The sequence below is a fragment of the Ornithorhynchus anatinus genome, chromosome 1, assembly GCF_004115215.2.
Source record: "Ornithorhynchus anatinus isolate Pmale09 chromosome 1, mOrnAna1.pri.v4, whole genome shotgun sequence".
Classification (NCBI taxonomy): domain Eukaryota; kingdom Metazoa; phylum Chordata; class Mammalia; order Monotremata; family Ornithorhynchidae; genus Ornithorhynchus; species Ornithorhynchus anatinus.
This window is the reverse complement of record NC_041728.1, coordinates 60253094-60796843: the sequence shown is the minus strand read 5'-3', so window position 1 is coordinate 60796843 and position 543750 is coordinate 60253094. Positions and strand designations below refer to the sequence as shown.

General features: G+C 46.8%; 5 protein-coding genes and 3 non-coding genes across 20 annotated transcripts; 6 read left to right on the top strand and 2 right to left on the bottom strand.

The window, feature by feature from the left end:
• The first annotated feature begins 130300 nt into the window (after positions 1–130300).
• On the top strand, positions 130301–285972 carry BEGAIN (brain enriched guanylate kinase associated). Of its 7 annotated transcripts, XM_029071802.1 has the most exons (8): positions 130301–130592; positions 132055–132083; positions 196916–197005; positions 224125–224286; positions 228497–228563; positions 274563–274670; positions 279608–279691; positions 283796–285972. In XM_029071802.1, the coding sequence occupies exons 2-8, from the start codon at positions 132070–132072 to the stop codon at positions 285209–285211; spliced, it is 1941 nt and encodes a 646-aa protein (XP_028927635.1). In that variant the 5' UTR covers positions 130301–130592; positions 132055–132069; the 3' UTR covers positions 285212–285972. The 7 variants fall into 7 exon arrangements, with proteins under 7 accessions (XP_028927635.1, XP_028927676.1, XP_028927668.1 ...); XM_029071843.1 differs by lacking the exon at positions 196916–197005 and having other exon boundaries at positions 224128–224286; XM_029071835.1 differs by lacking the exon at positions 196916–197005.
• Positions 285973–290980: 5008 nt separating this feature from the next.
• Positions 290981–291118, top strand: LOC114817360. Its single transcript, XR_003765215.1, has one exon. It is a non-coding gene; the product is annotated as a small nucleolar RNA SNORA7 (small nucleolar RNA).
• Positions 291119–293664: 2546 nt separating this feature from the next.
• WDR25 (WD repeat domain 25) lies at positions 293665–431457 on the bottom strand. Of its 2 annotated transcripts, none has more exons than XM_029064230.2 (7): positions 431370–431457; positions 419007–419842; positions 338855–339002; positions 322163–322293; positions 304369–304539; positions 299523–299663; positions 293665–294676 (listed from the first exon to the last, which is right to left on the bottom strand). In XM_029064230.2, exons 2-7 carry the CDS (start codon positions 419808–419810, stop codon positions 294455–294457), a joined length of 1617 nt encoding a protein of 538 aa, XP_028920063.1. In that variant the 5' UTR covers positions 419811–419842; positions 431370–431457; the 3' UTR covers positions 293665–294454. The 2 variants fall into 2 exon arrangements, with proteins under 2 accessions (XP_028920063.1, XP_028920062.1); XM_029064229.2 differs by lacking the exon at positions 431370–431457 and adding an exon at positions 422503–422607.
• Positions 365851–365988, top strand: LOC114816060. Its single transcript, XR_003763836.1, has one exon. It is a non-coding gene; the product is annotated as a small nucleolar RNA SNORA7 (small nucleolar RNA).
• Positions 373306–373412, top strand: LOC114817453. Its single transcript, XR_003765312.1, has one exon. It is a non-coding gene; the product is annotated as a U6 spliceosomal RNA (small nuclear RNA).
• A 23-nt stretch (positions 431458–431480) lies between the features above and the next one.
• WARS1 (tryptophanyl-tRNA synthetase 1) lies at positions 431481–463554 on the top strand. 3 transcript variants are annotated; one of them, XM_039911998.1, is made up of 11 exons: positions 431481–431568; positions 440132–440339; positions 444027–444240; positions 446736–446844; positions 448829–448948; positions 452654–452836; positions 456355–456455; positions 458866–458978; positions 459204–459377; positions 461776–461916; positions 463319–463554. In XM_039911998.1, the coding sequence occupies exons 2-11, from the start codon at positions 440232–440234 to the stop codon at positions 463478–463480; spliced, it is 1425 nt and encodes a 474-aa protein (XP_039767932.1). In that variant the 5' UTR covers positions 431481–431568; positions 440132–440231; the 3' UTR covers positions 463481–463554. The 3 variants fall into 3 exon arrangements, with proteins under 3 accessions (XP_039767932.1, XP_028920066.1, XP_039767933.1); XM_029064233.2 differs by having other exon boundaries at positions 431506–431568; positions 440135–440339; XM_039911999.1 differs by lacking the exon at positions 431481–431568 and adding an exon at positions 433071–433085.
• On the bottom strand, positions 463466–521313 carry SLC25A47 (solute carrier family 25 member 47). 4 transcript variants are annotated; one of them, XR_003759231.2, is made up of 8 exons: positions 521088–521313; positions 509251–509387; positions 482089–482132; positions 481740–481811; positions 480242–480424; positions 475204–475474; positions 468113–469178; positions 463466–464853 (listed from the first exon to the last, which is right to left on the bottom strand). XR_003759231.2 is itself a non-coding variant. In XM_029064234.2 (7 exons), exons 2-7 carry the CDS (start codon positions 509288–509290, stop codon positions 472122–472124), a joined length of 891 nt encoding a protein of 296 aa, XP_028920067.1. In that variant the 5' UTR covers positions 509291–509387; positions 521088–521305; the 3' UTR covers positions 471925–472121. The 4 variants fall into 4 exon arrangements, 3 of the variants coding, with proteins under 3 accessions (XP_028920067.1, XP_028920069.1, XP_028920068.1); XM_029064234.2 differs by lacking the exons at positions 463466–464853; positions 468113–469178 and adding an exon at positions 471925–472402 and having other exon boundaries at positions 521088–521305; XM_029064236.2 differs by lacking the exons at positions 463466–464853; positions 468113–469178 and adding an exon at positions 471925–472402 and having other exon boundaries at positions 509264–509387; positions 521088–521304.
• A 241-nt stretch (positions 521314–521554) lies between these two features.
• SLC25A29 (solute carrier family 25 member 29) lies at positions 521555–534014 on the top strand. Its single transcript, XM_029064246.2, has 4 exons — positions 521555–521923; positions 526052–526095; positions 530418–530501; positions 533162–534014. Exons 1-4 carry the CDS (start codon positions 521890–521892, stop codon positions 533906–533908), a joined length of 909 nt encoding a protein of 302 aa, XP_028920079.1. The 5' UTR covers positions 521555–521889; the 3' UTR covers positions 533909–534014.
• The last annotated feature ends 9736 nt before the right edge of the window (positions 534015–543750 follow it).

Genomic DNA, 543750 nt, shown 5'->3' with positions numbered 1-543750 from the left:
CAGGGTGAGGAGAATGAACAATAGAGTATAAGAAAACTGTGTGGCCTAGTGGAAAGAGTACGGGCCTGGGAGTCCAAGGACCTGGGTTTTAATCCCAGCTTTTCATTCAATCACGTTTACTGAGCACTTACTCTGTGCTGAGCACTTACTGTGTGCAGGGCACTGAACTAAGTGCTTGGGAGAGTTCAATGTAACAATAGGCAAACCCATTCCCTGCCCACAATGAGTTAACAGTCTTGCCCGCTCTGTGACCTTAGGCAATCAATCAACTGCATTTACTGAGTGCATACTCTGTGCAGAGCACTACTAAGCACTTGGGAAAGTACAGTATAATAGAGTGGGTAGACACCTTCTCTGCCCGCATTTGGCTTACTGTCTACAAGGGCAGGAAAGCATTAATATAAATAAATTATGGTATGTAAACAATTGCTGTGGGACAAACGAAGGGTGCAAATTCAAGTGCAAGAGTGACACAGAAGGGCATGGTGAAAGAGGAATTGGGGTCAGAGTCGGGGAAGGCCCCTTGGAGGAGATGTGCCTTCAATAGGGCTTTGAAGGTGGGGAGAGTGATCATCTGTCATATATGAAGAGGGAGGGCATTCCAGGTTAGAGGTATGATTTGGGTGAGGAGTCAGCAGCAAAATAGAAGTGACTGCAGTACAGTCAGTAAGTTGGCATTCGAGGAGTCAAGTGTGTGGCCTGGGTTGTAGTAGGAAATCAGAGAGGTAAGGTAGGAGGCGGGCAAGGTGATTGTGTGCTTTAAAGCCTACGATAAGGAGTTTCTGTTTTAGGCAGAGGTGGATGGGCAACCATTGGAAGTTCCTGAGGGAACTTGGCTGAATGAATTTGTAGAAAAATGATCTGGGTAGTAGAGTGAAGTATAGATTGAAGTGGGGACAGGAGGCACTCATGGAGGCACTCATTTAACTTCTCTGTGCCTCTGTTCACTCATCTGTAAAATGGGGATGAAGTATCTGTTCTTCCTACTGTGGGCTGCAAATGGGTCAGGGACTATTTCTGAACTAATTATCTTGTATCTACCCCAGCACTTAGTAAAGTGAGTGGCATGTAGTAAGCACTTTACAAATGCCAAAGGTATTATCATTATTATAATGCCAGGCAGCTGTTGTAGGGGCAATTGAATTAGGGCACCCACAAGCAGGAAAGCCAGAGGAGATGTTTTAAAAGATGTTGTGAAGTCCCATCTAGTATAACAATAGTGTTGGGAAGGAACAGCAGGAGACACACCAGCCTGGCCTACAGCATGTATCGTGGGGAACTGTTCTCCTTGAGGAGAGACTATGAGAAGGTCAGCATAAGAAGTAGGGGACCAGAATCAAGGGACAGACCCTCCTCTCTTATCCATGTCACTCCAATTTTCCAGCCGCAAATGGCCTCAGCACTGTAAGGGAACTGAGTGGAAACCCCCTCTAAAAATGGGAACCTACTTCTTGAGGATGTGATTTGGGTCAAGAGTTGGGCAAGGTATGCAGCTGAAAATGTGTTCACTTTCCCCAAAATGAGAATTCTCTTTGCTGCTCTACCTGCCTGTCCCTTGGCCCAAGAGCAAACAGGCTTAGAGGAAGTGAGTTTGGAGTAAGGTGTACTTTCTTCATTGGATTCAGAGTGAGAGGCATATGTTGGAGGTGATCCAGAGCTCTGGGCTGGTGAAATGACACTGGCAAAAAGATAGGGGAGAGCGTGAGATGTTTAGTAAAGAGGGTGGTGTTGAAGGTGTCAATTTACACGAGGGAAAGTAGTTTTGGTATGAAGCCCAAATGAGCCATGATCACTATGGGCAGGGACTGTGTCTCTTATATTGTTGTGTTGCATTCTCTCAAACATTTAGTATAGTGATCTGCACACAGTAAATGTGAAATAAATACAATTGATTGATTGATTGATTGATGACATGAGAAAATTGGTGCGAAAAAGAGCCAGAGTAGTGTGATGCTGCTTTGAATTGTATGATCACTTCTACTACAGTCCACATCCTAATGGAGCTGCTGACAGAAGATGTAGGTGTTGGATAAGGGTACTCTTTCATATATGTTCAGTTGCTGCTTATTTCTTCTTGTAATTTACCCCAGAAGATTATCTGACAGACAGTTACTAACTCCCTCTTCAAAGTCTTATTGAAAGCACATCTCTTCCAAGAGGTCTTGCATGACTAAGCCCCCCTCTTCTCTTCTCCCACTCTCTCCTGCATCACCCTATCTCCTTTTATTCATGTCCCTCTCAGCCCCACAACACATATATCTATCGGTAATTTTTTTTATATTAATGTTCCTCTCCCTCTCTGGACTATAAGCTTGTTATGTGCAGGGAACATGTCTGTTGTTATATTGTATTCTCCCAAGCACTTAGTACAGTGCTCTGCACACAGCTAGCACTGGATAAATATGATTAATTGAATGAATGAAGAATCTGACTGGGATAATTGTCGACTCTATGGTGTTTCCAGTTACAATGTATGGATCCGAAATCTGGACAGTGAAAAAACAGGATAGAAAGAACATCGATTCTTTTGAAATGTGATGTTGGAGAAGGATTTTGCGAATACCATGGACTGCCCCAAAAATAAATGGATTTTGGAGCAAATTAAACCAAAGCAGTCTTCGGAAGGCCAAATGACTTGACTTAGATTAGCATATTTTGGAGACATAATCAGGAGGACTAATTCTCTGGGGAAGGTCCGGGGAAAACATGGAAGATGTAGACCAGCAGCTAGATGGATAGAGACATAATAATGAGAGCAGAAGAACCATTAGGAAGATTGCGGATTATGGCAGAGGACAGGACATTCTGGAGAAAGTATATCCATGGAGTCGCTATGAATCAGAAACGACTCCATGGCACTTAATAATAATAATTGTGGTATCTGGGTATTCCTGAAAGCTACTTGAGGGCAGGGTCCATATATAATTATCGTTTTCTGACAAGCACTTAATATTGTCCTTTGCACACAAAAAGTGCTCAGTAAAAACTAATGGAGATAAAAGAAGCAGAGAAGAGATTGGGAATAAGCACAATGGGTTATTAAACTGCCGCTTTGCCTGGCGCTGTTCTGGGTGCTGAAACAGGATCTGTGGCACCATTATTTGTAAAGCTCCTACTTAATGTTGGTATTTGTTAAGCGCTTACTATGTGCCGAGCACTGTTCTAAGCGCTGGAGTAGATACAGGGCAATCGGGTTACCCCACGTGACGCTCACCGTCTTAATCCCCATTTTACAGATGAGGTAACTGAGGCCCAGAGAAGTGAAGTGACTTGCCCAAAGTCACACAGCTGACAAGTGGCAGAGCCGGGATTCGAACCCATGACCTCTGACTCCCAAGCCCGTGCTCTTTTCACTGAGCACCGCTGCTTCTCACACTTCACACTCTTAGGAATCAGTCATAACAACAAGAAGAATCTACATCATCAGTGGTATTTATTTTGGACTTACTATGCACAGAGCACTGTCCTAAGCATTTGGGAGAGTATGATACAGTGGAGTTGGCAGAGAACTTCCCTGCCCACTATGAGCTCACAATCAATCAATGGTATTTATTTAATGCTTATTGTGATTAAGCGCTTGGGAGAACATGAAACAACAGAGTTGGTAGACACAATCCCAAAAAGGAGCAAAAGACATGATCCCTGCCACTCGAGGAGCTTATAGTTTAATTGGCAAGTCGACATGAATTAGCATATATATAATGAGAGAGGAAGAGAATTTGACAAAGGCACTAAATTCAAATGGAAAAACATCTTTATTAAAACTGTAAGTAAACAGATAAGCACAGAGGAGTGCTGAGATGCCTGATAGACTGGCCTGACCAGAATGATGGAGCGGTATCCAGTCTAAGCAAATTCAGTTTCAGTTCCCAACAAGTTTATAATCTACATTAGGCAAGAACAGCAATATAGGATGCACATTTTTTAACCAATGGGCAAGTCTATAGCTTTGACACTGACTTAGTTTCTTTTCTATTCAGCAGGTCATACTCTCTCACCTACCATCTTCTCTTGATTATAAATTCCTGGAGGGCAGAGATCAAGTGTACTAACTCAATTCACTCTCTGAGGTATTTAGTGCAGTGTTCTGCCCAGAGCAGATGCTCAGTAATTGTTACTGATTGATTGATCTATTTTGTAGGGTCCTTGAAAGCAGGGACCATCTCTATAAACCCTACTGTAATTTCCCAAGTGCATGTTTGGTAGTCTTTTCACAACAAGCAATAATAATAATTGGGGTATTTAAGTGTTTACTATGTGAAGCACTGTAGTAAGTGCTGGGATGGATACAGGATAATCTGGTCCAACAGGATGCTCACAGTCTAAGTAGGAGGGAGAACAGGTATTATATTCCCATTTTGCAGATTAGGGAACTGAGTCACAGAAACGCTAAGTGACTTGCCCATGATCACACAGTAGTCACATGGCAGAGCTGGGATTAGAACCCAAGTCCTCTGACTCCTAGCACTGGTTTGATCTACATGCTTGAGTCCCTGACTCTGTCTCTTACTGATTCTCTTGGTATCTCAATTTCTTTTGGTTCTTGTGACAAAGACAGAAGGAAGAGAAGCAGCTTGGGAGTCAGAAGGACCTGGGTTCTAAACCAGGCTCCACCACCTGTATGATGTGTGACCTTGGACAAATCACTTAACTTCTCAGTTATCTCATATGTAAAATCAGGATTAAGACTGTGAGCCCCATGTGAGACCTGGACTCTGCCCAATCTGATTAGCTTGTATCTACCCCAGCATTTAGTACAGTGCCTGGCACATAGTAAGCACTTAAGTGCCTTAAGTAAAAATAATAACAAAAGAGTTCTTTTTAGGCTGAGTCCATGGATAATACCCAGGACTTTTGTGTGCACCTTATTTAGAGTAACAGAGAATTTACAACTTTATTAAGGAGGCAGAGAAGGCCCAGTCTTCAGTATCCATTCACAATACTTCTGCCAAAGAACATTGAGGAAACACACACAATCTGCCTTTTCACGCCCAAAAAGGAAAAAAAAATAAACTGAACTTCAGATTTTTTTGGCAGCAGTCATTCCTTCACCTGGGAAACAGAGCTCTCACCAACAAGAAAGAAAGGGGAAGAAATAAAGACTAAAACTGAAATAACCACCAGCTTTTGGCAAGAAGCACTCCAGTCCAGAAGTCATAGAACTGAGGGGAGGAGTATTGTAGGAGTCCAATTCACTCCACATTGAGGTGGCTAGAAGAGTTTGATGCCCAACTGCCTCAAAGTAGTAGGCTTGGCATCAAACTTTCACCTGGAAATGGTAGCAGGATATCTGGTCAACTTGTTTACTGGCTTCAGAATCCAAGCTTCTCCAGCAACAGGGTGCCATTTTGTTAGTCATGCTAGGCCAAAGCCTTCTGGAAATCTCAGAAACTCCACACTCAGAAACATTGGCAATACCCTAACCTTAGGTTTCCAAGCTCACTGACCTCTTTGGCAGGGAGAAAGGATGTCAACGTGGTCCAATCCTCCCTCTGTGGAACACCCCTGCAACGTCTGTCAAAGAAAATTGCTGAAGGAATGAAAGTGCAGAGTGTCTTAGAATTAATGGCTCTCCACCTTAATTCAGTCAATCAATCAATAGTATTTCTTGCAAGAGGTGGAAGAGCACTTTGCTAAACACTTGGGTGGAAGTAGTAAAAGATACAGCCTCTGCCCACAAGGAGCCTGTAGTCTACTGGGGGAGATGGGCACTCACAGATGATTTGGGAGTAAGGAAGAAGAACTAAGAACTTAGCAGGTGTATGGGCATATGGATAAATCAGCAAGTAAGTGAATTAATATCTCACCTAGGCAGATCTCTGCCCAGTATCCTCAAATGGTTCCCACCACCACTCCCACCCCCAGCCCTCGCGTCCTAATCAGCGTGCCACACAGAACCATGGGACCTACCTCCATTACCTCATCTCCCTCGTGAAAGCAACTCTTGACTAATAGACTGGAATCTATATGAATTTTCCAATGAAGATTCTAGTTATTAGGGTGGTCCTTTTGGTCCATGATGTGATTATGCCTCATAATTTTGTTTCATATTGAATTTACCCTGTTATTCTTTTCCTATGAGCTCTCTTCCCTCCCATTCATAGAGACTGTAATCACCCTGAGTTCTAGAGGACCATTTCTGGATGGTCACCCTTGTATCTCTCCTTGGCTCTGAGTTAAATACAGTGCCCAGCACACTAAAAGAACTTAATGTCAAAACAAGGCAGCAAGCAAGATTTAACAATGAGATTCTATGGGAGGATTTGGGATCAAGTTCTCAGGGGATCTTTAGAGCTAAACTAATAGGATCCTTATATCTCAGATGGTTTAAGTGTCATCCTGCTTTGAGGCTCAGGCCAATGGACTGATTGACCTCCAGCTGACAGTGACTCAGATCTCTACCTCTTAAGCACTTGATATTCACTGCCTTCCTAACCATCAGTCCAACCCCTCTCTGTCTTTTACTTCTAACCCAAGAGAAGTCAATGAGGATACATCTGTCCCTGGAAGAAGAGGAAAAGACAGCTGTGTGAGGTTTGGGACATTCGAGACAGCTCCCATCTGCTCTTAAAGTGGGACAATTCCCACTGAACATAAGTTTTGCCGTAGAGAATTGAAATTGTTCTTGATCGCTCCTACACAAGGGTGGCTGCCATGAGAGTTGGGTAATTTATGGTTCCTCTGACCGATAGCACTTTTAATGTGATTGAGCATGCACTTAGAGCCAGAATAAATCAGCCTGGAGCCAAGGGTTCCCTAATAGATCAAACTCCTCCTGAGAGATGACTTTTCCTGTGGACAGGCTGAACACTAAATCATTTCTTTTGAAGATGTGGCTTGGAGGAGAGGCCTAGCCAGGCTGTTTCTCCATACATCCCTTCTTCACACACCATCAGCCCTCCTGAGTGGGCTCCTTAACTGTACCAATGGATTGTGGATATTCTCTATCCCTAGCAGTTACTTCATGTTGGATGGTGGGAAAGGGAAATTTTACCCATTTTGCTCGGCCTTGTTAGCTTCTCACTATAGCAAAGTAGAAGATCAAATGTCCACATTCTTTGGGACCATTTTAGATAGTAGCAAATTTTTGATGTCCTGTTGTTACCCCTGAAAACAGATGCAACAATTTCAAGTGCTGCAAGCAACAAGCATTACTGTATAAAAATCGACAGCCTTTGTGTGCTCACAGTATGACCAGGACTATGGGTCACCGATTAGTTTTTTCAGTCACATGCACATGCATCCATAGGTGCCTATAGATAAGTTTCACCATGTGACATCTTTTTTCTTATGGTATTAGGCACTGGCTGTGCATTTATTTGTTAAGCACTTGGGGAAGTACAATACGGTAGATTTGGTAGACATAATTTCTGTTTAATAAGAGTTTACAGTCTAGAGGGGGAGGCAAACTTTGAAATCAATACAGATAAATGGGAGAATATAATAATATGTTCATAAGTGCTTGTGGGGCTGGGGTGCTTAAGTGGTACAGATCTGAGTGTATAGTTGGTGTAGAAAGAAAGGCAAATAGAACAAATGAGGACTTAATCAGAAAAGGCCCCTGTGTGGAGATATGATGTTTAGGAGGGTTTTTAAGGTGAGGAGAGTGGTGATCTGACAGATATGAAGGAGGAGGATTTCATCCCTGCTCCTCCTCCTACCTGCCATGTGACCTTGGGTGATTCATTTAACGTCTTTGTGCCTCAATTCCCTCATCTGTAAAGTGGGGATTCAAACCTGTTCTCCCTCCTACTTAGACTGTGACCCCCATGAAGAACTTTTATCTAACCCAGTGCTTGACACATAGTAAGAGCATACATATGATAGATGTTATTATTATTGCTTACTGTGCAAAGATAAAGGATAATCAAGTTGGACACAGTCCGTGTTCCATATGGGGTTCCCAGTCTAAGTAGGAAGGAGTAGGATATGTTCTCCATTTTAGGGATGCAGTAACTGAGGCATAGAAAAATGAAGCAAATTGCTCAAAATCACCCAGCAGACAAATGGCAGAGCCGGAAGTAGGACCCAGGTCCTCTGATTCCCAGGCCTCTGCTCTTTCTGCTAGGTCATGCTACTTCTAGGATGGAAGGAGACATGGTAACCAGAAACTCAAATGAATTGGCTTTGGAGTAAAATAGGGTTGGAAACCAGGCAGATGAATGATGACCTAACTGCAGCTAGCTTAATTTTCCCTTCCCTTGGGCTCTAACCATATATCACAATGGCTTAAATATTAAGCAAATTCTTAGTTTCAGGTATCTGAATTTAAAACACAGGCTGGTTAATCACAAGCATATAGATACTATAGTTCAGTGATAAAACGTAATTAAAGAAAATCTTTGCAATAAACCCAGACCGGAGGAAGAATAAAAAAAAAAAACTTTTCCATTCCACAAACATGCTTTGTCTCCGCTTCCATCATAAAAGTAAATTGCTTCTAGAATGGAAACGGCTGATGCATTAAATTGAATTGTGACTCCTGCTCTTTATTTTCCAGTCATCCTTATTCTAATTTGTTTCTCTAACCCCAGATGCCTTGTTCAGAATCACCTCTCCATTCATTAAATAGTATTGATTGGGTGCCTAGTGTGTGCAAAATACTATACTGAGCACTTGGGAGAGTACAGTAGAAATGAAAGGACTTAGTCTCTGTCCTCAAGGAGCTTGCAATCTAGTGAGAAATCCTTTGATGAGAGTATCTAGCTTACAGTGGGTTTGGATGAGATAATTTCAACCAATCAGCAGGTGCCACATCATCAGCAGCAGCAATGGTATTTATTGAACGCTTAGTACAGAGTTTTGCGCTTAATAAAATCTTGGGAGAGTAAAATGCAACAAGTTGATAGACACATTGCCTGCCCACAACAAGCCACATCTATCTAGGTCTGCCCCATTCCCCTGAAGCGAGCAGCATCATTGTCCGGGGTCTGTGGGATGGAATTCCCACCCTTCCGGTACACAGGAGCAGAGGGAGGATGAAGACAGATGATTGGTGAGACTGGAATCTGGTCACCAAGCTATGGAAACAAATCCTCATTCTCTAAATGCAAACTGATGTTTAGAGTTCAAAAGCATGGTAAGTTCAAGAAATGAGTTCTATTTATAGAGCTCAACATGAGCCATGTTCACAGTCAATCAAATGGCATTTATTGAGCTCTTACTATATGCAGAGCACTGTACCAAGGGCTTGGGAGAATATAGTACAACAGAGTTGATAAATATGATCCCTGCCCACAAGGAGCTTGAAATCTAGAAGAGGAGGCAGGCATTACCATAAATTACAGAAATGGGGAATAGAAGAATTTAACCATGTGTGTCAAAGTGCTATGGGGCTAAGGGTGAAGAGCAAGATGCATAGGTAATGTAAAAAGGAAGGTAAATATGGAGATAAAGGCTTAGGGAAGGCCTCTTGGAGACAGGAATTTTAGTAGGACATTGAAGGAAAGTGGTGGTCTGATGGATATGAAGGAGGAAAGCATTACAGACTAGAGGAAGGATATGGACAAGGGGTCAGCAGCAAGACCGAGGCACTCAAGGTACACTGCGGAGCTTCGTGCTGTGGCCTCCTTGCACCTACCTATGTGGAGCTTCTCATTGCTCACCTCCCCAACCCTCAAAATTGGCCCCTTCACCTTGAGCCCCCCTTGGCCCCATTAAGAGCCCAAGAACACTAGCTTCTTCTGGAAATCTGAAACCTTAGTTTGTGGGGTTCCTCCAAAGACCTCTCCAAGGCCAGAAACAAAGACCATGCTTCTTAAAGATGGTGAAGGAAGGATCCCATTCTGGTCAGAACTGAACCAGCTAGTTCCTCTTGGAGTGGAGCCGTGATGAGACCAAACTGGGATTGGAAGATTGGCAGAAGCCCATTATCTCATGCTTGACCCCGTCTGTAACCAAATTTCTAAGGCCATTCGCATGTTACCCCAAAATTTCCTTCTGATCATCCTTACTTTTATTCCCCTTGAGAGACCCAGAATTCTTGCCCTTCTAAATCTACCTCTATTTACTTCTTCTCTTGGATAATGCATCAGTCCTTTCCTATCCTATGCATCTTTCCTTCCTTCCACCTTGGCAAGCCTTGTCTCTAGCAAAATTTGGGTTTCTGAATAGTCAGTCCCTTCCTTATAATAATCACTGTAGAATTGGTCAAGTGCTAACTACCTGTCAAGCACTGTACTAAGGTCTGAAACAGAAGATTAGCATGTTGGACACAGTCCCTGTCCCACATGGGGCTCACAGGGAAAGGGGGAGGGATAACAAATACTGAATCCTCTATTTTCAAATGAAGAAACTGAGGCATATAAAAGTTGAATGACATCCAAATTCTTGCAGCAAAACAAGTGGCAGAGCCAGGATTAGAACCCAAGTCCTCTGACTTTTAGAAATAGGCATTCTCCACAAAGTTATGATGTGCTCATGTGTTCATTCTCTCTCTCCCCTTCTCCCTCTCCCAAACTTTCTTTTCTTTCTCTCCCTCTTCCACTCTCACTCTCTCTGTCTTTCTCTCCCTTCCTCTTCCATTCTCATGTTTTCTCTATCTCCCTCCCTCACAATCTCTGTCTCTCTCCCTCTTTCCTCCCTGATCTCTCTGTCAGCTCTCCCTCCCATTCTTTCATCCTCTCTCTCTTCCCCTCTCCTTCTCTTCCTCCCATTCTCTCCTTTTCTCTATCTCTACCTCCCTCTCTCCCCCCATCCCATTCTCTCTCTTTCTCTGTCTCTGCCTCCCTCTATTTCTCTCTCTCCTGCCAAAGTTTCCTGGATCATTCTTATCATTGTAGGCTAGGTTTGGGGCTAGTACTTTCTGTGTATCTCAGTGAGCTGCAACAAAGCTTAGTCTTCCACTGTCCATCCCTCAACAGATCACCATCATCAACAGTATAGATGGAACACCCACCACGAACAGGGTATTGAACTAGGCTCTAGTGGTGAGAGTGAAAGTATCATTTCTTTAGTCTAGTCTTTCCCAGTGCCTAGTTCAGCACACTGCACCAAGTGGGCACTCAATAAATGCTCTGCCATTTGTCAGCTGTGTGACCTTGGGCAAGTCATTTAACTTCTCTGTGCTTCAGTTACCTCATCTGTAAAATGAGGATTGAGTCTGTGAACTCCAGGTGAGACAGGGCCTATGTCCAACATGATTTGCTTGTATCCACCACAGTGCTTAGTACAATGCCTGGCACATAGTAAGTGCTTAACAAATATCATAAATATTATTAATATAATTTGTACTTCTGTGGAATTAAGGAGTCAAGGCCCTTGAAGAGGCTGTACAATAGATAGGCTGTACAATAGATTGTGGTCATTCACCCTAGATAGAGTCATTTCAGAAATTCCATCCATCCTGCTCTGCACTACCCAGACGAACTTTACAGACTGTAAAGATATAGAAAATGGTTGCCAAGAAACTGATTAGCAAGAAGAAACAGATGGAAACAGCATAGTTAGATGAGGTCAGAAGTGCTTAACAAATATCATAAATATTATTAATATAATTTATACTTCTATGGAATTAAGAAGTCAAGGCCCTTGAGGAGGCTGTACATAGTCTGAAACTCCACCACCCGTGTTTCACAAGCGGCTAGCTAACAACCCCCATATTTGCAAACAATCAGTAATTCAATCAGTGGTATTTATTGAGTGCTTACTGTGTGCAAAACACTGTACTGAGTGCTTGGGAGAGTATTTTTTATGGTATTTGTTAATAATAAGAATAATAATGTTGGTATTTGTTAAGCGCTTACTATGTGCCGAGCACTGTTCTAAGCGCTGGGGTAGACATAGGGGAATCAGGTTGTCCCACTTGGGGCTCACAGTCTTAATCCCCATTTTACAGATGAGGGAACTGAGGCACAGAGAAGTTAAGTGATTTGCCCACAGTCACACGCCGACAAGTGGCAGAGCTGGGATTCGAACTCATGAGCCCTGACTCCAAAGCCTGTACTCTTTCCACTGAGCCAAGCTGCTTACTATGTTCCAGGCACTGTACTAAACGCTTGGGTAGATACACACTAATCAGGTTGAAGATAGTCCCTGTCCCACATGGGGCTCACAGTCTCAATACCCATTTTACAGATGAGGTAACTGAGGCCCAGAGAAGTGAAATGACTCACCCAAGATCATGTAGCAGATGAGTTGTGGAGTCGGATTAAAACCCAGGTCCTTCTGACTCCCAGGTCCATCTTTAGACATTAGACATGCTGCTTCGTATACAATACAACAGACTTGATAGACATGCTCCCTGACCACTGGGAGCTTATTTGTCTTGCCTACAATTTAGTCTGCATTTTCAAATATACCCAGTCTTTGATGTGAACAATACTTCTAGGTCAGACTAGGTGCTTAGATACCCAGTTGATCCAGTGGGTCTAAATTACTACAGGTTGAAAAAAAATGCCACCCATCCTGGCTCCACAGTACAGTGAGAAGCAGCGTGGCATGGTGGACAGATCATGGGCCTGGGAGTCAGAACATAATAATAATGTTGGTATTTGTTAAGTGCTTACTATGTGCAGAGCACTGTTCTAACCGCTGGGGTAGATACAGGGTAATCAGGTTGTCCCACGTGAGGCTCACAGTTAATCCCCATTTTACAGATGAGGTAACTGAGGCACAGAGAAGTTAAGTGACTTGCCCACAGTCACACAGCTGACAAGTAGCAGAGCCGGGAGTCGAACCCATGACCTCTGACTCCGAAGCCCAGGCTCTTTCCACTGAGCCACGCTGTTTCTGAACATCATGGGTTCTAATCCCAGCTCCACCACTTGTCTGCTGTGTGACTTTGGGCAAATCACTTCACTTCTCTGTGTCTCAGTTCCCTCAATTGTAACATGAGGATTAAGATTGTGAGTTCCTCGTGGGACAGGGACTGTGTCCGACCCAATTTGCTTGTATCCGCTCCAGAGCTTAGAACAGTGCCTGGAGCGTAAGAAACACTTAACAGATTCCACAGTTATTATTACTATTATTATTATTGTGATTGTTAACACCAGGTACTGGTCCCAGCCATGGACTCCCTGCAGCTGGGTCTGGCCCCATCCCCAGGTCCGAAGGTTCCATACACTCTGATGGTGACTGAAAAATTCTGTCGTTGGATAAAACATGGGTGGACTCACCAGCATCCTCTCTCCTGCCCTTCTACCAGGTGATCCAGTGGTCAGAGCACCCTTTAGACCGTAGGCCCTTCCTCTGGTCTGTCAGCTTTTTGGGGACAGACACCGTATCCATTCATTTAGCTGTATTTATTGAGCTCTTAATGTGTGCAGAGCACTATACTAAGTGCTTAGTACTAAGTCTGCCAAATTTATGGTAATTTTATTTGCTGTGAGACATTGGGCAAGTCACTTCACTGTGCCTCAGTTACCTCATCTGTAAAGTAAGGATTGAGATTGTGAGCCCCACGTGGGCTAGGCACTGTGTCCAACCTGATTATCTATCCCAGTGCTTAGAACAGTGCTTGGCACATAGTAGGCACTTAAATACCAAGTGCTTAGGGTGGTGCTCTTCTCCCAGTGAGCGCTCAATAAATACCACTGATTGATTGATTGATTGAAAAAGCTTTACTGCAGCCTCATGTCCCCGGCCAGTGTACCCACTGAAAGGCTGAGTTCCTCCCGGGTTTCTGTTGGTCGGTCTTCCTTCCAGTATGGTCCAGTCACCCAGATGATTCTAGGGAATGTAGTTTCCAGAAAGGAAAGGATTACAGAGGTAGTTTCTTCCTTCGATCCCTCTGGGTCTCAGGTCCAGCCCAAATTAGGATCTGAATATCTACCTAACCAAGGCTCCACCAGCAGGAAACACTACCTTGCCTCCCATCTCCCTCTTCTGACCTCGTCTAACTATGCTGTTTCCATCTCTTTCTTGCTAATCAGCTTCTTGGCAGCCTTTATCTATACCTTTATTGTCTGTAAAGTTCATCTGGGTAGTGCTGAGCAAGATGGATGGAATTCCTGAAATGACTCTACCTAGGGTGAATGACCACAATCAGCATTGAGGAAGCCTAGAAGTAATTAGTTTTCACAATTCAAGATCCCCCCACCACCACCCAAGGCCTTAATCTGTTTAAAGTTGCAGGAACCCACTTCATCATGTGAGAGCCTGATACAATTCAATTCTTCTGTGACCCTCCTCAAAAATCCCATTAATGGGGATTTGGGGTTTTAGTAGCTGATAAAAGTCAAATGATTCCCCTGAGCCTGACCAATCCTTGGCTGTGCCCAAGAAGGAAACCCTCAATTGGCAACCAAGTGCAGCATGAATTAGTCAATCAGCCGATCAGTGGTATTTATTGAGCTCTTACTACTTGCAGAGCACTGTACTAAGGGTTTGGGAGAGTGCAGTGCAACAGAATTAGCAGATACGTTCCCTGCTCATAATAAGCTTACAGTCTAGAGGGGGAGACAACTTGGGAGGGATCACTTACATGATTACTCTCACGTGGTGAAGCACCTAGCTCCTGCCCTACAGACACTTCCCTCTTGAGAGGAATACACTTATGTGATTACAAGCACGCAATGAAGCACTTAGCCCCCAGTCCAAAAAGTGCATGGCAAGACACACACTGTCTCACGGTCCGTCTCAGGAGGAATACACTTAAGCTGGGTCTCGCAGGAGAGCCCCAAAATAATTGTAGCATTTCTTAAGCACTTACTATGTGCCAGTCACTATACTAAGCACTGGGGTGAATACAAGCAAAATAGGTTGGACACAATCCCTATCCCACATGGGGCTCACAGTCTCAATCCACATTCTCAATCCACATTTTACATATGAGGTACCTGAGGCCCAGAGAAATGAAATGACTTACGGTCTTATAGCAGACAAGTCATGGAGCTAGGATTAGAAACCAGGTCTTTCTGACTCTTAGTTCAGTGTTCTATCCACTAGGCCATACTGCTTATCCCCAAAAGCTTTGGGTGCTGGGCCCAGTTCATAGTGATCAGGAGAAGTAGCTCTCCTGAGCACACCTATACCCGTCTAGATTATAAACTCATTATGGGCAGGGAATGTGTCTACTTCTTGTATTGTACTCTCCCGAGCACTTAGTACAGTGCTCTGTACACAGTAAGTGCTCAATAAATACGATTGAATGAATGAACCATATTATGTGTTCCTGGCATGCTGCAGAGACTTGTGGTCCTCTTGGTGGCTGGATATAGAGTCCCATTTTAAGAGGGGTTTCCTGATCCACCTTCATCCTCATCCCCAAATCCTTTTGGAGCATATGAGAAATCTTGGAAAAAATCTTGACCTAGGATGGAAAGACTTGAAACAGGAAGCCTATCACAACCCAAGTCAGTCTCTTAGGCTTCACCACAAAGGAAAATGATACATCAGTCTATTTTGGACTAAACCACCCCCTCTAAGATCACTTGTTGGAAATATGAGTAGACCCTGATGTTTTTATAGAGTGCAGGATGACGGCTTCAGCCTTATTCATTGTCTAGAAATATTATGACACAAGAGTTCCCCATTCCCCAGAATGTATTTTGACTTGGTTTCCATTAATCAATGTTATCCAACCTTGGCTTCACTGACTCTGTCCTCTCAGGAATAAACATGGCTGAAGAAAACAGAATGAGAGGGTTTTCTTGGTGCTGTAGGATCACAGATTTAGAATAGATCTGCCAGGGACAGGACTATAGAACCTGTGAAACCCCATCTAATCATCAGGAGCATTGTTGGCCTTCTGGGTAGAAAAAAATTATTTCTAATGTTCAGTTGTTTCACACAATAGGAATCATTTGAGTGTTTTAAAATAGTTCAACTTTGACATCCTGCCAATCTCAGCTCTGAGGGAAGAACCCTCGCTGGTTTTGTGGGTGCGAAGTTCCTGACACGAAAAGACAAAAAAAGAATATAAAAATGGTGGAAATTGCCACAATACTTCAAAACCAGAATGCTTCACAGGGATAATTCAACAGTTCTAAAGCTCCTTATTACCCTGAGGAGTATCATTAGAGAATTTCCTCTGATTACCAACACTTTCCACATTGGGTAGATTCTGTTAGAATGAACCCCAGCCGCAGTTTATTTCCTTAGGAAGAAATGTTCCAAGTGGTGGTCAAAGTCCATTCACTAAGGCTGAAGGGTGTATTTAATTCCCAGTGAGGGAGAGTGTTTAGCCGAATGTTGACATGTGGATGGATTTTTGCAGTCGGTCAGAATGGGAGTGTGTTAGTGGGGCAGAGGCAGTGGAGCCATCTGAAGAGATGGGGGAGAGAGTATGAGGAAAGAAAGAGGATTTGGTTTAAGGGGTTTTAGCTAGATCAATCAATCAGTTGGAGGTACTTATTGAGTGCTAACTCTGTGCCGAGCATTATACTAAGCACTTGGTAAAGTACACTACAGTAGAGTTGGTAGGCACATGCCCACAAGGAGCTCACAGTCCAGAGGGAGATGCTGGATGTGGTATGTGACAGAGATGGACTGGAGAGGATGGGGAAGTACTTACAGTCTTTATTGATTCATTCATTCATTCAATCATATTTACTGAGCACTTACTGTGTGCAGAGCACTGTACTAAGCACTTGGAAAGTACAATTTGGCAACAAATAGAGACAATCCTTACCCAACAATGGGCTCACAGTCTAGAAGCGGGGAGACAGACAACAAAACAAAACAAGTATACAGGCATCAATAACATCAATATAAATAAATAGAATTATAGATAATATGCACATCATTAGTAAAAGAAATAGAAAAATAAATATGTACATATGTACACAAAAGTGCTGTTGGGAGGGAGGTAGAGCAGAGGGAGGGAATAGGGGTGATGGGGAGGGGAGGAGGAGCAGAGGAAAAGGGGGGTACAGTCTGGCAAGGCCTCCTGGAGGAGATGAGCTAGAATCAGCATGGAAAGAGGATGTGCCTGGGAGACAGAAGCCCTTCTCTGCCACATTTGTCTGCTGTGAGACAATGGGCAAGTAATTTAGCATGTCTAGGCTTTATTCCTATTTCTTTATTATTTATTTATTTATTGAGCACTTACTGTGTGCAGACCACTGAACTAAGCCCTTTGGAGAGTACAATACAACAGACATATTCCCTGCCCACAACAAGCTTACCATCTAGATCAGCTTCAGTCCCTTCATCTGTAAAATGGGGATTCAATACATGTTCCCTCTCCTACTTACAATGTGATTCTCATGTGGGATGTGACCTAAGGGTCTGTCTGTCCATAAGGAGTTTATTATAGTTCCAACTCTCCCTATTCCTGAGGAGAATAGTTTCAGGTCTAAATGTTTGAGACATTAAGATCTTCAAGGTGAGTGTTGTTAGCCCATGGCTCCCTCCAGTTTCACCCCATCTCCCTCCTACATTCCTCTCCAAACTCCTTGAGTAAATTATCTACACCCACTGTCTCAAGTTCCTCTCCAATTCTCTCCTTGATCCCCTCCAATCCAGCTTCCATCCTCTTCACTTCACAGAAACTGACCTCTCAAAGGTCAAAAAATGATCTTCATCTTGCTAAATCCCACAGACTCTACTCCATCCTAATCCTCCTTGACCCCTCAGCTTCCTACAATACTGTCGACCAGCCCCTTCTCCTGGAAACATTAATCTCGGCTTCACTGACACTGTCCTCTCCTGCTTTTCCTATCTCTCTGGCTGCTTATTCTCAGTCACTTTCACAGGCTTCTCCTCTGTCTTCCATCCCCTAACTGTGGGTATCCCTTAAGATTCAGTTCTGGGTCCCCTTCTATTCTCCATCTACACCCACTCCCTTGGAGAATTCTTCTGCTCCCATGGCTTCAACTACCACCTTTATAGGGGTGATTCCCAAATCTACATCTCCAGCCTCTCTCCGCAGTCTTGCATTTCCTCCTGCCTGCAAGACACCTCTACATGGATGTCCTGCGGTCACCTCAAACTTAACATGTCCAAAATATAATTCATTTCCCCACCCAAACCCTGTCCTCCCCCTAACTTTCCCATCACTGTAGACAGCACTACCATCATTCCTGTCTCACAGGACTGTAACCTTGGTGTTATCCTTGACTCCTCTCTCTCATTCAATGCACATATTCAATCTATCACTAAATCCTGTTGGTTCAGTCTCCACAACATTGATAAAATCTGTCATTTATTCTCCACTATATTAATCCAAGCACTAATCCTATCCCTTCCTTCAGTCTCTCCTCTTTCCAGTCCATACTTCACTCTGCTAATCCAGATCATTTTTCTACAGAAATGCTCAGTCCGTGTTTTCCCACTCCTCAAGAACCTCCAGTGGCTGCCTATCCACTTCCGCATCAAGCATTAACTCCTTACTATCAGCATTAAAAGCACTCAATCACTTTGTCCCCTCTACCTCACCTTGCTACTCTCCTACAGCAACCCAACCCACACACTTCACTCTTCTAATGCCAACCTACTCACTGTATCTCACTACCAGTTTCTTGCCCACATCCTGCCTCTGGCCTGGAATGCCCTCCATTTTCATAGCCATCAGACAATTACTCTACCCATCTTCAAAGCCTTATTGAAGGCACATCTCCTCCAAAAAGCCTTCCCTGACTAAGTCCTCATTTTGTCATTTCCCATTCCTTCTGCATCACCCTGACTTGCTCCCTTTATTCACCACCGTGCCCTCACTCCCCACTCCCACAATACTATGTACTATAATTTATATTAATATCAGTCTCCCCTTCAAGACTGAAAGCTCAGTGTGAACACGTAATGTGTCTGTTATATTGTTGTGGTGTACTCTCCCAAGTGCTTAGTACAGTGTCTGGCACACAGTAAGGGCTCAGTAAATACAGCTGATTGATTAGGAAAATGTTCCCTAGTTGAATGCTACTTCTCGATGTGCCCATTTTATCATTTTCCTCTGATTAGTGTCACAGAAACAAGCAAGTTTTCACCAAAATGCTAGTTTTGAAAGGGATTCCAAAGAGTAGTGCTGGGCTTCTGGAAACTTTTCTTGGTTATTGGAGTGGGAGTTGGAGTGTAGCTCTGATTCTCTCACTGTGGCCTATAGAAAAGATCCCAGACTTTGGAGTCAGAGAACCTGGGTTCTAATTCCGGCTCCACCACTTGTCTGCTGTGAAACCTTGGGCAGTCACTTCTCTATGGCTCAGTTATTTCATCTGTAAAATGGGGGTTAAGATTCTGAGTCCCATATGGGACATGAATTGTGTACAACCTGATTATCTTGTATCAACTCCAGGACTTAGTACCATGCCTGGCACATAGTAAGCTCTTAACAAATACCATTTAAAAAAATAGTATTAAGTGTTTACCTTGTGCAGTATACTGTACTAAGCAGTAGGAGAGAACACAGAGGTGGGAATTAGACATTGTCCCTATTCCCTGAGGGCTCACAATCTAAGAGTAAATTGGGGAGAAGGGACTGGAGAAAGACACATCAGAAATGATGAAACAGTAAAACACTCACTGACAAATACATAAAATGCTGGCACTGCACACAACACCTCCTCTTCTTCTCTTGATGGGTCTATCCAAGGAAAACCAGCAGCATTTCCTCATGCTCATATTCTCATTACACCCATCCTCAGCCCTTTAATATAAATGTTCATTCCATTATCAATCAATCAATATTGATCGCTACTCTCCTACACCCCAGCCCGCACGCGTTTCTCTTCTAATGCTAACCTTCTCACTGTACCTTGATCTCGTCCCTCTTGCCACTCACCCCTCATCCATATCCTGCTTCTGGCTTGGAATGCCTTCCCTCCTCATATCCAACAGACAGTTACTCTCCCTCAATTCAAAGCCTTATTGAGGGCACATCTTCTCCAAGTGGCCTTCCTTGACTAAGTCCTCTTTTCCTTTTCTTCAACTCCCTTCAGCATCTCCCTGACTTGATCCCTTTATGCATCGCTGCTCCCAGCCCCACAGCACTTATGTACATATCTGTAATCTATTCATTTATAGTAATATCTATCTCCCCCTCTAGACTGTAAGCTCACTGTGGGCAGGGAATGTGTCTTTTATATTGTTATACTGTACTCTCCCAAGCACTTAGTAGTACAGTGCTCTGCACACAGTAAGCATTCAATAAATATGATTGACTGAATCAACCAATTGTATTTATTGACATTACTGTGTGCAGAGTACTGTACTAAATGCTCGGGAGAGTACACTACAAGAGAGTTGGTAGAAATGTTCCCTGCTCAAAGAATTTACAGTCTAGATGGAGCTAATATTCAATGACTGATCTTGAGTATCAAGACCATCAAACCATCAAACCATCAAACCATCGCCCCTGCCCTCCTCCCTTCCTTAACTTCTATTTTTAACCACTCAATCTCCAAGGGCTCCTTCCCCTCTGCCTTCAAACATGCCCACGTCTCCCCCATCCTAAAAAAACCCACTCTTGACCCCACTTCCCCCTCCAGTTATCGTCCTATCTCCCTACTACCCTTCCTTTCCAAAATCCTAGAACGAGTCGTCTACAATCGATGCCTAGAATTCCTTAACTCCCATTCTCTCCTAGACCCCCTCCAATCTGGCTTCCGTCCCCTCCACTCTACCGAGACTGCTCTCTCTAAGGTCACCCATGACCTCCTTCTTGCCAAATCCAATGGCTCCTACTCCATTCTTATCCTCCTTGACCTCTCTGCTGCCCCCTCCTCCTACATACCTTATCTCACCTTGGCTTCACGGACTCTGTCCTCTCCTGGTTCTCCTCTTACCTCTCTGGCCGATCATTCTCGGTCTCCTACGCTGGAGCCTCCTCCCCCTCCCATCCTTTAACTGTTGGAGTTCCTCAAGGGTCAGTTCTTGGCCCTCTTCTGTTCTCCATTTACACTCACTCCCTCGGTGAACTCATCCGCTCTCACGGCTTTGACTACCATCTCTACGCAGATGACACGCAGATCTACATCTCCGCCCCTGTCCTCTCCCCCTCCCTTCAGGCTCGCATCTCCTCCTGCCTCCGGGACGTCTCCACCTGGATGTCGGCCCGCCACCTAAAACTCAACATGAGCAAGACTGAGCTCCTCATCTTCCCTCCCAAACCCGGTCCGCTCCCAGACTTCTCTATCACCGTGGATGGCACGACCATCCTTCCCGTCCCGCAGGCCCGCAATCTCGGTGTCATCCTTGACTCGTCCCTCTCGTTCACCCCACACATCCTATCCGTTACCGAGACCTGCCGGTTTCACCTCTACAATATCGCCAAGATCCGCCCTTTCCTCTCCACCCAAACGGCTACCTTACTATTACGGGCTCTCGTTATATCCCGGCTAGACTACTGTGTCAGCCTTCTCTCTGACCTCCCTTCCTCCTCTCTCGCCCCGCTCCGGTCTATTCTTCACTCCGCTGCCCGGCTCATCTTCCTGCAGAAACAATCTGGGCATGTCACTCCCCTTCTTAAACAACTCCAGTGGTTGCCTATCGACCTCCGCTCCAAACAAAAACTCCTCACTCTAGGCTTCAAGGCTCTCCATCACCTTGCCCCTTCCTACCTCTCCTCCCTTCTCTCTTTCTACCGCCCACCCCGCACGCTCCGCTCCTCTGCCGCCCACCTCCTCACCGTCCCTCGGTCTCGCCTATCCCGCCGTCGACCCCTGGGTCACGTCCTCCCACGGTCCTGGAACGCCCTCCCTCCTCACCTCTGCCAAACTGATTCTCTTTCCCTCTTCAAAACCTTACTTTAAAATCACCTCCTCCAAGAGGCGTTCCCAGACTGAGCTCCTCTTCCCCCTCTACTCCCTCTGCCATCCCTCCTTTACCCCTCCGCAGCTAAAGCCTCATTTTCCCCTTTTCCCTCTGCTCCTCCACCTCTCCCTTCCCATCCCCACAGCACTGTACTCGTCCGCTCAACTGTATATATTTTCGTTACCCTATTTATTTTGTTAATGAATTGTACATCGCCTTGATTCTATTTAGTTGCCATTGTTTTTACGAGATGTTCTTCCCCTTGACGCTGTTTAGTGCCATTGTTCTTGTCTGTCCGTCTCCCCCGATTAGACTGTAAGCCCGTCAAACGGCAGGGACTGTCTCTATCTGTTGCCGACTTGTTCATCCCAAGCGCTTAGTACAGTGCTCTGCACATAGTAAGCGCTCAATAAATACTATTGAATGAATGAATGAATGAGTACCCTAAATATTTCTATGCCCGCTCCCCCTATTAGTATGTGAGCTCCTTGTGGGCAGGGAATATGTCATGTTTGTGTTTTGTGTTTCCAAGTGCTGAGTTGAATGCATTACAGCAAGTGGGTATTCAGTAATTATTCAGATGGTATTCAGTAATTACTCAGATCCCTCTAACTTCCTGGAGAATCTAGAGTAGACTTTCATCAAATGAGATTTAGATGGGATTTTTTGCAGGTGTATTACTGCCAGGGCAAGAATCTCTCCTAATGACCCTGGAGCAGCAGCTCTCCCAGCAAGAACGATTTCCAAAGTGCAGCTTCTCCCTTTGATGTAAATTGTTGTATATCATACTTCCAGCAAGATATCCAAAGGTTCAGTTCTTTTGATTATCCTCTATGGAGAGGGGTGAGAACAGCTTATGGACTAACTATTCATGATGTCTACCCACTGAGGGAGGAGGTTTGGATTCTGCAAAAAGAACAGGGAAGGAAATGAGAGGCGAGCATGAGCTGGGGTTCTGGACAGGGAAATTCATTTTATTGGTTACTTATGTTTCATCCACTTATTTGGACTGGGATTATCTAGGGCTTGGAAACCTTTTGACCCTCATGCAGCCACCATACCTGGGGAAAAACAGAGCCTGCCCCCATTCTAATTGCTGGTCACCAGTGGGATGGGTCAGACTGCTTGAGCACTAGGGAATCTCAGATCCCCCACTGCAGAGGGATGCATGCTGTCCTGGCCTCTGAAAGTTGGACCGACTGCCATCCTAAGAAAAATGGCAAATCTGGGAATAGAAGGCCAAGTCTCTGGCTTTTGACAAAAGCAAAAAAATCCTGGTCATAGTGGGCCTACCTGTCAGGAGAGTTGATGATTTCAAGTTTCTACCTGTAGTCAAATCCCTCCTGATAAGTCATCTCCAGGAGACCTCTCCTGATTACACCTCCTGTTTTCCCATTCCTGCCACCTCATCTCATATGTATTTACCTGCATATTTATCTGCAAATAATTTATGTATTCATTAATTCAGTCATATTTATTGAGCACTTACTGTGTGCAGAAGACTTTATTAAGCCTTTGGGAAAGTAAATTGTAACAATAAACAATCACATTCCCTGCCCATAATGAGCTTACAGTTGAAGGGGGTGGGGGTGACAGACATCGATACAAATAAAATAAAATTGCAGATATGTATATAAGTGCTATGGGGCTGTGAGGGGGGGAAGAGTAAAGGGAACAAGTCAGGGTGACGTAGAAGGGAGTGGGAGATGAGGAAAAGTGGGCTTTAGTCTGGGAAGGCCTCTTGGAGGAGATGTGCCTTCTGTTAGGCTTTGAAGAATGGGAGAGTAATTGTCTGTCTGATTTGAGGAGGGAGGCATTCCAGACCAGTGGCAGAATGTGGGTCAGGGGTCGGCAGTGAGATACGCGAGATTGAGGCACAGTGAAAAGGTTAGCATTAGAGGAGCAAAATGTGTGGGCTGGGTTGTAGAAGGTGAGAAACCACTTTGGCCCAATATTTATATATTTCTTCTCACTTTTTATTGTGGTAGGTTTGTTGATTTTTATTTATCATCCTTGCCATTAGGCAGTAAGCTCCTTGAGGACAGGGACCATGTCTTTTTACTTCTTTTGATTGTTCCCCCAAGCACTTATTACAAGTGCTCTGCATGCAGAAGGGACTCAGTACAGTGGTCTGAACACAATAAGAGCTCAGTACAGTGCTCTGCACACAGTAAGTGTTCAGTCCAGTGCTCTGAATGCCATAGGCACTCAATATGGTGCTGTTCACACAGTACATGCCCAGCATATAGACGGTATCAAGAAAAATACCCTGCATGTAGTAGGTGCTTGGTACAATTTTCAGTGCACTGTAGTTGCTCGTTCAGTTCTGTTGATACAATGTCCTACCCCTTGCCATCTCACTGGGCAGCCTTACTCACTAATAGCTCTTGCAAAAGAAGAGATCAGAGCTGCACCCACCCAGCTGAGAGCAGAGAGACTCCCCTGAGTGTTATTCACATTAGTATGAGAGTCCAAAGTCAGGGGCAGTGTAAGCCCTCAAGACTATCAAACTCCAGCCTACCTCACCGCCATGTTTCAAATCAAGGTTACTTGGTTCCAAAATAAACCCAGGCACATTTGGACCATAAACACATCTCTACCTACTACCCACCCAGACACCATGCCTTTCTGAAAACATGGGGCAACCTCTGGACCCACAACCACAACGTAACTCATCTTCCCATCTTCATTACCCCTCCTGTTCCTTCCTGGCATTGATTCCAGGACCATCCATTCAAAGCTGAGTTGAAGGTACATCTCCTCCAAGAGGCTTTCCCTGACTAAGCCCTCATTTCCTCTTTTCCCACTCCCTTCTGTGTTACCCTGACTTGCTCTCTTTATTCACCATCCCCAGCCCCACAGCCCTTATGTACATATCAGTAATTTATCTATTTATATTAATGGCCCTCCAAATGGTAAGCTCATTGTGGGCAGGGAATATGCCTGTTATATTGTTATGTTGTACTCTCTCAAGTGCTTAGTACAGTGCCTTGCACACAGTAAGCATTCAATATATACAATTGATCGACTGATTGACTGAATCCCATTAAGGGATGGACACTACCTTCTGATTCAAACTCATTCTCTTTCCAGAGAAAGGTTCAGCCTCAGAATATTATCCGTCTGTTATGTGAATACATATTTTATGGGTCCATCTCCCAAGTGTCCAATAGAGGAGCTTCAGCTTCTCCAGTAAAACATAAGAAACCTCTCCGTTTCCTTTTTTCTTGGCTTTGTAGTTGTGGCAGGCTAAGATTGTGGGAAAATAATTTATCGGGCTTTAATCATTTTTCCTAGAGCTGCTATTTTATTCTCTTTCTTTCTGAGCTGTTGAACATCTGCTCCTCGGGGTCGACTTTCATGTCCCAAAACTCCATTAGGCTTTCTCCCTTGGGAACCAATGACCCTGGTCGAACCAGAGTGCCACTGTTCCCTAATGGCGGAGCAGGTAAGCACCAGGGGAGTTCTGGGGCTGGTTTAGGGGTGTGCCACTAAGGAGCAAGGGTATGGGGGGAGGGAGGGAGTACTGCATTGATTCAGTCCAGCTATCAACTCTGCACCACCCCTTCCTCCTCCCCACAAGCCCAAACCTCATCTGAACCCACCATGCCTTAGTGTGTGGGCTAAGGTGATGGCTTTGGGCTTCCTGGTATGGTGCCACAAAATCAGAAATATTCTGGGCTTCAGGAAAAGAGCATAAGGCCCCTCATCTGCCCCATCCCACCATGGCCCTGTTTCAGGGACTCTCCAGACTCTTGGAGAGGGCTGAGTCCCAGACACAGTGACCCCTTAATGATAATAAAAATAACAATAATAATGGTATTTATTAAGTACTTACTATGTATCAAGCACTGCTGTAAGCATTGGGGTAGATACAAGGTAATCAGGTTGGACACAGCACGTTGGGCTCCCAGTCTTAATCCCCATTTTCCAGATGAGGTAACTGAGGCACAGAGAAGTGAAGTGACTTGCCCAGGGTCACACAGCAGACCAGTGGCACAGCTGGGATTAGAGCCCACGTCCTTTGACTCCTAAACCCAAGCTCTTGGTGACCCCTTTCAGTGACCCTGAATGAGGCTGCCAGTTTGCAGCCTAATCCCAATGAAGAATCATCAATTGATGGTATTCATTGAGCACTGATTGAATGCAGAGTACTGTACTAAGCACTTGGGATAGTACATTATAATAGAGCCCTTCCCTAAAGGAGCTAACAATCTTGTGGGGAGTGTTTGGATATATGGACTGCCCTCTGTGTCTGAATACGGCACTGGTCATGGTGAAATATTCTGTGTGCATGGGGGGATGCCTGGAAAAGACCATGTGAGGCTGACATTCCATTCCAGTCTAAGTAGGAGGGAAAACAGTTCATTGTGGGAAGGAAACCTGTCTGCTAATTCTGTTGTACTCTCCCAAGTGATCAGTACAGTGCTCTGCAAGTAGTCAACAACTCACAAAAAATATGATTGATTTTCCAGTGGAGGAAATTGAGGCACAGAGAAGTCATGACTTGACCAAGGTCACACAGCAGACAAATGGCTGAGCCAGGATTAGAACACAGGTCTTCTGTAAAATGGGGAATAAGACTGTGAGCCCCATGTGAGACATGGACTGTGTCCAACCCGATTAGCTTGTATCTACCCCAGCTCCAGATCATGAAGCTTCTTTAGTGAAAAACAAAATTTTATCCTTTTAGAAAATTTCTGAATCTCTTCAATTTTGGCACCCCATCCTGTGTTTTTCTTAGCTTGATTTTTTTTTTAAAGCTAAGCGCTTACTATGCGTCAGGAACTGTGCTAAGCACGGGGGTAGATATAAATTAATCAGATTGGACATAATCCCTATCTCACATGAGTTATATTACTCCCCATTTTAGAAGTGAAGTGACATCCAAGGTCACACTACAGACAAGTGACAGAGTCAGGATCGGAACTCAAATCCTTCTGACTCCCAGGTCCTTGCTCCATCCACTAGGCCATGCTTGCTTCTCAGTTGCATGTCCCATTGCAGTTGTTTGTTGGTCTCTTTGTATTTTAACAAGGAGATGTTATTCATGTCTCTCCTATTTTTGACAAAGAGCAGTAGGAGTGAGAGCTGTAGTCAGAGCTGAAAGTAAAGAAAAATTCTACCCAGACCTCAATGGCCCCTGCTTATCACAGTGCTGAGCAGGTTTTCCTGGAGTTGAGTATGGGAAGGGGATCTTACAGCTAGGAAGAAGCAGCCAGGGCAGACAGGACCAGGGCTTCAGGGCATAGCTTTATGTGGAAGGCTGCTGACCCTGACCAAAGCAGGGTGTCCAACTGCCAGGCATGATTTTTACAGAAAGTACGAATGAAGATTACTGACTCTCAAAATTTTTGTTGGTCAAATCAAAATCAGCAGGACACCGGTAAATGCATTGTTTTTGCAGTAGAGGTGATGATTTGCCCTAAACCATCCACATTCTCTCCTTTGTTGTTCAACAGCACTCACACCAAAACAGCTGACAGGGATAGTGGAATTGGGAAAAAAAAGACATGTTCACTTGTGTAAAGGAGACAGTGTATCTTCTTGGAGAAAGCACTTTACAAAACCATAAAAAGCATCTGATTAAAAGTTATACTTGGAAAGTTGCTGTGGGTTTCTGATCAACATATATGGGGGTGAGTCACTGGTATATTGGATTTTTTAAATGAGCAACCAAAAAGCATACCAAGCGAGGTTCTCCTAGATGCAGCAATTCCAAAACTTCATTTGAGAAGTGTTGGATTTGACAACAGTTTTCTCTTTCCTCTATTATTACACCAGTGAGTACATTTATGTTGGGATTATTTCTCTTTGATTTTCTTCTCAGTTCTTCAAATCGCAATAACTTAAAGTGGGTAAAGACAAGTGTATCCAATAAATTGGGGAGAAAATAAATCTCATTTCTCACTGCATACATCCCCCTAAAAATGCAACTGTAATTTATCCTGTGGAGACGTGGTGTGATATTCTGATTTGCCATTTGAAGGGCTTATCAGGACTAAACCATAACTCTCAACTACATTTGAAAGGCAATATCATTTCAGCTGCCCTTAGCCATTGAGGGCAAATAAACAAGAAAGTCCTTTATTGGACAATTTATGAGATTCACGTTAGAGATACTGACTTGTTTTGACTCATATTAAAATGCCAATGAGAATAAAAGCTTTGTCATTAAATGGTAGATGTGAAGTAAATCAGGAAAATGCATTAGCTCAGTGAGAGGGCCAGTCTAGAAATTACACTATATGGCTTGCGGGCCAGCCACTGACTTGGAGGTCTTGAAAACCAGCCTCTTTCTGCCTACCATCCTATCCGATCTGCTTTCTGTCTGGAAGGAGGCTTGGAATTGTGCTTTTTTAAAAAAGTCGATGAGTCTGCCGGTCCTTACCTAGAGCCAGATTGTCTTAGAGGCTCAAGGGAGTGAAGCCCTGGGATTTGGGCTAAGATCCCCAAACACTCCAAAACACGGTCTCTGGCTGCACAAGCTGCCACCACCCTCAAACCACTCTCCCCACTGTTGCTCTTTTTTTAAAATTGATTTTTTAAGTGCTTACTGTGTGTCAAGCACTGTTCTAAGCCTTGGGGTAGATACAAGACAATTGGGTTGGACACAGTCCCTGTCCCATATGAGATTCACAGTTTAAGTTAGAGGGAGGAGGATTTAATCCCCATTTTACAGATGAGGAAATTGATGCACAGAGAAGTGAAGTGATTTGCCCAAGGTCACATAGCAGACCAGTGGCGGAGCCAGGATTAGAATACAGGTTCTCTGACTCCCAGGCTTATGTTCTATCCACTAGGCCATGCTGCTTCCCTCCCCCAGCATGACCCAACCTCCCCTCTCCCTGCTGTAGAGCCTGTTTCCAGACATTCCCGGTCTGAGGAGCAGACAGATGGTCCTCCTGGAGCAGCCTACCTGACTCACTGCATCCCGGAACTGTGGGGTTGGGGCCGCTGACCTTTGGGCAAAGTGGGACCAGGGGAGGCAGAGCGGCCAAGCCAAACAGTGAGGCCCAGTGAAAAGAACTCAGGCCTGGAGATTGAGGGCCTGGGTTTTAATCCTGGTTCTGCCACTTGCCTGCTGTGGGCCTTGGGTAAGTCACTTTACTTCTCCGTGCCTCAGTTTTCTCAGCTATAGAAAAGGGATTCACGGACTGTTCTTCCTCTCTCTCAGACTGTGAGCCCCATGTGGGACAGGGACTCTGATCTGACCGGCTTGTACCTCCCCAGTGTTTAGTGCAAAGCTTGGCACATAGTAAGCACATAACAAATGCCACATTTATTATTATTACTATTATCTGTTCTACCTGTTGCATTCCCTGCCTCTCCTCCCTGGGCCCTGGGGCGTGGCCTGCAATATCTATCAATGACATTTATTGCATGCATACCATGTGTAGAGCACTGTAATAAGCACTGGGGAGAGTACAATGCAAAAGAATTAGACACATTCCCTGCTCATATGACTCATTATCTTGCAGAGAAGGGGTAGGAGGAGAGCAGGTGGAAATGAAGACCAGTTCCAAAGCCCAGGCTGAAGCTGAAAGTTGATCCTCTGGTTGCAGGCAGATCACAGGGTGCAGGACACAAGGGAGAAAAGGGGAGAAAAGAGCCCAGCATAGAAGTCGGGAGAAGAAAGTCCAGCCCAATGCCATCTCTCCCTCAGCCCACAGCTTAGGCGGGGTGTCTGTCTCCCCCCATCCTCTCATATTCTCCAAGCCTCTTTCCTCAGGGAGCTGCCTGATCTCACTCCCATCTGGGTACCCTCATGCGGTATCTCTGGGGTGGCAGTGGCTTGTCTAGCCAGGGTGGTGGTGAATCAGTTAGCCAGGGGAGGTAGTGGCTCTGCTAGCCAGGACAGGGGTAGACAGCATGGCTTGGCTGGTAAAGGTGGCAGTGTCTTGGCTGGCCAGGTCAACAGTGGCTTGGCCAACAAGAGGTTGCAGTGGCTCAGCTAGCCAGGATAGTGGTGACTCAGTTGGCCAGGTTTCAGTGGCTTGGCTAGCCAGGGCTGCTAGTGGCTCAGCTGCCAAGGGCAGTGGTGGCTTTGATAGCAAGGGCTAGCAGTGGATTGGCTAGCAAGGGGTGGAAGTGGCTCAGCTAGCCAGGGCAGCGGAGGCTTGGCTAGCCAGGGCTGGCAGTGGCTCAGATAGCCAAGGTGACAGTGGCTCGGCTAGTGAGGGGCAGCAGTGGCTTGCTCCTCCTGGGCTGAGTCTAGGGCTGAGAATGTCAGGGGAGAATTTACTTGCTTGTTTGTGCCTTCTGGATCCAACATTAGCCCTATCTCACGTCTCTAATGTGGGGAGAATGAGAGAGATAAGCTAACTGGAGAAGTGACTCTCCTTCATTCTTCCTTTGCTGTGCTCTGGCATTTCCCCTCCAGAACTGTAGTCCATCTGTCACTTCCCTCACCCTCCCTGCTGTTTTCCCACTGGCACCTTGAGTCCCGAAACGGGAACCGTGCAAGCTGGGAGAGAGCGATAGAGTTTACTTACTTGGAATTCTCAGTTGACAGGTGACAGCAGGCTTTTGGGGGGCTCTGCACACAGTAAGTGCTGAATAAATATGACTGAATGAATGAATGGGTTCAGGCATCACACAGTCCAGGTTGGATTCCTGAAGTGGAGTTATCTTGGGGTACGGCATTGAGCAATACTGGATGTATTCCCAAGTTGCATGTATCATGGGGGTGACTGTACCTTGGTATGTGCCTTGATTTTGATTCTAATTTATATAAAAGCACTTGGAGAAGCAGCAAGGCCTAGTAGAGAGTACACGCCTGGGAGTCAGAGGACCTGGATTCTAATACTGGCTCTGCCAATTGTTTGCTGTGTGACTTTGGGCAAGCCCCTTAACTTCTCTTCACTCAGTTTCCTCAACTGTAAAATGGGGATTAAATATCTGTTCTCCCTCTTACTTAAGATTGTGTGCCCCATGTGGGACAGGGACTGTGTCTGATGTAATTGATTTGTACCTACCCCAGCGTTTAGAAAAGTTTTGATGCATAGTAAGTGCTTAACAAGTATCATAAAACAAACGAAAAAATATTTTTATGTCTGCCTCTCTCATTAATATGTAAAACTCCTTGTGGGCAAGAGTATGCCATTCACTTCTGTGGGTTGTCCTCCCAGGACTTCATACAGTGTTCTGCATACAGTAGGTGTCCAGTACAGTGATTTGCCTATAACAGGTAACCAGAACAGTGTTCTACACATAGTAGGTGCTTAATAAATTAATTCATTCAATTGTATTTATTGAGCACTTACTGTGTGCAGAGCACTGTACTAAGTGCTTGAATGCCACTGATAGATTGGGTTGGTTTTACAGAGAAAACCTCCATTACTAGAAATGTTTCTGGGACACAGAGAGTTATGATTTTCCCAGAAGGTAGGGTTAGGGTTAGAGGTAGGCTTTAGCAAGTGTAGAAACAGCCGCAGAGTGCTGAATCTTTGTCTGGCTTCTAGACCGAGGAAGGATGAGATCCAGTGCCTGATGTAGAGTTTCAAAGGTGCCAGTAACAATAATAATTGTAGTATTTGTTAAGCGCTTACTATGTGTCAAGCAATATACTAAGTACTGGGGGAAATGAAAGATAATGAAGTTGGCCCATCACTCATCAGATTCTGTTTATGTCCAGGTGTAGTCAATGTCTCAGATAACAGTTCTTCCATAGTATATTTTCTTTCGCTACATGTTTTGGATAAGTATTTGTGTTCTCACAGCCTCCTGTAGCACTTCGATACATATCCTACATTCCCTATTACTTAAGCACTAACTCGTGTTCAGATCCCTTTTTTCATCTATCTCCTCTTTATAAATTATGTTAGCATCCTTCTTCCCTGCTAGGTGATAAACTACTTGTGGTAAGGGTTCAAGTCTGCTTATCTTAAATGTACTCTCCCATGTGTTTAATAGAATGTTCTGCATACAGTAGGTGATCACTGAATAGCATTGTGGATTGATTGATTGATTGATAGCGCTTTGTTAGGGAATTAGGGAATGGTCTTCTGACGAGGGGCATTTATCTGGATAGAATGTGATGTCAAAATAAATAGTTGTATGGATACATGTGGTGCCAGTCAAGTTACACCTGCTATAATATGAGTTTCACATAATGCAAAATTCTTCAGGAACATCACCGTGCAATGTAGGAGAGCTGAGAGTGTCAAGATGGAAGAGCTCCTGTTGAAAGAGGGGATGATCATTACTAAATACAATTTATCCCCCCCATAGGTAGGCTGTTGTGCCCCAAAGGAGAGAGTGTTTGTAATCTCCTCTCATTCATTCATTCATTCATTCATTCAATAGTATTTATTGAGTGCTTACTATGTGCAGAGCACTGTACTAAGCGCTTGGAATGTACAAATCGGCAACAGATAGAGACAGTCCCTGCCCTTTGACAGGCTTACAGTCTAATTGGGGGAGACGGACAGACAAGAACGATGGCAATAGAGTCAAGGGGAAGAACATCTCATTAAAACAATGGCAAATAAATAGAATCAGGTGATATACATCTCATTAAACAAAATAAATAGGGTGATGAAGATATATACAGTTGAGCGGATGAGTACAGTGCTGAAGGGATGGGACAGGAGAGGGGGAGGAGCAGAGGGAAAGGGGGGAGAAGAGGGCTCAGCTACGGAGAGGTGAAGGGGGTGGGTAGAGGGAGCAGAGGGAAAAGGGGGGAGCTCAAGTATCTGCAGGCAGAACCAAACCACAAACTGCTATCCCAATACATATACTCTCCCCGGGGTTTCAGTAGAGTGCTCTGCACACAATAGGTGATCAAAAAATAGTATTGTGGATTGATTGATTGATAATAAATTGTTAGGGAATTAGGGAATTGTCTCCTGGTGATGTGCATCTATCTGGATAGAATGTGATGTCAAAATAAATGGATGAATGCATGTGTTGTCATGCAAGACATGATGATGACGTTATTTAAGTGCTTATTATGTATCAAGCACTGATCTAAGGTCTGGAGTAGATACTAAACTAAATAGGTTGGATACAGTCCCTGTCCCAAATAGGGCTCACAGTCTTAATCCCCATTTTACAGATGAGGTTACTGAGGCACAGAGAGGTGAGGTGAAATGCCCAGGGTCACACAGCAGACAAGTGGCAGAGCCTGAATTAGAACTCAGGTCCTTCTGATTTCCAGGTCTATGCTCTGATCACTAGGGAAAAGACGTGCCTGCTGTAGTATGAGTTCCACTTAATGAAAGATTGTTCAGGAACATAGAGCTGAGTATATCCAGTTGGAATAGCTCCTGTTATATTGTACACTCCTAAACTCTTAGTACAGTGATCTGCACCCAGTAAGTGCTCAATAAATATGAACGACTGACTTACTCCTGCTGAGAAAGGGGATGATCTGCCACGAACTGCCATTCCAACACCTGCACTACCCCAGGTGTTTAATAGGGTGTTCTGCATACAGTAAATAAATAATATTGAGGTTTGACTGATAACACATTATTAGGGAATTAGAGAATCCATCTTCTGAGAATGTGCATCTATCTGGATAGAATGTGATATCAAAATAAGTGGAACAGAGTGCATCTCAGCAGGAAATTCCCTGCAGTGGGATTCTACTCAACGTGCACCTACCACAGTGCTTAGTATAGTGCCGGACACTTAGAAAGTGCTTTAAAAATACCACAATTATTATTAGCAATGGAATCCAATGATCGAGGAGTAGGAGGTGAGAATTTGGGGAGCCAAACTTAAAATCAATCAGTCAATGGTATTTACTGAGTGCTTACTATGTGCAGAGCACTGTACTAAGTGCTTGAGAGAGTACAATACAATAGAATTAGAAGGAAGTGGTTCCCTTGAATGACAGGTAGAGCACTGGACTGAGAATCAGAAGCCCTGGGTTCAAATCCTGGTTCTGCCATTCAATCAACTCATTTTCCCAGTCAAGTCACTTCCCCTCTTTGTGCCTTGGATTCCCCATTGGTAAACGGAGAGGATGTCTCTGGTGCCTCCTGATCTCATGGATAGAGGATAGTGGCAGCCATTTTGCAAGTGCCAAGATTGCCCTTTGAGCTCTAATCTATCTCCATACAGTGGTCAGGACCCTGGATGAGCTGCAGGGCCATGACTCCTGTGGCTGATGCAGCAAGGGCATAACAATATAACAGTAGCTATGCCATCTGGATATCCTCAGCTCGCCTAAGTTCCTGAACAATCTTTCATTAAGTGGAACTCATACTACAGCAGGCACGTCTTTGGCTTAGTGAACAGAGCATGGGCCTGGAAGTCAGAAGGACCTGTGTTCTAATCCAGGCTCTGCCACCTGTCTGCTGTGTGACCCTGGGCATTTCACCTCACTTCTCTGTGCCTCAGTAACCTCATCTGTAAAACGGGGATTAAGACTGTGAGACCTTTGTGGGACAGGGACTGTGTCCAGAGAGAGACTCACCCAGAATGGCTCCATTTCAGTCTGCTCTGTTTGATGGAGCAGTGGCTCCTATGTGCAGAATACTGTACTAAGCACTTGGGAGAGTATAGTGTACTAAGCGCTTGTGAGAGAACAGTACTCCATAGCATCTGGACTGCTGGCCAGGGGTTGCAGTTGCAGGAGAGATGAGCATTAAACACTCCCCACGGTGACCGGTCTGACAACCCTGTGATTCAGCCAAGATTCCCCACTGAGGTTTTAAGCTCAAAAGGCTTGACTGATTTGGACGTCACACAAGCAAAGACACATTGAAAAAGCAAATAAGAGCAAGCAAACTGGAGAGGCAAAATATTTTTTTTAAAATCAATTACCCCTAAAGAGTTGTCTGCTGGGAAACTGTTGCTGCCAGAGATAATTTTTCACAGGTTCCATAACCTCTCATCAGTCTCTTGACACAGCTGAGTGATAAATCAACAAATAATTCAGAAGACCACACCAAGACCTCAGGAGCTTCTGCTCCCCACACATACAACAATAATAATAATAATAGCAATATTTGTTTAGCACTTTATACAAAGCAATGTACTAAGTGCTGGGGTAGATTAAGAAAATTCAAGTCCCACATGGGACTCCAGAGTAAAGAAGGCGGGAGAACAGGTATTGAATCCCCATTTTGCAGATGGGGAAACCAAGGCACAGAGAAGTTAAGTCCACATATCCACTTTGCATCTGCAGTTCCTCTCTCTCTTCTCTTGCACAACTACAAGGAGCAACAGGGTAATAGGCAGCAAGCTTTTCTCCAATTCAACACTTCATCTAGAGTAAAAGGCAACATGTTTTGGAAAATCTCTGTCACTGAATAATGATCCAAAAGGCAGAAAGACACTTTCCCTGAAAGTCTCTTTGGAGGATGGAAAAAGTCAGGAAATTGGAAGTCCTCTGACAGGACTTCTTTTAGCTTGTGTGTTTCTGGCAGCTCCTTGTAATTTTTTGTGGCAAGGAATGTGTCTCCCAATTCTGTTGTATTGTACTCTCTCGAACACACTTTATACAGAGCTCTGCAAACGATACGTTTTGGGGGTTTATGGTATTTAAGTGCTTACTATATGCCAGGCACTGTACAACTCTCTGGGGTAGATACAAGGTTGAACACAATCCATGTCCCACATGGGGCTCACAGTCTTAATCCCCACTTTACAGATGAGGTAACTGAGGCACATAGAAGTCAAGTGACTTGCCCAAGGTCTCACAGCAGACAAGTGTTCAACTGTAAGCTCATCTCTAGTCTGTAAACTCATCTAGAGACTGTAAATTTATTCTGGGCAGGGAATGTGTCTGTTTACTGTTGTACTGTAATTTCCCAAGTGCTTAGTTAAGTTAAGCATCAGAGCAAAAAGATGGATGTACAATTGAATGTCAAGAAAACAAAGATCATGACAACTGGAAGTTTTAACACATTTGTAGTTGATGGGGAGTTTTAACTTGTAGTCAAGAAATACTATGAAAATTAATGTTAGGAAGACTTGCTATAAAGAGCTTGGAAAAAGTCGTGAGATGTACTGATGTAACAATCGCCACAAAAATACAAATGGTCAATTATATGGGATTTCCAGTGACAATGTATGGATCTGTAAGCTGGACAGTGAAAAAACAGGATAGAAAGAGCATAGATTCTTTTGAAATGTGGTTTGGGAGAAGGCTTTTGTGAATACCATGGACTAGATGAAAAACTAATAAATGAATTTTGAAGCAAATTAAGCCAAAGTGGTCTTTGGAAGGCCAAATGACTCGACTTAGATTAGCATATTTTGGAGACATAAGCAGGAGGACTAATTCTCTGGAGAAGACACTAATGCTAGGAAAAGTCCAGGGAAAGCAGGGAAGAGGCAGACCGGCAGCTAGATGGGTAGAAACCAAAACAACAATAACTGAAGAACCATTAGCAAATTTACATATTATGGCAGAAGACAGGATATGCTGGAGAAAATGTATCTATAGAGTCGCTATGAATTGGAACTGACTCGACAGCACTTGATGATAATAATCAAAAGTGCTTAGTACAGTGTTTTGAACACAGTAAGCACTCAATAAATATAATTGAATGAATGAATTAATAAATACCACTGATTTATTGAAAATGTTGGCCTTTTCCCAAGCCTGGGTAGTTCCTGGAAATGAAACTTGAATCTGTGGCCACCCAGAAAGCCACTTGTTAGTGTCAATTTAATTCATTCATTCAATTATGGCATTTATTCAGGGCATGATATGTCTTAACACTGTACTACATGCTGGGGTAGTAATCAGAGCAGCCATAGCCACCTGCCCCGGCTGGGGCTCACAATCTAAGATGGGAGGGGAGTAGACCTCTTTTCCCCATTTAACAATAAGGAAAAAAGAAGAACAGAATGGTTAACAGGCAGAGAGAAATTTCCCCAAGGTTACACAGCAGACGGGTGACAGTGCTGGGATTAGAAGTCACCCAGGTTTCCTGATTCCTAAACCCATGCTCTGTTCTATGGGCCATGCTACCTTCTCTTCTCATGAAGTCTTTTTTGCAAGGTGGATTGGGAGGTGGGAGGAAGGAGGAAGCTGGGAAGGGACTGTATGATTCCATTTGACTGGCTCCCTTCACTCTGGATTCTGTAGGCAGCACTCAGTATTTTCCCACTCCTCATTTTCCCCCTTAACCTCCTTCTTTTGCTCTTCCTCTTCCTCCTTGTTCTTCTCTTCCCTTTCCCCCTTCTCTTCTTTTTCCCTTCCTCCCTCTCCTCCACCTCCTCTTCCCCACTACCCTTTTTTTCAGTTTTAATGGTAATTGTTAAGCACTACATGCTAGGCACTGTATGCAGCTCTGGAGTAGATACAGATGAAACACATTGGATATAATCCATGTCTCACTTGGGGCTCACAGTCTTTAGCCCCATTTTACAGATGAGGTTACTGAGGCAAATAGAAGTGAAGTGACATGCCACCTCCTCTGCCTCCTCTTCCTTCTAGCTCCCACTCTTCCTCGAGCAGGGCCTCATGTTGGGCATTTAGAGATTATTCTATGCTGCAGGGGCCCTGACAATATAAAAGATGGGGTGAACAGAGAGGGCAGCCTCAAAGATGCCACTTCTGCATATTCTAACCCAAATTCTCTAAACTGTAAGATCCTTATAGGCAGGGAACTTGTCTGCTAATTCTGTTGCATTGTATTCTCTCAAGTGCTTACTACAGTGCTCCACACAAAATATGTGCTCAATAAATGCCTTTGATTGATTGATTTCTGCCTCCCTTTAGCAAGTCAGTGCCTACCTCCCAGCTCCTGCCTGTGGGACAGGTAAAGCCAAAGGGCAGCATCAAGACTTCCCAGTTAGTGGCAGTGCCCAGGAGGAAATAGTAATAATAATAATAATAATAGTATTTGTTAAGCGCTTACTGTGTGCCAAGCACGGATCCAAGTGCTGGGGTAGATACAAGGTAATCAGGTTGTCCCACATAGGGCTCGCAGTCTTAATCCCCACTTTACAAATGAGGTAACTGAAGCACAGAGAAGTGAAGTGGCTTGCCCAAGGTCACATAGCAGATGAGTGGCAGAGTTGGGATTAAAATCCATGTTCTCTGACTCCCAAGCCCTTGCTCTTTCCATTAAGCCAAGCTGCTAGTGAGCGCTCTATAAATACCACTGATTGATTGAGGACAACTCTGTTGCAGTGTACTTTCCCAAGCACTTAGTACAGTGCTCTGCACACAGTAAGCACTCAATCATGGTTTAATGGAGCAGGGGATACCCCCCCTTCTCCATTTTAAAAAGACGGGTTGTGCTTTGTGGGGAGAGATCACCTTTTCAAATGACACATCCAGCTGTTCCTATGGAAACATTTTTTCACCTTATGCAAATGATGCAAGAACGAGGAAAATGAAGCTTCCCACTTATGAAAATGCAATCCTTTTGCATGCCTTGAAAGGTCCCAAGATTTTGACACTGCGTTTGTGTGGAGAGTTTGAATCCTGCCTGATGAAGTGTCACCAGCTTAGCGGCAAAGTTTTAGATGTTAATGAGCTTTGGCTAATTGGCATTCATTTTTCACTCTTCAGGGAGATTTATTGTTGACTCAGTGAAAAGCAGGAGCTCAAAGGCAAGAAGGTCACACCTGATAATCCACTCTGGGGCAACAGCATTTTCCCCAGCAAGAAGCTCAGGTTGAGTTCTTTCTCATCCATCTCCAATACCCTATTTCTGAACATCCAGCTATGTTCTCAATCAATCAATCAATGGGATTTATTTTATTTTTTTAAATGGTATTTGTTAAGCACTTATTATGTGCCAGGCACTGTAGTAAGGACTGTAGTAGTTACACGTTAATCAAGTTGGACACAGTCTCTGTCCCACCTGGGGCTCAAAATCTTAATCCACATTTTACACATGAGGTAACTGAGGCACAAGAGAGCTCAAGTGGGTTGTCCAAGGTCTCACAGCAGACAAGTGGCAGAGCAGGATTAGAACCCAGGTCCTTCTGATTCCCAGGACCATGCTCTGTCCACTCGGCCATGCTGCTTCTCTAGAAAGCCCTCTTTTCCCAGACTAAGCCCCCCTTTCCTCCTCTCCCCCTCCTCCCCATCGACCTGACTCGCTCCCTTTGCTCTACCTCCCTCCCTGCACCACAGCACTTGTATATATATATGTACATATCTATAATTCTATTTATTCAAATTAATGTCTGTTCATTTGTTTTGAATGTGTGCATATCTATAATTCTATTTATTTATATTGATGCCTGTTTACTTGTTTTGATGTCTGTCTCACCCCTTCTAGACCATAAACCCTGTGTGGGCAGGGATTGTCTCTATTGCTGAATTCTACTTTCCAAGCACTTAGTACAGTATTGTGCACACAGTAAGCACTCAATAAATACTACTGAATGAATGAATGAGTATCGATCAAACAATGACATTTATTGAGCATTTACTGGGCACAGAACAGTGGGAGAGGAGAGTCCAATAGAACTGTCCTCCTAGGAGTTGCCAACGTTACAAAGTCCTTGGTAGAGTCTGATAGAAATCATCCCAGCCTTCAAACCTGTTTGTTTCCACAGGTGAGCAGCCTCCACTTTATCTTCACAAATATCTTTACACATTGTGATGGCCATTTATGGCAACTGGCTGTCCTCTAGACTGTATGCCTCTTGTGGGCAACTATTGTGTTGAGCAACTCTATTTTAATGTACTCTTACAAGCATTTAGTACAGTGCTCTGCACACAGTAAGTGCTCAATAAATACCTTTGATTGATTGATGACTGAATAGCAACATGTGTTTGGTTGTTTGAAATCTGCTAGAACGCCAAGTGGTTTGCTAAAGAAGCAGCATGGCCTTGTGGGAAAAGCACAGGACTGGGAATCGGAAGGCCTGACTTCTAATCTCAGCCACCTGCCTACTGTAGGACCTTGGGCAAGCCACTTAATGTCACTGCCAATGTGGCATAGTGGTTACAGCATGGGCCTGAGAATCAGAAAGACATGGTTCTAATCCTGGATTCACCACTTTTCTGCTGTGACATCTTAGGCAAGTCACTTCACTTCTCTATGCCTCAGTTCCCTCATCTGTAAAATGGGAATTGAGACTGTGAACCCCACTTGGGGCAGAGATGATTTGCTTGTATCCCCCCAGTGCTTAGTACAGTGTCTGGCACATAGTGAGCGCTTAAATACCACATTAATTATTATCATTAAATACTTATTCTCCCTCCTGCTTAGACTCAGAGCCCCATATAGGACAGAAATTGTGTCTGATCTGACTATATTCTATCATGGCTCAGTGGAAAGAGCCCGGGCTTGGGAGTCAGAAGTCATGGGTTTGAATTCCGGCTCTGCCACTTGTCAGCTGTGTGACTGTGGGCAAATCACTTCGCTTCTCTGGGCCTCAGTGACCTCATTTGTAAAATGGGGATTAAGACTGTGAGCCTCACGTAGGACAACCTGATGACCCTGTATCTACTCCAGCGCTTAGAACAGTGCTCTGCACATAGTAAGCGCTTAACAAATACCAACATTATTACTGCAACATTTAGTACACAATAAGAGCTTGTCGTGGGCAAGGACTGTGTCTGTTGTTGTATTGTGCTCTCCCTAGTGCTTAGTATAGTGTTTTGCATGCAATAAGTGCTCAAATACGATTGAGTGAGTGAATGAATGAATGAATGAATGAATGAATGAATGAATAAGCACTTATTATCATTATTAAGTTAGGCAGGTTCAAGGGCACTTCCAAGGTGGGTTCAAGGGAGGACAGACAAGGAGCACAGCCTTGAGGGTCAAATGCCTAGGAGTACCCCAGCTGAAAGGGCACATTGCCAAGGGGACTGGATCCTCCTGTTCAGTCATCCTCACCTGCCCTGGGGTCTCAGCAAAATTGCCTCCTGAGACAGGGCTCCTCCTGCTGCCTGCTGGACCCCAGGAGTCAGATCCACCCTTTCTCCCCAGGTCCCTGAGCTGTTGTGGCCGGCCAGTGTCTACCTCCCAGCCAGGAACTTTCGACCTTCAACTCTTCTCTCTTGTCTGTATTCTGGACATCAAAGGGAGTTTTAAGAATTAAAAGGCTTCTGGAAATGCTCAATGTCAACTTTTCAAACTGAAGAGTCTCTAATGTTTCCAATTTTCTTCCCTGTCAAGTGAATACAATTAGCCTGCTTGAACATATGACTCCCTGAGTTATTTTCTTTAGGGTCATAACAACTTAAAGGAGTTTAATTATCTACTTTCCCAAAAATGGAGCTTGTATAAAACCTCTGACAGATCCTGAGCCTCAGCGGGATCCTTAAGAGAGGATGAATGGTGAAATAACGATTTCAAGTACATTCGCTGGCATGACTGAACTGAAGAGATTCTAGGCGAGTGAAAATTTGGTTTCCTTTGGTGTTGGAGAGCTGTTGATCTAGACTCTAATCTCGTTGTTGGCAGGGAATGTATCTGTTTATTGTTCTATTATACTCTCCCATGTACTTAGTAGAGTGCCTTGCACAGGTAAGTGCTCAATAAATACTATTGACTGACAGGAGTTCAGCTTGACCTCAGAGTCTAACCAGGGGACTGAACTATCCAGGAAATTTCCATTTCTGTGATTTACACTCATCTGAAAATGATCAATCTTATCCTGGTTTTGTGGCAAGTCAAGACATCCTTTTGGGAATGTTTTCTCTGGCTAGCAAAGCAGTGGTCTTTTGAGGAACATTGGCAAGACTGTAACCTCCTTATGGGCAGGTAACATATCTACCAAATCTGTAATATTCTAATCTCCCAAGTGCTTAATACAGTGTTCTGCATACAGTAAGCTCTCAATAAGCATGATTAAGTGATTGGGGGTAGGAGGTGCTTGGTCCTGGGGCTTGAATCTGAAGCTGACTATCCTTTGGCCCCTGGACCTGATGAAATTGCTGAAAGGGCCAGGGCTTGGAAGGACACAGGGGTGGCATATTAGGCAAGGAAGCTCTGCTGGCTGAGGGAGCCTGGGGGGCTAGAGAGAAGCAATAAGTGGGGATACCCAGGGACAGAGTGTTGAAGTCCTCTACAGTGTGACCTAGTGGAAGGTGCATGCATCTGGGAGTCTAATTCCAGCTCTGCCACTTGCCTCCAGTGTGACTTTAGTCAACTCACCTAACTTCTCTGTGCCTCCATTACCTCATCTGTCAAATGGAGATTAAATGTCCATTCTCTCTCTCTCTTCCTTAGACTATAAATCCCATCTGAAACTAGAATTCTATCCAATCTATCTTGTATCTACCCCAACATCTAGCACAGTGTTTGGCACACATAGTGTCCCTCCCCCTCTTCACATACCCCAGACCACCACTCTCCCCACCTTCAAAGCATTATTCTTATTAAATCTCCTCCAAGAGGACTTGCCTGATTAAGTAAAAACCCGGCTTGCTCTCCGTTCCGTGTCCTATGTGCACTTGGACCTGTGACCTTTGGGCATTTGATAATTTCCCAACCCCCACAGCGTTTATGTACCTACCTTTAAAGTATATATTGTAAATTATTTGCTTATATTAATGTCTGTTTCTCCCCATCCCCACTCCCCCAAAACTGTAAGCTCATTTTGGACAGGGAACATGTCTGCTTATTTGGTTATTTTGTACTTTCCCAAGCACTTAGAACACTACTTTGCACACAGTAAGTCATTTGGTCTTTCATGTTTACTGAGCACATATTGTGTACAGAGCACTGTACTAAGTCCTTGGGAGAGTACAATGCAAGAATAATATAACAATGTAATACAACACCTTAGGTGCTCAATAAATATCATAGTAACTGCTTGATATAGTAAGTGTTTAGCATTTACCACAATTATCAGGTGAATGCTTTGGGAAGCATTGGGAAGCAGTGTGGCTCAGTGGAAAAAAGCCTGGGCTTCGGAGTCAGAGGTCATGAGTTTGACTCCAGGCTCTGCCACTTGTCAGCTGTGTGACTGTGGGCAAGTCACTTCACTTCTCTGTGCCTCAGTTACCTCATCTGTAAAATGGGGATTAACTGTGAGCCCCACGTGGGACAACCTGATTCCCCTATGTCTACCCCAGCTCTTAGAACAGTGCTCTGCACATAGTAAGCGCTTAACAAATACCAACATTATTATTATTATTATGCTTCCCAACACAACATCATATCGTCACATGTGATTGGGGGAAGGGGGCAAATGGTCACCATGGCCCAAGAGTAGGGTGGCTGGACGATGGAGCAGCTCCCATGGAGAGGAACCGAAAGAGTGGGACTCATTCTGGCTGGCTGGTGGCAGCTGAGAGAGACAAGATTGGAATCTACAGAATCAGGAAGGGGATGGGCAAGGTGACCGTGGAATTGATGTTGACCGCATCTCACGGTAGCAGCACTAGGGAGCACCCTTTGGAGCATGGAGGTGTCAGGTTCAGAATCAGCCAGTCATTGGGACAGCCTCACCATGGGCTCTAACTCCATCCACCCTACAACCTTACAGCCCAGAGAGACATACGGCACTGTTGGCTGATAAACCCCAGCACCTAGGAATCCTACCCAAGTAAATTAATCTCATTTCCCCCCTTCTTCACCAGTGGGAAACTGTGTGGCCTAGTAGAAAGACCAGTGGGAGTCAGCGGACCTGGGTTCTAATCCCAGCTCCGTCACTTGCCTGTTGTGTGACCTTGGGCAAGACATTTCACTTCTCTGTGCCTCAGTTTCCTCAACTGCAAAATGGGGATTCAGTACTTGTTCTCCCACCTACTTAGACTGTGAGCCCCATGTGGGACAGGGACTGTGTCGGAACTGATTAATCTGTATCTATCCCAGCGCTATGAGCAGTGCTTGTCACCTAGTAAGTGCTTAACAACACAATTTAAAAAGTACAGTGCTCAACGCACAATAAGTACTTAAGAAATATATCACTGCTGCTATTACTATTGCTCCTACTCACTCCACTCTCTTCACTATTCCCTGTTTTGGGCAGTTTTCTTCTCCTCCTTCTACCCCTCACAGCCCAAGCTGCTCTTTTCCTGTCTCCCCACAACATTCCAGCCCGGTTTTGGCTTTGTTTAAGCAAAATGCTGCCACAAATGTACAGCGCCAACACAAGCTACAAGCACACCCACTGCTGCAGGCTGTCACAACCCTCAAGTGTCCAGTATCGCCAAGGTCTCCAGCTCCCGGCTCCCCTGCCACAGCCAACCTCTGCCCTCCGCTGCCCCTCCTCCCGCACATGGGCTTGGGGAAAGGGGATGGGGGCAGACTGGGGCAGGATGTAGGCAACAGCCAGGGATGCCAGCATTGTTGGCTTTCACTTCCCCTGCTCCCTCCATTCACAGCTGAGGGGAGTGTGGAAGTTGTGGGAGGGGTCCAAGCCAAGGACACTAAGAGAGAAGGTGGGGCTTGGGGGAGGGCATGGGACAGTGCTGGCCATGACAGCAATGACAGCTGTTGCTGCTCTAATCCAAGATCAAAACAATAAAGAAACGCTGGATCCCAGTGTGATGATGGGGAACCCCAGGTGGTCTGGGGAGACAGGAGAGGAGAGGGCCTTTGTATGAAACAAGGGAGGGAAGGGACAAGGGATTAGTGCCAGGAAAGAATGTACAGTGGTTTGGCCATCTTGTCGAGACTGTTTCTGGAGCAGAAGAAGAAGAATTATGGTATTTTTTTAAGCACTTACTATGTGCCAAATACTGTTCTAAGCGCTGGGGTAATCAGGTTGTCCCATGTGGGGCTCACACTTTTAATCCCCATTTTACAGATGAGGTAACTGAGGCACAGAGAAGTTAAGTGTTGCCCAAGGTCACACAGCAGACAAATGGCAGAGCTGGGATTAGAACCCATGTCCTCTTAGTCACAAGTCGGTGCTCTTTCCACTGAACCACACTGCTTCTCTAACCAATGACATGTAAGTCCATGGGAAAACAAACTCCAACAAACAACCATTCATAATACAGCCCCATTTTAGAGAAATGTGTAAGTGCTGAGGATAGAAATTGAGTACATAAATACTCACAATCGCATTGGGCTGAACAAAGGAAAGGAAACACTTCTTCCCCTAGCTGGGGTAAGCATATGGAATCCGTTCTCATGGGAAGTTGTGGAGGCGGCAGCTATCAGCTGATTCAGGAGCAGTTTCGATAGATTAATAGACCAGCAGTCTGTGAGAAGTTACCAGAGGGAATGTTAGGGATGGAGATGCAAGGGCCGGGTATGTTAGAAGGTCCTTCCCTAATTGTGAAGGTGGGTGTCTGGGGACTCACCAGCCCTTGGTTTCTCTGGATTTTATGGTGTCCCTGTGGGAGACAGAGCACTGGGCTGGATGGATTACAGGTCTGACCCAGAATGGCCTGGCTCATGATTGGTGTTTTATGTGTTTGTAGCTATAAACATTCCCAATCCTCATACTCCAAAGCCAGAATCTATGTCTATGGACCCTGAAGAGACTCTGGACATGTACTCGGTGGTAGTGAACCCTTCTGCAGTCCTTTCAGCAGGCTGAGAGGGCCCCTACCACACACAATGGAACCTTCTACTTCATGAAGTGTTTAATTTTCCTGGGAGAGATGCCAGGGCATGGAATCCCACTGCCAGTAATAATATCTGTGGTATTTATTAAGTGCTTACTGTGTGCCAAGCATTGAACTAAATGCTGGAATAGATAGAAGCAGCGTGGCTCAGTGGAAAGAGCCTGGGCTTCGGAGTCAGAGGTCATGGGTTCAACTCCTGGCTCTGCCACTTGTCAGCTGTGTGACTGTGGGCAAGTCACTTAACTTCTCTGTGCCTCAGTTACCTCATCTGTAAAATGGGGATTAACTGTGAGCCTCATGTGGGATGACCTGATTACCCTGTATCTACCACAGCGCTTAGAACAGTGCTCTGCACATAGTAAGTGCTTAACAAATACCAACATTATTATTATAGAAGAAAAAGAAGCCAAATACAGCCTCTGCCCCACATAGGGCTCACAATTTGTTAGAAGAGAGAAAAGGTAACAAAACCACAGCATGGCCCAGTGGAAAGAGCCCAGGCTTGGGAGTCAGAGAACCTGAGTTTTAATCCTAGGTCTAACATTTACCTGCTGTGGGACTTTGTTCAAATCACTTAACTTCTCTGCCCCTCAGTTCCCTCACTGGCAAAATGGGAATTTAAAACCTGTGCTTCCTTCTATTTAGGATTTGAGCCCCATGTGGAACCTGATTATTTTGTATGTACCCCAGCACTTAGTATAGTGCTTGGCCCTCAGTAATATTATTTATTATTACTATTTTATAGCTGAGGTAACTAAAGCCCAAAGAAGTGAAGTGACTTCTCCAAGGTCACACATGGTAGAGCTGGGATTAGAACCCAGATCTTCCGACTGCTGGGCCCATGCTCTTTCCTCTGGGCCGTGCTGCTTCTTCATGCTGCTTCACACTTTCCAAATCAACCTTCAACCAGCTGGAATGCTCAAGTGGGGCTGGGAAACGGGGAGGGTGGAGGAGCAGAAGCCCAGAGCTCCCTCTTTTTCCGGGCCTGAGCACAAACAGCACACAAGATGTCCACCTACCCACATCACAGGTGTCAGGGCTCCAGATCCCCGACTCTGGCTTGTCCCCAAAAATACTCCAGCCCAGAGGAAGCCTAGTTACCTACCTAAAAGGGGGACAGGATGAATCCCGGGCAGAAAAGCTTGGTCCTCAGGTTTGGACTTTCCAAATCCCCAGTTCCCTGTTTCCAGAGGGTAAAGTTCTGGCTCAGCAGCAGCCCTTTGCTCTGGAACTCTGTGAGGGAATGATCGGAACTAGTTCACCCGTGCAGTGCCATCTCATCAGACAACCAGCAGGGGATGCAGGATGCAATCCTGGAGATTTGGGAATCGTGAAATATTCCAAACACTAAAAGTGGGGAGCTTGGGATAGTGGAAAAGCAGGATGAGAGAGAGAGAAAAAAGGAAAGACAGAAAGACAGAAATAAAGAAAGAAAGGGAGGCTCAAATTATTTCCTACAAAATCATATCCAGGCAACAGTAGGTGAATTTCTTTTAAATTGGTATGATCCTAGTGAGGTTCCAACAGTCTTGTGAGACAAGGAGAACCAAGGATTATCCTCTGCATCTAACAGATGAGTGGGCTGAGTCCCTGAAAGATCTCACATAATAAGCAGAACTAGGACTAGAGCCTGGGTCCTCTGAATTCCACACCCATGTACCATGTACTTTTCTCTGGAATGCTGCCTGCCCAGAGGAATGGATTTCACCCCAAAAAACACCCGAGAAGTCCTGGGTTGAAAAGGGGAGGAAGGGATGAATGATGGCCGTGGGGGCCCATGGTAGGAATTCTGTCTGTGGCTCGTGAGCTACAGCCACCTCTGCGCAAGATGGTGCCGCGTGCTGGATAGTTTGTGGAAACCCTGGAAAGCATCAACATCAATCAATATTTTTTGTAGGGTATTTGTAAAGTGCTTACTTGTGTGCAGACCACTGTACTAAGTGCTTGTGAGAGTACAATATAGGAGTGTAAGACACATTACTTGCCCACAACAAGCTTATGATCTAGAACAAGGGCCTAGAGTTAGAGCACCTGAGTTCTAATTCTAACTCTGCCACTTGTCCGCTGGGTGAGCTTGGGCAAGTCACTTCACTTCTCTGTGCCTCAGTTTCCTCATCTGTAAGATAGGGATTAAAACTGAACCTCATGTGGGACATGGACTGTCTTCAACCGGATTTGCTTGTATCTATTCTAGCGCTTAGTACAGTCCCTGACACATAGTAAAGTGCTTAACAAATGCCATTAATTAAAAAATATTTTTAAAAAAACATGATCAAGACTAGTTTGACAGTGAATCTGAGATTAAACAACTGCTTGCCTCAAAACAGGTCATGATAAAACAGAGGCCTACTAAGCCTTCCAACAGGATTTAGTAGGAGTCACAACCTGACAGTAAGCGCTTAATAAATACAATTAAAGGAATTGAATGAATACTCTCCCAAATGTTCAGTACAGTACTCTGCATACAGTAAGTGTTCAATGAATGCCACTGATTGAGGAATTGACATCAAGCTTTTCCCTGGAATTCAATGTCTGGTGAAGAGTGTCAAATACAGCAGTACTGGCTCTCACTAGCACTTGGAGCATTTCTGTTTCTCATCTGGCTGGTGCATAGTTTTGGCGGGGACTGTGTTTGTCTACCCACAGAGCTTGTTTTGTTGACCCCAAGAAACATGTCAAATAAATCTAATTAGTCACTGAATTACTAAGCTTTGTTCTGCTGAAAACGTATGGGTAAAGATTGTGGACTGAAGGAATTTCAGAGCAGTCAAACACTGATAAGCCTATGTTGAGGATTTGGATTTCAGATGGGAAATAAGCTTGGAAATAAAAACTTAAAATTGAATGCTAACTAATTCAGTTGATCCTTGACTTCACATCTGATATGTATTTGCTTCAGTTGTTCACGGGTAGCACAGACAATGGATAGCTCATAAAGGCTTCATGAATAATACTTTCAGTCTAGTTCTGCAGGGCCATATAGTTCCTGATAGTGTCTGGCATTTTGGGAACACTCACTAGTCTTTCAGAGCACTTCGGGAGATGCAGCGACTCTTTCAGACTACCAGGAGATAGTAATAATAATAATAATAATGTTGGTATTTGTTAAGCGCTTACTATGTGCCGAGCACTGTTCTAAGCGCTGGGGTAGACATAGGGGAATCAGGTTGTCCCACGTGGGGCTCACAGTCTTCATCCCCATTTTACAGATGAGGGAACTGAGGCACGGAGAAGTTAAGTGACTTGCCCACAGTCACACAGCCGACAAGTGGCAGAGCTGGGATTCGAACTCATGAGCCCTGACTCCAAAGCCCGTGCTCTTTCCACTGAGCCAATGGCAATGATGCCTATGCTGTGCAAACCTTAATGATAATAATAATGATGATAATAATATTCATTCATTCATTCAGTAGTATTTATTGAGCATTTACTATGTGCAGAGCACTGTACTAAGCGCTTGGAATGTACAATTCGGCAACAGATAGAGACAATTCCTGCTCATTGATGGGCTTACAGTCTAATAATAATAATAATGTTGGTATTTGTTAAGCGCTTACTATGTGCCGAGCACTGTTCTAAGGCTGGGGTAGACATAGGGGAATCAGGTTGTCCCACGTGGGGCTCACAGTCTTAATCCCCACTTTACAGATGAGGGAACTGAGGCACAGAGAAGTTAATTGACTTGCCCACAGTCACACAGCCGACAAGTGGCAGAGCTGGGATTCGAACTCATTAGCCCTGACTCCAAAGCCTGTGCTCTTTCCACTGAGCCACGCTGCTTCTCAATCAGGGGAGACAGACAGACAAAAACAATAGCAATAAATATTTATTAAACACTCTGTGCCAAGCACTGTACTAGCAAATAAAGGATAATTAGCTCTTACCTGGGGCTCACAGTCTAAGTAGAAGGGAGAACAGGTATTGAATCCCCATTTTGCAGATGAGAAACTCCCATAGTAGTTACTGAGGAATAAATGTAGGTCCTGGAATTAATTCTACTTATTATTATTACAGTTGTTGTTGATAATTGTTGGGCACTTCCTTTATGCCCAATGCTGTACTAGTTCTCTGGGATTGAACAGGGGTCATTGCTGTCAGAATCTTCTCCGAGTGAACTTTAAAGCTGGGTGGTATTTATCCATTCATTCAATCATATTTATTGAGCACTAACTTTGTGCAGAGCACTGTATTAAGCACTTGGGAGAGTACAATAGACCAATAAACAGACACATTCCCTGTCCACGACGACGAGCTTACAGTCTAGAAGGGGAGACAGAGATTACTATAAATAAATGCATTACAGATATGTACATAAGGGCTACAGGGCTGGGAGTGGGGATGAATAAAAGGAGCAAGTCAGGGCAATGCAGAAGGAAGTGGGAGAAGAGGAAAGAAGACCTTAGCCAGGAAAGACCTGTTGGAGGAGATGTGCCTTCAATAAGGCTTTGAAGTGGGGAATGTAATTGTCGGATTTGAGGAAGAAGGGTGTTCCAGGCCAGAGGCAGGATTTGGATGAGGGGTCAGTGGCAAGACAGATGAGACTGAGGCACAGTGAGAAGACTGACATGAGAGGAGTGAGGTGTGAGAGCTGGGTTGGAGTAGGAGTAGTGAGGTGAGGTAGGAGGGTGCAAGGTGATTGACTGCTTTGAAGCCAATGGTGAGGAGTTTTGTTTTGATGCAGAGGTGGTAGATGCAGAGTTTCTGAAGGAGTGGGGATTTCTGACAGTATCAGTTGGGGTATAGACTTTGTCAGTCACCCACTACATTTTCTGAGACATATTGGACACAGACCACTAGGGTTGGTGGCATTCAATCCGTCCTATATATTGAGCATTTACTGGGTGCAGAGCACTGTACTAAGCCTTTGGGATAGTACAATATAGTAGAATTGTTAGACACTTTCACTACCCACAATGAGCTTACAGTCCAGAGAAAACACAGATCTTGTTCTCAGAGAACTTACAATTTAAAGTGCCCCATCCAGGTTGCTAGAGCAATGATGGGAGATGGGCTAGAGGAAAGGACCCAGGCTTGGGAGTCAGAAACCTTGCATTCCAGTCCTGGCTGTGTCACATGACTGCTGTGTGACCTTAGGCAAGTTACTTCACTTCTATGTCTTAGTTTCCTCATCTGTAAAAGTGGATTCAATATCTGCCCTGTCTCCCCTTTAGACTGAGAGCCCCAAGTGGGACAGGGATATGTCCAGCTTGATTATCTCATATCTACCCCAACGCTTAGTATAGTGCTTGGCATATAGTCAGCACCTAACAAATACCCCAATTATTATTATTGTTGGTATTCATAAATCCACAGATAATTGGATGTATTTTACAATTCCAACCTCCCTCCCCACTTTTTCCAAATGCTCCAAAAAAACTAGGGAAAAGGACAGAATTGAAGTTAGTCTTCCACAATATCCTTGGGTGTCTCCTCTGCTCTTACATGATGGGAGAAGCAGCGTGGCTCAGTGGAAAGAGCACGGGCTTTGGAGTCAGGGCTCATGAGTTCGAATCCCAGCTCTGCCACTTGTCGGCTGTGTGTCTATGGGCAAGTCACTTAACTTCTCTGTGCCTCAGTTCCCTCATCTGTAAAATGGGGATTAAGACTGTGAGCCCCACATGGGACAACCTGATTCCCCTGTGTTTACCCCAGCGCTTAGAACAGTGCTCGGCACATAGTAAGCGCTTAACAAATACCAACATGATCAAAGCAGTATGAGGCAGACAGGAAGAGGAAAGGAAGATCAGCAACCGGGAAAATTGTGAGTCACCTGGACTATAGATTCAGTCACCCTCCCCCATATTGGTTAGGGGCTGTCTTCCATCAGATTATCTTGTACCTACTCCAGCACTTAATTCAGTGCTTGGCAAATAATAAAAGCTTAATTATTATGATGATGATTAGTATTAGCTCCCCAATTTGGAATGAAAGCAGCAGCTGCGTACCCAAATCCCTGCTTGGGCTTTAATGTCTCTATCACATGATGGAGCTACCCCTCCCCCTCCCTCCCACCCCCCCACATACACACACTTGCGTGGGCGCATTCGCACATGTGCAATATTTCCATCTGCTCTCATTATGAAGCACATTTCTCATGCCCAGAACCATCTCGTTGGCATTTGTTCTTCATGAATCAGGGCCCGAGATTTCAGTGACAAATCTGACCTTCAATAACTCAAGGAGCAGGAGGCTGCATGTTGATTTATATGATCCCAAACAGCCTTGGGAATAGTGTTGGGAAATTGTCTCCAACTTAGAGAGAGTAGCATCTGTCCAATAATGAGTGGCAAAATGACTATTTTGGTTTAGAATCGACCAGTGCCACAGCAGAGAGAACACTAATCGGTGGTAGCTATGAAAAACATGAGACTGGGGAAAAAGGCAAAAATAGTGAAGAGTAAATTGAAAAATTCATTTCTTGAGTGTCTGCTTGTTCCCCCATAGAACACTGATAGAAATTCCAGGTGACTTTCCTTGTTGCCAGGTGAGCTGTTGACCTGCCCAGCAAATCAAGCTGGTTTCTTTCATTTCTGCTTAAATCAGTTTTGTGTTCTTTGTTTCCCTCAGGCTGGTCCAGGGACCCCACCATAGGGATGTTGAACCCCTCAGACTTTTTTTTTTTCAATAACACTGGAAGCTCTTGCCTTTTGTCATTGAAAGTGGCTTCAGCCAAATTCACAATGCTTCCGAAAAACTCTGCAGGGAGAACCATCCTGGTGCTTAGCCAGACTACTGGATAACCTCCTGGGGGGGCATATGCTCACAGGATCACACTATGCTCACAGGATCACACTCTGCTTCTCCTCCCTGCAATCCTCCAGACTGGGAGCCCAAGGGGGTTCAGGGAGAGATGTTGCTGGGAGTATCTCAATAGTCAATTATAGAAAAATGCAGCAGAATCTTAACTGACTCAACAGAGGCATTGGAAGCCAAAAGGGCAAATTCTGCCTTTCACCACGATGATCAGAAGAGTGCAGCCTCTGTCACTCACTGGGCTAGATGCTGAAATGAAGTAAATCATAAATTATGCTGTTCCTTCTCAACCCTCTCTCTCTCTCTCTCTATCCCTCTCCCCCCCACCCCCCAAATTAAAAAAAAACTTTCTAATTCTTCTTTAGTAGCACACCCCCCACCAGTCGACATCAAATAACAAAGCTTTTGTTCCCTGCTGAACATTCAGAAGCAGAAGATGACATGTGAGAATTAATCTTTATGTGGCTCAGACAATCTGCCTCAGCCTTCCAAGTCTTTGGGTTGTGAAGTGTCAGTGCATTGTAGGCGGTAGTGGGGCTGAGGCAGAGATACAAGCACTGTGGATCTTCTGCTGGGGTTGAATGAAAAATTAAAAAAAAACAGCCCTCCTCCACATTCGACAATGATCACACTGTCTCTGATGGTGAGATCCTATCCCTGGCCACAGTGACCTTTGTATAACCAACTTTTCATTCCACTCCAAGTGCAGGTAAAGATGGTTCTTAGCTGTATGGATGTGCTTGCCACTTGTCCTCTGCTATTAATATAATCATTTTTATTATTATTGTTATTGCTGTTGTGTTTTTTAAACTCACTATCTGTCAAGCACTATTCTAAGCACTGGGGGAGATTCAATTAAATCATGCTGGCGGGCACAGTCCCTGTCATTCATTCAACCATATTTATTGAGCACTTACTGTGAGAAGAGCACTGTACTAACCCTGTCACACACAGGGCTCATAGTCAAAGCGCCCCTGATCTCCCAGTCTTCTTGGAACCTCTGCTCAGAGAGAGCTACCTCTCCTTTATTATTATTGTTACTATTATTGTTATTATCATACTTTTTAATGGTATTTGTTAAACACTGACTATGGGCCAAGCACTATACGAAGCATTGGGGTAGATACAAGATAATTGGATTGGACACAGTCCTTGTCCCATGTATGGCTCACAGTCTTAATCCCCATTTTATAGATGAGGTAACTGAGGCAGAGAGGAGTTAAGTGACTTGCCCAAGATCCCATAGCAGACAAGTGGTGGAGCTGGGATTACAACCCAGGTCCTCTGATTCCCAGGTCCATGCTCTTTCCACTAGCCCACACTGCTTCTTGATGTAATAAATACCATCATTATTAATCCCTTTTGGCTTGTGTGCAGAGCACTATACTAAGCACTTGGAAGAGTATGAGATAACAGTTTTGGTAGATACATTTCCTGCCCTCACTGAGCTTAGACTCTAGAGGGAGATATATATTTATATTTATATATATGTATATATGCGCATATATATACATGTATATACATGGGTAGGATGGAGAGGGACTGGAAAGACAGAGGTGTGAAAGAGGCCATGTTTGGAGTGCACAGGGGTAAAGAAAGCCCCGAGCAATAATGGGGGGGGGGGAGCGGGGGAAGGGATTATCTAGACATGAACTACAGTGCCAACCTGTAGGGCCCAAAAGTCATGTTGGGAGTCGTCCTGCAACAGAACCTAAATAAATACCATCATTATTAAGTGCTGAGGTAGATTCAGGATAATCACATCGGATCTGCCCCATGTGGGGCTCACAGTCTAAGTAGGAGAGGGTAGAATTTAATTCCCACTTTACAGATGAAGAAACTGATGCACAGGAAGTGAAGCAACTTGCCCAAGGTCACACAGAAGGCAAGTGGCAGAGCTGGGATTAAGACCCAGGGTCTCTAAATCCCAGACCTGGACTCTTTCCACTAAATGCCCTCTCCCCAATGCCATGTGTCAGGCTGGGCTGCCTGCTTCTACCGGATATGTGTAAATTAGACTGTAAGCTCGTTGTGAGCAGGGAATGTGTCTGTTTACTGTTATATTGTACTCTCCCAAGAGCTTAGTATAGTGCTCTGCACACAATAAGAGCTCAATAAATACAACTTAATGCATGAATGAATGGTGAAGGCTGGGATTCTCCGGGTTTCGTCTTGCGCCCTCGACCTGACCAGTCAAGTTACACTGGAATGAGAGCTGCTTTGGTGCTTGGGAACTAACTGCCTCACAGGATCCCAGTGTTGGTGGTCCTGTCCTGCCTCTAGTTGTCAAGAGTTCCCCAAAGAGCCCACACAACTCTTTCCCCAGTTCTCTGTCTGAGCAGCTATCCGACAGCAAGCCATACTGGTTCTATGACTACAGCTGAGTTTATTGGGAAGCCACCTCTTCCAGTGTGAGAGACCTCCTCTGGGGAGAGTCTACAGAGGGTGCTGAGGATATCTGGAGCCCCTGGGTGTGGTCTTCAACTTTCACACATCCGCTTTCCCACCCGGGCAGCATGTATCCCTTGGACTTTGGCCAATTGTGTTGCATTTCCTCTGGACCCAGTGCCCCTCCAGAAGGAACCAGAAAGGCTGTGGTTTTGTAGCATAGCAAACCTAGACCCATTGGTTCTCCTCTATTTCCTCGGCCTTTTCCGATAAGACCTGGGTGTCAGTCTTCCCCTATAGACTGACTTCCCAAAAAGGAAGCAAGCTGGACTTTTTGATCTGAGGCTCAATGACACAACCAGATTTCTTCCCCAAGAAGTGGCTGAAAGCTTAGAGCCCTTCATCTTGAAGGTGCATCTGAATGATTTTCCTATATATGAGTTTCTTTTCCCTCATCACCTTGATGCTCATCCTCCATTTGAGGCAAGATTTAGAGTTAAGGCAAAAGTTAGAGTGAAGACAAGATTAAGGGTAAGAGAGGAATTTATGAATAAGTCTAGGGCTTATAATGGGTTTATGGATGCTGTGTTGTTGATTGAACACTGGCCCTTTGGATGTGAGAATGCCAAATCAATTGATGGTATTTATTTAGAGCTTATTATGTCTTGTCTTAGGCTGTCGAGTCATTTCCAACCCATACCGATTCCATGTACGCATTTCTCCCAGAACACCCCAGCTCCACCTGCAATCATTCTGGTAGTGATCCATAGAGTTTTATTGGTAAAAATTTGAAAGTGGCTTATCATTGCCTCCTTCCACGCAGTAAACTTGAGTTTCTGTCCTCGACTCTCTCCCATACCGCTGCTGCCCAGCACGGGTGAGTTTTGACTTGTAGCAGTTTGCCTTCCACTCGCTAGCCACTGCCCAAGCTAGGAATGGAGTGGGTATGCCTCTGTTTGACTCTTCCCCCCGACACCCCTATAGCCGAGACTGGGAGAGCACTGGAAACTCTTCAGGTGTGATCCTGAGAGGAGTAGCTTACTATTTACAGAGCACTATATTAAGTGTTTGGGAGAATGAAATGCAATGTAGTTGGTAGACACTTTTTATGGTTGGGTTTTTTATGGTATTTGTTAAGTGCTTACTATGTGCTAGGCACTGTGCTAAGTGCTGGGTTAGGTACAAATTAATCAGGTTGGACACAGCCCTTGTCCCACATAGGGCTACAATCTTAATCTTTATTTTACAGATATGGTAACTGAGGCCTAGGGAAGTGAAGTGACTTATCCAAGGTCACACAGCAGACATGTGGCAGATCCAGGATTAGAACCCAGGTCCTTCTGATTCCCAGACACATACTCTATCCACTAGGCCTTGCCGCTTTCACTGAAATATCATGTTCCCCACCCATAACGAGCTTACAGTCTAAAGGGATTTAAACTCAAAATTCAGCCTCCACTGGAGCTCAACTAATTTTTTCTGATGGTAATGATAATAATGATGTCATTTAAGTGCTTATTATGTGCCAAGCACTATACTAAGCACTAGGAATAGATACAACGTAATCAGTTTGGGCACAGTCCCTATACCACCTGGAGCTCACAGTCTGAGTAGGAGGGAATGATGATGGTAATGATGGTGAGTTATCCTACATTGGATTGCTCATCCTATTTCCTAACTTACCTCTCACCAGCGACAGATGGAACTAGTCTCCTTCTTTCCTCAGTTAATGAAAGCGAATGAGCTCTCTGAAATCGGCAGCGAGAGCTCGGAAATATCCTTTGTCCAGGTGATTTCCAAAGGGTGAGTTAAAATGGAAGGGGCAAGAGATCTTAGGCTGATTTGGGCTACCTTTTCTCTCCCACTCTGATTCTGTGTTGCCATCAAAGGCTTAGCAGGGGATGGAGGGTGGTATCTTGGGAGGGAACCATCTTCACTTCTCACAGATCCCTTTTGGCTTGTGTGCAGAGCACTATACTAAGCACTTGGAAGAGTATGAGATAACAGATTTGGTAGATACATTTCCTGCCCTCACTAAGCTTAGACTCTAGAGGGAGATATATATTTATATATATGTATATATGCGCATATATATACATGTATCTACATGGGTAGGATGGAGGGGGACTGGAAAGACAGAGGTGTGAAAGAGGCCATGTTTGGAGTGCACAGGGGTAAAGAAAGCCCCGAGCAATAATGGGGGGGTGGGGGGCGCACAGGGGAAGGGATTATCTAGACATGAACTGCAGTGCCAACCTGTAGGGCCCAAAAGTCATGTTGGGAGTCGTCCTGCAACAGAACCTAAATAATTGCTTTGAGGTCTGTGGGAAAATGTACTCCACAATACGTCCACATTTTCAAGGAACATATTACAGATATATTCTGGGGCTTGTCTTCATACAAATAAATGAACATATGGGTATAAGTGATAAGGGTGGCTGTTTGGTTAGCATGACTAGGTGCTGGAGATTGATCTTGGAAGATTTCCTGGAGGGAGAGGTTGAGGGCTGAGGAGAGCTGAGGTCTACTGGAGCTGAGGTCTACTGGATTTGTGACAGGGAGGCTGCGTTCCAAACTGGGGGAGCAGCAAGAATGAAAGGTCAGAGGCAAGAGAGTGAGGCAAGAGCAAAGTATTGTTAAGATGTGAGCTTAGGAGAAGCAAAGAGTGGGAACTGGGAAATAGCTGAGGAACTATTAGCAGATTAGATTTTACTAGCTAAAACTAGTAAAATCCATACCTAGATCAAATAATGTCACCGTTGATGAGCAGAGTGCCGCTCTCTGAAAGAGTTAGCATTTTTATTTGGTAACCTATCATAGTCCTTTGCAGTGCAGCCTAATGGAAAGAGCACTGGCCCGAGAGTTAGGGGACGTGAGTTCTAATTCGGATCCGCAAAGTGTTGACCCTGTGACCTTGGGCTGTAAGTAACAACTTTTCTGCGCCTCAGTTTCCTCAACTGGAAAATGGGGACTAAATACCTGTTCTCCCTCTTTCTTAGGCTGTGACTCCCGTATGAGATAGGGACTGTGTCAAAACTGATGAACTTGTATCTACCCCAGCACTTGGAACAATGCTTGACACATAGCAAGCACTTAATGTGTACTGTAATAATAATTATCAAAAAAATCATATTTATTGAGTGCTTACTGTGTGTACAGCGCTGTTCTAAGTTATTAAGAGAGTACAGCTTAACCAAGTTGGTAGATACATTACCTGCCCACAAAGAGCTTACAGTCTAGAGGGGGATATTAATAGAAATGAAATAAATAAATGAATAAATAAATAACAAATAGCTTCATAAGTGATGTGGGTCTGTAGAATAAATTTCTAAAGCCAAGTGCAAGGTTGACATAGAAAGGAGTGGGAGAAGAGGAAATGTGGGCGTGGTCGGGAAGGTCTGTTGGAGGAGATGTGCTTTTAATAAGACTTCGAAGGTGGAAGAGTGACCATCTGTCAGTATGAAAAAGGGAAGGCGTTCCAGGCCAGAGGCAGGATGTGGACAAGGGGTTGGAGGTGAGATAGACAAGACTGAGGTACAGAGAATGTATTGGCATTAGAGGAGCAAAGTGTCCAGGCTAGGTTGTTGTAGGAAATCAGAGCAGTAAAGTCAGAGGGGGCAAGGTAACTAAGTGTTTGAAAGCCTATGGTAAGGAGTTTCCATTTGATGCGGTGGTGGATGGGTAACCACTGGAGGTTGTTGAAGAGTTGGGAAACATAGACTAAATGGTTTTGTAGAAAAATGATCCAGGCAGCAGTGTGAAGTATAGACTGGCGTGGGGAGAAACAGGAGGCAGGGAGGACAGCAAGGAGGCTGATGCGGGAATCAAGGTGGAATTATCATCATTATCATCATCTATGGGATTTGTAGAGCTCTTCCTGTGTGCAGACCACTGTGTTAAGTGCAAGAGAGAGTGCAATAGAGTTGGCAGACAAAATAATAATGTTGGTATTTGTTAAGCACTTAGTATGTATTGAGCACTGTTCTAAGCGCTGGGGTAGATACAGGGTAATCTGGTTATCCCATGTGAGGCTCACACTCTTAATCCCCATTTTACAGATGAGGTAACTGAGGCACCGAGAAGTTAAGTGATTGCCCAAAGTCACACAGATGACAGGTGGCGGAGTTGGGATTAGACCCCTTAATCCCTGACTCCTAAGCCCGTACTCTTTCCACTGAGCTATACTGACCACCTACAGTCTATAGGGGAAGACAGACATGACTATTAAATGATAATAATAAGAAGAAGAATTTTAGTGTTAATATTATTTTCCAGGACTCTACATAGCACTGACTCTTGGTTCCTCTGTTAACCACAACACTCCCGTTGGAATGTGTCCACACTCGAGGGAGTGATCAAATTATTCACTAATCTAACTATTATTTATCTTGCATTATTTATTCATATCAGGAGCCTCAAGTTCTCAAAGATCATTACAGAGCCTTGGAATGAAGGTTTCCCAAGGGAATTTCCAGTACAATTTAAACCAACACTGGTTAATAGTGAACCATTTATTCCAACGGAAAAGCCTTCAGGAGGAAGGGCTAGGAGCAGTAAGGTGCAAACGAAAAGGTTGGGGCAGATTGGGAGATTGTCAGACCTTGAGCAGTTGGGGGAGTCTGGGCAGAAGAAGATTCTTGAGCAGACTGAGGTCAAGTGGAGAATCAGGCACTGATCAACCAAACAATGGTATTTATAGAATGCTCATGGTATGCAGAGCACTGTACTAAGCGCTGATGCCCTGGTGACCTTGAAGTGGGGTAAGTGGTCTACCCCCAGTAATTTTGGAGGAAGAACAGAACGGCCTCCCCAGCTGATTCTAATATCCCAAACTCCTTTCTATGGGCAAGGGATTAGGTGGCATAGATAAATGGAAACAGTGATGCCTAATGGGTAGAGCAAGGGGCCCAGAGTCAGTAGGGGCTGGGTTCTAATCCCAGCTCTGCCACCTTTCTGCTATGTGACTTTGGGTGAGTCACTTCACCTCTCTGTGCCTGTTACCTCATCTGTAAAATGGAGATTAAGACTGTAAGCCCCATGTGGGACAGGGACTGTGTCCAACCCAATTTGCTCATATCCACCCCAGTGCTTAACATAATACCTGGTACACAGTAAGCACTTACAAACAATTATTATCATTATTATTATTAATAATAAATAGGAACAAAGTCCAGTAATGTGAATTCAATGAGACACTTTTCTAAAACATTTTCCAAGTGATATAGAGAAACTCTGTGTGTAGATGTATAGATGAACCCAGTTCTTCTCTAACAGGGGCCTGGGTTCTTGCAACACCCTGAGTTAAGGAAAAATGTGCTATAGCACTCACTTGTTTCGATGTCACAGTCCTTCCCACAAACTACTTCTTCCAGACGTCATGGCTGCTCGTACGTTCCCTAAATCCCTAATATTGTTTGAGCCAAAACCTGGCGTGAAAACACACATTTAATAGTGCTTAAGGAAGCAGCGTGGCTTAGTGGATAGACCACAGGTCTGGGAGTCAGAAGGACCTAGGTTCTAATCCCGGCACCACCACAGGTCTGCTATGTGACCTTGGGCAAATCAGTTCAATTCTCTAGGCTTCAGTTACCTCATCTGAAAAAGTGGGGATTAAGAGTTGAGCCTGATATGGAACAGGGACAGTGTCCAACCTGATTAATTTGTGCCTACCCCAGCTCTTAAAACACTGCTTGGCATATAGTAAGTGAACAAGGACAGTAATTATTATTTTTAAGGCAAACTCACGCTGTAGCACCCACCTTGAATCCCATGCCACATTCTGTTGTAAAACCAGTATCTTCCCACATTTCATCACATTGTATCCAGACCGATAAGTTTTGCCAGAAAAGCAGTCAGCTTGTACCTCTACTCCAAAGCTTAATACACTGCCTGGCACGTAGTAAGCATGTAACAAATACCATCTCTAAAAACTATCCTGATTCAGCAGTAGCACAGTAGAAGTAGTAGTAATAGTAATGGTAGTCATATTTATTAAGTGCTTACTGTGTGCAAATCACTGTACAAAGTGCAGGGAGAGAGTACATAGGTGGGAATAAGACAGGGTTCCTCTTCACAATCAGAGGGAGAAGAGGGCTGGCGATGGACTCATAAGGAGAAAATAAAGCAAATAAAACAAAATCAACATAAAAGAGACAGGGATAAACACAAAATTAAATTTGTAGGAAACTGTGGATGGAAGAACAGAGAGTTAGGATTCTCACAGCTTAGAGTACAGCGAATGCCGCAAATTCTCTCCAAAATGTGAACTGAAAACAGCTGTCGTAGCTGCTAGTTGAATTTCTTTGAGGCTTTCATTTTTCCAAAGTGCTTTCATTTCATGCTGCTGTGAGGTGGGGAGAGACAACATGATCCCATTTTACAGATGAGGAGCCTGAGGTGCAGAGAGGTAAAGGGGTTTGCCAGAGGTCATAATTCAGGCCAGAGACAGAGCAGGGATTAGAACCTAGGTCTCCTGAGTTGAGACCTTGGAACTCTCCATCAGGCCACACTGCTGTTTCCATTTTTTACTCACCTGGCTGCCCCAGAGTGTACCGCAGTCCCTTGGTAATATCAATCAATCAATCCTATTTACTGAGCGCTTACTGTGTGCAGAGCACTATACTAAGTGGTTGGGAGAGTACAATACAACAAAGTTGGTAGACACATTCCCTGCCCACAATAAGATCACAGCCTAAAAATCTATCTTTTCTGCCTCAAATGATATTAAACATTTTTCTTTGAATAACCACACCTTCTTGAAATGACTTCTCTTGTTCTCTCTCCTTTTTCTCTCTGTAATGTGTGTGTAATTTGATAAAATTAAATTCATTAACAGTACATGAAAAGGTAGTGGCCATGGAAACCTCCCTTCCAACTGAGATACATTATTCCTGGATTAGAGCTGTTTTGGCAGTAATGCAGATGTCTCTGGGGGGAGTGACTCCTTAGAGAAGTCCTCTCTGTAATTATTAATATTACTGTTATTAATAGTAATAATTACAATAATTGTCATTTGTTAAGCACTTACTATGTGCCAAGCACTGTGCTAAGCATGGGGGTCAATACTAGAGGATAAGGTCCCACATGAGGATCAAATTCTAAGTAAGCAGGAGAACAGTTATTGAGCCCTCATTTCGTAGATGAGGGAGGAGAGGTACAAATAAGTTAAATGACTTTACTAAGTACTAACTGCTGCGGTAGATACAAATTCATCAGGTTGAATACAGTCCCACATTAATCCCCATTGTACAGATGAGGGAACTGAGGCCGAGAGAAGTGAAGTGACTTGCCCAACTTTACACAGCAGACAAGTGGCGGAGGCAGGATTAGAATTCAAGTCCTCTGACTTCCAGGCTCATGATCTTTCCACTAGGCCAGGCTGCTCTGTTCTGGGATTGTCAAAGTAACAGTGAAAATGTTAGTTTTGTTACTCTCCAATCAGTGGTATGTATTGAGGACTTACTATATGCAGAGCACTGTACTAAGCACTTGAGAGAGTAGAATTCAACAGAGTTGATAGACATGTTCCCTACCCACCAGAACCTTCCCCATCAAAGCTGGACAACACCTGGGCCAAAGGCTTGCACTGATATATAGTTCCAGAAAAACCCCAAAACCCTTATTTCCCAAGAGTTGAAGAAGCTACACCTACTGCTAATGAATGGGGAGCAGATGGTTTAGTGGAAAGAGCACTGATCTGGAAGCCAGGTCCTCTGGCTCCTAATTCTAGCTGCTCCACTTGCCTGCTGTGTGACCTTGGGCCAATCGTTTCTCTTTGCTGTGCTCAGTTTCCTCAACTGCAAAATGGGTATTCAATACCTTTATATTTCCGGCTTGACTGTGAACCCCATGTGGGACAGGGACTGTATCTGGCCTGATAAACTTGTATCTACCCCAGTACCTGGCACAGAGTAAGCACTTAGCAAGTATCATAAAAATAATTTTAAAACAGAATGACACAGTCAGGAATACAAAGGCTGACACAGTCTTTAACTCCCAAATAGGGATGAAATTGGATGAGTCATCATCAGTAGTTTTTATTGAGTGCTTACAATATACAAAGCACTGTACTAAGTGCTTAGGAGAATATATTGCAACAGAGTTGGCAGACACATTCCCTGCCCACAACAAGCTTACAGTCTAGTGGGGGAGACAGATATTACTATAAATGACTATTTTAGAGTATATAATTTACAGATGTGTACCTCAGAGCCGTGGAGTGTCCTTTTAGGGTCTCCTTCAAGGGGCTCGTAATGGGCCCCTACTACGCGCTTGGGAGAGTACAATATAACAATAAACAGATACATTCCTTGCTCACAATGAGGTTATGGTCTAGCAAGTTGATCAGTCATAACTCCCAGTTTGAGTCAGCATCAGACAAAAGCCCAGTGGAAATCAACCTATGGATATCAGACAGTAGATTTCAGAGAAATTCTGCTTCTCCCTTCTCTTCTCTTGGTTACGTTTTCCAAGGCACTCCACCTGGGGGACATTGGCCTGTGTTTGTTTTGGGTTGGAACTTGGATCTTCTCAGCATGGGGATCCTTGGAAGGATACTGGAGCTTGGCCCAGCAGTGGGTGGGGAAGGGGTCGGAGGGAGTCACAGAGGGTGGGTAAAATGGGATTTGGGCAGTTAATGACTTTTGCAAATGAATTTTTTTTCAATGGTGTTTGTCAAAATCTGTGAGTTCATTGTGGGCAGAGAATGAGTCTACCAAATCTGTTGTATTGTCCTCACCCAAGCACTAAGGATAGTGCTCTGCACACACTAAGCATTCCATAAATATGACTGATTGTCATACACCATTCTAAGCGCTGGGGTAGGTACAAATTAATTAGATTGGGCACAATCCCTATCCCACATGGGACTCACAGTCTAAGTAGAAATAATAATAATAATTGTGGTATTTGTTAAGCACTTACTGTGTGTCGGGAACTGTTCTAAGCACTGAGGTAGATACAAGATAATTGGATTGGACACAGTCCCTGACCCACACAGCACTGAGTCATAATCCTCATTTTAAAGATGAGGGAACTGAGGCACAGGTGAAATTAAGTGACTTGTCCAAGGTCACACAGCAGACAAGTGGCAGAGCCGCAGTTAGAACGCAGTTCTTTCTGACTCCCATCCCGTGCTCTTTTCACTAAGCCACACTGCTTCCCCTAGTGATTGAGCTGGCAGAGGGTGCTCGGTCACTTGTTCCTGATAAGCTCGGGCCTCCGTGGAGACTAGGATTCTGCCCCTCTGAGTCCTAGAAAGGATTGTAAGCTCCCTGAAGGCAGGATCAGGTTTACTTAATCTATTGTCCTATACCAGGCACTTAGTACGGTGACCGCTCTGCACATTATAAGTGCTCAGTAAATTATTATTATTATCAAATGCCATTAAGTCATTTCTGATTCATAGTGTATCTGTAAGGATATATTTTCTCCAGAACGTCCTGTCTTCCACCATAATCCATAACCGTCCTAAAGGTTCTTCCATTGTTATGGTCTCTACCCATCTAGCTGCTGGTCTGCCTCTTCCATGTTTTCCCTGGACTCTTCCTAGCATTAGTGTCTTCTCCAGAGAATTAGTCCTCCTAATTATGTCTCCAAAATATGTTGATCTAAGTGGAGTCATTTGGCCTTCCAACATCACTCTGGCTTAATTTGCTGCAAAATCCATTTGTTTATTTTTCGGGCAGTCCATGGTATTTGCAAAAGCCTCCCCCAACACCACATTTCAAAAGAATCGATGCTCTTTCTATCCTGTTTTTTCACTGTCCAGCTTTTGGATCCATACACTGTTACTGGAAACACCAAAGAATTGACTATTTATATTTTTGTGGCAATTGTTATATCAGCAGATTAATTGACAACACTGCACCTCTTGTGTCCTGCTGCCTCCTGTGGCACTGTCTCCCCCTCTATCCTGTAAACTCACTGTGGGCAGGGAATATACTTGTTATATTGTTATATTGCACTCTCCCAAGCACTTAGTGCTCTGCACACAGTAAGTGCTCAATAAATACGATTGACTCACTGACACCCAGGCACCAGGTGGAACCCTGCATGGGCGTCTTGTGTATTTCTTAAATAATCAGTAAGAAAATGGGTTGCCCTTGGGGAGCCACAATAGAACTTCCAAACCTAGCTCACTCCAGGGTGAAGTAGCACAAAGGCCTTTGTTCCTAAGGCTTTGTCGGCAGCTGGTGCTTTCTGACTTTAATTGCCTCCTTCACTTCCAAAGAACATTATGGCACCGCGTCACTACTCTTCATCGCTAACTGTTCCGGGACATTTTCACCACATCAGATGCATACAGGGGTGGACACTTGGAGGGGGAAATTGGCTGAACGCTGCCATTCTTCTGCTCTTAAAAATAATAATAAGCATTTATTTATATCAGTCCTAGGCAAAGACTGTAATTAAACCTAACAGAGCGAAGAGGTGTATTTTCCTGTGTAGCTTTGTTACCTTCTCCTTGTTCTACAGCACTGCTAGAAGAGGCAGGAAATGTCAAACACTTTTTTTTTCAGTCACATGTTCTACTGTAATTAAAGCCATGCATTATTTTACAGTCAGAATAACTGTGATTGTCTTTGGAGCCAAACTTGCTTTCAGTAGGGGAGATATAAGTCATATACAAGAGAAAGAAAGTTTCTAAGGGATGCTTGCAAAGTCTTATTGAAGGCTTCAAAGGCTTACTGAGGGCACATTTCTGCCAAGAGGCCTTCCCTGACTAAACCCTCTTCTTTTCTTCCAACCCCTTTTGCATTGCCCTGACCTGCTCCCTTTATTCATCCCCTCTCCCAGCTGCACAGCTCTTATGTACATATCTGTAACATTTATTATATTAATGTCTGTCTCCCTCTCTAGACTGTAATCCCATTGTGGTCTGGGAATGTTTTATATTGTACTCTCCCAAGCGCTTAATACAGTGCTCTGCACACAGTGCTCAATAAATATGATTGATTGGAAGCAGGAATAAAGTTTTTGGGAAGGGTCAAGAAGGTGTCATTGATAAGGCCAAAATGCTGACCTGGATGGACCAAGGATCTGACCCCAGGGTGGTCCTGGGCGTGGTCTTACTTCTGAGACACTTGGACTATCTCACTCCTTTCTCAGGACCCAGCCAAGGCAAGACAGGTAGTGATAATAATAATAATCATACTTAGGTGCTTTACTATGTGCCAAGCGCTGTCTTTAGGGTTTGGCTAGGCATTACACAGACATCAAAGAGAGGTATTTGTTAAGTGCTTATTATATGGAGAATTAGGAGTCTCTGTCCCACACTGGGCTCAATGTCTAAATAGGAGAGAGACACAGGTATTGAATCCCCATTTTACAGGTGAGAACTCTGAGGCACAGAGAAGTAAAGTTACTTGCCCAAGGTCACACAGCAGGCAAGTGGCAGAGCCAGGACTAGGACCCAGGTCCCCCTGACTCCTAGGCATGTGGTCTTTCCACTCGGGCCACACCACTGGGTGGGCAGGAGGGGTCCATGTGGGGTGGGGGTGGGAGTGGACCCACTCTGGTTAGGGCAGGGTAGGCACACTCCCATGGAGTGCAATACAGATTCATCAATCAATCAATTGCATTTATTGAACACTTATGATGTGCAGAGCACGGTACTAAGTGCTTAGGAGAATACAATATAACAGTATAGCAGAGTTGGTAGACATTCCCTGCCCACAATGAGCATATAATCTAGAGAGGATTGGGGCTCCCTATGTCCCAGATTAGCAGGAGTGCTCTTCCCCTTTCCCTTTACTCTCATCCCTACTCCCCCATCAAACCCAGTTTTCTATCGTACAGCGGATCACAGCCAGCCATGAGCCTGGCGATCATTCAGTCTTATTTATTGAACTTCTACTGGGGGGCAGAGCACTCCACAAAATGCTGGAGAATTAGGAGACATGATTCTTGCCCTCAAGGGGCTTACAATTAAGTGGGGGGGACTGACACTAAAATTAATTACATTAAAGAGGAAGAAATTGAGTATAAAGACATGTCCATTTGTGCTGTGTGTGTGTCTTCCCTACAATCTTGAACCACTTACCTCACCCCCAGAGAAATACTATCCACTAACCTTGCATTGATAATAAGAACTTATGAAAAGAACTAACTTTATTAACTGAATTGCCTTTTTGTTTACTTAATAATGATGGAATTTATTTTCCTTTTTTGTGGTATTTTAGTGCTTAATATGTGTCAGACACTGTTCTAAGTGCTGGTGCTTCTTGCTGGCTGGTCTGCAGTTATCTTCTCTTTTCATTATCTGAACAAACATCTTGGACCATAATAATAATAATAATGTTAGAGAGGTATTTGTTAAGTGCTTACTATGTGCCAAGCACTCTACAAAGTGCTGGAATAGGAGATCATCAGATCCCACATGGGGCTCAGCGTCTAAAGTAGGAGAGAGAACAGATAGTGAATCCTCATTTTGCAGATGAGGGAACCGAGGCCCAGAGAAATGAAGTGACTTGCCCAAGGTCACATAGCATTCCCATCTTTGGCCCTGAGCCCTCCGAAAGATGGTATTTATTGAGCACTTACTGTGTGCAGAGTGCTGATTGTAAGCCCCTCATGGAACAGGATGTTTTATTACTATTAAGCACTAGGGAGAGTGTAATAGAGCTGGTAGACATGATCCCTGCCTCAAGGAGCTGACAATCTGGTGGGGAAGATAGACAGGAACATAAATTGCATCTAGGGGAAACAGCAGATATGGATATAAGTGCTATGGGGCTGGGGGTGGGGTGAGCATCAAAGTGCTTAACAGGTGCAGACCCAAATGCATAGGTAATGCAGAAGGATGGGCAAATGGGGGGTAGGGGAGAAAATGAGAGGTTAGTCAGAGAAGGCTTCTTGGAGGAGATATGATTTTAGCCAGCTGCAGGCCCATCCTCTCTAGGCTAGCTCCCCTTAAGTCCTATACAACTTAAAAAGCCTCCATTAAGCTTCTCTGAAGTGTTTATCTCTCTATTGTTCTTGGTAATCCAGGACGCCTGTTTTCCTCCAGAACAATCAGAGCCCAGTAGGTCTTTAACTCCTTGAGTGTTGCAGGCTGACACTTACTGAGCCAGGAGCTTTATTCAAAGAAAATACAAACAAAGCACTCTCCCAAGACATCTGCTGTTTATTATGAAACTTGTCTTGTTGGGATGAACACCACATTATTCAGCTCCTTGCCGTTGAATACACTCCATCCAGGCTATAATCTTTCTGGCTGACTTAGATGCCCCACGTTCCCTGTAATTTGACTGGCTTCCATGAGGCTCCTGTCTTCCAGCCAGCAGCCCAGTTCTTTCTCAGAGCCCTGACCTGGTGGAAGTATCTGTCCTCCTTACTGGAGTGCTAACATCAGGACTCGCTTCTCTTTTTTCTGCCCCTACTTTTCCCAGATTTAAAACACCTTGAATTTGTAGAGCACTGTAATTTTTTTCCCAAATCAAGAGTATTTATTGGCCACTGTGTGCAGAGCATTATACTAAGGGCTTGGAAAAGTACAATACAGTTGGTAGGCATGATTCCTGCTCTAGGGGAGCTGACAGTCTAAAGTGCTTTCATAGACTGTGAGCCCATTGTTGGGTAGGGATCATCTCTGTTGCTGAATTGTACTTTCCAGGCGCTTAGTACAGTACTCTGCACACAGTAAGTGCTCAGTAAATACGATTGAATGAATGAATATTACAATTTTCTCCCTACAACACTGCTGGGAGGTGGAGAGACGTAGGTATTATTAAGCCCAATTCTCAGATGGGGAAACTGAGGCCCACAGAATTGTGGTGACTTGCTTAAGGCCACATAGGCCAGTGGCAAAGCTGAGGCTTGGAACCAAGTTCACTGACTTAAAGAACCATATTCTGTCCATTAGACCACACTACCTTCCAGTAGGAAACACAAGCTCGCTGATGGGAATGTGTCCGTTACATTGTACTCTCCCAAGTGCATAGTTCAGTGCTCTGTACACAGTAAGCACTTAATAAATACGATTAACTGGCTAAATGACTAATGACTTGGGCATGGTGCCTGAATTACATCTTGCACCCCTCTGTAGAGGGCATACCTGCTGCTCTAAAAGTGTAGCCCAAATTCCCTCAATACTATGTCCATTTGGGCTACGACAATGATGAGGGTGATAGTATATCCTGAGGAGAGGCCAAACTCCTCTAGTGAAGTGCTACTGAAACCCTTGGAGACTAGACCTGGTGAGAACACCTGGCAGCATGTGTGGGCAATTATCTGGACAGGGAAAATGCTGTTCAGTGGGGGTTGACTGGAAAAGATTAAATTGAGGTCAGTGAATAACTTTCCCAAGAATCCAAATGTAATAATAATAATGTTGGTATTTGTTAAGCGCTTACTATATGCAGAGCACTGTTCTAAGCACTGGGATAGATACAGGTTAATCAGGTTGTCCCACATGAGGCTCACAGTCTTCATGCCCATTTTACAGGTGAGGGAACTGAGGCACAGAGAAGTTAAGTGACTTAACCAGGACAGGACTGGCCCACCGGGATCCTGGGAAAAGCCCCACAAGCAGCCTGCCTAGTGGATAGAGCATGGGCCTGGGAGTCAGAAAGACCTGGGTTCTAATCCCGCTCTGCCACTTGTCTGCTGTGTGACTTTGAGCAAATCATTTCATTTCTCTGCACCTAAATTACCTCACCTGTTAAATGGGGATTAAGACTGTGAGCCCACTGTGGGACATGGACTAAGTACCGCCTAATTATCTTGTATCTACCCCAGCACTTAGAACAGTGTCTGACACATATTAAGCTCTAAAATACCACAAAAAAGTAAAATAAACTCCATCATTATTAAGTAAACAAAAAGGCAATTCAGTTAATAAAGTTAGTTCTATTCATCAGTTCTTATTACCGATGCAAGGTTAGTGGATAGTATTTCTATGGGGATGAGGTAAGTGGTTCAAAATTGTAGGGAAGACACACACACAGAGTGGAGGGGGCGGAAAGATCAGATGGCCTACGTAGTAAGTGCTTAACAAATGTCATTTAAAAAACACACCATGGGCTGGTGTCTGTGTGGGCCACAGTGAGTTACCAGCAGCTCAGGGAAGCTCCTGTACTTCCTCCCACCCCAACCATCTCCTGGCACTAGCTCTGAACAAGTCAGAAGCCCCTCAGGGCAGTTAAAACAGCCACCTTCTCCTCCTATCTTAGCCTCCCACAATTCTTATCTGGTTCCCAGCCAGGCCGGCCCTGAATATAAGCTGATGGGCTCAGTTCTCCTGTAACACAAGGACTACCTTCTTGACTGATCCTCTCATTGGGGAAGACTCACATCCTAGTCCCCATGCCTTGACCAGCGCCACACACATCATCATCATCATCATCAGTGGTATTTATTGAGTGTTTGATGTGTGCAGAGCACTGTACTAAATGCTTGGGAGAGGACAATGCAGCGGAGTTGGTAGACACGCCCACATGCAGTCCACCATTTGTACTGATGTGGCAACATACATCCAGATAAGATGGGCTCTGTCAGATGAGCATTTCCTGATTCCCCAGTGCTCCTCTAGCTGAAGCACTCACTAATAATTTCAACTGTGGTATTGATTGAGTGCTCACTGTGCCCAGTGCTGTGCTAAGCACTAGAAACAAGATCATTAGATCAGATAAGATAATCAGATCCTTTTCCCTGGCTTGCCTTCCCTTCTGCTTTATCTATGCACTTCAGTCTGTGACCTTTGGACACTTGATATTTGCCCCAACCCCAAAGCACTATGTACATATCTTTAAATTATATATTATGAATTACTTATTCATATTATTGTCTGTCCCCCCTCTAGACTGTAAGCTCGTTATGGGCAGGGAGGATGTTTGCTGATTCTGTTGCATTGTTCTCTCCCAAGAGTTTAGTACAGTGCTCTGTGCATATTAAGCACTCAATAAATACAATTGATTGATTGATTTTTTTCCTGTCCCACTTGGGGCTCACAAGTCTGGGGGAAAGAAGAACGGGTATTTAATCTTCATTTTACATATGAGGAAACTGAGGCCCAGAAAGGTTAAGGGACTAGTCCAAGGTCACAGAGGAGCAAGTGGCAGAATCAGGATTAGAACCCAGGTCCCCCCCCAAGGCCACTGGTCTGAGTCATCTTTCAGAAGGACAGCAAGGAGGCCCAGAGGAAAGAGAGACCTGAGTTACAAGTTACAAGGACGGGACCTCACCGGATAATGATAATAATAATAGTAATTGCAATATTTGTTAAGTGCTTACTATGTGCCAGGAACTGTACTAAGCATTGGGGTAGATAAAAGGTAACTGAGTTGTATACAGGCCCTGTCCCACATAGGGCTCACAGTCTCAATTCTCATTTTCCAAATGAGGGAACTGAGGCATAGATAAGTGAAGTGACTTGTCCAAGGTTACCCAGCCAACATATGGCAGAGCTGGGATTAGAACCCAGGTCCTTCTGACTCTCAGGTCCATGCTCTATCCATTAAGCCATGCTGCTTCTCAGAGCAGATCAGAGCCCCCAGGGTGGATGTTATATGGTGGGAAATTCTCATATTAATGATCAAATCACTTAGAGCACCATTGGCCTTGGTAGTGCCTATATAATTTGTAGATACAGACTTCCCCTATGACTATGACTAACCTTGTGTTTCCAGATTCTTGGTCCCAAAGGGACGGTGGGGAACTGGGGAGATTTGGGATGTTGACATGAAAGCCAGGAGATTCAGAGATGGTCACCCAAATGCAAATAGGATTTTATGGCCGACAACCTCAGTAATTCAGGCACGAAGAGAAAGAGCAAATCAGTGGCCCAAGTGGTGTGCTTTCCCTGGGATGATGTATTGAGGATGAGTAGAAATAGGGCTGGTCAGAGGTAAACAAGCTTAGAGAGTATTTAGCATTTGCCGGCAGCCGACCACTTTAGAGAAACACAGCTTGAGCAAAGACAGAGCAACTTCATCCTGAACTGCTTTAGTGCCTAAAGGATAAAGCCAATCCTCTGAACCAAACGTTGTCTCAGAAAAATAACCAAAAGGATATATTGTCTAATTTGGGGAAACGGTAGAGTGGATAAAGAACTGGCTACCTTTTCAGAAAGTGTTTTAAAGCTTTAATTCCCCATATATCTGACCGAGAAAGTCTGCTGCCACAGTCAAGATAAGAGAATGATGGACCCTGGGGAAAAAAAAAGCTGCAGGAAAAGAATTTCCATTTAAGATCTGTGGATCAAGCAACTTGTCATTTTAAAGGCCAAAAACCATGAGAGGCCTGACATGCTGAGCAAAAATCTGGACTAGGGACTTGATTTCTACCCCCCAAGGTTCTAGGTCAAAGAGGTGACCGGCTAAATGATGGAAACTCAAAAGAAATAGGAGCAGGCTCATAGGAGATCCATCAAGGAAATGTCCCCAAGCTCTTGAAGTTTCCTCTCACATGTCTTCAGGGATCTCCCCAAGATAGGGTGATTGTACTGAGGGAAGGATTTTATGCATCGAGAGAGGGAAAAGGCCATGAGGGAGACCAGAAAGGATATGTTGACTTGGGATAATGGAGGGGGTCTGCAGTTCAGCGGTATCTGTAGGGGGAGAACAAGTTTGTGGTGGGTGAGGTGGCAAGCTCGACTTCAGCAGGGGTTCAGAGTACCTCCCCTCTTGTGACTCATGACATTTCATGCCGTGATTTGCACAGGACGTATCTGATGATGTCACAAGGCACGGTATGTGTATCATCAAGCCGCACTGTTTTCTCATATGGTGAAACGGTGTCAATCAGTCGTGTGACTCTCCGTGCCTGCCACAACTCTAACACTACTCCCACCCTGGACTACAAAAATGTCACAGCCCTACCTCAGAGCAAGCAGCACTGATCAATGAGTGAATTAATAAAAAGTGTACAGAGATTAATATACTTAAGTGCTATAAGTGACTACGTACATAGTGCTGAGGGTGACTGCACACACATACAGGTATACAGACATACTTGCATGCACACAAAATGCCTCACTCACAGCTTGCCTACCCAGTACCTCCACAGAATGCAAAACTGCAGTGGGATCTCAGAACTGTTCAGTGAATCAGTCAAAAGATATTTTCCCCCTCAGATCCCAGCCCATCTGCTTCCTTGGCTGCCCGAGAGGGTTCGAGCTTGGTTTGTTGGGCTGCAACGGCATCAGGAAAGGAACCACTGGGTTAAGGGCTCAGCTAAGAATAAGGGAAAGGAAATGTGGACAAATCACTTGAATCTCTCCAGCTGGACTGGAAAGGGGATGGATCTAAGTGTCAGGAGACCATGGTTCCAGTTCTAGCTCTGACCTGCTGTGTGACCCTGGGGAAGTTGCTCACCCTCTCAAGGCTCTAGTCTCCTCATCTGTAAAATAGGGATAATAATACCCATCCTCTGCCCACCTTACAGAAATATGCTGAAGACAAAGTGAGATAAAGTATGTAAAAGCATTTGGGAAAAATAAGAGCACCATACAAATTTAAAGTAACATTCAATGGGACTCCAGAGACATATGGATCAGAAAGAAGCTTCCAAGACTCAGCAGGTCTCTAGACTGTAAGTTCATTGTGGGTAGGGAACACGTCTACCAACTCTGTCATATTGTGCTCTCCCAAGCACTTGGAACGAGAAGCAGCGTGGCTCAATGGAAAGAGCCCAGGCTTGGGAGTCAGGGGTCATGGGTTCGAATCCCGGCTCCGCCACTTGTCAGCTGTGTGACTGTGGGCAAGTCACTTCACTTCTCTGTGCCTCAGTTCCCTCATCTGTAAAATGGGGATTGACTGTGAGCCTCACGTGGGACAACCTGATTACCTTATATCTCCCTCGACGCTTAGAACAGTGCTCTGCACATAGTAAGTGCTTAACAAATACCAACATTATTATTATTAAGTGTTCTGCATATAGTAAGTGCTCAATAAATACCACTGATGACAACAATAATGATGATGCGGGGAGGTAGGGGAAGAGGCAGAGCAAGGAAACGTAAGCCCTAAGGTTCTTTAAGTGCTAGGGCCAGGCAGGGGAGTCAAGGAGGGGGGGACATGTTGGGTGAGCCTTGTGGGGACCATGGTACAGAGGAAGGGCAAGGAGAGGGATACCCAGGCAGCAGCCTGGACCACTAAACCACCTGACATGTTTGCACAGTATGACTCAGAATGCCAGGAACGACTGTTCTTCATGAAGGCCTCTGAGCCAGGCTGAGGAGCCCAGTTTTCCTCTCCAAAGAAAGTGGTACAGTGCCTTGCCTGCAGTAAGTGCCCAGTAAATACTATTGATTGATTCCAACTGAAAGCAGACAGAGCAGCACAGAGGGCAGCGATTAAGAGAGGGGATGCCTCTCCTCAAGCAAAGCCTTCATGAAGATCAGCATACCGAGACACAGGCTCAGAGACAGAAACAGGTTCTGTGCAGGAAAAACCCATCAGTGCAGCAAAATCTGCCCTTCTCGGCACACAGTGCAGCAGAGTTTTATGGGTCACAGTCTGTCTCATCCCCCTCACGTTTATGCAACATGGGATAATCATAATAATAATAAACTGTGGTATTTGTTAAGGGTTTACTGTGTACCAGGCTCTATACTAAGCACTGGAGGACATAAAAGAAAATCAGGTTGGTCACACTCCCTGTCCCATGTGAAGCTCACTGTCTCAATCCCCATTTTGCAGATGAGGTGACTGAGGTCCAGAGAAATGAAGTGACTTGTTCAGGGTCACACAGAAGACAAGTGGCAGATCCAGGATTAAAACCAGTGACCTTCTTACTCCCAGACCCATGCTCTATTCACTACGCCATACTGCTTCTCTGATTTTACAGCTAACAGTGAGTAACACCATCTTGGAAAACAAAGGACAGCCAGCTATGTACAAGATACCTTTTGCTTCTCTAAGAATGACACTTTCTCTATTTCATCCTGCTACAAACTAACGGACCTCAAAGATAGGGGGTGACATTGCAGGCCCGACTTCACTGGGAGAGTCAAATGAGATAGCTGACTGATCAGCAAGTAACCACTTCTACTGGGAGCGTTGGCCATGCAAGCAGGAGGTGGGTGCCATCTGAAAGGGACAAGGGTGGGAGCTCTAGTCCTGAGCCTGTTTATCTGGGCAAGCCTCAGAGGCAGCGGCTTAGAGGGTATGGGGGAAAGAGGATGGGGTGAGAGGACTGGTGAGGAAAATCGCAAAGAGAAGGGCCAAAGCTACAGAGAAGAGTCTGGTTGGATGGAGCTGGGGTGGGAGGTGAGGATGAGAGACAGCGTCAGGGGTAGCCTGAGGGGTGAAGTTACACCCAACATAGCATTTATGAATGAATTCTTCAACTCGGAACACCATGTGCATACTGACACTGAGCACTGTACTGGGCCTCTACTGTGCTTGACTCTATTCTGGTCTCTTACTATGCTCAGAGTCCTGCAATGATAATGATGATGATTATGATGATGGTATTTGTTCAGCAGTTACTATGTTCCAGGCACTGTACTAAGTGCTGGGGTGGATACAAGCAAGTCCCTGTCCCTCATGGGGCTCACAATGGGTGCCTACTGTGTGCAGAGCCCTTCTTGTCTTATGCTGTCGACTCCCTTCCGACCCATAGCAACTCCATGGACGCATCTCTCCCAGAACATCCCACCTCCAACTGTAATTGTTCTGGTAATATATCCATGGAGATTTCTTGGTAAAAATGTGAAAGTGGTTTACCATTACCTTCTTCCAAGCAGTAAACCTGAGTCTCCACCCTCGACTCTCTCATTCATTCATTCAGTCATATTTATTGAGTGCTTACTGATGATGATGATGATTATGGTATTTGTTAAGTGCTTACTATGTTCTAAGCACTGGGGTGGACACAGGGTGATCAGGTTGTCCCACATGAGGCTCACAGTCTTCATCCCCATTTTACAGATGAGGGAACTGAGGCACAGAGAAGTTAAGTGATTTGCCTAAGGTCACACAGCAGACAAGTGGTGGAGCCAGGATTAGAACCCTCATCCTCTCACTCCCAAGCCCAGGCTCTTTCCACTAAGCCATGCTGCTTCTCTGTGTGCACAGCACTGTACTAAGCACTTGGGAAAGTATAATACAGCAATAAAAAGAGAAAATCCCCACTCACAACGATCTCACAATCTAGAGGGGAGGAGACAGACATCAATACAAACAAATGGACATCAATATGAATTAAAAAATTGCAGATATATACATGTGTTGTAACTCAGAGGGGGGGGGAAGAGCAAAGAGAGCAAGTCAAAGAAATGCAGAAGGGAGTGGGAGATGAGGGAAAGTGGACATGTCCTGAACATTGCTGCTGCCCAGCACAGGTGACTTTTGACTTGTAGCAAATTGTTGGCACTCGCTAGCCACTGCCCAAGCTAGGAATGGAATGGGTAGGCCTCTGCTTGACTCTCCCTCCCATAGCCGAGACTGGTAGAGGGCTGGAAACTCTCCAGGTGCCATCCTTTGAGTGGTCAGAGTCCTGTACTGGGATCCTTCTGTGTGCAGAGCCCTGCACTGGCCCCAGGTGGTGTGCTAAGCACTGTACTGGGCACTTAATATGAACAAAGCTCTGAACTGGGAGCTTAGTATCTTCAGCGCCCTGCATCGGGTGCTAGCTCACTAGCCTGTAAGCTCCTCAAGGGCCAGGATTGTGTCTACTGACTCTTGTACTCTCCCGAGTGCCTAACACAGTGCTCCACACACAATAAGAGCACTGTACTAGGAGCCAGCAGAGGATAGAGATGAGTTTCTGTTTGAGGGCCATTGTGAAAAGCTCTCGGTGGTGTCCTTTCCTTTAGGTCAGAATGCTGTGGACAATGAGAGTCCAGAGGTCTGTGCTCAAACCCGTGGCTTAATTACATCAAACAAATGAGCACACCTGAGGCTTCTGGGAATTCCATAACCCACGCAATGCCCTTGAGCTTGTCGGGAATGTGGCCCACTGGGAATTCCTTCAGCTGGGCTTCACACTTTTGCCAAAATCACTGTTAAGTCCTACCTAGGTCTCTAGCCAGCAGAGAGAAAATGAGCATCTGCCCAAGGTGTTAGGTCCATGCTGGTGCCATTACTGCAAGAGGCCTTGGAGTACACTTTTCCACTGACCAATAGTAATAGTATTTATTAAGTGCTTACTGTGTGCATTGAACTGTGCTAAGTACTGGTGAGAACACACAGGTGGGAAATATGAGCTTTAGCCTCACTAGCCCTAATGCTAATAATAATAATAATGTTGGTATTTGTTAAATGCTTACTATGTGCAAAGCACTGTTCTAAGCGCTGGGGAGAATACAAGGTGATCAGGTAGTCCCACGTGGGGCTCACAGTCTTAATTCCCATTTTACAGTTGAGGGAACTGAGGCACAGAGAAGTTAAGTGACTTGCCCAAAGTCACACAGCTGACAAGCGGCGGAGCTGAGATTTGAACCCATGACCTCTGAGTCACCAGCCCGTGCTCTTTCCGCTGAGCCATGCTGCTGGATGGTGCTCAGCCTAACTAGTCTAGGGGACACTGTCAAGAGAACAGGGAGCATGGGAAATGAATTGCTATTATTACTGCTGTTGTTATTATTATATTTGTTAAATGCTTATTAGGTACAAGTTAATCCCTATCCCACATGAGGCTCACTGGCTAGCACAGACCTGGAAGTCAGAAGGACCTGAGTTCCAATCTCTTCTCTGCCCCTTGTCTGCTGTGTGACCTTGGGCAAGTCACTTCACTTTTCTGTGCCTTAGTTACCTCATCTGTAAAATTGGGATTAAGACAGTGAGCCCCATGTGGGACAGGGACTGTGTCAACCTGATTAGCTTGTATCTACTCCATCGCTTAGAACAGTAAGCACTTTAACTAATACCATCATTATTATCATTATTAGGAGGGAGTAGGATTTAATCCACATTTTACAACTGAGGAAATTGAGGTCTGAAGAAGTTAAGTGACTTGCCCAAGGTCACAAAAGAGGTAGGTGACGGAGCCAGAATTAGAACCCAGGTCCTCTGGCTACTGGGCCTGTGCTCTTTCCACTAGGCAACACCGCTTCTGTCTTTGTGGGTTCACGCCAGTAGGAAAGGCCTCTGAAGCTCCTACCATTGGACCTAACAACTGTAAGAGACAGGCCACATGAAACCAAGCAGACAAGAATTTTGCCTCAAGACATTCTCTGAAGTTTTCATTGTTCCTGTCCTTTGGGCTTCTAAAATGTGTGAAGAACTGGGAGGCACATTATGTACTCATTTTATTGGAATGTTCTGAATTGTAATGCAATGTAATGCTGTTTTTAAAGAGAAAGTATGTACATCTCCCTAGTTAAAATCCAAAATGATTATGACCTAATTTACCAGTTAGTTTTAATATACTGGTTTGGGGGACATGGTTCACACTGTGACTCTGAATTAATTTTGTTTGGACCATAAGGTCACCAGCAAGGTTATTACTGGGTCAGAACAATAGCCAACCAGCTCAAGCTTCCATCAACAACAGGGGCACCAGGATGCTTGAAGAAATTGTGTGTGAAATACCCTTCTTTACAGTCACCCTTAAGGTTAATGGTGGACCACCCAATACCCCTGACCTTCCCCTCTCCATCTTTAATTTTCCCCTCTAGTAACTCATTAAGGATGGCTTGTCTGGGAATTTAGCCAAATCCATCTTGACCTGGATGATATTTTTGGCGACATCTTCAAGTTGTAATGAATAATAATAATAGTATTTGCTAAACACTATGTGGCAGGCACTGTACTAAGCATTGGGATGGATATGAGCAAATAGGGTTGTACAAAGTCCCTGTCCCACTTTTAATTCCCACTTTACAGATGAGGTAACTGAGGCCCAAGGTCACACAGGAGAAAAGTGGCAGAGCTGGGATTAGGGCCCAGGTCCTTCTGACTCCCGGGCCTGCGCTCTATCCACTAAACAACGCTGCTTCTCTCAGCTCACCACCCAGTGGGTGAAGAAATGTTTTCTGCCCTGTTCAGAATTCCTGGAACACAAAAACTCAGGTTGCTTCCTGTGATCCTGAACTCTCTCTGGAAGGAAGATATTCCCCCTAACGGGCTTAGGGTTGGGAAACCAAAAGATGGAAACAGACTATTGCCCCATCTTTCTGATTTTTGAAACATTCTCACATTTTCCAGTGCAAACACATATTCTATGGGCTCTTGCCTCCTGATTCAGTGGATTAGTGATACAAGAAAAGTGGTACACGTAAGTGGTAGAGAAGGAGCATGCTGTAGTGGAAAGAACGTGGGTCTGGGAGTCAGAGGACCTGGGTTCTAATTCTGGCTCTGCCTACTGTTTGCTGTGTGACCTTGGGAAAATCACTTAACTTCTCTGTTCCCCAGTTCTCTCAACTGAAAAATGGAGATTCCATACCTGGTCTTTCTCCTACTTAGACCATGAGCCCTATGTGGGACCTGATTAACTTGTGTCTATCTTAGGATTTAGTACAGTGCTTGACACATAGTAAGTGCTAAATGAATACCACAGTTATTATTACTAAGAAACAAAATGGCCACAAGTTCCTCAGGAAGCCAAGTAGACAAGAATAAGGGTAATTTGTATCAGTCAGTAGTGTTTATGGAGTGTTTACTTGGTGCAGAGCACTGGTTGCAAAATAGGGTATTGGGTGCCTACTGTATGCAGAGCACTGTACTGAGCATCAACTGTGTCCAGAATACTGTTCTAAGAACTTAGGGAAAAAAAAATAGATGTAAAAGATCTAAAAGATCTAAAAAAAATAGATGTAAAAGAGGGTCTCCTCCCTGCTCCTGGGGACATGCCTTCTAGAAACCCATCTAGATTGCAACAGAGCAAGCTCTTCTGTTCGATTTGGGGCTTAATTTGACAAGTCTGCAGCTGCAGAATCTTAAGACATGTAATTTGATGTAGTTGGCAATACTTGTTGATTAAGGAAACTCATGCCAAAATTAAATTATAAAGAAACATTTATGATTTGAGGGGGAAAAAAGGATCTAATAGCTTATTAGGAATTTCAAAATATGTGTTCTGGATGAAGAACAGAGGAATTGATCCAAAGGCATTGGTTTTTCCAGCAAGGAAAAGGCTAGAATGGTAATCTCCCAGAGCCTTGTCCAGAGAAAACTTCCAGGCTTCATGCAACAATCAGCTGTCACCAGATCATAAGCTCTGCCAGTGCAGGGACCATATCCCTTACTTCTACTGAATACTCCCAGGGGCATACTGTAATGTTCTGCCCGGGTGCTCAGTACAGAGCTCTGTCCATAGTAGAATAAGTAATACCAGGGTAATGAGAGACAGGGTGAGGAGGAGATCTGAGGGAGAGGTATGGAGCAGGCAGAGTGGGGAGGAGAGAGGATAAAGAGAACACTCAGCCAATTGACAGTGTTCCACAATGGGAGAAAAGACAATGAAGGAAACTTAAGTCTTTCTGAGAGCTCCCTCATTGAATGCCCCTTAATAGACCATTTGTGTGTATTCCTTTTTACCTTCCCTGGCAAAGTTGTTCCCCCATAGCTGTGGGCTTTACTGGAGATGTATGATTGGTTTTCATTGAAGATTGACAAATGAGGATGGTGAATTGAATAGCCCAAGGAGCCCTGATCATTTAGATCTGGAAAGAAACAGTCAAGTAAGGCTTGCTCACCAAAGGTTCATGAAAGCAAACCAAATAAATGCTAATGCTCTGGTTGACTGGCATCTGCAGCCTGGCAATGCTACTGTGGCTGAAACCCTCCTTCACTTCTGCTTCTCTACCATCTCCCCATCATGCAGCCTGGCCCTTCCCCCACCCCTAATAATCTACCTTCCCCTCCCCACTCCTTTTGCCGTACATCATCTGAGTCTGTCTTCCTCTTCTCTTTTTTTTCTTTTTATATTTGTTATAAGCTTACTATGTGCCAGACACTGTACTAAGTGATGGGGTGGATACAAGCTAATCAGATTGGCCACAGTCCATGTCCCACATGGAGCCCATTTTACAAAAGAGAAAACTGAGGCATAGAGCAGTTAAGTGACTTGCCCAAGGTCACACAGCAGACAAGAGGTGGAGCAAGGATTAGAACCCAGGTCTTACTACATGCTGGGGTAGTTACAAAGTAATTCATTCATTGAATTGTATTTATTGAGCACTTACTGTGTGCAGAGCACTGTACTAAGGGCTAGGAAAGTACAATTTGGCAACAGATAGAGACAATCCCTACCCAACAACAGGCTCACAGTCTAGAAGGGGGAGACAGACAACAAAACAAAACAAGTAAACAGGCTAAATCAGACCGGGCTTGGTCCTTGACCCACTGGGACTCACAGTCTTAATCCCCATTTTACAGATGAGGTAACTGAGGCACAGTGAAGTGACTTGCCCAAGGTCATACAGCAGACAGTGACAGAGTTGAGAGTAGAACCCAGGTCCTTCTGACTCCCAGGCCCATGCCCTATCCACTCGGCCACTCTGCTTCTCTTCTCACATGGCTCTAGCTCCTCATCCTTCTTCTTTTCTTTCTCCTTGGCTTTCCTGCCTTGGCCACAGCTGCCACTGGCCAGTAAAGCACTAATAACTTTACAAAGTTCTGTGGGGGGGATTGAGGGAAGCTTTCCTATAGGAAGCCACGGGCCAAAGCCCCTGTTTTCTGGGCAGCTGAAGGAGTTAGCCACACCTTCCAGTCTTGGGAAGAGCTGGACAGCTCACTCTTTCCAGAGTGCTGACTCTCCCTTCAAACCGTTTGAGTTGGTTCTTGGAGTGGAAGGTGGAGTCTCAGCCAGAGAGTCCCTAGGAAGGGAGGGGTTTTTTTGGTGTGGGGAGGGGGGACGGGAGGGAAGGTGTTTTAATGGTATTTGTTAAATGCTTACTATGTGCCAGGCACTGTACTAAGCGCTGGGATAGAAACAGGTTTTTCTTTCATTCATTCAATCACATTTATTGAGTGCAAAGCACTGTACTAAGTACTTGGGAGAGTACAATATAATCAAGTTGGACTCAGTCCCTGTCCCACATAGGGCTCACAGTTTTAATCCCCATTTTACAGATGAGGTAACTCAGGCAAAGAGAAGTGAAGTACCTTGCCCAGGGTCACAGAGGAGACAAGTGGAGAAGCCAGGATTAGAACCCAGGTCCTTTTGACTCCCAGGCCCGTGCTCTATCCATTAGGCCATGCTATTTCTCTACTTCTCAGAATTTCTGGAATCATTGTTTATGTTCTAAACTCAGAGAAATTGGACGATCGAGAATTCTAATCTTTGACAGAGAAGGAAGGAGCAGTCGCTTTGGCTGTATGGGGAGAGTAGGGAGTCTTGGGATTCACTCAGTTTGCTCTTCCTGAATTGAGTGAGTACATGCAATATGCACCACCCAACAAACAATATCGAGGGATTTTGGAGGTCATGGGGCCAATTGGAAGCCGACTGAGTGGCCCGATGATCGGAACACGGTATTAAGTGCTCGGAAGAGGCTGATACAGCAGATTTGGGAGACATGATCTCTGTCCACAACAAGATGAAACAACTCTTCCCAGCTGAGTCTCAAGTCCTGGGGGTCAGGATCTATACTCCAAGTCCTCACTCAGGGCTCAACTTTATCTGGGCGAAAAGCTCAGAGCTGCTGCTTCTGACACATGCTTTATCTGGAAACATCCAGTTGTCATAACAACCTACTCCCACTGTCGGTAACGCCTGCCTGGATAGGCTTGAATTCTCTTTAGCTGCCATTCGCAGAAGAATCAACCTTCCTAGAAGTTAAAGCTCGGGTGCTTTTCAACAAATCCAGAGTGCTCAATTATATTTTGTTTCTCCTTAAAATAGAGATTTGCATTTCCGGTTCTTTGAACCGATATGCCCATTCAGCACTAAAATAAGGAAAATGTCTATGTTCTCTCCCTCAGCTTAATTCCAAAGAGGCACCCTTATTACCCTTTAAGCTCGATACTCTACTTCTGGTAAATGTTCAGTTCAGTGCTCTGCACACAATAGGTGCCCAGTTCAGTGCTCTTCCCCAAGAAGGTGCTCAGTTCAGTGCTCTGCACAAGGTATGAGCCCAGTTCAGTGTTCTGCCCCAAGTAGGTACCCAAATTAGTGCTCTTTCCCAAGTAGGCACGCAGTTTAGCTCTCTGCACACAGTAGGTACCTGGTACAGTGCTCTGCACAGAAAATAAGCCCAGTCAGATGCTGCACATGCAGAAGGCACCCAGCCAATCCTGGGTAAAGATGACGGTGACCCTCACCTTGGCCCTTTGTCAGCGTTGAGAGCTGCAGCATGGTTTTGGACCCTTTGAAAAGGCACTATGTTCAAGCAGATGGAATTATAATGAAAGCAAGCCTCTATGCCGGATCATTCTATTAATAGCTCAGCACTTATGGCATTGCTGAAGGATACATTGGCATGGGCTGACAAATGCTATCTTTAGAAACCCAGCTCTCTGCGGGGCTGCAGCTTCTCTGCCCTCCTGCGCCTTTATTTTCTCGACCCACCACGCTACTGTGTTTGTCTGCCAACTGTGTGCGTCAAGCACCCACCAGGGGTAGAATGTTACCCTAGAGCTGCGGGGAGCTCAGAGAAAGAGCAAGATGTGCTCATGCCTTTCCTTCATAGAAATGACTTACAGTCAGTCATTGCTGATCATTGAGCACTCAAGTGTGTGCAGAGCACTGGGCTAAGAGCTTGGAAGAGTAGAGTACAATAGGCCTAGTGGATACAGCACAGGCCTGGGAGTCAGAATGACTTGGGTTCTAATCCTGGCCCTGCAATGTGTCTGCTGTGTGGCCTTGGGCAAATCACTCTCTTAGACAGTAAGCTCGTTGTGGGTGGGGAATGTGTCTGTTTATTGCTGTAGTGTATACTCCCAAGCACTTAGAGTAGTGCTCTGCACATGGTAAGTGGTCAGTAAATAGGACATAATGAACTAAACTTCTCTGTGCCCTTATCTGGAAAATGAGGATTTAGAATGAGAGCCCCACGTGGGACAGGGGCTGGATTCAACCTGATTTGCTTGTATCCACCCCAGTGCTTAGTACAGTGCCTGGCACATAGTAAGCACTTAACAAATACCACAGTTGTTATTACTATTATAATTATTATTAGAGTCGGTAGACATTATCCCTGCCCTCACCATCTAATATCTTTTCCTTCTCCCTCTAGCTTCTTGTGGGCAGGTAACTTGTCTACCTATATTGTACTCACACAAGCACTTAGTACAGTGCCCTGCACACAGGTTGGTTGATTGATTCACCCATCACCTGCCATTGGTTGATTGATTCACCTATCATGCTCTGTGAGGCACAGATTCCCATCCTCTAGCCGTATTCCTGGCCACCACCCACAGAGTCACTTGCCCTTGTGGCCAAGTCAGTTTGGTTGTAATTGACTATGGGTATGTCAGTTGATCCACAATATTTATTGAGTGCTTACTCTGTGCAGAGCACTGGACTAAGCCACTGGAAGAGTGCTACTGAATCGGTAGACATGATCCCTGCTCTCCAGGATGGCATGGGAGATGGTCACTGATATAAGTTAAAGATAGGAAGAAGAGACTGAGTTTAAAGCTATAGATATTAGGGCAGGGGCTGTGGGGATAGGGGAGTGTCCAAGGAGTTAGGGGTTTCAGGATTCAAGTGTGGAGGTGATACAGTAGGAGGGGAAATAGGATGGGGAGAGATTGTGTCTGTTTACTGTTAAATTGTACTCTTCCAAGTGCTTAGTACAGTGCTTGCACACAGTAAGCACTCAATAAATATGATTGAATAAATGAATGGGGAGAAGCGAGATTCATCACCAGCACTTAGAACAGTGCTTGGCACATAGTAAGTGCTTAATAAATACCATTATTATTAGTATTATTAGTATTATTATTGTAAAGGAAGGTCCAGTTAAGTGCCTTCTCTTCTGGGTCATTGCATGTAACAGAGCAACTCAGAACTCCTTATCTTCCCAACCAAACCCTCTCTTCCCCCTGACTTTTCAATCACTGTAGATCATTCCACCAGCTTCCCTATAACCTTAACATTATCCTTGACTCAACTCTGTCATTCAACCGGATATTCAGCCTGTCACCAAATCCTATGAGTTATGCCTCCACACCATCTCCAGAATCTGACCCTTCCTCTCTATCCAAACGACCACCCTGCTGGTAAAGTACCTATCACATCCCATCTCTACTTCTGCATTAATTGCCTGGCTGACCTCCCTGCCTCCTGTCTCTCCCCACTCCAGTCCATATTTCACTCTGCTGCCCAGATAATTTTTCTGAAAAAACTGTTCAGTTCACGTCCCTGCACTCTTCAGAAACCTCCAATGGTTGCCCATCCAACTCCACATCAATCAGAAACTCTTTACTATTGTCTTCTAAGGCAATTTAGTTCTCTCCCTCCTCTCTAACCTCACTAATCTCCTTCTCTGACCAGCCTGCACTTGCTCTTTTAACACTAGTCAACTCATCATACCTTGATCTCATCTCTCTTGCTGCCTACCCTTCCCTAAGTCCTCCCTCTGGCCTGCAGCTCCCTCACCCTTCAAATCCAACAAACCACCACACTCTCTGTCTCTATAGCCCTATTAAAATTATATATCTCCTCCAAGAAGCCTTCCCTGACTAAACCTCTCTTTTCCTCACCCTCTTCATCTTCTCTTTTGCATTGCCTATGCATTGAGGTCTGTGCACATTATACATTTTGATACTCATCTCACCCCCTGCCTCACAGTACCTATGTACAAAGCTTTATTCTCTTCCCCTTCTCTTATAATAATAATAATAATAATGTTGGTATTTGTTAAGCGCTTACTAGGTGCCGAGCACTGTTCTAAGCGCTGGGGTAGACATAGGGGAATCAGGTTGTCCCACGTGGGGCTCACAGTCTTAATCCCCATTTTACAGATGAGGGAACTGAGGCCCAGAGAAGTTAAGTGACTTGCCCACAGTCACACAGCCGACAAGTGGCAGAGCTGGGATTCGAACTCATGAGCCCTGACTCCAAAGCCCGTGCTCTTTCCACTGAGCCACGCTGCTTCTCCATCTGTAATCTGTAATTTATTTTAATATAATTCTCCCACACAAACATTAGCTCCAAGTCTGCCTATTCTATTGCATTTTACTCTGTCAAAAGCTTAGAACAATGCTCTGTACACAGTGAGTGCTCAATAAATGCCATTGAGTGATTGTGTACCTTTTCCCATCCCGCCTGTCTCATCCATAGAGAGCTAGGGAACCCTTTTCTTTCCCCTGTTCTTGCCCCGAGACCCGTATCCATAATCCAGCCCCTTCCCCCATGACTGGGACACCTCATCCATTCTGGATGTTCCAGCTTCACCTCATTCAGGATGTTGTAACCACTCAGAGAAACAGCATGGCGTAGTGGAGAAAGCACAGACCTGGGAATCAGAGGACCTGGGTTCCAATCACAGATCTGCCAATTGCTGGCTTTGTATCCTTGGGAAAGTCACTTCATTTCTCTCTGCCTCATTTTCCTCAAGGGCAAAATGGGGATTCCTGTTCTCCCTCCTACTTAGACTGCGAGCCCCATGCTGGTCAGGGAGTGTCCAACCTAATTAACTTGTTCCTACCCCAGTGTTTAGAGCAGTCTTTGACGCATAGTAAACACTTAACAAATACCATAAAACAAACAAACAAACTTTTAGGGATCAGGGATTCTCTCTATGCCCCAGCAGTGTGGAGAGAGGGATGGAGCACTCTGACAGTGAGGATCACTTGGTGCACCAGAGAGAGGAAATTAGAATATGACCTTTTCCACTGATTTTCCGACTGCCTGGAAAATCAGGGAGAATGGATTGAAAGCCCTGCAGCCTGTCCTCCTGCCTAGCTGGGTACATCATGGGTCAATGCAGGCCCAGGCAGCTTGAGCCCAGCCTGGACTCCCAGGCAACATGTGAGCCCGGTGGGTGGTGCTGACAATTCATTAGGGCAATGCAGCTGCCTTATTGATCTGATTTATAAGTGGAAAGTGTGCTTCTGGCCTGCCTGTCAGTGAAGCAAGGACAAGATTCCGTTTCCACCGCAGCAACACCCAAGTGGCCATCACGACCAGTTTCACACTCCCATCAGGATTCGACAAAACCACAGGACAGCCGTCCGGGACTGCGTGGGTAACGGGCAGGGAACGGCTGCTCTCCTTAGCCTTTTGGGCCCCCTAAAGCCGGCAGGGACTGAAAGAATTTGGTCACCTTGAGCTGTCAGCCATGGAAGCTTACTCCAAGCCCAGGAGCACCAGGGAGGGAAGCTTGACATTTCCAGCCAGTCCAAAGACAGGTGCTAGAAACTCCTCCTGGAGCAGAGCTGGGGGAGAAGGTTCCCAGTCCCCTCGACCCAAACCCAACTCCAAAAAAGGTGAGAAGCTCCAGGCCCCGGGACAGCTGGCCAGGGCTGACTGGGCAGGCCAGAAGCTCCCACTCCAGGGCCCAAACCCAACCAGCTCATCCACCTCAGACCTGAGTATCATGAGCCAGAGTTCATCGCTGGTGGAAGAGAAGCTTGAGGCCAAACTCCAGTTCTCGCAGTTCCTGGATGAGGTGACGTGCCAGGTACTGGATCCCCGGAGCTTGAAAGCCTTCCGAAGGGCAGGGCTTAAGGAGGCAACCGTGCCCAGTGGCCAGAACCTGCAGGATCTGCTCTGCTGGAAGCCCGGTCCTCGGCGGAGAGATGCCAACCGGGTGCTGGAGGCTGATGGAGACAAAAGCAGGCTGGCCAGACCCAGACAACTCAGGCAGGAAGAATCCCTCTTCCCATCCACGGAGCCTCCAGGGTGCATGGATCCTGATCCCAGTGCATCGGGCAGAATGGAATCCATCCCAGTAGGTCCAGCTGACTCATTCCTGACCAGAGGGGTGTCCCCGGACACAGCAACACCCCTGTCCCAGACCCCACATGCGGTGAGTCTTTGTTCAAACTATTTCTGTCTGCCTCTCCACCCATCCCAGCCCCTGGATGGGGGTTTTCAGAACCCAGGCAGAAACGTCTGTTGGCTCACCCAGTGGGCTTTGTGAGAGGAGCACCAGTGGATATGCACTTTCCTTCGGGGTTCAAGGCTATGGGGACAGGAGAGAAGCTGTTCTACTTTGGATCTAGTGAGCACAGCCTGTCCAACAGACTTTTATGCTCTAGGAGGAAAAATGGTGATTTGCTAAAAACCCCCATCCCTCGTGCCCACCCCGCTGAGTTCATGGGGTTTCCAATTTTCCAAGCTGTCCCCAAACTGAGAAATCACATCCGGAGGCCTGGAGATAATGACCCCTTGTTATTTACTTTATTTCTCCAGATGCTTTCACATCAGGTTATCTCATTTTATCCTCACAATAATGCTGTGAGGTAGTTCTTATCTTGGTCATACAGATGAGGAAACAGAGGCATAGAGAGTTGAAATGACTTGCATAGGGTCACACAACAGGCCAGTGGCAGAACTGAGGCTAGAATCCAGATCTCCTGACTCCCAGCCCTCACCATGCTGACGCCTCAAACACTGGGGGAGGAAGGCAAAGTGAGACCCCCATGATCCTGTCTTTTTTTTATGGTATTTGTTAAGCTGTTACTATCTCCCAGTCACTGTTCTAAGTGTTGGGATGCAAGCTATTCAGGTTGGACCCAGTCCACGTCTCACAGGGGGCTCACAGTCTTAATCCCCATTCTATAAATGAGAGAACTGAGGCCCAGAGAAATTAAATGACCTGCCCAAAGTCACACAGCAGACAAGCGACAGAGCTGGGATTGGAACCCAGGCTCTTCTGACTCCCGAGCCTGTGGTCTATCCAGGAGACCACAGTGCTTCCCTTAGGCGGTGCTGAGAAAACATTCCAGAGTTAATTGCAAAACCAAATAGCAGCAATCTCTCCCTTCCTCAAATAGACTGCAACATAAGGAAGGGCTGTTATTTCTACTGTCCCCATTCTCTGACACCTCCCCAAGAAGGACAGCCCTCCTGACAGGAAGTTTAGAGGTATGGATTCCAGTAGTCCATGAAAGATGAGATGCTTAGTTCCCAAACCAAGAGTGCCCAGAAGAGTCTGTATTTTTTAATGGCATTTGGTAAGCATTTACTATGTGCCAGGCACTGTACTAAGCACTGGGCTAGATACAAACTAATCAGGTCAGACACAGTCCCTGTCCTATATGGGGCTCACAGTCTTAATCCCCATTTTATCAGATGAGGGAACTGTGGCATAGAGCAGTGAAGTGACCTGCCCAAGGTCACAGAAAAGACAAGTAGCGGAGCCGGGATTATTCCAGGACAACCAGAAGCCCCTAGCAAGGATCCCAATTCAAGCCCCACTCAATTCAGGGCCAACCCAGCCCAGTTTAGAAGCAAGACAAGCAGACAAGCACCAGAGAGAGCACCTCAACCAGAGCCATTGAATAAGAACTGCTTGCTTACAGTCTCCTCATCACAGTGTCCCCATGAGAACTCATTGAAAAGCAATACAGAACACTGGGATTTGCATCGAGCGGGTGGTGTGAAATAGAACGGAAACAGAAGCTGCCACCTCGGATTAATTAGATTTGTTTGCGTGACCGCTCTGATCACGGGGTCACAAAATGACCTCGAAATGACTTCACTGTGCTCCTAACACTGGCCTGGAAGCATTTTTCCAGCTAAAGAAGAGCTTTCTTCTAGTTAACCCTTCCTGCCACCAATCATAATTAATAATAATGATAATAATACTTATTACTATAGTAATAAGCACTTCTAGATCCCAAGCACTGTGCTAAGCTCTGGGGTAGGTACAAGAGAAGCAGAAAAGACCTAGTCCCTGACCTACACAGGGCTCACATTCTCAACAAGGATCTTATTCCCCTTTTACAGATGGAAAACCTGAGGCACAGAGAGGTTAAGTAACTTGTTCAAGATTCCACAGCAGGTCTTTGGCACAGTTGGCCTTAGAATCCAAGTCTCTAGACTACCAGTCTCAATGCCATTCATTAAACCTTTCTGCCTTTACAGCTTCATTTTAAAACTATTTGGATTGTCACTGTGCTGAGTGCAGAAATTATGTTCTTCTTGCAGATAGGCTTTTCAGCTTAATCATCCATTACCCACACATTTGGATTGTAAAAAGATCCACTTCAAGGAATGAATGGGCCTGGGGTGTCTCTTGGGCAGCAGCACGAGGAGGGCGAAACAGAAACCTCACTTTCAGATTTCATAAACAGTGGGCTGGGACCCCAGCCCTCCATCCCACTCACCCCTTCCTCCCTACCCCCTGCCTCGGTAGCTTCACCCCAAACCTTTGGAGCCAAAGGTTGTTTCTGGGGACACTTTGAGAATTTGGAATTGCTGTGGAGGAGAGAAAAAGACAGAGAGACAGAGATGGGGGAGAGAGCTATAGGGAAGGAGTGATAGAGAGACAGGGACAGAGAGACAGGGAAGAACAAAGATATGGGGGAGAGAGAGATAGAGAAGGAGAGAGAGGGAGCTGATCTGGTTACCAGGGGCATAAGGCAGGAGGAATGGCAAGCCTTTATGCAGAAGACTTGGTTGCCATGCCCATGTTGTTTAGCCCTCTAGCTAACTGGCTCCCAGGCCATACCACTCTGCCAGGGATCCCTCCACTGGCATCTTAACCCTTGTCCAGAGGCCCACATTTTGGAGTAAGCAGTTGTGAGTACTGTGTTACAAATTCTGGAGTTCCCAGGTGTAGCAGCGATGAGATCTTTCCAGCTTGGGGTCAGGTGGGTCCCCGGCTGAAGAGGACCACAGACTCCGATTCTGCCATGCTGAGCTTGGGGACAGATGGCAGATGCTACCATATGCTCCCCCTCAATTCTCTCTCCTGCCAGGTCAAGAGTGACACCCGGGGTAGAAATGGACTTGAGTTCACAGCGGAAGCTGTGGATGCTGTGTGCTTGCTTAGAACTCCACGTGACTGTCAAGCATTCAATCAATCACTGTTATGAGAAGCAGCATGACCTAGTGAATAGAGCATGGGCCTGGAAGTCAGAAGGACCTGGGTTTTAATCCCAGCTCCACCACTTGTCTGCTATGTGACCTTTGGCAAATCACTTTACTTCTCTGGGCCTCCGTTACCTCTTCTGTAAAATGGGGATTAACAGTGTGAGCCCCATGCAGGACAAGGATTATGTCCAATCTGATTAGCTTGTAGTAATAATAACTGTAGTATTTGTTAAGCATAAACTATGTGCCAAGTACTATACTAAGTGTTGGGCTGGATACAAGCAAATTGAGTTGGACACAGCCCCTGTCCTATGTGGGGCTCACAGTCTCAACTCCCATTTTGCAGATGGGGTAACTGAGGCATAGAGAAGTAAAGTGACTTGCCCAAGGTCACACAGCAGACAAGTGGCAGAGCTGGAATTAAAACCCATGACCTTCTGACTCCCAGGCCCATGTTCTATCCACTATGCCATGTATCTACCCCAGCTCTTAGAACAGTGCTTGACACATAGTAAGCACTTAAGTACCAGCATTATTATTTTTGAGCACTTATTGTGTGCACAGCACTGAACTAAGCACTTGGGGAAAGTACAATACAGTAAAGTTGGTAGACACTATCCCTACCACAAGGAGTTTACAGTCTATGGGGAAGACAGATATTTACTTTAGATAAGGGAAATAATAAAGTCTAAGAAATATGTTTAGTTTAGATAAGAGAAATAAAGAGTATAAGAACATTACATAATGCTGTAGGGCGGGGTGAGTATCAGAGTGCTTAAGGGGTACACAGCCAAGTGCATAAGTGATGCAAAGGGGAGGGTAGATAGTGGAAATGAGGGCTTATTCAGGGAAAGTCTCAGGTCTCTAGGCACAGATGTGATTTCAGAAGGGTTTTGAAAGTGGGGAGAGTGATGGTCTGTCAGATATGAAGGGAGAGGGAGATCCAACCCAGAGGAAGGATGTGGGCAAGGATTCAGCAGCAGGTTAGACCAGAGCGAGGTGTAGGGAGTAGGTTAGCATTAGAGTAAGGGGTGTGGATTAGGTTGTAGTAGGAAATCAGCAAGGTGTGGTAGGAGGGAGAGCCAATCAAGTGCCTTAAAGCCTACGGTAAGGGGTTTCTGTTTGATGTGGAGGTGGATGGACAAACTTTGAAGGTTTCTGAGAAGTGGAGAGATGATGAACTGAACTTTTTTTAGAAAATTAATCATGGCAGCATAGTAAAGTATGGACTAATAATAATACTAATAATGTTGGTATTTGTTAAGCGCTTACTATGTGCCGAGCACTGTTCTAAGCACTGGGGTAGACACGGGGGAATCAGGTTGTCCCACGTGGGGCTCACAGTCTTAATCCCCATTTTACAGATGTGGTAACTGAGGCACCGAAAAGTTAAGTGACTCGCCCAAAGTCACACAGCTGACAAGTGGCCAATCCGGGATTTGAACCCATGACCTCTGACTCCAAAGTCCGTGCTCTTTCCACTGAGCCACGCTGACTAGTGAGGGGAGAGACAGGAAGCAAAGAGGTCACCTAGGAAGTTGATGCAGTACTTGAGGCAGGATAGGATAAATTCTTAGGCCAGCCCAGTAGCAGGTTTTTGAAGGTTTTGTGGGTGGTTTTTTTGGTTTTTAATATGGTTTATGCTAAGTCTTACTATGTGCCAGGCACTCTTCTAAGCACTGGGGTAGATACAAGCTAATCAATTTAAACACAGTCCAAGTCCCATATGGGGCTCACAATCTTAATCCCCATTTTACAGCTGAGTTAGCTGAGGGACCAAGAGGTTAAGTGACTCGCCCAAAAGCAGACAAGTGGAGGAATGGGATTAGAGCCCAGGTCCTTCTCACTCCCAGTCCTGTGGTCCATCTACTAGGACATGTTGATTCCCTGTTTGGATCGAGAAGAAAGAGCAGATATTAGAGATGTTGTGAAGGTAGAACTGATAGGATTTCATGTCAGACTGAATATGCAGATTAATGAGAGAAATGAATCAAGAATAATGCCAAGATTACAAGTTTGTGAAACAGGGAGGAGGTAGTGCTGTCTACAGTGATAGAAAAGTCAGGGAGAGAACAGGGTTTGTGTGGGAAGATGAGGTGTTCTATTTTGGACATGTTAAGTATGAGGTGTTGGTGGGACACCCAAGTAGAGCTGTCACAAAAGCAAAAGGAAACGCCAAACTGCAGAGGAGAGAGGTCAGGGCTGGAGAGGTATGTTTGGAAATCATCCACATAATGAGGGTAGTTGAAGCTGTGGGAGCAAATGCTTTCTCTAAGGTGGTGGGGGTAGCTGGAGAATAGAAGGGGAACCGGAAATGAACCTTGAGGAACGCCCACAGTTAGACGGTGGGAGGCAGAGGAGTTAGTAAAAGAGACTGAGAATGTTCCAGGTTCTTAAATTTTGGATTAAGAAAAAAAGTTTATAATGAGTGAATTGGGGAATTGGGATTCTGAGAAAGACAGAAATCTATTCTGCTAGCTTCCCAGTTGCTTAATAGCCTACAAATGTCCCATCGGAAAAAGACCTGTTAGATTTTCTGAGAACAGCACTTAAAAATTTATTTAACCTCACTGTGTAATTCACAAGGGCTTTCTTCAAAGAGCCTGGGCAGGAAAGTTCCCTCTGGAGAATGATTAATGAGAGTATGAAAGGTACTTTAAAAAGTATTTTCCTCTGTGGGCCAAGAAACAATATGGCTTTATGCAGAAACTTTCCCAATACAGACGATTCTTACAAAAGAGGCTGTTCCCTGGGAATTAGGATTCAAAACTGATGGGTACTTCCTTCAGAAGAAAACTTGAGCTTCTGGCTGAGGGTCAAACAAGGAGACTCCCCTCTCTCTGTGTACCCCACACACATGCTCACCACAAGATTTCTGATTTTCTTCCAATAGAACATTTGCTTTGGCTGAGCTAATGTTGTGGTTGCAGTGCCTGTTTCTGCAATTCACTTTCGACTCTCAGTAGAAGTAGTTATAGTCTCAGTATTTATTTAATGTCAACTGAGTATGATATATGGCATTGAGCACCTGAGAAGTACAACAGAAATACAAGACAAATTTCCTGCCTGCTAGGAACTTACACTCTAGTGGGGGAGACAGGAATTGATATAGTCACAAGCAGTGGAATCAGAATAAATATCCAATGCCAGGGAACTCTCTGGGACTCTACCATTCCCCATATCTGTAATTTATTTTAATGTTGTCTCCCGCTGTAGACTGTAAGACCCTTGTGAGCAGGGAATGTTTCTATCACCTCTATGTTACTGTACTCTCCTAAGTGTTTAGTACAGTACTTTACTCATTGCAAGCATTCAAGAAATTCTGCTGGTTGACCGAATCTACTGCCTGCTCTTCCCTGAGTGCTGTGAACCTGCTCCGGTCTCAAGATCCCAGCACCAACCAAGCCTGGAAAGGGCCTGGGTCAAACTGAAAGTGGAGCAGGGACAAGTTCCAAGAAAGGTTCTGCCCCTCCTCTCCCCTTCCCATTCCCCCTACTCCCTCCCTCTGCTCTACCCCTTCCCCTCCCCACAGCACTTGTGTATCTTTGTATATATTATTTATTACTCTGTTTATTTTATTAATGATGTGTATATATTTATGATTCTATTTATCTATTTTGATGGTATTGCTGCCTGTCTACTTGTTTTGTTGTTTGTCTCCCCCATTTAGACTGTGAGCCCATTGTTGGGCAGGGATTGTCTCTATCTGTTGCCAAATTGTACATTGCAAGCACTTAGTACAGTGCTCTGCACACAGTAAGCACTCAATAAATACGAATGAATGAATGAATGAATGAATAAATGAACACCCCAGGAGCTGCTGGGAATCAAAGTCCCAGCTGCTCCCAGGGATTCTCCAGTGGACGGGGAATGTGTCTACCAACTCGATTACATTGTACTCTCCCAAGTGCTTAATGCAGTGCTCTGCACATAGTAAATGCTAAATAAATATAATTGACTGATTGATTGACTGCTGACCAGATAGAGTGCTTCCCAGCCTCTGCAGGCCTGCCAGACTCAAGCCACACAAACAGACTCAGCTCTGTTGTATCTTTAGGCCTGGTGCAGTGGGGCAGTCCCACCGGGGCAGAGCTTTCTTATCCAGGAAAAACATTTCCACATTCTGACTTTTCAACCACATTTTTAAATAGTTGTCCCCCATCATGGTCTTACTTGCTGCTACAGTCTTGCCGGACAGGAAAAGAATAATAATATCTGTTGCTGAATTGTACATTCCAAGTGCTTAGTACAGTGCTCTGCACATAGTAAGTGCTAAGTAAATACTATTGAATGAATAAGAAGAATACCTTGAATGTGCTTAGCCCTTCCATTTATATGAAGTACTTTCATATCAGCTATCTAATTTTGGCACAAAAACCACCCATGTGTGGTTCCTAGAGGTTAAGTGACTTGTTCAAGATCACACAGCAAATCAGTGGCCGAGCTGGGATTAGAACTCAGATTTCTTGATTCCAAATCCAAACAATTCCTATTAGACCTTACTTAAGAGGAAGAATGACTTATCTAGCATTTATTATTATTATTACTACTATCATCATCATTTTTACTATCATTATCATTTTTATTGTATTTATTGAACACTTATTATGTTCCAGGCACTGTATTAAGTTCTGGGGTAGATATAAGATAATCAGGTTGGACACATAGAGCTCAAAGGCTTAATCCCCATTAACTCAGGGACAGAGAAGTGAAGTGACTTGCCCAAGGTCACACAGCAGACAAGTGATGAAGCTGAAATTAGAACCCAGGTCCTTCTGACTCCCAGCCCCATGGTCTATCCACTAAGCCATGCTGCGTCTCCTTTAATTACCATACAGATGTTCGAAGCTCATTCTTTCATTCACTCACTCATTCATTCATTCATTCATTCATTCATATGTGCAGAGCACTGTACTAATTGCTTGGGAGAGTACAATATAATAATAACATTATTGATCAGAGAAAGGAGTACCATTATGTAAGTTACCTCCCTGTATAGTAGGCAAACTATGTAGGTCCAAGATTAACCCTATCCAGAATCCTCGGAGTGAATGGGTGCATTCCCATGGACCACAGAATCTGAAGAGTCTTGTTGGTTAACTGGCTTCTTTCTTTTATTCTCTGGCATGTTCAATTTTCTATTTTCAGCCTAATGAATTCATTTTCAAGGAATGTTTCTCTTCTTTGCTGTGACAGAAATTGCAGGGTCGATTTATTTTCTTAGGGTATTCAAGGGTGGAAACCAGAATTCATTTTTCTGCCTGGAACCAAGAATTCCACTTAGGGCTGGGCTTTCTGGGGTTCTAACGAACAACCACTCTTCTGCACTGGCATCCAGAAAATGTGTTCTACCCGTTCCTTCCCATCTTTTTCATTGGTCGAGCTCTGTTTGGCTGGCACTTGGTTTATGTTGTCTTTCTAAAAGTGGCCATTTCAGTGACTGCCAACGAGTAAGTGGCCACCCACATTGGGGAACTCCTCCATTCATTCATTCTTTCATTCATTCAATCAAATTATTGAGCACTTACTCTGTGCAGAACCCTGTACTAAGCGCTTGAGAAAATATAACAATAAACAGACACATTCCCTGCCCACAGTAATTTTACAATCTAGAGCAGGGGAGACAGACATCAATAAATTAAATAAATTACAGATATGTATATAAGTGCTATGAGACTGGGAGGGGAGAAGAACAAAGGGAGCAAGTCAGGGCAATGCAGAAGGGAGTGGGAGAAGAGGAAAGGAGGGGCTTAGTCTAGGAAAGCCTCTTGGAAGAGATGCACCCTCAATAAGGCTGAGTCATGAGTCATGCCTTCATTCACACTGCTTGGCACATAGAGAGTGTTTAAGAAATATGAGCCCCTCAAGGGATAAAAACTGTTTCTAACTTCCATCTGTATACTCTTTCCCAATGCTTACTACAGTGCTCTGCACACACTAAGAATTTATAAATATAATTATTACTACCATGATAATTATTCTTCCCCAAATCTGCATTGCCAGGTTGAGGTCTGCCAAACCACCGCCCCCCTCAGCCTGTTTCCATTCAATAAGCCTCGAGGATAGAGAGTCCTGCATAGAAGACAGTGGGGCTAACTGTTCTATATTCATTTTTTTTTATGGTATTTCTTAAGTGCTTACTATGTGCCAGTCACTGTACTAGGCTCTGGGGTAGGTACAAGGTTGTCTGGTTGGACACTATCTCTGTCCCACATGGGGCTCACAGTCTTAATCCTCATTTACAGATGAGGTAAGTGGGGCACAGAGAAGTGAAGTGACTTGTCCTAGGTCACACAGCAGACAAGTGGCAGAACACTCACCTTTTTCCGAGCAGACGAGGCTCCGGCAGACGAGGCTCCGTTTCCTGTGCGTTAAAAGTCAGCATCAGCAGGCATGGCGCCAATATATTTACCTCGAGCTGCATTTTCCTCTTGACCCTCGGCCTATGTCTTTACAAATGAATATCCAAACCCTGAGAAGACACAGTTCACTGGAAGATTCTAAGGCTATCAGGAGAGAAAGGAGGGTGACTACAAATGGGAAAGGACAGAGCATTCTCCAACAAGAGAGCTTAATTGCTGGGAGAAAACTGTTGAGAGCTGCCAGCTCCCAAGCTTTGGGAAGCCCCCAGATTGGCCTCATCCAAAATCCACAGCTCCTTTTCTGATTGGCTTAGAAGAGACTCAGCCCTTCAGACAGGAACTGAGCTTCTGTTTGTCCTTTATTTCAGTCATGTTTTCCTGCCTGGCTTCCTCTTCTCCTCATCAAACCCTGTCCAAATTCCATCATCTGGGCTTTTGTTTTAATGGTATTTGTTAGCACTTTCTATGTGCCATGCATTGTACTAAGTGCAGGGGTAGATACAAGTTAATCAGGTTGAACACAGTCCCTGTCCCACATTGGATTCACAGTCTTAATCCCCATTTTACAGATGAGGTAACTGAGGCACAGAGAAGTTAAGTGACTTGCCCAAGGTCACATAGCACACAAGTGGTGGGACTGGGATTAGAACCTAGGTCCTTCTGGCTTTGAGCAACCCTTCCATTTCACAACATTCCTTCAAGATGCTTGCTCCCACTGACCGGCTGACATTTTTGCTGTTAGAACTACCACCCTGAGCCAGGATCTTTATGGTTCAGCCTCAACTGTTCTCCCTCTCAAACTGTTAGAACAGGGGCTCTGTCTGCTCTTCTTGTATCCTATCAACCCCAGTGCTTGGCACATAGTCCGCTGCTTAACAAATACCACAGTTATTAGAACATGAGCCAGATTTAGCTCTGCAGTTTAAGGCCAGTTTGATCTAGTATATGAAAGAGCAATGTGACCTAGTGGAAAGAGCACAGAACTGGCATCTAGGAGACCTGGTTTCTTAACCCACCTTCACCACTTTCCTGCTGTATGACCTTGGGCAAGTCACTTAACTTCCCTGTGCCTCAGTATCCTCATCTGTAAAATGAGAATTCAATACCTGCTTTGTTATTTATGGTATTTGTTAGCACTTACTATGTGCCAGACCCTGTTCTAACAACTGGGGTAGATACAAGATAGGATGGACACAGTCCCCATCCCCATTTTACATATGAAGTAAATGAGGTACAGAGAAATTAGGTGACTTGCCCAAGATCACACAACAGACAAGTGGCAGTCAGTATTAGAACCCAAGTCTTCTGACTCCTAAGCTCATGCTTTTTCCACTGTTCTCCCAACCCCTTAGACTGTGAACTCTTTGTGGGTTAGAAATTATCCTGTATCTACTCCAGTGCTCAGTATCATTCTTGGCATCTCATAAGCACATAAGAAATAGCAAACAAAAAAACTGGGGTTCAGCTCAGAGGGCAGACAAAGCATTAGACCGAGGTCATGCCGTTAGGGAGTTTTTTCCATGAGATCAGAACCTGGCTGGGACTAACTGCCCTGGGAATATCCTCCCCACACCTCTTCCCCCTGCCCTTCCTCCCCCCCCCCCCCGCCCCGGCTCGCACCCACACGCTCTCTCTCTCTCTCTCTCTCTCTCTCACACACACACACACACACACACTAATAGTAGCTGCTTGGAAGCTTGGTGGGGGTGTGCTGACAGCTCCATTACTTCCCCTCCCTGGGGATGGATGGTTCAAACCTCTGGAAGACTTTAGAATAACAGTCACTGGAGCGGGCTTTGAAGCAGGGTGATTGGTAGTATCTCTTCTCTATGCAAACCAGTCTCTTCTCCCATTTCTCGGTGGTGCTGAGGTTTTCCCCATCAACATTTGGGTCCCGACTGAGATTTTCTACAGAAAAGATCATCTCAAAATCCGCTGGCCCCATTCAGACAAGTCAATGATAGGCAAGGCACTCTGAGGTCTTCTGAGGAAAGGAGGCCACAGAATTAATGATGGTGATCATAATTTCCATTTCCTTTTCCTGAAATCATTTTTTTCCCCCAAGCCCATTATTGTCTTCCAAAACACTTACCGGTGAAATCCATTTCTGGCCTGAATATAAATGCAACCCATTTTTAGACCCATACAAGAAACCTAGAATAATAACATTGAACGTCTAGGGGCCGCAATGACAGGTAATCTACAAATACCAAGTCAAGCAGAATAGAAAACCCATTTTGTACTGTGGATTGTCGAGTCTAATTTAGTTCCATCTGATGAAACATTGTATCATTCTATTACCTAATGTCACACACATGCCGTTAGTCTAATCCTGCTGTGCTATTACTGTACAATGCAGAAACCATTCTTTTCCTCTAATTCTCTCATCATGGGAAGTGAAAATTTCATTTGCCCACTGATTGACTGGAAGCATGTTGGAGGCTAATGATATTTCATTTATAGTGCATCTTTCACTAAATGGCATTATGTGGCAGACTTAATTGTCGGTTTAACACCAGACTCCTGAAATAAGATGATGTTACTCATTTCTACCATGTTTTTTTTACTTATCTTTTCTTCCTAATCTGAAAGGATGTGATGCTGTTTGAGAAAGAAATAGTCTGAAATTGCAGGTTAGCAATAATGAAGATTTTCATGGCTTTGAGGTTTGTTCAACAGTGGAAAGGCGACTGAGGGAAATATCTGTCCACAGTAGGTTAAAGGCCGTCCTGCCGAAGACCCGGGAGTGGACAGTGTGGTCAAGTGCCTGATCTTGGGAGCAAAGGGCTGGGTTTGTTCCAATGGGAATCAGTTCTTTTAAACTGTGTTTTCATGTCCATCTTGCCCCCCTGCTACTCCCTCCCCTCAGACTGTAAGCTCCTCAAGGGTGCCCAGTACAGTGTTGTGCATAGAGTAAGGTGCTCAGGAAATAATTTGGATCATAATGATGATGATATCTCAGTTTTACAAAAACGTGCAAGGTGTATTGAGCAAAATCCTGATCTGCATAGTTTCTCCCAATTGTCTCCCTCTGACTACTTCAGAAAATGCTATTTCAGCTTAAGCCTTCTATTCCAGATCTACATCACAGGCCAAAAGGCTAGAGGAATGGGAAAATGAACTTTCCTTGCTGGTGCACTACCCACATTCAGAATCAAGGGGCTGGATAGGATCACTGTGGGAGGACCACAATGGGTCAGTTGCCCGAATGAGTGGTTGCTGTTACGGTATTTGTTAAGCACTTACTATGTGCCAAGCACTGTACTAAGTGCTGGGGTTGATACGAGCTAAACAGGTTGGACAAGCTCTATATTCAGCACTTGATAGAGTACAGTGCAATAGAGTTGGTGGACCCAATCCCTGCGCACAAAGGAAGGATGACATCCAAGTGGAATAGCAGCCCCTAACCACTGCATAAGGTGAAAATGGGGGGTGGCGAGGTAGAGGAATCATTCTTAAAGACCCAGAAAAGCATAACCTCAGACTAATAACAATAATAATAATAATAAATTGTAGCATTTGTTAAGGGCTTCCTCTGTGCCAAGCACTGTACTAAGCACTAGGGTAGATAAAAGGTAATTGGGTCCCACATGGTGCTCACAGTCTACATAGGATGGAAAATAGATTTTGAATCCCCATTTTACAGATAAGGCAACCAAGGCCCAGAGAATTGAAGTGACTTGCCCAAGGCCACACAGCAGACAGGTGGCAGATCCGGGAATTTAATCCATGTCCTCTGACTCCCAGACCTGTGCTCTTTCCACTAGGTCATGCTGCTTCTCAGCAAAAACCCCCACAACAAAAGAATAAAAACAACATGACACAACAAAGCTTCTACGCAGCTGGATGCTGGAACTGACCTGCATCCAACCCCTTGTCCTGGCCTGCTGCTATCTAGAAAGAAGCAATGCTTTCTGAGCAGAACCTTGCAGGGGAGTGGGAGGCTAAGGGAAAAAAATGAAAACGGCACCAGCGCTGCCTAAGCATACCCGTCAGCCTGAACAGTGTGGGGGTGGCGAGGGGTGTATGTGTGTGTATGTGTGTGTATGTGTTGTTGTTGTCACTGGGGAGAAAGCAGCATCATCAGCAGCCTCATCCCTGAATATAAAGGCCACCAAAATTCTGGTCTCCTCCCCATGGCTTTGATTGCTTCCTAGTGTAGGTTTGAATCACAGGGATTTTTTTTTATCGTATTTGTTAAGCACTTACTATGGTCCAGGCACTGTAGTAAGTGCTGGGGTAGATACAAGGTTGGACACAGTCCATGTCCCACATGGGCTCACATTCTTAATCCCCATTTTACGGATGAGGTAACTGGAGCACAGAGAAGTGAAGTCACTCAGCTGACAAGTGGCAGAGCTGCGATTAAAACCCAGGACCTTCCGATTCCCAGGCCCATGCTCTATCCACTAGGCCACATTGCTTCAAAAGCAGAAAATCCCAGCATAATAATAATGGTATTTGTTAAGCACTTACTATGTGCCAAGCACTGTTCTAAGGGCTGGGGTAGATACAAGGTAATCAGGTTGTCCCAAGTAGGACTCACAGTCTTAATCCCCATTTTGCAGATGAGGTAACTGAGGCACAGAGAAGTTAAGTGACTTGCCCAAGCTCAAACAGCAGACAAGTGGCGGAGTCAGAATTAGAACCCACATCCTCTGACTCCCAAGCCCATGCTCTTTCCACTAAGCCACGCTGCTTCTCTATCCAGAGAAGAGAAATCCTTGCTTATTCACAAGATGTCCAGGGACAGAGGGAAATCCTCAGGTGTCTCTTAGAGCTTTGAAAACTTGATCCCCCTGCTCTTGCAGGCCTCTCCTCTGAGTTGGACTGCTGATTTGGGGGCTGCTCACTCCTGGAGATATCTGGGTAGAAGGCCATTTACTTTCCCTGACCTTTTCTTACATTTGGGAACATGGGAGGGGGCGATTGGAGGAAATGTGCTAACTAGCTAGCACTGTCAGGCCTGAAGAGACACTCTGTGGGGAGAGTTGTGGAGGGAGAACCGGCAGGATGTAGTGACAGGCTGAATGTGAGAGTCATAACAAGGTCGAAAGCTGTAGATTTCACATTCAGTCTTGGAAACTGTCCCAGGATTTCACAATGCTTTCTTCACCTCAGGAAGTTCTTCTTTGATCTAGCTTAGACACCCTCTCGCCACCCACACACATGCACACCTAGAGCAACAAAAAGCCCACAGCATCCTTGTCGAAGCCTCAGTCTTTCCAATTCCATAATGCCTTGAATTGATAAAGCACTTTTTACTATCTCTAAAACACAGACACATCAGTTTACAGATGAGGAAACTGAGGCACAGAGATGTTTAGTGATTTGCCCAAGCAAATCACGCACCACACTAGGGCAAAGCTGAGCCTAGAATCCAGGCCTCCTGACTGGGCTTTTTCCAGGAGACAGTACCACCTTCCATAATGATAATGCTCCATTTCTTCTTCCAGATCCCTTCCTCAATCATTTACTGATATTTATTGAGTGCTTACTTGGGAAAGTACCATATAGAAGAGATGGTGGTAGACACAGTCCCTGCACTTAAGAAGCCTCAAAGAGCTTTCTTTCCACCAAAAGCTATGTCCATGGCAAACAACTTCCCATTTCCCCACATGATGGAGGGCCATCTCCCTCAAAACAAAACAGCCCTCCCTCCTCCAGACATAATCTACATACTTACTTGCATTTCCTCATTGTTTCCTTTAGGTAAGACAAAGGACTGTATCATTCACCCATTTCAGACCCTGCTAGTGTGGAGAGGGATCTGACTCCACAGCTATAGGGTTTGTGGCTTTCTCTCCGGCTTCAAGAAATGTGGCATGGCCCAAAGGAGAGAAGCTGCCAGCCGGCTTATCAGCAAGGGCAAGCGTAAGCCACTTTTATGGTATTTGTTGAGCGCTTACTTTGTGCCAGGCACTACTACTAAGCACTTATTTACTAAGTGTGACAGGGACTGTGTCCAACCCGATTACTTTGTTCATTAATTCATATTTATTGAGTGCTCACTGTTTGCAGAGCACTGTACTAAGCACTTGTTTTCTACCCCAGCACTTAGAACAGTGCTTGACATATGGTAAGCGCTTAATAAATACTGTCATAATTATTAAAATCAGGTTGGACACATTCCCTGACCCACATGGGGCTCACAGTCGTAATCCCTATTTTACAGATGAAGTAACTGAGGCACAGAAAAGTAAAGTATCTTGCCCAAAGTCACCAAGCATACAAGAGGCAGAGCTGGGATTAGAACACTGGTCCTCTGACTCCCAGGCCTATGCTCTTTCCACTAGACCACACTGTTTTTCTTCACTTTCCCAGGAAACCTAACAGCTCCTATAGAAGGTCAGCCCAGTGTTCTGGGGAAAGCGGAAGCTAATCAGTACAGTGGTTGCACTCAAGAGGTGTCCAGGTAACCCTATTTTTACTACAACTACTCAGACCACTGACACGGAGGGGTGGGTGATTGAGCACAGTGTGTTTTGAAAAGACTTTCTGGAGTCAATTTACCAAATGAGACCCCTGAATTTCAGTCTTTCACTCCCTTGGCTCTCCCTCACCACTGACAATGCCCCCAGCTAATTACCCCCAGCAGCATTTTGTTGTAGGGTGATGGGTACAGTGTGAATCCTCCAATTCCTTCCTCTGGGATATATCTGCTGAAGCACCAGAGGGGTGCTAGAATGTCATTCTACCATCTTCTAACCTGCAAGCCCCTTAAGGGTAAGGATCGTATCTTCTCTCCCAAGTACTCAGCACAATGCTCAGCACACAGTAGACTGGAAGCTCCTAGAGGGCAGGGATCGTGTCTACTAACTCTGTTGAAGCTTAAAACTGTGCTTTACACACAGTAAGCACTTAACAAATATAATAATAACAATTATTATGTCAAAATGGTCGGAAACACCATGACACTCACCCCCTGGAGGTTTCTGGGAGTGAAGAGGAGAAAGCCTAAGAATGGAGGCAGCAGTAGATGCTAAGTCTTTCCCCAACCCAGATGGTTTACAGTACCAAAATGTAAATAATCAGTAGTATTTATTGAGTAGCTTTTGGATGCCAAGGTCTGTACTCAGCACTTGGGAAAGTGTGTTAGAGTCAGTAGACAAGTAGAGTCAGTTGAGTCAGTGGAAAAGTATTGTGGCCCTAATGGAAAGAGCATGGGCCTAGGAGTCAGAGGACCTGGGTTCTAATGATAATAATAATAATAATTATGATATTTATTAAGCGTTTAGTATGTGCCACCCACTGTTCTATGCGCTGGGGTAGAAACAAGGTAATCAGGTTGTTCCACGTGGGGCTCATAGTCTTAATCCCCATTTTGCAGATGAGGTAACTGAGGCACAGAGAAGTTAAGTGGGTTGTCCAAGGTCATGCAGCAGACAAGTGGAGGAGCCAGGATTAGAACCCACATCCTCTGACTCCTAAACCCATACTCTTTCCAGTAAGCCACGCTGCTTCTCCATCTCTAATCCCAGTTTGACCACTTGTCTGCTTGTTTGACTTCTGGCAAGTCACTTCCCTTCTCTATGCCTCAGTTCCCTCAGATACAAAATGGGGCTTCAATTCCCCCCGGGCCTCGGACCCCATTCCCTCTCACCTTCTTAAAACCATCGCCCCTGCCCTCCTCCCTTCCTTAACTTCTATTTTTAACCACTCAATCTCCAAGGGCTCCTTCCCCTCTGCCTTCAAACACGCCCACGTCTCCCCCATCCTAAAAAAACCCGCTCTTGACCCCACTTCCCCCTCCAGTTATCGTCCTATCTCCCTACTACCCTTCCTTTCCAAAATCTTAGAACGAGTCGTCTACAATCGATGCCTAGAATTCCTTAACTCCCATTCTCTCCTAGACCCCCTCCAATCTGGCTTCCGTCCCCTCCACTCTACTGAGACTGCTCTCTCTAAGGTCACCCATGACCTCCTTCTTGCCAAATCCAATGGCTCCTACTCCATTCTGATCCTCCTTGACCTCTCTGCTGCCTTTGACACTGTCGACCATCCCCTCCTCCTCCGTACCTTATCTCACCTTGGCTTCACGGACTCTGTCCTCTCCTGGTTCTCCTCTTACCTCTCTGGCCGATCATTCTCGGTCTCCTACGCTGGAGCCTCCTCCCCCTCCCATCCTTTAACTGTTGGAGTTCCTCAAGGGTCAGTTCTTGGCCCTCTTCTGTTCTCCATTTACACTCACTCCCTCGGTGAACTCATCCACTCTCACGGCTTTGACTACCATCTCTACGCAGATGACACGCAGATCTACATCTCCGCCCCTGTCCTCTCCCCCTCCCTTCAGGCTCGCATCTCCTCCTGCCTCCGGGACGTCTCCACCTGGATGTCTGCCCGCCACCTAAAACTCAACATGAGCAAGACTGAGCTCCTCATCTTCCCTCCCAAGCCCGGTCCGCTCCCAGACTTCTCCATCACCGTGGATGGCACGACCATCCTTCCCGTCCCGCAGGCCCGCAATCTCGGTGTCATCCTTGACTCGTCCCTCTCGTTCACCCCACACATCCTATCCGTTACCAAGACCTGCCGGTTTCACCTCTACAATATCGCCAAGATCCGCCCTTTCCTCTCCACCCAGACGGCTACCTTACTATTACGGGCTCTCGTTATATCCCGGCTAGACTACTGTGTCAGCCTTCTCTCTGACCTCCCTTCCTCCTCTCTCGCCCCGCTCCGGTCTATTCTTCACTCCGCTGCCCGGCTCATCTTCCTGCAGAAACGATCTGGGCATGTCACTCCCCTTCTTAAACAACTCCAGTGGTTGCCTATCGACCTCCGCTCCAAACAAAAACTCCTCACTCTAGGCTTCAAGGCTCTCCATCACCTTGCCCCTTCCTACCTCTCCTCCCTTCTCTCTTTCTACCGCCCACCCCGCACGCTCCGCTCCTCTGCCGCCCACCTCCTCGCCGTCCCTCGGTCTCGCCTATCCCGCCGTCGACCCCTGGGTCACGTCCTCCCGCGGTCCTGGAACGCCCTCCCTCCTCACCTCCGCCAAACTGATTCTCTTTCCCTCTTCAAAACCTTACTTAAAAATCACCTCCTCCAAGAGGCCTTCCCAGACTGAGCTCCTCTTCCCCCTCTACTCCCTCTGCCATCCCCCCTTTACCTCTCCGCAGCTAAAGCCTCATTTTCCCCTTTTCCCTCTGCTCCTCCACCTCTCCCTTCCCATCCCCACAGCACTGTACCCGTCCGCTCAACTGTATATATTTTCGTTACCCTATTTATTTTGTTAATGAATTGTACATCGCCTTGATTCTATTTAGTTGCCATTGTTTTTACGAGATGTTCTTCCCCTTGACGCTGTTTAGTGCCATTGTTCTTGTCTGTCCGTCTCCCCCGATTAGACTGTAAGCCCGTCAAACGGCAGGGACTGTCTCTATCTGTTGCCGACTTGTTCATCCCAAGCGCTTAGTACAGTGCTCTGCACATAGTAAGCGCTCAATAAATACTATTGAATGAATGAATGAATTCCTGTTCTCCCTCCTACTTAGACCGTGAGCCCCATGTGAGACCTGATATCTTGTCTCTGTCCTAGTGCTTACTATAGTTCTTGGCATATACAACAAATACTATTTCTATTTTTACAAGGTCCACTTAAGAGGAGGGCAGAGTCTTCATAAAGTGTGAAAGAGTAAGCACAATTCAGATAAACTAAGGTTCCCATTCACAGTCCAGTCTCCTTCTGTACCACCTCATCCCTCACCTCATTTGCTATAACCATCATCATCATCAACAACAACAATTTCAATTCCTACTGCATGCAGAGCATTGTACTTTGTGCTTATTGTGTGAAAAGCACTATGTTGAGCTCCGTGTTAGGACAAAAGAGTCAAATAATCAATCAATGGTATTTATTGAGCACTTATTGTGTGCAGAGAACTGTATTAAGCACTTGGGAGAGTACACTACAGTAGAATTGGTAGAAATGTTTCCCAAAAAAGTCCAGTCTCTGCCCTAATGGGGGAGGCACTAGGAATGAATTGACCAGAAGAGCTAAAAGTGAGAAAATACATTTATCAATCAACTGATCATGATAATAATTGTATTCACTGAGCACATACTATGTGCCAAGCACTACGGTACATAGATTACAGTCAGATCAGATACATGTCACTCACAGTCTATGGGGGAGGGAGTGCAGGTTTTTAATGCCCATTTTACAGAAGAGGAAACCGAGAACCAGTTAAGTGTTTTGCTCGAGGTCACACAGAGGTAAGTGGCGAAGTTGGATGAGAATCCAAGTGCCTAGTGGAAAGAGAAAGGGCCCGAGAGTTTGAAGGACATGAGTTCTAATTCTACCTCTACCACATGTAGAGTACTGGAAACTCTCCAGGTGTGATCCTGAGAGGGGATCTGGCACACAGGCAGTGTTTAACAAATACCATAAAAAAAACTGGGGAAGACAGCATGATCCACCCTAACTTCTCAGCTCTATCACCCTCCCCACCCCACTCAGGAGGGCCAGTCAATTACCTTCAATTTTCACCCTGGAGACGCTTGTTAAATCAGCCCAATTCTCTCTCATCCTTTTTTATGGTATCTGTTAAGCACTTGCTATGTGCCAGACATTGTACTAAGCACTGGGGTAGATACAAGCTAATCAGGTTGGACAGAGTCTACGTTGAAGGGAGGAGTATTGTGTCCCCATTTTACATGTGAGGTAACTGAGTCAAAGAGAAGTTAAGCAGCTTGTCCTAGGTCCAAGAGCAAGTAATCCAGCTGGGGTTAGAACCTGGGTTCTCTGACTCCCAGGCCCATGCTCTTTCTACTAGGCCACGCTGCTTCCAAGAAGTCCTCCGAGACCCCACCTAGGGACCACCATTCCAAGGAAGACTTCATCAACTCTCCAGCTATGGGCAGCTCAGCTTCCCAACAACTCCGACCTAGAGTTGCCACTGAGGCTGCCTCTGCAAAACTGCCACCAGAGCCCATTTCCTGGGTTTCTGCCTTGGTGCACAGTGCAGGCTCATAGCATGTTAATCTAGCTAATGCCTGAGTTTACAATCACATGGGGGACACAAGGAGGCACAAATTGTGAATAACCTAGGGAGAGATAAACAAGGAAACAAGATAAACCATATGGCCTAGTGGAAAAAGCATGGCCCTCGGTTCTAACCCTGGGTCTTTAGTCTTGCCTGCTGTGTGACCTTGGGTAAGTCCCTTAACTTCTCTTTGCCTCAATTGCCTCATCTGTAAAATTAGGGTCAAATATCTCCCTCCCTCAAAAAACATCACCAGAGTATTGTGTTTTAACCAGAATTGAGAATTGATGGGCAAATGATGCTTATGATAGATTGTTAGATTGAGCCAGGTCTTTCCCATTAGAGAAGATTGTATCCTGGATATCCACTGTCCGGTCATTATCTTGGCCCCAGTTGGACCAAGATTGGTACTTTATTCTAACTGTCAAGAGTCAACCAGATTCCTTCCTACCAATAGTATTTAGGGAGGCCTTATTGTGTGCAGAGCTAGGGACAGTACAATATAACGGAGTAGGTAGACATGCTCCCTGCCCAGAATGAGTTTACAGTCTAGAGGTGGAGACCAAAATGAACATAATTAAACTACAGCTAGGTATGTAAATCATACTATGTCCAATCTGATTAGCTGGTATCTTCCCCAGCACTTAGAACAGTGCTTGACACAATATAAGCGCCTAATAAATACCATCATCATCGTAAGTGCTGTGGGGCTGAGAGAGGGGCGAATAAAGGAAGCAAATCCAAGTGTAAGGGCGACATAGAAGGGAGTGGGAGAAGAAGAGCTCTGTGATGGTGCGGGGTGGGAAGATAGACGATATTATTAGCCTGAGGTCAGCTAAGCCTGTCAGCCAGGATGACTCGACATCCTCTTTCCCTCCTTCAGACCCACTCTCGTGAGTTAATCGTGAATTACCACATGACACCATGAAAGCTCAGCTAGAAGGCAGAATCGCCCAAGAGACTCCCCGGAACAGCTGGAGGCTTCTCTCTGTGTTTGAATTTCTGAGTATTCTAAGTCCCAAATTCCACTAGCTTTATTCATGTTCTGGTCCTCACTCCCCAATCCAGATACATGGCCCATCTATCTCTTCCATCACTGGGGAATGGCAGAAATATCTGTGGCAAAGGGAACCAGATAAATTCCAATGGACTCTCATCCGCCCGCCTGTTTCCACCATCACCACCCCACTCCATCCAGAAGAGGAATATCTGACCAGGAGCAGAGCCAGAACTGGATCATCCCCTCAGTACCCTCAGCCCAGGATTCTGTCTCCGACAGTGGCGCCTAACTGCTTAAAGGATACGATTGAATGAATGAATAATTGAACAGTGTGCTGCTTGCCCTCCTCATCACCCACTCTCATGGATATGGATGGACGAGCCAACATCCTTAACTCTCCATTATCTCTAATAACCTGTAATGGGTCACTGGTCCATGAATCTCTCCTATTCTGAACCTGTCACCTTCAAGCTACACTGGGTGTGCCCGCCTTCCTGATGCAGAGGGATTTGGCAAACAAAAAGCCCTTCACTGTTCCAGAAGGAAGACTCCAGGGTCTTTTCAGGCTCTGCTTGGATGGAAACCAATCCATCCCAAGATCATTCTGGCAACAGAAACATGAGAAGCATTCCCACCGCCGCTCCCCGCCCCCGCCACCTCTCCATACTACCATCCATCAGGCTGCAGCCATACACCCACCTGAATATGGGATGGTCCCAGGGGGAAGTTACATTGAGACACCGAAAGAGGAAGTTGAATGCCATCACTTAAAAGCTTTGTCCCTTCAGCTTGATTTTCTTTTTTATGGAATTTAAATGCTTATGATGTGTCTGGCACTGTTGTAATCACTGGGGTTGGTACAAGATAATCAGGCCGAATACAGTCCCTGTCTCATATGGGGCTTACAGGCAAGTAGGAAGGAGAACAGGCATTGAATCCTCATTTTACAGTTGAGGAAACTGAGGCACAGAGCAATTAAGTGACTTGCCTAATGTCATACAACAAACAAGTGGTGGACTGGGATTAGAGCCCAGGTCCTCTGGTCCCTAGCCCTGTGTTTTATCCACTAGGCCATGCTGTTTCCCAATCAGTGAATCATTCAATAAATCATATTTACTGAGTGAATATTCTGTGCCGAGCATTGTTCTAATGCTTGGAAGAGTACAATATAACAGGGTTAGTAGACATGCACCCTGCCCATAACAAGCTAGAGGGGGAGATAGACGTTAATGTAAATAAGTACATTGCAGTTATGTAAGTGCTGTGGGACTGAGGGTGGGGTGAATAAAGGGTGCAAATCCAAGTGTAAGGGCAAAACGAAAGGGAGTCGGAGAAGACCTGTTGGAGGAGATGTGCTTTTAATAAGGTTTTGAAGATCTGAAGATATGTAGGGGCAGGGAGTTCCAGATCAGAGGCAGGATGTGGACAAGGGGTCAGCTGTGGGATAGATGAAATCAAGTTACAGGGAATAGGTTGGCATTAAAGTAGTATAGTTTGCGGGCTGGGTTGTAGTAGGAAATCAGGGAGGTGAGATATGAGGGGGCAAGGTGATTAAGTGTTTTAAAGCTGATGGTAAGGAGTTTCTGTTTGGTGTGGAGGTGGGTGGGCAACCACTGGAGGTTCTTGAGGAGTGGGGAAATGTGAACTGAATGCTTTGGCAGCAGAGCGAAGTGTGGACTGTAGTGGGAAGAGAGAGGATACAAGGAACTCAGCAAGGAGGCTGATGTGTTAATCAAGGCAGGATAGAATGATTGCTTGAATCAACTTGGAAGCAATTTGGATGTACAGGAAATGGTGGATTTAAGCGATGTTGTGAAAGTTGAACTGGAGGGATTTGAATCCAGTGAGTCAATCATATTTATTGAGTGTTTACTGTGAGCAGAGAGAGTACAATATAAGAATACAACAGACACATTCCCTGCCTACAATGAGCTGACAGTCTAGAAGGGGAGACAGACATTAATATAAAGAAAATTACAGATATGTACATAAGTGCTGAGGGGCCGGGGGAGGGGATGAATAAAGGGAGTTGAAGAAATCCAGGTCTTGTGACTCCCAAGCTTCTGGTCTATTCACTAGGCAACGCTGTGTCTCTACTCCCCATTCCTGATTATATGTTCGTGTGGGGCATGGGGCCATTCTGTTCCACTCTGGTGCCTTGTGGGCATTCAGCACTCTACCTGGAGGTGACGATCTTAATGTCCATATGATTGGCAGCCATTGCCTCCAGTCACCAGTTGTCCTCAGCGCAGTTCTTCTCAGTGCAGTTCTACCTCACCTCGGCCCCCTAGATTCAGGGCAGCCATCCAGGACAGAGGGGCAGGGTGGGGAAAGATGAAACTTGGAAGGTAAACATCTCTGAACATGTCCAGTCCATCACATTAACAAGCTGGCATCAGAGCTCAGAGCCCCTGGGTCAGGCTCAGAGCCTGGCTGCCCCTGCATGGACTCCAGATTCATTCAGTCTTATTTATTAAGCTCTTACCGTGTGCAGAGCTTTGTACTAAACACTTGGGAAAGAACAATACAACAATAACCAGTGACAATCCCACAGTGGCAGTCTTGGTGGGGGGAGACAGACATCAGTGAAAATAAACAAAATTACAGATAAATGCATAAGTGCTGTGGGGCTGGAGGGAGGGGAGAGCAAAGGAAGCAAGTCAGGGTGATGCAGAAGGCCTTAGTCTGGGAAGGCCTCTTGGAGGAGATGTGCCTTCAGTAAGGCTTTGAAGGGGGAGAGAATAATTGTCTGTCAGATTTGAGAAGGAAGGGTCTTTTAGGCCAGAGGCAGGATGTGGGCCAGGGGTCGGCAGTGAGACAGGTGAGATGGAGGCACAGGAGAAGGTTAGCACCAGAGGAATGAAATATGCAGGCTAGGTTGTAGAAGGAATGGTGGCCCATTCCTCTGAGTATTAAACAGATATCCCTGATTATCAATTGATGTTAAGACCCTCAATCAGTTCTCTCCCTCTTACATAACCATTCTCTTCTCCCACTACACCCAGTTTGCATGCATTTAGTACAGTACTTAGCATACAGTAAGTGCTCAATAAAAATGACCGAATAAATGAATGCAAAGTTTTTTGCTCTTCAACTAATCTACTCCCTAGGCTGCCTTGCTCTCTTCTCGTCTGCCACTGACCTCTTGCTCACACCTTCACTTCTGCCTGGAGCTCTCTCTCCCTCCATATCCAACAGACCACTGCTCTCCCGATTTTCAAAGTCCTCCTGAAATCTCCTCCAGAAGGCCTTCCCAGATTAATTTTTAACATCCCTACGTTATAATCGTCCCAATTTCCATTTAAACAATTTCTCACCACTCTAGTACTCACACATTCCTGTAGCACTTATGTACATCTTTGTACTCTATAACTTCCTTCTAGCTGCATTTTTTATTTTAATGTCTAGGCCTTCTGCTAGATTATAGGGTCCTTGAGAGGAGGGGTCATGTCTGTTGAACTCCATTGTACTCGCGGAAGAGCTTACTATAGTACCTTTGGATACAGGTACTTTAGGAGATGTTCTTTCCAAGTGTTTAGTACAGTGCTCTGCACACAGTAAGTGCTCAATAAATATGGTTGAATGAATGAATGAATGAATACAGGCAATCAATCAATATGAATGATTGGTCGATTGAGTTGATCTGTCATAGAACTGTCTCCTTTTTTTATGGTATTTGTTAAGCACTTACTTTGTGCCAGGCACTGTACTAAGTGCTAGGGTAGGTACAAACTAATCAAGCTGGACACAGTCCATGTCCCACATGGGGCTCACACTCTTAATCCTCATTTTACAGGCAAGGTAACTGAGGTATAGAAGTTAAGTGACTTGTCTAAGGTCACTCAGCAGAAAATGGCAGAGTCAGGGTGAGAACTCAGTTCCTTCTGGCTGCCAAGCCTGTGCTTTGTCCACTAGGTTATGGTTTAACTCTCCATTGATGTTATGCCCTGTGCAGATTCAGGCACAGATGAATCTTTGAAATATGTCCCCAGCCCTGGAGAGATGAGGCCATTGGTTGCTGATGGACTGGAGCAGGGGAACAAAAAAGTGCTGCTGATGAGAGCTTAGTGGGTACATTCCTAGATGCTCCAGTCAGGAACCCTCAAGCTCCTCTGACCTAGATTTCTTTCCTTCGGCTCAGGGAACAGAACTCTGAAGGAGGAATTAGACATCTGTTAGGATTGCTACATTGGAGGGGGGAGGGGGAGTGAAGGACAGAAAATGGGATGCTACAGGATACATGGCTATTGCCCTACCATTGAGGTGAGGTGGTGGTCTGAAAGAAAAGCAGAAATTGGAGCTGCAAAATGTTACAGGGACCACCATGAAATACCCTTATTTCCTCCCAGAGATAGGGGCAAGCTTGGAGATCACCCTGAAAAGTGTTAATGGTGCCAGAAGGTAAAGACAAATCTGTGGAAGTCCAGCCCAGAGGGGGGAGAAGCAGAGTCCAGAAGGACCCCACTGAGAGCATCGCCCCTTTGTGGAGAAGCTCAGAGTTGGGCAGCCTTGGACAGGGCCCCAGAACGACAGGACTTCAGTTTTGATGTAGAAACAAGGGACCGATGTAGTGTTTCCGTTTCCCTAGGGGGAGGGGGTGGGTTGTCACCATGACAACCATAGGAATTAGCTCATTGCCCCCCTATAGCTTTTTAATTATTAAGTCTTAAATCTGTGGAAAGATGTACGCATTCCAAAGTAAACTTGCCCTGGAAGGTGGCCCACCATGTGCTTGTCATCTCTCTGTTCAACGATCGTTTTCTCCCCGGTAGAGTAAGTGGAAGAGGCACCAGGGGCTAAAGAGAAGTAGGGAAAAATCCTTTAAAAGCTTAAAAGGAGGGGTTGGTTCATGTGGAAGAAATTCCAACTTGAGCTCTTTAGCTCCAGGCCTTAGGCACCCACTCTGGGTGGCATTCAAAAGATGTCACTTAAAAACAGAGAAGAAAACCCACTTCTAGGTGGGCCCACCCCAGAAAGCAAATAAGCTGGAAAGCAGCATGGCCTAGTGGATAGAGCACAGGCCTGGGATTCAGAAGGACATGTGTTCTAATCCTGGCTCCACCACTTGTCTGCTGTGTGACCTTGGGCCAATCACTTCACTTCTCTGTGCCTCAGTGCCCTCATCTGTAAAATGGGGTTTAAGACTGTGAGCCCCATTTAGGAGAGGGACTGTGCCCAACCTGATATAGCCTGACTAACCTAGAACAATGCTTGACACATAGTAAGTGCTTAACAAATACCATTATTATCATGTTCTTTTGGTGGTGCTGCATGATCTGGGAAAGGTAAGGTCCCCCTCAACAGGGAAACATTTTCAAACCTCCTCCCACTGCCCTTGAGAGTAGAATACTCTCCTCAAACATCTAGTTCACCACACTTGACTTGCATATGCTGATTTTTTTTCTTTAATGGCATTTATTCATTCATTCAAACATTTATTGAGCACTTACTGTGTGCACAGCACTGTCCTAAGTGCTTGGAAAGTACAGTACAGCAATAAAGAGAGACAATCCCTGCCCACAGTGTTTGCTATGTGTCAAGCACTGGTCTAAGTGCTGGAGTAGATACAGTTAATCAGGGTGGATACAGTCCCTGTCCAACATGGGTCTTACAGTCTGAGTAAGAGGGAGAAAAGGTATTTCATACCCATTTTACAGATGAGGAAACTGATGTGAAGTTAAGTGACTTGCCTGAGGTCGCAAAGCAAGCAAATTTTAGATTAGATTAGAACCAGATTAGAATCAAATTAGAACCCAGGTCCTTTGACTCCTAGGCCCCTGCTCTTTCCACTAGGCATTCTGCTTTTAATTTCATGGTCATATTGCAGGATTTTCTAATCATATATACAAGCAGTAGATCATACACCAATGATCCAACCAGTCCACAACTCTGTCTCCAACAGGGGCAAAAGGATCAGGTGGTGTGGGCCCTGCTGGGTATCCGGCCTCAGACTTAGGGATGGATTATCTAATTGTTCTGGCTTTCCCTTGTCCTTCTCCCTTCAATCAGTCATAATGATTGGTTAATTGATTTATTTTATTTTACTGACTGATTTATCTCTAGACTATAAGATCATCTCTAGGCTGTAAGCTCTCCTCTAGACCCTAAACTTATTGTGAGCGAGGTATGTGACTATTATATTGTACTTTCCCAAGTGCTTAGTTCAGTGCTCTACACCCAGTAAGTGTTCAATAAATGATTGACTGATTTATTTAGTACTTATAATGTGCGGAGCACTGTACTAAGAACTTGGGAGAGTGCAATATAAGAGTTGATAGACATGTTCCCTAACCACGAAGAGCTTACAGTCTAGACAGGGAGACAGATGTTAATTCAAATTATGGATATGTACGTAAGTGATGTGGGGCTGTGGGTGGGGTGAATAAAGGGTGAAAATCCAAGTGCAAGGATGACACAGAAGGGAGAAGGAGTAGGGGAAATGAAGCCTTCCTCAGGGAAGGTCCCTTGGAGATGTACTTTTAATAAGGTTTTGCAGCCTTCAGTGACCTAATAGGGACGACTCACTCATGAACCATTAATCTACTTACCTATCAACCTCTCACCTATCTATTTCTCCATCAGTCAATAAGATCATGAGCCACAAAATCCTGGATCTATCCTGCGGTAGACCAGCCCAGAAGAATCTCTGAGAGGGACTCCAGGCTCTGGTGGCCCTCCTGAACACTCACATTCTCGGTTAAAATCAAGCCATCTTCAACCTCTACCTTCCCGCTCTAGTGACCCCATTAGTGAACCGCTTGTTCATAAATTTATCCAAAGGCCTCTTGAAGATGGAGTTTGATGCAGTGTGCCCACAGTCAAATATTGACCTTGATTTCTGAAGCCAGTCAGCCATGTCCAAATCCAGTTTGTCTATTTTGTCCCTCAGAATTGCAGAGGATAGAGGGGTTCCTAGCACCCCTAAACATTGCTGTGTGCTAGCCCGACCCTTTTAGAGCCCAAACCAACCACCTCTGTACTTGAATTTCACAATCCTGTAAAATGCAGATGTACCTAGCTTATCTCAGATCACTTGTACGTAGCTCATTGGAAATGGGGGTGTGGGGAAAGACTGTAACTCTCACAAGTTGATTAAGAATCTTTCCGAGGACTCTTCTAGAACTTCACTGCCAAATTCTAATGGGTCCATGGAGGACCAGTAATCTTTTCTTGGAGGTGAAGAAAGAGTTCATCAAATCATGTTCCTTCCCATAGTAGCAGCAATAGCAGGGGGAGGAGGAGCAGCATCATTTCTCATGTACCCAAGGGGAGAGTGGAACAAGATCTTGGCTGAGATGCCTGAACCTGTCAGTCAGTGGGAGGGGGTGGCCAAGGGAGGGAGAAGAAGATAAAGGTTGGGAGGATAAGGATGGAAAGAGAAAATAGAGTTAAGACTCATTCCCTGGCCCCACCTCCATTCCTGCTTCACCCTAAGCATCATCCAGGATGCATTCCCAGGGAAAACATGTCTTTGTTCTCACAGATACAGGTCATGGGGCCCATGAGTCTATCCCATCATGTTCTTTGCTCTCCTCACTCCTTTAGAGGCCAGCAGTGATCTAGTTGCCTTGCTCTCTCCATAGCACTAGGAATCCAAACTGTTCTTCCATCCCCGATCTATTGATGGGATTTTTCTTCTCCAACCAAGGACTCAGATGCCATATATAGTATATAGAGCATTTTTAATCCATATTTTAGGAAATTAGTGTGATTTATTAAGAAATGACATGAATGTGGCCACACCAGATGGTGTATTGAGATGATGCTATTATTATTCTTCTTTTCATTCACTGTGGCTCAAAAAAGACTGGGTACCCAATACTTGGCAAGTGATTTCTTTTCACTCAGCACCCAGATATGGCTGGGTGGACCCCTTGCCCTCTAAGGGTGTGCAGTCAGCCATGTTCTGCCCCACAAACGGACTGACTCCTGAGGAAGAGACATGAGGGAAAGACCTCTACTTGTGGACAAGAGAAACAGGCCAGCCCAACTGGCATCTGGAGAAAGGAGAACTAAGGAAAGGCCAAGAAAAAGCATCCACTGAAAGATGAGAAGCAACATGGCCTAGGGGATAGAGTACAGGCCTGGGAGTCAGAAGGACCTGGGTTCTACTCCCGGCTCCACCACATGTCGGCTGTGTGACCTTGAGTAAGTCACTTCACTTCTCTGGGCTTCAGTTACCTCATCTGTAAAATGGGGATTGAGGCTGGGGCCCCTACATGGGACAGGGACTGTGTCCAATCCAAACATCTTGTATCTACCTCAGAACTTAGCATAGTGCCTGACCCATAGTAAGTGCCTAAAAAATACCACAATTATTATTATCCTGACTTCTGAAGGACAGCCTCAAAACCTGAGGGATGGCCTGCTGCTGGATTTAGGCTCTGTGGGACACCCAATCAATCAATAGGTAATATTTATTGAGCACCTACTCTATGCAGAGCGCTGCATTAACCTTTTGGGTGAGAACAATGGAATTAGTACTCATGATCCCTGCCCTCAAGGAGCTTGCAATGAAAACGGGGAGACAGATACTAAAATAAATTATAGGTAAAGGGATACAACAATATTTAAAGATATGTATACAAGTGCTTTCCTGGGAACGGGGAGGTAGAGGGTTACCTAAGCACTTAGTGGTCACATTCTCTGCCTATTGAACTCAGTTCAAATTCCCCGTTCTACCAATAAGGAGCTCTACACTCTAATGGGTCTCCTAGGGAGTATCTGTTCATGGCTGCCCCCTCCCACCCCCGCTTTGCCATCCTGTCCAAGTGCCCTGTTTTTGTTTTTGTTTTTTAATCATCAGCATCAATGGTATTGATTGAGTGCTTACTGTGCCCAGATGATGCAGTCGAAGGAGAAAAAAACAGTGGGGAGATGAAATATTGATCAGGGAAGACCACATGGGGTCGATATGATTTTAGTAGGCTTTAAAGATGGGGAGAGTGGAACATCAGAGAGGAAGGGGAGTGAGTTCCAGGCACCCATCCTTTGAGAAAGATAAAATGGCAACAGGAGAGGCCCATGTGTTCCAGAGATTGAGAGGGGCAGGCATAAGCTAGGGTAGGCAGAAGCTGGGGCAGGTAGAAGGGTGGCTGCTGACAACACTCAAAAATACTGGCCAACCTTTTTCTAGAAAATAATGATTATTATTATTATTATTATGGTATTTGTTAAGCACTTACTATGTGCCAGTCACTGAAATAAGTGCTGGGGTAGATACAACCAAATCGGGTTGGACACAGTCCCTGTCCCCCGTGGGGCTCACAGTCTCAATCACCATTTTACAGATGAGGGAAATGAGGCACAGAGAATTAAAGTGATTTGTCCAAGGTCACACAGCAGACAAGTGACAGAAACAGGATTAGAACCTTCTGACTCCCAGGCCTGTACTCTCTCCACTACATCATGCTGCTTCTCTCTCTCCCCTCCCCCCTCCAGAGCAAACAGAGCACAGACTGTCTAGTGTAAAACCCCACTACACTGTTAGCTCCTTGAGAGCACCGGATTATATCTAGCAACTCTATTATATCGTATTCTCCCAGTCAATCAATCAATGGTATTTACTGAATGCTTACTGTATGCAAGCGCTTAATAATCAATCAATCATATTTATTGAACACTTACTGTATGTAGAGCACAGAACTTAGCACTTGGGGAAGTACAATATGACAATATAACAGATACATTCCCTGCCCACAATGAATTTACAGTCTAGAGGGGGAAACAGACATTAATATAGATAAATAAATTAGGTATACGTACATAAGTGCTGTGGGCTGGGGGTGGCGGGGGTGAATAAAGGGAGAAAATTAAGATGACGTGGAAGGGAGTGGGAAAAGAAGAAGAGTGGGCTTAGGGAAGCCCTCTTGGAGGAGTTGTGCCTTCAATAAGGCTTTGAAGAGGGGGAGAGTAATTGTCAGATATGAAGAGGGAGGGCATTCCAGGCCAGAAGCAGGATATGTGTAAGAGGTCGAGTTACAGTGAGTAGGCTGGCATTAGAGGAGAAAATTGTGTGGGCTGGATTGTAGTAGAAGAGTAACGAGGTGAGGTAGGAGGGCAGCAAGGTAATTGAGTGCTTTAAAGCCTGTGGTAAGGACCCTCTGTCTGATGCAGAGGTTCATATCCAAGAACCTCCAAGAAAAATTTTTCATTCTATAAAAAATGATCTGGGCAGCAGAGTGAAGTATGGACTGGAGTGGGAGAGACAGGTGGCAGAGAGGTCAGCAAGGAGGCTGATACAGTAATCAAGGCAAGATAGGATAAGTGCTTGGATTAACATGGTAGCAGTTTGAATGGAGAGGAAAGAAGAGATTTGAGTGATGGTTGTGAAGGATTAACCAAAATGAGAGAGAAGTTGAGAAAAATTTCACGGTTATGAGCTTGTGAGACAGGAAGGATGGTGGTGCTGTCTACAGTGATGGAAAAGTCAGGAGAAGGACAGGGATGGAAAGATAAGGAGTTCTGTTTGGGCATGTTATGTTTGAGGTGATGGCAAGACATCCAAGTAGAGATGTTTTGAAGGCAGGAGGAATTGCGAGACTACAGAGAGGGAGTGAGATCAAGGCTGTTGATGTAGATTTGGGAATTATCCACATAGAGGTTGTAGTTGAAGCCATGGGAATGAGTGAGTTCCCCAAGGGAACGGGTGTAGATGGAGAATAGAAAAGCACCCAGAACTGATCCTTGAGGGACTCCCACAGTTAGGAGGTGGGAGGCAGAGGAGGAGCCTGTGAAAGAGACTGAGAATGAGAGGCCAGAGAGACAGGACAACCAGTTTAGGATAGGGTCAGTGAAGAAAAGGTTAAATAATGTTTCCAGGAGAAGGGGGCAGTCCACAGTGTCAAAGGCAGCTGAGAGGTTGAAGAGGAATAAGATGGAGAAGTGCCAATTGGATTAGGTAAGAAGGGAATCATTTGTGACCTCAAGAGGTTGATTTCTATTTAGTGAAGGAGGCAGAAGACAGATTGGAGGGGGTCAAGGAGAGATTTGGAAGAGAGAAACTTCAGACAGTGGAGGTAGACAACTCGCTCAAGGAGTTTGGAGAGTAATGGAAGGAAAGAGGTGGGGTGATAGCTGGAGGGAGCCGTGGGGTGAAGCAAGGGGGTTTTTTTAGAATAGGGGAGATATGAGCATGTTTGAAAGCAGTGGAGAAGAAGCCGTTTTAGAGCAAACAGTTGAAGATGGCTGTCAGGGAGGGAAGAAGAGAGGAGCAAGTGTTTTGATAAGATGTGAAAGGATGGGGTCAGATGCGCAGATGCAAAGGGTGGATTTTGAGAGAAGGCAGGAGATCTCCTCTTGAGATACTGCTGGGAAGGATAGGAGAGTTGAAAAGGGGGCAGTAGGAGGGAGAGACTACAGAGAAGCAGAGGAGATTTTAGGGAGATCTTTCCTGATAGTTTCAATTTTCCCAGTAAAGTAGTTCAGTTCTCTGCACACAGTAAGTGCTCAATAAATGCCACTGATGGGAAACCAGATGAGTGGCTACCCTCAGTGTCTGAATAGGAGGGAGCCAGCTGGTGAGAGACTTTGACCTGACAGTCAAAAGCTGAAGTAAGGCATGAGAGGCAACTGAGCCCCCTTGGCCTCTGGGAGAGAGGAGGGGGCTCCATCAAAGAGGCTTCAGAGAGGTAATATGTGACCAGTGACCGGGAGTCAGGTTTACTAGGGCAAAACCCACCGAGCCTTTCCTAGTCCTTTGGCCCACTCAACTCAAATTCCCAAAAGTTGGATCAGAATGAGCCATGCCACACCCCCACTCCTTTCCTGTTTCACCCTGAGCTCCCTGAGATGAATTCCCAGAATTCGACATTTTTGTTTTCTCACAGACATGGGGCAGCAGCAGCCTGTGTGCAGGATCTCACACAACTTCACCCCCGGCTGTTCATATTAACGAGGAACAAGCCTGCGTCCAGGGGCTGAAGGGGCAGGGGAGGAGGTGGAGGGGACCCATTTTAGTCTAAGAACACTTCAATATTTGGCGGACACAGAACTGGGTTAGTCTGTGTACCTCTCTTCTCAAAATGACTTGAATCTGAGCCCAGGCCACAACCTTGCCGATCAGAATGGGCTGCTGAGTTTCCCCCCACCTAAGAAGCGCTGCCAAGACTTGAGGGTGAAAGGGGAGCTGCTACAGGCAGGGGCCCTGTGGGGACTCAGGGAGGAGACTCCAGTCTCCTGCCCAATCCAGAAACCTAATTTTTCTGATCTTCCATGTCCCTCCCCCAAAACTCATCCAAGGCCTCCTGGCCACTGGAACCTGAGGAATAGATCTCTCGCCTTTTTCACTTGCACAGACAGGACCATTGGAGACACCCACAACTGAGGCCTCTCTTGAATTCGATCAATTAATCAGTAGTGTTTATTGAGCACTTACTGTGTATGGAGAACCAAATTAGATGCTTGGGCAAGTACAGTAGGAGCCCAGCACCTGATGAGGTCTTTGAGAGAGCACCTCCCAGACTCTGAAGAAAGGGAGAGGGAGGGAGGGAAGGAAAGAAGAATAGAATGAAAGAGGGAGGGAAGAAGAAAGGTGGGGGAGGGGATGGACCCCTCATATGACAGGGCTGCAGGACAGAGAGACGGAGCATGATTTGCATCCCCATACTCCAGGTAAGGTCTACAGGCTGGCACACCAAGTCCTAGACTTATCCAGGGGAGGCAATTTCCACTCCAACTATTGGAGCTGCAGCAAGGAGCATTGTGAAGAGCAGCAGGTTAGCCACCAGATAATAAAAGGGAGGAAATTATGTCTGGAATTTCTTTCGCAATAACCACGGGCTCCTGTGGAACCCCAGTCTTTGTTCTGGCCCGCCCAAGTCTAATGAGACCCCCCCAACTCAAACCCTCCTGACCCCCACCCCTCTTCCCACACAGTTAGATCATGAGTCTGTTACTGTTTAACCACCTCTCTGGCTGCAGAGGAATTCTTTCAGGACCAGGGAGCAAAACAGAGACCTGTGGTTTATCACTGAGCTTCCCTTGCCCCAGTTACCCAGTGGCAGAGTGAAGTAGCTCCTTCCTCCAAAGCAGAGAGCATGAAGACAAGGGATCTGATTGTATTGTACCAATCAATCATTCATATTTATTAAGCACTTACTGTATGCAGAGCACTGTATTAAGTGCCCCACACATCCTATCTGTTACCAAGACCTGCCGGTTTCACCTCTACAATATCGCCAAGATCCGCCCTTTCCTCTCCACCCAAACGGCTACCTTACTATTACGGGCTCTCGTTATATCCCGGCTAGACTACTGTGTCAGCCTTCTCTCTGACCTCCCTTCCTCCTCTCTCGCCCCGCTCCGGTCTATTCTTCACTCCGCTGCCCGGCTCATCTTCCTGCAGAAACGATCTGGGCATGTCACTCCCCTTCTTAAACAACTCCAGTGGTTGCCTATCGACCTCCGCTCCAAACAAAAACTCCTCACTCTAGGCTTCAAGGCTCTCCATCACCTTGCCCCTTCCTACCTCTCCTCCCTTCTCTCTTTCTACCGCCCACCCCGCACGCTCCGCTCCTCTGCCGCCCACCTCCTCGCCGTCCCTCGGTCTCGCCTATCCCGCCGTCGACCCCTGGGTCACGTCCTCCCGCGGTCCTGGAACGCCCTCCCTCCTCACCTCCGCCAAACTGATTCTCTTTCCCTCTTCAAAACCTTACTTAAAAATCACCTCCTCCAAGAGGCGTTCCCAGACTGAGCTCCTCTTCCCCCTCTACTCCCTCTGCCATCCCCCCTTTACCTCTCCGCAGCTAAAGCCTCATTTTCCCCTTTTCCCTCTGCTCCTCCACCTCTCCCTTCCCATCCCCACAGCACTGTACTCGTCCGCTCAACTGTATATATTTTTGTTACCCTATTTATTTTGTTAATGAATTGTACATCGCCTTGATTCTATTTAGTTGCCATTGTTTTTACGAGATGTTCTTCCCCTTGACGCTGTTTAGTGCCATTGTTCTTGTCTGTCCGTCTCCCCCGATTAGACTGTAAGCCCGTCAAACGGCAGGGACTGTCTCTATCTGTTGCCGACTTGTTCATCCCAAGCGCTTAGTACAGTGCTCTGCACATAGTAAGCGCTCAATAAATACTATTGAATGAATGAATGAAGTGCCTGGGAGAGTCCCACAGAACAGAGTTGGTAGACATGTTCCCTGCCCACGATAAGCTTACAGCCTAGAAGGGGAGACAGATATTAATATAAATAAATAAGTTATGTATATGTGCATAAGTGCTGTGGGGCTGAGGGAGAGGTGAATAGAGTGCAAATCCAAGTGCAAGGATGATGCAAAAGGGCATGGGAGAGAGGAATTCAGTAAGGCTTTCAAGGTGAGGAGTGTGATCATCTCTTGGATATGAAGAGGGAGGGTGTTACGGTCCAGAGGCAGGGCATGGGCAAGAAGGTCGGTGGTGAGATAGACGAGATCGAGGCCAAGAAGGTAGATTGGCGTTAGAAGAGTAAAGCATGCGGGGTGGGTTATAGTAGGAAAGCAGCAAGTTAAGGTAAGAGGGGGAAGGTGAATGATTGTGCCTACCTCAATGCTTAGCACAGTGATTGCCACAAGGTAACAAATACCACAATCAATCAATCAGGAGACAGAGGGCCCCAGCTGTCTTTCTAACAATACCATGGCCAGATTCTTTCCCTTAGTCATTCCTTGGAAACTGGCTTTCCCCTGATCAGGGAGTGCTGTGGGCAGTCTGCCATTGGTGCATGGTTCTTTTACTCCTCCAAAGGTGCCACATGGGACAGGTGGAATTTACCCTCCCCAGCAGGGAATGAGGGTCTCTTTCGAAGGAGGGTGTCCTGGGGCTGATCAGGATAAGCACTCAGATCCTGAGGGTGCATCAATCAATTAATCAGTGGTATTTATTGAGTGCTTACTATGTGCAGAACACTGTATCAAGTGCTTGGAAGAGTTCAGTACAGAGTTGGTAGATATATTCCCCGCCCACAATGATCTTGCAGACTCAGAGGGAGAGACAAACATTAAAATAAATTATGGATCTGTATATAACTTCTGTGAGGCTGAGGGTGGGGTAAAATATCAAATGATTAAAGGAGTACAGATCCAAGTGTATAAATGACACAGAAGGGGAAAGGGAGTCATGGAAATGAGGGCTCAGTTGGTTAAGGCCTCTTGGAGGAGATATGATTTTAATAAAGTTTGGAAGGTGGAGAGAGTGGCCATCTGTTAAATATGAAAGGAGAGGGAGTCCAGGCCAGAGGGAAGACATGGGCAAGGTGTTGGCAGGGAGATAGATGAGATTGGAGTAGGCTGGCAAAGGAGCAGAGTGTGCAGGCTGGGTTGTAGTAAGTGATTAGTGAAGTGAGGGAGGAGACAGAGAGCTGACTGAGTATTTTAACGACAATGTTAAGGAGTTTCTGTTAGCTTTAGAGGCAGGTGGGCAACCCCTTGAGGTTCTTGAGAAGTGGGGAGAAGTGGACTGAACTTTTTTTAGAAAAATGATCTGAGCATCAGAGTGAAGTAAGGGCTGGGGTGGGATAAAGACAAGAGGAAGGGAGGTCACTGAGGAGGCTGATGCAGTTATCAAGGAAGGATAGGGTAAGTGCTTGAATCAGTTTGGATGGCGAGGGCATGGAGGATTTAATGATATTGAGAAGGTAAAATCATAAGGATTTGGTGACAGATTGAATATGTGGGTTGAATGAGAGAGATGAGTCGAGGATAATGTCAAAGTTACAGGCTTATTACAGGGAGGATAGTGGTGTTGTCTACAGTGATGGGAAAGACACGGTGGGATAGGGTTTGGGTCAGAAGATGAGGAGTTCTGTCTAGAGGGTGGAATTTCCCCTCACCCCCCACCAGCAGAAACCAACCTGAGCAGGTGGTCGGGAGACCAGCTTCACTGGATGGCCTGTAAAATGGACTCATGGACAGCCTGATTGTCCAGTCCTTAAAACGGACTTGTGGACAGCCTGACTGTCTAGTGTGTAAAAGGGAATCGTGGGCAGCCTGTCTGACCTGTAAAATGTGCTCCTGGGCAGCCCAACTGTCCGGCGAGTCCTGAGTGTCCTGTCCTCCAGCCAGTGAGGCCTCTGCCAAGTCAGCACAGTTGTTGGACGTGTTTGGAGGAAAACTCAGAATGGACCTTGCTTTAAAAAATCAACCGTTTAGAGTAAAATAGGATAATCAGAACTGCCCTTTGCCCCCTCCTAGTCTTCTGCTCCAGGGTTGGGCAGTGGGTATGGGGGAGTGTCTCCTGGGCACAGCCCAACCCAAATAGGCCCCCTTTCCCTGCTGGATGTTGTGCCCCCTCCAGGTTCTGCCATAATGAGGCTGATTATAATTGTGTTCCAGGTTGTTGGAGCAGAGGCCAGGGCCATAATTGAGTTTGCACACAATAAAGCTCTTTAAATCTACCTGCAGGAAGCCCCGCTGGGAAAAACCTTCCCTCCACCCCCCTAACCTCTACCAACCTGGCTTCCAGCCAACCAACCCTTAACAGGATCAGCCCTAACTACTGGGCTGGTTCTACTCCCCTCCTCTAGCTCAGCTCTTTTTTTGTTGCATTATGAAGGGATAAGGGTCCTTAACCTCTGATCTGAGTTCCATTTCCTTCAGAGTACAGATAATAACAACAATAATAGTTGCAGTATTTATTACGCACTTACTTGAGTGCCAGGCAGTTTACTAAGCACTGGGGTGGATATAAGCAAATTGGGATGGACACAGTCCCTGTCTCATGTGAGGCTCACAGCCTCAATCCCCATATTACAGATGAGGTAACTGAGGCCCAGGGAAGTGAAGTGACTAGCGCAAGGTCACTCAGCAGAAAAGTGGCAGAGACAGGATTAGAATCCATGACGTCTGACTCCCAGGCCTGTGTTCTATCCACTGTGCCACCCTGTTGGTAGAGGCAGAGGCAGGGCCTGCTCCTTCCCATATCCACTTCTAGTCTAGCTAGGGGTTACTCTTCTCTGTGATCTCTGATATTGACTGATTTGCTCCTAAACCATTTTTCATCTCTCCTATGAACAAAATGCTGTCACCTCAATGCATTATGGAAGGCATACGTAGCATTGGTTCCTCCAAAACTCTTACAGATAGGGCCAGGACATCTGTAGGCCTACAGTTACTTTTTGCATTCTCAGTCTGGTAGTCACACCCACACGCCCTCTTCCTAAGAGACCTAAAGCCAAAATAAATCCAGTCTTCATTCTTACCTCACCACCTGAAACCTGCCATCCCACACCCTGGGCCAGAATCATTTTTGGCAAGGTTGACTGACACCTTTTGGGGTTTTTTCCCCCACTTCTCATTTATATTAATATCTGTCTCCCTTCTAGACTGTAAGCTTGCTGTGGACAGTAAAATGTATTTACCAACTCTTATATTGTACTCTCCCAAGTGTTTAGTAAAGTACTCTGCACACAGTAAGTGCTCAATAAATACGATTTATTGATAGATTGATTCTTCCTCTTCCTCTCTCCCCATCTGTCTTCCTACACCTACCCAACCAAAGCCAGACCCTCCTGTGGAATCAGGGCGAGTCAGCCAGTAGGTTTTCCTATGCCCTTTACCAGACAAAAGCAAGTCTCAAGATCCTCAGTGGGACAAGGAGACTGTTGGCAGGATTCTTCATGGGAAATTCCAGAAGGAATGCTTGAGGGGGAAGGAGGCAGGGGCTGGAGGGGTGGTAGTCGCTCTACCTCCGCCACCAATCCATCCCACTCTCACGGGCTCTGAGCCCCAGTCCCTCTGGATTTTCCTGGAATCCCTATAGACCATTCCAGCTCTATCAGAGGGTATGCAATGGAGATGGATGATGGGAAGAATGGAAGTTAGGATCTGAGGCCTGATTTCTCCAATTTGGAGGCCCTTCCAACCATGAGTCTCTCTGTTTGAGTCCCCGCACCCACTGAGTGGAGTTGGGGAGGAGATCGCCCGTGAGGTAGGATTTAATAATCACCTATCTATCTAATCTAATCTATTTTGCCATCAACCCCTGCCCACTCCTGCTTCTTCCCTGGAACGCCCTCCCTCACATCCAACAGGCAATTACTCTCCCCACCTTCAAAGCCTTATTAAAGGCAGATCTCCTCCAAGAGGCTTTCCCTGACTAAGCCCACCTTTCCTCTTCTCCCTCTCCCTTCGGCATCACCCTGACTTGCTCCCTTTATTCATCCCCCCTTCCATTCCCACAGCACTTATGCACAGATTTGTAATTTATTCACTTAAATAATGTTTGTCTCTCCCTCTAGACTGTAAACTCGCTGCGGGCAGGGAATGTGTCTGTTGTTATATTGCACTCTCCCAAGTGTTTAGTGCATTGCTCTGCACTGAGTAAGCGTTCAGTAAATACAATTGACTGACTAGGACTTCTTTGATAGGGTCTAGCCCAAAGCATTTGCATCTGCAAATTGCAGATTAGTAATCTGTTCTAATCACCAGAGAACACAGGGGCTCAGAGGACTGGACAGTTGCCTAAAGGCTCCATCACTTGTCTGCTGTGTGACGTTGGGCAAGTCACTCAACTTTTCTGTGCCCCAGTTACCTCATCTATAAAATGGGTATTAAGACTGTGAGCCCTATATGGGACAGGGACTGTGTCCAATCTCATTAATTTGTATCTACCAGAGTTTAGTACAGTGCCTGGCACATTGTAAACACTTAACAAATACCACTTGGAAAAAAAAATGTTATGGCCAGTCCTAAAGTTTCTTTCAGCAGTAAACCCTGCATTTGACCAGGAAGAATTTTACCCAGTGTGTGGAACTCCCCCCCAAATAATTGTTTATTCTGCATTTCCATAGAAGGCATTCCTTAGGGACTTGTTTCTAAACCCAGTGGGCTGGGAGAGAGGGATGAGGGAGCAGTGACCAGGTGAAGGGTAAAGTGGTTCTAAATCTCAATTCAGTGGTTCCAAATCTCAATTTCCCCCTGCTCAGAAACCTGCTAAAATTCCTGGCAAAACCCCACTTTCTAAGCTATCTCCCTCTCCCACCATCTTTTACTTCCTCCAACCCAGCATGCTCACTTTGCTCCTCTAATGCCAATCCACTGTATCTCTATCTCATCTACCTCACCACTGACCCCTTACCCACATCCTGCCTCTGGTTTGGAACGCTCTGCCCCTTCATATCTGACCAATGATCATGCTCCCCACCTTCAAAATCTTATTGAAAGTACATCTCCTTTCAAGAGGCCTTCTCAGACGAAGCCCTCACTTCTCCTACTCCCTCTCCCTTCTGTGTCACCCTTGCACTTGGATTTGTTTCCTTTATTCATCCTACCCTCAGCCCCACAACACTTACACACATATGTAATTTATATTAACATCTATCTCCTCCTTTAGACTGTAAGCTCCTTGTGGGCAGGGAGCATGTCTACCAACTCTGTTATATTGGACACCGCAGGCACTTAGTAAAGTGCTCTGCACACAGTAAGCGCTCAATAAATATTATCGATTGATTAGTTCTCTCCCCTACACACCTGCTTATTCATTTTCTTCCTCCAGCAAGCCTGCTCACTGCCCCAAGCCGTCCCTCTCCTGCCACTGGGTCAATGCTCACATTCATTCTCCACCCTGGAGTGTCCTCACTTCATCCTTCTGACTCCCCACACTGCCCCTCTTTGTGAGTCTCAGTTGAACACCTACCTCCTCAATGAGTTCTTCCTGGATTAACCCCTCTAGACTCTGAGTATGCCAATCTAGTTGCTCCAATTCACACCTCCTCTCCCATTCCTAGCATGTGTTTAATTTCTGTAAATCAGACATAGAATTTTCTGGCCCTTCACAGTCATTGATTTATTCCTCTTCATCCTGCCATCTCTTCTATCAATGAGTTCTATTTATTGAGTGCTTACTGCGAGCAGAGCACTGAAGCAGCGTGGCTCAGTGGAAAGAGCACGGGCTTAGGAGTTAGAGGTCAGGGATTCTAACCCCGGTTCCACCATCTATCAGCTGTGTGACTTTGGGCAAGTCACCTCACTTCTCTGTGCCTCAGTTACCTCATCTGTAAAATGGGGATTAAGACTGTGTGCCTCACGTGGGACAACCTGATTACCCTGTTTCTACCCCAGTGCTTAGAACAGTGCTCAGCACATAGTAAGTGCTTAACAAAGACCAACATTATTATTATTATTAACTAAGCACCTGGGAGAGTACAGTGTAAAAGAGTTGATAGACATCTCCCCTGTCCATAATGAGATTACAGTCTAGAAGGGGAGGAAGACATTAATATAAATAAATGCATTACGGATTTGTACATAAATGGTGTGGGGCTGAGGGAGGGGTGAATAAAGGGTGCAAATCCAAGTTTGTGGGCAGCGATTATCTCTCTTGCGGTATTATACTTTCCCAAGTATAATTATCCCAAGTAAATTATCTCTATTGCTGCATTGTGCTTTCCAAGCACTTAGTACAGTGCTCTGCACACAGTAAGCACTCAATAAATATGATTGGATGAATGAATGAAGTGCAAGGGTGACACAAGGGAGTGAGAAAAAAGGAAATGAGTGCTCAGTCAGCAAAGGCCTCTTGTAGGAGATGTACTTTCAATAAGGTTTTGAAGGTGGAAAGAGTGATCATTTGTCAGATATGAAGAGGAAGGGTGAGGGGTCAGCAGCAAGATAGACAAGATTGAGGTATAGCGAGTAGGTTATCAATGGAGAAGTGAAGTGTGCAGGCTAGGTTATAGTAGGAAAACAGTAAGGCCAGGGATGAGGGAGCAAGGTGAATGAGTGCTTTAAAGCCAGTGGTGAGAAGTTTCTGTATGATGTGGCCGTGAATGGGCATTCGTTCATTCAGTCGCATTTATTGAGAGTATACTGTGAGCAGAGCACTGTACTAAGTGCTTGGAAAGCACAATGCAGCAATAGAGATAATCCCTGCCCACATCGGGCCTACAGTCTAAAGGGGGGCCGAGACAGTAAAACAAGTAAACAGGCATCAGTGTAAACAGAATTATAGATATATCCAGATATACATAAGTGCCATGGGGCAGGGAGAGGGCGGAAGAGCAAAGGGAGCAAGTGGAGGTGACGCGGAAAGGAGGGGGAGCTGAGGGAAAGGGGGCTTAGTCTATGAAGGCCTCTTGGAGGAGGTATGCCTTCAGTAGGGCTTTGAAGGGGAGAAAAGTGACTATTTGGCAGATTTGAGGAAGGAGTGAGTGTGTTCCAGGCCTAAGGTAGGACGTGAACCAAGGGCAGGTGGCAAGACTGGCGAGACTGTGAGTGAGAAGTCTGCACAGTGAGAAGGTTAGCACCAGAGGAACTGAGTGTGGGGGCCGAGATGTAGAAGTAGAGAAAGGAGGTGAGGTAAGAAGGGGCACCTGCTGAAGATTCTTGACGAGTGGGGTAACATGGACTGAATGGTCTAGACTGTAAAGTCTCCATCACGATCACCAGTGGTAATTATTGAGCCATTCTTTTGGCAGAATACTGTACTAAGTGCTTGGAAGATTGCAATATGACAGAGTTGATAGACACGTTCCCTGTTCTAGGGAGGAGTGATAACTCTTCTTGGCAATGGATCCGGAGTCTCACTTTGTACTGAGCAGGCACTAGAGGAGCAATAAATATGGCTGAACGGCCAAGCTTCAAAATCTTAGAAGAGGGCTAGGGAAAGAGGGGACTGATTGAGGTTTCTTGAAATACAAATTGGCTGAAATTAAGATCAGCTGACAGTTCAGCCAGGAGGCTCTCTCTCTCTTTCTCTCTCTCCCTCTCCCTACCACCGTCCCCGTGGCAGCTTTAGTCTAGCCCAGGTGGAGAGAGGTTGCTAATTCACTGGGTTTCGTGGCCTGGGGGCGGGTCCAAGTTGAAAGAGCTTTTGCTTGAGTTTTTGCTGGGCGCTGCTTCTCCCACAGGTGGGAATCGGATGTGTTGACTCTCTGCCCCTCCCTTCCTTTTCTCCAGGTGGCCTCGCCCTTTCTAGACTGTGAGGCCGTGGTTGGGTAGGGATCGTCTCTGTTGCCGAATTGTACTTTCTAAGCGCTTAGTACAGTGCTTTGCACACAGTAAGCGCTCAGTAAATACGATTGAATTGAATTCGCTGCCAGGTGCTGGAGAGGATGGCTTCATTTGACTGTCGAGGGTGGTAGAGATCCCGGCTTCCCTGCCTCGCTCTTGCGTTAAAAGAATCCCTCCCCCAAAATACCTTCTTTCCACAAGGAGAAAAAGTCCTCCGTTCCCTTGGACCCTGCCTAATTCACATGGAGAGAGTTGGGGGTGGTAAAATCCCAGTCTGCTAGGCTGGTTTCTCACGAATTCCCCAGCTGCTTCCCTAGGGTGAGTAGCCAAAAAAATTTGCTATTCTTGTGTCTTGTGTTTACCGATCCTCTGCTTGGGTAGAGGAGAGAGCCAGAGTTCTTATGAGCCAGTTGCAAAGGTTTGAGTAGAGAGCAGTGTGTCCAGGAGGGGAAGGGAATAGGGGGGAGAGGAGGAGCAAGGTAGAATTGGGGAAGGGTGGGGGAAAGGAAGGAAGGGAGTCCAGACACAGAAAGGGTTTTCTCCACCTCCGGGGCTCGAGGGGAACCGGGGGGTGCTGACGTCTAGACGGTGAATCACTACCACCGGCGGAGTTGCTCGGCCTCCAGGGCCGGGACTCCGGGGTTCCTCGGAGAGGGGAAAACCGAGTCCGGAGGAAGGAGTGGGGCTCCAGCCATCCCCATTCTCAGGTGGGCTGTTTCTGTCGGCCCTTGGCCAAATCATCCCCATCCGTCGATTTTTAAAATTTCCCCTCCAACGAGAGGAGGGAGGCCGGGGGTGGGGGAGAAGGTGAGGAAGCCCCGTCTCTGTCTGCGAAAGCTTAATAAATGGAAACCCTCAGCGGGAACAAGGGGAGAACCCAGAGAGGTAACTCGGGCGGGAGGGGGATCTAGCATCTCAGAGTCAAGCGAGAGGCATCATAAGGGCTGCTGAAAGCCGTTCAAAGCAGGGGAAGGCTCTCAAGGGTTAACAGATTCCTTGTTCTTTGCGGGGAGGGGTGTGTGTAAGGGGTGGAAGAGAACCGAGATCCACTTAAGATACTTCCCCGGCAAATCCCGGGGGCGGATTCGGCTACCCTGGCGTCGCCATGGCAACCCCGAACGTAAGGGTTAAAAAGGATTCTGCGTTCGGGGATGCGGTAAATCGGCGAGCCGGGGCACAGGGTGGGAGATACAGGGGGGCGGGGGGCAAGTGATGTCCAGGCGGCTTTCCGCCTGCGGCCTGGCAAGGGTTAACTGCGGAGGGGCTGCAGGCTCCGGGACCCCCTCCACCCCCGCCCTTAGGGCGGCTCCCTCCCCCCTCCCCTCTCCCCCCTCCCCCGGCCAGGGAGAGGAAGGGTTAAGGGGAGGATGGGCGACAAGGGCCGGGGAAGTGTGAATGATGCCAAGCCTCCCTTCCCCACTGCGCGCCCTGGGGGCCGGCGCCCCACGCTCAGAACAGCCCCGCGCTGCAACTTTTTGTACAGAAGCCAGCAGGCACAAGGACCTGTTACTTGCTTTTTCGTGGCCCGCCTCGGCGCTTCAACTGAGTCATCCCGTTGCCCGTGGCTTCTGGGTACCCGGGGGTTTTCTGCAGCGTGCTGCATTCTTCTCGACTTAATTTGTCAATGGCCTCTTTCCTGCTAATGCAGACGGCGGAGTCCGACCGCCCACCCCCACCCCCAAGACACTTGTCGAGAGCCGTTCGCGAAGGCTTAACTATGCATACGTCTTCCGACTGATTGTTTTCCTTCGTTGAATCTGATTTTTTTTTTTCCTTGTAGGCCTCTGCTGCAGACATGGAGAAAATAAGGTACGTCCCACCGTTTCTTCTCGGTGAAGTGGAAGGGAAGATCTGTTTAGTGCCCTGAAAGGTAGCGCGAGCTTGGGCGGAGGGCGATATTTTCCTTCAGGTGAAAAGGGCAGATCGCTACCGGGCATTCTGTGCCTGACACAGGAGGGGGTTTAAAGAACAGAGCAGATGAAATGTGATTATGCCGGCAGATGTGTTTTGCAGGCGTGCGAATTCAACAGGGCTATTTGACACATGTTTTTATTAGGTGCTGGGTGGTCCCTTAGAGACCCTGACCACTCTCCCAGGCCGATGGGACCAAGTGTCATGCTTCTAATACCAACAGTGGATCGATAAATCCCGACACGGTTCCGAAATATGGGATTGATGGTCCAGGCATCTAATTCCCAGAGGTGGAGGGGGGGTTGTTTCTGTGAAACGCTGTGCTGTCAGCGAATGCTGTCTGACTGCTTGACTACCAGGATACAGCTTGCCTCGGTGGCAAAAAAACCCAAAAACAAATGTTGTCATAATTCATAATGTACCAGTTTTCAGAAACGCAGCTTTGTGTTTTCAGCAAAGCAGTTGCCTCTTCTACACATCAAAGTTGGCCCATCTCCTGTCCAAATTTGTGTCTGCTTTGGGGGAGCTTGCTTTTGTGTGTCTTGCAAACAAATTAAGTATTGTAGCCATTTTTTGATGAAATACTCTAATAGCTTTGATTATAGCCTCTACATGTCAAGCGGGGCCATTGAACGCTAAAGTTTTAACTGCCATTTTTTTTCCTTGCTCATTCGCAGAACTAAATGATCAAGCTGACTTGAATATTCATGACTTTCTCATTCTCCATTTGTTTTGACTTTGAAAATCCCAATTTTCTTTTGCTTCTGAATTTAATGAGGTATTCTGCACAGCACACAGCAGAGCTTACCTTTTAACCATCTGATGAAAGCACAACTTTTCCCATCCACTTCCCAAAATGATTGCTGAGGTTAACCCGGTGCTATAGAAGTTGGAAAACTCGGGTCGAGAGTGGAAGAGGCAGCCAGGAGCCAATGACGTAAGCGGGAAGGGTAGGGCACAGAGAAACAGCTCAGAAAGGTTCAACACCCAACTCTTAACAGATTTTAGCGAAACCATCAATTTACTGACAAGTTACTTTTTTTTTCCAACTCCACCATGGAAGAAAAGGAATTTAAAGTTCTTTAAACTCCCAGGTGTAACTTCCAAGCCCCTTAGAAGCTCTTGAGACTGAAAAGTCATTATGCTTTTTCAAACTTCTAGGGCATCCAAAAGCATGACAGTAAAGATTCCCGGTTCCCCAGCTTCGAGCCATCTAGACATGCTAAGCATAGCCTTCTCTGGGGGGCTGCATGATAGGGCCGGGATGAAACTTCACTAATATTTATTGAAGTGGTTGCCTATCGACCTCCGCTCCAAACAAAAACTCCTCACTCTAGGCTTCAAGGCTCTCCATCACCTTGCCCCTTCCTACCTCTCCTCCCTTCTCTCTTTCTACCGCCCACCCCGCACGCTCCGCTCCTCCGCCGCCCACCTCCTCACCGTCCCTTGGTCTCGCCTATCCCGCCGTCGACCCCTGGGTCACATCCTCCCGCGGTCCTGGAACGCCCTCCCTCCTCACCTCCGCCAAACTGATTCTCTTTCCCTCTTCAAAACCCTACTTAAAAATCACCTCCTCCAAGAGGCGTTCCCAGACTGAGCTCCTCTTCCCCCCCTACTCCCTCTGCCATCCCCCCTTTACCTCTCCGCAGCTAAAGCCTCATTTTCCCCTTTTCCCTCTGCTCCTCCACCTCTCCCTTCCCATCCCCACAGCACTGTACTCGTCTGCTCAACTGTATATATTTTCGTTACCCTATTTATTTTGTTAATGAATTGTACATCGCCTTGATTCTATTTAGTTGCCATTGTTTTTACGAGATGTTCTTCCCCTCGACGCTGTTTATTGCCATTGTTCTTGTCTGTCCGTCTCCCCCGATTAGACTGTAAGCCCGTCAAACGGCAGGGACTGTCTCTATCTGTTGCCGACTTGTTCATCCCAAGCGCTTAGTACAGTGCTCTGCACATAGTAAGCGCTCAATAAATACTATTGAATGAAGACTTACTCCATGCATGACTCTGTACTTAGAGCTTGGGGGAGTACAGAAAAGTTAGTAACCCCAATCCCTGCCTTCCAAGAGCTTACAATCAAGGATGGGGAAGGGGACCCTAAATTTCTGGGCAGCATGAGGAGTGATGCACAAACCCAGGGCACCTAATGGAGCCCCCATTTGGAGTGCTTACTACAGTGCTCTGCACAGAATAAGTGCCCAATAAATATCATCAATTTATTGACTAGCATATGGTCCCGAGCAGATATCTTGCTCCAGGAAAATGTGATTCTTGTGTGTCCTCCTGGCCCTCGCTGAGGCTTGAAATCAGTCAGTAGTATTTATTGAACTCTTACTGTGTGCAGAGCACTGTACTAAGCACTTGGGAGACAATATAATATAGCAGACACAATCCCTGCCCATAGTGAGCTTACAACCTAGAAGGGGAGACAAACATTGTTTGTTGTAAATAAATTACAGATATGTACATAAGTGCTGTGGGGCTGGGAGGGGGAATGAATTAAGGGAGCAAGTCAGGGTGACGCAGAATAGAGTTGAAGAAAAGGAAAAGAGGGCAAGGAAGGCCACCTGGAGAAAATATGCCTTTAATAAGGCTTTGAAGGAGGGGATGGTGCGGGGGGGAGAGTGATTATCTGTTGGTTATGAGGAGGGAGGATGTCCCAGGCCAGAGGCAGGATGTAGGTGAGAGACTGGTAGCAGAGTAGACCAGATCGAGCTACAGTGAGAAGGTTAGCATTAGAGGAGAGAAATGTGCAGGCTGGAATGTAATAGGAGAGTAGCGAGGTGAAGTAGGAGGGGGCAAAATGATTGAGTGCTTTGAAGTCAAGAGTAAGGAGGTTTTTTTGATGAGGTGAATGGGCAACCACTGGAGTTTCTTGAGGAGTGAAGAAACATGGCCTGAACGTTTATGTAGAAAGATGATCTGGGCAGCAGAATGAAGTATGGACTGGAATGGGGGAGAGACAGGTGTCTGGGAGGTCAACAAGGAGGCTGATACAGTAATTAAGGTGAGAGAGTATAGGTGATTGTATTAACGTAGTAGCAGTTTGAATGGAGAGGAAAAGGTGGATTTTAGCAATGTTGTGAATATTGAACTGACAGGATGCAGTGATGGATTGAATATGTGGGGTTGAATGAAAGAGAGGAGTTAAGGATAATGCCAACATTACGGGCTTGTGAGACAGGAAGGATGGTGGTGCCATCCATAGTGATGGCAAAGTCAGGCGTGGACAGGATTTGGTTGGGAAGATAAGTTCTCTTTTAGACATGTTAAGTATGCGGTGACAGGAGGACAACCAAGTGGAGCTCTCTTGAAGGCAGGAGGAAATGTGAGACTGCAAAAGAGGAGAGAGATCAGGACTGGAGATGTGGATAGAGGTGGTAGTTAAAGCCCCCTCTAAAGGGAACATTTGAGTGGGAGTAGATGTAGATGGAGAATAGAAGGGGACCCAAAACTGAACCTTTAGGGACACCTACAGTTCTGAGCAAGGGACTGGGGAGGGAGTGGGGGCAGAGGAGGAGCCTGTGAAAGAGACTGAGAATGAGCAGCCAGAGAGATTGGAAGAAAGCCAGAAGAGAACAGTGTCAGTGAAGCCATGGTGGGACGATGTTTCCAGGAGAAGGGGGTAGCTGGTAGTGTCAAAGGCAGCTGAAAGGTTGAGAAGGATTAGGATGGAGTAGAGGCCATTGGATTTCTTAAAAAGGAGATCATTGATCACCTTTTGAGAGGGCAGTTTCTGTGGAGTGAAGGGGATAGAAGCCAGATTGGAGGGGGTCGTGAGAACTGTAGGAGAGGAACTTGAGACAGTAGGTGTAGACAACTCACTCAAGGAGTTTGGAGAGGAAAGGTAGGAGGGAGATGGGGCGATAACTGGAGGGAGCCCTAGGGTTAAGGGAGGGTTTTTAGGGTAGGAAAGACTTGGGTGTGTTTAAAAGTGGTGGGGAAGAAGCCATTGGAGAGCAAACAATTGAAGATGCCAGTTAGAGAAGAAGAGACGGGGCAAGAGTTTTGATAAGGTGTGAAGGAATGGGATCAGATGTGCAGGTGGAGAAGGAGAAATTTGAAAGAAGGCAGGAGATCTCCTCTAGAGATACTTCTGGGAAAAATGGGAGCGTTGAGGGGGGAGGGGCAGGAGAGATTTTAGGGAGATCACACCTAATAGTGTCAGTGGTATTTATTGAGCGCTTATTGTGTGCAGAGCACTGCATTAAGTTCTTGGGAAAGTACACTACAATAGAGTTGGTATGTACATATCGATAAATCATATCTTATAAGTTATTTATATAAATGTCTTTCTCCCCCTCTAGTCTCTTAGCTTGTTCTGAGCAGAGAACTACTAACTCTGTTGTATTGTACTCTCCCAAGCCCCTAGCACAGTGCTCTACATACAGTAAGGCCTCAGTAAATACCAATGATGATAATGTTGGTATTTGTTAAGTGCTTACTATGTGCAGAGCACTGTTCTAAGTGCTGGGGTAAATACAGAGTAATTAGGTTGTCCCACTTGGGGCTCACAGTCTTAATCCCCATTTTACAGATGAGGTAACTGAGGCAAGGAGAAGTTAAGTGACTTGCCCACAGTCACCCAGCTGACAAGTGGCAGAGCTGGGATTTGAACCCATGACTTCTGACTCCCAAGCTCTTTCCACTGAGCCGACCTGCTCACACATGAAGGTGGTGGATGCCATCCTTGCCCAAAAGGAGCTTACAGCCTATAGAGCCTTGGTGGTTGAAACCAGACAGTAGATATACTCTTGTCTGAGTGGGCAAAGAGGCCAGGGACAATCCTGGAGTCAGATGGCCCAGAAGCAGAGCAGTGGTGTGCTCGGGGGCCATCTTTCGGATGATACATTGCACAGTCATTTGCCGCCTCTGTGGCCATTGAAGATCCCACAGCAGCTGATGTCTAAGAACAGAGATTTGCCTCCCTCATTCATGTAGTCAAAGTCTTTTCCCTTCCCCCATGTGCTCCTAAAAAGTTCTCATTTCCCCCACTCCTTCTCTTTAGAGAAGCCAGCACCTCTTGTAAAAGCAGTCATTCCACTGTATTTACTGAGCACTTAATGTGGACAGAGCACCGTATTAAGCGCTTGGAAGAGTACAATATAATAGACTTGTAGACACGTTCCCTTCCCACAATGAGCTTAAAGTCTACAGTTATAGCATTAAGTACTTATCATGCACAGAGCACTGTACTAAGCACTGGAGAAAATGCACAGGTGGGAATTAAATATGGTTCCTCTTCCTTGAGGGGCTCACAATCCAAAGTGTCTGGTTGAAATAATAGTGATATTTAAGTGCTTACTATGTGCCAAGCACTGAACTAGATACAAGATAATCTGTACCACATGGGGATCACATTTGAGGAAGAACAGGTGTTCAATCCCCATTTTACAGCTAAGAAAACTGAGGTTCAGAGAGCTAAATGGCTCTCCCAACATCACGTGGCAGGCAAGTGGTGGAACTGAAATTATTCATTCATTCCATTGTATTTGTTGAGGGCTTGCTGTGTGCAAAGCACTGTGCTAAGTGCTTCCGAGAGTACAGTATAACAGTAAACATTCCTATTCCCTGTCCACAATGAGTTCACAGTCTAGAGATTGTAACCCAAGTCCTCTGACCTGGGCCTGGACTCTTTCCACTAGGCCATGCCACCTCTCCAGCATAATATAATGGTGTCTGGAGTCTCTCCGGATTGAAAAGTACCATCTGAATGGTGATGTTTCGGTAAAGGGGAAGCAGAGGGAGGACCAGAGGTCCAGAGCATGGAGCAGTAATTGTATACTGCCCCCAAAACTTTGAGGATCTTTACCCTCCCCTCTCGAGAGACTTAGGGTGGGTTGTCGAACCCTGCAGTGAATTGGCAGAAGAGAGCCAGTCCCAGGACAAGTTCCTGGTTTCTCTGCCTGGTTAGGGAAACATATCTCCAGTGCCACTCTCCCGGGCCATTCTATGCCACTGAGAGTAGCAATTATGGATCCAAGGAGTCCAGAAAATCGCATCAAATCAAGGGCTGGTCCACTCTTGTAGGTTCAGTAGCAGCATCAGCCTAGCCTAACTTTTGTTTTTGGGTGAGAATGGTAACTGTGGCATTTAAGTGCTTTCATTGTGCCAAGCTCTGGGTTAGATGTATTATAATCAGATCATACCCAATCCCTGTGCACATGGGACTCGGTCTAAGAGTGGGATGGAGAGCAGCTATTTAATCCCCATTTTACAGATGAGAAGATTGAGAAGCTAAATGACATGCCCAAGGTCACACTCCTGGCAAGTAGCAGAGTCGAGATTAAAACTCCCAATCCTGTGCTCTTTCCACTAGGTCATGCTACTTCTCAATATCTTCCAAAGTCCTGAGTCCAGGGGTTGCCACCATTTATCACCCAAGGGAAAATATTTGCTGTTTCATCATGAGTCCCAACTATGCTGTCTCTGAATGCCACGCTTAATCATCCTCATCAAATATTTGCGGGAATTCCTGTGTCACTATCTCCTCCTGCTCCCGCCCCCCCCCCCCCCCCCCCCGGCCAAGCCTTCACCTCCATTAATCCTTCACGAGCCAGTTTCTTCATTTCCTTAATATCTCTGTGGCAGAGTGCTCTCTCCTGACCTCCTGGCAGGTCACCCCCATCATTTTTTGGTTGAGACAACTGAGAACATTTTCCTCAAATGTATGGTTCAGTGAGCAGTGGCAGTCAGGCTGACAGAAAGCTGGGTGTCATCAGGAAGGGCTCAGAAAGCAAGCAGAGCATGCTTGGCTGTTCTCTAAACCACGGTGTCTCTGAGTCTAGGATCTGGCCTGCTATCTGGTCACTGCTCCTTAGGAAAAACATTGTAGAGCTTGAGAAGAGCCATAGGAAGGAAACGGAGATGATGGAAGGGATGAAGCGGCTTTGACAGACTGAAGAGACTCTCTAGTCTGGAAAGACTAGTGCTGAGCAAGGGATAGGATTGACATTTACGATTGCTGGCTGGTTCAAAACAAGCCCAAAGAAATACTTTTTCACCCATCAGAGGACAAATTTATGGTGGCTTCTTCCCTTCTTCTTCAGATCTGGTTGGATCTGTGACCTTTGGGCATTTGGTATTCACCCCACCCTCAGCCCCACAGCACTTATGAATATATCTTTAAACTATGTATTAAATTTAATATTAATGTCCGTTTTCTCCTCTAGACTTTAAGCTCATTGTGGGCAGGGAAAGAGTCTGCCAACTCCATTATACTCTCTCAAGTGCTTACTGCAATGCTCTGCATACAGTAAGCACTCAAATACTATTGATTGATAGCCTGACAGTATCAGTATCAAGGAGGAGTTGGACAAATTCATGGATAAGAGGTCAGTAGTGATAATAATAATAATTGGGGTATTAAAGTGCTTACTATGTGCCAGGAACTGTACTAAACCATGGGGTGGACACGAGCAAATCAGGTTGGACACAGTCCCTGTCCCACATGGGCTCACAGTCTTAATCCCCATTTTATAGATGAAGTAACTGAAGCCCAGAGAAGTTAAGTGACTTGCCCAAGGTCACACAGCAGACAAGTGGCAGAACTGGGATTAGTGGACTGCTAGAATGAAATGTGGGGTGGTTCAGAGGTCAGAGATAGGGTTTGATGGACCCTAGATACAGGGATGGGCCATCCCTAACTTTGAGGATGGCTGCCAGGGGGGGCAGCCAGCCCGTAGTTCCTCCAAGCCTCCTGGCCACCCCCATCAGAGACACACCTGGGCTGGAGGATTGTTTCTGATCTAGGTTTGCCAGCATTGAATATAAAGAAACTTTTTCTCTGACAAGTTAGGATGCATGTCCCTGCCATGTTCAGCAGGGGAGAACTGATTCTCTTTCAAGAAAAGCAAGCCCTCTGCCATCTCCCCTCTAAACCTCATTTTTATAATCTTCCTCCTCACAACATTTTAGATACTTTAAAAATCCCCATTCCTTTCATTCCTTTTTTCAGCATTAGCATCTAGCTTTCTGCTGCCCTCAAACTTTCATCCCAGACCTTAATTAAACTCATAGAATCAGGCTTAATCCGATGCTGCTTACATCATGCTTACCCTCTTGTAAGTGCCTAAGATGCACAGACATCTCCCCCGAAGCCCCTTCCCCCACCACCACTCCACCCCACCGCAACACTCCTGTCCTGTCTGAGGGATGCGGTAAGAGCTGGAAACAGAGATGAGATATGGGCTCTCTTGGGGAGAGATGTCACAGAGTGATGAGACCTTAAGATGTTGAAAGAAATCTGATGTCTCCCACCCTGGAAAGGCTAGTCATAGGAAACCAATGGCTCTCCTTCCTCAGAGACACCATCTCACCTAAAGGCAGGGACATAGATGAGATGACCTTGTCAAACCTGCCCCTCCCTCTTTCAAAATGATTAAAACCTGTGTCCTCCATAAAGCCATCCCAAATTAACTCTAACTGGATCTATATAACAATTGTTTATTGTTATATTGTACTTTTCACAACCTTAGTACAGTGCTCTGCACATAGTAAGTGCTCAATAAATAATGATTGAATGAATCTATATACTATTAAATACTTACAAACTATTCATATTAATGTCTGTCCTCTAGATTGTAAGCTTATTATGGGCAGGGAATGTGTCTGCTAATTCTGTTGTATTGCACTCTTCCAAGCGCTTAATACAATGCTCTGCACATAGTAAGAGCTCAATAAATACCATTGATCACTTCAGCTGTCCTTAACCTTGTGTGTGCAGCTCCAGTGATGTGATTTTGTGGCTGGTGTGCTAATAGATCTTCTATGTTCTAGGCTGAGACAACTCAGGGCTCTAATCAAGTCCAAGGAAAGAGGAATGGGCACCTTCTTTCCCTCCCTCCCCCTCTTTCCCCTCCCCTTGCCTGTTCTTTGGCTCTGTTTTTGCCCTCCCTTTGTTAGTGTCCCACTTCCCCCCAAACACCTAAGCCCCTTGAGGGGTTTGGGCATCTAGGAGTTTGTGTTTTCTTCCTTGGCTTCCCATGGCTGCATAGTGCTGGGACAGGGTCTGTGGAGGGGAGGCTGGGAGAGCTGGGCCTGCCAGAGACTTACTGTAGCAGCTTTTTCTCCAACATGAGGTTTGTCTGCCTAGGAAATGGTCCTCCTGTCACTTTGTCCTCTTCCCAGCCTGCTCAGGATGAACCCACCACCACCCCTGCTGGGTTCCTGCCCCAAAATCATTACTTTTCAGGGGTTAACTAGAGTGTTCCTCATCCCCTGCCCAGACTGGGCCATTGCTCCAGCTACTGAGGGTAGTGTGGATGTGGTCAGGGGAGAGGGCCAGGCCTGGAGGCTGGAGAAAGATTGACCAAATAGTAGCCCTTGGGTGGCTGTGAATAGCCCTGTCTGAGTGGGAAGGAGCATGAAGCTTCAGTGCCGATGGGATTTATTTTGGTCTTTATAGTGTTTTTTTTTCCACTTTTCCTTGTGGGCTGTCACTGACTACCTCCTTTTATCCCTGCCCCGTATCCTTAGATTTGAGCCCTTTGAGAGTCTGGGACCTGATCTACTTTTGATCTGTGTATTTGTTCCCCAGGGCTGAATGCAGTGCTTTGCACATAGTAGGAACTTAATAAATAGAACTATTGTGCCTGGTAGTCATTTTACATGAAATATGAGTTCCATGCCCAGTCAGATTCAAGGCTTAGATCATCTCTCTCTCATGTTGTCCCACTGTCAATAATCCTAAGGATGAAGGGAGATGAATGCTGAGAGGTCACTTGGTCCGGCCCCCTGCCTCCAGACAGGTGAAACTCTAAGCCAACCACATGGTCTGGTCATTTGTTTGACCTCCTTCAAGGGTGCAGCTTAGACTGCTGAGGTTCCTTATCATTCTGACCCTCAGAAAGTCCTTCTTCGTGTCCCACCAGACTTCTTCCTGTTACATTTGAATTTTCGTTTCTCCTCATCCACGTCCTCTAAAATCCATTTCCTTTCTCCCTCCTAGAAGAGTTTAGGGGAAAAGAATACTCTCTATTCCCTTTGCTCCTTTTGCCAGCATTACCGCAGAACAATTTTTCTGCTGCCCTTACCCCGGCATCCCAAACTTTAATTAAACTTGCAGTCTCCAGCTCAGCCCGATGCTGCTTGTTCTGTGCATATTCTCTCTCTGGGGGTCTCTATATACTGTTATCTTCTGTGAGGTCTCACGATCCCTCCAAACTAGTAGATTTCCTTGGGTTCATTCTTCCAGGAGGTTGTATGAACTGTATTTCTCTTCCCGGAAAGCTGTCCTTGAATGCAATAGAGCTAGGAGGGTGAGGGAAAGGATGGCGGTTGTTCCCACAAAATCCATCTGGTTGCGGACCCCTAATAATGATGGGGCTTAAGTGCTTACTATGTGCCAGTCACTGTACTAAGCACTGGTGTTGGTACAAGCAAATCAAGTTGGACATAGTCCGTGTCGATGTGGGGCTCACAGTCTCGATCCCTATTTTACAGATGAGGTAACTGAAGCACAGAGGAGTGAAGTGACTTCCCCAAGGTCACACAGCAGATGAGTGGCGGAGTCATGATGAGAACCCATGACCTTCTGACTCTCAAGCCCATGCTCAATCCACTATGCCATGGTGCTTCTCTGACCCAAATTCTTGCTCAGTACCTCTACAGCCCTCTTACTTCTGCCCCCAGGAAATGACTCTCTCACCCCAGTTGTTCCCCAGTCTGTCTGGTAATTCTTTAGTTGGTCGGGGATCAGGACTTTCATCCTGGGGACTTACCCTACCCCCAGGAGTTAGTCAGTGCTTTGGAAGTGTGTTGCTCATGGCTCAGCTGGAGTGGCAAGCTCTGTAGAACCTAGTGCACATTTCTCTTCTCTCTCTGGAATGCTTTGGGTTTTTTTAGTGGGTTGGTTTGGACCCACTGCCTAGCAACTGCCTAAATCCTGGAGGATGCTTCTGAGAATTCTGCTCCAGGGTCTGGGAAGCAAGATGTTGTCCACAGAGGCTCTGGATCCCACAGTTCCCTGTCCCCATGGACTCTGTGCAGTCTATTGATATTATCATATTTGGTTAGTGTTTACTTTGAACACTGTTCTAACCACTGGGATAGATACAAGTTAATCAGTCCCGGCCCCATAAGGGGCTCACAGTCTAAGTGGGAGGGAGGACAAATATTAAATCCCTGTTTTTACAGTTGAGGAAACTGAGGCCCAGAGGAGTTAAATGACTTTCCTAGAGTCACACAGCAATCAATTGGCAGTTAGATCAGAGCCCAGGTCTTTTAACTCCCAAGCCCATGCCCTTTCTTTCTAGGTTGTGCTGCAGTGCAGTCTAACTATTGATATTATTGTGATATTTGATAAACATTTACTCTGTGTCAAGCACTGTTTTAAGTGCTGGGGTAGATTCAAGTCAATCTGGTTGGACAGAGTCTCTGTCTCACCTGGGATTCACGGTCCAAGTACGAAGGAGAACAGGAATTTAATCCTCATTTTACAGATGAAGAAATTGAGGCCTATAGAAGTGACTTGCCCAGAGTCACACAACAGATAAATGACAGATCTGGGATTGTAAACCAGGTCCTGTGACTCCTGATCCTATGCTTTTTCCACTAGGCTATGCTGTTCCTCCAAGATAAGATAATTACTCTCTCTCTACCTCTTAGATTTTGAATCCCATGTGGGTCGAGGACTGTGTCTGATCTGATTATCTTCTATCTACCCCAGCTTTGAGCACAGTGTATGAAACATACTATGCCCTTAATATATGTTCTAATTAAAAACTGAATTTAAAGTGTGACCTTCCCCTAGAGCTGTATCAGCCATCATCCATAGGCAATTTGGGGAAGCTCTTCTGTGCTGATGAGGCTCCTTTTGAGTTGTTGGCCCTAGTTTGGGAGAATCAAAAGGGGCCGCCAGGGTTTGAGCTGGAGAAATGGGGATGGTGAGAGAAATAGAATTCAATCTTAGGAGCCAGTCAGTAACTCTTCTTTCTGCAAGGGCCTTGGGATAAAAAGAGATGGTGGATTAGGGGTGATGGGAGAGGATTATTGAGGAAAGAAGAAGCACTATCTTTGGGGATCCAGCAGATGCTGGATCCATTGACTGACAGAGGTTCTGGATTCTTCTCTGGGGACAAGCAAAGCTAGTACTGGGCAAGCTGGGTCAGGGCAGGAGGGGGGACCTGCCCCAGTACCCCAGCCACTTAGGGGTCCTATTGGGAGAAAAGGTACCTGTACAGTCCTCCCCTCCACCACTGGCCCACATGTTCCTTCAGGCCTGTTTGGCCCTCACTGTTCCCTCAGGGGGAGACTCACTCATTCCTTTCTCCTCCCCACATCTTGTAAGAGCAATGAGCAAGAACTATAGTCAAATATAGATCTGGACACCACCACGTTTACAGCACTTAGGTACATATCTTTCTACTCTCTGCTTCCCCTACCAGCAACTGATTTTTCACATCTGCCTCCCCTACTAGAATATAAGCTCCTTGGGAGCAGGTAGACTATTTGGTTTATTGTGCTCTCTCAAGCACTTAATCCAATGCTCTGCACACAGTAAGTGCTCCGTAAGTGCCATCAATTGACAGATGTTGAGTGGAAGAGAATGGGCCCCAGGATTGGATGAGAAGCAAGCACGGGCTTGGGAGTTAGAGGTCATGGGTTCGAATTCTGACTCTGCCACTTGTCAGCTGTGTGACTTGGGCCTAGTCACTTAACTTCCCTGTGCCTCCATTACCTTATCTGTAAAATGGGGATTAAGACTGAGCCCCACATGGGACAACCTGATAACCCTGTATCTACCCCAGCGCTTAGAGCAGTGCTTGGCACATAGTAAGTGCTTAACAAATACCATCATCATCACCGTACACCTGATCCTGTGGCTTGGTGGTGCCTTACGGTGTTCAGATTGGAGGGGTGGGGGCAAGTGTCTTGACTGAGCAGGAGCCATCTTGACGTCCCCTCCCTCCCCCCTTGATACAAATGGGGTTCAGGCCTGCTACCTCCCTGTGGAGGTCTTCTTCCCCCCTTGGCGGATTTCAAGGGGGAAGAAGTAGTTTTTCTGGAAACTGTTGTGTCCCGGCCATTGTAGATTGTGTTGCCATGCGCGGCGGAAGCGAGCGGCGCAGCTGTGCCCGGCAGTAAAGAAGCCCACCTCTGGGAGGGCTGCTTTAGTGCAGGGAGGCTGTATGGATTTATTCCGACAGTTAAAACACTAATTACCGATTTCAGCCTCTGAAGCAGGGGGCTGGGGATCCCGTTCCCATGCCGGGATTGCAGCAATTAAGTGTGGAAATTGCTGATGCTGGCTTTACCATAAGGGAAGCGGCGAGGCCTAGTGAAGAGAGCTCAGGCCTGGGAATCAGAGGACCTGAAGTCTAATTCTGGGTCTGCCACTTGATCGGGGGCAAGTCCCAGATGTTGGGCCTTAATTTCCTCATATGTAAAATGAGGATTCAATATCTGTTTTCCCCGTGAGCCCTGTGTGAAAGGGACGGTATCTTGTATCTACCCCAGCTCTGAATCAGTCGTATTTATTGAATGCTTATTGTATATATCTCTGATTCTATTTATCTTGGGGGTATTGATGCCAGACTAGTTTAGTTGTTTTGTTGTCTGTCTCCCCCATTTAGACTTGGAACCCGTTGTTGGGCAGGGATTAGAGCCCGGGCTTGGGAGCCAGAGGTCATGGGTTTGAATCCCGGCTCTGCACTTGTCAGCTGTGTGACTGTGGGCAAGTCACTTAACTTATCTGTGCCTCAGTTACCTCACCTCATCTGTAAAATGGGGATTAACTGTGAGCGTCAAGTGGGACAACCTGATTACCCTGTATCTACCCCAGCGCTTAGAACAGTGCTCTGCACATAGTAAGCGCTTAACAAATACCAACATTATTATCTGTTGCTGAATTGTACATTCCAAGCACTTAGTACAGTGTTCTGCACACAGTAAGTGCTCAATAAATATGATTGAATGAATGAATTATTGTGTGCATAACACTGTACTAAGAGATTGGGAGAATACAATACAATGATAGACAAATTTCTTGCTCTCAAGAGGGAGACAGACATTAATATAAATAAATTACAGATATGTACATAAGTGCTGTGGGGTTGGGAAGGGGGAGCAAGCCAGGGAGACACAGAAGGGAGAGGGAGAAGAGGAAAGGAAGGCTTTATCAGGAAAGGACATAGCACAGAGTGAGTGCTTAACATCAACCACTGGTATTCTTAAATCCCACTGACTGTTGATGGTAGTTCCCACTCCAACCTCTCCTTCCTTGGAGTGAGTCTGTGACTGTAAGACGGGTCAGATGCTGAGGTTGAGGGCTGAGAAGCACCCCATCTGTATGCTGGGGACCACAGACTTCCCGTCAGGCATTATCGAACACTCAGTGGAGAGAGCCCAGTCCTAGAGGACAGTTGTTACAGCAGAGAAGTAGAGCTGCCCCCTTCCTTACAGGAATTTAATCAATCAATCAATGGTATTTATTGAGTACTTACTCCATCCAGAACACTGTGCTAAGTATTTGGGAAAATACAGAACATTAGAGTTGGTAGACGTGATCCCTGCCCCAAGTTTACGTCTACAGTAGTAGTCAGATATTAAATAGTTAATATAAAGCCTAAACCTGTCCCTGGTTTCTGATTTTTCCTGCTCTCCCCTTCTTTCCTTTCCCAACCATATCCAAGATGTACATTTCCATGGGAACTAGAGGAAACAGGACTACAGGGGAGAGGCAAAGTCCTTTTAATTCATTCCCACCCACTTGTAGGCTCTGGGATGGAGAGCTAGTCCTTAATTTTCATAGTTGTTGTATTCTGTTCTAAGATCACTGGGTGAGAAGATTTCTCAATCACTCTCAGGAACTTAGCCTACTTTCTCTCAGCCTCCATTTTCTACCCTCTGCTCTTCATTTTTCCACTCTTTGGCCTCTGTCCCCCTACCCCCCAAAACAGCTGCAGACTAAACCATCAGCCATCACCATCTACACATGACTGTTTCAAAGTCATTCTCCAGGCAAAACTATTTTTTTTACCCATTGTCCCTCACTGGTGAATTCAAGCATCCTTTGGTATCTCTGTCCAAGGCAGAATCCTGGACTGGATGGTCGATGGATCTGATCCGATAATATCATTTCTCAGGGTGTGGTGTTCTTATTTCCCATTCCCTTTATCATTTTCATTCCTTTCTCCTCGTGCTAATTGTGAAGCCCCAAACTGAACATAGGACTCCAATAATAATCTTCTCAGAGGAGCCTGTGGTGGTTAAGAAATGGCACTGAGTTCACAGATTATATTTAAGATAATGGTTTGGGAATCTTGAGTCTAAATATGTCCAAGCCTCCTGAAGAGGGTGGGAGACTGGCTTCACCTTCTGCTTAAAGATGAATGTGGGTTTTTTGTTTGTTTTTTGTTTCTTTTTTCTTTCAGTTTTGGGGGAAGTTGAAATACGGATTGGAAAAATTTTAATATGCTTATAAGATGAAGCTTCTGCTGCATCTGTACTCTTCATGGGGAAACAGTCTTATTCTGAGCTGCTTTTCCTCTAGGCTGGAACAGTTCTACTTTTGTCAAGTGTAAAGATAAGCTTCAAAGTGAATGTGTCCCAGTGAATCGAGGCAGGAAATCAGAGCTGATTGGCCTTACACTGGCCCAGGGAAAAGCCCACAGAGCCCCATGTGCTGTTAGATTTTCATATTGGTCTTGAGCTGTTTCTTCACTAGCAGAGAGAAGCCTGTGCTGGGCAAAAATACCATTACGTTCAGCCACTGCCTTGACCCTGTATCCTTCCACCAGTGTGAAAACCACTCTATTTACTGGGGGAAATAAGCTCCCCTTTTTCTGGTCTAGCAACACTGTGGTTGGGCCCATGGGACTGGTACTGGCCTGTTAACCCACAAATGTGTACACACATCCATGTTTAGGTAAATTTCATGAAGGCAAAGTGTGTGTATTTATACATGTCTATAGTCAGTTGTTATCTCGGTGACTCCAATCAGTGGTTAGTCTCCGGAGACTTCCAGGGAGTTTGAACTTCTGGCTCGTCACCTTAACTTTCTCACGGAAGGAAATATGAATCTTGTTAGAAAGTGAAACCATAATGTAAATCCAGCTGAGAAGCCAATTAATCAATGGTATTTATTGAGCTCTGTGCTAAGCACCTGGAAAAGTACAGTGCAACAGAGTGGGTAGATGCAATTTCTGCCCACTAGAAGCTTAACACAAATTGATGACTACACTTGATAAACAGATCTCTCCTCTCCAAAGTGATCTGTGATTTAGATTGTAGTGCTCGTCCTCTAGACTGTAAACTTGTTGAGGGCAGGGAATGTGTCTGCTGTATTGTTGTATTGCACTCTCTCAAGCCCTTAATTCAGTGCTCTGCACAAAGTAAGCACTCAATAAATATGATTAAGGGTCGTGTCTACATAGCTGAATGTGATCAATCTATCAGTAGTATTTATTGAGCACTTTCTGTGAGCAGAGTACCATACTAAGCACTTGGAAGAGGACAATATAATGTGATGTATTTAGAATTTGTTCCTGCTCGTTCTTGAGTGAATCATCCACACTGGGTGGTGGGGGGGAGTTCTGCAGTAGATTTCTAAACTTTCCAATCAGGGGCTTGGCTTCCTTTTCTCTCCCTACTACATTACACAATCTGAGGCGAGAACCCAGCACTGCTGCCTCCATATTAATAATGTTGGTATTTGTTAAGCGCTTACTATGTGCATAGCACTGTTCTAAGCACTGGGGTATACAGGGTAATCAGGTTGTCCCACGTGAGGCTCACAGTCTTCATCCCCATTTTACAGATGAGGTAACTGAGGCACAGAGAAGTTAAGTGACTTGCCCACAGCCACACAGCTGACAAGTGGCAGAGCTGGGATTCGAACCCATGACCTCTGGCTCCCAAGCCCATGCTCTTTCCACTGAGCCACGCTGCTTCTCTATTGCCTAGGTGGGCTGAGGAAATGTCCCTCCCCTACCTCCTCCACATCCCCCATTCCCTCCTTCTCCTTCACTCACCAGCCCAGACCTATGCTGCTTCCCCATTTTGCATCCTCTGTTTCACACTACAAAAGCAGTGTGGTCTAGTGGAAAGAGTGGACCCAGACTCTAATCTCAGCTCCACTACCTGCTGTATGGCCTTAGGCAAGTCACTTACTTTCTTGGTGCCTCAGTTTCCTCATCTATAAAATGATGAGGAAACCTGTTCTCCCTTGCCTGTGCTCCCTCGTGCTTAGACTGAGAGTCCCATGTGGGGCAGGAACTGTCAAGATTATCTTATATCTACCCCAGCACTTAGTATCATGCTTAGGACATATTGAATGCCTACCAAATATTATTATATTATTATTTATCATCCATGAGAAGCAGCATGGCCTAGTGGATAGAGCACAGAGCTGGAAGTCAGAAGGAACTGGGTTCTAATCCCGACTCCTCCACTTATCTGCTGTGTGACCTTGGGCAAATCATTTCACTTTTCTGGGTCTGTGATCTCATCTGTAAAATGGGGGTTGAGACTGAGCCCCAAGTGGAACATGGACTGTGTCCAACCTGAGTCCAACTGTAATAATAATAATGTTGGTATTTGTTAAGCACTTTCTATGTGCAGAGCACTGTTCTAAGCGCTGGGGTAGATACAGGGTAATCAGGTTATCCCATGTGAGACTCACAGTTAATCCCCATTTTACAGATGAGGTAACTGAGGCAGAGAATTTAAGTGACTTGCCCACAGTCACACAGCTGACAAGTGGTGGATCCGGAATTCGAACCCATGACCTCTGACTCCCAAGCCTGGGCTCTTTCCACTGAGCCACGCTGCTTCTCTTACCCAGTGCTTAATACAGTACCTGGCAATAATAAGTGCTTAACAAATACCATTTAAAAAAATGTACCCATGCCATTGAGCATGGACTGTATATCTACCATAATCTCTGTCTTTGGTGTTGCCTCTTAAGTGTACCTTAAGTATACCTTAAGTGTATCCCCCCTCAGACTGTAACCTCGTTGTGACCACAGAATGTGTCTGTTATATTGTACTCTTCAAAGTGCTTAGTACAGTGCTGTGTGCACAGTCAGCACTCAAATACTTTGGTCTATTTAGGTGTGCTGGCAGGATTAGTCATGTACCTACTAGGGTTCTGTTGTCGAACAGCAGTGGAGTCCTGTAAGCCCCTCCAGGCCTAAGAATCTAAGATCTTTACTTCTTTCTCCTGAGACTCTGAGCACTGATTATTGCTCACACCCATGGTCTCTCCAACTAAGGATTCTGCCTCCAACTGGAGCACCCCGTTATTTAGAGGAAGCCTGAGAGAGTCACAGACAACCGTGGGGCAAGCCCTCTGTCTTCAATAATGAGTGTATGATAACCAGTTGGTTTTCTTCATCAGTCACATATGCCATAACTCTGACTAATAAATCTGGTTCCGTGATGAAATTGCTTAGATTCCTGAATGCTGCATCCAGCCTGAATGCTAAACTGAATGTTCGAGCTAATTCTAGACCCTCTGAGTTTGTCAGGGGCTAATAGTCTGTGTTTTACCTTCTTTCATTAAGAGCGAATTGATCTCCCATAGCAGCTACACGTTCAAACTTCCTTTCTCTCTGTGAAGGACTTCACTGGCTTTGGTTAGGCAGGATAAACACCCAGGAAACTGGCTATGGAGTCTTTGGATCACTTGTCCACAAAACAGAAGACCGGGACCCTTTTCTTCCCTGTGTCCTCCCTGTGGGGCATCAAAGGGGCTGACAGAATCCAGGGAGGGTCTCCAGTTATGGAAGCAGAAGGTAAAGGGAACGTGTGGGCCAGGTTTCTGATCATCAGTAATAGAGATATTATTATTTAGAATCTTCTATCTGCCTAGTGCTGTGGATAATAACACACAGGTTCTAAGGGTGGGGTAGATACAAGGTAATCAATTTTGGGACAGTCCTCTAAGTATTTAGCATGGTGCCGAATACTCAGTATTGACAGCAAAATCCTGACTTCCCCGCTTGCCTGCTGTGTGACCTTGGACAAAGTCACTTAACTTCTCGGTGCGTCAGTTACCTCTTCTGTAAAATAGGGATGAACAAAACTGTGAGCCCCATTTGGGATGGGGACTGTGTCTGACCTGATTAGCCCATATCTACCCCAGCACTTAATACAGTGACTGCCATATAGTAAACCCTTAACAAATACTACAAAAAAAGTGGCAGTAGGAGGCTTCTGAGGAAGGCCAAATTAGGTTCTCAGTGGTATCCTTGTTGGACTCTCCTCTGGCTGTGTACCCTTTAAGCACTTGGATACTCACCCCAGCTCCACAGCACTATGTACATATCCTTGCCTATCTCCCCACATAGAGTGCAAGCTCCTTGTGGCCAGAGTTGCTTTTACCAACTCTGTTGTATAGTACTTTCCCGAGCACTTAATAAAGTGATCTGCACATAATAAGCCTTCAATAAATACCATTGACTGGTGGTCATTAATAATAATGTTGGTATTTGTTAAGCGCTTACTATGTGCAGAGCACTGTTCTAAGCGCTGGGGTAGATACAGGGTAATCAGATTGTCCCACGTGAGGCTCACAGTTAATCCCCATTTTACAGATGAGGTAACTGAGGCACAGAAAAGTGAAGTGACTTGCCCACAGTCACACAGCTGGCAAGTGGCAGAGCCAGGACTCGAACCCATGACCTCCAACTCCCAAGCCCGGGCTCTTGGCACTGAGCTACGCTGCTTCTCATATAAGAAGGCCTTTGAGCAGCTATATGTAGGATAAACTGTATTCATTCACTTGCATCTGTCGAGCATTTAGAGTGTCCAGAGCACTGTATTAAGCACTTGGAAAAGTACAGTCCAAAAATAAACAGTGACATACCCTGCCCACAACAAGCTTTCAGTCTAGAGGTGGGAAGACAGACATCAATATAAATAAATAAAATTACAGATATGTACATAAGTGCTGTGGGGCTGGGAGTGGGGAAGAGCAAAGGGAGCAAGTCAGGGTGATGCAGAAAGGAGTGAGAGATGAGGAAAAGGGGGGACTTGTGGGCAGAGAATGTGTCCACCAAGTGCTTAGTTCAGTGACTCTCCCAAGCACTTAGTTCAGTGCTTGGCAGACAATGAACATTAAGTAAACACCACTGATTGATTGATAGACTGAAGAAGGGAGAAGCTGAAACCAGGAAACTGATAAAGAGGCCATTGCTGTCTTCCAGTCCAAGGCTGACAAGGCCTCATTCCAACTCAGGAATTGCTCCAGGTGGATGTGGAAGAAGTCTCTTCAGCTACAAACCAATAGTGTGGCTTCAGGAGTCCTTGGGACCATCTCTTGGGCAGGCTGCATTTCCATCCTCAGGCATGTCCTCTGAACCCATTTTTGCCTGGAAATGTTTAGATTCAGTGGGGTGGGAGGCTAATGCAGAGTTCTGCTGTTGCAACACAGGGGCAGAACTGCAGGATAACTGTGCAGGTTTCTCCTGTTCCCATGTGAGGGCTATGGAGACTAAAAATCTAAATAAATCTTCAAGCAGGGTGCACCAAGAGAGTCAGTGTCCACAGCCATGATCAATCAGACAGACTTCATCAAGGCTCCCAAGATAATCAAGAGGAAAATCTGATTAGAGGAAAGGGAAAAAACAATAAAAATATCCCACGGTAGGTCCTCAACCAAATTAATTTCCTACAGCTCCTTAGGGCCAAAAGTACTCATTGCAAGGCCTCCTGTGGTTGGGTTGAAATTGAGTTCTGGATGCTTCTGCCTGTAGGAAACAGGTGGATTTTCCTTTGCTGAGAGAACTTGGCATAGGGGAAAGAACAGGGGTCTGGTAGAGGAGAACTGGGTTCTACTTTCAGCACTGTCTCTGTTCCTCAGTGTGATATTCAGTCAGTCGTTTAACTGTGTCCCCGCTTCCCAATGTGTAAAATATACACAATGGCCTAGTGGAAAGAGTATGAGACTAGGAGTCAGGAGCCGATCACTTAACTTCTACCTGGCTCTGTTTTCTCATCTTTAAAATGAGAATAAAATACCTGATCTACCTTCCACTTAATGTGTGAGTCCCGTGTGGGACACGTATGCTTTCATCTGATAGTGCTATGTCTACCCCAGCACTTGGTGCATAATATCCATCAACCAATGGCAATTACTGAGCACTTAACCTACCCTGGGCAGAGCACTGTACTGAGTACTTAAGGTAAAGTACAAAAGAGTAAGTAAAAACAATGTTGAAAATATACATACTAAGCAGTGAATAATCAAAAACAACTTAACAGGCCTTTTTCTTGCCATTGGAAGTTTGGCCACTGTTAGCAGTTTCTACCTTTGTCCTTGAGAGAACTGATTGTCAGTAGAATTTATGGAGCACTTTTACTGGGAGAAGAGAATGTGTTAAGTAAGCACTGGAGGAAGTGCTTGTTATTTGTTACGTGCTAACTATATAGACTAAGCCCTGTGCTGAGCTCTTGGGTAGTTACAGTATAATCAGATCAAACATATTCTCTAGCCCAAACACGGCTCCCTGGAGCAGGAGAACAGGTATTGAATCCTCATTTTATACATGAGGAAACTGGGGCCCAGAGAGCTTAAGTGGCTTTCCCAAGGTCAAACTGTAAGCAAGTGGAAAAAACAGGATTAGAACCCAGGTCTTCTGGACTCTTTCCATTAGGCCCCATTATGTCATTAATGGTGAACACTCCTGATCAAAGAACCTCTTAGGACATTCCACAAGGTGGAAAGGGTGGATTATGGAGATATGAAGGTGGAACCAAAAGGATTTTGTGACCAACTGAATAATAATAATCATGGTATTGGTTAAGCGCTTACTGTGTGCCATGTACTATACTAAGCGCTGGGGTGGATATAGGCAAATCTGCTTGGACACAACAATCCCTTTCATACATGGGGCTCACAGTCTCAATACCCATTTTACAGATAAGGTAACTGAGGCCTAGAGAAGTGAAGTGACTAGTCCAAGGTCACACAGCAGACAAGTGGAGGAGCTGGGATTAGAAACCACAACCTTGTGACTCCCAGGCCCATGCTCTGTCCACTACACCGTGCTGCTTCTCTACTGTGCCTTGCTGAATATGTGTGTTGAATGAAAGAGATGAGTAAAAGTGAGTGGCAAGGTTGTGGGCAGGTAAGACTAAGAGGGTGGTAGTGATGTCTACAGTGGTGGGAAAGTTAAAAATGAATCCTCTTTTTTGTTCCCCCCCACAAATTCACTAGTCCTGCCAGGTTGGACTACATTGACAAATTCTGAGTTTTACACTGTCCACTGAATACTTGTCCAGAAGTGAACTAAATATGCCTGGCAATCTCACTGCCAATTAGTGCCCCTCTAGTCTGCCTCTTGAGGCAGCCTTCCTATATAAGAATCCTGTATCAGGTATATTTAAATGTAGAAGAGTGCTGATAACAGTAAGTGGAAAAAAAAAACTAAGAGGTTCTCACCCTTTAGGTACCCAAGAGATAAGGACAATTAGAGTGGTCATTAAAAGATGTATAATTGCATTTTGCTACCATTATTTCTTCCTAGGAATCCGATTCCAGAAGGGGTGTTCAGTGGTGATGATGGGTTAATGGTATTGGTGGGAATTACTACTTCAATAACCTTAGATTTCCCAAATGAAAACTGCCAATTGGAATCTGAGCAGGACCGTTTAATCAATCAATGGTTCATCACCATTGTTTATTGAGCATTTATACTGCATTCAGAGCACTGTGCTAAGGAGACTACAACAAAGAAGGTAGACATGGTGCCTGTACCCACAAGGTGTTTATAATCTAGTGGGGGAGACCTGGATTAAAATAAATTATAGCTAATAGAAGCAACAGAATATAAATATATGTACAAAGGTTCCAGGGGTGGTGGGGCAGAGAGTGACTATCAAAGTGTTCAGTGTTTACAGACCCAAGTGCCTAGGTGAAGCAGAAGGAAGGAGGACTAGGGTGGAGCAGTGAGAGATTAGCCAGGAAAGGCTTCCTAGAAAAGATATGATTTTAGTGGGACATTAATTGTGGTATTTTTTAAGTACTTACTATATGCCAGGCATTGTACTAAACCCTGGGGTGGTTACAAGCAAAACAGATTCATTCAGTCGTACTTATTGAGTGCTTACTGTGTGCAGAGCAGGTTGGCATTAGAGGAGCAAAGTGTGTGGGCTGGGTTGTAGTAGGAGAGTAGCAGGTGAGGTAGGGGGCAAGGTGATTGAGTGATTTAAAACCAACAGTAAGGAGTTTCTTTTTGATGTGGAGGTGGATGAGCAACCACTGGAGGTTCTTGAGGAGTGGAAAAACATGGATTGAACATTTTTGTGGAAAAATGATCTGGGGAGCAGTGTGAAGTAGAGACTGGAGTAGGGAGAGACAGGAGGCAGGAAGGTCAGCAAGGATAAATGCGTGGATTAATGTGGTAGATTGGATGGGGAGGAAAGGGTGGGTTTTAGTGATGTTGTGAAGGTTGAACCAAAAGGATTTAGAACAGACAGGTTTGAAAGTGTGGGTTGGATGAGAGAGATGGGTCAAGGAGAATGTTGAGATGAGAGCGAATGTCAAGGAGGTTATGGGCTTGTTAGGAAGGATGATGGTATTGTCTACAGTGATGGATTAATTTTGGGGGAGGGCAGAGTTTGGGTGGGAAGATAAGGAGCTCTGTTTTGGACATGCTGAGTTTGAGGTGTTAGTAGGTCATCCAAGTAGAGATGCCTTAAAGGCAGGAGGAAATGTGAGACTGCAGAGAAGGAGAGAGAAAGAGAGAAGGGCTGGAGATGTGGATTTGGAAATCATTTTCAAATCTACTGATTAGGGGAGAAAAAAGATATCGAACCTTATTTTAGATTTATCCCATTGTGAGGAAACAGTGAGGCCTAGTGGAAAGTTCACAGGTCTGGGAGTCAGAGGACCTGGGCTCTAATCCCAGTTCTGCCACTTGTCCGTTGCGGAACCCTGTGCATATCATATAACTTTTCTGTACCTCAATTACCTCATCTGCAAATGGAGATTAAATCTTACTCTCTTCTACTTAGACTGTGAGCTCCATGTGAGACAGGGACTGTGCCCAACCTGTTCAGGTTCTATTTACTCTTTGGCACATAGTGAACATTTAACAAGTACCATTTTAAAAAACAGGCCCTGTTCTTCATGAGGTTTATAGTCTTAGGTGGAGCAAGAACAGGTATTGAACAGGTACAGATGAGAGAACTGAGTCACAAAGAAGTGAAATCACTTGCCCAAGGTCACACAGCAGGTAAATGGCAGAGCAGGAATTAGAACCCAGGTCCTCTGACTCCCAGGCCTGTACTCTTTCTACTAGACCATTCTCCTTTGTTATATTATAAGCTCAGGACTCTGCCACTTTCCTGCTCTCTCACTTTCCCTCTTCCTCAGATACCTCATCTGTAAAATGGGGATTCAGTACCTCTTCTCCATCCCCCATCTCAGGCAGAGCCTTTTCAATCAATCAATCAATGGTACTCGAGTGCTTATTATGTACTGAGCACTTTACTAAGTGCTTGGGGAAGTATAATACAACAGAATTAGTAGATGTGTTATCTGCCCGCAGTGAATGTATAGTCTAGAGGGCAATCTAATCCAATCTAATCACCTGGTTTCTAGCGTAGTGCTTAGTTCATTGCTTGGCACATAGTAAGCATGTAACAAATATTACAATCATTATTCTTATTATTTGCAACTCTACACTCCCCCAGTTAATCATTTATTAACCACTTATTGTGTGTAAAGCACTGTACTTGGGCGGGTGTAATATAACAGAGTTGGTAGATTCATTCCCTCTCTACAGTGAGCTTAGTCTAAAAGGGGAGACAAACATTAATATAAATAAATTATGAACTCATACATAAATGCTGTGGTGTTGAGTGGGGGGTGAATAAAGGGAGCAAGCACTAAGTACAGTATTCTGCCCACAGTGGGTGCTCAGTAAATATCATTGATCCACACACACCCATCACCACTCACAATACAACACCCTGGACATCATAACAATTGTGGTATTTAAGTGCTTACTATGTGCCAAGCACTGTACTAAGCAGTAGGGTAGATGCAAGATTAGGTCCCAAATGGGTCTCATGGTCTAAGAGGGAGAACAGGCACTGAATCCCAATATAGTAGATGAGGGAACTGAAAGGCCCAGAGAAGTTAAGTGACTTGCTTAAGGTCACTCAGACAACCCTCTGAGAGAAAACAGGGTGACTAGGGAGATTTTTTTTGGGGGGGGGGCCCATATCTACCAGATTAATACTGATGTCCAGCATTGCTGCTTATTTTTTTCCAGAAGTCTTATTGCTCTGGAGACATTTTGCAAATTTGGAAGGAATCTGAAAAGATTTGGTTTGCTATAGAAAGGCATACTTGCTGTAGTTTCCTATCAAAGAAAAAAAAAGAAGGCTCTTGTCTTTGACTTCTGCCCTCGAGACATTTTGTAGAATTCTAACTTGAAAGTCTGTTTAAAAAAAAACACTCTATTCTGCTGAACATCTGAACTCCTTTCATATAGACTAGATACATTCATTCATTTGAAACTTAGTACAGGGAGTGACCTTGTTTTCACTGTTGTTATCCCAGGTTTGTCTGGGGACCAGTGATATTCTCATACTTTTTTGTATTAAAACCAGAGGAGATGGGGGGAAGTTTCACTAGATACTGCCTCTTGCCCCATGATAAAGTTATTTTTGAAAAGGATGAGCTTAATTTGTTCGCTTACCTATCCCATAGTATCCTAAGGCTGCCAGGGCCCCCTCAAGTGGTTGTAAGGTCTAATCCTACCCAAACCCTGTCCCCCTCTCTTTCCCATCACTGTAGCCAACACCACTATCTTCCCAGTCTCACAAGCCTGAAACCTTGGCATTATCCTTGACTCATCTCTCTCATTCATCTCACATATTAATTCTGTCTCCAATCCTATGTGCTCGAGCTTTGCCATATCGCTAAAATCCACCTTTTCCTCTCCATCCAAACTGCTGCTACGCTGATCCAATCATTTATGTATCCTGTTTTGACTACTGCATTACAATCCTCGCTGACCTCCCTGCTTCCTATCTCTCCTCACTCCAGTCCTTACTTCACTCTGCTGCCTAAATCAATTTTCTAAAAATGTTCAGTCCACATCTCCCAACTCAGTAACCTCCAGTGATTTCCCATCTCCCTTCACATGAGAAAGAAACTTCCTACCTGGCTTTAAAGCACTCAATTAGCTTTCCCCTTCCTACCTTACCTCAGTGATTTTCTACTAAAACCCAGACCACACATTTCACTCCTCTGATGCCTATCTGCTCACTGTACCTTCATCTCATCGATCTCACCTCTGACCTCTTCCTTGCCCATGTCCTCCCTCTGAGCTGGAACTCCCTCCCATTCATTCAATTTATTTATTGAGCGCTTACTGTACACAGGGCACTATATTAAATGCTTGGGAAAGTACAATGCAATAGTAAACGGACACATTCCCTGCCCATGTTGAGCTTACAGTCCAGAGGACTCCCGCTTCATATATGACTAACCATCACTAGCCTCACTTTCAGAATTTTATTAGACTCACATGTCCTTCTAGAGGCCTTTTCCCATCCCCGCCCTCATCTCCGTTACTCCCCTTTCCCTTCTGCATTGCCCTTGCTCTTGGATCTCTGCTGTTTAAGCACTTTATATTTACCCCACCTTCCTCTCCATAGTGCTTAGGTATGTGTCTGTAATTTATTTTAATGTCTATTTCCCCTACTAGACTGTAAGCTCTTTGTGGGCAGGGACTTTGTCTACCAACTTTGTATTTTCATACTCTCCAAGGGCTTAGTACAGAGCTCTCTATGCAGTAAACTCTCAATAAATTCCACTGATTGATTGAATGATTGAACCAACCTGGACAGATGGTTATCTGTGTGATGGGCCTCCATAATCCTCTCCCTGCCTCTGGAACTCATTCCTCTATATTTTTACCTGCCTTTAATCTCTTTCTACTGTTACAGCACAGTGTTCCTCCTTCAAAGGCAAAGGGGAACTGAGTACAGTTTTCATTCTTTGGGTGAATCAAAGAGGGTTCTATACCTTATTAGCAAAATCAACAAAGTAATGATTTCCTGAGGGAAAACTTGGGAGAGAGAGAGGAGACTAGAAAACAGACGAAGCACAAGTAGACTAATGAAGCAAGGAATAACTGGCCCAGCATTCTCATTTCATCTGCAAGAATGCTCTCTCCATTTGGAACAGTAGCAAAAAAAAAGTGTGTTTGTGTTTTATGCTACTGACCACAAACAACTTCATATGTAAATTTCTAGGGGGTTAGGGAAAAGTATAGTTCTTTACTCAGGCTTTTGATTGTAATTTGACCTAGTTTTAAGGTATATTCTCTTTATTTACGTGCATAAAGGCAGACACTTAGACCAGTCCATTTGAAATATCAAAATGTAGTTAACGTATTTTGCAATTTGAGGCAAACTTGCCCATCAGGGTTCAGCCACTGCTGGCTTTTTGGTAGTCACAGCCTCCCCATGTGATCAGAGACTTGGTGTAAGGACTACTGGTCTAGGTTGTTAACTTCCCTAAGACTTCCTTTCCTCTTCTCCCACTACCTTCTGTATTACCCTGACTTTCTCCCTTTATTCATCCCACCTCCCGGCCCCACAGCACTTACGTTCAGATCTGTAATTTATATTAATGTCTGTCTCCCCCTCTAGACTGTAAGGTTTTTGTGGGAAGGGAATGTGTCAGTTCATTGTTATTATTGAACTGTCTGAAGCACTTAGTAAGTGTTCTGCACACAATAACCACTCAAATATGATTGAATGAATGAACTTTAGCCAAAATGCAGTGGCACCTAGTGTTTGCCTTCTCTGAGCCTATTTCAGGCTTGGGCTGCTGAGCTTGGTGACTTCCTTGTGGGTCTCTGAAATGGGCTCAGTGAGAGTTAGTGTATCATAATCATCAGTGGTACTTTTTGAGTGCTGCTTATGTGCACAGCACGGTACTGAGCTCTTGAGAGAGTACAATACAACAGAATTGTATCCGGGTCTAGTGCTAATGACTCTGTGTCTGGTGCTAACCACCGCCAAACTGGGCATGTGGACAGTTCACAGCTATGGGGTGGAGTGAAGGAAGGAACATTGAAAGGAGGAATTACATATAGAGTTGTCCTTTAGACTCCCCTTACCTCCCACTCTGGGAGCGGTTTGCCCAAGGCTCTCAAAGGGTCAGTGCTGGCCCTGTTGGCATTCTTATCTCTGTACTAACCCCACTCCACACTCTCATCTCCAGCGATGTCTTCTTTGAATACAAATGACAACTCCATATGTTTGTGATAACCAATGCCAAGAATTCATTTCCAATGGAAAAGTACAGAGTCTAGAATAAGGCAGTAGGCGATCAATCAATCAAGGAATTTATTAAGCACGAACTGTGTTCAGGGCAGTGTTCTAAGGCAAATGATTCCTTCCTGAGTAAGGAGGCTATTCTGCTTCGTGACTTTGGGCCCATTTTGCTAGCATCTCCTACTGGTGGACAGAACAGGAGAAATCATTTTGCAAATGGGTGGGACTACCCAGTGAGCCTGAAGAATCAAAGGGGGCATCATTATGCAATTGGTTGGCAGCAACAAAGAGTGGGAGAGCAAAAGAGGGAGGAAATTATGCTAATATTCTCTCCAGTGAGGATGGGTCAGGGAGAAAACTTAAATTCATTCAGGCAATCACATCTATTGAGTGCTTATTGTGTGCACAGCACCATACTAAGCACTTGAAAAATACAATTCAGCAATAAAGAGGGACAATCCCTGCCCACACCTGGCTTAAAGGGTAGAGGCAGGGAAACAGACATCAAAACAAGTAAACGGGCATCAATATAAATAGAATTATAGATATATACATAAGTGCGGGGGGGTGGGAAGTCGGTGGAAGAGGAAAGGGAGCGAGTTGAGGTGACACAGAAGGGAGGGGGAGCTGAGGAAAGGGGGGCTTAGTCTGGGAAGGCCTCTTGGAGGAGGTGTTCCTTCAGTAGGGCTTTGAAGGGGGGAAGAGTGATTGACAGATTTGAGGAAGGAGGTCATTCCAGGTCAGAGATAGGACGTTGGCCAGGGGTCGAAGGCGAGACAGGTGAGATTGGGCACAATGAAAAGGTTAGCAGCGCCAAAAGAGTGGAGTTTGTGGGCTGGGATGTAGATGGAGAGAAGAGAGGTGAGGTAAGGGACAAGGTGATGGAGAGCTTTGAAGCCAATAGTGAGATGTTTTTGTTTGATATGGAGGTTGATAGGCAACCGCTGGAGATTTTTGAGGTGTGGGGTGATTTGCCCTGAACGTTTCGGTAGAAGGATAATCTGGGCAGCAGAGTGAAGTGTGGACTAAAGTGGGGAGAGGCAGAAGTTTGGGAGGTCAGACAGGAGGCTGATTCAGTACTCCAATCCGGATAGGATGAGTGATTGTACTAACATGATAGAAAATTGGATGGAGAGGAAAGGGCGGATCTTGGCCATGTTGTGAAGGTGAAACCAGCAGACTTTGGTGATGGATTGGATATGTGGGATGAATGAGAGAGAAAATGAGTGAAATGAGTGAGTGCAGGAGGGAGCAGGGTTCAACAAAGGAGGAGTCTAACTGGAGTAGTTGATGTTGATAATAATATTCATCAAGTGCTTACTATATGCCAGACACTGTACTAAGGGCCAGAATAGGTTATCAAGTCTAATTTCACATGGGACTCTCAGTCTACGGGGGGGGGGGAGAGAACAGATATTAAATCTCCATTTTAGAGTTGAGGAAACTGAGGCACAGAAAAGTTAAGTGACTTATTCCAGGTCACACAGCAGGTAAGCCCTGGAGCCAGCATAAGAATCCGGGACCCCTGATTCCTAGCCCCAAGCTCTTTCTAATAAGCCATGCTGGGGTAATGGGCCCTTCTCCAGATCTTCTTATTAAAAATAACAATAGTGATATCCATTAAGGGTTTACTATGTGCCAAGCCCTGTGTTAAGGATGTTAAGGACTGGAGTAGATACAATTAGGTCAAAGTCCCGTTCCTACATTAGTCTCCCAGTCTGAGGAAAGGAGAACAGGTATTTAATCCCCATTTTATGGCTGACGAAACTGAGGCACAGAAAATTTACATGGTTTATCCAAGGTCACAGAATAGACAAATGGCAGAGCTAGATTAGAACCCAGGTCTCAAGACTCTCAATCCTGAAATTCCATTAGATCATGTTGCTTCTCTCTAAGAGCAGGAGTGACAGCCATTTCTCTGGAATGGAGCCCTGCCTGGAAGCAGGGGCATGATGGACTGGGAAGCCTCTCTGGAGGCCTTTCCACCATGAAGATTCTCTACTCTTCCTTAAATGCGGAGGTTCCTGGGTCTCTGGGTTCTGTTCTATTGGTTGTTCATCTGCCAGGGACACTCCTAAAGGGAAGCAAGCCCCCTTTAATTCATTCAATCGTATTTATTGAGTGCTTACTGTGTGCAGAGAACTGTGGGGAGAGAGGAGAGCAGATGGGAGACAGGAAAAAGCAAGGGACTGGAGCTAGGAGACCTGGGTTCTAGTCCTGATCCCTCCATTTACCACCTCCTATGACCTAGTGCAAGTCACTTAACCTTTCTGTGCCTCAGTTTCTTCTCTGGTAAAATAGGGATAAAATATCTCTTCTCCTCCCCTTGTAAAATGTGAGCCCCATGTGCCCAATCTGATTCCCAAAACTTAGTACAGTGCCTGGAACATCAATCAATTGTATTTATTGAGTGCTTACTGTGTGCAGAGCAGCATGGCTCAGTGGAAAGAGCATGGGCTTGGGAGTCAGAGGTCATGGGTTCGAATCCCTGCTCTGCCACTTGTCAGCTGTGTGAATGTGGGCAAGTCACTTAACTTCTCTGTGCCTCAGTTACCTCATCTGTAAAATGGAGATTTAGACTGTGAGCCTCACGTGGGACAACCTGATTACCCTGTATTCCCCAGCGCTTAGAACAGTGCTCTGCACATAGTAAGTGCTTAACAAATACCAGCATTATTATTATTAAGCACTTGGGAGAGTACAGTATCATAGAGTTGGTAGACATGTTACCTGCCCACAGTGAGTTTACAGTCCAGAGAGGGAAACAGACATTAATACAAATAAATTATGTATAGGTACATAAGTGCTGTGGGGTTGAGGGAGGGGATCAATAATGGGTGCAAATCCAAGTATAAGGGTGACCTAGAAGGGAGTGGGAGAAGAGAAAATGAGGGCCTAGTTGGGGAAGGCCTATTGGAGGAGATGTGCTCTCAATAAGACTTTGAAGGTGAGGAGCATCATTGTCTGTTGGATATGAAGAGGGAAGGCATTCTGGGCCAGAGGCAGAACATGGGCGAGAAGTTGGTGGTGAGATAGATAAAATGGAGGTACGGTTAGTAGGTTGGTATTAGAGTGAAGTATGTGGACTGGACTGTAGTAGGAAATCAGGGAGGTAAGGTAGGAGGGGGCAAGGTGAAGTTTAAACCCTAAGTTAAGGAGTTTCTGTTTGATGTGGAGATGGATGGGCAACCATTGGATGTTCTTGAGGAGTGGGGAAGCATGGATTGAATGTTCTTGAAGAAAATGATCTGGGAAGCTGAGTGAAGTATGGACTCAAGTAGGGAGAGACAGGAAGCAGAGGGGCAGTAAGGAGGCTGTTGGGAAAGGTGGGGAAGGATAAGTGCTTGGATTGTCAGTCATTTTTATTTATTGAGCACTTATTGTGTGCGAAGCACTGTACAGAGTGCCTAGGAGAGTACATATAGACACATTCCCTGGCCACAATGAGATTACAGTCTAGAAAGGGAGACAGACATTAATACAAATAAATAAAATTACAGATATATACACAAGTGCAGTGGGGCTGGGAGGAGGGGAATAAAAAGGGAGCGAGTTAAGGCGATGGAGAAAGGAGTGGGTAGCCCCTTGGATGGAGAGGAAAGGGTGGATTTTAGCGGTGCTGTGAAGGTTGAACTGACAGGATTTGGTGACACATTAAATATGTGGGGTTAGATGTGAGAGATGTCAAAGATAACAGCAAAGTTACGGGCATTACATAGAAATCCCTTGTTAATACCATCATTTTTGAGATTATTTCTAGTATATGTCCCACCCTTAAATCTGCACCCTTTGGAACCGAAACACTGCCATCATTCCCTCCCTCCCCAGCACATAGAACAGTGGTGGACCCATGGTAACCACTTAACAAATGCAATAATAATAATAATAAGGCAGGACTATAGCACTGTGTCCCATGTCCAAATTCAGAGCGCAGGATCTGAAGGATGGGTACCATTTGGGACAACAAGAGGAGGGGACAGTGCCCCCCCACACACACACACACACTGTAAGCTCTCTGACGTTGGGAATTGTCTGTTATATTGTTATATTCTTCCAAGGGCTTAGTACTATGTGCTGCACAAGTTAAGAGTTCAATAAATATGATTCAGTCAGGTCAGGGGGCATTAGCTCAAATAGGGTGCTAGTCCTGTCTTCCCTGCCCTTCTTTGTCTGTCCCAGGCAGTAACAATCCTCCCCTTACTAGGTGGAGTGGGGCCTTTTATAGTCTTGGAGCCTCATCACTAAAATATACCCTTTCCGGTCCATCCAAGCTGCTGCCCCGTTAATACAATCAATCATCCTTTCCCATCTAGATGACTGCTTTAGCCTGCTTTCTGACTGCCCAACCTCCTGCCTCTCCCCACTCCAGTCCATACTTCATTCTGCAGCCCGGATTATCTTTCTACAGAAACGTTTAGGACATGTGATCCTCCCCTCCCCGCCCCCTCAAAAATCCCCCTGGTTGTGTATCCACCTCCATAGCAAAACAAAAACTCCTCACCATTAGCTTTAAAGCACTGCATCACCTTGCCCCTCTCCTTCTACCACTCAGCCCGCACACTTCGCTCTTCTGCTGCTAACCTTCTCACTGTGCCTCAGTCTTACCTGTCTCACTGCCGACCCCTCGCCCATGTTCAGTCTCTGTTCTGGAACACGCTCCCTCCTCAAATTCACCGAACAATTACTCTCGCCCCCTTCAAAACTTTACTGAAGGCACATCGCACCCAAGCGGCCTTCCCAGACTAAGCCCCACTTTTCCTCATCTCCCACTCCCCTCTGTATTGCCCTTACTTGCTCTCTTTGCTCTCCCCCCAAACCCTGCTGCCCCAGAGCACTTCTGTATATATTTATTTATATCGATGTTTGTTTTTTGTTGTCTCCATACCCCCCCTAGACTGTTAACTTGTTGTGGGCAGGGATTGTCACTCTTTATTGCTGTATTGTACTTTCCAAAGTGCTTAGTACAGTGCTCTGCACAAAGTAAGCACTTAATAAATACAGTTGAATGAATGAATGGGGCCAGTGGCCATCTACTAAAATTCACTCCCCCCCCCCCCATCTCCATCGTGACTCACACTGAGCCACCCACTCCCTGATGGTCCCATAAAAATGTAAAGCAAAGCCAAAGCAGGCTGCCCATATGTCTCTATTACACTTCTCCTTCTGTAGCCTTCTATACTTTCGCTATCAAAAGCTGTGGAATTTGTGAATGGCTTGTTCAGTCGACCCCCCTTGCCCCCAACTTTAGATGATAAGCTCCTCTAGGACAGGGCTTCTGTCTCTTAATTGCATTCTCCCAAGATTTTAGCACAGTGTTCTGCATACACATGCTCTCAATAGATGCAGTCAATTGATCAACAGACGGGATCTTTGTTGGGCCTGGAAACTTTAGGAAAATATTCAAGGACACCAAAACTGAGACCATCAGGGCTAAAACTCGCCAGCCAGCTTGGCACTGGCAGCTTTTATAAATATAGTCTTTCTTCCAAGTTGCCAGCATGTCAAGTATAATCTCCTTTTATTCCTGAGATCAGTAACCTGCTGTGACCTGTCCCCAGACTCTGTAATATTGATAGAACCACTTTTCCTGTACAAAACAAAGACAAAAATAATTCACCGCCACCACAATTGATTGGTCTACTGTGGCCAGAAAGACTGTACTAGGCTCTTGACATATACAGTAGAAGTATGTGTGTATGGTCCCTGCCCTCCTCAACCTTGTTATGAGAGAGATTTATTCCAAAATGGTGATATAAGGTGATTGGAATCTAATTATAATAATTATGGTATTTTTTAAGTGCTTACTATATACCAAACACTATACTAAGCTCTGGGGTAGATACAGTATAAGCAGATTGGATATTGTTCCTGTTCCTCAGGGGATTCACAATCTAAGGGGAAGGGACAGAAGGTGTTCCCCATTTTACAAATGAAGAAACTGAAGCGGTTGCCCACGGTCATGGAGCAGGCAACAAGCTGACTCGGGTTTGGAACCAGGGTCTTTGGTCATCTGGTTCTGTGCTCTTTCCACTAGAAAATGCTGTTTCTCATAATGGTTGACAAATTCTAAAAGAGATGATCATTCATGATTCCCACCATTTCTGTCCTGAGTTACATAATCACTCTTCTTTGGACTCCAAAAGCCATCACTGGGATAAAATACTAGTGGATAGTAACTGGGTTGGATGCTGGAATTCTTCTGAGCCCATCTATATTAGCTTTCTGGAAACAACTTTAAAGACTCCCATTGCTTCAATTAATTACTCTTGTCTGTTTACAATGGCTGGGAGCTTGAGTATTTTAGCCAAATGAGTTAAGTAAACATCAAGCCGCTCCCAGCTAGTTGCAGAATTAAACAATCCAAGAGTATAATTGACAAATGCATTACCCCTGTCCTAATGTAGGATGTGGCTCCCTGGGTTAGCAGTTTTTTTTTTGAAAATTACAGCCAAGATTTGTGGTGGGGGATGGCAAGGTGCATGAAAGCAGTGGAAAACCTCGCTGAACCCCGGAGCTCAAAAGGCCCTCCAAGAGGATGGTTAGCAATAGTTCAGCACCTGAGGACAGGGTGTTGGACCATGACCCACTTTGATTCAGTGGCATTTATTGAGTGCTTACTGTGTGCAGAGCACTATTTTAAGTGCTTGGGAAAGTACAATATAACAAACACACACATTCCTCGCCCACAATGAGCTTACAGTCTAGAGGGCAAGATGGACATTAATATCAATAAATTACAGATATAAATAAGTTACAGATATGATCCCCACAGAGATCATTGTGGGGGTGTGGGAGGGAGGGCATTCCCCTCTATCCTAATCCACAGCTAGAGGAAGGCTTTGTGGGAAGGCTCATTGAACTGGCAGAGGATGCTAAATTGGGTGAGGTGGTTGAACTTGCACAAGATAGGACTAGAATTTAAAATGTTGAATTGATCAATTAGAGCCTTCAGAAATAGGACGCCGTTCTATAGAGAAGGCAAGTGCAGGGAGGCTCCCAGAATCCATGAGCACAATGGAGCCCTGAAATTGGACCGAAGCCAGCTTGCTCTGGCCAGTGCACCCCTGAAAAGGATTGTGTGGGGATGGAAGGGAATAGCTCTGACATCCACATCTGTTGGTCTGTAATGGAGAATAATAATAATGATAGTGATACATATTCCTCTACACTGTTATCTCCTTATGGGCAGGGACGACACGGCAGATTTGGTAGACCTGTGCCATGTGTAGTACTGTGCTCTGCATCCAGTAAGTGCTCAATAAATACTGTTGATGGATAATGATAGTATTGATTAAGCACTTATTCTGTGCCAAGCACTATGCTAAGCCTTGGGGGTAAGTACAAGAAAATCAGAGAAGCCGACCAGCTCCTCTGAGTGACAAGAGTTTAGAATGAATGAAAATTCACACTGTGATAACAAGTTGGAGGGCTCAGTGCCAGAGTATATTCCTGGCCTGGATGTTCTGCAGCACCCAAAATGGAACCATCCGGATTCCTTTTTAAGCGCCACCAAACTCTATCCTGTAAAAACATGGATTTGCCTTCGAGTGGGCAAGCTGTGCTTTGTCATTGTTGGAACACAGCATCCTTGACCCGAGCATTTTCCTGTGAACAGAGCTCCATGTTTGAACAAAACGTCTTCACAAGTAGTAAAATCACACATTGCTGGAAAATGAATCCCGGGCCTGACCAACTGTAAGCTTATATGCTTGCAGTTTGAAAGATGCTCCCCTCCCATATAGAACCTATAGGTACATGACAAGATCCCTCTGGGGTTGTGTGAACCCTATTTCACAATGAGAAATCCCTGAAAATAGAGTAATCCACGGAGCAATGTTAGACAGAGTGTTTGGGAACAAAAATAGCTTGTCAAGAAAGCCTTGGTTATCAAGTGGCCAAAAAGTCAGCCATAAAGCAGTAATCAATCAATTGTATTGAGAATTTACTGTGTGCAGAGCACTGTATTAAGCAATGGGAGAATACAATATAACAGAGTTGGTACACATGCTTCTGGCCCACAAGGAGCTTCCAGTCTGGAGGGGGAGACAGACATTAATATGAATTAATTATGGATATGTACATAAGTGCTGTGGGGCTGAAAGGTGAACAATGGGTGCAAATTCAAGTAAAAGGGTGATCTAGAAGGGAGTGGGAGAAGAGGAAATGAGGGCCTAGTTGGGGAAGCCCTATTGGAGATGTGCCCTGACCTCAGTAAGTCTTCGAAGGTGGGGAGAGTGATTGTTGGATATGAAGAGGGAAGGTATTCCAGGCCAGAGGCAATACATGGGTGAGAGGTCAGTGGTGAGATGGATGAGATGGAGGTATAGAATAGGTTAGCATAGAGGATTGAAGAGCGTAGGCTGGCTTGTAGGAAGTCAGGGAGGTAAGGTAGGAGGGTGCAAGTGCTTGAAAGCTGAAGGTAAGGAGTTTCTGTTTGATGCAGAGGTGGATGGGCAACCCCTGGAGGTTCTAGAGGAATGGGGAAACATGGACTGAATGTTTTTGTAGAAAAACGATCTGGGCAGCACAGTCAAGTATGGGTTGGAGTGGGAAAAGACAGGAGACAGGGAGAGTCAGCAAGGAGTCAGTAATCAAGGTGGGATAGGATGAGTGCTAATATTAATGTGGTAGTGGCTTGGAGAGGAAAGGACAGATTTTAGCAATGTTGTGAAGTTCAAGCTGACAAGATATGGTGACAGATTGAATATGTGGGTTGAATGAGGAAGATGAGTTGAAGCTAACACCAAGCTTACAGGCTTGATGCAGGAAGAATGGCGGTGCCATCTATTGAAACAGGAAATTCCGGGGGAGGACAGAGTTTGTGGAGGACGATATGGAGTTTTGTTTTGGACCTTTTAAATTTCAGGTGTCAGCAGGACATCCAAGCAGAGATGTCCTGAAGGCAGGAGGAAATGCTAGATTGCAGAGGAAGAGAGAGATCAGGGTTGGAGATTTGGGAATCATCATCATAGAGATGGTGGTTGAAGCCATGGGAACAAAAGAGTTCTCCATGGGAATTGGTGAAGATAGACGAGAATAGAAGGATCCTTGAGGGATTCCCATAGTTAAAGGGGTGGGAGACAGGGAGGAGCCTGGGAAAGAGACTGAGAATGAGCAGCCAAAGAGAAAAGAGAACCAGGAGAGGACATTGTCAGTGAAGTAAAGGTTGGATAATGTTTTCAGAAGAAGGGAATGTTAAACAGTGTCATAGGCTGCTGAGACATTGAGGATTAGGATGGAGTAGAGGCTGTTAAATTTGGCGAGAAGGAAATCATTTGTGACCTTTGACAGGGCAGATTCTATGGAGTGAAGGGAGCAGAAGCCAGATTGGAGGGCTTCAAGGAGAAAATTGGAAGACAGGAACTGGAGACAGTGAATGTAAACAACTCACTCAAGGAGTTTAGAGAGGAATGCTGGGACAGAGATGGGGCGCACACGTACTTTGCACACAGTAAGTACCACTGATTGATTTACGGTGTGCTAGGCACTACAGCAGATGCTGGGCTAAAAGCAAGAAAATCCTATTAGACGCAAGTCCTATGCAACCAGAACTCATAGCCTAATAGGAAGAGGAAAGTTGATCATTCACAACTGCATATGAGGAAAGTGAAGCACAGAGGAAAAATGACTTATACAAGGTCACTCAGGAGGTAAGCAGCAGAACTGGATTTGGATCCTGGTTTTCTGTAGGGAATGTGTCTACCAACTTTATCCTGTACTCTCCCTAGTGCTGTAAACAGTGCTCAGCACACAGTAAGCACTCATTAACTGTGACCGATTGATAATCCAGGTTGTCTAGATGGCAGAGTATGGACTGCTTCTTAGATTCTGGGGAAGGAATGAAACACCACTAAATCGAAGTCTCTCAGCAATTTTAGGCTGGCAGAAAACACTGGGGAGGAGAAAAGGGTCCAAAACCCAAATTTTTAATGGGGAACTTTGTGATTCAGGGGATTAACTATTATTAGGGCATTAGGTTGAAAGTTTCTTGAGAATAGGAGAGTTCTCCTACTTAGACTGTGAGCACCATGTGGGACAAGGACTGTGTCCAACCTGGCAACGTTGTATCTACCTCAAAGCTTAGAAAAGCACATATTATGTGCTTAAATACTATTAAAAAAAGTTCCTAGTACAGTGGAAAAAGCATGGGCGTGGGAGTCAAAGGACACGGTTCTAACTCCAACCCTGCTAATCGCTTGCTGTATGACCTTGAGCAAGCCACTTAACTTGTTTGTGCCTCAGTTACCTCATCTGGGAAACGGGGATTAAGACTGTGAGCCCTATGTTTGATGTAACTGTGTCTAACCCAATTATCTTGTACCTATCCCAGTTCTTAGTACAGTATCTGACACATGGCAAACACTGAAATACAATAAAGTACAGTGCTCAGCAGACAGTAGGTGCTCTAATAAGTACTCTGAAGGAATGAATGGGGTAACTTGCATAGCTGCCCCAGAGCCCTTGGGATTTGAAAGGAGCCATCTTCATGGAAGGAATCGTATTTATTGAGAGCATTACTATGTGCAGAGCACTGTACTAAGCACTTGAAAGAGTATATTATAACAGAATTAGCAGACATTTTCCCTGCCCATAACAATCTTACAGTCTAGATTTTACAGTCTAGATTCACCCTCCCAGTCACCCCAACCTTCAGTTCTCTCCAGGAGCAAAGGTCTGCAGAGGGACCCTTACACAAAAAGTTGTCTAGTAATGGCTGGGATTTAACCCCTCACCTTTTATTCCACTCACTTGAGAGACACCCTGAAACACCAGTCTGCTCCAGGGCCTGCCCCTTGCTTGTTTGCCCACTGATATTATGAACGTCATCGGGAGAATTACAAAACCTGTTCATGGTGACGTTCAAAAAGCTGGCACGTTTTCAGTTCAGGCTGATAGAGTTCAAGACTCAGGGAAAACTGATGTTTGCTCAATAAGAGTGAGATGTGTCACAATCCAGAAGAGGATGTCTATCTTTAATAAGCTTAAAATCAAACACTGGAAAAATAGACTCCAGACTACTGTAGATCTCTGCTCAAATACGGTCCTGCTGGAAAATGGGGTAGGGTATTCTGCCAGGGATGAATTCAGAAGCCGCAAACAATTCAACCAAGGAAGAAACCTGGGTGCTACATTTCTCGGAGGTGCTAGGTTCACGTGGACCTGAATCGTGAAAATGTCCCGTCCCTAGAGAGCAGTCTCTGTAGATACAAAAGTAGAGACCAGAGCCCTGCTTTCAAGAACAGTTTGATGGTCCATTGGGCTATAAAAGCAGCATGGCCCAGTGGAAAGAGCATGGTCCTGGGAGTCTCAGGACCTGAGTTCTAATTCTGGCTCTACCACTTGCCTGCTGTGTGATCTTGGGCAAGTAATTAAACTTTTCTCTGCCCCAGTTGCTTTTTTGGGAAATGGGGATTCAATTAATGCTTGTTTGCCCTTCCCCGTAGACTGCGAGCCCCAAGTAGGACAGGGTTTGTTTCCATCCTGATTATCTTGTAACTACCCTAGTCTTTAGACTAGTGCTTGGTGCATAGTAAGTCCTTAACAAATACTAGTATTATAAGTATTATTATTGTTGTTAATAATGAAAGTGTGGACCTGGGACACACCTTTATCTCCCATCTCTCCAACCCCATCCAAGAGATCTCTTTCTCTTGCTCCCAACTTTCAGTGTTGGTTGGGGGAGGGTAAGGTCCCTGTTCTGGGGGCTTGATTCTAGCTCTGAATCACATGGCAGAGGAGGAAAAATTGACTTCCTCTCTCCACCCCTGACATTTCCTTCCCAAAGAAAGCCATTCTAATCAGCATCCTAGTAGGGATGAAAGAATCCAGGGTCAGAGGCTGCTGCCGGTGACTCCATGACCAGCTGGGATTCCCAAAGCCAGTCAGACTGGGCTCAGCTGTCCAGCCTGAAGTCCAAAAAGCTGTTGCAGTTGTGGGATGGAGGGGTATGGAGAGAGGTGCAAGAGTCTGAGAAAAGATAAAAAATGTACTTGTTAAGCACTTACTATATGCCAAGCACATTTCTATGCACTGGGTTAGTTGCAGATTAATCAGGTTGGACACAGTCTCTGTCCCACATGGGGTGCACACTCTCGAAACCCCATTTTACAGGTAAGGTAACTGAGGCCCAAAGAAGTGAAGTGATGTGCCAAAGGTTACACAGCAGACTTGTGGCAGAGCTGGGATTAGAATCCAGGTCCTTCTGACTTCCATGCCTGGGCTCTATCCACTAAACCACAGTTTAGCCTAGTGGCAAGAGCATGGGCTTGGGAGTCGAAGGTCGGGAGTCCTAATCCCAGCTCCACCACTTGTCTGTTGTGTGACCATGGGAGAGTCACTTAACTTCTCAGTGCCTCAGCTACCTTGTCTGAAAAATGAGGATTGAGACTGTGAGCCCCCTGTGGAACAGGGATTATGTTTAACCTGATTATCTTGTATCTCCTCCAGTGCTTAGAACAGTGCTTGGCACATAGTAAATGCTTAACAAATACCATAATAATTATTATTATTCCCCATAGTAGTTGGTCCTGAAACTCAGTCTCTACCCCAGACTTATCCAACTCCTTTCCCCTCAGTCCCCTGCACCCTCTTTATTCATTCATTCATTCAATAGTATTTATTGAGCGCTTACTATGTGCAGAGCACTGTACTAAGCGCTTGGGATGAACAAGTCGGCAACAGATAGAGACAGTCCCTGCCGTTTGACGGGCTTACAGTCTAATCGGGGGAGATGGACAGACAAGAACAAAGGCAATAAACAGCATCAAGGGGAAGAACATCTCGTAAAAACAATGGCAACTAAATAGAATCAAGGCGATGTACAATTCATTAACAAAATAAATAGGGTAACAAAAATATATACAGTTGAGCGGACGAGTACAGTGCTGTGGGGATGGGAAGGGAGAGGTGGAGGAGCAGAGGGAAAAGGGGAAAATGAGGCTTTAGCTGCGGAGAGGTAAAGGGGGGATGGCAGAGGGAGTAGAGGGGGAAGAGGAGCTCAGTCTGGGAACGCCTCTTGGAGGAGGTGATTTTTAAGTAAGGTTTTGAAGAGGGAAAGAGAATCAGTTTGGCGGAGGTGAGGAGGGAGGGCGTTCCAGGACCGCGGGAGGACGTGACCCAGGGGTCGACGGCGGGATAGGCGAGACCGAGGGACGGTGAGGAGGTGGGCGGCGGAGGAGCGGAGCGTGCGGGGTGGGCGGTAGAAAGAGAGAAGGGAGGAGAGGTAGGAAGGGGCAAGGTGATGGAGAGCCTTGAAGCCTAGAGTGAGGAGTTTTTGTTTGGAGCGGAGGTCGATAGGCAACCACTGGAGTTGTTTAAGAAGGGGAGTGACATGCCCAGATTGTTTCTGCAGGAAGATGAGCCGGGCAGCGGAGTGAAGAATAGACCGGAGCGGGGCGAGAGAGGAGGAAGGGAGGTCAGAGAGAAGGCTGACACAGTAGTCTAGCCGGGATATAACGAGAGCCCGTAATAGTAAGGTAGCCGTTTGGGTGGAGAGGAAAGGGCGGATCTTGGCGATATTGTAGAGGTGAAACCGGCAGGTCTCGGTAACGGATAGGATGTGTGGGGTGAACGAGAGGGACGAGTCAAGGATGACACCGAGATTGCGGGCCTGAGAGACGGGAAGGATGGTCATGCCATCCACGGTGATAGAGAAGTCTGGGAGAGGACCGGGTTTGGGAGGGAAGATGAGGAGCTCAGTCTTGCTCATGTTGAGTTTTAGGTGGCGGGCCGACATCCAGGTGGAGACGTCCCGGAGGCAGGAGGAGATGCGAGCCTGAAGGGTGGGGGAGAGGACAGGGGCGGAGATGTAGATCTGCGTGTCATCTGCGTAGTGATGGTAGTCAAAGCCACTTTATTTCTCTCCTCCTCTACTTTTTGGGTTTTACACTTGCCTTACACCTCACATCTACCAAACTCTTTTCCTCAATCAATCAACCAATAGTATTAAGCACTTAGTCTGTGCAGAGTATTGTGCTAAATGTTTGGGAAAGTACAATGAGAAACAGCATGGCATAGTGAATTGAGCATGGACCTAGCAGTCAGAAGGGCATGGGTTCTAATCCTGACTCAAGCACTTGTCTGCTGTTTGACCTTGGGCAAGGCACTTCACTTCTCTCTGCCTCAGTTACCTCATCTGCAAAATGGGAATTGAGACTATGAGCCCCTCATGGAACAGGGATTGTATCCAACATGATTTGCTTGGATCTACCCCAGTGCTTAGGATAGCTCCTGGTTCATAGTAAGTGCTTAACAAATACCACAATGATTGTTGCTTATTATTATTGCAATACAATAGAGTTGGTAGACATGGACCCTGCCCACAAGGAGCTTACAGCCTACAAGGAGAGGCAGACATTAAAGTACATTAGAGACAAGGGAAATAAGAGTATAAGGAGATGTACTTAAATGCTGTGGAGCCAGGGACAACTTCAAAGTGCTTATGGAGTAAACAGCCAATTGCGTAGTTGACACAGAGAGGAGAGCTTAGTCAGGGAATGCCCTTGTCAAGAAGTGTATCCTAGAGGAAAAAGCAGGGGCCTGGGAGTCAGAGGATCTGGAAATTGCTTTCTGTAACCTTGAGCAAGTCACTTCTCTATTCCTCAGATTCATTAACTGTAAAATGGGAATTTCAATTCCTCTTCTCCCTCCAACTTAGGCTGCCTCCCTCTAGACTGTAAGCTCATTGTGGGCAGGAAATGTCTTTTATATTGTACTCACCCAAGAGCTTAGTACAGTGCTCTGCACAGAGTAAGAGTTCAATAAATATGATTGAGTAACTTTGAGCCTCATGTGGGATGGGGTTTATGTCTGATGTGATTAACTTGTATCTTCCCCAGCGAATAGAATGGTGTTTCACACATAGCAAGCACTTAAATACCATAAAAATAATAACATGATTTTTAGGAGAGTTTTGAAGGTGGAGATAGTCTGATGGACTGTCAGATATGAAGGAGGAGGGAGGTCCAGGCCAGAGGGCGGATGTGGGCAAGGGGTCAACAGTGGAGTAGAAGAGATCAAGTTCAAGATCAAGTCAAGAGAGTAGGTTGGTATTACAGAAGCGGAGTGTGCAGATTGGGTTATATTAGAGATCAGCAAGGTAAGGTAGGAGGGAGGGAGCTGTGTAGACTGTGAGCCTGTTGTTGGGCAGGGATTGTCTCTGTTGTTGAATTGTACTTTCCAATTGCTTAGTACGGTGCTGTGCACACAGTAAGCATTCAATAAACACTATTGAATGAATAAAATGCTTTAGTTTGAGAGTAGTGAAGGGTGCCAGCTGGGGTGGAACCGATGAGGAGTGTGCTGTGACAATTGTGTTAAGTGCTTTACTGTGGTACTGTATTAAGCTGTATGGTAGATACAAGTTAATCAGGTCAGACACAGTCCCTGTCCCACATGATCCTCCTGATGTCTAAGCAGGAGGGAGTACAGGTATTGAATCTGCACTCTACAGATGATGAAGCTGAGGTGCAGTGAAATGCACAAGGTCACACAGCAGGCAAGTTGTAATAATAATGTTGGTATTTGTTAAGCGCTTACTATGTGCAGAGCACTGTTCTAAGTGCTGGGGTAGATACAGGGTAATGAGATAATGAGGTAATGAGGTTGTCCCATGTAAGGCTCACAGTTAATCCCCCATTTTACAGATGAGGTAACTGAGGCTCAGAGAAGTTAAGTGACTTGCCCACAGTCACACAGCTAACAAGTGGCAGAGCTGGGATTCAAACTCATGACCTCTGACTCCCAAGCCCAAGCTCTTTCCACTGAGCCACGGTGAGCTCCTGGCTTGTAAAGCCAGGATTGAACCATCAGGCCAGTGCTCTTTCCACTAGGTCGGGTCTACTGCCTCCACTGAACCCCGTTTCCACCATTACAAAGAAGGAAGGGCAAGGTGTATAAACTTGGAAGGGTGTTGTCCTGCCTTTTTTACTATGGTACTTGGTAACCCTTAATGTTCTAGGAACTATATTAAGTGCTAAGGTAGAGACAAGCTAATTAGGTTGGATGCAGTCCATGTCTGAAATGGGGCTCACAGTCTGAATCCCCATTTTATAGATGACTAATGAGGCAGTGAAATGACTAGTCCAAGGTTATACAGCAGGCAAGTGGTGGAGCTAAGATTAGAACCCACTTCTTACTTTCAGGCCTGAGTTCTTTCCACAAGAACACACTGCCTCAGGATTCAATAGGAATTGTATGCGGGGCCTACTTATAAGCCTCAGTACCTTTAGGGAGCAAGTTAGAAAGAGTTTCTGGTGACAGATGACAACTTAAGAGAAGCAGCCAACATGGCTTTAGCCCAAATATTATGTTTAGACCTGGTTAACAGGGCAGGAATTCCCCACAAGGCTCCTAAATGGGGAATCAGTTCATTCTTTCCTCTCTTGAATATTCTAAAGTGCCCAAGCCAAGAGGAATTCAGAATATCAACTGCAAATAGAAATATATCTGACAGCTCTCCAGAGGCTTGTGAAAGTTAGGCAGTAAGTATAGTTCAATTTCCAGATTAACTCTTTAAAAACAGAAAGGATCATAAAGATTAGCCCAACTAGCCTGGCACAATATAATCAAATCTTATTCAAAATTGAACACATCAGGAATTAATAAGAATTGTGGTATTTGTTAAGCACTCTGTGCCAAGCACTATGGTTGTCAATTTATGGTATTTACATTTACTGTGTGAAGAGAATTGTATTAAGCACTTGGGAGACTACAATATAAAAGAGTCAGTAGACACATTCCCTACTATGCACTGGCGTAGTTATACTTTTAAAAAGTCAGACAGAGTCCCTGTCCCACATGAGGCTCACAGTCTGAGGGAGGACAGGTATTGAAAACCCATTTGGCAGATTAGGAAACTGAGGCCCAGGGAAGTTAAATGACTTGCCTCTCATCACCCAGCAGACAAGTGGCGGAACCAGAATTGGCACCCAGATCTTCTGTGTCCCAGGCCCATTCTCTTTCCACTAGCCCACACAGCTTTACATCTATGTAGCAAACTGTTGTTTTATGAGGCCTGCAGTATTTGGCAAAACATCTGTCCAGCCCAGGGTTGAGATTTCTTCTCCAAATATAGCTCTCTGGGACCCTACTCCACTTTTGGCAGTAGATAGGCAAATTGGATAGAAATATAGAAGCATTTTTGGAATCTAGCAAGAGCCCATTAGATCAGGAAAGTGGGTTAACCCACACAACACTTTTTTCACAATTAGCTGCATTTCAAAAACAAAAATCAGAAAGTTCAGTATTATTTGCCCCTTTATCTTCCAAGCCTCGGGATCACTGACTGAACTAACCATCTCTTTATTGGAATGATTGTCAGAATTTCTCAAGGGCTTCTGGTTAAACTGGACCCGACTTGCCATAAATAATTTGAAATTCTCTTTTAAATTGCTTCTGGCCCTAACCAAAGGCAGCATTCTCTGAAGCAGAGACCTCAAAGCTTCAATCCAATCCTGATTAGAGGCAGGGGGCTGGACTAGATGACCTACCCCTAACATGATCCATCTTTTTCTTAGAGAGTCTCAAGCCTGAAACTTGAATCAGAATCAAATTCTTCCTGGATTTTTCAGTTTTTCCAGAGATATAGGGAAGTGACCAAAAAAAAGGAAATGGCTCTTTAAATCAATCAGTTGTATTTGAGCACTTACTGGGTGCAGAGCAATGTACTAAGGCTTGGGAGAATGAAACACAATATAACTGACATTCCCTGCTCACAACAAAGACACATTGCTCCAATCAATATAATTTTTTGACTCCTATTCTATGCAGAGCACTGTTATGTGCCTTTTATTAACAATAACAACTGTGGTATTTCAAGGTGTAGAGTGCTGTACTAAGCATTTGAAAAAACTCAATACAAAAAAAAATTGTAGTAATGGAAATAAATGCCGATTGGTTGCAAAGCCCTATACTAAGTGCTGGAAAAAAAAATCACAGATGAGAATTAGACACATCTCTAGCCCTCAAAAGGTAATCACAACCTAAGCCTAAGGGGAGGAACGTTTGGCATTAGACACATAAAAAGGTGAAACAGGAGCAGTATAGTAAGAACACGATCGACAAAGCTCAGAGGACATCAGGTCGGGAGGTAAAGGGAACCAGCATGGAGCTTATGGTGTTGCCATCCAGGCTACCAAGAAACCTGATGTTCTCAATTCCCTAGAGACCTTGTGCTGCTGTACCCCTGCGGGCCCAGGGCAGGATGAGAGTAGAGACCCAGATTGGCCTGGAGAGGGTCTCTGCCGTCAGAGAGTTTACTAACAAGGGAGATGGGCAGATATACATTTACAAATAGTTGGACCAGGAGGAAAAACAAATAAAATGTTTGAGCTATAAGATGGAAAAACTAATAAGTGAAGTGCATAAGGGTTGCTGTTCTATAATTCCTAAATGCTGAGGTTGGTAGGATCCACAACTGGGAGAGCTGGAATTTAGATGGAGAATGCTTCCTGGAGGAGGTGGGATTTCAGGACTTCGAAGATGGAAAAATCTGGGGCTAGACCGATTTGAAATGTGGAAAAGGTGTAGTAAGGCATCAGAGCCAGGTGAGTCAAAAGTGAGGCATGCTAATAAAGTTCAACAGTGAATTAAATCGCCAGCCATGTTGTCAGAAGCATTCTGTGTCCCATCTGCTGCAGAAGCTTCCATAATAACCGTCCAAGGTTGAGCTAACTGGAGAATGTCAACTTCTGCAAGTTTCTGGAACTTGCAGGAAAATGAGGTGGAACTTGAATTTTCATTTAAGAAAACTTCTCATCACAGCCTGGATGTTATCTCTCCAGACCAGAGAATTTACATGATTGAGAGAATGTGGAAAAGCATAAGCTTTTCTGCCATTTAACAGAGCTTACCTGTATCAATCAGTAGTATCTATTGAGTGCTTACTATGTGCAGAACACTGTACTAAGAGCTTGGAAGAGTACAATACAACAGAATTAGCAGGCAGGTTCCCTGCAATAACACGCTCACAGACTATGATATGAGGGGCTGCCCTACCCCTTTGCCTTCCCAAAGTCTTGAATTCACCCTAGGCTGCACATTCTTTCCATGAAGTCATGTTCCTCAAAGCCTTTCGGTGGTCATAATGTCAAGAAGCCAACAAGGCCCCTGTCTAGGGCACAGTGGGCATTTCGCAGAATTCAGCTGATCTTCCCACCTCTCCAGTACTAACAAAGCACCGAAACTTTCTATGTCTGGTATTAGAGCCCCATGTGGTCTCCCCGTTTAGACTGTGAGCCTGTTATTTGATAGGGATTGTCTCTAACTGTTGCTGAATTGTACACTCCAAGCGCTTAGTACAGTGCTCTGAACATAGTAAGCGCTCAATAAATGCTATTGAATGAATGACTGTATTATGCAAGGCAGCGTGACTTAGTGGAAGAGCACGGCATTGGAACTTGGAGACCCTAGTTCTAGTCCCAGCTCTTCTACTTGCCTGCAGGATGATCAGGGACAAATCATGGAAGCAGCATGATGTAATGGATAGACACAGACTTGGGAGTCAGAAGGTCATAGGTTCTAATCTCAGCTTTTCCACTTGTGTGTTGTGTGGCCGTGGGAAAGTCACTTCACTTCTCTGTGCCTGTTACCTCACCTGTAAAATGCGGTTTAAAACTAAGCCCCACGTGGGACAGGGACTGTGTTCAATCCGATTTGTTGTTCCACCCCAGTGCTTCGTACAGTGCCTGGCACATAGTACGCACTTAACAAATACCAAAATTATTATTATGCAATCTTTCTGTGTCTGTTTCCTCCTCTGCCAAATGGGGATGAAGATTCCTGTTCTCTCTCCCTCTCAGGTGATGAGTCTAGTGTGGGATAGGGACCGGCTCCCATCTGATGACTTTATTACTGCCCCAGCACTGAGTTCAGTGCTTGGTACATAGCAGGAGCTTAATAAGCACCATCATTATTATGCAAGCACCCCATTTCTCTCCTCCTCAGTTTCTCCTGCAGTTTCAAGACTTGAATGGGATCCGCCTCTCCTCCCCCAACACAACCACTATCACACTGAGCTTACAGGGATCTGGGAGGCATGCACAATGGCTCTGGAAGATGGTTGCGATCACCCCAGTAACATGCTCAAGGATCTGTGGATTTCCACCCCCCAAAGAAATTGTGTGCCCTGCTAATTTACAGAAACCACACAAGCATATGTTTGTGACTTAGTCTAGGGGCAACAGGTTTTCAGCAGAGGTGGGGCAGATTTTACCTCCACCATAGACACCAACCACCCAGGAAACTTCATCTTCTGGTGTAAATTTCCTCTGTTCAAGCTTTCCCTCTCCTGCTTCTGACCACGGTGAGGAACACTGCTGGGATGATGTGGGGAACAGAAGGGATGGGGGAAAGGAGGAAGCAGGGGAAAGCATGCTTAGCAGCATACAGGAGAGCTGACTTTAAAGTTCAAATCACCCACCCAAAAATGAAGGCAGCTCGTGAATGTTGATGTATCAATTCTAATAATCTTAGCTGATTATGTCAGAGCCAATTGGAAGTTGGCAACCCCTGAATAGAGACGTTTTAAAAGCCAGAGTGCCGAAAATTGTCAGAAGATTATTTTTCTCTCTTCATTTCTGCTCTGGCCTCTGATCCTTTTGTAACTCATCTAGCTGAAATGAGTTTGGAATTAATGTTTTCATCCTTCCAGTAATGGTCCAACTGGGGTGGTTGGTGATGGATTTCCGAAACGGGTGCCCCAGATATGGAATGACGTGCACTTGCTGCAGATCTGAGGTTTCGTTTAAGCCCTCACCAGGCTAGCCCTCTGGAAAAGTCTGTGTTCCGTTATTGAGTGAACAGTGCCTCTCCAAGCTTGCCCTCGATAATCGGAAAGCCTGTTTAAATCTCCAGGTTCAAAGGGTGTGGGAGACGGCAGTAGCTTCCCTCAATCCTTCCATTCTAGCAATTGGGATTGGTGAGATTGTCTAACTTCTGAAGTCCCAAGGCTGCCTAGTGTGTTCAGACTGGCTATGCCTGGCTCTTAAGAGAACAAAAGAGAAATCTAGGTCTCTTTTTGCTTTCTGTAAACTTTGCAGGATGTTTTATAATCCTTGACACATGAACAGGATATTTCACTGCAGGATGAGGCTGAGGGAAGCTTCTTCTTAGAAGACCTAAGATGTGATGGTTAAATCCACTAATTAGTGAGATTTACTGAGGGTTTACTGCATGCAGAACCCTTGATTTAGTGCTTGGGAGAGTACAACAGAGTTGGAAGTCACAATCCTGGCCTCAAGGAGCTATCAAGATTCTTTAAAAAAAAAAAAAAAAAAGGTATTTGTTAAGCTCTTACTATGTGCCAGTCACTGTACGAAGCACTGGAGGACAGGGACTGTGTCCAACCTAATTAACTTGTTAACTAACTAATCCCAGCACTTAAACAGTTTTTGACACATAGTAAGTGCTTACAAATACCATTTTTAAAAAAAGAAATTGGACACACTCCATGTCCCACATGGGGCTCACATTCTTCATTTTTAATTATTGATAGATGAGGTAACTGAGGTCCAGAGAAGTGAAATGATTTGCTTAAGGTCACACAGCAGACAAGTGGTTGAGCCAGGATTAAAACCCAGGCCTTCTGACTTCCAGGCCAGTGCTCTATCCATTAGGCCATGCTGCTTCTCTCATGAGAAGCAACATGAGTAATCAAGTGAGTGATCTAGTCAAAAATCTGTCAAGGAGGCAGCACTGTTTGTTGTCTTTGCCCACAGCGTGCTGCTCTCTCCTGCCTCAGTTTTCTCTAGGGTAAGAGTGGAGGGAGAAATGCCCCTGACCCCTCCCAATTCTCCCCACTCAGGGAGGGAGATTCTGAAGAGGGCAAGGTATGTGGGGAAGTGCTCTCTCTCAAGTGGGGCTAAGCAAAGAAAGGAGAGAGGATATGAATCTGAGTGGACTCCTACCTAGGAGGCCCTGGACAGTGCCATTTGAGCACTTGGAATTCTTTCGTGACATGAGAAATAGAAAAAGATAGACCAATTATAATTGAAATTTGGGGATTGAGGAGAAAGAGAAGCAGAGGGTGGGGAGAGATACAAACAGAGAAATATCAGCAGGCCCATAACTGTCACTGGGGGGGAAGTCAGGAATGGAGAGAGGAGAGTTGGGGGTGTTGTATGGACCATGCTGGGTCACTAGAGGGCAAGTCAGGATGGAGAGGGGAGAGGTAGGGATGTTGGACAGTCCATGTTGGGTCACTGGAAGGTGTTAGGGGTGTTGGACAATCCATGCTGGGTTACTGGAGGGAGAGTCAGCAATGGAGAGGAGAGAATCAGGGGTGTTGAATGATTTGTCCTGACCATGAACAAGGATGTCCAGAAGGACCACCAGCATATGGTCCCTTCAAGTGTCCTGGTGCCATTTCTGGCTTCCTGCAGATAAAAAAAAGACAGACTGCCCAAAGCCAGAGAAGCAGGTTGAGAAGAACCACACATCAGGGAATAGAATTGCAACCAATGAAGAAAAGGAGACGGCAGGGGAAAAGCCTCCAGGGGCTTAAGTGGGACAGGTGAAGAGACATCGGGGGCTTGGGGGGTGGGTGGGTTGAGGGGAGAGAAGGGAAAAAGAAGGCGATTGATGAGAGGGAGTAATGCAGAAACTCTGAAACCGTATCTATTTGCATCTACTCCAGGAAGTCTTCCCTGACTATTTTATTCTCCTCCCACCCTCTCCACACCACATTTTTAATGGTATTTGTTTAAACAAAAGATCTCCTGCCTCTCTCAAAATCCACCCTCTCCACCTCAGCATTCATCCCATTCCCACCTTATCAGAACACTTGCCCCTTCCCTTCTTCTCTCCCTAACCACCATCTGCAACTGTTTGCTCTCCAGTGATTTCTTCCCCACTGCTTTCAAACATACCCATGTCTCCCCATCCTAAAAAAAAAATAATCAAACTCCCCTGGACTCCATGGCTCCCTCCAGTAATCGCCCCATCTCCCTCTTACCATTCCTTTTGAAACTCCTTAAGTGAATTGTCTACACCCACTATCTCAAATTCTTCTCCTCTAATTCTCTCCTTGCCCCCCTTCAGTCTGGGTTCCCTTCCCTTCGCTCCACAGAAATTACCCCCTCAAAAGTTACAAATGATCTCCTTCTTGCCAAATCCAAGCCCTCTATGCCATCCTAATCTTCCTCGACCTTTCAACTGCCTTCGACACTGGTGACCACCCCTTTCTCCTGAAAATATTATCCAATCCTAGCTTCACTGGCACTGTCCTCTCCTGGATCTTATCCTATCTCTCTGGCTGCTCATTCTCAGTCTTTCTCAGGCTCCTCCTCTGCCTACCACCCCTTAACTGTGGGGAGTCCCTCAAGGTTCAGTTCTGGGTCCCCTTCTATTTTTCATCTACACCCACTCCCATTCAATTTCTCACGTGGTTTCAACTACCACCTCTATGAAACTGACATCCAAATCTCTCTCCCTCTCTGCAGTCTCGCATTTCCTCCTGCCTTCAAGACATCTCTTCTTGGATATCCTCCTGTCACCTCAAACCTAACATGTCTAAAACAGAACTTCTCATCTTCCCACCCAAACCCTGTCCTCCCCTTTACTGTCCCATCACTGTAGGCAGCACCACCATCCCTCCTATCTCACAAGCCCAGAACAACCAGGGATTAAGACCATGACATCTAGCACCTGTGATTTAGCTGGTTGGCAAATGTATCTTTTACATCCTCAGCAAAAAAGGTTATTAGAAAAATTAGGGATATTGGAAGGATCAAGAGAGGTTCAGATGGTCATCTGGTTGTAAGGTATGGACTGAGTTAAGGGGAAAGTTTAGGGGATTTAAATGGTCCATCTACCACCTTGAGGAGAGGGGGTGGGGATCCAGGAGGGCAACCAGGGATGCACTTTCCCCAAGCCTCCTGGTGTCGTGTCAGAGACCAAATGCTGTGGTCTAACCCAATATGGCATCAATCATGTCCTTTTGTGCTACATAGAAGAGCACACGCTTTCCTGCTTTTGGTAAAAATCCAATCTAGATGAGGGCCTGCTCTTCATTCCACCACCCATTCTCCTTTTACAGGAGAAAGCTCGCTTGTCAACCCAAAACAGCAGTTAACCAAGCTGTAATCAGCCTCACCTGAGCATGCAGAATTTTAATTATCTAATGTTTTGTTTCATAACAGTGGAGAATTGAACTAATTGTGCCCTGTTTGCAGCTGATTTTTTTTTGGGGGGGGGGGGGCGTGGATGACATGATGAAGTCAGGGGTTCCTTCACAAAAATATATTGCATAAGTACAGAGCTTGGTCCAAAAAGGGACTGTGTAGCAGATTGAAACACAGAGGCCAAATGCTCCTGATAGGCCCCAGTAATCCTAGGTATGTGAAGTACCTGCTAAATATGTACCTGAACCCTACAGATCTGACAGCAACCCTAGTTAGAAAAGGAATCCATCAGTATCAGCATTCAATAATCTCTTCCAGTCTCCCCACTTCAAGCACGAGTAATCAAAGAAGTCTCTAAAGCAGATTGCCCTAGGAATCTGAATAATAAAAATAATAGCATTTGTTAGGACTCAAAATGTAAAGCACTATGCTAAACACTGAAGAGGATGCAAGATCATCAGGTGAAAGTTCCTGTCTCACAAGGGGCTCAAGGACTAAGGGCAAGGGAGAACAGGTATTGAATCCCCACTTTACAGAAGAAGTAACTAGGGTCCCAGAGATCTTATGACTTGCCCAAGATCACATGGCAGCCAAGGGTCAGAGCTGGGATTAGAATTCAGTCCATTGATTCCCAGACCCATGTCTTTTCCATGCCCTTTCATATTTCCAAGTGAGAATTTCCAGAAGAATTTATACAGCTTCCCAAAGTCGCAGGTGTATTTTCAAAGACAGCGTGGGCACTGAAGAAGCTTAATAGCAACCACCATCTTGCAGGCCACAGATAAACCAGAAGGTCTCCCAGGTGTCCCTGTGCTCTGACCCTCCCAAGTGGCCAAGCCCATTTTGACCTCTCTTGGGTTATATGCGTTAAAGGAAAGCAGTGTCATTCAGACTTGATGGTCTTATTTTATTTTTTTTTGATAGTTTGAATGAAAAGCTGACTATTTTTTGAATCTCATTTTGACAAAATGTCCTCTGACCTGCCAGTGACCCTTCCCTTGGGAAAGAGAGGCCTGGTTTTCCCATGCAAAACACCTTAGACCCCAGGCTGTCTAAGAATTGAGCTATTTTTCTGCTTTTTTGGGTCAGAGAGTTGGCAAAAATGCATTGTGCTATTTCCAAGAAAGAGTCCTTCCTCCTGCCCTTTAAGGCTTTAAATAGCCTTAAAACAAAACCACCCTGGTGTTTGGAGGAATAAAGTGGAAGCGAATTCAAAGGGGAAAAATTAAACTCCAGTCAAAACACAACAGGAGTCTAGCAAGCTGGGAGGAAAAGTGTTTTAAGAAAGGGTGAAAAACAGTTGCCGATGTTCAGCAAATGCATCTCTTTGCTAACTTTCCCTATCTAGCACCTTATATCCAAATGACCCTATTAATAACTTTCACTTCAGCTACTTAAGGGCGGCCTTTCTCACCTAAGATGGTCTTTCATCAGGGAAGTCCACAATGCAGGCTTCTTGCTTTGCTGGAGGAAGAAGCTTGGAAGAAAGAAAAGGCCAGGCCTGGGAGCCAGAAGACCTGGGTTCTAAACCCGGCTCCATCATGTGCCTGCTGTGACATTGGGCAAGTCACTTAACTTCTCTTTGCCTCAGTTACCTCACCTATAAAATGGGGATTAATCCTCCTTGCTTTTTCTTAGATTGTGAGCCCCATATGGGACAGCAACTGCCTCCAACCTGTCATATCTACCCTAGTGCATAGTAAGTTGGCACATAGTGAGTGCTTGCAAGTACCACAGAAAAATGGGGAAGATTTTTTAGGACACCAGATTTCTGTGTAGTTGGGGAAGCGATCGCCTGACATTCTACCCCGATGCAAAGCCAAAATTCAAGTAGGCCACAAAGTGTATTGATTCATTCAATCATTTTGAGCACTTACTGTATGCAGAGAACTGTACTAAGCATTTGGGAGAGTACAGTACAACAAGAAACAAACAGACATATTCCCTTCACACAACAAGCTTAAAGTCTAGAGGGACCCCACTACTGTCGGGACCCAGTTGCATAATAACCTTTTTCTCCTCTAGACTATAAGCTCTGTGTGGGCAGGGTACATGTCTTCCACCTCTGTACTGTACTTTCCCAAGTGTTTAGTGCTCTTCACACAGTAATTGCTCAATAAATGCCTCGACTGACTGATTAGACAACTTGTCTGTTTGACAAAGCTGAGGTTGTGGACAGGAGAAATAAAGAATTATTGTGCACAACAGCAGGATAATGGGGACCCCTTAAAAGCTTGAGTGCCTTTTTTGTCTAGACAAATGGAATAATTTCTTCACCTTGGCAGTCATAAAAATATGAACTCTGCTACCACAGAAAGGTGTGCTAGTTGAAAATACTAGTAGGCTCAAGAGAGATTTGGATTAATTAACAAACAGGAAAGCAGCATGGTCCAGTGGAAATAGAACGGGCCTGGGCATCAGATAAACTGAGTTCTAATTCTGGCTCTGCCACTTTCCTGTGTGTGACCTTGGGGAAGTCACTTAATGTATCTGTGCCTCAGTTTCCTCATCTGAAAAATGGGTATTCAATACCTGTTCTCCTTCCCACTTAAACTGAGTCCCATCCAAACTGATTATCTGTTTTTACTCCAGAGCTTTCCCCTCTCAGGGCCGTATCTGGAGAGTTTCCCGAACTCTACCAGTCTTGACTACAGGAGGGAGAGTCAAGCAGAGGCCTACCCATTCCATTCCTAGCTTGGGCAGTGGCTAACGAGTGCCAGACAATCTGGTACAAGTCAAAACTCACCCTTGCTGGGCAGCAGCGGCATGGAGAAAGTCGTGGGCAAAGACTCAAGTTTACTGCGTGGAAGGCGGCAGTGGTAAACCACTTCCATATTTTGACCATGAAAACTCTTTGGATACACTAGCAGAATGATCACAGATAGAGAGCTGGGCGTCCTGGGAGAGATGTGTCCGTGGTGTCACTATAGTTCGGAAACAACTCAACAATGTAAGACAAGACCCCAGAGCTTAGAATGGTGCCCAGTACATAGCAAACACTTAATACCACAATTATTATTATTGTTTCTAGAGGGAAGAGCTAGGGATGTAGAGGGAGGACTTGGGAATATTGGATGATCCATCTTTATTAAGATGGTTGTCCAGGAGGGCAACCAGAAAATAATTCCTCCAGGGATCCCAGGGTAGCTGTGAGCAGACTTCTGGTCTGGTTGAAGCACTGTACTAATGTAATTGCATTGCTTGTGATCTCGTAATAATATTTGTTAAGGACTTATGTGCCAAGCATTGTACTAAGTGTTGGGGTATAAATCAGGTCAGACACAGTCCCTGAGGCTCTCCTGACTAAGCCCTCTTTTCCTCTTCTCCCACTTCCTTCTGTGTTGCACTGACTTGCTTCATTTAGTCATCCCCTCCCCCAGCCCCATAGCACTTACGTTCATATCTGTAATTTATTTACACTATTGTCTGTCTGCCCCTCTAGACTGTAAGCTCACTTTGGGCAGGGAATGTGTCAGTTTACTGTTGTACTCTCCCAAAGAACTTTATACAGAGCTCTACACACAGTAAGTGCTCAATAAATTGAATGACGGACCCACATGGGACTCCATCCAAGAGGGAAGGAGATTAGGTATTGAATCCCCATTTAGTGAGGAGGAAACTGAGGTACAGAGAAGTTCATTGACTTGCCCAAGGTGGTACAGCAGTCAAGTAGCAGAGCCTGCGGGAAGAGGCTCTCTGGCACAGGTAGCCATCTGCCCAGCACTGGCTTTCTCCGACCCACTGTTGAGATTTCTAGAAACCCTATTGTAGTCATTGCTGTCTTATGCTGCTGAGTCGTGTCCGACCCATAGCACTGCATGGACACACCTCTCCCAGAATGCCCCACTTCCATCTGCAATCGTTCTGGTAGTGTATCCATAGAATATTCTTGGTTAAAAATCTGGAAGTAGTTTTACCATTGCCTTCTCCTGTGCAGTAAATAAGTCTCTGCCCTCGACACTCTCTCATGCCACTGCTGCCCAGCACAGGTGAGTTTCGACTTGTAGCAGATGGCCTTCCAATCACTAGCCAATGCCCAAGTTAGGAATGGAATGGGTATGACTCTTCTTGACACTCCTTCCTGTAGTCGAGAGACTGGTAGAGGACTGGAAACTCTCCAGGTGCGACCCTGAGGGTAGAAACCGTAAAACCATTGGTTTATGGAGCGTTGGGTTGAAATTGTTTGAGTTTTCACATTAGTAATGATATGTGCTTACTATGTGCAAAGGCTGGAAAAATACATGATCATGAGATCAAACAAAATCACTGATCCACACAGTTTAAGTGGAGGGATATAAATACAAAGAGCAATTAAGTGTGGAGGTGAAAACAAAAGTAACAGATTTTATCCAGGTAAGATTATTTACCAGAACAAATAACCTGGTCTTGGAGAGAGAGGATGGTAAGACACATTGCTCTGGACAGAAGTCCTTAGTTTCAATTGTTTCACCCTCCCAAGAGGACTGGGTTTCTGTGGTGGTGGTCTGCAGTTATGGGGATTGGGGAGGGAGTTGACCTAAGCATGCGACCCATTGACCTCTGGAGCTTCTATTCCTTTAGAGATTCTTTTTACCCAATCCTCACTCACCCAGGAAGCAGAACATGTAAGGAGTCTGTGCCACCTAGGCCCTCCCCCCAAGCCTCTTCTGCCTTGGCCTCAAGGCTTAGTGGAAAGAGCACAAGCCTGGGAGTCAGAGGACCTAATCCCAACTCTGCATCTTGCCCGCTGTGTGATCTCGAGCAAGACACTTGACTTCTCCATGCCTGTTTCCTCATTTGTAAAATAGGTATGTTTTCCCTCATATGGACTGTGAGCACCATGTGGAACAGGGACTGTATCTCACCTAATCTCTTGAATCAACCACAGTACTTGAAACAGTGCTAGGCACACAGAAAGCACTTAACAAATACCATTAAAAAAAGTTCCACTCCTTTAGTGGTGGCCAAGAACCATTCAGTTGGTGAAAGCTTCCCTTCCCCTATCGTCACCCTAAACCAGTCCCCTCTTTCCCCAGTAAATATGACCTCACAAAGCTATTCCGATTCAGGCTGAAACAAATTCCACCATATCCCTCAACTCGTAGCTGTTTGTCACTCAGCTTCTGGTGTTAACCATCTGTCTGTTTGGCATGGTTGCATTTCAAAGACAGCAGGGTAACTTCTGGCTCTTAAGTTTGGAATTGCCACTGATGCTGAGGTTACTAGGTAAATAGGGGGAGCTAAACCTTCCAAACATATTCCTCTCATTCTCCTTTTCCCACCCTCCTCATCTGGACTTTGTGACCCCGAGAGCAAGGATTAGAATAAAAACCACCCCCATGGAAATGGGTATGAATGTTGTCATTATAGATTCATTCATTCATTCATTCAATAGTATTTATTGAGTGCTTACTATGTGCAGAGCACTGTACTAAGCGCTTGGAATGAACAAGTCAGCAACAGATAGAGACAGTCCCTGCCGTTTGACGGGCTTACAGTCTAATCGGGGGAGACAGACAAGAACAATGGCAATAAATAGAGTCAAGAGGAAGAACATCTCGAAAACAATGGCAACTAAATAGAATCAAGGCGATGTACACTTCATTAACAAAATGAATAGGGTAATGAAAATATATACAGTTGAGCATATGAGTACAGTGCTGAGGGGATGGGAAGGTAGAGGGGGAGGAGCAGAGGGAAATGGGGGGAAAAGAGGGTTAAGCTGCGGAGAGGTGAAGGGGGGGGCGGTAGAGGGAGTAGAGGGAGAAGGGGAGCTCAGTCTGGGAAGGCCTCTTGGAGGAGGTGAGTTTTCAGTGGGGTTTTGAAGAGGGGAAGAGAATTAGTTTATATAGAGAGAGTATATATAGAGTATATAACTACTCATTCTCCCCTTTGAAAGATGCAGGTAATCCTTCTTGCCACTGTTCATAGTTTTCAGGCTGAAAAGTACTAAACCATCAAAATGGAAACTTCTTTAGGAAATATGCTTTCAGCAGTCGTCGGTTCATGCAAGAAATTCCAGGTGGAATGGAAAGGGTCTCAAGCAGCTCTCCGGAAGAGGCACAGACTGAATACAGACTAAAAGCACAATGTGGTCTAGTGGTTAGAGCCTGGGCCTGGGAGTCAGAAGGATTTGGGTTCTAATCCAGACTCTACCACTTGATCCTTGGGCAAGTCATTTCACTTCTTTGTTCCTAAGTTACCTCAACTGTAAAATGAGGGTTACGACTGTGAACCCGATTATCTTCTATCCATCCCAGCACTTAGAATAGTGCCTGGCACAGAGTAAGTGTTTAACAAATGTTATCATTATTATTATTATTATTATTAAGAACATAAATGCCATTAAAAAAAACTAGGACTCCATTGAATCTTAAATGATGACACTTCAATACCAACACAGTAAGCACTCAACAAATACAAATGAATGAACGAACATAAGGAAACACTTCTCCACCCTGTGGGTGGTAAATTTATGGAATGTATCATAAGAATGTGCTTAGGCTAAAAATGTGAATAGGCTTGAGAGGGTGTTGGGTAAATTCATGGATGGAAAGTGCATAACAGAGAAGTTAGAAGATTCATCATAAATGTTAGGGGGGACATCCAGAAGGGCAACTATCACCTGGTTGTTTGTTTTTCAAGAATCCTGGTGCCAGTTTTGGAGACAGAGTACTGGGTTGGCTGGGATCATTGGTCTACTCCAGAAATAACAGTCCTTGGGGCCTAACTTATCCATCCTTATGGCACTGAGATTCTATCACCCTATAGAGAGTTCTCCATGGAAGGAGATTCCTGCAAATTTAATCACTGAATTAAAAGTTGGTTCCATTTTGTTTCCCTCCTCCAAGTCACAGCAATCTGGAGACTGAAAGCTGAGGATTGTCTCTTCAGGTGACTTAAGAGACCAGATTGCTCATGTTTGTATTAACGGACCAATAAATACATATTGTCTCCTATCTCCAACTTTCCTCTCATGATATGCATCAGGCTGACTACAAGTGACACTGATTAGCTGAGACAGAATGTTATTAAATCCTTTTGGGTGAGCCTCTGCTCAGAGCCAATAAATTGTCACACTGAGAGCAGAGAGCATTTCTCTGCATTAGCTCATTTATGAGCAATTATACAAGGCTTGCTAACAGTATGCAATACGAAATACAGAGAAACAACAGAGTGGGAGTGAAGTCAATTTCTTTTTTCCACTATTAGAACACTAATTTACTACAGCCTCAAAATACTTCAGCAGGCATGTCTGAGGGAAGAGCAAGGTTAGGTGGTGCATTAAAAACTTGGTGGTGGTTTGTGGATTTGCCATATTCTGTTGATATTCATCCCACCCCTAGCCCCACATCATTTATGTCCATAGCCTTATAGACTTCTACCCCCCTATGTGTAATTTATTGTAAGGTCCCTGCCCACAAGAGCAGGGATGGTGTCTACCAACCCTATTTTACCTCCCAAGTTATTGGTATAGTGCTCTGCACACAGTAAGCCCTCAGTCAATACCATTGATGGATGCGAAGTTCACTGACCATTTATCATATGAGGAAAGACAAAGACCTCCCACTCTCCTTAGCAACTTTTGTTTATTCAGGGGTAGGTATTCTAATTGGGAACTCTCTGTTCACATGCTTTATTTGATGCCCGGCCATTAATTTGGAGTTTTGTCCCAAAAGGAAGGCAGGAAGGGAAAAGAGATGATCCTCAAAAACCTTGGGCAAGGATCATAAATCCAAAAGCATAGCACTGGTTAAATGGGCAGTGACTCTTTCCTAGCTTGTTCTAAACTCTAAGGTCATCTTTTTGGTGATCTAGTGGAAAGAAAATGTGCCTGTGTTCTGATCCCACTTCCATCACTTATCTGCCATATGACCTTGGGCAAATCACTTAGCTTCTATGTGCCTCAGTTTCCTCATCTGCAAAATGAGTCAATACCCCTTCCTCCTACTGTGAACCCCATGTGGGACCTGATTATCTTGTATCTACTCCAGTGCTTAGTACAGTGCTAGACACATAGAGCTTAACATACCACAGTTATCATCCCTGTGGACTGTAAACTTCATTCATTCAATAGTATTTATTGAGCGCTTACTATGTGCAGAGAACTGTACAGAGCACTTGGAATGTACAAATTGGCAACAGCTATAGCCCCTGCCCATTGACGGGCTTACAGTCTAATCGGGGGAGACAGACAAAAACAGTAGCAATAAATAGACTCAAGGGGATGTACATCTCATTAACAAAATAAGTAGGGTAATAAAAGTATATACAAATGAGCGGATGAGCACAGTGCTTTGGGGAGGGGAAGGAAGAGGGGAGGAGCAGAGGGAAAGGGGGGAAAAGGGGGCTTAGCTGAGGGGAGGTGAAGGGGGGTGTAGAGAGGCAGCAGAGGGAGAAGGGGAAGCTCAGTCTGGGAAGGCCTCTTGGAGGAGGTGAGCTCTCAATAGGGCTTTGAAGAGGGGAAGAGAATTAGTTTGGCGGAGGTGAGGAGGGAGGGCATTCCGGGACAGCGGGAGGACGTGGCCCAGAGGTCGACGGCGGGTTAGGCGAGAACGGGGGACGGTGAGGAGGTGGGCGGCAGAGGAGCGGAGTCTACAGGGTGGGCGGTAGAAAGAGAGAAGGGAGGAGAGATAAGAGGGGGCAAGGTGATGGAGAGCCTCGAAGCCTAGAGTGAGAAGTTTTCGTTTCGTGCGGAGGTTGATAGGCAACCACTGGAGGTTTTTAAGAAGGGGAGTGACATGCCCAGAGTGTTACTGCAGGAAGATGATCCAGGCAGCCAAGTGAAGAATAGACTGGAGCGGGGAGAGACGGGAGGAAGGGCGATCAGAGAGAAGGCTGACACAATAATCCAGCCAGGATATTATGAGAGCCTGTACCAGTAAGATAGCCATTTGGGTGGAGAGGAAAGGGCGGATCTTGGCAATATTATAAAGGTGAGAGCGGCAGGTCTCGGTGACAGATTGGATGTGTGGGGTGAATGAGAGAGCTGAGTCAAGGATGACACCAAGGTTGCAGGCCTGAGAGATGGGAAGGATGGTCGTACCGTCCACGGTGATAGGGAAGTCAGGAAGAGGACAGGGCTTGGGAGGGAAGATAAGGAGCTCAGTTTTGGACATGTTGAGTTTTAGGTGGCGGGCAGACATCCAGGTAGAGACGTCCTGGAGGCAGGAGTAGATATGAGCCTGAAGGGAGGGGGAGAGGACAGGGGCAGAGATGTAGATCTGTGTGTCATCTGCATAGAGATGATAGTTGAAGCCGTGAGAGCGAATGAGTTCACCAAGGGAGTGAGTGTAGATGGAGAACAGAAGGCCAAGAACTGACCCTTGAGGAACCCCAACAGTTAGAGGATGGGAAGGGGAAGAGGAGCCTGCGAAGGAGACCGAGAATGAACGGCCAGAAAGATAAGAGGAGAACCAGGAGAGGAGGGAGTCCGTGAAGCCAAGATGAGATAAGGTATGGAGGAGAAGGGGATGGTCTACAGTGTCAAAGGCAGCTGAGAGGTCAAGGAGGATTAGGACAGAGTAGGAGCCATTGCATTTGGCAAGAATGAGGTCATGGGTGACCTTTGAGAGAGCAGTCTCGGTAGACTGGAGGGGACGGAAGCCAGATTGGAGGGAGTCCAGGAGAGAATTGGAGTTAAGCAATTCTAGGCAGCGAGTGTAGACGACTCGTTCTAGGAGCTTGGAAAGGAAGGGTAGTAGGGAGATAGGGCGATAACTGGAAGGGGAAGTGGGGTTGAGAGAGGGTTTTTTTAGGATGGGGGAGACATGGGCATGTTTGAAGGCAGAGGGAAAGAAACCATTGGAGAGTGAGCAGTTAAAGATAGAAGTTAAGGAAAGGAGGGGAGGAGGGAAGGGGCGATGGTTTTTATAAGGTGAGCGGGAATGGGGTCCGAGGCACAGGTGGAGGGGGTGGCACTTGCGAGGAGGGAGGAGATCTCCTCTGAGGATACTGCAGGGAAAGATGGGAAAGTAGGGGAGAAGGATGGGAGCAGGGAACGAGTTGGCATTTGGCACAGTTGGCACTGGCACCTTTGGCAATGTCTACCAAGTCTGTTATGGTTTCCCAAGCATTTAGTACAGTGCTTCTCACACAGTAAGTCATCAATAACTGATTTTTATGCTCTCTGTGGTGCTTGAGGGTGTCAGTATGCTCGCAGGGCTGGAGGGGATGGTCTCAAAATTGCAAACCCTCCCCAGGATAGGACTATATCTGTTGTCACTCTCTGAGGGGGCAAAGGGTGAACATCCTTTCTGTCCTGCTCCTAACCTTACCCCTTCCAGATGTCAAAAAGACATCATCAGTGGCCTGGCATCCTGGAACTTGGCCAGCCTGTTGAATGGAGTTAGTCTGACCCTTGTTCTCTCTTACTCTAATCCAAATCCACATTCAAGATGGAAAACTGAAGGCTGAGGAACCTGTTGTGGAGATTCTCTGTTTCCCTTTCAAAATCCAATCAATGGTATTTAGGGAGTGCTTACTGTGGGCAGAGTACTGTATTAGCACTGGGGAGACTACAATACAATGGGCAAGGAATGTGTCTACCAACTCCTATGTTATACTCTCCCAAGTGCTTAGTAGAGTGCTACACACCCAGTAAGTGTTCAATAAATACTATTGATTGAGTTGATACAAGATCCCTATCCACATGAGAAGCAGTATGACTTAGTGGAAAGGTCACAGACCTGAGAGTCAGACGGTCATGAGTTCTAATCCTGGCTCCTCCCCTTGTCTGCTGTGTGGCCTTGGGCAAGTCACTTCACTTCTCTGTCACTTCTCTGTGTCTGTTACCTCATCTGTAAAATGAGGATTAGGACTAAGCGACCTATGCGGGACAGGAACTGTGTCCAACCTTATTTGCTTGTATTATCCCCAATGCTACTGTGTGCCTGGCACATAGTAAGTACTTAATAAATGCCATTATTATTATTATTATCATTACAAGGAATTTGAAGTCTAGAGTACTGCAAGCCACCCAGCCTTTTCTGGGCCAGTTATTAGAAATAGGGATGACCATCTGTTAAAAAGAATCAACAGATTCATTAAGAACGAATTATCAGTGATGGAAGAGTCACAGAACAGGGATTTTTTTTTAATGGCATTTAAGTGCTTACTATGTTTCGGACAGTGAACTAAGCACTGAGATTAGCTAATGAGGTTGGACACAGTCCATGAACCACAGAGGGCACTCAGTCTTAATCCCCATTTTACAGATGAGGTAAATGAGGTCCAGAGAAGTGAAATGACTGGCCCAAGGTCAAATAGCAGACAAGTGGCAGACCCAAGATTAGAACCCAGGTCCTTCTGCCTCCTGGGCCCGTGCTCTACCCACTAGGCCATGCTGCTTTGTAATTCTGCCCTGGAGCCCTTGCTCCCCTCATTCTCATAATCTTTGCAGGTTCTAAATGCTAATCAATCATTTGAGCACTTACTATGTGCAGAGCACTATACTAAGCACTTGGGAGACTACAGTATAAGACAGTTGGTAGACACACTCCCTGCTTACAGTCTAATCATAAGACCCAGCTCAGGCAGGCAGTTGACACTTTCCCCCAGAGCACTGTTTATAATGCGGCTCAGTCGCCCCAACAGGTTTTGAGTACCATTTGAATTCTACTGAACAGTGATCTCCTGCCCTCAGCAATATTCTTCTACTTAACAAATACTATTATTATTATTATTTATCATCATTATTTAGTGCAGCTGAGATAACGAAATCTTGCCATAAGCAATATTCTTCCAGATGGAGCCCAGGGTTCTGGCAGGGTTATCTATGAATGAAGCATGGAGGACAGTCCCCACAAGAAGGGGGGAAGACTTTCAACTTCACATTTGAGTCCTGAACAGTCAAAATATCCCAACCACGAACAAACAGTCTCTGCTCCTGCTGACATGCCTTTCCCCTCATGCTTCCATTGGCCTCTTTAGTGGCTTTTGTTTTATGTTGCTCATAGCTTGCATTGCTCATCGGGGCTTTTTCCCTTTGCCACTGGGCTCCCATCTGGCACTTTGCTGCAAAAGTGACTCGGCTTGTTCCGAGGGGTGTGGCACATCCCCAGAGGAGTCGGACTGAGAGGAATTCGGAGCATGCAGAGCCCGGTTTTTGGTTTCCGGGATTGGCTGGATTGGTACGAAATGTAAACCTTCCTGGGTGGCTTTGAGATGGCTTTCTGAGAGTCGAAAAGCCTCCCAGAATGGTTGGTGTATTGGTTGGTGAACTGAACTTGGCATTGCTTTATGTGACTCTCTGATTATAACAGCATCCTTAAATCTGCAAGTTTGCTTACTTCTCCTCAGCTGGTGTAGCTGGGCTGGGACCTAGCTTTCCTCCCTGAGCTGTACCAAGCCTTGGTTTATCCTCTATCCATACTGCAGGGTGCGAAATTCCTGGGTGCCAGCCCGCCTGTGGCAACCCCGAATTCTTCAGGGCAGGCTGGCCAAGTCCTCACCCACCCTCTGGGACAGGTAATGAAAAGTCACATTTTACTCTCTTCAGACTTTCGGTAAGATTGTGTTCTTGTCTGTAGCTCTCTTCCTTCCCATCCCCTGCTGGGTTTCTTTCTCTAGGAATCAAGCAGTTTGTTTAAAAATGGTTGCCTGAGGTAACCGAGGTAAAATGGAGGTAGGGGAGGATACTCTGATACTTTGATTATTCATTCATTCTATCGTATTTATTGAGCACTTACTGTGTGCAGACCACTGTACTAAGCTCTTGGGAGAGTACAATGCAACAAGAGACACATTTCCTGCCCACAACGAACTTACACTCTAGAGGTGTAGAGACTTACATTAATATAAATAAATTACAGATATGTACATAAATGCTTTCAGGGCTGGGAAGGGGAAAAAACAAAGGGAACAAGTCAGGGTGACACAGAAGGGAGTGGGAGAAGGGGAAAGGGGGCCTTAGGGAAGACCTCTTGGAGAAGGATGTATCTCCAATAAGCCTTTGAAGAGGGGGAGAGTAATTGTAGGATTTGTGGAGGGAGGAGGTTCCAGGCCAGAGGCAGAACATGGGCGAGGGGTCAGCTGCGAGATAGACAAGATTGAGACAGAGTGAGAAGGTTAGCAATAGAGGAGTGAAGTGTGTGGGCTGGGTTTTAGCAGGAGAGTAGTGAAGTGAGGTAGGAGGGGGTAAGATGGTGGACTGCTTTAAAGCCAATGTTGAGGATTTTTGTTTGATGCTGGAGTTTTTTGAGGAGTGGGTAAACATGTCCTGAATATTTTTGTAGAAAAATGATCTGGGCAGCAGAGTGAAGCATGGACTGGAGTGGGGAGAGACAGGAGATTGAGAGGTTAGCAAGGGGGCTGATCCAGTAATGCAGGCGGGATAGGATAAGTGATTGTATAACGTGGTAGCAGTTTGCATGGAGAGGATAGGGCAGATTTTAGTAATGTTGTGAAGTGTGGAACTGACAGGATTTAGTGATGGATTGAATATGTGGGTTGAATGAGAGAGAGGAGTCAAGAATAATGGCAAGGAAGGATGGTGGTGCCCTCTACAGTGATGGGAAAGGGGAGGCCAGGGTTTGGGTGGGAAGGTAAGGAGTTCTGTGTGGACATGCTTAACTTGAGGTGATGGGAGGACATCCAAGTAGAGATGTCTTGAAGGCAAGAGGAAATGCAAGACTGCAGAGAGGGTGAGAGATCAGGGCTGGAGATGTAGATTTGGGAGTCATCCACATAAGGTGGTAGCTGGTGCCATGGGAGTGAATAAATTCTCTAAGAGTGGGTGTAGATGGAGAATAGAAGGGAACCCAGTATGATCAAAACCCCCCTTTTTGCCTCACCCCTAGACTTCCTTTATTGCAGTCAAGTACCTCCCTGTACCAACTGGTAAGGGTCATAAGAGCAACTGTGGTCTTTGTTAAATGTTTACAATGTGTCAAGCATTATGTTAAAGGCTGGGTAGATGCAATACAATCAAAACAGACCCAGTGGGTGGGTGGAACCAGGTTGGGGAGTCGCAGTCTAGAAGAGAGAACAAGAACTGAGCTCCCATTTTCAGATGAGGATGCTAAGCTAGAGGGTGATGAAGTGACTTGCCCGAGGTCATACAGAAGACAAGAAGAAGAGAAGGAGAATGGTCTAGTGGAAAGAGCATGGGTCTGGGAGTCAGAGGACCTGGATTCTAAACAGGCTCCGCCATTTACCTGCTGTGTGACCTTGGGCAAGTCACTTTAACTTCTCTGGGCCTTAGTTCCCTCATCTGCAAAATGGAAATTCAGTATGTGATCTCCTTCCAACTTAGACTGTAAGCCCCATGTGGGACCTGATTATCTTCTATCTACCCCAGTGCTTGGCACATAGTAAGCAGTTAGTAAATGCCACTGTTATTATTAATATTATTATTAACATTATTATGTAGAATAGTTGAGATTAGAACTTAGGTATCCTGTCTCCCACTCTGTGTTCTTTCTACTTAGCCATCCAACTTCTCACTTTGTTTTACTATTTTATTTTGAATGATAAAAACAGAGGGATCCCAATTGTCTTTCTGGTGTTTTATGATTCTTCAGGAGCCAGAAGTCAAATTTATTTATTTCCATGCAAAGTTGGATGACAGTAAAAGCCATGGAAACCAGTTGGCACCCAAATGTTCAAGCTGGGTTGTAGCTGGATACTTGGATATAAGTGGCAAAATAAAGTGAAATCAAGCCACTGTGATTTCCAATTCCTTTTAATACATCTCCCCCTCTTCAGTGGATTCATTTTGCCTTTGGATCTTCCTGGTACCTTGCCAGATCAATAATATTTACAGACACTTAGATATTGTGTTGCTATTAACTGATGCTATTAACCTACCTCACCAAGTTTTCATTTTGTACTGAGACAAATATTTCAAGGGAGGGGAGCATTAGATAAAATGGTATATTCTGGGCCAGGAGCCACATTCGTGTGGGCTGTGAGCCTCTGAGACTTTCCATGGCAAAGAAAGGCAAGCGAGGTCAGTACTTGGCTGAGGAATGCCAAGAAGTAATTCCAAGAACGAGCCGGGATTTCTCCCTCTTGACAAGGGCAGCTCAAGCCTCTCCTGTTGCCATTCAGAAAACTAGTCAGAAAGCTCCAAGTCCCCTTGATGAGGTGTCTGTTTCCAGTCCCTGACCCACCAATTTTATTTTGATCTTGAGAACCCCTGGGGGGGTTAGGGACCATGTTTATTCCCATCCCATGTCTAATTCCCAAACTTTGCCCATAGAAAATGCTTAATAAATATCATTATTACTACTGGGGAAGTAAACTCTTCTGATCAGAGTGGATCATCGTCTTTGTCCTGACCTTAAGATTGTTGTCATTGTCGTCATGACCATCGTGATTTATTATCAGACTGTTGCCCTAAGTGGTGCATGTAGTACTGAGGATGCTGAACAATGAAGATTTAACAAATGGCAAGCCCTGCCCTCAAGGAGCTCCCAGTCTAAAATGGGGGACACACATACGCGCTCTTGCACTCATACTCTCCCACTCATTCTCTATCTCTCCCTCACTCTCTGTCCCTCCCTCTTGCCCTTTCTCCCTCTCTCTCACTCCTTATGATTCCCTGTCTCTCCCTCTCACTTTCTCTCACTTTCTCTCACTGTCACATACACACTTTCTCACTGAGGAAAAAGTCCAATTCTCCACTACAATGGACAGAATCAATGGTAATCCTGGCATTTTGAAACAGGAATTGCAGAAAACATTTTCAAAAGTTCCCCAGATTTCTGTCAGGCCTCAAATTGTCAAACTGCCCTCGTTCAAAATGGACAAAGAGGCTGCAAGGTCAGGGCCTCCTTGTGGTGTCTGTGGCAGCTGATGGAAGTACTGATGTCTCCTTTCCTAGGTGTGGTGGTGGAATGGAAAGGGGCCAAGACTCAAACCTCACCCTAACATGCTTTCTAGGAGCTATATTGGGAAAATTGATCAAGGCCACTGGGAAAGGCTCCTCTTGCTGGAAAATGCTCTTTCAGGCAACGTCTTTTACTTTATCATCCCAATATAATGTGAGCGACGGGTTAAAGGTGGACAAGATTGAGAGTAGGGTGGAGAGCCAGAAGGTGTCAGGAGAAGTGAGGTGGGTGAGTGGGGATGTGGCAGGATGATGTAATTTGTAAGGTGAAGGTAGCGGGCAGAGAATAATAACTGTGCTATTTGTTAAACACGTACTTTGTGCCAAACACTGTATTAAGAGATGGGGTAGATAAAAGATAATCAGGTCAGACATATTCCCTGCCCTACAGAGGGCTTACAGTCTAAGTGGGAAGGAGCGGTTTTATTGAATCCTTGTTTTACAGATGAGGAAACTGAGGCACAGAAAAACTGCTCTGTACCCAAGGTCACACAGCAGGTAGGTGGCAGAGCCAGGATTAGAATCAAAGTCCTAGGACTTCCAGGTCTGGGCTCTTTCCACTAGGCCATGCTACTTCTCTTGAAGCTAATGACACAGTCCTTGCCTGAAGGTTCGGGGGGACCGGAGATGTGTTCTGAGTGATATTTCAGGAAGACCTTCTGGGCAGCAGGGGCTTCAAAAACAAGAAAGGGTGAGGCTTGCAAAATATTGATGGAAAGAGAAATGCCCAGAGTAATCTCTTGAAGAAGGAGTGTCCTAGGAAGGTGATAAGTAACAGGAGTGGAGTGGGAAAGCTGGCGTGTTTTTATCCAGTTAGCCCCACTTAACCTTCTTTTGATGCTGAAGAAGGTTTTCTTCTTTGGTTCTATGACTAAACTCTCAGCTTTCACTTTCTCTGCCTCCAAGCACTTCTGATTTCTTAACACACTAGCCAGTTTTATTTTGGAGAGAATTTTCCTTCCAGAATTTGGTGAAAAATAAGCTTCCAGAGTCTAGCCAATGGCCCCATGCAGCGAACAAATTGTTTTCTGAAACTATGGACTGTTTGTCCCACCTCAGAGCCCTGACAATTGGCAGAGTGCCACACCTGTCTGACGGAGAGCTTTCATAGTTTTACGTCCTGTCCTTAGCCCACGCTCATTACCCTGCCCTGCTGCTACTATGGAAAGCTCAGAAAAAAACCAAAGCCCTACTAAAATCATAATGCAAGCAGGGTTCCAGGAGGAACAGTTTGTTTACAACCTTATTATCAAGAGTGTGTGCTTGCTGTTTTCTAAAGCAATGAGAGAACTGAAAGACTGACCAAGTTTCTCTCCCTGATGCTTCCCCACTTGGCCAGTGTCATAATGAAATCCACTCTAATGGCCATCAGGTACTGCAAACTGGCCCACTCCCTTGAAATTTTCAAAGTATTATGGTTTAATTCTTTGCACCTCTCCCCACTCCTCAGAAGCCTCCAGTGTGGCCCGTTCCTCTCCGTATAAAGAGGAAGTTTCTGACCACTAACTTAAGGGCACTCAATCAGCTCTCTACCCACTAGTTCTCCTCACTACTACACCCCACATCACCCACTTTACTCCTCCCAAATCTTGTTTTCATCTCTCTCATCACCAAGCTCGTGTTTCTGCTCTCCCTTCCTCCTGAAACTCCTTCCCCCTACACATCCAGCTTCTCCACTCTTACCAACAGACCACCACTCTCACCAGCTTCTAAAGTCACATTCTCCCAGAAAGCCTTCCCTGATTACTCTCTCCTCTCCCCATCCTATTTCCCACCTACTACTGCTTCAGCCCCCTGTATCACCTAAGCACTTGGGTACTCACTTCCCACCTCCCACCCCTCTGGTACATATCTTTAAATTCTGTTGCTTCCCACTACCTGAGAAGCAGTGTGGCCTAGTAGAAAGAACACGGACCTGGAAACCAGAGGATCTGGGTTCTAATCCCAGCGCTGCCACATGTCTGCTATGTGATTTGCTATGTGATTTGCTTGAGCAAATCACTTCATTTTTTTGTGCCTCAGTTTCCTCATCTGTGAAATGAGGATTCCATACCTGTTTTCCCTCCTATTTAGACTGTGGGACCTGATTATGTTGCCTCTACCCCAGTATTTAGTACAGTCCTTGTCACACAGGAAGCAGCTAGCAAATACAATTAAATTGTACAGTTTGACCTGAGGGCAGAGATGATCAAGTCTTATCTCAGGGTGGCTCTTAGCTAAAGTGACAGTATTTGGAGGAGCTCAGAGTAGAGCAGGGAGTTGGAGTCTCCAGGGTCTGGAGCCAAAAGACTGGAGGAAAGACAGGTATAGAGAGGCAGGCAGATGGAGAAAGAGACAGAGTGGGCAGGACAGGGCCAGAATAGCAGATGCTTAGTTGGAGGTGGCAGCAACGGAAGCAGAAGCTCGACCATTGGCTGTGGCTTCCCCTTTCTGTTGCCATTCTTCATGCCGGGTTCCCCTCCAGGTGGGTCCCCACTGCCAGACGTTGCCAACCACCACAACCAAAAATGGGACTTTGTGGAGTATATTTGGCCATTTTGGGGATCGTGAGATGGGTGGTCAGTATGGAGCGGCTGTCCCACTTAAATCAGGACTTCTGACCCTGGGCTTTTCTTTGCCTTCCACTGTAGAATAAAAACCTGTCTGCCTCTCTGAAAATTAAGTGGAGCTGGGGAAGTGAGCCCACTCCAGCTTGCTGGAGTACAGATAATAATTACCTCTTGGTAATCACTGACTGCCTTCAATAAGACCCGATACCCAAGGCAGTCAAATTAGATGAGCACTAAATGATCTCGCATTATGCATTTGTGTGTGTGTGTGTATGTTTCCTAGCCATCAAGGTGGCCGAGGCTCTAGAATCTGGGAATTCAGGACTTTTGTTCAGATTTTTACAACCTGCTGAGTTGTGGCAAACTTGCTAGAGATGGGCTCATTTGGATTCCTGCCAGTCAAGGGATCTATCATTGCCCAGACCTCATAGGACCCCATTAGGTGACACCGGGAGGTGAGAACTCAAATAATGAGCTGAAAATGAGAACTGGAACACCCTGATTAGTTAAGGTAGCCAGTTGATGGCCAGGCCCTGAAAAAAGCAACCATCCTCAGACAGCCTGAAGGACATTTGAATGAAGAAGGGGAGGTACGGATCGGGGAGAGGGAGGAAGGGGATAAAAGCATTGTGGATGTGAACCCAGAGATGGCTTTCAACACACAGAATGAGCTCCCTAATGCTGAGTCTCCATCTTCTATAGAGGGGCTGTTCAGATTAGTCTCTTCATTCTCTGTACCTCAGTTACCTCATCTGTAAAATGGGGATTAAGACTATGAGCCCCTTGTGGGACAGAGACTGTATCCAACCTGAGTAGTTTGTCTACCCCAAGTGCTTGACACATGGTAAGCGCTTAAAAAATATCATCATTATTGTTAGTGTTTTCTGTCCAGCAAGGTTTTCCCAGACAGGCTCAATTTGGGCAAATTGGGTGGCATCTGAAAGAAATCAGGCTGAGGGGAAGAAAAATGTTAAAAATGGAAGGTTTGACCTACACTAGTGAAAATGCATCATCTCAATCCTGGAAAGCATAAAAGATGTAGCAGGTTGGTCAAAAACTTTGTGAATCTTAGGATGATTTCAGCCAATCAGGAACACTAGAGAAATGAGACCTTGCCACCCTGAATTGTATTGCCTGCTAGGTGGAGTTTTTTCCACTCTCTGAGAGAAACAGTACTCCCTCACCAGATAGGACAATCGAGAAACACTCTGAGCCTCCACTGTTTGAATTTACCTTAGGACTTTGAGGGTTTGGTGCACAGAATGTGATAGAGAACTAATAAGATGGAGCTAGGTGGAAAGGAATTCAGTAGTGGGAGAAAAATCTTCCCCAACCCATTTTGCCCTTCCTGTCCCCTCTAAACAGCCAGATTCCCATTTTATTCTGTGGAAACTGCAATCTTCAATGTCACCAGTGGCCATGCCAAATCTGTAGTCATTACCCTATCCCATCGTCATTGACCCACTGCCATTTTGGCACTGTGGCCCACTCCATTCTCCTGGAAATGCTCTCTCATCTTGGTTTCACCATCACCATTTTCTCCTGGGTTTCTTTCTAACCTCTCTGGCTACCGTTTGTCTCTTTTGTCCTCTATGGCTGACCCTCTTTCAAGGTGGTATCCTGAGTCCTCTGAACTCTTCTCACTTTGTACTCCTTCCTTCAGGAAGATCATCAGTTCAACTACCTACTCTGTGTGGTTTGGTCCCAAAGCTATCTTGCTGGCCCTGACATCTCCCACCCTGCAAACTCATATTTCTTCTTGTCTGCAAGACATCTCCCAACAGCACTTCAAACTGAACACCTCACCTTTCAATCGGTCATATTTGAGCGCTTACTGAATGCACAGCACTATACTGAGGGCTTGGGAGAGTACAATACAATGATATAACAGAGTTAATAGACACATTCCCTGCCCACGGTAACTTTTTCCTCCCAAATCCTCTCCTTCACCTAGCTTTGACACAGTTCACACCATCTATACCTTCCCTGCTTCTGATACCTGCAACCTAGGCATTTCCCTGGATTCCTCACTTACTTTCTTCCCTAACATTCAGCCTATCCCTAAATCCCAATGTATTTCCTTCTACCACTTGTCCTGCATCTACTCCGTCCTCTTCATCCAGACTGTTACCATTACCACCATCCTGGATCAGGCACTCATATCCCGGCTTGACCACTGTGTCTGCCTCCTTATTGTCCCTGCTGCCTCCAACCTTTCCCCTTTCCAGTCTATACTTCATTCTGCTGCCTGAATCATCTTTCTAGGATGTTGTTCTTCACATATCTCTCCACTCCTCAACAGTCTCCAATAGTTGCCCATCTATCAATCAGAAATGTCTAACTATTAACTATGAGACACTCCATCAGCTCTATCCCTCTCTCTTCCCACTCTCTTCTCCTACTTCACCCCCACCCCTCTTCTTTCCTTCCAAGTTTACCTTCCCACCATACTTTATTCATGATTCTCCTGCCTTGGGCCCCTTCCTCCCCTCTTCAAATCCACCAGACTGCAAGTCTGCCCATCTTTAAGGCCTATCTGAAATTCCACCTCCTCCAGGAAGTTTTCTCCAATTAATTTTTCTTCTCCCCAAATCATATCTTCCCTTTAGTGATTTCAGGAGTTTTGCACCATCTTAGCACCTTGGCAGCACCCAAATGCTCATCACACTCTTGTACATATCAATTTTACATATTCTGCTATTTGAGCATTTCTTCTTCTGTTGGTATCTTATTTTGCGTATGTTATCCAGGGAGACTGAAGCTTCTAGTGGACAGGGACTGTGTTTTCACATAGTAGGTTCTCAATGCATACTATTGATGAACTGTTTAGTCACCAGACTACATGAAGGATTTTTCAGACAGTAACACTCCTAAATCCTTGAATTTGGTGGGTGATTGTCATGGGTGAAGTTCAAGAAGAAAGGTTTATTTGCTGTCTGGGAAGATTTTGAGATTCAGGAAGCAAGAAGCTTCAGAGACATGGTCATGTGAACCCTCTCCCTCAGAGCCCAAACAAAAGCAAAGTCAGTTCTTTGTCATGTTCAGACCCCAATCTGGGTACACTGCTGGCTGAGTGGTATTTGAGCCGCACATAAGCCCCTGGCACTAGGCTGCTGGGGGTCTACTTCCAGGGCAGGTGGTCCAGGGCCTTTATCCTGAGTGTGTCCCCACCTTTGCTGGACTTCCCCTCCAGGCTGGATCCTGACTTGGCAAGAGCTCAGCCATTCAGCAGGCTCTCGGGGGGAGGGTTGGGCCTCGACTTCCTTACTGGATCCCTTTTCTCCTGGTGCTCTCCCCTCCCCAAGGCTCTGGGCTGCCCACCTCTGAGCTTGGTGACCTCCCAAGGATAGTGCTGAGGTAATTTTGTTCAAAGTCAGAGAGTCTAACAGCCACTGTTTGTTAATGTTGCTGCTGGCTGGGAGCTCTGCAGTGAATGTGGAAGGACTCTGGCTCAGGATTGGACAGAAATTTCTAGCCTCTGTCTTCCCACTCTCCCCTTCCCCTCTCTGCTTTGCTCTTCATATGCATCAGGCTTCCTCAGGGTGGGCAGAGATAGGCCTGGGCCTTGGAGGAGAAGCAGAAAAAGCATCATTGTGTCTGCCTCATCCCAATTTTCCTTAACAGGTCCCCGGAGGGCTGAGTCCAGCCTTCTCTCCAGTTCCCACAGTTGAAATGGTTGGGATGAGATTGTTTCTGGTGAGAGAGCTGAAAGAAGGCGTGATCAGAGAGAACGACTGACGCTATATCTTTGACCAGAAGCCCAGGGCTCCCTTGGGCTTGCTGGAGAGGCAGGTTTTAAAAATAGTTGTGAAGGTGCCAGAAACCCATCTTGCTTCCAGCTTGAAATGCCAAAGTCAGTGCCTCAAGCCAAGGTGCACACTGGAGACCCTGTTACACACTCTCCTGGAAGACAGGGATTGTCTCTGGAGAACTTTGAGGACAGGATAGGCAAAGTCTTTCTGGAATGGAGGCAGGGAGGGCATTTGAGGTCACCACCAGTCCTGTGAGTCTGTGATTAAATATCCCTAAGCAAGGATCTGTAACATAAATCAAGCTTCTGGAAGAAGGTGACCAGAAGATGGGATCTCAGCAGATGGGGGAGTAGGAGGTGCCAGGGGAGGAAATGGGGAAGTCAGAAAGATAGAGGCACAAGAGGTACAGAAACCAAAAGAGAGAATGGAAAGAGAAAATGGGACCAAAAAAGCAGGAGTGGAGAGGACCACATTGGAGAAGAGGATGGAAGGGACAAATGGTCCACTAGATTGCAAACTCTTTGAGGGCAAGGGTCATGTCTAATTACTCTGTTGTATGCTCCCAGGTGCTTAGAATGTACAGAGCTCTGCACCCAGTAAATGTTCCACTGATTGACTAGGGGATATACCCATAGACAAAGACATATACAGACACACTTTCTCACATGTACACAGAGGCATGCACACTCCTCCAGACACAGGCACAGGCCATCCTGGGAAGGGCACAGGCCTGGAAATCAGGGGTCCTGGGTCCCAACTCCGGCTGAACCACTTGCCAGTGGTGTGACCTTGGGCAATTCACTGAGCTTCTCTGAGCCTCAGTTTTTTCAACTATAAAATGGGAATTCAATCCCTCTTCTCCCTCTTACGTAGATTGTGGGTCAGGGACTGTATCTGATCTGATGAGCTTATCTCTACCTTGCACTTAAAAAACACCTTTTTTATTATTTGTATTATTCAGCCACAAACACATACACACAGGCTACCATTTGCAGATGCCCAATTCAGCCCATCTTTGGGGCCTAGAGTGGTAACCAGTCTCCATTACCACCATCAGCACCCCAGTTGATGGCATTCTATAATGCAACTCTCACCCACATCCTGCCTCAGACCTGGAATGCCCTCCCTCCTCATATAATAATAATAATAATAATAATGGTATTTAAGCACTTACTATGTGCCAAGCATTATTCTAAGCACTGAGGGAGATTCAAGGTAATCAGGGCGTCCCTCAGATGTCCCTCAGGGGGCTCACAGCCTTAATAACCATTTTACAGATGAGGTAACTGAGGCACAGAGAAGTTAAGTGACTTGCCCAAAGTCACACAGCTGACAAGTGGCAGAGCTGGGATTAGAACCCATGACCTATGACTCCCAAGCCTGTGCTCTTTCCACTAAGCCACACTGCTTCTACTGACAGGAACTTACTTTCCCCCTCTTCAAAGCCTTATTGAGGGCACATCTCCTCCAAGAGACCTTCCATGACTAAGACCTCTTTTCCAACCTTCCATGACTAAGACCTCTTTTCCTCTTCTCCCATTCCCTTCTGCATCACCCTGACTTTCTCCCTTTATTCATCCTCCCTCTCATCCCAAAAGCATGTATATACAGATCTGTAATTTATATTAATGTCAGTCTCCCCTGTAAGCTCCTTATGTCCTGGGACTGTAAATGTTATATTGTACTCTACCAAGTACTCTTCCAGTGCTCTGCACACAGAGCTCAATAAATATGATTGACTGGCTGACTAGAGTTGGGCTCCAATTGATCCTGGCATAAGTCTGATACCAGTCAAGAATACTAGTCAACCCTTTAGCTGACTACTTCACCCTGCCCACCCATAGTATCGTACCAAAGATGGACCGGCTGAAAACCCTAGGTTTCACTTTAGGCATTCACTCATGTATAGGTCCCCTTTTCCTCCCTTCTGACTGTAAATTGTTTCTGTGTCTGTCTCCATTGTAATTCAGGGTGGGAATTATGCCTGTAGTACTCTCCCAAGTGTTTAGTACAGTGCTCTTGCACAGAAGACTTGCAGTGAATATTACTGATTGATCAAAATCCAGTCTATCCAGTATAAGACTGGACAAGTGGCCACCCTAAACTTCAGACCTTCTTTCTCCTTTTCCTTGGATGTCATTTTTCTTTCCTTCTTCTGCTTGCCCATTCCTTCCCTCTCCTAATATAAACCAACTTCTGAAAGCCCCCATGATTCAACCGTGCCCCAGGCTGAGCTTAGAAAGTTGTTTGAGAAGTATTTCTTTCCAGAAGAAAGGAGAAACCCTTGCATTCTTCTGAAGTCAGAAGTTGGAAGCAAAGTCAAAGGAGCAAATCTCCCCTGCTGTTTTGTTTCCTGCGCTCAGTCAGCATCGGGAATGCTACGGTGTGAAGTGCTAGAACAAGAAAATAGAAGTGCATGTGGGGCTTTTTTTAGCTTTATTGTTCAAATCTCTGACACTTATTCAACACTTCTTCTGAGCCAAACACTGTACTGAGCACTGGTAAAAGCTGTCAGAGGTCATGGGTTCAAATTCCGGCTCTGCCACTTGTCAGCTGGGTGACTGGGGGCAAGTCACTTAACTTCTCTGTGCTTCAGTTACCTCATCTGTGAAATGGGGATTAAGACTGTGAGCCCCACGTGGGACAACCTGATTACCCTGTATCTACCCCAGCGCTTAGAACAGTGCTCTGCACATAGTAAGCGCTTAACAAATACCAACATTAATATTAAAAGGCACAAGGACATTGAATCTTAGCCAATGTAACAGCCCTTGCCCTAAGCAGGGGCTCACAATCTCAAAGGTCAGGGGAGGTCAGACTCTAGGGAGAAGAAGGAACCTGGAAATTCAATAGCAAACACTAAACCAAGTGTAACCAGAAATGTAACCATCCACTCCTGCTGGGAAGGTTTAAAACCCTTTTTATACCATTTTTCTTTACTAATGAGTTTTGATTCAAGCCCAAAGAAGTTCACACGTCAAAGAGGGCTCCTTCTTTGAAAGCCCCAAGAGCAAATCATAACTATCTCCAGGAGTTCTGCAGACATGGCCTCACACCCGAGCACCTAGAGGCTTCAAAAGTATGTCTGACCTCAGCTGGTTCATCTTCATTAACTCATATTCTCCTTAGGCAACATTTGCATTGAAGTCATGAGAAGCATCATGGCCTAGTACTTAGAGCACAGGCCTGAGAGAAGGATCAGAGTTCTAATTCCAGCTCTGTCACTTGTCTGCTGTTTGATCTTCAGCAAGTCACTTCACTTCTCTGTACCTCAGTTGCCTCATCTGTACATGGCGTTTAAGACTGTGAGCCCCATGTGGGATCTTGACTATGTCCAACCTGATTAGCATGTATCTACCCCACTGCTTAGTTCAGGCGGTCAATTGTATTTGAGCACTTATTGTGTTTCAAAAGCTTAGGAGAGTACAGTACAACAATATAACAGATACATTCCCTGCCCACAATAAGCTTATAGTCTAGAGCAGGAGGCAGATGTTTATATAAATATGTACTTAAGTATGTAATAAGAATAATAATCATTATGCTATTTGTTAAACACTTATTATGTGCCAGGCACTGTACTAAGCACTGGGTGGATACAAGCGAATTGGGTTGGACACAGTCGTCCCTGTCCCATGTGAGGCTCACAGTCTCGATCCCCATTTTCCAGATGAGGTAACTGAGGCACAGAGAAGTAAAGTGACTTGCCCAAGGTCACACAGCAGACAACTTGTGGAGCCGGGATTGGGACCCATGACCTTCCAACTCCCAGTCCTGTGCTCTATCCACTACACCTTGATGCTTCTTGAGTCGCTCATCTCTGCCCTGGAGCTGCCTGTTGAGTACAGAGTGAGCACCATCTTGGTTCTTCTCTCACAATCGCCCCTACCTTCATTGCTTGGATTAAAGGTTGGAGTGGGGAATGGGGAGGGCTGAATTCCAGGTCCCTCTGGAATCTTGGGTCTTTTCTGTTTGTCATGGTATTTGTTAAGAGCTTGCTGTGTGCTAAGCACTGGGATGAATATAGAATAATCAGATCAGGTACAGTTCCAGTCCTACACAGGGTACACAGACTGAAGTAGAAAAAGCACTGTCTAAGGTGGTGCAGTGGGCCAGAGGCAGAGTGGAGGTTAGAACTAGGGCCTCCTGACTCAATCAGGGATATTTATTGAGTGCTTAATGTGTGCTGCATTAGGCACTTGTGGAAGTACTATACAAGATTGGTAGGTGTGATCCCTGTCTCCAAGAAGCGTAAACCCAAACCCCTGCCCCTTCCATTAGATGGCATTGTCTCTTCCTGGCTCAAATCCCCTAAGCTTTTGTCTTCAAAATGTACACATTCCCCCACAAAACCTTCCAGCTGCCTTGGCAAATAACTGCAACAACTATGCTAGGCAGTGGCAGTCATTCTGGAGGATGCGCTATCTCTTCAGTTGAAAGGAAGAGCCCACCAAGTTCCATTAAAAGGTGGTCAGAAATCAATTCCAGGGCAAAGCAGGCTAAAATGGGAAATCTCAGCTGCCTTGTCTGTAATTTATGTACATATCCACAATTTCATTGGTGACCAGTAAGAATTTCCATAATAATAATTGTCGTATTTGTTAAGCACTTTGTGCCAGGTACTGTACTAAAGGCTGGCACAGATATAAGATCATCAGGCTGGACACAGTCCCTGTCCATATGGAGCTCACAGTCTAACTAGGAATGAGTATGATTTGATCCCCATTTTACAGATGAGGAAACTGAGGCAGAGAGAAGTGAAGCTTATTCACTTGCATTTTTTGAGACCCCCCCAAGGTGCATTTGCTGTTCTAGGAACAATGAATTCTTGAATAATTGAAATGCTCCCCCACAGCATTAGTGCTGTCCTGGAGGTGACATCCATCTTGGATCTGAGTGATAAATGTGGGATCGAAATGTTAGTAATCTGAGAGTTAGTAAGAGTCTAGTATGCATGACTCCTGTGTCGGGCAGTGTTTGGGCTGTCGAGCAGCTGAATATTTCCCAGCATGAGCTAGGTTCTGTATTTTGAGATGGAATGCTGTTTTAATGTCTGTATATTTACTGGCCTTGTCCAAATGCAAATCAAAAAGTTTCAGCCTGCTTTGGAGTCAGATTCTTTTCAAATCAAATCAGTGATATTTATTGAGCGCTTACTGTGTGCGGAGCATTTTAATAAGCAGTTTGTTAAGCACAATACAACAGAGTTGGTAGACACGTTCCCTGCCCACAGGGGACTTATAGTCTAAAGAGGGAAGCAGATGGTAATATAAATGTGACAGTTATGTACATAAGTGCTGTGGGGCTGAGTGTGGGGTGAATATCAACTACTTAAAGGGTAAAAATCCAAGTTCATAGGTGACAAGAAAGGGAGTGGGAGGAATGAGTAATTAGTCAGTGAAGGCCTTTTGGAGGAGATGTGCCTTTAGTAAGTCTTCGAAGATGGGAAGAGTGGTGGTCTGTCATATATGAAGGGGTTGAGAGTTCAACAAATTCTGCTGCCCCAGTATTGGACAAGACCTCACACCCTGTGGCCGGAAGGAGCAATAAGAGTAGATTGATTGTACATCTGTTCAAGGTTTGGTTGAACTTTAATGCAGACCAGGTTTGGAAAGAAGTTCCAAAATTTTCCATACCCGCAGAACTTTCTTTTCCTCCCCCCTGGGGCTCCAGAGAGCACAGTTGATCCGATGAACTCCTTCCGATCAGCTGAGCATAGACCATTACCTTTCCTATGGAAGGGAGTCGGTGGCTGCCGCCTAAGCAGCTTCTGACATAATTTTCCACCTTCTGGATGGTATTGTCATCCCTTTGCACTTCTTCGCACCCGCTGGATTCTGCATCGCTCCAATCTCGCTGCTTTTTGTCATCAGAACATCGGACAGATCATACCTCTGTTAATATTAACCTGGGCCGGAGTCCAGGAATCCCTAATTATCTGTGAATTTAGCAATGGGTGAAGTTTTTTCACAAAGCAAAGGGACAAAAATAGCTCCGTTGGAGCAGAGCCTCTGGGGAAGGTTTTAAATTGTTTGGGGCCCCTGTGTGCTGGCCCCATTGATTAATTTTGGTGCATAGTGCTTCTGGCCAGTATGTGATGAGAGGAAGGGGGATCGGGGTTTAATGGAATGAGGGTTTTAATAACCACTACTGCATCCAAACTTAACCTCTGGGAGCCCTTGGTCCGACCTTGGCAGTGAGATCTAGTCATAAGAGCATGGGCTTGGGAGTCAGAGTATTTGGGTTCTAATCCTGGTTTTGCCACATACCTACTGAGTGACCTTGAGCAAAGTCCCTTAACTTCTCTGCCACAGTTCCTTCATCGGCGAAATGGGAATTCAATATCTATTCTCCCTCCTACTTAGGCTGTAAGCCCCTTATGAAACCTAATTATCTTGTAGCTACGCCAGTGTTTTTTTTATTTATTGGCATTTATGAAGTGCTTACTATGTGCCAGACACTGTACTAAGCACTGGGGTAAATACAAGTTAATCAGGTTGGACACAGCCTTTGCCTCAAATAAGGCTCGCAGTCTTAATCCCTATTTTACTGATGGGGAAACTGAGGCCCAGAGATGTGCAGTGACTTCCCCAAGGTCACATAACAGACAAGTGGTGGAGCCTGGATTGGGACCCAGGTCCTTCTGACTCCTAGGCCCGTGTTTTATCCACTAGAGCTCTCTGCTTCCCAGTGCTCAGAACTTAGTTTGGCACACAGTAAGGGTTTAATAAATACCATACTTATTATTACTGACTTCTAATGGTGAAAGATTTCTTTAGGGAAGGCGAGAGCCAAGTGCGGGTGGGTTAGTCATGTGACCATCACCCCTTGTGCCAGGCCTTAATCAGGACAGTTAATGAGGCCACTCACCCCAACTTCTAGACAAGAAGTTGCCACTGCATCACCACTGACTGAATGAATACTGGACCCACACTGCACAATCCACCTGTCTGGGCCTCAGTTTCTTCATCTGTGAAATAGGGAGAAAAATGCATTTACCTTTCCCTTCCTCACCGAGAGATGTTAGAAACCACAATGAGGAAGCTGGTGTGGAAATGTTGATTAGGAAGATTAAAGTGCTATTCAAGTTTAAGGGAGAATATTAGTATTCCTTAACAGTCTGATAGCTTAGAATCGTGTTGAGTTTTTTTTAAATGTGGGAACCAATTTTAAGCTGGTGTCATTGCTTTAAATCTCACTGGTGTCTAAGGAGCTGATCTAGCTCCTTATCATCCATTAATCACCAAAATAAGGTACAAAGTTGATTTCTGCCACTAAGGTCTTTCCGTGGAAGGGTGAGGAATAAATTTCCCGTCACTGCAGATTTCATCCCGAGGAGACGTTCTCAGCAGGACTGCCTCTGCATTTCCAATCCCCACTTTTACATTCCTGCCCATGCCATCTACCATAGTGAAAATGGACTGGAAAGAGAGAAGGCAAATTCTGATTCCACGGGTGGTGTTTTTGTGAGAAAGAGGCTTTTTTGGGTGATGAAGGACAGGTATCCCATGAACCCAAGTGGGTCTGATGGTGAATGAGTATGGTGTGAAGGGGAATTCCCATTAAGTGACTCCATAGAACTGGAATCTAACAGTGGGAGAAGCCAGAGAGCTTTGAGTCTGAATTGCTTCCTTGGCTCCTGGAGCTTGTTTGCTTTCGGGAAGGTTGCCACACCTCACTTGGACCATGAGATCCGACCAGGCCTGTCTTTAATGCCATCTTCTGGGATTCCCTTTTCATGCTTCCAAAGAGAAGTGGAAAAGGTCCAATGAAACAGTAGCCTGTCACCTCAGAGTCACAAATGCCCCAACTCATCTTTAACAGAGTCAGCGGGTCTTCCGCGCACTGCCTCAGTCCTTCCATACACGGTCTCCAGGCTCCGCCCCATCCCCTTTTTCGAATTGACCACCTACCTGTGTAATTTGCCAAGACATGTATAACTTCAGCCTGGACTTTTCAAAATTAGTCAAGTCATTTGATTGACTTTAAAGTTGCTGTTGGCATGGCATTATTTGCATCAAAATTCCTACCTTCCTGACTCCCTGAATATTGACTTTCTCTCTTTCCCTCCTCCTCCTGCACTGACAATCATGTTAACTGCTACCACGGTAATCCAATTTCTTATCCCATCCCACCTTAATTATTGTATCAGCTTCCTTGCTGACCACCCGGCCTCTTGTGTCTCCCCATTCCACTCCATACCTCACTCTGCTGCCAGGATCATTTTTCTACAGAAATGTTCAGGCCATGTTTTCCCCACTCATCAAGAAGCAAATTCCTCATCATTAGCTTTAAAACAATCACCTTGCCCCCTTCTACCTCATTTTGCTACTCTCTTACTAAAACCCAGCCCCCACACTTTGCTCCTCTAATGCTAACCTTCTCACTGTACCTCGATCTCGTCTATCTTGCTGCTGACCTCTCACCCACATCCTGCCTCTGGCATGGAATGCCCTCCTTCCTCATATTTTTTGTCAGTCAATCATATTTATTGAGCACTTACTCTTTGCAGAGGACTAATCTACTATTCATATCCATAAACGGCGTGATGTAGTGGATAGAGCACGGGGCTGGGAGTCAGAAGGTCATGGGTTCTAATCCCAGCTCTGCCACTTGTCTGCTGTGTGACCTTAGGCAAGTCACTTAACTTATCTGGGCCTCAGCTACCTCATCTGTAAAATGGGGATTGAAACTGTAAGCCCCACGTGAGACAGGGACTTTACCCAACCCAATTTATTTGTATCCACCCCAGCATTTAGTACAGTGCCTGACAAATAATAAGTGCTTAACAAATACCACAATTATTACTTAGAGAGGGAGCATGACCTAGTGTAAAAAGTACTGGCCTGGGAGTCAGAGGACGTGGGTTCTAATCCCAGCTCTGCCACATGCCTGCTGTGTGACCTTGGGCAAGCCATTTAACTTCTCTGGGCCTGTTACCTCCTCTGTTAAATGGGGATTAAGACTGTGAGCCCCATGTGGGACAGGGACAGTGTCCAACCTGAGTACCTTTTATTTACCCCTGCACTTAGAACAGTACTCAGCGGGTAGTAAGCACTTAACAAGTACCATTATTGTTGTTGTTATTTTCCAACAATTACTCTCCCCTCCTTCAAAGCCTTACTAAAGGCACTTTTCCTCCAAGAGGCCTTCCCAGACAAAACCCTCCTTTCCTCTTCTCCCACTCGCTTCTGTGACACCCTCATTTGCTCCCTTTATTCATCCCCCTTCCCAGCCCTACAGCACTTATGTACATATCTGTAATTTATTTATATTAATTGTTTGTCTCCCCTTCTAGACTGTAAGTTCACTGTGGGATGGGAAGGTGTCTTTTTATTGTTATATTGCACTCTACTAAGCTCTTAGTAGCACTTCTTCATAGAAAAGCAGTGTGGCTCAATGGAAAGAGCACGGGCTTGGGAGTCAGAGGTCGTAGGTTCTAATTCCAGCTCCACCACTGTGTCAGCTGTGTGACTTTGGGCAAGTTACTTAACTTCTCTGCACCTCAGTTACTTCATCTGTAAAATGGGGATTAAGACTATGAGCCCCACGTGGGACAGCCTGATTACCTTGTATCTCCCCCAGCGCTTAGAACAGTGCTTGGCACATAGTAAGCACTTAAATGCCATCATCATTATTATTAGTAGTAAGTGCTCTGAACACAGAGTACTCACAGTAAGTACTCTGAACACCCTCCTCACCTCACATTCTGGAAAGACCCAGACAGAAGAGAAGAGGCAAAGGAAAGAATTGCAAAGGGGGCACCCTTTAGTTGATTCCACTTTGAACCTATCTCATATTCATCATCACAGCACTAATACCAGATGAGTGAAGAGCATTGTACTGTGTGCTTAGGAATTGTCCAGAAGAAGTAAAACCCATGGTCCCTGCCCCTTAGAAGCTGACATTCTAAAGGAGGATTTAGAAATGTGTGAATGAACTACAGTCTGTCTCATTCTTATAAGCCACCCTGTTCTCTGATCCAGTGGCATCCCTGCTGAATTCATGGGGGAAACAGGAAGTTTAGGGATGACAACAGACCCTAGGAGGTAGGTTGGAGTACCTCTGAAGGACTCCACTCCAGCCTGCTCTGCTTTGTTCAGTGGACGATGTACTATAAGGTGGCCTCAATTCCTCCCTTAAGAATTGCAGTGGATGGCAAGAAGACTTTGAAGGGATCTCGAAAGAACCAGGCATATCCTTGGTGCCCTCCCTGAACTCTCAACCCTTGAGGGGTCTTAAAATTTTCTACTTTCATAGTTCCTTTAGGTCAGGAGGGAGAGTCCATCCCAGTTCAGAGCCCTGCTATGCTAGATTCAACCTGAAGCCCATAGCCAAACTTCCAAGGCCCACTACCCCCTGCCCCACTTTCCATCTTCAGACTGGTAGTCCAGGGAACCTATAGCTGGGTATCAGGCAGCCCCCCACTGATCAGTCAATCAGTGGTATTCGTTGAGTTTGGTACCACTCTTCTGAAACCATTCCAATGAGGAACATTTTACTCATGACCCTTCCTGCAGTTAAAGAGATAAAGTTTTTTTTATAATCCTGTCGCCACCTTTCCTGATCAAGAGGGAGAAGTTAGTCTGATAGTCCAGCCCTAATTAGAAGGGCAGAGGTCTAAGAGCACAACCTGCCCATGGTTCTTGCAGGCATCCTCTTGCCATGGGAACAGAATCCTGGGGTGGACGGATCTACCCCAATGATATCTTATACCCTATTTTCCAACACCTTCAGGTGAACCTTGACATAAACCAGAAGTGTCAGCTGGCTACATTGCAATATGATCTGTCATCCTGCAAGAGAAAAATCGCTTAGCAATTATTGATTCCAACTAAAAGTATTTTTTTTCTAGTAAGAAGCAATGACAATTCATATTTTATTGAGTGATTGACTTATAATCACTTGTTAACTGTTGAAAAGCTGGATGATAGCCAGGGAACTAAATAAACACATTATTCCAAAATGGAATTCATTTGTATTTGATTTCTGGGAATTAGATGCAGTAACATTGAATTAAAGCATAATGGCAAGTAATTTCCAAACACTATTGGAACTGTGTGTCAGACAAATAATTTCGATTAGCCATCATCTCTGTTCTCCAGCTGTAATTAGACTTAGAGTTTTCCCTAATTACATACATATTTTGGGTCTCTGGTTTAATAGGAAGCTTGGTTTTCCATAAAGAAGTTTCAGGATCCACAGCTTCCTGAAAAAGTGAATAACATGGTCAATTGCTCTCCTGAGTTTCCAGTCTGTTCCATGGCACTCTGTGGGCTTGGCTCACCTTCAGCAGGGGAACTTCATAGGCTCTGCTCTCCATGTCCATAGAAGCAGCATGGACTAGTGGATAGAATAGAGGCTTGGGAGTCAGAAAGACCTGGATTCTAATCCGAGCTTCTCCACTTGTCTGCCAGATGACCTTGGGTAAATTGCTTCACTTCTCTGTGCCTCGGGTACCTCATCTATAAAATGGGGATTGAGTCTGGGAGCCCAATAATAATAATAATTATGGCATTTGTCAGCACTTCCTTTGTGTCAAACACTGTTCTAAGTGCTGGGGTAGATAGAGGCTAATCAGGTTGACCCAAATGGGGCTCACACTTTTAATCCCCATTTTACAGATGAGGGAACTGAGGCTCAGAGAAGTAAAGTGACTTGCCTAAGGTCACACGGAAGACATGTGGCAGAGCTGGGATTAGAACCCATTACTTTCTGGCTTCCAGGCCCGTGTTCTATCCACTAAGCCATGCTTCTTCTCCATGTGGGACAGGGGCTGTGTCCCACCCAATTACCTTTTATCATCCACAGAGCTTAGTGCAGCACCTGGCACATAAATGCTTAGCAAATACCACCACACATAGAGGCTAGAAACCACAGCTCTGGCAAATAGCATCACTCCAGTCTCTGGCAACCTTAAAATTCTAGTGACCCTGATGGGTTGATTCAAGTTGAACTTTGCTCCTCTCCCTTCCCTACCCCTGCAACTGGCCTTAATCAGTCATTGAGTACTTAGTGCATTAGATCCCTGTCCTGAGTGCCTATTGTTTGCAGAGCATTGGGCTAAGCACCAAGAACTAAGTAGGAGGCATTGGCCCAGCTCTCAAGCAACTTAGTTCACGCCCTTCTCCAGAGGCCTCTATTAATAATAATAATAATAATTGTAATTGTGGTATTTGTTAAGCACGTACTATGTGCCAGTGCAATACAATCAGATCAGACACTGTCCTTCTGGAAGCTAGCAGGCTAAGGGGGAAATGTCACCTCAAGCGCCTTAAGTGTTCTATATAAACTTACTGATGGCTCTGAAAGTTCTCCCTCCTCCCTCCCTAGTACTGCCTCCCCAGACCTAATTGAAAGCAGATTCTCTGCTTGAAAAGACAGCTAATGGAATCTCCACCCTTGAGTTGGAGGAAAAATGAAAGGATTTGCTGTGTTGGGAATTTTTTCCCCCCAGAATTTCCATTTGCCCATTAAGTGCTCGGAAAACTTACTTTCCAATCATTGACAGATTACTCACCCATTTGAGGCTCTCAGCTGAGCAATACCAGTTTCTCTGGGTAGCACAATTTTCCCATTGGAAATAAATGTAAACAGCTGCAGCGCCAATAGCCAAAACTTAGGTTGGAAATTGCTCCTTCAAATTCATGCTTTTCTCCTTTTGTAAAGCCTGGAAAGGGTAGGCGGAGTTGGTGTATCCACTAGGCATTAAATGAAATAGTGGTATTTTCTCTGACTCGGGAGAACACTGGAGGTCATACGCTCACTGGTTTGAGATAGTGATGACTCTGAGACAGAAATGGAATATCCAAACCATGAGCGCTCACTGGCCAGAAAACCAGAAAACTGCCTTCATGAGGTTCCTGCCAGCATTGGAGAGAAGCAGCGTAGTGTAGTGGAAAGAGCTTGGTTCTGTGAGTTGGAGGATCTATGTTGCAATCCTAGCTCTGCCGATTGCTCTGCCACTTTTCTGCTGGGTCATCTTAAGCAAGTTACTTAGCTTCCCTAGGCCTCAGTTTTCTCAACTGTAAAATGGGTATTCAATACTTGTTCTCCCTCCTACTTAAGATTGTTAGCCCTCATGTGGCATAGGGACTGTGTCGACCTAATTAACTTGTACCTACCCCAGAATTTAAAACAGTGTTTGACACATAGTGAGTGCTTAACAAGTACCAAACCCAAGTACAAACAAACAAACCAGGATTCTATTCCTGTGGCTTGCAAATAGCAGTGCCTTAAATCTGCAGTCTGCTGTTTATTTTCCTGAAACCCTTTCATGTTTTTGGTTTTTTAATGGTATTTGTTAAACATTTACCATGTGCTAAGCACTGGGGTAGATACAGGTTACTCAGGTTCACACAGTCCATGACCCATACTGAGGTCACAGTCTTAATCCCCATTTTACAGATGAGGTAACTTAAGCACAGAGAAGTTAAGTGACTTGCCCAAGATCACACAACAGGCAAGCGGAGGAGCTGGAATTTCCCAGGTCCTCTTTCTCTCAGACCCATTCTCTTTCCACTAGGCCATGCTGCTTCTTTGTCAAAGTCAGTTATCTCATTCTGTCCCAACAATATTTCTGAAAGGAAGGGAATGTTCTCCCCATTTTACAGATGAGGAAACCAGGGCACCGAGTGGTTTAGTCACTTGTCTGTCATCACACAGCAGGCTGAGGGCAGAGGTGAGACTGGAACACAAGTCACCTGACTCCCAGATTATCCCTCTCAACTGTAAACTCATTGAGAGCAGGAAATTTGTGTGTGTCCTCTTTGTGGTGAGGAAGATAGCAGTGCAGATGAATAAGCAAGGCTGGGGTATCTTCTGTGGAGATCTTTGAGACCAAAGATCCACACTGGGAAGTCTGTCTGGAGGATTGGAGCAGGGGATGGCCTACATGACCTCTTGAGACTCTGCCATTTCCTAGGAAACAAAACCCAGTGTACGTGTGGGAAGGTGAATAACAATGCAGAATCCTTAATGGCATTTGGGTAAAAACCTTTGCCTCGAGCCAATTTTAGCCACCAGTCAAACATTTCCATCTACCCCTGGATGCCTCAGCCAGCTTGACCCTAAAGCACTCTTAGACATTTGGCCATTGGGTCTCAAGCTCCAGACCTATTTTTCTCTGGAGGATTAATAGTGAAATGCCTGTAGGATGGGCTCCTTTGCCTTGGAGTTTAATCCGATGTTTCACTTTCTGTTATCAGGAAATTCGCAGCGTGCTGTTGATTTCTTATTATCCTGCTTTTTGTTCAGTTGTATTGAGACTGAGAGTAATCTTCTTTAAATGCCGGCACTACCCAGCCTGAGGGGTCTCCTTGAACCCTGGGGAACATTTATTGTATTTGAGATTAACTCATGAAGAGGGCATGATCGGCCTGCACTGGGAATGGGTATAAAAATCTCAGTTGCTTAACTTGAGATGAAGAAAGCAAATGGAAAAAGAAAATGATTAAATAATAATCCCTTCCATCCCTCATCCTAATCCTTTCCAACCCATCTCCTTCTGAATGGAAGTCCTCTCCTGCTTCACTTCACCGTTTCCTCTGCCTCCCCTCCCTCATAGGCCAGTACTTATGTTCCGCTTTCTTTTCCTTACAGAAAGATTTCCCTGATGAACTCCTTGGACCCAGTATTTGCTTCCTCCTCCACAAGTCTTGCATTTTCTTACATGTTTGTCTCCCCTATTGGGTTGCAAATCACCTTGACTTCTCTTGTATTATCCCTCCCCTTCTTTGCAGCACTAGTACCATGGATGGCATGAATCAATCATTGGTATTTGAGTGCTAGCTGTGTGCAGAGCACTTTGCTAAGCCCCTGGGAGAGTACAACAAAACAGAGTTGGTAGACACATTTCCTACCCATAAGGCACTAACTGTGTAGAGGAGGAGGTTCTAAGTAAATGCTACTGTAACAGTTGAGCTTGAAAACATGAAAATTATGTTTACAGTTTTGATGCATAGTGTCCAGGGATTGGTCATGTGTGCTAGGCTATCGTGTATGTATTCCTGGCAACACAGGATAAAAATCAGCCCTCTGGCCCTCATCCTGAATTCTGGCTTTCTAGTAATTCCCAGATTCTCTTCTAAAACAATTACAAGTGTTCATCTTCATTTAGTTTTCTAATAGAGGTTAAATAAGGGTTCCACCCCACTTAATTTAATTTTTAGAGAGTGATGGCACAAGAAAAATGTGTTGAAAGCATGGCAGTTGATTATCCAGAGCCCATCTAATTACCTCTACATCACTGGAATGAGAGCTTAGAGCAAACGTCGTTAGGGTGAATGGAATTTTCCTTGCAGTTGGGTTGAATTGAACTCCTCAGGTACAGCAGTTGAGTTTCAAATCTCTGGTCTTTGGGGCAGATCTGTAGATCAAGGGAGAAACATCTTTGCAGTTTAACAGGTGAGGTGAGATATGTAGTGGCTAAGGGGCTGGGGTCAGGCAGTAGAGATAGTGGCAAAGTTAGGATTTTTACATCAGGCAAGGCATTGTTTTTGGCAGTAGTTATGGTGCTGATTACATGCTTATTCTGTGCCAAGCACTGTGTGAAGCTCTCCAGTAGATAGAAAATAATCAGATCAGAAATATCCCCTGTTCCACATCATCAGTGATATTCATTGCGTGCGCAATGTGTGCAGAGCACTGTTCTAAGCGCTTGGGAGAGCACACTACAACAAAGTTGGTAGATATGTTCCCTGCCCACAGTGATCTTCTAGAGGGCAAAGCAGACATTAAAGTATGGATTCATCCATACATGCTGTGAGGCTGAGGGTCAGGTGGATATCAAGCACTTAAAGGGTACAGATAATAACAATAATGATGATGGTATTTGTTAAGCGCTTACTGTGTGCCAGGCACTATACTGGATACAAGCAAATCAAGTTGGACACAGTCCCTGTCCCATGTGGGGCTCACAATTTCAATCTCCCTTTTACAAATGAGGTAACTGAGGCACAGAGAAGTGAAGTAACTTGCCCAAGGTCACAGAGTAGCCAAGTGGTGGAGCCAGCATTCGAACCCCATGACCTTCTGACTCCCAGGCCCAAGATCTATCCACTAGGCCATACTGTTTCTCAAGTTCATAGGTGATGTATGTGTGTGGGGAAAATGAGGGCTGTTAGGGAAGGTACTTTGAAGGAAATGTGATTTTAATAAGGCTTTGAAGGTGGGAAGAGTGTTGAACTGAAGTATATGAAAGGGGAGGGAGTTGCAGGCCGGGGGAAGCTGTGGGCAAGGGGTTGGCAATGAGATAGACAAGATTGAGGTACGGTGAGTAACTTGGCATTGGAGGAGCAAAGCATGTAGTCTGTAGTGTAGTAGGAAATCAGGTAAGACAGAGGGAGTGGGCTGATTGAGTGCTTTAAAGTTGATGGTAAGGAGTTCCTGTTTGATGGGAGGTGGACAGGCAACGGTTGGAGGTTCTTGAAGAGTGGGGAAACATAGACTGAACCTTTATTTAGAAAAATGATCCGGTCAGCAGAGTGAAATATAGACTGGGGTGGGGAGAGACAGGATGCAGAGAGGTCAGCAAGGAGGCTGATACAGTAGTCACAAGAAGGTAGATAAATGTTTGAATCAGCATCATAGCAGTTTGGGTGGGGAAGAAGGGACAGATTCTAGAGATGTCATGAAGATAGAACTGACAGTATTTGATGATTGAATATGTAGGTTGAAGGAGAGAATTGAATCAAGGTTAACGCTGAGGTTGCAGGTACATGAGGCAGGAAGGATGGTACTGTTGTCAACAGTGATTGGAAAGACAGTGGGAGGAGAGGGTTTGGATGGCAAGATGAGGAATTCTGTTTTGGAATGATGCCAACAGCCACACTGAATGTGTTCAAGACTTTGGTTCTCGTTCCAAACTTCACTTTTGTACACCGAAGCCACCCAATCCCTTCATGGTCTTGAGACATCTCATCCTACTCCGTCACTGGAGGAGGAAACTAGAAGGGGCAAGCAGGCCTATGGGAGCTGCTCTGCTATTTACAAATCAGGACTGAATCCACTCATACCACAACAAAGATAAAAATTCCCTTTTCCCCTCCTGGCTTGTGAGACGATGGTGGGAAGGGGGCTGGTAATGAAAGCACAAACCCAGTGGCTAAGACTCAAGTGTCCTGCACCCTCAGCTTGTGCTCTAACTAGCCTGGGTGAATGTACACTGGCGGGAGTAGGAGTAGTGGGAAGCTACCTGGAGGGGAGAAGGTGAGGGCAGGGATAAATATTGAACCTGCAGGAGAAAGTGAGACTCGGGGATTATTTCTGGAGTTCATGTCTCCATATCTCTCATATCCTCAGATCACCAAGAGTTGACTGTTCAAATTCAAGCCCATTAAAACTCAGCCCTCAATAGACCCCAGAGAGCCCCCAGGGCCCACATGTCTTTAGAAATAGCCACGAGGAGCCTTGCCAGCTGCTCAATGCCCCGGCTGTGGTTTTGTGTTGTTCCAGTAGTTTGCCCGAACAGAAGGGAGAGTTACGGAAGCGTCTCTCCTACACCACCCACAAACTGGAGATGCTGGAGAGCGAGTTTGACTCGACCCGCCATTACCTTGAAATCGAACTGAGACGTGCTCAGGAGGAACTGGAGAAAGTAACGGAAAAACTGAGGAGGTGAGTGTCTGCAGCCCAGGCACCACAGTTGTGGGCAGGGGAGGGGAAGGTAAGCAAGGGCTTCATGGCAGCATGGGAGGGTGAATAATAATAATAGTAATTATTATGGCATTTGTTAAGTGCTTACTTTGCACCAGGCACTGTAGTAAGCGCTGGGGTGGACACAAGCAAATCGGGTTGGTGTCACCCATCGCCGGGGACAGGTTCTTTTGGAATTGGCGCGGCGAGAGAGAGAGAGGCCGGGGCTGGAAAACCTGAGTTTTGTATAAAATTTATTCCGCAGGGCTAATTGAATTAATTATTTAGACGCGACAAATCGGGCTTCCCTTTTGGGAGAAATGTGGTGGTAAAGCTTCCCTAACGGGAGGAATACACTGGTATGTTACTTGCATGTGGCCGGACACCCAAGACCACTTATGATTTACTCACAACGTGGTGGGCGGCTGGCTTTCACTATGTGCTCGCCCCACCCAGGAAGAATCCACCTTTGTGTTAAATACACTTATGTGTTAAACACTAATGAGTTACATACACTTATGAATTACATACACTTATGCGTTAAACCCAGTTATGCGTCACCCACTTATGGTTACTCGCACTTGGTGAGGCAGCTAGCTCCCACCATATTCACATCCCACTCGGGAGGCACCCACTTAGACATCAAATCCATTTAAACGTTACATACCCATAGTGAAACATCTGACTTCCAACCCCACGAGCGCTCAGGATGGGACACTCACCCAACCCACAGCTCCTCACTTGGTGCAGGCAGAGCGGCCTTCTCACGCTCTGGACAGAGGCGACCTGCAGCCAGCTGCTGCGAATTCCGTTCCTCTGCACAGAAGGATAGAGATGGCAGGTATTTATCACCTGTGCCCTTAGGCCATTCCAGCTTCCGACCTCAGTTTATCCAATCTCTGCCCTCCCCCCTCCTCCATTCCTAATTTGATTGGCACGGGAGTGAGGGGAACCTTCTGTATTCCCAGCTTGGGCTGTCAATCTGGCAGTTTCAGTTGTGGGGCAGTGTCCCACCCTCCCTCCCGAGTTCCACCTGCTGCCTCAGGAGGTCACAAGATAATAATAATAATAATATTAGTATTTGTTAAGTGCTTACTATGTGCAGAGCACTGTTCTAACCGCTGGCGTAGATAAAGTGTAATCAGGTTGTCCCATGTGAGGCTCACAGTCTTAATCCCCATTTTACAGATGAGGTAACTGAGGCACAGAGAAGTTAAGTGACTTGCCCACAGTCACACAGCTGACAAGTGGCAGAGCTGGGATAGCATTTGACCTTGAGATGGTTGGTACCCCAGGGTCACCTTGGGACAGTTGGACCCAATCTCTGTTCTACATGGGGTTCACAGTCTCAGTCCCCATTTTACAAATGAGGGAACTGAGGCCCAGAGAAGTGAAGAGGCTTGCCCAAGGTCGCACAGCAGACAAGCGGCAGAGCCGGAATTAGAATTCGTGACCTTCCTACTCCCAGGCCCATGTTCTAGCCACTACGTCATGTGGGGGCAGTAGGAAGTCAGCTGCTTTCAGAGCCAATCTGACTCTTGGGGTCTTTCCCTGACAGTTAAACAATTAAACTAAGTAAACCGGGGGCAGTTTTCTTTTACTAGGCCAGAGCTTCATTCCCTCTCAGGACCCTAGCTAGGGTTGTGATCGTAGAACCTTTGTTCTTCTGAAACAGCAAAGCCACTGCCAATTTATTAGAGTTTGACTAATGATTGATTCAGAGGGGCGGCATAGCCTAGTGGCAAGAGCACGGGCTTGGGAGTCAGAGGTAGTGGGTTGTAATCCCAGCTCCACCACTTTTCTGTTGTGTGAGCTTGGGCAAGTCACTTAACTTCTCTGTGCCTCAGTTATCTCATTTGTAAAGTAAGGATTGAGAGTGTGAGCCCCACGTGGGACAACCTGATTACCTTGTATTTACCCCAGTGCTTAGAACAGTGCTTGGCAAATATTGTGCTTAACAAATACCTTATTTGTTTATTTATTTATTTATTTATTTATTTATTTATTTATTTATTCATGTGACTGCCCTCACTACTTCCCAAAGCACCTTTCTTATCAAGGAAAGGTCACTCCCATTCACTCCCACTCCATTGACCTCCTCTATATGTCAGTCAATCAAATGGTATTAATTGAGCATTTACCCTTGGCAGAGCACTAAGCTAAGCACCTGGGAGAGTATAATCAAGTGAGTAGCCACAATTCCAGCCCTTAAGGAGTTTACAGGTCTAGCAGTCCTATGCCAGTGGATGAAATTCCATGGGGATTTTGTGTTTCCCGGCTAACACCCCTTGAGCATTGATTGGTGTTGTCAACTAGTTTAACAAATGCCATAATTATTATTATTACTATTATTATTCACCCTCCCACACTGCCACAAATTAGGGGTCTGCCAAGGAACAGGCCAGGCCATGAAGCCCAAGCACCAAGAATACTTTCCCACCTCTGGTCATTATTATTATCATCATGATCACTATACTTGTTAAATGCTTACTGTGTGTCAAGCATCATACTAAGCTCTGAGGAAAATACAAGTTAATCTGGTCGAACACAGTCCCTGTCCCTCATGGGGCTCACAGCCTAAGCGGGAGGGAGAACAGGTATCAAATTCCCATTTTCCAGATGAGAAAATTGAGCACTTTTGGTTGCACAGCAGGTAAGTGGTAGAATCAGGGTTAGAACCCAGGTCCTCTGACTCGCAGCCTGTGCTCTTTCCATTAGGCCTCGCTGTTCCTTGCTCTACCCATTTCCCTGGGGCCCAGGAAACTCCCACAGGCAGAGGGATTTTCTTCCTGGGGAAATTTTTAAACGGTCCCAGGGCGCGAGGAAGTAATTCTTCCCAAACATGCTAGAAACCATGTTTTCATGGAAGCCCAGAGGCCCTTTCTAAATAAGTCTAATATCTCCATGGAGGAAACCAATGGGACCAAGGATGGATCCAGCTCTGAGCCTATAAGACTCTGTCCTCATGTGAGCCTTAGAGAAAGGCCCAGATCAGATTTGAGTGTGGGCTTGGAGGAGGGAGCTCATGCAATAGGAAGACTCCTCAAGAACCTCCAGTGGTTGCCAGTCCACCTCAACATCAAACAGAAGCCCCTCACCATTGGCTTTAAAACACTCACTTAGTCAATCACCTTGTCCCTGCTGATCTCCTCCAGAGACTGTGTCCAAGCTGATTACCTCGTATCTACCCCAGGGCTTAGAACAGTGCTTGACACAATGTAAGCTCTTAGCAAATACCACAATCATTATTATTACCACAACCAAGCCCACAAACTTCACTCTTCTATTGCTAACCTATTCACCGTTCCTCAGTCTCATCTATCTCAAAACCAACCCCTTGCCCACGTCCTGCCTCTGTCCTGGAATTCCCACTCCATTTATGACAGACCACCACTCTTCACACAGTCAAACCCTTATTAAAATCACGTCTCTTTCAAGAGGCTTCCCCGACTCAGCCCTCATTTTCCCTACTCCTTCTCCTTTCTGCATCACCTATGCATTTAGACCTATAACCTTTAAGCACTTAATGTTCACTCCACCCTCAGCCCAACAGCACTTAAGTACAGATCCATAATGTATATTAGTGTCTGTCTCTCCTTCTAAACTCTCAGCTCCTGATGGAGAAGGGAACATGTCTACCATCTCTGTTGTTTTATACTCTTCCAAAAGTATTGACCAACTCTGTTGTATTGTACTCTCCCAAGGGCTTAATGTAGAGTGTTCTGCTCACAGTAAGCACTAAATAAAGACAACTGATATATATGATATATTTGATAAGCCCTTAGCACAGTGCTCTGCCCTCATTAAGGAGTCAATAAATACCAATGACCTAAATATCAATGACTAATTGATTGATTGAAGATGAGGATGGCAGAGAGCCAGCAACCCACTGATTCTGCCTTGGGCTGGTGCAGATAGGACGGAGAACTGATCAGTAGGAAGGGGAATTCCCCTAGACAGGTATTATCCTGCTTGGTGCAGTTATCTGGGTGTCTTTTCCTTCTTTTTTTCAATTACCCAAGTTAGTCGCAGTTTGGATCTGTGGGGGCATTTGGATAACTAGCTTCTTACAGGAGTAGGATAAATGCTTGGCTTTTGGCCTAGGGCCCGACACCATGAACACTGTACCAGTTTAAGCTCCCTCCCTCCCTCTGGCCATATATGCAATGACAGAGTTCCATCTCTGTTTCAGGATACAGAACAACTACTTGACCCTGCAGAGAATTAATCAGGATCTGGAGGAGAAGCTCTATCGCATGGTAAGTCACTGGACAAACAGCCTGCTTTGTCGGGGGATATGGGAGAGGCAGAGAGCTTTCCCATCAGCTGCTTCAGATTGAGTGAGGTTGGTAATAATGATAATAATTGTGGAACTTAAGTGCTTACTATGTGTCAGGCACTGTATTAAGCTCTGGGGTAGATACAAGGTAATTGGGTTAGACACAGTCCCTGTCCTTCATGGAGCTCACGGTCTTAATCCCCATTTTACAAATGAGATAACTAAGGTACAGAGGAGTGAAGTGATTTGCCCAAGGTCACACAGCAGGCATGTGACAGAGCTGGGATTAGAACCTGGGTCCCTCTGACTCCCAGGGCCATGCTCTATCCATTAGGCCATGCTGCTCCTCTCCACTTCCCTCCACCCCTAAGCCTATGAGCCCTCGCAACCCAGGAGGCCCTGTTTGGATGGGCCCCAGGCCATGGCCAAAAGTCCAGTCAGACCATCCTTGGGGCTCTGTTCCCCGGACCTAGGGACTTGTCATATCTTCCTCAATCATGAATTGAAGCTGAAGAGATTCTTACCTGGGGCAGAGAATGAGTTTTTCCCTAAGGCTTTTAAATTTGATTTTAAGGGGAGGATCATTATAGTTTGGGTAGCCTAGCAGCCGATTGATCGCTGAGTTAATTTCAGCTCCGTGCTTGTGTGGAAACTCGGTGGACTCTCATGCTGGCAACAGGACACCCTCCAGCCAAAGGAGAGATTTGATCGTTCACCAAGTTACATAATGTCCAGCCTGGGTCCCCAACATGTGATGAAGTGTCTCCCAGTCCCGGACAGTGGTGGGTGGGATCACTCCCCCACGTGCAAGTGGATGAAAGTTCACAGGATGGGCCCAAAGTTTCTGTCAGTCAGTCACTCAGATTTATTGAGACCTTACTGTGTGCAGAGCATCGTACTAAGTGATTGGGAGAGTACAGTGCAACAATATGAGTCACATTCTCTGCCCATAACCAGTTTACAGTCTAGAGGACTCTGCCTCTCTCTCCCTGACCCCTGGCACTGGGGAGTGCACGCTACATACAGTGTGCCATTTGGGGGTGGAGGGGGCAATGGAAGCCTGGAACCCTTACCCCATCTCCTCATTTCCTGGTTCAGCTAAACACTCCCCTCTCCCCTTTCATTTCTCCTTGGCCTGAGGCCTAGTCGATCCAGGTCCCCAAGTGGGCTGGGCCATGGGTCTTGCGCTCAATGGAACTGTTGCTGAGAAGTTGGTTTGGTACCAAGCAGTGGGGCTGCTATTGGTGTCTGCCCAGAAAGTGGTGCTGCCACATCCCTGTCACCAAGGAGACTGGGGAGAAATATGTCAGTGGTCAGCGAGGTGGAGGGGAATTGACCAGAGGTGTTCTGAGGCCTTCACAAGGTCAGTGAAGCCCTGGCTAGGCCCCAGGGTAAATGAAGTTTGCATCTTCAGGCCTTCTCTCTGTGTCCATCTTTGGGGATGCCATAGAGGAGCAGGGAGGAGGTGGTTGCAGCCCGGTCCCTGCAGTGGATGCAGGCCCCCCCACCCCACCAACCTACTCCCATGTCGGCACCATGGAGGATGGGGGGAGGGGGTGGTCCCGGGCGGCTCCCCAGGTTGCATGACTGTCTGTGGTGGCCACAGACATACTCCTGCCCCACCGCCTCCCAAGTGGGTCCAGAGGCTCAAGTGGCCCTGCTGCTATTGGGATAAAGTGGCATGAGGTGACCTAGGTATCTCGAGGAACAGCTTCCAGGGTCTCTGAGGAGAATAGTAATGTGTCATTGTGGGTAGGGAATGTGTCTGTTTACATTGTACTCTCCCAAGTGTTTAGTACAGTGCCCTGCACACAGTAAGCACTAAAAAATGCAATTGAATGAATGAACGAATGCTCCACTACTCACTTTTCCCCTTTGGAGCTGACAGGGTGACTTCTGGATCCTCGCTCGGGGCCCAGCTAGAGGTGACAATGGCAGCAGCTGCCACAAAAGGTTTTACTTCATTCAATAGTATTTATTGAGCGCTTACTATGTGCAAAGCACTATATTAAGTGCTTGGAATGTACTATTGAGAGAAACAAGGGACTGCAGGTGGCCGGTAACCTGAAGCATATGCAAAAAGCAGCCAAAATGATTGAAAGAGGATGAGAAGCAGTGTAACCTAATGGATAGAACACGGGCCTGAGAGTCAATCTGATTCCCTGGCAGAAGGACCTGAGTTCTAATCCCAGCTCTGCCATTTGTCTGCTGTGTGAACTTGGGCAAGTCACTTCACTTCTCTGTGCCTCAGTTATCTCATCTGTAACATGAGGATTAAGACTCTGAGCCCCATGTGGGACATGGACTGTGTCCAACCTGACTGGCTTGAATCTTCTCCAGCACTTAGTTCAGTGTCTGGCACAAAGTAAGTGCTTAACAAATACAATTAAAAAAATTGAAAAAGTACTGAAAGACTAAAAGGGTAATCAATGAGTAATATTTATTAAGCACTCACTCTGTGGGGAGCACTGTACCAAATGCTTAGAAAAGCCCAATAGAATTAGTAAACATCAGCCTTACTCTCCAGCACGGGAGGCAGAAGCTAAAATAAATTACGGTAGAAGGAAGTATTAAGATTCTATAAAAATGTCAGTGCTCTGGGGATTTCAGTCAGTAGTACTTATTGAGCATTTATTACATGCAGCACGCTGTACTAAGTGCTTGGGAGAGTACGATTCAACAGTTTATCGGCATTTCTTGCCCACAACAAGCTTAAAGTCTAGAAGGGGAGTCAGTAATATAAATAAATCAATTACAGGTATGTACATAAGTGCAAGGGTGGGATGAGGGCATAGATGATGCAGAAGGGAAAGGGAGTTGGGGAAAAGAGTTTAATTGGGGCAGGCCTCTTGACGGAGGTATGACCTTAATAAGGCTTTGAAGGCAGGGAGAGAGATGGTCTAGTGTATATGGAGCAGCAGGGAGTTTCGGGCCAGGGGGAAGATGTGGGAAAGAAGTGCTTGGCAAGAATGCGGCACAGAGAGCAAGCTAGCACTAAAGGAGTGAAGTGTACGAGCTGGACTGTAGTGTAGGAGATCAGTGAGGGAAGGTAAAAGGGGGCGAGCTGATTGTTCTTTAAAGCCTATGGTAAGGAGTTTGATGTGGAGATGGCTGGGCAACGACTGGAGATTCTTGAGGAATGGCGAGTTGTGGACTGAACTTTTTTTTGAAAAATGATTCGGGCATTAGTGTGAAGTATGGACTGGAGTAGAGAGAGACAGGAGTCAAGGAGGTCAGTGAGGAGGCAGATATTGTCAGGTGGTGTGGAAGTACTGAAATGGTGGTAAAGAAGATATAGAATGAGGACATTAGAGGTAGACCTGCTAGAGGAGATGGGCTTTCAGAAGAGCTTTGAAGGTGGGGAGAGCAGTAGTCTGTTAAATGCAAAGGGGGTGGGAGTTTCAGGGAGTAGGGGAGTTGTAGTGAAGTCCATAGTGAGAGGGGAGAGAACAAGGCACAGTGAATAGTTTGGCTTGAGAAGAAAAAAGAGTGTGAGGTGAAGTGAAGTCAGAGAAGGGAGCGGATAAGTGGGAGGGAGAAAGCTGATTGAATATCTCAATGCTTGCTGAGGAGAGGAACGGATTATTTTAGCCCAAAAATATCTTCACGACTATAAAGTCATTATCTAGAAGATAAGATGACTAACTCGTCTCTAAGGAGAACGAAGCATAGGAAATGGAAGTAGGGAGGATGAAGGTGAGACACAGAACTTCTTGTCAGAGTAGACAGTTAAGCATTGGAACAAATTACCTCATGAAATTGAGAATTCTTTTTTCTTCCGGCATTTAAGAGCAGCAGTAGGGATAATGCCAAGGACATATGCCTGTGGTCTGGAGGGGATCTGGATCTTTAAACACACATATGTACACACATACACACACCCACATACAATCCACATCTCTAAGACTCATTAAGGGCAGGAGTAGAAAGTATCTGGTTGTAGGGAATCAGGAAGTCTGGGCTCTGCCACTGACCTGCTGTGTGCCCTTGGACAAGTCACTTAGCCTCTCTATGCTTCAGTTATCTCATCTGGAAAATTGGGATAATAATATTGGTTTCCTGCAAGTCACAAGGGCAAGATGAGTCAATTATGTAAAAGCACTTTGAAAACACAGAAGCACTAAACAAGTTCAAGGTAATGTATTACTATGCAGGTGAGAATCACAGCTGACTGAAAAAGGGCTTAATTTACTGGAAACTTGTTTTGTACACAGAATGGAGTGTGAATCCCAATCCCCTTTTCACTGGGTGAAACAAAGTTCCTTTTACACAGGTTCATTTTATAGTAACTTTTCTTAGGATGACAATGGAATGCATAGTGAGGGAGCCCTGCATAAGCAACAGAATTTTATTTGGGTTTTTTTATGGTATTTGTTAAGCGCTTACCAAGTGCCAGGCACTGTACTAAGCACTGGGGTAGACACAAGTTAACCAGGTTGTATACAGTCCCCATCCCATACCATAGTCTTAATCCCCATTTTACAGATGGGGTAACTGAAGCACAGAGCTGTTAAATTCATTCAATCAATTGTATATATTGAGTGCTTATGGTGTGCAGAGTACCAAACTGTCTGGGAGAGTGCAATATAATGACAGACATATTCCTTGCTCACAATGTGTACAGTCTAGAGACAGCCACTGGAGTCTAATAAGCTCATTGTGGATAGGGAATGTGTCTATCATTATGTTGTTCTCTCTCAAGTGCTCAGTACCGTGCTTTGCACACAGTAAGCATTCAATAAATGCAATTAAACGAATGTTGAGTTTGTTGCAACTCATTAAGGAATTGGAGATTTATTGTTCTGCACAGACAATTCGGTTCCTCAGCGTGACTGCCTACCTCCAGCTAAAGCACCTCTAAATGTTTCAAAGAGTAAAATTACACTGGCTAGTGGGCTGCCCTTCCTCGTTTTGAGTGTAACCCCTGGAGGCCGCTGAGGTATCTGCCCAGGCCCTATCAGAAGGGCTTAGCTGGGAGAGAGAGAGAGAGAGAGAGATGTCATTGGGCCCTATCATTCACTGGGGAAGAAGTGGCAATCCACAACATCTGGATTTCAGGGAGTGGGTTAGACCCAATGATGCCAAGGGAGTAGGGCAAACTGGAAGTTGAGGACAGAGTCGAACTCTGGGAACTCTGGTCAGTCAATCGTATTTATTGAGCACTTACTGTGTGCAGAGCACTGTACTAAGCACTTGGGAGAGTACAATTGAACAATAGATACATTTCCTGCCCACAATGAGCTGACAATCTAGAGGGAGAGACAGACATTAATAGAAATAAATTACAGACATGTACATAAGTGCCGTGGAGCTAGGAGAGGGTACGAATAAAGGGAACAAGTCAGGGCGACGCAGAAGGAGGAGGGCGTGAAGCTTGGGTAGGAGTGGAAGAAGCCATCAGCAATCTGTAATGAGGACCTTCAGTGTGCAGAAATGATGGTTACCTTCTTGCCCGTTCCAGGACTGGAAATACCACAGGGCTTTAGGACCTGGTGGACACTGCCAAATGTCCTAGCCCGACTTCAGGAAATATTTTGGCTAGGGGAAAACACTAAGGAGACTTAATTCACCACAGTAACCCATGATGCACTGCTCATCCTTGATTCTGTCTAAACTGCGCTTAGATTTGTGGCTATTAACGGGTGGCACAATTTGCTGAGGTAACAGATTTCCTGTGCTCCCCATCTACTGTATGAGGAAGGGTTTTCTTTTGTTTCTGGATCTTCAGTGTGCAAGTCCCGAGGGATTCAATGTGTTCCTCTTGCCCCGCTCCCTTGAAGACTTTATAATCTTCAATCCTATCCTCTCTCTCAGCTGGCCTGTTTCCAAAAAGAAGAGTCTTGACCCTTTCAGTCTGTCCAAATAAGGGAGTTTTTCCATCCCTCCCTCGATTGCTCTGGTTGCCTGTTGATGGCCTTTCTCCAGCTCTTTTCCCTCCTTCTTAGGATGGAGTTGGCCAGAATTTCATACAGCATTCCAGGAGTGGGTGAATGGTTCTTTTACATGGTGCTTAAATTGTCTGCCTTAGGTTTCATTTTCTATCCCTTGCCTGATAATGCCTGGGGATCTGGAGAGCCTTAAATGATCAGGATCACGAGGGGAGAGGATCTAGTGGAAAATGGAGGTGTCCCCACTGTAAAGTGGACTGTACCCTTAAAAAATGGTTGCAGGGGTGATTTTTTTCTAAAGATCAAAGATGATGATGATGATATAGCCTCCCATAACTTGGTTCAGTCACAGACACCACAGCTCAAGAACCTGCACGAAGGAATTGCTCATAGTGCTGTGTCTAGTGCTATTTGCACTCTACTGTTTTTGTCAGTCGTGTTCTGTCTGGGCGGTGGGAGAACCAACCAATCAATTGTATTTCTTGAGTGCTTGCTGTGTGTAGAGCATTGTACCGAGTGCTTGGGAGAGTTCAGTATAACAGAGTTGGTACACAGGTTCTCTGACCACAAGGAGTTTACAGTATAGAGGTATAGGTAGGCAGGGGTTCAGCACATTGTGAAGTGTACAAAAGAATTTTTCATCAAGAACAACGTAGCCTAGAGGAAAGTGCAAAGGCCTGTGGGTTTGGTGCAAAGTGCAAAGGCATCTGGGTTCTAATCCTGGCTATATCACTTGCTGGCTGTGTGACCTTGGGGAAGTAATTTAACTTCTCTGTGGCTGTTTCCTCATCTGGAAAATGGGGATTCAATGCCTTTTCTCTCCCAAACCTTGGACTGTGAGCCCCATATGGGATAGGGAGTGTGTTCAGCCTAATTATCTTGTGTCTACCTCAGCACATAGCACAATGCCTGGCATATAGTAAGTGCTTAACAAATGCCATAATTATCATTGTTCGTACAAGTAGTAATATTACTATTGCATACAAAACCCATTTATGACCAAATAAATGGTCTGGAGACCACGCTACTGGAGAAGCAGCGTGGCTCAGTGGAAAGAACCCAGGCTTGGAAGTCAGAGGTCAGGGGTTCGAATCCCGGATCCGCCACTTGTCAGCTGTGTGACTGTGGGCAAGTCACTTAACTTCTCTGAGCGTGGGACAATCTGATCACTCCAGCGCTTAGAACAGTGCTCTGCACATAGTAAGTGCTTAACAAATACCAACATTATTATTATTATAATAATTATTATGGTATTTAAGTGCTTAATGTGTTAAGCACTGTTTTAAGTCCCTGGCCCATATGATGAGGCTGTCAGTGGTTTAGATCATGTAGCAATTATTACGGAGAAGCAGCATGGTGTAGTGGATAGAGCAAGGGTCTGGAAGTCAGAAGGTCATGGGTTCTGATCCCAGCTCTACCTCTTGTCCGCTGTATGACCTTGGGAAAGTCAGGTACCTCATCTGGAAAATGGGGATTGAGACTGTGAGCCCTATGTGGGTCAGGAACTGTGTCCAACCTGATTAGCTTGTATCCACCCCAGCACTAATACAGTGCTCTGGTACATAGTAAACATTTAACAAATATCACAATTATTATTACTCTTGTTATATGAAGTTCACAGTCTAAGTTGGGGGGAGAAAGGCTACGGCATGTCCATTTTGCAGATGATGAAAATGAGACTCAGTAAAGTGATTTGCCCAAGGTCAAACAAAGCTATCAGCTTCCCAAAGTTATCAGAGTGTAATGCTGATTGTTAGTTTTCAGGGTAGCCACCTTGGTAATAATAATAATGATAATAATAATTGCATTTACTAAGCACTTATATGCTAAGGGCTGGTTAGTTACAAGGTTTGAAAGAGATTAGACACAATCCTTGTCCCACAAGAGATTCATACTCAAACTTATTCCTATTTTGCAGTTGAGGAAACTGAGGTTCAGCTTTGTGAGGTCAAAGTGGTTATATAACAGCGGGCCAGTGGCAGAACTGGATCCAGGACCCAGGTGTCCACACTCCCGGTCCCTTACTCTTTCCACTAGGTCCCGAGTCCCTATGGGCTATGCCAACAAATTTGCTTGTATCCACCCCAGCGCTTAGTACAGTGCCTGGCACATAGTAAGCACTTAACAAATACCATTATCATCATCACCCATGTGAGCAGTTCTCAGGATTCTTGCTGGCTACCCAAATGTTTTAGGTGGTCCTCTGTCTGGCAGCCCTGAATGCTGATAACACAGCCCAGTAGGCATCATTCCCCCCCTCCCGCTAACCTTGTGTCTGGCTGATCCACCCCCACTCACAGGGGTCAGGTGGGGGTGGATTAAACTTTGAGGGTAAACGTCATAGAAAGTGAGATGAGACCTATCTTCCACCTGCAATCAAACCAACTAATTTTATCTTGGAAAGTTTTTAAATATAGTTATGTGCTTAGTCCATAACAGAGCTTAGAATACTTTGCACAGCACTTTGGGGAATTACAAAGCAGGAATTTGGCCTAGCCCACAAAAAATTTTCTATAACCTGGTGGGGAGACCGACACCATGCCACACACAGGCACCCCCGCACCTGCAAGCTGTTCTTTAATTTTATTTTTAAATGGTATTTAAGTGCTTCCTATGTGCCAGGCACTCTACTAAGCACAGGGGTAGATAGAAGATAATCAGGTTGGGCGCAGCCCATGTCCCACATGGGACTCACAGTCTTAATCCCCTTTTAAGGATGAGGGAACTGAGGCAAAGAGAATTGCTGTGATTTATCCAAGGTTACACAGCAGACATGTGGTGGAGCTGGGATTAGAACCCAGGTCATCTAATAATAATAATGTTGATATTTGTTAAGCGCTTACTATGTGCCAAGCACTGTTCTAAGCACTGGGGTAGATACAGGGTGATCAGGTTGTCCCATGTGGGGCTCACAGTTTTAATCCCTATTTTACAGATGAGGTAACTGAGGCACAGAGAAGTTAAGTGACTTGCCCACAGTCACACAGCTGACAAGTGGCAGAGTCGGAATTCAAACCCATGATCTCTGACTCCCAAGCCTGGCATCTTTCCACTGAGCCACGCTGCTCTGATTCCCAAGCCCATGCTCTTTCCACTAGGCCATGCTATTTCTTTAAAGCTTACGAAATTTTGTTAAATAGAGTGGTGATAGATCCCCATTCTCTGACCAATAGCCCTTGAAGGCCCTTGATAAGTCTCCATGTAACCTCTGTGTGAGAAGCAGCGTTGCCGAGTGGAAAGAATACAGGCCTGGGAGTCAGAGGACCCATGTTCTAATCCCAGCTCTGGCTGCTTGCCTGCTATGTGACCTTGGGCAAATCACTTAGCTGGTCTGTGCCTCTGTTTCCTCAACTGTAAAATGAGAATTCAATATCTGTTCTCCCTCCTCTTTTAACTGTGAACCCCATGTGGGACAGGGACTGTGTTTGACCTGATTAACATGTAAGTACCCCAGCACTTAGAATAGTGCTTGACACATAAGAGCTTAATAAATGCCGTAATTATGAAAGAGTTTTAGTAGTTGAATAAGGCCCATAAGGAGGGCTTTGTCGGGAAATGCCTCTTGAGAAGAAGTGTGGCCTAGTGGAAAGATCCTGGGCCTGGGAGTCAAAGGATCTTAGTTCTAATCCCCGCTCTGCCACTTCGTTATTGTGTGACCTTGAGCTAGTCAATTAACTTTTCCGTACCAGTTTCATCACCTGGTAAAATAGGGATTAAATCCCTCTTCTCCTTCCTCCTTAAACTGTGAGCCCCATGTGGGACAGGAACTGTGCCCAACGTGTTTAGCTTGTATCTATGCCAGCACTTACTACAGTGCCTGGGATACTAACCCCTATAGCAAAACCAAGCATTAATAAGAAAGTATCCATCACGGAATGTCGAAGAATGACTTTTGTCAAGTGAACATAACCCTCTGTGGGAAGCAAAGTCTTCGACCAGTACAGTACCCACCCAATTACTCTGATTTAGTGGCGACTGAAAATAGGGAACAGAAGCCAGATGGTTTTAACGACTGTCAGTGGTTAATAGTCCATTAATGTTCTCCTCACTTAATGACAGTGTAATGCTCCTGTAATCAAACTCCGGAGGTTACAGCTGGAACCCAGCTATCACTCACACCTCAAAGATGAGATGGCCATTTCCACACCTCCTCTCCACGAGATGGATTGCATGTGCCTTGCCTCTCTGCAGATAAGGATAAGTCCCAAGGAGGAACTAGACTTTCCACTTGGAGAAAAAGCTGTCAGGAATTCCCTCAAAAACTGATTCCATGCCTGCTGGGACAGCTAAGAACAGCACTGATGGGCATAAAATATTTCCATTTTGGATACGAATGGTTTTGAGAACATTTTAAATTGACGGTTATCTTGAGGTAAAAGGAAAGATGGTTAAGGGACCTGATTCTAGTTCAATCTCTGCCACAGGCCTGCTGTGTGACCTAACTGTCCAGGGCCTCAGTTCTTCATCTATTGAGCACTTACTGTGTGCAGAGCATGTACTGAGCATTTGGGAGAGTACAATATAACAATAAATTGACACATTCCGTGTCCACAACGAGCTTATAGTCTAGCGGAGGAGACAGAATTTAATATAAATAAATAAATTACAGATATTTATGTAAGTTTTGTGGGGCTGGGAAGGGGCATGAGTAAAAGGAGCATTGTTAGGGCAACGTAGAAGGGAGTGGGAGAGGCGGAAAGGAGGGTTTAGTCAGGGAAGTCTTCTTGGAGGAAATATACCTCAATAAGCCATTCAATAAGGCTTTGAATGGAGGAGAATAATTGCCTGTCAGATATGAGGAGGGAGGGTGTCCAGAGGTTGCACATGGGCGTTAAGTTGATGGTGAGATAGACGAGACTGAAGTATAGTAAGAAGGTTAACATTAGAGGTGCAGAGTGTGAGGGTTGAGTTGTAGTAGGAGAGTAGCAAGGTAAGGTAAGAGAGGGCAAGGTAATTGAATGCTTTAAAGCCAAAGGTAAGGAGTTTTTGTTTCTTATGGAGGTAGATGAGCAGCCACTGGAGTTTCTTGAGAAGTAGCGAAACATGACCTGAACTTTTATGTAGAAAAATGATCCAGGCAGCAGAGGGAGGTAAGGACTGGACTGGGGAGGGACAGGAGGCAATGGGGTCACCAAGGAGGCTGATAAAGTAATCAAAGTAGAATAGGATAAGTGATTGTACTAACACACAAGCAGTTTGTATGAAGAGGAAAGGGTGGATATTAATGATGTTTTGAAGGTGGAACTGACAGGATTTAGTGATGGATTGAATATGTGGGTTGAATGAGGTGTTATTGTGGATGGGGAAATGTGGAGAGGGGCTGCAGAAAGAAGTAAGACAAACAATGCAAGTTGTAATAGAAGCAGCTTGGCTTAGTGGATAGAGCACAGGCCTGGAAATCAGAAGGACCTGGGTCCTAATACTGGCTTCACCACTTGTCTGCTTTGTGACCTTGGGCAAGTCACGTCACTTCTTTGTGTGTTATCTCATCTGTAAAATTAAGATTAAGACTGAGAGCCCCATGTGGGACATGGACCGTGTCCAGCCCAATTAGGTTGTGTCTACCTCAGCGCTCAGTACAGTGCCTGGCAATCAGTAAGTGCTTAACAAATATCACTTTAAAAAATGTTTCCCAGCCAAGGGGGAGGAGCTGGAGTGGTGAGGTGGGGGTCAGCCCCGCCTGCAGGTGGAGATAGAAAGATTTGGCCAGCGACTATACTGCCTAAGAAGAAACAGTGAAGCTCAGAATACAGGGTAGACTTGGACAGACCCTTTCTCCTGAAATAATTTCCCTTTCCCCACACTTCCCTCGGCTAGACAAACTGACCCTTAGCTGTATTGTCCAGAGCCATTCATTAATCTGAATTTCAAACAGCTCGAGGGGCTCCCCCACCTCCTGGACCCTCTGTCTCCAATGTAGCAAGAGGGTTGGAGAGCAAATATGATGTCACTCCACAGTCTGTCTGCAGAAAAAAACCTCTATTAAGCAAAATGTAGAGCCAAACGAAGCCATGTGGGTCCAACCCTGTTGTGTTGTCGTCTCCTAAGTGCATTTTACAGTGCTCTGCACACAGTAAGTACCAATAAATACCACTGATTGATAGATTCCCCCAGCCAGGGAAGTTATAAGGTTAACTTTTGTGCTCATCCCAGACAATGGAAAATGAAGGCAAAGAGACCCAAACCAAATTAGTTTGGATTCCTTTCCTGACACCCACCGAATATGGAAGGAAATAATAATAATAATAATAATGATATTTGTTAAGTGCTTATTATGTGACAAGCACTGTTCTAAGTGCTGGGGTACAGAGTAATCAGGTTGTCCCTCAATGGGGCTCACACTTTTAATCCCCGTTTTACAGATGAGGTAACTGAGACACAGAGAAGTTAAGTGACTTGCCCAAGGTCACATGGCAGACAAGTGGTGGAGCTGGGATTAGACCCATGTCCTCTAACTCCCAAGCCCATGCTTTTGCCACTAAGCCAATACTCCACTCAATACATAAGGCAGGAGGCCAGTCTGCCTCTCGTCACCCTAAGATATGGCAATGGGTGAACTCTCATCCCGTGAGCTGGGATTTAGATGAATTTACAGGCCAAATGTTCCACACATGACTCTCCACTCCTGTAAAACCTCCACTGGCTGCCCATACCTCTCTGGATCAAGCACAAACTCTTGAGCATAGGCCTCAAGGCACTCATTCAGCTGCCTCCCTCCTGTTTATCCACGGTCTTCTCCCAGTACACGCCAGCTTTTCTGAGAGCCCTTACCAGTTGATTTCTCATCTCCCCACTTTATATGCCCTGAGTGCCATTTCAGCACTTCCACTTCCCAAGTATTTACAATCCCCAGTAGCACTTAGGTATATACTGCTTCCTCCTATCTATAAATTCAGTGTCTATTTCTTTATTGCTTCCTCCTATCTATAAATTTAGTATTTGTTTCCCCCACTAGAGGGCAGGTTCAAACTCGACTAATTCCATTATATTCCAGTGCTATGTAATATTAATAATAATATTTGTGGCATTTGTTAAGCAATTACTGTATTCCAGGCACTGTACTAAGCACTGGGGTAGATACAAGAAAACCAGATTGGACACAGTCCCTGTCCCACTTGGGGCTCACAGTCTCAATCCCTATTTTACGGATGAGGAAACTGAGGTAACAGAAGTGAAGTGACTTGCCCAAGGTCACCCAGCAGACAAGTGGCAGAGCCAGGATTAGAACCCATGATCTTCTGACTCCGCTATTCAGCAGTACAATACTTTGCCTCATAATAATAATAATGATGATGGTATTTGTTAAGCGCTCACTATGTGCCAAGCATTGTTCTTGGGGGAGATGCAGGTAATCGGGTAATCAGGTTGTCCCATGTGGGGCTCACCATCTTAATCCCCATTTTACAGATGAGGGAATTGAGGCACAGAGACGTTAAGCGACTTGCCCAAAGTCACACAGCTGACAAGTGGAGGAGCTGGGGTTAGAACCCACATCCTCTGACTCCCAAGCCCGTGCTTTTTCCACTGAGCCACGCTGCTTCTCTGCAAATAGGCTCTTGAGGGATTGCTTGATTAGGTGGGGATCCTAAAAGATGGTTGCTGGAAGGCTTAAACATTGTTACGTTTATAGAGAAGAGGTTCATGATGGGGCATTAGGAGAAAGGGTTGCTGGATGGCCCACCCCTAACTATCGAGGAAGGCCACTATCAAAGGGTACCAAGGTCCCTCCAAGCATCCTAGTGCTGCTGTCAGAGACACCACCCCGGGCTGGGAGGACTGTGGGTCTAAACAAGACTGACCTATAATAATAAGAATAACAATAATAATTTTGGTATTTAAGTGCTTATGAGGTGCCAGGCACTGTTCTAAGAGCTGGGGTAGATACAAGATAATCAGGTTGGTTACACTCCCTGTCCCACACAGGGCTCAGTGTCTTAATCCCCAGTGTGCAGATGGACTGAGGCACAGAGAAGTGAAGTGATTTGTCCAAAGTCATGCAACAGACAAATGACAGAGCCTGGATTAGAACCCAGGTCCTTCTGACTTCTGGGCTCAGTTTCTATTCACTAATCCTTGTTACTTCTCTAAGACTATATTTTAGTCTTAGTCACCCAATGCCACCTTTAATCAATTATCCTGCAAAGTGATGAAAGGGGTAAAAGGATTCCCTCCCGCTCTATTTACTTGATTTGGAACAGAATTTCCTCCTTAGAAACCTGTCCAATTCATATGTGAGGAAATTAGACTAAAAGCAATGTAGGTACTTTAAGGAGATTCTTGGCAGTATGTTGGGTGTGCTAATTTTGTATTTCATTAACAACCCAAAGGATGTTGGACTTTGTTCAGAACATACAAAGACTGTACTTGAGGATTTGTCCATCCTCAGTACTTGCTTTTCTACAAATTCATTATTGTTATTATAGTATTTGTTAAGCACTTACATGTCATGAACTGTTCCAAGTGCTGGGGTACGTATAAATTAATCATGTCAGACACAGTCCCTGTCCCACATGGGGCTCACAGTCTCAGTAGGAGGGAGGATGTGTATTGAACCCCCTTTTTACAGATGAAGAAACTGAGGCACAGAGAAGTTAAGTGCTTTGCCCAAGGTCACACAGCAGACAAGTGGCAGAGCTGGGATTTGAAGTCAGGAATCAGGTCCTCTGACTCCCAGGCCTGTACTTTATCCACTATTCCAAACTGCTTCTCCAGGGTGGGATGGGTTGGGATGGATGGTGTTCTCTCTACTGTTCCCAGGCAAAGCCTCCTTTCTGTCTCTTCCCCACGGTCCTCCAATCTGTAAGCTCTCTGTGGGCAGGGAACGTATTCACCGTCTCTGTTGTATTGCCCTCTCCCAAGAGCTTAGTACAGTGGTCTCCTCCTTAAATAGCATTGATTGATTAATTGGTGAGCTTCACCTTGCAAATGTTAAGGACCTGGCAGAGCAATCCAGGCTCCTATGTGAGCCAATTGAGCAGTAGTCTCAAAGGAAGACACAAAAGACTGAACAAAAAGACAGAACACCTGTATGCTGAGACGCTCCTTAGCTGCTCTTTGAAGTGTCACCTCAGAGGTCCAAGAGAGTTAATCTGACTGTCAGTGGGGCTTTACTGATCACCTTCCAAGGAACTGGAGCAGAACCTAAAAATGGGCAGGGACAGAAAGGAAGAAGAGGGGCAGAGAGCAGCTTGGACAAGTTGCAGGACCATAGTTAGCCAAGGTCACTTTACGTGATTCATTCAATTGTATTTATTGAGTGCTTACTGTGTGCAGAGCTCTGTACTAATTGCTTGGGAAAGTACAATACAGCAATAGAGAGAGACAATCCCTGCCCACAATGAGCTCACAGTCTGGGGTCGGGGGAGAGACAGACATCAATACAAGTAAGTGGACATCAATATAAATAAATAAAATGAATATATACATAAGTGTTGTGGGACAGGAAGAGGGGGTAAGAGCAAAGGAAGCAAGTCAGGGTGATGCAGAAGGGAGTGGGAGATGAAGAAAAGTGGGGCTTTGTCTGGGAAGACAAAGAAGATGGAAGATGTGCCTTCAGTAAGGCATTGAAGAGTGGAGAGAAATGACTTCGCAGATTTGAGGAGGGAGGGTGTTCCACGTCAAAGGCAGAACGTGTGCCAGGGATCGGCAGCGAGACAGGCAAGATCAAGGCATAATGAGAAGGTTAATACCGGACGAGCCAAATGTGCAGGCTGTGTTGTAGGAGAGAAGCGAGGTGAGGTAGGAGCAGGCAAGGTGATGGAGTGCTTTAAAACCAATGGCGAGGAGGGGTTTTTTTGATATGGAGGTGGGTAGGCAACAGCTGGAGATTTTGTTTTTTGGAGGGGGATGACATGTCCTGAATGTTTCCTGTAGAAAGATAAGCCAGGCAGTGGACTGAAGTATGGACTGGAGTGGGGAGAGCTAGGAGGTTGGGAGGTCAGCAAGGAGGCTGATGCAGTAATCTAGGTGGGATAGGATGTGACTGTTTTAACGGGGTAGCAGTTTGGAAGGAGAGGAAAGGGCAGATTTTAGTGATGTTGTGGAGTTGAGACTGAGAGGATTTGATGACAGATTGGATACGTGGGTTGAATGAGAGTGGAGTCAAGGATAACGCCAAGGATATGGGTTTGTGAGACGGGAAGGATGGTGGTGCCATCTACAGTGACGGGAAAGTCCGGGAGAGGACAGGGTTTGGGTGGGAAGATAAGGAGCTCTGTTTTGGACGTGTTAAGTTTGAGGTGACGGGAGGACATCGAAGTAGAGATGTCTTGAAGGCAGGAGGAGATGCGAGCCTGGAGAGAGGGAGAGAGATTGGGGAGGAGATGTAGATTTGGGTATCATCTGCATAGAGATGGTAGTTGAAGCCTTTGGAGCGAATGAATTCTCCAAGGGGAATGAGTGCAGATGGAGAATAGAAGGGGACCGAGAACTGAACCTTGAGGGACCCCACAGTTAGGAGGTGGGAGGAAGAGGAGAAGCCCGCAAGGGAGACTGAGGATGAATGGCAGAGAGATGAGAAACAGGAGAGGACGGAGTCAGTGAAACCAAAGTTGGGTAATGTATCAAGGAGAAAGGGGTGGTCCTCAGTTTTAAAGACAGCTGAGAGGTCCAAGTGGATTAGGAGGGAGTAGGAGCCCTTGGATCTGGCAAGAAGGAGATCATTGGAAACCTCATCAACAGACTTCATCAACAGGCCCTTCTCCTCTCCCCACCAGGCTTTTGGGGTTGACCTGAACAGAGGATGGTGAAAGAAGGGCCTAGGCCACTGGGGATGGTAATATGCTTAAGGTAACTGATCATGGAAGAAAAACCTATTACAACTCATGGTTCAGGATACCTCTCATAATGACGATAGTGGTGATGGGGAAAGGAAGGAAGTGAAGAGAAGTGGGAGCAGGAAGAAAGCAAGAAATGAAAAGGGGAAAGATGTCCTCTCTGCTACTGCCATTGTCATCTACAATCTTCTGCCATTTTGGGGGTTGCCCAAGTAGCAAGGCTAGTGCACCCATTGAGCCTGTGGTGGTGGCTGCAGCTGTCGGGGCCACAGCTCTGGATCTTGGCCGATTGATTTGACCGAGAGGCCTGCAGTTCCTCCCCAACCCCATCCCTCCCTCTCCCTCCTCTTCTCTTCCTCCCTACCCTCAATATAGGACAGGAAATGAGGTCCAACGCACCTCCCTCCCTTCCTCCACCCGTAGTCCCAAAAGCTTCAAGATTTTCATGACCCAAATATATCTCGTCCTCTAGACTGTGAGCTCGTTGTGGGTAGTAATATGTCTGTTATATTGTACTCTCCTAAGTACTTAGCACAGTGCTTTGCACATAGTAAGTGCTCAATAAATATGATTGAATGAATGAGTGAATCCCACAACATGCAACATGGCCCCCAAGTGGACCCCCTCTTTGGGGGACTACCACAGTGACAACAGGACATCTGCACAATGTTACCTGATCCCCACATCCATCACTGGTTTGGAAGGAATGAAAACTAGGTTTCCTCACCTCACGTGGGCTTCTCAAGACTTTGGTACAAGTTGTGGCCCCAGCAGCTGTGGGTTTAGGTGCTTTATTATTCTTACTCCAAACTTCTTTTGACAGAAAGATTTGATCCCAGAATAAATGCAGTCCTGGGTGTTAGAGTATTATTTTGGCATAGGTAGCTTGTTCTGGACCACTTAGGAAACTTACTTTATCAAAGAAACAGGCAAACAGGAGCGCCTCCAGGAGCTCCTTAAAATTAAGACCTATAATCACTCTTATTAAGTGGTTGAGTCAGTGCTCTATCACCAGAAATGGATTTGGGGTAAATAAAAGCATCTTTGGAGGTTTTCTGTGCCAGCAGGTTGTTTCCAAAAGCCTTCAGAGAGGAGGTTGGAGGCGGTAGGGTGGCTGATTTTTTTAAGCGGTTTCTTTCAGGTTTCCCATTGGGCAGGCTAGAAAGATCCCGTTCTGATTCTACCATGAAGGCATTGGCCATGCAGGCCTGGATTGGCAAGAGAGAAACCAGACAGCTTCCTGGAAGGGCAGCTAGACTGGATTGATAGTGTTTTAGGTGAGAAGCAGCGAGGCCAAGTGGAAAGAACATGGGCCTGTGAGTTAGAGGACCTGGGTTTTAATCCTGGCTCTGCCACTTGCCTGCTATTGACCTTGGACAAGTCATTTCCCTTCCTTTGTGCCTCAGTTTCCTTGTCTGTAAAATGGGAATGCAGTACCTGTACTCCTTCCTACTTAGAATGGAAACCCCATGTGGGACAGGGATTCTGTCCATCCTGATTATCTTCTTTCTATCCCACGCTTAATACAATGCTTGACGCATAATAAGTGCTCTGTACACAGTAAGCCGTCCATAAATATGATTGAATGAATGAACAAATATCACCATCATCATCATCATTACGTGGCTGGATAATGATTTCCAGGGATGGGTGGAAATTCAATTCAGTTTGCTGCTGAAGGAGAATTTAATAGCTTTAAACTAGTAAGAAGGAGGAGTGCAGTCTGTTATCTATTCACTACACAGAAATATAGGTTTGAAGAGTTGAATATCTCTAGAAAGTGGAATTCCAAAAGTGTAAATAATTATGGTCATTGTCACTTTTGGAGAGCTGGCTTTAGTGGCCTTCATACACAGAGCCAAGTAAATAGCAGCCAGCATTAAAGAGGCATCACAGCCTAGTGGAAAGAGCCCATGGTGGGGAGTCTGAGTCTTGTCTCTGCCTTGGGCAAGTCATTTAACCTCTCTGAGCCACCCTTTCCTCATCTGTTAAATGTGGGTAAAATACACTGTGACCCTCCCGGAAGACAGGGACTGTGTCCAATCTGTTCACTTTATAATCTACCCCAGTGCCTAGCAAATGCCAGAAAAAAAAGTAGATATGGCAAAGTGGAGGTAGTCACCAAACCAGTGCATTTAAAACCAAACAGAACAGATTGTCAGCCGTCACCAGAGTATACCAAAGCCCCGCTGAAGGCAGAGCTAGGAGCTGAGGAGAGGTACAAAAAGGGAAAATTGACTCTCTTCCCTCCAGGAACTTGGACATGGATGCAGAGGCTGTTGACTGAAGTAGCTTGTGAGTGCAGGGGGGATACCAAAGAGCCCATAGAGGCTTATTCGTTCATTTTCATTCAGTCGTATTTACCGAGCGCTTACTGCGTCCAAAGCGTATATGGGAAAGTATAAAAAGGCAGATCCCTGCCCACAGTCAGCTTACAGCAGACAGCGGGAATGGATAGTGGGAATTCTGGGGACCCAGCCAGAAGAGCAAATGGGACAAATGTCTTCTTCACGGGCTTTGAAGCCCATAGGAGCCGTTTTCTCTCTCCATCTGCTCCCCGCCAGCTGCTGCTGCCACGCTTTCTGCTCTGCTCTAGTGAATATGTTTCTAGCGAATATGTTTGTTTGTAAGGGAGTTGTAGTGTGGACTGGGGTTGTGTGTAGAGAGACTAGGTGGGAGGGGGCCTGGGGAGATGGAAGAGGGTGCTTAAGGAGGAGGATATAATGCCGGATGGGAGCCTTGAGACCACAGGAAAACTGTCTAAATGCTGCTGAAAGTCCCTGCTCAACTGGATTGTAGCAGCATCCATGGCATCTCAGGGCAGAGCATGGCAGTTCATTAAATCCTATTTATAGAGTGCTTACTGTGTGCACAGCACTGTACTAAGAGCTTCAGCAGCGTAGTTCTCCAGGGAGGGTGGGGAGCTACCAGACATGATGAGTTATTGGCCAGTGGTTTGCCTCACGCTTCGCTTTGGTTGGGCTTTAGCCCCTGGTGGTTTGGCGACCTTCAGGGAACTGAGGGGCCCCCACCCTCCACTTCATCTTCCATCCCCACCCAGCTCCCTCTCCACCCCCACCCTAGCTCTGCCTGTCAGGGTTCTCGGCAACCCGTGCACAGGATCTGCCCAGCTGTGTGACCTTGGGCAAATCACTTAACCTCTCTGGGCCTCCGCTACCTCATCTGTAAAATGGGAATAATGATCCCTACTTCTCCCTACCTCGGAGGGATTTTGTGAGAATAAAAAGAAACTAAGCTCTTTGGAAACACAAAAGCACTATGCAAATCCAAGGTATGATTATTTTTATAGTTATGGCATTTGTGCAGTGCTTACTATGTGCTAAACTAAGGAGCAGCATGGGCTAAAGAAAGAGCAGAGAACTGGGAGTCAGGAGGTCTGGGTTCTGATGCTGGTGCACTACTTGCTTTCTATGTAACTTTCATTCATTCAGTTGTATTTATTGAGTGCTTACTGTGCTCAGAGCACTGTACTAAGCACTTGGAAAGTACAATTTGGCAACAGGTAGAGACAATCCCTACCCAACAATGGGCTCATACCTAGGCAAGTCCCTGAATGTCTCTATTCTTCAGTTTTCTCATCTGTAAAATGGGGTCTAAATAGCTTTTCTCCCTCCCCTGTAGGTTGTAAGCCTCATGTAGAGGAACAGGGGCTATGAATGGATTTCATTGCATCTACTCCAGCATTTAATGAATATCGTTGTTATTGTTGTTATTATTGTTGGTGTCATTATTATTATTATTATAATTATCATCATTACTATTAAGCTCTGGGGTAGATGCAAGGCTACCAGATTGGACACATCCCCTGTTCCATATGGGGCTCCCAATCTAAGTTCTCCCCATTTTACAGATGAGGAAACTGAGGCCTAGGGAGATTAAGTGGTTTACCCATGTGGTTTACCCACGGTCACCAAGCAAATCAGTGGCAGAGCTGGGACTCAAACACAGGTCTCCAGCCTCATGCTCTTTCCACTAGGCCATGCTGCTTCCCTGACAAAACTGAGATCAGGCAGATTCCTTTAAAGCCAAAGAAGGAAATTCTGGGCCCTGTCAGTAAGTTTCCAAGCCCAGAGTTTGTGGAAAAAAAACCCCAAAAGCCTTATCCCATGACCCTGGTTGAGGAAATGAGCTGAATGCGTTTCACCTGAGCCCTTGCTTGGCGTTTCCAATCCCCTCCATATTTGCTCTTCCCACCCTTCATCCACCATGACACCATCCAAGGATTGGCAGCTAAAGGGCTGGCTGGCATGTGGCTGACAGAGAGATGCTCCTCACACTCACCAAAATGCATTCAACCAAAGCCTCTTGCCAAGCCCACTTTCATTCCCCAAAACCCTGGTGGTCTCCTGAGGAGTTTCTGACCCCTCCTCTTATTTGGTGCCTGAGGAGACTCATAGAGGGAATCGTGTCTGCTGAAGTCAGAAATCTCTTCTCTGCTTCCGGGCTGAGCAATGAGGCTCCCTCCTTCAGAGTTTTCTATTATGAGTTTTCATGAAAGTTTCATGACTGTAGCAGCATTTTGGAGTTGTCTCTTTGAGACAATTTAGACATCAATTTTTATGGAACAGTAACCCTGATTGCGACAGAATATCCTTGTTTTATGAATATGTACTGCAGCTTGGCTTCATAACCATGCAAATGGGACTGCTACTTGTGATTTAGTCTTACAAGATTTACATACCCGGAGGAACTGAAGTTTGTGTTTAATCTGAGCGGGGAATTCCGATCACTGAGATTCAGAGTTCGAAGATCATCATCATCAGTGGTATTTATTGAGCTCTTACTATGGACAGAGCACTGTATTTAGCACTTGGGAAAGTACAATGCAATTGAGTTGGTAGACACATTATCTGCCCACAATGAGCTTACAACTTACAGTCTGGGGGGAAGACAGATATTAATATAAATATATAATATATATAATATAAATCATTTATAATACACTAGCAATCTAATCTAAGATCATTGTGGTTAGGGAATGTGTCTGTTATTGTTATATTGTATTCTCCCAATCGCTTAATACAGTGCCCTGCACAGAGTAAGCACTCAGTAAATACAATTGACTGACTGATCGAATTGGAGTGGAGGGGCTGAAGGAATCCTGAGAATACTGGATCTATTTCAGAATGAGACAGCCCATATTCTGGCAGGAGTAATGTCATCATTTATCAGGAGGATTCCAGAAACTTGTGTATTAATAATGATAATAATAGTATTTGTTAAGCGCTGGGTTAGATAACGGTAATCAGGTTATCACACATGGGGCTCACAGTTTTCATCCCCATTTTACAGATGAAGTAAGGCACTGAGAAGTTAAGTGGCTTGCCCAAGATCACACAGCAGACAAGTGGCGGATCCTGGATTAAAACCCATGTCCTCTGACTCCCAATCCTCTGCTCTTTCCATTAAGCCACGCTGCTTCTCTGAAAGGAGAAGAACTCCTTCTTTATAATGAGTCCCCTGGGGAAAAGGTGAAGATCCTGGTGCTATTGCATTATGGAAAACAAGTAATCCATAGATGATATTTATTGAGTGCTTACTATATGTAGAGCACTGTACTAAGCACTTGGGAGAGTGCAGTACAACAGAATTAGAAGACACATTCCCTGCCCATAATGAGGTTGAAATCTAGAGGGGGAGACAGACATTAATGTGAACAAATAAGTCATTTATAATACATAATTTAAAGATATGTACATAAGTGCTGTGGGGTAGAAAGTGGGGCAAGTATCAAATGTCCAAAGGTCACAGATACAAGAAAAGACTATCTGGGTTCTCTCGGTCATGTGATGGGAGGTCCGTAGAGGGAGCTGGTGGTGGACACAAGGGGGAGGCAGGGTGACAAGGCTAACTGGCAAATGAGGCATTTTCTCAGAATGGTTGTTAAGCTGGCCTGGGATCCCTGAATTCATTCATCCATTCATTCAATAGTATTTATTGAGTGCTTACTATGTGTGGAGCACTGTACTAAGCACTTGGAATGGACAAATCGGCAACAGATACAGTCCCTGCCCATTGATGGGCTTACAGTCTAATCGGGGGAGACAGACAAAAACAATAGCAATAAATAAAATCAAGGGGATGAATATCTCATTAAAACAATAGCAATAAATAGAATCAAGGTGTTGTACATCTCATTAACAAAATAAATAGGGTAATGAAAATATATACAATTGAACAAATGGGGGGAGGAGCAGCTCCAGACTGGAACCATAAAGAGGCCGAATGTGAGACAGAACCAGACCAACCCTCAGGGTGCTAGAGCCGAGCGCTTCTGGTCACCTGAGCTTAGTGGTGCCTGGGGCAGCTGATTGCAGCCTGGTTGAGAACTTCCCAAGCTGATGTCCAAGAGTTCTTCTGTTACGGGGGGATGGCCTAGAGTCAGCGAACTGGATGACGTACCTGGGAGTGGTCCATTGGTCTCTAGATGTGGGGACAAGATCAATCAATGGCATGTATTGAGCACTTAATATGCGCAGAGCACTGCACTCAGCACTTGGGGGAAGTACAGTAGAAGTGGACATGATCCCTTCTTTCAAAGGGCCTACAATCTAGCATGTTAAAATAAATTGCACGCAGAGGAAGCAAGCATAATGATATGTACAAAACTGCAGTGTCCCATTTTGAGCACTTGATAGTCAGTCCACCCTCAGCCCCAAAGCACTTATGTAATAATTATGGCATTTGTTAAGCACTTACTAAGTTCCAGACACTGCACTATGCTTATCCAAAATTTATTTTAATTAGTGTATGTTTCCCCTTCTAGTCCAGAAGCTTGTTGTGGGCAGGGAACGGGTCGACCAACTCTCAAGTTCTTAGTACAGTGCTCTGCAGACAGTAAGAGGTCAATAAATACCATTGTTTGATTAATTGATTGCTAGTCCCCTCTGTTTTTTCCCAGATGGGGAAAGAGAGTGTGCGGAGCATTATGTTTGTGTCCTCATTCATTCATTCAGTTGTATGTATTGAGTATTGAGTGCTTACTATGTGCAGAGCACTGTACTAAGCACTTGCGAAGGTACAGTGCAACAGTAAACAGATACATTCCTTGCCCACAGTGAGCTTACAGTCTGATAGGGGTGGAAAACAGGCGTTAATATAAGAAAAAAATTCCAAATATATACATAAGTGCTGTGGGGCTAGGAGGGGGGAAGAACAGAGGGAGCAAGTCAGGGCGATGCAGAAGGGAGTGGGAGAAGTGGAAAGTGGGGGCTCAGTCAGGGAAGGCTTCCTGGAGGAGATGTGCATTCAATAAGGCTTTGAAGGGGGGAGAGCATCTGTCAGATTTGAGGAGGGAGGGCATTCCAGGCCAGAGGCAGGGCATGGGCAAAGAGTGGGCGGCGAGATAGGCAAGAATGAGGCACAGTGAGAAGTTCAGGAAAGGATGAATATCCGGTTTGAGCGGAGGAGTGCCTCAATTTCAGTGTCTGGGGCCTGGACTGATGTTTCCAGTAGCAACCTCATTGACTCCATTATGGCAGCTAGGCAGCCATTTGCTCTGGGGCAAGGGTGCCCGCTGGATACTTGGCCTATATTTGCTTAGATGCTCAGCTGGGATCCATTCATTCAAACATTGTCATATTTATTGAACACTTACTGTCTGCAGAGCATTGTACTAAGCACTTGGGAGAATACAGTATAGCAATAAGACACATTCCCCAACCTCAACGAGCTCACAGTCTAGAGACCAGTGAGAGGACATGGTTGGGACTTTGGTCTGGGTGTGGCAGGATGCTGTGATGGGCAGCCCCTCCCCCTGCCTCCCAATGGATGCCCAACTGTATCGTTCTTTTTTTTTTTTATGGCATTTATTAAGGGTTTACTACTTGCCAGGCACTGTTCTAAGAGTTGGGGTAGATACAAGGTAATCATTTTGGACATTTTGCAGATGATGTAACAGAGGCATAGAAAAGTGAAATGACTTGCCCAGGGTCACAAAGTAGACAAGTGGCAGAGCTGGAATTAGAGCCCATGTCCTTCTGACTCCCAGGCCTATGCTCTATCCACTGGGCTGTGCTGCTTCAAGCACTCTCTCAGCCCCAAAGCATTTATGTACCTATCTGTAATTTATATTAATGTCTGTCTTCCTCTCCAGGATGTAAGCTCACGCTAGGCAGGGAATGTGTCTACTAACTCTGTTATGTTCTACTCTACCAAGTGCTTAGTACATGTTCTGCACAGAGTAAGCACTCAGTAAAGATGATTGATTAATCCAGGGGGTGAACTCCCTCCTGGAAGTTTAGGCCAGTCATTGGAGAGCTTTTTTCGTACCTTCCGCCTACATCCTCCTGGGGTTGCAGAGAGGTTGGGGGAGAGCCGCCCTCTCCAGGCACTATAAATTCAGTGAAATCAGCTGTCCCGATGGATGGTCTGGGGTCGGGGCCACAGTCCTGGCCTGTGCTGGGCTCCATGGGGAGCTCAGGGGTCAGCCTCAGTCACAGCCTGCGTAGGGATGGGAAAAAATCGCTGCACCACCACTCCCACATGCCAACCACAAACTGTTCAGTGATGGGAAAGTGGGAATGCAGGCCGTGTGGTGTCTATGTACTGGCTGCGTTCTGCGTCGGAGAAAACAGATGCCAGCCCAACCGTCCTCTTTAAATCACCTCACCCGCTCTCTGACACAGTTTCACCACTCTGCTGGCATGTGATCTTGGAAAGCCAGTACCATTCTCACCTCTTGTAGCTCAGCATCACTCCCGCCACCCTGAGCGCTAGACATAACAGTTCAGATACACACAAAGATATAGAGATGGTTGTCTGCCATACTCAGAGAAGTCATCACAGATGGTGAGGTCCAGCTAGGGGAGCGCATGAGACAGATAAGGCCAATGTCTGCACGTTGATGGACTGTCTATTTCGCTGTTTGTGGAGGCTGGGGCTGCTTAATTCCGTTAGCAGCCATAAAACACTACTGAATGAGACTTTTGTAAGCCCCTTCATTGGGACACCTTTTGAACACCCTCACAGAGAGGGCTGGGCACTGGCCAGTCCCAGGAAGAGAGCGGGAAACAGGTCGGCACCATGGAGGGTCCTGAGGGGAGAGATGAACCAGGAAGCAATTTCACAGATATCCAGTGACTTCCCAGAAAGATCTGTTCAGGGGTTCAGAGTCAGCCACCCAACTTCTCATCAACCTACCGGTCCAACCTGATTGACATCTGTAAGATTATGGGGCTGCATTGGGAGCTCTTCCACAGTCAATACTGAAGTTGGTTTCTTTCACTGCATCACTATGGTGGAAGTACTCATGCTCTCTCTCTCTCTCCCTCCTCTTTCCATCTCTCTCCTATCTCCCTTTCTCCCTCCTTTTCCCCCTCTCCCCTCCTCTTTCCACTCCCTCCTTTTTCTTTCCTTTCCCTCCTTTCTCCCTTTTTTCCCCTCTTTCTCTCAATCCTCTTCTCTCTGCTAAACCAAGGTATCAGTATTTGCCTCTAGAGACCATTTTAAATGAATTGGTGAACTAAAGTGCCCTGAGGTTCTAAATAATGAGACATTCTTATAGGACAGTCCTTGTCCCACATGGAGCTCACATTGTAACAGTTAAGAAGGACAGGTACAGTAGCCCCATTTTACAGATGAGAAAAAGGAGTGATTTCCTCAGAGTCATATTGCAGGTTAGTGGCAGAACCAACATTAGAACCCAGGTCTTCTGGCTCCCAGTTGTGAGTTCTTTTCACTGGGCACCACACTGCTATGAAATGGTGGCCAGTTCATCATAGATGCTGGGCAGGGGCTCGGGGCCAGGAAGAGGGAGAGAGAGACAGAGAGAGAAAAACTAAGAAGAGGAAAGTGGGGGAGGGATTACCTATTATGTTTATATATACACACACATATATATGCATATATTATATATGTGTATATAAACATAATATATATAACTTATTACATTATCTATATATTAAATATTAATAGAGTGTAATGTATTAGAATATATAATATTACCTCCCCAGTGAATGATGAGGCAGTGACTAGTTGGGACCACTGAGACCAAAATCTAGCTCCTAGCAGAGTCACTAACACAAACCTAGCATAGCTCCATGTAAGAATAGAAGCACATTAACAGTGTCTATCCTGTTTCTGTTCACCACTGCTTCCCAGCCCCCACCACTTTCACTGGGGCAAACACTTCCTCCCCCATGTGGTTGGATTCAACTATGGCGTCCTCCCATTTCTCCAGCAGTGACAGTAGAGGAGTCTGGCAAAGCACACTGCAGAGCTTTGCCAATGGCAGCCACCATGGTTACCAGGCCTCAGAGTACATCCCAAGTGGCCCCTTACTGCTTCATCATAAGCCCACATGGAGGGCCAATCCTGGGGCACTCCAGCCCAGTGACTTTCCCAGTTCCTCTTGCCCTCCTGTACACCCTTCTTCGTGGTTAGTAATGACCCCTTTAACATCCCCAGCTTTTCCCACTGAGCCACTGTGGATGTGGGGGTTATAGCAAGATGGAGGAAGTCTCCTCTCTCCAGCCCTGAGGAATCCAGAAAGCTTGGGGTGGTTTTGCCTATCTCTTTCCACAGATATGTCCAAATCAACAAAGTCTCTGACAGAAGCAGCCCCGGAGAGCTGTAGGCCTAAACATGCTGTCTCAGGTTTGCTCTCAGGAACCATCAGCCAGATCCAGTCTAATTAGGGCTCTAATTAGAGATTTGAAAAAACTCAGTTGGAGTAGGTCGATTTGGATTATGTCACCATAGACATATACACAGGGCTGCTTAAATAATTGCTGGGGCAAGAGAAGTAATAGAATTTCCCAGGTAGTCGAAATTAATCCGTTGGCATTGTGCCCTCAAAGAATTCATTAGGTCTGTTGGCACTGAAGCGCGCCGTCTTTGCGATCCTTCACTGGTAATGAATGGCAAGGTGGTGCCAATTAAACAGCTTTCTGGTTCGCCATATTTTTCCTTTATTGTTCATTTACTGACTTCCAAGATTCATCTCCCACAAGTTAACTCCCCAAAGTTTTATTGTGCTCTTGGCTTTTTCCCCCAACAATTTGCTTATGTACATATCCGTAATTTATTTATTTATATTAATGTCTGTATCCTCCTCTAGTCATTCATTCAATCGTATTTACTGAGCACTTACTATGTGCAGAGTACTGTAGTAAGTGCTTGGAATGTACAATTCGACAACAGATAGAGACAATCCCTGCCCAATATTGGGCTCTAGACTGTGAGCTCACTGTGGGCAGGGAAAGCATCTACCAGTTCTGTTACATTGTACTCTTTTAGACTGTGAACCCGTTGTTGGGTAGGGATTGTCTTTATCTGTTGCCAAATTGTACATTCCAAGCTCTTAGTACAGTGCTCTGCACACAGTAAATGCTCAATAAATTACACTGATTGATTGATTGCCTAATTGGGGACATGGAAGTGAGGCCCAATGCAGAAACATGTTCTCCTTGTAGGCTTACCAAATTAACTTCCATGGAGTCTTCTAATAATAATAGTAATGTTGGTATTTGTTAAGTGCTTACTATGTGCAGAGCACTGTTCTAAGCGCTGGGGTAGATACAGGGTAATCAGGTTGTCCCACGTAAGGCTCTCAGTTAATCCCCATTTTACAGATGAGGGAACTGAGGTACAGAGAAGTTAAGTGACTTGCCCACAGTCACACAGCTGACAAGTTTGCAGAGCTGGGATTCGAACCCATGAACTCTGACTCCCAAGCCCAGGCTGTTTCCACTGAGCCACGCTGCTTCTCATCAGCCCTTGGGGCATAATCCCATAACCTGCATGGGTGATTGTTGGTGTTTGCACTCCCATAATGCCCTGGGTTCTAGCTAGCTCTTCCCTGGCAATTAATGTCCCCTTCCCAATTTCCTACCAAGGTCCCAAGCTACTCTTCTCAGCAGGTGAGCATCTCTCCTACTCCCCAAAGTGAACTGACCAGCCAAGAGCAGAGCCTTTTGCTTGCCTTAAGGCCAGAGGTGGTGGGGTTAAGCTAAGGTCAGGTTGCATGTGGTGACTTGGTCCAACCTCATCAGTCAATCAGATTTTATTAAGTGCTTGCTGGGAGTCAAGAAAGTTCAATGGAGTTTGTAGATATGATCCCTGACCTCAAGGATCTTACAATCTAGTGGGATGGAAATTCCCTGTCAGTACTAAACACTCTTGCCCCTTTGATCCTTGCAAGTTCTTCCCTACAGACTTCCTAAGAACCTTCCTTCTCCAGCTTCAGAGGGAAATATTCCAGTGCTAAGCACCAGGGTTCTGATGGGTTCTGAGCTTTGAGGGGGTGGTGAAGAGGGGAGGGAAGGAGAGAGAGAATGAGAAGATGAGGAGGGTGAGTGTGGAAGCATAAACTCTGCCTATGGCATTTACTGGTGGGCTTATTTTAATCTTTAAAATTGTGTGGCCTAGTGGAACATGGCCCTGGGAGTCAAAGGACCTGAGTTCTAATCCTTACTCTGGCACTTGCCTCTAGTTGAGCTTGGGCAAGGCACTTAACTGAGTTGTCTGGGCCTCAGTTTTCTCATCTGTTAAATGGGAATCCAGTACCTGTAGTCCCTCTTCCTTTGGGGCAGGGACTGTGTCCAATCTGATTTTCTTGGACCTACTCCAGTGCTTAATAAAGTGCTTGGCACATAGTAAGTACTTTACAAATATTACTATGAACAATAATAATATTGATTTTTTTCTCAGTAATAATGATCACTATTATTACTGTGAAAAAAACGAGTAGGTTGAGCAGAGCAGAGAGCATATGGGGCCTGGAGACATTTTCTTACAGAAAGAAAGATTTTTTTCAGTTTGCTCCCAAACAGATCAAGTATAAAGTAATAAATGCTGTTTACAAATGTTTTGAGTACGAACAAGAGTTTGGCCAGGTGGTCTGTGAGGTTTTCCAGGTGGTGCTTTGAAAGGACTCACAACAGCTTGTCCTACAGATTGGCCCTTGACAGCCCAACACTTCTCTCTCAAACATTTTCTAAATTTAATAGTTAATCATTGTGGCGGTATTTGTTAAGTGCTTATTAAGTGCCAAGTCCAGAAGTAGATATTATTTGGACACAGTCCCCGGATCAAATGGGGCATACAGTCAAAGGGAGGAAGAAGAGCAGGTATTTAATCCCCATTTTATGATGAGGAAATGGAGGCTCAGAGAAGTTAAGTGACTTGAGGTCACACAGCAGGCAAGGGGCAGGGCCTGGTTTAGAACCCAAGTTTCCTGATTCCGAGCCTATGCTCTCTCTTCTCCCTCCCTGAAGTGCTCTCTCTAGGGACGTTAGTCCTATAGTACATAACCAATCAGAAATCTAGAAATGAGGCAGCAACATTCTACAAGGGAAGCAGCGTGGCTCAGTGGAAAGAGCTTGGGCTTTGGAGTCAGAGGTCATGGGTTCAAATCCCAGCTCGGCCACTTGTCAGCTGTGTGACTTTGGGCAAGTCACTTCACTTCTCGGTGCCTCAGTTACCTCATCTGTAAAATGGGGATGAAGACTGTGAGCCCCACGTGGGACAACCTGATTCCCCTGTCTACCCCAGCGCTTAGAACAGTGCTCGGCACATAGTAAGCGCTTAACAAATACCAACATTATTATTATTATTACAATGATCTTTTACTAGGGAAGTTCCTCAGTGTGCTTCCCTTCTTTGGGTTAAGGTGGTTTAGGCAGGTCTTCCACTTAAGCTCACATCAGACTCTCTGTGTGCCTTACTGGTGCTCCAATATTATCTTCGTTTATCAGGTGACATTAAAGCTACTTCCACAAAGTGCAGCTCTTGGAAGAGGAAGCCTGTGACAAGGGTCAGGGTACAGGACGGAAGCTCCAAGGTTAAGTGCAGACTTCTCAGGAGTTTTGAGCAAATGCTTCCTCCTCCACTGTATCAGAGGTAAGGGGAGAGGGCACTGTTCTCCAGGCTACATTGGCTGAATAGGCAAGCAAGCTCAAAGTACTGTTGGTCACCAAATCCTGTTGTAAACTGCAACTCCTCTCCTATCAGAGGTTGGGCAGAGGACTCTTTTGAAGCTTAAAGAGGGAAAGTCCATGAGAATGTGGCCTAGTGGGAAGAGCACAGGCTGGAAGTCGGAAGTTTTAGTCCCGACTCTGCTACTTGCCTGTTGGATGACGTTGGACACTTAACTTCTCCATGAAGCAGTTTGCTCATCTGTAAAATGGAGATTCAATGCCTGATCTCCCTCCACTGAGCCCCCATGTGGCACAGGGACTGTGTCTAATCAGATCATCTTGTGTCTACCCCAGTGCTTAGTACACTTTTAAGCGGTGAAAGAATTGCCAAAAATATGGCTGATTTCCATGATGGGTTTCTCAATCGATCAGCAATCAAACAGGTATGTCTATTGAGCTACTTCTGTGTATGAAACAGTGTCTTAAGCATTTGGGAGGATATAACAGAAACAAGACCCAAGTTCCATGCCCTCATGGTGGTGGTAATCTAACTGGGGAAGCAGACAGACAAAAGTACTTACCAAGAGTGAGAGCAAGAGGAAGAATAATGAGACCCCTAATGAGACTGAGTATGTGAGAAGGGAATAATAATGTTGGTATTTGTTAAGCGCTTACTATGTGCAGAGCACTGTTCTAAGCGCTGGAGTAGATACAGAGTAATCAGGTTGTCCCACGTGAGGCTCACACTCTTCATCCCCATTTTCCAGATGAGGGAACTGAGGCACAGAGAAGTTAAGTGACTTGCCCACAGTCACACAGCTGACAAGTGGCAGTGCCGGTATTCATTCATTCATTCAATAGTATTTATTGAGCGCTTACTATGTGCAGAGCACTGTACTAAGCGCTTAGGATGAACAAGTCGGCAACAGATAGAGACAGTCCCTGCCGTTTGACGGGCTTACAGTCTAATCGGGGGGGGAGACGGACAGACACCGAACCCATGACCTCTGACTCCCAAGATCGTGCTCTTTCCACTGAGCCATGCTTGAATAAATAGTTGAAGGTACACATAATAATAATTATGGTGCCTGTTAAGGGCTTACTATGTGCCAAGCACTCTTCTAAGCACTGGGGCAGATACAAGCTAATCAGTTTGGAATGGTCCCTGTCCCACATGGGACTCACAGTCCCAATCCAGATTACAGATGAAGTAACTGAGGCACAGAAAAGTTAAGTGACTTGACCAAGGGCACAGAGCAATCATGTGGCAGAGCTGGGATTAGAGCCCAGGTCCTTCTGACTCCCAGGCCCTTGCTCTATCGACTAAGTCATGCTGCTGCTTGATACATGAATGTAAATAGTGAGGATGGCTGTACGTGTCCAAATTTTAAGGAGGGCTGTTGGTTGACATGACTTGGGATGGGGGGGGTGAATCAGGAAAGGCTTCTTGAAGGAGGTGGGAAGAGCTGCAATCTGGTAGATTTGAAGGGAGAAGGAGCTCCAGGAAGGGGGGAAGGTGTAAGCAAGGGGTCACAGTCAGGAAAGTCCAGAGTGAGTTACAATTAGAGGATGAACTTGTGAAAAGTAGAGTCTGAGCTAGGGATAAGTGGGTGAAGGGAGCTGAGCTGTTAAATGGAGAAAGGTGGTGGAGAACACTGAAACATTGTGGTCTAGTGGAAAGGGCATGAGATTAGGAGTCACAAGACCTGTGAACAATCCCAGCTCTGTGACATGCCTGCTGTATGACCTTGGTCAAGACATTCAACTCCTCGGTGCCTTGGTTTTCTCACCTGTAAAATGGGGATTCAATCCCTGTTCTCCTTTCCCCTAAGACTGTAAGCCCTGCGCAGGATGAGAACTGAATATAACCGGATGTAAACAACTCCAGTGGTTGCCTATCGACCTCCGCTCCAAACAAAAACTCCTCACTCTAGGCTTCAAGGCTCTCCATCACCTTGCCCCTTCCTACCTCTCCTCCCTTCTCTCTTTCTACCGCCCACCCCGCACGCTCCGCTCCTCTGCCGCCCACCTCCTCACCGTCCCTCGGTCTCGCCTATCCCGCCGTCGACCCCTGGGTCACGTCCTCCCGCGGTCCTGGAACGCCCTCCCTCCTCACCTCCGCCAAACTGATTCTCTTTCCCTCTTCAAAACCTTACTTAAAAATCACCTCCTCCAAGAGGCGTTCCCAGACTGAGCTCCTCTTCCCCCTCTACTCCCTCTGCCATCCCCCCTTTACCTCTCCGCAGCTAAAGCCTCATTTTCCCCTTTTCCCTCTGCTCCTCCACCTCTCCCTTCCCATCCCCACAGCACTGTACTTGTCCACTCAACTGTATATATTTTCGTTACCCTATTTATTTTGTTAATGAATTGTACATCGCCTCGATTCTATTTAGTTGCCATCGGTTTTTACGAGATGTTCTTCCCCTTGACGCTGTTTAGTGCCATTGTTCTCGTCTGTCCGTCTCCCCCGATTAGACTGTAAGCCCGTCAAACGGCAGGGACTGTCTCTATCTGTTGCCGACTTGTTCATCCCAAGCGCTTAGTACAGTGCTCTGCACATAGTAAGCGCTCAATAAATACTATTGAATGAATGAATGATAGTATATCTACCACAGTGCTTAGTGCAGAGCTTGGACTATAGTGGCTCAGTGGAAAGAGCACGGGCTTGGGAGTCAGAGGTCATGGGTTCAAATACCGGCGCTGCCACTTGTCAGCTGTGTGACTGTGGGCAAGTCACTTAACTTCTCCGTGCCTCAGTTAGCTCATCTGTAAAATGGGGATTAAGACTGTGAGCCTCACGTAGGACACCTGATTACCCTGTATCTACCCCAGCGCTTAGAACAGTGCTCTGCACATAGTAAATGCTTAACAAATACCAACATTATTAATTAACAAATACCACAGTTTTTATTAGTCATGATGCCAATGATAAAGGATGTCTGCTGAATGCAGGAAAAGATACCTGCCCTCAGATAAAAAATCATAACCTAGAAGAAACCGTGCAGATTGACAAGCCGACCTATGGGAAATCACCTTGTTCTTCAAGCGCCAAGCAGAAAATAGCAACATGACTCGGGGCAGGGCTCTCAGCCATGGCTCGAGAATGAATTGGCAATGGTAGATATGGCTTCCACCTCGGGTACGATGCCCCAGCAGCCCACTGCAGACTCTGAGTGTTGCTCCCCCCCCCCCCCCACCAGGGCACTTTGAGCATTTTCTGAACTTCCCCTGGGGGGTAGAGGCCACACCCCTCCCAAGTTGTCTTCCTAGCTGTTGGCCTACTACCCTCAGGGCAGAGATGGTCTGGTCCTTTCAGAGAAGCCGCTATAAATCTGTATTGCAGGCAGGGATTTGCATGAGAAGGGCCGAGGAAAAGTAAACCTGTGGCTTACTGGCTAAGAGGAAGAATTTTAATCTTTGGGGGAACAATAGGTTTGTTCAGGGCTGGACCAGTACTGGATGGACCTGAGCATGTTTGGGGAGAGGGGGTGCTTAAGTGACTCATTTAATTGAGAGCTGATTCCACATCCTTTTCTGATGCCATCAGTGTTTAAATGAAGACCTTGCAGGAGGCCTCCCCAGAGATGCCTAAGCAGTTGCAGGGCTGAGCCCCTCACTGATGGCATTCACGGAGAAGGATGGCTTTCTGGCCAACAGACTGTCCCGTTTCTCCTGGGGAGGGCGAGCTGGCCCTAGTTGTCTTCCCACACCACAGGTAGGTCCTGAGTCGCCTGGGCTGACACTGGCCCCGGGAGTCTTGGGGAAGCAGGTGTGGGACCAGCCCATGTGAGAGACTAAGGGTGCCGGGGCAGCCCTTCTAGGGCTCTCCATTTTGAAGGCCCATTGCAGTTGGACTCCCGTTTGTGGCTTGAGGCTGACTCCTCAGGGACCAAGGCAGCTGGTCAATAGCCTCTGTTCTGTCCGGTTTTCCAAGCCTCCAGAGTGGCCTTGAGATAGGTATCTCCTCCTTGTGAAGTGTTTTAAGCTCAGCTTCGTGAGATTTTAAGTGGGGGATGGGGGACAAAGGGGTTCAAGCTCATGCATACATCACCCCCACTGGCCCTATCCCAAACCCCTGACCCTGTGGCCCAAGTTTCTGGATGCAGGAAGGTTTGGAAATCTGACAGAAGTTTTCTTCATAGTGTCAAGCAGAGAAGTTTTCTTCAGCAGGCAGCCTAAGTTGGATTCTGTGTTTGAAGAGGTTCTGGCAGGAAAAATCTATTCCTTATTGGCCCCCACCAGCTTTTCAGACAGAGATAGCACACTGGTTCCATCTTGCCCTTTGGTGTGTGGTGCTGAGCCAGGGGTTTCTGGTTTAACGACTGGAGGAGACCCAGCCGAACGGCATCTGTATAGCTCTTCAGAGAGAACTTACCTAGAAAAACATGTTCATTCATCTTGGGGGAATGGCCAGCAGGTACCTCCAGAGCAGCAATGAGCCTGATTATTTTCAAGATGACAGGGGATTTTACAACTTAGGCGTTCGATACATTTTTTTTTTTTTTATGAGGACAAACTGTAAAGTTAATTGCTTGTGTTATTGATGTTGTGAAATAAGACGATTAAAATCCCATTGTCTACAACTGTTTCTTGTCAGGGGAGGGTGATGAAAAGAGCTAGACTCTGTGTCTCTGTTCAGATGGAGGATGAGGGATTTAGTTCTGCTCTAAGGAACACTTGCCAGACAGAGAGGATTTTTAGATGCTCCAATAGGATTCTGAGAGGAATTGTGGAATCCCTATCTCCCTAAGGGCCATTAAGCAGAGGAGAGACTTGGTTTGTATTTGTATTCCTTTGGGATTGGCCCTGCCATCCTTTCCAGCCCGAGGACTCTATGGTTCCTAGTGATGTTCAGGAAAGTAAGCTCCTTGTGAGCAAAGACCATCCCCCACCTGCCAGACCTAGCCCGGTCTCAGCACCCGGTTATGCTCCATAGACTAACTGGGCTAGGCTTGCTGTGAAAGAAACAGCTTTGGCTGTTTCTGTGGGAGTTTGAGTCTGTACAGTCAAACAGATGAATTGGCCTAGATTCCCTAAGTGAAGCTCGCTGTCAGGGAATGTGTCTGGTATATTGTACTCTCCCAAGATCTAGTACACTGCTCTGCATATAGTAAGCACTCAGTAAATACGATTGACTGACTGACAATCCAAACGAGACCATCACCCCTCCAGACCCACGGTTCATCCAGCCTAGAATTCTGTCTCTGGGGACAGCAGGGCATTTGGAAAAATGGTGGGTTGGTTGCCCTCCTGGACACCCACACTCACGGTTCCATATCTTTTAAGTTATGTCTGTATCTTTCAATTATGTATTATACATTATTAAATTTTATTAATATCTGTCTCCCCCTCTAGACTGTAAGTTCACTTTGGGCAGGGAAAGTGCTTTGTACAGTGCTCTTCACACAGTAAGTGCTCAGCAAATACTACTTACTGAGTAGTGCATCTCTTCTCGGTCCATGACGTTCCAGACCGGTGAGTTCTGAACCTCCATCAGTCACTCCTTGTCTGGAAGCTTCTCTATCCCCACAGCCATCGCAGTTGCCCTTCTCCAGAACTTCCCGACTTGTCGCGGCCTTCTCTCTGGGTGCCATGCTCAGACGCAGGCCCTTTCCAGGCCAGTTGGATGGTTGGTCCAGCCCATAGACCGCACGGGCCATCTCAGTGGCATCCAGAAATCCCCCTCCACCTGGGGGATGGAGATCAGTGAGTTTCAATGCTGGTGGATTCTAAGGTCTGGAGCTTGTCTCTTTGGAGCTGGGCCCAAGGAACCGTCCATGTGCCCTGAGGGGAAGGGCTGGATGTGGAGCCCTCCCTGGACTCTGAGCCCACAAGGGAAGCAGTGGCTCTAGCAAAGAGTGCACAGGCCTGGGAGTCAGAGGACCTGGGTTCTAATCCCATCACTTCTCTGCTGTGTGACCTTGGGTAAGTCACTTCTCTGGGCTTTAGTTTCCTCATCTGGAAAATGGGGGTTCAATCCTAATACCTCCCATTTAGACTGTGAGCCCCATGAGGGACAGGGACTGTGTTCAGACTGATAACCTTGAATCTACCCTAGTGCTTGGCACATAGTAAGCATTAGCAAATATAACACTACTACTGCCACTAATAATAATACAGGGGCAAATCATTCCTGAATATTCAATAGCAATGAAAGCTCAGCATTGAAGCTGGCTATTTGTTCCAGAAATTTGCATAATTATCATTTTCATTTTTTACTCATTTATTTTTAACATTAATGAAATATTTCCACACCATAGAGTCCTAAATAGGGAGCGAGGCTTGCAACAACAACTGCCTGATAGGTTGAGCTGCTGCAGGGACACATTTCCACATCCTGATTGCTTGATTGCCTGATCCCTTGAAACAGGCTTTTGGAATTCCCACTTCCCTGCTCTTTGCAATGTTGAGGAGAGTGGAAAAGCTCTTCAACCTCCTGGGAATGAGGTGGGTCAGAAGTGCCATTTTTTAAAATGGTATTTTTTTCCATGCTTACTGTGTGCCAGGCATTCTACTAAGCGCTGGAGTAGATACAAGATTGGACAGTACTCTGCTTAAAGTGCTTACAGTGCTCTTCACACAGTAAGTGCTCAATGTATACCATTAATTGTTTGATTGGACACAGTCTGTGTCCCCGAGGGGCTCTCAGTCTTAATCCCCATTTTACAGTGGAGGTAACTGAGACATAGAGAAGTGAAGTGACTTGCTCAAGGTCACATCGCAGACAGGTGGCAGAGCCAGGATTAGAACCCAGGTTCTTCTGACTCCCAGACCTGTGCCCTACCCACTAGGCTGCAGTTGCTTCCCTCTCAGGTCTCTGAACCTTAGAGGAGCCTAATGAGAGGACACAGGATGGGAACAGCAGATGAGGGGTATTTATTGAGTGCTTACTATGTGCAGAGCACATAGCCCAAGAACCTGGCTCCAAGATGGGACACCTCAATGTTAGTTTCCTCAGGCAGTTAGAAATGACCCATCAGACACCTCTAATCTTCCTGCTCCCCGATTACTCTGAGCCCCTCTTGAACTTAGTAATAATAGTGAGTGGCATTAATTAAGCATGCCCTATGTGTCAATCATTTATGAAGAGCATATAGTGTGCAGAGCACTGTACTAAAAACTTGGGAGAATAAGATATAACAATATAGCAGAATTGGTAGACATGTCCCCTGTCCACAATGAGTTTAAGGTTTAGAGGGGAAGACAGACACTAATATAAATAAATTACAGCTATTTATATCAGTGCTGTGAGACTGAGGGAAGGATGTGTAAAGGGAACAAATCCAAGTGAAAGGGTGATGCAGAAGGGAGTGGAAGATGAGGAAATGAGGCCTTAGTCAGCGAAGGCCTCTTAGAGGAGATGTGACTTCAATAAGGCTTTGAAGGTGGGGAAAGTAATTTGCCTGTCAGATATGAAGAGCAAGGGTGTTCTAGGCTAGAGCAAGATGTGGGTGAGAGGTCTGTGGCAAGACAGACAAGATTGAGGTACAGGGAGTAGGTTGGCATTAGAGGAGCAAAGTGTGCGGGCTGAGTTTTAGTAGGAGAGCAGTGAGATAAGGTAGGAGCGGGTGTGGTGATTGAGTGCTTTAAAGCCCATGGTGAGGAGTTTCTGTGTGTGGAGGTGTCAAGTTCTGGGGAAAGATACAAGATAATCAGGTTGGACACAGTCCCTGGACAACATGGGGCTCACAGACTGAGGAGGAGAGGGAACATGTATTTAATCCCCTCCTTTACAGAGGGAGAAACTGAGGCACCAAGGTCTAATGGAAAGAGCATGGCCCTGGGAGTCAGGAGGACGGGGAAAGCCGCAGAAACTGTGTAGGATGAAATCACAGGGAGGGATCCCAGATCACCCAGCAGCAATGTAATTACTTGATAACCAGCCCCCATGCTCCCCTGAGGGTGAGCTGAGTAGCCATTTTAGAGAGTGGGTGGATCCCCTCCTCAACTTTTAAAATGGCTCCACCCTAGTGAAAAGAGCATGGACCTGGAGTCAGAGGACCTGACTTCTAATCTCAGTTCTCCTACTTGGAAAAGTCACTTCACTTCTTTGTGCTTCAGGCTCCTCATCTGTCAAATGGGGATACAATACTTGTTCTCCCTCCTCCTTGGACTGTGAGCCCCATCCTGGGATGGCGACTGTGTCTGTCCTGATTATCTTGTATCTACCGCAGTGCTTAGTCGAGTGCTGGTGAGCGCTTAACAGGTAGCACAGTTGTTGCTATTATAGTCATTATCCACCAGAGCCTTTAAAGGTTTATGCCAGACGTGATGGGACTCCCTGAAACTCAAGTCAGATAGTACATGGGAGAAAAATTTCATTTTCTTCCTTTTTCTAGTTGCACCTAAAGATAGAAACGAAGCCCCCACAAATGTTATCTTTTTAAAATTCACAGGAGGAAGCAATATTCTGACTTTATTTTTAATAAACGTGTCTGATTAGGAGGTTGACCTTAACTGAGCCGCCTGATGCTAATTATACAAAACCATATTTGCATACTAACATGGCATCTGATCAGTATGAGTGTATAAGGTTATGGATATTCAACTTGGCACCCTGAAATTCACGTGGCAGCTTTATCCTTAAGTCATTCTGGTGTTCTCTTTCCCAGAATACCGCATGCTTCGTATCCCGGAGCAGGCCCGGAAACAGTGAAGTGTAAGGATTCCCAGGTGGGCGCCAGCCAGAGAGAGACCAGATCGCTGCAGCCGCATTGGAGAGGGGGTTGTCCATGTTCTGGGGACCATCCAAAGCCTTAGAGACGTGGATGGGATGGGCAAAGCGCACGCAAAGCTGAAAGCTTGCTCTGAGGAGAGCAATTAAGTCCGACAGTGGATGAAGAAGAGGCACCCTAGCAGCAAGAAACTGACCAAAATATCATGGATGAGGGGGTCCCTCAAAGGGTCAGTAGAGGCATAGTGAGGTGTGAGGGGTGATCTATATTAAGATTGTGAGCCCCTTGTAGAACAGGGACAGGAACTGTGTTCAACCCGATTTGCTTGCTTCCAAGGCAGTGCCTAGAAGAGCTCTTGGAACAAACTAAGCACTTAACAAGTACCACAATTATTATTATTGCTAACCGAAATGCTGGATGCCCAGGAGGGTTCCACTTCACCAACAGCCACCTCCTCCCGGAGACCCTCCCTGATGGAAAGGCCCACCCCCAGCCCTGGTCATAACATGTCCTCAGCCACTTCCGCACCCATATATACTAAGATGCTCATTTATCTGGTAAGGTTTTCTTCATTCATCTGGGTTTATTATGTATGTCTTCCAACTTGAACTTTTCACTGCTGTTCATCCTTTTGAAGGTTGGTTGTTTTCCCCAGTAGATTGACAGCTTCCTGAAGTAGGAACTGTGTTTATGCTCCTTTTGTATATTCCCCAAGTGCTCAACATTCTGTGTCCCTCTTGATTAACTTGTATCTAGCCTAGCACTTCGAACAGTGCTTGACACATAGTGGATGCTTAACAAATAACACACATAGTGGATGCTTAACAAATACCATTATATGAATAACAATGATAATAAAACTCAAAGGGGGAAGAGTTATCCTCATGGCTCCCCTTCTGGGCCAGACAAGAGTGACTCCCGTAATTAAGTTCACTGTGGACATCTCACATCTGCTCATCTGAAAAGAGGAGGGCCTGTTCTCCCTCCTACTTTGACTGTGAACCCCATGTGACATAGGGACTGTGGTTAATTTGCATCTGATTAACTTGCATCTACCCCAGCATTTAGAAAAGTGAAGTTTTTTTAATGGTATTTAAGTGCTATGTGCCAGGCACTGTACTAAGTGCAGGGGTAGATACAAGCTGCTCAGCTTGGTTACGGTCCCTGTCCCACATTGGGCTCAAAATCTTAATCCCCATTTTACAGATGAGATAACTGAGGCACAGAGAAGTGAAGTGACTTGCTCAAGATCATGCAGCAGATGAGGGGTGGGGATGGAATTAGAACCCAGATCCTTCTGACTCTCATGCCCATGCTCCATCCACTAGATAGCACTGCTTCTCACAATAAGCACTGTGAAGCATAGTAAGTATTTTTAAAATACCATAATAATGCTGATCATGATGATAATAGAAGAAATAGCATTATTAATAATAATGATGGTATTTTTAATTGCTTACTCTATGACAAGCACTGTTCTAAGCACTGGGATAGATACAAATTTATCAGATTGTCCCACATGGGGTTCACAATCTTAATCCTCATTTTACAGATGAGGTAACTGAGGCACAGAGAAGTTAAGTGACTTGCCCAAAGTCACAGAGCTGACAAGTGGCAGAGCCAGTATTACAACCCACGACCTCGGACTCCCAAGCCTGTGCTCTTTCCACTAAGCCACACTGCTTCTCTATACAGGTCAAAGGTTCTAATCCCAGCTCCTGCACTTCTCTGCTGTGACCTTGGGCAGAACCCCAAGACAGCAGAACTGAATAGTGGAAGTCAATCAGTCAATTAACTGATGGTATTTTTTGAGTGCTTATGGTGTGTGGAGCTCTGTACTAAACCCTTGGGAGAGTTCAGCAAAGTAGATATCCCTGCCCTCAAGGAGTTTATAATCTAGCAGGGAGACAGACACTGAAATAAATTACAAGGGGAAGCAAGTAAAAAAAAAACAACATTGTGGTATTTGTTAAGCTCTTACTATATATGCCAAGCATTGTACTAATTGCGGAGGTAGATGCAAGATAATCAGGTCCCACATGAGGCTCATAGGGTGGTTAGGAGGGAGAACAGGTATTGAATTCCCATTTTGCATGTGAGGGAATTGAAGTACAGAGACTTTAAGTGACTTACCCAGTGTCACATAACAAACAATTGGCAGAGCTGGGTTTAGAACCTAGGTTCTCTGACTCCCAGACCAATGCTCTTTTTTCGCTAGGTCACGCTGTTTCTCATGAATATAGGACATATACATAAGTGCTGTGGGATCAGAAGTATGGCAAGTGACAAAGGACTTAAGGGGTACAAACCCAGCTTTGTAGGCAATGAATAAGGTGCGGAGCTGAGTGGTTAATCATGGAAGGCTTCCTGAAGGAGGTGTGAGTTTAGTGGCACTTAGTTTAGTGGATTTAGTGGATTTAGTGGATTTAGTGAATTTAGTGGAAGTGGGGAGAGTGATGGTCTGTTGCATATGAAGGGAGAGGGAATTCTAGGCAGGAGGGAGAATGAGAGCAAGGGGTTGACGGTGAGGGAGGCGAGAGCGAGGCTCTGTGTGTAGGTTGTGTGGTGGCTGGATTGTAGTGGGAAAGGAGGGAGAGAACCTATTGAGGGCCTTAAAGCCAATCAGAGGCCATGGTGCCGGGCCAAATGGGCCTGGCATCTTGCCGACGGGCAGTCGTGCCAGGGGTGACCCTCTGCCTGCTGTGGGATCTGTGACTGTTAGCTGCATCTCATTATGGTTATCACCGTGAGCCAAGCACCCATCGGCAGCCGGCTCCTTGCAGAGCGCAGAGCCCACTGGTGGAGCGTCTGCCCAGTGGAAGCCCACTGGCCCCAACCCTCTGGTAGCACCATGGGAAACGGACCAGCAGTATGGCGTAGAGGAAAGAACACAGGCCTGGGAGTCAGACAGTCAAGGGTTCCAGTTCCAGTTCCATCACTTCTCTTCTGTGTGACCTTGGGCAAATCACTTCACTTCCCTGTACCTCAGTTCCCTCATCTGTAAATGGGGATTGAGACTGTGAGCCCCACTTGGGACAGGAGCATGTGTCCAATCCAATTTGCTCGTATCTATCCCAGGGCTTAGGAAAGTGTTTGTCACATAGTAAGCACTTAACAAATGCCACATTTATTATTATTATTATTATTATTGCTATTACCTGGTTCCTGGAGGGAAGGAAGGGATGAGGCCTGGTCTGCTGAACACTCTCCTCTCCAGGGCCTGCCAGTTTGTTCTGCAGCTGGCCTCCTTGGAAGTGAGACTGTTCCACTAGAAAATCGCTTTTTTCACCACATTTCCAACACCTTTTTTTTTAATGGTATTTAAGCACTTACTATTTGTCAAACACTGTTCTAAGTGCTGGAGTAGATGCAAGTGAATTAGGTTGGGCACAGTCCCTGTTCCAAAAAGGGCTTACAGTCTAAGTACGAGGGAGAACAGGAGAACTGAGGCACAGAGAAATTGTCTTGCCCAAGGTCACACAGCAGATTCACTTTAGCAGAGAAGCAGGGAAGGCTTTGTGAAGGACAAGTCTGAATGGGTCATTTTAGCCTGCGGTGGGAGAGGGCTTGTTTCATTCAAGAACAAAAGCAGTTCCCCTTGCTGGCTGTTTTTTTTTTCATTTCTTTTTTTTTAGGGTATTTGTTATGTAGTTACTATGTATTAGGCACTGTGCTAAGTGCTGAGGTTGATTCAAGCTAATCAGGTTGGACACAGTCCATGTCCCACATGGGGCTCACAGATAAGGTAACTGAGGCCCAGAAAAGAGAAGTGACTTACTTGTACAAGATAACACAGCAGACAAGTGGCAAATCTGGGATTAGAACTCAGATCCCTCTGAGTGGCTCAGAGTCCCACACTTCTTCTCACACTGCTTGCCTGGAGCTGGGATTCAGGTCATGCTAATAGCTCTGCCAACCCCAATTGGAAATCCTCCTCTTCTCAGTTCCCATGAGCATTTTGAAGCAGGGGGAATAAACTGAACTTTGTGGGGGCTGGGCCCGAGGACACACCCGTGACCCTAGACCCCCTACAAGGCCCAAATGGAATCTTCCCATTTCCTTTCCTGGTGCCTGAGACACTGCCTCCTCTCTGGGGAGCAGACGGGGATTTGAAATGGCTTAGGCACCTATAACATAGAGCAGTGCTGCAGGAAGGGCTGAGGAGGTGCATCTGCCCACCTCGCATTCCATCCAGACATCACATTGGGAACACTGGCTTGGCACATAGCACACAACAAATACCATCATTATTATTATTAACACTGTAAATCGGCAGCTCTTTGAGGGCAGGGATCCAGGCCTACCAATTCTATTGTATTATACTCTCCCAAGCTGTGCATTCAATCAGTCAATGGCGTATAATTATAATCATAATTATGGTATTTAAGTGTTTACTATGTGCCAATCACTGTTCTAAACACTAGGGAAAATTCAGTGTAATCAGGTTGTCTTGCTTGGGGCTCACAGAATAAATCTCCATTTTACAGATGAGGTCATCGAGGCACACATAAGTGAAGTGACTTGCCGAAGGTCACAAAACAGACAAGTGTGGAACCGAGATTAGAACCCACGTCCTCTGACTCCCAAGACCGTACTCTGGCCACTAGGCCAGACTGCCTCTCTATTGAGTGCTTACTGTGTGTAGAGCATTGTACTAAGTGCTTGTGAGAGTACAATATCACAATATAATAGAGTTGGTAAACACATTTCCTACCCATATGCAGTAAGCACTCAAAATTAGGGATTCAGTACCTGACCTTCCTCTTATTTAGACTGTGAGGCCCAAGTGGGACCTGATTATCTTGTATCTACCCCAGTGCTGGCATATAGCAAGAGTTTAACAAATACCACGATCAGTTTTACTATCGTTATTATTATTTATTATTACTGCTTGTTGTCGGTGGCACCAGCTCATCCCCTTCACTCACTGCCACCCATGGCAAATCCTTTCTGTTTGTGTCACAGAAAATAGAGAGAAGGGTCCTCCTGCTTCCCACCCCAAACTTTAGAACCCCCAATTCTTTTTGGACGACTTTCAGCCCAGTGCATTTGACTCTACCTTACCTCTTTCAATAGACTGTTGCTGTTCTGAGGGCAATTCATCAATCAGTGGTATTTATTGAGGGCTTACTTTGTGCAGAGCACTGTGCTGCACTAAGAGCTTGGGAAAGTACAATATAGCAGAATGGGCAGATGCAATCCCTGCCCTCAGACAGCTCCAAGTCAGTCACTCGAATTTATTGAGCGTTGTCTGTGTGCAGACCGCTGTACTATGCACTTGGAAGAGTACAGTACAACAATATAACGGACACATTCCCCGCCCACAATGAGTTTACAGTCTAGAGGAGAAGACTGACAGTCTGATGTTAGTGTGAGCCCCGGCCCAAGTACCTTAAGTGCAGATTTGTCCAGCAGCTAATGAGTGTTGGCTGATGAGAAGGAGGAAATAAGATCAGTGAGAAAAGAATGCAGGCGTTCTAGGTGTCTAATGCCAACGGAGGAGTTTTTACACCACCTGCATCAGTGTAATTGTCCTCTGTAGAGCATTGTTTCAATGGGAAATATCGAGCTGTCTTCTGGTCCCCTCCCCCAAACTCCCAGATATCCCACATATATGCCTCTGTATGGAATACAAGTAAATAGAAGGAGCTGACTTTTTAGACTCCAGAGAACTTTTTCATTCTTTCGATTGATCTTTTTTTCTTATACATGCAAATTCTTGGTGTTTTTGAGCTATTAAAATAGTTGTAAAATCAGAGGTGGAGAACTCTGAGTGTGTGTGTGTGTGTGTGAGAGAGTGAGTGAGTGAGTGAGTGAGTGAGTGAGTGAGTGAGTGAGTGAGTGAGTGAGTGAGTGAGATGGATGTTTCTAACAGTTTTCAAGTCCCTGAAGACTTTATCCCCAGCGGATGGCGACCAGCTCTCCGACTGGACTGAGAAGGACTGTAGCACAAAGCCTAGAGCTAAATGGGATTCACTAGGTCATCTGGGCCAGCCCCCTGTCTCTGAGCATACCTCAACCATCTGAGCCACAGAGAATACTGTTGCCTCACAGAAGGGGATTTTCAAACCACCCAACAGCCCTCTCTCCACAGGCACTTACCTTTGTATAGAATCTAAGACAATTGCAGGGTGTTCTTGAAAGGACACGTGTTCTCTTTATCCCATCTAACCCGTCGAACCCCTCCGGCTCTGCTCAACCCAGTTCCCAAACCAAGCCGCTGCCTGAACGCCGGCTCCCCACACGAGTCTCAGGACTCTGAAAATCCACCATTCTGTGCCACAGGGAATCTCTTTGAAGATTTCCCTGGGCTTTGAATCAATCAGGATGAACGATTTGGCCTTGGAGGCCCAGGGGCTGGTTGGGGGTGAGATTTGGCAGGCTCTTTGGGGTCCCTAGATCCCGATGGCACTGGGAGGAAACATGCCACTGTGTTTATTGACAGAAAAGGGTCATGGTCCCAGGCCTCGACTCGTGCTGTGCATCTGGAACTCTCAGAATCCCTGCTGGCCAGCCTGGCGGCCTTGGATGTGCAGTGGGCCAACTGGAAAGACACTGGAGGCCGGGAGCCCCATTTGCTTTGATGGGTGTTGATCAATCCATCTTTAGTGTTTATCGAGTGCTCCCAGGTGCGAAACCCTGTGCTAAGTGCTGGGCAGAGTGCAGTAGAGTTGACAGCCTCCCTCCCTGGTGTCCCCAGGTGGGAGGTTGGTCCACGGTGCTGGGTGTGCAGGGGCTGACGGCTACGTTTCTGTGCACAGGGCCAGCATTACGAGGAGGAGAAAAGGGCCCTCAGCCACGAGATCATTGCCCTCAACAACCACCTGATAGAAGCCAAGGTGACCATAGATAAGTTGTCCGAAGACAACGTAAGTATTGACTTTGAAGCATCCCTTGTGTCCTATACTTGGGTTCCAGTGTGGCTCTGCTTGATCTCCCGGGAGTCCGCACCTGGCTGACCTGGCCCGTCCATCATCTGTTAGACGGAACCTGACCGAAAGGGAGGCCTGGGGCAGGAGCAGGGCAACACAGGGCACCCAGGGGGCAGGGCAGGCTGGCATTCCATCCCACTGTGAGACCCTCCCGGCCTGTCAGGTCCATCCTCAGGCAAGGGTCCTCCCCGGTAGTAGCTACTGAAGGGCGGATCCCGGATACTTCTCTGGCAACTGGGAAGGAGCAGATACGCATTCTGTCACATGTCCTACCAGTTGCTCAGTGTAGTGGAATGACATCATCTGGAATATTTTCTGGAAATCCACAGAAATTAGACACGCCCCTGGTGCCCTCTTTCTCAGGAGACATGGTGCTGTCCTCGGGGCCTCTGTCAGCCTCAGGCCTGCCTACCAGCCACAGAAGATAGGTGTAAGATGTCAAACAGAAAGGTGCCCGTGATCTGGGAGTTCAGATCAGCTACAAACCACTGGGCTGCAAGGTCAAAAGACCACCTTAGTCCCAGAGAGGGGAAAGAGGGGAAAGACCCTGGCAAAAGTGTTGCCGGTTTCCCTCCTGCCATCAGAATGATCCCTGTTTTGGGAAGTCCCTATCCTGGCCTAGGAGTAGGCCCTTAATAATAGTAATAATTACGGTACTTGTTAAGTGCTTCCTATGTGCTAAGCACTATTCTAAGTGCTGGGATAGATGCAAGTTAATCAGGTTGGACATAATCCTTGTTCCACATGACGCTCACATTTTTAATCCCCATTTTACAGATGAGGTAACTGAGGCCCAGAGAAGTTAAGTGGCTTGCCCGAGGTCACAGGGCAGACATGTAGTGGAGCCAGGATTAGAACCCAGGCCCTTCTGACTCGCAGGCCCTTGGTCTATCCACTGAGCCATGCTCTAGACCCAAAGGGAGTGGACCCTACTCTCATGACCACTGCCATCAATCAATCTTTCAGTCAGTTACTGGAATTGTTTGCTGTGTGCAGAGCGTGCAGAGCGTTAGGCACTTGGGGGAATACAATCAATCAATCATATTTATTGAGCACTTACTATGTGACGAGCACTGTACAATACATCCCATCCCATTTCCACTGGCTTGAGCAGGTGTCTTTTGATGATGATGATGATGATGATAATTATGCTGTTTGTTAAGTACTTACTGTGTGTCAAGCACTGTTCTAAGCATTGGGGTAAATACAGGTTAATCAGGTTGGACACCATCCCTGTCTCATATGGGGCTCACAGTCTAAGTTCTACAGTGGGAAGAAGGGGGTCAGGAGTCTTATATTAAGCCAGACATCAGGCTTCCAGCAGACTTGTCCCCTGTCTGGTTTCAGTACAGTACCCAACCCCTTTGATTCAATCATATTTAAGGAGTGCTTACTGTGTATCTGATCCCTTTGTTTTTCTTATGATATTTGTTAAGCACTTACCAGGTGCCAGGCACTCTCCTAAATGCTAGTGTAGATATGAGTTAATTAGTTTGGACACAGTCCCTGTCTGACATGGGGCTCGCAGTCTTAATCCCCATTTAAAAGATGAGGTAACGGAGGCACAGAGAAGTTAAGTAGTTGCCCAAGGTCACACAGCAGTCAAGCGAACAAGCTGGGATTAGAATCTGGTCCTTCTGACTCCCAGGCCTCTGTTCTACCACTAGACCAGGCTGCTTCCCTTCATTTGTATTTTCAACCCTGAGCTGCCCGCTGTCACAGCACCTGTGGCTGAGTTCCACAAATTAGACACCGAGACAGGATCTGTATGCATCTGGGAGGGAAAGGGCAAGGCTCAGGGAACCCCAAGAAATGCTCTAGGTTCAGGCTGAATCAAGCAGACTGACACAAATTGGCAGCCGTGTGACCTCATCACGCAGACTGGGTGGTGCTGCATCATGGATGATGTCACGTGTGTCTTGGGAGCCAAGGGGGCCATCTCTCGCCACCCTATAAGTTAGGCTCCCACCACGTCATGCCGGTAGCCAAACAGCCTGCAGGTTATCACAGCATCATTAGAGAGTCACCACCAATCACCCAGGGGACTCCATGACCTGCCCTTCAGTGCCCAAAGATGGTGGCACTTTACGTGCACCTTCAAATCTGAATTCCAAAGTACATTCCCAACACCAGAACCAGCTCAGGTGATTCTCCAGAGCCTCCTCAGACCAGAAGGGATCTGAGTTCTCAACTAATCCATCCCCCTGCCCCCAGTGCAGCTGTTACACCTACATGACCCCAGGCAGAAACTGTCCTGGCCTCGCTGTGGAGTGGATTTCCATTAGGGATGGGAGTATGGTGTTGGAGGGAGAACAAGTTCTAGGATTCCCAGCTGGAATGTGTGGTAGATGTTCAGGTTGGTCGGTCAATGGTTCCCTCACCCTAAAACGTCCCAGGAGAAGGAAAGCTACTTGGAAGAAGCTGGGGTCCCTTGGGGAACCCACTCAGTGTCCTCCCCCATCCACAAGCGCTGAAGTGCCGGGTTCACCCAGCCTGACAAAGCCTCAGCAGCAGCCTTCGAACCCAGAAGAGTCCCAGGGACCGATAGAAGGCCACAGTGACCTGTATAGGAAAGTCCAACCCCCTTCCACCTGGCCCCACCAAACCTGGCTAGAACCACTGACCTTGACATCAGGAATGAGGCTCTGGAATGATTCCATCCGGAAGGTACCGACTGCCCTGTCCCAGAACCAGTCATCTGTGCCATGTATCATGCTGTCCTTGCCGAGTATTGTGCTATCTGTGCCATGTACTGTGCTGTCCAAGCCATGTGCCATGCTGTCCGTGCCGTGTACCGTCCTCTCCATGCCGTGTACCGTCCTATCCAAGCAAGGTACTGTGCTGCACATGTGGCAGGCAATCAGCATCATGTGCGAAACTCATGCACATGAGATTTTTAATGGTCAAATTGTCAGTATTCCTACTGTTTGCATCTGTTTTTCCCACAAGAACCTTGAGCAACTAAGATCCCTCGTGGGATGGGTTCCTTCTGTTCTTTTTACCCCTTTCTCCTCTTTCCTTTTGGAGACCGAGCATGAAGTCAGTCAGTAATATGTATTGAGTGCCTACTGCTTGCAGAGCACTGTACTGTCTGCCTTGTGCAGAACACTGTATTTAGTGCCTACTGCATGCAACACACTATATTGAATGCCCACTGAGTTCAGAGCACTGAACTGAGGGCTTACTGCATGTGCCGAGCACTGTGTTGGGAGTACACTGTGTGCACAGCACTGTTCTGAGTGCCAATTGCATGGAGATCCCAGAAATGAAACCTTGAGAAGGGTGTAACAAGAATGAAGCATTTCATTGTTTGGAGCCTGGATTTCTACTATCCTGCCCAGGCCTCTGTCCACCCATTCTCCCTGGCCAGGACCATTTCCTTCTCCCAGTTAGGAGGAGAGTGCCCTCAGCAGTGGGTTTCTGCTCCAGCCGACAGTCCAACTGAGAAGATGGCAGATTTTCTCTGCTTTCTGGGCTCATAGATCCTTGATATGGGAAACAGATGCCCTGAGAGCCAGCCAGTGTGGCCCTGGGGGGTCTTGGGCTCTGGGCCCCTGAAGCCCACCTCGATGATCGCATGTTTTCATGCATATTGCAGAGGCTGCGTTTCGGGGTAACTCCTGAGCTGATGCACGTGGCCCTGCTCTCATCTTGGAGCTTGTCACTGTCCGGCTGCAGAGTAGCTCTCTCCATCGGGCAACCCCCATCCTCCAGTGGAGGGGGGACTCAGCTGCCATCACACCACCAGAGCCACAGGCCAAAGCTGCATGGAGAACAGACTTTATTAATAACAATAATAAGGGTATTTAAGCACTATATGCCAAGCACTGTTCTAAGCCCTGGGGTAGATTCAGAGTTCTCCGGTTGGATACAGTCCCTGTCCCATCTGGGGCTAACAGTCTTAATCCTCATTTTAAAATGAGATAACTGAGGCTCAGAGAAGTGATGTGACTTGTTCAAGGTCACACAGCAAAGTGACAGAGCTGGGATGAGAACCCACGTCCTTCTGGCTCCCAGACTCATGGTCTATACACTACGTCACACTGCTCCATTACTACACCACGCAGACTTTACTAAAATCCATACTGCTCCCTCTGGCATCCCCCTCCACGATGTCTCTGCTTCTCTAGAGGAGTCCAGTACTGGCCCTGTGGGGTCATAGCAGCCAGGCCCCGCCTCCGGGTAGGCTCCTGGCCTGACCTCGAGGGTGTCGGCTGTGGCCATAGCCCCCTCCGGCCGCATCCCCCAGAGCCAACTTGAGGAGTTGGCAACTGGACACCGAGGCCCCCGTGATGGTGGCGGACAGACCGGGTGGCCGCTCGCTGCCGCCTGCCAGGCTAACACCACTCCCACATCCGCTCTCCGCAAGTCCAGATAACTGTGTTTTCCGGGCAGGTGGAGGCCGGATACGGGAATCTTTACTGTAGCCAAGGGCCAGGAAAATTCAGTCACCTTTCCGCATGACTCGGGACCCTGTGGTAAGTACCCAGTCCTGCGGCTCAGGTACCACAGGGGCCTACAGTCCTCCCGGGGGGAAATCATTCCTCCCCAGTGCCCCCCACCACCCCTCCTCTGATGTTTTGATCTCGTGCCTCCCACTGCTGTGAGTGCCTCTCCGGTGCTGAGAGGTGCCAAGGGGCCTGGGTCTGCGCCGGGGAGGATATTGCGTGGACCCCAGCGAGAGTGGGCATGGACAAGGCAGGGTGGACCCTGCCCTTCCTGAAAAGGAGGCTCCAGCCAGCCCTGGACAGCTCTGGTCGTCTCCAAATAGCCTCAGACAGCCCCCGGTTGGCCCTGGTCGACGACCCCGGTTGGCCCTGGGTGGGGCTTTTCGGGCAGGGCTAGGTGCAAATTGGGCTGTTTCTGTTTTTTAGGAGCTCTATAGGAAGGACTGCAATCTAGCCGTTCAGCTGCTTCAGGGCAGCAAGACATACAGCAGGGCCCATAAACTTTCTGAGGTAACGTGACCCAACGCCGTCCGCTGTGCAGAGAAATAATGTTCCCTGAAAGTCAAGTGCCTGCAGCTACCGCTTTCCCTGCCCTCCCTCCCCGACCCTCCTTCCCCTCCCACGAGCTCGGGCGTGCTGTGGCTCGGAGTGCTGAGGCTGCTGGGGCTTCTGGTTTGGGGGCCGAGGCTGCTGGGGTGTGGGACCAACCCCAAACTTTCATTTGGAGAAAGCTTGGTTGGGCCTGGGATGAGACTGGGTTTGTTTTGCGCCAAAAGGCGATATCGCTTAGCTCAGCTGAGGGAGGGTTTCGGGGAGGCAAAAGCTTATGGAATCTGCTCCCCTGGGAAGGTGAGTAGCCAAAAATCAATCAGTCATTCAATCAGTGATATTTATTGAATGCTTATGGCGCGCAGAGTACTGCACTGAGCGCTTGGGAGAGCAATACAGCAGATCTGAGAGAGGTTCTGGAACGAGAGATGCTAGAGAGGAGCCGAGTTAGAATCAAGGCTGGGTCTCTGAAATAGGAAGGAGGCAAAAAAAAATTAGGTGCTGAGATTTTGATCACTATCAATCAACTGTATTGATTGAATAGTTATTATGTGCAGAGCATTGTATTAAGGTGCTTGGAGGAGTAAAAAATAATAGAGTTGGTAGATGCATTCCCTACCCACAATGACCTTACAGTCTGTGGGGGAGAACAATTATTAAAATAAATTACAGCTCTGTACATAACTACTGTGGGGCTGAGGGTGAGGAAAATATCAAGTGCTTAAGGAGAACAGACACAAGAGTATTGGTGATGCAGAAAGGAAAAAGAATAGTGGACTGGTATTAGTGGTATTTTACAGCTGTTTTCCCAACTGGATAAACCAAGGCAGAATGGGGCCTGTCGGGAAGGAAAAGGAGGAAAAGAAGGGGGGAGGTGAGCCTCTCATTTCTGATTCATTCATTCATTAAATCGGATTTATTGAGAGCTTACTATGTGCAAAACCCTGTGAATCCCAATTTGCTGAAGAGTGGAGGAGGCTGGCCCCGTACCCACGGCAACATCTCTACTGGAAATGGGTTTGGGTTTTTAGGTTAGCTATTCCCATGGCTGTGGAAATTTCAGCCCAAAATCTGTAATTTTTTTATTGTATTTAAGCGCTTACTATTGATTCCAATTAACAGAACGGATGCAACACCAATTATAATGATAATAATCGTATTTGTTCAGTGCTTACTGTGTGCTGTTCACTGGTAGGACACAGACCCCTGTCTCAGCTGGGGCTCACCATCTAAGTAGGAGTGATATCACATTGAATCCCCATTTTACAGATGAGGAAACTGAGTTTTAGAGAAGGGAAGCGATTTGCCCAAGGTCTACATGACAGGCAAGTGGTGGAGCTGGGATTAGAAGTCAGGTCCCAGGACCCCCAGTCCCCTGCTCTTTCCACTAGGCCAGGCTGTTTCATCACCATTACATCATTTCCTGCGGCTTAAAGATCTCAGGTAGCCTCTGTTTCTTCTCCCTCATTGGTGCTTAGTGATTCTGCAGGGGCCCCCTCGCCTGCTACTGCTGGACAGCTTCAAGAAAAGCGCACGAGAAAAGAGAACATATCGGGGAAACCCTGTTGATTTTTTCCGACTGACCTCAGAGAATCCCTAAAACTAGACCTGGCCTCTCCTTAGCCAGAGGCTCTGGAGCTAGACTCCTGGATCTGTCTGTTCTTTCTCTAAAATCTTCAGAAGGCAAACAGAGGCTGCCTTCTGCTGCCAGAGACTGTGCAGCGACCCTAGGTTAGAGAGGAGCAGAGGCCCCGTCCGGCAGATTGCACTGCACCTCCTCCCATTGCTGAGAGTCTGTCCCTTAGGAGGAAGCAGCCTCTCAAAGCCAGTTCTTTCTGTCGACTGAAACAATTGGACTCAAAAGAGAAGTCACGCCCAGAGGTCAAAACTTTTGGGTGAAAACTAAACAGTCGGGAGCTTACTGGACTCTCTCAGTAATTTACTCCAACCCTGCATCCCGGACCTCAGGCAGCTCAGGCTATTTTGGCCTAGAGTAGCTCGCGAACATCATTCCAAATCTGGATTTCACCTGAAGGTTAACTGTTTTCCCAGCAGGAAGCTCTTCTGCCAATTAGCCAAGGAGTGCTTCATTATCCTAAGTGCATGTTTCTTGAGCGCTTACTAAGTGCAGAGCACTGTACTAAGTGCTTGGTAGTGCATCCCCTGAATCCCTGCTCCCTCCCATACCCCTCATCCTTCTCTGTCTTTGGAGCTTTCCTCCCCCACCCTGCCAAAGTATTTAGAATCACCCTCCCAACAGATCGCCACCCCGCTGGAGTGGCCAAGTGGACCTAGCCAGGGCAGGAGGCGCCTGGATGAGGCAGAAGCCGTTGCCCGGAGCAGTTTGACCCAGACAATGGAAGAAGTGAGCAGGGCAGCTTCCTCCCACAACCCTCCTGGCATTTCAGAATAAAAAAAAACAGCTCTGGATTTTCCAGACAGCATAAAACCTCTCCCCGCTTGTCCAGGGCCCCGAGCATCTTGATAGGGTTTCCTGCAACTCATAATAATAATAATTGTGATTTTTATTAAGCATGTACTATGTGCCAAACTGTGTGCTGAGCACTGGGGTAGATTCGATAAATTAAGGATCAGATGCAGTCCCGTGTAACTAAAAACTGTAACCCAAGGCCAAATAATAATAATACTAATAGTTATGGTGTCTGTTAAGCGCTTATTATATGCCAAGCACTGTATTAAGCACTGGGGTAAATGCAAGATGATCAGGTCAGACGCAGTCCCTGTCCCACATGGGGCTCATGGTCTAAGTAGGAGGGAGAATGAGTAATTTCAACCAGGCAGAAAGCTGGCAGCCCTGCAGACTGCCTCCAGGGGAGACCAGAACCCTCCAGGGGAGACCAGAACCTCAAATTTCAAACTTTCCAAGAAATCCGGCCTCTAGATCGCCTAGGTACCAGGGCTGCCCTTCAACGAGTGACCCTTTGTCTGACCCCAAGTTCCAACTTATCAGTGGGATTTATTGAGCACCGATTGCGAGCAGAGCACTGGAATGAGCACGCGGGAGACCACCGCAATAGAATTGGAAGACCTGAGCCCTACTCCCAGAGAGCGGGAGATCGGGGACGGGAGGAAGCAAGCTAATAAACCGGTGACTCTGAAAATAAAATCCCTGGGATCATCCGCAATTCACTGGTACCGATCTCAGGGAAGATGGGAAATTAGGGCCACCAAATTCCTGAAGCCAGGATTGAACCCAACCTAGCCCACCATTCCTTTGGAAGTAAAGAGCTGAAGTTGGCTTTCTACCCCGGCCCCTGTTTTTTCTCATTCTGAGCCTCGGCGTAATATGAACTCTTAAACCAAACTATAAAATCAAACTGTACTGCTAACGATGGCAGTCTGGTCTCCCGAAACAGCACTCATCCAACCCAGCCGTAGCAGGGAAACCTGTTTCCAGTCCCTCCTCTGGTCCCGGGTTGCGTTTTCCTGCCTGTTCACGGAACTTCGTTGCATCTGTACTTGCTTTGGCTGATGTGGCTGCTGTAGCTGCCTGCCAGATGGGCCCCTGGCAATATTATGGGCCTTATTGGAATTGGGGGAGGAGACAGATAGCCCAGGAGGGTAGGGTTGACTCAGGGAGGTCTGTCACTGCCCTTGACCTGACACCGTCTACTCCCGAGGGACTGGATCTAGGCTATATTGGGCACGTCCCAAGGACTCGGTCCCTCACCTGCAGCTGTGAGGGGATCTCTGGACCCCTCTTCCTGGAGCAGGGCCAGCCAACACAAACCCAGTAGCCTGGGGTGGGAGGGACATCTTTAGTGAGTTCATGAAACCCCTTCCTTTGTGAGACCCAGCTGGGCCTGCCCCAGGCAGTTTTGGGGGCAGGAGGCAGGGACTTCTGCTCTTTCCACTCCTGGATGGGCCAAGCCAGGAAGCTTTTCCCTGCTGTGCTGGGGTGCATGGGAGCAGTCGGGAGGCGCAGGTGGACCGGTGACGCCTCTGGGATCCCGGGATCTGAGATGGGGGATTCCGGCTCGGCTCGAGGCTGATTCCCTTTCTCTCCCCTCCGACCCCCGGCCTCCGTCCCCCTCCCCCCTCCAGCTTCCGACCGACTTCCAGGAGCGGGTCAGCCTCCACCTGGAGAAGCACGGCTGCAGCCTGTCTGCCCCAATGTGCCACCCATCCTTCGCCGACAACATCCCCACCTGTGTCATCGCCAAGGTGCTAGAAAAGCCTGATCCCGAGAGCCTGTCCTCGCACCTGTCGTCGGCCGCCTCGACCAGAGAACCCGCCTGCCGGGGCTCGGCGGAGAGGCTGGGCCCCGGGCCCCAGTTCAAGGCGGACGTGTACTGCAGCGACACGGCCCTGTACTGTCCTGAGGAGAGGCGGCGTTGGCAGCGAGAGAGGCGGCCCAGTGCAGACACGCCGGGCCGGGAGGCCGGATTCCCGCGCTCCCAGAACTCCACCGACAGCACGGCCGAGGAGGACGGCTTCCACTCCAGCTTCTCCCCCGAAGCCTTCCCCGCCTATGTGGCCTCACTGCCCACATCCAGCTCTTACTCCAGCTTCAGCGTCACATCAGAGGAGAAGGAGGCCGCCCAGGCCAGCACCCTGACCGCTTCCCAGCAGGCCATCTATCTGGCCAGCCGGGACGAGATCTTCGAGCGGCAGGCGGCCTCGGCCTACGAGCCCCAGGGCAGCCCCCGCTTCTCCACAGCAGTGGCGGTGGAGCTCGGGGAGCCGGCGCCCGACGGCGATGGCCCGCCCGCCTTCGGCCGGACGGCGTCGCCCTACCCGGGCGAGGCCTTCCGCTTCCCCAGCCTGGGGCCGCCCCCGCCATCCCCACCGCCCCCTCCACCTCAGGCCCCGGCCACCCAGCCGCTGCGCCCTGAAAGTCGGAACACCCTCCTCCCACGGGAAGAGCCGCCCAGCTGCTGGCGACCCCTGAGCGTCGAGGACGCTGGCGCCTACCCTTACCCAGGCCCCGGCCGCCTCTCTCCCTGCAGCTTCTCGGAGCCTTACTACGGCCCCAGTGAGGCCGGGGAGGGCCGCGGCGGGCCTGGCTTCGCGGGCTATGGAGCGGACAGCTTCTCCGACGGGGAGGACCTGCCCCACGGGCACCTGCTGGACTCCCGCTTCCTCAGGGCCGGTGGCGACCCGGCCTGCACCTCCCGTGGCTCGCCCGACCGGCTATCTGCCTACCTTCCCCCGGACCCCCGAGCCCCTAATGGCGAGCGGCTCTCAGCCCGGCTGGGCGGCGGCAGCCCCGGCCCCGAGGACGGCTCAGGCCCGAAGAGGGACTACGTGGATGGCAGCCGCAGCAGTTCGGCTGATTCCCTCCGCGCCAGCTCTGCAGAAGTGTCCCCAGAGATGCGCCTGTCTCCCAGGGTCCAGAGCCCCCGGCCTTCGTCCTCCAGCCAGCGGCAGCAGCAGCAGTTCCAGCGGGCGGGGAGCGCCGGCCTCAGCCGCAAAGACAGCCTGACGAAAGCACAGTTGTACGGCACGCTCCTCAACTGAACCCCTTCCCGACGGTAAAGCACGGCTTCCGGAGGGGCGCCGAACCCCACGATTCAAGCTCAAAAGAGCGGCGCGTTTTCTCCACGTCCCTGCGCCCCTCCACCCCCAGCCCCGGCCCAGGCATCTGCTAGGCCACAGCAAACGGCGTTTTTCACAGCACCCCAACCGTTCCTCCTAAGAGATGCACACCGCCCCCCCCGACCCCTGCAGTCCCTGTTTTATAAAGCTGAAATATTTTTATAAGGGAAAGTAGTATTTATTTAAGACGGGCTTTCGCCTCAGCCGAGCGGACCACGGTCTTTCTCCTGGGAGCCCTTCCTTTGGGGGCAAAGCCTCCCTTACTTTTTGGCGGGAGGCCCCTTTGCCAAACTCCTGGAGGGGAGGGTCGAGTGCCATCGCTGCAGAGGGAAAATGGGAAAACCAATGGCCTCCCGGGAATTCGGGGTCCAAAAGTGGGGAATTTGGAGGGCGGGGGGGTGGAGTTCTATTTTTAGACAGAAACCGAAATGAGCCCTTGTTTCTATCATGATTCTGTATTTAGGAGTCCAAACCGAATGCCCAAAGTGAGACCAAGATTTTGTTCCTTTACTCCATGGTGTTTCCGGTTTCCTATTCTCCCCCGTGGTATACTACCTCAAAAATAATTGAGGGTTTCTTTATCACCTATTTTCTGTAGGCTTGCGTTTATATCGTCGCCGATGCATGCACTGTCCTGGTTAGTACTGTATTTTACATTAATTAAAGAAAGCAATGGAAATCTTTCGATTTCTTCTTTTCCTCATTACGATGTGTTTGCGGGGCCCTTGGGTTATTAGCAGTTGTCCTCTCTGCCTCCTTCAGAAACGGAGCACCAGATGGGGAGAAGAGTGAGCAGTCCCTGAAGGTCTGTGAGCGAGGAGGGAAGGAGAGGGAGGCGGGACCCGGCAGAATGGGCGCTGGGGCCGGGCCAGGCTCTGGAGAGCAGAGAGATTCTTCTGAGGTGGTGGGCAGAGGAAGCCTAGTGTCCCAGCTAAGCCTTTTGGGCCGGGGACACAGGCGGTGCCCCCCACCCAATAAGACGGTCTGGTCCCTCCCAGCCTCCCATTCCAGAGTTCCCTCAAGGGCTGGCTGGCCCAGGCTTGGAGGCTGTTGGTGGAGGAGGTCTCAGGCCTGCGTCTCTCTCAGCTGCTGATGGGACAGTGCTTCCTCCGCTGCTTCATGCTGTTCACGGCACCCTCTCCATCGCTTCGTCAAGCCGTGATTCAGCGGGGGAGATGGGAAGATTTCCCAGCTCTCTCTGCTCTGGCATTCAGCCAGGATGAACGGTTCACTGCCCAGCCCGTCCATTGCCAGACAAGGCCATCCCCCTCCACCATCATAGACCTCTTGGCATCCCGGGCCATCTCTTCTGGGGAGCTCTGAGATCTTGGAAAGGCTTGCCTACCTCATCTGCATCCTGTTTAGCCATTCCTCTAGACCCACCTCCAGATCACCAGTACTCCCAACCTGTTCTCTGGCAGCAGCTTCCAGTCAAAGAAACTTCCTGAGGGTATGTGTCTTTCTCCACTAGCTTCTCTGAGGAGCCAAAATCAATTGCATGAGTGTCATAAACAGCCTTGGCTATAAGATGTTTTTTGTTGTTTCTTCATTAAGACGGAGTTGGTAATGAAGTGGCTTTCCCGAGCCAATTTCTCAAGAATCGTGTTTGCTGTTCCACAGGACCTGTGGCCATCTGAGGGCCCTTCTGCTGCAGCCCGTGCCACCCTCCTCCTCCTCCTTCCTGATCTTCAAAGTCTGGTGAGTCCTGGATCTCCTGCCCACCAGGCCCCTAATGGTGGGGTGAGGGGAGCAGGAGGCCGGGAGCTGTTGATTTGCTTTTCAATTAGTGATATTTACTGGATGCTTACTGGGTACAGAGCACTGTGCTAAGTGTGTGGGAAAGTGCAATGCAGTAGAGTTGGGAGACAAGTTCCCTGAACAAGAAACTTACAGGCTATGGTTTGCAAGTGTCTACTATGGGCAGAGCACTCACTGGGGGGTTGGGCATGAACAATAGAGGTAATAGACAACCTCCTGTGGAAGTAAACAGAGACTTCACTCTTTCATGTGATCAAGAAGCAAATAAAGTCTTCACTGGAGCAATTGCAAGGTAGAGAGGACTACTAAGTATTCCCTTTCGGCATGCTCTCCCCCACTGAAAGAAGCAAGAAGGGAGCTTTGATACTCATGAACAAATAAATCATCAGGCACTTGATACTTTTTCCCTTTCCTTTTCTCACCGAACAGCCAAGGTGAGTTACAACAAAACAGGGTGTAGTCAGATGATGATGATGATGATGTTGCTTTTTCTTAAGCGCTTACTATGTGCCAAGCACTGTTCTAAGCATTGGGGTAGATACAAGGTAATCAGGTTGTCCCACGTGAGGCTCACAGTCTTAATCCCCATTTTACAGATGAGGTAACTGAGGCACCGAGAAGTTAAATGACTTGCCCAAAGTCACACAGCTGACAGGTGGCAGAGCTGGGATTAGAACCCATGACCTCTGACTCCTAAGCCCGTGCTCTTTCCATTGAGCCATGCTGCTTCTCACAATGCAGACGTGACAGGGGTTGGGTCACATCATTGCTCACATGGAACAATGAACCCCTGAAGAGTAGGGGACAAAATGGAGTCGAGGGAACAAAATGGAGTTGGCTCCGACTTTTATGACCCCATCAGGGGTTCTCCGCTTGATAGCAGCTGTAACTGGGGAGAATCCCAAAGGTATCTCCCTGCCTTGAGCGGCTCTCTGCTTGCTAAGGAATTTGAATCGAAGGGTAAATAATAATAATAATAATGGTATTTGTTAAGCTCTTACTACGTGCCAACCACTGTTCTAAGAGCTGGGGTAAATAGAAGGTTATCAGGTTGTCCCACATGGGGCTCACAGTCTTAATGCCCATTTTACAGATGAGGTAAGTGAGGCACAGAGATGTTAAGTGCCTTGCCCAAAGTCACACAGCTGATAAGTGGTGGAGCCAGAATTAAATTTAAAGAATTTAAAGCCAATGGTGGCGAGTTTTTATTTGATGTGGAGATGGATAGGCAATTACTGGAGGTTTTGGTGGAGCAGGGTGACATGTCCTGAACATTTTTGTAGAAAAATGATCCAGGCAGCAGAATAAGTATGGACTGGACTGGGGACAGGCAGGTAGTTGGGAGGTCAGCAAGGAGGCTGGTGCAGTATTCTAGGCAGGATAGGATGAGTGACTGTATTAACTCAGACCCCACAAAGGTTAAGGCAGCCTTGAAAATAAGTCCCAGCCCTCCAGCCTGGAGCCCATTTCATCTTTCCTTTCGGTTTGACGGTCAAGGGACTTGTGTCTGAGTGGGAAGCTGGAGAATAGAATACTTACTCTTTGTGTTTTCTTGGCCCCAAGACAGACAGACATTTGCAGGCTATGGGAGAGGGTGGGAAGGAGGTGAGGGAAACTTGGGCAGCTGTACTGGCTACATAAAAGTCTGGTGGGTGAGTTATTCTGGAAAATTAATGAATCGTATTTACTAGCACTTAACTGTGTGCAGAGCACTGTAGTAAATGTTTGGGAGAGACCATTATAATAGAGTTGGTTGACATGATTCCTGCCCCAAAAAAGTTTGCAGTCTAGAGGGGGAGACAGGCATTAATATAAATAAATTACAGTTACCAATCAACAAATGGTATTTACTGAGCATCTACTATGTGCACAGCGCTGTGCCAAGCTCTTGGAGGAGCATAAAAGAAGCAAAACACATGCTCCCATGTGTTAAGGAACTCACCTTCCAGTGGAGGAATGTATAATCTTTTTGCAGGTAATTAGCACTGTTTGGGGAAAAACAAGGGATGGAGAGATTCAAGAAGGAATAGTGAAAATGCCTAATGGGGCCATTTAGTAGTAATAATGATAACTATGGTATTTGTTAAATGTTACTATATGCTGAGTATTGTGTTAAGCACTGGTGGATGCAATAACCATCTGGAGTCACATGCCCAAGTGGCGTCGCTAGCAGAACAGGATGGACCGACTACGAGTCCAGCGTACTGCTTTTCAGCCTGGGCTCTCTGGGTCACCTTTCCTCGACCCCTGGATGGCCAGAGAGGGTGCTCATTCTGCTCAGTGTGGCCCAGCAGCCAGGAGAGCTGTTCCACGTGAGTCACCTGGTGCAAGGGGGTGAGGAGGCAGTGGGGTGCGCTTCATCCCCAAGGCCAGCATGGGTTCCCCTGCACCCAACCTTTGGCCAGGCTCACGTTATCAACTCTACCTATGTGATATTGAGTAAGTCACTTCACTTCTCTGAACCTCAGTTACTTCGTCTATAACATGGGGATAAAAAACTGTAAGCCCCATGTGGGACTGGGATTATGTCTAACCCGATTATCTTGTATTTACCCCAGCACTTAGTACAGTGCCTGGCATATGGTAGGAGCTTAACAAATACCACAATTATTATTATTATTATTACCTAGGTTACCTAGAGCAAACCAAATACCAGACCACCTGGTGGGGGCCGGGGGGGTGCGGGGGAAGGGGTGGCGCCTTTCTCCCTACCCTGCATCTAGTCTCCCCCCTAACACTATCGGGCTGGGGTGGAGCCGCCTTTGCTTTCTTTCTGCCTGGTGGGACTCCTCTGCCTCCCGGCCTTTAATATCGGCTCCTGCACACGGCTGGTTTTTGTCTGCCTTATCATTTTTATTGTCACCAGTTGGGTAGTTTGCTGGATTAAGAATAGAAAGAGCTCATTATTTTCCATCACCCACCCCGGACTGCAGAGCCATATCATCTCAGGGCCTGCTGCTGACGGTGCGCTCCGGAGCCTATACTCCGTGGTCAAATCACCGGGTCTAAAGGGAATGTTGGCATGGAGAGATGGTGGCAGTGGGGAGGTCCACCTGAAACCCACTCCTCGATGTGCGTTAAATTCAGCACCACTCTGGCCAGGGATGTGGTTTGTGTATGAGTCTCAACAGCATGTAATACTTCTCTGGCATTTGCCCCCCTAACTTAAATAATGGGACAATCCCAAATGGAGGGAAAGTGAAACAGATCAGCAAAAGTAGACGCCGCATGGCTTGGATGAAAGAGCACAGGCTTGGGAGTCAGAGAACCTGGGTTCTAGTTCCAGCTTAGCTGCTTGCCTGCTGTGTGACCTGGGCACATCACAGCATGGATTAGTGGATAGAGCACGGGCCTGGGAGTCAGAATTTCATGGGTTCTAACCCCTGCTCGGCCACTCATCTGATGTGTGATCTTGGGCAAGTCACTTCACTTCTCTGGACCTCAGTTACCTCATCTGGAAAATGGGGATTGAGACTGTGAGCCCCAAGTGGGACAGGAACTGTGACCAACCCAATTTACTTATATCCACTCCAGTGCTTAGTGTAGTGCCTGGCACATAGTCAGTGCTTAACAACTACCAAAATTATTATTAGTAGTAGCAGCAGTAGTATTATTCTCTGGGCCTTAGTTTCCTCATTTGTAAAATGGAGATTCAATACCTGTTCTCCCTCTCTCTTAGATTGGGAACCTCATGTGGGACAGGGATTGTGTCCAAACTGTTTATCTCGGATCTACCCCAGAACTCAACAAATACCACAATTGTTATTTTTATATTAGTAGTAATAATATTAAGAACAATAACATTTTAAAGTGCTCACCATGTGCCAAGTCTGTACTACGCACTAGGGTAGATACAAGATAATCAAGTCCCACATGGGGCTCACAGTCTAAGTAGGAGGGAGAACAGACATTGAATCTCCCTCTTGCAGATGCCCCCTCTCAGGGTCACACCTGGAGAGTTTCCAGTCCTCTACCAGTCTCGATTATGGGAGGGAGAGTGAAGCAGAGGCATACTCATTCCATTCCTAGCTTGGCCAGTGGCTAGCGAGTGGCAGGCAATCTGCTACAAGTCAAAACTCACCGGTGCTGGGCAGCAGTGGCATGAGAGAGAATAGAGGATGGAGACTCAAGTTTACCATACGGAAGGAGGCGATGGTAAATCACTTCCATATTTTTACCAAGGAAACTCCAAGAATCCACTACCAAAAAGATTGCAGATGGACATGGGGCGTTCTGGGACAGATGTGTCCATGGAGTCGCTATGGGTCGGAGACAACTCGACAGTGTAAGACAAGACTTGTAGATGAGGGAATTGAGGCCCTGAGAAGTGAAGTGACTTGCCCAAGGTTATACTGTAGGTAAGTGGCAGAGCCGGGATTAGAACCCAAGTCCTCTGATTCCCAAGCCCAAGCTCTTTCCATTAGGCCATGCTGCTTCCTTTAATCATCATCTTTATTATTATCATTATTTCCCCTCCGCCCCAGTTTGTAATTAACAAGCCTTCCACTCAAGAATGCTCTGCATCTCTAGGGAGAAGCCATTTCTACATGAAGAGTAGGGCCGAGGGCTTACACCTCCTAGGTTCATGATGCAAAACCTGTTCCCTGAGGAACGTGAGAGGAAAACGTATGCTTACAGGCCTCAGGTCCCGCTGCTTCTCCGTGGAGCCGACATATCCCTAAGGGCGGCTCTGCCTGTGGACATGTTGCCAGTCGGTAAGTGGAGGCCGGGCTTCCTTGCCCATGAATATAACTGCCTCGCCAGGACCGAGAGGCGGCGGTGACAGTAGCTTTTGCCTCGGTCGGCCCAGAGACCATATTTCCTCGCAGGGGTTTTCCCTCGGCACATGTGTCTTTCTGGAGCCTGTCCACAGTCAGTCTCTTGGCTGAAGAAGTACATGTTTCTCCACCCTGTTTGGCTGCCACTGCAGAGGGTCAGCCCAGAGAGACGCGGGGACTGGCATGGAGGAGATGAGCCTGCTGGGGAGACTTCAGTCCAAGCTCCCTGGGGACTTGGGGACCAACCCCTGCCAGACACAGGGAAGATGGCAGGATGGGGTTGGTGCCCGGACTGGAGACTGCCCAGGTAAAACAAAAAGACCAAGGCAGCAGTGTCCTGTATCAGCCCCAGCCCAGGTTGGCGAGGCGTGGGCAGGGAAACAGAACAGTGAGGGATGGGTAGGGTACTCCGAGGGGAAGCTGGAGAAGAGTCCGTGATAAGATCTAAGGGAGGAGATATACCCGAGTTCAATGGGGAAAGATCCTTCTCCTTCCGCCTCTCTGGAAGGTGGCCTGGGCAGCAGAGGACCTTAATGGGGAGATGCCCATCCCACCTCCTCCAAGAGTCCAGGATCAATAGAAGAGGACAGAGTGGGGCCAGGGCACCTGTACCATCAGAGTTTAGTACAGTGCCTGACACAGAGTAAGCACTTAATATACCACAGTTATTAATTCATCTGAACCCAGTTTGGCTAAGGTGGGTTCGGTCATCCTGCATCCTTTACAATAACAATAATAATGGTATTTCTTAAGCACTTACTATTTGATAAGTGCTGTACTAAACAAACACTGTTTTAAGAGCAGGGGTAGATATGTTAATCAGATCCCACATAGGGCTCACATTCTAAGTAGAAGAAGAACAGGTATTGAATCTTCTTTTTGCAGATGAGGGACAGAGTAGTTAGTGACTTGCTTAGGGTCACAGAGCAGTAAATGATGGAGCTGGGATTAGAACCTAAATCCTCTGACTCCCAAGCCTGTGCTCTTTCTACTAGTCCAAGCTGCTTCACTTTATGACTCAGTCTATTCTCTTCAAAGTTAAGAAAGTAATTCTGCTACTGCTAAAAATGGGTGTGCCTCGGTCTTTTCAGTTTCTTGGCCTTCCTTTTATTTTCCCTTCTGGAAATAACTTGAAGTGTCATCTACTTGTAAAGTGTTATCTAACCATTTAGCTGTTCTATCAGTTCTTGATTATCCCTAAAAGGTGATTCAGTGTGTGGATTGTCTCTCATCTGCTGCTAGCCTGCTTTGGCCCATAGTTCATAACTGCACCTCTCTCTAAGTTCCATATTTTTTATGGTATTTGTTAAGCACTTATTACGTGCCAGGCAATGTTCCAAATGCAGGGATAAATACAAGGTAATCAGGTTGGACACAGTCCACATCCCATGTGAGGCATACAGTCTTAACTGCCATTTTACAGATGAGGTAACTGAGGTACAGCAAAGTCAAGTGAATTGCTCAAGGTCACACAACAGACAAGTGCTGGAGCTGCGATTAGAACCCAGGACCTTCTGACTCCCACACCTGGGCTCTATCCACCAATGCTGCTTCTCCGGGATCACTTCCTCATCACCCACCTGTGGCTAGCTTTGGACAGCAAGCCAGGTAAGCCATTGCTTCAGGGTGGCATGAAACAGGGTGGTGTGCGACTCCTGACATACAGGAGGGTCACCATTTAGGGGCACCCTAAGTGAGGGCTTCCGAAGATGGTTGTCACATGTGCAGAATCTTCACCTGTCCTCTAACATTGCAAATTTGTGGCAGCCATATTTGTTCCCTTTTTTAGTCACCCTTCCCTTTGCCTGTCCCTGAAATTAAAATGTCACTATCACAGCATTTGCTTTAAAAAAAATTTTATTTAGGCACAACGAAGTTCGGGTTTGGACTGTCCAGTGGGGTTGGGTTTGGGGGGTGGGAGTGGTAGTGTGGCCCGAGAGGGGAACAAAGAGTTTTGGGGTTTGTGTAAACCCCTCCCCTGACCAACCCCTTCCTACCTCAAATATTATTTTGTGTTTTGGGGTTTCCTTGGTGGGCTGGAGCAGGGGAGCCTGAGCCCAGTTCTGGCCCCTGGCATGGAGCAGGCATGGGGAACATGGTATGGTGGGACAGGAGGGAAGGCTGGAGAAGGACCCGCAGGCTCCCCAGACCTCTGCTGAGTGGGCACTGAGGTGCAGTCAGGGGAACAGTTGGGTGCGGCTCTGGCCCGGTAGGCCCCTGCGGGGATGTTCTGGGACCAAGGCACTAGGAGCCCCCTCCCTGCAAAGCCTCAGTCCAACAATTGGTGCAGGGGGGTAGGGGAAGAGGAAAGAGTTGACTCAAGCACTCTCATGCCTCCCAGGGCCCAGCAGAACTGCCTGGTGCTGCCCAGAAAATGTTCCCTGCCTCGCTGCATGGACAGGGTATTACAACGACATAAGTGGGCGTATACCATGGCAGTTTGTTGGGTTTTTTTGGGGGGGTATGGGGACACCTGGGCTATTGCCTTTCACTGAACATCACCCCAAAGCGGCCACTCCATCCGCCTCCCGCCAGCATGTTCCTTCTGCCTCCCCACATTACTCTGCATCTTCATGGCTCTTTCCTAGGAGGACTTTGCTGCTCCGGACAACCCCGCGACACTTCAGCCTTACTGCCAGAGCTGAATGTCTCCATCCCAGGCACACGTGGCAAGGACGGAGGGGAGAGCCGGGTGGAAAGTAGCACCAACACAGGCTTGGCGGTGGCCAGGCAGCGTGCCGAGGAGCTTGGAGCTGTGATAGTGGTAGAAGAACACGGTGCCGTCGGAGCTTCCTGTCACGAGCAACGTGCCGTCGGGAGAACATTCGCAGCCTACTGCATAGCCTTCCACCTGGAACGTTGGCAAAGAAATGGAGAGAGAGTGGAGGGGAGGGAGGGAAGGTAAACTACCATGCAAGTACTGTGCATGAAGTGGAGTCTTCTGAAAACACCCTTAAAAGCAACTTTATAATAATAATTGTGGTATTAAGTGCTTACTGAGTGCCAGGCATTGTACTGAGCGCTGGGGTAGATACAAATAAATTGGATTGGGTGCAGTCCCTGTCCCACGGGGGGCTCTCAGTCTCAATCTCATTTTACAGATGAGGTGACTGAGGCACAGAGGAAGCGAAATGACTTGACCAAGGTCACGCAGCAGATGGAATCCATTTTTGTCTCTCCTTTCCCCAAGCTAATCTCAAACCGAGAAGCTTCCTATCAACTGGGAGATGAAACAGAAGCGTCTGCAGGCCTGGAGGGGTAATGAAGCCTGCGGGGCCGAGGACACCAACAGCCCCGCCATTCAACAAGGTAGTAGTAAGAGCAATAGTAATGATTTTTATGGAGTCCCCACAGGCTGCAATACACTTTTATTTTTTTCATGGTATTTAATAATTGTGGTATTTGCTAATCACATATTATGTGCCAGGCACTGTACTAAGCACTTGGCTAGATATAAACTAGTCAGGTTGGACATGGTCCATGTACCACATGGGCTCACAGTCTTAATTCTTACTTTACAGATGAGCCCAAGGGAAGTTAAGTGATTTGCCCAAGGTCACCCAGCAGACAGAAGATGGAGCTGGGATTAGAACCCAGGTCATTTGATTCCCAGGCCCGTGCTCTTTCCACTAGGTCATGCTGCTTCTCTGGCTTCTGTTCTAAGGGCTTGGCAAAGTACAACCAAAGCCTGGGCCTGAGATAAGTTCCCTGTGCACAAGGAGCTTCTGTTCTAGTGGGGACGAGAGACTTAAAGGTGTTTACAAATAGGGTAATCAAAGGAAATGAATGACTGTGCCTAAGTGCTGAGGGAGGGCACGGTTAAGTCGGTAAATGCGAGAGGTGGCTGGTGGATTGATGTAATCTGGGATTTTGGAGTTAATCAGGGAAGGTTTGATGGAGGACTTTGTATTTTAGGATGCTTCTGAAGATGGAGAGAGCTGTGGTCTTTTGGACTCAGGGGTGGGAGGGTGAAGGAGTTCAAGGGCAGTAGTAGTAATAATTATAATAATGGTATTTAAGTATTTAATATGTGCTAAGCCCTGTACTAAGCATTGGGGTAGATACAAAATAATCAGGTTAGACGCAGTCCCCATTTCATATAGGGCTCTCAGTCTAAAAAGAGGCAGAACCGGTATTATATCTCCACTTTACAGATGAGGAAACTGAGGGGCAAAGGTAAGTGACTGACCCAAGGTCACCCAGCAGGCAAGCGACAGAGCTGGGATTAGAACTCAGGTCTTTGGCCCCCAGGTCTGTATTCTTTCTACTAGGCCACACTTCTTTTCACGTGAGTCATAATAATAATAATAATGTTGGTATTTGTTAAGCGCTTACTATGTGCCGAGCACTGTTCTAAGCACTGGGGTAGACACAGGGGAATCAGGTTGTCCCATGTGGGGCTCACAGTCTTAATCCCCATTTTACAGATGAGGTAACTGAGGCACCGAGAAGTTAAGTGACTTGCCCATAGTCACACAGCTGACAAGTGGCTGAGCTGGGATTTGAACCCGTGACCTCTGACTCCAAAGCCCGTGCTCTTTCCACTGAGCCACGCTGCTTCTCTAAGAGAAGTCAAGAGAAGTCTAAGAGAGTCATGAGAGAAGTATGTCTAGAAGATTGGTTTGGGAGGTGTGAAGACAGCGGGTTGGCAGGCAGGAATAAGGGGCTGCATCTTTATGGCTCTGTCCTGCCAGGTCTCCCCCGAGACAATGCCACGACAGCCCGATCTTACCACCAAAGCTGAATCTCTCCGCTTCAGTCCCATGTTGCAAGATCAAGGGATCAGAAAAGAGGGCAGATAGACTAAGTGAGAGCTGGATGGTGGAGAGCCTTGAAGCTGATAGAGAGGAGTTTTAGTTTGAGGCCAGGGGAGCCAGTGGAGGGTTTTGAGGAGACAAGAGAAGTGAGTTGAGCATGAGCCAAGTAGCAGCATGGAGCGTAGTTTGGAGGGGGAAGAGGCCAGTGAGGAGGCCAATGATGGAGTCTAGTCATGGCAAGACCACAGCCTGTACCAAAATGGGTGCAGCATTGGTGGTGAGATAGGGACAGATCCAGGAGATGTTGTGGAGGGAGAACTGGCTTATATTAATATCTGTCTCCCTCTGTAGACTGTTAGCTTGTTGTGGGCATGGAATGTGTCAATTTATTGTTATACTGTACTCTCCCAAGAGCTTAGTACAGTGCTTTGCACATAGTAAGTGCTCAATAAATATGATAGAGAAGCAGCATGACTTAGTAGATAGAGCACAGGCCTGGGAGCTAGAAGGACCTGGGTCCTAATCCTGGCTCCATCACTTGTCTGCAGTGTGACCTTGAGCAAGTCATTTAGTTTCTCTGGGCCTCAGTGTCCTCATCTGTAAAATGGGGATTAAGACTGAGCTTCAAGAGGGACAGGGACTGTGTCCATCCTGATTACCTTGTCTCTACCCCAGAGCTTAGAACAGTGCTGGGCCCATAGTAGGCACTTAGCAAGTACCATAATTATTATAGTTCCGATTGAATAAATGAATGAATGAGTGAATTGGCAGGATTTGGCAGTAGACTGTAGGTAGTGAAGAGTTGTGGATGACATCAAGGTTGGACGCATCTGGGACAGGAGGATGCTGGCTTTGCCTACTGAGTTCCATTACTTGTGTTAGTTGAACATTTGCTCTGTGCAGAGCACTGTACCTACCTCTTGGGAGAGTCCAATAAAATTAGCAGACATGATGCCTGCCCTTAAGTAGCTTGCAGTCTAGCAGGGGAAACAGAAGCAACAGAGTTTAAGTATATGTACTCAAGTGCTGGGGGGGGGGGGGGGGGCGGGGGGAGGGTGGTGGTATTGAAGGGGAGGAAAGAGGGTTAGGAGATGAGAGAGTAGTCAGGGTACACCTCCTGGAGAAGATGAGATTTTACCAGGGTTTTGAAGATGGGGAAGGAAGTTCCAGGCAGGGGAGAGAATGTAAGCTAGAGGTCAATAGCCAGCGTGATGAGAAGGAGGCACAGTGAGTAGGTTGGCTTGAGAGGATCAAAGCGTATGAGGAGCAAGAATAAATAGAGTGGAGAGAGCCTGCTACGTGTCTTAAAGCCGGTGGTCAGGAATTTCTGCTTGATGAGAAAAATGAGTTTGAGGAATGGGGAGATGTGCACAAAACAATGTTTTAGAAAAATAATCAGGGTAGCAGAATGAAATATGGACTGGTGAGAGGAGAAAATGTCTGTAGTCAAGTCAGGATATGACAGGTTTTTGGCTCAGCGCAATGGGAGTTCAAATGAATCAACTGTATTTCCTGAGTGCTTGCTATATGCTGAGCATTACACTAAGTTGATTGGGAGAGTAATCAATCAACTGTATCTTTTGATCACTTGCTATGTGCAGAACACTGTATCAAGCGCTTGGGAGAGGACAATACAACAGAATCAGCAGATATGTTCTCTGCCCAAACCGAGCTTACGGTCTAGACGGGGAGATAGACATTAATGTGAATAAATATGTAAAAAGAAATAAGATGAGAGGTTCAGTCTGGGACATGTTGAGCTTGAGGGGTTGTCAGGACATCCCCTTAAAGATGACCTAGAGGTAATGTGAGACTGCAGAAAAAGAAAGCCGCCACGGCTAGAGAAATACATTTTGGGGGGTTATCTGCAGAGAGCTAGTAATTGGAGCTCTGGGGAAGGAGGTGCTCCCCAAGGGAGTGGGTGTAGAGTAAGTGCCCAAAGAGTATAAATTGAAGGGAGAGGGAGTACATGAAATGAGGGCTTAATTGGGGAAGGATTTTAATAAGTCTTCAAAGGTGGGGAAAGTGGGGGTGAAAGGTCAGGCCTGGAGAAGTAGAGGGGGTAGCTGAAGCCACGTGAGTAGATGAGCTCCCCTTCAAAGTCGGGGGGGTGGCGGCAGCAAGGAGAATAAGGGACCCAGAACAGAGCTTGAAATCAGGGGCTGTGAGGAGGAAGAGGAGAGAGTGAATTAGACTGAGAAGGAGAAGTGAGAGAGGTGGAAAGAAAATCGGGTTAACAACAGGGCCTTGTCTACCAAACTGAGGACTGACAGGGTCTCAGAGAGGAGAAAGTGAGCTGCAGTGTCAAAGGTGGCCAAAGACCTAAAGGATTAGGACAGAGTAAAGCCCTTTGGATGTAGCTAGAAGGAGGTCACTTTAGTGCAGTTCAGGCAGAAAGAAGGGGTCCAATGGACCCCCTGATTAAAGCAGGTCAAAAAGAGTTGGGGGAAAGGTGCTTGGGTGTTCAGCCCATTTTAAGAGATTGGAAAGGACAGAGAGCAGGGAGATGGGGCGATAGCTGGAGGGGGGCCTGGGGTCGAAAGAGGGCTTTTCTAGTATGGAGGAGACTTGAGTGTGCAACAAGTCATGGTGCCCTAGTGGACTTAGGAGTCAGAGGACCTGGGTTCTAATTCTGGCTCTGCCATTTGTCTGCTCTGTGACTTTGAGTAAGCTATTTCACTTCTCTTGCTTCAGTTTCCTCATCTGTAAAATGGGGGCTCAATACCTGTCCTCTCTCCTGCTTAGATTGTGAATGAGCCCCATGTGGGATAGGGTCTGACTTGATTATCTTGTATCAACCCCAGCACTTAGTACAGTGCTTGACACAAAGTGAGCACTTAAATATGATGATGATGATAAGAAAGGGAGGAGAGTGGAAGAAGGACAAAGTGAAATCCATCTGAAACCTTTTCGCCAGATGGCGCATGAGGAAAACAATACCTTGTGGCCTTCATAGCGTTTCTTTTTGTTGATGCGGTACGGTCTCTGAGTTGAAAACAATGCCATATAATTCCCGTTTGTCTGAGCGATAAAGAATGCCTCCTTTGGGTGCAGAGTGAGACTCGGGCAGGTAAACCTCTCCTAAAACATAATTTAGGGTACAAAAAGGGGGAATTACATTGTTTTGTCAGGCCATGCTAAAGAAGCTCTGGTGTGTATGAACATTTCAGACTTCCAGTGGTAACTTCATACACCAATATAAACCACTGAATGAGCAACATCTTAGAAAAGACCAGGCAGGGGTCTAGATTTCTACAGATAGGGGAAGGGCCAGGGGATGACTTTTTCCAGTGGGACTATTGCCAAAACAGGTTTCTCTTCTCCCTTTTCACTCCTCAGTGTGACCTAGTGGAAAGAATACAGGCCTGGGAGTACAGCGTTAAGTCTTAAGTACAGTCTTAAGCATTAAGTACAGTGTTCTGCACCCCCAGTAAGCACTAAGCCCTCAAATACCACAGAGGGAGTTGAGAGGACTTGGGTTCTAATCCCAGCTCTGCTGCCTGCTTGCTGTTTGACCTTGGGCAAGTCCTTAACTTCTCTGGGCCCCAGGTATATTCTCACCTGTAAAATGGGAATGAAATACCTGCCCTCCCTCCCCCTTAAACTCTGAAACTTATGTAGGACAGGGCTGTATCTAACTTGATTATCTTGTTTCTTCCTAGCACTTAGTACAGTGTTTGGTGTATAGTAAGTCCTTAAGCATTAACATTGTTATTGTAATCATCAGGTCTCCTCTCAACTTTCATCTCTCTGGACTGAACAGTCTGTCCTAAAGAACCCAAACCTTTTCTATTTCTCCACAGAAGATCTACTCTTTGAAGACACTTTCCAATTAAGCTAAAATAGCAGTAAATATTTGTGTTTATCGAGTGCCCACTTGGTGCAAGTGCACTGTACTAAATGCTTGGGAAGTACAAAACAGTGTCACAGTCCCTGCCCATGCAAAGCTATCACTTTTACCAGAAGGAGCATTATTAGAGGTTATAAGTCTTACACATTGTGCCTTAAAGAGGGAATCTGAGGGAAAACTCGCAAACTACTTTTTTATGGCATTTGTTAAGCACTTAGTATATGTGGCACATATACTATATGTTCCAGGCACTGTACTAACCACTGGAATGGATAAAGTTAATGAGGCTGGACACAGACCGTGACCACCTAGGACTCACAGTCTTAACCCCAATTTTACAGATGAGGTAACTGAGGCACAGGGAAGCAAAGTGACTTGCCCAAGGTCAAAGAACAGACAAGTGGCAGAGCTGGGATTAGAACTAAGGTCCTTCTGCTTCCAGACCCAGGCTCTATCCACTAGGCCATGCTGCTTCTCTTCTTTACATCTTAAAGGGAGCGATCTAAGACGGTACGCCTGCTTGTGGATCAGTCCCTCAGTGGTATTTATTGAGGGCTTACTGGGTGCAGAACACTGTACTTAATGCTTAAGACTGTACTTATGACTTAACGCTGTACTCCCAGGCCTGTGTTCTTTCCACTAGGCCACACTGAGGAGTGGAAAGGGAGAAAAGAAGCCTATTTCGGTCTCTGCATTTCCACCAGGCTGCTCCCATCTCTAAACCTTGGGATCCCAGCACAGAAAAGCATCATGGTTCAGGGTAGGCTCTTTTAAGGGTCCCATCTGAAAAACCCTAAACACATAGCCTGCTTTGGTGTAGCGCCATAAAAAAAAAAGCTGATTGGATTTTTCTGTGTTGTAAAAGTTATAACAACTTAGAGCAGGCTAAACTAAGCTCCTTGTGGGCAGAGATCATTTCTACCAACTCCAATGTATTGCGCTTTCCTAAGCACTTAGTGCTCAACAAATTTGACTGATTGACATGCTGGGTCCAACCCAATCAATGATATTTATTGAACACTTACTGTGGGCAGAGCACTGTACGAAGCACTGGGAGAGCATAATACGACAGAGTTGGCAGAAACGTTCCCTGCCCACAAGGAGCTTGTAGTCTAGATGGGGAGACAGACATTAAAATACATTCCGAATATGGACATATGTGCTTGGAGGAGGGGGGCTGAGGGTGGGGTGAATATCAATTAAAGGGGCCAGATTCAAAGACAAAGACGATGCAAAAAAGCTCATCTCCTTTCATGGCTTCAACTACCACCTCTATGTATATAATAATGATAAAAATAATAATTGTGGTATTTAAGTGCTTACTATGTGCCAGGTTGGATATGGTCCCTGTTTCAATTTTACAAATGAGGTAACTAAGGCACAGGTAAATGAAGTGACTTTCCCATGGCCACACAGCAGACAAGTGGCAGAGCTGGGATTAGCGCCCAGGTCCTTCTGACTCCTAAACCCATGCTCTATCCCCTAAGCCACACTGCTTCTCTGATTTCTAAATCTATCTCATTAATCCCAAACTCCTTCCCTCTTTTCAATCTTCCATCTCTTCATGGCTGTCCTGCCAGCACCTCAAACTCAACGTGTCCAAAATTGAACTCATCAAATCCTCTCCTCCTACCTTTCCCATCATCACTGACAGCACCACCATCCTCCCCATCTCTTAGGCCCAAAACTTTGGCATGATCCTTGACTCCTCTCTAAGTCAATCAGTGGTATTTTATTGAGTTCTTACCATCTGCAGAGCACTGTACTAATGGTTGGGAAAGTACACTAGAACGGAGTTGGTAGAAGCAACCCCTGCCTATAGGAAGCTACCAGACTACAGTCTCTATATAGCCTCCAATCCCTGCTGGTTCTTTAAATAGATACCACTGTTGAGTGATTGAGTAATCCCGGACCCACCAATTGCCTGCTTTGTGCCTATGCATGGGTAAGTAACCTTGCGGTGCCTACATTTTCTCCATCTGTTAAATGGGGATCAAATTCCTACTCTCCCTCTTAGGCTCTGAGCCTCAGATGTGACAGGGGCTGGGTGTGAACTGATTATTTGGTATCTCTTCCTGTGTTTATTAGAGTGCTTGGACCAGAGCAAGCAGCTGAGAAGCAGTGTGACAGAGCTGGTTTTAGAGCTCTGGGATTAAAGCTGGAAAAAGCATGAGCGTCAGAGACAGAGCACCTAGATTCCAATTCCAGGTCTGAAACTTGCCTGCTGTGTCACCTTGGGAAAGTCACTTAACATCTCTGAACCTCAGCTTCCTCATCTGTAAAACAGGGAGTTAATCTTTCCTATTAAGACTCGAGCCCCACATAACAACAACAATAATAATAATAATAACTGTGGTGTTTGGGAAGCACTTACTATGTCTCAGGCACTGTATTACATGCTGGGATACATACAAGATAATTGGGTTGGGGACAGTCCCTGTCTCACATAGGGCTCAAAATTTTAATCCCTGTTTTCCAGATAAGGTAACTGATGTGCAGGGAAATTAAGGGACTTGTCCAAGGTCACACAGTTGACAAGGAGCTGGGATTAGAATCCACAGGGACTGCATTCAGCATCTGCATTCAATGTTCGTTCTCTGTCTCCTTCGCAGGCTCCTCTTCTGCCTTCTACCCCCTGAGGGGGCGTCCCTCAGAGTTCAGTTCTGGGTCCCCATCAAGTCTTCTATCTTCTCCCACTCCCTTGGAGAACTCATTTGCTCCCATGGCTTCAACTACTACCTCTATGCAGATGACACACAAATCTACATCTCCTGACCTGATCTCTCTCCTGCTCTCCAGTCTCACATTTCCTCCTGCCTTCAAGACATCTCTACCTGGATGTTCAGCCATCACCTCAAGCTTAACATGTCCAAAACAGAGTTCCTTATCTTCCCACCCAAAACCTGTCCTCCCTTTGACTTTCCCATTACTGTAGATGGCACCATCATCATTCCTGTCTCTCAAGCCCGGATCCTTGGTGTTATCCTTGACTCCTCTCTCTCATTCAACCCACATATTCAATCCGTCACTTAATCCTGTTGGTCCCACCTTCACAACATAGCTAAAATCCACCCTCTCCTCTCCATCCAAACTGCTGTCACATTAATACGATCAGTCATCCTATCCCACCTGGATTATTGCATCAGCCTCCTTGCTGACCTTCCAGCCTCCTGTCTATACTTCACTTTGCTGCTCAGATCATTTTTCTACAAAAACGTTCACAACCTGTCACCCACCTCCACAAAAAACTGTAGTGGGTGCCCATCCACCTCTACATCAAACAAAAACTCCTCACCATTGGCTTTAAAGGACTCCACCACCTTGTCCTGTGCTACAACCCAGCCCGCACCCTTCGGTCCTCTAGTGCTAACCTTCTCACTGTACCTCAATCTCGCCTATCTCACCACCGACCCCTAGCCCATGTCCTGCCTGGAACTTCCTCCCTTCTCTAATCCGACAACCACTCTACCCCACTTGAAAGCCTATTGAAGGCACATCTCCATAAGCCTTTCCAGACTAAGCCCCCTACTTTCCTCACCTCCCACTTCCTTCTGTGTCACCCAGACTTGCTCCCTTTGCTCTTCCTCCCTCCCAACCCCACAGCACTTATATACATATGTGTAATTTATTAATTTGTACTGATGTCTGTCTCCCCACCTCTGTAAGCTGTAAACTCATGGTGGGCAAGGAATGTGTCTGTTTACTGTTGTATTGTACTCTCCCAAGCGCTCTATACACACTAAGTGCTCAATAAATACAATTGAATGAATGTGATTTTCCTGAATCTACCCCAGCACTCGCCACAGTGCTTTAAGCACAGTGCTTAACAAATACCACCATTACTACATTCCAGAAGGAGTGCTTAGGAAAACAAAAATGTCTCACATCTTTAACATACACATATTCCAACGGGAGATGGAAGAGTGGTCATCTTACGTGATAAATCTGATTGGAGATTTTGGCTGCACTGCAGAAATCCCACGCAATGATGGTGCGGTCGGCTGAGTCCCGGCTCACCGAATCCGTGCTGCTCAGAAACTCATTCCCATCCCGGAGGAAGAGGATGTCCAGGGTTTGCTGGGCGGCTGCTTTGTAGACTCTGACCACCTACCAGACGAGAGAACTCGGCGTGAACGATATGTACCTTAAACGCGAGCGGGACGGTTAGACACGACAGGTCTCCTGACACTGAAGATAGTCTGCTTCTGGATGGGAGCCACCACCCTTGTCCAAATGAAATTCCATCTACTGCATTCCTGGTTTTGGGGGGATTTTAAAGGTGGCTAGCATGGTGCTGTTTAAAAAGGAGGTGCAGATGTATTATAAATTGCATAAATTACATTAATACCATCTACCACTTTTCACTTAAAAATAAAAAAAACAGTAGGAAAGTACACTTTTATTCCCTACTGCCCTGGTAATAAAGTGTACATTTCTGTAATTTGGAGCATAAATTACACAAAATTTATAGGTTAAGCAGGAAAGCAAATACCCACTAGGAAAACCTGGGAACAAATGTGGAGATCATCAACCACCACAGACAATATTTTTCGTAAAATATTTGGTTATCCCACACAGTCAGGGAAAGGGAGGAGCCAGTCATCTAACAGCCAGCTAGGGCTGTCTAGTGGGGGACTCTGCAGTGTCATTCAGAGCATTTGAATGGAATCCCTCCGGAAGCCCTAAAACAGTCTGCAAGGAGCCAAATTTCACTGAACCCTGTCCAGATTGTCAGTGTTCCAGATAGACTGTTTGCTGATCAGGGCAGAGGCACCCTCCCTCCTGAAGTTGTTCGTGGGGGAAAAGAGCTGCTTCCTAATCACCTCAGCAAGACAGCCAACTGGAGTACCTTCAGTTTGCAGCCAAGGAACAGACAACAGCAGAGTGGTGCAGTAGCTAGAGCCCAGGCCTGGGAGTGAGAAAGTCATGGGTTCTAATCCCAATCCCACCACTTGTCAGCTGTGTGACCTTGGTTAAGTTACTTCACTTCTCTGTGCCTCAGTTACCTCATCTGTAAAATGGAAAATGAGACTGTGAGCCCCATGTAGGACAGGCCCTGGGTCCAATCTGATCCACCCCAGCGCTTAATATAGTGCCTGGCATATAGTAAGTGCTTAACAAATGCCACAATTATTATTATTAACCCACATAGTATACATTCCTTACTCCACCGTTTATCTGCTGTGTGACCATGGGCAGGTCACTTGACTTATTCTGCCTCAGTTCCTTCATCTAAAAATGGGGATTCAATGCCTGGTCTCCTTCCTACTGAGACTGAGAACCCCATGTGAGATCTGATGATATTGTATGTACCGCAGTGCTTGGCACATAGTAAAGTGATTAACAAATCCCACAATTATTACAAACTCAGTAGGGCCAGACTGCCTCTGTATGGGACCGCTCCACAGTGCTGGCTGACCTGTGCTAGATGGCAAATCTTTCACTGTACTGGATGCCTACTGGCTGTACCTCTCATTTCCTTACACACCAGAACCAGGTCAGAACCAGAAGTAAAGCATGGGGACACTGTCCTCAATCAATCAATGATATTTACTAAGCGCTTACTGTGTGCAGAGCACTGTACTAAGTGCTTGGGAGAGTCCAATAGAACAAATGCCTTAATTATTATTAAAAGAATTGGTAGACATGTTCCCTGCCCACACCGAGTTTACAATCTAGAGGACTGCCTTGAATGGGACTATAAAATTCACTCAAGCTTAAAAAAAATCCACTCAACCTGTTTTTCTCCCAAGCGCTTAGTACATTGCTTCACACACAGTAAGATTAAGACTGTGAGACCCCACGTGGGATAACCTGATTACCTTATATCTACCACAGCACTTAGAATAATGCTTGGCACATAGTAAGTGCTTAACAAATACCATTACTATTATTATTATTAAGCACTCAATAAATATGATTAAATAAATGAATGAATGCTGTTTCCTGACTGAACAGGCCATATGCCAGACCACAATCTCCATATGCCAGACCACAATCTTCTTGAGACCACACTCCTGAACTGACTAGAGGCCTACCACTACAGATGTCCCCTTCACTCCTTGTCTCGGAAAATCCCACCTTCTCACTGGGCTTGCCGGTTCCTCCCTGAAAAACCACCTCCCTCCCCTCCATTCACTCCCACCCCCACTCCCCGAGCCTTTACTGAAGCTAGGTGTGGGCAGGGTTTGGGGTTACTTACCTTCATAAATTTGTAGAAAGGTTCCAGCACAGTGACAAAGGAGGCTCAAAGGTTTAAAAACCTGTCCCCCATGGGGCTCACAGTCTCAATCCCCATTTTACAGATGAGGGAACTGAGGCACACAGAAGTGAAGTGATTTTCCCAAGGTCACACAGCAGACAAGTGGCAGAGCCAGGATTAGAACCTATGACTTTCTGACTCCCTCACCGTAAGCCCCATTCCACCAGGAGAAGCCTAGACTCTGATGAGTCCTGGCCTGAATAGGAATGGGATTATGCAAAAACAAAGCATGGCATAGTGGAAAGAGTATGGACCTGCAAGTCAGAGGACCTGGGTTTGAATCCCAGCTCTGCCACTTGTCTGCTCTGTAAACACAGGCAAGTCATTTCACTTCTTGCAATCTCAGTTTCCTCAACCCAGCACTTAAAACGGTGCTTGGCACATAGTAAGCGCTTAACAATACCATCATTATTATTATAATGGGGATTAAATCCTATTCTCTCCCACCTACACTGTGAGCCCCATGCCAGACAGGGACTGTGTCCAACCTAACTTCCCGTTCTAGCACAGTGCTTAGAACAGTGCTTGACCCATAGCAAGTGCTCAACAGACACCATAACAAAAACTATAATAATGCAAGACCTTCCTGACTGGAGCAGATGTTAGCTGGCTGGGATGGGTTTCTGGGCAAAGATGTTATATTATGTATTTCATATATGTTGTTATAATGTTTTCTCCCAAGCACTCAGTACAGTGCGGTAAGTGCTCAATAAATATGATGATTGAATGAAAGGATGTGGAACTGCTGGCTTCTTTAAGAGCAATGGAGGTGACTATCTTGCTGTAGAGTGCCAGGAGAGGGAGCACAGATGGAAGTCCCTTCACGCCATATTATTCTATGACCCTCCAATGATACCTGAGAGGCGAACACAAGACCTCCTTCCGGGGCTGAAACTGCCACTAATTAGGATCAAAAGGTCCATGGGAATAAAAAAAAGCAATTCCTTGTTTCACAGTAGATCCATGGGAGACAAACTCCAAACCAGGCAGAGGGCCAAAGGGTTCATTTGCTTTGTTCTCTCGAGATAAAAACGTCTGACAGTGGCGCCTGACAACCAGCTATTACATAACCCGTTCCATTGGTTAATTTAATTTGGCTATTAAAAACCTTCCTGACAATAAGAGCCTTGGCCACACTCTGGTGCTTACGGCAAACGTGTCCAGAGGGTCCTGACAGAGAGTGGATGAGACTGAGTGGCGGAGGCCGAGGAAACAGAAACTCGGAACTGAGGGAGCAGGCAGGGTGGGGGTGAGTGGGCCCAGCTTGGCTAATCGGGTGGGAATCAATTGTCATAAGCTTCTGTGTAGAAAACCCAACCCAAGCTGGGTCAGGAATGTGATCTTTGGTCAGTTCCCTGAGGCTTGTGCCCCTTTCCTTGTCCTTCTTCCACCAGTGGCCCAGGCTGAAGCTGTTCCAGGAGACCCTCCTCTGCCCAGTCACTGCCACAAGAAGTGAAACTTCACAACCATCAGAAAGGACCAGTGGCCAGATGTCACGGTCCCTCCACTCTGGACTGAGCTGAAACCTAGGGTCTTAAGGTAATAGAAAATTAAAATAATAATTGTGGTATTTGTTAAGTGCCAGGCATTGTACTAAGCGCTGGGGAGGATAAGAGCAAATTGGGTTGAAGACAGTCACTGTCTCGCCCATTTTCAATTAAGGTAACAAACACAGAGAAGTGGATTGACTTGCCTAAGGCCACACAGCAGAAAAGTGTCAGAGCTGAGATTAGAACCCATGACTTTCTGACTCATAGGCCCATGCTGTCTACTATGCTATGCTGCTCATCCTGTCCCCCAGTCGCCCCATGCCAGACTTTTTTCCCCCTTCACCAACCCACGCCACCCTTCCCCAGCATCATACCCCAACAGTTCACGTCCATTCAACACCACCCTCATCTCCCATCGCTCCCACATCCCCAGCCTACCGTAGCCCATTGGACTGCCGCTCCAGCACTGGCAATCTCCCCCTCATCCTTGATCTGCTCCTGACCCAGTCACCGCTCCTCCTCACCCTCACTGAAACTTGTCTCACTCTTTCCCTGGCACTTTCTCCCACTCCCCATTCTGGGAAAGACAGAGGAGTTGGGTGGCTTCCTTGCTTCCTGACCCACAATGCTGCTGTCGCACCAGCCCACCCCCTCCACCTTTTCTACCTTTGAAGTAAGTGTCATCCTCCTCCACCATCCCCTCCAATTAATAGTCACCACCAGCTACCATCCCACAGGCCCCGCCTGCCATTTTCTGACCTATCTTGATGCTTTTCTCACCTTCTCTACCAGGTCCCTGCGCTGATCCTTGGGGACTTGGGGATCCATGTGGACCATACTCCTGCCCTTCCCACCGCCCACGTCTTCTCTCTCCAACTCTGCTGATATTCTTCTCCACTCCCCCTCACCCGCTCACCAACTTGGACACACGCTGGATCTCATCATCTCTAGTCACTGGTACAAATATCTAACCTCATCAACTTTGAAATCCCATTCTCTACTACCTTTCTCTCCCTCAAAACCCCATGTTTCTTCGCTGCAAAACTGTCCTTTCCCCACAGAGAAGCCCATTTGTCTCATGACCCTCTCCAATTACCCCAGCTCATCATACCCCCTTGAACTTTCTACCCGACCATCACTCTTGGTGCCCAAACCCATACCCATAACTCTACACTGGCTCACTGTGGGCGGAGAATGTGTCCATTTAGTGTTATATGGTGATCATCTTATATGGTGCTCTTCCAAGTGCTTAGTACAGTGCTCTGCACACAGTAAGTGCTCAATAAATACAACTGACTGACTGATTCCGTGAACCCGGTATCACCAATCAACGGTCCCAATCCTCCTCCAAGTATTTACTTCTTCAGCTCATGTGTTCATACTGCAGAGTGCCGCTGAAGGGAATCCAGACACTGGGCTAACCTCATCCAGCTCTCCGGCTACACCTCTGCCATCTCCTCTACCCAGCAATGTTACTTACTGACTCCAATGGCCACCGCCCACACTAACTATTCCTGACTTTTAACTCCCTCCTCAAGCCCCCAACACCCTTGCCTCTCCCATCCCATCACTGAAGACTTGATCAACTACTTGGACAAAATTAAAAACCATCAGGCGTGAATTTCCAACAATCTGCCACCCCCCTCTCCTACTTCCTCTTGCCCCTCTCCCCGCCCCTGCAATTCATTCTCTCATCCTTTCTGGCCACCTTTCAAGAGGAGATCGCCCACCAGCTCTGGAGATCTACCCCCATGCCTATGCCTCTGACCCTCATCTCATCACTCCTTATAAAAACACTTGTGCCCTGCCCTCTTTCTTCCCTGACCCCCATTTTCAAATGTTCATACTCCAACGGTTCCTTCCTCTCTGTTTTCCAACATGCTCATGTGCCTCCTACATTAAAAAAACCTCTCTCAACCCCACGGCACCATTCAGCTTGCATGCCATTACTCTGCTATTATGTCTGCCCAAACTCCTTGGATGGGTTGTTTATGCCTGTTGCTTCCACTTAATAATAATAATAATGACAATAATAATTAGAATGGCATTTGTTAAGCACTTACTATGCCAGGCTTTAACCAAGAAATGTGTGTGCCCACTCACTTGCTCTTCTGTCTCTCCCCAAATCTCTCTCACAGTCTCTCTGCTGGAGTGTCTCTTTAGGTCTCTCTCCCAGAGTGCTTCTCTCTCCCAGATTGTGTGTTTGCCTGTATGTCTGTCTCTCTCGCCCTCTTTTCTTTCCTCCTTTCTTCCCCCCCACTCTTTTCTGTTCAATTTGTATGATTGGCTCTTTGCACACCAACTGCTCAAAGATTTCCTTTTGTTCGGTTCTTCTGCATGAAAAGGCTGCAGACTCTTGAACAAGTGCATGACATAACAACGGATTCCCAGGTGGCAACTGGGAGACAGCCAGTTTTCCTCAAGTATAGACATTAGGTAGAGGTCATGATTCCCGGAGACATTTTTGAAAAGAATGGGCAGCTCTGCAAACAGCAAACCTAGCAAAAATGACAAAGGAAGGTCTTTATGGACGGCCACCACCATGGAACTGTCAATCACACACAGGTCATTTCACCCACAGCCGGGCACATGGATAATATCGCCGCAGTTTTCAATTGGAAAGGTGCTCTTTCTTTGTCCCCCATAGCATTTCGCACTTCAACCTCATGACACTCCATTGCACTCTAAATAGGCAGGGGTCATTCTCCCCCATTTTATAGATGAAGAAACTGAAGCCCTGAAAGGTAGAGTGATTTACCTGAGGCCCTCAGCAGGCCAACAGGCCCGGTTGGGACAAAACACCAGTTTCCTAGTGCTCAGTCCCTGGTCTTTTCATTAGAGCTGAGCAGTACAACCCTCCTGTCCTGAAAGCCTCTTCTCCCACAGTCTTTCCTCCCTTCTCCCCCTCCCTCTCTACTCCCTTGCATATACTGAAAACTGCATCATTTTCAAGAGGGGAAGCAGTTTGGCCTAGTGGATAGAGTACAGGCCCGGGAGTCAGAAGGTCCGAGCTTTTAATCCCAGCTCTGTCTCTTGTCTGCTGTGTGACCTTGTACTTAACTTCTCTGTGCTTCAGTTACATCATCTATAAAATGGGGAATAAGACTGAGTCCCATGTGAGACATGGACTGTGTCCAACCTGATTGTCTTGTATCTACCCCAAAGCTTAGAACAGCGCCTGGCATATAGTAAGCGCTTAACAAATGCCATAAAAAGTACTGTACTACTGGTTTTAAAAGTAATAAAAAATGTTCTACTTGATAAAGCTGCGTGCAAAACATTGGAAAGAATTCAAATGGCTCAGAGCATCTCCCAGCAGATAGAATCTATGCACGCCCACAGATATGCAAGTTTGTAGGGTTTTGTTCATCCCTTTCCAAATATACCAGATGGGTACCATCACCCAGACGGGACAAGGAGCTAGAATTGGGTTCTGGAAAGCTTCGGGTCAGCTTGTGCTGCCCAAAATTCCAGAGAAGGTCCACTTTCAGATAAGAAAACTCCACTTGGTCTGTTTTCCCTGAAGCCTGACAAACTGAGGGAAATGGGCCCACCTGGGCCCTTTAAAGAGAGTGGCTAAGAAATAAATAACATTACATCTCCAGGCTTATGGGCTTATAAATCTGTCCCCCCTAAAAACTCCCAATCTACATTTAAAGGCACAATCTTCCTCCCCTTTAGACCTCCACAGGAACCCAAAAATGAAATTATTTATTCCTTAAAGGATGGATGGTGTGACTGGTCAGACCTTGGCCAGGCTATAGCAAACTTAGCACCTTCCGACTGGTGGGACCATGGCCAGGCTAGCAAGCTTAGCTTGCTAATGCCAGAGGGGCTGGTGATGAGTGATATAGGAAGCAGTGGGCTAAACACACATCCCCTTCCCCTTGCCCCATCCCCAGCCTAGTGCCTCCCAGTGCCATTGACTCCAGAGAGCCCCGCGAACATGTCCAAGACTGAGCTCCTTATCTTCCCTCCCGAACCCTGTCCTCCCCCTGACTTCCCCATCAGTGTGGACGGCACTACCATCCTCCCCGTCTCCCAGGCCCGCAACCTTGGTGTCATCCTTGACTCTGCTCTCATTCACCCCACACATCCAATCCATCACCAAAACCTTCCAGTCTCACCTTCACAACCGCCAAGATCCGCCCTATCCTCTCCATCCAAACTGCTACCATGATGGTACGAGCTCTCATAATGTCCCGACTAGATTATTGCATCAGTCTCCTCTCTGATCTCCCATCCTCCTGTCTCTCCCTGCTCCAGTCTATACTTCATTCCGCTGCCCGGATTATCTTTCTATAGAAACATTCTGGTCATATCACTCCCCTCCTTAAAAACCTCCAGTGGTTGCCTATCAACCTTCACATGAAACAAGAACTCCTCACTCTTGTCTTCAGAGGTCACCATAACCTGACCCCCTCCCTCTACCTCACCTCCCTTCTCTCCTTCTACAGCCCACCCCATACACTCCGATCCTCTGCCACTAACCTCCTCACGGTGCCTTGTTCTCGCCTGTCCCGCCATCAACCCCTGGCCCATGTCCTACCACTGACCTGGAATTCCCTCTCTCCTCACATCCTCCAAACTAACTCTCTTCCCCTCTTCAAAGCCCTACTGAGAGCTCACCTCCTCCAGGAGGCCTTCCCAGACTGAGCTCTCCCTTTCCCCCGCTCCTCCTCCCCTCCCCATTTCTCCTACTCCTTCCGTCTGCTCTACCCCCTTCCCCTCTCCACAGCACGTGTGTATATTTGTAAATATTATTTATTAATCTCTTTATTTTATTAATGATGTGTATATATCAATGATTCTATTTATCTTGATGGTATTGATGCCTGACTACTTGTTTTGTTTTGTCTGTCTCCCCTTTTTAGACCGTGAACCCATTGTTGGGAAGGGATTGTCTCTATTTCTTGCCTAATTGTACATTCCAAGCACTTAGTACAGTGCTCTGCACAAGTAAGTGCTCAATAAATACGACTGAATGAACAAACAATAAATACGTTTGAATGGATGAATGAATGAATGAATGTGTAAATTCCAATGGGTCTTGTCATGAGATCGATCCCCTCTCACCACATATGGCCAAAGAAGGGAAGATGATGGGGAAATAGCAGGGTATAACTGGGGCAGGGTCCCCACATATTCCTTTATAGTCAGTTGGAGCTGTCACACTGACATGGCGAGTTGCCTCTACCCAGTTGGGAATGCCCATTCTGCTGGATGCTGTGTGGTGTGGAGTGACCGGTCAGACCTCCTCGCTGGAATGAGGGGAAGGGAGTATTCTCAAAAAGGATCCGGACCCCAGGGTGATTTGAAATGTAGCCCTGGCCAAAGGGTGATTTGAAAGGTAGCCAATGCAAGGGTAACCCCAGGATGATTGGAAAGGTAGCCCTGGAGAAGTAGGAGGAATGGGGTGCCTCCTCCCCAGTTCCACCTGATGTTAGAAGTTGGGCCCAAGTCTGCTAATGTACTTGCTTCTTATTAGCAAAGGAACAGCTTTGCTTTTGGATGGATTGCCTTGGGGGATCCTATGTCTTATAATTCTCAATAAACGTACTTCTAAATGGGAATCCATTTCCAATCCTCCCCTTCAGAGGAACTCACAAGTTTCCCTGCACCTGGTTCTGCCCTGTGACAGATGGGCAATTTTCACTACTTGAACAGATGGCAGTGTCAAGGACATCAAATTCCCACAGCGTGTACACTGTCTTCCCCGAGAGAAGCAGCTTGGCCTAGTGGAAAAAAGCACAGACCTGGGAGTCAGAAGGACCTGGGTTCTAATCCCTCCTCTGCCACCTGTCTGCTGTGTGACCTCAGGCAAGTCACTTCACTTCTCTGTGCCTCAGTTACCTCAGCTGTAAAATGGGGATTTGGACTATGAACAGGAACTGGGTCCAACTTGATTAGCTTGTATCTACCTCAGCGCTTAATACATAACATGGCACATAGTAAGCATTTAACAAATACCATAAAAAGTCAACCCGTGGGTAAGTAACTGTGTGGCAGCACCCAGAAGTTTTGAGGTCTGTTAGGGTGGGTGTGCTTTGGTGAGTTTCCTGAGCCTTATTGCTCTGGATATTGAAGAGACTGAAAAAAACTTAAAATGAACTACTTTCCAAAGAGATGCATTGCCTGTTACTCCAACTGTCGAAAGGCAAAAGGCCTCAAAAGTTATGCCTTGTCTGATGGCACTGTGCCTCTTCTTATGTGTCTGAACACTTTTGGGTATTCCAGATGGCTCAGAGCTGTACACAGACTGCTCCAGAAGCAGTCGCCTAGTGTGTAGCACACCACCTTGGAAGTCAGAAGGATCTGGGTTCTAATCCTGACCCTGCCACTTGTCCGCTGTGTGACCTTGGGCAAGTCTCTTCACTCCTCAGTTCCCTCATTTGTAACATCGGGATTAAGACTGTGAGCCCTATGTGGGACAGGAACTGTGTCCAACCTGACCAATCTGTATCTACCCTAGCGCTTAGTACAGTGCCTGGCACATAGCAAGCAGTTAACAAATTGTACATTCCAAGCGCTTAGTACAGTGCTCTGCACATTAGTAAGTGCTCAATAAATACTACTGAATGAAATGCCATTGGAACAAACCAAAAAAAACCTAACCAAAACAAAAATAACAATGAAAGAAATCATGTCAGGAGATTCAAATACAATAAGGAGAATGGAGGGGAGAAGAAAAACCAAAATAGGTTGTGTCCAGTGGATCCCACCCCTCCTGCCAGTTGATTCCAGCTGACCCTCTGCTCTGTCCAGCAAAGGAAAATGCTAAACCAACCCGTAGCTGCATCGACCTGCTCTGTGCCATGTGTGCGATGACGATGAGCTCCATTTCTGAAACCACCAAAAGCCCCGCAGAGAGGAGCCGCCCATGGCTGCTGCTCCTTTTCTCTGTATATGAAAGGGGAGGGAGTTACACACCAGAGGGAGGTGTGGGTGGAGGGAGGGGGTGTCTGCAGTGAGCTAGACAATATCGAGGTACAGTGAGTAGGTTGGCATAAGAGGAGCGAAGTGTGCAAGCTGGGTTGTAGTGGGAAATCAGATTGAGTGCCTTAAAACTGATGGTACGGAGTTTCTGTTTGATGCGGAGGTGGATGTGCAACCACTGGAGGTTCTTGAGGAGTGGGGAAACAGGGGCTGAAGGGTCTTGTAGAAAAATGATCCGAGCAGCAGAGTGAAGTTTGGAGTGGAGTGGGAAGAGAGACAAGAGGCAGGGAAGTCAGCAAGGAGGTAGATGCAATAGTCATCAATGTTGTAGCCGTTTGAATGGAGAGGAAAGGGTGATTTTAGGGATGTTGTAAAGGTACAGCTAACGGGATTTGGTGACAGATTGAATATATGGGTTGAATGGATTGAATATATGAGTCGAGGATAATGTCAAGGTTATGGGTTTATGAGACAGCGAGAATGGTGATGTTAACTACAGTGTTAGCAAGGTCAGTAGGAGGACAGGATTTGGGTGGAAAGATGAGGAGTTCTGTTTTGGAAATGATAATAATGCAACAGAGTTGATAGACATATTCCCTGCCTACATCGAGTTTACAGTCTAGAGAAGATCTAAAACCTTGCATTACCTTATGGAGGCTCAGCCTGCTCCTATAGAAACCGGAGGAACATGCAATCATCTCTCTGGATGCCTGCTGCCTTCTTCAACCTTCCCTAGTATCAAGAATGAATACACCAAAGCTCTTCCCACGGCACACTTCTAAACTAGGTACCTCCCATTATAAAGGATGCCTGCTTAACTGTTTCCAAGGAAACAAAGACACCGGATTTTCACAAGATAAATTCACTAGTTCTCTCTAATGAAGCTTAAAAATGGAGCATTTTAATAAAACAGATGCTGTAAAAGTGACCCTTCTGTATATGGTATTTAGCAGTAAACACTTTTTTGAACCAACCTCCAGGAGCAAAACTACAATATCTCAGGCTCTGCAAAAGAGCAACCATCTCCGTGTTTCATTCCTGGCATCAGCTAACCAAGTGTCATTATGGGTATTGAAATGCTGGGGCCAAATAAAATTAAATCCCTGGTACTTTGCCCCATCCTAAAAGTGTTTCTAGTCTCCAAAAGCCCACACTTGAAAACCAACATCTACAATCCTTGGGCATGGTTGAGGAATTCTCTGACAGTAAACTCCTTGCAGGGAGAAAAGGTGTCTAACTGTGGTACTGCACTCTCCAAAGTGCTAAATTCAGTGCTCTGAACACAGTAAACGTTCATTAGTCGGTCATATTTGAGCACTTACTGTGTGCAGAGCACTGTACTAAGTCCTTGAGAGAGTACAGTAGGGAAGAGTGAAGCAGCATGGCATAGTGGATAGAGCAGGAGCCTGGGAGTCAGAAGGTCATGGGTTCTAATCCTGGCTCTGCCACCTGTCTGCTGTGTGACCTTGGGCAAGTCACTTAAACATTTCTGGGCTTCAGTCACCTCATCTGTAAAATGGGGATTAAGACTGCGAGCCATATGTGGGACAACCTGATTACCTTCCTTTTATCCCAATGCTTAGAACAGTGCTTGGCACATAGTAAGTCCTTAACAAATACCATCATCATCATTATTATTATTATTACAATATAACATACTAATTCCTGCCAAAAATCAGTTTACCCTCTAGATGGGGAGACAGAAATGAATATAAATAAATTACAGTTACATACATAAGTGCTGTGGGGCTGACTGATTGATTCTGAGTCCAGAAAGTGGGAAAGAAGCATGGCTACGAAGTCTTAATAATAATAATAATGTTGGTATTTGTTAAGCGTTTACTATGTGCCGAGCACTGTTCTAAGCGCTGGGGTAGACATAGGGGAATCAGGTTGTCCCACGTGGGGCTCACAGTCTTAATCCCCATTTTACAGATGAGGGAACTGAGGCACAGAGAAGTTAAGTGACTTGCCCACAGTCACACAGCCGACAAGTGGCAGAGCTGGGATTCAAACTCATGAGCCCTGACTCCACAGCCCGTGCTCTTTCCACTGAGCCACGAGTCTTCAGGGTAGCCTACTTGACTATTGATCTGGCTGCAGAATACAGGCTTAAATTGTACCACAAAGCATTTAAGCCTGACAGAAGGACAGATTTCTGGAATGAAACCTTGGCTAAGATAGAGGGATGATTTCCTGGGGAGGTTAGCAAATCTTTTTCCCCAGAGATTTTGTCATATGGGCAGCCATCTGCCTTGAATGGAGGGTGGGTGAGGTGTGGGCAAGCATCACAAAAGGAAGCAATGCATAAACAAGATGTCTCTTTAATATGCAAAGCTCGCCCTTGGGAGGAATTCATGGGAGAGGCATCCACAGAGGGGAAAGTTCCCTAAGGAAGCTGCTCTTTGGCAAAAGCTTTGAGAAAAGCTTCAGACTGAGAATAAAGTGAAGCCCTCCGACTAAAAGTAAATTTCCAGTTTCCTCCCCTACCCCTCCACCCCAACAAAATCATTATCATTATCATTATTATTATTATTATCAAATGCTGTCAAGTCGTTTCCGATTCACAGCGACTCTATGGATACATTTTCTCCAGCATGTTCTATCTTTTGCCATAATTCATAACCTTGCTAATGGTTCTTCCATTACCGTTATGGATTCTATCCATCTAGCTGCTGGACTGCCTCTTCCACGTTCTCCCTGGACTGTTCCTAGCATAAGTGTCTTCTCCAGAGAATTAGTCATCCGGATGACATGTCTAAAATATGTTAATCTAGGTCATTTGGCCACCAAATTTAGTAATAGTAAATAAACTAGGCAAGAAAGTTTCATTCCACAAAGAATCTCAGTATTTCTTCGCCGATTTGAGCCTCATTCATAAGTTCATACCTCAATCAATAGATGGTATATATTGACTACTTTTTTAAGTGCAGAGCACTGTACTAAGCACTTGGGAGAATACAATACAACAGAGTTGATAGATCTGTTCCCTGCCCACAACAAACTTAGAGTTTAGAGGGGGAGACAGACATTAATCTGAATAAGTGATTTGCAATATATAATTTAAAAATACGTACACAAGAACGTATGTCCTCAAACCCTGTCCACTCCCAAACTTTCCTGTCACTGTGGATGGCACAACCATCCTTCCCATCTCATAAGCCTGCATCCTTGGTGTCATCCTTGACTCAGTTCTACCATTCACCCCACACATCCAATCCGTCACCAAATTCTGCCCGTCTCACCTTCACAACGTTGCCAAGATTCACCCTTTCCTCTCCATCCAAATTAGTACAATCACTCATCTTATTCCGACTGGATTACTGTGTCAGCCTCCTTTCTAATAATAATAATAGTAATGATGGCATTTGTTAAGCGCTATGTGCAAAGCACTGTTCTAAGCGCTGGGGTAGATACAAGGTGATCAGGTTGTCCCACGTGGGGCTCACAGTTTTAATCCCCATTTTACAGATGAGGTAAGTGAGGCCCAGAGAAGTTAAGTGACTTGCCCGAGGTCACACAGCTGACAAGCAGCGGAACCAGGATTAGAACCCATGACCTATGATTCCCAAGCCCGGATTCTTTCCACTGAGCCATGCTACTTCTCTTTCTTACCTCCCAATCTCCTGCCTCTCCCCACTTCAGTTCATACTTCATTCCACTGCCCGGATTATCTTTCTATAGAAACGTTCTAGGTATGTCACCCCCATCTTCAAAAATCTCCAGCGGTTGCCTATCAACCTCTGTATCAAACAAAAACTCCTCACTATTGGCTTCAAAGCTCTCCATCACCTTGCCCCTTACCTCGCCTCCCTTCTCTCCTTCTACATCCCAGCCTGCACAATCTGCTCCTCTGGTGCTTACCTTCTCACTGTGCCTCCATCTCACCTGTCTCGCCGTTGTCCCCTGACCCACGTCCTATCTCTGGCCTGGAATGTCTTCCCTCCTCAAATCTGCCAATCTCTCTTCTCCTCTTCAAAGTCCTACTGAAGGTATACCCCCTCCAAGAAGCCTTCCCAGACTAAACCCCCCTTTTCCTCGGCTCCCCCTGTCTTCTGCGTCACCTCCACCTACTCCCTTTGCACTTCTCCCCCCTGCCCCCGCACCACAACACTTTTGTACATATGTATATATCTATAATTCTATTAATTTATATTGATGCCTGGTTACTTGCTTTGATGTTGGTCTGTGAGTCAGAAAGACCTGGGTTCTGATTCTGACTCTGCCACTTGTCTGATGGGGGGGACATAGTAAGCACCTAACAAATACCATTACTATTATGATGATGATGATGATGATGATGATAATGAGAAGCAGCGTAGCGCAGTGAGCAAAGCCCGGGCCTGGGAGTCAGAAGGTCATGGGTTCTAATCCTGGATCCGCCATGTGTCTGCTGTGTGACCTTGGACAAGTCACTTCACTTCTCTGTGCCTCAGTTACCTCATCTGTAAAATGGGGATTAAAATGAGCCCTACTCAGGACAGGACTGTGCCAAACCCAATTAGCTTGTACCCACCTCGGTGCTTAGTACAGTACCCGAGCACATAGTAAATGCTTAAAAATACCATTAAATACCATTATTATTATTATTATCATTATTGCCTGCTGTGTGACCTTGGGTAAGTCACTTCACATCTCTGTGCCTCAATTACCTCACCTGTAAAATGGGGATTAAGACAGTGAGCCCGGTGTGGGACAGGGACTGTGTCCAATCCAATTATCTTATATAATAATAATAATAATAATGTTGGTATTTATTAAGCGCTTACTATGTGCCGAGCACTGTTCTAAGCGCTGGGGTAGACACAGGGGAATCGGGTTGTCCCACGTGGGGCTCACAGTCTTAATCCCCATTTTACAGATGAGGGAACTGAGGCACAGAGAAGTTAAGTGACTTGCCCACAGTCACACAGCCGACAAGTGGCAGAGCTGGGATTCGAACTCATGAGCCCTGACTCCAAAGCCCGTGCTCTTTCCACTGAGCCACGCTGCTTCTCAGCACTTAGTGCAGTGCCTGGCACATAGTATGTGCTTAATATATACCATAAAAATGCATAATTCTGAGAAATGGCTACTGCAGTGGTGTTTCTCCAGGTTCTTGAAAGAGAAAGTAAAGGAAACCAATGACCCACACAACACCACCACCATCACTTTCTCAAGTGCTATAACACGGGTCTGACTGAAACTGGAGCCCTACCTCTCTTTGAATACAGAAGCTCCTCGGTTAGACACTGGATCGCTGTGTATTTTTTAAAAGCATCAAATAGGTGACCAGGCCACCAAATCTGGAATATTGGCTTCAGGCTTTAAGATGATGAGGGAGATAGGGTTGGGGGTCTAGGAAATATTATTGAGGAACTTGAAATCAGAAAAAATTAAAATGAGTGAAAATTTTTCCCCTTCTTCCCAGTCTTCCATTACTTTAGAAATCAATAAATAAATCAGATATATTTAAAGTACTGACACAAACCACTCAAAGCAGCACAAAGCTTGGAGAGCATACATACATGGGGATGGCTGGGTAAATTTTAATGAGATGAAAAATAACTGAAATCTTATCAAGGCAGGTATACAGGATCTCTCTCTCTCTCTCTCTCTCTCTCTCTCTCCCTCTCTTCTCTTCTTCCCCCTACCCCACACAGAGCACAACAATAGAGCCATCCAGCACTAGAGAGGAGAGAGGACAAGTCCCCCAGGAGAGAAAAAAGCAGCAAAAATCTGCTGTGTTTCCCAAACGGAGAAGCGCAAAGAAAACCAACAGATTGGGTCAAATTCTCAAACAATTCAACAGGCTGTTCTGGAGATCGGCTGCTGTTTCGCAACTCAGAGCAGGTTTGATTTACTCCCTTATTTTTCCAGTTACAAGACAGGAAGAACAATTCTGCGTTCCTGAAGATTTAGATGTAGAATGACAGACCTAGATGAGGTGCCAATCACAGATATGAAGGCTCATGAGATGAACAAGAGAATTTAAGGATCTGAAATCTGAAAAAAGCCCGGTACTGACTCACTCCCAGAGAAGGTGAGTGATGTGTGTCCAACTGGCCCGGGGACAGCGTGACTTGCAGCTGGCTCCTTAATGCCATTGCCCTTCACCTTCCCCACTGCCCACTGGATGGCTCTGAGGGAGAGGGGGAGGGCAACAGAAGACAGCCCTTAGGCTCCAGGGCAATCAATGCTGCTTTCCAGGCAAGCAGGGGTGGTCCATGCGGGCGAGAGCAGGTACGGATGCTGGGAATGATTGTCCCTTCACCCTGGATAGAGCATGTCTTATTTGTCCTTCCTGGGCCCCAAACTAGGTGCCCAAAGGGTTGCTCCTGCCTGGCTTCATCAGAAGTTTGTTCCCATAGAAAGTAGGGCAGGTGACAATATCAGCAGGCTCAAGAAGGGTTTTGAGAAATTCACCCATCAGTGGTTCATGCTGGGTCACTGGAGGGAAAAGAGAAGCAGCATGTCCTAGTAGTCACAGGACTTGGGTTATAATGCTGCCACATGTCTGCTGTGGGATCTTGGGCAAGTCATTTCGCTTCTCCGTGCCTAGTTCCCTCATCAATAAATTGGGGATTAAGACTGTGAGCCCATTGGGGACAGAGACTGCATCCAACCTGACTGTATTTACCCCAGCATTTAGTCAGTGCCTGGCATATAGTAAGTGCTTAACAAATACCATTAAAAAAAAAAGCATAAGGGAGAGAAGAGACACAGAAGTGTTGATTAGGTGGCCCATCCCTGACCACTAAGGTCACTGTCCAGGAGAACAACCAGCACCCAACTTCTCCAAGGGCCCTGGTGGCTCAGGTGGAGACAGAATGAGGTCTTGATGGGTCACTGTGATGACCCAGAAATGGCAGTGCTGATGGTGGTCTAATGCTCAGAAATGACTCAGTGGGATGATTTAAAAACCCACAGAGGGGCTGATGAAATAGCAGGCGCTAATTACCTTATCTCTATCGGGCACCCTGATAGAGATGACAGACAAGTATTCCAATCACACAAGCAAGATTGCTTTTCCGCATAATAGAAGGAAGCGGGTCCATTTTACCTTACAATTCCTCATGTCCCACGCTTTAACTTCTGGACTGAAGCCTCCGCACAGGAAAATGTTGGGTTCACTGGGATGGAATTTCAGCGTGCTGACTCTGAATTCATTTTTGCTGCTGAATAACTGAGTGCCTGTGTCAGAGAGGATGACCAGGGAGAGTGAGCAGGATGTACTACTGACCTCAATGAATTTTAAACCATGGAGAAAGTTTCTTGGAAAAAAAAAAATCCGCTTTCCCATTCCAGCAAGTGCCCTGGTGGAGGGGGTGTGGGAGTCTGGCCCGGAGGTGGTAGAGGAGGATGAAGGCCCAGTCAGATGGACCTGATCAATCGTATTTACTGAGTGCTTACTATGTGCTGAGCACTCAACTAAGTGCTTGGAAGAGTACAGTATAAAAGAGTTGATTAACTACACTGAGCATACAGTCTAGAAGGGGAGACAGATGTTAATGATGACAACAATGATGATATTTTAAGTGCTTATTATGTGCCAAGCACTGTTCTAAGCACTGGGGGGAGATACAAAGTAAACAAGCTGTTCCAGGTAGGGCTCACAGTCTTAATCCTCATTTTCCAGATGAGGTAACTGAGGCACAGAGAAGTTAAGTGACTTGCTCAAAGTCACACAGCTGACAAATGGCAGAGCTGGGATTAGAACCCACTATCTGTGACTCCCAAGCCCTGGCTCTTTCCACTAGGCCTCGCTGCTTCTCTAAATTAATAAATCAATAAATTATGGATAGGTTCATAAGCTCTGCTGGGGCCAAGGAGAGTGGTGAATAAAAGGAACAAATCAGGGTGAGACAGAAGCGAGTGGGAGAATACGGTAAGAGGACAATAGATCGATGGTATTTATTGAGCACTTACTGTGTGGACAGCATTGTACGAAGTGCTTGGGAGAGTATAATAAAACAGAGTTGGTAGGAACATTCCCTGCCCACAAGAAGCTTTTTTTTTTATGGAATTTGTTAAGGGCTTACTATGTGCTTACTCTGCAGTAGGTACTGGGGTAGATACAAGGTAATCCAGTGGGACACAGTCCATGTCCTACATGGGGCTCTCAGGTTTAATCCCCATTTTACAGATGAGGGAACTGAGGCACAGAGAAGTGAAGAGACTTGCCCAAGGTCACACGGAAGACAAGTGGCACAGCAGGATTAGAACACAGGTCCTTCTGACATTTAGCCCAGTGCTCTATCCACTAGGTCAGGCTGCTTCAGTTTACACTGCTCTTACCACTTCTGACCTGACCCAGCCTCCCCTCATGTCTTCCTTCCTCACTGGAGGCTGGGAGGGGGAAGGAGCCAATAGATCCATCAGTGGTATTTACTAAGTTCTTACTCTGTGCAGAGCACTGTACTGATTGGAAGACTCCAATATAATAGAGTTGGTAGACCTGATCCCTGCCCATGAGGAAGTTAGAAGTCTAGCTTACAGTTCCACAGTATCCATGAGCAACGTACTCTTCAGCCTCTGGAATGCATCTCCTCCTCTCCTCCAATCACTAGACCCACTTCTGCATCTTTCTGACTTATGGCGATGATGATGGTATCTGTTAAGCACTTACAATGTGCCAGTCACTGTACTAAGCACTGGGGTGGCTTCAAGCAAATCGGGTTGGACACAGTCCCTGTCCCACCTGGGGCTCACAGTCTTCACCCCCATTTTAAGGATGAGGTAACTGGGGCCCAGAGAAATGAAGTGACTTGCCCAAGGTCACACAGCAGACAAGTGGTGGAGCCAGGAGTAGAACACAGGTCCTTCTGACTCCCAGGCCTATTCACCAGGCTATGCTGCTTCTCTAGCAAAATGTCTCAGCAGTCGCTCTCCATCCAACCAACCCCATTATCATCCTCATCTTCATGCTCATCACCACCAACTGAATGGCTGATGTGTATGGAGCACTCAGTTTGACAGTTGGAGGGTACGAGACATGGTCTTGCCATCAAGGAATTTATAGTGCTAAAAAAACCCGCTCTTGACCCCACTTCCCCCTCCAGTTATCGCCCTATCTCCCTACTACCCTTCCTTTCCAAAATCCTAGAACGAGTCGTCTACAATCGATGCTTAGAATTCCTTAACTCCCATTCTCTCCTAGACCCCCTCCAATCTGGCTTCCGTCCCCGCCACTCTACCGAGACTGCTCTCTCTAAGGTCACCCATGACCTCCTTCTTGCCAAATCCAATGGCTCCTACTCCATTCTGATCCTCCTTGACCTCTCTGCTGCCTTTGACACTGTCGACCATCCCCTCCTCCTCCATACCTTATCTCACCTTGGCTTCACGGACTCTGTCCTCTCCTGGTTCTCCTCATTCTCGGTCTCCTTCGCTGGAGCCTCCTCCCCCTCCCATCCTTTAACTGTTGGAGTTCCTCAAGGGTCAGTTCTTGGCCCTCTTCTGTTCTCCATTTACACTCACTCCCTCGGTGAACTCATCCGCTCTCACGGCTTTGACTACCATCTCTACACAGATGACACGCAGATCTACATCTCCGCCCCTGTCCTCTCCCCCTCCCTTCAGGCTCGCATCTCTTCCTGCCTCCGGGACGTCTCCACCTGGATGTCGGCCCGCCACCTAAAACTCAACATGAGCAAGACTGAGCTCCTCATCTTCCCTCCCAAACCCGGTCCTCTCCCAGACTTCTCTATCACCGTGGATGGCACGACCATCCTTCCCGTCTCTCGGGCCCGCGATCTCGGTGTCATCCTTGACTCGTCTCTCTCGTTCACCCCACACATCCTATCCGTTACCAAGACCTGCCGGTTTCACCTCTACAATATCGCCAAGATCCGCCCTTTCCTCTCCACCCAAACGGCTACCTTACTGTTACGGGCTCTCGTTATATCCCGGCTAGACTACTGTGTCAGCCTTCTCTCTGACCTCCATTCCTCCTCTCTCGCCCTGCTCCAGTCTATTCTTCACTCCGCTGCCCGGCTCATCTTCCTGCAGAAACGATCTGGGCATGTCACTCCCCTTCTTAAACAACTCCAGTGGTTGCCTATCAACCTCCGCTCCAAACAAAAACTCCTCACTCTAGGCTTCGAGGCTCTCCATCACCTTGCCCCTTCCTACCTCTCCTCCCTTCTCTCTTTCTACCGCCCACCCCGCATGCTCCGCTTCTCTGCCGCCCACCTCCTCACTGTCCCTCGGTCTCGCCTATCCGTCGACCCCTGGGTCACGTCCTCCCGCGGTCCTGGAACGCCCTCCCTCCTCACTTCCGCCAAACTGATTCTCTTTCCCTCTTCAAAACCCTACTTAAAGCTCACCTCCTCCAAGAGGCGTTCCCAGACTGAGCTCCTCTTCTCCCTCTACTCCCTCTGCCATCCCCCCTTTACCTCTCCGCAGCTAAACCCTCATTTTCCCCTTTTCCCTCTGCTCCTCCACCTCTCCCTTCCCATCCCCACAGCACTGTACTCGTCCGCTCAACTGTATATATTTTCGTTACCCTATTTATTTTGTTAATGAATTGTACATCGCCTTGATTCTATTTAGTTGCCATTGTTTTTACGAGATGTTCTTCCCCTTGACTCTGTTTATTGCCATTGTTCTTGTCTGTCCGTCTCCCCCGATTAGACTGTAAGCCCGTCAAACGGCAGGGACTGTCTCTATCTGTTGCCGACTTGTTCATCCCAAGCGCTTAGTACAGTGCTCTGCACATAGTAAGCGCTCAATAAATACTATTGAATGAATGAATAGTCTAGTGGGTTAGACCAGAGCATAAATTGACAAATACAGCAGAGTAAAACAAACAGCAAACGCAAAATAAGAAGTGGGCTTCTAGTACAGCCCTGCCCTGTAAAATTTCTAATTGTATTTACGGGAAATATAATATGATGTTACTATAATTGTGACATCCATATATTGAACTATTACTTTGATGCTTTAATTTGTATTATTATTTCTAAGACGCTGTCAGTTTAATGAGCCAAAGCCCCAATGTAGAAATGGAAAGAAAATTCTTCCTTAATAATAATAATTATGATACTTGTTAAGTGCTTACTATGTGCACTGTTCTAAGCGCCGGGGCAGGTACAAGTTAATCAGGTTGGGACATAGTCCCATTCTCACATGGGGCTCACACTCTTAATCCCTATTTTACAGATGAGGTAACTGAGGCCCAGAGGAGTGAAGTGACTTGCCCAAGATCACACAGCAGACAAGTGGCGGAGCCGGGATTAGAACCCAGGTCCTCCTGACTCCCAGGCCCGTGCCTATCCACTAAGCCACACTGCTTCTCATGCAGAAGAGAAAATGTAAGGTCCTGCTCTCATACCATATCCACAGTGCTTGGCACGTAGTAAGCGCTTAACAAATACCATCATCATCATCCAGACGAAACCTGAAGAGAAATATGGATTTCACTTTACTTGGGTGGGCTTGTCCTCACTACCAAAACTCTCAACCATGGAGTAATATTTGCACCCAATGGAAGTATCTGCACTCCCCCCCACAACACACACCTTCCCCCTCCAAAGCATTATTAAAATCACATCACCTCTGAGAGGTCTTCCCTGACTTGCCTCGCTCCCTCCCCTTTCTGTGTTGTCTATGCATTTGGACTTGTACCCTTTAGGTCGTTGCTATTCACCCCACCCTCAGCCCCACAGCACTCATCCCCCCTCTAGACTATGTGTTCGTTTATTGTTACAGTGTACTCTTCCAAGCGCTTAGTAGAAGCAGCGTGGCTCAGTGGAAAGAGCACGGGCTTTGGAGTCAGGGCTCATGAGTTCGAATCCCAGCTCTGCCACTTGGCTGTGTGACTGTGGGCAAGTCACTTAACTTCTCCGTGCCTCAGTTCCCTCATCTGTAAAATGGGGATTAAGACTGTGAGCCCCACGTGGGACAACCTGATTCCCCTATGTCTACCCCAGCGCTTAGAACAGTGCTCGGCACATAGTAAGCGCTTAACAAATACCAACATTATTATTAGTACAGTGATCTGCACACAGTAAGCAATCAATAAACACAACTGAATGATTGATTAGTATGAAAGACAAGCATCCGGGTGTTGACAGCTGACATCTTGTGACATCTTGCGACTGACTTTGAGGAATCCAGACACCGTCACTCCTGAAGCAGCTGACAGCAACCGTGGCCGGGTGCAGCCAAAATGCCCACAGGCCAATGAAATGCCTCCATTTGGCTGGAACACTGCCCTAACGGCTGTGGCATCTAGTATCGGCCTCTTGGGCCTCTCCCTCCTTTGCTGGAGGTTGTGCTTCCATTTCACCTGAGAAAAGTTGACATTCACTTAAAGGTGGAGTAAAAAGAGGCCCAGCTGGTGAGAAATGTTTCCTTAGGTAAACAGAGTGAATTACCATAGAAAAGACCAGGGACTGCAAATGGGTTTTATCTAATGGCAATGTAAAGGAAATGAATGTACCTAGCTGGCATCATGCTACGGCACTAAAGCAGTTTACTACAGCCATAACATTTCCATCACACTCTCCCTAAGGCCCCTTAACTAAGGATGAATCAATTACAGGTAATTCTGCCCTGGTGAGATGTTTTGGAGAGAATCCGTGGCTCAGTGGAAAGAGCCTGAGCCTTCAGAGTCAGAGGTCATAGGTTTGATTCCCCGCTCTGCCACTTGTCAGCCGTGTGACTTTGGGCAAGTCACTTAATTTCTCTGTGCCTCAGTTACCTCATCTGTAAAATGGGGATTAACTGTGAGCCTCACGTGGGACAACCTGTATCTACCTCAGCGCTTAGAACAGTGCTCTGCACATAGTAAGCGCTTAACAAATACCAACATTATTATTATTACTCCCCACCCTCCCATCAAGCATTCCCCTTAATGGGTTGGCTGCCAGGCGAGGCGATGATATGTCCAGTGAGTCACTCTGCCGATCAGGTCTGAGCTCCCCAAAGTCACCCCTCCGCCTCTCCCCTCCCCCCCAACAACCCCCTCCCCTACTTTCCCATCCTTCCCTGCAGTATCCTCAGAGGAGATCTCCTCCCTCCTCGCAAGTGCCACCCCCTCCACCTGCGCCTCGGACCCCATTCCCTCTCACCTTCTTAAAACCATCGCCCCTGCCCTCCTCCCTTCCTTAACTTCTATTTTTAACCACTCAATCTCCAAGGGCTCCTTCCCCTCTGCCTTCAAACACGCCCACGTCTCCCCCATCCTAAAAAAACCCGCTCTTGACCCCACTTCCCCCTCCAGTTATCGTCCTATCTCCCTACTACCCTTCCTTTCCAAAATCTTAGAACGAGTCGTCTACAATCGATGCCTAGAATTCCTTAACTCCCATTCTCTCCTAGACCCCCTCCAATCTGGCTTCCGTCCCCTCCACTCTACCGAGACTGCTCTCTCTAAGGTCACCCATGACCTCCTTCTTGCCAAATCCAATGGCTCCTACTCCATTCTGATCCTCCTTGACCTCTCTGCTGCCTTTGACACTGTCGACCATCCCCTCCTCCTCCGTACCTTATCTCACCTTGGCTTCACGGACTCTGTCCTCTCCTGGTTCTCCTCTTACCTCTCTGGCCGATCATTCTCGGTCTCCTACGCCGGAGCCTCCTCCCCCTCCCATCCTTTAACTGTTGGAGTTCCTCAAGGGTCAGTTCTTGGCCCTCTTCCGTTCTCCATTTACACTCACTCCCTCGGTGAACTCATTCGCTCTCACGGCTTTGACTACCATCTCTACGCAGATGACACGCAGATCTACATCTCCGCCCCTGTCCTCTCCCCCTCCCTTCAGGCTCGCATCTCCTCCTGCCTCCGGGACGTCTCCACCTGGATGTCGGCCCGCCACCTAAAACTCAACATGAGCAAGACTGAGCTCCTCATCTTCCCTCCCAAGCCCGGTCCGCTCCCAGACTTCTCCATCACCGTGGATGGCACGACCATCCTTCCCGTCCCGCAGGCCCGCAATCTCGGTGTCATCCTTGACTCGTCCCTCTCGTTCACCCCACACATCCTATCCGTTACCAAGACCTGCCGGTTTCACCTCTACAATATCGCCAAGATCCGCCCTTTCCTCTCCACCCAAACGGCTACCTTACTATTACGGGCTCTCGTTATATCCCGGCTAGACTACTGTGTCAGCCTTCTCTCTGACCTCCCTTCCTCCTCTCTCGCCCCGCTCCGGTCTATTCTTCACTCCGCTGCCCGGCTCATCTTCCTGCAGAAACGATCTGGGCATGTCACTCCCCTTCTTAAACAACTCCAGTGGTTGCCTATCGACCTCCGCTCCAAACAAAAACTCCTCACTCTAGGCTTCAAGGCTCTCCATCACCTTGCCCCTTCCTACCTCTCTTCCCTTCTCTCTTTCTACCGCCCACCCCGCACGCTCCGCTCCTCTGCCGCCCACCTCCTCGCCGTCCCTCGGTCTCGCCTATCCCGCCGTCGACCCCTGGGTCATGTCCTCCCGCGGTCCTGGAACGCCCTCCCTCCTCACCTCCGCCAAACTGATTCTCTTTCCCTCTTCAAAACCTTACTTAAAAATCACCTCCTCCAAGAGGCCTTCCCAGACTGAGCTCCTCTTGCCCCTCTACTCCCTCTGCCATCCCCCCTTTACCTCTCCGCAGCTAAAGCCTCATTTTCCCCTTTTCCCTCTGCTCCTCCACCTCTCCCTTCCCATCCCCACAGCACTGTACCCGTCCACTCAACTGTATATATTTTCGTTACCCTATTTATTTTGTTAATGAATTGTACATCGCCTTGATTCTATTTAGTTGCCATTGTTTTTACGAGATGTTCTTCCCCTTGACGCTGTTTAGTGCCATTGTTCTTGTCTGTCCGTCTCCCCCGATTAGACTGTAAGCCCGTCAAACGGCAGGGACTGTCTCTATCTGTTGCCGACTTGTTCATCCCAAGCGCTTAGTACAGTGCTCTGCACATAGTAAGCGCTCAATAAATACTATTGAATGAATGAATGAGTGAACACCCCATGGCCCCACAGAGCAGGAGGCCTTCCACCTCCCTGAGATCAACTCTCTGGTCACGGGTCGCAGGACCTTAATTGGGCTTAAAAAAAAAAAAGGATGCTCATTGTGTGCCTGTTTATTGTTGTATTGTACTTTCCCAGCGTGACTCAGTGGAAAGAGTGCAGGCTTGGGAGTCAGAGGTTATGGGTTCAAATGCTGACTCAGCCGCTTGTCAGCTGTGTGACTTTGGGCAAGTCACTTAACTTCTCTGGGCCTCAGTTACCTCATCTGTAAAATGGGGATGAAGACTGTGAGCTCCACGTGGGACAACCTGATCACCTTGTATCCTCCCCAGTGCTTTGAACAGAGCTTTGCACATAGTAAGTGCTTAATAAATGCCATCATTTAGTACAGTGCTCTGCACAAAGTGCTCAATAAATACAACTGAATGAACGATTGAGTCTGAAACTCTAGAAACCTCAGGCTGGATCTCACCAATCATCTTGGGAAAAACAGCACACTCTCCCCCAAATCAGCAATAAGAAAGAGGTGACGCTGATGTTTTATACTTCCACACCACTTAGAAATATTGGTTGTGCCCGACACTTTATTTTCTTTATTGGGAGGAATTGCGCACCACTTATTCAAGAACATTCAGGGTTCTACTACTACATAATTCTTCACTGATTTCTAACATTCAAAGTACAAAAGTGAAATGGAAGGAGGCAAAGAAGGGGATAGCAAGGGAGGAAGAGAGAAGAAGCAAAAGAGGAAGGGAAGGAGTGGGGAAGGAGTGAAGAAGGAAGTGATGGAGGTAGAAGAGGAGATGAAGAGGGAAAGAAAAAAGGAGGAAAATTTAAAAAAATTGGAGCATAGCCTGAAGGAAAACACCAGCATGGAAAATCAGAAAAGATTTGTTGCACACTTCAAAAGTAAACAAATGACTTGGATTTGAGGTGACTAAATTCCATACCCAATAATAAAAATTGACAGAATCTTCTGCGTACCCTTGTCCTCCAGAGAACAGGGCAAGCATCTTTTCAGAGCATGAATCTGTTAAAGCCTCTCTCTGCATGGGCTGCTGACCTTTCTTCCTAGCTCTTTGGTTCTCCAATTTAGCATAATAAAAATTAATCTTTTTTAAATGGAATCTGTTAAGCGCTTATGAGTCAGGCACTGTACTAAGTGCTGGGGTAGACACAAGTTAATGAGGTTGGACACAGTCCATATCCCATATGGGGCTCATAGTCTTAAACTCCATTTTACAGATGAGGTAACTGAGGCCCAGAGAAGTTAAGTGACTCGACCAAAGTCACACAACAGACAAGTGGCAGAGCCAGAAATTCCAGGTCCTTCTGATTCTCAGGCCTGTGCTCTATCCATTAGGCCACATGGCTAGGACTGTATTAAGCGCTTGGAAGAGTGCAATATAACAGGGTTGGTAGACACATACCCTGCTCATGTGTGCTCTATCCGCTAGGTCACACCACTACTCACCCCACTAGTCCCCCTACTCACTCCACTACCCTCCCCCTTTCCCTCTGCTCCTCCCCCTCTCCCTCTGCTCCTCCCCCTCTCCCTTCCCCTCCTCTCAGCACTGTGCTCATCCACTCATTTGTATATATTTTTTATTACCCTATTTATTTTGTTAATGAGACGTACATCCCCTTGATTCTATTTATTGCTATTGTTTTTGTCTGTCTGTCTCCCCCGATTAGACTGTAAGCCCGTTAATGGGCAGGGACTGTCTCTATCTGTTGCCAATTTGTACATTCCAAGCGCTTAGTACAGTGCTCTGCACATAGTAAGCAATTTCAATTTATTCATTCAATAAATACTACTGAATAACTACTCAGTGTGGCTTCCCCTCTTCATCTCTCATCTCCCCATCCTTTATCTCACCACACCTGCCACTTCAGCACTCACCTCTTCCAAACACTTGCCCCTGTGCCACTTTCATACTTATTTTTCTACTCTATCTCTTTCTCCTACCTGTAATTGATTATAGTGGCCACCTCCCCCACTTGAATGTAAGCTCCTTGAGAGCTCCCATCAACCTCTCTGGCAGCAAGGCCAACTGGAGCAGCTCCCACTCCCCTCCCCTCCCCCAGCTACATCCTCTTGTCATTCCACTAGAGGAAATGTTTCATTTTCACACCAGCAAAACTACAACACATCCCAGATGAAACAGTAGAAAGCCTTCCCTGTCTAGTTCCTGTCACCCCCTGGCAAAACTGTGAGAAGCAGTGTGGTCTAGTGGAAAGAGCCAGAGCCTTTGAGTAAGAAGAACCTGGGTTCTAATCCCGGCTCTGCCACTTGTCTGCTGTGTGACCTGGGACAAATTGCTTCACTTCCCTGTGTCTCAGTTACTTTATCTGTAAAATGGGGATTAAGATTGTGAGCCCCAAGAGGGACATGGACTGTGTGCAATCTGATTATCTTGTATCTACTCCAGTGCTTAGTACAGTGCCTGGAATATAGTAAGGGCTTAACAAATTCCATCAAAAAAAAAAAAGACCTAGGCAGCAATACCAGTCGAGGGGGAACTGCTTTTTTTATCCTTTATCCTTTCGCCAAGTTGTTCCAGACTCCCCTCTTTCAGAAGGTCATTCCCAACAGAGCCAGGCCCATTCTAAGCACAAAGGAGAATTGCTCTCTTGCCCTTCCATTTTGGTTCTCCCAGGCTTTCCTGGAGCCTGACAGAGAGAAGGAGTCACCAATGACACTGGAACCAGACGCTAGTCATGGTCTTAAAAGGACAGAAGTGGCTCACCACACGTGTCTGTGCCATGTCGTGAGACTGCTGTCAATGGGCCCAGGATGCGCCAGAGAAAGTCGGGCAAAGCTTCACAAGCTTAGTCAACAGAACCTTCTCCCTGGACTAGCTTTCCCCTCAAACATACTAGCTTTCACACCTTCTCTTTTGCTAATGAAAATTAGAGTGGAAATGTTTGTTTTTTTTTCCCCCAGGGAAACAGCAGCACCTCATAATTCTATTCAATTCAATCGTATTTATCGAGAGTTTACTGGGTGCAAAGCATTGTTAAACACTTGGGAGGGTACAACATGACTACATAAATAAATAAATAAATTACAGCTATGTACCCAAGTTCTGTGGGGCTGGAAGGGAAGATGAACGGAATGAAGCACTGGGGTAGGTACAAGTTAATTAGATTTAGATCAGGCACAGTCCCTGTCCTACTTGGGGCTCAGTCGAAAAGGGAGGGAGAACAGAGATTGAATCCCCATTTTACAATGGAGGAAACTGAGGCCCAGAGAAGTGAAGTGATTTGCCCAAAGTCACAGAGCAAGCAAACAGCAGAACTGGAATTAGAATCCAGGTCATCTGACTCTCCAGCTCATGCTCTTTCCACCGTGGGTGGGAGGAAAAGGCAGGGGGCGGGGGGGCGGGGGGAAGAGAGGTGTGTGTGTGTGTGTGTGTGTGAGAGAGAGAGAGAGAGAGAGAGAGAGAGAGAGAGAGAGAGAGAGACATACAGGGTGACTTCTGCCTGCCTCTCCTACAGTCTTTCCGTTGACTGTTTGCCTGCTCTGTGACTTTGGGCAAGTCACTTCATTTCTCTGGGCCTCAGTTTCCTCAATTGTAAAATGGGGATTCAATCCCTGTTTTCCCTCCCCTTTTGACTGTGAGCCTCAAGTGGGATTGGGACTGTGTCCGATCTGATTAACTTGTACCTACCCCAGTGCTTAGAACCGTGTTTGGCATAGAGTAAGCTCTGAACAAATATCACAGTTATTATAAACACACACACGTTCACACAGACACAGTGAGGTGACTACTTCAGCATGGTACAGTAGCAGCAGAAACAGAATGGCCACTAGCAACCCCATGACCACTGGCTGGCCAGACTCTTCCTCCCAGTCTACTGCCTCAGGGGGCCGGGCAAGGATTCCCATTGAGATCACAGTGAACGAAGCCTGCAAGGGCAAGTGGAAGTGGAAAGCCAGGAAGCAGCCTCTCCAAAGTGGCAGACGCCACAGGGGCGACGGCAGCAGGCGAAGAAGCAATGGTCGCCATGCTCCTGCTCCAGCTGTTCCTTTCAGGCCTGCCAATGGCCAAAATCAGTACTCTGTGGATTTCACTAGCCTTTTCACTGGTGGGGGGGATGATTCTGTGGTCCCCTGTTACTGCCTCTCATGGAAATTTGCTTGAGGTCCCTTGGTACTGTTTTGTTTCAAAGCACTGGAAGAGCATGGCTAACTGGTTGCATCCTTAGAAGCAGCGTGGCTTAGTGAACAGAGCATGGGCTTGGGAGTCAGAGGTCATGGGTTCTAATCCTGGCTCTTCCACTTGTCAGCTGTGTGACTTTGGGCAAGTCACAACTTCTCTGTACCTCAGTAACCTCATCTGTAAAATGGGAAATAAGACTGTGAGCCCCATGTGGGACAAACTGATAACCTTATATCCCTTGTACCTTGTAACCTTGATAACCCCTGCGCTTAGAACAGTGCTTGGCACACAGAAGCACTTAACAGATACCATCATCATTATTATTCTCTTAAGAAATCCACCACATACAGTTACAAGTTTACAAGCACAGGCAATACTAGCTAAAACTAAAAAGAGCCTATACTTAGCATCGTTAGCAGTCCCCCGCTAATCAGAAATGCCAGGAGGATTGACTCAGCAGGCAAGCTTACAGAAGCTCGGAATTAGCAAAGAATCCACTGCAAATGCCCTTGCTGAATACACCGGAGAAGGTTTGTTAGCAAAGAATATATGCACAGGGGAGAGGAAAATAATTACACCAGGAAATAATTATGTTGAAGCGTTGGTTTTTAGTCGTTCCGAACACCAAGCGTCTAGTCGGAAGCCATAAATTAACTTGATGAAATGTTGGAAGAGACTGCTGGAGCCACACATCTACGTGATTGGTACGAGTTTGTTTTTGTTTTTTACCACATTGATCTAGAAGACCCAAATAAATGTAACTGGTGCCCAACTCCCATCGATGACACCGGCACTGGGCAAATAACTTCCTAAAGAGCTGCAGCGAAGACTCTGGACCTATTAGGTGCTGATAGGCTGTTGGGGCACCCTAATTGGCTGAAAATGAAATGGCAAACACTGAGGGGAACTGAACCAAAGAGGGAGATCGGTCTCAGTCAAGAAAGAGGGTAAATCAGCTGAGGAACAAGGACCTGTGGAGAATACTAAAACTCCCTGGGCGGCTATAGAATGCCGAGGAAGCAGGAGCCCCGAAGATGCTCTCAAAATTTGGGGCACAGTAATTATCATGAAAAATGAACATTTTCAAAGATGAATCATATCCCTAAGCATGGCATAATAATATGCTTATGGACTGGCGGGGAGAAGAATGATGGAGTCATCACCAATTTTGCCTGAAATAGAGGTGCTCTGAAAACATGTCTTCAAAAGGCTATGCTCAAAATGGGTCGAACCAGCACAGGAGAAAGGAGGAAAGGCATGGTAATGGTATTCTTTTTTTCTTTTAAGGGTTTACTCTGTGCCAGGCACTGTACTAAGTGCTGAGGTGGATACAGGCAAATCAAAACTGCATGGCCTAGTGGATACAGCATGGGCCTGGGAGTCCGTAGGACCTGGGTTCTAATCCCAGCTCCTTCACTTGTCATCTGGGTGACCTTGGGCAAGCCACTTCACTTCTCTGGGCCTCAGTTACCTCATCTGGAAAATGGGGATTAAGACTATGAGCCCTGTATGGTACGGGGACTGTATCTAACCCGATTACCTTGTATCTACCCCAGCACTTAGAACAGGGCCTGGCGCATAGTAAGTGCGTAACAAATACCTTAATTATTATTACAGTCACTGACCCATGTGGGGCTCACAGTCTCAATCCCCATTTTATAAATGAGGTGACTGAGGCCCAGAGAAGTAAAGTGACTTGCCCAAGGTCACACAGCAGTCAAGCGGCAAAGTCAGGATTAGAACCCTTGTCTTTCTGACTCTCAGGCCTGTGTTCTATCCACTGTGCAGTGCTGCTTCATTGCCTTTGCACTTGGAGTTGTACCCTTTAAGCACTTGATATTCACCACTCCCACAGCTCCACAACACTTAGATATTTGTTATTTATCTATACTGATGTCTTTCTTGCTCTCAAGACGATAAACTCATTGTGGGCAGGGAACGTGTCTACAACTCTGTCATATTGTACTCTCCAAAGCACTTACTCCAGTGCTCTGCACAGCGTAAGCACCTAAATACCATTGACTGATGGACTGATTGCAAAGCAGTGTACTAAGCTTTTTGCTTAGGTGAGACAGAGCGGAGGGCAGACTGGGGAAAAGAGGGCTTAGTCAGGGAAGGTCTCTTGAAGGAGATGTGATTTTTAGGAGGGTTTGAAGGTGGGGAAACCAGTGTTGGATATGAAGGGGGAGTTCCAGACCCGAGGAAGGATGGGGAATAAGCTCTCGGCAGCGAGATAGAAGAAACGGAGGTACAGAGAGTAGGTTGGGTCATAGGAGAGCAGCAAGGGAAGTAAGGTAAGAGGGAGAGAACTGACTGAGTGCCATAAAGCTGATGGTATGGAGTTTTGGTTTGAGGCAGAGATGGTTGGGCAACCCTGAAGGTTCTTGAGAAGTGGGGAAAAATGGAACGAATGTTTTTGTGGAAAAATGATCTGGGTGGCAAAATGAAGTATGGACTGGAGAAGGGAGAGGCTGGGAAAGGGGGAGGTCAGCTAGAAGGCTGGTGCAGTAGTCCATCAACCAATCAGTGGTACTTACTGAGTGTTTACAGTATGCAAAGCACACTGAGCACTTAGGAGAGCCCAATGGCAAATGGCAAACGGCAAATGGCAAACACTGAGGGGAACTGAACCAAAGAGGGAGATCGGGCTCAGTCAAGAAAGAGGGTAAATCAGCTGAGGAACAAGGACCTGTGGGGAATACTAAAACTCCCTGGGCGGCTATAAAATGCCAAGGAAGCAGGAGTTCCTCGGCATACAGTTGGTAGACAGAGAAGCAGCGTGGCTCAGTGGAAAGAGCACGGGCTTTGGAGTCAGAGGTCATGAGTTCGAATCCCAACTCTGCAACTTGTCAGCTGTGTGACTGTGGGCAAGTCACTTAACTTCTCTGGGCCTCAGTTACCTCATCTGTAAAATGGGGATTAAGACTGTGAGCCCCATGTGGGACAACCTGATTCCCCTATGTCTACCCCAGCACTTAGAACAGTGCTCTGCACATAGTAAGCGCTTAGCAAATACCAACATTAATTAGACATGCTCCCCGCCCACAAGGAGTCAAGGCGGAGTATGAAAAGTGCTCAGACCAGAATGGTGGCAGTTGGACGGAGAGGAAAGGGTGGGGATTCTAGTGATGTTGTGAAGATAGAACTGACAGGATTTGAAGACAGACTTAATATGCAAATTGAAGGACAGATGAGTAAAGAATAATGCCAAGGTTACAGACTTGTGAGACAGAGAGGGTGGTGGTGTTGTCTACATTAGTGGGCAAGTCGGGGAAAATCCAGACTTGGGGGTTCACTGGGCTGCTCTGACATTTTTACCAACAGCATTCCCTCTGTCAGTCACTCGAAACACGCCGTAAAGTGTCAATGAATCCTGCAGTACTGATACATTACAAGAATTAACTCTGCTCATTCTCCTCCTAGGAGCTATTACTTTTTCACATTTATTTTGGCCAGATTCCCAGAATATCCAAATAAAGCTCTTGACTTCTTATCCAATGCCTTCATAGGACTTGAACAGCTACAAAGTCATCTTGGAGAAAGCTTTTTTCAATTTAGACCATTAAAATAGAACTGATTTAAAGAGGCTCCCTTTTAAACTGGAATTATTCTATATAGCCTTTCAAAAAATAAAGTTATGGAAATGCTGAGCTGATTCCAACAAACCTGCATTGGAATATAGCTAAATATATTTTAGTATAAATTCAGTGTCAGAAATTTATTAAAAATCCCTCTTTTTATCAGGCCCTGAAGTAACATAGAATGAAGAGAATGGGCTGAGACTAAACTCTTCAAATCTGTCCTCTTGACTGTTTCGAAAATCTGGTCATGGGCCAGATCTTATGTCAGTCCTGAGACTGCACTGGTAGTCATCTTGAAAGGAGGAAAGAAGGAAAAATTGGAGCTCTAAATGTAGACCAAAAAGACATCAAAGTGGAAACCTTGGTCAAATTCAACATTTCCATGAATTACAAGACCGTTCGTTCGGTGTTAGAACATTTGTTCATCCATATGGGAAATCCATCATTAAAATGATTTGGGCTGAGATTTGGAATTAATTAATGGTCATTGACTGTCTCTAGTTTAACCATTCAGGGGATTATCTGTGGCTGATTTTGAAAACTCATGTCACTGGAGCAACTGTCATAAGGTCTCCCGGCCTGTCTCGCCACACACACTGACTTTAGTGGCCTGGACCCGCTACCAGCAGTTTGCTGCTGATTTTTAAAACTCATGCAGCTTCTGCCATTCATTCATTCATATATTCTCTCTCTCTCTCTCTCTCTCTCTTCCCCGCTACCCAGCCAACTTCACTTGTAACCACCCCAGCACTTAGTAGAGTGCCTGGCACATAGTAAGCTCTTAACAAATACCATTATTATTATTGTTATTATTCACCGACCTGGACCCCCTCCAGGCAGTTCCAAGAGATCCCAGGTCCACCTTCCTCTGCTCACCAGCTGAGCCCCTAGTACCCACCTCCTGACCCCAGGGCCCAGATCTGTATCACCTGCTAGTGTGGGTCACACTGGATTACCCAGGATATCCATCCTCTTGTCTAGTGCCCACACTCAAGATTCAGTTTCAGTGGGGATTCAAAACCACAGGTAATCGTGATGCTTTTAATCGTACCCGTTTCGACGTCGGTTAAGTGCAGCATGGAATCGAAGCCTCCACTGAGGATCTTCCTTCCACAGGAGGACCACTGACCGGCTCGGACAGCCCCACTGTGGCAGGTGTAGGTTTGCAAACAGCGGCCTGTGTCTATGGCATCCCAAACCTGCAAGGCAAAATCAGAGAGGACATTTTAAAGATAGGCAGAGCTCCGAATCATTTATCCAACTGATAAAAAATAGAACCAGGATCGACAACCTCAAAAATAAAAAAAGAGGCGAGGAGGCACGTGTGCTTTGGCCATAATGCATTTGACATCTTATCCGCCAACCTCTCGCCCACATCTTTCCTCTGGCCTGGAATGCCCTCCCACTTCATATCCGACAGTCAATCACTCTCCCCACCTTCAAAGTCTTATTTAAAGCACATCTCCTCCAAGCGGCCTTCCCCAACTAGGCCCTCATTTCCTCTTCTCCCACTCCCTTCTGTGATGTCCCTGCACTTGGATTTGCAGACTTTATTTACCCCTTCCTCAGCCCCACAGCACTTTTGTCATATCCATAATTTATTTATTTATTTATATTAATATCTGTCTCTTCTTCTAGACTATAAGCTCAATTTGGGAAGAGAACATGTCTACCAACTCTGTTATACTAAACTCTCCCAAGTGCTTAGAACTGTCTCCCCTTCTAGTCTGTAAGCTCAATTTGGGAAGGGAACATGTCTACCAACTCCGTTATACTGTACTCTCCCAAGTTCTTAAAACAGTGCTCTGCACATGTAAGCGCTCAATAAATTTGATTGATTGATTTGACCCCAAATTATTAAAATTGTCCAGCTCAGCCCACCACTCTAGTTGAGGAAGAAACATTTTTGGATTCTTGAGAGGACAACCTTTCTAAGGATCAAACTAGCTTTCATGAGTAGAGAAGGGGCTAAATAAGATGACCTCTAGGAGCTTTTTACAGCTCTATGATTCTAGGAAGGGAAGACACAGAAAGGAGGTCAGCAGCAACAGTAATACTCCTGGATCCAGCACAAGCTGTCAGTTCAACATTTTGAGGATGTTACTGCCCAAGAGGTGAGCTGGGGTGGGCAATTTTTGGTCACTGGTCATCTCAGATTGTAGTTCAAGGAGAAAAGATCCCAAACTCATGTGGTCAAGACCCTTTTTCCTCAGGTGAAACTGTGTGATGTTTACCCAAAATTCACTCCTGAGACTTGACCGGTTTATCGCGTGAAGTTTCCCAGAGCATAATAGTCCAGACTAGGCCGCCGCTGTCTCCGGGCACAGAGTTGAGCACCGAGCCCTAGCCAGGAGTGGCCCAGAACTTGGCCCTCACCCATCAGAGAGGGGCCCCCGGGTTCACTTCCAGTTCAGAGGGGCCAAAGCAAGCTGGGAAAAATGGCTCTGGCTGCTGACATGAGTAATCCAAAAGGCAAGATGGAGGGGGAATTGCTCCTTCCTCTCTCTCCATCTCAATAGCAAGGAAATTGATGCAGCATGGGGTCGATTCTGGATGAAGGGGTAAGGTGAGCGTATGCTGGGTGAAGGGAGTCCCTAGGGAAGATACTGGATGAGAATATTTGGGAACCGGTTGTGTCGGGGTTGAGCTGGGGACCTCCCCTAGAAGAAACAGAAACTGGAGCCCCCTCAAGAGGTGTGCTGCGTGTGAGTGTGTGAGGAGCTGGAGGGGAGAGGGGAGAGAGGGAAGGATGAGGAAAAAGAAGAAAATTCCTAGGGCCCAGTGGTTGGCTCTGAGAGCCTCCATTAGCACTGATGAGAACTAAGAGCTCTACCCTAGAGCAGGGGTCAGCAACCCATGGCTCTCGAGCCACATCTGGCTCTTCTTGATGCCCTAGATCACGATGCTGCGGTCAAGAGGTTAACTGGGCAAAACTGGTTCCTCTAACAATCATATATGCGAGTTTCTCTTTACACTCTTGCACCATCTTTCAAGGTGTCCTAAACTGTTTTCTTCTTGCCCACATCTGTCCCATCACTGTGCTTTAGTAGGATCAGACCAAATTCTCTAAACAATTGATTTCCCAAAGAAGGAAGAAGACTTGAAGTTCTTCAAGTATTTGAAAGGTTATTGCAGCACAGTGGATAGAAGGTGACCAGCTGTTCTTCAAACACTCTAAGATGGAACAAAAAGAAACAGCTTCAAAAGCCGGCAGGACAGATTCAGGTCAGATACAAGGAAAAGGTTTCTGATGGTTACTATGTCCTGGAATCAGTAATCAAGAGAACTGGGTGATCTTTATCTCTGGAGAATCTTAGAACAGAACAGAATCTCCTCCTACTGGATCAGCTTAGGGAATGGGGGATTCAACCAATCAATCCTATTTATTGAGCCCTTACTGTGTGCTGAGCACTGTACTAAGCACTTGGGATAGTACGACATAACAGAGTTAGTAGATACATGCCCTGCCCATATCAAGCAGTCAGTCAGTCGTATTTATTGAGTGCTTACTGGGTGCAGAGCACTGTACTAAGTGCTTGGGAGAGTACAATATAACAGACACATTCCCTGCCCACAATGAGCTTACAGCCTGGAGGGTGAGGGGTGGGGGTCAGGGGAGAGAAGACAGACGTTAACATACCTAAATACAATGGCAGATGCCTACATAAGCATTGTGGGGCTGGGAGGGGGAATGAATAAAGAGGGTAAGTAACTCAGGGCAACACAGAAGGGAGTGGAAGAAAAGGAAAAGAGAGTGAAGGCCTCTTGAAGGAGATGTGCCTTGGGTAAGGCTTTGAAGATGGGGAGAATAACTGTCACATTTGAGGAGGGAAGGCATTCCAGACAAGAGGCAGGACGTGGGCGATGGGGTCAGCAGTGAGATGGAAGAGATTGAGGTACAGTCAGAAGGTAAGCATTAACCCCTAACCCCCATCTCCTGGGGAAATCCAGAAATTCACCTCAAAGGGCATTGTCAAAGTTGCCATGGCAAGCTGGGGAAAAGAAGACTGATCTGTTTGCAGGATTGCCTTACAATAGGTAGGAGCTAACAAAAAAATTGATTGAAGACAGTGCCTTAGTTAGATTTAAGCTAGCCAATGTGGGGTTGAAGGTAGGGAGGGTGCAGTTACACACAGCAGGCAATGAAGCCAACTGCAGGAGGCTCACCTCATAGCTAAATTGCCATCTTCGATTACAATATAAATAGAAAATATTCTTTCCCCGGTTTGGCACTGGGGCTTCAGATGACTGGTCTTCTGGGCTCTGATTTAACTAGACTCATTCATTCATTACTGTGGGCAGAGCACTGTACTAAGTGCTTGGGAGAGTACAATATAACAATAAACAAACACATCCCGATCCTGCCATGCTCCCAGGAACTATCACTCTGCTGCCGATAAGAGAAGCAACATCAGATGCCAGTTGGGGCGAATGGGAGGAAAATAGGTGTTGGATCATTGTTCCAGCCCTGGATGGCCAGACCACATTAAACTTTCCAGGCTTCCTCATGTCCATCTTTATTGTTATATATTGTTATATTGTACTCTCCCAAGCGCTTTGTACAGTGGTTTGCACACAGTAAGCGCTCAATAAATAAGATTGCCATTCACTCTTTTTTTAAGTTAGATTTCTCAACTGCCCAAAATGTCCAGTGCTCTCTTTCATAACTGTAACTTCGCCTTTGCAGGATCAATCAATCAATGGCATTTATTGAGCGTTTACTATGCACAGCCAGCACTGTTCTAAGCAGCTTGGGAGAGTACAATACAACAGAATAAGCAGACACAGTCCCTGCCCAATGCCTCCCCAGTGATATTCATGTGCCAGGCTGGGCTAGGCAGAAGGTAATTATTACTCTTCTAGGGATTGATATTACCAATATTTATGAAGTCTTTGCAATGAGCAGAACAGTGAGCACTAGGCACAGACCCTGGGCCCACAAGGGACTCCCCAATCCAACTGGGCATGATGGACTCCGGGAAAAAAGAATATCATGTAAACCCAGTGAAGGCAAGCCAAAATGCCACATAAAAATATCAACAGTAAAAAATTGTCCTGGAGACCCAATTACCCCACCTGGAAAATCATTTGCCAAACAATTAAGCCTTAAACAAATCCATACAGCCGGCGCGCTGTCCCCTGGCTCGTCCTTTGCTTCGAGCAATCAATCAATCATATTTACTGAGGGCTTATTGTGTGCAGGGTAGTGTACTAAGAACTTGGGAGGGTACAAAATAATAGGGTTGGTAGACACATTCCCTACCCACAGTAGCTTACAGTCTAGAGGGAGAGACATCCATTAACATAAACAAATTCCAGATATGTACATAAGAGCAGTGGGGCTGAGGGTGGAGTGATTAAACAGAGCAAATCCAAATGCAGGGGTAAGCAAGGGTTTCCCAGCACCATCTACTCTTTCTCTGGGTCAATCCCATCCTGGCCTGCCTTGGGAGAGATATAATAATAATGGTATTTGTTAAGTGCTTACTACATGCCAAGCAGTGTTTTAAGAGCTGGGGTAGATACAAGTTAATGAGGATGGACACAGTCCCTGTCCCACATGGAGCTCACACTCTTAATCCCCACTGTACAGAGGAGATAACTGAGGACCAGAGAAGTGAGTGACTTGGCAAGGTCACCCGGCCAACATGAGGTGGAATCAGCATCGGAATCCAGGTCCTTCTGGCACCCATGCCCATGCTTTTTCCACTAAACCATGCCAAGAGGCGCCCCATCTTGTTCTGCTGGAGTAGAGCTGGGAAAATTGGCGGTGGCACCAGCCTCCCATTTTAAAAAATACTCTGAACAGTGGAAGGCTGAGATGCAGGCCTACTGGAGTGGGGAGGAGCTAGCAAATTACCCCCTTTAGCCAAAATGAGCATAGCTCATATTGTTCTTACTGCTCTCCTTTTCTTTATGAGGTTTGGTTCTTCAATCAATCCAACAATCAATCAATCGTATTTATTGAGCACTTACCCCTGCCTTGCCTTCCATTGCCAAATACCCCACCTTCTCTTTCCACCTTTCCCCTCCTCCCCAGGAGTCATGAACAGTGTCTGAATTATCACCCTTGAGCCTCTTCCCCCTCCTGCTTTATACAATCCTCTGCAGACAATAGGCGTTCAATAAACACCACCTGAGGAAGCAAATGACTGTGCCAACACCCTCCTCTCAAGGGGCAGATTTGAGAACTGACCACAAATGGAAAGGATCAAAAATGAAGAATTCCTAAATAAAACCTTTCTGGATTTTCACCTCTCCTACTTTAGTAATCTTTAACACTGCTAGCCATAATGGGTTCATTTGGAAGCAGTCCTTGAAGTTTACTCCGCGTCAAAGAAAAAGTTAGGGGATTTAGTTTGCCTGTCCCATTTCTGAGAAACTGCTCTGTAATTTCGTTTATTCCTATGCCAGGGAAGGATTTGCCCAAGAGTGGCTCGATTGAAATTCCTCAGCTCCAAATGAGATACTTCTTGACTTCAGCCATGCTAATCTTTTCATAAGTAACTCTGCCTGGAACGGCTTATGTGATTTTATACACGGGGGTGAAAATGCTCTGAGAGGTGCAGAACTAGCCTAGGCAATTATATTACCTCAGTAAGCAAAAAATTAAAATTGACTTACTGAGGTTTAAAAAGCCCTTTCAAGGGATGAATTCTGAAATGTAGTAAGAGTGTAGCATTGAAGATGATTTGATAGTATTAATAATACTTATTAAATGACTACTGTGTGCAGAACATTGCTGGGACCCCAGGTGGGAATCGATCAATGGTATGTACTGAGTGCTCACTATGTGCCGAGCGCTGTACTTAGACAAGGTCCCTGTCCCTTGGAAGTCCCACAATCAATAAACTGTATTTATTGCGTTATCACTGTGCGCAGAGCACTGAACTAACCACTCGGGAGAGTATAATATAACAGAGTCGGTAGACCCACTCCTTGCCCAGCAATCGACCTGTAATTTCTGGCCTCCAACATTGTTCCTAGGACCATCAGTCAGGAATCCCGGCTACTGATGCTAGCCCTGGACTGGGATGGAGACCATCAGCAGCTCCAATACAAAGTCTGGTCCATGGTCCACCCAGCCCAATGTTCTGCCCCCACCAAAGCCAATAGGATGCTGAGACTTCTACACCCTGATTAAGACTGTGAGCTCTATCTGGGACAGGGACTGTGTCCAACCTCATTACCTTATAATAATAATAATAATAATAATGTTGGTATTTGTTAAGCGCTTACTATGTGCCGAGCACTGTTCTAAGCGCTGGGGTAGACATAGGGGAATCAGGTTGTCCCATGTGGGGCTCACAGTCTTAATCCCCATTTTACAGATGAGGGAACTGAGGCATAGAGAAGTTAAGTGACTTTCCCACAGTCACACAGCCGACAAGTGGCAGAGCTGGGATTCGAACTCATGAGTCCTGACTCCAAAGCCCGTGCTCTTTCCACTGAGCCACGCTGCTTCTCCAGTAACTGGAGTTATAGTAACTCCAGTGCTTAGAACAGTGCTTGGTACATTGTAAGCGCTTGATACCAAAATTATCATTATTATTAATTACTTTTGCTCCTACAATCCTAATTTGAATTCCCCCAACCCATTATGCACCTCATCCATGAATTTATCCACACTCCTGATATTCAATCACATTGAGTGCTTATTGTGTGCAGAACATTGTACTAAGTTCTAGACAGAGTATAATACAATAAACAGCCACATTCTCTGCCTGATATGTTCTGCTGGCTCGGCTTTCTGTGGGAATGAGTCTCACTTGCTTAATTTATTCTATTAGTATCTACTTTGGGAGATCCATAGGGCGGCCACTTCTTAGTTTTTCTTTGGGGCCACGAGAGGCCTCCAGCTATGGGTTACTGGGTAAGGAAGAAAGTGGAGGACCCACCTCCTTACCCCCCACAGTGTAAATGATTTAATGGGAACCCGGGGAAAAGATCATGGAAAGAAGACAATTCCCTCCCCAAAAGTGACACCAGGAAATGCCTGGAGCCACAGATGGGGTGGATAACTAACAACACTACTGCCATGGTGTCTCTATGAGCCCCTTAATGGAATATTCCATTCAACCTGCTTGACCATGGGCAAGTCACGACTTCTCTGTGCTTCAGCTATCATATCAGTAAAACAAGGATTAAGACTGTGCGCCCCACTGGGACATGAATTAGTCTCTAGATTCCAGACTGAAAGCTCACTGTGGGCAGGGAACATGGCTGTTAATATTCTGTTATACTGTACTCTCCCAAGCGCTCAGTACTATGCTCTGCACACAGTAGGTGCTCAATAAATACCATTGATTGATGGACTGTGTCCAACCTGATTAGCTTGTACCTACCCCAGAACTTAATACAGTGCCTGGCACACAGTAATAACTTAACGAATACCATTAGAAAGAAAAAAAACAAGCATCTGGAATGTCTTCTCCCTGGAAAGCAGGCTGGAGTACTTAGTTCAAATTATTCTGACTTATTAGTAATACAAATTCCTGAAAGATCTAGACACCAGTTGGTACATACTGGAAGCAGCATGGCCTAGTGGAAAGAGCTTGGGCCTAGGATTCAGAGGACCTGGGTTCTAATCCCAGCTCCACCAGTTACTTGCTGTGTGAACTTGGACAAGTCACTTCACTTTGCTGTGCCTCAGTTCCTTCATCTACAAAATGGGGATTGAACACCTGTGCTCCCTCCTACTTAGACTGTGAGCCCAAAGTGGGACCTGGTGATCTTCATCTTCTTAGTACAGTGCTTGGCTTTACCAAATATTATTATTATTGTTCTTATCAACATTATTGCTATTAATAACTGCTTGGAGATTGATTTCATGAGTTTTCCCAGGATAAATCCGGAGGATAAAAGGCCTCCAAATTATTCAACAGACCAGCCTCTTGGTGCTGAAGCCTTCCACTGAAGCAGGAGGGGGGGATGGCTTCTTTCTCATTCCCAGCTGTCCTAATTACAGTTCACATTAATAAAACCAGAAATTTGTCTTTTCTTTCCATTTCTGATAAAGAAACTAAGACCTTAAAACCCTAAACAAGATCAACTTTGTTCCAGGTCCATCCAGTCCAGTACTTAATGTCCAGTGGTTGCCGTTGGATGCTTGGTAGGGAAGCACCGTGGCCTAGTGGATAGAGCACATGTCTGGGAGTCAGAAGGACCTGGGTTCTAATCCCAGCTCTGCCACTATCTGCCCTGTGGCCTTGTGCAAGTCACTTCACTTCTCTGTACCTCAGTTCCCTCATCTGTAAAATAGCATTAAGACTATGTGTCCCATCTAGGACAGGGACTTGGTCTAACTTGATTATCTTGTATCTACCCCAGTGCTTAATACAGTGCCTAGCACTTAAAAAGTGCTTAACAAATGCCATTAAAAAAACAATTGTGCAACAGCTGCCCTCCTGGACATTGATCCTAATGTTTAAGGGACCATCCGTTATTTCTAATATTTCTCCCTCTACCCTTAACTTTCCCTCCTGGAGCTCACTAATCTAGTCATCTTTCCAAATCCCACTTGAACCTGCACATCTTTCATTGGGACTGGATTTCCTATGCTTACCATCTGCTAGGTGAAGAACTGTTTCCTTACATTTAATTTGAATCTACCCTCTTCAAATCCAATAGATGCCCAATGCCCAAGACCCTCAGAGATGGAGATCTATCCTTCATTCTGGTTCTCACTGTCCTGTAGCTAGCTGGGTAGGTAATCAATCAAACAATAGTACTTTTGGCCTCTCAAGGACTGAACTAAAGACTTGGGGGAGTATGACACAAATAAAAGACCTAGCCCCTGCCCTCCAAGAGCTTAGAACCTAATATTTTCACCACTGAAGCCAAACACTGCTTTTGGGTGTTCATTGTTTCTGTTAACTTGGTTTGACATGTGGAGGCAGTGAGGGATTGTAAAAATCAGGTTACTTCCTTAATCCAGACTCTCTCCTATTGATGATACAGTCTTTTCCCGCAAATGTTCTCATATCTCCTTCTGGCATAATAACAAGAAAAATAACAGTAATAATAATAATAATAACATTTGCTAAATGCTTACTGTGTATTGAGCCCTGTATTAAGTGCTGGGATAGATACGAAATAACCAAATCAGATGCAGTCGTTGTCCAACATGGGGGTCACAGTCTAAGTAGGAGGGGGGAAAGATGCTGAATTTTCATATTACCAATGAAGAAATTGAAACCCAGAGAATTTAAATGACTTGCCCAAGGTCAGACAGTGGGGAAGTGGGACAACTAGGATTAAAACCGGGGTCCACTGAATCCCAGGCCTTTGTTCTATCACTGGACCACACCTCTACAAATTAAATGAAGAACATATTATATTGTCAATACATTGGTTTAAACCAGCAAAGCAGTTTTAGTCATCAAATTTCAGAACTGTTAGGATTTTTTTTTATGGTACTTGTTAAGCGTTTACTACGTGCCAGACACTGTTCTAAGGGCTGGGGCAGATAGAAGACAATTTGGTTGGGCACAGTCCATGTCAGTCAATCACATTTATTTAGTGCTTATTATGTGCCGATCATTGTACTAAGTGCTTGTACAGTAATATAACAATCTAACAGACACATTCCCTGATCATAATGAGCTTACAGTCTAGAGGGGGAGACACACAATATAAATGAATAAATTACAGATATGTACATAAGTGCTCTGGCTGGCAGGGAGGTGAATGCAGAGAGCAAGTCAGGGTGACAGAGACATGGGTCTCATAGTCTTAATCCCCATTTTACAGATGAGGCAACTGAGGCACCAAAGTTAAGTGACTTGCCCAAGGTCACACAAGTGGAGGAACTGGGAATGGAATTATTAGGATTAGATTATTAGGAGTTCAGTGTAAATCAATGTTTTGCTTTTTGAAAAGTAAAGTTCAGGAAAGCGAGGGCATTTACTATTACAAATACTATTGAATGAATTGAATTTATTGTTGACAGTTCTAGGGCTGCTGCCCATGGCTTTTGAGAAACCATCCAAAGCCTCGGATGATACCTGAGGGGTTAATCTGTTTTTTAATTAAGAACACTCCACAGAAAGGGAGGCAGAACCATCATAGAAACACATGTGGTTGGGCTGCCTCAGAGCTGGTACACAGCTAGAGAAAAGGGCTCTGCATCAAAAGCAGCATTTGATGGCTTTTCTGTGGGTGAGCCAGAGTCTGGCTGTTATTTTAACATCTGTTCATGTGTGAATTTCCTTTTTTGTCAGTGAAATGGGAAGAGAAAGTGTATGGAATGAAACTTTCTTTTAAAAAAAAAGTGAGATTTTTTTTCCTCTATACATTGCAAAAAACCATGCATTATAATAAACATAATAATTTGGGCATTAGCAAGTCAAATGACTAAAAATGGAAAATAGCTGCGCCTGTTTTTCCAAATGAGATAATTTCATTAGATAATTTCCTTTCTTTATTAATGTTTTCCCAAATTCAATTCAGCACATCACATCCCAGTTCTCTGGATTCCACTATCAATTGCAAACATGACTTTGTTTTATACTGTGCGATGCACAGAATTTTTTTCAGTGTTTCCAAGTTCCAAAAGAATATCAGGTTGGGACGGATTAGAGATGTTTCTTCATGAGAAAGAAGACAAACTGCTTGGTTTAGGCAGATACTCGATATTTAGACCATGGGCTCCATGTGAGACAGGGACTACGTCCAACCTGATAAACTTTATCTACCCCCAGCATTTAGAACAGTGCTTCACATACAGTAAGAGCTTAATAAATACCATAAAATTCAAAAAAGAAGTGCAACAACTTTGCAAAGGCTGAATTTTGCATTCACTTTTGCTGAATGGCAATCCTGGCCCAGTTACTAACATTAGTCTAGACACAAGGTCTTGGAGAAATCAGGCTGAGCATAAAAGGAAAGAGGCTGCAGATCTAGCTGAAATCAATCAGTCAACAGTTTTTATTGAGTGCTTACTGTGTGCACAGCACTGTACTAAGTGTGTGGGAGAGTACAATGCAACAGAATAAGAAATGTAACAGACTGCCTTTCCTTTTTCCTTCAGGTTGGTCAATTTATTGAGTTCTTACTGTAAGCAGAGCACTATACTAAGCACTGGTGAGAGTACAATACAGAGAAGCAGCATGGTGTAGTGGCTACAGCACAGGCCTGGGAGTCAGAAGGTCATGGTTTCTAATCCCAGCTCTGCTACTTGTCTGCTGTATGACCCTGAGCAAGTCACTTCACTGGGCTTCAGTTCCCTCATCTGTAAAATGGGGATCGAAACTGTGAGCCCCACATGGCACAGGGACTATGTCCAACTTGATTTGCTTGTATCCACCCCAGCGCTTAGTACAGTGCCTGGCATATAATAAGTTCTTAAAAATACTATTATTATTTTTACCTGCCCACAACGAGCTTGCAGTCTAGAGGGGGAATAAATAATTATAATAATAATATTGGTATTTGTTAAACGCTTACTATGTGCAGAGCATTGTTCTAAGCACTGGGGTAGATACAGGGTAATCAGGTTGTCCCACATGAGGCTCACAGTCTTAATCCCCATTTTACAGATGAGGTAACTGAGGCACAGAAAAGTTAAGTGATTTGCCCATAGTCACACAGCTGACAAGTGGCAGAGCTGGATTCGAACCCATGACCTTTGACTCCCAAGCCCGTGCTCTTTCCACTGAGCCACGCTGCTTTTGTAATAATAAATACTACTGACTGACTGATTGGCTTCAGGTAAGGGAGATGGTGGGAACTGGTGGTGGAAAAATCACATAAATGTGTTTGGTCAAAGTGGGTGGAAACAATGAAGACGTTGAGGGCTTGGGAAAATGACTGTGCGGTTTTGACTGCAACTCCAAAATGTGTCTCAAACTCCATCCTGGTTCAATATTCCAAGGTGGGGGCAGCAGCCTGCAGAACAGGCTGCTAGCTCTGTTGGGTCCCCTCTCTTGCCTGGGTCAGTGGAATCTTGGATCTGCCCCAGGAGGGCATATCTGATGGTCATCCAAACTCTGTCTGACAGGATATCAGCGATTAGGACTGAGATCAAGCCAGTCAGTGGATTCTTATTACTCAAGAAATAGAGGAAAGCTGCTAGTATGAACCTGTTTCTGTCAATCAATGGTATTTATTGAGCGCTTACTGTGTACAGAACACTGTGCTAAGCGCTTGGGAGAGTACAACAGAGTTGACAGACACGTTCCTTGCCCACATGAGCTTACAGTCTAGAGGATTTCTTTATAAACAGCCTGCAGTCTCAATAGGAATTCAGATAAGATGGGCACAAGTGGCTGGCTGAATCAGTCAGTGGCATTTAGTGATCAGCTGCAGTGTGCAGAGCACTGCTGTGCAGACCACTGTACTGGACCTACCGTGTGCACACCCCCCTTTTTTTGGTTTGTTGTTCTTTGTTTTTAATGGTACTTGTTAAGTGCTTATTAGAAGCAGCATGGCGTGGTGGATAGAGCACGGGCCTGGGAGTCAGAAGATCATGGGTTCTAATCCTGGCTCCACCACTTGTCTGCTGTGTGACCTTGGGTAAGTCACTTCACTTCTCTGTGCCTCAGTTACCTCATCTGTAAATGGGGATTGAGGGAGCCCCACATGGGACAGGGACTGTGTCCAACATGATTTGCTTGCATCCACCCCTGGGCTTAGTATAGTGCCTGGCACATAATAAGTGTTTAACAAATACCATCATTATTATTATTATGTGTCAACCACGTTCTAAATCACTGGAATAGATACAAGATAATCAGGTTGGCCATAGGCCCTGTCCCACACAGGGTTCACAGTCTAAGCTGAAGGGAGGAGAATCTAATCTCCATTTTACAAATGAGGTAATTTAGCCAGAAAAGTTGAGTGACTTGCCCAAGGTCACACAGCTTACAAGTGGCAGAGACGGAATTAGAATCCAGGTTCTGTGACTTCCAGGCCTGTACTGTTTTCACTGCTTCCATAGGAAGCAGTGTGGCTCAGTGGAAAGAGCCCAGGCTTGGGAGTCAGAGGTCATGGGTTCTATTCCCAGCTCCCCCACTTGTCAGTTGTGTGACTTTGGACAAGTCACTTAACTTCTCTGTGCCTCAGGTACCTCATCGGTAAAATGGGGATTAAGAGTGTGAGCCCCATGTGGGACAACCTAATCACCTTGTATCCCCCCCAGTGCATAGAACAGTGCTTTGCACATAGTAAGCGCTTAACAAATGCCATCATTATTATTATTATTCTATTAGGTCACAGTGCTTCTCAGTGACACATACTGAACGGCTATGAGGCAAAGGGTCCAGGGGTCCCACACTGGCTACTGGCCCCGAGCCGAAGAGCTCAGCCCATTGGGCTGGGAGAGGGAGGGCCTTATGAAGTTCAGGGCACAAGTCACTGCCTCAAACTGGCTACTGGCTGGGCGAGTGAGGATGACTGAACACTCATGCCTTGAGGAGGAGGATGATGCAATAAAACCTTGAGGTTTCATGCCTTGAGGAGGCGATGAAATGGGAGAAAAGGGGTAGGGTAAGGGTTTGCAAAACAGGTGGTAGGAGAGATGGAGGGTTTCAGGGGAGTGCGGGGCTACAGAGTGGGAAAGGAAATGCCGGGTTCCGTCTGTCTGCCACCGTCTGTCTGCCAGCCTACCTGCCTGTTTCCCTCCCTCCCTCACTCATTAGTTTGTAAACTTGCTAGACAACTCCCAGCAGCCATAGGGCACTTGCTGGATAATCCTGCAGTGTCAAGATGGAGCATGGCATAGTGGATAGAGCATGTGCCTGGCAGTCAGAGGTCCTGGGTTCCAAATCCTGCTCTGCCACTTGTCTGCTGTATGACCTTGGGCAAGTCACTTCACTGGGCCTCAGTCACCTCATCTGAAAAATGGGGATTGAGACTGTGAGCCCCATGTGGGACAGGGACGGTGTCCAGCCCTGTTTGCTGTATCCACCCCATTGCTTAGTACAGTGTCTGGCACATGGTAAGTGTTTAAATACCGCAATTATCATTATCATTATTACTAGTATTATTGTTACGGGCTAGAGGGGATCATCAAGGTGTGCTCCCTGCAGTTGGGACCCTCTTTGGCCATTGACTCAGAAGATGAAGGAATTGAGAGCCTCTCGAACCCGAAAAATTGCCTGGGTGATACCCATTTTAAGACGATTCATTGAGAGAAACGTCAGTACTGGCATGACTGCCATTAACATGGCCTAGTGGAAAGAGCACCGGCCTGGGAGTCAGAGAACTTGGGTTCTAATCCCACTCTGTCACTTGCCTGCTGGGTGACCTTGGGCAAGTCATCTACCTTCTCTGTGCTTCAGTTTTCTCATCTGTAAAATAGGGATTATATCCTACCCCCTCCTATCTAGACCCTACTTAAAAATCACCTCCTCCAAGAGGCGTTCCCAGACTGAGCTCCTCTTCCCCCTCTACTCCCTCTGCCATCCCCCCTTTACCTCTCCGCAGCTAAAGCCTCATTTTCCCCTTTTCCCTCTGCTCCTCCACCTCTCCCTTCCCATCCCCACAGCACTGTACTCGTCCGCTCAACTGTATATATTTTCGTTACCCTATTTATTTTGTTAATGAATTGTACATCGCCTTGATTCTATTTAGTTGCCATTGTTTTTACGAGATGTTCTTCCCCTTGACGCTGTTTATTGCCATTGTTCTTGTCTGTCCGTCTCCCCCGATTAGACTGTAAGCCCGTCAAACGGCAGGGACTGTCTCTATCTGTTGCCGACTTGTTCATCCCAAGCGCTTAGTACAGTGCTCTGCACATAGTAAGCGCTCAATAAATACTATTGAATGAATAGACCGGGAAGCAGCAAGGCATGGGAAGCAGTGTGGTTCAATGGAAAGAGCCCGGGCTTGGGAGTCAGAGATCATGGGTTCGAATCCCGGCTCTGCCACTTGTCAGCTGACTGTGGGCAAGTCACTTCACTTCTCTGTGCCTCAGTTACCTCATCTGTAAAATGGGGATGAAGACTGTGAGCCTCATGTGGGACAACCTGATGACCCTGTATCTACCCCAGCGCTTAGAACGGTGCTCTGCACATAGTAAGCGCTTAACAAATACCAACATTATTATTATTATTAGACTGTGAGCCCCATGTGGGACAAGGACTGTGTCCAACCTGATAACCTTGTACCTACCCCAGTGCTCAGAACACTGCTTCGCAGAGAGCAAGCAATTAACCAATATTATTATTATCACGATGATGCATTACAGAGGGGTGGGGTTGAAACCAAAGAAAGGTTTGCTTTGAACTCTAGTGGCACTTCAAACACTTTTGTTACCCTTCAGATTCGACTGAATTTAATTCCTTCTATCTTTATCTCCGAGGATTAAAAGAAAGACTTAAAAGCAAAACTTCCTTTTTTTCCAAATAAAGCATTGTGTCTGACAGCATCAATCAGTTAAAATGTTAATGTTGCAAGATTTCCCTTTTAACCCAAAATAAAAGAGGCCTAGGAAATAAATGAAGAGATTCTTCCATTTCATGCAAAAAAATTCAGAGATCATTGAAAATATGGTTATTCTGTCCATATAATACGATTGGAATTGTTTTAAAATACAAATAATCCACAAACCTCCCTCAGTGACCAAAGCTGAAGTTTTTATGAGTGCAAAACTTGGGTCTCCTATACTAAGACCCAAAAAGAACAGTCAGCATTATACTTCCGCCTTTAAAGAGTCTATATGTTACTAGTTAACACTGGTTTTTTTGAAAGACTAAGAAAAATCCTGTGCAACCTCGATTTAAATGTCCTGGGCATAGACACAGGGAAAAAATATCACATGTAAGCGCTGCTGAAATTAGCTTTGCCTTGACTTTAAGTAGGTCACCTTTCTAACCTTTATCGATAGTTGATTTTGAGGAATGGGTTCGTGCCATCACCTAAATAAAAGTTCTGGAAACTGTGAGGGACAGGGAAACAATCTGTCAAGGAGAGAAACGTTGTACAACCACAGGAACCTTCTGGCTTGGAATTAAATATAAACTTGCTTCCTTGAAAATGAAATCTGCCTCAAAAGATTAACTATTGAGAAAATATCATTCATCTACTCTTATGATTTACCCCGCAAGCCGATGATTAAATTATGCCTTTATTTTTGAATTTTATTCAATGCCAACTAGTCTCTATTCAAGGCTTGTTTGTTTTAAAACCCCCAACAGTATCCTTTCCAGACCCTTCTGGGGGCAAATTCATTGTAGGATGCAAAAGATAAAAAATTCTCATTGCATTTACTTTGGTCCATGTTAACAATCCAGTCTTAATTAGCATTCCTAGTACGCTTTAACTGTAGATGGCCATCTGCTTTATGAAATGCAAATACATCATGAACTCAGTAGTTGAAAAACAAATTTGTGCATAACTAGGGAAACGTCAGAATCAAAAATCAACTGGAAAACCATTCAAAACCCCGAACCAGTTGGAAGAAGCTGTGTAGCCTAATGGAAACAGCATAATAATGTTGGTATTTGTTAAGCGCTTACTATCTGCCGAGCACTGCTTAATCCCGGTTTTACAGATGAGGTAACTGAGGCACCGAGAAGTTAAGTGACTTGCCCAAAGTCACACAGCTGACAAATGGCCGAGCCGGAATTTGAACCCATGACCTTTGACTCCAAAGCCCGTGCTCTTTCCACTAAGCCACGCTGCTTCTCTGCCTGAGAGTCAGAAGGACCTGGGTTCTAATCCTGACTCTGCCACTTTCATTCATTCATTCATATTTATTAAGCGCTTACTGTTTGCTGAGCACTGTACTAACAGCTTGGGTGAGTACAACAATAAAAGGACATATTCCCTGCCTACAACGAGCTTAAAGTCTAGAGTTGGGGAGATGCAGACATCAACTTGCCTGCAGGGTGACCTTAGGGAAGTCACTTAACTTCCCTGTGTCTCAGTTACCTCATCTGTAAAACCGGGATTAAGACTGTGAGTCTCATGTGGGACATGGACGGTGTCCAACCTGAATGCCTTTTATTTACTCCAGAGCTTAGAACAGTTCCTGGCTCATAGTAAGTGCTTAACAAATACCATTTAAAAAAAGAAAAAACCCAGGCATTTTACACCTGACTACTAAAATACACCTTTCTTTTATATTTTGATATTAAAAATCTCCTCTGAATATTATAAAGGCAAACTTTCTCTTCAGGGAAAACAATAACCTAGATGCCCAACAGCTAAATGCATAGCGAATCTATATAAGCGTCTGATGAATATCTTCCAAAGGCAATATTGAAACAAAGAATTCAGAACAGAGAAAATGATTTTGCTGCCTTAGCTATATTTGTACAACATCTGCAAATTAAGCTTCATTAGAGTATATTGAAAATTAGACCGGTAGCAAAATGAATGTACCCTAACAATCATAAATATTTATGTAATATTCAGTCAGAGTAATGGCCCTTTCGTCTACAAACAAACCTATTTTGCTCATTCTCATTTATTCCAGCTTGGTACCGGTAGATTTGTGTGAAAACCATGACCTTGTGCTTTCCTCTCCATCCATTAATTTTCCTTGTTTGATAAGGACTGGATTTCATCAACAGAGGGGGAGAGTGTGAAGAAAGTGGGATAATACATCATCTCCCTAAGGGCCTTGTTAGATCCATACAGCACAAAACTGCTAATCTTGTGAAGCGCTGAACAGCTTGGTAGACATATGTATTTGTTCTAGCTTCTTTCTTTCTTTTTCTCACACTCCCCCCCGCCCTCGGCCCATTCCACTCTGAGGGACTCTGCTGACATGTTGAAATCGGGTAATGTCTTTTTACCGTAAGCGTTGTTATTTTGCCTCGGGAGAGGTGCCAGGGCTTTAAATCCTGGCACTTCTCCCACTGTCATCGCCTCTAGCAGGGACTTATGTGAGGTGGTGGGGTGTGGGGGAGAGGAGAGGGAGAGAGGAAGGTTTGAAGATCCAAAGGAACTGGAAGGCGGAAGACAATCGGCTTCTCAAACTCAGCATTACTAAAACAGAACTTTCCTCCTAATCCCAATCCTCCCCTTGACTTTCCCCCGCTCAGCCCCACATCTACCTCTCCAGCATTGATAAGGTTGTTATAATTTTTTTATCAGTTTCTGTGAACGTGTCTGCTTATTCTGTTGTATTATACTCTCCCAAATGCTTAGCACAGTGCTCTGCACATGCATGGCCTAGTGGGCAGTGGACGGGCCAGGGAGTCAGAAGGACTTGGGTTCTAATCCCAGCTCCTCCACCTGTCTGCTGTGGGGCCTTGGGCAAGTCGTCTAACTTCTCTGTGCTTCTGTTACTTCATCTGTAAAATGGGGATTAAGACTGTAAGCCCCATCTGGAACAAGGACTGTGTTCAACCTTATTACTCTGAATCTACCTCAGCACTTAAAACAGTGCCTGGCACATAATAAGTATTTGATAAATACCATCATTAAATCATTAATTGATATTTCTCCTTCTCTGCAATCTCGTATTTCCTCATTCATTCATTCTATCGTATTTATTGAGCACTTATGGTGTGGAAAGCACTGTACTAAGCATTTGGGGGAGTACACTATAACAATAAACAGACACATTCCCTGCCCATAAACTTATTTCCTCCTGCTTTCAGGACATCTCTACCAAACGTTTTTGCGGACACTTCAAATTTAACATGTCCAAAACAGAACTCCTCATCTTCCCACCCAAACCCTGTCCTCCCGCTGACCCCCCATCACTGTAGACAGCACCACCATCCTCCCTGCCTCACAAGCCCATAATCTTGGCATTATCTTCGACTCATCTCTCTTATTCAACCCGTATATTCAATCTGTCACCAAATCCTGTCAGTTCCACCTTCACGACATGGCTAAAATCTGCCCTTCCCTCGCCATCCAAACGGCTACCACGTTAATCAGGGAACTTATCCTAACCCACCTTGATGACTATATCAGCCTCCTTGCTGACCGCTCCACTCCAGCTCAGATGACTTTTTCTATACAATCGCTCTGTTCGTGTTTCCCAACTTAAGAACTTCCAGCGGTTGCCCGTACACATTTGCATCAAACAGGAACTCCTTACCAGCAGCTTTAAAGCACTCAATCACCTTGCCCCGTCCTACCTCACCTCCCTGATCTATTACTACCCAACCTGCGCACTTGGCTCCTCTAATGTCAACCTACTCACTGTCCTTCGATCTCATTCTGTCTCACTGCAGACCTCTTGCCTACATCCTGCCTCTAGCTCGAAACTCCTTTCCGCTTCATAGAAAAGAGACCCTCACTCTCCCCACCTCCAAAGCCTTATTAAACTCACATCTCCTCCAAGAAGCCTTTCCCAACTAAGCTCCCTTCTTTGTTGCCCTTGAACTTGGATTTGCACCTCCCATTCACCCCACCCTCAGCCCCACAGCGCTTGTGTCCATATCTGTAATTCATTTACTTATATTAATGTCTGTCTTCCCCTTTAGACTGTAAGCTCCTTAAAAATACTACTATTAATAATAATAATAATAATAATAATAATGATATTTGTTAAATGCTTGCTATGTGCCAGGTATTGTATTAAGCGCTGGGGTGACTCAAGCAAATCAGGCTGGACTCAGACCCTGTCCCACATGGGGCTCACAGTCTCTAACCCCATTTTACAGTTGAGGGAACTGAGGCACAGAGAAGTGAAGTGACTTGCCCAAGCTCACACAGCAGACAAGTGGTGGAACCAGGATTAGATCCCATGATCTTCTGACTCCCAGGCCTGTGCTCTATCCACTACGCCATTCTGCTCCTTGTGGGAAGGGAATATGCCTACTGATTCTATTATACTGTACTCTCCCAAGAGCTTAATACAGTGTTCTGCAGACAGTAAGTGCTTAATAAAAGCAATTGATTAGTTGTTCGACCCCACCACGGTCGCAGCGTGGCTCAGTGGAAAGAGCCTGGGCTTTAGAGTCAGAGGTCATGAGTTCAAATCCCAGCTCTGCCACTTGCCAGCTGTGTGACTGTGGGCAAGTCGCTTCACTTCTCTGTGCCTCAGTTACCTCATCTGTAAAATGGGGATGAAGTCTGTGAGCCCCACGTGGGACAACCTGATTCCCCTGTGTCTACCCCAGCGCTTAGAACAGTGCTCTGCACATAGTAAGCGCTTAACAAATACCATCATTATTATCCTCCCTGTCCCAGAAGCCTACCACTCCCACGTCATTCTCAACCTCTCCCTCTCCTTCCACTCTCATGATCAGTTTTCTGCCAAATCCTGCCAGTTCTCCCGGAACAACATCTCCCAGATCCATCTCTTCCCCTCCACCCAAACTCCTTCCACGTTGGTCTCCCGGTCTTCTTCAGTCTACCCTCCATGCTGATGCATGAGTCATCTTCCTGAAATGTAGTTCAGCCCATACCTCTCCTCTCCTTCAAACCCTCCATTGGCTTTCAGGGTCTGTCTCTGCATCCATCCAAAACTCTTCACAGTTGACTTCAAGGCTCTCCCATCATCTGCCCTTCCCTCTGCAATCTTCTCCTGGTGTTCCCCAACTCACTGACTTCCATGCTGCCAAGCCCAACTTTCTATGTATAACTGACTCTGGACTCTTCCTCTGGCTTGGAGCTTCCTCACTGGCTCCATCTGATGGACCACAGCTCTCCCCACATTTAGATCCCTCCTAAAGCCCCACCTCCACATAGGAGCTTGTCGAGACAAACCCTGAGCCACATCATCCAACTCCAGCACTTATAAACTTATTTACAACCTCCTTATGCAAGTATGTCCACTTAATTTATTTTGACCCTCTAGGTGTGAATATTTTTATGTGTGTCTCCCCCATTAGCGCATAAACTCCCTGAGGGCAGGGAATGTGCCCCTTTTTTATTTTGTAATTACCGGGCATCTAATATAGCTCACCGCATCACAGGAAAGAGCACGGGTCTGGGAGTCAGAGGAGCTGGGTTCGAATCCCTGATTTGCCAAATGTTTACTGTGTGACCTTGGACAAGTTACTTAACTTCTCTGTACCTCAGTTCTCCTGTTCTCCCTCCTTCTATCCGACAGTTACTCTCCCCGCCTTCAAAATCCTCATAGAAAGCACATCTCCTCCAAGAGGCCTTCCCTAAGTCCTCTTTTCCTCTTTTCCCTCTCCCTTCTGTGTCACCCTGCCTTGCTCCCTTCATTCATCCCCCTTCCCAACCCCACAGCACTTCTGTACATAGCTCTAATTTATTTATATTAATGTCTGTCTCCCCATCTAGACTTCAAGCTGGTTGTGGGCAAAGAATGTGTCTTTATATTGTGCTTTCCCAAACATTTTGTAGAAGCAGCATGGCCTAGTGGACCAAGCATGGGTCTGGGAGTCAGAAGGCCCTGGCTTCTAATCCCAGTTCAGCCACTTGTCTGCTGCATGACCTTGGACAAGTCACTGCTTCTCTGTGCCTCAGTTACCTCATCTGTAAAACAAGGTTTAAGACTGTGAGCCCCATGTTCACTCTAGACTGCAAACTCGTTGTGGGCAGGGATTGTGTCTGTTATATTGTACTCTCCTAAGTGCTTAGTACTGTGCTCTACACACAGTAAGGGCTTAATAAATACCATTGATTGATTGACATGGACAGTGTCCAAATTGATTACCTTGGATCTACCCCCATGCTTAGCACAGTGCCTGGCACAAAGTAAGAATTTTACCAATACTGTAAAAAAAAAAAAAAAAAACCCAAAAGGTCAAAAAGTAGAATGCAATCCAAAGCTGTTGTGACTAGCCATGGGGCTTGTTGACCATGGCGGGGCAGGAGGTGGCTCTGGAACCCATGGACGGCTACCATGTGCCCACCCACTGGCCCAGGGCCATGGCACCTCCCTCACCCCCCGACCTGTCAGTTGTCCCTCCATTCATTCAATCATATTTATTGAGCTCTTACTATGTGCAGAGCACTGTACTAAGTGTTTGGAATGTACAATTCAGCAACAGAGACAATCCCTGCCCAATAACGGCTCACAGTCTAGACTGTAAGCCAACTGTAGGCAGGGAATGAGTCTTATATATTGGTATATTGTACTCTCCCATTAATTTGTTCATTCAATTGAATTTATTAAGCACTTACTGTGTGCAGAGCACTGTACTAAGTGCTTGGGCATGTACAACGGTAAACAGTGATATTCCCTGCCTATGACAGCTCACAGTCTACAGCGAGACAGACATCAATACAAATAAATAAAATTACAGATATATGCATAAGTGCTGTGGGGCTGGGAGGGGCGGAAAGAGCAAGTCAGAGTGATGTATAAGGGAGTGGGAGATGAGCAAAAGTAGAGCTTAGTCTGGGAAAGCCTCTTGGAGGAGATGTGCCTTCAAGTACAGTGTTTTGCACAAAGTAAGTGCTCAATAAATATCACTGATTGATTGACAAGTGACCAGCATTCAAGGAAAAGCTGGCCATCGTGGCACTGTCCAGTAGTGGTGTTCTAGGGAGCAATGGAGAGGCTTGTCCCCAGAGAGCACCTATCCCTTTCTGAGGGGTCAGGCAGTGGGGAATTCCAAGAACGGGTCCTGAGCCTGGTGTTTCCAAACATTTTGAATCCTGACTTTTTTCTTTATGGAATTTGTTAAGTGCTTACTTTGTGCCAAGCACTGTTCTCAGCAATGGGGTAGATACAAGCTAATCAGGGCAGACAAAGTCACTGTCCCACATAATAATAATAATAACTATAGCATTAGTTAGGCACTTAATATGTGCCAGGCACTGTACTAAGCTGTATTGTACTAATGGGGTTGGACAGAGTCCCTGTCTCATGTTGGGGCTCACAGTTTCAATCCCCACTTTACAGATGAGGTAACTGAGGCCCAGAGAAGTGAAGTGACTTGCCCAGGGTCACACAGCAGACAAGTGGCAGAGTCGACATTAGGACTCGTGGCTTTCTGGCTCCCAGACCTGTGCTGTACCCACTATGTCATGCTGCTTTTCCTTCCCCAACCTCCCAGGGGAGAGGGGAGTTCCCTATACCTATCTTTGAAATCCTCTTAAATAGAGGGGTGAAAAGGTGCTACTGCTTTCTCCTCTAGACTGAAAGCTCACTGTGGGCAGGGAACAGGAATAGGAGCTCTGTTGGATGTACTCTCTCAAGCAAGTAGAGGACCAAACTCTGGTTTGCTGCCCCATTACCTCCCACCAGGTGGACCTGAAAATCCACTACGGGTCCCCGGCCATGGGATGCAGAAGCAGTTTGCCTGCACAGCTCAGCACCAAGGCCTCAGGAAGCCAGGGGAGCTGCAGCTACGTCCAGTGGGGACCCAAATCTACGAGCTGCCCGCTCACTTCTGGAGGCCCTTCATTCTTCGCCCTGAGGGCACTGGCTGTCCCCCCGAAATTGCCTATTACCCAGATCCGCGAATCAGCTCAAGGGGATGGGAACTCGCTCTTTTCCTGGACGGGAGCTGAGTCAACGATTCATTGATAAATGGACCCTTCACAGCCAATCCGCAGAAGCCTGGTAATGGTGCCGCTCCATCCTACTCCGGAACGGAGTTATCCGGGGCAAAACTGTGCGCTGCTGATCCATCGAGATGCCATTAAGATGCCATTAAAACCCCATTAAAATGTAGGCTCGTGAGGAAAGACTATTTCATTGCAAATTATACCTCCCTAAGTAAACAAAGGAAACGAAACCCAAGTCCATTAGAGCAACACGGACTTGGGACTGTTTTGCAAAGGCAAGGGGAACGTGAGCCAAGCCCTGTGACCTTTTCAGCTTTGTCCGATGCCCCCTACTCACACAGGCAGCGGGACAAATGCATATCCTTAAGGTGCCGGGAGAACTAGCCCCAAGGATCGACAGATGGAATGTAGGTTCTTGGTGTTGGAGCAGGAAGACCAATCTGAGGTAGGGCTGGCCAGTTAAACACTGTTCCCCAAGCCCACCCAGAATGTTCCACTCTCCCCTGTCCTCCTATCAGACAGAAGGGCTGATTTTAGCTCATCTGATATCAGGCCCCGACCAAGGTCACTAAGATCCTTGAGGGCAGGGATCGTGTCTACCAACTCCATTGTATTGTACTCTCCCAAGCGATTAGTACAGTGCTCTGTACACAGTAAGTACTCAATAATTATTAATAATAATAATAATAATAATGAGAATGAGACAATGATTAGGTTGACTTCAGAGGAGTGAGGCAGGTTGAGTTGGGTAGAGTTGGAAAGAAGTGAGGATAAGTAACAATAATAGTAATTGTATTTGTTCAATGCTCATTATGTGCCACGCACTATTCTTAGCACAGGGGGAGATACAAGTTAACCAGCTTGGACACAGTCCCTGTCCCATATGGGGCCCACTGACTAAGTAGGAGGGAATAGGCTTGAATCCCCATTTCACAGATTAGGTAACAGAGGGCCAGAAAAGTTAAGTGATTTTTCCAAGGTCACACAGCAGACATGTGGAAAGCGCTGAGATTAGAACCCAGGTACTCTGACTCCCAGGCCCACACTCTTTCCACTAGGCCTCGCTGCTTCTCCATCGATTAACAAGGAATCGTGGGAAAACCCCTCCTGCTGGCCAGCTGGCATCAGAACCCGGTCACACTTCCTGACACTGGGTTATTGGGCCTTTGATGGGAGACTGTGCCCCATCCTTCGGTAGCCCACAGCCTGACTTGCCTTCAGGAGTGAGAAACAGAAGCCCCTCTTCTCCCCACCACCCCTCACCAGGAAGGACGTGATCCTTCTGTCATTGTTTATTACCTGAGTGCTTCCTGTAGATGAAGGAAACCATTGATGGGTTGGGAGAACTCAAGTGCTTGCTGTTTTTGCAAAATTCACCTGATACATTCACCTTTCCCAACAATGCCAACCAATGGTAAAAATCTTCCAATAAAATAACACAAAGGGGTTGGCTTTCTACAATCAAAACTGCTTTTAGAGCCTCACGCTTCCTTTGTGGGAATGGGTAAAAAGGAATGCAACTTATTGAGCAACTACTGAGTGGAAAACACTGTACTCAGTGCTTGGGAAAGAACAAGCAAGGTACAAGACCCATGCCCTGTTCATAAGGAGCTTACATTCTGACAAAGCTCTACCACCAAATGTGTGGGGTGGACTCTGGGAATACCTAAAGCAGCCGCCCTCTTCACAAACGGCAATGAAAAATTTCCACCTTCCTGTTTTCCATTTCAGTCCCTCTAGGAAGTGTTCCCAGTAAAAGCCAGAGATGTCACAGAATGTTGGAACATTATCAGCCTTGCAGGGAAAACTACAAGAAAGAGGAGCAGTGTGGCCTAACAGATTGAGCCCGGGCCTGGGAGTCAAAGGTCCTGGGTTCTAATCCTGGATCCGCCCCTTGTCTGCTGTGTGACCTTGGGCAAGTCACTTCACTGGGCTTCTGTTCCAGCATCTGTAAAGTAATAATAATTATAGTACTTGTTAAGCACTTACTGTGTGCCAAGCATTGTACTAAGTGCTGGTGTAGATACAAGTCAAGCAGGTTGGACACAGTCCCTGTCCTACATGGAGCTCACAGTCTTAATCCCCATATTATAGATGAAGTAACTTAGGTCCAGAGAAGTTAAGTGACTTGCCCATGGTCATAGAGCAAACACATGATAGAGCCGGGATAAGAACACAGGTCCTCCTGACTCCCAGGCCCATGTTCTACCCACTAAGCCACACTGCTTCTCAATGAGACCCTTGTGAGACAGGAACTCTGTCTAACATGATTAACTTCTATCTACCCCAGTGCTTAGTACAGTGTCTGGCACATAATAACTGCTTAACAAATACCAAAAAAAAGAAAAAAGAATAATGCATCTTTATCTCTAAATTAGCCAAAGAAATAATGACCAATGAAAATCCTCTCATTTCCCCCGAATGTTTTAATCTCACCCACGCTTCAGACTCAGCACTCATTCAGGCTCTGAAGGAATTTTTTCTAATTCATCAACTTAAACAGGTGCTTTAATAAATAACCTCGTAACTGCTTTACCGAAGCCAGTATGATTTTTCATTTGTTTTAGGGAAAACTAAATTGAAAACCAATTGCGTTTTACTTTGCTGGCGCGATTGAAGTACTTTACCTGTCACGCTGGAGTTATGTTATCCTCTAAAAAGCTTTGGAAAAATAATTAGACCTGAGTGTTCTAAAATCTCCCATTTTACCTTAAAGCCTTTCTAATAAATGAAGCTTCAGTTTCTGAAATCACTTCATGTCGGTATTTGCACAAGCCAGGCATTATTTAAAAAAGAACTCTGAAATAGACTTTGTGTGCCATGAAGGGAGCGGTCAAGTTAGGTAATGTACGTGACTGAGCTAAGGCTCGGATCTTCTTAGCGAGAAAGAATACAGCCCTCTTAGGTTCATGAGAAGCAGTGTGGCCTAGTGGATAGAGCAATGGCCTGGGAGTCAGAAGGCCTTGGGTTCTAATCCTGGCTCTGCCACTTATCTGCTGTGTGACTTTGAGCAAGTCAGTTTACTTCTCTCAGTTCCCTCATCTGCAAAATGGCAATTCAATACCTGATATCCCTTCTACATAGACTCTGATCCCCTTTTGAGACCTGATTATCTTGTACTTATCACAGTGCTTAGTATCGTGTTTGGCACCTAGTAATTGCTTAACAAATACCACAATTATTATTGGCTTGTGTTGATGACATACAGCTAGTGTTCCTCTTTTGCATATCCCTGGATGAAGTGCTTCGCACAAGTGCTTAGTACAGTGCTTTCCACACAGTAAGCGTCAATAAATATGATTGAATGCCTACTGTCCCTCTATTAGATTAAGTTCCTTGGAGGTAGCGATCATGCTTTTTTACTGCTTCTGTATGTCCTGTGCATGGTAGGAAGTAGCTTACTAATCAGTCAATCAAAGCTATTTATTAGGCGCTTTCTGTGTGCAGAGCACTTTACTGAGCACTTGGGAGAGTACAATGCACTTGGTAGACACGGGGCGGGGGGGGGGGCAGGAAGGGGGGATGGACACATGACAATAAGTTACAGATAAGGAAATGATTACTATGTGCAGAGCACTGTATTAAGCCCTTGGGAAAGTACAATAGAACAGAACTAGCAGACACATTCCTTGCCCATAATGAGCTAACAAGTCTACAGGACAAGCTTACAATCAATAGTATTTATTGAGCATTTACTATGTGGAGATTGCCCTCTCAGAATCAAACCTGGAGAGTTTTTAGTAGTCTACAAGTCTCGGCTACAAAAGGGAGTGGCAAGCAGAGGCATACCCATTCCATTCCTAGCTTGGCCAGTGGCTAGCGAGTGGGAGGCACTCTGCTACAAGTCAAAATTCACCTGTCCTGGGCAGCAGCAGCATGGGAGAGAATCGAGGGTGGAGACTCAAGTTTACTGCATGGAAGGAGGAAATGGTAAGCCGCTTCCGTATTTTTACCAAGAAAACGCAAAGAAAATATTACCAGAACGATTGCAGATGGAGGTGGGGTGTTCTGGGAGAGGTGTCCATGGAGTCGCTATGGGTCGGAGACGACTCGACAGCATAAGACAAGACAATGTGCAGAACACTGTATTAAGCACCTGGGAGAGAACAATTTAACCATAAACAGACACGTTCCCTGCCCACAATGAGCTCACATTCTAGAGGGGGAGACAGACCTTGACATAAATGAATAATTTATAATATCTAATTTATAGATGTGTAATAAGTGTTGTGGGGCTGAGGGTGGGGTGAATATCAAATGCCCAAAGGTCACAGATCCAAGTACACAGAGGACACAGAAGGGAAATACTAAGCACTTGAGAGAGTACAATATAACAGAGTTGGTAGACATGTTCCCTGCCCACAGCAAGCTTACAGACTAACGGGGGAGACAGACATTAATATGAATAAATCAATCACAGAGATGAGGGCTGAGGGTGGGGTGAATAAAGGGTAGAAATCCAAGTATAAGGATGAAGTAGAAGTTAGAGGGAGTAGGGGAAATGATGGATTAGTTGGTGAAGGCCTCTTGAAGGAGAGGTGATTTTAATAAAAGTTTGAAGATGGAGAGAATGATTGTCAGATATGAAGAGGAAGGGAGTTCCAGGCCAGAGACAGGATGTGGACGAGGGGTTGGTGGTGAGATAGATGAGCTTGAGGTCACCAACAGTGAGTAGGTTGGTCCTAGAGGAGAAAAGTAAATGGGCTTGACTGTAGTAGAAAATCAGGAAGGCAAGATAGGAGGGGTCGAGATGATTGAGTACTGTAGAGCCGACGGTAAGGAGATTCTGCTTGGTGCAGAAGTGGATGGGCAACCACTGGAAGTTCTTGAGGATTGGGAGTGGGGAAACATGGACTGAAAGGTATTGTAGAAAAATGATCCAGGCAGCAGAGTAATGTATGGACTGGGGTGAGGAGAGACAGGAGGCAGGGAGGTAAGAAGGAGCCTGATTCAGAATCAAGGAGCAATAGGATGCTTGGATTAACGTGGTAGCAGTTTGGATGGAAAGGAAAGGGTGGATTTTAGTAATGCTGTGAAGGTACAATCAACAGGATTTGGTGACAGATCGAGTATGTTAGTTGAATGAGAGAGATGGGGCTGTGAGATAGAGAGGATAGCGATGCTGTCTAAAGTGACAGGAAAATCAAAGGGAGGACAGCATCTGGGCGGGAAGATGACAAGCTCTGTTTTGGACGTATTAAGCCTGACATGGCGGCAGCACATCCAAGTAGAGATGTCCTGAAGGTAGGAGGAAATGGGAGACTGTAGGGAAGGAGAGAGGTCAGGACTGGAGATGTAGATTTGGGAATCACCCACAGAGAGATGGTAAAGCCATGGGAGCAGATGAGTTCTCCAAGGGAGTGGGTATAGATGGAGAGAAGAAAGGGACCCAGAACTGAAGGGAGTTAAACATCTGAAATAACTGGCGAGACCAGTGGCTTCGGGAGTCAATAACCCAACCGTGACTTGCCGGCCACAAGACCCCCTGGAGGAGAAGCCGAACTCCTGCCCACATTCTGGACCATCCTGGGATTGGTTCGCCCAGGCCAGGAGCCAAATGTGCCTGGGGTGGGGCAGGGGGGGAAGACCAATCCAGCTCAGCCTTCAGCTCTCAGTCATGTGTGACTTTTTGGAACAGGTTGTGTGACCGGCACCTGCGAGAAGATGTCCAGGAATAAATAACAATAGTAATTATGGTACTTGTTAAGCACTTACTTTGTGCCAAGTACTGTTCTAAGAACTGGGGTAGATACAGGATAATCAGGTTGGACACAGTATCTGTCCCACATGGGGTTCACGCTCTTATCCCCATTTTATAGACGAGCTAATTGAGGTACAGAGAACTTAAGTGACCTTGGGCACCTTCAGCAGACATGTGGCATAGCCAGAATTAGAACCCAGGTTCTTCTGACTCCAGACCCAAGCTCTATCCACTAAGCCAGAAAACAGGACTTCCTCAATTGCTGTCACTACCCCTCCAAGACAGAGAGTCATTATGGATCAGTGTTAAATTTTCGCTGTGCTGCCCAGCAGATTCCTCCTTGATTTCAATTCAATCCAACAATCAGTGGTATTTATTGAGTGCCTACTGCATGCAGAGAACTGCGCAAAGTGGTTGGTAGGCATGCTCCCTGCCCAGAGTGTCCACAGCAGGGAAGAAAGACATTCATATAAATAAATAAATTAAGGTTATGTACATAAGTGCTGTGGGGCTGAGGGAGGGGTGAATAAAGGGTGCAAATTCAAGTGCAAGGATGATGCGGAAGGGAGTGGGAGAAGAGGAAGGGAGGGCTTAGTCAGGGAAGGCCTCTTGGAGATGTGTCTTCAAGAAGGCTCTAAAGGTGGGGACGGTGATCGTCTTGGACATGGAGAGGGAGGGTCTTCCTGGCAGAGGCAGGATGTGGGCAAGGGGTCAGTGGTGAGCTAGATGAGATTGAGGTTCAGTGAAAGGGTTGGCATTAAAGGAGCTAAGTGTGCGGGTTGGGTTTAGTAAGAAATCAGGGAGGTAAGGTAGGAGGAGCAAGGTGATTGATAGCTTTAAATCAAATCAATCCAGGGTACTTATTGAGCATTTACTATATACACAACACCGTACTAAGTGCTTGGGCAAGTACACTACAAAAGAATTAACAGGCATGGTCCCTGCCCATATGAAGCTTACCGTCTAGAGACGAGTTCACAGCCAGCGGTGAGGACTGTCTGTTTGATGCGGAGGTGGATGGGCAACCCCTGGAGGCTTTGGAAGAGTGGGGAAACATGGCCTGAATGTTTTTGTATAAAGACGATCTGGGCAACAGTGTGAAGTATGGCCTGAAGCGGGGAGAAACAGGAGGCAGGGAGGTCAGCAAGGAAGCTGATGCTGTAATCAAGGCGGGATCGGATAAGTGCTTGGATTGACAGGGTAGCGTGCTTGCCTCTTGCTTACCTCCTGAACTGAACGTGTGAGAATCTATTCTCACAAAGTGACCTACTCTTACTCAAAAGGAAGAAATATCCCTGATTGAGATTTTACAGGAGAGATCAGAACCCAGACCAGTATGGAGAGAAATTTGGTTTCCAGCCCAGCGGTGCATATTGTTAAACAGGTGAAACCTTTAATGTGGGTTGAGAGGGAATCAAGACCAAAGGAAAAGCATCAGAGATGCTGAAAAAAAAAAAGGCAGCTATTCATCCTGCCACACTGGAATCAACCTCTCCAGCAGCAGCTAATGAGACTCAGAATCGCAGGCTTGTCCCCCTTTCTCGTACAGATCTTCACAGATAACCTTGACTCCATGGCCCAGCTCCCCAAGCTCTCTACCTTCTCCTGACATACCTTGTTAAAATAAACTCCACGACCCAATCCTGGCAGCTTTTTATTCACGATGCCCCTTAAGTAACTAAGAAAAAAACACCACAATCCAGCCCACAAGCTTTGCTCTTCTAATACCAATCTGCTCACTGTGCCTCAGGGTCTCTCTCTTTTTTACGGTATAGTTAAGTGCTCACTATGTGCCAGACAACTGTACTAAACACTAGGGCAGCTACAAGATAATTGATTTGGACATAGTCCCCGTCCCATATAGGGCTCACAGTCTTAATCCCCATTTTGCAGATGAGGTAACTGAGGCACGGAGAAGTGACATGACTTGCCCCCAAATCACACAGCAGACAAGTGGAGCGGGAATTAGAACTCAGGTCCTCTGACTCACAGGCCTGTTCCCTTTCCACTAGGCCACCAGTGACCCCCTAGTTCATGACCCTTCCTCCTGCTTGGGGCTTCTTCCACGCTCATACCAATCAGACCACACTAGGCTCCTTGTCTTCAAAGCCATTCTAAAATCACATTTCATCGAGGAAGCCTTCCCTGACCAATATCTCACCTCCTCACCTTATTCCTCTACTACTGCCATTTCAACACTTCCTATTAAGCACTTGGGTGTTCCACCTCCTTCCCTCCCTCACCTAACTTAAGGTCATGGCTTTAAAACATTTTGCTTCCCCCAACTAATCTATTTTAATGTCTGTCTCCCCTGCTGAACTGTAAACTGTAAATGTATTGTGCCTTCCCCAAACACTTCATACATTAAGTTCCCTATACAGAGTATGCACTTGATAAGTACAACTGAATGATTCATTGATGGACCCTGCCATGGACACTGCTTTTAGAGGAAGGGGATTTCTAGGGAAGAAAGACATTAATATAAATTACTTAAGGATATGTACATAAGTGCTGTGGGGCTGAGGGAGGGGTGAATAAAGAGTGCAAATCCAAGTACAATCAATCAGATCAATCAATGGGATTTATTGGGTGCTTATTGTGTACAGAGCACTGTATTAAGAACTTGGGAGAGTACAGTACAGCAAAGTTGGTAGACATGTTTCCTGCCCACAGTGAGTTTACAGTCTAGAGAGAGAGACAGCCATTAGAGAATGAGCATTCTGGAAATTGAGGGATTGTTACTGGGTTAGGATTGGAAGGAAGCCTCAAAGCTTTCTTTTACAAAAAACCAAAAAAAACCAGTACTTGTTAAGCACTTACTTTGTGCCAGCCACTGTATTAACCACTGGGGTAGATACAACCTAATTAGGTTAGTCACAGTCTCTGCCCTACAGAGTTTACAGTTTCAATCCCCATTTTACAGCTGAGATAACTGAGGTACAAAGAAGATAAGAGTTTTGCCCAAGGTCACCCAGCAGACAAGTGGCAGAGCCAGGATTAGAACTCAGGCCCTCTGACTCCCAGGCCTGACTTCTTTCTATTAGGCAACACTGCTTTCCTTTAAATGTGCCCAGAATTTTTCAGATCCTAAGTTTCCTGCTTATCTCAATCGATATTTTATTGGGCACTTATTGTGTGCAAATCACTGGACCTAATGCTTGGGAGAGTACAATACAATAGATTGGAAGACGCTCCCTGCTCACAAGGGGTTTATAGTCTAGAGGGGGAGACAGATGTCAAAATAAATCACAGATATGTATATAAGTGCTGTGGGGCTGAGGGTGAGAAGAATATGAATGCCCCTTGAGCATTTGATTTGGACTCCTAAATACAGAATAGTGAGAGAAACGGGGCTCATTTTGGCTCCTGTCTAAAAATAGAGCTCTGCACCTCGCCTACACACCCCACCCCTCCACCTTCCAAATTTCCCATTCTTGAACCCAGAATTCCCAGAAGGCCATTGGTTTTCCCTTTTTCCCTCTGCAGCAATGACTCTCCACCTTCCCCTCCAGGAGTCCAGCAAAAAGAACCTCCCACCAAAAAGTAAGGCTTTGCCACCAAAGCACATGCTCCAAGGGAAAAGATCGTGGTCTGCTCGGCTGAGGTGAAAAAAAGCCCACCTTAAATAAATACTACTTTCCTTATAAAAATATTTCAGCTTTATAAAAAGGGGGCTATGGGACAGGGGAGGGTGTCATCTCTTAGGAAGATAGGTTGGGTTGCTGTGAGAAATGCGGTTTACTGATGCCTGGGCCAGGAAGGACGGATCGTGGGCGGGGGTCCAAGGAGTGTGTGGAAAAATCACATTGCTTTTTAAAGCTCAAATAGTGGGGCTCAGTGCCCCCCAGAAGCCATGTTGTGCTGCCATGCTGGGGTTCAGTTGAGAGGTGTGCTGTACAACTGTGTTTTGTCACACTGTCTTTCCAGTTGAGAACCAATCCATCAGTGGTATTTTTGGAGCGGTTACTCTGTGCAGAGCACTGTAGTAAGCGCTTGGGAGAGAACAATACAAAAGAATTAGCAGACACATTCCCTGTCCACAATGAGCTAGTTCCACTCTGGGCATGCATGGCAGCCAACAGATGTCAGCTAGAGTCAGAGGCTGATTTTCTGAAAACGTCAGAAGTGACTGATGGTTGGATGATCTTCAGTTTGCCATATTGTTTTAGACCATATGCTCTTACTCTCTGGGTTCTATTTTGGCCTTAGAAATTAATTGAACTAAAAAACCATCTGTTTGGTTAAGAACCAAAAAAATCCTTCAATTCTGATTTAATTTGCAAACATGTAAACAATGAAATAGCAACAATTTAACCATTTGAAATATATGTTCAGAGCACCATAAACCCTCTAGTATCTTTCCAACACAACTTTTTTGGTAACTTTCTAAGAGTTTCACAGTAAACTTTAATTTGTATCTCTAACTTTGCAAGCTATTGAACCAGGGAAATATTAATTCCGAGCATTGACTTGTAAAGGAAAACAAAGCAAACATCTATTAAATGAAAATACATACCCATCGCAAAGCAGTCTAAGGCATATTAACAGTGATGTTATGCCGAGATTAGTCTGCTATGCTTTAGTGCTTTCTGCAAATACAATTTTTTGTGTAGTAATGTCAAGAGAGACACTTTGAAGATATTGACTCAAGGCACAGAATATCCCTTAGCTCACATATTTGGCTTTTCGATTTCCCCCGATGTTCTGTTCCTACACATATTTGCATTCCTCCAAAATGAAATTATTTTAATGATTTCACATCCTCCTCCTATTCAACCAACAGGATCTGATGAACAACAGACTGTAAACTCATCCTCTAGACTGTAAGCTCATTGTGGGCAGGGAATGTGTCTGCTATATTGTTAGACTCTAATCTCCGAAGTCCTTCGTACAGTTCTGTGCACAGGTTAAGTGTGCAATAAATGTGACTGAACTGTAAAGAGTACACAAATCTATGTCAATGGACATCACTTTCCTCATGCTGTCCTTTACACAAGAAAGGAAGGCATTTTTACTGTGCCCTACCCAGACCAGTATTCTATCCCAGATAGGGGCAACAGAGGAATAGCATGAGGCTGTCCTTTAAATATACTTTTACAGTTATTGATAGACCCGCTAACTGGCTCCTCTACATCCTTAACACTTCCCCTATTGAGTCATAGTGACTTACTAGCTCATGGATTTCTCTTAAAGCCCCTCCATCAATCATATTTGTTGAGCGCATACTGTGTATACAGCACTGTGCTAAGTGCTTGGGAGAGTACAATATAACCGAGTTGGTAGACATGTTCCCTGCCCGCAATGAGCTTACAGCTAACCGAATGATATTTTGGGCCTGGATCATTTCCTGTGATAAGACATTCCATAACCACCCCCTTGTCCTTTTGTTCGTTTAGACTCAAGGAACTACAAGGTCAAGGAGAATTCACTGCTATGTTGTTGCAGGATTTGCAAGCAACAATTTGCTAACTTGGGCAGCACATATACTAAAATCAAAACTATAGAGAGAAGGGTAGCATGGTACCTGCGCAAGTAAGACACACAAATTCGTGAAAGGTTTCACAGCATTTATGGAAAGCAAGTGTGGCCTAGTGGAAAGAGCACGGGCCTGGGAGTCAGAGAACCTGGGTTCTAATCCTGGCTCCACTTCTTGTCAGATGGGTGACCTGGACAACTCAACTTCTCTGTGCCTTAGTTACTCATCTGTAAAACGGGATTAGGACTGTGAGCCCCATGTGGGACATAGATGATCTCCAAACTTGTATCTTACCCAGAACTTAGTATAGTGCCTGGCACATAGTAAGCGCTTAACAATTACCATTTTTTTAAAAAAAGTAATCATAGTAGTAATAAGCCTCTGCTAGTGGCCTAAGGAAAGAGCACTCATGGCACTGGGAGTCAGGGCACCTGGGTTCTAGTCTCCTTCTGTCACTTGCTTGCTGTGTGTCCTTGGATAAATCACCCAATTCTCCAGGAGCTTGGAGCTGCCACCCTTTTCCCAGCCATTCATTCATTCATTCATTCAATCGTATTTATTAAGCACTTACTGTGTGCAGAGCACTGTATTAAGTGCTTGGGAAAGTACAATACAACAATCAACAGACACATTCCCTGCCCGCAATGAGCTTACAGTCTAGAGACAGACATAAATACAAATAAATAAATTACAGATATATAAATAAGTACTATGGGACTGGGAAGAGGGAAGAACAAAGGAAGCAAGTCAGGGCACCGCAGAAGGGAGTGGAAGAAGAGGAAGGCAGGTGCCTAGTCTGGTAAAAACTTCAATAAGACTTTAAAGATGGGGAGAGTAATTGTCTGGCAGATTTGAGGAGGGAGGGTGTTCCAGGCCAGAGGCAGGACGTGGACCAGGGGTTGACGGCGAGAGGACGTGGGCCAGGGGTCGAAGGCAAGGTAGGCGAAAGCGAGGCACAGCGAGGTCAGCACTAGAGGAGCAAAGTGGGCAGCCTGGGATGTAGAAGGAGAGTAGCAAGGTGAGGTAGGAGGGGGCAAGGTGGTGGAGTGCTTTAAAGCCAATGGTGAGGAGTTTCTGTTTGATGCAGAGGTGGATGGGCAACCACTGAAGTTTTTGAAGAGCGGGGTGACATGTTCTGAACGCTTTTGTAGAAAAATGATCTGGGCAGCAGAGTGAAGAGACAGGAGGCTGGGAGATCATTCTATTCCACAGTAATCCAGGTAGGATAGGATGAGTGATTGTATTAACATGGTAGCAATTTTGGATGGGGAAGAAAGGGTGGACTTTAGTGAATGCCAGCATTCTTTTATTTTACAAATGCTATTTATTATGTGCCAGGCACTGTATGAAGCGCAGGGGTAAATACAAGCTAATCAGGTTGGACACAGTCGGAGTCCCACATGGAATTCTCAGTCTTAATCCCCATTTTACAGATGAGGTAACAGGCAGAGAGAAGTTAAGTGACTTGCCCCAGGTCACACAGCACACAAGTGGTGAAGCCAGGATTAGAACAAAGGTTCCCTGACTCCCTGTATTCTTTTCCCTAGGCCATGCTGCTTCTCATTCAGAGTGAAATTCACAATGAATCAATCAGAGCTATTTATTAAGGGCTCACTGTGCAGAGCAGTTAGCTGGTCAATAGTATTTATTGAGTGCTAACTCTGTGCAGAGCACCATACTAAGCGCTTGGAGAATGTAACAGACACATTCTCTTCCAACAACGACCTTACAGTCTAGAGCTAAATGCTCCCCAGGAGCACTGCAATCAACTCTTGGGAGAGTTTGACAAAAAGCTCATTGTGGGCAGGGATCGTATCTACCAACTGTGTTACATTACACTCTCCCAAGCGCTTAGTACAGTGTTCTTTATGTAGTAAGCACTCAACAAATACTATTGATTGAACTGGTCGATACAATTCCTACCCTCAAGGAGCTTAAAATCTAGTAGAGCTTCCAGTTCTCTTGAGAATACAGGGAAGTTGCTGACTCTGAGGACCACAGACTGGAAAGCTATGGTCCCTGAGGTTCCAGGACATCGCCATGACTTCCCCACCCCTTCTCTCTCCTCACAGATCCCTATCCTCCGCTGTCTCCAGCTCCCAAAACTCTCCACCTGCAGTTCTGCACACACTTAGTTTTCTCCCCTCCAATATCGCCCCAACCCTCCCGCTGGCCCCTCCCCAGTCCCCCATCCTATGACTCCATCGAAATGTGGCCTGTGGGGCCCCTACTCCATCATGGGCAAAAACTTCCCTTCTTCCTCTCAATTCCACCAGCCTCCTGCCCCATCCCATCTCACCCAGTCACACACACTGACCAATTATGGTTCTCACCACTGCAGTCACAGTACATGTTAACTCCCATTCTCTCCTAGACCCCCTCCAATCTGGCTTCTGTCCCCTCCACTCTACCGAGACTGCTCTCTCTAAGGTAACCCATGACCTCCTTCTTGCCAAATCCAATGGCTCCTACTCCATTCTGATCCTCCTTGACCTCTCTGCTGCCTTTGACACTGTCGACCATCCCCTCCTCCTCCATACCTTATCTCACCTTGGCTTCACGGACTCTGTCCTCTCCTGGTTCTCCTCTTACCTCTCTGGCCGGTCATTCTCGGTCTCCTTCGCTGGCGCCTCCTCCCTCTCCCATCCTTTAACTGTTGGAGTTCCTCAAGGGTCAGTTCTTGGCCCTCTTCTGTTCTCCATTTACACTCACTCCCTCGGTGAACTCATTCGCTCTGACGGCTTTGACTACCATCTCTACGCAGATGACACGCAGATCTACATCTCCGCCCCGTCCTCTCCCCCTCCCTTCAGACTCGCATCTCCTCCCGCCTCCGGAACGTCTCCACCTGGATGTCGGCCCTCCACCTAAAACTCAACATGAGCAAGACTGAGCTCCTCATCTTCCCTCCCAAACCCGGTCCTCTCCCAGACTTCTCTATCACCGTGGATGGCACGACCATCCTTCCCGTCTCTCGGGCCCGCGATCTCGGTGTCATCCTTGACTCGTCTCTCTCGTTCACCCCACACATCCTATCCGTTACCAAGACCTGCCGGTTTCACCTCTACAATATCGCCAAGATCCGCCCTTTCCTCTCCACCCAAACGGCTACCCTTACTGCGACGGGCTCTCGTTATATCCCGGCTAGACCACTGTGTCAGCCTTCTCTCTGACCTCCCTTCCTCCTCTCTCGCCCTGCTCCAGTCTATTCTTCACTCCGCTGCCCGGCTCATCTTCCCGCAGAAACGATCTGGGCATGTCACTCCCCTTCTTAAACAACTCCAGTGGTTGCCTATCAACCTCCGCTCCAAACAAAAACTCCTCACTCTAGGCTTCGAGGCTCTCCATCACCTTGCCCCTTCCTACCTCTCCTCCCTTCTCTCTTTCTACCGCCCACCCCGCACGCTCTGCTCCTCCGCCGCCCACCTCCTCGCCGTCCCTCGGTCTCGCCTATCCCGCCGTCGACCCCCGGGCCACGTCCTCCCGCGGTCCTGGAACGCCCTCCCTCCTCACCTCCGCCAAACTGATTCTCTTTCCCTCTTCAAAACCCTACTTAAAACTCACCTCCTCCAAGAGGCCTTCCCAGACTGAGCTCCTCTTCTCCCTCTACTCCCTCTACCACCCCCCCTTCACCTCTCCGCAGCTAAACACTCTTTTCCCCCTTTCCCTCTGCTCCTCCCCCTCTCCCTTCCCATCCCCTCAGCACTGTACTCGTCCGCTCAACTGTATATATTTCCATTACCCTATTTATTTTGTTAATGAATTGTACATCGCCTTGATTCTATTTAGTTGCCATTGTTTTTACGAGATGTTCTTCCCCTTGACTCTATTTATTGCCATTGTTCTCGTCTGTCCGTCTCCCCCGATTAGACTGTAAGCCCGTCTAACAGCAGGGACTGTCTCTATCTGTTGCCGACTTGTTCATTCCAAGCGCTTAATACAGTGCTCTGCACATAGTAAGCGCTCAATAAATACTATTGAATGTTTAAACATTAAACATCCTTAATGTTTAGTTCAAGAGCATGTTTTAGAAACAAGATGGGATTGTTTCTAATCACATCAACTTTGACTGTGTGAGACAGGAACTGAGTTTGATTTGATTATCTTGCATCTATCCCAGGACTCAGTATAGTGCTTGCACCTAGTCTATCTCACTGCTGACCCCTTGCCCACATCCACCCTCTGGCCTGGAACTCCCTCCCTCTTTTTTTTTTAATAGTATTTGTTAAGCACTTACTCTGTGCCAGGCACTGAACTAAGCACTGGGGTGTATACAAGGATATTGGGTTGGACCCAATCCCTGTCCTACATGGGGCTCACAGTCTCAAACCCCATTTTCCAGATGAGGTAACTGAGGCCCAGAGAAGTGAAATGACTTGCCCAGAGTCACAAAGCAGACAAGTGGCAGACCCATAACCTTCTGACTCTCAGGCCCGTGCTCTATCCGCTATGCCATGCTGTTCTAAGCCTTGTTAAAATCATATCTCCTCTATGAATACCTCCACAATTAAGCCCTAATTTCCCTTACTCCCTCTCTCTCTGTCACCTATAGTTTTGGATCTGTACCCTCTATCTGGATCAGCCTATATTTGGATCAGCACCACATATCTGTCATTTATTTAATTCTATTTCTTTACTTACACTTATGCCTATCTCCCGCTTTAAACTGCAAGCTCCTTGAGGACTGGGAATGTCTCTACCAACCCTGTTGCATTGTACTCTCCCAAGAGCTTAATACAGTGCCCTGCATACAGAGTGTGCTCAATAAATACCACTGATTGACTGATCGATTGATGGGTAATAGCAAGGAAAAGCTAAGAATGTTTAGATGGCAGGTCCTTAACTTAAGAGACCACTTGACTGTAAAGTCCTTGAGGCTAGGGAATCATATCTTTTAACTTCTACTGTACACTCCCAAACTATTAGGGCAGCACAGTGTACAGAGTAGGTACTCAAACAATCTTCTAGACTTTAAGATTTTTGTGGGCGGGTAATGTGCCTGTTATATTGTACTTTCCCAAGTGTTTAGTACAGTACTCTGCACACAGTAAGCGCTCAATAAATACGATTGAATGAATGAATAAATGATTAAGTACCACCAGCACCTGGCTGTCTAAGGTGGGTGTCTGGGATAGCTACTACCACCCTGTCCCTCGAAGCAACTTTTGGGGGCCTCTGATGAAGGCAGATTATTAGCCAGTGGATCTTTGCCAGGACGACCTTACTTAAGATCTTATGTTTTCACATATTCAAGATGGCAAGGACAGCAGGTCATACGCTAGCGCTTTCTGCCAGGGCCAGACCACGGGGAAGGGACCTACTGACAGTGTTGTCTTCCAACCTGAATACTGTGGCACATCAAATCAATTTATTTAATAATAATGGTATTTGTTAAGTGCTTACTATGAGCTGGGCACCTTGCGAAGCACTACAGTGGACACAAGCAAATCGAGTCAGACACAGTACCTGACCCACACATGGTGCTCACGGTCTCAACCCCCATTTTACAGATGAGGATAACTGAGGCACAGAGAAATGAAGTGGCTTGCCCAAGGTCACCCAGCAGACAAGTGACAGGCCAGAATTAGAACCCATGACCTTCTGATTCCTGGGCCATGCTCCATCCACTATGCTGTGCTACTTCAACTGAATAATCCAAATAGACAGGGTGACCTGCTCCAAAGTGAACCGCCCCCACCCCTGAAACACACACACACACACACACAACTGCAGCATAAATGATAGATGCGGGTGACATTTTAAGTGAATGTTCTCTGCCTGGCCGTACTGGGACAACAAACGGCCAATTGATTCTAAAAGTCAGGGTAGCTACTTCTTTTTAAAATGACCTAAAAAAAACTCACTTCCCTAGGACGATTCAAACAGTTGGTCCCTCTTGGCAGCCGCATAGCATTGCTGATTACCTCCCTTTCACCCTTGCAGGACACCAGGAGATGTTTATTTTCCAGCCTCCTGAAATCTGAAGCAAATCAATCAACCCCCCACTTGCTATTTTGATAGCAGCCACATGGGTGATGTTTGAAAAGGTCAGTCAATCATGCTAAGGAGGAGAAGGAGAAATCCCAAAGAGCTTTCCAGCTTCCCAAAGGGCAAGCAAATGCCAAAGAATGTGCCCTGTGACCCCTCCTCCCTACCAGCCCCTGCCCCCCTCTCCAAAAAACCCAAAACCTAGATTGTCTTCAAATAGTTACTCTTTGGAGATTAGGTCGGTAGATGTGATTCCTAAAATCCAAATGGAGCCTCCTGTTTTCTTTTCCAGGACAGTAGTAGTTTCAATGACAAAGTAGGGATTTGGATGTATTTCAATTATTTAGAAAAGCGGGGAAGACAGTGCTCTTTCATGTCCGTATGCAGGCGGTTCAAACGGAATTGCATTAAATTAAAAAGTAGTCTGATTTTACACACTGGAAAACGTTTGGAAATGCACCACAGAATACGTTTCCAGGTTATTATGCTTCCAGCGTTTAAGAAAACCCTGTTCTTTTCTATAGCATTGCCACTATAATTGGTAATAATAATAATAATAATTTTGATTCTTTGTAGCTTTGAAATGAGAAACCCGAAAGGATGCTAATTATGTAGTTGTCTCTTCAAAAGTAGCTTTATTTGTGTGGCAGCACAGAAGGAGAGGGTGATACAAATCTGCCTGGGTAACAACTTCATTATCTAATAGACCACAAGAACTGTTACCTAGGCAAGACTTCCTGTTCCCATTGTTCTGACAAATTGTACCAAGAATTTAATGAAAAAAGGAGAAATGGAATGAAAAAGTATTTGGAAAAAAATCCCTCTCTAAAAAGGGGGTGAAGGTACAAACGATTTTACATCAGGACACATGAAATTACTTCCCATGAAAAAGAATTATGGTATGTGCTTCACAAAATGTTATCGTCTTTTTTGTAAATCCATCACCTCTGGGGAGGAAATTTAAATGACCAACCACAAACATAAAGAAATACTACCTGATCCTGTTTCTAAATTGAGGTCGGAGGCCCAAAACGAGGACTTTTCCCTGCCTAACTTAGGTGGGGCAGATGTCATAGTGGAAAAGGGAACCAACTGGTCAGATGAGAGGTTAGCCAGATTTCTCCTCCCCACTCTGCTGCTCATTCCCATCATGACCCCCGCATCGGGCTACCTGCCTGAAGCGGTAGAGAAGCCATGTGGCCTAGTGGAAAGAGCTTGGGCCTGGGAGTCTGAGGACCTGGGTTCTAATCCTGGCTCCATCTTTGGCCCACTGTATGACCTTGGGTAAGTCACTTCACTTCTCTGGGCCTCTGTTTCCTTATTTGTAAACTGGGGATTCAATTCCTGGTCTCCCTCCTACCTAGTCTGGGAACCCAACACAGCTCAGGAACTGTGTCCAACTTGATTATCTTATATCTACTCCAAAGGCTAGTACAGTGACTGCCGCAGAGTGAGCGTTTTACAAATACAATTATGATTATTATTTTATTTAGGAAGCAGAGGAAGGGCCAGCAAAAGAGATAGAGGAGGATCAGTCACTGAGGTAAGAGCAGGACGAGGAGAGGAGAGTGCTAGTAAAACCGAGGTTAGATAGTGTTTCTGGGAGAAGGGAATATCAAACACAGCTGAAAGGTCAAGGAGGATTGAGATAGAATAGATTCTGTAAGATGTGAAAGGAGAAGGTCACTGGTGACCCTGGAGAGAGAGACTTAAGTGACGTAAAGAAGATGGAACTGGATTGTAGGAGGTCAAAAGGAGTGTTCTTTGTGGACAGGGAACATGTCTAATAATAATAATAATGTTGGTATTTGTTAAGCGCTTACTACATGCAGAGCACTGTTCTAAGCGCTGGGGTAGACACAGGGGAATCAGGTTGTCCCACGTGGGGCTCACAGTCTTCATCCCCATTTTACAGATGAGGGAACTGAGGCACAGAGAAGTGAAGTGACTTGCCCACAGTCACACAGCTGACAAGTGGCAGAGCTGGGATTCGAACTCATGACCTCTGACTCCAAAGCCCAGGCTCTTTCCACTGAGCCACGTCTACCAACTCTTTTATATTGTACTCTCCCAAGCGCTTAGTAGAGTACTCTGCACACAGTAAGCACTCATAAATACCACTAAGTTGGAGAGGAAGTGAAGGCGGCATCGAGGATTATGGCCAGGAGTGGGAGCATTAATGTCGCCAGTCTAATAATTCCCCTCACCTGTGCCTCCAGGAATCAATCAGCTGAGGACCAAGGAGCAGGGAATTCCTCTCTGTCTTTGCATTAGGAAAAACCGTGCCAGGCCTAGCAGGATGTCTTGCTGCATGTCTGGAAGACCTGGACCAAAAGTCATATTTGGCTTCTTGAGAAATTTCATCAGCCATCACCTGAAAGCTACACTCACCATCAAATGGCAAGACAGGCTAAGAGCAAAAGCCCCACAGAGTACATGGTGGAACCATGAGCTGGTTGTCCTCTTGGACATCCAACCTATTCCAACCTCTAGACTGTAAGCCTGCTATGGACAGGGAACATGTCTGCTTATTCTGTTGAATTGTACTCTCCCAAGCGCTTAGAACAGTGCTCTGCACAGACTAAATACTCAATACTGATTGATCAATCCAACCTAATGGCTAGGGTTGGACCAGCTCACCTCCCTAAACTTTCCTCCTAGTGACTCGCCTTGGGCTGTTCACCCATGAATTGGTCTAGGACCCCTCTTGCCACTGCTGATAATTCAACCTCCACAACTTCCCGGGGGTGACAAAGTCGACATGTTTACCACCCTGGGTGAAGAAGTGTTTTCGATTGGGTGATTTAAGGCTACCATCCTCAAACTTTGGTGGGTGTCCCCTTGAAGGAGTATATGCAATGAGGCTCCCTAAACCTCTTTCGGTTCTCAAGCTGGGAAGCAATGCTCAACTTGGCACAGCTTCACTGGGTGGGGCGTGGGAGGAGAATGGGGATCAGTGAGCTCTCTGAGCAGCTGTTGATAGGTGAACTCAAATGGGACATATGCCAGGCAGAGCCGAAGAACATCCCAAAGACCGAATGAAGCACGGATTCCAACGACATGGTCTTGCGGAGGGGGCAGAAGGCAGATTAGCCTGGCATATACCAATCGGAAGAGAGGTTGCTCTTCTTGAGCAGAGACTTTGAGAAATTTGGGACAATAAGAAGCAGATGGGGAAACAGTCTCCAGTGACACAAGGGAAAAATGCCTCAGAGCCACAAGGGACGATTGTTTTAATGCCTCAAGAGAAAAGTGCCTCAGAGCTACAAGGGCAAATGCCTCTATGCCACGGGGGCAAATTCCTCAGGGTCACAAGGGACAACATCCTCAGAGCCACAAGGGGCAAATGCTTCAGTGACACAAAGGATAATCTTCACTTGAAGATAGTGTAAAAATGGATTTTCTTTGCCCCTCCAATGTATTTTCAACCTTTTCTACACACACAAACAAGATTTACCAAGTTCGCTCATTTTGCTCTGTGTGTGTGTGTTTCCCAGCACAAACTTGACTCACATTAAACTCATGACCTGAAAATTTCATAGACTGTGAGCCCCTCGAGGGATAGAGTGCATGTGAATTCCCACAAGTGATAGGGTCCGTGTTTAATTACTTACCTATGTAATACTAATTCTTGTATTTAAGTACTTACTATGTGTCAAGCACTGAAGTGTACTCTTTCCCAGCACTTGGTACAGTGCTCTGTACAAAGTAGGGGCTTCATAAATATTACTACTCCTGTCACTTGGGCACCTAAGGATGAAAAATAGGACACCCCAGAAGAGGATTATCTAGTCCTCTCGCTCCATAAGAACACCAAGATCCAAAGGCATTGTTCCATTTGGGTCACTGGAGTAATTTATCCGCCAATAAATACGAAAAGCTTTAAATGACTGATATGCAGGAAGTGTCAATATTTCATTATGGTGTCACTGACACAGAATAAGACTTCAAACCCGAAAGAGGGAGTAAGCGGGCGTAAAAACAGCAGTCGGCCTTAAGGGGGAAATGAAGAAATGGCCCTCGTGGTCAGGGAAGGGTGGCCAGAAGATGGTGGGAGAAGGGAGGCTTTGGGAAGAGTTGGGGTGAGGGGAGAGGCAGGGGAATGAAAGATCTGGCAGGGGGCAGGGACGAGGAGTGCCTTTGAAGGTATGAGGAACCCACTGGGAAGGTAAGGAAAGAAGCGAGAGATAGAAGCTCACTAGAGTCGGTCTGGCTGAGAAGGCGTCCTAAGAAGGGATTACAGGGTCTGGATAGCACAGAGGCTGGGAGGAATTAAGGGGGGCACCAGGGCTTCACTGGGAAACCCATGCATCTACTGGGGGCCCGGATCTGCTCCCAGAACTCCCTAAAACAGCTCAGCTGGAACTGCCGGAGCTTGAGAAGGAGAAGTGGTGGAAGGGGCTCTGGCTTTCTTTTGCCCACACAGCCACTTGGTCTGGCTGCTCGTATGACCCCGTCCGCCCACTCCTACCCAGCATTGGCCCGATGGGCTGTTTGAGGAGGAAAATACCAAGGAGCAATTTCATTCGACATCATGGACCCAACACTCTGGACTCTTCAGGAAAGCAAGATTTTCATTGACTCTAATGTGAATTTAGCCTGAGCGCAGAAAGATTCTCTGCACTTACAAAAATACAAAGCAAAGCGAAACAAAAAAAAAAAGGAATCACCTCAGGAAAGGGGAACCATCATCTTTTATATGGCTTGCACTTCAACCGATTCACAATGTGATTTTCTTTAATATAAAACAAATGGAGGTAGAATTGTAATCAATTGCTTAAAATTACAATCAATTTCATTATTATTAACAACAATAATAACGATGCTTGTTATGGGCTTACTATATGCCAAGCACTGTACCGAGTGCTGGAGCAAATATGCAATAATCAGGTCAGACACAGTCCCTGTCCCATATGAGCCTCCCAGCCTAAGTAGGAGGGAGAGCAGGCATTGCCTCCTCATTTTACACAAGAGGAAACTGCGGCACAGAGAACTAAAGTGACTTGCCCAAAGTCATACAGCATACAAGGGGGATTAGAACCCTTAAACTCCCAGGGCCATGCTCTTTCCACTAGGCCACTCTGCTTCTCAATTATTAAACCATAATAGTCAATAGAAAAGACTGTATTCCCAATTACAATTGCCAGAATTTCAGCTATTTTAGCAATAACTAAATTGTTAATGTATTAAATTATACACTTAATGTTACCATGGAATAATCTTTTTTTCCATTTTAATAAGAAAAGACACTTGATCTTAATGAATATATTGAAGCCAAGTAGTACTTTCTAAGCAAAGTATGCCAAATTTCCCCAAGCAAGTCAACATTCTTTGCTAGTATGCCTTTCAACCTCTTTTAAAACAACTACTTTTAAGTAAATTCTTGAAAAATGTAGTGATCATCTAAAGGGACCATCCTCTTTAACCAGGTGAACGCATGCCATTCTTCATTTTAATTTTGTTTTAGTCTATTCCCACCGTCCCAGAGCATAACAACATCAGTGATATGGTGGGATCCCTGAACTCAGAAGTTCTTGCTCATACCATTACTGAATAAATAATAACAATAATTATTAATAATATTGGTATTTGTTAAATACCCACTATATGTCAGGAATGCATTAAGCTCTGGGGTGGATACAAGCAAATCAGGTTAGACATAGTCTCTGTCCCTCGAGGGGCTCACAATCTCAACCCCCATTTTACAATTGATTTACCTGAGGTACAGAGAAGTAAAGTGACTTGCTCAAGATCACAAGCAGACAAGTGGCAAAGCTGGGATTAGAACCCATGACTTCTGACTCCCAGGCCCATGCTCTTTCCAATATGCCATGCTTCCTCATCTAATATGTGGGGGATGCTGCCTCCAGCTATAATTCCCATAGCAGGAACCCATACATCTGAGCCTGCAACTCTACTGTCTTTAACCCACTACCCCCATCATTCTCTCACCTCACCACATCCTCTTTTCTCTCCTACCCCTGCCAAACCATGTCCCTCTCCTCCTTTCCAGCTTTCTTAACGAGCCTCCAAGGAGCCTTCGACAATTCATACTACACCTTCCCGGTAAGCTTCCCCTTCAACTTCCTTAGCACTCCAGGAAGGATTTGCTTATTGAATTTGTTATTTATTTAGCTGCCCACTTTGATTTTTATCCCTCCTATCTCTGCTCTTACCCGCCTACCTATTACAGGCAATTTGTGTCACTCTGGGTCCTTATTTTTATGGAGTGCTTAACTTTGTACAGAGCACTGTACTAAGTGCTTGGGAGGGTATAATGTAATAAGATGGTAAACACATTCCCTGGGCACCAACACTCACTAAATAAGCCAAGCACTGTACTAAGCGCTGGGTAGATACAAGATAATCAGGTCCCACATGGGGCTCTCGGTCTAAGTGGGAAGGTGAACAGGGATTGAATCTCTATTTTGCAATTGAGGGAACTGAGGCAGAGAAGGTAAATGACTTGCCTAAGGTCCCCAGCAGACAACGATCAAGCTGAGATTAGAGCCCAGGTCCCCCGACTCCCAGCTCTGTGTTCTTTCCATGAGGCCATGCTGCTTTATGTCTCCCATCAGATCAAAAGCACCTCAAGGTCAGGAACTGCCTCTTTTGTACCTACACTGTATGTCTCCAACTCCCTGCCAGAGTGCTCTGCACATAGTAGTTGTTCAATAAATGCAGTTCAGGATTGTCTGCCTGGCCTCCATCCAGCCCCATGCCCTTGGCGGTACAGAGCCACATTTCAAGTGAGAGATTTCTTTCCAGGGCCATCTTAACCAAATTTGCTTTTGACCTTGAGTACGCAGAGCTGGAAAATGAAATCAAAACTTGCACATCTTCTTGGGGGAATCTGAACATCTTCTAGCCTGCTGCCTGCTCTCTTGAAAACACACAAGCAGTTGAAACTGAGTCTTAGCATGGGCTTTATATTGGGGTGAGCAGCAAGCAAAAAGTGAGAAGAAAAGGCAGAATCTTTCCAGGGGTTGCCCAGGTTTGAGACAGGGGAAGCAGTGTGACCAAGGGGCAGAGCACCTGTCCAGAAGCCGGAGGACCCGGGTTCAAGTCTGAGCTCTGCTGTTAACCTACCTTGTGACCGTGGGCAAGTCACTTAACTTCCTTGTACCTCTGCTTCCTCATCTGTAAAATGGGAATAATACTTCTCATCTCTCCTTACCCCCAAAGGGTTGTTGTGAGGGCTGAAATGAACTAATGTGACAGCACTTTGGTAGTAAAAGAACTATAAAATACCAAGGACTTTCCCTCTAGACTGTAAGCCCTCCGCGGGCAGGGAATGTGTCTGTTTGTTGTCTTGTACTCTCCCAAGTGCTTAGTACAGTGCTCTGCATACAGTAAGTGCTCAACAAGTATGATTGAAAGAATGAATGAAAGATGAACCATTTGAAAGGACATCAGAGCTGTGCCAAGCCCCCTGGATATGTGTTATTTTAGTGCTTACTAGGTGCCAAGCACTGTACTGAGCATAGGGTAGATACAAGATGATCAGGTCCCCAAAAGGGCTCACAGTCTAAATAGGAGGGAGAAAAGGTAATGAATTCCCATTTTGCAAATGAGGGAACTGAGTCCCAGAGAAGTTGTGTCAGGTCCAAACTCAGCAAGGCAGAGTTTGGATTAGAACCCAGGTCCTCTGACTCGCAGGGCCTCCACTGACTGAAATTACTGAATCATTCCTTTGTGCCTTGGAAAAGTCAAAGTCCTTCCAGACAATTACTTCCCCATTGGGCAAGTACACTTGCTTCGAGGTCCAGCATAGGTTGGTTCTTCAGCTCATATCTTCAAGTTCAAATTCAAGAGATTACTGCACTAAGGTCCCTTCAAAATCCGCTCCACATTCTGATCACTGTGTGGCAAGAAATGTTTCCTCGGTTTAATTTCATTCCATTATTCATGCCACTCCACCCCCGGATCACCCTAAGCAATTTCTATTACTCGGTGCCAATACGGTTATCATGTCTCTTTTACTTCTTGTTTTTATCAAACTACATCATTTTAGTCCTTCTGATGTTCCTCAATTATAGTTCTTAATCGGCTTGGTCACACATGGCATTGTGAAGCTAACAGTAGTAATAAAATTCTGGTTAATGAGAGGTACTATTAGTCTATTCGCATTTTAAAATGCAGTTCATGGAAAATAGCACTTGCCCAAGGAAAACATTTTTAATAAGACTTCAATGGCAAACAGTCAGGGAGGTAACACAGAGCCCTGAGGCAGAAAGACAGCCAGCTTATATATGCTACCTTTCCATTATAATTTCTTGCCCTGTGGGAGCCGCCATAATTCAAGTCCTTCAGTACATATACAATAGCATATGGGCTTTGAAAATTTTTATCCGGTCACTACAAATGTCTCTGTCACTTTGACATTTGACTGACTCCTTTCAGTTTACGTGGAAAATATTCCTACTTCAAGATTCTTGTTCAGGACCAAGTATCTAAACAAGTCTTTAAGAAGTGTCTGAGAAGCAGTGTGACCTAGTGGTTAGAGTACGGGCCTGAGAGTCATAAGGACCTGGGTTCTAATTCTGGCTTGGCTACTTGTTTGCTGTGTGATCTGGGGCATGTCGCTTCACTTGTCTGTACCACAGTAATCTTGTCTGTCAAAATGGGGATAAAGACTGTGAGCCCCATGTGGGACTTGGACTGGGTCCAACCTGATCAGCTTGGATCTAACCTAGTGCTTAGTACCTGGCACATAGTAAGAGCTTAACAAACACCATAAAACGATAAAAAGAAAAGTCATAGAAAACATTCTAGGAACCAATATACTTGGCAAACAGCTCCCAAACATTCAACTGGACCATCTTAAACCTAAAGTAGCTATACTTAAACTCTTGCTTTTCTTCCCAAACCACTTCCCTATTAACAATATTGTTGTGATTAATCAATGGTATTTATTGAGCTCTTACTCTGCGCAGAGCACTGTACTAAGCATGAGAGTGTTCAAAAGCACATCTCCTCAAAGAGGCCTTCCCTGACTAAGCCCTCATTACCTCTTCTCCCACTCCCTTCTCTGTCACTCTCACACTTGGATTTTCACCCCTTATTCACCCCCACTCTCAGCCCCCACTTACGTACATATCCATAATTTTTTATTGATATTAATGTCTGTCTCCTGCTCCAGACTGTTGTGGGCAGGGAATGTGTCTACCAAATCTTTAATAGTGTACTCCCACTAGCATTTTGGACTGTGCTCTACACACAGTAAGCGCTCAAAAAAACACGACTGATCACTGATTCGATACAATAGTGTTGGTAAACACAATCTCTGTCCTCAAGGAGCATAACATGGTCATTTTATGTGTCTCCTCTTGAATGAATTTCCACGCTGTTGCTTGGAAAGAAAGGGTAGTTACTCTTACTAACCAACTAATCAATCGTATTAATCATATATTACCGGATAGTGATGTTTAGTACTCCATCACAAGCAGAGGTACACCGCAGTCTAATCACAAAGGCTTGAGGAGCGAGAGCCGGTGTGACGGATTTTTTTTTTAATGGTATTTGTTAAGCGCTTACTATGTGTCAGGCACGGTTCTAAGCGATGGGGTAGACACAAAGTAATCTGGTTGGACATGGTCTCTGTCCTACATGGGGCTCAGCCTTAAACCTCATTTTACAGATGAGTTAACTGAGGCACAGAGAAGTGAAATGACTTACCCAAGGTCACACAGTAGGCAAGTGGCAGAGTTGGATTAGAACTCAGGTCCTTCTGACTCCCAGGCCCATGCTTTAACCTAGAATATTAGGCTCAGGGCCACTGGCAAGCTGGGGTCAGAGTCCAGTGAGCAAGTAGGCAGGGAAGATCACACTTGCTTCCACACTGACTTTAGTGCCCTGAATGGGGTTTTATCTGATTAGACTTGCTCCCTACCAATGGGGCTGGATGAGCTACAGCTCAGTTCGATTAATTCAAAACATTTTCCTTCATTTTAACCTCTTTGGATTGTTTTTTTTATCAGGACAGCATGCATGCTCAATAGAAATCCTCCAGTGAGGAGGGGTTATTATCGTTATTATTGCATTCATTAAGTGCTTACTATGTGTCAAGTACCACTGGAAATGCCTGGGGAGATACAAGTTAATCACCACACTATACCTGTCCCAAATGGAGCTTACAGTCTAAGTAGGAGTAATAATGATCACCATAGTCTCCTGTCAGCACAATAAAGAAGGAGGTTATAAGAAGCAGGGAGGCCTAGTGGAAAGACAGGTTTGGGAGTCAGAGGACCTGTGTTCGAATCCTGGTTCCGCCACTTGTCTGCTGCTTGTCCTTGGGCAAGTCATTTAACTTATTTGTGCCTCAATTATCTCATCTGTAAAATGGGGATTAAGACCATGAGCCTCATATGGGACAGAGACTGTGTCCTGCCCAATTATCTTATATCTACACAAGCACTTAATACCTGGCACATAGTAAGCACTTAAATACCAAAAAAACCCAAAATAAAATTGTCTAGTATCTTAAGTACAGTGCCTGGCATACAGTGAGCGCTTAAATTCCAAAAAAAAAAACCAGAACCCCCCCCCAAACCTCCTGTTTATTGTGATGATTAATTTAACAAGAATTCATGGGGAAAAAGGGGAAGGAAGCTGGAAAAAATGCTGGCATCCTTTCTTTATGTAGTGTCTCTTGAATGGGGTTGCCCTGGCTTATAAATGGGGTGGGTAGAAGCGGGGAGGAGGAGGAGGAGGAGAAGGTGACCAACATGTCTTGATAAGTTGCTCACAGAGGACAGAATTACAAATAGAGCAGGTTCCCTTTGCTATACAAGTCTTCTAACAACTGGTCATGAGCCCAGGAGCTTTATTTACCATCATAAAAACATAAGCCTCAGTACGCTGAATGAGTCCCATGGTCCAGCTAGCCCAATCTCCTGTCTCTGGCAGATGCAAAGGATGCTTTGAGGTACCATCAAATCCATAAATCTGTAGGATTTATTGAGCACTGTAGGGCATTGTACTAAGTGCTTGGGAGTGTGCAATGCCATAGAGATGGTAGCCACAATCTCTGAACACAGGAGGTAACAGTCTAGAGGGGGAGACAGGCATTAAAATAAATTACAGCTATATATATATATTCTAGTCCCTCAGAGAACCTATTTGCTCCCATGGCTTCGGCTACCATCTCTATGCAGATGGTTCTCAAATTGATCTTTCCAGCCCTTATCTCTCTCCTCCTCTATGGTTTTGCATTTCTTCCTGCCTTCAGGACACCTCTTCCCGGATGTCCCGCCAACATCTAAACATGTCCAAAGTAAACATGTCCAGAACAGAACTCCTCCTCTTCTCACACAAACCTATCCTTGCCCTGACTTTTCCATCACTGTAGTTGGCACCACCAACCTCCCTGTCTAACCATGGCATTATCCTTGACTCATTTATCTCATTCAACCCACGCGTTCAATCTGTCACCAAATCCCGTCGGTTCTACCTTCGTGACATCGTGACAATCCAAACCCTCTCCTCTCCGGACAAACTGCTAGCACATGGATTCAAGAACTTATCCATTTACCAATTCTGTTATATTGTACTCTTCCAGACTCTTAGTACGGTGTTCTGTTCAGAGTAAGCGCTCAATAGCTACCACTGATCAATTGACTCATTAAAGAATTCTTGTGGGGCTGAGAGTGGGGTGAATAGGAAGTGCTGAAAGGGTGAATAAGTAGGGTTGAAAGGGATCAAAGTGCGAAAGTGGAGAAGGAAGAGTGAGGAAGTTGAGGTCGTGGGTGAGAGGTTGGCAGTGAGATAGACAAGACAGACTAATGTGACACAGGGCAAGATTTGTTATCAGTGAGAAGGTTGGCAAATATATATTTTGTAATGATGGACAGTATAATTTTAAGAGGACTTGGGAATCAACAGCAAGTCTTATCAATCATTGATCAATCAATCAATCGTATTCAATTGGTATCTCGCCAAATGGCCCAAAGAAATATCATTGGGGGTAAATTGTACTGGCAACCCTACAAGCAATAATTAGTTACTACTTCACTTTGAATTATTGAGACCAGCTTGTTCGCATTCAGTAATGGTTTATTCATTACCAAAAGTCTTTTCTGGAAGTTTTTAAAGTGTGAATATTCTCATTAATAAAGAGGACCCCCCAAGGAAATTTATTATGCTAATTCTAAACTCTTTATTCTTCACAAAAGAAAAAAAAAACCTCACATCATGCCATCTTAGTTACTTCAGTATGCGGTCCATTACTGACTTTAATCAGAGATATTGCAGAGTCACATTGAGGGAATTGTCCAAATTACCCAGAGAGTGACCTTCTGTAAAAAATAGCTACAGAAACAGTTTTGTTTAAACCTACAAGCTACCTAGACTGATACTGCCCGCTCTTTAACCAAGTAAGAGAAACCCATGATTTAAGAGAATTTGAGTCAAGATGACCAGCCCTTATGGCTTAAAACACAATTGTCGAAGACTTCACCACACTGGCCTCTCTTATGAGATTAGCTCTGGAAGTTAATTGGGAAGGCATTGGGAAGAAGTGCCAAAGGTGCGATGTGGGGAGGGGAAATGGGCACAAGAAGCGGGGGAAGAACAAGTGAAAGAAGGAGGGAGGGAGGGTGTGGTAATTACAAGTTGGGAAAAGCCACAGAATTTAAAGATAGGTACCTGAGAAGCAGCATAGCCGAGCGGTAAGAATACGGTCCTGGGAACCGGAGGGCCTGGGTTCCAATCCCAGCTCCGACACTTGCCTCCTGTATGACCTGGGGCATGTCACTTCATTTCCCTGTGCCTCAGCTACCTCATCTGTAAAATGGGAAAAAAAACTATGAGCCCCACATGGGACATGGACTGTCCCCCAACCTGACTGTCCTGCATCTACCCCAGCGTTTAGTATAGTGCCTGGCACATAGTAAGTGCTTAACAAATACCGTTTTTTTTAAGTATACTATTTGTCAATATTTTTCTCCAGAAGCATATCAGTTCTTTAAAAGCCAAGTATGGGCAGTCAGGAATGCAAGTATTTCAGTACCTGCCAATCAAATATCTAAAAATGTAACAAGCCTTGTGATTTTATTGGTAAATCATTAGTAGCAGTATTAGTATTTATTGAGCGCCCACTTCAATCAGTGGTATTTACTGAGCGCTTACTATGTGCAGAGCACTGTATTAAGCACTTGGGAGAGTACAATACAACAGAATTGGTAAACACATTCTCTGGCCACAATGAGCTTACAGTCTAAATGGAGAGACAGACATTAATATAAAGGAATGATTTACAATGTGTAATTTATAGATAGTAATAATAATGATGATGGTATTTACACACTTCCTATGTGCCAAGCATTGTTCTAAGCACTGGATTATGTACACAAGTGCTGTGAGGTTGAGGTTAGGGCGAATAGCAAAAGCCCAAAGGTCACAGTTCAATGGTATCACAGTTCAATGGTATTTATCGAGGGCTTACTATGTGCAGAGCACTGTACTAAGCGCTTGGGAGTGTACAGTACAACAAGAGTTTGGCCCAAGTGCAGTACACTGGAATAAGCACTTGGGAAGTAAAGAATAAAGAAGTAGTATATTCCCTACCCACAAGGAGCTTACATTCTAACTGGGGAGACAGACAAAAAAATATTTCCTAGCAGAGTGAGTAAAGTAATAACTGAATGACCTATAAAATAGACATATAAACAAGAGTACTAAGGGTATGTAATATAAATATATATATATATATATATATATATATATATATATAAATTTACAGACTTGTTAAAGACTTTACCTGCCCACAACGAGATTAAAGTTTAGCACCAGAAGCTAGATTTTTAAAAATATGTCCACTCTCTCATATCACCTTTCTCTTTTGCTGAGTCAAAGAAAATATTTGAAGACTATTCTTTGCACTGGAGATGGAGGTTTATGTCCCAAACCTGGAATGAGGTGTGTATGTGTGTGTTTTGGGGGATGGGGCAGAGGTGCGGGAAGTAAGAAAGGAGAATTCTAACAGCAAAGAACCACGCTCCCAGGTAGAACGTCATACAGCCTAGGTGATGTCTATGCTCTTATGTACACGTCTATAAATTATATATTATAAATTATTTACTTCCATTAATGCCTGTCTCTCCCTCTAGAAGGTAACCTTGTAAGTTGCCCTTGTGGGCAGGGAATGGGTCTACCAGCTCTGCAAGACTGAGTTCCTCATCTTCCCTCCCAAACCTGGTCCTCTCCCAGACTTCCCTATCACCGTGGATGGCACGACCATCCTTCCCGTCTCTCGGGCCCGCAATCTCGGTGTCATCCTTGACTCGTCCCTCTCGTTCACCCCACACATCCTATCCGTTACCAAGACCTGCCGGTTTCACCTTTACAATATCGCCAAGATCCGCCCTTTCCTCTCCACCCAAATGGCTACCTTACTGCTACGGGCTCTCGTTATATCCCGGCTAGACTACTGTGTCAGCCTTCTCTCTGACCTCCCTTCCCCCTCTCTCGCCCCGCTCCAGTCTATTCTTCACTCTGCTGCCCGGCTCATCTTCCCGCAGAAACGATCTGGGCATGTCACTCCTCTTCTTAAACACCTCCAGTGGTTGCCTATCCACCTCCGCTCCAAACAAAAACTCCTCACTCTAGGCTTCAAGGCTCTCCATCACCTTGCCCCTTCCTACCTCTCCTCCCTTCTCTCTTTCTACCGCCCACCCTGCACGCTCCGCTCCTCTGCCGCCCACCTCCTCACTGTCCCTCGGTCTCGCCTATCCCGCCGTCGACTCCTGGGCCACGTCCTCCCGTGGTTCTGGAACGCGAGGTCCCTCCTCACCTCCGCCAAACTGATTCTCTTCCCCTCTTCAAAACCCTACTTAAAACTCACCTCCTCCAAGAGGCCTTCCCAGACTGAGCTCCTCTTCTCCCTCTACTCCCTCTACCGCCCCCCTTCACATCTCCGAAGCTTAACCCTCTTTTACCCCCATTTCCCTCCGCTCCTCCCCCCTCCCTTCCCATCCCCTCAGCACTGTATTCGTCCGCTCAACTGTATATATTTTCATTACCCTATTTATTTTGTTAATGAATTGTACATCGCCTTGATTCTATTTAGTTGCCATTGTTTTTACGAGATGTTCTTCCCCTTGACTCTATTTATTGCCATTGTTCTTGTCTGTCCATCTCCCCCGATTAGACTGTAAGCCCATCAAACGGCAGGGTCTATCTGTTGCCGACTTGTTTATTCCAAGCGCTTAGTACAGTGCTCTGCACATAGTAAGCGCTCAATAAATACTATTGAATGAATGGATTGTATTCTCCCAAGTGCTTAGTCCAGCACTCTGCACACAGTAAATGCTCAATAAATGCCATTAATGATGGTGAGGAGCCAGGTGCTTCACGACCCACCAGAGATTCCATTCCAGGTGCTGTGGTATGATCACCCAAGCCTGGGAAGAAGCGCCACACACTTCTCCAGGTAACAGGGAACATGTCTGACAGTTCTGCTGCATTGTACTCTTCCAAGTGCTCAGTACAGTGCTCTGCACATGGTACTTGCTCAATAAATGCCAAGTAATTGCTGGAGTGACTGTCCCAACCAATAGGAGGCTGCCTCCCTTTGGAAGCACCCCCTTAGCCCCCCGCCCCACCTTCTCTGAAACCCTTTCCAGGTTCGTCCCATTTCAGGAGGTGGGTGGGAGTTGGGTGTTGCAAGGGAGGAGAGCAATAGAAAGCAATCAGACAGCCAATCAGCCCTGTCCCATGATCTCAAACAACTCTCCAGGAAACCAAAAAAAAATATTCATTTACAAAACTAGTGACAAATCTCCTTTTTCTCTAATAGAAAATGAGGCCACTTTGATATGCAGAATTATGAAACACTTGAGTTCACGATTTTCTGTTTCCGAATCAGGGCTATTTTTGCTTTTTCTTTCTCTCCCTCTCTCTCTATTCATTACTTTGATCTATGCTGATGAAGAAATACAGGGTTTCTATTTTTGTTTCTTCCCAACTAAGCACTTGGGAGAGAATACTATAACAGAGTTGGTAGACACGTTAACCTGCCCACGACGCTTACAGTCTAGAGGGATGTCCTAACATTCTACACTTTCTTCCTCAATATCCCTAATTTTCCCTCAGATGACCAATTAGGGGACACAACTACTGGTTTATCCAAACCCTGTGTTGTTACCAGACTGGGGAACGAATTTCCTATATTTACCACACCCACCATTCATAGAAGCATTTCGCTTTGTTTTAAATCAACCACCTTCAAACGTCTGAGGTAGGAGACCTGATTCCTGAATCAAGGGAACTGGTGAACAACTCTTTGGGAAGCAGGGTGGCCTACTGGACAGAGCACGGGCCTGGGAATCAGAAGGTCATGGGTTCTAATCCCCGCTCCACCACTCATCTGCCATGTGACCTTGGCAAGTCACTTAGCTTCTCTGTGCCTCAGTTACCTCACCTGTAAAATGAGGATTAAAGAGACAAGCCTCATGTGGGACAAGGGTTGTGTCCAACCTGATTAGCTTGTATCTACCCCAATGCTTAGAATGGTGTTAGACTCATAGAAAGCATTTATCAAATACCATCATCTTCTGACTTCACTTTCATACAATGGTAAGCTTGAATCATGCCCCGAGACTCAGCTCTTGACTTTCCAGCCTGAAGAGTTTTAATCTTTTCAGTAGCTCTCAAACTCAAGCTAACCCATCCCCTGAGCTGCTTGGTGGTTTTCTGCACCTTCTCCAACTAGATCCAACCACTCTAGGCTTAAATCACTGCACTGCTTTTTGTTTATTTTCATTGACATTTTGACATTGACATTTTGGACTATTTTTCAAAATTCTTCAGGCTGGTCAGCCACCGATGCAATTGGAAAGATTTTCTTTGGTGACAAATCCAGAGTGGCCATTAATAATTGATCGTTCAATGCTATAAATAAAAAAAATCCCTTCTAAAAGAGGCACACCAAGCACTTTGGAAAGAAGATAATTCTGAGGCAGTATTGTGGGACTTTAGCTCACACTAGGATCCAGTATTACACAAGTAGGCTCCTGCCACAGCATCTGAAAAGTAGAGCAAAGCTTTTGATAGGTTTCTGTTTCCTTGGCAACCACTTCAATAGCCTGTGGAAGGGAAGAAGGGAAGGAGAGACTGAGGAAGAGAACCAGGGAAGGGAAATGGAAGAGAAGGGAAGAGACAGGTAGAAGGGCTGGGCAGGAGAGGAAGGAAAGTCAAATACAGTAAAAGTAACAAAGGTAGAAATAGATGAGGAGGGAATGGTAGTAAAGGAGAACATAAAGGAAGGAGGAAGAAAGGATGGGAGGAGGGAAAAAAAGATTTATTTATAAGGACAACATCTGTTTTCAGCAGAGGTGTCCGTTAATACTCAGAGATGCTTATTTGGCTTTTTTTAAATAGAATTCTAAAATAGTTGAATCATTTGTCCTTAAGGCATACTAACATTACCCAAATCTGCTGAAGTCATTTCTAAAAGGTTAAGATCATAAAATGTCTCAGCAGCAAAATCTTCTACACAGATTACTGGCTTGCACAGACCAGACTAAAAAGTTGAGTCTTGCATCTCAATTTGAAAAGGGAGAGAGCTGGCCAGGGAAACTCTTGGGATCTCACTGCCCTTCATTCACTGTTGGACAGATCCTAGCCAGAGTCTTCCCGCACCAGCTAGTGCAAACTATTAACAGTAATATTTCTGAAGTGCTTACTGTGTGCCCAGTACTGCGCATTGAGGTAGAATAATAATAATAATTATGGTATAAGTACTTACTATGTGCCAAGCACTGTTCTAAGCACTGGGGTAGACACAGGGTAATCAGGTTGTCCCACGTGGGGCTCACAGTCTTAATACTCATTTTACAGATGAGGTTACTAAGGCACAGAGAAGCTGAGTGACTTGTCCAAGGTCACACAGCAGACAAGTGGCAGAGCGGGGATTAGAATCCATGTTCTCTGACTCCCAAGGCCGTGCTCTTTCCACTAAGCCATGATGCTAAGTCCAGGTCTCACATTCATTCATTCATTTGCATTTATTGAATGCTTATTGTGTGCAAAGCACTGTACTAAGTGTTTAGGAGAGTAGAATACAACAATAAACAGACACATGGGGCTCACTGTTTTAGTGTCATTTTACAGATTATCTGAGGTACAGAGAAGTGAAGCGATTTGCCCAAGGTCACACCGTAGACAAGTGGCAGAGCTGGAATTAGACCGCAAGTCCTTCTGACTCCCAGGCCCATATTCTTTCCACTAGGCCACAGTGCTTCCCTGCTTAATCAGGCACCAATCAATCACTGGCATTTACTGCACACTTAACTGTGAGCAGGGCACTACATTAAGCACTTTGGAAAGTACAATATGCTAATACGATCCCCAATTGCAAGAAGGGAAGCGCAGTGAACATTTTCTTTGTCGTGAGTCACGTACCAGAGAAGTACAAACCAGTACAATTCTTCAGGGCGTTTGAAGACTTTACAAAAGCATTTTATTCGGAGTAACCTCAGGTTTTTACAAAGTCCTGAACAAGTCTAGTGACCATGAAAAAGTTTATCAAGCTTCAAAGATAACCCCACAATGGAAGAGCTGATAAGTCAAAATTCCAGGGACCTAGTCTGATCATTGCTCCCTCATCCCTGAAGCGAATTAAGGCTATTTGTTAGATCTAGATTTGGTACAACTTATTCTTTGTGGTTATGCTTGAGATTGCAACGAGGAATCCGGAAGCTAGTGTCAAAATAGAACTCCAGTCCTCTGGGAAATTCTCCAACTCAGCAGGCTTAGAGCATCACTGAATGTCCTCGGATGACTCGTAAAGAAGATCCTATAGGCCGATGACAGATTCACAGATGCACACTCAAAAACACAGGCAGCTGATTATGAGCCACTTTTCAAAATCTGCTAAAGATCAGCCTATTAAGCAAGGCACTCCATGATATTTAAGCAAGGCACTCCATGATACCATTGATCATTTGATTGACTGATTCCGCTTCCATATATACGCAACCGAGGACCTTCATTGGGGATCTCGATTGCTGTCACGGAGTTCGACTCCTTAGGCAGTCCTTCATCAGGTGACTTAGAGTTACACAAAGTAAAAAAAAAAAAAAATTGAGAAGACCGGCGGGTCTTTTTGGCAAATGATTGAAGAAGATGACAACTGGCATTAGACTTAAGACCACACTGCAGATGAATAACTCTACAGAAGGTTGAGTGTTCAGTACAGTTCTGAGCATGGCCCAGTGGATAGAGCCCTGGCCTGGGAGTCAGAAGTTCAGGGGTCTTATCCCTGCTCCACCACTTGTCTGATCTGTGACGTTGGGCAAGTCACTTAACTTCTCTGTGCCTGAGTTCCCTCATCTGTAAAATGGGAATTAAGACTGTGAGCCCTATGTGGGGCAGGGACTGTGTCCAACCCAATTATCTTGTATCTACACATGGGCTTAGAACAGTGCCTGGCACATAGTAAGTGCTTAACAAATGCCATAATTATTATTACCTGATCTTAATACAAATGCTAACTCCAAGTCACGATGCGATATTCTCAGGGTCACTTTGCCTGGAAAGGCAATTCAGAAACTCCTGCCATGAGGTCCCAGAATACGGATGGTCCATCAGCTTTAAAGCCAGGCTTCGCCCGGCAAAACATGGGTGGAGAACAGACATCTGCTTTTCAGCAAATCGAAGTCTGGTTAAGGGGAAAAGGGGAAGAGCAGGGCGAAGGAGGTAGGAGTGAAGAAACGGCTAAAAGACTCAGTGACCCTGAACCTAGGTGAGGCCCAGCAATAAGAAAGGTGGTGTAAGGTTTATAAAAGATGCGGTGACCCTTAGGCCAGAATTTTCAAGAACACAACATGAAGATGCAGAATTAAAAACTGTACCAGGCCCTTGCAGGTAGTCCGGGCTTGGGAGTCAGAAGGTCATGGGTTCTAATTCTGACTCTACCACTTGTTTGCTATGTGAGCTTGGGCAAGTCACTTCACTTATTTCGCTGGCGCCTCCTCCCCCTCCCATCCTTTAACTGTTGGAGTTTCTCAAGGGTCAGTTCTTGGCCCTCTTCTGTTCTCCATTTACACTCACTCCCTCGGTGAACTCATTCGCTCTCACGGCTTTGACTACCATCTCTACGCAGATGACACGCAGATCTACATCTCCGCCCCTGTCCTCTCCCCCTCCCTTCAGGCTCACATCTCCTCCCGCCTCTGGGACGTCTCCACCTGGATGTCGGCCCGCCACCTAAAACTCAACATGAGCAAGACTGAGCTCCTCATCTTCCCTCCCAAACTCGGTCCTCTCCCAGACTTCTCTATCACCGTGGATGGCACGACCATCCTTCCCGTCTCTCGGGCCCGCGATCTCGGTGTCATCCTTGACTCGTCTCTCTCGTTCACCCCACACATCCTATCCGTTACCGAGACCTGCCGGTTTCACCTCTACAATATCGCCAAGATCCGCCCTTTCCTCTCCACCCAAACGGCTACCTTACTGCTACGGGCTCTCGTTATATCCCGGCTAGACTACTGTGTCAGCCTTCTCTCTGACCTCCCTTCCCCCTCTCTCGCCCCGCTCCAGTCTATTCTTCACTCCGCTGCCCGGCTCATCTTCCTGCAGAAACGATCTGGGCATGTCACTCCCCTTCTTAAACAACTCCAGTGGTTGCCTATCGACCTCAGCTCCAAACAAAAACTCCTCACTCTAGGCTTCAAGGCTCTCCATCACCTTGCCCCTTCCTACCTCTCCTCCCCTCTCTTTCTACCGCCCACCCCGCACGCTCCGCTCCTCTGCCGCCCACCTCCTCACCGTCCCTCAGTCTCGCCTATCCCGCCATCGACCCCTGGGCCACGTCCTCCCGTGGTCCTGGAACGCCCTCCCTCCTCACCTCCGCCAGGCTAATTCTCTTCCCCTCTTCAAAACCCTACTTAAAACTCACCTCCTCCAAGAGGCATTCCCAGACTGAGCTCCTCTTCTCCCTCTACTCCCTCTGCCACCCCCCCTTTACCTCTCCACAGCTAAACCCTCTTTTTCCCCTTTTCCCTCTGCTCCTCCACCTCTCCCTTCCCATCCCCACAGCACTGTACTCGTCCGCTCAACTGTATATATTTCCATTACGCTATTTTGTTAATGAATTGTACATCGCCTTGATTCTATTTAGTTGCCATTGTTTTTACAAGATGTTCTTCCCCTCGACTCTATTTATTGCCATTGTTCTTGTCTGTCCATCTCCCCCGATTAGACTGTAAGCCCGTCAAACGGCAGGGACTGTCTCTATCTGTTGCTGACTTGTTCATTCCAAGCGCTTAGTACAGTGTTCTGCACATAGTAAGCGCTCAATAAATACTATTGAATGAATGAATTATTTGTGCTTCAATTACCTCACCTGTAAAATGGGAATTGAGACTGTGAACCCCATGTGGGACAGGGGCTGTGGCCAACCAAATTTTCTCGTAACCACCCCAGCATTTAGTACGGTACCTGAGACATAGAAAGTGCTCAACAAATACCATTATTATTATTAAATCCACTATTATTATCATTATGATGGTATTTGTTAAGCACTTACTCTGTGTCAAACACTGTTCTAGAGCACAGGGGCAGATAATAATAATAATAATGTTGGTATTTGTTAAGCACTTACTATGTGCAGAGCACTGTTCTAAGCGCTGGGGTAGATACAGGGTAATCAGGTTGTCCCACATGAGGCTCACAACAAGCGCATGAGGTCAGACACAGTCCCTATCCCATGTGGGGCTCACAGTCTAAGTGAGCAATAACCCAATAAGGGACAATCTCACTTGTACATGAAGTGAAAGGGGTTGTAGGTTCCATATACCCACACTCACAACTGTCAAGAAAATATCAAGCCGTTCAATCTTCAAACCTCAAACAATAGCAATAGAATGTTCTGGGCCTTTGGCCTGATCAACAAATGGGATATTTTTAGGACCCGAAGAGAAAGGAAATTCCAAGGAAAAGGTCCTCCCCAGTCAATCCCCATCTCCAGATTTTGGAGTTTTTTTTTTATTTTGTGCCTTTTTTTATGGTAGTTGTTAAATGCTTACTATGTGTCTAGCATTGTTCTAAATGCTGGGGGAGATATAAGTTAATCAGTTTGGACACAGTCCCTGTCCCACTTGGGGCTCACAGTATAAGTTCCCTCAAACTGGAAAATTAGGAATCCTTCAGCAAAATTATTGTATGTGATTCATTCAATAGTATTTGAGTGCTTACTTTGTGCAGAGCACTGTACTAAGTGCTTGAAATGTACAATTTGGCAACAGATAGAGACAATCCCTGCCCAATGACGGGCTCACAGTCTTATCGATGATGTGATGGATGGTGCAGCTGAGGAAAGAGATTCTCTGAACTATCATCCTCATAATTATGCTACTTATTAAACACGTACAATGGGCTAAACACTGCACTAAGCCCCTGGGATAGATAAAAGATAATCAGGTGAGGACGCGGTCCCTATCTCACAAGGGGAAGTGGCAGAAAGAAAAGGTATTTTTACAGATGAGGAAATCGAAGGAGAAAAAAGTGAAGTGACTTGCCCAAGGTCACACAGCAGACAAATGGCGACCAGGATTGGCACCTAGGTCCTCTGGCTCCCACTGGACCTAGAAACTGCCTTGGAGTCATTCGTTCCCCAACAAACCAACAATGTTGACATATTAATTAACAAGATATTTTTCTAAAAATATCCTTCACACCTTTGTTTAACAATGTGGTGTTTATATGAAACAGTAAACATCTCTTCAATTAGATTGTTTTGTTTACTAATAACAAAGCATTCACAGAATTATTATGAAGCCTCACAGTGAATATGCCACAGGCTTTCATTCTCCAGTGAAGATGAATTTCCACTCAAATCATTGTACCCATCCACATTCCATTGCTTGAGGAGAGTGTATAATGATATGACAATCTTTGTATCTGGGAGATTATACACAAATACATACATGCTATATAACAGAAATATGTTTGCCCTATAAATAAATAAAACAGATTTAGAATATCTATATATATAAATCTATGTGAAGAGGTGTATAACTGATACCTAAAATATGCAAGGGATTTTTGCTCCCTCTTTGCCAAAAAACTATTTTTACCTTCCTAACAATTCTTCTAAAGGCTATCTCTACACCTAATGCTAGACTTCTAGACTGTGAGCCCCAAATGGATTGTCTCTATTTGTTGCCAAATTGTACTTTGCAAGCGCTCAGTACAGTGCTTTGCACAGAGTAAGCACTCAATAAATACGATTGAATGAATGAAAGAACCTCAGACAATCCTTAAAGAACAAATCAAGCCTTCACCTTGGGCTAAAAAGTTAAGTTGGCTTCTCTTTAATAACCAGGCAAAAAAGTAATTCCTTTGAAAGAAGATTTTTAAGGAAGAATGATGTGTCAATTTCCACTGCCAAGATAAACAACTACTCACGTAATCTCTTCCAACCAGGAAATCTGAGCTGGAAGCAGGCTTAACAAAGATTGTGGTTTCCTTGACAACAGCACTGCCCGATTCAAGCTGGGAAATAATTAAAAAGTAAATCTTCTTTGTTTACCAAGTCTGTAAATGTCTAAGCACTAACAGACCTACAAGGTTACACTAGGCATCGGCAACTTTAAGAGACCCGAGCGGAACTCAGAGAAACTGCAAAATGAAAAGTCAGGGGCCAAACTCCCAAAAGGCAGCTCTGTGGTGATGTGCACAAACTCCTCAATAAAGTACCTGGTCTACATTTTTGTAAAAAGTACTTATGAAATTTCAACCTGAATCTGCCACTTGGAAATCAGAATTTGATAGATATAATAAACACAGTAAGTCATACAGAAAATCTTGTCTTGGTCTTTTATTGAACAGTAAAACCTGGGAAGCAATGTGGTCTAGTGGAAAGAGCCTGGGAGTCAGAAGGACCTGAATTCTAAACCCAACTCTGCCCCTTGTCTGCTGTGTGACCTTAGGCAAGTCATTTCATTTCTCTCTGCATCAGTTAACTTACTTGGAAAATGGAGATTAAGACTGTGATCCCTGAGTAGGACATGACAGTGTCCAACCTGATGAGTTTGTATCTACTCCAGTGGCTAGTACAGTGCCTGGCACATAGTAAGTGCTTAACAAATACCATATAAAAAACTTATAGGTAACAAACTGAGAAAAATGTATTTACTGATAATTCTTTGCACATGGGTCTTTTAAAAATTGTGCCAGCTAACACTGAAAGTTACCTCTCTCACACCTACCAACTGGGTGTATTTCAGTCATCGATGGTATTTTATTGAGTGCAGACTGTGTCACTTCTCTGGATCTCAGTTACCTCATTTGTAAAATGGGGATTAATAGTGTGAGCCCCATGTGGGATGGGGACTGGGTCCAAGCTGATTAACTTGTATCTACCCCAGTGCATAGCACATAGGCACAAAGGAAGTACTTAGGCACATAGGAAGCACTTAAGTATTATTGTTATTATAATTAGTATTATTATTATTAGAGAGGCTGGACTGGCAGGGAGGAGTGAGTCAGAAGAGATTAACTGTGATGACTGTGCAAGAGAGCAGAGGCCTTCTTCAGATGAAGACTACAGACAAGGAGAGGGATGGTCAAAGTGCCCTTACATGGCAATTGCCTTGTCAGGGCATACGGATTATAGAGGAATTATGGTATCTGTTAAGCACTTAACTATCAATCAATTAATCAACTGTATATGATAAGCACTTACTGTGTGCAGAGCGCCGTACAAAGTGCATGGGAGAGTACAATTTAACAGAGTTGGTAGACCTGTTCCTTTCCCATTAGTTTACAGTCTAGAGGACAAACTTACTGTCCAGAAGGAGAGCTTAATTTAGAGGATGAGCTAATTCAAGACTGTAAGCTCGCATTGGGCAGGGAATGTGTCTGTTTATTGCTATATTGTACTCTCCCAAGTCTTTAGTATAGTGCACTGCAAGTAGTAAGCGCTCAATAAATACAACAATGAACGAATGGGACCAATCTCTTCCCCACTATTCAGGATCCCTTTATTATTAAGTGCCGTAGAGTCGTTTCTGATTCATAGCGACTCCATGGATATACTTTCTCCAGAACGTACTGTCCTCTGCCATAATCTGCAACCTTTCTAATGGTTCTTCCATAATCAGGATCCCTTATCTCACAAGAAAATTCACTGTCTCTGGGCCGAAGGGATTAGAAAAACAGGTTTACCATTCAAAGAGCCCAGATAATGTATTTATCTACCTTAGCGGAGGGGAGGCCTCTCAGGATTGCACCTGGAGAGTTTCCAGTACTCTATCAGTCTTGACTACAGGAGGGACAGTCAAGCATTTCATTTCACTCCATTCCACTCCTAGCTTAAGTAGTGGCTAGCGAGTGGAAGACCATCTGCTATAAGTCAAAACTCCCCAGTGCTGGGCAGCAGCGGCATGGGACAGAATCGAGGGCAGAGACTCATTTACTGCACGGAAGGAGGCAGTGGTAAACCACTTCCAAATTTTTAATTAGAAAACTCTATGGATACATTACCAGAACAATTGCAGATGGAAGTGGGGTGCTCTGGGAGAGATGTGTCCATGGCATCCCTATGGGTCGGACACGACGACAGCATAAGACAACAAGACAGTGGAGGGGAAGGGGGCAGGGGTACTGTTGAGAAGGTTGTCTCTTTAATCCCCCCAAAGAAAAAATTGATAGCAGACATTCAACGAAGCAAATCCAAGATATATCACACATAGGCAGAGGTAGAGAACTGGGTTATTTGGGGTTGGTGTCTAAATGACATTTGTTGAACTCTGTGTGTAAACTAACACAAACTATAAACTGACAAAATAACAAAGAACCACTTATTTTTGCTCTTCTGTATTTCAAAAAAGTCTTATAAGTGTTTACAATAAACTGCAATTCTTTTCAACAACGTCAGTTATTATGAGTTGTTTATCCAAGTTTATCTTAAGTTTAATATCCCTAGTCCCTACAAATTATAGTGACCTGGAAAAATCTCTAGCAATCACTTTTATACATCAGGATCGGAAGCCCTGATTGCTCCTACAGGGCTAATTACAGTGATTACAGATGAGTTTTAATGGAAACCAGGACACGGTGCCTTTAACCAGCTGGGTTTCAAGAAGTCTTGGGTTTTTTCTACTCCTGACCTCACTTAGCCCAATTAAGTTATGAGATCAATGCTGGGGCTTCCTGGGACCAGAATAATAGTAATAATAATAATATTTGTTAAGCGCTTACTATGGGCCAAGCACTATTCTAAGTACTCGAGTAGATATAAGGTGATTAGGGTGGACATAGTCCCTGTCCCTCATGGGGCTCACAGTCTCATTCCCCATTTTACAGATGAGGTAATAGTTGCAAAGAAGTGAAGTGACTTGCCCAAGGTCACACAGCAGACAAGTGGCGGAGCTTGGATTAGAACCCATGACCTTCTGACTCCCAGGCCCCTGCTTTATCCACTACACCATGCTGCTACATGATAAAGTTGTCATAATAGGTAGCAGCTTCGGTGATGTAGCTGGGGTCTCTGGAGAATACAGGGTTAAGGAGCTCACCAATTGTCTCTTTCTTTCCAAATCCAACGGTCTCTACTCCATCTTAATCCTTCACGACTCCTCAGCTGCCTCCGACACTATCAACCACCCCTTCCTCCTGGAAATGTTATCCAACCTTGGCTTCACTGACACTATCCTCTCCTGCTTCTCCTCTTAACTCTCTGGCCTCTCCTTAGTCTCTTTCTCAAGGCTCTGCCTCTCACCACCTAACTGAGGGGATCCTGCAAGGTTCAGAGCTGGGTCCCCTTCTATTCTCCATTTACATCCACTCCTTTGGAGAGCTCATTTGCTCCTAAGGCTTCAACTACCATCTTTAGGGTGGATGATTCCCAAATCTACCTCTCCAGCCCCGATTGCTCTCCTTCTCTACAACCTCACATTTGCTCCTGCCTTCACAACGTCTCTACTCGGATGTCCGACGGGCACCTTAAGTTTAACACATCCAAAACTGAACTCTTTATCTTCCCACCCAAACCATGTCCTCATCTTGACTTTCCCAAAACTGTGGCAGTACCACCATCGCCAGTCTCACAAGCACATAATCATGGCATTTACCTTGACTTATCTCTCACTCATCCCACAAATTCAAACTGACACCAAATCCCGTCAGTTCTACCTTCACGATATTGCTAAAATCCTCTCTTTCTGCACCATCCAAACTGCTACCACATGGATCCAAGCACTTTTCCTAACCTACCTTGATCTCTGTATCAGCCTCCTCGCTGACTTCCCTGCCTTCTATCTCTTCCCACTCCAGTCCATACACACTTCACTCTCCTGCCCAGATCATTTTTTTCTGAAAAGACATTCAGTCCTTATTTCCCCACACATCAAGAACACTTAGTGGTTACAATGCAAATTTGATTCTTGGGCTGGGGGCTGGCAGAACCTCACGAAGGAGAGGTTATGGGAGTGGGACCGAGAGAACCATGAGACCATGAGAAACAGGGATTCTCAGAACAAAAATCCTTTCAGACTCGCCAGTGGATTCATTTTCTGAGGGAATAATGCAGTAGTTCAAGGAAGTCTAAGATCGAGTTATTATTTGGATTCCAGTTCTAAGCGCTGGGGTAGATACAAATTAATCAGGTTGGACACAGCCTCTGTTCCACACAAGGCTCACAGTCTAAGTAGTAGGGAGGACAGGCATTGAATTCCCATTTTGTAGTTAAGGAAACTGAGAAACAGAGAAGTGGCTTGCCCCAAATCACAGAGCGGGCAATTGGCAGAGCCAGGATTTGAACCCAGATCCTCTGACTCCCAGGTTCACACTCTTTCCACTACGTCACTAAGTCCTTTGTTTCTCTTCCAAGGTCACCTAAAGATAAATATCCTATTAATCAAAAAATCAATGGTATTTATTGAGTGCTTACTGTGTGCTGAGCATTGTACAATCTAGTGGAGTTGGTAGACGCAAACCCCGCCCACAAGGGGATTACAGTCTACATGCATTTATTTCATAATGAATCAATCAATCATTTTGGATCCATCCTCTGGTACCAGTAGGACTTACTGAGTTTTGAAAAAATCGAGGTATCCTTTAATGAGAAATCCCTCATGGTAAAGAGAGAATCTCTGAGCAGTCTGGATCCCCGACTCCTTACAGACCAGCCTCTAGCCGCTCCACCAGCACTTCTGGGACCACAAAATTCAAAGCTGTCCCAAATCTGCCAAACCAAATTTTGGGTGGACCAAAACCTTGTCACAAAAATGGGTGGATGGGAAAAGAAGTAAAAAAAGTCAAGGCCAGAAAACCAGCATCTCTTAGGGAAGGATAATTGTAGTAATTTACAAAGTAAATCAAGATTTTCAACAAAACTTAACGGAGCTGGGTCTCTTAGTGGTAAATTCAATTGCAGAGAGAACAAGCTATTCCATTCAAATGCAACCCTGAAAGTTGACAGAGATGTGGGGGGCGGGTGGAGACTAGAACACAATTCCTAGCCAATTTTTTTTGCCCAAAAGGAAGGAAAATAAAAAAAGCAACTTGGCCTTTCTTCTCAAACCAGAGGTTACCAATGGGTTTGAATTCGTCTTTCTGAACATTACAAAAAAACATTTTCAAGAGAAAACCCCGCCTCCGCATATCCCGCCCCGTTTTGTCCTCTTGTGCTCTGAGCTGAGTCAACACTTCGGTCGGTGGGTAGATCAAAATCACCACTTGTCAAGACTTTAACATCGGTACGTAAGAGACTGGGAAGGCTGCCACACTGCGCTATGACTTGTCCTGGAACCAATTCTGCGTCGTGTCTGAGCAATTATGGCATGTATTTATTTAGTGATGGGTCATTTGTGTCACAGAATTTTTAAAAGGGAAAATTCTAGGCGAGCTCTGGAAGTTCCTTCTCTCATTCAAGAATTCTAGTAGTGGAAACCCTTCTCTTTCTGGAAGGGATACTTAGACTCTCAATCAAATTCCTAGATCGAGCTGATCAAAATCACCTCAAACACCACCAAAAAAATGGACCTTTTATTCACTCCCGATCCATAGGTCGTGGCCAGTATTTTATAATCCACGTGTTTCCCCTGAGGTTTTTAGACAGAGTGAGACACATTCTCTGGCAACACACATCTGCTTAGGCATAACGCAATTTGGCAGATGACAGAAGTGTGCACTTGCACGTAATGATGATGGTATTTGTTAAGTGCTTACTCTGTGCCAAGCACTGTTCTAAGCGCTGGGGTAGATACAAGGTAATCAGGTTGTCCCAAGTGGGGCTCAAAATCTTAATTACCATTTTAGAGATGAGGTAACTGAGGCACAGAGAAGTGAAGCCACTTGCCCCAAGTCACACATCTGATAAGTGGCGGAGCTGGGATTAGAACCCATGACCTGTGACTCCCAAGTCCGTGCTCATTTCACTAAGTCATGCTGCTTCTCCACGATGAAGACCATGACCCTTATGTGGTACAGGGACTGTGTCCAACCCGATTACCTTGTAATAATAATAATAATAATGTTGGTATTTGTTAAGCGCTTACTATGTGCAGAGCACTGTTCTAAGCGCTGGGGTAGACACAGGGGAATCAGGTTGTCCCACGTGGGGCTCACAAGTCTTCATCCCCATTTTACAGATGAGGTAACTGAGGCCCAGAGAAGTTAAGTGACTTGCCCACAGTCACACAGCTGACAAGTGGCAGAGCTGGGATTCAAACTCATGACCTCTGACTCCAAAGTCCGTGCTCTTTCCACTGAGCCAACGCTTGTATCTACCCCAGTGCTTAGTACAGTGCCTGGCACACAGTAAGCACTTTACAAACACCACAATTATTATTATTATTGCATGGACTCTGTCCAACATATTTTGTATCTACCCTAGCACTTAGTACAGTGTCTGGCACATAGTAAGAGCTTAACAAATTCCTTTTTTTAAAAAAGAAAAAATACAACCCCCTCACTTAGGAGAACCAACTGCCCATTGTTTTCCTTCATATTTGAAGATTTCGCTATGGCCCAGGAGATCCTGACCACACCTGTAGGTGTCAATGAGAACCTTCACATACGCCTGACTCTCCACCCAGCGCTGTGTGCAAAGATGGTGCTGCTGGTCACTGTGAGCCCGTCACTGGGCAGGGATTGTCTCTATCTGCTGCCGAATTGTACATCCCAAGCACTTAGTACAGTGCTCTGCACATAGTAAGCACTCAATAAATACTATTGAATGAATGAATGGTCACAGACTAGAGCCATCCAGCCAGGTGACCTGGAAATGAGCATTATTTCAGTGCTCTTGAGACCCCATGAAGCCACATATGGGGTTCTTTTTAGTTCCTTTCTTTATGGTATATGTTAAGCACTTACTATGTGCCAGGCACTGTACTAAGTGCTGAGGAAGATACAAGCTAATCAGGATGGGCTCGGTCCCTGTCCCGCATGGGGCTCACAGCCTTAATCCTCATTTTATAGATGAGGGAACAGAAGTACAGAGATGAGAAGTACCTTGTCCATGGTCACACAGCAGACAAGTGGTGGAGCCTCCTGACTCCCAGGCCTGGGCTCTATCCACTAGACACTGCTCTTCACTCTGGCTCCCCAAATGGGAGGGAACCACTGAGCAGAAAGAACAGAGGTGACATGCTCTTCCCTCCTTATGATGAGATAACAACAACAAATAATAATTGTGTTTGTTAAATGCTTAATATGTAGTGCTGGGGTAGATGCAAGATAACCAGGCCCCATATGGGGCTCGCAGTCTAAGTAGGAGGGAGAACAGGGACTGGATCCCCATTTTGCAGATGAGGGAACTGAGGCACAGAGCACAGGCTTGGGAGTCAGAGGATGTGGGTTCTAACCCCAGCTCCATCATTTATCAGCTGTGTGATTTTGGGCAAGTCCCTTAACTTTTCTGTGCCTCTTACCTCATCTGTAAAATGGGGATTAAGACTGTGAGCCTCACGTGGGATAACTTGATTACCTTGTATCTCCCCCAGCACTTAGAACAGTGCCTGGCACATAGTAAGCGCTTAACAAATACCATCATCATTATTATAATTTATTGGGCACTTGCTGTATGCAGAGCACTGTACTGAATGCTTGGAAGAGTACAATACCACTGAGTTGGTCAACACGTTGCCTGCCCACAATGAGCTTACAGTCTAGAGGGGGAGAGAGACATTCATAGAAATACATTACAGATATGTACGTGAAGAAACTGTCATGAAGAAGAGCTTATTTCAAGTTAGTGTGAGTGACGGGGGTTCCCGGGGACCGCAATTTTAGCGTGGCTTAGCGGAAAGATCACGGGCTTGGGAGTCAGAGGTCGTGGGTTCTAATCCCGGCTCCACCACTTGCCGGCTGTGTGACTTTGGGCAAGGCACTTCATTCAATAGTATTTATTGAATGCTTACTATGTGCAGAGCACTGTACTAAACGCTTGGAATGTACAAATCAGTAACAGATAGAGACAGTCCCTGCGCTTCAACGGGTTTACAGTCTAATCGGGGGAGACAGACAAACAAGAACAATGGCAAAAAATAGAATCAAGGGGAAGAACATCTCATTAAAACAATAGCAAATAAATAGAAGGTGATGTACATCTCATTAACAAAAAAATCAATCCTGTCCTGCTCATACCTAGAGATACATTTTTAGATATATGGGATGCTAAGAGCGGCCAGTGTTTATTTAGGCTGACACTTCTCCGTGCCTCAGTTACCTCATCTGTAAAATGGGGATTAAGGCTGTGAGCCCCACGTGGGGCAATCTGATAGCCTTGCATCTATCCCAGCGCTCAGAACGGTGCTCAGCACATAGTAAGCGCTTAACAAATACCATTATTATTATTATTATTATTTTAACTTCTAAAGCAACCGCAGGCCGGGCCTCCACGCAGGGCTGAGGCTCATTTTTAATGTGATTCTGCCCTCTGGTGGCTGGAAAAACGAACGCTCGCGTCCATGGGGCTGGGTTTTCATCACAGGGTATATTCATTCACTCCTATTTACTGAGCGCTTCATTATAATAATAATAATAATGATGGTATTTGTTAAGCGCTGAGTATGTGCCAAGCACTGTTCTAAGCGCTGGGGGGGGGGGGGAGAAATACAAGGTCATCAGGTTGTCCCACGTGGGGCTCCCAGAAAAACTTCCATCCGACTTGTGCGGCCAGCCAGGTAATGATGATAATAAACGGTGGTATTTGATAAGCGCTTACTATGTCCCGAGCACTGTTCTAAGCGCTGGGGTAGATACAAGGTAATCAGGTTGTCCCACGTAAGGCTCACAGTCTTCATCCCCATTTTACAGATGAGGTAACGGAGGCATAGAGAAGTGAAGTGACTTGCCCGAGATCACACAGCTGACAAGCGGCAGAGCGGGGATTAGAACCCATGACCTCTGACTCCCAAGCCCGGGCTCTTTCCACTGAGCCATGCTGCTTCTCCAAGTTTGGTTTGTTTGGATAGATAGGGTAGATACAAGGTAATCAGTTTGTCCCACATGGGGCTCACAGTCAATCTCTATTTTACAGATGAGGTAACAGGCACAGAGAAGTTAAGTGGCTTGCCCGATGTCACACAGCAGACAAGTGGGGGAGCCAGGATTAGAACTCTTGTCCTCTCACTCCCATGCCCCCGGGTGGTCTTTCCACTAAGCTGCTTACTGTGTGCAGAGCCCTGTCCTAAGCGCTTGGGAAAGTCCAATACGACTATGAACAGTCACATTCCCTGCCCACCACAGCCTAGAGGACTATACGGGCTATTCAGTCAGGCCCGTGGTTTTACTGTATGAAAATTTCAGCTGAAGCGGAGTCCTTTTAAAGCCTTGGAGAAGTGAACATCCCTTTGAGATCAACATGGGCTACTCCTGCTGGAGAGTGAGAGTTCGGCTTCTTTTCTCAGTGGATGAAACAGCATGGTCTCGTGGTTAGAGCAGGGGCCTGGGAGTCAGAAGGACTTGGGTTCTGTTTCTGGCTCCACCACTTGTCTGCTGGGTCACCTTGGGCAGGTCACTTCAGGTCTCAGTGCACCCCTTGTGGGACAGGGACTGTGTCCACCCTAATTAGCTTGTATCTACCCCAGGGCTTAGTAGAGTGCCTGGCACATGCTAAGGTCCTACCAGACACCAGCTGAAAATAACAAAAATAAAAAATGGATGCCTATTCAGTCATGCCCAGAGATGCACTCATTAATTTTCAATAAACCAACCAACAGTAGCGATTTGCACAGATTGAGTGCTCAATAAATGATTATTTACTGAGTATCTACCATGTGCAGAACACTGTACTTGGGGGTTGGGAGAGTACAATGCAATAGAGTTGGTAGATATGATTCCTGACCAAAAGGAGTTTACAGTTTAGACTCTCAACTGTATCAGAGGGGGAAAGTATCGTTGCACATGTTGAAAACTTCATTTTGGTATGCTGAGGCAAGTACTGCCCACTCCAGATTGTAAACTCGTGGGCAGGGAATGTGTCAGCTTGTTATATTGCATTCTCCCTAGCGCTTAGTACATGGCTCTGCACACAATAAGAGCTCAATAAATACGACTGAATGATAGAATGAATAGCCCTCAGACTGCAAGCCACTGTGTTCAATCAGATGATCTTGTTTCTACCCCAAGGCTTACTGTGAGCCCATTGTTGGGTAGGGATTGTCTCTATCTGTTGCCGAATTGTACTTTCCAAGTGCTTAGTACAGTGCTCTGCACACAGTAAGCACTCAATAAATACGATGAATGAATGAATCACAGTGCCTGGCACGCAGTATGTCTTTAATTACCTTCAACCTTCATACATCACTAAAGTCTGTCCTTTCCTCTCCATCCAAACTAATATCACGTTTATCCAATCCCACCTATCCTATATCCCATCTAGATAATTGCAGCAGCCTCCTCTCTCTCTCTCCCCACTCCAGTCCATACTTCACTCTGCTGACCGGATCATTTTTTCTACAAAAGCATTCAGTTCATGTTTCCCCGTTTCTCGAGAACCTCCAGTGTTGCCCAGTCATCTCTGCATCAAAGAGAAACTCCTCACCATGGGCTTTAAAGCACACGATCACCTTGCCCTGTCCTACCTCACATCGCTGCTCTCCTACTGCAAGCCAGCCCGCAAACTTCACTCCTCTAATGCCAACCTTCTCACTGTACCTCCATCTTATCTATTTCTCTGCCAACCTCTTGCCCACATCCTGCCTCTGGCCTGGAATGCTCTCCCCCTTCACTCTCCCTCCACTTTCAAAGCCTTATTAAAAGCACATCTCCTCCAAGAGGCCTTCCCCAACTAAGTCCTCTTTTCCTCTTCTCCTGCTCCCTTCTGCATCACCCTTGCACTTAAATTTGTTCCCTTTATTCACCCCTGCCTCAGCCCCACAGCATAGCCATAGTGTACCGATGTCTGTCTACCCCTCTAGACTGTAGGCTCATTGTGGGCAGGGAACATATCCACCAACTCTATTATATTGCATTCTCCCAAATGCTTAGTACAGTGCTTTGCACCCAGTAAGTGCTCACTAAATACGATTGGTTGGATGATACTAAATACTACCATTCTTACTTTGGGATAACATGAGTAGCAGCGTGGCTCAGTGGAAAGGGCCCGGGCTTGGGAGTCAGAGGTCATGGATTTGAATCCCGGCTCTGCCACTTGTCAGCTGTGTGACTGTGGGCAAGTCACTTCACTTCTTTGTGGCTCAGTTAACTCATCTGTAAAATGGGGATTACTTGTGAGCCTCACGTGAGACAACCTGATCACCCTGTATCGACCCCAGCGCTTAGAACAGTGCTCTGTGCATAGTAAGTGCTTAACGAATACCAACATTATTATTAGTAGTAATATTTTTGCTATTAATGTTGGTAATATTTAATAAGCACATATTCTGTGGTAAGTGCTGGGATAGACAAAAGATAATCCTGCTGAGAAGCAGCGTGGCGCAGTGGAAAGAGCACGGGCTTTGGAGTCAGGGCTCATGAGTTCGAATCCCAGCTCTGCCACTTGTCAGCTGTGTGACTGTGGGCAAGTCACTTAACTTCTCTGTGCCTCAGTTCCCTCATCTGTAAAATGGGGATGAAGACTGTGAGCCGCACATGGGACAACCTAATTCCCCTGTGTCTACCTCAGCGCTTAGAACAGTGCTCTGCACATAGTAAGCGCTTAACAAATACCAACATTATTATTATTATTATAATCAGATCAGAAATCAGATTGGACAAAGTTATTAATCAATCAATAGTGAGTTTTGAGCATCTACGAGAGCTGATTGAAAAGCAGCCCGGCCATGTGGATAGAGCATGAGTCTGGAAGTCAGAAGGTCATAGGTACTAATCCTGGCTCCACCACTTGTCAGCTCTGTGACCTTGGGCAAGCCATGTCACTTCTCTGTGCCTCAGTTCCCTCATCTGTAAAATGGGGGTTGAGACTGTGAGCTCCACGTGGGCCAATGGACTGTGTCCAACCCGATTTGCTTGTATCCACCCCAGCACTTAGTACAGTCCCTGGCATATAGTAAGCTCTTAACAAATACTACCATTTCTATTATTATTACAGTGTCTAGCACATAGTGAGCATTTACTAAATTCCATTTTTATTATTACTATCATTATGCTGATATGCCACAAAAATTTTCCTTGGCAGTTGGATTAGTACAAGTACTCTGCACACAGAAAGCACTTCAATATGATGACTACTATTATTTCTACTTTTCAGAATCAGACCAGACCCGAACCAGGTGCGTTAACACTTGAGTTGAAAACTCAGACAGGCCAAACTAATTTGGACTTACAAATTCCAATTTTCCAAACCCTCGAGTCCGGGTTATTTTCCAGAGACACGCTGTGCAGAGTGGTTTGCCCTATACCTTCCTGTTGTTCTGGCTCTGGAGGAAAACTTGAACTGCTTTTCAATGACTAGGAGACTCTTAGAGAGACAAAGTCCAAAATCGGCGTTTCCAAAATCACACTGAGAGGTTGTCCAGTCAGTCATATTTGCTGAACACTTACTGTGTGCAGAGCACTGTGCTCAGTGTTTGGGAGAGTACGATATAAAAATAAACAGACACATTCCCTGTCCACAGAGAGCTTAAAGGCTGCTGCTAGGTGGCCCAGGATCCGGGGAAGTATCCAGGCCAGGTGCGGGGGTGCTCCCAGCTTCCAAATGGATGGGGGATGAGGGATGGGGCAGAGCCATTCCTAAAATGGCTGCCCCCCCCCAAATAAACCAGACACCCCTCCTATTTAGACTGTAGTATCTACCCCCAGGGTTTAGTACAGTTTGTTATGAGCAGGGAATGTGTCTAATTCTGTTCCATTGTATTCTCCCAAGTGCTGCACATAGTGTTCAATAAAGGATAGATTGACATAGGTGCTTACCAAATATAATAATACTGATGATGGCAATGATGATAATAATGATGATGATGAAAATAACCACCATTGGTCTCAAAAGGCCAATCTGGATCCCACAGGCAGACGCCCGACCATTCCCACAGGGAGGATATGGGGGAAGGAAGGGCTAGTGCGTAGGGCTCGGGGCCACCGGCTCAACTGGCCACATCCGAAGCTGGGCTCGGCCCATGGGCCCTAACCCTTCCAGGACCCATAAGGTTACCAAACCAAGGCTGCTTTCCCAAAGAGATCGGCAAGGCAATTTCCACCTTACAATCCCTACCTACCTATACCTACCCACCGACAGCCACGCACACCCAATCCCACCCACTGGATGGAAATCACTCCCTGATGAGACAAGATTCATGCCCCTGAATTTAAAATAATGCAGCAATCACCAATTAACACTTCTGCATTTACCCCAACTCTCAGCACTTCTGCATATGTGTCTGTCCAATTAAGCAGTCTGTTTTCTCAACTATTCCATCCTAACACCATCTAGATCCTCCTTCTCCACCCTGCTTCCACTACTTGTGAAGAATCGTTTACTGTCTCCCCGACTGACTGTAAGCTCCTTAAGTACGGAACGGTGGGCTTTGCTACTGTTGTGTATTCTCTCAAGTACTTAGCACAGTGCTCTGGAGCCAGTGGAGGCTCAGTAAATACCCCTAATTGACAATTGATTCTCCTTAGTAGGAAGAGAAGCATTCTGCCTTAAGAAAACCTTGCACAAAATCCAAACATTATTTATTGACTACTACAAATCCAGAGCGCAAAGTTCTCTGGCCATGCAACTCTGGAAGCTTTCTCTCAGACATTTACTTGGGAGGGACAATTTCCTGCCTGCTCTGAAGGAACAACGAAACTGCCCATTCGACCAAGAGGAATCTCGCTCCAGAGCTAAAACATTCTTTAAAAGAAAGAAGCCTTTTGAGAAAACCAAAAAACATCCTGAGGAGTCTGGAATTACAGCATAATACTCTAAGGTCTGGCTTCTCACCAGTTAAATATATATCCAAAAACGACAGGGGAGGAAAAGCCACAGGCCCACAGTTTTGAACCACACGACCTGCTAAAACCAATCATACAAATATTTCAGAAGGTTTCTGGAATTGGAGGCCGTTTTTCTTAGCTTGCATGTCCCATCTCTCTGCTCTGGCTTTGGCAACAGGCTCTACGTTAAGCTTTCCACACTATTAAAAATCTATTTCGACCTTTCAGTTTGGGCAAGTCGAAAACTTTCCTTTAAATGAGAAAGAAACATGCTTGGCCAAAGTAAATTGATGGCTATGCTCTCTAAGAAAACCTGTCCATTCACTCTATTTTCTACTGTGCTTGTTCCCCCAGCTAGGCGGAGTGAAACCGATTTTCTCATTTCTAACTTCAGGAAGTGGTGCAGCCTAATAGATAAAGCATGGACCTTGGAGCTAGGAGACCTGGGTTCTAAACCTAGCTCCGCCTTTTGCCTGCTGTGCTTAAGCTTGGGCAGGTCACTTAACTTCTCTGTGACTCAGTTTCTCAACAGCACACAGGGGACTCAATACCTGTTCTCCCTCCTACTTAGGCTGTGAGCCTCATGTGGGGACAGGGACTGTAACCGGCTTAATTAGCTTGTATCTACCCCAGCGCTTAGAACAGTGCTTGACACATAGAAAATGCTTAACAAATTCCATAAAAAAACCCCCAAAACTGAACCATGCGGCAATCATCTCACCACCTCACTAGGCAATCGAACAGCTCGTCGTAGGCAGGGAATGTGTCTGTTATACTGTACCCTCCCAAATATTTAGTACATTCATTCATTCAGTAATATTTGTTGAGCGCTTACTATGCGCAGAGCGCTTGGAATGTACAATTCGGCAACAGATAGAGACGATCCCTGCCCAATAATGGGTTGACAGTCTGAACAGGGGAGACAGACAGTGAAGCAAAGCAGAACAAAACAAAACATCATCAAGATAAATAATGTTGGTATTTGTTAAGCGCTTACTTTGTGCCGAGCACTGTTCTAAGCGCTGGGTTCGACACAAGGGAATCAGGTTGTCTCACGTGGGGCTCACAGTCTTAATCCCCATTTTACAGATGAGGGAACTGAGGCACAGAGAAGTTAAGTGACTTGCCCACAGTCACAAGTGGCAGAGCTGGGATTCGAACTCATGAGCCCTGACTCCAAAGCCCGTGCTCTTTCCACTGCACATCATGGAGATATACCCCTCTTTAACAAAATAAATACGGTAATAAATAACATATACAAATATGTGCAATGCTAAGGGGAGGGGATGGGGGAAGAGCAGAGGGCGGCGGGGGGGGAAGGGGAAGGGAGGAGGAGCAGAGGGAAAGAGGGAAAGTACAGTGCTCTGCACACAGTAAGTGCTGAATAAATACGACTGACTGACCAAGTGAACTAAAAATGACCATCGGTCATGCCATTACTGGCTCAGTCTTATAATCCATCTGGCTCAGGGGCTGGCCTCCAACAGGGGCACCGGGACATTTGTAGGATAATACTAATGGTAGCAGCTGTTAAGCGCTTCCTCTATGCCAAGCGTTATACAAAGGCTGGGGAAGATATAGCATAGCCAGTTCGGACACAGTAGCCACCCTACGAGGCTCGCAGTCTAAAACAGTAAGAGCTCAATAATTACCACGGATTGATTGAGGAGAATAAGGAGTCATGGGTTCGTCGTGGGCAGGGAATGTGTCTACCAATTCTGCTATATTGTGCTCTTCTGAGGGCTTACTACAATGCCCTGCACGCAGTAAATCCTAAATAAATACCACTGTTTTATTGGCTGCCCTCCCGGCCACCCTCTGGTATGGCTGGCGATGGTCCCGCCAACGTCGCTGCTGGGCCGGGATTGGAACCCCGGTCCTTCTGACTCTCAGGCCCGTGCTCTCTCCACTAAGCTGTGCTGCTTCTCTAGTCCCAAGAGGTCATCCTAAAAATGGCGTTCGCCACCCTCTGCCGGAGCTCGTTTCTAAGAAGAGCAGTTGTGCATTCAAGGGGATCTGTTTCTATGGGACTATACTACTGGCTTCCACCTCTGTATTTATTATGCCCTGTAAGCCTTGGAAGTCTTCCCATAATCCTGGACTTCAAAACAGGACTTTCAATCACCTAGATGAGGCTTTTTTTACATGATTTGAACCAAGCTTCTGACTTTTACAAAGGGCTGATGACAGAAAATCAAATTCCTAGCAGAGCTTCTGAAATTGCCAATGGCTTTGGGAAAGAGGGCAGGAGGCAGGGGGCGAAAGGGTGCGGGAGCTGGGGCCGGGGTGGGGGTCTTCCCGAGGCCAATTCCTGGCCTGGGAAACGTGGCCCAGCAGCTCTCCGCCCGGGGCCACCCTTACCTTGAAAGTCGAATCCATGGAAACCGAGAGAAGGAGGTGACTGCGCTGCAGAACCGGACACCACTGGATGCCGTTGACCGGACTTCGATGCTCTGACATCAAAAACAGCCGCCGCTTTGGGATCTCTGTGTGTCTGGACTTGGCCTCTAAATAAGGCCGGATAAACTCCGACACCCTGGTGAATTCTCGAGGGTCTTCCCCGGCGCCCGGCCCAGCGAGGGCTTGCTCTGGTCCCTCAGATTCTCTCCCCACATGACTCTCGGCTTTGGGAGGGCACCCTTGCCTTAGTCTCTTGGGAATATACGGCTTAAGGCCTTCCGGAACCAAAGCGGGGTCTTCCCGGGTTCTCTTTTGAAAGGGGCTGCCGTTTGCGGCTGCCGGGGGGGGCTTGGGGAAAGCGGTGGCGGGGCTAGGGGCTGGAAGACCCCAGCCGTCGCAGTGCCCCCTTCCGCCAATGTGGGCCTGCCCCCAGGCGGGGCTAGGCCACAAGAAGGTCTCGGACAGCTGAGGAGGGCAGGGCACAGCCTCCATTGATTCCCGGGGCCGTGGCAGGCCGGGCTGCCAGCCACTTCTCCCCGACCGTGGCCTCGCTTTGCCCTCCACCCCGGAGTCGGCGCTTGAACCAGCGTGATTAACGCCCCTGCCGGGCCAGGTTTGGTCCCGCAGACTCACAGTTGATCGGCCAGGGACAGAGGGGAGACCGAGGCTTCCCTGGTTTGGGGCATAGGCTGCCCGGTCGGAAATCCTCGCTGTTTCAGCTTCCTCCTCGGAATCTGAGTCGTCGTAGCCAACCAACGACGACATCGCAGAACTCTCAGGTGGGATGCTTTCATTCCCTGAAATTAAAAGTGGCCTCATGTCAGGTCCTACAAGGCAGTAGGCTGAATGCCCGACTCACCGCGGTTAATAACGATGATGGCATTTGTTAAACGCTTACTCCGTGTCAGGCACTGTTCTAAGCACTGGCTAATAATTATGGTACTTGCTAAGTACTTACTATGTGTCAAGCAGTGTTCTACATGCTGGGGGAGATACATGCTAATCAGGTAGGACACAGTCCCTGCCCTACATGGGGCTCACAGTCTTAATCCCCATTTTACAGATGAGGTAACAGGCACAGAGAAGTTAAGTGGTTTGCCTGAGGTCACACAGCAGATAAGTGGGGGAGCCGGGATTAGAACCCACATCCTCTGACTCCCAAACCCGTGGTCTTTCCACTACGCCAAGCTGTTTACTGGGTGCAGAGCCCTGTCCTTGGGGGGGATTCATTTAGCCTTGATACAGTGGAGGTGAGGGGCTTAGGGGGAGAGAACTTCCACAATCCATCACGGTCTCCAACAGAGAACGCTTCCTCCGAGTGGCTCCCAATTTGTCTCCGAATACCCATCATATTAACTGAGTACAAGCCGTGTGCAGAGCACTATACTAAGCTCTTGGGAGAGTACAGTCCAACAGAGTTGGGAGACACGTTCCCTGCCCACAACGAGCCTGCAATCTAGAGGGAAAAGAAGTGTCCCCTTTGGGGTTAGAACCCATAATCTCGGCACTGTTAGCACCACACTCGAACAAACCAATCTAACTAGCCTGTGCTCAATCTGTCCCCAGATATAAAGCTCACTTCATCCCTTATTTAGAGCACAAGCTCGTCATGGGCAGGACATGTGTCTTGTGGCTCTGTAGGGCTCTCCTACACTTACGGGCCTTTGCACCCTGTGAGCACTCAGTGAATACCATTACCCCTCTTCTTCCCCAAAAGAGAACCTCAAAATGGAAACCAAGAGCCCATCCCTGAGTCCTCAACCACCACCGCCCCCCACAAACTGTTCTCCATCTAGGAGAGTCACGACGCCCCAGTGACCAACTGGCCCTCCCCCTAGGGACCCAGGGTCCAGGATACAGGACCCAGAATGCTACCCCAATGACAAACTGGCCTCCAACCATTCACCACAGCTTGCCAGGGAATGGCCCAGGGCTATCCTAGGGCAGCTCTGGAACTCCCGTGGTGCTTCCATGCTGGCTCCCTCCACCTGGGAGATTCCAGGCACTTGCCCCCACCTGTCACGGGATCAGTTGTGTCCACCCTCTCAGCGGTCTCCTCGGTAAAGCCAAACCCCTTGCCCAGTGTGAGGTCTATCTGCCCAGATGAGGCAAGATGGAGGAAGTTATACCACTCAAGCGCTTAGTACAGTGCTCTGCACATAGTAAGCGCTCAATAAATAGTTTTGAAAAATACTACTGAATACTACCTTGTTTACACCCTCTTTAGCACTCTCGCATATACGTGTGCTCGTTAATTTATTTTGACCCCTCTAAAACCCAGCTCTGAAAACAGTTTTTACGGGTTAACTGGAATAGGATTAGGCTGAGGAAATTTAAAAGCCTGTGATAAGGGGGGCTTGTCTTGTCTTATGCCATAGAGTCGTCTCTGACCCATAGCGCCTCTGCACACGAGAGAGCTTTAATTGCTGAGACCACGAATTAAATGTATGGCATGTATAAAAAGGAAAAGTTTAAAAAGTAAAACAAACGCAAGAAATTACCAAGTAATCACGGGGAGACATGTGACCCACTTGGAGGGCACTGGCCTTGAACTACAGCCGCTAATCTACATGGACTGGGCAGGAGGTCATCTTTCTAGGCGTGCTGTGGCTAGGAGACTGACCCGGTGGATAGCCTTAAGCATCTCCTTGATCTCCTGGACCCTCAGGACAAAAAGGAATTGAAGGCCCGCAGAGACATAATGGGATGCACCCTGGCTCGCCCTTTATTTGCTGAGTGGCCCTGGGGAAGGCAGGAGGAGGAAAACTTTAGCTCTTTGAAAGAGGAAGTGGGAGCGTTTCAGTTCCTGGCACCGGTCCACCCCCCCGACAACCCTTCTTGCTGCAAGCCGCAGTGGACGACTGTTAAGCCCAGTGGAGATTGTGGCAGAGATGAGCCTCCTCGCATGACATCCCCACCCAAGGTACAGCAGGACGCCCAGTCCAACTACTCTCTGTTTAAAAGGGTGCTCCTCTCGGCTCACGCATTCCCGCAGGATCCCGAGGCTTTGTCAGAGGGAAGGGCGGTTAAATTTGAAGCCTTTTACTGAGTGGGGAGCCCCTCCTCCCAAGGAATAGCCCATCAAAAGACCTTACGACACTGAGCCTACACCTCCACCACCGAGTGGAAGACAGTAGCCCACCCTTGGCCGACAAGCTGATCGAGGAGATAGACGACTGTACAATTCACTTATCGATGAGACCCCCCCTCCTTTCTTTTAGTTCCTTTTTCATGGTATTTGCTAAGTGCTTACTAGGGGCAAGGTACTGTACTAAGCACTGGGATAGACACGAGTTAGTCAGGTTAGACCTGCTCTATGTCCCTGATGAAGCTCACGTCTTTATCCCCACTTTAGAGACGAGCTAACTGAGGAACAAAGTGAAGGATTTGCCCAAAGTCACGCAGCAGACAAGTGATTACCAGGTCCTTGTGACTTCCAGGCCCGTGCTCTACTCACTAGGACACGCTGTTTCCTCGATCTCTGTCAGAGCCTACGAATCCATGTCGCTCAAGTTCCACGATGTGATCTGAGACTCGCACTGTGACCGGCCTGAATTAGAACAGGGAACTGAAAAGGTCTGTGTAATCAGCTTGCCCCAGGTGCCAGAGAAAGAGCTAGGAAACCAGCCAATCTAAGTACTAGCTTTAGGTAACTCAATTGAAGCACCTGTCTGATTGTCTAACTACACTGACTGTCAGCTGTAACTAATAATCGCCTATCCATTGTGCCACGTGGGGTCTCTGGTACATTCTTTTATTTTTGACTCGGAACCCAAAATGAACTCGCTCTTCCCCTTCAAGTTTGGTCCACGACAGACCCCTGTAGTGGCTCTTCCTCAACAGGTGAAACACGGAGGAAATGCCTCAGAATGTCTAAAATGCCACTGTTTAGTCCCATCTTCAAGAGAAATTATGAGAATAATAATAATAATAATTGTGGTATTTGTTGGGCACTTATATTTGTTGAGCACTTACTATGTGCCGGGCACTGTACTAAGCACTGGGGTGGATACAAGCAAATTATTATTATGGTATATGTTAAGCGCTTACTATGTGCCAAGCATTGTTCTAAGAATTGGGGTAGATACAAGGTCATCAGGTTGCCCCATGTGGGGCTCACAGTCTTAATCCTCATTTTACAGATGAGGTAACTGAGGCACAGAGAAGGGAAGCGACTTGTCCAGAGTCACACAGCTGACAAATGGCAGAGCTGGGATTAGAACCCACATCCCCCGGCTCCCAAGCCTTTCCACTAAGTCACGCAGCTGGACACAGTCCCTGTCCCATGTGGGGCTCACAGTCTCAATCCCCATTTTAAAGATGAGGTGACTAAGGCTTAGAGAAACAATAATAATGATGTCATTTGTTAAGCATTTACTATGTGCCAAGTACTGTTCTAAGCGCTAGGGTAGATACAAGGTCATCAGGTTGCCCTATGTGGGGCTCCCAGTCTTAATCCTCATTTTACAGATGAGGTAACTGAGGCACAGAGAAGTGAAGCGACTTGCCCAGAGTCACACAGCTGACAAATGGCAGAGCTGGGATTAGAACCCATATCCCCCGGCTCCCAAGCCCATGCTCTTTCCGCTAAGTCACGCAGCTGGACAGTCCCTGTCCCATGTGGGGCTCACAGTCTCAATCCCCATTTTAAAGATGAGGTGACTAAGGCTCAGAGAAATAATAATAATAATGATGCCATTTGTTAAGTGTTTACTATGTGCCAGGCACTGTTCTAAGCACTAGGGTAGACTAAAGCTCAGAGAAATAATAATAATAATGGCATTTGTTAAGCATTTACTATGTGCCAAGCACTGTTCTAAGCACTAGCGTAGATACAAGGTCATCAGGTTGTCCCACGTGGGGCTCACAGTCTTAATCCTCATTTTACAGATGAGGTAACTGAGGCACAGAGAAGGGAAGCGACTTGTCCAGAGTCACACAGCTGACAAGTGGCAGAGCTGGGATTAGAACTCGGAGAAGCAGCGTGGCTCAGTGGAAAGAGCACGGGCTTTGGAGTCAGGGCTCATGAGTTCGAATCCCAGCTCTGCCACTTGTCGGCTGTGTGACTGTGGGCAAGTCACTTAACTTCTCTGTGCCTCAGTTCCCTCAACTGTAAAATGGGGATTAAGACTGTGAGCCCCCCGTGGGACAACCCGATTCCCCTATGTCTACCCCAGCGCTTAGAACAGTGCTCAGCACATAGTAAGCGCTTAACAAATACCAACATTATTATTAGAACTCACGTCCCTTGACTCCCAAGCCCGTGCTCCTTCCGCTAAGTCATGTTGCTGGACACAGTCCCTGTCCCATGTGGGGCTCACATTCTCAATCCCCATTTTAAAGATGAGGTAACTAAGGCACAGAGAAATGTCTTGCCCCAGGTCACCCAGCAAACAAGTGGCACAGCTGGGATTAAAACCTTTGACCTTCCGATTCCCAGGCCCGTGCTCTACCCACTACCCCATGCCACAAACTGCCTGCAGAAACTTCTGCGCAATCTTACTGTTCTCTACCCCTGGCAAGACCCTGGCCAGGCTGTGATGAACGAGGAACGCCATGGGAATTTAAGTCCTGACGCTTCGGGACCGAGAAGCCACACGGTGGAACGGCCAGTGTTTCGCACAGCGCCACTCTCACCGTGTCCTCCCTCTCTCGGTCACACTCCCGTAGCGGCCCGGAGGGAGAGCAGGGAGTCAGTCGATCGTATTTATTGAGCGCTTTCTGTGTGCGGAGCACGGTACTAATCACAGACACATTCCCTGCCCACAATGAGCTAACAGTCTAGAGGGGGAGACAGACATTAATATAAATGATGGATATATACATAAGTGTTATGGGGCTGGGAGGGGGAGATGAACAAAGGGAGCAAATCAGGGCAATGCAGAAGGGAGTGGGAGAAAAGGAAAAGAGGGTTTAATCAGGGAAGGCCTCTTGGGGGAGATGGACTTTCAATAAGGCTTTGAAGTTGGGGAGAGTCATTGTCTGTCAGACATAAGGCGTTCCAGGCCACAGGCAGGAGGGGTCAGACAGACGAGACGGAGGTCCCTCTGCTCCTCCACCTCTCCCTTCCCATCCCCACAGCACTGTACTCGTCCGCTCAACTGTAGATATTTTCATTACCCTATTTATTTTGTTAATGAATTGTACATCGCCTTGATTCTATTTAGTTGCCATTGTTTTTACGAGATGTTCTTCCCCTCGACTCTATTTATTGCCATTGTTCTTGTCTGTCCTTCTCCCCCGATTACACTGTAAGCCCGTCAAACGGCAGGGACTGCCTCTATCTGTTGCCGACTTGTTCATCCCAAGCGCTTAGTACAGTGCTCTGCACATAGTAAGCACTCAATAAATACTATTGAATGAATGAATGAAAGGTACGGTGAGAACCTCGAAGGGAGGGTGATGCAGCATAATAATAATAATAATAATAATGTTGGTATTTGTTAAGCGCTTACTATGTGCAGAGCACTGTTCTAAGCGCTGGGGGAGATCCAGGGTCATCAGGTGGGGCTCACAGTCCTCATCCCCATTTTCCAGATGAGGTAACTGAGGCACAGAGAAGTGAAGTGACTTGCCTATAGTCACCCAGCTGAAAAGCGGCGGAGCCAGAATTAGAACCCATGACCTCCGACTCCCAAGCCCGGGCTCTTTCCACTGAGCCACGCATACTGCAGAGGTCACGGGTGGTCTTCACCTCCTCACTGGCCGAATACAGAAACCAGTCCCCCCGCTCCCCAGAGCGGCGTTTCTTTCAGCAGACCGCGAGCCGGACTTAACCGACTCGTGAATCGTGCACTGACCGAAGAGCAATGTGGCTTCAGACCACAGGAGGGCTCCGCAAGCCAGAGCTTCCAGCCCCGCGGATGCGATACAAACACACGGGCTACCCACGAGATCGATCAATTATATTTATTGAATGCTCACTGTGTGCAGAGCACCGAACTAAGCAATTGGGAGATCTGTAGGACGTCATCCGAATAATCCACCCAAGTGTTCATAAACCTGACAAAAGCAGCGACGCTCTCAGATGACCGAGCAGCACGGCGTAGCGGATACGGCACGGGCCGGGGAGTCGGAAGGACATGGGTCCTAATCCCGGCTCCGCCGCTTGTCCGTTGTGTGACGTTGGGCAAGTCGCTTTGCTTCTCTGTGCCTCAGTTCCCTCATCTGTAAAATAGGGATTGAGACCGTGAGCCCCATGTGGGACGGGGACCGTGTCCAACACGATTTGCTGGTATCCACCCCAACACTTAGTATGGTGCCTGGCATATAGAAAGCGCATAACAAATTAGAGAAGCAGCGTGGCTCAATGGAAAGAGCGCGGGTTTAGGAGTCAGAGGTCATAGGTTCTAATCCGGGCTCCGCCACCTGTCAGCTGTGTGACTTTGGGCAAGTCACTTAACTTCTCGGTCCCTCAGTGACCTCATCTGTAAAATGGGGATTAAGACTATGAGCCTCACGTGGGACAACCTGCTTCCCCTGTATCTCCCCCAAGCGCTTAGAACAGTGCTTGGCACATAGTAAGCGCTTAACAAAAAACCAACATTAAAAACCATTGCTATTTTAAGAATCTGATCATTTCAAATAAAAAGCTAATCAAAATTTACCCCATGATAGAGGAGATACTGTTGGAGCGGAAAGTAAAAACGGCACCAAGCACTGCAAGCAACAAACACTCACTCAATTGTATTTACTGAGCACAGAACACTGTACTAAACGGTTGGGAGAATACAGTATGACAATACACACATTTCCTGCCCATAAAGATGACAGCACAACCAAGGAGAACCTTTGTGGGGCCACAGCGAGGCCAGGATGGTGGATTCCCACCTTGCCCTTTTCAGTCACTTACGCGCCCTTGGACGAACGTCACTCTTCGTGACATACAATCCTATACCCCCAAAGAGGTCTGTCCCCCGTCCTCCCTCCCTCCCTTCCCTGCTGTTCAAAGACACCATTCCTGCCTCTAGGGAAATTCCGGTCCGGGGACTTTCTAGGGAGCGCCAAGGATGAGTCAAAACTAGACTCGATATAATGACGAACAGAAACATTGGCTTTAAAGCAATCACCTCGCCCCTTCCTCACCTCACTACTCTCCTACTACAACCCAGCCTGCACACTTCTCTCCTCTAAGGATAACCTTCTTACTGTGTCTCCATCTCACAGTGCACTGCACAAAGTAAGCGCTCACTAAATAGGGAAGCAGCGTGGCTCACTGGAAAGAGCACGGGCTTTGGAGTCAGAGGTCATGGGTTGGAACCCCGGCTCTGCCACTTGTCAGCTGTGTGACTTTGGGCAAGTCACTTAACTTCTCGGGGCCTCAGTTACCTCATCTGTAAAATGGGGATGAAGACTGTGAGCCCCACGTGGGACAACCTGATTCCCCTGTGTCTACCCCAGCGCTTAGAACAGTGCTCGGCACATAGTAAGCGCTTAACAAATACCAACATTATTATTATTATTACTGTTGAATGAATCTCACCTGTCTCTCCACCCCCTAGATCACATCCTGCCTCTGGCCTGGAATGCCCTCCCTCCTCTATTCCGACAATCGCTCTCCCCTCTTCAAAACCTTATTGAAGGCACATCTACTCCAAGAGGCCTTCCTCGACTAAGCCCTCTTTTTTTCTCCCACTCCCTTCTGCGTCTCCCTGACTTTCTCCCTTTATTCATCCCCCCCACCCCAGTCCCACAGCACTTACGTACACATCTGCAATTGACTGATTTATATTAATGTCTGTCTCGCCAGCTAGACTATAAGGTCGTGGCAAGCAGGGAAAATGTCTGTTACATTGTTGTATTGGGCTCTCCCAAGCGCTCAGTACAGTGGTGTGCACGCATTAAGTGCTCAATACAATTGACTATATATTCACACACATATATATGCATATATACGCAAAGATGTATTCATATGTATATATGCATGTTTGTAGATATACACACAGCAGACAGCAGTGTGGTTCAGTGGAAAGATCATGGGATTGGGAGTCGGAGGTTGTGGGTTCTAATCCCGGCTCCTCCACTTGACAGCTGTGTGACTTTGAGGCACAGAGAAGTGAAGTGACTTGCCCAGTGACCGCCTCTGTAAAATGGGGACTAATACTGTGAGCCCCATGGGGGACATCCCAATTGCCCTGTATCTACCCCAGCACTCAGAACAGTGCTTGGCACATAGTAAGCACTTTCCAAATAACAACATTATTATTACTATTAAGGGGCGGGGCCGGGATTAGCACCCATGACCTCCAACTCCCAAGCCCGGGCTCTTTCCACTAAGCCACGCTGCCTGGCCAAGGTCCCACAACAGACCAAGTGGCAGGGGCGGGATCAGAACCCACGACCCGCCGACTCCCAGATCCGTGCTGGACCCACCATGCCTGGCTGCTTCTCCAAGTCACTTCTGACGCTTGTCAGCTGTGTGACTTTGGGCAAGTCACTTCACTTCTCTGTGCCTCAGTTCCCTCACCTGTAAAATGGGGATTAAGATTGTGAGCCCCACGTGGGACAACCTGATCACCCTGTAGCACCCCCAGCGCTTAGAACAGTGCTTTGCACATAGTAAGTGCTTAACAAATAACATCATTATTATTAAGTTCTCTGGACCCCGGTTTTCCCACCTGTCCAATGGGAACAAGAATCCCTGCCTCTACCTCCCACCTATGGGAAGCAACATGGCTCAGTGGAAAGAGCGCAGGCTTGGGACTCAGAGGTCATGGGTTCGAATCCAAGCTCCGCCACCTGTCAGCTGTGTGACTGTGGGCAAGTCACTTCATTTCTCTGGGCCTCAGTTCCCTCATCTGTAAAATGGGGATGAGGACTGTGAGCCTCATGTGGGACAACCTGATGACCCTGTATCTCCCCCAGCGCTTAGAACAGTGCTCTGCATGTATTAAGTGCTTAAATACCAACATTATTATTATTATTATTAAAAAAAAGGGGGTTAACTGTGAGAGCCCCACGTGGGACCACCTGATGATGCTGTATCTCCTCCAGCGCTTAGAACAGTGCTCTGCACATAAGCGCTTAACAAATGCCAACATTATGATTATTAAAGTGGGGATTAACTGTGAGAGCCCCATGTAGGACAACTTGATGAACTCCTATCTCCCGTAGCCTTTAAAACAGCGCTCTGCACATAGGAAGTGCTTAACAAACACCAACATTATGATTATTAAAATGTGGATCAACTGTCAGAGCTCCATGTGGGACCATCTGATGACCCTGTATCTCCCCCAGCGCTAGGAACAGTGCTCTGCAAATAGTAAGCGCTTAACAAACACCAACATTATGATTATTAAAGTGGGGATTAACTGCGGGAGCCCCATGTGGGACAACCTGATGAACCCGGATCTCCCGCAGTGCTTAGAACAGTGCTCTGCACATAAAACGTAAACGTAAAATGGGGATGAAGACTGTGAGCTTCACGTGGGACAAGCTGATGACCCTGCATCTCCCCCAGCGCTTGGCACAGTGCTCTGCACAGAGTAAGCGCTTAACAAATACCAACATTATTATCATTATTATTAAAATGGGGATTAAGACTGTGAGCCTCACGTGGGACAAGCTGATGACCCTGTATCTCCCCCAGCGCTTGGAACAGTGCTCTGCATAGAATAAGTACTTAACAAATACCAACGTTAATATTATTATTAAAATGGGGATGAAGACTGTGAGCTTCACGTGGGACAAGCTGATGACCCTGTATCTCCCCCAGCGCTTAGAACAGTGCTCTGCATAGAGTAAGTGCTTAACAAAGACCAACGTTAATATTATTATTAAAATGGGGATGAAGACTGTGAGCTTCACGTGGGACAAGCTGATGACCCTGTATCTCCCTCAGCGCTTGGAACAGTGCTCTGCATAGAGTAAGCGCTTAACAAATACCAACATTATTATTATTAAAATGGGGATGAAGACTGTGAGTCTCACGCGGGACAAGCTGATGACCCTGTATCTCCCCCAGTGCTTAGAACAGTGCTCTGCACAGAGTAAGTACTTAAACACCAACATTAATATTATTATTAAAATGGGGATGAAGACTGTGAGCCTCACGTGGGGCGACCTGAAGCAGCGTGGCTCAGGGGAAAGAGCACGGGCTTTGGAGTCAGGGCTCATGAGTTCGAATCCCAGCTCTGCCACTTGTCGGCTGTGTGACTTTGGGCAAGTCACTTAACTTCTCTCTGCCTCAGTTCCCTCATCTGCAAAATGGGGATTAAGACTGTGAGCCCCACGTGGGACAACCTGATTCCCCTTTGTCTACCCCAGCGCTTAGAACAGTGCTCTGCACATAGTAAGCATTTAACAAATACCAACATTATTACTCTGTATCTACCCCAGCGCTTAGAACGGTGCTCTGCACAGAGGAAGTGCTTAGCAAATACCAACATTAATATTATTATTAAAATGGGGATGAAGACTGTGAGCCTCACGTGGGGCAACCTGATTACTCTGTATCTACCCCAGCGCTTAGAACGGTGCTCTGCACAGAGGAAGCGCTTCACAAACACCAACATTATGATTATTAAAGTGGGGAGGAACTGTGGGAGCCCCAGGTGGGACAAGCTGACGACCCCGTATCTCCCCCAGCGCTTAGCACAGCGCTCTGCCCATAGGAAGCGCTTAACAAATACCAACATGATCATCAGCAAATACCAATATTATTACTATTTTTTTAAAAAATGTGGTATTTAAGCGCTTCCTACGTGCAAAGCACTGCTGTAGGCGCTGGGGTTTTACCGTGAGGACAAGCCAAGCTAAGCCAGCGGGCGAAAAGGCCTATGGGAAAGTTGGGGCTGCCTCCTCCGGGGAGGCCGCGGGGGTCCTAGGTTAGCAGCGTGGCTCATTCATTCATTCATTCATTCATTCAATAGTATTTATTGAGCGCTTACTAGGTGCAGAGCACTGTACTAAGCGCTTGGGATGAACAAGTCGGCAACAGATAGAGACGGTCCCTGCCGTTTGACGGGCTGACTGACGGTCTAATCGGGGGAGAAGCCCGGGCTTGGGAGTCGGAGGTCTTGGGTTCGAATCCCGGATCCACCGCTTGTCAGCCGGGTGCCTGTGGGCGAGTCACTACTCGGCTTCCGCGGGCCTCAGGGACCTCATCTGTCAAATGGGGATGCGGACCGGGAGGCTCCCGCGGGAGCCCAGCGCTTAGAAGAGGGCTCTGGTCGGGGCCGCCCCCGGCTCCCTGAAGGCGGGCCCGAAGCGGGGGGGGGGCCCCGAAGCGGGGGGGGGGGCCCCGAAGCGGGGGGGGGGGGCCCGCCCGTCCGTCCGTCCCTCCCTCCCTCCCCGCGGGCCGCCCGGCCTCCCCTCAAGGCTCACCCCGGAAGCAGCGCCAGGTCCCCCGGGCCCCGGGCCCGTCTGCGGCGCGGACCCCGCCGCCCGGCGTTCCGGCGCTCTCCCCTTCCGGCCCCGCCCCCCGGCGTCCGGAAGGAAGTGCGTCCGCACGGACCGTATTTAGGGCCGCCCCGCCGGCCCGCCCTCACTGCGCCTGCTGTTCGCCCTGCCGGACCCCGCGCCGGTGAGCGACGCCTGCGCGCCCCCCTTCCCTGCCTCCCTCCCTCCCTCCCTGCCTGCCTGCCTCCCTGCCTGCCTGCCTCCCTGCCTGCCTCCCTGCCTGCCTCCCTCCCTCCGTTGGCCTCCCTCCTTGCCTGCCTGCCTGTCGCGGGGAGAGCGCTCGAGCCGCCCTCTCCCTCCCTCCCTCCCCGCTCCTCTTTCTCTTTGCCCCCTCCCGGCTCTCCTGGCCGGCTCATCCCTTGCTTGCTTCCTCCTCCACCCCTCTTCTCCTCCTCCTTTTGCCCCCCTCCTCCATCTCCTCCTCCTGCCCTCTCCCTCCTCCTCCTGCCTCTCCTCCCGCGTCCTCCTCCTCCTTCTCCTCCTTCTGCCCCCCTCCTCTGTCTTTTGCCCCGATCCTCCATCTCCTCCTCCTCCTCCTGCCCCCTCCCTCCTCCTCCTCCCCCCTCCCTCCTCCTCCTCCCCCCTCCTCCTCCTTTTGCCCCCCTCTTCCATCTCCTCCCCCTCCTGCCCCCTCCCTCCTCCTCCTCCTGCCCCCCCTTCTGCCCCCTCCCTCCTCCTCCTGCTCCCCTCCTCCATCTCTTCCTCCTCCTCCTGCCCCCATCCTCCTCCTCCTGCCCCCTTCCTCCATCTCCTCCTGCCCCCTTCCTCCATCTCCTCCTGCCCCCTTCCTCCATCTCCTCCTGCCCCCCTCCTCCTGCCCCCCTCCTCCTTCATCTCCTTCTCCTCCTGCCCCCCTCCTCCTTCATCTCCTTCTCCTCCTGCCCCCCTCCTTCATCTCCTCCTCCTGCCCCCCTCCTCCTGCCCTCCTCCTTCATCTCCTCCTCCTCCTGCCCCCCTCCTCCATCTCCTCCTCCTCCTGCCCCCGTCCTCCTCCATCTCCTCCTCCTCCTCCTGCCCCCGTCCTCCTCCATCTCCTCCTCCTCCTCCTGCCCCCGTCCTCCTCCATCTCCTCCTCCTCCTCCTGCCCCCGTCCTCCTCCATCTCCTCCTCCTCTTCCTCCTGCCCTCTCCCCATCTCCTCTTCCTCCTGCTGCTGTACAGCCCTTGCCCTTGGATATATTCCCTTTATTCACCCCTCCCTCATCCCCATAGCACTTAAATACATACCCATTAGTTAGATATATTTATGCGTACCTCCCCCTCCAGACTCTAAACTCGTGATCAGGAAATTTGTCTCTCAAGTTTGTTGTGTCGTATTCTTCCGAGACCTTAGTACAGTGCTCTGCACATAGGAAGCGCTCAATGAATACGATTGATTGCAGAGGAGCCATCTTCAGATATACTTGGTGAGGTCTCTGCTCTACTACCAACCGTCCCCTGGTGCAGTGATCTGTCCTAAGTGCTTGTCTGGTACAAGAGGAGACAGGCAGTGTTTTAAAACAGTCAGTCCTATTTGTTGAGCGCTTATTCTGTGGGCAGAACACCGTACTAAGCTCTTAGAGTACAATATAACAAACAGGCACATTCCCCTTTCTACAGTGAGCTTACAGTCTCGAGAGAGGACCGTTGGACATGCTGTTGGGTAAATGTATATACCTAATGCCTTGTGTCTGCCAATTCTGTTATACTCTCTGTAGTGCTTAGTACAATGTTCGGTACAGAGTAAGTGCCCAATAAATGCCACTGATCTGATAATCGAGGATAGATATAAACAAGCATACAAGTTCTAGAACTGGGTGGGTTTAAACGAGGTGGGATGCTGGGAGTTCATTGTGGGGAAAGCTTGTTGGAGGTAAAGTTTCAGGAGGGCTTTAAGGGAAGAGCTGTGGTGTCACATTTTGCGGGAGGAGAGAGTTTCAAATCCAGGGGATGGGGAGGGGAACAACTTAAGCGCCATGGGGCAGAGTGAAATACAGTTAGCCGGGGAGCTTAGGAACAACAAAGAGCAACATGGGGAGTAGCCGGTGAAGAGAGCGTATGTTGAAAGTGGGATGAACAGGTGGAGAGCACCAATACGGGGAACTTTGATTTTTGAGAAGGGAGCTGATGTGTTTCTAATGGCATTTTTTATTTTTCATAGTAGCGGTATTTGTTAAGCGCTTCCTTTATGCCAAACCCTGTTCTAAGAGCCGGGGTGGATACAAGGCAATCGGCTTGGTTACAGTCCCTGTCCCATGTAGGGTTTACAGTCCGTGGCTCTGTTTCCTCTACTGTAAAACGGGATTTCGATACCTGTTCTCCCTCCTACTAAAACTGTGAGCCCCATGTGGGACAGGGACTGTGTCCAACCTAATTAACTTGTGTGTGTCTACCGCAGGACTTAGAATGGTGTCCACCACATAGTAAGGGCTGAACGAATATCATTTGAAAAAGATACTGGATCTCTATTTTACAGGTGAGGAAAGTGACGGCAGGCAGGCGGCAGTGCTGGGGTTAGAACCCAGGTCTTCCTACTCCCACACCTAGACCATGTTGCTTTCCTAAGACTTTGTTAAACTGAATCTGTCAACGTCTAGACTAGAAGCAGTGTGCCTCAGTGGAAAGAGCACGGGCTTTGGAGTCAGGGCTCATGAGTTCGAATCCCAGCTCTGCCACTTGTCGGCTGTGTGACTGTGGGCAAGTCACTTAACTTCTCTGGGCCTCAGTTCCCTCATCTGTAAAATGGGGATTAAGACTGTGAGCCCCACGTGGGACAACCTGATTCCCCTGTGTCTACCCCAGTGCTTAGAACAGTGCTCGGCACATAGTAAGCGCTTAACAAATACCAACATTATTATTATTATTATTATTAACGATATGTGAGCCCCTACTGTGGCCTGAATGCTGTACAAAGTGCTTGGGACAGAACTAGAAGACATGATCCCAGCCCTCAAGGAGCATTCAGTCACGTGGAGGAGAAAGACACAAACTAATTTTCAGATAAAAGAGAAATGGGTATGAACATAAACAGGTGTTTGGAAAAACTCCTCGAAGGTTAGGGATCATGCCTACTGACTCTGTCGTACTCACCCAAGCGCTTAGTTTAGCTCTCTGCACAGAATAACCACTCGATAAATGCTATAGAGTGTGTAATCTCCTGTGCATAAATGCATATTCGGCACAAGTGCTGGGTTGCTGGGTCGGAGAGAATTTCATCAGGGAAGGGCTCGTGGAGGAGACGTGTGGTTTCAGAAGGGCTCTGCAGATGGGGAGAGCTGTGTTCTGGCAAAGGTTAAGGAGGAGGAAGGGTGTGAGCAGGTGGTCGGGGCAGGAGAGTGGAGAACAAGGCACAGGGAGAGGGTGGGTTTGAGGGAAACAGAAAGTGCAAGCTGGAGTAGAAGGGGAGGAGAGAGAAGATGGCTGCATAGGAGGAAAAGAATTGATGGAGTGTCATAAAGCCAGAGGTCGGGAGTTTCTGCTTGAGCAATGGGCAACCGTCGACATTTTTTTATTTGAAGAATGAAGAGATGTGTGCAGGATACCATTATAGAAAGTCGAAACGAGTGAAATATGGCCTGGGGAGGGGAGGACCTGGAGGCAGGACAACCAGGGAGGAGGCTCAACATTTAAGCCGCCAAAGGACAAGTACATGAAGCAGGGTAGTGGCCATTTTGGGTGGAGAACGCTGAAGAGGGGGGATACTTGAAGGCCAAAAGTCCAGGGTGCTGCTGTGACAATAATCCAGCCAACGGGTGGTGAATCCTCAGACCAGCCTGGTGGTAGAGAGGGATCTGGGGAATGAGACAAAACTGACAGGATTTAGAGACCATTTTTACGGGTGAGGTAAATGACTGAGAGTCATGGACAAGGATGACGACGGGGCTGGAAATTTGGACGGAAAAGATGGCATTGGCATCAATTGCCCTGGGATCATTAGGTTTAAAATGGAAGGGGAAAGGGTTCTGATTTTGCCTATTGAACTTTCATTCATTCAATAGTATTTATTGAGCGCTTACTATGTGCAGAGCACTGTACTAAGCGCTTGGGATGAACAAGTCGGCAACAGATACAGTCCCTGCCGTTTGATGGGCTTACAGTCTAATCGGGGGGACGGACAGACAAGAACAATGGCAATAAATAGAGTCGAGGGGACGAACATCTCGTAAAAACAATGGCAACTAAATAGAATCAAGGCGATGTACAATTCATTAACAAAATTAATAGGGTAACGAAAATATATGCAGTTGAGCAGACGAGTACAGTGCTGTGGGGATGGGAAGGGAGAGGTGGAGGAGCAGAGGGAAAAGGGGAAAAAGAGGGTTTAGCTGCGGAGAGGTAAAGGGGGGATGGCAGAGGGAGTAGAGGGAGAAGAGGAGCTCAGTCTGGGAACGCCTCTTGGAGGAGGTGAGTTTTAAGTAGGGTTTTGAAGAGGGGAAGAGAATCAGTTTGGCGGAGGTGAGGAGGGAGGGCGTTCCGGGACCGCGGGAGGACGTGGCCCGGGGGTCGACGGCGGGATGGGCGAGACCGAGGGACGGCGAGGAGGTGGGTGGCAGAGGAGCGGAGCGTGCGGGGTGGGTGGTAGAAAGAGAGAAGGGAGGAGAGGTAGGAAGGGGCAAGGTGACGGAGAGCCTCGAAGCCTAGAGTGAGGAGTTTTTGTTTGGAGCGGAGGTCGATAGGCAACCACTGGAGTTGTTTAAGAAGGGGAGTGACATGCCCAGATCGTTTCTGCAGGAAGATGAGCCGGGCAGCGGAGTGAAGAATAGACCGGAGCAGGGCGAGAGAGGAGGAAGGGGGGTCAGAGAGAAGGCCGACACAGTAATCTAGCCGGGATATAATGAGAGCCCGTAACAGTAAGGTAGCCGTTTGGGTGGAGAGGAAAGGGCGGATCTTGGCGATATTGTAGAGGTGAAACCGGCAGGTCTCGGTAACGGATAGGATGTGTGGGGTGAACGAGAGAGACGAGTCAAGGATGACACCGAGATTGCGGGCCTGAGAGACGGGAAGGATGGTCGTGCCATCGACGGTGATAGAGAAGTCTGGGAGAGGACCGGGTTTGGGAGGGAAGATGAGGAGCTCAGTCTTGCTCATGTTGAGTTTTAGGTGGCGGGCCGACATCCAGGTGGAGACGTCCCGGAGGCAGGAGGAGATGCGAGCCTGAAGGGAGGGGGAGAGGACAGGGGCGGAGATGTAGATCTGCGTGTCATCTGCGTAGAGATCAACTTCTCTTGATATGATGAGAAGCAGTGTTGCCTAATGGAAAGAGCACGGGCCCAGGACTCACAGGATATGGGTTCCACTCCCAGCTCTGAAACTCATCTGCTGTGTGGCCTTGGACAAGTCACTTCACTTCCCTGTGCCTCAGTTCCCTCATCTGTAAAATGGGGATGAAGACTGTGTCCTTATGTGGGAGAATATTCCCAACTGGTTATCTTGAATCTACCCCAGCCTGGCACATGTTAAATGCTGATCAAATACTACATACCATATGTATATTATCTAATCTATTATAGATACATATAAGTAGCACAGCGTAGTGGATGGAGCACGAGCCTGGGAGTCAGAAGGTCATGGGCATTAATCCTGGCTCTGCCACTTGTCTGCTCTGTGACCTTGGGCAAGTCATTTTGCTTTTCTGGGCCTCAATTGCCTCATCTGTAAAAGGGGGATTGAGACTGTGAAGCCCATGTAATAATAATAATAATGTTGGTATTTGTTAAGCGCTTACCATGTGTTGGTATTTGTTAAGCGCTTACTACGTGCAGAGCGCTGTTCTAAGCGCTGGGATAGATACAAGGTAATCAGGTTGTCCCATGAGAGGCTCACAGTTAATCCCCATTTTACAGATGAGGTAACTGAGGCACAGAGAAGTTAAGTGACTTGCCCACAGTCACACAGCTGACAAGTGGCAGAGCCAGGAGTCGAACCCATGACCTCTGACTCCGAAGCCCAGACTCTGAAGACTGTGAGCCTCATGTGGGACAACTTGATTATCCCGTGTCTCCCCCAGTGCTTAAAACGGTGCTCTGCACATAGTAAGCACTTAACAAATACCAACATTATTACTGTAGATGTCTGTAAATGAATGAATAGGCACTAGGGAAAGGAGGGAGAGCAACTGCACAAATGATGGGCCGAAGTGAATAAATATAAAGAAGCAGCAAGGCGTAGTGGTTAGAGCACGGCCTTGGGAGTCAGAAGGTCACGGATTCTAATACTGGCTTCACCACTTGCCTGCTGTGTGACCTTGGGCAAGTCACTTCATTGTGCCGAGCACTGTTCTAAGCGCTGGGGTAGACACAAGGGAATCAGGTTGTCCCACGTGGGGCTCACAGTCTTAATCCCCATTTTACAGATGAGGTAACTGAGGCACCGAGAAGTTAAGTGACTTGTCCAAAGTCACACAGCTGACAAATGGCCGAGCCGGGATTTGAACCCATGACCTCTGACTCCAAAGCCCATGATCTTTCCACTGAGCCACGCTGCTTCTCTAAGCATGTGGGACAAAGACTATGTCCCACCCAATTATCTGGTATCTACCCATGCGCTTAGTACGGTGCCTGGCACATAGTAAGCATTTAATGAATGCCATAAGAAAATTTATTATTATATGTAGACACATCTGTATGTATATCAATCTTCCTTAGAAAGTCCCCAGCCTGGGATTTCCCTAAAGGCTCTGGATGTTGTCTTTGAGCACCAGGGGAGGGAGGATGGGGAGTAGACCCTTTCAGGGTGCAGAATGGGAGCATTTCGTTTAGAATTGAAAAAGAGCACCAACGGGGTCTTATTCAGTAAAAGAGTATTCTCCTCAGGCTAGCCGTCCGTGAACACGAATAAGCCTTCCCCATGCCTTCTCCCCAAAGAAAATGCAGTACAAGCTACAGGCGTAATTAGCTCCCTGCCTACCGTTCAGACTATTCATGCCAGAAGGGCCATCAGGGGTTGAACAGCTGTCATCTCCCTCCACAGGGCATAACCAAAGTGCTTAGCTGTTTTATAAACACGGTAGGATCTGTGAAGCAGCATGGCTTAGGGGATAGAGCATGGGCCTGGGAGTCAGAAGGACCTGGGTTCTAATTCTGGCTCTGCCACTTGTCTGCTGTGTCCTTGGGCAAGTCCATTCACTTCTCTGTGCGTGTTACCTCATCTTTAAAATGGGGATATGAATGTGGGCCCCATGAGGGACAGGGACAGTGTCCAACCTGATTACCTTAGAACCTGATTACTTAGAACAGTGTTTGGCACAAAGTAAGCACTTATTACTAAGTACCATTATTATCATCATTAAGACTGCACATATCTCATCTCTTATAAAGGTCAACCATAACCCTCAGAGATTAAAAAGACTTCTTAAGTACGTCTTTAGTCGAGAAAGAATATACAAAATCAGAATACTCAGGACAGAAGCGAAACCCAGAAAAGAAAAGCTGAACAAAGTATATTTGTCCATATCTGAGGCCCAAGGCAACTCCATTTCCCGCTATCCATCCTGGTCCCTTTGCCCAGTTACACCTGGCTAATCTGAGAGTTCAGTTGACGTAAGATAAAAACTGGCTCAACCAACTTCTTCTCCCTTACCTTGACTGCCTTAGGAAGCCATTCCAGGGGAGCTCTGCTAAGAGAAGTCTAGAGGGGCCAAACCGTTTTGAAAGTTCCCCAGTTAAATAACGACCTCAGAGTACAAGATCGGGAAGGCTAAACATAGGAGTTTAGAGTATATGGTCAGTTAGCCCGGCACCAGATGACATGTTTTGTAAATGACTAATTATTTCAAGGGTGGGGGGTTATGTCCTTGTTTATTAAAAGCAGGAAAGGGCCGGGAGCGGGGAGGCTAGTTAGCGTGGGAGGTCCCTGTTCTGGGAACATTGCAGCTGGTGTGCAGAGGGGTGAGGGATGTGGCCCATCCAGACTTCTCTTAGCATAGCTTCCTTGGTCCATCTCCCCCCCGCCCCCCCCCAAAACCCCCGCCCCTGCCCCGATCAGAAAGCAGGAAGGAAAAAATGATCTTTTGGAGGGGAGACACCCACAGTTTAACCATTGGTGTTCTATCCGTATATAACATCAGTGGTTTGCTGAATCAGTACTTTTTTAAAATGGTATTTAAGCACTTACTGTGTGCCAGGCACTAGACTTAAGTGCTGCGGTAAGAATCGAGGTATTTGTTAAGCACTTTCTATGTGCCAAGCACTGTACTAAATGCTGGGATAGGTGCAAGATAATCAGGTCCCACGTGGGGCTCACAGTCTAAGTACTACATCCTCATTTTGCAGATGAGGTAATTGAGGTGCAGAGAAGTGAAGTGATTTGCCCAAGTTCACACAGAAGGCAAGTGGCAAAACCGGGATTAGAACCCGGGTCCTTCTGTCTGCCGGGTCCATGCTCTATCCACTAGGCCGTGCTGCTTTGTGTTGTGAGTAAAAGAAAGCATGTCGGCACAGAATGCATTTGTTGGGGGAAAAAAAAAAGACAGGAGGGGTGGAAATAGTTAACTTCCAGGAACAGGTTGCTAAACCAATCACCGCTTTCCCACTCCCAAACATCACCTCTCGGGTAATATCGTAGATCGTTTTTTGCCCCTTGTGGGAATTCATGAAGGAGCAAAACTCTGTAGAATGCTGTGTCAGTTTTGATAAGCGGGGTGGAAGTCTGCATTGCAGTCCTGAAACCTGCAGCGAATGAATAACTCACAATGACTTTTCTTCCTTCCAGCAGTCCTTCCGCCTCGATCTACGGTTCCAGCCATCGGAAAGGTTGTCAGAGGAGCTGTTGCGCTTCGGCTAGCCGAGGCTAGGATCTGCGCTCCAGGAAAATGGCCCAGGTTCAGAACGGTGGACTCTCGTCACCCCAGGAACTGTTTGAAAGCATCACGGCGCAAGGGGAAGTGGTCAGATCACTAAAGGGAGGAAAAGCCCCCAAGGTATTTCAATCTTTTGAACTTGAGACCTGTCGTTCAGCTTAACACCTCACAGTACATATATCACTGAGATGCTTTATCCCCATCAGCAATTAAAGTAGTATTGAACCTGGTGACAGGGTAGGGTTACATTGCTCACCTTTTGATTTTCTGTCAAGAGTTCATCAACTCCTCAGGTGCCTGCGGTCTGGCGTTGCCTTGGAAAAAATGATGTACCAGTGATGTATTGTACTCTCCCAAGCGCTTAGTACAGTGTTCTGCAACTTGTAAGCATGTAAATAAATAGCATTTATTGAGAAGCAGAGTAGACTAGTGGGGAAAGAGCAGGGGCCTGGGAGTCAGAGGACCTGGGTTCTGATCCTGGTTCTGCCATTTACCTGCTGAGGCAAGTCACTTCACTTCTCTGGGCCTCAGTTCCCCTCATCTGCCAAGTGTGGATTTGATACCTGTTCTTCTTCCTACTTAAACTGTGAGCCCCATGTGGGACCTTATTATCTCTTTTCAGACTTAGAACAATACTTGACACATAGTAAGCTTTTAACAAATTCTATTATTAATAATAATAATGATGGCATTTAAGCGCTTACTGGGATGATGTTGATTGATTAATCAGACAGTCATTTATCCCATATTTGAGGGGCATGACTTTATACGAAACTTAACTGAGCAAATGTCCCAGAACTTTTTTTTCTTCATTTTATGAGGTTCCCTTCTGCTCGTCAGTGTCCCCCTCACTCTGTGTGTCTTCACATCTGCAGATCCATCCAGGCCACCGCAACTACAAATAATCACCTTCCCCTGCTTCCTGCAAAGACCGAGATCTACTTTAGGCTTCCTCCACCAGAAAGCAATTCAGTCTCTGCTCTACCCCAGTGAAATGTTATGGCCAGAAGCCCCCTCCGGTTGTCCGGCTAGGGAGGAAATCGTTCCCTAAAAGCCTCAGTGAAAACTCCGGGAGGAAGTTTAAGCTCAGCGTTCTTCATCCCTTTTTTAGGTTAAAAATGCAAATGGGTGTTTTCAGATCTACCGATATAAATTCCAGTTCAGCCAAGGGAATTACGGTGACCAGTCATAAAAACTCATTAAGAGTTTCTTCAGGAGGCAGGAGTTTTAGAAGTCTTTGCACATCTTTAGCTTGCTGCTTTGCATTGACTAAAATTGTGCTGCTCCTGCGGTAAACGTCTTTCCAGTATTTTCAAGGTAGTCGAGTTCAACCCGCAGAGTTCGTTGTGATTTTTTTCGTCATCCTGGGACAAATCAGTCGGACCCTGAGAGTCATAAAGAATGAGGCATAAGGCGAGTAATGAGCATCCCATACTATATAAAACCCAGGGCTGAGTCCCCCTCCATCTATTTACTGATTTGCCCCCGTGTACTAATCCGTTGCTGACCCCAGTGGTACATGCAGTGCTGTAGGTAAGATGACTTCCTCCTTGCTCTCCCTGCCGTCCCTCTCACATATATCTTTGGGGCTGTACTATCTAGTAAAGGGTTTTAGTTCGTTCTTTCCCCTTTAATTTTCACCTTAGAAGCCACCACCGCCTCCCCATGGCTTTAGCAAAGGTGAGGAAGCCCAGTGGGAGGGGACTGGAGGGCAGGGAGGTGATGGCAACTGTCAAAACAGCCTCTGAGATGAGAATTCAAGGTAAGAGGAAGAAACCGAATCTCATATCATACCTTTCTGTACTGTGGGAGTTAAGCGGGAAGGCAGGAAAGTTGATGACTCTTCCCTAAACTACACCCTGGGAACAGTTTCCTCCATCACTTATTCATTCAATTCAATCTTATTTATTGAGCGCTTACTGTGTGCAGAGCACTGTACTCAGCGCTTGGGAGAATACAGTGTAACAGTAAACAGACATATTCCCTGGCCACAACGAGCTTACAGTCTAGAGGCTCTGCTGTTTGTCCTGCCTTTACAGGTGAAGGGGGGAGGGAGCTAACGGGAGAGATTTCAGAGACAGCCTGCAGCTGGTGATAGAACCCCAGAATCCTGGGATCTAAGTTGGTGGGCGGTGGGCTGCGAGCCCCTGGGCTGCGGCGCTTTGCGAGGTGTTCAAAGGTCTGGAGGTGCGCAGTGTATCGCTCCTTACTTTGTGAAGACAAGGAGGTGGCTTGAGGCTCAGTTTACTTGGACAGATTCTTCACCAAAGCTGAGGATCCACTCCCACAGTCAGCAGAATAATAATAATAATAATTGTGGCTTTCGTTAAGCGCTTTCTGTGTGCCAGGCACTGCACTAAGCGCTGGGGTAGATACAAGCTAATGGAGTTGGACGCAGTCCCCGTCCCACATAGGGGTCAGTCATAATCCCCATTTTACAGGTGAGGTAACTGAGTCACAGTGAAGTTAAGTGATTTGCCCCAGGTCATACAGTAGGCAAGCAACAGAACCAGAATAGAAACCAGGTCCTTCTGACTCCCAGATTTGCTCTCTAGTGACTAGACGACGCTGCTTCTCTCCGTAGTGTCCAGCAAAGACTCATCAACCTAACTCCAATGCCTTGTTGAGTTAATGTTCTGGTGTTGTCCTTCAAATTACATTAATGGAGATTAAACAGGTGTCTGGTGACATTCCTCCTAGAGTATGTAGCTCGTAGAGAGATTTTTATGTGGTTTTTCCAGAAGTTCTGGAGCCAGGCCCTAATTTATAGCATATTAGTCTGGCCCAGCATATCCCATGATACAGCCATTTGAAATGCAGCCACACTTTCCAGAAGTCTACCCCCGCCGAATCTGGAGAGACTTAATCCTTGCTTTCCCATCTATTCTATTGTATTGTGCCCTCCCACGTGCTAAGTACAGAGCTCTGCACAAAATAAGCATTTTATAGATACCATTGATTGACTCCCAAGCACTTCTCTTATCCTGCTTCAATTGGTGCCTCAGCCTCCTTGCTGACCTCCCTGCCTCCTAGCTCTCCCAACTTCAGCCCATACTTTATTCTGCTGCCTGGGTCATTTCTCTGCAAACTGTTCAGCCCATGTTTACCCACTCCTCAAGATCCTCCATTGTTTGCCCATCCACCTCCACATCAAACAGAAACTCCTAACCATCGCTTTAAAGCACTCGATCACTTTTTCCCCCCACTACCTTACCTCTGTGATCTGCTACTTCAACCCAGCCCGCACACTCTGCTTCTAATGCCAACCTACTCTCACTGTACCTCGATCTCATCTATCTCGCCACCGACCCCTCGCCCGTATTATGCTTCTGGCCTAGAACTCCCTCTCCCTTCATATCCAACAGACCACCACTCTTCCCCACCTTCAGAGCCTTATTAAAAATCATATCTCCAGGAGGCTTTCCCGACATCCCCTTCTGTGTTGTCCTTGCACTTAGATTTGCACCCTTTATTCACACCTTCCCTCCCCCCACCCCCAGCTCTTACATATGTAACTGTAATTTATTTTGTATTGTCTCCCCTTCTAGACAGTGAGACCCTTGTGGGCAGGAATCTTGTCTACCAACTTGGCTATATTGTAGTCTTCCAAGGGCTTAGTACAGTGTTCTTCACACAGTAAGCGCTTGATAAATACATTTAATTGACTTTAAAGGGCTCCTCCAAAGATCGAATTGCCTGTGACTTTAATTCATTGCATCTCCTCACCTCAGAGGCTGAGGCCAAAAGGCACCCAAGAGCACATTCATATGAAAACCCTTTCCTTTCTGCATCGTTTCCTTCATTCAGGATGAAATTGACTCTGCCGTCAAGCTGTTACTGGCGTTAAAAACCAACTACAAAGCAGCCACCGGCCAGGAGTACAAGGCCGACTCCCCTCCGACAAACTCTACCCCTGCGAGCGTGGGCAGCTCTCGGGCCGCAGAAGGCGAAGAGGATTTTGTGGACCCGTGGACCGTGCAGACGAGTAACGCGAAAGGTGTTGACTACGACAAACTCATAGGTACGCCCCCTGCCCTTCCCCAGATGACCGGCTTGCAGACGCCCTGCCACCCTGGGAGCTCCGCGGCCTTATATTTGTGACAGAGGTTAGCGTCCTGGCTCACTTTGGCTGGGAACAAGTCAGGATATGTGGGGTGCTTAGAAGAATAGGGCCTATTGAGAAGAGCAAGGGCCTGGGAGTCGGGGAACCTGGGTTCTAATTCCGGCTCTGCCACATGCCTGCTGTGTGACCTCAGGCAAGTCAGTTCACTTCTCTGGGCCTCCGTTTCCTCAACTGTAAAATGGGGATTTGGTACCCTTTCTTCCTCTTGATTAAGCAGCGTGGCTTAGTGGAAGGAACATAGGCTTGGGAACCAGAGGTTGTGGGTTCTAATCCCAACTCTGCCACTTGTCAGCTTTGTGACTTTGGGCAAGTCACTTAACTTCTCTGTGCCTCAATTACCTCATCTGTAAAATGGGGATTGAGAATGTGAGCCCCAGGTGGGACAACCTGATTATCTTGTATATCCTCCAGTGCTTAGAACAGTGCTTTGCACATAGTAAGCACTTAACAAGTACCACTATTATTATTAATATTAATAAATACTATTATTATAGCTTAAACCAGAGTGGTCCACCTTCCTTCCCAGAAAACACAATGTTTCCCACTTCTTGTGATTACTCTGGGTTCATTCAGGGTATTTCCTATGAAGATAAACTCTTTCACGTAAATGTAAGCTGTTTCCCGTAAAGATAAACTCAGGGAGTACGGTGGAAACCCTATTGTTTCAGAATGGGCTGGGACCCAGCCCTCCTGGATTGAATGGGGCTTTCCAGAAAAGTGGAATTCTTGTTGACTGACCTCTGGAGCGGCTAAGAGGCCTGGGTCAGGGGCTGAATCTATCTCTCCAGCAGCAGCAGCAGCTTCAGTGGCTCCAGATGACACCAGCGGGAATGAGCGACGCTCAGAAGCTGCTCTCTGGAAAGAGAAAGGCAGGAGGTGGGAGGAAGATGGATTGTAATGATCCGGAGAAAAAAATCCACCCACCTTGCCCAGAGTTTAGCCAAACCTGCCGACCCTGGGAGCCGTAGAGGCCTCTTCAGAAGTCCAAAGGCTGAAAGGCGGTGGGGCCGGGAGAGTGTTCACTGGAGCAGTGACTTGCAGTAGCCCTCTGCTCAGATGGATGGGCTACTCTTCCTCCCTCCCACCAACCTCTGGCCTAGTTCCTGGCTTTTATCCAAGCCAGTACCCGGCGAGGCATGGGGATAGAATAAGCTATGGAAGGGGACGTGGAAGCGGCACATCGGGGAGCATCAGGTGGCCGACAGACCTTCAAAGACTGGGTTCTCTGGGAGGGGCGCTTTGACTTCCACTCTTTTCCTTCCTTCTCTCTCTCCACACCAGTCCTTCATTCATTCAGTTGTATTTATTGAGCGCTTACTGTATAGAAAGTACCATACTAAGCGCTTGGAAGAGTACAATACAACTGTGAACACTGACTTCGCAAGCTCAGAGTAACAGTCCTGGAGGACCAACCTTAGCATGAGTTTGCTTCCTTCAGAAAAGCAGTTACGGCAGCGGGGAGAATCTGAAAACGGTGTTTCAGAACCAAGTGACTTAGGTGGCTCTCTGGTGCATATAGAGAAGCAGAGTAGCCTAGTAGAAAGAGGCCAGGCCTGGGAGTCAGAGGACCTGGGTTCTAATTCCAGCTCAGTCCCCACCTGCTGTGTGACTGTGGCCAAGTCACTTCCCTTCTGGGCTTCAGTTTTCTCATCTGGAAAATGGGAATCATAACCTGTCTTTCTCTCTTTGTGTCTCTCTCTCTGTCTCTGTCTCTCTCTGTGAGTCCCATGAGGGGCAGAGACTATCTGACCTGATCATCTGGGATCTTCTCCAGCACTTAGTACAGTGCTTGGCACATAGGAAGCTCTGAACAAATAGCATTATCATCAGGCACTCCAAACTGCTTTTGACCACAGGGTTCCCTTGTTCTGTTTCTCTCCAGCAACTGTTGCTTGTAATCTATCTTCCACCCCTCAGCCAGGCAGTTCAAACGCTGGTGTAGTTTGCCTCCCTGCCCTCTGGCCCTGGAACCAAAGGTGGTCACTTGGCCTGTGGCTTCAGAATTTCACTAGGTCCTCTGACCACCTGTGCCCCAGATCCTCCTTTTGGGCCAGCAGAGACACCTCAGACCCTGGGAGTGGCAGACGGGAAAGAAGAGCCCAGCGCCCCAGGAATGGCTGCAAGATGAGGCGAATGGCTGCAAGATGAGGCTTCCCAGCAGGACCCTTACACACTTGTCCTCTCACCTGCCCTGAGCCCTTTTCGGAAAGACGCGTGGAGGTGTGCAGGGGGACAGGGAAGGCAGGCAGACCCAGGGGATGGCCCTCCTAGGAGGGGACTTGTGCTGTCACATGAGGTCCTGGAGCTGCCTAACAGTTTTCCCAGAATCCATCGCCCCAAAGAGGAAGGTCATGATCTTGTGCTGACCCTCTAAATATTTATTCTTCTTCCAGTTCGGTTTGGAAGCAGTAAAATTGACAAGGAGCTGATAGACCGGCTAGAGAGAGTCACTGGGCATAAGCCACACCACTTCCTACGCCGAGGCATCTTTTTCTCTCACAGGTGAGTTTACCGTCTTCGATTAGTTTTGGTTTTTCTCTTTCTGCCCCACAAAGTACAGATGTACAGCAGCAGGACTGTTCTGTCTGACCCATGGACCCTGCATGTTCAACAACAGAGCATTTTGGGGCAGGGATTATCTCTATCTGCCGAATTGTACATTCCAAGCGCTTAGTACAGTGCTTTGCACATAGTAAGTGCTCAATAATACGATTGAATAATCCTGAAAGATATGCATGTGAACACGTTTCTGCACGACTACCTCGACAATTAACAAATTATTATTAACTATACATGTATATTAACATCTATTACCCCCATTAGACTGCAAGCACATCGGGGGCAGGGAATGTGTCTACCAAGTGTTGTATTATGCTGTCCCAAGCACTCAGTATACTGCTCTGCCCACATGAAGTGCTCCATAAAGGCCATCTGATTGACAATGACTTCCTCCAGAGAGCCGAGTATTCCTTCCACAATCCGGCCAAAAAGGGGTGTGGCTGTGTCAAGTTGAGTGGACAGCCAAATTAGGGTTAATATGCTTTGATCACTTTCTAGCCTCCCAGGCTGCCAGAGATCACTGAAGATTTCATTTCTCTAAAGTCAATTTGAAAGTTTGTTGCTTTGTCACCAATGGAGATCCGTAATCCGTTCAGTCATGGGACTGCATGACTTAGCTACCTTAGACGGTGATGGTTTTACTACTTCTAAAAAGCATTTTAAAAAAGATTTGGAGGTGCTGGATCCCATCCCCTATGGTGTTTATTGAGTACTCACAGGGTCCAAAGCACTGTACCCTGGGGGAAACCCTCCTGTACTGTACACTTGGGGAAAGTATAATGCCACAGAGTTGGTAGACACGTTCGCTGCCCACAATGAGCTTATAGCCTAGAGGTTTATCTCTTGATTTCTTTTTTTGACTGTTGTAAGCTTCTTGTGGTCAGGGATTGTGTCCACCAACTCTGTCTAATGATATTGTACACTCCCAAGCGCTTAATAAAGTGGTCTGCTACAGTAAACGTTCTGTAAATTGATGAATGAACGGGCTGCAGGGTCAGGTTTCCCGGAGGCCGTGTTCCAGGTTCTGTGGCATTTTAGGGATTTTCCCCCACCCCCATTGCCGCGGATGTTCATCCTGAAGTGATGGCCCTCCTCCCAAAACTTCAAGCCTCAGTCACATCTTGAAATAACATTGTTTCAGCACTCACAACCCCTGGCCTAGGTCCAGCAGCCACTTGCCTCTTTGAGTCACCCTGTGGCTGTGAGTCAGGACTCCCCTTTTGAGCTCCCGGGAGGAGTGCTCTATTGCTGTAATGCCTCCCTTCTCCCCTGCCCCAGGACTAAAGCTATGGATGGGTTTTGAACCTCTCCCAGGTGATGCAAGTCAGTAGTTGTCCATGTGTTTGCCAAGTGTTTCCAGTCCCCAGCTCTTCTTTCCTCTGGCCTCTCCCTACCTCCCTTCACTGGTGGCTGAGTTTGACTTGTCACTTCTCTAAGCTTCCTTTTGGAAACTGAAACTTTTAGAGCACACAAAGGCAGTTTGGTCAACAGGAAGTAAGCAGGACAAACACTAGCCAGTGGGAGTAGGCTCAAGAAGGCAGCTGAAATGCCATAATGCTCTCTAGTATCCATATGTGGATACTCACTCCCCCTCCCCACAACTGGCTTGGGCCATTGTCATTCTTCTGTATGAAAACTTGCCTTCCAAAGAATCCATCAAACTACACTACTGACCCAAAGACTCAAGACCCAAGATAGACAGTTTAAAGACCTTCCTAAAGAATGACGTATTTTAACAATGAAGACGAGCGTGCGATTTTATTCGGGGACTGCAGTTCATTTTGTGAAGACGCCACTTAGATGTTGCATCTGTGTATTCCAGCACTGTTCTTGAAAGATTGTAATTTCAAAATGGACATATGTTAAACTATCTCTTTGATACCTTCCAGTGCAGAAGACCCTCTTTCTCTGTTCCTTTCTTCCTTAGAGACATGAACCAAGTTCTTGACGCCTATGAAAATAAGAAACCGTTTTATCTCTACACGGGTAGAGGGCCCTCTTCTGAAGCGATGCATTTAGGCCATCTCATCCCGTTCATTTTTACAAAGTAAGTGGTACGAGCTTCACATCAGTTTCCTTCACTATTTTGCTGACTACTGAAAGGTTTGGTTATTTCAGGATGCATTGTTCTGTGTTACACTTGCTCGGGACACACTCAGAGCCAATGTGACCTCAGTCCTGCCACTTTACAAAAGGTCCAGAATTAAATAGAATAAAATGTGACACCTGCATTCTAATTCATGGTTCAAAGCCAAAAAGGCAGAGGTGCACCATTATGCCTTCCATAGGGTTCATGTTTGATGTGGTTAAAGAGAAACTGACCTATCCAAAACTCTTAATTAGAGGGCCCCTGGAGCAGACAGAGAAGAAATTTTGGAAAGCAGTTTATTTGAGCCAAGATGGGACGGTAGCTTGGCCCAGAGGCCAGGAAGAGAGGTTTGATGCCCATCCAGAGCCCAGCTGCCTCGGCCTGCCTACCCATGGAGAGCCCGGAAGCTTAAAGCTGGTCAGCCCCACAAGGTCCTGGCTTCTTGGGGTCGGGGAAGCTGGCTCTAAACTGGGCAGAGCAGTTTCTCTGTGGAAGCCTAGCAGCCAGACAAGTGATCCATTCGGTGCTCATTACCACATAAGCTCTTCCAGGGCCGGGATTCTGTCAAACGTAAGTGCTCAGTATATACCACTGAGGGATTGATACTGCACATGTCCAGTAATAAAAGCAGCGTGGCTCAGTGGAAAGAGCACGGGCTTTGGAGTCAGGGGTCATGGGTTTGAATTCCGGCTCGGCCACTTGTCAGCTGTGTGACTTTGGGCAAGTCACTTGACTTCTCGGTGCCTCAGTTCCCTCATCTGTAAAATGGGGATTAAGACTGTGAGCCCCACGTGGGACAACCTGATTCCCCTGTGTCTACCCCAGCGTTTAGAACAGTGCTCGGCACATAGTAAGCGCTTAACAAATACCAACATTATTAATAATTGGGGTATTTAAGTGTTTACTATGTGCCAGGCACTGAACTGAGCAGCGGGGTGGATACATGAAAATTGGGTTGGGCGCAATCCATGTCCCTCATGGGGCTCACAGTCTTAATCCCCATTTTACAGATGAAGGAACTAAGGCACAGAGAAGTGAAGCAACGTGTTCAAGGTACCAAATAGTACTCTGATAAATAGCAACATGCTCAAGGTCCCAAATAGTTTTACTTCTCATTTGACTTTACCTGGTCTAAGAGCTGATCCCTCGAGAATGACCATGTGCAGATAACCCCCCCCCAGAGGCATAATCCCAAGGAGTTATGCAAAGCCTTGTGAAAGTGTTTCACCTAATCCCCCTGCACATGGGGAGCCCAAAATTATATCAGTAATACAGAGCTAAAGACTGGCGTTAACATGCTGACCGAGGCAATGACAAAGTAGAAAACAGCATGAAGGAGATCAGCACATCCCTTGGGAGGCTCTCAAATGGTAAAGCCACAGGGTGGTATTAAGCTGTAAATGTAAAACTGCCTCACCCAATCCCCCTGCTCCAGGGGAGCCCTACACCTGATCAAAAACCAATATAAATGATAATGATGGAACTTAAGTGTTTACTATCTGCCAAGCACTGTTCCAAGCGCTGAGGTTGATACAAGTTAAGCAGGTTAGACACAGTCCCTGTCCCACATGGGGCTCACACTCTTAATCCCCATTTTACAGATGAGGGAACCGAGGCCCAGAGAAGTGAAGTGACTTGCCCAAGGTCATACAGCAGACAGGTGGCAAAGCCGGTATTAGAACCCATATTCTCCTGACTCCCAGGCCCGTGCCCTATTCATTAAGCCGTGCTGCTTCTATTAGTAACACAGAGCTAAAGGCTGTCATTAGGGAGCATGCCAACAGATGAGACAATGAAGAATGAAGTAGAAAATGGAATGAAGGAGACCAGCACATCCCTTGGGAGGCTGTCAAACAGCAGGGCAAAAGGGTGCTATTAGGCGCTAGATGAGTCTCCAGATGTTCACGCCGGCATGCGGCCCCACCTTCCCTATCGCTAGGAGACCTGGACCCTGCTCACCCTTTCCCAGACACTCCACCACATCTTTTTGAACAGTTCCGTCAGTCTCACATAAGAGCCATAACCTAGGTCATAGGGTGAGTTAGGATAGGAATGAAATTCTTGAACAAAGCTAAGCCTCCCAGCACCGAAGTTCTGCTCCCCGCTACACAGCTGCAGGGTGTGGGACGTGAGGAGAATGGATACCCAAATAGCTGCCGGATGGTGAGCGGAAAGTGGGAAACTGAAAGTAAGGCAGGCAGAGGAAACACTCTAAGGAAAGGGTAAAACAAAGCTTCGGGCAGTGCTACGTCCCAGCTGAAAGGTAGAAGTGGGGGCCCACAGATGGATCAGCGTGGCACACTACAATCCAGAAAGGAGCAGCTTTTTTGAGTAGTTGCTTCATAAGGATCATGAGACAAGGAGGGGAAAACAGCTAACTACTTAGGGTTCTCCTCTCTGCTCAGAATCCCGATACTAATCACTAAATGTTCCATACTTAGTGTTCAAAGAAGACACTGTTGGGAAACAGCATGGCATGGTGGATAGAGCACGGGCCTGGCAGTCAGAAAGTCATGAGTTCTAATCTTGCCTCTGCCACTTGTCTGCTGTGTGACCTTGGGCAAGTCACTTCACTTCTCCAAGGCCTCAGTTCCCTCTTCTGTAAAACGAGGATTAAGACTATGAGCCCCATGTGGGACAGGGGCTGTGTCAAACCCGATCTGTTTGTAGCCACCCCAGCCCTTCGTACAGTGCCTGGCATATAGTGTGTGCTTAACGAATGCCATAAAAACAGAAACAGCAGCAGACATTGCCAACCCAAACATGACAGCATCATGGGGATGAAGACTGTGTGCCCCAGGACAACCTGATTACCTTGTATCTACCCCAGTGCTTAGAACAGTGCTTGGCACATAGTAAGCGCTTAAATGTCAACATTATTGTTATTATATGACAGTCTAGGTATGTGCACAGTGCAGTGAGACTAAGAGTATCACACTCATCTTTTCTCACAGAAGCACAAACACGTATGCACCCCCTTAAGTGAATTTCACTGTCAATAGTGCCTACTTTGAGCATTACGTATGGAATATTTAGTGATTAGGACCAGGATTCAGAGCAGACAGTAGTACCCTACTTAGTCCATTGATTTGCTTTCTAATAAACACTTTGTGCCTTCAAATTAGGATCAATATAAGCCTGCCAATTTAATTTTAGATTGTCAAGAGGGGAATACCGAGAACTGAGAAACAGTGTGGTCTGGTGGATAGAGCACAGGCCTGAGAGGAGGACCTGGGTTCTAATCTAGGGTCTGCCACTTGTCTGCTGTGTGACCTTGGACATGGCACTTAACCTCTCTGTGCATCAGTTACCTCATCTGAAAAATGGCAATTAAAGCTGTGAACCCCATGTGGGACATGAACTGTGTCAAACCTGATTAGCTTGTGTGTACCCCAGCGCTTAGTATTAGTGCCTGGCATGTAGCAAGCACTTAGCAAATACCATAAAAAGAAAACTGTCATTCCAAATATTTCTGAATTGGTCATTTAGTGTTTCTGATGGGCTTCAGTTTGAAGATAACCCTGAAGAAGGGAAGATTCCATAAGAAACCTTGTCACCTTAGAAAAGTGGGATCTTAATACTAGCTATGTATATTCTACATTTCTATGACCGTTTCAGGGGAAAGTTGATGATTGTGTAATTGTGGGATATTATTGGTGCTAGGTGGCTGCAGGACGTGTTCAATGTCCCTCTGGTTATCCAGATGACAGATGATGAGAAATACCTCTGGAAAGATCTGACGCTTGAGCAAGCTTATGGCTATGCTGTTGAAAATGCCAAGGATATCATTGCCTGTGGCTTTGACATCAAGAAAACATTCATCTTTTCTGACCTAGACTACATGGGGTAAGACTACCACTTTTCTCAACTTGCATAGGTAACATACTTATTAACACCTGGAGAAATGCTACTAAGGATTTGAAAGCTTTGGAAAGCAAGTTACCAAATTTAGACTTTTGTTTGTATTTCCATCCATGGTTTACAATATAATCGTCTGATGTTTTTGCCTGGTATACCTGTCCAGGTTGGGAGAAAGAGCACATCTGCATATGTGTGTGTGTGTGTGTGTGTGTGTGTGTGTGTGTGTGTGTTGTGAGTATGCAAATGCATAAATGACTGTTTTATATTGTCCGCTGGCCTTCTTTGCCCAAATGGTTACAGTATTCTGAAATGGAATTTAGAGAACCTTGACATATCTGATCGGGGGACCCTGTGATGTTCACAGGAAACCTTTAGTTTTGGGCCTTTGGGCTTTGTAAAAGGACCCAGGATGAGGCCTCCCAGCTTGGCAGTGAGCCCTGGGGCCAAGGCCAAATTCCTCAGGCATCTAAGCTCCATGTGGACAGGGATCATGTCTACTAACTCCAGTGTATTGGACTATCCAAGCGTTTAGTCCAGTGCTCTGCACACAGTAAATGCTAAATAAATACCATTGATGGATCGACTGATCTAGTCTCAGAGCTGGGTGTCTTTGGGGGTAGGCAGTCCTATAAAATGGTCCTCCTTCCTCCTATTTCTTCTTAGATGGCCTTCTCCTGCCATGATGGCTACTTATCGTGGACCATCTCCCGAGAGGATATGCTTCCCCACCAACAATCGATCACCGGGGAACATACTGCGTGCAGAGCGTTGTACTAAATCAGTCAGTCAATCGCATTTATTGAGCACTTACCTTATGCAGAGCACTATACTAAGCGCTTGGGAGAGTACAATATAACAGACACAATCCCTGCCCATAAAGAGATTACAGTCTAGAGAGAGAGGGGAAATTAATATAAATAAATAAAATTACAGCTACGTACAGAAGTGTTGCAGGGCTGGGGTGAAGGATGAATAAAGGGAGTATGTCAGGGTGACACAGAAGGGAGTAAAAGGGCTTGGGAGAATACAAAAGATGTAGGAGAGCCAATCTCCACCCACAAAGACCTTATAGCTGGGAAGTACCTCTCCCCTGGTATTCCCCTAGGAATAAAGAAGCCCCACTGAAGCCAGGGTTTCTAAAACCTCCAGTCCAGTCATCTTTCCCAGTGCGTTCTTCACTTGAAAAAAGTACGTTGGGCTCGAGCCCTCTCACCTTTGTTCAAGAACAGTTGTTGTAATAGTTTTAGTACTTACTCAAACTAAATGCTGGGAAAGAGTACGCAGGTGGGAATTAGATAGGGACCCTATCCCTCAAAGGGCTCACAATCTATGAGTGTAGGTCGGGGGGTTGGAGAAGAGGACTGGAGACGGACACAGCGGGAGCAATGAAATTTGTATATACCCCTAGGTTTAGAACGGTGCTTGACACTTAATCATTTAACTAATAATTACTATTAAATAATAAATAATCAAATTAATAACTAGACTGTAAGCTCATGTGGGCAGGGGATGTGTCTGTTGCATTGTACTCTCCCAAGTGCTTAGTACAGTGCTCTACACACAGTAAGCGCACAGTAAATGAGATGGACAATAAAAATAATGAAAATTGAAACAACGTAAGGAACAAGAATACAATTCACAAAAAGAAAACGAGAGTCAGGTAGGAGCTGTGGCTAGGGAAGCAAAATTTCTCCCCGGGATTCAGCAAGGGCTACCACAACCACTAGTTTTCCTGAGACCATTTCCTCTGGAACCAGCCAACATCCCAGGTGAAACAGAGCTGCCTCGAGGACATGCCAGCCATCTCCCTTCTAGGAGCCTGCTTCTGGCCCTACGGAGCGGGACTCCCATCTGGCCCAGTAGCCATCTCGTTCCAGCAGGTTCCACACTCCTGGCTGGCTTGGTCCATTTCATCGAGCCAGCAGGGCAGCTGGTTGGCAGGTCCCGGCTGCTGATGTTGGGTTCCCCAGGCTCCTGACTATAGCGTTTCAGTGGCTCTGGTCTACCCCAGAGGCGAGGACATCCTCAGCTCCTCTCCTGGACAGCAGCCTGCACCCAGGGGATGACCGATACCTGGGTGGGCCCAGCCAAAGGGAACAAGAAGGGTGGATTTCCAATCGAGGACTTTCTGCTAAGTGTGTCAGCCCCGTGGACCTGTCTCTCCATCAGGGGCACCGGGATCCCAGGAGAAACCCATGGTCCAGTTCCCTTCTGGGACATCCATCCTGGTGGCCTGTTAGGAAGAGCATGGGACTGCAAGTTCCAGCTCCACTGCTGTCCTGCTGGATGACCTTGGGCAAGTCACTTAACCACTCTGGGCCTCAATTGCTCCGTCTGTAAAATGAGGGTAAGGAAGATTGTGAACCTCATGGGCAACAGGGACTTTGTCCCATCGCATATCAACCCCAGAGTTTAGCATATAAGAGCTTAACAAATGCCATAATACCGATTATCCTCCTGGTTGCCCTTCTTGGGATCTCCTCCAGCTCCATGGAGACAATTCGAACAGAGGCTTTCCTCATTTTGGGCCTTAATTTCCCTTCTAGGCTGTTTCCATGGCGCCAATTGGCCCGGTAAAGGTTCCTTCCCCCAGGGCCATGCATATCCACCCAGTGTAACAGACACCCTCTTCCCTCCCACTCCCCCTAGAAGATGCAAACCCAGCCAGGCCAGCTCTTCTCTGCCTCGACATCATCTACAGGCATCCCCGACATCTGTTTCCATGGAAACAGAGCACCATGCAAGGCCCTCCTTGCTTCAGAAGGGAAAGAAGCAGCTGCCATTTTTTCCAGCATGCAGCCAAGCTCTTGACCTCTCAGGTGCACTGGCTGGATGGGGCAAATTTAGCATTTCCCTAAAGCATTTTCTCTCCTCCTGCCCACTTCTTTGCAAGCCTGGCCTTAACAGCCAAAGACCAGTTAATTTCACTATGGGGAGAACTCTTAAAATGTGTCTGACTCTCCTGGGATTTAAGATATGGTATCAGCTCCCTGGGCCCCTAGGCTGGTCTATATATATACATATATATATATATATATATATATATATATATAAAATTTTATTTTTTAAATGTTTTTTGTGTATATATACAAAAATGGACCAAAAATTTTATTTTTAAAATGTTTTTTGTTAAGCACTTACTATATGCCAGGCACTGAACTAAGCACTGGGGTAGTTCCAAGGTTGGACACTGTCCATGCCCCATATGGGGCTCACAGTCTTAATTCCTATTTTACAGACAAGCTAACTGAGGCTCAGAGCAGTAAAGCGACTTGCCCAAGATCACACAGTAGCCATATGGTGGAGCCGGGATGAGAACCCAGGTCCGTGCTCTAGCCATTAGGCCATGCTGCTTCTCGTCTGTGTTCCTCAGAGCATGCTGGAATCGAGAGTGTTGTTTCCGTGCCCTGTTGCTTGGGGATCTGGGAGGCGTCGGGGAGAGGCTGGTCGGCTCGCCAAAGGAAACAACACCCTTCCTTTGTCTTGCTGTCTTTCCCTTGCAGAATGAGTCCAGGTTTCTACAAAAACGTGGTGAAGATCCAGAAGCACGTCACGTTCAACCAGGTGAAGGGGATCTTTGGCTTCACTGACAGCGACTGCATCGGTGAGAGCCCTGGGTGGGGTTCTGGAGTCCCCAAGGGGAAGGGTAGACTTTTCCTGTCAACCAGCCCTGCCGCTCTCTGTATTTGAGACCAAGGACATATCCTGGGACGGCAGCTTAAAGCGCCCTGGAGAGGGGAGCAGAGAGGAATGAGTGCCCACGCAAGGGGGAGTGAGCATTCCGAGACCGTCGCATTCTCAGTTTAGCTCGTGAAACATGTAGCAAGTCCGGGAATAGGGTTCTGGCAGAGCGCAAAGCAGGTGATGTAATGCTGTCAGCTAAAGCTATTTACGTTCCAAGGAACGAGGCTTCTTTCCGGATGCCGGTCGGTCCACCTGGCCAGAGAGTCGTCAGATTTCCGAAAAGAAAGAAGCAAAGGAGAACCACTGTGGAATCTCTCCGTTTGACCAACGGGGCCAAAAGCTGGCCAGGAGCATCGAGCAGCATCTAGCCCTGCCGCAGCCGTGCTGTGAGCCACGGGCCATTCTGTGGCCGCGCTAGGACGGCTTGCTCAGCTCCGGGTCCTGGTCTTTATGAGGGGTGCTTTGCCTGGCTTCTCACGGACTTGTGATGGGATTGAGCTGAGGAGCCTTTTGGACTGGTCCCCCAGAACCCCAGGCAGGCCCACCAGCTCTGTTTTAAGCTCTGGGCCTGGAGATGTTTCTTCCAGGGCTCTGAGAAAGAGGAGCTCAAAGACACCCCACGGCCTAAAGTGGCCATCCCGTCCACTCCTCTGCACCTGGGGCGGTCCTATGGAACTGAGATCCGTCATTTAGATTGGCTGGCTGCCGTGGGCAGCCTGTATCCCCTTTCCCATCTACTAGTTAATTTTGTCTTTGAGGGGTGGGAAGAAGTGGGTATCAATCTTCTGCAGAATAGGAAACTTAGGCTCAGAGAGGTTGGCGACTTCCCCACAGTCACACAGCAGGCCCCCGTTCTTGCCATCGGCAGCAGTGCTGCCTGGGTACCGGGGCGAGGACTCCCTGTTTTTCCTGAGAGATTCCCTTCTTTCCAGCTGGGGGGCGGCGGGCATTTTGCAGGACGTTAGTTCAGTGGGGTAGGGATTGCTCAGAGAAGCGGCAGGGGAAAAGATGTTCGGGAGCTATGGAAACCAGGTGCTGCCCTGGATCAAACAGGAGAAAGCAGGGACAGAGAACATCCAGCTGCTAGTACAGTGCCTGGCACATGGTAAGTGCTTAACAATTACCATCATTATTATTTCTTAGGAGGAATGGCTTTATGGTATTAAGCGCTTACTGTGTGACTGGCACTGAACTAATCACCGAGGTAGTTTCAATGTTGGACACAGTCTATGTTCCACATGGGGCTCAGTCTGATCCCCATTTTACCAATCATTGGTATTTATCGAGTGCTTAATATGTGCAGAGCTCTATATTAAGTGCTTGGGAGAGTACGCTACAGCAGAACTGACACATTCCCTGTGCTTGTAGCAAGCTTACATTGTAGAGGGGGAGGTAGGTGAAGTAACAGGCACAGGGAAATGACTTGCCCAAAGTCACACAGCAGTCAAGTGGCAGAGACGGGATTAAAATTCAGGTCCTTCTGGCTCCCAAGCCTGTGGTCTTTCCACCAGGCCACGCTGCTTCTCATGAACCCTCCCTGCAGCCTTCTTTCCTCAGCAGTTGAGTTTAGAAGAGGCATGGCCCAGTGGATAGAGCACAGGCTTGGGAGTCAGAAGGTCATGGGTTCTAATCCCAGCTCAACCACTTGTCTGCTGTGTGATCTTGAGCAAGTCACTTCACTTCTCTGGGCCTCAGTTACCTCATCTGCAAAACGGTGGTTGTGACTGTGAGCCCCACATGGGACAGGGAATGTGCCCAACCCGATTTGCTTGTATCCACCCTAGTGCTTAGAACAGTGCCTGCCACATAGCACTTAACAAATATCATTATTATTATTACCATGGAATCTAGGGGAGCAGCATAACCTAGTAGAAAGAGTGTGGACCTGGGAGTAAGAGGGCCAGATTCTAATCCCAGCTCTGCCACTTATCTGCTATGTGACCTTGGGCAAATCATTTAACTTCTCTGGGCCTCAGTTTTCTCAGTGGCAAAATGGGGATTAAATCCTACTCCTTCCTACATAAACTGTGAGTCCCATGAGGGACAGGGACTGTGTCCAACCTGATTAGCTTGTATCTACTCCAGAGCTTAGTACAGTACATGGCACATAGTAAACACTTAATACTGTGATTATTATGAATTATTTTTGCCTTCTGTGTGGCTTAACAAATAGCTTCTGCTCTATTTTACATCATTTTAATTTAACTGACTCTCTGAATCCAAGAGAGCACTGAAGACACATAAACCTGCTCTGAACGAAGTCAACCTCCCACCTTGTGAAGCAGAGAGGGGCTGACACCACGTGAATTTTTTTTCTTTTCCTTCTCTAGGAAAAATCAGTTTTCCCGCCATCCAAGCTGCCCCATCCTTCAGCAACTCGTTTCCACAGATATTCAAAGACAAGAAGGACGTTCAGTGTCTCATCCCTTGTGCCATCGATCAGGTTAGAAAGGGCCGCCTCCCCCTAAACGGTGGTAATTGGGTTTCCCTGGGTTCGCTCCTCAAGATGAGTTCGGGACTGACAGACCAGCCTAGGGAGGTAACCATTCAGCGGCCACCAGAGGGTTGGACGTGAAGGAGGAGTGACGGGAAGAGCTACTCACGGCTTGCCCACCAGGTAGGCCCCGCCCCGGAGAAGGATAGAGCCCCCTTCTCCTCCTCTTCGCAGGATCCGTATTTCAGAATGACGCGGGACGTGGCCCCGAGGATTGGTTATCCCAAACCCGCCCTGCTCCATTCCACCTTCTTCCCTGCTCTCCAAGGGGCTCAGACCAAAATGAGTGCCAGCGACCCCAATTCTTCCATCTTCCTTACAGATTCAGCCAAGCAGATCAAGAACAAGGTAAGGACCCTCCTCACCTCCCCCCCGGATCGGAAAGCATCTCTGGGATTGAACTGAAGAAATGCATGTTTTCTAAGGGAGAAAACTCTGAATTTTGGGTAGGGGTGGCGGGGTTGTGGTTTTCTATGGTATTTGTTAAGTGCTTACTATGTGTCAACCACTGTTCTAAATGCTGGGGTAGATACAAGTTAATCAAGTCAGACCTAGCCCCTGTCTCGCATGGGGCTCACAGTCTAAGTAGGAAGGAGAACAGGAATTGAATCCCATTGTTCGGTTGAGGAAACTGAGGCACAGAGAAGTGAAGTGGCTTGCCCAAGATCCTGATTAACTTGTATAGACCCCAGTGCTTAGTATAATGTCTGGCACATAGTAAGCACTTAAATACTTTAAAAAAAAGTAGAGCCGAGAGAAAGCCATTGTTACTGACCCAAAAAAGGAAAAAGACAAAGTACAGGCAGGCTCTCTGCCAGCATTTAATCCCTATTTTACAGAGGAGGTCACTGAGACACAGAGAAGTGAAGTGGCTTGCCAAAGGTCACGCAGCAGACAAGTGGCGGAGCCAGGATTAGAACCTACATCCTCTGACTCCCAAGCCCGTGCTCTTGCAATTGGTTTGCCCTAGCTATTTTCTCTTAGTTGCTTGAGAATGATTTGGGGGGTTTTCTTCGCTTATCTTTGACCCATGCCTCTGGTAATGGGTTCCTGCATTTGCAAAGGCATCACCTTCCCATCTGGTCATTGCCCCGATGGTTTTCCTTGAGACTATCATCTTTGTGATTGCTATCTGGTGCCAGATAGTTTTTTTGCCTTTTAGTGACTTCTTCTCCACGGTTCAGGGAGGGAGAGAGGGGAGGAGAGAAGGAAGGAGGGAGGGAGGGAGTGCCCAGCCACTGAGACTGACTCTGGTCCTCATTCATTTTCTACTTAAAGAGACCTATCATACTCCCAGTTTACATTCCTAGATCAGTCGTTAAGACTGTAAGCCTGTCAAACGGCAGGGACTGTCTCTATCTGTTGCCGACTTGTTCATTCCAAGTGCTTAGTACAGTGCTCTGCACATAGTAAGCGCTCAATAAATACTATTGAATGAAAGGACAGTGAAACCCAGGTGCTAACAGCCCAATCCCAGGAGCAAATGGAGGTTTTGGGCAAAGAATGACTCCCTGTGGGGTGGCCTTCAGCTCCCCTCCATCCAACTCCAAACTGTTCACGTTTCCTCAGACCCTCTTGGTCTAAGTGTCTGTTTGTTTGAGACTCTGGGTTGGCGTGTTTGCCATCCCTTGCTCTTAAACAGAGCTCTTGGCATTTGCTTACAGGACAAAAGATCACGGTGGAGGCAGTGGAAAGTTTGTTGGTGGCTCTTGTCCATCTGAGTAGCTGCCAGCATGCTCGACCATTCTGGAAAGTCCCAGGCCGGTCTAGCCCATTGAGATGAATTTCTCAACAGAATAATAGCTTCCTTCCGAATTTGAGGACTGGGAACCACTGGCTTGTTCCATTATTTCCACCCTATGGGGTAAGAATTGGGATTTGGGAACGTGACACAGTGGAGAGATGGATAGATTGAGAGCCAGGAACCCCGGAGGTGAAGATTGGTTCCGATGGTTTTAAAGCCACCTCCAGTCCCATGAGAAGCAGAGTGTCTTAGGGGAAAGAGCCCAGGCTTGGGAGTCAGAGGTCATGGGTGCTGATCCCGGCTCTGCTACTTATCATCTGTGTGACTTGGGGCAAGTCACTTAACTTCTCTGTGCCTCACTTACCTTATCTGTAAAATGGGGATTAAGACTGTGAGCCCTATGTGGGAAAACCTGATCACCTTGTATCCTCCCCAGCACTTAGAACAGTGCTTTGCACATAGTAAGCGCTTAACAAGTGCCATCATTATCTTAAGCGCTCAATAAATACGACTGAATGAATGAATAATCCCAGCTCCGCCACTTGTCTGCTGTGTGATCTTGGGCAAGTCACTTTACTTCTCTGGGCCTCAGTTCCCTCATTTGTAAAATGGGGGTTAAGACTGTGAGCTCCACGTGGGACAGGGACTCTGTCCAACCCAATTTGCTTGAATCCACCCCAGCACTTAGAACATTGTCTGGCACATAATAAGCACTTAGCAAACAACATAATTATTAGTAATGAGCTTACAGTCTAGCCTCACTGGGAGGCTGGATCTTTCCCTCTGGGACTGCTCCAGAAAAGTTTTGCCTTCACCTTCTGTGAACATCTGCCAGCACGTAGACTGCAGCCCATCTCTTTAAACGAGGCAACCCCTCACGGTGTCTGTTGGGTAGGAATTATAAATATTTCCAAGTGCAATCTCTGTTTTCCCCTCTTTTCCCACTCCTCCCCATCACTATTTTTTTCCATCGATTAAAAAAACGTGAACATGTTGTTTCAGGTGAACAAGCACGCGTTTTCCGGAGGGAGGGATACCATAGAGGAACACAGGCAGTTTGGGGGTAACTGTGATGTGGACGTGTCTTTCATGTATCTCACCTTCTTCTTGGAAGATGACGACAAACTCGAGCAGATCAAGCAGGTAAAACAATCTCTCTTCCTGGGCCAAAGGCCAAGATTGTCCCAAAGGAACCTGTGAGCAGGACACCCCTCGCCCCCCACAACTTGCCTGAAACCACAGCCCAGACAAGGCTGTCCACCGGCCCAGGAGCAGGCTGAACCCCTCCCCCGTCCCCCAACTCCGCCTGACCTCAGTTGGCAGCCAAGAAAAGACCGTCCACTACCCGGGGAGTAGGCCGGAAGCCCTCCCCCCAACCCAACCGCCATCATACCCAGTCTCAATCCATGGGCCAGACAAGACCACCCTGTGCCCAGGGAGCAGGCTGGGAGGAAACACTGGGGTTTGCCCATAACTGGGTAGCACTAGAGCATTGGGATGAAATGGTGGAAGTTGCCTTCATTGCCCCTTTGATTGAAACAAGTGCGCACGCCATTTTCATCCCTACATTCCTTCAAAGGGGGCTTCTGGAAGGCAGGTGGGCGGAAGGAAACACAGACATTTGTCTTTCCGTCAGCAGATCTGTAGTAGTACTCCCAGCTATGGGGCTCAGGGAAAAGCCCTGTTTTTTCATTAGATGATTCTAATGATGATGATGATGATGATGATGATGATGACATTGGTTAAGTGCTGACTACATGCCAAGCACTGTACTGAGTGCAGAGGTTGATACATTGTAAGGACATTGGACCATCCCTGACCCATAGTCTCAGGAGGGGAAGGAATGGGCCTTATATCCCCCACTTTACAGATGAGGTAACTGAGGCACAGAGAAGTGAAGAAATTTGCCCCAGGTTACACATCAGATGTCAGAGCTGGGATTAGAATCCAGGACTTTTGATTCCCAAATCTGTATGCTTTCCACCAGACCACACTGCTTCTCTGGCAAAAAGCCCTATTCTCGGCCTTACACTGACCCTGCCTTGACAAGAGAAGAGAGCACGAGTCTCTTTCAAAGTTAACGACTCCCTTGAGAGCCCCTGAGTTTCAGGGTCTTTTCCCTTGGCCTTAACCAGGATCTCTCCGCCTAGCTGAGGAGTCAGGGGAGTAGATTGCATCTCAAAGAGACCTGGCTGGGATCTGTGCTCAGGTCTAGTCTGTCCTGGGTCTGAGACATGGGACAGATCAGAGAAGCACTCTGCGATCTAGGGGAAACACACCCCTAAAATGGAGATCTCAACTCCTTGGGACACTGTGGGGGGCAACTGGAGGTGAAGTATGGTGAGCCCCTCCAAAAAAAGCCCACGCTTAAACTCACTGTGAGCAGGGAACGTTTCTACCAATTCTGTAGTATTGTACTCTCCCGAGAACTTAGTACAATACTCTGCAAACAGTAGGTGCTTAATAAATACCAGTGATTGATAGATTGATAAATCCAGGGCCTGAGAAGTAGCTGCTAATTTTCATTCTGGCCTTCTCCCGACAGGATTATACAAGTGGAGCCCTACTCACCGGAGACCTCAAGAAGACGCTTATTGAAATTCTGCAACCCTTGATAGCAGATCACCAGCAAAGGCGCAAAGAGGTTACAGATGACATAGTGAAAGAGTTTATGACGCCAAGGAAACTCACATTTGACTTCCAATAATGTCTCTTTTATATACATATAGACAGATATATATATGTGGTGTACCATTTATCAATAAATATAATCCAGCCTGACTTGCTGTCTCCCTCCGGTCTTCTGTTGAATGTTAGTTGTTTTCTCTGATTATGCAAAGGCACTGCAAAGAGTTTTGTCACCGTTTCCCACCGTGTCTAAGGCGAGCAGAGTAAGGACACGAGTGCTCAGAGCAATAGGGGAAGATCCCGTCGCTGTTTAATAGGGCCTTGGGAAAAGCAGAATCCCAGTGACTTGTGCTTCCCTCAATGCAATGGGGCCCTGAGACTTTAGTGGGTGACTTACATTAGGCTCCATCAAGTGGCCGGAAAGACAGCAGTTGTGGGCTAGGAAAAGGAGCTATGGCAGAAGAGATGGTCAGATAGAGTTCAGGAAATGAGAGGACTAAGTGCAAGTATAACACAGTGTATCACTGCGATGCCAACAACCCTTGTTCCTGCCCTAAGATGTGCTCACAGCCTCCCCACAGGTCACCCTGCCTCCAGCCTCTCCCCTCTCCAGTCCAGGCTGCACTCTGCAGCTCGGACCACCATCCAAAAACGTCGTTCTGCACCATCTCCCGACTCTTCAAACACCTTCAGTGGCTCTCTGTTCTTCTGCATCGAGCAGAAACGCCCAACCCTTGGTTTAAGGCACTCTCTCCCGCCTACTTATCCACCCACTTCTGCCACTACATACCCTCCCCGCTGTCCTTGTTTCTCTCGTGCTCACCTTTCTCAGTGTGCCTCGTTCTCAACTTCCTCGCCTCTGACCCCTTGCTGACACCTTCTCTTCTACCTGGAATCCCCTCCCCGTTCAAACCCACCAGACCACAACACTCCCCATTTTCAAGGCCCCTCTGAAATTCCAGTTCCTCAGTTAATTTTTCTTCTTCCAAGTCATACCCTCCCAACTACTTCCTCCAACTTGCAGCATCCCCTCCAGCTTTATGCCATATACTCTACTCCCATTCATCCACATACCTATTTTTCCATTCTCTTTTTCCTCTTATAATCATTCTGCTTGTTTGTTGTTATACTGTACTCCCAAACGCTCAGCACAGTGCTCTGCATACAGTAAGCACTCAAATATGATTGAGTGAATGAAAGAATGATGTGGTTGTCTGCCCTGCTAGATTGTATCCTCCGTGAAGGCAGGGATTGACACTTCTAACACTGCTGCAGTCCTCCAAGCGCTTAGTACTGCATTCCACACACAGGTGTTCAGAAAATGCTACTGATGGATTGGATCATACCACTGGGGTTTCCAGGGCCCAGAAGGAAATCATAATGAGCATTCGGAGAACAGTGTTCCAAAGCTTTCCGCCATCCAAGTCAGTGGCGTCCTCTTGAGGGTGGAGCCTGAGGCAAGAGGTTGAGGAAACAGATTAGCAACTCGAAAAACTATTCCCTCCCCCTTTCGCCCAGAGTAGGGAGGGTCAGTGGGCACGACAGTGGCCTAGGGCCTCCAGTCTCAAAATTCCCCCATTGCCGAGGCACCGACGAGCCCAGCCGGCTCGTCAGACGGTCGGCCGCCTGGCTCGGCTCCCTGACAGGGTGGTGGTGGCAGTGGCGGCTGGGAGAGTTGTCAGTCCCAGGCAGAAACCCAGTTGTTGCCAAGGGAAAAGCTCCAGAATAGGAAGAAGTGTTCCCGGGAATCCCCTAGCAGCAGACAGGAAAGCTAGCTTGCCTCCTGCATGCCAACTTCTCCTTAGGATGACCAAACATGCTCGGGGTGGTGGAGGGGGTGTGGAGGGAGTGTATTCATTCATTCATTCAATATATAAAAATACATATATGAGAAGCAGTGTGGCTTAGTGGAAAGAGCATGGACTTGAGAGTCAGAGGTCATGGGTTCTAATGCCGCTCCGCCACTTGTCAGCTGCGTGACTTGGGCAAGTCACTTAACTTCTCTGTGCCTCAGTTGCCTCATCTGTAATGTGGGGGTTAAGACTGTGAGCCCCACGTAGGACAACCCAATTTCCTTGTATCTATTCCAGCGCTTAGAACAGTGCTTGGCACTTAGTAGGCACTTAACAAATAACATCATCATCAATATTACCCCAATGCTTAGAACAGTGTTTACTATTACACGTAGTAAGTGCTTAACAAATACCATCATCATTATTAGTAGTATATGTAAAAATATATATATTTGGTATTTGTTAAGCACTTACTGTGTGCCAGGCACTGTAAAACTAATAATAATGGTATTTGTTAAGCATTTACTATGTGGCAGACACTGTATTAAGCGCTGGGACAGATACAAGCTAATTAGGTTGGACACAATGTCCCATATGGGGCTCACAGTTCATTCATTCAGTCGTATTTATTGAGCGCTTATTGTATGCAGAGCACTGTTCTAAGTGCTTGGGAGAGTACCATACAATATTAAGCAGACCCACTCCCTGTTCACAACGAGCTTAGAGTCTACAGAGTTTCAGTCTTCATTTCCACTTTACAGATGAAGTAACTGAGGCACAGAGAAGTGAAGTGACTTGCCCAAGGTCACACAGCAGACCAGTGGCACAGCCTGGATTAGGACCCAGGGCCTTCTGACTCCCAGGCCCGTGTTCTATCCACTAGGCCACGCTGGGGAATCATAAATTCCCTGGACAAATACTGCCAATTAGGACCAACGACACTGACTAAGGTTGTCTCTCCCAGGAAGGCGATGCCTGACATTCAGCAGTTGCCAGGAAGAGATTCTCTCTGTGGTATGCATTTGTGGAAGAACCTGGATGTCACTAACCAAGCTAATAATGATAATTATGGTATTTGTTAAGCACTTATTATGTGGCAAGTACCGTACCGAAGCCCAAGCGCTTAGTACAGTGCTCTGCACACAGTAAGCGCTCAATAAATACAATTGAATGAATGAATGTTTCTTGCCCAGGGGTAAGAAACAACATAATCAGGTCAGATGCAGCCCCTTCCCAACATGGGGCTCCAAGTCTAAGGGGGAGGAATTAATCAATCAATAATTATCGAGTGCTTACTGTGTGTTGAGCACTCTACTAGGGGCTTGGGAGAGTAATAATAATAATAATAATGTTGGTATTTGTTAAGCGCTTACTATGTGCCGAGCACTGTTCTAAGCGCTGGGGTAGATACAGGGTAATCAGGTTGTCCCATGTGAGGCTCACAGTCTTCATCCCCATTTTACAGATGAGGTCACTGAGGCACTGAGAAGTTAAGTGACTTGCCCACAGTCACACAGTTGACAGGTTGGTAAACACAGTCCCTACCCACAATGGGCTTACAATCTAGTGGGCTCAGATCCATGGCCCTTCCTCCCACCAATCCATCAGTGGTATGCACCGCAAACCTACTCTGCGCAGAACACCACACCAAGGCCCAGGGAGAGAGCAGGAGGGTTGGTGGACCTGCTCCGTGTCCTGAGGGAGCTTATAGTCTAGCATCCACACTGGTGTTCTGCTTCTAACAATGGCACTGAGGACGTGTGGCGAAGCCATGTGATGGTCAGGCATGTCTTCCGGTCACCTGCCTGCATCAGAGAGAGCCCGATTGAAACCCTCTGGCAATGTTTGGAATTGATATATCAATCAAAGGTATTTACTGAGCACTCACTTCGTGCACAGCACTGTACTACACGTTGGGACAGCACACTACAGTTGGTAGAAATGATCCCTGCCCACAGGAGTTTACAGTCTAGCGGGGGAAGACAGATATTAAAATAAACATCTTGGCCACCCAGGCAGGAAAGATATTCCGACTTTGCCTTCGTCAGAATATATCTCTAATTTTTGATCTTGGCAAGAACTGATTCAGGGAAAGGGAGAATCACTCAAATGAAAGACTGTCTCCATTTGGAGTCTTACTCTTCATCAGCTATTTTGTTCTGAGTCCGTTGCTCTGAGATTATCCTTCCTACTCTCTAAGGGGGCCAAGTTCCAGAGATCTAACAAGGGTGAGACCTTCTGTCCTACATAGAACCTGCAACTGAGAAGCAGCGTGACCTAGTGGATAAAGCACAGGCCTGGGAGTTAGAGGACCTGGGTTCTAATCCCAGCTCAGCCAACTGCCCGCTGGGCAAGTCACAACTTCTCTGGGCCTCAGTTTTCTCAACTGTAAAACGGAGTTTAAATATCTACTCTCCCGTCTACGTGGACTGTGGACCCTATGGAAGACAGGGACTGTGCCCAACAATTAACTTGTTTCTACCCTGGTACTTAAAATGAAGTTTAGCACATAGCGTTAATAAATACCATTTAAAAAGAACTGGAAACAGCAAAATAGCTCCCATCCACTCTCTGGCCTAAGGTCAAGGTGGTCTATGTGCCTTGGATTCCCTGTGGCCTTCATCACCTTCCTGGGGCGGGAGGGGCCGGGGGGATGTGTATTCTGACTTTGGAGGGTAGAGTCACAGTAAGGATAATAATAATAATAATAATAGTACTTGTTAAGCACTTACTATGTGTCAAGCACTGTTCTAAGCACTGAGGTAGATACGAGTTTACGAGGTTGGTCATAGGTACAAGTTAATCAGGTCAGACACAGTCCCTGTACCACACGGGCCCCACCATCTAAGTAGAAGGGAGAATTGAATCCCCATTCTACAGATGAGATAACTGAGGCACAGAAAAGTGAAGTGACTCACCTAAGGTCATACAGCAGATCCGGGCAGAGCTGGAATTAGAACTCAGGTCCTCTGATTCCCAGGCCCGTGCTCTATCCATTAGACCATGCTGCTTCTCAAGACGCCATAATTCTACCAGTCAAAGGCAAAACAGAACACAATGCCAAGTGAAGGGAGGGTGTAAGGTCATTGGCCAGCAGAACCTGTTTAGAAAGGTCCTTCTTAAACACCACCCCTTTTATAGCAACGTGTCCAATCTGTCCCTTGAGCACAAGTCAAGGTAACAGAGCTGGGGGGATGTTTTTCTTCTCTAGCCGATGCTTAGCAATAGCCCCATTCATCTTTGTCATGTCGAAATGGTTCTCTTGTCATCTAATCTGATTTAACTGGCTGTGATCTGGCTGTGCCAGCCGGCCAGGGCTCACCACCTGGGTGGAAAGGTTGAAGTTACCTCTGAGGAACAAGGAGACAGTGTTGAGACCAAAAGAAAAACGGCTCTCTCGAGCTCGAGGCGTTGCCGCCTGAAGGATAATCACGCCTGAGAACAGGATCGTGGGGAAAACCGCATTTCCTCTCCAAATCGATTTTGCAATCGGAACAGTGAAGGTAGCGTCTTGCTCGAGAGTGACCTTTGGACATCTTTACCCAGATGAAATGGGGTTCGGCTAATTGGGCGGCATCTGTTGGCCCACCCGAGTAGAAGCCTCCCAGAAGAGTCTCTTCTCTCCCTCCAATCCGCCCAAAGTGGCCCAGTTTTCAGGCCCTGACAGCACCAGCTCAAGGGTGGCGGGGTGGAAGGGCTGCCGTTCGTATTTCTTTAAAACTCTGACGGGAGTGGAAGAAGTGGGATAGGAGAGTGGTTGGGGAGGAGCGTGGCTAAATCAGAGCACTGCAAGGACCTCGAGAGCTGGATCTCAAGAGCTCATCCAGTCCAGCCCCCCTGCTTGAAGGGAGGTGACTAGCAGCTCACCAAGACAGATGGGGTCTCCAGGGATTGGCGAACTGCCAGCAGAAGGTGGCCTCCAGGGGCCTGTACCTGCTCCGAACACTCTTTCGAGCATTGGTGTTCCACGTCTTTTCAAATCTCCTTGGTGAGGCAAAGATGAAAATGGAATTTTTTTATTATTATTATTATCATTATTGGCAAGCAGTTGAGGCTTGAATAAGGTTTCAGTCATACATTTAATACAGAATCTGGGGCGCCGAGGCGGCAGTATGTGCGGAAACGGTGATTGGCGGGGTAAGATCAGAGCCTGCCCAGGGGGATTGCTGGAGGAAAGCTGGGCAAGGGGAAAGAGAGAAAAGGAAGTGGTGGTGCACTGTCTTCCACCCTCTGACAGTGGGGGTCCCTCAAGGCTCAGCTCTGGATCCCCTTCTCTTATCCATCTAACCCCATGCCCTTAGAGAACTCATTCGCTACCGTGGCTTCAACCACCATCTCCCTGCGGATGATTCCCAAATCTTCATGTCCAGGGATGAACTCTCTCCCTCTGTGCAGTCTCGCATTTCCTCCTGCCTTCAGGACATCTCTACCTGGATGTCCTGCCGATACCCCAAGCTAAACCTATCCAAAACAGAACTCCTTAACCTCTCATCCAAACCCCATTCGCCCCATCTTTCCCATAACTGTAGACAACACCACCATCCTCCCTATCTCGTCAGCCCGTATCCTTGGTGTCATCTCAAACTCATTTCTCTCATTCAACCCACGTATTCAATATCACCAAATTCTGTTGATTCTACCTTCACATCACTAAAATCCACCCTTCCCTCTCCATCCAAACTACTACCACGCAGATCCAAACTCTTATCCTATCCTGCCTTGACTACTGTATCTGCCTCCTTGCTGACCTTAGTACAGTGCCTGGTACATAGTAAGTGCATAACAAATACCATTATTATTATTATTACCTCCCTACCTCCTTTCTCTTCCCACTCCAGTCCATACTTCACTCCACTGCACAGATCACTTTTCTTAAAAATTGTTCAGTTCATGTTTCCCCAGTCCTCACGACCCTCTGGGGGTTGCCCATCCATCTCCACATCAAACAGGAACTCCTTATCATAGGCTTTAAAGCATTCCATCAGCTCACCCCCTCTTACCTTTCCTCACTGATCTCTTACTAGAGTCCAGTCTGCACACTTCAGTCCCCTAGGACCAGCTTACTCACTGTGTCTCGATCTCATCCATCTCGCTGTCTATCCCTTTCCCGTATTTTCCCTCTGGTCTGGAACCCCCTCCCTGTCCATATACACCACTCTCCCCACTTTCAAAACCTTATTAAGGTCACATCTCCTCCAAGAGATCTTCCCCAATGAAGCCCTCTTTTCCCCAAATCTCTCTCCCTTCTGCATCCTCTATGAACTTGGATCTGTACCCTTTGGGCATTTGGTATTCATCCTATCCTCAGCCCCAAAGCACTTTGAGACATAGCGATACATTATTTATATTAATGTCTGTCTCCCTCTCTAGACTGTAAACTGATCGTGGGCAGGGAACACGTCTACCAACTCTGTGATCATGACATTAGTGGATAGAGCATGGGCCTGGGTGTCAAAAGGTCATGGGTTCTAATTCTGGCTCCGCCACTTGTCTGCTGTGTGACTTTAGGCAAGTCATTTCACTTCTCTGGGCCTCAGTTCCCTCATCTGTAAAATGGGGATTGAGACTGGGAGCCCCATCTGGGACAGGGACTGTGTCCAACTCAATTTGCTTGGATGCACCCCAGCGCTTAGTACATTGCCTGGTACACATTAAGCGCTTAACAAATACCACAATTTATTATTTTTTTAAAATTTTACTCTCCCAAGTGCTTTTAGTCCAGTTCTACTACCCATAGTAAGCATTCCATAAATACCACTGATTGATTGGGATAGGGCAGACCCCAGTCTGAAGGAAGGAAGGACAAGGTCAGGGGATAGGGGGAAGGGGAGAAAGCAGCCTCATATTTCGATGCAGCGGAGCTGGGCCAAAAGACAGAGCGCAACCTGTTGTTACTGTGCAGACAACTCCCCCATCACCCGACTGGGGCAATTCACACCTCCAGGGCATATCCCACAGGCAGAAACAACTAACACACTGGAATATGGAAGCAGTATGGTGCAGTAGATAGAGCACAGGCCTGGGAGTCAGAAAGTCATAGGTGCCAATCCTGGCTCCGCCACTTGTCTGCTGTGTGACCTTGGGCACTTCACTTTTCTGTACCTCAGTTACCTCATCTGGGAAATGGGGATCAAGACTGTGAGCCCCACGAGGGAGAGGGACTCTGTTCAAACCGATTTGCTGGTATCCACCCCAGCACTTACTTCAGTGCCTGGCACATAGTTAGTGCTTAACAAATACCATAATTACTATTATAAGCCCTAAACACACCAACACACATACACCACAAATATACCCTTATAGCCACACACCCAGTACGACCCAAACACCACAGTGCACTCTTCTGTGCCTCTCTGCCCCACCCAGGGCAAACGAAAAGTAGGCCGTAGACTCTAGCTGCAACCAAGGCACCGGGTGCCATCGTGAGGGCAGCGGGGTGAAAATGTGCAGCGGGTTTGAGGCAGGCTCGATGGGGCGATTGGTCAGCCAGCCCAGATCAGGACCCTCGCCAGCCCCATTCAGAAGCCCATGGGTCATGTCGGGGACCCAAGGAGGGAGTGGCCGAGAGTCCAGCCCCGACGGCTGGAAGGCTGGGGAGGCCCGGCCTCCGCTTCCCCAGTGGAATTGGCACCTCAGCCCTTTGGCTCTCCTGCAAGCAGACAGACTGGAGCAAGAGGCATTCCCCGGGTCTGGCCGGGGAGGGGGCTGCAATTCTGGCCCAACATGACTGTGCAAGGGGGAAAAAGGCTCATTTAATGTGAACAGATGTCGGCGAGATGCTCCAGGGCCACAAGGAAGCTGGGACGGTCTCCTCGTTCCGGCGGCCGTCCTTCCTTCGGCCTCCGGGTACCCCCAGAGCCCACTCGGGCACATCCAGGGAGGCCCCCTGGGGAGCGAAGTGGGCGCTGATGTCAGCCCACCCCCCGGCTAAGTCGTAAGACCCCGGGTGAGTTTCAGCACGGCTTCGTAGGCGACGAAGACCACCATGTTCACAGGGAAGGCCCGGCAGCAGTTTAAGACAAGGCCCTTGAACAGAACGCCGACGCCCTCCTCCCGCACGCTGGCCGCCACGCAGTGGACCAGGCCCCGGTACTTCTGCTGCCCCAGGCCATCCACTTGCAGACGAGATTTAATGACGTCCATGGGGGTGGCCACCGCCCAGGCCAGCACCCCGGCACAGCCGCCAGAAACCAGGACACCCAGGATGTCTGCAGAGGAGAAGCCAAGAGCTCAGCGGGGACGGGAGGAGGAGGATATACCCAGCCCCGCCTCAGAAAGCCACCTCCACCAGGGGGTCTTCCCTGAATGCTTCCCCACCTCCAACCTTCCGGTCACACCTTCCCATCGGCCCCCTCAGAACACATGGACTTGTCTGTTCAGCTGGCATGGCCGTGCTCATTTGGGCTCAGTTTTCTATCTACCCTCTTCCTCTTTACCAGGAATACTCACCTCTCCAGATCAACGAACATTCTATTGGGAGCCCCTCAAGGGCACGGACCAAATCTTTTTCCAATGTTGCCTGGCCCCAGGTGCCTAGACTCAATCTTATTTATTGAATGCTTACTGTGTGCAGAGCACTGTACTAAGCACTGGGGAGAGGACAATAGAACACAGTTGGTAAACGCGTTCTCTGCCCACAACGAGCTCACAGTCTAAAGGGGGAGAGTGCTCAGCATGAGGCAGGCACTTTAGAAATCTTGAACTAGTCTCACTAATCAATTAGTGGTACTCACTGGGTGCTTACTGTGAGCAGAGCACTGTACTAAGCGCTTAGGAGAGTTCAGTACAACAGAACTGGATGAACTGTTCCCAGCCTATAACAACCCAACCCGCATACTCTGTGCCTCCAATACCAAACTACTATGGTGCATCTTATTATTGTTATTATCGTTATCAATTATCAATGATAATAATAATAAATCTATCTCTCTACTAACCTCTATCCCATACCTACCCTAGAGGCTGAAACTCCCTCTGGCTTCAAATATGACCATCCACACTCTCCCAAGTTTCAGAGCCCTTCTAAAATCACGTCTCCTCCAAAAGGCCTTCCCCGATTAAGCTCTCATTTCTGATCTATCTGATTTTTTCTGATCTATCTGATCTCTCCTCTGTGTCACCTAAGCACTTGGCCATGTACCCCTTAAGCGCTCTGATACTCTCCCCAATTCCACAGCACTTATGTACATATCCTTGTAGTTTGCTATTTCCCCTATCTGTAATTTATTTTAATGTCTGTCCCCTCTTGCCCGACATCACTGCACCCTCCCAAGAGCTTAGAACAGTGCTCTGCACACAATAAGCCCTCAATAATTTGACTGACTCTAGATGGTCCTCTGGGCAGAGAAAGTGTCTCCCAATTCTACTGTATTGTACTCTCCCAGTTGCTTAGTACAGTGCTCAATAAATAAAAAGTTTAAGAGTTGAGAAAGCTAGTCTAGAGAGAAACTGGATGCTTGGGCCTCTGCTTTTGCTTTCTGCCCACAAGGGCTTCCCTTTCCTGTTTGCAGGGAACGTTTACTGGGAGGCACAGAGGAAGGCAGAGGGCCCTGAGGCCAGCAGAATCCATAATTTAGACCTCTGGGGAGACGTGGAGGAGACTTGGTACAGTGCTAAGCATATAGTAAGCGCTCAATATATATGACTGAACTAACACAACCATCCTCATCCACGTGCCATCCAAAGTGTTCAGAACAGAGGGACAGAAGCTGCTGGACTCAGGTCTGGATTCACTAAACCTCACAGCATGGCCCCCTGAGGGGCTGGGCCCAAGAAACGTCCTGGGATGGAGGGAGAGGGGGTGTCTTGAGCTCCACCTCATGATCCCGGCTCCCCTTTCCGGAGGGAAGCTCCGGAGGGCAGCCGGTAAGCCCCAGGGGATCCGCTGGCTCAGCCCCTCCCATCTCTGGAGACCAGCTCTGCTCTGCGGGCTCCCAGGTCCCTAGGGTGGCTAGATGCAGTTTTCGGTTGACGTAGCAAGCCCAGGTCACCGCTGCTGCCGGTCAAAATAGTTTCTCCCTGTGCTTCGGGCTGGGATCGGCCTGTGTGTTTTGGCCAGACTCCCGAACCCTACCTCTGACATACAGCTCAGTCCTCTGCCCAGCAGGGGAGGCGGGGAGGGGGAGGAGAAACGGGGCAGTGGGGGGAAACGAGGAACAGAGCAGAACGTTCCTTCCTCGGTGCTCCTTTTCCATCGACCCACCGACTTCCAACAGGCCACACTTTGTGTCAGTAAGCACTTCCCTGCCCCTCACTCTGGGCTGCCTCTGACTTTGTGCTGGGACTAGGGAAAGAGGGGAGCATGGGGACTTGGGTTGGGGGGAGTTAGTTTATGGCATTTGTTAAGCACTTCCTATGTGCCAAACACTGTTCTAAGTAATGGGGCAGGTACATGTAGGTACAGTCAATTAGACTGTAAACCCGTCAATGGGCATGGATTGTCTCGATCTGTTGCCGAATTGTACATTCCAAGTGTTCAGTACAGTGCTCTGCACATAGTAAGCGCTCAATAAATACTATTGAATGAATGAATGTTAATTAGATTGGACACAGTCCCTGCCCCGCATGGGGTTCACAGTCTAAGCTGGAGGGACAGCATCTTAAAGTTGAGGAAACTGAGGCACATAAAGAATAAATGACTTGCCCAAGGTCACACGACAAGCAATTGGCAGGGCTGGGATTAGAACCCAGGTCCTCCAACTCCCAGATCCGTGCTTTTTCCACTAGGCCATGCTGCTTCTCATGGTTGACTTTGAAGAGGGACAGAGAAGCACCAAGACCTGACCTTTGACCCTAGGTGTCTGACCCTCCTGTCTAATCCCCAGCAGTAGTCCTGTCAGCCCCTCGAGGGTCTTCTGCCGGCCACTAAGGCAACTCACTGCTCTTCCCTACCAACACAGGGCGCCCTTCCAAGGGCAATAGGGAGACTGCCCGACCGCCCCATCACCCCCCAGTTCTCAGAGGGGTCCGCACATGATGGAAGGGAGCGCTGGACGGTTCTCTCCCTCACCTGGTCTGCTCTGCCCCTTGGGGGTGAACCACTCGCACAGGATGGAGTAGGACAGGAAGTAGGTGGCGAACGAGTGGCAGTCCCGGAAGAGCAAGGCCGAGCTCCCTTTGTAGAGGCCGGCCAGGCCCTCCTCCCGGGCCACGGTGGCCAGGCAGTGCAACGGGCCCTGGTACTTGGGCTGTGCCACGATGCCAACGGAGGCGGTCGCCGGGGGCAGCTTCTGCGTCTGGAGCCGGATTTTGGCCACCTCGGTGGGGGCCGTCAGGGCCACCTGGAAGCAGAGGGAGAGCAGGATGAAGTGAGGGAAGGGTCCGCGAGTAGGAAGCACATTGGCCTCTTTCTGGTGGGAAAACAACCCGAGTGTAGTTAAATCGTGGTTTTCCTCCAAGATCGGTGAAACATCCATTCTAGCTATTCAGGCAGGAGGATGCAGCGGTAGACATGCCCCTGTCATTTTGGGATGTCCCTGGTGCCCATGCTCTGGGAGCACTCTGCCCTGGCAGCCCAACTAGGTAGGACTGCTTAAATCCGTCTTTTAGCCAAGAGCTTTGCTGCCCCCAAGCACAGACCGGGGGTCTAATGGCAGCACCATGTGGTGATAGTGGATTTTCCGGCCACCCAAACACTGCCCAGACGTGTCGGTCAGCATCGCGATGCCTGGGGTTGGTCAGGCATCTCTCACTCTCCCCATTTGTCTATGAGTGCAAACATAGATAGGTAGATAGATGATAGATAGAGATATAACTAGAGAGAGAGAGAGAGAGAGAGAAAGGCCCTCAATCTAGGGGTAGCACTAGGACTAGTGGTACGTAGTCTAGTTGACAGAGCACTAGCATGGGAGTCAGAGGTTGTGAGTTCTAATCCCGGCTCCACCACTTGTCTGCTGTGTGACCTTGGGCAACTCACTCAACTTCTCTGTGCCTCAGTTACCTCATCTGTAAAATGGAGTTAAGACTGTGAGCCCCATGTGAGACCACCTGATTACCCTGTATCTACCCCAGAGCTTAGAACAGTGCTTGGCACATAGTAATCACTTAACTACCATAATTATTATTATTATTATTGTTATTAGAAAGTCTGTCACTTGTCTGCTATATCGCCTTGGGCAAATCATTTAATTTCTCTGTGCCTCAATTCCCTCATCTATAAAATGGGGATGTAGACTGTGAGCCCCTTGTGGGACAGGGACTGCGTCTAACCTGATTAACTCGTATCTACCTCAGCACTTAGAAAAGTGTTTGACACATAGTAAGTGCCTAACAAGTACCACAATTATTATATATTTTCATTACCCTATTTATTTGGTTAATGAAATGTATATCGCCTTGATTCTATTTATTTGCTATTGTTTTAATGAGATGTTCATCCTCTTGATTCTATTTACTCCTATTGTTCTTGTCTGTCCATCTCTCCTGATTAGACTGTAAGCCCATCAAAGGGCAGGGACTGTCTCTATTTGTTACTGATTTGTTCATTCCAAGCGCTTAGTACAGTGCTCTGCACATAGTAAGCGCTCAATAAATACTATTGAATGAATGAATGAATCATTATTATTATTATTAATAAGCTGCACTGGGTGCAGTGCACTGTACTAGAGAAGCAGCATGACATAGTGGATAGAGCACGGACCTGGAAGTCAGAAGGTCATGGATTCTAATCCCAGCTCTCCCTCTTATCTGCTGTGTGACCTTGGGCAAGTACTCTCACTTCTCTGGGCCTCAATTACCTCATCGGGTAAAATGGGGATTGAGACTGTGGGACACATTGAGCCCCATGTGGGACAGAGACTGTGTTCAACCCGATTTGCTTGTATTCATCCCAGAACTTAAGAGGGCCTAGTTAGTGCTTAACAAATTATCATAATTATTAGTATTATTATTAATCTAAGTCCTCATTTTCCCTCTGTCTTGGATGTGTACCCCTTAAGGATCTTGATACCCTGCCCATAGCACTTATGTCCACATCCTTACACTGTGTATTTTCCTTATCTGTAATTTATTTTAATGTTTGTCTCCCCCTGCAGACTGTAAGCTTTTGTGAGCAAGGATCATATCTAACCTCTCTATTAAATCAGAGGGTGTGGGTTCTAATTCCTGCTCTGCCACTTGTCAACTATGTGACTTTGGGCAAGTCACATATCTGTGCCTCAGTCATCTCATCTGTTAAATGGGGATGAAGACTTTGAGTCCCACGAGGGACGAGGGACAACCTAATTACCTTGTATCTACCCCAGGACTTAGAACAGTGCCTGGCACATAGTAAGCACTTAACAAATACCATTATTATTATTGTTAAATCACACTTACCCAAATACTAAGCATACGGCTCTGCACACAATAGGCACTCAATAAGTACTACTGATTGAGTGATTAATTGATTGATAGGTGCTTTGAAGGATGAGAATAAAGAAGCGACATGTTCCCTGCCCACAAGGAACTTACACTCTAATGAGGTTTGCCCTTCTGCTGTGAAACTGTGAGCCCTTTGGGGTGAGGGATTCCATTGGGATGGATTTTCTGGATAACCCCAGTGCTCCCTCAGGTCAATTCTTAATTTGTAACTGTTAGTAACCCCAATAACAAAAGAGAGTGCCTGTGGTTCCATAGCCATACTAACTCTCCTTCAAGCTCACTAGCTGTTTGACTGACTGGAAGGACAGGACAAGTGGTAAAGTTTCCACTCCGACAACCTGGGTCAAGGCCATCCAAGCTGGACCAGAACTCAGGGACTGGTTATTCCAAGGGTAGCTTGAGAAAAGAGGAGCTTGAAGAAGCTGCTGATTCTTCTCTGTTGATCTCTCTTTCTCTGTCTCTGTCTCTACCCCTACTCCCACCTTCCCCCCCAATTTCTCTCTCTCTTTCACCTCCCCCTCTCTGCTTTAGTGCATCTCTGACTTCACTGGGTCTAATTCAAATCCCTGCCCTACTTCTATCTAGCACATCATTTCATCCCTCAGGCTCTGAAATCCACAAATACCCCACATTCCAGTAATCTGCACATGGACCCCCAACCCTCTCTCCTCCACCCCTGTCTCCCCAGCTCCTTTCTCTTTCCCATGCCCTTCTCTCTTCCACCCCTCTCTGTCCACCCACTCTCCCCTCTCCCTCCTGGGCAGGGCAGGACAGGGCAGGGCAGGCAGGATCTGGTCGGTCACACTGTGAAATCCTGGTATCCCTGAAGCAGAAGGATTGATCTGGGGCTTCTGGGACTTCCAGAGGTCACTGATTTGACTCCTGCTATCTGCAGTCCCACTCTTCCAGGGTGAATACTGAGTCCACTCCACCCCCGATCTGCTCCCCAGCTAGCTCTGAGCCTTCTGATCCACAGGACTGCTCCAGGTGTCCTTGCCAGGGAAAGTTTAAGCCTGAAGCCACCAGAGGAGATTGGGAATGCCCACCTACTCACCCACTCCACTCTTCTGGCCCTGCTCATCAAAGTGTCTGCCCCTGGGCCTATGGCTGCCCACACCAGACACCCACTCACCCCTACGTGAATGATGAAGGAGAGGAGTTGCTCTCCCATAGTATGGCCTAGTTGCCTGACCTCTGGCCCCTTCCTCCCTCCCAAAAGGTCATTAGCTACTTCCCACAATTCCCTAAGAGGCCACGTGGCCAAGGGAAGAGAGCACATGACTAAGCAACAGAGGACCTGGGTTCTAATCTCAGCTCCTCCGCTTGCCTATTTCATGACTTCCCTATGCCTCAATTTCCTTATATGTAAAATGGGAATTAAGTGCCTGTTCTCTCTCCCCCTTAGACCGTGAGCCCCATGTGAGACAGGGACTGTGTCCAAACTAATTATCCTGTATCTCCCCCAGTGCTTAGCACATCCTAGGGCGGCAGCTGCTAAAGTTAATGGAACGGTCCCACAGCACGGGTCTCTTCTCAGTTTCCACCACCTCCTCCTCTTTGTCTACCCACCAGCCTGTCTCTCTGATTCAGTTTCTGTCCCGGCGGTGTCTTTCTCTGCTTAATTCTTTCAATCCAGAGGTATGAAACAGAACTCATCAAAAGTCAGAAATCTGTGGAGAAGGAAGCCTTCGTTGGGGGTTTGTCCCTCTTCCCCATTTGTTCTGCAGCTCCATTCTCGCGGCCCCATCTGCATGAGGTGGAGGCTCTGAATCCCTTCAGGAGAAGGGGTCAGGCAAGAGGTGTGGGTTAGGCCCCCCGAACAGAGAGGTCGGCCTGGCCCAACAACTCGACTCAGCGAGCTCTCCTGGGAGAGATCTGCCGTGTGTGTGGATGCAGGGAGAGCAGGTAGCCGGCTGAGCAAGTCCAGGCCAGACCCCAAGGAAGCCAGTCCTTGGAGGGACAGAGCCCCCCATCCACCGGGCCTGCCCCGCTCTGAACCCAGACCCTCAGGCCTCTCTAAGGGCCCGAGGAAAGGAGCCGGAACAATCCCTTCTAAACTGTCAGCTTCCAGACCATCCCTACTCCATTCTATTGGACTCTCTCAACTGCTTTATAATAATAATGGCTGTGCATCTGTTAAGTGCTTACTACATGCCAAGCACTAAGCACAAGGGTATATACAAGTTGATTAGGCCCCATATGGGGCTCGCAGTCCCCCTCTAGACTGTGAGCTCTTTGTGGGCAGAAATGGGTCTGTCTGTTGTTAGAGTGTACTCTCCCAAGCGCTTAGTACAGTGCTTTGCACACAATGAGCACTCAATAAATAAGACTGAATGAAAGTAGGAGGGAGAACGGGGCCTGAACGCCCATTTGGCAGATGAGGGCTCATGAGTTCGAATCCCAGCTCTGCCACTTGTCGGCTGTGTAACTGTGGGCAAGTCACTTAACTTCTCTGTGCCTCAGTTCCCTCATCTGTAAAATGGGGATTAAGACTGTGAGCCCCATGTGGGACAACCTGATTCCCCTATGTCTACCCCAGTGCTTAGAACAGTGCTCGGCACATAGTAAGCGCTTAACAAATACCAACATTATTATTATTATTATTATGAGGGACCTGAGAGTAGTGAAGTGTCTGGCCTTCCGTTCTACCTCGGGCCGGCAGTCATGGAGCCGGGGGATTGTCTTACCCGGACGATGCCAGCCGCACAGCCTGAGAGCGAGACGTCCACCTTGGCGGGCTTCACATCCGCAGTGCCGTATTTCAGCCTGCACAGGTTGGACAGGCAGTTCCTGTAGGTTCCGAATGACGCGGAGGAGACGAGGGACACCGTGCACACCGGTAGGGACAGCCCTCGGTAGAACCCGGACACCTGATCCCGGGAACAAGACAGAGAGGACCCTGAGCCACCCTTCCCCCCAGGCTGCCCCTTTCCCCCGAGCCGCCCCTTCCCCCCAAGCCACCACTGAGGAAAGCAGTGAGGTCTAGTGAATAGAGTACAGCGCTGGGAGTCAGAAGGACCAAGGTTCTAATCCCGGTTCCACCATTTCTCTGGTGTGTGACTTTGGTCGCCACTTAACTTCTCTGGGCCTCAGTTACCTCATCTGTAAAATGGGGATTAAGACTGTGAGCCCCATGTGGGTCAAGGACTGTGTCCATCCCATTTTGCTTGCAACCACCCCGGCGTTTAGTACAGTGCCAGCTACATAGTAAGCACTTAACCAATAACATACAAAAATGCTGCACGTCAAGCTCCGGGCTTCCCCTTCCCACCCACCCCCAAACCGCCCCTTTCCCCCAAGATGGCCCTTCCCCACCCCCCTGCCTCCCCTTGCCCCCATCCCACAGACTGCCAGACCAGTGCTCCCTAAATCTTCAAAGACCTTCTGAAAATCCACCTCTTCTGGGAAACTTTCCCTGATTAATCTCATCCCATTTTTTTCCCCCTTTCTTGGGCTATGGCAATCCAACAACCACCTTAAACCATCTATCTCAGCATGTTTACAGTAATAATAGCAGTATCTGTTAACCCCTTACTATGTTCCAACCACTGTACTAAGCACTGGGGTACCTACAAGATACATAGTCACTGTCCAACATGAGACTCAGGGTCTAAGTAAGAGGGAGAAGAGGTGTTGAGTCCCCATTGTACAGATGAGGAAACTGAAGCACAGAGAAGTGAAGTGACTTATTCAAGGTCCCACAGCAGGCAAGTCCTGGAGTTGGAATTAGAATCCAGGTCCTCTGATTCTCAGGCCTGTGCTCTTTCTATTAGGCCACTCGACTTCTCCCTACACACTTATTTTTCCCTTTCTCCTGACACGCTCCTGTTCTTTCTCCTGCTTCACAAAGCTGTAATTAGTGTTTGATTTTCTGTCCTCTAGACGGTAAGCTCACCAAGGACAGGGAATGTACCTACCAACTCAGTTGAATACTCTCCCAAGCACTTAGCATAGTTCTCTGCATACAGTAAGTGCTCAGTAAATACCACTGATTGATTGATTGTAAACTTTTTTGAAGGCAGGAGGACTGGTGTCTTCTATTTCTATTATTCTCTCCCAAGCGCTTAGTTCAGTGCTCTGCACACAAAAGGTGTTGAATGACTACCCCACTGCCCCACTGCCCCGGACAGATGGCCTGGGGATGGATAGGACAGCCTGATTCCTCCAATCGGGGGACTGACTGACCTTCTCGGCTCTGTATGTTTCTCGAACGCAGTGCCAAATTCCACAGTATTTCTTCTCAGTCTGAATCCTCACCTGGGAAGGCAGAGAATATTTGGAAGTTGGACGGCCTTTGAGAGAGCGATAATCTAAATGAACAGAACCCCCCTTCACCCCAGAGAGACCAGGTGAAATAATCTCTTTTGCAATTAGGGAACAGGCCCTGCCGGACACAGGGGTGGATACCCCAAGCCCCTGAGCCGGGAAATCAAACCCAACAGGGTTAAGCAGGAATTGAACATTCACTCAGAGCCAGGTAAATAGAGAAAAGCTGCTTATCCCAGGAGTCGCAAACAGACTTGCTTAAAAATACCTTCACGGTGTCCAAGGGATAGCCTACAGCCACGCCACAGCCACCTGAAACAAACAAAGAAACCCAGTAACACACTACATACCACGACTTCTCTGACTGACTTTTCTGACTCGGGAAATTGGACTCGGGATACCTTGGGGCCTGGTTTTTTTAAAAAAACCAGGAAATGCCTGTGTCCCAGGACCGTGCTCTATTCCCTAAGCCACGGAAGCTGCATGGCTTAGTGGTTGGAGCACGGGCCTGGGAGTCAGAAGAACGTGAGTTCTAATCCCAGCTCTACCACATGTCTGCTCTGTGACCTTGGGCAAGTCATTTCACCTCTCTGGACCCCAGTTACCGCATCTGTAAAATGGGAACAAGACTGTGAGCCCCACATGGGACAGGGACTGTCTCCAACCTAATTAACTTGCATCTACCCCAGTGTTTAGAACAGTGCTTGGCACACAGTAAGCACTTAACAATAAGCAGTTATTATTTTTGTTATTAAATGTCCACAGAGAATCCAGAGGGTACTTGAGGGTCAAAATATCAATCAATCAATTAATCAGTGGTATTTATTGAGCACTTACTATGTGCGGGGAACTGTACTAAGCACTTGGGAGAGTACAACAGAATTAGCAGACACTTTCCCTGTGCATAACGATTTTACCGTCTAGAGGGAGGATGCTAGGCTGAAGCGATCAATCGTACATTCTAGTGCCAAAAGTATGAACAAACCCATTTTACAGCTAAGGCAAATTAAATCAACTCAAGAGCCAAAGAGCGAAGCTGGAAGCAGACCCCTCTTCCCACAAAACCACAGGTCCTGTTCCTGATCCTGTTCCCTGCTCTAATTCAGTTTGGGATGGGCAGGGAACATGTCAGCTAATTCTGTGCTATTGCATGCTCCAAAATGCTTAGTACAGTGCTCTGCACATAGTAGGTATTCAATAAATACCATTGATTGATTGATTTGCCTTTTCTCGGATGCCCTCCCCTGACCTTGAATTCTACCTCCAGCTCCAAAACTGGTTGGTGGGATGGGTGATCTTAGGGAAATCACCTAACCTCTCTGAACCTCAGTTTTCCTATCTGTAAAATAGGAATAATACAGCCTACCCTTCTCCTTCTGTCAGGGATATTGATTAGGATGCTAGACACATCCTGGGCATGAAAACACAGTGAACTTTCTGGAGGGAAGGTGCCGTGTAAATCAATCAATCGATATTATTTCTCCAGTGACTACTCTGTGTTTTTGTTTTGTTGTTTATGGTGTTTGTTAAGTGCTTATTACATGCCAGACCCGTACTAAGCAATGGGGTAAATACATGCTAAACAGTCAATCAATCAATCAATCAGTAGTATCTATTGAGCCTTTACTATGTGAGCTCTGTACTAAGCACTTGGGAGATTACAATACAACAGAATTAGCAGACACTTCCCCTGTCCATAATGTGTTTATGGTCTGGGCTCACAGTCTTAATCCCCATTTTACAGATGAGGTAACTGAAGCACAGAGACATGAAGTGCTTTGCCCAAGGGTCACACAGCAGACAAGTGGCAGAGCTGAGATTAGAATCCAGGTCCTTTTGTCTCCCAGGCCCATGTTCTATCCACGAGATCATGCTGCTTCTCTGTGCAGAATACTGTACTAATAAACACTTGGGAGAAGATAAGAAAGTTAACTGATACGTTCCCTGACTTCACAGACCTTATAATCTACATTCACTTTAGACTCACCAATACTCCACTAGAAAGAAGGCCCAGAGGCATCCTGCCTGTCAAGACCCAGACTGCAATGCTGGAGTTTCTAGGTGGATAGAGGTATTTTTCTTCATGGCTAATTTCCCCCAGGTATAGAGGCATTTCAAATAGTGGGTGGTGGGCTGGCAGAAATTTGAGGGAAGACCTCAGGGAAGATCTCAGGGAAGACTTCAAGACGACTTCAGGAAAAGCCTCAGGGAAGACCTCAGGGGAAAAGCAATGATGGTCACTGTAGATGGGCTTCTGAAGGGGCAGGGGGCACGGGCGAGCTCCCCCGGAAATGGATGCAGGTGTATCGGCAAGGAAGGAAAGAGGCCCAGGAAGGGAGCCGGGCAGGCTAAGGTGATGTCCTGCCTCCATCTCCAGAGCACCGGGCATGAGTCTCTTGTACCGGTGAGGTGGGATGGGCCAATCCCCTTCAGAGATGACTGACACCTTGGGCTGGTTCGCCAGCCCGGGCCAGGCCCTGCAATTTTGGTCCAGATAGTCCTCCCAGGGCTTAGGAGGACTGTTCTCGAGGCCCAAGGCTTGAAATAGCCCCTTTGGCAGCCGGCTCCCTTCTGGACAAAACTGGGGGCTTCCAGAGATCTCAGGACTCAAAGCCAGCCGGTGTTAAGTCTGTAGTAAGCACTGGGGTATATTCAAGCTAATCGGGTTGGACACAGTCTTAATATCCATTTTACAGATGAGGTAGCTAAGGCACAGAGTGACTTACCCACGCTCACACAGCAGACAAGTGGTGGAGCTGGAATGGGAACTCAAGCCCAGGCTCTTTCCATTTGACCTTGCTGTTTCTCATAAACAGTGACCAGATTTGTGAAGAAGACAATTTTGACATTATTATTCCCAAAGGATGTGGTTCCTGCTTTCATGCTCCTCCTCCAGATTGTGTGGAGGGCCTTGCACCCATGACAAGCACCCCCTTCCAATTTAACAGCTTATTACAATCAGCCATGGCAGTAGAGCTTTTCGCCCACCGTTTTCCATCCTTAAACACCTGTCACTTCCCAGAGGCAGCCCATATCTTCTCGCTCAATCATTTCATCTGAGCTTCACAAACCACGCTGCAACTTAGGGCCAAGGTAGGTATTATTCTCCCCATTTTACAGGTGAGAAAACTGAGGTCCAGAGGTGAAGCAACATGGCCTAGTGGAAAGAGGACGGGCCTGGGAGTCAAAGGACCTGGGTCCTAATCCCCGGTCCTCCACCTCCCCCTCTGGACTGTGAGCTCGTACTGGGCAGGGCATCTATCAACTTTGTTATATTGTAATCTCCCAGCAGCTTAGTACAGTTCTCTACAGACTGTAAGTGCTTAATAGATTCCATCGATCAATTGTCTGCTGAATGACCTTGGGCAAGTCATTTCACATCTCAGTGCCTCCATTAACCCATCTGTATAATGGGGATTAGGACTTTGAGCCCCATGTGGGACATGGACTGTGTAGAGAAGCAACATAGTGTAGTGGATAGAGCACGGACCTGGGAATCAGAAAGTCATGGGTGCTAATCTAAGCTCCACGTGGGACAGGGACTGGGTCTGACCTGATTTGCTTGTATCCACCCCAGTGCTTAGTACAGTGACTAGTACATAGTAAATGCTTAACAAATGCCATAATTGTTATTACTATTATCTACCCTAGAGTTTAGTCCAGTGCCTGGCACATAGTAAGTGCTTAACAAATAACATAAAAATAAAAAATGACCAGTCAGAGATCACCCTGCAGGCCAGTGGCTGAGCTGGGACCTTAAGGACGAGGGATTAATGCCTCCCAACCCCATGCTCTTTCCTCTAGACCTCGCTGCCTCCCAGGCAGTCAGAGGGTCAGTAGTCCTCAAGCCCACGGGTCACCCCTGGTAGGGACCCCCCCGCCCTGGCTCCTGGAGTAAGTGGGGATCATGGCTGCTGCAGTTTGTGTTCGGTTAGTGGGGGCGGCAAGCAGAACTGCTGGAGGATAAGCCCAACTGGAGCCAGGCCCACAACCAGCCTGTCCACAGGGTGCTGTCCCCTCCGGGAGGTTCGGTTCAATTTTACCACCCCTCCCTGGTCTCCCCCTTAGATCGAGGGCCAGCACCCAGACCCCTCACCCTCCCGCACTCTGTCCCCTCCCGGTCTCCCCCTCAGATTGAGGGTCAGCACCCGGGCCCCTCAATCTCCCCTACTTTGTCCCCTCTCCAGCCTTCCCCTTAGATCAAGGGTCAGCACCCGGGCTCCTCAACTTCCCTTACTTTGTCCCCTCCCCAGCCTTCCCCTTAGATGGAGGGCCAGCACCTGGGCCCTCCAACCTCCGGCACTCTGTCTCATTCATTCATTCATTCAATAGTATTTATTGAGCGCTTACTATGTGCAGAGCACTGTACTAAGCGATTGGAATGAACAAGTCGGCAACAGATAGAGACAGTCCCTGCCGTTTGACGGGCTTACAGTCTAATCGGGGGAGACGGACAGACGAGAACAATGGCAATAAATAGAGTCGAGGGGAAGAACATCTCGTAAAAACAATGGCAACTAAATAGAATCAAGGCGATGTACATTTCATTAACAAAATAAATAGGGTAATGGAAATATATACAGTTGAGCGGACGAGTACAGTGCTGAGGGGATGGGAAGGGAGAGGGGGAGGAGCAGAGGGAAAGGGGGAATAGAGGGTTTAGCTACGGAGAGGTGGGGGGGGGTGGTAAAGGGAGTAGAGGGAGAAGAGGAGCTCAGTCTGGGAAGGCCTCTTGGAGGAGGTGAGTTTTAAGTAGGGTTTTGAAGAGGGGAAGAGAATCAGTTTGGCGGAGGTGAGGAGGGAGGGTGTTCCGGGACCGCGGGAGGACGTGGCCCAGGGGTCGACGGCGGGATAGGCGAGACCGAGGGACGGCGAGGAGGTGGGCGGCGGAGGAGCGGAGCGTGCGGGGTGGGCGGTAGAAAGAGAGAAGGGAGGAGAGGTAGGAAGGGGCAAGGTGATGTAGAGCCTTGAAGCCTAGAGTGAGGAGTTTTTGTTTGGAGCGGAGGTTGATAGGCAACCACCCTCGCTGGCCTCCCCTTAGATTAAGGGTCAAGGCCCGGGTCCTTGTCCTCCAGCACTCCATCTGTCCCCTCCCTGGTCTCCCCCCTTAGATAGAGGGCCAGCACCCAGGCTGGGCCCCTGGCCTCTGGCATTCTGTCAGTCCCCTCCCCTGGCGCCTTGCCCGGGCTCCGTTCAAGCCCTGGGAGGGGTGCTGATGATTGATGATCACTAAAGAAGCTGCCATCTCACGCTAGACTGCGTTTACTGGCTTCAGGGCACAGGCCTTAGCTGGGGAAACTGGTTATTCTCCCCAAGCTTTGAAAACTTCCTCCCCCTGCCTACCCGTTCTCTTCCCCCACTATACCTAATCGGTCAGTCGGTGGGGCCAGCAGTGTGAGAAACACTGTACTATGCATTGAGGAGAGTCCATTAAGAACAAAAGATGCTGCCTCTGCCCCTTTCTCTCCTCACGCACTACCCTCCTAATTGTACCTTGTACCTTGTGACTCCCCTGTCATAATCAATCGGTGGTGTTTATTGAGCACTTATCGTATGCAGGGCCCTGTACTGAGCGCTCGGGACAGTGTAATACAAAAAAGAGTAGGTATAGACCACCCAGCCACCCACTGCTCACATCTTTCCCCCTACCTGTAGCTCCTTCAAATTCACCAGACCACATTCTCCCCCACCTTTAAAGCTAGCCTCAAAGTCCCCCTCCTAAAGGAAGCTTTCCCTGACCAAGTCTCATCCCACCTGCAATTCCATCAGCCATCTTAACTCTCCTGTATAGATCAATATATTTGTTTCTGATCCATCTATTTACTTGGGTTTTTACCATACGCAGCTACACTCTTACTCTTTTTTGTCTGGCAATTTGGGTCTGCTCGCTCCCAGACTATAAGCTCCTTGTGGGTAGGGAGCATGTCTATTAACCCTATGTACTGTACTCTCCCAAGTGCTTAGTACAGTACTCTGCATACAGTAAGCACTCAATAAATACCACTGATGATGATGATACTGGATTATAAACTCTTTGGGGGCGGGGACAGTGTCTTTTGATTTCTGCTGTATCAATCAGTTTGTTGTCAGGGGAGAGATCATGCCAAGGTGGTTGGTTTCTTCTCCCCTTCGCCCCTCCCTCCCTCAAGTGTCTACTGGCATCTGCTGCATGCTGGAGCCCAACTAATCACCCAGTAAGCCTCTGGGTCTCCTTCCCAGCATCCTTGTCTCTGGGTGCCTCCCTGGGGAGGGAACCTGGAGCATGCTTGACTGGGAAAATAACCTCAAGACCAAGCTTCCAGTTGTATTGTACTCTGCCAAGTGCTTAGTACAGTGCTCCGAGTACAGTTAGCACTCAATAAATATGACTGACAGACTAACTACAATACAATCGAATTGGCAGACACGTTCCTTGGAGGCAACGAGCTTACAATCCATGCTGTATGTTCCTAGAATCCCAGTACAGTGCTTGATCAGTGCTGGTGGTAACCTTCTTGGGACCAGCCCAGAACCCCTCCAGCCCAAGTCTTCCCAAGGATTTTCCCATGGGCCAGCAGGTCTGGATATCATAGGAAATGGGCAGGAGGGGCCAGGCCCATTTCTGCATGGAAACTTCTCTGGCTAGCACAGCTAAGGCCCACCCTCAGTCCATTTCTGCGATAACAGCTCCCCGGCCCCTGGAAGCTTGGACTTGAAGTGATTTCCCCTGTCAAGAACGCTCCCGGTTCCCTCCCCAGGGAGACACCCAGAACCGAGGTTGCAGGGAAAGAGATCCAGAGACCTCCTGGGTGATTGGCCGGGTTCCAGCATGCAGCAGCCACCAGTAGATTTCAGAGGGAGGGAGGGGGAGGAAGAGAAGGAGAAGTTGGCTGGCTTGGCACAATCCCTTCCCTGACAGCAACCTCAGAAAATTGGCTCTTCACCTCTTTCCCTCCTTGTGGGGTGATGCACCCCAAAGCTCCCTCTGCTTGTCCTGAAATACTCCTGGGATTTGCCCTTGGCCTTTCAGCAAGTCAAATATTGACCTGAAACAGCCACAGCACCGGCCACATCACTCTTGCTCAAAATAGCATTTTAGGGTCAGGGAAAGGGTCACTTTTTGGCCACCTGGTGCAGAGAGTGAATTTGGTCCCAGATTCCCTGTGCCCCAGCGGCTTGCCGCTCTGCCACCATTTTGCCAGGTGATGAGAGAGCCAAATGTTTTCCCCGCACAAGTCAAGATAGAGCAGAGTGGCCTAGTGGAAAGAGCTCGGTCCTGGGAGTCAGAGGACCTGACTCTTATCAGGTATGTTCTTATCTGGAGGTTAGTTCTTACCCCGGCTCCACCATTTGCCTGCTGGGTGATTTGGGGCAAGTCATCTAACTTCTCTGTGCCTCAGTTTCCTCATCTGTAAGAGGGGGATTCTATATCTGTTTTTCCTCCCACTGTGAACCCCATGTGGGAGAGGGACTGGCTCCGACCTATCTCCTATCTTCCCCCATGCTTAGTAGAGGGCTTGTAAGCGTTTAACAATGACCACTAATCATTAGTAAGCATGGTCTAGGGGAAAGAGCATGGGGCCTGGGAGTCAGAGGACATGGAGTCTAATCCTGGCCCTTCACTAGTCTTCTGGGTGACCTTGGGCAAGTCATTTCATTCCTCTGTTCTTCAGTTCCCTCATTTGTAAAATGGGGATTAAATTCTCCTCCATCTGATTTAACTGTGAGCCCCATATGGGACAGGGTCTGGATTCCACCTTATTATTATTATTATTGTGGTATTTGTTAAATGCTTACTACATGACAGGCACTGTGCTAAGCAGTGGGGGGCTACAAGCAAATTGGGTTTGACACAGTCCCTGTCCCACAAGGGGCTTGCAATCTCAATCTCCTTTTTATAGATGAGTTAACTGAGGCACAGAGAAGTGAAGTGAGTCACCCAAGGTCACACAGCAGACAAGTGGCAGAGTTGGCATTAGAACACATGACCATCTGAATCCCAGTCCCGTCCTCAATCCACGATGCCACGCTGCTTCTCATAATTAACGTGATTAATTTATATCTAATCCAGTGCTTCAAACAGTACATAGTAAGTGCTTAACAAATATCATTAACAGATTTCTATTATAACTATAAACGGGGAGGAGCCTCCAAGCGGGAGAGAATCCCGGCCTGGGCAGGTCTGCTGGGCCCCTCTCCTAGAAGATAGAGCTACTGATCCCAGGGAAGGTCAGGGCAACAGGGCAAGTCTCAGCTCTGTCAGTCCCCATTGCTGACCAGGAATCCCTGGCTTGTGAGCTCCTTCGAGGATAAGGCAGTGTCCGGACCTATTAATAATAATAATAATAATTATGGAATTTGTTAAGTGCTTACTATATGATAAGCACAGTTCTAAGCAATGGGATAGATGCAAGGTAGTCAGATTGTCCCACGTGGGGCTCACAGTCTTAAACCCCATTTTACAGATGAGGTAACAGAGGCACAGAGAAGGTCGCACAGCAGACAAGTGGTGGAGACGGGATTAGAACCCATGTCCTCTGACTCCCGAGCCCATGCTCTTTCCACTAAGCCATGCTGCTTTTCTAATTACTGCCACCATACACTCCCAAAAGCTTGGTAAAATGCTCTGCAACCTAGAGTGCTCAAGACAGTGCTCTGTACACAGCAGGTAGCCAGTACAGTCCTCTCAATGCTCTAGCCACTCAGTAAGTGCTAGAAAATGATACAGAAGCAGTATGGCCTACAGGAGAGAGCACAGACCTGGGAGTCAGAAGGACCTGGGTTCTAATCCCAGCTTCACCACTTGTTTGCTGGGATACCTTGGGCACGTCACTTCACTTCTCTGTGTCTCAGTTCCCTCATCTGTAAAATGGGGGTGAAGACTGTGAGCTCCCTGTGGGACAGGCACTGTGTCCAACCTGGTTAGCTTTTACCTACCCCAGTATTTTGTACTGTGCCTGCCGCAGAGTAAGTGCTTAACAAATACCATTATATTTTATAATGATTGCCATAGGCAAATGAAGTGTTCCGGGGAGGAAGGGGTGATGCCTGGGGAAGGGGGTGCCCTGGTCCCAGACACCCCCAAAACACTGTGAGGCTTCCACCCTGAGGGTAACCACTCGACGCAAGTACCCTTCTGACTGTGCATTGTCCACACACTTGGACCTGTAACCTTTGGGCATTTGATATTCACCCCACAGCACTTATATACCTATCTATAAATCATCTATTATAGAGTATTTATATTGTCTGTCTTCCCCGGTAGGCTGTAAATTAATTGTGGGCAGGGAATGGGTCTACCACCTCTGTTGTATTATACTCTCCCAAGTATGCAGTATGTTGTTCTGCATACAGGAAGTGCTCAATAACTACTATTGCTGATTGGTGATGATGATGATGATGACGACTACCAGGAAAGGCCCAGTAGAGGATTCAACTCACAGCCTTTTGGATTCACCCTGTTCCCATCAAAATCCCTTGATAAATTAACCAATCAGTCGTATTTCTAGAGAACTTGCTGGGTGCAGAGCAGTGTACTAAGCACTTGGGAGACTACAATATTACAGAGTTGGAAGATAGGTTCCCTGCCCACAAGGAGCTCACATTCCCAGGGAAGCTGACTTGAACTTTCACTCTCTCTCAAGCCAGATAAATCAATGAATGGTATTTATTGAGAGCTTTCTGTTTGCAGAGCATTGAACTAAGTGCTTAGGAGAGCATAGTACTTCCTGCTTCTGGCCTGGCATGCCCTCCCTCCTCATATTCAACAGAAAATTACTCTCCCCACCTTCAAAGTCTTATTGAAGGCGCATCTCCTCCAAGAGGCCTCCCCTGACTAAGCCCTCCTTTCCTTGTCTCCCACTCTCTTCTACATCACCCTGACTTGCTCCCTTTATTCATTCCCCCTTCCCAGCCCCACAGCACTTATGTACATATCTGTAATTCATTTATTTATATTAATGTCTGTTTCCTGCTCTGGACTGTAAGCTCACTGTGGGCAGGGAATGTGTCTGTTTATTGTTATATTGTACTCTCCCAAGCGCTTAGTACAGTGCTCTGCACACAGTAAGTGATCAGTGAATACGATTGACTGACTGATTACAGTACAAATCTCCCTGTCGCCCCCGGAGTGAAGACATGACCCAAGGCCTCCAACCATCCCCCCTACACTGGCAATAATCAGGAGCAGAATCTATCCGTGTTAACTTTTACTTTCCCTGTCTCAGGCAAATTGATTGCCACTGAAAGCAGAGCACTCAGGGAAATAGCATGGCCTAATGGATAGAGCATAGGTCGGAGTCGGAAGGACCTGGGTTCTAATCCCGGTTCTGCCACTTGTCTGCTCTGTGACCTTGGTCAAGTTACTTCATTTCTCCATGCCTCAGTTACCTCACCTGAAAAATGGGCCCCTCTTGGAACTTGGACTGCATCCAGCCTTGATAGTTTATATCTTCCCCAGTGCTGAGTACTGTGCCAGACACATGGTAAGCTCTTAATAAATACCATTAAAAAACAACAACACTGTAGTGGCCTATCGGGAGCATTCAGTGCCAGGAGAGGACACAGTTCCTCCTCTTAAGGAGCTTTCAGAACACTCAAATTGCCGTCAGTGTAGATTCCCCTGAAAATGAGGCAGTGTGGCCTAGAGAAAAGGTCAAGAGACTCAGGTTCTAGATCCAGCTCTGCCATGAACTGCTGTGTGAGTTTGGGTGGGTCACAACCTCTCCATGCCTCAGCTCCCTCACCTATAAAATGGGGATAATAATATCTGCCTCAAAAGGATCTTATGAGGATAAAAATGTGATCATTTATGGGTCTGCATTTTGAAAAAATTAAAAGTGTTATACAGATGGAAGAGATTGTTGCTGTTCTTACTGATGCCATTATTAAGAATTTATTCTTCTAGTACAGTGCCCTGCATACAGTAAGCACTCAGTAAATACCACCGATTGAGTGACTACTGAGGAAAAGAGTGAAAGTACAGATACAAAGGATAAAAATGACAATTAAGCAGTGAAATCAATAAACAATGAATAAACCAACAGACCCACATGTGTCACAATGAGAAATAAAGTGGTCTGAGTAGGCATGTGGGATTAGTCAGGAAATTAGTCAGGGGATTAGAAAAGCAGCATGAACTAGTGGATGGAGCACTGGTCTGAGAACCAGAAAGACATGGGGTTCTATTCCGGGCTCTACCACTTGCCTGTTGTTTGACCTTGGACAAATCACTTCACTTCCCTGTGCCTTAGTTACCTCACCCATAAAATGGGGATGAAGACTGTGAGCCCCATGTGGGATTAGGACTGTGTCCAATCCGATTAGCTTGTATCCATCCTAGCACTTGGAATTGTACCTGGCATATAGAAAGCGCTTAACGAGTACCATTAAAAAACAATGTTCATTCATTCATTCATTCATTTATTCAATAGTATTTATTGAGCGCTTACTATGTGCAGAGCACTGTACAAAGCGCTTGGAATGAACAAATCAGCAACAGATAGAGACAGTCCCTGCCGTTTGACGGGCTTACAGTCTAATCGGGGGAGACGGACAGACAAGAACAATGGCAATAAATAGAGTCAAGGGGAAGAATATCTCATAAAAACAATGGCAACTAAATAGAATCAAGGCGATGTACATTTCATTAACAAAATTAACAAAATAAATACGGTAATGAAAATATATACAGTTGAGCAGACAAGTACAGTGCTGAGGGGATGGCAAGGGAGAGGGGGAGGAGCAGAGGGAAATTGGGGGGAAAGAGGGTTAAGCTGCGGAGAGGTAAAGGGGGGGTGGTAGAGGGAGTAGAGGGAGAAGGGGAGCTCAGTCTGGGAAGGCCTCTTGGAGGAGGTGAGTTTTAAGTAGGGTTTTGAAGAGGGGAAGAGAATCAGTTTGGCAGAGGTGAGGAGGGAGGGCGTTCCGGGACCGCGGGAGGACGTGGCCCGGGGGTCGACGGCGGGATAGGCGAGACCGAGGGACGGCGAGGAGGTGGGTGGCGGAGGAGCGGAGCGTGCGGGGTGGGCGGTAGAAAGAGAGAAGGGAGGAGAGGTAGGGAGGGGCAAGGTGATGTAGAGCCTCGAAGCCTAGAGTGAGGAGTTTTTGTTTGGAGTGGAGGTTGATAGGCAACCACTGGAGGTGTTTAAGAAGGGGAGTGACATGCCCAGATCATTTCTGCAGGAAGATGAGCCGGGCAGCGGAGTGAAGAATAGACTGGAGCGGGGTGAGAGAGGAGGAAGACATGGGGTTCTATTCCTGGCTCTACCACTTGCCTGTTGTTTGACCTTGGACAAATCACTTCACTTCCCTGTGCCTTAGTTACCTCACCCATAAAATGGGGATGAAGACTGTGAGCCCCATGTGGGATAATGTCTCTGGGAACTCCATGGCCCCCTCAGGGGAACAATGAAAGATCCTTTTTTCCCCCGGAATTTCCTCCAAGGCTATGGGAGAATCGGAGGAGGGGGAAAAAGGGGGTGGTGAGTTTCTGGCTGTGCTGCTGGAATCCAGGCCACATCGAGGTGGCAGGAACTGGGGGTTCTATCAGAGGACTTGGGGAGCAGGGGAGAGGGAGCTGCCTTCCCCTAGAATCCAGGGCCCCTTGGCTCCTCTCTCTCAACAACCACATTCCACTTTTACCTCCAATGGCCCCGGCAATGAAATCCATCTGGAATCGAAAATGCTGCCTTCGAGGGCTCGGCAATGAGCGGCCAGAGGCCTTAGTCCTTCTAGAATGGAAGCGGGGATCCCTTCCGGGAACAGAGGAAGTGCCGCTGCTGCTGCTGCTCGGAAAGGGGTAGAAGTCTCTGAGTTTTCCCCTTTCTCCCCCGAGTTTTATACACTGAGGGCATCGGAGCCCTTGCGGCGAGCCAAAGAGGGGGCGGGTGGGCAGGCGGGCAGGCGGAGGAGGTAAACAGGAGAAACAGAAACAGTACCAGGAATACAGTCAATCAATAATCCCCCATAATCCCCCCCACCAGCCATCTCTGGCCTACTGCCCTTTGCTCGGTCAAATGCTGTTGTTGTGGGCTCAGGAAAGAATGGGAAAGGTCAGGTAGCGGGGAATTAATTCATCCCGAGGAATAGCCTCCAGACCATACCCCAAATAGTTGGTCACCATGATGACAGAGACATGCCGTTAGTTAATCAATTCATCAATGGTATGTATGAAGCGCTTACTGTATGTAGAGTACTGTATGTAGAGGCGGTTGGGAAAGTACAATCATACAATAGAATTGGTGGACACGATCCCTGCCTACAAGGAGCTTACAGTCTAGAGCTCAGAGTCAATTAATCGATGGTATTTATTGAGCACTTTCTGTATCCGCAACCCTGTACTAGCTGCTTGGGATAGAGCAATATTACAGCAGAGTTGGCGGACACAATCCCTGCCTATAAGGATCTTACAGTTTACAGCTTAGAGTCAGTTAATCGATCAATGGTATTTATTGAGTGCTTACGTATGCTAAGCCCTGTACTAAGCACTTGGAACAGTACAATAATACAACAGAGTTGGTAGACATGACCCCGGCCTACAAAGAGCTTACAGTCTAGAACTTAGAATCAATTAACCAATCAATGGTATTTATTGAGCACTTACTCTATGCAGACCACTGTACTAAGCACAGTACAACAGAGTTGGCGGACACAATCCCTGCCCACAAGGCGCTGATAGTCTAGAGCTTAGAGTCCTGCTGGAAGATGTGCTTTCATTCCACCATTTGGAAACAACCTGGTGGAAGAATCAGGGGACAGTCTCCCCACCCCACATCACTGCCCCGAGAAAAATGTGAGCCACAAACTGGTGCAAGTGAAAAATCAATTGATCAATCAGTAGCATTTGTGGGTAGGGAATGTGCCTGTTTATTGTTATATTGTACTCTCCCAAGAGCTTAGTACAGTGCTCTGCACACAGTAAGTGCTCAATAAATATGATTGAATGAATTTTTTGAGCACTAACTGTGTACAGAACACTGTACCAAGCACTTGGGAAAGCACAATGTAACTGAGTTGTAAAACACGATCCCTGCCCTCAGTAAGCTTAAGGTCTCCATGGGAAGACAGACACTAAAATAAATTACAGGTAGGGGAAATAGTATCATATAGCATATATTTGTAAGGACTGTGGGAGTGGGGTGATTAAGTGATTGTGGGGTACAGAGACAAGTGCATAGGCAACTCAAAGGTGGGAGTGGGTAGGGGAAATGAGGGTTTAGTTAGGAGAGACTTCTTGGAGGAGATGTGATTTTAGGAGGGTTTGGAAGGTGGGGAGAGAGGTGGTCTGCTGGATGTGATGGAGGAGGAAGCTCCAAAGTCAGAGGGAGGATGTGGGCAAGGGGTTGGGCAAGATCTGTGATATTTGGGATTTGATATTCACCCCACCCTCAGTCTGACAGCATATTATTTATTATATTAATGTCTGACTTCTCCTCTAGACCCTAAAGCTCATTGTGGGCAGGAAACTGTGTCTTCCAACTCTGCTGTATTGTACTCTGTCAAAAGCTTAGTACAGTGCTCTGCGCACAGTAAGTGCCAGGCACATAGTAAGCACTTAAATATTATATTAATGATTATTATGAAGTACCATGGATAATGATGATTAATGATGAGATAGATGCGATTGAGGGGCAATGAGTAGATTGGCATTAGAGGGGCAGAGTGTGTGGGCTGGAAAGAAGCGGCACATGTCTGCACATGGCATGCCGGGATGCTGAGGTAGTTCCCTGCTTCTACCTCAGCCTTGCTGGGCTGGGCCATATAGAACTTTGTGATTGTGCTTTATTTGATGAGGCAAGACTACAATGAGTACCATGATTTGTGGAAGCACAATAGTCTAGGCCTTGCATTAGTCCCTTCTCACTCAACCCTCTTCACTCTCTGAGCTCTTCTGTTTGATTGTCTGTTTGATTGTCTCCTAAACCACATTGTTTAAGTGAACAACAGGAACTCTGGTGAGTAGAGTTCCTAGGAGTGGTAGAATTACCAAGAGATGGAAAAGGAGGGGCCTTTAGGCCTGGACTCCATCCTGTCTGCCCAAGCCTCCATTTAGTTGAAGTGGACACCTCACTCTCGCCTTCGTTCTGTCCTGTCTAGGTTTCTATCTGTTTATCAAGAAGTTGGGTTTGTTAAGGTCTTGAGACAGGAAGAAGCCAGGGCAGGATTTCTAACCCGCTTATCAATAGTGTTTGCTGCAAGATCCTTATAATGGAGAGAACTAGGCAGGGCCCAAGTAGAATTAACTGCTGTTTGTATTAAAGTATATACAATGATTTGTGCTCTTTGATCACGTGTGAAGCTAGGATGCTGAAAGAACTCTACATCTCCAGTCTTAATGTCTCCCTCTCTGCAGTCTCATATTTTCTCCTGCCTTCAAGACATCTCTCTCTGGATGTCCTCCTGTCACCTCAAGCTTAACATGTCCAGAACAGAACTCCCTTATCTTCCTACCCAAACCCTGTCCTCCCCGGCCTGATCTTCCCATCGCTGCAGACAGCACCATCATCCTTCCTCTCTCACAAGCCCGTAACCTTGATGTTATCCTAGACTCCGCTCTCTCATTCAACCCACATATTCAATTCAATGCATCACTAAATCCCGTTGGTTCAGCCTTCATAACACCGATAAGAGCCTCCCTTTCTGCTCCATCCAAACTACTACCACATTAATCCAAGCACTTATCCTATCCCACCTTCATTACCGAATCAGCCTCCTTGCTGATCTCCCAGTCTCCTGTCTCTCCCCAACGTCAGTCCAAACTTCACACTGCTGTCCGGATCATTTTTCTATAAAAACATTCAGGCCAAGTTTCTCCACTCCTCAAGAACCTCCCGTGGTTGCTCATCCACCTCCACATCAAACAGAAACCCCTTACCGTCGGCATTAAAGCAATCAATCACCTTGCCCCCTCTTACCTCAACCTCGCTACTCTCCAACTACAACCCAGCCTGCACACTTCTCTCCTCTAATGCTAACCTTCTCACTGCACCTCGATCTCATCTATCTCATCGCTGACCTCTCTCCCACATCCTGCCTCTAACCTGGATCGCCCTCCCTCCTCATATTCAACAGACAATTACTGTCCTTTGCTTCAAAGCCTTCGTGAAGGTGCATCTCCTCCAAGAGGCCTTCCCCGACTAAGTCCTTTTCTTCAACCCCCTTCTGTGTCACCCTAACTTGCTCCCTTTACTCATCCTCCTCCCAGCCACACAGCATTTATGTACATAACTGTAATTTCTTTATTTATATTATGTTTGTCTGCCCCTCTAGACTGTACACTCACTGTGGACTGGGAATGTGTATTATATTGTTATATAGTACTCTCCCAAGTGCATAGTACAGTACTATGCACATGGTAAGCACTCAGTAAAAACAACTGACTCACTGACCTTGGGTAAGTCACTTCACTTCTCTGTGCCTCAGTTTCCTCCGGGGATTCAATACCTAGTCTCCTTCCTACTTAGACTGCAAAAGGAACTGCCTGACCTGATTAACTTATATCAACACCAGTGCTTAGAACAGTGCCTGACTGAGAGTAAGCACTTAACAAATACTATAACAGATAACACAAAGCATAGCCTAGAGGATAGAGCACAGGCCTGGGAGTCAGAAGGACCTGTGTTTTAATCCCAGCTTCTCTGCTAGGTGGTCTTGAGAATGTCACTTCACTTCTCTGGGCCTCTCAGTTACCTCATCTGTAAAATAGGGTTGAAAACTGTGAGCCCCTTGTGGGACATGAACTATGACCAATCTGATTATCTTGTATCTACCCCAGCACTTAATACAGTGCCTGGCATATAGTAAGAGCATAACAAATACAATAAAAAATACATAATAAATTCATCTGAAGAACACCAATGCTGTGTTTGGCCATGTTACACCCTTCCTGTCCCCGTAAATTCCCAACCTGCGCCCTCTCAGCCGGTGCCTTCCAGACTGGAGAGAGAGCCCCCGACCCTCTTGGACTACAGACTCTGACCCGTGTTCACCAGGGACCCCAAACTCCAACTGGTTGTGTCTGGGAACTCCAAGCATCCCCCTAAAAAGCTAAAGTGCCCTGGAATGGGGGGTGGGGGTGAGCGGTCCGAGAGAGCCCCCTGTCCAAATGCCAGCCCCCCTCAACAATGAGGACAGAAATCACAGCAGGATTCTGCTCAACCCTTTCACCCAACCCTATGGGTCTGTGGGAAGCTTTGGCACTAGGGCCCTGTTTCAGGAGATTGATTGTCTCCACTTATTCTCTAAGTAGAGCTCCCTCATGCCAGTTGGGGCCTTCACAGGGTCAGAGGCTCCTGGCCAAAGTCTGATGAATTGCGAGGCCAGAGAACTGAGGGTCCAAAGGCCATGAGCTGGGGGTCGGTGCCCTCCGAGTGCGCAGGAGGAGGGCAGGGCCTCAGAGGGCATCCACCCCGAGAAACGGCGCTGAAGAACCCTTCTGCCAGCCCTGGCTGCTGCCTGCCACCACCCGCTACTGCCTAAGAGAAACCTGAGGCCTCAGGCAGCCTCTCTGGGAAGGGGGTTGCTCTTCAAACCGGGTCAACAGGAGCATGGCGGGGAGACACCGGGGACCCTGTCGGCCCCAGGCCGACCCCAGCCAGGCCCAGGACCGCAAAAGAGAGATGGACTCAGAGGAAAAGTGGCCAACTCTCCTGGCGGGCTCAAGCTGACCTGTGATTTTCTTTTGCTCACATCTCTCCTGCCTCAAACACTCACCCACTTCTCAACTCCAGCAGACCACAGCTGTTCCCATCTTTAAATCCCTATTAAAATCACATCTCAATCCACCAAACAATTGTATTTATTAGGCAATTACCGTGTGCAGAGCACTGTGCTAAGCACTTATGAGAGCACACTACTACCATTGGAGGACATGTTCCCTGCCAAAACAAGCTTACAGTCTAGAGGACTTCTAGAGGACTTGCTTGTTTGTAATGGGATTTGTTAAGCATTTATTGTATGCCAGGCACTGTTCTAAGGGCTGGGAATGACACAAGCTGCTCAGGTTGGACACAGTCCCTGCCCCACATGGGGCTCACATTCTTAATCATCATTATACAGAGAAGCAGCATGGCCTAGTGACAAGAGCGCAGGCTTGGGAGTCATAGGTCATGGGTTCGAATCCCGGCTCTGCCACTTGTCAGCTGTGTGACTGTGGGCAAGTCACTTAACTTCTCTGTGCCTCAGTTACTTCATCTGTAAAATTGGGATTAAGACAGTAAGCCTCACGTGGGACAACCTGATTACCCTGTATCTATCCCAGTGCTTAGAACAGTGCTCTGCACATAGTTTGCACTTAACAAATACCAACATTATTATTATTAATATCCATTTTATAGATAAGGTAACTGAGATCCGGAGAATTGAAGTGACTTACCTGAGGTCACATAGCAGCCAAGTAGAGGAGCCAGGAATAGAAGCCAGGTCCTTTTGGCTCCCAGGTCTGTGCTCTATTCACTAGTCCGTGTTGCTTCTGCCTTCTCCAATAAGTCTTCCTTGATTAATCTCTCATCCCTATGCCTATTTCCTACCCCCAGCACTGCATCATCCATTCACTTGAGTCTTTAATCTCTAACCACTTGGATTTCACCTCATTCCCCACCCCGTCAGCACTTATGTCCAGATCTTTATACTCTGTTGCTTCCTCTTACCTGCAATTTATTTTAGAATCTCTTTTTATTTTAGACTCTCTTATGGGAAGCAGCATGGCATAGTGGATAGAACACGGGCCTGGGAAGGTCATGAGTTCTAATCCCCACTCCGCCACTTGTCTGCTGTTTGGCCTTGGGCAAGTCACTTCACTTTTCTTTGTGCCTCAGTTACCTTATCTGTAAAATGGGGATTAAGACTGTGAGCCCCATGCGGGACAGGGACTGTGTTCAACCCAATTTACTTGTATCCAACCCAGCTCTTAATACAGTGCAGTGCCTCGCACATAGTAAGCACATAAAAACCACAGTTATTATCATTATGAATATTCCCCTCCCTCTATATTATAAACTCCCTTAAGGCATGGATCATGTCTAACGCTACTGAACTCTTCCAAGTATCTAGTACAGTGCTCCTCATACAGTGCTCCACATAAAGTGCTCCTCAATAAATAGCATTAATTGTTTGATGGATTGACTGGTATGGAAGGGAGGCAGGATTAGCTCCGACAGAAGGGCAGGGCACGGGTAGCTAGAGAAACAGTGGGGGATGGTGGAAAAGGGTCCACATGAGGTTCAACAGAAGGAAGTGGGAGAGGAAGGGTTTGGGTCAGCAGTCAATTAATCAATAGTAAGTAATTAATCAATAGTAAGTTGAGTGCTTACTGTGTGCAGAACACTGTTCTAAGCACTCGGGAGAGGAAAGTATAACAGAGTTGATAGGCACATTCCCTGTCCATAACAAGCTTACAGTCTAGAGGGGAAGATAGATATTTATATGAATAAATAAATTACAGCTATATACCTAAGTGCTGTGGAAATTAAGGGTTCTTTGGCCCGGGCACGCAGTTCAATGAACACCCACCTCCTCGGGCCAGAGAGCGATTCTTGGGCAGCCTGATTCGACATACTCTCCCAGCCTGAGGCCCGGACCAGGCTCGCCACTCCCACACTGTCCGACATCATGTAGTCACCCTCCGCGTGATACAGAGTTCTCAGGGGCCAGAGGAGAAACGTTAGCTTGGGCCTAGGAGAAGGACCCTCTCACTCTTCCTTTAGAACCCCCCCATTTTCCCCAGACAGCTTGATTGTTTGGATAGGAATTTCATTTCAGATGCGTCATGCAGGTAAAGTTGGTGTTTCATTATGCAACCGAAAAGTGAATCGGAAAGGAATGCACAGTGCTGGGAAAAACAAATCACCACAAGGATGGGGAAAGAGTCTGACCTGAAAAAAAGAGAAGGCATCCTCTGGGCCTGGACCTGAGCCTACTCAGACCTTTCCATTTGACCCTGATGAGGGTAGCCCATGTGTCTGTCCGGCCAATCAGAGGACTGGCTCCCAGGCCGCCCACCCGATCAATAGCAAAGCAGCCAAGGTTCACATGACGTGGCTGATACTTCACACTCTAGGCACCAAGTGTGTGGGTTTGGATGAGCCAACCCTCATCACGGACAGATCGAAGATGAGAGGCTAAACCAAACAGAGGTTTCAGGGAAAACACAGTGATTGACTAAAAATACCCAAATACCCTACCACCCCCACTTCTCTTCCTCCCTCAGCTTCGGATTGAGCCGTCACTGTCGGGGCTAGAGGGGGATCCTGCACAGGTGGCCCTGGGCTTTCCACCTGGTGGCCCTCCACCCCTGCCCCTTGGGCAGCCCTGGAATGACCACTTTGCCGAGCAAGGATAAAGACAAACTGCTGGAGCCATTTACCCAAAGGAAAGGAGTCGCTTAATATGAAGTTTGCCGTGCCCCTGGAAACAGTCGTCTCACTACTCCTTCCTAGGCTAGTCAACCGATTCCCTCTCCTGTGGGCACAGGGAGGGAGTCAAGACTGCCTGAGAGGAAATTTAAGAATAAGATGGTCACTTCTTAGTCTAAAGAAGAGGCTAAGAGAAGCGGCGAGACCAGAGGCAGCGGCAAGAGAGAAGCTGGGAGGTCTGGGAAGGGTGGAGAAGGTCAGAGCAGGAATTCCACTTCCAGGGGGATTGTTTGGGCGTACCAGGGCACAAAAGGGGATGTGGACTTGTGCAGCAACAGAAGGGAAGTGAGGTTGGGAGTTCCTAGTGGGCATGATGGCTTGGAATTGGCTGGGGAGAGGGAGAGGAGGTGTCTAGAGATTGGAAGGCTCTGTGGAGGGACAGAAGAGTTTTGTCAGGAGGTGGCAGTGTGGGTAGGAAGGCAGGTTAGTAGATGGTGGTCAGAGGGTGACAGTGGTTAAATCAATCAATTAGCAATCAGTCACATTTATTGAGCACTTACTATGTTTAGAGCACTGTACTAAGTGCTTGGGAGAATGCAGTACAACAGAATTAGCAGATATGTTCTCTGTCCATAATGAGCTTAAACACCTTAAAATGATTAGAGGTGTGTGTGGCTGGTGAGTAGCTGTGATAGGATGGAACAGGCGATCAGCGGAGTTGAGGAGTGAAAAGGACCCGGCGGCTGGGGACGGTCATCGGGGATGTCCACGTGGACATTGAAGTTCTCAAGGATCGCTGTAAGTGAGGAGAAGGAGGAAAGGAGATAGTGGGGATGGTTTAGGGTAAGCTATTGCCACTGGAAGCACACTGAAGTGCACACTGAAGTGCACATCCTATGGGTGATACAAGATATTCTTCCTTCTCTCTCCATCCCCACAAACCCTGGAAGCAGCATGGCCTAGTGGAAAGACCAAGGGCCTAGGAGTCAGGGGAACTGGGTTCTAATCCCTACTCTGCATTTCTAATCCCTACTCTGCAACATGTCTGCTGTGTGACCTTAGGCAAGTCACTTGGCTTCTCTGTGCCTCAGATTCCTCACCTGTAAATGGAGATTAAGGCTGTGAGCCCCATGTGAGACAGGGACTGTGTCTTATCTGATTAGCATGTATCTAGCCCCATACTTAGTACACTGCACGTGGTATAGTAAGTGCTTAATAAACATTATTTTTAAAAACCCCTAAACTAAAGCCCAATGTCAGGTATTGAAGAAATGGCAATGCCTTTTGGCAATCCCTGGGTGTCTGAGCAGCCCTACTTGGGGACACAGAGTAATAATGATAATAATAACTGTGGTATTTGTCATGGACTTACTCTGTGTCAAGCACTGAGATGGATCCCAATCCCCATTTTACAGATGAGGTAACTGAGGCACAGAGAAGTTAAGTGGCATGCGCAAGGTCACACCGAAGACAAGTGGTGGAGCCGGGATTAGTAACCATGTCCTTCTGACTCCCAGGCCCTTGATCTATCCACCAAACCATGCTGCTTCTACTACAGTGATGACAATTGTGGTTTTTGCTAAGTGCTTACCATGTGCTAGACACTATACTACATGCCAGATTAATAATAATCATCATAATAAAAATAATGGCATTTGTTCAGCACTTACTATGTACCAGGCACTGTACTAAACTCTGGGGTGGATACACGCAAATTGGGTCAGACACAGTTCTTGTCGCACATGGGGCTCACAGTCTAAGGGGGAGGGAGAACAGGGATCTCCTCCCCATTTTACAGATAAGGAAACTGAGGCCCAGAGAAATTAAGTGACAGGCAAGTGGTGGAACTGGTAATAGAATTCAGGTTCTCTGACTCCCAGGTCCGGGCTCTTTCCATAGACCAAAGAACTGTACTAAGGGCTTAGGAGAGTACAATAGTTAGAGACCCAATTGATCCCTGCTCTCAAGAATCTTATGTCCAGCAGCAGAAACAGAAATTAAATGATTTACAGAAAAGTAGATTAGTAGATGAGTAAAAGCTTAAATGGTAAAGTCGATCAATCAATCAGTGAATCAATGGCATTCATTGAGCTCTTACTTTGGGCAGAGCACTGTACTAGGCACTTGGGAGAGGGCAACACATAAGTAAGCATGATCCCTGCCCTCAAGGAACTTCCAGCCTGGTGGAGTCGACGTGTACAGTTGGTGCAGGAATGCTGAGGTGACAGAAGGCTGATATGGTTAGGGGACAGGAAAAATCGATCAGGGAAGGCCTCCTGGAGGAGATGTAATATCAGAAGGACTTTGACGATGGGAGGAGCTGTGGACTGGCAGATCTGAAGGAGGAGCGAGTTCCAGGCAGGAGGGATGGCGTGAAAAGGGGTCGACAGCAGAGATGCGATCAAGCTACAGTGAGTAGGCTGGCGGAAGAGGAGCAAAGCGTGCGGGCTGGGTCGCAGTGGGAGAAGAGCAAGGTTAGGTAGGAGGGGGAGAGTTTGTTGAGGACTTAAAAGTCAGTGATGAGGAGTTTCTACTTTATAGAGATGGAGAGGGATGGGCAACCATTGGAGGCTTTTGAGGTGTGGGGAGATGCAAGCAGAATGATCAGTTAGGAAAATGACCTGGGAAGCAGAGTGAAGTATGGATTGGAGAGGAGAGATTAGAGACAGGGAGATCAGCAAGGAGGCGTTTAGGATAAGTGCTTGGACCTGTGTGGTGGCAGTTTGTACGGAGAGGAAGGGGTGGATTCTGGAGGTGCTGTGATGATAGACAGAACCGGCAGCCTTGCCTCCCCCCTTTAGACTGTGAGCCCGTTGTGGGCACGGATTGATTCTTTTTATTGCTGTTTTGTACTTTCCAAGTGCTTAGTACAGTGCTCTGCACAGTAAACGCTCAGTAAAAATGACTGAATGAATCCCGAATATGTGGGTTGAAGGCAAGAGACGAGTCAAGGGCGATGCCGAGTTTGTGGGCTTGTGAGAGGGGGAGGATGGTTCTCTAATGAATACGCCAGAAGCCCTGAAGTTTCCAGGCAATTATTCTCGGAATGAAACTTCTGGAGTATGAGAAGCAGTGTTGCCTAGTGGCTAAAGCACAGGCCAGGGAGTCAGTAGGACCTGGTGGGTGTGACCTTGGGCAAATCACTTCACTTCTCTGGGCCTCAATTACCTCATCAGTGAAAAATGGGGATTAAGAGTGTGAGCCCCATGTGGGACAGGGACCGTGTCCAACCTGACTAACTTGTTTCTACCGAGTGCTTAGAACAGTGCTTGGCACATAATAAACACTTAACAAGTACCATAATAATTATTATTATTATGTTTTTCTGGTGGTGGGTGTTTGGGGGGGCGGTGGTTTTATGTATGTCATCATGGAAAGCTACAGTTTACATTTCTCTCCCTGCCACACCTGGTGGAGGCTGATAAGGTGAGAACTAGCTCAATGCCTGAACCGAAGACTGAATGGAGGCATTAGAATGCCTTATCCCTGGAGGGAAAGGGATGGGAGTATGAAAATCAATACCAAATGCCATGCAAGTAATCTATCGATTGCTACCAGTTGGACTATATGGAGGTGTTTTTTTTTTTTTAATTAAACCTGTGTTACTGGAGAAATTTGGATTTTTCTGAGAACCACATCAATTTTCTTGGAGTTGAAATTGTATTTCCAACTGAGATAATGGCAGTCTGACATATTTATCTGAGGATGAATTTGGCCTGAAGGCAATTTTTTGAAGTCCTATGTAGTGCCCATATATACAGGATGAGCACTGTCCAGGACGCCCAAGGTTCCTTTCAAATCCTACGGAGGCACAGCAATATGTGCCACCCTCGGCTCTAGCACAGAGTCACCAAGCAGAGTGGGCGCGGTTGGCCTTTCCCCACTCTTCCTTCTGTCCCTACCAAGAAGCAGCGTAGCCAGAGAGAAGTAACACAGGGAAGCAGTACGGCCTAATGGATAGAGCACAGCCTGGGAGTCAGAAGGTCAGAGGTTCTTATCCTACTCTGACACTGTCCACTGTGTGACTTCAGGCAAGTCACTTCACTTCTGTGTGCCTCAGTTACCTCATCTGTAAAATGGGAAATAAGACTATGAGCCCTCTGTGGGACAGGGACTATACCCACACCAATTTGCTTGTATCCACCTCAGTGCTTAGTACAGTGCCTGGCACATAGTAAGCACTTTAGAAATACCATAATAATAATAATAATAACATAGCCTAGTGGAAAGACCCTGGGCCTACGAGTCAGACGGAATTGAGTTCTTATCCCCACTCTGCCACTTGTCTGCTGGGTAACCTCGGGAACTCACTTCATTTCTCTGTGCCTTCATCACCAATGATATTTATTGAGTGCTTACTGTGTGCAGAGTGCTGTACTAAGTGCTTCTGCCTCAGTTCCCTCATCTGTAAAACGGGGATTCAATACCTGTCTTGCTTCTACTTAGACTGTGAGGCCCAGGTGGAACCTAGTTATCTTGTATCTACCTCAGTGTTTAGTATAGTACTTGGCACATAAGCATTAAACAAATACCATTATAATTATTATTATTATTACCATTAATCAATGGCATTTATTGAGGACATACTGTTTTTAGAGCACTGTACTACGTGCTTGGGAAAGTATAGTATAAGAGAATTGATAGGCATATTCCCTGCCCACAACAAGCTTATGGTCCAGAGAGAAAGACTGACTTTAAAATAAATTGTTATTATTATTACTATCCAGACTCTAATGATAACTGCACGTTCTGTAGAGCCTTTTGTGCTTAGCCAGCCCTGACTCATGCTCATATTCATTCAATAGTATTTATTGAGCGCTTACTATGTGCAGAGCACTGTACTAAGCGCTTGGGATGAACAAGTCAGCAACAGATAGAGACAGTCCCTGCCATTTGACGGGCTTACAGTCTAATCGGATATGCAAACCAATGCTGAAGAAGGAGAGGGGTCTGGAAGTGCTCAGTGCCCCCAAGGACAGATGTCTTGGCCTCCCAAAAAGATATTCCCTCCCAAGAAGGGTTCCTTTCTCTCCTTCCTTTTCTGAGGCATCTGGGACCCCTCCAACTCCCAGGTGGGTGAAAGAGCATGAGTACCTGGGGGAGAGGAAATATGCAAAACCCCAGCAGGGGCCGATTGAGGAAAAGTAGAGGAAGCTGATGGTCACAGGTGAGGAGTCCTTGGAAGGGCCCTCTGGACTAGGGCCTTTTAATATAAGACAGGAGGTTGGGTGGAGAGCCACCAAGAAACTAGTGGAAAAGCACAGGCCTGGGAGTCAGAAGGACCTGAGTTTTAATCCCAGTTCTGCCACTTACCTACTGTGTGACCTCGGGCAAGTCACTTCACTTCTCTGGACCTCAGTCACTTCATCTGTAAAATGTGGATTAAGACTGTGAGCCCCAGGTGGGACATGGACTGTGTCTAACCTGATTACCTTGTATCTACCTCAGTGCTTAGAACAGTTCCTGGCACATAGTAAGCACTTAACAAATACCATACACACAAAAAAGCTACAGGCTTGGGAATACTTGGCTGTGTCTGCTCTTCATAAAACCTGGATCCCAGAGAAGACTCACAAAGAGTGCGGACAGGGAGGATCCAGAATTGTCGTTCACTAAGTTCCCCAGCACCAGAGTGAGGGGGTTCCTGTTAAAGCTGGAATGGGGCAAGATCAAAACAAATCAAAGGAAATGCTTCTTCACCCTAAGAATGGTGAATGCATAGATCCAACACCACAGGAACCTGTGCAGCTGAAAATAGCAGCAGGTTCAAAAATGGTTTGGATAGATTTATGAACAAGCAGCATAGTCTAATGGAAAAAGCACGGGCCTGGGAGTCAGAGGACCTGGGTTCTAATTCTGATACTGACACTTGTCTCCTGTGAGATTTTAATTTCTCTGTGCCTCAGTTCCCCCACCTACAAAATGGGGACCCAATCCCTGTTCTCCCTCCTAGTTTGTTTGTGAGCCCTTTGTAGGACCTGATTATCTTGCTTCTACCCCAGTGCCTACTACATTGCTTGGCTCCTTAGAAGTGCTTAACAAATACAATTATGATTATTACTGCTTTATTATTAACAAATGATCCAGTATGGACCACTAGAAGCAAAGTTAGGGGTCTTGAAGGGTGGGTATCCAGGACGACAAATGACACATGGTTCCCCCTCAAGACTTTAAGCTCCTGGTGCTCAGAAAACATGCCTACTAACTCTGTTTGAGAACATGCCTACTAACTCTGTTCTACTGTATTCTCCCAAGCACTTAGTACAGTGCTCTGCACACACTAAGTGCTCACGAAATACCACTGATCGACTGATCTGCTAAGCATCCTGGTGCCCCTGTTGGAGACAGAGACCTGGATTCAGGATCGTGGGGAGAGTCCGATCTCACTTGCCAGGCTTAGATTCCTAAGTTTATTTCTCCAAAGCCGTTTCACATCCCAACTTTGACTTTATGTTCATAGTAGTGCTATGGGCTAAGGGGAGGGAGGAGTTAATAATAATAATAATGTTGGTATTTGTTAAGCATTTACTATATGCAGAGCACTGTTCTAAGCGCTGGGGTAGACACAGGAGAATCAGGTTGTCCCACGTGGGGCTCACAGTCTTAATCCCCATTTTACAGATGAGGGAACTGAGGCACAGAGAAGTTAAGTGACTTGCCCACAGTCACACAGCTGACAAGCGGCAGAGCCGGGATTTGAACCCATGACCTCTGACTCCAAAGCCCGTGCTCTTTCCACTGAGCCATGCTGCTTCTCCGGAGTTCTTCTCCCTGTTTTTCAGATGAGGAAACTGAGGTCCAGAGAAGATAAGCAATTTCCCTGCAGTCACACGGTAGTCTCTCCTGACTCTGAGACCCCTGTTTGTTTCTCCAGATGACCCAGCGGCCTTTCTTCTGCCTGCTGTGGGGGCAGCTCTTCTGAGCTGGGACCAAATGGGCTGAGGTGAGGCCACTGAAAGCAATCATAGACATGCTCCATTGGAGAAACCCATGAAGGCCTGGGCCTTGGGCCTGCCACTGGCAGGAGGCCTAGTTCAAATGGAAACAGGTTAGAACACCCTCACAGCTCCCTGATCAGAAAATAATGAAACCAGAAGAATCACCTGCTTGACTCACCACACATCCTTCCACAGGAGAAACCATCAGTTCTGTCGTTCCTGCTGCCTCCAGGGGCTCAGCGACACTCCACTACCAAGAGGCCGCCCGGCGCCACGGTTCAATCCAAGACAAGTCCTGTGCACTGTGGTCAACAAGAAAGAGAGAAAGCCATAGAGTGATTACCAGACTCTAGAGTTTCTGGCCTAGTGGCGAGAACATGGGCCTGGGAGTCGGAAGGACCTGGGTTCTAATCCCAGATCCACCACGAATCTGCTGTACGACCTTGGGCAAGTCATTTCATTTCTCTGGGCCTCAGTTACCTCATTTGTAAGTGCTTAACAACTACCACTATCATTACTATTATTTAAATACTGAGTCTTCTCCTCCACTATATTGCAAACAGATGGGAAGCAGCATGGCCTAGTGAAAAAAGCATAGGCCTGGGAGTCAGAAGGACCTGGCTCTGCCACTTTTCTGTTGTGTGACCTTGGACAAGTCACTATATTTCTTGGTGGCTTGGTCACCTCATCTGTAAAAGGGAGATTAAGCCTGAGCCAAATGTGGGACAGGTACTGTGTCCAACCTGATTAGCTGGTATCTATTCCAGGGCTTAGTACAGATAATAATTTATCTAAGTGTCTCTCCTCCCACCCCACCCCACCTCCTCCAGATTGTAAATTCCTTGGGGCAGAGACTGTGACTACTTATCCCATTGTTCTCCCTCAATCCTTGGGGAACAGGACTGTGGTTGATCTACCTTGCAATAAGGTTGATCTACCTTATTTACCATAGCCCAGCACTGGAAAATATTGATCAATCAATATCATTATTGATTGATGGCTTGACTGAGTGAGTGAATAAACAGTCCCAGCTCCTATAGCTCCTCGAGGCGGGTCCCTACTATCCTCTCCCCCTCCTCCCTTTCCATACCGCCTGCAGGGTGGGGAGGAAGGGGTAGAATGGAGGAGGGGGCTGTGTTGGACAGACTTTGCCTCAAGGAGGGTCCTTTCTCTTATAATAATAATTCAATTCAATCGTATTTATTAATTCATTCATTCAATCATATTTGTTGAGCGCTTACTATGTGCAGAGCACTGTACTAAGCACTTGGAATGTACAATTCAGCAACAAAGAGAGACAATCCCTGCCCACAATGGACTCACAGTCTAGAAGGAGGAAGACAGACATCAAAACAAGTAAACAAGCATGAACAGCATCAATATAAATAGAATTACAAACTGTGGTATTTATTAAGCACTTACTACGCACCAAACACTGTACTAAGTGCTGGGGCAGGAACAAGCAAATTGGGTTGGACACAGTCCCTCTCCCACCTGGGACTCACAGTCTCAATCCCCACTTTACAGATGAGGAAATTGAGGCACAGAGAAGTGAAGTGACTTGCCCAAAGTCACACACAGATGGCGGAGACTGTTAAAACTGTGAGCTCCATGTGGGACAGGGACGGAGTCCAACCTGATAACCATGTATCTACTGCAGCACCGAGAACAGTGCTTGGCACATAGTAAGCGCTTAACAAATACCCTCTGGAGACTGAAGAATGGAGACTGGACCCCAGCCCTGAACGCCCACAGTCCAGGGGCTCCAGCTGCCTCGGCCCCCACCAGGGAGGTGAAACTCAGGAGACTCTCCATGTCTAAAGTAATGGACGGATCCCAGACACCAAACAGAGAAGCAGCATGGCCTAATGGATAGAAAGCACGGGCCTGGGAGTCAGAAGGATCTGTGTTCTAATCCCAGCTCTGTCACCCATCTGCTGTGCATGACCTTGGGCAAATCACTTCACTTTTCTGTGCCTCAGTTACCTCATCTGTAAAATGAGGATTAAGACTGTGAGCTTCACATTGGGCATGGCAACTTTGTATCCACCTCAGGGCTTAGTAAAGTACATGGCACATAGTAAACGTTTAATAAATACCATTAAAAAAAAAATAACCCAGGACTCAAGTCACAGCAGGCATGCAGAGGTGGCTGGGTTGGTGGAGGAGGGGGCCGGGTGTGAGGCACATATGCAGCAGGTGCAAAGCCCCTGAGGAAGAGAATCACAATTTCACACAAAGGATATAAATAAGAGCCCTCAAACACTTTCCTAAAAGCTGAGAATTCCCTTCAGTTCCTCTGTACCCTGTAGGTGGGGAAAGGGCTGGAGCTTGGAAGAAGAGCTGGAGTTCTTGGGAGCTTCATTTCTGGGCAGTTTTAGTGGCAGCAGGGGGACCCCCCCACCCATCCCCCCCCTCCCCCCGCCCCAAATGAGGAATGTAAAAGCCGGGATGCCAGACAGGGCAGGGAGTTGGCCATTTTGCAAATTTCAGTCAATTAACCAATCGATCAATCGTATTTTTTGAGCAACTTCTGTGCTTCCCCTAGGGACCAGCTACTAAGCCCTTGAAAGGTAACAATCAAGTAAGAAGCATGGCTCCGGGTCTTGGGAAGCAGCGTGGCTCAGTGGAAAAAGCACGGGCTTTGGAGTCAGGGCTCATGAGTTCGAATCCCAGCTCTGCCACTTGTCGGCTGTGTGACTGTGGGCAAGTCACTTAACTTCTCTGTGCCTCAGTTCCCTCATCTGTAAAATGGGGATTGAAACTGTGAGCCCCACGTGGGACAACCTGATTCCCCTATGTCTACCCCAGCGCTTAGAACAGTGCTCGGCACATAGTAAGCGCTTAACAAATACCAACATTATATTATTATTATTGGGAAGTAGCAGAAATGTTATGTATTTCAGCATCATCATCACTGTCGATGGTATTTATTGAGCAACTACTGTGTACCTAGTGCTTGGGAAAATTCTAGCAGAAGCAAAGCATGATCACTGCCCTCCAGGAATTTAATATCTAATAGGGGTGCAGTCAGGAAAAATGATTTACAAAGGGTGGGGGCAGGAGGAAAAACAAGGATATAACGGAAGGTAGCATAAATGTGTCAGGACAAAACAGCTGACTAAATAACTGAATGTACAAATAAGTGCACTTATCCAACCTCAGCTTTACTGACACGGTTTTTTCCTGCTTCTCCTCCTATCTCTCTGGCTGCTCAGTCTCAGTCTCTTTCGCTGACTTCTCCTCTGCCTCCCTAACTGTGGGTGTCCCTCGAGACTCTGGGTCCCCTTCTATTCTCCATCTACATCCACTCCCTTGGAGAACTCATATGCTCCCATAGTTTCACCTCTATGCAGATGATTCCCAAAATCTATATCTCCAGCCCTGATCTCTCTCCCTCTCTGTAGTCTCACATGTCTAAAGTGATGGCCAGAACCCGTACACCAAATAGCTGCAGGTCTCGAGCAGGGATACTTCCACTGCTGTCACTTCATTCACTCATTCAATCTGATTTATTGAGCACTTACTGTGTGGAGAGAACACTGTATTAAGCACTTGGTAGAGTATAACAATAAAGAGATACATTCCCTGACCACAATGAGCTTATAGTTTAATGAGCTTACATTTCAAACTTAACATGTCCAAAACGGATCTTAACTTCCCACTCAAACCCTGTCCTTCCCTAACTTTCCCATCACTGTAGATAACACCACCATCCTTCCTATCTCACAAGTCCATAACCTTGGCACTAACCTGGACTCCTCTCTCTCATTCAACCCACATATTTAATCTATCTCTAAATCCTGTCAGTTTAACCTTCATGACATCACTAAAAATCTGCCCTTTCCTCTTCATTCAAATTGCCACCATGTTAAGCCAAGCACTTATCCTATCCCCATTTGCTGACCTGCCTGCCCCCTACCTCTTCCCACTCCAATCCATACTTCACTCTGCTGTCCAGATGATTTTTCTCAGTCATTCATATTTACTGAGTGCTTACTGTGGGCAGAGCGCAGAACTAAGCACTTGGGAAAATACAACAATGTAACAGACCATTTCCTGCTGACAAAGAGCTTACAGTTTCTCCCAAGCACTTAGTACAGGGTTCTGCACATAGTAAGCACTCAAATACCATTGATTTATTGTTTTCCTGATTGATGAGGGCACCAGATTGCTTGAAGGAATTGTGATTGCCTTCCTGGGCACTCACCCTCACGGTTAGGGAGGGACCATCCAACACTCCTCACTTGGTCTACAGCATCACTCCCTCCCCGAAGCTTTACTGGATATCCCTTCCCCCAGCCCCGCCACCTACTCCAGAGGTGAGAGGAGTGTTTGACTTGTTAAAATGTTAAAAGCCACTATTCTATTCACATATCCCTCACTCTCCATACCTCTGCCTATTCCCTTGGGATAGAAGGAGCTGAGAAGGAGGAAGAAGAGGAGGTGGAAGATGTGGAGGAGAAAAACGAAGAGGACAAGGAGGGGAAAGGAAGGGGGGAGGAGGAGAAAGAGGCAGGAGTGGAGGTAAAAGAAAAGAGGAGGAGAAGAGGGAGGAGAAAAAGAGAAAGAGGAAAGGGAGATGGAAGAGAAAGAGGAGAGGAGGAGGAGAAAGAGGAAAGGGAGAAGAAAGAGACAGAGGATGGGAGGAAGGGGAGAAAGAGGAAGAGGAGAAAGAGGAAGAGGAGAAGAGGGAGAAAGAGGAAGCGGAGGAGCAGGAGTGCAAGGCGAGTGGGTCCCTGGGCTCTAGCCACATTTCCAGTCTGGTCCAGCAGGTAGCAAGTTGGCACTACACCAAGACCTGGGTAGATGAGGAAGTGACCACGACAACTGACTTTCCATGGAGGAGGAGGAGGAGGAGGAGGAGAAGAGAGTCCCTGGCATCTTCAGCTTTCCTAGGTGTGTCCAGCCTTTGCCAAGAACCTGGAGGGGCTATGGGACAACACAAGGAAGAAACTGGGCAGTGATATTTCTAAATAATGTGAAAGTCACTCTTCTGGCCAGGCCTACTGGTAGTTAGAAGGAAAGGAAGTATGGGACAGCTTGGTCATGTGAGATTAGAATTTTAAAACTCATTCCCATTCTCCATCCAGCATGGACATTAACAACTGAGTGACCCCAGGAAGAGTCAATTATCCCCCTTCAACACCCCGCCCCTCTTCACCTCTTCCTTACTCCTTCAGGAAGGAGTAGGGAACACCCTCAGAGCTACCATCAATGGTATTTGTTTACTCTGTGCTGAGCACTGTACTAAGAGCTTCAGAGAGTACAGTATAAAGAGGTGGGAGACACATTCCCTGCCCACAAGGAGCTCACAGCCTAGAGCTGAAGACAGGAAAGCCCAGGATAATCAATTTGAGCTGACAGTCCTTAAAGAGACCAAGCTGAAATCTTATTAGAACTAGAAAACTCTTCTCTGAGGCAGGGATGAAGATGTCTTTCTTCAAGTTTGTTGTGGTCTGATGCTATCAGAGCACCGGTAAAGTGCCACACCCATAGTCAACATATCAATCAGTATATATATTCAGCATTTACCCTGTGCAGAGCACTGTACTAAGTGCATGGGAAACTATGATGATCCCTGCCCTCGAGAGGCTCACAACCCAGTGGGGAAGACTCACATTAAAATAAATTCTACAGGTAGGGGGAAGCAGGAGCTTAAAGAGATGTACATAAGTGCTACGTGGAGGGAGGCGGTCCTCTAACTACAAATTGATGAAGGAGATAATTTTGAGCTAAGAGCCAGACAAAAGTGGGGAGGGCAGCAGGAAAACCTGCCCCAAAATTTGTTTTGGAAACAATGGCTCTCTGAAACCTCCCCCAATCATACAAGCACATGCAAAGAAATGTCTTTCCTGCCTGTGGTTAATATTTTTCTGTAACCAGTGGTCGGGGCAAATTGAAGCTCCATGACCTCCCAGGACCTGTGAGTCGGTAGACCTGCAAATCCTCATTACTGGAGTGCACAGAAATGAGCTGAACCCCCAGGGACGGTGGTGAATTTAGCCTCATGAAAGCAGGTCTGCCTTCCTCTCCGCCCTCCCTCCTCCAGTGGGGCAGGAATCCAAGACAGCTGGTGTCCTTGAGAACTACCTCCCTGTCCCATGCTCTGAGCTCCAGCCTGCTGCGGCAGCCAGTCGCTGCCTTGTCTTCGCGTGGTATTGTCTAAACGCAAAGGTCAATCAGTGTCGCCTGGAATGCACACACCCAATGCTGGAATAAGGACAAAAATCTCAGAAATCACCTGGTTGCCCCTATCCATGTCTCTTTATAACAGAACTTGCCTGCTGTTTTCCTTTGTTTTTATACTCGATGTATCCTCTCCCCCAGTTCCACCTCAGGGGTGTGGGTGGGGTTGGGAAACTTTTTATTATTAATAACAACATTAATTATAATAGCAACAACAATAATAATAATAATAGTATTTGTTAAACACTCACTATGAGACTGGTACTGTTCTAAGTGCTGGGGTAGATACAAGCTAATCAGGTTGGATAGCATACATGACCCTCATGGGGCTCACAGTCTTAATCCCCATTTTACAGATCAATCAATCGTATTTATTGAGCACTTACTATCTGCGGAGGAATATAATTAATGTTGGTATTTGTTAAGCACTTACTATGTGCCGAGCACTGTTCTAAACACTGGGGTAGATACAGGGTAATCAGGTTGTCCCATGTGAGGCTCACAGTCTTCAACCCCATTTGACAGATGAGGTAACTGAGGCCCAGAGAAGTAAAGTGACTTGCCCAAGGTCACCCAGCTGACAAGTGGCAGATCCAGGATTCGAACCCATGACCTCTGACTCCCAAGCCCGGGCTCTTTCCACTAAGTGCTTTGGAGAGTACAAGACAAAAGAATTATCAGGTATGCTCCCTGCCCATAACAAGCTTACAGATGAGATAAATAAGGCACTGAAAAGTCAAATGACTTCCCCAAGGTCACACAGCATTCACAGCAGAGTTCCTCTGATGGAGGACTTCACTTCAGATGCCTTACCTTTGAGTGGAGAGCAAGTTAGAAATGGGGCTCACTTAGCAGGAAGGTTTGCTGAAGGGAAACCCCACAGGAGCTAGACTACTTATAATAATAGTAATAATATTAATAATAATAGTATTTCTTAAGCGCTTACAATGTGCCAGGCACTCTTACAAGAGCTGGGGTAGATACAAGGTAATGTGCTTGGACACAGTCCCTGTCCCACATGGGGCCCACAGTCTTAATCCCCAATTTACAGATGAGGGAACCGAGGCAAAGAAAAGTGAAGTGACTTGCCCAAGGTCACACAGCAGACACGTAGCAGAGCCAGGATTAGAACCCATAACCCTCTGAATTCCAGGCCCATGCTCTAGCCACTAGCCCACACTGCTGTTTATCAACAGTGGGTCCAGGGAAGTCCACAGGCCTGCATCCGTGCACTAATAATATTAATCATAATATAATAGTGGTACTTGTTAAGCCCTTACTATTTGCCAAACACTGTTCAAAGCACTAGGGTAGATAGAAATCAATCAGCTCATTGTGGTTGGGGAATGTGTCTGTTTATAGTTGTATAGTACTATCCCAAGAACTTAGTACAATGCTCTGCATATAGTAAGTGCTCAATAAAATACGACTGAATGAGTGAATCAGGCTGGACACAGTCCCTGTCCCACAGGGGGCTCACACTCTTAATCTCCATTTTCCAGATGAAGGTAACTGAGGCCCAGAGAAGTGAAGTGACTAGTCCAAGGACCCACAACAGAAAGGTGGTGGAGTTGGGATTAGAACTCAGGTCCTTCTGACTCCCAGGCCCGTGCTCTCTCCACTCAGCCACGTTGCTTCTACTGCTGTGCCTTTCTGATGTTTCTCGTTCTCCGTTTCCAAGCGAGCTCGGCTCGAGGTCGGGATGCCACGGGGGTCAGGGTTCTGGGGGAGGGACCCACTGGGGGAGTGGGCAGGGGTTCCCCGGTGGTGGAGTTGGGATTAGAACTCAGGTCCTTCTGACTCCCAGGCCCGTGCTCTCTCCACTCAGCCACGTTGCTTCTACTGCTGTGCCTTTCTGATGTTTCTCGTTCTCCGTTTCCAAGCAAGCTCGGCTCGAGGTCGGGATGCCACGGGGGTCGGGGTTCTGGGGGAGGGACCCACTGCGGGAGTGGGCAGGGGTTCCCCGGTCCCAGGGCCGGGGGCTGGGCTGGATGCTGCAGGCCCTCCGACCCTCCCCAATACCAGTGGCCAGCACCCCGAGCCAGGGCGAGAGACTCAGGCCCAGGACAACGGGGTCCACACCTCCACCCGGCAACTGGGGGGGGGGGGGCGTCATCTGGGGCCACGTGGCCTGGAAAAACGTTTCGGAAATCCTTCTCCTCCTCTCCCTCTTCCCCAGGCAGCCAAGGTCTCCTGGGGCCAAAAAAGATCATTCCATTTACAACCCTCATTTGACTGGCCAGCTACTGGGAAAAACTGGGCTTTGAACGCTTTAGCATTCAATTCATTCATTCAATCGTATTTATTAAACACTTACTGGGTGCAGAGCTCTGTACTAAATGCTTGGGAAAATACAATACAATAAAGAGTGACAATCCCTGCCCACAACAAGCTCACAGGCTGCAGTGGGGGGCGGGAGGGAGACAGACATCAATACAAGTTGTCTCTCTTTATTGCTGCATTGTACTTTCCAAGCGTTTAGTACAGTGCTCTGCATACAGTAAGCACTCAATAAATGCTATTGAATGAATGAATGAAATAAAATGACAAATTTGTACGTAAGTGCTTTGGGGCTAGGATAGAGGGGAAGAGCAAAGGGAGCAAGTCAGGACAAGTTCTGGAAATTCAGCAAGCTTGGCTGAGGAGAACCTTCTGACCCCAGGTGCAATCCCGGGTGGGACCCAGGGACATTCATTCAATCGCATTTATTGAGCGCTTACTGTGTGCAAGAACACCGTACTAAGCACTTGGGAAGTACAATTTGGCAGATAGAGACAATCCTGCCCCACCATGGACCATTAGGATTTCCGGAATATCCCTACCCCACCTTTCCAGGTAGGATGGGGAGAGGTGATTATTTCTGGCTCCATAGTCTTTTAAGCCCGAGTCCCAGTCCTTTATTAATAATAATAATAATAATAATAACATTTGTTGAGCGCTATGTGCTGAGCACTGTTCTAAGCGCTGTTGTAGATACTGGGTAATGAGATTGTCCCACATGGGGCTCCCATTTTTTAATCCCCATTTTTACAGATGAGGTACCTGAGGCACAGAGAAGTTAAGTGACTTCCCCAAGGTCACACAGCAGACAAGTGGTGGAGCGGGATTAGAATCCACAGTCTCTGATTCCCAAGCCCGAGCTCTTTCCACTAAGCCATGCTGCTTCTCATGCTTCATGCTTTAGCATCACAATCCATTTGGAGGAAGAGGAGGAAGGAGAGGAGGAGGAAGAGGAAGAAGAGGAGAATAAAAAGGAGGAGGAAGGAGAAAGGAGGAAAAAGAAGGAGAAAAGAGGAAGAGGAAGAAGAAGAGGAGGAGGAGACTTGTTAGAGCTTCAGTGTTTTTCACCTCCCTCTCTTTTCCCCCCATCCCCAATTTCTGTTCCTGTTTACACCTCCTGCCCCCCTCTGATTCTGACACTAAGGCAGGGGCTTGGTTTATGGTCCTTGCCTACTCTTTTAAACCCTCATTTCCTCTTTTCCCACTTCCTTCCAAATCGCTGTGACATCCTCTTTCTAGTCACCACCCCCCGCCCCCCACCCCCCAGCACTTACGGACACATCCGTAATTTATTTCTTTATATTAATGTCTGTCTGTCTGCCCCTTAGACTGTAAAACCATTGTGAACTGGCAATGTGTCTATTATTCTGTAGGGGTACTCTCCCAAGCGTTTAATACAGTGCCCTACACAGGGTAAATGTGCATTAAGAGAAGAATAAGTGCATAATTAGGAGAAGCAGCATGGTTCAGTGGAAAGAGCATGGGTTTGGGAGTCAGAGGTTATGGGTTCTAATCCCAGCTCTGCCACTTATCAGCTGTGTGACTTTGGGCAAGTCACTTAACTTCTCTGTGCCTCAGTTACCTCATCTGTAAAATGGGGATTAAGACTGTGAACCCCACGAGGGACCAGTCCCTGCCGTTTGACGGGCTTACAGTCTAATCGGGGGAGACGGACAGACAAGAACGATGGCACTAAACAGCATCAAGGGGAAGAACATCTCGTAAAAACAATGGCAACTAAATAGAATCAAGGCGATGTACAATTCATTAACAAAATAAATAGGGTAACGAAAATACATACAGTTGAGTGGACGAGTACAGTGCTGTGGGGATGGGAAGGGAGAGGTGGAGGAGCAGAGGGAAAAGGGGAAAATGAGGCTTTAGCTGCGGAGAGGTGAAGGGGGGATGGCAGAGGGAGTAGAGGGGGAAGAGGAGCTCAGTCTGGGAAGGCCTCTTGGAGGAGGTGATTTTTAAGTAAGGTTTTGAAGAGGGAAAGAGAATCAGTTTGGCGGAGGTGAGGAGGGAGGGCGTTCCGGGACCGCGGGAGGATGTGACCCAGGGGTCGATGGCGGGATAGGCGAGACCGAGGGACGGCGAGGAGGTGGGCGGCAGAGGAGCGGAGCGTGCAATCTGATTACTCTGTCTCTCCCCCAGCGCTCGGCACATAGTAAGCACTTAACAAATACCAACAATATAATACATATAATAATTGATTGATTCCACTTCAGGCCTGCCAGGTGTGGGGAGGAGAGAAGCAGGGGGGCTTAGTGGAAAGAGCACGGGCTTTGAGTCAGAAGGTGTGGATTCTAATCCCGACTTGTTTGCTGTGTGACCTTGGGCAAGTCCCTTAACTTCTCTGGGCCTCAGTTCCCTCATCTCTAAAATGGGCATGAAGACTGTGAATCCCATGTGGGATGACCTGGTCACCTTGTATCCTTTCCAGCACTTAGAAAGGTGCTCGGCACATAGTAAGTCTTAACAAATGCCATCATCATTTACCTCAGCTGCAAAATGGGGATGAAGACTGTGAGCCTCACGTGGGACCATCTGATGACCCTGTATCTCCCCCAGCGCTTAGAACAGTGCTCTGCACATAGTAAGTGCTTAACAAATACCAACATTATTAACAAATGCCAACATCATTATTGCTACTGTATCTACTCCAGCGCTTAGAACAGTATTTGGCACATAGTAAGCGCTTAATAAATGCCATCATCATTATTGCTATTGCATCTGCCCCAGCGCTTAGAACAGTGCTTGGCACATAGTAAGTGCTTAACAGATGCCATCATCGTATTGCTACTGTATCTGGGAAGCAGCGTGGCTCACTGGAAAGAGCACGGGCTTTGGAGTCAGAGGTCATGGGTTCGAACCCCGGATCTACCACTTGTCAGCTGTGTGACTTTGGGCAAGTCACTTAACTTCTCAGTGCCTCAGTTACCTCATCTGTAAAATGGGGATTAAGACTGTGAGCCCCACGTGGGACAACCTGATTCCCCTGTGTCTACCGCAGCGCTTAGAACAGTGCTCGGCACATAGTAAGCGCTTAACAAATACCAACATTATTATTATTATTACTCCAGTTCTTAGAACAGCGTTTGGCACACAGTAAGCGCTTAACAAATGCCATCATCATTATTGCTATTGCATCTGCCCCAGCGCTTAGAGCGGTGCTTGGCACACAGTAAGCGCTTAACAGATGCCATCATCATTATTGCTACTGTATCTACTCCAGCGCTTAGAATGGAGTTTGGCACATAGTAAGCGCTTAAATGCCATCATCATTATTGCTATTGTATCTACTCCAGCGCTTAGGACATTGTTTGGCACATAGTAAGCGCTTAACAGATGCCATCATCGTTATTGCTATTGTAACTACTCCAGCTCTTAGAATGGTGTTTGGCACACAGTAAGCGCTTAACAAATGCCATCATCATTATTGCTATTGCATCTGCCCCAGCGCTCAGATCAGTGCTTGGCACATAGCAAGCGCTTAATAAATACCCTCGTTATTACTGGAGAATCAGACTTACCCTTGGAATTTCTGCTTTCGTCCACGACGGCAGTCATGAGCGACGACATATTGTCGCTGTCGCGATTCCGGAGCCCCCCCGGGGGGAGGCTAAAGGCGGGTCTGACCACGTGCACAAGAAGCGGCCACGTGGGACACGAGGGTGGGGGGAGGGGGGAGTCTCGTGCACCTGGCCGATCCGAGCGCCGAGGTAAGGCCCGGGCCGGATCAGGATCCGGATCGGGATCCTGATCCGGCTCCGGGTCTTCCGGCAGCCTCCCGCCGCCGCACAAAGCGGAGTCTTTGTCTGCGATCCCGGCCTCCCCCCCTTGGGGGCGGTCGCTCTCCGGGCCACGCCCCCCTCGCCGCCAGCCAATGAGCTCCCGAGGCGCCGGCCCCCGGCTGGGGCGTTGTCCGGAGCTCGCCCTCCCATTGGACGCGGCGCTTCCCTCCCCTCCGCCCGCCCCCCGGGGGGGCCCCTGCCGCCTGTCCCCTCCGCGGTCCGCCCTCCAGGCCTCCCTCCGGTCCGGACTCCGCGCCGGGCACAAGGACCGCCGTCACCCAGCCCGTCGAATCCCAAAGGAGCGCGACCACCTCCTCGTTCTTTATTATTCATTCATTTTCCGAAAGAAAGAAAGAAAGAAAGAAAGAAAGAAAGGCGGCGCGGGCCCTCCCCGGATTGCGGGCGGCGGAGAGGCCCGCGACCCGCCGGAGGGAGGACAGGAGGGACAGGAGGGACAGGGCCCGGGGCCCACAACAGTCACCTCCCACCGCTCGGGCGGCTCCGGGGCCGGTGGAGGACGAGGACCAGGAAGACACTGGCCATGGCGCTCGACTTTCTGGCGGGATGCGTCGGGGGTAAGGAAGTGGGGGGAGGGGGAGGCAGACAAATGAGGCGGAGGTGGGAGGGGAAGCAGAGAAATTGGGCGGAGGTGGAGGGGAGAGAGAAATTGGGAGGAGGTGAAGCGGAGACAGAAATTGGGGGAAGGTGGGTGGAGAGAAGAGGCAGAAAAATTGGGAGGAGGTGGAGAGGGGAGGCAGAGAAATTGGGAGGAGGTGGAGAGGGGAGGCAGAGAAATTGGGAGGAGGTGGAGAGGGGAGGCAGAGAAATTGGGAGGAGGTGGAGAGGGGAGGCAGAGAAATTGGGAGGAGGTGGAGAGGGGAGGCAGAGAAATTGGGAGGAGGTCGGGGGGGAGACGACAGAAATTGGGAGGAGGTCGGGGGGGAGACAGAAATTGGGGAGGAGGTCGGGGGGGAGACAGAAATTGGGGAGGAGATCGGGGGGGAGACAGAAATTGGGAGGAGGTCGGAGGGGAGACAGAAATTGGGAGGAGGTGGGTGGAAGGGGAGACAGAAATTGGCAGGAGGAGGGTGGAGAGGGGAGGCAGCGAAATGGGGCGGAGGTGGGGGGGATGGTGGGGGAGAAGTCCGGGGATGGAAACCGGGTGGCGAAGAGAGGGAAGGAAGCTGGAGAAAGAATCCTCGGAGGGGAGGAATTTAGGGGGGGAGTGGAGGGTCGGGAAAAGGAAATCAGGCGGCGGGGGAGGGGAGCGACTCTGTAAGGTGTCCGGGGGTGTCCGGGGGTGTCCGGGGTTCTTTCCCGGGGACCGGGCCTCGTTCAGCCCCGGCTGTGCGAGGACCCGCGGGGAGGGAGAGGCGGGAGGATGCGGGGGGAGGGGTCTCGAGGAGCCTCGGCTCGGGTTTCCTCCAGCCCGCAGCCCCTGGGAGCCCAGCGTGGCCGGGACGCTAACAATAGAGCGGGAACTGGTCGGAGGACACCCCGGCTCCGGCCCTTGCCCCTAGTCCTGCCTCTGCCCCAGTTCCAGCCCCTGCCCCAGCTCCTACCCCACTTCCAGCCCCTGCCCCAGCTCTGGCCCTGCCCAGCTCCTGCCCCTAGTCTTGCCCCAGCTACGTTCCCAGCGCCAGCCCCTACCCCAACTCCAGGCCCTGCCCCAGCTCCTGCCCCTAGACTTGCCCCAGCTCCATCCCCTGCCCAGCTCCTGCCCCTAGTCTTGCCCCAGCTCCATCCCCTGCCCAGCTCCTGCCCCTAGTCTTGCCCCAGCCCCTGCCCCAACTCCAGATCCAGTCCCTGCCCCAGCTCCAGCCCCTGCCCCAACTCCAGCCACAGCTCCAGCCCCTGCCCCAGCCCCTCCCTTAAAGAAGGATCCCACCACCTCCCCCAGGGATGCTTAGAATTCACACCCCAAACCCCACTTTGAAAGGAGGGCTCACAGAGCTGGGGACTCTGCCTCAGGCAGTGAGTCCAGGGGCAGGTTGGGGACAGAATGTCCAACATCCTGAAAGACACAGGTGGAAACATCTTTCCTTGCAGGCTGGAACACCCCACCAACTTTTTCCTCACCTGATCTCCAGCTGGGTAGAAACCCCCCACGCTCACCCAAACACGCACCCTTTTCCTCACCCTTCCCCTCTTCCCCTTTTCCTCTCCCACTGGAGGAAGGGAACAAGGTGGGGTTATTCGGGGCAGGGGGTGAGGAGAGGCGGTCTCTCCCTCTCTGTCTAGGGAGCAGAAAGACAGCAACTAAGAGAGCTACAGATTAACCCCACCCCCACCCCCAAAAGCATATTCTCTGTGCACTGTGCAGCCTACTGCAGGCGAGGGCCCGTTGCATGATTGCAAACTGGCTATGAGCCCGAGAAGACGGTCCAGAGGGGGTGATGAGGATGCAGTGGGTCTTGGGAGGCTTCCGCTCCCCACCAGGCCCAGGTGGACTACGTGAGGGAGCGCTTCTCCCCCAGGATCGGATATTCCGGGGAAAGCTGGCAAGGTTCAGGGCCTGGCCCCACCATACCCGAAAGAAGAGAGCGAACAAAATGGGTGGAGGGAGAGGGAGTGGCTTATCAGGATCCGGGAAACCATTTCTGCCCGTGAGGATGAATCTCTTTCCTGGTCCACCCTCCCCTGGCCCAGCTAGGCAGGAGGCAGATGGAACGGTTGGGGCAGGTCCCATCCTGTGAGCCCGACATGGGCTGGTGGTCGGCGGTGGGCTGCTGGGCCATGTAGGCTGTGATCTCAGCATCATCTCCTGCGTCTCCTGCGTGCCATCCAGGAGCTGCTTAAAGCGCCGGCGCCTCCTTCCCTCCCCACCAAAGAAGCTAAAAACTCAGGGCAAACCCACTTGTCTTCCTCACAGGGAGGGGAAGCCCCTCCCTTCTCTCCCCCATCAATCAGTTAATTATCGAGCACTTACTATGTGCAGAGCACTGTACAGAGTGCTCTGAAGAGTATAATACAACAGAATTAGCCGACACGTCCCCTGCCCTTAAGGAACTTACGGAATGCATACTGCTCTTTACAGGGTTCCTTCTGTACTATATGGGATTTCCAATCTGTGGTCCTAGGGGCGAACATGAAAATTTGGACAGGGTGTGGGCTGAGAGACCATCAGGGGACTAAGTTTGGGCTTTGAGGTGTCCCACGCCCTCCTCTGCTCCAGGCTTCCAACTGTGACCTTATTCTGTCTTCTCCCTCAAGCGTCACCTAAGTATTTATTTAGGCTCTGCTGGCCCTGGTCCGCTCCCCGGGCTTGGCAAGCCCTCCAAGGAGTGATTCAGCGCTGAGCCGGGCCTGGAGGCTGCGGTTCTGCCAAGAACTTCTCACTGGGGTTTTTGTACAACCTCCTTTCACCTCCCATCTCTTCTTTTCGCTGCCGCCACTGAGAAATAGCCTCCATTCATTCATTCGATCGTATTTACTGAGCGCTTGCTGTGTGCAAAGCACTGCACTAAGCGCTTGGGAGAGTACAGTATAACAACAGACACATTCCCTGCCCACACCCTCACCCCGCCCCGTGCCATCTGGTGCCCGGGAGCTGGGGAGAGTATCGGGATCCGGGTGGGGCAGGGCTGGGATCCTGTTAATATGCGCCTGGGCTCCTCTGAGCCTTGGAGAGGAGGCTCAGCTGCTAGTCATGGTGGTCCCTGATTTTGGGCAGGGAATGTGTCACCGATTCTGTCGCATTTTACTCTCCCAAATGCTTAGAAGAGTGCTCTGCACACAGTAAGTGTTCAGTAAATACCATTGATTGATTTGAAATGGCATCGGGGTGGGAGTGTGATTGGCTGACCTGGGATCTGGAATCTGTTCCCTCATGGGTTCCATCCCTGTTCCTCACTGCCTAAGCAGCATAGCCTAGAGGAAAGAGCCCAGATCTGGGAGTCAGAGGACCTGGGTTTAATCCCAGCTCTGCCACTTACCTGCTGTGTGACCATGAGCAAGTCTAACTTCTCTGTGCCTCAGTTCCCTCTTCGGCAAAATGAGGGTTCAGAAGCAGTGTGGCTCAGTGGAAAGAGCACGGGCTTTGGAGCCAGAGGTCATGGGTTCAAATCCCAGCTCGGCCACTTGTCAGCTGTGTGACTTTGGGCAAGTCACTTAACTTCTCGGTGCCTCAGTTACCTCATCTGTAAAATGGGGATTAAGACTGTGAGCCCCATGTGGGACAACCTGATTCCCCTGTGTCTACCCCAGCACTTAGAACAGTGCTCGGCACATAGTAAGCGCTTAACAAATACCAACATTATTATTATTATTATTGTTCTCCCTGCCACTTGGACCGAGAATTGCATATGGACCCTGATTATTTTGTATCTACCCCGGTGCTTAGTACATAGTAAGCCCTTAACTAATACCACAATTATCCTATTATGCTTTGCCGATAAGTTGTGTCTCTCTCCCTGCGGCTCTGAGTTGAAACTATTCCTTGTCGTTTCTCAGCAAAGGCAGATCAGTTCTCATCCAGCCAGGGGGCTAGTACAGATCTTACCTAGCCTCCTGGCCTGCATTTCTGGTCAGGCCTGAGATCCCCAGGGGTCCGAATGAGCAAGTGAAGGGAGCAGGACCAGGCAAGTGGGCGGGTCTCAGCAAAGAGGAGGCTGGTCCAGACCAGAGGGGCTTGGAATGAGGAAGAAGCGTCCTCTCCCCCCACGTTGCTTTTTCACGCCTCACACGTGTTTCTGTTTCCCCAGGTGCCGCAGGTGTGCTCGTGGGACATCCATTTGACACGGTTAAGGTGGGTTTCACAGCTGGACCCTCAGGCAGGAGCCAGTGCTGATCTAAAAGGGGCGAGTTGAGAGTCGGTCTTGGTTTCGAATCTTCACTTGGGTGGGGCGCCGGGGGAAGGGTTTTGAAATCAGAGTACTCGCTTTTCAAACTGTCGTCAGCGCACCGTGCTTCCTGAGGTCTTTTCTGAGCCCTCTGAAGGGGCATGGCAAAATAGCAAGTGTCCACATGCTTTCGGTGGACTCGGCCCAATCAGAAGTCCATTGGTGAGGGGCCTCCTGGGACCACTGGGTCTCAAACACCTCGGGTCGACCATCTGTATGATCATTTGTATGTTTAAAGTCCCCATCTCTCCACTGGTTGGATATCCCAAGGCTTAACATTGCCCATCATTTTCCTCAAGCCTGCTGGAATTGGGAATGCAGATTTGATAAGAATCAAAGATCTTTCGCGCTCTTAAGCGCTTTAGGGAATTAGACGCAACGTGACAAATGAAGATCATCTCAGACCTTTCATTTCTACCTCTGTAAGCCAGAACATGCTGAGTTTTAAGACCCAAGAAGTACTCTATGCGCTTTGAGATTTCTAGTCTATTTCTTCGAGGATTACAGTGATTTTTTTTTTCCCCTTAACCAGCCCCAACGAGGCGCCGGCAGAGGACGTCTCGCTAATAATGGATGTTTAAAAAAAAAGTCCTGATCCACAGGGTTTTGTATCTAAAGCGCCCCTTTGAAATTTGAGTGAAGCCAAGCGCCCTTCGGGGTTGGGGGAAGAATGCTCTGCTTGCTTAATAATCCGAGAGCTTCCCCTCTCTTGTTTCTCACACAACTAACGTGAACGTCTCCCGGACGCCGCAAAACCCACTCGGCGCTGCCTGGCTTCTCCTAATGCTGCTGCCTCCGTAGATCCGCCCCTCCCACCCCCGCAGCCTCACCAACTAGCCGGGCAAAGGACGGGGCGGGTTGGCCTCTGGAAACCGAATCACGGTGGCCTGTCAGCCAGTCGATGGTATTTATGGAGCCCTTACTGTGTGCAGAGCACTGTACTAAGCATTTGGGAGAGTGCGGTATAGAGCAGAGGAGACGGGGGTGAGTGAGAAAGAAAGCGGTTCAGGGATCGGCACATCTCACCTGCTTTGGTTCACTTGGTGAGGTGCATAGGGGCGAGCCTCATCTTACCTGCTCTGGGTCCTCTTCTGGCTGTAACTGTAGTGAAATGTAGGCTACACTGTAACAACCCAATCCAGCTCCTTGGTAGACAGGGCAGTGAGCCCATCGCACAGCAAAGAAAGGTGACCCAGTTTTGCAGGGAGCTAGCCAGGACCCAAAAGGCAGAGCCAGGAGAGTCCGTCATTCATGCTTATGAAGCGCCGCCCAGCGGGCAGAGCACCGTGTCGGGTGCTTGGAGCGCGTAGGGCAGCTTTGGGTGAGTGTGGCAGAGGTGAGGGACCCAGAGCCTGCCCTCGGGATGCTTACCATATAGCAAAGCGATTCTAGTCCAGGGGGTGAGAGGGTGAAGGTTTCATAATGGGCAGGTGAAATCGGAGCAGTTCCACGTTGCGTGATTTGGCCGGGGGGTTCCCGCCGGAAATGGAGTGCACCCGGGTGACCGGGGTGGATTTCTTTTTGTCCCATCTTCCCGTTGTCCTGAACAGCAGGGCGCTTTCTCATTCTGGTGGTTTCTTGTACAGCCCAACTCGGAAATGAGTTTGTGACTTGCCGAAGCTGAAAGGGCAGTTCGCTCAAGACGAGGAATGTTTCCTTGCCCCCCTCCTCCTCTTTCCTGCACACCCCGAAAGTTCTGTCTGGGACCTCACTTGGATGCTGCAGCCAGGACCGGGAGGAGCGGGATGGGGGCTCTAGGGGGTGCGGGAGAAGAAGACGGGCTGAGGACAACTGGAAGGAGAATGTTTCAGCGGCAGAGAGGAATGACGTTCTCCTCTCCTGCCCTGAGAGGGCCACAACCCGTCCCTGCCCTCTCTCCCCTCCCCGAGTCTTGTTTTGATGTGATGTTGAAAATTTGCTTTGTTGCTTTTAACTGCCTTTACTTTCTGAGCCAGGGGCTGTCTTCATTAACAGCAAAAGTGTTACTTTGTTGTAGATGACAGACAAAGCCTCATCACGGAGAGTTACCTAGTAAGTATAGACCAGGTGAACCCTTCTGTTTCTCTCAGTCTCGATTTGCCCCAAAATGTGTGATTCGTCCCAGTACAAAGCGATGGAACTACGCACAGTCCAGCCTCTGTCCTTGTCCGCGCCCCCCTACCTCCCCATCACTCCCCAACAGCCTTCTGCCACATGATCGATCAGTCCTCGGGCTCTCTCGCAGGGGGAGGATTCTCTGCAGAAGGGGTGAGGTCGGAAACGCGGCTTTCTCTTCCGGTGTGTCGGTCGCCAGAGGCCCTTCCCGACTGTCAGCTGTGTCGCCAATACGTCCCCTCTCCCCAGCCCACCCCTGCCTCGACATCAGCCAGCTGCCGGCCCGGGACGGGATTGACTGGCCCGTGGCAGCGGCGAGTCTCCCTCCAAATTCCAGCCCCTCCCCGGATAGTCCATTCGCTGTCCCGCTGCCCGTCCGTCCCCACGGCCTCCCAGACGAGCAGAGATCGCCGTCACGTGGGTAGGAATGGGTGGGGGGAAGAGGGGGTGGGTCCGGGGGTGGGTGAGCTGACAGGAAAGAGAGCATGAGGGCTTCTGATCGGGGGATATGTCTTACAGCTGTTGAATAAGGTGTCCGATCGGGAAATTGGGGTGGGGGGAGGGGAAAGGAGGGGGAGATGGGTGGGTCACCTTAACTGTTCTGGAAATTGGCACATTAATTACAGCTTGACTCATCAAGGTGGTCTTAATTGAAGTACCAAGTACCCAGATCCCGAGAGGCCTGTCCTCTGTGGGTCTGAGCTGCGTGTGCGTCAGATGAGGGCGATGCCAGCTTCCCTGTGGCGGGGCCTTGCTTTGGTTTAATTCTAGCAGCTTTGCCGCGGTCCGTTTCATAAATCCCAGTCACACGTCCCCCCGCCTTCCCGCCTCCTGCTCGAGAGCTCGCCGCCCTTGAGCAGCGACTCCCGGCCGGCTTCCTTCAGTTTAAGACTTCGGAGGGCTGGCTTGCACGTGGCCGTCGGCGGGGGATCGGATGGCTCCGGTTCCACTTGCACCCGGTCCCCGGGTTCACACATGTGCTCACATGAACTCGGCGTGCGCTCACATGGTATCTTCACTGCATTTCCCTGTGGATGGGGGCGTTCAGGGTGAAGTCTCCCAGATTGGCCTAAATAGATCCACAGTTAGGGGCAAAATGGCCCTGGCAACGGCAACTGGGGATGTGGCTTTGGCGGCTGGGTTAGTGAAACCACATGCCGGGAGCCCACTTTTCTTGCCCTGGGCTCTGGTGCCACGAGAGCTGGCGGAGCCATCCTCCCTGGGGCCCGTTTAATGATCTCGTTTCATTATTTGGGGTGGGAGGGGGGAGAGACTGTATTTAATACCTTGTTTTGTAGAGTGTTTTTATTGTCCAAAACACCTCACATCCATCATCTCATTATATTCCTCCCGACATCCCTGCGAGGTGGGGAGAGGCAGAGGCAAGTGATACCATCCCCAGTTTTACAGATGGGTAGAATGGAAGCAGAGAGTGGCTAAGGGACTTGCCCGAGCTGGGACTCCATCTCAGCTGTCCCCAGTGTCTCGCTTCCCACCTGTAGTGTAGTGTTTGTGCTGGGCTTAAGGCCCTCAGCATCTCTCCAGTAAAACAAGAGAGGACCGGCAGCTGCCGGAAATGGAGTTTTAAGGAGGAAGCTTCTGCTCCTTTGTGGAGAAGGCCCGGCACTTGCCATAGCCGGTGGTTACAGGGCTAACCACTCTGCCTTACCCTATAGGCACCGCAAGCCCCGCTTCCCTCCTGAAGCGAAGGTGGAAAGCCAAACCACTGGTCCCCCAAGACTCCTCCCATCTCCCCACACCCCCATCCGGAATGCCACCAGCATCCCTAGGTGCCAAACATCCTGTCACCATCCGAGCTCAGATGGCTCCATCCCGTTTCAAGCCCAGAATGGGTGGACAGGAGGGGATGGGAAGGGAGAGCTCAGAGACATCCCTCTCCACTGCAGATCTAGCATTCAGCCCGCTCCCCTGCCACCCCCCTCCGCCGACCCGGGCACGTGCCTCAGGCTCACACTGTGCCCAGCCTGCACTCTGAGCGGCCGCCTGCGCAACACACTCCGCTCTCCGCCGCTGCCCCCGGGGGGTCTGGTCACCCGTGCAGAGGACGGGGGCGTCTTGCGAGCTGGTGCCCCGGCGCCGGTCTGCCCCTCTTCACCGTAGGCTCTTGTTCTAGGTCCGCTTGCAAGTCCAGAATGTAGAGAGGCCTCTCTATCGGGGGACCTTCCACTGCTTCCAGTCGATTGTCAAGCAGGAGAGCGTAAGTACCTCGATGGGGGCAGGTGGGCCGTGTTTCAAAGAGAGAAAGAGCTTGTTAACTTTCGGACATGATTAAAGTATCTGTGAGCTGATTTTTCTGGGGTAGGTAGAACTTTTTTTATTTTTTTAGCTGCACCAGCTGTCATTCTATGGCAATCTCCCTCTTCTCCCCTCAAGAGCACCCCCAGTCTCCCCAGACATTCCCTGCTTCTGGGGCTCAGGAAGCTTCTCCAGTCTCATGCTAGCCTCTCAGCCTTTTTTTTTTCCTTATGGTATTTATTAAGCACTTACTACATGCTAGGTATCGTACTAAGCGCCGGGGTAGAGCCAAGCTAATCAGGTTGGACACAGTCTATGTTCCACATGGGGCTACATGGGGCTTCCCATTTTGCAGATGAGGAAACTGAGGCCCGGCAGAGTGAAGTGACTTGCACAAGTCACAGCAGACAGGTGGCAGAGGCAGGATTTAGAACCCAGATCCTTCTGACTCCCAGGCCCTTGCTCTGTCCACTAGGCCACGCTGTATCTCATCTCTTTCCACTATTAGCGTGGATAACTGAGAACTGAGTTTCCTGCCTCCTTGGTAGTCCCCTGGATGCCAGGGAGGGATTTGGGTCCTGGGAGCAGAGGCCAGTGGGTGTGGTGGAGGGAGGGAGAAGAGAAGGGCAAAAGCAGGCATTGCAGCTGTGGGAGTCAGTATAATGGAGTCTCCATGTTTAGGTTCTCCCCCCCTGCCCCACCAGGCCTTGTTTCCTCTGGGAAGAACCAAGGGGAGGGGCTGTCAGGAGTGGGGGAATCAATAGTGTTGAGCACTTTCTCTACAGAGCACCATACTAAGCTTCAGGAGCGTATAATAGAGTCAATAGCCACGATCGCTGCCTTCTTAATGGACCTTGCAGTCAACTGGGGGAGACACACTAAAATAAGTTACAAGTAGGATGAAACAATAAAGCAGAAAGATGAAAGGAAGAAAAGTGGTACAGAGAGAGGTGAGTGCCCAGGGCTGTCAGTGATGTGGAAGTGCTGAAGTGATAGCCCCGCATGGTGGCTAAGATAGAGGGGGAAGATGAAGGCTGATTAGGGGAGGCATCCTGGAGGAGATGTGATTTCATCAGGGCCTTAGCCGGGGTCGGGAGGTGGTCTGCTGCATCTGAACAGGCAAAGAGTTCTAGGCATAAGGTGGGGGTGTGAGCAGAGGTTTGGCAGTGAGCGCGAGACCCAGTGAATAGATTGATTTGAGAAGAGCTGGTTCAGTGCTCATGCAACACGCCTCCCGTCCCCTGTGCTTTCCCAATTCATTGAAGGAGCTGGGGAAGGCACCTGACTTGGAACGTACCCCACTAGGCAACAGAGTAGATGGCTTCGCATGATCAATCAACCAATAGTGTTTATGGAACACTTTTGACGGAGAGCACTGTATTAAACACTTGGGAGAATCCAATAGGGTCCTGTGAGAGGACACCCTCTAGGGCTGCGGAGGCAGCCTGTTGGTCAAACCCAGCTGCCGACGGCAGAGGCCGGAGTTGGAGTGGTTGGATCCTTATTGCTCTTCATCACTCACTCCTGGGGGCTGGAAGGAAGAGGTCTGATATTACAAGGAAAATGTCAATTTCCCCACTGTCGCCATGGTCCCACCTGTCCTTCCAAGGAAGGGCCAAGCCACCTAGCGTGAGGGAGAGCAGCTCCTGGCTCAAGTCACCCCAGCTCCATACTGCTCTGGCTCACGGTTGCTTGGCTCAAAGGTGGTGGCGAAGACTCCTAGCATCTTGGCTACAGGCAGTGGCACCCTGGCCCAGCTCCACCCCCATGCAGCCTTGGCTTCAGCCTTGCGGATGACATTATGTTTGTCAGAGTAGTGAGATTACGGTCTCGTGAGCATGCAGCCTGATGGGTAGAGATGTTGGCAGCCGAGACAGCTGGAGCTTTATAACAGTGGTACTCTGCCATTCCGAAGCATCCCTTTCCTTTCCAACCCCACTAATAGGCGCGCCCACCCCTCTCCCCCACCCCTCCACATACATACACACATGCCACCCAACCCCTCCTGCTTCACACATCCCACCATTAATTTATTCAACTGTATTAAGTACTTACTGTGTGCAGAGCACTGAACTAAGTGCTTGGGAAAATCCAATACAACATTAAGCTGTGACATTCCCTGCCCACAATGAGCTTGCACTTCCCCCACATATCCACGAGGAGCTTTGTATGCATCAGAGCTGAGCCATCCTAAAAGCTATAGCAAGCAGCATCAGGGACGGTTGATGAGAGAAGACAGATCTTGGGGGGGTCCTCAAACCCTGGGCCCTTGAGCCAGGTGCCGCTCTCTGCCCTGCTCCTGGACTGGGGCTACAGCTTCTTGCTGGGCACTGAGAATTCCTCCACCTTGGTCAGTCAGCCATTCATTCAGTCATGCTTAGTGAGCACTTTACTGTGTGGAGAGCACTGCACTAAGCACTTGGGGGAGTATAATATAGCTTTTAACAGACACATGCCCCGTCCACGATGAGCTTACGGTCCAGAGGGAGTTTCCTTTCCTTCTGTGCCGGTGGTGGTGTTTCTTATGGTTTTCCCTCACTCTCCTGGCCTCCCAGCTCTGGTGGTCCCGCGCTGATGGGACACGGACCATATTGCCCCCCTTTCTCCCCCAACCTCCACCAGGTGTTCGGCCTGTACAAGGGCATAGGCTCCCCGATGATGGGGCTGACCTTCATCAACGCGCTGGTGTTCGGCGTCCAGGGGAACACCATCCGGGCCCTGGGGAAGGACACACCGCTGAACCAGTTCCTGGCGGGCTCGGCCGCGGGTGCCATCCAGTGCGTTATCTGCTGCCCCATGGAGCTGGCCAAGACACGCCTGCAGCTGCAGGGCACCGGCGAGTACAAGCTCAAGGCCAAGATGTACAAGAACTCCTTGGACTGCCTGGTGAAGATCTACCGCCGCGAGGGGCTGCGGGGCATTAACACAGGCATGCTGTCCACCCTGATCCGCGAGACGCCCAGCTTCGGCTTTTACTTCCTGACCTACGACTGCCTGACACGTGCCCTGGGCTGCGAGCTCGAGGACAGCTTTGTGGTGCCCAAGCTGCTGCTGGCCGGCGGCATGTCTGGCATCGTCTCATGGCTGTCCACCTACCCCGTGGACGTCATCAAGTCCCGCCTGCAGGCCGACGGCGTGAGGGGGGCCAAGCAGTACAGCGGCATCCTGGACTGCGTGCGCAAGAGCTACCGGGCCGAGGGCTGGCGCGTGTTCACGCGGGGCCTGACCTCCACGCTTCTGCGGGCCTTCCCCGTCAACGCGGCCACCTTTGCCACTGTCACCGTGTTCCTCATGTACATGAGGGCAGAGGAGGGGGACCTGGGCGAGTGCGAACGGGGTCCGGCTCTGCAGCAGCCTTCCGGCCTGTAGGCCCGGTGGGGGGCGGCCTGGCGGGGTGGGGCGGGGCCCCGGGCCGTATTTTTGTAAGACACCCGACCCCTGGGAACTGTGTAAATAAACCCTGTGTCGGAAACCGTTGCTGCGTTCTGTCTTTTAAGGAGCTCACTGGGCCGCTGCTGTGGCCACCCCAGCCCTGCTGCCAGTGCGTCAACTGCCGTCACCTCAACTTATGTGCCCGCTCCCTTTCTGGGGGGCCTAAGGTGGGAGAGGTAAAGCCTCTCCTTTACCACGCTGGCTCCTTGACCAGGTCTAGGGGACACCTTGGGGAGAGGGAAAGGATTTACATCTTCGGTACAAAGTGAAACATTAGGAGGGGCCAGCGAACGGGGAAGTCTTCTGACCATGTGTCACCTCTCCCCCCCCACCCACGTCCCTTGTCTCTGGGGGAGATTTAGCAGAGCAGTTCTCAAATGGTTTGTCTCTTGGTTTGTAACACCACTGGCACTTTGCACTGGTAGTACTGGACGCTGGCCCGCTCCACAAAGCTGTGGCAGTCTGCCCGCACTCTAGCTCGCCCTAAGACCTCAGCCTGCAGGAACAGTGTGAACAGAGCTTTCCTGAAGTGGGGGGCGGGAGCGGGGTGTGCATGGGTGGGCGGCATAGCCTCCCGGAAGGACAAAGTGTGTAAGATTCAGACCGTTTATGCATTATTACAAAAAGTGCCAGCACAACCCGTTGGACTGGTTCTATTCCTCTCTACTTTGGAGGGATGGAAGATGTCCAGGTAGCACTAGGCTCTCAGGTTGTTTGAGTGGGAAAGGGCAGCTAGGCGTATCAGAGGACAGTGAGACCGTGGCTACCCCCTTCACTAATTGTACATCTAAATTTGGCAGAACTACAGGGGTTGAGTTTAACACTTGGAATCCCTTCTAACAGGTCTTTTAATAAGAATTAATAGCTTACTCTGCACCAAAAATAGTACTAGGCGCTGGGGGAGAAAAAAGACAAGTCAAAAACAGGCCTTGTCCCACAGGGGGCTCCCTTTTTAAGTAGGAGGGAGAACAGGTATTTAACCTCCATTTCACAGATGAGGAAACTAAGGCACAAAAAAATTTAAGTCATTTGCCCAAGTTCACACAGCAGGCAAGTGGCAGAGCTGGGATTAGAATCTAGGTCTTCTCACTCCCGTGCTCTTTCCACTAGAGAAACAGCATGGCCTAGTGGATAGAGCCCTGTCCTGGGAGTCAGAAGGACCTGGGTTCTAACTCCAACTGTTGTGTGACCTTGGGCATTTCTCTGTGCCTTAGTTACCTCATCTGTGAAATGGGGATTAAGTTTGTGAGGCCCATGGGGCACACACTACACCCAACCTGATTAGCCTGTAGTAAGCACTTAACCAATATAATAATGATAGTGGTATTTTTAAGCACTTACTATGTGCCAAGCACTTTTCTTGGCCCCGGTGTAGATACAAGGTAATCATGTTGTCCCATGAGGGGCTCCCCATTTTACAGATGAGGTAACTGAGGTGCAGAGAAGTGAAATAACTTGCCTAAAGTGTCACAGCTGACAAGTGGCAGAGCTGGAATTAGAACCCCCAACCTCCGACTCCCAAGCCTGTGCTCTTTCCACTAAGTCAAGCTAGGCCCTGCTTTCTGGGAAAGCAGAGCGGCAGGCTTGGGATAAGGACTCAGCTCCTGAAGACCCTTCCTTCTCCTCCTCCTCCAGGCACCCAGCTGCCACACCACTGCTAGCACTAGGGATGCATATCCTTCCCCGCCCTCTGGCTCTGGGCCCTTAGTCTCTCTCCATCTGTAAAATAGGCAAAAGGTAATACATCTCATTAAAATATTCAGTCAGTGTTCATTGAGCATTTACTAAATGTATAGAGCACTCTAATAAGTGCTTGGGAGAATACAATACAGTTGGTAGACATGGTCCCTGCCCTCAAGGCATATTCCTTTATCATTTGACTGAAACCTGGCACATTTCTTGGAGCAGTGCTCAGTACAGAGAAAGCTTAGGCTCCATACATACTCTTCATTCATTGATGGGCCTAATGCGTAGCACCTTCCACTGTTTCCAATGTGAGTTACTTCAGAGTGTTTCTCACCCTTCCCTTTCCTGCCAAACAGACCCTCCAAAGAGGAGGCAGGGAAGGGGTTGTGATGAGGGAAAGATTTGTGAATTCCACGCCTTTAACAGACCCACAAGAATGGGGACCAGCACCTATCTCAATGGTACCTTCGGTAAACATGTAATCGCTAATAATAGGTATTCAGACCGCCACTGCCATGTGCTCCGAGATAACAAAGGCAGGTATCGGGGCAGCAGCAGAAATGGGGAAAGGGAGACTCTCGGCTGCTCCACTTCGTGTTCGTCTCAGCCATGAAAAGCATGAACTGGAACCACGTCGCTGCAGTTCTAATGTCTCAGCCCAAGTTGAACCTCAGTAGGGGCAAGGGAAGCAGCATGACATAGTGGGTAGACCCGAGCCTGGGAGTCAGAAAGTCACAGGTTCTAGTTCCGGTTCTGCCACTTGTCTCCTTAGGTAAATCACTTCACTTCTCTGGGCCTCAGTTCCCTCACCTGTAAAATGGGGATTGAGACTGAGCCCCACGTGGGACAGGAACTGTTTCCAACCCAGTTTGCCTGTATCCTAGTGCTTAGTACAGTGCCTGGCACATAGTAAGCGCTTAACCAATACCACATTATTAAGGTTGACCTAAAGCCAAATTCTGGCGCTCAGACGTAAGATGCTGGAGCCCTATATATTGAGCCCTAAGGGGCTAGAAGCCAGGGCTCCTATGAGCTGCACTGAAATCCTCCAGTCCCCCAAATGACCCCTGGGGCTTGTAAATCCTAATAGGAGCCATTCCTGCAGGGAGGAAGGGGTTATTAGCAGACTCTGCTTTCTTCTTCCTCAGCAAGGCCTGGGCACAAAGCACATCTGAATTGCAGTAATACAAGCAGCTTATGCCAACACTCCTTGCTTATTGTAATGAATAATAGATTCTTCTCACTTCCCCCTCCCCCCAGCCCCTGCCTCCTCAGCATTAAATTTCCAGCCGGCGCGAACCAATAGCGATGGTCCCGCCCCTCCGGCCTGTAGATTCTTTATCAAATAAGCAAGCACCACGCAGAGAAAACAGCTGGCGCTGGGCTGGTCTCGGCCCAGAGCCCCACAAACGTTCTAGAAAACTGGCGAAGGGGAGAGGAACGGGCTCTGCCTTCCACCGCCCTGAGGAAATTCTCGGAGAGAAAAGGGATCCGGAGCTCCGTCTGCCTGCTGTGGAAGGAGGAAGCCAGCGAGCGGAGCTCCTCACCTATGGAGTTGGAGGTTTGAGCAGCGATTAAACAATTAAGCTTCTACCTGTTCCCGAGAGCCTACTGGCTCCTGAGTTCCAGAATGGGTGGGCGTATTTAGAGGGTTCATGGAGCCAGCCTCCCTGGCTGGTGACCTCACATTACAGTCAGCTACGCTGTAATGGGTTTCCGTGAGGAAGTCGGCGAGGCTATTGAAATGTCAGAGAATGGTCTTCCCACATGAGTCTGTCGTGGGTGCAACACGATTCGCACGGTTGCCAACATTCGGTGTGGGAAGAAACGGTGGTGTGCACGCAGCGGGGTGGGGGTAGGCTGGAGTTCTAGAATTGAATTTTCCCCTTATAAGGGATTCCTCAAGAACAGAGGTACCACCTTACGGCATAATGGACTGCACTGCTCTTTGGAAGGAGAAAGGGTCAGGAGAGAAGCAGGGTAATGAGGTGGTCTTGATGGTCCACACAGTCTTCCCAAACCCCCCACCCCCCTTTCTCTGACCCTCAAATCCTCCTCTCATCCCCTGATGGCAGAAGGTTTGTTGGGGAAGGGGAAGAGACAGGAAAGACAAAAGGAGATGGAAGGAATGGTGCTACCGGGCCAAGTGACAGCGTCCTAAACTCTGGCCCACGGCAACGTCCACTGTACACAGCCAGCCATAATTTGAGGTTTGGGACTGAAAGTCGTGGCCATTAAAAATAAACCCTTATTTTGGGAAGTTGTAATTCCTGGTGGCATTTCCTAACCTAGTTGTTAGAGGAGGCAGTCTCACTGAAGAGTGTCATTTACGAGGCAGGCAGCAGCCAGCTTTCAGTCCCTCTGAAACACACCGACACACGGCACACCAACGTCAAGCCTGTCTTCCCTTCGATAGCATGGCAGCAGCCGGGGATGGTTCCATCACGTCTCAGAACGCAAAAGGCCCTCCCCTCCTCGGTGTCTCTTTACATTCATTCATTCGATCGTATTTACTGAGCACTTATTGTGTGCAGAGCACTGTACTAAGCACTTGGAATGTACAATTCGGCAACAGATAGAGACAATCCCTACCCAACAACGGGCTCATAGTCTAAAAGGGGGAGACAGACAACAAAACAAGTAGTCAGGCATCAATAGCATCAAGGTAAATAGAATCATAGATATATACATATCATTAATACAATAGAGAAATAATATATACAACTATGCACAAGTGCTGTGGGGAGGGGATGGGGGTAGAGCAGAGGGAGGGCGTAGGGGGAATGGGAAGGGGAGGAGGGGCTGAGGGAACAGGTCTCTTCCAAGAGATACCCAAGAAAACAATCCACACTTCAGTTTCGCCCTCCAGGGTGCCAAAGAATGTCAGGACCTTCCCCTCATAAAGCTTTGGTCAGGGGAATTATGAGATGGAGAAACAAGGGAACAACTAAGTCAGAACCATTTGGTAATTGGGCTGAGGTAGGGACATACATAAGGTATGTTTTCTTCACGGGAGTTGAGACCTCAGTCCTACTCCTTCCACTAGATCTCCAGCAACTAGAGTACAAACTTACAAAAAAAAGACCTTGCATCTTCAGAGGCTGATGGAGACAAGCCAAACTGGCACTTTCCACAGATAATCATTAGAGGCTCTACTGGAAAAACCCATAGCCAGGGTCCACAGAGTCACATTCGAACAGATGAAAGACACAGATAAGACAAAGGGGCCGAGTGCATTGGCATTGTTTCCATATAATTTGCACATCATCTAGACTGGGCAGTGAAGATTTGCTTCCTGCCAACTGTCTCCTTTCCTATGTTCTTTGACCACCATCTGGAATCCCTCTTCTCAGAACACATGACAGGTTGGGGAGAAGCAAGGTCACTGAGAGCTTTGACTTATGGATCAGGTAGGCCAATCTAGCTAGCGGAAGATGGAATTGTTCAAAATTCTGGTTCCTTCTGCCCACCTTGCAATGGCATTGTGTTCTGCATGGACTAAGTGCATGAGAAATGAAATGGCAAGAGTTTTCTGGGCTATGGGACCTCAGCTCTAGTTGAGTGGATGACACTGGATGTGTTTTTTGGTCTGTCTTTTTAAGAAAGGTCCCACCCAAGAATCTGACAAAGGGGACCTTTTGAGCATTTGATATTTGCCCCATCCCCAAATCAATTGTGTACATATCTTTATATAGTATAAATTATTTACATTAATGTCTGCATCCCCCATCTAGGGAATGTGTCTGCCAACTCAGTTGTATTCTCCTAAGTGCTTAATACAGTGCAGCACCCCCTTGCCCCCATCCACCTTCGGGTCAGAAATTCTTTCCTCTTTCACATTTAACAGACCACCCTACTCCCTAACTTGAAAGCCCTCCTAAAATCACCTCTCCTCCACGAGGCCTTCCCTAACTAAGCCTTTATGCCCTACCTGCCCAGCCCTCTGAGTTAACCCACGCACTTGGGTCTGTATTCTGTAAGCATTTTGATACCCCCAGCCTGACATTTTTTAAAAAAATGCTATTTGTTAAGAATGTACTGTGTCAATCTCTAAGCACTGGGATACACAAATTAATCAGGTTGGACACGGCCTCCTGACGCACATGGGGCTCACAATCTAAGTAGGAGGGAGAAGAGGTATTGAATCCCATTTTACAGATGGGGGAACTGAGGCACCAGTGACTCATACAAGGTCATACATTGGAAAAGTTGTGGAGCCAGAATTAGAACCCAGGTCCTCTGACTCCCAGGCCTGTACTCTGTCCACTAGGCCATGCTGCTTCTCATGTATGTATAGAACCTGTCTACCAACTCTGTTATATTGTACTTTCGAGTCCCATGTGGGACAAACTGATTACCCTGTATCTGCCCCAGCACTTAGAACAGTGCTTGGCACATAGTAAACGCTTAACAAATACCATTCTTATTATTACAGTCTCTGCACAAAATAAACATTCAATGATTGACTACATATCCCTTTAATCTGCCAATTCCCTTAGCAATTTAATGTCTGTCTCCCCAATCAAGATCATAAGCTCCTTGTGGCCAAGGTTCATCTCTTCCGACTATTTTGTTCTCTCCCAAGTACTCAGTCCAGTGCTCTGCACACACACAGCAAGTGCTCAATACAATTGATTACTGAGCAATCCATATTTCTCTGGACAACCCTCCGACCTCACAGACCCCTCTTGAAACCCAGATCACAGCACCATTTAGCAAAACCCAATTGCCACCATAAACCACCCCAGGACTCTCAGAGCCACCTACTCATTCCATCCTTTGCCCCAAATGACCTGAGCTTTGACGAGTACTGCCTCCATCGAGGCTCGTGGCACCAAACGGCTTCGTTGTCACTTGGCCGTGATGGCATCCCTGCCACCATCTGTGTATGCCTGGAACCTCCTGCTTCGTTACAAATCCTACTCGAGGTGGGAGACAAGACGTGGACCAGGCTGCTGCTACTGCCAGGTATCCAAGTCAAGATGAAGAACCTCTCAGGGTTGGTCTGACTAGGCCATCCCCTCCATTACGTTGATCTGTGGGACCCAAAACAAAACATTCCTGGGGCAGTTTGCCTTGGTGGAGCAGGGGTGTAGCTTTGTTAAATGACACTTTGAATTGATTTGAGTCAGTAGCAGTGTGGTTGGAGATTTTTCCCAATAAAGATGAATTCATAATTAGACAGCAAATATGGAGAAGCACCATGGGCCTGGAAAGAACACAGGACTGGGAGACAAAGAACCTGGATTCTAAACCTTGCTTTGCCACTTGCCTACTGCATTTGACTTTGGGCAAATCACAACTTCTGTGTACCTCCCTTTCCTCTACTGTCAAATGGGGATTCAATACCTTTTCTCTCTCCACAGACTGAGAGCCCTGCATGGGAAGAGGGTCTGCGTCTTACCTCATTGTATTGCATCTGCCCTAGCACAGTGCTTGGCACATAGTTAAGCGTTCAAATGTAACTACTATCATAGAGAGGATTGGCAGCAGGGACTCTGGTAGAGATGTTTATAATGTGCATGGAGAACCCCTTGAGGTTCTTCCACTTCCCCTCAAATGGGGGAAGACAGAACACATGCAGATAAAGTCTACACACACTAATCCCAGAAAACCAGCTCCAACAGTCTACAACCGCTGACACAGAGACTGTGGAAGGGATTGGCTGGGATATAAAAGACCCTGGGGAAAAAAGATGAGCAGGGTTTTACAAAAGAGCAATGGCTTAGCCTGGCAGAGTAAAAAGACGGTGGACAGGATGGGGAGAATGTTGTGGGGAAGTTGAAGCATTTGTGCCAGCTGGTCAGTGGGGCCAAATCAATGTGCTCTTTCACAGGCACCCACCTTTTGGGTGCCAGTGACACTAATGGTGATGATGGGAGTACCATCATTAATTCTGGTAGCAGGAAAAGCAAGCTGCCCCAACCCTTGGAGGTCAGGAGCTAGAATGGCAGCTATATTCCTTTCTCTGCCATAAGAATGCAGCCCCTGGCCTGGTCACCTGCTCTTGCCCTCTGCCCCGGCTCCCAAGGGGAGAGCCATCTCTCGCTCAGTTCCAACGTGCTGCCACCCTTGGAAATCTGCAGCGGTGTCTAGTCTGGATGAGCTAAGCCAGGTAGGAGGGCACTGGGGTGGGCAGAGGCTGGGGAGGAAGGTGCAGTCCTGTAACAGAGGTCATGTGCAATGGCTGCTAAGCGTCAGCCAGGAGGAGGGTCAGGTGGCAGAAACAGGTAGCAGTCAGGGTAAGTATTCACTCATTGGATATCTACGCCTCCTGTGTACTGAGCACTGAACTAGACACCTGAGAGAAGCACAGCGATGATTGAGTCATCTGCCAAAAAACAGAACAAAAGCTGGGCCCGGAACTGTAGAAGACTTCAAGACCAAGAGGCTGGGGACCATCACCCCACGTTTGCCCCCCACACCCAAAATGAGAAGTGGGCCCCCTTGCCTCATTTGTACAATCAGTAAAACATCTCTACTGGACTTCTGACTGCAGGTTAATACACTGGACACTACTGCGCGTAGCTAGCTAGTTCCAAAGATGAACTAACTTCTCCGACAACCCTTTGGGCAGTATGTTTTTCACTGGATTTCCACATGGTGTTAAGCGGGTGTCTCCTGATGGACCTTAGTGGATGTGGAGTTAGGAAGGGAAGGAGAAGGTGGGTTCTCAGGTCTTTTTCTCCTCCAGCTCAACCGTTAGCACGATGAACACTTAATGGCAAGTTATCAAACAATGGTATTTATTGAGCACTTACTGTGTCCAAAGCACTGCACTAAGCTCTTGGGAGAGCACAATACAAGAGTTGGAAGACACTGCCTGCTTACGAAGAGCTTACAATCTACATCAACTGCAGGAGAGGTTTCAGGGCATGAGGCGGCTGCATCTGTAAGCACCAGGGTGATTTCACTCTTGGCCCTGCCCAAGAATCCTCTGCTCTTTGGAGACTGGTTTCCACCACTTGCTAAATATTTTATCAAAGCTGGAAGTAACCCATTCACACGGACCAAAAACCAGAACCCACTTGACTAAGAAAATGCAGCTTTCCCCCTCCCCCTAACACACAAATTCATGGAATATGGTAATTTTGCACCACCTCCACACAGATCCCCATATGATGCAGGTCTGAACCTAATAGGGTGGGCTGAGTCACCTCCAAAATACGTGGACTTTGCCAAACACAAACTCAAGTTGATTATCTCTTTGGCAACTGGACTTTCCTTCTGGTTGTTCCTGGCTCACAAACTAAGGATGGCAAGTTTCCCGCCAGCTGTTCCAGGCCTCCATGCAGAATCCCACAACCACAGGGTCAAGGTTTAGGAAAGAGCAGGGGGGTAGGGGGAGCCTGAAGTGGGGACAGTGCCCCGCCGATGCTAGCCAGGGGGCGGAGGAATGTTACAGATGTTACTAAACTCAGAGCTTAGATGAGACCTTCTGATGTTTCACGATCTGGCCTGGGGCACAAAGGGGATTTTTTTCAAAATGATTAATGAGGAAAGTTAAGTGACTTTAAACCCATCATCATATTTCAAACCCATGAAAAGGCCTCGGGGCCAGGGTGATATAGACTTGTACACATCCCAACAGTACACTTATATGCCCTACATATGCTTTGGGTCCAAAATGATTCAGGTCTTCACACCATCACATCTTACTAGGGCTACCTGAGCATACTTACGGTCCACCTTACCAGTCCTTTTGATATTCTGCCATTGTAAAGAACTAGAAATGTCTATTGATGAACCCATAGGCACTATGAATGTCACCACATTATTCAGCATCACAGTCTGAGCCAAAGGACATTCTGGTTTCCTGCTTCAATAGAATTCCCAACCACTTTTCCCAAATCCAGGTCCAGGGCCTGGCTAGTGAACAGGTCTTGTAATAAAGCTTCCATAACCATCCTATCATCCTGGATCCAGATAATCCACCAGGAGAACAAAATGTAATTGATCACCAAATTCAACCACTGTATGTAACCCATTAGATTCTCTAAATACCCGACAGCAGCAACTGCCCCACACTAAAGCCAGATCCAGAAAGTGTTCTGCTAAACAAATAACCCCATCATTTTATCTTATTTTTGTTT

Excerpts from the sequence above, each read along its gene's own strand:
- BEGAIN (XM_029071802.1), top strand. Across the intron at positions 197,006-224,124 it reads TCACCCACCCTCTGGGACAG|TAGTTTGCCCGAACAGAAGG; the intron begins GTAATGAAAAGT and ends GTGTTGTTCCAG. Across the intron at positions 279,692-283,795 it reads GGGCCCATAAACTTTCTGAG|CTTCCGACCGACTTCCAGGA; the intron begins GTAACGTGACCC and ends TCCCCCCTCCAG.
- WDR25 (XM_029064230.2), bottom strand. The coding sequence starts at position 419,810 with ATGTCGTCGTTGGTTGGCTACGACGACTCAGATTCCGAGGAGGAAGCT. Across the intron at positions 339,003-419,006 it reads CCATGGATTCGACTTTCAAG|GTTTGGGATGCCATAGACAC; the intron begins GTAAGGGTGGCC and ends TTTGCCTTGCAG. Across the intron at positions 299,664-304,368 it reads TCTCCAATCAGATTTATCAC|GAGAGGTTTACCTGCCCGAG; the intron begins GTAAGATGACCA and ends ATTATGTTTTAG.
- WARS1 (XM_039911998.1), top strand. The coding sequence starts at position 440,232 with ATGGCCCAGGTTCAGAACGGTGGACTCTCGTCACCCCAGGAACTGTTT. Across the intron at positions 448,949-452,653 it reads ATCCCGTTCATTTTTACAAA|GTGGCTGCAGGACGTGTTCA; the intron begins GTAAGTGGTACG and ends TATTGGTGCTAG. Across the intron at positions 456,456-458,865 it reads CACTGACAGCGACTGCATCG|GAAAAATCAGTTTTCCCGCC; the intron begins GTGAGAGCCCTG and ends TTCCTTCTCTAG.
- SLC25A47 (XM_029064234.2), bottom strand. The coding sequence starts at position 509,290 with ATGGTTTCTCCTGTGGAAGGATGTGTGGTGAGTCAAGCAG. Across the intron at positions 481,812-482,088 it reads ATCCCTTGGACACCGTGAAG|GTGAGGATTCAGACTGAGAA; the intron begins GTATTTTTAAGC and ends CTGCCTTCCCAG. Across the intron at positions 475,475-480,241 it reads GTGCGGCTGGCATCGTCCGG|GTGGCCCTGACGGCCCCCAC; the intron begins GTAAGACAATCC and ends CTCTGCTTCCAG.
- SLC25A29 (XM_029064246.2), top strand. The coding sequence starts at position 521,890 with ATGGCGCTCGACTTTCTGGCGGGATGCGTCGGGG. Across the intron at positions 521,924-526,051 it reads TCTGGCGGGATGCGTCGGGG|GTGCCGCAGGTGTGCTCGTG; the intron begins GTAAGGAAGTGG and ends CTGTTTCCCCAG. Across the intron at positions 530,502-533,161 it reads CGATTGTCAAGCAGGAGAGC|GTGTTCGGCCTGTACAAGGG; the intron begins GTAAGTACCTCG and ends AACCTCCACCAG.